The sequence below is a fragment of the Melanotaenia boesemani genome, chromosome 9, assembly GCF_017639745.1.
Source record: "Melanotaenia boesemani isolate fMelBoe1 chromosome 9, fMelBoe1.pri, whole genome shotgun sequence".
Lineage (NCBI taxonomy): Eukaryota > Metazoa > Chordata > Actinopteri > Atheriniformes > Melanotaeniidae > Melanotaenia > Melanotaenia boesemani.
The window spans coordinates 8,039,526-8,594,872 of NC_055690.1; the positions used below are offsets into that span (position 1 = coordinate 8,039,526).

General features: G+C 38.6%; 9 protein-coding genes and 2 long non-coding RNA genes across 18 annotated transcripts; 4 read left to right on the plus strand and 7 right to left on the minus strand.

Annotated features, from left to right (window-relative positions):
- Positions 1 to 14,811: 14,811 nt before the first annotated feature.
- Positions 14,812 to 16,101, minus strand: LOC121646098. Its single transcript, XM_041994975.1, has 3 exons — positions 15,823 to 16,101; positions 14,947 to 15,699; positions 14,812 to 14,823 (listed from the first exon to the last, which is right to left on the minus strand). The coding sequence occupies exons 1-3, from the start codon at positions 16,099 to 16,101 to the stop codon at positions 14,812 to 14,814; spliced, it is 1,044 nt and encodes a 347-aa protein (XP_041850909.1).
- A 3,751-nt stretch (positions 16,102 to 19,852) lies between these two features.
- LOC121645487 (lysophosphatidic acid receptor 6-like) lies at positions 19,853 to 22,180 on the plus strand. The gene has a single exon (XM_041993963.1). The coding sequence runs from the start codon at positions 19,951 to 19,953 to the stop codon at positions 20,797 to 20,799; it is 849 nt and encodes a 282-aa protein (XP_041849897.1). The 5' UTR covers positions 19,853 to 19,950; the 3' UTR covers positions 20,800 to 22,180.
- An 11,052-nt stretch (positions 22,181 to 33,232) lies between these two features.
- LOC121646338 (calsyntenin-2-like) lies at positions 33,233 to 345,160 on the plus strand. The gene is made up of 17 exons (XM_041995254.1): positions 33,233 to 33,341; positions 140,196 to 140,318; positions 210,675 to 210,870; positions 230,406 to 230,614; positions 236,069 to 236,218; positions 263,804 to 263,989; positions 265,651 to 265,908; positions 267,592 to 267,713; positions 297,235 to 297,397; positions 306,799 to 306,965; positions 312,780 to 312,928; positions 326,421 to 326,632; positions 332,377 to 332,547; positions 332,620 to 332,765; positions 336,103 to 336,226; positions 341,635 to 341,819; positions 343,987 to 345,160. Exons 1-17 carry the CDS (start codon positions 33,278 to 33,280, stop codon positions 344,188 to 344,190), a joined length of 2,829 nt encoding a protein of 942 aa, XP_041851188.1. The 5' UTR covers positions 33,233 to 33,277; the 3' UTR covers positions 344,191 to 345,160.
- A 28,148-nt stretch (positions 345,161 to 373,308) lies between these two features.
- On the minus strand, positions 373,309 to 419,366 carry LOC121646254 (SPRY domain-containing SOCS box protein 4-like). Of its 4 annotated transcripts, XR_006011597.1 has the most exons (5): positions 419,075 to 419,366; positions 408,907 to 409,000; positions 389,481 to 390,368; positions 373,905 to 374,455; positions 373,309 to 373,815 (listed from the first exon to the last, which is right to left on the minus strand). XR_006011597.1 is itself a non-coding variant. In XM_041995150.1 (4 exons), the coding sequence occupies exons 3-4, from the start codon at positions 390,187 to 390,189 to the stop codon at positions 374,328 to 374,330; spliced, it is 837 nt and encodes a 278-aa protein (XP_041851084.1). In that variant the 5' UTR covers positions 390,190 to 390,368; positions 408,907 to 409,000; positions 419,075 to 419,366; the 3' UTR covers positions 373,309 to 374,327. The 4 variants fall into 4 exon arrangements, 3 of the variants coding, with proteins under 3 accessions (XP_041851084.1, XP_041851085.1, XP_041851086.1); XM_041995150.1 differs by having other exon boundaries at positions 373,309 to 374,455; XM_041995151.1 differs by lacking the exon at positions 408,907 to 409,000 and having other exon boundaries at positions 373,309 to 374,455.
- A 2,885-nt stretch (positions 419,367 to 422,251) lies between these two features.
- Positions 422,252 to 428,302, plus strand: LOC121646678. The gene is made up of 3 exons (XR_006011677.1): positions 422,252 to 422,265; positions 426,333 to 426,339; positions 428,168 to 428,302. It is a non-coding gene; the product is annotated as an uncharacterized LOC121646678 (long non-coding RNA).
- A 3,538-nt stretch (positions 428,303 to 431,840) lies between these two features.
- LOC121646224 (solute carrier family 25 member 36-A-like) lies at positions 431,841 to 447,426 on the minus strand. Its single transcript, XM_041995122.1, has 7 exons — positions 447,005 to 447,426; positions 445,268 to 445,432; positions 442,501 to 442,578; positions 439,615 to 439,715; positions 437,534 to 437,600; positions 435,040 to 435,329; positions 431,841 to 434,519 (listed from the first exon to the last, which is right to left on the minus strand). Exons 1-7 carry the CDS (start codon positions 447,043 to 447,045, stop codon positions 434,326 to 434,328), a joined length of 936 nt encoding a protein of 311 aa, XP_041851056.1. The 5' UTR covers positions 447,046 to 447,426; the 3' UTR covers positions 431,841 to 434,325.
- A 10,956-nt stretch (positions 447,427 to 458,382) lies between these two features.
- On the minus strand, positions 458,383 to 474,403 carry LOC121646222 (vascular endothelial zinc finger 1-like). Of its 3 annotated transcripts, XM_041995119.1 has the most exons (7): positions 474,256 to 474,403; positions 469,257 to 470,005; positions 469,068 to 469,137; positions 466,344 to 466,512; positions 463,817 to 463,858; positions 463,269 to 463,334; positions 458,383 to 463,085 (listed from the first exon to the last, which is right to left on the minus strand). In XM_041995119.1, exons 1-7 carry the CDS (start codon positions 474,286 to 474,288, stop codon positions 462,718 to 462,720), a joined length of 1,497 nt encoding a protein of 498 aa, XP_041851053.1. In that variant the 5' UTR covers positions 474,289 to 474,403; the 3' UTR covers positions 458,383 to 462,717. The 3 variants fall into 3 exon arrangements, with proteins under 3 accessions (XP_041851053.1, XP_041851054.1, XP_041851055.1); XM_041995120.1 differs by lacking the exon at positions 463,269 to 463,334 and having other exon boundaries at positions 474,256 to 474,402; XM_041995121.1 differs by lacking the exons at positions 463,269 to 463,334; positions 463,817 to 463,858 and having other exon boundaries at positions 474,256 to 474,401.
- A 1,271-nt stretch (positions 474,404 to 475,674) lies between these two features.
- mrps23 (mitochondrial ribosomal protein S23) lies at positions 475,675 to 483,784 on the minus strand. Its single transcript, XM_041995622.1, has 5 exons — positions 483,493 to 483,784; positions 481,198 to 481,377; positions 479,860 to 479,937; positions 479,221 to 479,344; positions 475,675 to 475,881 (listed from the first exon to the last, which is right to left on the minus strand). Exons 1-5 carry the CDS (start codon positions 483,534 to 483,536, stop codon positions 475,798 to 475,800), a joined length of 510 nt encoding a protein of 169 aa, XP_041851556.1. The 5' UTR covers positions 483,537 to 483,784; the 3' UTR covers positions 475,675 to 475,797.
- A 4,397-nt stretch (positions 483,785 to 488,181) lies between these two features.
- On the plus strand, positions 488,182 to 522,533 carry ngef (neuronal guanine nucleotide exchange factor). Of its 2 annotated transcripts, XM_041994850.1 has the most exons (15): positions 488,182 to 488,750; positions 496,773 to 496,878; positions 505,342 to 505,686; positions 506,119 to 506,183; positions 510,507 to 510,757; positions 512,696 to 512,856; positions 512,960 to 513,112; positions 516,113 to 516,242; positions 516,379 to 516,453; positions 517,142 to 517,231; positions 518,745 to 518,902; positions 520,608 to 520,766; positions 521,616 to 521,695; positions 521,773 to 521,877; positions 521,969 to 522,533. In XM_041994850.1, the coding sequence occupies exons 1-15, from the start codon at positions 488,501 to 488,503 to the stop codon at positions 522,217 to 522,219; spliced, it is 2,379 nt and encodes a 792-aa protein (XP_041850784.1). In that variant the 5' UTR covers positions 488,182 to 488,500; the 3' UTR covers positions 522,220 to 522,533. The 2 variants fall into 2 exon arrangements, with proteins under 2 accessions (XP_041850784.1, XP_041850785.1); XM_041994851.1 differs by lacking the exon at positions 505,342 to 505,686 and having other exon boundaries at positions 488,186 to 488,750.
- Positions 496,836 to 499,135, minus strand: LOC121646004. Its single transcript, XR_006011543.1, has 3 exons — positions 499,047 to 499,135; positions 498,884 to 498,944; positions 496,836 to 496,913 (listed from the first exon to the last, which is right to left on the minus strand). It is a non-coding gene; the product is annotated as an uncharacterized LOC121646004 (long non-coding RNA).
- A 6,138-nt stretch (positions 522,534 to 528,671) lies between the features above and the next one.
- Positions 528,672 to 551,490, minus strand: LOC121645890 (CUE domain-containing protein 1-like). Of its 2 annotated transcripts, none has more exons than XM_041994653.1 (11): positions 551,267 to 551,490; positions 548,801 to 549,415; positions 547,367 to 547,494; positions 546,779 to 546,905; positions 543,351 to 543,612; positions 539,660 to 539,725; positions 539,351 to 539,431; positions 539,171 to 539,264; positions 537,600 to 537,658; positions 535,017 to 535,086; positions 528,672 to 532,987 (listed from the first exon to the last, which is right to left on the minus strand). In XM_041994653.1, coding segments are annotated over exons 2-11 (1,200 nt in total). In that variant the 5' UTR covers positions 549,113 to 549,415; positions 551,267 to 551,490; the 3' UTR covers positions 528,672 to 532,986. The 2 variants fall into 2 exon arrangements, with proteins under 2 accessions (XP_041850587.1, XP_041850586.1); XM_041994652.1 differs by lacking the exon at positions 551,267 to 551,490 and adding an exon at positions 551,154 to 551,239.
- Positions 551,491 to 555,347: the final 3,857 nt, after the last annotated feature.

The window sequence follows — 555,347 nt, forward strand, 5'->3', positions numbered from 1 at the left end:
CTGGCAGACTAGCTGCTGCCTTGACTGCTGCTAGTGGGGATTCTCTGATGCTCTGATATTTGGGGTGGATTAATGACTCCATAAGACCCGTTGCCACCAATTTTCAGTCTTGTTGTTGACAGCTTTTCCACAGAAGCAATCTTTAACATGGCTTTGAAGAACAGCAGAAGGATGAATTCAAGTGACAGATGCATTTCTCAGGTCCAGTGTCACAGCTTTGGTGGATTTTTTTTTTTTTTATCATTTCATTGTCTAAATTCTTCAGTATTAAGGACACATTACACATCATGCCCAGATATTTTATATCTGGCAAACTTTGGTGTCTTTGGTGATTTATATAGTTGTATCTGAATTAATGGAAAATGATTATGTATATCTTTGTGACCTTCAGCTGACATCAAAGTGTAGACATAACACTGGTTCATCTGTTGAGTCAGGGGCTTTTTTGTTATCTTTGAATGATTTATCAGTCGTAAAGTGACCTAAACAAAAAACACATTCCTCCACGAATAGTTGGGACTGAAATTTGCTAATGTTCATAAAAAAACTTTAAAAGACCCTCAGAAAGACTGAAGAACAATTTCTTCGAACCAAAAGATTGCAAGAAAATTTAACCCCATAGAAGCAAAATATAAAGAAATGAGGAGACTGTCCTCTGCAAAAAAATCCTAAACAGTATATACACCTGCAAGCAGAAAAGGACTGCAATTACTTTTACATAATATGCAACCTTGTGTAACAACTGCATGTGAGGGGTAAAAATGGTGTTGCATTGTAAAAAATATATATATATATGTATATTTTTTAGTTCTAACCATGGTCCTGTTCTTACCCTAACTGATTTCTAGCCCAAATTTAGTGATGTTAAACCCAATGCCGACCAGTTTTATGGTAATGTGTTGAGTTTACATGCATGGCAATCAGGTATTCTTGATTGTGACACTGTCCTTGTAACAAAAGAATGAATTTTAGCTCAAACTATTATTGTTCTTATACTTCTACCAAACTAAAGTCTAAATCCAACCAGAAGGTATGAAAAGTGTTTTGGTAAAGTGTTGTCATGTTATATGTGGAATGAAGGTTAGTTATGATATCATGTTGTACAAAGGCTCATGGCTTAAAATGCTGTATTTAGCTTTTCCATCCATCCACCCACCCCTCCTTCCTCTTTACAAGGGCTTTGTGGTTTCTTGACAATGATGTCAACTCCAATGTGGAAACACTTATTTGAAATGCATTTCCATCCTGCTACTTGTAGGAGAGATACTTTAAAGGACTAAATTCTTGGTTACATTTAAGGTTATCAACATTAGTAGATATAACCATTTCAGAGGAACTCTAGGAAATGAAGGGTGCCTCAAGACCTTGGAACAGTATTATGTTAGCTTCCTATGTGCTTAATCTCATGCACACCACTGAACAGAACCAGCTGTAGCTTGAGAATATGACCCAATGTGACATGATTAATAAAGCAGGTGTGCTAGCCTGCTTTCCATTGATCTGTTTGTTCTCTGGTGCAGGGAAGTAACTAGTTATTAGCTCAGGCCTTTTTAGGCTGTCATATTTCTTGCTATGATTCTGCTGTTGCCATGGTCACATTGCAAACTGTGTTTTAATAGAAAGATGTGAAAAGTTGAACTGCCATCGACTCATGACAACTGCAGCAAGAAGCTACATGTGTTCACACAACTGACAGTAACTGAGAACTCTTGTTTTTTTTGTTTTTTTGGTCATATCACCTATTTTAAGGAAAGTCTGTTTTTTTCTTCCCTTTTTTTTTACAATTTGCTTCGCGTCAACAATATTTCCTCGGTTTAAAATGTACTATAAGACCTCAAAAATAGAACAGCCAGACCAGATCCACTCTGGCAATAATCAGTGTGGTTACTGATGAATATGTGGTTACAGACAATGCAAAAAAGAGAGAGAGAAAGAAAAAAAAAAGGAAATAAGCTTGACTCATATTCCAAAATACTACAGACTCTTGGAGATGTAACAAACACACACACTCATACTTGAGCTGTATGTTTTCCTTTTGGCAGCCCTTATCTGTGAACACAGAGGCAAAGTGAGCCAAACTCATCAAAGAGATTAACGAGATTCTTTCTCCTTTTCTACATGTCATTTGGCTTCTTCTTTTCCTCATTCCTCTTTCCCCCCTAACATTTTCACTTTGTTGTTATTCCATGCATTGCAATTTCTCACACCTTTCTATTTCCTCTCTTATCCTTAGGTGTTACCTCTCTACTTGGAAGTTCTGTAATCACTATCACCCATTTCTTCCTTCACACCATTGCTGCCTCATTACCCCATGTTCCCTCCTGATTCTCTTCTTCCCTCATCCCCTCCCTGCTTTACCTTTCTAACCCCGTAAACTTCTGTCTTTTCAGCTCAGCTGCATTGTTTTATCATATTTTAGGTTCCACCTCATGCAGCTTGTGTTGAACCTCTCCACCAGGAAATATATCTCCTGACATGATGCTTATCTATTGTCTTTGGGAATTGTGTAAAGCTAAATAAGCAGGTGGAGATTGCTAAAGACTGTGTACTAAAAAATCAAATTGAAGTGCAAACATTTACATTTATCCATGTTTGCATTTAAGTTATTCTTTGGGCCTATTTGACTAAAGTGGAGTCTGATTAAAGCTTCCGTTTGTACAAAAATGTACTGAGTGGTTTGCTACTGTGCATTACATAAAAGACTTGCAAGCATACTGTATAACTTAGTATAAAAGTAAAGAAATTAGTGTTTGGTGAATTGTTTTTTGTAACAATGCTTCTTTTTTCCCATTTGTGGAACAATTTAAAAAGGAAATTTAAAAGGGAAATATACAAGTTTTCCAACAGAATTTTTTTTTATTTTTTATTTTTTTTTGCCAGGGAGCATTGTTACAACAAAGGAAAAATCAACCAACACTGATTTCCTTACTTTTGTGCTAAATTTGGTTTGTAGCTTCTATGAGCCCACACTTGCACCCAATCAATAACAGCCTAGTTTTTTATTGTGCACATATCCACATGTTCACAAACGCACACTTAAATGAAATTGAATTCTTGATGAAAAGCAAAACGCGTTAATCAAACAAGTTACATTTTCAGAACAAAGTGAACAAAGTAAAAGGGTTTTCTTTCTGGCAGACTGGAGGGTTGTTTGATTTTAAAATAAGAAGTGATTTCACTCTCTTTGTCTTCTCTGAACTGGTTGAGCTTCACTGAAGGACATAATTCGAACAACAAGAAATAATTTCAAATGACTGGCCACCTCCTCATGATTTTTGTTGTCTACAGGCAACATAAAACTACATCACTGCAGCATGTTTTGGAAATTAGTAAAACTTATTATATTGGACAAAATAATTACTAAAATTACTAAATAATTACCAGTGGCACACACAGAGAAATCCCTTATTAATGGTCTGTCCCAGAAATGCCATGAAAAGCCTGAAGCTGATCCAATATGCTGGATTCTGATGAGTACTAGCAGGAGATTGGTATTGATCCACTGTTAAAGGCTAGTATATAAAGGGTATAAAGTATTGTCAAAATCAATGCCGATACTTTCTTTTTTATTATTAGTATTTTTATTTTTTTTTAACAGGGCTGCCTGTTAATTTTTAATACATTGATAAAAAGCAATGTTATTACTCAAACCATAAAAATCTGAATTTTGCATTAGGAGAGAGATGGTGATCTTGGATATGTGCAGCCTTGTCATTGCTGTGACCTTAATGCATGAAAACCCACTTTATCCTCCTTTATGAAGATTCTGATAGTTTCAGCCTTACATTAAAGTATTCACGTTATCACACTGGTATCGATCAATATCAATACCACGATTGGTGATATCGATACCAATGTTGGTATTGATATTATCAATATTCGGATCGATCCATGCACCACTATCAGACCCTTCTCTGTAAACCTTCACTCAGTTTGGATTCAGAAAGCAGACACCTCTATCTTTAAGATTTGGATTCCTTTCCTTTTTAATAAAGCTTATATTCAGGGTTGGCTTGAGTGACCCTTAGCTGTTCCTTTAGTTATGCTGCTACAGGTAGACTGCTGGGGAACTTTTCATTATCCACTGAGCACTACCCTCCATTTTTCTCCCTTTCATTTCTTTTCTCCATGTATAAATATATAACATTATTATTGCCATTAATTTATGCCATCTTCTCAGCAGGCTTCCCTTTCTGTTCTGTCCTCTTTTCCCCCAACCAATCGAGGCAGATGGCCATCCTTCCTTTGTCACAGTGACAAGTTTGTGAATGAAAGGGGCAGACAGGATATGTATTAATTATGATGTTTTTTTGACTTGATGTAAACCCATTTGTTAGAATTCTTCCACTAGAAGTCACAGAGTTGATGGTATGGCAAGTGGGCAGACAGATATGATGTTTCAGCTCTGCGGGTTTAAAACACTAGAGGACTGTTGGTGCAGGTGTGGCTCCATGACAGAGCAATCAGGATTGTTACACAGGCAGTGGTAGGTTCAAGAAGACAACCTTAGCCAATAATTGTAACCAGGGAGAAACCCTACAGAGCAGCTTACTTTGCCACTTTGCAGACAATTCTACAAAAATATGAAGAATTGATGCTGCTTGGCAGCATTAATTTGCTAGTCTTTGATAACGTTTTTCCTCATAGTGATGTGTGTACTTTAATTGAGTCAGTAAACTGCACACACTACCAGATTCACCTTGAAAAATTCAAACACGTTTGAAATACTGCGATTGCAGTCAGACACCACCTGTTTGCCTCACACATTTGCCAATTTGAGTCCAAACCCTAACACGCACTAACAGATTACTCCTCCAACTTGTCATGCCAACAACCAGCAACTAGCGCCAACCAGTGCCGACTATGCACAACTGGAAATCGAAAGGAAAATTGGGCAAAAAGTTGTGTACAGTACGCTACAGTATTACTAACACTGCAGTTCACACTTAACACTGCAAATTGTTTTATCCGCTTACTGGCTGTGTATTAAAATGACAATATAATGCTGGAAGGCAATAAACATTCTCTAAAAGTCATAACGACATAATGTTATCTCACCTATCAAGTAGTAAAGCTTTGAACAAAAAAATCTGAAGACAAAGCAAAGAGAAGTGGAAAAGCAAATATAAAACGTTAAACTGTACATAGGTACACACACAGACATGTGCAAATAGACTGACTGAAATATTTTATTTGCATACAGTAAGTGTTAAGGCTCTCAATTTACAATGTGGTTAGATCACATTTAGTAGGAATTACCATTCAAGCCTAAAAGCAAAACAAACAACAATAAAAAATGGTTAAGAGACTGTGGGAATCAGCAAAAACTTGTAAAATGTGTAATTTTACAAGACAGAAAGGAGCAGTGTAACCCAATTTAAAATCAACCTTTCCTGTTTAAATGTCAGTATTCTATTTATAATTTTACTTTTTTATAACAACATCTGTGATCCACAGCAACTGATACTTGCATTTCAGCCTCGTGGTCGCATACACAAATGGCTGCCTGGTGAGCGTAATCGTTCACATACCTGCTTGTGTACTATGTGTGTCACCGGAGGATTCCACCAGGGGGTGCAAGAGAACTCACACTGGATTGACCTACTGGATTTGTAGGATGTGTTCATTCATTCATTCTCTGTACTGCTTGGTCCATTATGGGTCGCGGGTTAGCTGGAGCCTATCCCAGTATTAACAGGTGAGAGGCAGGTACACTCTGGACAGGTCACCAGTCCATCGCAGGGCCAACACACAGGGGACAAGCAACCATTCACACTCGGACTCACTCCTAGGGAGAATTTAGAGTAATCAATTAACCTAACATGCATGTCTTTGGACGGCAGGAGGAAGCCGGAGTACCTGGAGAGAACCCACGCATACACGGTGAGAACATACAAACTCCACACAGAAAGGCGACTGCCCTCAAGGTTCGAACCTCCCCCCAGCCGAGATTCGAACCACCTTCTTGCTGTGAGGCTGCGGTGCTAACCACCACACCACCGTGCAGCAGGATGTAAACAAATGAAAAAACATGGCTGTTTTATATGGGGCATCATTCAGGTGAAGTTGTGCCAGTCTGCTTCCATCTATCAATAACATATTTAGTTTCATATCATAGTTTTAATGCCTAACTTAACCAAACGATGTAACACCACTTTTCATTCCTTTCTACCAAGCTACATTGTTGAATATTTATGTCTGTGCAATATCACTTTACTTTAATTTTTTATACAAGACATATGCTACATGCTATATATACTAAGGTAGACTTCCAAATAGAAAAAGTAGGCATGCACAGATTTTGGAGCCTAAAAAGTTTTCAGATTTTGAGACTTTTCTTAAAATTGTTGCTTTTTTGCATTGTGGACCAACATAGTTGTTACGCAGAGTCAGACTGTTTTGCTGGGAATGTTGTGGTTTGGGTAAAAACACTCGGTCATTCCATGACAGGCATTCCTGTTTTCTTGGCATGCATGGGCTGTTCAAATGCAAACCAGAGCACTCTAAAAAAAGTTTTTACTCAAGATTGCTCGTTATTTCTACAATCTTCTTTCTCTTTTTCCCAAAACCCAGATTTACTGTCTTCATTCGCTCTCTCTCTCTCTTTATTTTAAATTAACAAACACTACAACATATTTTGCTTCATCATTTTGGAGTATGGTGAGTCAATTTTAAAAAGAATTTTAAAGACTTTTGGAAAAAGTACTACATGTCACATCTAAACTTTCTGATAATTTTTTCCTCAAAACATTGTTGAATAAATAAATACTTTGACTTTCTGCTTAACTGATATTAAAGATTAAAATGAATTGTAATTCAGCTTTACATGCGTCATTCTGGTTTTTGATCTACAAATTAAGGAGGAAACAATTATACTTAGCATTTGTGGCCAAATAAAAAAAAAGAAGGGGAAACCTCCACACAACTTCTCTTCAATAGTTTTTCACTTTTCTAGTTCCAGCTTTAAGCATTTATGAATGTTGTTGCTCTTCATTTAGCTCAGCGGGTGATTTTCAAGACTGCAACATTCTTCTCTGCTAAACTCGTTTATTCTTGTTGACAGCTTTATTATAGCTTTCCTCTCATTTGCATAGGTAATCAGCCCATACTTTCTGAACCTGTTAAGATTTAAAATGGCAGCCACTAATTGGAAAAGGGAGTAAATAAAGTTCTATTTAAGCTTGAGCTTCCCACTTCCTGTCCTTTCCTGAGACTAATACAGTGAGGTCCCCACAGCTTGGGACAGATTAACTTGTTTTCATGGCCTCAGATGAAACATATGAAGTGGGTTAATTGCCTCGCCCCAGCTGGTAATTGCACTGAATGTTATAAGGCACATAATCTTTTTTAAATCCATTGCTCTTCCATGATATTTTCTATAACAACAAGAAGAGAGACACTGTAAACTGTATTTACCTGATGGGTTTTCAGTGGTGATATTTAGCAAGCTAAAGCCCCATATAACAAAATCAAAAGTAAAATAGTTTTTCCATTTTCATTACAATCAATTGTCCACAAACGCTCACTATTGTGCTTAAAACACACACACACACACACACACACACACACAACCTTGGGTCAGTATTCAGTTGTGTACAGACTACCAGCTGCATACTGACGCCGCCATGCAGATATGCATTTGCAGTGTAGGATATGAGAGCATGGTTCATTGTAAATCCTGCTGTTGCAGAAATTGACATTTTAATGAAGTGAGCACAGCAATGGCTGTCACTTCAGCCTTCCTGTTGAGGGAGAATGGCTCCTCATCCAAACTGGCAAGCAATGGACCAGTTTCATTACAGATAGAGGCAAAATTCCTTTCAGTCATCCCCTTAATGTCATCCCACTTCATGCCTTTACACACCATGGTGGGGAAAATGTATTCACTTTCATTTCATTCACTTTAACCACAGTTGTTAAGTTCTTTTTCTCTGACCTGACCCATTTTGAGGGATACAGCTCCAATTTGTACAGTTTGAAAGTGAATAGATGTTTGCAAAGCTTGAACAGAAATATTAAATAAATAAAAAAGTTGCCACAGTAACTGAAGTTGTGTTAAGTCAGGTTGAGTACACAGAGCGGATCTCGATGGACCTACCTTCCTTCTGAAATCTGGGATGATATTTGCCACAAAGCAGAGTTATGCAATAAGAATGTAAGCCTGTAAAATAAAACAAACAAAAAATTATTACTGAGGAAACAGAGGGCAAGAGACTATAGGAAACTTAAAGTGGGACAGTGGCTGAAAATCTTAACTTTACAAGACAGATAGCAGATAAAATCATAATAGCTTTCCTCTTTCAAGAGACAGTTTGGTGGACAGGAAATATTCATGATAATGCTTTTTTTTGTCACTATCTGTAGTTCAAAGCAACTATGGAGCCCTATGCATCTGAACATACAATACCGATGACTGGCTAGAAAATTTTTTCATTCATTTCATTAATCTTATGATCTTTATGTTCATTTGGATTTTTTTAAAAGACATTTATAGTTTGATCTGGGGATTGCTAGTTTGTACAACAGTTCTACATGTGTGAACTAGCCTCAAAGTTACAAATAAAACACAATAAAGCACCCATTTGTAAGTACAATGAAAAAAAGGACTGCAAAATTCTGAATGTCAACAACAGAAGAAAAAAACAAAAACATGTCTAAGAAAAATGTGATGTTTTGATACAATTTAATAATAATTGAAAATTTAAATTTACATTTAAATTTACATTCATATGAAAATAGTAAAAAGATGAAAATTATGTTGTTTTTTTAATTATTATTTTTGGATTTAGTGCATTCCTGCACCTTTTAAAAATACAATCATCACCTCCAATTCGATGGTTATCTTGGTTAAACACAACATATTGCAATGACTCTCTCCCCTTCTGGTTTGGTTTAGGCAAAAACATCACCTGGTTAGGTTTAGAAAAATACTTAACATTACAAAACAAAAAAGGTTTGGGCAAAAAGGCATTGATTTTACCACATCATTCTCACCCTCATGCCATTTACATGCAGTTGCTCTTATGACCATTAGACATTGCATATTCTTTTGTTCTTATTCTTTTTTCAATCATGTGACTTTTGCAGGCTAAAGTACCTAAGCTGGATTTATCGTCGTGTGCTGTCTTCGTATGGTAAGGCCGGCGCAGCTGATGCTGGTGAAATGTGTTCTCACACTCAGGCTTAAGCTTACACCGCCATGTTGTAGTTTTTCCTTGGTTACTGCACAAATTTAGAGATAAGCTCCAGGAATCTAGAAACACAAAATCACAAACTGACCAATCACAATGGACCTATGTGTAGCCTATAGGAGTGATGACAATACCGACCTTAAGCAAATGCTGTGTGATATAAATCCAGCTGAAGTGGGGCCCAGAAACATTTTGGGTTGTAATGTAAAATGTGAAATTTAGATTGGGAAAATTTTTGAGTTGAAGAATAGAGAAATCAAACTTTTATTGGTGTTTCTTAGGATTTAAAAAAAAACCTGACTGCATTTATGGTGCTTTTCTTGTCTTACTGACCACCCAAAGCACATTTACACTACAAAAAATCACTCACACTTACAGCATGGACACTCACACACAAATGCTTCAAAGGCATAGTGGGATTTAGTGTCTTGCTCAAGGACATTTTTTGTGGATTGGGGAAAGCTGGAATTAAACGATTGACTCAGCAAATGGTATACTCTATCTCCTTAGACAAAACTGTCATAGTCTCCAGTTGGCTTTCAAATGCAGCATGTTATCAAAGGTAAATGGTGAATTGATTTCATTTATATTCAGCTTTTCCAGTTTTGTTGACCACATCCTTTAGTCTAAAGTTTTCACAATTGTGTTCTGATAACACACACACACAAAAAAGGTCAATGGGAACATAACTTGGATGGAATGGAGCAAAAAACAAAGACCATGTGGAGACAAAAAGGAAAAAATAAAGAAGATATATTTTACCCTAAACACATGGTCACCTGTGCCTAACCTTCATTTTACATCTAGCTGAAAACATGAGTGTCAGGGCAAACATTTTTATATCACTATTTTTTACACTGATGCTAATAACAGCACTTATCAATCCCAATAGACATTAAAGATTCTTAAATATTGGAGAGCAGGGAATATACCACCATTTTGACACTTTTCATCCCTTCATGGATACCTGATCCAGCCATCCTGATATTACCAAGATGATCCACAACTTGTATTAAAGTGTGTGAGAAAAGAAACATCACATAATTGCTATCATTACAGCAGCTAGTGTGATTTCAGTCTTTCAAAAGGTTATGGCTGAGACAACTGGAGGGAACAAGAGTGTAAGTGGTAAATTGAAGATCAGGTGAAAAGGTAAAAGGGATGATGTTTGGATGTGACTGCATAAAATGTTTCATCGTAGTCGGTATCCGACAGCAGTGCATGCCTAAATGAAAGTTGAATTTTTAGTTCTTATTTCTGTTGAGTAAATGCAGTGAGGAAAGTCATAATGATTGCAGTGGTTTTTATGCAATATACTAATAATTCCCCCTTCTGCATTTTGATTCTGTATTGTTGTTTCAACAAGATTCTGTATTGTTGTTTCAATAAGAAATAGTAATAATTTATTACTATTATTATTAAGCCAGTAGGTATGTCACAGGATTTTACAGTGTCAGAGGTTATGTGGATGCATGTTAATATTCAAACTACTGATTTTAATCTAAATAAAACAAAATTCTGATTATGGTGTTTATATAAGTTGCATGACATGCCATTTGTATTTTCTCCTCCCTGAGCCGCCACCTTATCGGGGTGGAGGAGTTTGTGCGTCCTGACGATCCTAGCTGCTATGTCGTCGGGGCTCATGCCCCTGGTAGGGTCACCAATGGCAAACAGGTGTCTAGGGGAGGGAAGTGCAGCTCAAATCACCCTTATGGTGAGGAGAAAACAAGGACCAAGGTTTCCCTTGCCCGGACGTGGGTCACCGGGGCCCCCCTCTGGAGCCAGGCCTGTAGGTGGGGCACGGAGGTGAGCGCCTGGAGGCTGGGCCTTTGGGGCTCGACGCACTGCTTGGGCTCTGGAACCACTGTCCTTGAGAGGGGCTGGACCCTCTTCCATTCTGGAGTTGCTCCCCACGACTTGGTGCCTGTACATTGACCGGCATCCTCCCCCACCATCTGAGCCAACTCACCACCAGGTGGTGATCAGTTGGCAGCTCCGCCCCTGTCTTCACCCGAGTGTCCAGAACATGCAGAACATGTCCAGCAATATGATACATTAACAATACATAGAAGCCCCGGCTGATATAGTACAATATGCTTGACCTCTGTTCACGATGTGATGCAGTTCATTAATCATTTGATAATAATTTTACTTTAAAAAAATGAGATTCGGTTTGATACGAATTATCATAATTTACAAGCACACATCTGATTTCTAAATAACATCACAATTATTTTATCTTCTCTTTTTCCATGTGAAGGATATATTTGATACTTGATACCAATAAATTTAAAAAGATGCAATTCAATATGATACAGAGGATTTATTCAATTCCTAGTAAACACTAAAGGCAACGCAAGGCAAGCCAAGGCAGTTTATTTGTATAGTACATTTTATGTACAGGACAATTCAAAGTGCTTTACATAAAACAAAGGCCTTACAGATATTTAGAAATAGTAAAAGGCATCAACACATAATCACAATAAAATAATAAATTACATTAAAATTATTAAAAGCAAGATAAGTTAATTAAAAAAGTTAACATGCAGATTTCGTGCATGGGCGCATGAGAAAAGAAATGTTTTTAACCTGGATTTAAAAATGTCTACATTTGGTGAAAGTTTAATCTCCACTGGCAGTTTGTTCCACTTGTTTGCAGCATAACAGCTAAATGCTGCTTCTCCATGTTTAGTCTGGACTCTGGTCTGGACTAGTTGACCTGAGTCTTTGGATCTAAGAGCTCTGCTGGGTTTATATTCTCTGAACATATCACAGATGTATTCTGGGCCTAAACCATTCTGGGATTTGTAAATAAATACAAAACGTATGCTGAATATTTCCTGGTTTCCTGGTAACATGTTTCGCTTTCCTCCATGTTTGCTGTTTACTTCCTGTTAGACTTCCCCGTAGTGACTGTCTGGATCTTACAGTAAACTGTTGAGAACCAAAAAGATCTTTGATTTTCACATTTACAGTCATTACTCCAGATTGTCTTTTTTTCTCATAAAACTGTAGTCTTCAAAGTTAGTATAGGAGAAACCTTTTGAATATGTAAGACATGTGGTGTACAGCAGTAGTTGCTCATGGCTAAAAACTGGGGTAATGAGGAAAAGAACCCACCCACACCATCATACTCGCTTACACTACTTGGCTACTTGTTTTTACTTTATGTTCAATAAAAAATGTGAAACATTCCTGAAACAATGCTAATGATACGTACCACAAATGTTAACCTGTAAGATCTTAGCATTTGACAGATTAGCAATGTCGCTAGCTAGCTAAAATTTCCCCTTCCATTTTTAAGTGGAGAAAGTTAACTCATCAAAAGGCTCAAAGAATTAGCACATAGATATGCTAGTTATTTGTTAACTCCACTTTTTGATACCTTCACATACCGGCTGTTTCCTGATGATGTCTGCTTGAGATCAAATGATGTAGCACTGACTTATGTGCAAAGGTGTATCCAGTAAAATTTTTAATGAGGTGGCCAAGATAAGACAGAAGATAGCATGAAATGGCCAGTCAGTAGGTATCACCAGATGCAGTATCCAGATTAGCTCATGGAATTTACTGACTAAAGTGTTTTTTTTTTTGGCACAAAACCCTAAGACCCCAATACCCTAGTGCCATGTCTGCCTATATTTCACACATTGGTTAGCTATGTACAGAACAAGTTTGTATAAGTTTGAACACAAATTCTCATTAAATCCAGTGGGAAATTATGTCCACTTTCATCTGGTTTGTGTTTGCTCTGTTGGATAAATACATCTGTTGCGTTTCTTGCCATTTTCTGTCTTTAATTCAGAAAACAGACTTTCATGACAATATTACAATTTAATACTCAGCTTAAGTCAACTTTATTTAACCGAAAGCAAGGTGCTTTACAATTTAATTGAAATGACTTTATTTTTCCTCATGGGGCAATTTAAAAGGACATGACAAGAGTTTAAAGAACCTCCAAGACAAGTCACACAAATGCACATTCTAAAAACACGTAAAGTAATTTAAAACACACAGCAGTTTTTAAAAAAGATAATTAAATAAAAACACACATAAAAGCCATTAAAAGAAAGAAACACACAACAATTAAAAGGATGGAAAAAGAACAATTAAAAACAATAAAGATTAAGTTGCAGACAATAAATAATGTGATAGTGATGGAAGCAAGAAGACAAGTGTTTACATAGGTTTTCATTTTAATAAACCTGATGAGCTTCAAATAAAAACTGATATTAATTATAGGGCTCATCCTGAAAACAAGACCAAATTTATCCCATTGTTCTGGTTTCCGTTTTACTTTGCAAAATTAATGGATCAACCTCATTTTTCTCCATGATCAAGCCTGATGGGCTGCTGGGTGTGTATTAGATGATCATCTTTGAGTGTGTTTCATCAGCTTCCTTTCTTGGTTTCTCACCTCTTCTTGAAAAGTGTTTACATGTTACACCTCACTCTCATGTCCTGCATGTGAGTTCCTGTGTCACTAGTTTCAAGATGTTACTGTTGATAACTTATGCCAGTGTTTTTATTACAGTTGTATGTGCAATTTCTGCAAACAGAAAAAGAGACATCCTGCTAAAGGAAATTGATTCAAAGTGAAGTTTCAAGACACATGTTGAAACTTATATACAGCAAATTGGGCTGTGCGTATTTTATACCGTAAGAGTAAAGTTTACACTGGATTCAGTGATAATTTTGGTTGAAAGACACCAAAATAGTATAAAACTCCAACAAATGAGAGTATAAATAAACTCTTTTCCAGGTATCATTTTACTCTGTTCAGATGAAACACAACACTCTGATGTTGACTGCATGTACACCCAAAGAGTAGAAATGAACTCTGACAAGACTGTTTCATCTGCACCTCCTGGAGTCTAATATACTATAGTAAGAGTTTATCCTACAACTCCCTATGTACTAAGATACAGTTCCACTGTTAACAGTAACAACCAAACCCACAGCAGTTCAAATAAATTTTATTTAAACAGCTGTAATTTCTTACCAGAATAAAAGCCATGAAAGAATTTAAGATGATGAACCAAATCCTAGACAGAGCTGCAAGTACACATATAACCACAACATTGGATCATCTCAGTTTATCTCTGGGATCCTTCACCCTGGGGCTTTCATGGCCAACATCGATATTTTAAGTGGTGGTCTGCACAAATGTATACATGCTGTGCAGATGCCAAACACAATCTGCTTTGAAAAGTTAATCAAAGGCTGAAAGTTAAGATGACAGAGGATGAGCTGACTGTCCACCTCAGTGTTGTAGGCACAGATAGGGTGACCAGCTGGTAATAAATCCTATGTGGGACAGGGGTTGCGTTTATGAGGGACAATGTGGGACAATATGTTGTCCCGTAATAAGTAATTATTGTTGTGCCACAAACAGGTAACCCTTGTGTGATACTGCTTAAATTAAATAAAGAATTAGCATTCCAGTTGATTGACAGTTTAATTTCCACTTAATTTTTATTTAAAGTATTGCAATCCAGTAGCTCAACAGAGCAGGGACAGAAACAGTCGTTAACTCACAGGATGGTGAACTAGCAGTAACAAAAAAAGTCCAGCATTCTAAGGACACCTTCAGGACTCTCTTCACAATTTCATACCTTCACACCAGCATCTGAATCAAATAAGGAAAATTGATAAAAACAATTTTAAGTAACATTATGATAAGCTTCCAAATGGTTTTCCAGCATTAGACAGTCCAAAGGTCTTCAAAATCAATCAATGAAATTGTTCTTACCTTCAAGGTTCTTCTTGACTTTGTATTTCTTGTTGGAACGTGCAGCATCGAGTAGAGCCTTCTCCTTCGGTACATATGTGTAGAAATCCTTAATTTAAAGTTGCTCTTGACTTGAATTTCTGATTTGATGAGCTCCACCGAACAGCGGTTCCTTGTGTCAGTCCAGCTTGCTGCCATCAGTGAGAACACCCTCTCCACTGAAGCATTAGTAATAGGTAAGCTAAAGAGGAAAGAAGCAAATGCAGTGAGGTTTGGTGTGTCTGTTTGCTTGAGTAGGGCAGCCCACTTCTCAACAACTGGAGCTCCTGATTCTATGACAGCCTGTTGCCGTGGCAGAACAACACAATGCTCGTCATAGAGAGCATCCATGTCCAACTTCTTCCCAAGGTGCAGGACAGTGACAGCATCACAGAGCTGGGAGAAGGTGAATGGGCTCTTCAGTAATGCCAAGCTAGCTAACTTTTTCTGGTAGCTGCTGTCTGTGAAATCATAGCGCTGCTCCAGGTAGGCAAGGGAGACTTGATAGAAGTTGCACATGTCATGTTTGACAGCAGCTGCCTGTTGGTTGGGAAACACTTGGAGGAGTGCATCCGTCTCTACACCAAAGAAGCCATCTATCTGTCGTTGCTGAAGCTTAGTTTTCAGAGTGAACATCATATCATAGAGCTCACAGACGGTGGCGTCCTCTCGCTCCAGAAGCAGCACAATGTCATGAAAGATTTTCAGAGCATTGTTGAGGAAGGACAGGTAAACCTGAAAGGAGTAAGGACAGTCAATGCTTATTATGCTTATAATGCTTAATTGTTCCTTATCCCTGTGTTTATGTACATAATAATATAAGATATACAACAGCTGAGTGCAATTAAAATTGATCACCTGCAGCTCAAGGGGGTTGCCCTCACCATCTTGGTCATCCTTGAACAGCTGCCATAGGGATTTTGGGCACTGTTCCTCTCCCAGTGAGAGAAAGTAGCTCTTGATAGCTGGCCAGCTGCTGTGCAGTCGGTTTACTGCTGGCCACAGGCTTAACCATCTTGTGGGAACGTGTCGTTGTATGGACTGGTAGTCTTCCGCCACAAAGTTGAACACTGATTTCAGTTCTTCAGTGCGTTTGGCGGATGAGGCAAAGTGACTGTATATTTTGCTTACCACCATTTCAATGTCAATGTTCAAACGATCCCCTGCATGTTTTGCACTGTTGTGGACTATGTGCGCCACACAATTAGCCTTCAAAATGTCACCATTTTTCTCTTTCAGTTTCTGGAAAACGGAGTTATTTCTTCCATAATTCACACTGGCGTTGTCAGCAGTGTACGCAGAGATCATGTCAAGTCCCAGGCCATTTTCCTTCAACTTGGAGGTTATCTGGTTGTAGATAGCAGCAGCTGTTTCACAACTGTCATCATAGAAATCAAGGACCTTTGTTTGTACACCCAAGTCTGGTGTCCAGTATCGCACACACAGTGGGAAGAGTTTTGTGGAGCCATGATTGGAAGCATCTGAAGCCACTGAGAAGAAAGGCTTGTGGACTGTGGAGACATAGAGCAGATGGGATGAACTTAGTGTGCTAGATGCTCCAAAAACAGAAACTAAATATAAGAAGTTGCATTACTTATAATTTAGTTGCATTATGTATATGTAAAATATTTCATTAATTTACTTTATTCTACTATTTTACAGCCTTTCTTCATTATACAGTAAGTAAACTGAAATTATGGAGTCTGTTCCATATAACTACTTGTGAAGCCCACTACAGAGTCAGCACAGGTTTCATGAAGCACTAAAATTAGCTAAGATACAAATTAACATTAGCTTAGCCAACATCATGTACATAAGATACACACCTTTGGTTGTTCCCTCCAATGCTGGCTTCATCAATGGGTTCTTCAGAACTTTTAAACAAGTTTCAACAGAAGCAGGGGCAAGCACGTCAGTCACGATTGCTGCTGCCTTTGTCCGACCACAGGCCATCTTCTTGGCAATGTCAGAGTCTGGGAAAGTTGTCTGCGCTAGCTTACTTGCACAGTCTCCAGCTCTATAAGACGTAGAGTGCATGACGTTGTGGTACACGGTTGCTGCCTCAGCAGCAGTCACTTTATCAGCAAGACAGTCGTTCTTGTGAAAAAGGAATGTTTCAATTGATTTAGACGTTTCTTTTTGAACCACTCGCTTTTTATGAGACTCTGCTTGCCTGTGCCGTTTAATATCAAATTCCCCGCCATGCCCGATGGAAAACGAAGTTTTGCAGAGGTCACAAAAAACTCGCTCAGCATCGCCCTCAACCTGTCTCACCCACGGATAATCACCCTCCCACTGTGTGTTGTACACACATCGCCTCCTTTTTTTGGGAATTTTAGAATTTTGCTCATCATCCATCATTAAGTTTGCCTAGCAAAGAGTGTTTGGGCTAATAAACAAACTGATGCTGGTGACGTAGGATGACTGCTGTCAGTCAGCGGAGGCCGTGCAATGAGCGAGTGGGGAGGTGTGTGCGGGTGTCACGTGGGGTAAAACTCAGCAGGAGATGTATCACAGCCATAGACCATATAGATCAGCTTCTCACTAGCTTGCGGCAGTCACATGCATGCAGCTTCATTGGCTGGCATGAGGTGAACGGCAAGGAAAAGCCGTTATGCGTGACATGGTCTCAATTTGCGTGACGCGTGAAATGTGGCAATTATGCTGAACAAAAACGCAATATGCGGGACGTCTGGTCACCCTAGGCACAGATGCTGTTATGTTCCAGAAATTAGACTGCAAGGTGCCGGCTCATCTGTAGCTCCTCCCAACAGAGATGCATCTGACGTATATATGCACGCTACGTGAAATAAGAACCATGTTGACCCACTAAAAAATGCACACTCTGGCAGTTAGTTAAGTAAATGAGAACTCTACACCAACACTGTAGAACTAAATGACACTACGAAGTGACACTGTAGCAGCATAAGAGGTGTTTATAGTTCTTAATGAACTCTGTAAAAAGACCCACCTGCTCTAATAGTTTTTATTTAAAAGTCCAAATCTGCACTATTTCTTTTAAGCTTGAATTTTTAAACTTGATTATGTTTTTAATCCTGTTTTTCTTTTTATTTTCTCTTTTGTTTTTAATTTTAAATTATGCTTCTTATTTTCTGATCTCTCAGTGTCTCTGTAAAGCACTTTGAATCACCCTGTCGATAAACTGTGTTTTATAAATAAACTTGCCTTGCCTATTCACACTGAAAAAAGTAACACTTTCGCATTTCCTGTGTGGTGACTTAGTTCACATCTTTTTTAGATAAAAATTATCCCTAATCTTGTTCAGAGAACCATCTTGCAGAGCTTTAAAGCTAAACGTCCCATGTAAAAGACCCATTCTTTGTCCGTTTCTGCTTCAGAACCACATTATTTCTGTATCAGCTCCTGAAACTACGCCGACGATGTATGCATTGACCGTGTGTCAATAAATAAATAAATAAATAAATAAATAATGATTTTGTGTTATCATGTCTTTAACGTGTTAAATTTGAAAGCCCTAAAATAAATTAATCAAAATAATATTCAACATGTTATTAGTACTCTGGATGTGCGCCATTTCACCATTGTTTGACCATTTAAAGGAATTAAAGAATAATTTTATATATTTTTCTTCAGAGTTCAGTATGTCTGATTTTATCATTCAGATGTTTTGCTTTCTCTCACTATAGTTTACCATGAAGCATGCTGTCATCTGTAAAAGCTGCTGTATAAATAAACCTGATTACAGTCATAACCTCCGTTCTTCCTCTCAGCCTGTCAAGTTTGCAGCTGAAGCTAGAAGGCATGACATTCAAAGAAGTTGCATCTGTTGCAAGGAAGAAGAAATTAACATTTTTTTTTTTAATCATGTCACAGGAAGTATATAGCAGTGTGTAAAGTCCTGCAGTGTGGAACCGAAAAAAAAAAAAAAAAAAAAAAAACTTAAAAAAACATGGCAGATTTCCCACAGAGAAGGTGTGAAAGTATTTCCATCTGCAGTTGTTTTATGATGATTAAAGAGTGTTCTGTGTGCAAGAGGTTTCTTATTTAAAGAGTGCCAATAACAGACACACTGGATTCAGTTTCATTTTTATTACAGACTGACTTTACCTTAATTTCTCTTTTTTTTTTTTAACCTGTCCTGTCCAGCATCTTAGCAAACTGAATGATAGTCTGGTTGTTGCTGAAATTATTGAGTGAATGTAATCACATGCAACTGTGCAAAGTCATAGTTAATTTACATGTACATGCAGAAACAAGGAAGTGTCCTTTAAGAAAAAATGTTGAGCTCTAAACTTCTTTGTGGAAACCAGATTTACTTTATCCTGAGCATGACTATGTAGACATGAGAATATAAAATATATTTAAGCTGTGCTCACTAAGAGATAGAAATGCAGATACTAAGTGTGCTAAGTGAACAACAAGAGTAATGTCTGTCTCAGGGGGGGAAACAGAAACCCTCAGATGGTAACACGAGCCACAAATAATCTGTGCATGAATCTCAGTTTGAGATTTGTAAAAGGAACTGAAAGGAATATTTAAGGAGACTAAAAGTAAACCCAAATTTGAATTTTGTCATGGAAAGATTTATGGGGGGTGTTTTACTACATTTGGGTTTATATTATTACATATGCAAGTGGCCTGAAAGCACTAAGCATATAAAGCAAAAGAGAACTGTTCAAGACTGTTTTTAAATTTTGCTTCATTATTTTTTGAGTGATTTTAAGATGTATGTGTAAATATTTCCTTCATAAATTTTAACCCCACGCTGCAGAGTTTGAGCTCTTCTAGTCATTTCTATGTTGTTTCCTGTTTCAACTTTCTTTGCCACTTCACCCTGCAGATACACCCTTTGTTCAACCTACACGGAAGATTGTAGTTTGCAAGAAGGAGGAGTCATTTTGGTTTCATGTTACATCTACAGCCACTTGTCCACACTTCTGTTTTTCACTCAGAAGCAAAACATCTGCAACAAATACATGTAAGCAAACAGGACATGAGGAAGCCATGATGAACCTGGCCTATGCTCTGATCTTTGGATTTGTTATTGCTGCTGGTCTGCCTCTCAATGCCATGTCACTGTGGATTTTGCTTCGTCATCACAGCCTCAAAACGCCCAGTGCTGTTTTCATGGTTAACCTGGCCATCTCAGACCTGTTGCTCATCATATCCTTGCCCATGAGAGTCTACTTTTACGCTACAGGCATGTGGCCCCTCAACAACATGGCATGTATCTGGGTGAGAATGCTCTTTCGCAACAACATCCGCTCCAGCTCCATCTTCATCACCTTCATCAGCGTGGACAGGCTGCTGGCTGTGGTTTATCCTCTGAGATCACGGTACCTTCGAACATCATCAAAGGCCTGGAAAGGTGCTGCACTTGTTTGGCTGATTGTGGTGGTAGTGAATGTCCCAGAGAGTGTGGGCTTCTCAAGATTTTTAGATGAAGCAAAAATTGCCTGTTTTGAATACCAAAATGCCACTTTCTCCAGCCCAGCACCAAGTGGGCCACTAAACAGGGCAATTGACTATTTTCAGCTTGTGTTACTGTTCACCATGCTGGCAGTCAATATTGTGTCCACTGCTTTGGTATCTTGGACAGTACAGAGACATCTGCATGAGTCTGCAAGAGTCAACAACAAAGTGAATGTCATGCTGATTTTTGCCATGAACTTGATGATGTTCACTGTATTCTTCTTACCGGTGTCCCTGGTTGTTTTCTTTGAGTACTACAGACCTGCCCTGAGCTGTCTTGCTAGTTTGAACTGTTGTCTGGACCCACTTTTGTATTACTTTTCGTTTGATGGATTCTGGAAGAGAAAAGAGGATGTTGACACATCTCTTGCAAGAGAATAGTTTCCCAACACGAACAGAGACAGGTGGCTTTTACAAAGCACGTGAACAGAAATAGGTCAGGTTTCTGCTGCTGTTGTTAATATTTTTATGCTGTGATACATGCAAGAGGTTATGCCTTATATTTTAAGCCCCTTAAAAATGTGAATGTTTTAAAACACATCCTCTCTTGTTAACCTAGAAATAAATCAACTGTTCAGTTAGATAATGATTTATGAAAATATAAAACCAAGAGTTTATGTTACAGCACTTGACACAATGTGTTAAGTTGCTGCTGATTCAAAACTGTTTCATGCTGCTAGTTGTCATAAATGTAACAGGGTACATTTCAATTCAACTTCAAGTCAGATAAGCTCTGGAAATATTTAGAAACTTTTATGTGGTAGAATGCAGCATGTGATGGTGTGATCTGCAACCATGTGACAATGGCAGAAACAAGAAATTAACAGTGATGGGTATAGATGGTTGTTTGCTGACTGAGATTTTTTTATTTTATTTTGCTTCTGTTTCTCTTCATAACTTCCGCTATACAATCGAACATGGCATCAAAAAATCTGATGCTAAATTGTTATTTGGCTAATAAGGCATAATCTTCCTTCATCTTAGTTAAGTTGTCCTTTTTACTATTCTAACAGCATTTGGCTCCGTCCTGTGTGTGTCTGTGTTTATAAGTCCTGAAGTAGAGCTGAGGCTCTTGTGCTTTTTGTCACATTCTCAATTCAGGAGCCAGAATCACTCAAGTTCCACCATCATTGCCAGATGGATAGGCAAATTAATCCAAAAAGCATCTAAATTTTAAAGAATGCAGATGTCATGTCTGGAACTGAACAATGGGGATTTGTTTTTTTCTTAGCACTCCCAGAGATTTTTAACAGTGTCTAATCATACCCTGCTTTTTTTTTATTCTTTCTTAGTAACTAGGCCAGTGATGGAACAGACCTAACCACAGCTTGTTCATCATGTATCATTTCCATGCCCAAAGTCACGTTTCATCCATCAGTTATCTTATATGAGTAAAAATTCAACTCTCTCTATGAGAAACGAGCGATGGTTACATAAAGAAGTTATTTGTATGCACAAGATGTTGCTCCTTGTAAATAAAGTCTGGTTATAAGTTCATAAAGCTGCTGCTGGTCAGATATTGCTTTACCATGACCCTTCAGAAATTGGATCCCGTTATGGAGGCACTTACCTTCCTCAAGCAGCTTCATATATGTTTAATGTGAACTTTACCTGTGCACCATTAAACTGGAGATTTTGACTTCTGGATGAAAAAATAAACATAAAAACTCATATATTGTGGTCTGTGTACTGATTTTTTTAGCCATATAAACCTTCTTTCCACGAAACTATTATTTATTTGGCCTTGCTCATATTGTGCTGATGCCTTAGTCAAATTATCGTTACCTGCTACAGTAAATCCTGCAAAAGCACATGCATGACATTCTTTGTTCTTCTTCATATTTAATAATGTTGGATGGTTTTTGAATGCAGCTAAAAGTGGTTTGACATGAGGTCACAGAAAATTGTGAGTTTTTAAACACTGTGTCAGTGCTGTGGTTAAATTCTATTTTTGTGTTTACATGGGTATATCAAGGTCAAGCTCATGCTTGTTCGGGCCTCTCCGTCTGTAAGCGACTGATATCCACATCTGTAGGGATGGTAGGGTCTGACTGGGATATGAATGTGCCTGTTAAGTTACGGTCAGCTCACCCTATCCCCCTGTTTTAAATGCATAAAATACTCACAAATTCTCACTTCTTCTCAGTCTTTTACCCTTGCATCTGCAGTCATGCACAAACTTTAACATTCACTGAAGTACATTTTCATAAGACACGTTCACATCTGGCTGCATAGTCACTGAAACCACAAGAAAGCCTGCTATGTTGCTGCCAAGTTCACATTGGACCAGAAGAGGACTGCTTTTTCAATAGCAGTAACAACTCGAAGCATAAAAAAAAAAAAAAAAAAGAAAAAAAAAAACAGCAAAAATGACAAAACATATGGAGGGATACCGAGTGGACAGATGAGACACAGCAGATCAGAGGAGCAATTATTTGCAAACATTTGAGGACTTAAGACAACCCAGAGATCAGGAAATGGCTAACTCTTTTTAGGCAGGGTGCAGAGAAAGCGTACCGAAACAACTTCTTCCCCGTAAACAGCTTTAATCCAGGCCAATGCTGCAGCTGGGACTGAAAAACAAATGTATTTTGTGGTTTAATGTACATATTTTCAACAAAATATTAACTGAAATTTTTCACATTCTGATGCAGATTTCCACAAAACTGTTTTAATTTGTATGTTTTAAGCAACAAATCTGAACTTTCCATCACCTTAAATTTGGCTTAATTTGTTACCACTGCAACTTTATTTAATACGCACTTTAAAAACAATAAAGTTGACCAAAGTGTTACAATGCGCAACTTAACATTAAATTAAAAACAACAAAACTAAACAGTAATAGTCACTAATTGCTTATAAGAAGTGTCCCTGTGAATGTTTGGCAGGTAATTATGAATCACAACATTTGTGATGTGTCTGAAATGCATCAGTAGATCACTTTGTGGGGAGTGAGTGGGTGAATGAACCATCTGAACACAGCTAAGGATCAGAATTAGTGTTGCTTACAACCGCATTCAGCCTAACTGAAAATCACATCTCATTGTTATCCTTTAAAAATTATTTTCACACAACAGCTAGCTTACCTGAAGTACAAAACCTGCCTGTATTTGAAAGCAAAGACTCCACAAGAGTAAGAACAATTAAAGTCTACCACAAGGTTTAATTCTTGGTACACTTCTGTTTATTTACAAATGACCACCATGTTCATTTCCTGATGCAGTTTTTTTCAGATATATGCAAATATTTCTGTCTTAAAGCACTGTGCAAAAGAAAATGTAATTAATTTGTGGCTCATCTGGTGATTTGGACATGATACTGTAAGGAGTTGTAAGCATAGGCCATATTTGGTTGTTTTAATTGGAGCACACAGTTACTACTTAGTACAAAGTATTAGCCTGTTGAATCAGTATAAATTTGTGTGAAAGCTTGACAGTAGTGGAAATATTTCAACTTCCAAGTCCAACTTACTTTCTCATTGGTTGGCTTGTTGTATATTTTATATAGTTAGTACATAATTTAGTTTGTTCACCGTGTAAAAATGTGTAAGTGCTAAGTCATCAAGTTGTGGTCTTGCTAGTCATGCTAACTGTGGCCTTGTCTTTTACATCCACTATAATGATCATAATCTCATTATATAGGTACAAAAAAAAGAGCACAAGTTATTAGTTATGTCCTAAAATTATTCAACTTTTCTTTGTGAATGTGAAGAGCAGAAGAAATGTATGGTGTACCACAAGGTTCAATTCCTGGCCCACCTCTTTTCAGTTTAAACACAAATGACTACTATTTTCATGTCCTGGAGCAGGTTTTTCAAATCTATGCAGACAATATTTATTTCTTACAACAAAGGCACAAAAACATATTTTTAATTAGTCCATTTTATCAGAGACTGTCTAGGATTTCATGTTGCAGATAGTTTCATGTTTGCTTTGATCTTCTCTATGTTGTTGTGGAACCTCTCACCACAAATAATCCAACATCTCAGAATAATTCATGAACTGGCAGTTCAGATCTTGGACAGAAATTACATTAAACCAGATCCTTGGCACGTTTTTAAGCGAGTTAAGTTTTATTAAATTGGCCAACCTTAAAAGTATTCTGCTTACATGGTCAGGCTCCTTAGATGCAAGCTTAGGGTTAGATATTGTAGTGTTCTTTTAAAATAAATTCTTAGCTGAAATAAACATTTTCAGAGAAGATCAGTTATTTAATTTTAGAATAATTCTAGAAAGAAATTGACAGATTGTTATTTTTTTCTTTTTTTAAGAAAGAAAGTTATGTAATCATAAACTAGTTGCTGCTTCTTCTTTTTTGAGCTGGGACTGTACTGTAGTTTAATTGCCTAATATTTCCTGTTTTGTTTCTGTTTCTGATGTGTTGATTTTTTTTATGGATATCTTGTGGGTGTGTTTGCTAAATGTTTTTAACTTACTTGTATGTTTTTCTGCTGAGTTTTATCTAACTGAAAGAACCATAAATTGCAAATCATCTTAGGCTAAAAATGCTGCTGTGCAGAATGTCAATGCTAAGACTAATAAACATAAATAAATAAATAAATAAATAAATAAATAAATAAATAAATAAATAAATAAATAAACAAACATATCAGGTGACTTCAAAATCATGTAATCATCTAATTATAATATTTAGCTCTTTGTATGTGCACACAATGCAGTGGTTGCGGCTATAAAAATATCACATTTAGTTTGATTTTATTTCAAAGTTGGATGAAATAAACTATCCCCGTCCAAAAAACATGACTTCATTGGTTAGTGTTCATGCAGGCAAAAAAGACCTATAATTACTTTCAAAGAATATATGACCTCTAGTGGTCATTAAAGGAAGTGTAGAAATGTTGACCTTCAAGGGGAGTGTAGCACATGAGCAAAGCATGTATTTTAAAGGCACTGGAGATTTAAAGGTTTTTAAGGGAGACCGTATTTGATAAATATACATATATATAAAATAATATATATATATAATATATGATTATATATATATATATATGCCTGGTGCTTGTCACATTTTTGCACATTTGGTGCTTGGAGGATTAATTAAGGTAACAGTCATGTTGTAAAAAAGTGACAAAAGTGTTTTTTTTATTTTTTTTTCCTCAAACGTTTTTCTAAATTGTACCCCATGTGGAATAATCTTTTCAGCCAAGTGTCCCCTAACTAACACAAATCTCTTTGGTTAGAAACAGAAGTAAACAACGTTGTGCCATCAGGGTTCAATTTTTTTAAGATTTACAACTTTAGAACTTAAATTTCAGACATTTAAAAAGAAACATTTCAAACATACTAAAAGCTAAACATGACTAAATTTATGGAAAACTTTTTCTTATCTCTAAAAACATGGGAAAAAAAATCTGTTAACAGATTTTTGCAGAATACGGATGTGTTCATGAATATTGCATCAAAGTATTCGAATTAAAAACCTGCTCGGAATAAAAATGCTTAATGTACAGCACTAGTCAAAAGTGTGGACACAATTAACATTCAGTCCAGTAGGAAAGCGTGTCGAAACTTTTGACTAGTAGTGGAAATGCAAAATTAAACTGAATACTTCACGTACATTTTAGTTCACCTGTGAAGAGTAGGTGTTTCATTAAAGAAAACCTTTGAAATGACATTTGCTCTAATGTGGAAACACACACAGGAGATTAAAAAAGTCCAGCTTACTTAACTCATTGGCATGCTATATCCTGTTTGTTCACCCAGTAAAAAAGTGTAAGTGCTGAGTCAGTAGTTTCCGGTTTGTTGCTAGTCACACTAACTGTGGCCTCGTGTTTTACACCAATGAAAGTGATGATAATCTTGTCATATAGGCACAAGAAAAGAGTGAAAAATGCTGAACTCACAAAGTTATGTGTTAGGTCCTAATTTATCCTTGTGAATGCACAAATGAAAGGAGGTTACTGGAAGAGCAAAACAAATATAAGTTGATGATTTTTGTATTATATTTTAATTTTTTTAAGAAAGAACTTCCTTTGTTTGTGTATTAGTTATACCTACTTATGATCTGCCATAAAGCTAAAACATGCAAATGTATCAGTGCAGTCTTTCTGTGTTATACTGGAAACCAGAATAAGGGAAGAAGTGGGCAAACAAATGACTTAAGTTAAAGCAGCATGTTTAAAAATGCAGATTTTCATTTTCAGACTGGGGAGGAAATAGTTATTTACTCTTTTAGTACTCAGTAATGGGATTGAAAAATTTGCAAGGCTTTGAGCAGATGACAAGTTGTGGCCCAGTTCCTGCCAGCGAGGCGAGGCAAAATGGGGCCAGAAGGCATTCTCACAGCTTCAGACCTCTGCAGGATGTAGGCGGCATCAAAGCAGCGCCACCGACACTTCTTTAGAGAGAGCCAGGGGGGAACCGCTGGGGGGATGACGGTTTCTCTCTCACTTTCTCTGCCTTTTTCTTCCTCCTCTCATCCTTGTCCCCTCCTCCTCCACTGCCAGCTCCAGCTCACTGTCAGTGGGAGTATGCTGAGACAATGCACTCTGTCATACGCTCTAACTGGAGAGTGAGGGCAGAGAAGGGTGGATTGAGAGATCTGAATGGGGTGACAGTAGAGTGATTAGGCCATGTGCAGAGCTGAGAAGAAGACAGAGGCATCATGAGAAACAAAGGCAGGTTGCAGGAGCAGATAAGGGATGAAAGGTGGGACAACTTGAGACAAGGGAGAATGATTGCTTGAGACAAAATGACCTAGCACTTGAGAGACAGATAAGAGAAGGAAGAAGGCGCTGGTAGATTGCCCAAAGGCACAGGATGGAAAATGGGGGTTAGCGGTATGGCAACGGGAAGCAGAATGACAAGATCAACATCAAGGAGTTGTCTGGTTTACTTGCTCTGCAAACACAAGTTTAAATGTATGCCTTATGGAGTGGAAAAGAAAATGTAACCATCCACAAAATAATATTCAAACTAATATCCAAACATTCAAATTGTCTCATAAAAAGAAACTGCACATATATGACATTCACTTCTCCCTATGATTATATTGCAAATAACAAAACAATGGACCATTAGCTTCAGCAATGAAGAAGATGCTGTTTCAATTCTCTCCATGTGTTCAGTAAATGATCAAATTAAGTTGCATGAGTGTGCTTTTCTATCTGTCACACTTGCTGTGCACAGAAAAAACTCCAGCAAAAAAATAAAAAAAATAAAATAAAATAAAATAAATAAATACATAAAAGCCAGACCAGACTCCTGAGTGTGTATTCTAAAGCTGAAATATGAATTTGTAAGTTCACCGTCATTCACCAAATTCCTGAATCTCAAGTGACCAGAAGGTGCTGTTGGAGTGTGAAGATTGCACAGGTTGCCATCCTGTGCCTCACAACAAGCTCAACAGCTACATGTGTTGTCAATTCTATTAAAACTTTTTAATTGTCTCAAATAAAACATACTGGGTTAGCGCTGACGAAGTCTACTTTGTGACAAAATCTTCTATATGTACGACAGTGCTGAGTGTCACCCCATGGCAGTCGGGGCAACTCATTAGCACCCGCTGTGCTCTGCAGCGGTGCCTCAGAAATGGATGCGGAATGAGCCCAGAGCGGCCGTGAGATTCTGTTCAAAGACCAAAAAATCAATACAAAACAAGTACTTCAATTTTTAATCAGATAGTCTCGTTTTCCAGTTGCTGCTGCAGTTTTCTGTGATTGCTGTCATTATTGGGTTTTAATGGACAGCTGATCAGACTTCTGCAAGCTGCAGGTCTTCTTATTAAGGTTCCTTACTTGCAATCATTTGTGAAAGCTTTGCATGCCGTATACCTCTTCTTCTTATTACCGCTTCCCCCATGTTTTTATTAAACCCGCAAAGCAAATGACTGTCAGTTATATGAGACATAGAAATAGAATTGAGTAATAAACCCCTCATCCAGGTTAGATTGCCTTACACAGACGTAGCATGGGGTACAGTTTCCTCTGGACTCTGAGCAGACAGATGGACACAGTGTGATATCACATTAGTATTATAACCTGCAATTCACTATTCCCAGGTTGGCGGATATGTTCACCTAGTGGGCATAATGTGTGTCAATAATGAAAAAGCATAGAAAACCTGGAGAGCGGAAACAGGATTCTAACAAAATTGGTCATTTGTAGCAGGTTGTAATTTTAAAAACAACCTCAGAGAAAAAAATGAAAGAATTTTGCCCAATGCAGCCCATTCGCTGATATAAAAACTCATATTAAATTTAGGAAGTAGCCTGTCCTGCTTCACCCTCAGGTGACTTACCTTGCTACATTTAGATTAGTTACGTTGTGCAGAGCTTTTTCTGTAATATTAGATGCAATTCTCCGATTTATAACTATAATTAGAAGTAGCTATGTAGTTATGTTGGAGTCTTTAGGCACATAATAGCTTACATTAGAAGTTTTAAAGCTCCATGGTAGAAATTTAATTTAAAATTCCCCGAGCACCCTAACATTTCAGTTAGAAAGCCAAAACCTTGGTTTCTTCATCACTTCTTTCGTGCATGAGTCTGAAGAAGTCTTTTGTTAACAGGAGACCATCTAAGTCATTTCCCAGTGAAAAGACCAAATTTAATTTCATCATTGCCTGCTCTGATTCAAATCTCTGCATTGTCATTTGTTTGTGCTCTTTTTCCTCCTCCCTCTTGATAACAGAAGCAATATTTCCCTCTACCTCCAAGAATAATTCTTAACCAGCAGAGATAGTCCAAAAAGGGGAAAAGAGAAATTCTGTTGAGATAGGCTTCTCAGGAAAATTGAAAAAAAAAATGTATTATTAATCCCACTGCCCAGCATCAACACACAGCACAGGCTCGTGTGCAGATGTGCTCCTTGTAGAGAAAATGGAAACCTGAAATGAGTATTTTTTTCATTCTGTGATGAAATGTGGAAAACAATAACATTTTCATTGAAAAAATGAGCCATGAAACACAGAGCTTTTTAATTGCTCAATTCAGGAAGCAGCTATAAGGTTTGAAATGATTAAAAGCAGGTTAAACATGTTCTACATGAAATAAAATCCCAGAAACATATGAATAGTTTTGTTTTTCTAATGTCTAATGATTTATATTTACTCACAGGAGTTCCATTAAAACCCTTCACTGTGGGGACCATTTTATACTTTAATTACATTTAATTACATTTTGTTTAACTGTGTTTAAATAGTTAAAATTTTCTGAGTAAAATCTGTTTTTAAAGTTGGTTTAGTACCTTTTTGGACTCTGATGTTTTGCTATAAGTATTCTTCAGTCTAGGTCATAATTTAGATCTTTGTGAGCTGATCTCTGTTCCTACAAAGAGCCATTTTCTCTCATAAAATTCTCACCTGGTTTCATGTCAGTAAATATCCAAATGATGAAATACCGCCTTCTCAGCCCCTCTGATTTATCTTTGGTCCTTTGACATAAATCTGTATATAGAGTACGGCAAACTAGCTCTGTCTCTATCAGCTCGGTCACTCATTTATATTATCTTGTCAAAGAAACTTTTACCACAATACTACTGACACAAACAAGAGAAGAAACAAAGAGGAATGGTTCAACCAAGAAAAGAAAAAAAAGTTAATCTATCACATCTAATATTTTAGTGTTGCGTGTCAATACTTAGTTTAACCTGCATTTTTTAAACTTCACATGAACTCATTATTTATTTTCTTTCAATAAAGAATCTGAATAAGTTGTTCCAAATTAAAGGTATTGCATAGGAATGACTGACATCTAGTTGTAAAGATGGGCATCAGAATTACTTCCAATACTAAGCCCAGTTGTGAATGGATGGTGGCCATCAGTGGCCAAAAATCTTCCAGACATAAACATGTTTTCATCTGTGAGTGGAACCAGCAGCCTCAGGTGCAGCGATGGCTGCACAACATGCAACTTCAACATTGTGTACATGTGTACTGTGTTCTATGAGCCATTTAAGGCTTCACTTTTCCCAAACAGTGCTTTAGTAAACTATCCAGTACTGCAGTTTTAAAGCTCAGAAGTTTCTCACTTCCCACACAGTTATCTGTCCATTCCAGCGGTCTGCAACGTTTCCTTAAAAAAGAACCATATTTACAGCCTGTCCCACCAAGTTAACATAGTTCAGAGCCACAAAACCTGTTTCACTATTACAAATTACTTAAAATAAGCAAAAACTGTCAACATTTTATTGCATGTCAAACGGGCACACCATCAGAGTTCACATCTACACAGCAGTTCAGTCTGCTCAGTATTGTTGACTTTACTTGACTCATCACAGAGTCTGCTGGAGCTGAGTCTTGATGGTTGCTGTCATTTCAATGCTCCTGTTGTTTTTGGTCTTTGTGGAAAAATTGGTATCTCTAATTTTCTGAACTGTTTCACGCTTGTTTTTGTGTTTTAATTCTAAGAATAGATGCTCTTGTTATTTTAATAATAATAATAATAATAACCTAAGCACCTAAGGACTTAAGTCCTAACACTGAAGGACACTAAACAGAAGAACATTAAAATGAATAAAAACAATAAGTACAAAACAAAACAGAACAGAAGACAACATAAAGACAGTGAGTGTGTGATCAGGTGTGGTAGGTCTGTCTGAACAAATGTGTTTTCAGTTGTAATTTGAAGAGTGGAAGAGAGTCTGTGGTATGGCTGTCAGGGGGAGGGGAGTTCCAGAGGTTAATGAATGATTCTTTTGTGGATTCTCCATTTGTGAGCACCGTGCATGTATCAGTGTCTCTGGAGTTGCCACAAAACCTGCAGCAGTAATTTAGTTTGGGAATTTGTTTCTACTCCTTTAAAGTATATTTGCACTGCTGAGATTTCATTATTTATATTATTTACACCTTATTTTTCCCCTGTATTTTACTAATTATAGTTACCTTAGGAGCAATGGGCTGTCATGTTACGGCACCCAGGGAGCAGCTGGGGATTAAGGGTCTTGCTCAGGGGCCTGAGCTGGGTCTTCCAGCCCCAGAAGTTTGTTTCCATAGAAATTTAACACACAAAAATTTCCACAGAAGTTTTGAAATGGCTTCATTTTTCTTTTTCTTTTCTTTTCTTTTTTTCTTCCAGTACTTTTCAGCAAATGCTGTGTGTTTGTTCTGGAAGTGTCTTTCAATGTTACATGTTTTGTTCTTTGCTAATTTATCACCACAAATCAAACATGTGCAAGCCAGCATTGCTGGCAATAAATGGAAATGAATATGTTCTTGCAGAATTGCACAGCCATTCCCGAAGGGCTGAAGAGTTGTGAGCGGCTCAAATGCTGCAGGTTGCAGACCCCGTGTTCCGTCCAGAGACCCGTTAGCAAAGATGATGGCACAAATATGGAAGCTGCCATGTGGACCCATAGCAAGGAGATATAAATGGCTTTTTCTAAGAGAATAAAAACAGAAAAGTTGTTTTAGTAAAGTGATGTGATACAGTAGAAACAGTTTTTAATATTACATTTTTCTGTAACTGACCTTTAACTTTTGTTACACGCTGCACATTTATAGATAATTTATCCTAAAATAACATCTCATTTTACTTTACTAACTGTAAAAACTGCACATTTGAACATGTTGCTTTAGTCTATAAAGCAAGCATGTAATACTGCAGCAGGCGGGGCTGTGACAGTGATAAAAATACATGTCAAACTGTAGTTTTGTTTCATTTACTTACTGCATGGGCCAGCAGCAGTGGTGGTGGGTGTCTTGCCCTGTGGTGCCCTCCACGTGCCAACTTTAACATTCAACAAAACTTTCTAAATGTAAACATAACACAAGAAAAAAAAGCACATAATTCAAATTTATATGGTATAATTACAAAAGGCTAAAAGAGTTTCCCATGAGTCTTTAAGAGCTTTGTATAACTTAAATCTTTTAAGTTGACTTTCTGCTAAATTGAGTGAAAATGGTTCAGATTCTATATTTGAAAGAAACTTAATGATTAGAGCAAATCTGACTTCCAATGTGAAACAAACTTAATGAACATGGTTCAACAATTTTCTTGATTTCAAATTATTTGAAATAAACAAACTAAGTTTTAATCACCTGCAAAAGAATTAAGTGGGCTTAATTCATGGCTTTTTATTTTTACTTAACTATTTACTGATGCAGATTAAAAAGAAATAAAAAAAGCGCTGATGTGTTACATGTATCTTTAAAATGGATTATTTCCTTATATTAATCTGTGTTCATTAAAAGATTTATAATTACTTGATGGTGTTTATTGTTCATCTAATATGAATGCATGATCCACGTGTTTGGGGATTTTAATATCAGGCATGTAGGAGTTTGCTTATTAAGTCAGTGAAAATGAACTCTTTTTGCATTCATGCATCTGTCCTCAGCGTCGGAGTGAGCTCCACAGACAGGGAATGGGAGGAGGAGGAGAGAGGAGGGGAGGGTGGAGGAGGCGAGAGCGAGAGAGAGTGAGCGGGTGGGAAAAAAGTGCCTGAAACCATCTCTCTCCTCCCCGTGACGTAGCTCGGTGTGGACCCGGGTGCGCCGCTTTCTGGTCCCATCCCAGCAGAAACCACGTTGGCTGCTGCTTCCTCCGTCCGCACAGAAACAAACCAGCGGTGCGGCGCGCGCGGTGCCGGCGCGGGCAGAGTTGCGTTGCGGATACCGGGTGTCGTCCCCCCCCCACCCCCCCGTCCCTTTTTTTTTATATATATTTTTGATACTCCACACAGCCTGTCTTGTCCCACATATCAGTGAACTGTTTCCACGCTGCTCAAAGAGAGAGGAGAAAACCTGCTCGCTGAACAAGAGGGAGAGAAGAGAGGGCGGACAGGAGAAGAGGAGAGGAGAGAGAGAAAGGGAGAGGGGGGGGAGGGGAGGGGGGGAGAAGGAGGAGGGAGGAGGTCGCTGTGGTCCCTCTCTTTTCCCGGACTGAATCTCCCAACGAGAAGATGCTGAGAATAGCCGGCGTGTTGGCTGTAGTGGCTCTGGGGCTGAGCGCCGCTCTCACCAAAGGTACGGTAGGTGAAGGGCAGCCCGCTCCGTGCGCTGCGCTGCGCGAGTGTGTTAAGAGTGATTGGTGTGGGGATGCAGAAAACATCCCCCCGAATCAAAACTCATTGCTGATTGCGCTGGTTGTACTACGTTTGTTTTGGTAATCTTTCCTGAGTGAGAGCACTGCTTTCTTTCAGGTCTTAAACTGAGCACTTCAGGTGTACAAGCTGTTAGTTTGATCTTCTCTGACATCAGTTGTAGGCTACTGTATGAGTGATTCTGTGGTTGTCAAAACATATTCTAAGGTGACCTTTTTCGTGTTATCATCAAGAGGATGATGATTTCTAGTACGTTGAAATACTTTAATCTGTTCGTATTTACTGTTACATTATATTTTTATAAAGAGGCTGGATGTGGGAAAAAAAACGCCATCAAACAGTTTGATAAGCTTGAGGCACTTTCCTGTTGTTTCTGTTTTTGACTGCCGGAGAAAAGTGAAACAAATAATGTGTGAAGCAAGTTGTGACGCTTGTTCAGCCAAAAAGCTGCAAATATGTTGCATTAGGTTCCGATAGTTTCCTCACGTTGAGGGAAGCTCCTACTTGAAAGCAGGAGAAAATTACTCCCAAACCTTGAAATGTAGAGATAGAAATATCTTTGACAGTGAGTGCAGACCTTCCACAAGTACCCAGATTGAGCTCACACAGATACAGATTCAAATCTGTACCAGTTGGGTTTTTGAAGCCAAGTATTGTTTAAAATTCACCAAAATTTCCATGAAAACATCTAACACTGCATGAATTATATCAATTTATTCTCATTTGTAGCAGCAATTAGTTACACTTTCCAAAATAACAGTTATTTAACACACAGACAAATGTTCCCATCCAGATGTCATAGATGTGTGTCACACTGTTGACACTTTTTTTTCTTTTGCTTCACTGCTGAACTAATTTTAGTCTCCCAGTACCCCTGCTGCAGTGGGACTGCTCTATTCTCCAGTGAGGACGGCGTGTGCCGTAGGTAAGATGGTAAATGTGGCAACAGGTTCGTGCTAATCAACTCCCTGTAGGCCCGGGCTGGCTTTTCCACTATGAAATAACAAGGTGACACCTGTCAGTTTCGTCTGGCAGCTGAGAGACACTATAGCTGTGATAAGCTGTTCATCCTCCTTGCCTCCTGACACAGCATGGAGCCTCCTTGTTGGCTGGCTGTCTGGCTCGCTGCAGCTGCAAACTTTGCTGTGTGTGTGGAAAGAAAACATATGCTAATAATCCTGCTGCAGGCTGTGACCTGGTCCAGGGGTCAGGGTTTGGCCCTACATGCACTTGCAAACAACAATGGGATGAATCTTATCTGCTGGCCTTAGGGATAAATTGGGGAAGAGATTGTGTGTTACCTGTTTAGAAAGAAACAATAGTTTCCTTCTGAGTAGAGATTATTTTCTTTCCATCAAGAACTTGCCTGTGAAGTAAACAAATTACTGGTGCGTCAGTGGAGGTGGAAAAAACCAAGCAAGCCGTGGTTTTAATTGATTCCCCAGAGCCATTGTGCAGAGCACTTGAAATCAGGGGAAAATAAAAGTGTATTGTCTCTGGACTGTCTATCTGCTGCTAAAATGGCCCTCACTACATTTCCTCCCATTCCTGACACAGCTGTCAGAAACAGAAGCTGAAACAAATGATGTTCCCCATCTCTAATCCTTGAATCTGGTCCCCTGTTTCGGTTTTTAAGTAACAGCTGAAATGATGCTTTCAAGTCATGTGTGGGAAAAAAAAATCAGCCTCTTTAGATGCACAATGCAAAACTGCTTTCCAGATAACTTTGATAAGATAACACAGATAACACTGATACTTCTGTTTAACCACTGTACCGTTCCAGAAAAGCTGGGATGTGCAAGTTCCTTTAATCACTATCATCCTGGAATCCTCACTACAGACTGAGCATGCATATGTGTGTGTGTGTGTGTGTGTGTGTGTGTGTGTGAGAGAGAGAGAGAGAGAGAGTCTTGCTATGTGTGTTTCTCCTGAGCATGTGTTGGAAATAATCAGAGCTTGAAGTGTTAACATCCCTCTGTGTGTGTGAGAGAGAGCAGGCTTGCTTGTGCATGTGCAGGGAGAGTGATAGAGTGCAGCCAGCATGTTGACAGCCGCCAAGTATGCAGAAACGGGCGTGGAAGTGATGTGGTTTACAAAGGAATTATTGCATTCACAGATACATGCTGTGGCTCAAACGATTTCCCCGGGACCGACCGTGTCGCCGAGCGACAGGAAGAATCTTCTGGCAGCGAAGCAGAAAGAGCTGTAGAGTTGTTGCCCGTGCTGCCCGGAGTTCTGTTTTTGTGTAATTCCAAGCAATGTGAACTCTGAATTTAAATAGCTCATTACCAAGACGGTGTATTTTAATTCATCTGCCCACTGTGTGACTCTGTTGGTGGAACCCTTTTGCTGCTTTATTATATCCAGATAAACACGCTTTACATTTTTATGCTGTCTCTCAGCACACACACAGTCAAGATGTAATATTCGGTCTCTGGAGAAGCCGCCTTGGTAACCAGCCATGGCAACTCTGATGTGTCCTGGTGAAGTTACAGGATGGATTGAGGCAGGTTTTGTAATTAATCCTTCTCTGTGTGTGGTTTTGTATATGTTGCATTGCATGGATGGCAGTGATTGTGTGAGTGTGTAGGAGGTGTTAAGAAAGTCAAGGTGATAGTCATTTGAGGTTCCCATTAGCAAATAAAAAAGGGTGACAACAAACAAAAACAGGGCAGATTTATGTCCCCTCTTTGTAAGGAGGAAGTGCATTATGGGAGTACTCCATAAATCCTCCAACGAGGCTGTGACACAGAATGTGGCTCAAATCCTGTCCGGCCTGCCGCGGCTCAGCCACAGGAAGGAACAATACAGATTTATTTACAAACGCTTGCGTTTTATTCCTTTTTCAAAGCCCTCTGCAGCGTGTATTTTCAGAGGAAGGAAGGCTTAAGTGGCCGCTGTGATGGGGAAGAGTGCCAGACCACTGACACCCCCACTCATACACACACACACACACATCTACAACCTTCAGAGACAAAAGATGGAGTCATAAGTTGAAGGAGGGTTTCTGTAATCCCACAAGCACTGATTCTAGATCTGTTGAAGATCACGCAACACCAGATTAACAGTTCCTCAATGCACACTAAACCTAACTCTTTAGTGAACAGATACTAGTTTTATTAACATCACTCCAGATATAAATCTTCCCTTTTTGCCTTATTCTAAAGAATGGGATGAGTGTAGCTCCTCCCTAAGAGGACAGCATGACAAACAGCCATTAAGAAATATTTGAGCACCTATGTAAGGTGGACAGATTATGTCCTTTATTTGAATAATTGCTGTTAAAATGAGGAGAGTAGGAGGGAGGGGAGTCATAGAGTGTGTGAACATGAGCTCAACTGCTTGAACTGGATGCAGTGAGTAGGTGTCTCGTTATACTCCTCGTCTTCTTTTTTTGGTTCCTTTGAGTGGTCACAGCTGACCATACTTGGCAGTGAGTATTGAGGCTGCCAAGGCCCATCGATTTGCCCTACAGAAAGAGATGGAGCATTTGATCTGAGACAAGGCCAAAGCAGGTTTTTTTTCTCCTCAGGATTAAGATTGAATTTCAAGTGTTCTTTTTAGATGCAAGAAGGAAGGAGGTCATAGCCAGATCAGGGGAGCGAGAACTGAGATAAGGTTCAAAGGATGGTCTAGAAAAAAAAAAGCAAATTTAAAACTTAAGCTTTAGAACACACATGATCAATGCAGAAAAGTCTATGTTAGTATGAAATTACAGATTTACAAATAACTACTGACAATTAATAGAGTTTTGGAAATTCTTACTCACACAAACAAGGAAGCACAACAGCTAAAATCCCCAATCCAGAAAAACTAGAAAGTTTTCTGAAATGCAACAATCTCTAAGCTGTTGGTAATTTTGTCCTCTTAGACCAACTTTAACTGTCGTGGTCTCTGGGTTTTGGTTAAGGATTTAGTAGACTTGTCTTGTGTAGTTCTGTTTTCCTTGTCTTATTTTGTAGATCTTCCTTTGGCTTTTTGCTTCCTGTGTTGTTAATTTTGTTCGTTCACTTCACCTGTTCTTTATTATTCCACCTGTGTGTGTGTGTGTCATTGTAATGTACCTGTCATGTTTCCCAAGTCTTCATCTTTGTTAGTCCAGTTTTTGTAATTAACATCTTAACTTCTGCTCCGGTTTGCCTCCTGCCTCGTCAGCCTGCATCGCTGCACGGAGACATTAACTTATTTAGAAAATTTAAACAAATATCCAGTAGTGTTCATTTGAGTCTATGGCATGAATTACTTGCATTTGTGTGAAGGTAATACAAAGGCTCAGGCGACAGACATAAGCTACCATCTACTTGTGTAAGGTAAGCGATTATTTCAGATTCCTCTTGCAAAGCTTGAAAAACAACAGTGACTGAGATTAATTTTGATCTAACACAATTAAAAACATGCCTTTATAGTATTTGAGTAGGTTGCTGGGATTCTATGTTTTCTAATATAATACTGTATTTGTGTTTGTTTGGTAAAGTTTTAAACAAACAAATCAAGTAGCCACATTTTTGTTGCTTTTCAGAAATATGTGCACTCAAAAGAAAAGAAAAGAAAAAAAAAAACGTGCTAGGTGAATGTAATAAAACCTAAAATAAATACTTTAATTTAACAAGACAGAATATTATTGACTGACCTGCAGTACCAGTCAAGCGTTTGGACACACATTTCCTTTGGATTTAATGGGGATGTGTGTCCAAATGTTTGACTGGTACTGTAAATGTCCATCTAGACATATAAGAGTGAATGTAACATATTTCCCAAGGATCTAACTTCATTTTCTTGTGCCATTTGAACTTGTATGATAGGAGTATGAGGTACTTAATTTATTACAACTACTTTTAAAAATAGTACAACTAGATTAATTAATTGCGCAGATTCAAGTGTTTTCATCAGAGATGCACTTTAATTATGTTTACCCCAGCTGGTGTGAACTTTAGAAAAAAAAACAAAAACACACAAAGCAAGCTGGGTTTGTTGGAATAAAACACCAGAAAGGCAACAGGGATGTAGCAACAGCTTGGAAACATGTTGCTGCGAAAACTCAGTAAGCAGAAAGCCTAAAACTTCAAAGACTAACAGACTGTGCATTATCTCGTCTGTTCCAAATAAATAAATAAATGAATAAATAAAAAAATAAAACAAATTTTTTTCCATGTCTGAGTCAGAAAATTGGAGCCCACTGCTTTAGTGTGCCTCCAATTAATAGGTATGAACAGCTTGATCCAAATATCTAAATTATTGATACCAAGGTTAGTATTGGTATCGATCGATACCAGTGTGATGAGACTGATGTTTTTTCGTGCAGAGGGTTTTCGGGTCAAAAAGGGAAAGAATGTGAATGAGAGCAAACTAATAGCAGGTTTTGCTTTTGTTTAGTTTATTTGTTAAGTTATTTTATTATTTGTTACACTGTTGATGTTTTAATTTAGTTCACTAACATAAAGCTTAATTTTTACTTTCTCAGTAATTCTATTCAGTTAATAAAAAAAAAACTTTTTTTATTTGACAAAATCTTTGCACTCTGTTTTATTATGATCATGATCAATAATTAAATGCAAAATCATGAAATAATCGTGAAATTTCAAGCAAAAGGTTTGGGTAATGGTATCAGCGATACTTGCCCTGGATTTGCTTGCTGTCGGATTGACACCAAAATTAGCAGTATCAGCCAGAACTACCATTTAACACATTACTCATATTCAGCATTAACACAGAAAGTAGAATTATTTCTAAAAATAAATAGAAACTCAGGCACACATCTTGGTAAAAACCTATGAAAGTTTGTCCTTCGTTTTTAAACAGCAACATGTCACAGAAGCTTAAGCAGAAGTGTAAATCTTTTAATATTCAACTAACATTACACGTCTAAATTTCAAGCTTTCTGATTACCAAAATCCAAATCAAAGCTAGTTACAAAGTTATGTGCAGACAGTTGTCCTGGCAACGGTCTGCAAAGACATATTTGGAGTACAAACATCTGAAAATGGCTGCTGTTTGACAGGGACACCCTCAGACAGGGATGTGGTTGCCAGATCTGTATTTCTGCCAGATTCGTATTTTTGTCGACTGCGCATGCGCATCGCGGCGGCCATCTTGGACGCTGAAATACGGCAACACCGTCTAGTCAAATCTGTGTGGTAGACGCTTTTTAGCTTATGGTGAACAACTTTTTGGTAGACGCTTTTTAGCTTATGGTGAACAACTTTTTTCGCTTTTGTTGTCGCTGCCCGAGCTGTACTGCACATATTGTGTCTGTGAGGTGCACGTAATCTATATATATATATACATATGTACATATATATATATATATATATATATATATATATATATACGTGTATATATATATATATATATATATATATATTATACATATATATATATATATATATATATATATATATATATATATTTATTATTACTGTGCCCACACTGTAATTGTCTGGCACATGTAGGAATTTGTTTATGGATGTGCGCACCCTGTTTCATGTTAAGGTTCCTCTAAGATTAAGGGCTATAACATTTGGGCTCGAACATTAACCCACAAAAACCCTATTTATTTGAAATGAAGAGGATTTACATAAGTGTAGAATTTAATCAAACAATACACTATAGTGACTGATGACCTTAAATATTGTTGTCAAATAATAACATAATGGCATTCCAAAGGTAACAACACAGGTCACACTGGAGGAGAACATCAGTGAAATAAATCAAAGGATATTTCTACTGACTCACACATAATAAAATTTTGTCAATATGGTGAGAAAATAACAGCTAAGTACAAATCCTGATCCTGTATAACATGCAGAAAACTATGTACTGCACATTAAGATTTTCAATATTTAAGGGATACAGCAAATTGAAGTGCATTTCAAAATTACAATAGTGTATAGATATTTGTGGAGAACTATGAACATTTCAGTATTACAAAAATGTGCAGATGTTTGAATAAAGATTTTTATTGATGCTACACGTTGACAAATGAATTGAATTTCACAATAAGAAATTTACACCTAGCTTAACAGAAAACTATTTACACAGTAGCACAAAAGCAAGCGTCTATCCTCTAAGGAGAGGGGGTGGAGGTTGTGACCTCATTATGTATCCATATTTGTGTAAGCGTTTGCACAGAACGCATTTACTTTAAGTTTTTTTTCGTCCCCACACTCCTCGAAGAATTTTTCCATATCCTCCATCTCTTCAAAAATAAACAAAAAGTGATCCCTCAATTCGTCCCTGTCTTCACTGTCACTGGCCTCCAAGCCCTCACGCACAGCACTCTGATGACTTGGGCTCATGCGCAGAAAGGCTGGCTCTTGAAAATCCCCCTTGAGGCTGCTGTGGTTGTCCCGAAGCCACTGCAGTGCTGGTTTGAGGTCCCTAATGAAGGGGTGCTCCTTGAAGAACCACGGTGTTGCCGTATTTCAGCGTCCAAGATGGCCGCCGCGATGCGCATGCGCAGTCGACAAAAATACGAATCTGGCAGAAATACAGATCTGGCAACCACAAGGGACACTCCCACTTAGGAATTTGCACATTACTGCCTACCTCTGTTCAGGAGTTGTAGGTGAAAGTGATTTGCAAACTGAACCCATAAGAACTATGTGATTAACATGAATTATTCTGGTAAATTTTATGCTTCTGGATTAATGCTTGAACTGCATGATTTTAAACTGTTGAACTACAAAATCTGATTTCATGTAATTGAAGCTACATGTTTGACTAATGTAGGTATTTTATTGTAGCTTCAGTATATCATTTTTCATGTGTCTGGGAAAATGGTCGATGTTACAACATATGCTTTAGAATCTGTCTTCTTGTAGGACTGTCTAACTATATTATGCAAAAATCAAATGATAAAATAGTTCGAGCCAGATGGTGACTTTCAGCTCACATTGACTTTCAAGTAATAACCTCCTTATGCCGTCTCCACAGCTGCATGTTTAAGTGTTTGTGTGGGTATGTACCATTGCTGCACTGTCACTCTTAATCTCCACTTCTTCTTGATGATGAGCTCTGTAAAGTTGTTTAAAGTGTCTCGCCACACTCTGATTTGCTCTGAGAGCTCTCCTGGTTATTCAAGAGGCTCCTTCTGCCACCTTCGTCAACGCTCCTTTTATCGCTCATTCCTCTTTCCAATCACTTAGCTCTGGTTCAATCTCACAAGCAGGCTCTTTTCTGTTTTTTAGTCCAGGGTGATGATACATTGAGACACATACACACACACACACTGATGAGTAGTAAAGGATTACAATGAGAGACAGTGTCTGTCCTGTCCTTCTCCTCCAGCTGGGTCTGGCTGACCTGTGAGAAATGATCTCAGTGAGAAGATAGGGAGAATTACAGGACGCACAAGAAGAGGGTCAGAGTGAAAGTTACAGATCTTTGTATTTGTGACTCATAAATCTTCACATTTGACAAGTGGAGCACTCTGGGTGGAGTGCAGACTTCTTGAATGGATGCGGGGACAGAGCGAGAGTGGCAGAGCAACTTGGAGGAACCTCTGCTATGATTTGCAGCATTTACTTTGTGTGATGCTTTTATCTATCCAGCTGTTCTCACAGCAAACATTCCTACAGCAGGTTGTAATGTCTACCTGCCACAGGAAGGGAAAAGCTGTGAACTACTGCTGGTCTCAATTCTCTGATATTCTCAGAAGGTAACTTGCAATTTTACAGTTAGCTTTTATTGATTGAACAGATAAGTGACAATGGCACTCATTTATCAAAGGAACATTGAAATGAGCAAATATCTAATTGCAGGAATGATCTTACGATTCGATCCACGTGTGATTTATAAAATGTTCGTGCCTGACTGATCCCAGGGCCTTGATAAATGTGCTGGCTAAAATTCAACATTATTTGCATGTTACACCCTTAATTATTCATGGTCCAGAGGCCTCGCCCAGTGAGGTCAAACCATGGAGAGGAACAGTTCCGAAAGCCTCACTTGTTCAGAGGAAAAGAATAAAGAGGGGTTGTTTGGCAGCCTAAAAACCAGCGTTGAGGTATGAACAAAAATGCTACATTGAAGAGGATCATAGAAGCAATTAATAGCCTCGCCATTGTTGATCCCACTCCAGCTGAAGTATGAATAAAACTCTCAATAAGTAGCATATATATGCCCATAATTAATAATTAATGAGGGCTTATGTGTTCAGAAATGAGCTTTAGAGGTTCTCTATAAGTGGATTTTGCCACTGTTGAGCCTTCTGCCTGTGTTCTGCTAATGCTCAAACAGCCTCTTGTTTTTCTGCACAGATTTTGACTAAATCTCTGTATGGTTAAGCATATTCCACAAAATTGTTTTGCTTTGCGGCACTGTTTCATTGGCATATCAACATACTTGTTTTGAGCGTGCACCATGGCTCATTCATCAAAGAAATACAAAAGGACGTTATTGGAGGAAGTGAGGAAAAGAAAGTAAGTGACAAAACAGGAAACAAGACAAGAGTCAACATCAGACTGACTTACTGGCTGGAGAGATCCCAGAGAAGAGACAGGACGCAACATGGATGCTGAATTGCCCGTCGTTAGGGGTCACCAAAGAGAGAAAATCTACCAAAATTCATTAGTTGGGTTTTAACAATAATACAATGCTATTGCCTAAACCCAACCAGGAAGTGACTTGTTGTTGGCTTTCTATGTAACCATTAATCCAACATCAAGCTGTGTTAGACAATTAGAAAACTTGTTGGATAGAAGGCATCACACTGATACTAAGCAAGGCAAAAAAATTAAACAAAAAGCCAAACAGTTATATTTTTGAGTCTTCCACCTTGTGTTGGTTCTATTTTTAATGCTTGTTTACCCACATACCTACAGTACTGGAGCTGCAGTAGGGACTGGCTCATGAGCCTGTTTTCAGGTCAACTCCATGAGTATTAGTTGTTGGTCTGCACACTTAGTGCTGATGGTTCTGATACAGCTATGTATTTACTCATGAATTACAAGGTTAATGATCATTCACAGGTAGTGGGCTGTTCTGTTCATGCACACATATTAATCTCCCAGTAATTATTTTCTTGATTAATCAACAGTCCTCTCAACATTAACACACAAATGTGCACCATATAAGCAGCCCCTGTGATTTTTATTTTTTAATTTTTTTTCTTTGATGATTGTATTAAATGCTCATTGCTTGCATGTCTGTTTCCTTTCTGTGTTCTGTTTCAATTAATCTCTCCATTTCCCCATGAAGGCAACAGTTGTCATTCCAGATGCTAGCCATTTACAGGCTGAGCAGTGAACCTATAAAATCAAACCATACATGCACGCACACTAACACATGTTTTTCTGTGGACACACACATATCCTGCAAAGATAAGATAAAAATATTCCTCCAAAGCTGTAGCTGCATGCATTCTCAGTGCTCAGGACTTTGTAGCATCAGGAGGAGGTCTACAGATATGTCTGCAGTGATAAAAGGCTTGGTGTTAGGGACTGGTTGTTGTGAGTTTTGTCAGTGCCTCGGGTGTTTGTCCAGCCTGCCAGCAGATGCTGCAAAGTCTGTCACCCCACTGCATTGGTTATGATGGTGGCTGAAGATGAGGTCTAAATAGTGTAGAACACCTTTGTTCTTTTCAGATGCAATCAAAGTGTTTCTTTCTTTTCATAGTCACTGAAATAAGAATGATTAGTCATTTCACAGGCTGAACAAGCTGTTTACCAAACATTTAGTATCATACACTGTGTTATCAAGGTGCTGAAAAACAGCTGCTCTACTTTAAGTTACTATAAATGCTTTGAAAGCGACATCACTATTGTCACAGCTGTATGACAACATGGATAATATGCAGGCTTACACAAAGCCAATAACTGGCACTATCCTTGGTCCTGACATGAGCCAGCAACACTGAGCAGGGAAGTAGTCCGATGGTGCTACCTATTGAATGGAAAGCATCTTTCCTCTTTCTATTTGCTCATGTCTCAGCATAAGCGGGAGTTTGCATTCACCAGAGTGTGAGGAGTTTTGGAGGGAGGCAGACACCAGGGACTTTGCAGGCTGTCACAGCTATGATAAGGCTGAATGGAGATTGATGAGTGACAGATGGACGGTTGAAAATGGCCAGGACATGTTGGGCATCTCAATGTTAAGAAGCATTGTTTTAACTTTTAGTCATTAGAAACTTAAAGTGATGGTATTTAGAACTGTAAGACTTGATGTAGGAAGTTCTTGCTAACTGAAATCCCCCCGAAACTGATTTAAGGTTGTTACACACTCTACGAGAAACAAGAACTTTGTTCTTGTTCTTGAGGCCGCAAGAACAAGAAAAGCTTTGTCAGCAATGGGCTTGGGGAGTGGCCGTGTTATGTGCATTAGACAACTGACCCAGTTATTTAATATTTAATGTGAAATTTTGTCCGTGGCAGGGCCGGGTTTATGCGTTTTGCGGTGTCCGTGTTGCTGACCTACATTTAATCTGTTGCAGTTATGTGTTTAATTAAAGTGGACTGTCATTGACATTTTACAGCCACCAAATTATTAAAACTGTTAATGAGGTTTTGCACAAGTTGTACAAATCACTCACAAAAAATGATATTGTGAATCACAATTATTTTACAGGAGTAGTCATTTTGTCAGACCTACTGTAGGTCAAATGCAGTTGTTTGTATGTGCATATGTGTGTGTGCAGTAGCATTGGGCCACAGAGCCAAGCACCACAAAGCATCTAAAAATAAAGTGTTCCGGCAGTCTGAGGAGCCTGTTCTGGCCAGTGGCCAGTGATGCTCACATACAGGCTGTGACCATATTTCCAACCGGCTGCAGAAATCCAGGCACAATGATCCATGAATCCTGCTGCTTTGTGATGTGTTTATGGGGAGGTGTGTGTACTGTAGGTGTGTGTGGACACATATCAAAGGCCAAAGCTCAAAACATGAAATATGTCCATGTAAGATAAAGACTTTCATTCCTAGACATCTGTAGTGAATTGTTTTTGCCACTAAAACAAACAAATACACAAACACACATATGCACAGGTGGAGATTTGGAACAGGTGTGACCATCTTTATGAAGGTGGTTTGTCACGGGTGTAGCCATTTTTTTCCCCCTTCACTGTAACTGGGCCACCGGTACATTCACCTACACAGATACTCACACACATCAACACACACAGCAAAGCAGCATTCCAGTGTCCTGTGGCTATTGCACAGGCTCCAAAATTGCATGTTCAAATGTGCCTTTATGTGTCTAGGTCAAATCCTCCAGGACATGGACTCTCTGCTGGCTTCTTTCATTTTTTTAATGGGACGCTCAGGGCCTCATTTGTTCCTGGGTGTCTTGGGAAAAATCATGATGGGAAAAAAAATAAAAGGGGTAGGAGAGGAAGCACTGACACTGTCACACTGTAGGGGCAGCTTTAGCTCATACTTGTGTCCTGTAGCTCTTCCTCTTGTGTTCCAGTCCTGCAGACATCAGCCTGGCTGTAGCAGCTTCCCATGTGTTACCAGGAGGAGGATCTGGGTCATTGTGTTCCTCCTCCTCCCACTGCTCTGCATCCTCTTACTCCCTCCTTGTTTATCTTCTGTTCCATCTGCCTCCATCTTGTCTTCATCCATGTCTTTTCCTTGTCTGTCTTTGTGTAATCTGGGAGCCAATGATATCAGAAATTCAGTCTCTTTGCTTTTTGTTTTATGTTCCTCCATTCTGCGGTCCTCATCTTTTTCTGTGCTCCCGCTGGGTTTTCCTGGTGTAGCATTAGCGTGGAGGTAATTACCGACGGCAAGGCTTAGCCAGGGCTTATCACACTGTTCTCTCCTTCCCCCAGGATCTGTCTCCCCTTTCTCTTTCTCATTGACTTTCTCCTTTTTTTCCACAAGGACCCCATGGTGAGTCTCCTTTTGGAAGGGCATTGGGTTAAGGACATTCAAAAGCTCAAATTTTAATCCAACTTCTGTTTTCATTTTGGCCTCAGAGAGGCTTATGCTGACTTTTGTTGAGCTGTGTTTTATCAAGGCCAACATACCCTGAAGGGGCTGGGAAAGTGACACTGAATATACAAAATAACATAAACAAACATGCTGGCATGCACACGGTATTTTCAATAGCCTCATGAATTATTGTGACATATTTACATGATACGAAAAAAGAACTAATTCATCAGCATTCACCTTCCTTGTATGGACATCATATGCACTTATGAACCCTGCAGACTTTAAGCTACTAAAAGGAATTAAAAGGTTACATTACTGTGGGAGACAAATTTTTTCTTAATATAACTCAACTCTCCCACGTTCTCCTTGCCTTCTATTTGAATATCTCGTCATTTGGATACACTGCATACTGACTGAGTTACTCTTGTATGTGTGTGTGTTTAAAGATCAATCACTGTTCACACCATTATTAAGCCTCAAGTTCACTGTTTGCTTTACATTTTGTGTTAGGTAGCTGTTCATGACCACTTGTGTTGCTCATGCGTGCATGTGAAAAGTCAGGTGTGTGTTTTTTTTTTTTTTGGTGTGTTCATGCATGTTCATGCGTTTGTGGAGCTGGGACCCCTTGAGTTCTCATTATGGTGAGTATGGATGGCCAAGTTCAGGCCTAACATCTGTCTCTGAGAGTGAAAGGGGCCCCACACCAAGCTCTTTGCCGGGAAACATCCTGCGAGGCCAGCCTGCTTTCTGCTGAATAACGAGCCACAAAGCGGCAACTTGCTCTGCAGAAAAGTTGTGCTCTCCACATCATCTCATAAATCCAAATCTAGGCTTACTAATAGCATATGAAACATCACGCGGCAGAGAAATATGTCCATCAGAGAAGAGACTGCAATCCTCATCTTTGTTTTCCATTTGTTAGGACATAAACATACTGATATGTAAACCTTTATAAAGGCAGCAGACGACTCTACATCTTGCAAAAAATAGATTTTTCTATAAGAAGGCATATGTAGATTTATAAATGCATAAAGTGTTCCAGGTGCTGAGTAATTACTCTGAAGATTTACTGCTTACTAAAATATTGCTTGTCTAGATAGACTTCAACTTCATTTTTCATAGGGGGTATAAAGAAAATCACTGTTTCTGTTCATGAAAGCATATGTTTTGGTGGCTGAAGTGCCTAGCAATTCAAAATTCAGATAAACACAACCCTGTCACTTTATTTGGTGAGGAATGAAAATATCTCATTCGGAGAGCCATTTCCGCAAGGTAGAATGATCCAGCCTTCTCAACTCTATTTCTATCCACATCTCGAAAGTCAAAAGATTATTTTCTCTTGATTTTCTCCATTGATACAACCAGAGAAATGCCATTAGATGTTATATACAGCTGTTAGTGCTAGACAGAAATGAAGTATGTGGGTACTCTGTCAAAAACCCAACTAGGAAATCTAATGTTTTGTTGGTGTTATGATCTTTTCTAAGTCTGAAGCTGGAAATTCTGTCTCCATTTGCACAGTCAAACAGAGAGAGACATGGACCTAGGATGAAACCCAACGGGTTAACGAGGCCATATAAGGAGAGAAATTAGTGACATAATGGCTGCAAATGTGTTTTACAAGATTACAAATGTATAAACCATTTTGTGAGAAACATCTGGGACTTGCTAATGCCTGAATTCACACACACATATATCAAGCAATTTGAACACACATGAAATAATTTTACACATGTATAGACTGCAAACTACACAAACATTAATGCTTTGCACACAGACTTTTTTACACATGACCCCTCAGATGTGATGATTTTGGTGTTCAGAAAAGTTTCCCTGTTCTTACAATTGTTAAATCTGTGTGCATGCATCATCTGAAGGACACTGATTTACTTGCACCTACATAAAGATTTTTGAGACTCCCATCACACTTTCACAGCTCCTCATAGTTTTAAAAAATGCATGCTGTGTTTAAGTGCTGGTGGCTCATCTAGATTTGTGGATTCATGCAGACTGGAAAAGCAGCTGCCTTCCATAGTCTCTGTATTGGCAAAATAGTATTGTAAAATGAGCTAATATCTTATCTCACAAACTTAGGGATTGCCATCAACTCAGGAACCAAGTCCAAAATCTCATCCTGTTTTTCCTTCAGATTTTATTTTTAGTTGGATTACAGCTTTAAAAAACACTTTCAGAGTTTCTCAGAACAGATGACTGGAAAAACGAAATGGAAAAAAATAAACTCCATAATGTTTGTTCTCTTGAGCAAAGACAAAGCAAAAAAATAAATAAATAAAAAAACATAGTGACAGTCACACTGTGACAGGGACACATTTTAATAAGTAATTTCAATGAGGAGCATCAGGTTATGAAAAAATGTGGTCTTAACTTAGAGCAACACCAACTACTACACACTGTAGCTTTAATATTTCACGCAACCACATTAAAATAATATGACAAGGCTCCGCCGGGGAACACTCGGATGTCTGTAGTGAGATTTTAGTCTGCTTTGCTCTCTCTCTAGTTTCTTTTTTTGTGTTTCTGTATTTTATTATGCAATAAGATATTTGAGAGTTCTTCCTCGTGTATAAAGCTGAACATGAACTATTGGTTTTTTGGTGCTTGAGACTCATTGGTGATGGAGTCTTGCTCATTGTGATGTGGTGGTGGTTGGGCTGTTTTTGCTTGATTAAGAATAACATAGCTTTAGCTTGGTAAGAAGACAGAATGTAAAAAAAACAAAACCAAATGTAACCCCAACAAGCAGTGATGTGACATGTAAAATGACTGTTGTTTAACACAACATGGCTTTAAGAAGATGTGCTAAGGGGTCTGTGAACAAGTTGCATTCACTCGCAACTCTTCATATATGGAGGTCAGTCGGGGCCTGTTGTGTCAATTTTTAATGCAGAAGCTTTCCCAAACTGACACTTCTGCATCTGCAAGGCTTCCCAAGGTAGCAAGTCAAAGAAAATGGGTACAACATGAGTTAAAACTGACATAAAAGGACGGTTTGATTTAAAAGGGAGGTAAGGGAGGCTCGACTTCCCTAGAAATACAGAGGAGCTCCCCTAAAGACATCTAGCTGATACTTTGAGGGGGACAATTCCTTTGTGTTTATTTATTTTATGTAATTTAATCTTCCAAATGATGCAGGTAATCCGTTCTGTTTCCTTCAGCACCATGGACAGCAGCATTGTTACAGTAGTAACTGAGGATTTTTTGGTAGAAACTATATTTTTGACTACATGCACTAATATATATGTGCGTGCACCTGACTTTGCACGTCAGGCGCACTCCAGGCCAAAAGGCTCCCCTGAAAGCCCCAGTGTAACACGAGCCCTGCATAACAAATGGCAAAACATGTCACGCTTAGTTGATTTCACAATTAATCAACCATTATTAATTATTCATAAAGACCTCTCAATACCATCACTTTCCACAAAGGATTATGTCCAAACCATATCAGCAGATCAGCACATATTGCAGCATAATGAAAACAAAGTTACACAACATCTCTGTGCTTCTGCTTGTGTTGCTTTTTCATTTAATGTCAGATGCAAAAGAGGCGTGCCAGAGTGGAAAAGTATGGCAAATGAAGGGTTTGTCCCTCCAAACAAAAGCCATCCTTGTTGGATTTCTTTGTTTACTTGTTTCAACACACCTGATTAAAAATGAGTCACTGTGCAAACTTAAATAAGCTGTTGGATCCTTTTGATTGGTATCAGGTATGTTGGAGCAGGAAAACATTGGAAACTTGCATGAGTGGGGTGCTTGAGGGCCATGCTGCAAAGCTTTGCATAAAAAGTCATAGATGAAGGAGGAAATACATCTAATATGTTTCACCACATCTCTGCAATGGGCTGGCAACCAGCCCATGGTGCACCCTGCATCTCACCTAGCAGCCCCTGAGATAGGCTTCAGCCTCCCGTGACCCTGCACTGGAATAAGCAGATAGAGAAAATGGATGGGTGGATGTTTCACCACCTGCAGAACAACTACCAGCTATGCACGCTAAAGAAAAAGTAAATGTGCAGTAACTGGGTTAAATGAAAAGGAAGACTGTTTCTCTGATGGATTTAAATGTTATTATGTCAATTTATAATTTTGTATAACTCGTGTTGGGCTCAGAGTGCAATGTGATGAGTTAAGCATTGACACGTTAGAATATACGGATGGAAAAACACAAACTGGTTTCAAACTTGATGATAGTTTGGCTGTTCAAAGAGTCGTCAGTGTCGTCTGCCATTCTGCTACAGAGCAGCTGGAAGCCTAAGCTAGCTAGATGTTTTTCCATGTGTTTCAAAATGTTCTATTTAGTTTTAAAATGTTCAGAAACAATTTTATAATGTAGTTTACAGAAAGAAGCCTCCAAGTCCAGGTAGAGGTCCTATTACCTTTAATGTTTGTTGTCTCTGAGAAAAATCCAGAGTTAATATGTAGTAATTATTTATAGTTGAAAGAGCATGGGCGACTTAAAATGGGACTTTTTAGTAATTCTTGTGGGCATTGAAAGATAGAAACAAATAAAACTTAAAGACCTAGAAGTAGTGTTCATGTGATTTTAAGCATTAATAGTGTTTTATTAATAGTATTTCTCTGGGAATAATCGTACCAAGAAAATCAAGAATCATGATATCTCTACAGAAAAATGAAGGAAAAGTCTATCTGCAGGCTGCATGTGTTTGTAGTGGGCTGGCTACATATCACTATCAGTCAGCAGATCAGGGTTTGACTGCTGTCTATACTTAATCTAGTTTGAAACTTCAAGACCAAGTTACTTAGTGCTATTTGGGTCAAAAACTAAAGTTTAGTGAGGTTGGGGAAGCAGTAGGAAAGTGGATGTTTGCCTTCGCTTTTATGATTCTCTGAGACCAAGCTGTAAGCTGTCTGAGCTTGTAGCTGCTGCAGGCATTGCACAACCCATTAATGCAAAGGATTTCCTACAGAACCCCCCCCCCCCTCTCTCTCTCTTGCTGTCTTTTTTTATCTCAGTATCTAAGCACAAATTTAACAGGGTCTACCCGTGCTCTACCTCTCCGGCTGCTTTCAGGACATGGGTTGGTGTAAAACTTTAAAATGAATCTCATTGGAAGACATATCACATTAGTCTGTGTGAATTAATTCACACATTCTTACAAGTAAAAACAGAAGTTCTATCATCTACTTTGCAAGTAATTCATTGCCAGCTGTGAAGGGAAAAAAAAAAAAATCAAACCATCTGCTGAACACGTCCCTCTCGACTATATGTGTAGCAGACTGATGAGAACAATCCAACCTGTCCTTAAAGCTGCAAATGATCTGCCTCAGCTTTTTGCCAATGCCATTTTCCCTCTGATTCTCATGAGTCAGCCCAGAATATCTTAAGGAGATATGAAACAATCCATCTCTGCCTCATAAATGCAAGGAAAAATCTCTGCTCTAATCCCTCACTACGTTTCAAAATTACACTTTTATGTTGGTGGAATACCCACAGCTGCTGCCTTTCGCTCTCACTTATTTACAGACATATTACGTACACACACACACACACACACACACACACGCACGCACACACACACACACACACAAAAATACAAAATTTAAATATCAGTGAGTCCTCCCCTTTTATGTTATGCCCTAAAAACAAATAGATGATATTGAGCTGTGTGGCATTTCCCAGGTGGCATTTTCAGACACTTGAGTGTGACCACCTGATGCTCAAGATCTTATGAGAGGGCTGTTTGTGTGTGAGTGTGTGTTTGTCAGAGAGGGGCTCTGCCATCATGCCCTCTGAATCTGCTAAATCTTGGGAAGTCTTACCCCATGTGTTTGAATGGTGACAAATGTCTCCTGCTGCCTGTTGCCAAGAGGGCTGGACACCAGTGGAGGGCCACAAACACACACATATTTCAACAGTTTTCTCCACTTTTTCTCTCTTTTTTTTCTCATCTAGCTCTAATTTTCACCTTTCACTTTGTTGGTGTTGAGATGAGTTGTGTGGCAAATGACTTTTTCTTGGCTGGATGGAGAATTTTATGGTGGCATTGGTGCTTTCATCCGTGGAGTCCCACGCTGCGCTGTGTTCATGAACTGACATTGTAATCACACCCTTGCCACTTTCTGTCCATTTCCAGCACACCGGAAGGGTTTCAGCATTAAATGCATATATTGGTGGGGGGGTGATGGAAATCTGTGATTGAGTGTTGTTAGAGGGCTGGAGTGAAAAGGTGAGTGACTAGCTGACAGATAGACGAAGGTACAGAGGGGGGAGAAAAAGGCAGGGAAATAAAGTGGGACTTTGAATGACAAAATTGGACTGCCATGCTATTTGAATTTGCTTTCTGACCAACTTTTATCTAAATAAATGTGCAGTATTGAATGTCTGGCCTGTTTTGAATAAACAGCAGAAGTCTTTTCTCTTCTAGTTCTTCCTGTGTTGACATTTACCATCTGTAGCTGTCTGTGCTTGACAGCTGCACACTTGTCAAAGGCTGGTTTGCAGGAAAAATACCACAGACCTTTTTATCACAGAACACTCGACATACTTTAGACGTGTGTGGAAGAACTGTCTGTAGGAAAAAAGAAATTAATATTTGAGATTCATGCCTTTTAGAAAGTGAGCAATAATAAATGTCCCTTGTTCTGTATCTATCTTCTTTTGATGCTTTACCTGCACGGACACTCGCTGCTTTCTTGATATGATCACACATTTAGGTCTTATACAAATAGTTGAGAATAAAAGAGAACACGTGCAAGTCACTGAAGATGGAAATTTCCATTTTTTTTCCCCAACACTTTCCAGTTTATTCTGTAAAAAATAAAACAAATAAATCAAATGGCTCCAAATCTCTCCAAAGTGGCTTGCCCAAAAATGAATAAAAATTCAGCTTTGTGCAAATGTCTGAGGCTTGATTTCAATTAAGAATCAGAAGAAACTGAATTAATTTGCCTTTTAGATGTGGCACTTTCACAACAGTTTACCTGAAACACATAGGCCGATTGCTTAAAATTATACCAGTTACCGGTTCACAGTGAGTTCATGCTTAAATTTAAATAGAAACACTATTTTCTTCTAACAGATGACAAAAGTAATTAAATAAATTTGCTAACAAACCATCTATAAGAATGATTTAAGCATACATCCTATGAATTATCTTCATGTGATGAAAGGGAAAGTTGGAGTTTTTTGTCTCTATATTTAGTCATTATTGTGTCTCTGTGCATCGTTATTAAACTGATGAGAAATGGATGCAAAATGTATAAAAAATTAGCATGTCGTTAAAGCACAAAACTCTTTGAGCACTTTATTAAAGGCGGTTACTCTGTGTTGCAGATCATTGCTTTGTAAGAGCTAATCCTAAGGTGAAAGAGTAGCATGAAATATTAAAAACATCTTACATAAAATACAGATAGTCTGAAGTAGGGCACAGTTGTTTTCCTCTTCTGGTTCTATTTTGAAAGCAAGGTTTTCAATCCCAGTAGGGTGGCTTTTGGTTTACCTTTTGTTTTCAGCTGTGCCATTCCTAGCTGCTTTCAGTTGAGCTTTTAGTAGGAGCCTGTGTTTGGTCTTTTTATATTCAAACTTGTTTTTGTCTTTCCTGTTTTCTCTTGAGTCTCTGAGGCTACATGATGAAATATGGAGGTACAGTTAGCGGCGCTGAGTAGGGATTAAAACCTCCGTCCTGTGACACAGCTGAAAGCACATGCCTTTTCATGTGAAGGCAAGTGGCTCTTCCAGTGTCATACTGCAAAAAGGATGAAGAATTAATCAAAATTATTACATCTGGCATTCTGGTATGCAAATACTCTTGTTAACATGTGTGTGTGTGTAGACTTTTCTTTTACTCAAGCTATGAATAAAAGATGGATGTAGGTTTTGGTTAGTGGACTAATAGTTTGATTTGAGTAACTTATTTGATGCCTAAATGAGCACTTTTTTGATGCAGTATTGGATCTGACTGAGAATCTGAGGACACTGGGTGCATCAGTTGGATAGCAACCACTGCTAACCTATCGATCATACCTGCAAAGCCCTTAGGAATGCATTTATTTAATCCTTAATATAATTCAACTAAGTTATGATATACTGCGTGTGTGTGTAAATGTTTTATATTTCCTTGAAGAGTGTATACCCTGTTTCGCAAGTTAATCTACATATTAATTTAGTTTTTCTCCAATTTTCTTTTTTTATTTCTTATTTTTCATACAATGTGATTTAGAGTGAATATAATATTTCAGTAATCAAACTTAGATTATTTAATGATCTGTATTTTATTTAACAAAACTGCCAATGACAACAGCAATTTTTTTTTAATCTAATTTATAAAAATACAGGATTGCAAATATTGTGCAATAAATAGGTTATACAGAACTGAAAACAGTTTTGCATTAGATTTTTCCTTTTATACCATGGCAGAAAATGGTCAGACTTAGCAGGGGGTCATTCTGACATCCTCTGGTACCCTAAAGGATCCTATCATTTCCATTGCCATTATTCCAGCCCAAAACATCACTCCACCATCACCTTGCTGACATGGCAGCCTTGCTGGGACACATTGGTCATGCAGCTATCCAGAACTCCATTCATCGGGATCATCCAGTGTAGCACAGCCCACCGCTGTCTGAAATTTAGTTTAGTTTGCACAATTTCACACTTCATATGCAGAAAGATCCTTCTTTTCCCTCAAACTACACAAAACTGACTTGCATAATAATATGAAACAACTTCTTATAGTTCCCTTTAATTAATTAATTAAAACTGTCTGAGATTGTTATCAGTTATACAGACAGGAGAGACAACACAAGCTAAATCTGACACAGAAAAACCAAAACCCCAAATGTTTCATTAATTCAAATCCTTCATGCAGAATCAACTGGACCAAAATGTAGGAACTGACTCACTTTTGTGACAGCACCTTGTGGTCATTTGAGGAACTGCATTTTGTGCTGGCTCTCCTGTCCTTTTTCTTTTCTTGTTTTTTTTTATAACTATTTTTCACCCGATAACAGTATCATAGAAAAATTGCAAGAGAATTCAAGGTCTTAAGGTGTTATTGCAGTTAATAAAATGCCACTAGGATAGAAAAGAATGTATTTAATAGCAAAGAGGATTTAAGATGGTAGCAGGAGATTAGGGTTCAATGTTTTACTGGGCCAATTCCCTCTGAGTCATTCTCCCTCCACTCTGTTCCATCTCGTGGGGTTTATGGACAGGGGGGTGTCTATAAAGTTACATGGGTGAATGGATGCACAATGGGAGTGTGTGTCTGTGTGAGTGTTAGGAAGGCTAGATGTGTTAGCTTGCTGTAGGGAGGTCAGCAGCTGCAGAGTTTTTGAGGCCGATACAAATGGCCCGCTTTTATCTGCGGTTATATTTCACACCACCATTCAGTGAACTCATCATTATCATAGCAAATCTGTAGATTAAGCCACCAAAAAATGCACCTTCTCTTTGACTCTGCAACCTTAAGACAGCGGGAAGACACAGCTCTGGAAATCTATGGCACATCAACTTGGTATTGACAAATCCAGCAACCGTTTTGAGTCTTAATTACCTTGACTCTGCTACTGCCTGCAGACGTGGACAGTGTCATTGATGGCTGGATTGACTGAAAAGGCTTATCTGGTGATCTCAGTCATTCTGTTGTTATTATTAGTTAGACATCAATGCATTAATGTAAACTATTCTTTATCTGACAGAATCTGCTGTTAATAACTGACAATCTAATCAAAGTTAATTTATATAGCACTTTTCATGCTAAGCAACACAAAGTGCTTTACATAATAAAAGCAATTTATGAACATCAAATTAAACATTTACACACACCTGATTCTAGTCTGTCTTTCACACACAATCACACAAAGCTTGAGGACGTTGTAGGAAGTGAATTAAGCTTGTTTTTTTTTTTTGTTTTTTTTGCTGCTGCCTGCTGCAGCTTAAAATACCGAAACAGTAAGAGCTGTGAAAGCCACTCATAGAAGAAAAAGTGCTGGACTGATAGCAAACAATTATCTGGAAGCCAAAATAAAAGCTTTGTGTGGATGATGGGAGCTTCCAAATCTTCCTCAAGTCTTCATTTGCCTTGTTGTTATGGCCACCCAATGTTATGTGTCACATCCAGCCGTCTGACTGTTGTTTGATGTTAGGCTCCTGGTTTTATACTGCTAATTTCTCATTACAACCCAGCTCTGCCGCACTCGGCTCAGCTGTGTGCAGGCCGTATTGCTAGGCGCCTGCCATGCTTCGCTCCTTGGGAGCCAGTGCAGTGCCATCACCAGTACTGGCTGCCAGGGGCAACTGGCCTGCTCCCTGGGATTGGAATGCAGCCGTGAGTGTGTTAGTGTGTGTGTGGGGGTGGGTGGGTGTAGGGGTGGGTGGCTGGATGGCAGGCAATCTGTCGCTTGTTTACACTTTACATGTCATTCTTTGAGGGCTGTAAATCTCTGTCTGTCCATGACCATCTCCCTCCAGCTTGGATTACATCTGCTTTTCCTTATCAGTCTCTACTTCTGTCCTGCTGTTTGCGAATCGAGCTATAAATCACAATGTGACACACTGAAACCTTTTTGTATGATTTCTCTTTGTGAATAAATGCTGGATCACTCCTGCTCCTCTTATCTGTTAAACTTTGAGAGCCTGCGAGAGTGAAAACACTATTGATCTGGGTAATGGAAGGCGTGATGCTCCTATCAGTGCGGTGATGTCACAGAATGACACACAGAGAAACGGACAATCTTACCCCCCCGGCTGCCTGGAGACGCCACCTATGCTATCGATCTATCACTTAGGTGTCTCTTTTTTTTCCTCCCCATCGATCTCTCCACCTGAAATGTGGCCAACAACCAGAAAAAAACGAGCTGAAATTAAGGCAGATGGAGAAATGCTTTTGATCCAGGCTGCTAAATACCCCATCCCTCTTTAACGAGCACACTTGTGAGGTCATTGAGAGGCCAGGGCTGTTATCATGAAAAGCCCGCTTTGCTTACGGATCACCATCTTGCCAAAAGAACAGCAATGGCTCCAAGGAGAAAATCAATGCTTTTCCATCCCCATTGGGGTGAGTACCTCTAAAAGCATTTTCATCTGCATTTATTAATCTTTCAGCAGCTGACTCTAGCTCTCTTTCTGGCTTAACATCTGGGATCAGGCTTAAGTGGTTACAAGCTCCTACCATTCCCTCGACACCAAAACTGAGCAGTGCTATAAAATCTTATCTTTTTCTTTGTAGACAACAGACAATTGAGCTTTTGTCGTGGATATAAATGGTATTAGATTACTTACTTGTTTCCAGTTTTAGCAGTGCTCTTGATGAGAATGAACATTTGAAAAAATTGCCAATTCTGTCTTCTGCCAATGATCCTCATCATCTTAAGATAATTTAAGGAGATGTCTGTAAAACATACTATAGCTGATTATTGTTAGAGGTGTGTTAAATAAATATAAAGGCTGCTGAATATTCCAAATGTATTTGTTTTGTAAATCAGGAGATTTTCCAACTGCCCCCACAACTCTTGACAATCCACTGATAGCGCTGATTGGATAAAGTTTGGAAATGTATTGCTCAATTTGTCAAGTCTTTCAGTAGTATAGGAAGCCAGAAGAGGGAGAGAAGGGTTTAAGAGTGTCTGGTTGTGGGCCCAGGCAGCTGGCTATGGGCTGTTTGTCTGAGACGTCTGCTTTAGCCGTTGATGGAGGTATTATTTGCAGTTGGAGTACGGATGAGTTGCGGCAGACTGGGTGGAATATGAGGGATTTTCTCAGCTCCTAGCTCATGGGCAGGGCTAAGCGATAAAATAATCCCTTGACAAGTGCAATATGAACGAAATCCTCGAAGGGGAAAATCCCATGTTTACTTGGTCATGCAATTCCAGCATCTCCATCACAGCTAAAGCTTGTTTAGAACATGGTGTTTTTATTTATTTATTTCTATTTCTTTAAGGTTGTTCCCTCTTTTCCAGCGATGTTCAAAAGGTGCCAGTCTCATGCAGAGATTTATGAGCAAGCAACTGTAGACACAGTCTTGTCTTGGTATTCCACCATCTTACAATGAGAAAGTACAGTTATAGCAATAAGAGGGATGTTTCAAATATTTTGAAGCAAGGGGAACTGATTGAGGTTTATTAAGTACACAGTTTAATTAAATCAGCACAAAGCAGAAAATCTCAATAAAGCCACATTTGTACTTTTCTACATAAGCAAATAGTTTTATCTAATTCACTGGAAATGTTAGTCTAGCAAATTGTTAGCAAATTTAGCAAAATGCTTCAGATTTCTAGTTTGAGGTTCAGATCTTTACATTGAATTCAAATTGAGAACTTGCAAATACTCTCCTTTCATTGGTGTTTCTAGATGTATTATTTAAATAATTAGTTACTATATTAATACCTGGTTAGCAGGATTCTAAACAAACTCCAGCCTATCCCCTAAAGATGGGTTAAAATGAATTTTGGTGGGTATAGATGACAACTTACTGGCCAGTTGGCGAGGGATGAATGACGCAAATAATTTTGGTTATTTGTCCTGGCAGTGCTGTCTCTACTCTTTTCATGAACATTGGAGAGAAGCCGAGATCCAAAAATACCACACGGCCTGCCACTCGCACTACAACAGCACTTGCCGTTCCTGTAGGGGTAGTAGTTGTTTCCTCAACTGTCTCAGTGGTTTACCACTGTGGTCGCAGACTTTTCATATAAGTACCAACTCCTAATGCCTGTGCAAATGTTGTACAAACCACCCATGTTTACAACAAAAAATGCATATGTTTGCACAGATTTATCTGCACTGTCAAGTGTGGAAAGAAAGGGCGTATATGAAACCATGTACACCAGGGATCTCCAATTCCGGTCCTTGTGAGCTACTGTCCCGCAGGTTTTGGATTCTACCCTGATGCAACACACCTGACTCAAATCACTGGGTCATTAACAGGTTTGTGGAGGTGTGTTGTAGTAGGAGACATCTAAAACCTGCAGGACAGTAGCTCACAAGGACCAGAGTTGGAGACCCCTGACGTAGGCTATACGAAATCAGTTTGATCTTTTGTGTTGTTTTGTGATGTGCTTTGGAAACATATGATAGTAATATGGGCTAATGTTAACAATAAATGCATCGTTGCAAAAGTTATGTGTAATTAAACTTCCCAGCATAGCTGCTCAGCTGGGTTGTTTAATCAATTTAAGATTGAATGATCACAGAATTTAACCTCTAGATGTAGCGAAGTTAGTTACTCTGTTTCGATGGATGGATGGATGGATTTTACTTTGTCCAGACATAGGCTTGCCGTTCTTTCTTATACTGCTGTACAACGGTAGTTGCCAGTGAACAATGGATAGTGCCATTCTCTCAGCCGTTTATAATCGGCTGGTCGTTCTTTTCTCGATATAACTTTCCAGATGTGTTCAAGTTTGTTATTATATAATCAATGCACTAACTATAACGTAAGCTTAAGAACCTTCATTGTCATACTTCTTTCTGCTACCTTCATATGCCAGGAGAGGGCGCGACCTTGTAGGGTAGGCTAAAAGCCAGAAAGTTTGGTCTTAAAATTTGAAGATTAAGTCCTTCGTGTATTTGGGACATTGTTTAGCTGTTTTGTGTCATTAAAACATGAAAATAAGTACATTTTGACTACTGTGCTGAACCACTGAGACCATTGAGGAAATGGCAACTGTTGTTGTTGCGAGAGTGGCAGGCCGTTTGCTGTTTTTGGATCTCAGCGCTGCCCGAACATTGACCGTGTGTGTGTGTTGTTTACGTGCTACTTACCAGAACAAAGATTTTTATGAATGCTGAAATCTTCAGAAAATGTACAACTTGAGAACCAATTTATTTGTAAGAATGGTTGGTGAATGAGGCCTATAGGTAGAACGTAGTTGTTCATCATTGTCATGACAAAGAACAAACATCAATAAAAGTAAGTTGTCTAATATCTAGAAGGTTGCCGGTTTAAATCCCACTCCTTCTGTCATTATCTCATCCAGCTAGACACTTCACCCACACTCTCTTGGCTCACTCTGTGGCCTTTGGTGTGGATTGTTTGCTATGTATCTCCTCCAGAGCATCCGTTGTAGCTAGCCATCAGCAGGGTGTGAATGAGCAATGGATTCAATGTAAAGTGTTTTGAATGGCTAGAAAAGTGCTACATAATAAGTAAATAAATAATAATTGTTTAAATTTTGTTTGGCTGGTAACCTTGGGAATCTACTAGCCAAGATGGCTGCTATTTATAAAATGAATTCTGACCCTGTTGGTGACATATTTCCTATTTACTTCCTATTTATTTCTTTCCTAACTGACACACACATACACACACACATATATATATATATATATATATATATATATATATATATACATTAAATTAAATATATACATTTAAATTTGATTGGGTCACAGAAATGATTATGTCAATGCTGCCAGCTCTGGATTGTAACACTGTTTTATGTTTTGAATGAGTGGACGGACGTTGCCAGACACAGCAAAGCAAAGGAATCTTATTTTTTCCTCCATGAATAAAAAGCTCATGCAGCTTTCCAAAAAAGTTAGAATACTGTAATTTATTTGAGGGTCATTTTTTGAGTAAAAAAAATATTCTGCAAAAATATGCAGTTTTGCAAACTCCACACAAGCTTTTATGTTTGTTTGTTTCTGTTTCATCAGCTGGGTTGTCCTCTGCCCAATTCCATCTAAAAAGTGACATATGGTGCAGCTGCACTCTTATAATTTAATCTGAGAGGTCAGCTTGTATGTGTTTTCAGTCTGATTTCACTTTTCATTTTGCGGCCAAATCCAGTGATCCAAACCCAGATACTGTGACCTTCCTTATAATATCCACAGCTTTGGTCTTAGTAACATCAAGCTGTTTTTCTATAGTTTTTGAGCTTTTACCTTGACCCTGTGTAGCAATAATTTCTTCCATATCCTCTCAGACAATTCCCTCCTTTCTCTTATTTATGTTTAATTGGAAGCACACAATAATATCAGACAGATCAATATTTACTTTTATTCATTTGGAAAGACCTACAGAGTGATTATTAAATTGACTTGTGAAGTGGAAAATCTGTTGCATCTATAAAAACACACAGTGGACTTGGAGAATATATTCTCTGCCAAGGTCAGTGCTCCGTTTCACAGTTGTAATGAAACTGATCTGGCCCAGGACCAAGATTTTAATGCTCCACCATAGTGTTTGCATAGTATTTCCAATAAACAGATACATGTTTGTGGGAAAGAAAGAAGCAAAAAGGAGAATTGTTTCTTAAATAGCTGCATGAAATGGACATGATTGCAAGCTTGTTAATTTTATTTTATTTTTATTTATTTATTTACTTTTTTGGTGACATACTGAATGAATCTCATTAGTTGGGACACACAGATCTACAGCACACCTCACTTGTCTGGGTTAAATCTTAATATATCCAGACTTGGTAGCTGACTGAATTTGAGCTGTTACTGTTTCTGCATGTTTATAAGTCCAGTCACACTCCAGAGCCAAACCTTCTCTTAACATTATCCATGCACATCATCTCACGGCTCGTTTCTAATTACAGTTTTGTTTGATTAACAGAGTATATAAATAAAGGAATGTTGAACCCACTGAAGTTACTGTCACTCATAATAAAATGGAGTTATTCTGTGACTTATTGGGATGATTTCTGTGAAAACTCATTCTGCATTTACACCTATAAAATCTGTTTTTTGGACTTCCATAACTTCAACATTATTTAAGATATTTAAACCATTCAAACAACAAAATACTCAGCTTATTCAGGAGAATTGTACTCTGGAAAAAACTTTTCCATATCTTACATAATTTTAGAAATATTAATAAATTTTACCAAAATATTTTTAACATTGATTTTAGTGGAAGGAACCTTCAAAACCCCTTCACATGTATTTCCTTCCATTTAGAAATAAATAAATAAATCACGCACACACCATTCAAACTTTAAAATATTAACAAAAACTTTTATTCTAACATTTAGATTTTTGTTAAAAAAATGCATTTAAAGACTGATTTCAGTTTCAGGGAACAGTGTTTCTAATGGGTTGCTCTGGGGCAGAATTGTGCGAGTCTGAATGGAAGACTTAGCTGACCAAGTGGGCTATGTATAAATATTTTCAACCTACTGCTTTGTCCACAAAGATTGCACTGTAAGTATAATTTTACCATCAAAATGTAGGAAAACATCTGCTCTCTCTCACAATGTGACTTTCATAACCACCAGACTTAAACCTCCTGCCCCAGAAGCCTCTGGATCCAAGCAATATCCTTTAAATGCTCTTTAGATTCCCATATTAACTGACCGTAGGATTTCTCATGAAAAAGCTGAAGTTATATTTTTTTAACTCACTCTTATGTCCACAGTTTCTAACACAGATAAATAAATGACACACTGGTGTGCTTGCAATGCCTTACTATTCGTGTTTCTCAGTAGAAGTCAGGGTTTGTTCATAAAATAAAGAGTTTTGTGGCAAAGTTTGAATAAAAATTCAGGCTGAATGAAGACTGAAGCCTGTATTTTCATTTAACATTTTAATACCATTGAAATATTAATGGATAGTCGGACATTTTAAAATCTTAACAATGTCTTAAATTCATCTAACATGTCAGCGCTTTAAATCCACAAATGTAAGTTTTCAGCAGTCAAAATGATTCAGCTCACAGGATTTAACACTGAGCATTCACACAATTTTTCTTAGAAAACACATTTTCCAGTCTTTCTTACAGAGTGACTGAAGTGTGATTTCACTGTGAACCAGCAACAAATGATCATCTTCATAGAGCCAATCACTTAATCTGGCAGACGAGACAGAATTTTAATTGTAAAGCAAAATTCAAAGCCACTGCTTTTATTTAAACAGCAGGCCCTGCTGGGTCACTGCAGTGCTTATATTACTGTGGTCACCACATCCGTGGCAGCGGTGACGTGATGAGGATTGTGAGGGTGTCTGGAGATTTGAAGCCGTGCTCTCAGTTTAAATGCTGCAGTGCCCCTTGGGGGAGGGAGGCATGGGGATGGGAATGCATGCTCAAAGTGTCTTTCCATGTCGGTCAGGACAAGCTGTTTTGTCATTGGATGACTAAAAATAAAAACCTCTGACCTTGACTCGTCGCTTAATGACAGAGTGAGGAGGAGAGGTGATGGGCGAGGTAGTGTGTGCGTGCTTGACAGCGAGGCCGAGATTTAGAAGAAGCGAAGAGCAGTTTGTACAGTAGGACAAGCATTAAATGTGACAAGAGGAAAACAGATGGAGAAGTCATGAAAGGGTAGAAAAGGTGTCAGAAATATGATAAGAGGATATAAATCTTGCGGGTTGCACAGCTGAGAGACCCATTCGATTAGCTGCGCCAACTTATTTTGACAATTTTGAAACCAGAGACTCTCCTCCTCAGTTTAACCTTAACACTGCTCGTACTGTATTCACAGCAGTCCAAGCAAGACTATGTATACCACAATCATAGTTTTGAAAGAACTAGAAAACCATTTATCTATCATTTGTGTCCAATTGTTGCTTTGACCTGTGACTTTAAGAGGAAATAGACTAAATAAAAATCATAAGAGTTTCAAAAAGATGTTAACTGGTCTTTGCCACCTTTACCCGAGTCTTTTACCTGTAAGAAATCATTTCAGCACGGTGCATTCATCATTTGCTGCTTGTAAGAGCAAAATGACCTATTTTTTCCAAGTAAGCATAGACATTATGAATGAGATGTCGAGCTGGATTACCCAGACCGGCATCTCAAATTGCAAGTGACAACTCAGTCTAATGAAAAAACATCTTCATACCGACACTGCAGCCTGTAAGAGCTTCCAACTACTCACATTTTATGCCACAACTCTAAATGACACACCTGTGGTAAGAATTTAAAGGGACATGGATGTCAAATGACATAAAAAATGCTGCTACAAAACCTTCAATGCAACTCTGGAGTGACAAACTTTCACCCAAAATATATTCCCTCAATTGTTGTTTTGAGTATATTCACCCATAAAACAAAACAAAAAAAAATGCTAGATGGCTGGCACCCCAAGTACTATCGGTTGTATTGTTGAAAATGTCTAAGGAACAGTAGTGCATAACTCTGCTGGGTAAGTTGTGATCAATAACTTTCCCTTTAGGTGATCTACGGACGTTTTCTAAGCATTTACATCCCATCCAGGAGGTATACAATCCAGCCGCAAAATGTAGTTTATTCTGAGAATTGCTATATAATAAATCCACAGGAAGTGAACCATAATTATCACAATCACATTTTCATAAGTATAAATATATATGTGTGTGTGTGTGTGTATGTGTGTGTCAGTTAGGAAAGAAATAAATAGGAAGTAAATAGGAAATATGTCACCAACAGGGTATGAATTCATTTTATAAATAGCAGCCATCTTGGCTAGTAGATTCCCAAGGTTACCAGCCAATCAAAATATAACCAATTATTATTTATTTACTTATTATGTAGCACTTTTCTAGCCATTCAAAACACTTTACATTGAATCTATTGCTCATTCTCACCCTGCTGATGGCTAGCTGCAACAGATGCTCTGGAGGAGATACATAGCAAACAATCCACACCAAAGGCCACAGAGTGAGCCAAGAGAGTGTGGGTGAAGTGTCTAGCTGGATGAGATAATGACAGAAGGAGTGGGATTTAAACCGGCAACCTTCTAGATATTAGACAACTTACTTTCATTGATTTTTGTTCTTTGTCATGACAATGATGAACAACTACGTTCTACCTATAGGCCTCATTACCAACCATTCTTACAAATAAATTGGTTCTTAAGTTGTACATTTTATGAAGATTTCAGCATTCATAAAAATCTTTGTTCTGGTAAGTAGCACGTAAACAACACACACACACGGTCAATGTTCCAGCAGGACATGCAGGACAGTAGCTCACAAGGACCAGAATTGGAGATCCCTGGTGTACATGGTTTCATATACGTCCTTTCTTTCCACACTTGACAGTGCAGATAAATCTGTGCAAACATATGCATTTTTTGTTGTAAACATGGGTGGTTGGTACAACATTTGCACAGGCATTAGGAGTTGGTACTTATGTGAAAAGTCTGCGACCACAGTGGTAAACCACTGAGACCGTTGAGGAAACAACTACTACCCCTACAGGAACGGCAAGTGCTGTTGTAGTGCGAGTGGCGAGTTATCTTATTTTTCCTTTTTTTTAGTTTAACCTTTTTTAACCTTTTAATTTAACATTAAAAGCTTTCCTAATAACTTCTATTTGGAGATCCATGTCACTCAACAGCAACACGTTTAGAGAGACCTGAATGAGACATGCGGTTAGAAAATGTTTCATTGTTGCATAACGGGACAAAAGTGTCCCATGAAGCCAGCAAAATTTCCAATATATCAACCTACCAGTTCCCCTCTCTGCCTCTCTGGCAGCATTCAAGCCTGTACTGACACACATGCACTCTCCTGCATGTCCAAATCACTTTTCTCTACATCTGTGTTGACTGGAGATGGTGGTTTTTGTATCACTAAACTGTCAGTGTCCATTCATCTTTGTAATGTGAGATTTTTGCACTGCAACTCAACTCTATTATTTCTCTCTGTGTAATTGGTGACAGACAGGTCTTGCTGACATGGTCTGGTCAAGCCCTGCGTCGACTTTCACAGTCACGTGAATATTGGAGGTCTTTCTCTTTTTATATGGCTTTGATAACTGGACTTTTTGTCCACGCTTATTAACATCTTTTCTATGCATGTAAATGGAAATGTCCCTTTTTTGGGTGCTTCTTTTTAAAATACTTCCCACTTGAGCCGTTTTTATATCTGAAATTTTCCCATCAAACAATGAGCTGACTTTCAAAGTCACTCATTTTTCTATTTGCCATCTTGAAAATAAAATCAATCTGGCTGGGCATACTCAGCAGTTTTATGGATACTACAGCGTGACTGATAACTTCTTAGCAGTGCACTTCTGCCGAGCCATGTGCCCTCATTGTGTCTGTCGGCTCATTTATTTTTTAAATTCCTCTTATTCTGCCTGTTGCTTTTAATGACTATTATTTCTACTAAAATGAAACACAAGTGATCACAGGGGATAGAAAAAAAGAAGAATGCAGGGTTAACCCTCAGAGGATTAACTGGGCTCTGTCCATCAGGAAGGTTTTCATCTGTTTGATGATGATTGTGGGCTGTGATGTACTTTTGCAGCACTGTGGCATCACTCAGTGACATGAAAGGCCGGTTTCCCCAAATGATCTGATCTGATGATGAGTCCATTCTCTGTACTAACAAAACAGGCATATATTTTGAACTGTTAAAGGGAACTGGACACTTCCAGAAAAAAGTCATAGGAGTCACATGGAGAACAATCCAATGTAATATAGATAAGTTTAGAGCCAGGACTCTCCATGGACCAGGGCCTCTTGTACGAAGGATTGTGTAGGTTTCATACAAAAACATGGTGTACGACTAAGTCTAGGGAAAGTACGTACTCCCAAAAATATTCAGATGTATGAATCTGTGCCTACGCTTGTTCCTGCACATCTTACCTTGATACATCCCAACTGACTTGGAATTGAACGCAGCTCCAGGACCGCATCGTCTCCTCCCATTAATAAATATGCAAATAATAATAAATACATGGCATGCTTCCACCTTTAGCTCAAATAACAATGAAAAACACACTAGAAACATCTAAAAATAAATATTCAACAGAATATGAAACTGATGTGGTTGAATCAGAGGTGGAGGAAAAATTTAATTTCCTACACACACTTGTAGCATGTTGAGGAGAGGTGGGCGGAGCTTCCCAGCATGCTTTATGAGTGCTCAGTAGTGTTGCAGGTATACTGTTGTGGTTTTGGTTTAATTACAGATGATTGATGTAGAACCATTATTTAAAAGGTAACTAGTGTTAGACTGTCTTTGTCCTTCTGCTGTCAAGCTTTCAGCATGATAGAAATGAAAAAAAAAAAATTACATTCAGGAAAAGACCACTAGCACACATGACAACATTATGCAATTTTATTTATTTGATTGATCTTTCATTGATAATGCTGCAGAAGCTGTAAAGTGTGATCCAGTGGTGTTTATGATTTATTAAAACAAATACACAGCCTGTTGTGGTCGGTAACTAACGGCAATAAGAAACAAACAAGCAGACAAAGAAAAAACTGCCAAAACTGCTGCAAGCTGCTAACAATTACCTCTCCATCCCACACAAATGCAGCTGGATCAGAACATCACATTATGCCATCACGGTCCAAATTGAGAATAAAATGGTCAGAAATCAAAGTTAATGTAAAAAGAAGGAATCCTGCACCTCAGTGTTGCAGCCTCTGGAGGAGGTTCAGCGATGACAGACCCTCCATCATCAGAATAAACTTTGACTTCCCGCAAATACATTTAAGAGAAAGTGTAAACTGAACACAGCGTCATGGACATGCCCTCCACAGCTATGACCCAGGAGGTGGACACGGAGTGGACAGCATCTCCACTGCAGCTGTGCAATGAAAGACGCACAGATCTGAGACAGATCTGGCTGCAGGGACAGCAGTCTGAGCGTAAATTCTGAGTGAAAATATAAATTTAGACAAAAATCACACTTAATAATCACTGAAACACATTGCTTGCATTTCTATGGCGTTAAATCAGACATAATGCCATACATTTCCCTCATCTGCAGTTTGAACACTTACAGCTAACACTGAACTTCCAATGGAAAAACAAAGGCAATAACAAAAACTACATATTAGTTATCATATTGGTTATCAGATGTAGTTCAGTGTAACTACTGATGAGAATTTTAATAGTCAGAAGTCAAATAAAAAGATAAACCAAATTTATTGGTGTACAGAAAAACAGTTTGCTGGCTGAACTTGAGATGGAACAACAGAGACAGATAATGAGAGCCTGTATCTTTAAGAAGGTTTATGACAGACTGAGTCAAGTCAGTGAGAACTTTTTGGTTTGGTTGGAGAACATGAGGGGTAGGAGATGTCATGGTTTTTCTGACCATGTTAATTTGTGTCATAAAGGAACCAGTTTAAATTAGTAGTAGATATACTGAAGTTCTGTAAAGGTCACAGTGTTGCCTAATGAACAACAAAAAGAATGCTTTTGTGGAAAACACATTTTTTATGGATGGGTCAGCCATAAGGTCTAGATTTAGATAGTAATATGATCTGTAATCAGGGCAGCAGATGTGAGAGAGACAAAAAAAAAAAACAAAAAAAAAAAAAAACAGACAACTGACTGATTAGCTGTGGGAAGTAGGTAGGGAAGGTTGGACAGCGTGGGAAAGAAGGGAATAATAATAAAGATCCAAAGACCTGAGTCTATGGCTCTGCCAGAGCTCTTGAATCCAAAGACTCTGGTCCAGACCAGAGTCCAGACTAAACATGGAGAAGCAGCATTTAGCTGTTATGCTGCAAACACATGAAACAAACTGCCAGTGGAGATTAAACTTGTTGCTGCCTTTTACTATATTTCAATGCTTTCTTTGCGCCACCTGTACTGCTTTTAATTTTTCACGTGAAGCTCTCAATTGTCTTGTACATGAAATGTGCAATACAAAAAAACTTCCCTTACCTTTATCTTTTATGCTGCATTTACTGTTAAAAGCAACATGAATAAAATAGAAAATCAAGAGCAGAAGAGTTTGAACTTCTCACTTCTGTGGTACGATGAATGCAGCATGAGTTCAAGATTAAATCTGGTGGAGATAAACATTCAAAGGCTGTATATTTCTGCTCTAAACCGGTAATGTGATGTAGACATTTACAGTAAATCTGAACATCTCACTGAAGGAGAAACTTTCAATGTAATGGGTCCCAAACAAAGTGTTTTCCTTTTTGTCTTTTGTGTATTTGTGTGTGTGTGTGTGTGTGTGTGTGTGTGTGTGTGTGTGTGTTTGTGTGTGTTTGTGAGTTTTGGAGTTGGTGTTGACATCAGGCACCTAGATGCCTGATGTCAAGCATATACGTTTTTAATGAACATTCCCTTTTACAAAAACTTTAACTTTAGAAAAAGCAACCTGGTGAAAATAAGAAGATGCGTATGTTGGCAAATTTCACCACCAATGGTTCCGCTCCCTGTCATTACACTTGTTCAACATGACTCTAATTCTGTGCTGGGAATTTTCATGTCTAATATGCCACAGGTCTCAGTGGTGTATGTTAAGAGATATGGAGATGAAAGAGATAAGCTGGCTGTTCTGCAAGGAAGCCACAGAGCTGCTGAGATCGCATTCAAATTGAAATGCTGATGCTCTGCTAATGCACAGTGGGGCTGTACAGCCTGTACTTGTCTTCCAGGCACTGTACAGGACAGGGAGCATAGAAAGAAGGTACAAATGCTATTTAAAGCCTGACTGACAGAGCCGGAGGACATACACAAAAGGCAGCAAGGGAATCTAAGTAAAATACGAATGTAAGATGAATGTGGGTATGAAAGAAAGAGTGGTGAAATCCTTTCAATACAAGCAGAAATACATCTGCAGTGAATGTGCTCTTCACTGCCTCCTTTATGTTACAAACTGTGGACCCACGCATACAGTTACTCCTTCTTGGCTCCCCCGCCCATCTGTGGATAACAATGCCTTTAAAGTCAAATGGAAGAGGGCTATTGTGAGTTTCAGGGACTGTAATGATGTCATTTGTCTCCTGTCATCAGTGACAGGGTAAAGAATTCACCATGTTGCTGTTTTCGAAGGCGGTACAGATGTTGGTTAAAGTTTTATAGCTCTTGATTAACATCAGAAAGATTCATTGGAGCCACTGCATCTTTTCTCCAGCGGTGTTTGTAAGCAGACGCAGGGCTGATGGATGCCTGATCATGTTTGTGAACGCCTCAACAATGATATCTCACAAATTGAACCAACAAGGCTCTTGTCATTTTTAATAATGTACACCAGGCACCACATGGGGAAGGATTCAGCTGCATAATTTCCACACCACTATCATGTTATTACAACACATCCTAAGCTGTGCGGTGTTTCTATCCTCATTTTGACACGTTTGGAACATTAAAAAACGGTCTCACATTAAAGATGAAACAGTTGTCGGAATAGGAGAACATCCACATCTAGCTTAGTCAAAGAAGGGTTCATATTCCACACTAAGAACGTTTAAAATGACGGCCGCCTCCATGTGATTCAACATGAAATTTACAAGAAAACGTTACCTCATCTAATGATTACTACAAACCTGAGAGCAGTTCATTAGTTTTATCCGTCTCCATCATAGAAAACGTTAACTTAGCCATGCCGAACTGTGTTATTGTCCTGGAATGTAGTAGTTAATTTTGCTAAAGTGTTGGACTCATAGAGTTAAACATTAGTCCTGTCTTTGCTCTCAGTCATCTCTGGGGAGGAACAAATCAGGCGAAATGTGCTGAAGCTAATGTGCTAGCCTCCACTGTGCTAGGATAATTGGCCAGCTGGAAGCGTTAATGTGAAACCGTGCAGTTCTCCTCCTTTTCCTCAGTTAAACCAGTGAAGACTGCTACTCTCCTTTTTTTCATGGAATTAATGAAAACAAAAAAGAAAAGAAAATGGCCTGGTTTGAGAATTAAGGAACTGTGGTATATGGTCTGCAGTAATTAGGGCCTATAGAGTGAAGCGCTAAGTGTGAGACGATTCCCATGTCAACCAACCATGATTACAATGGGTTTTCTGCCTCTTCTTCCTCCCAATGATGAAAAGGTTTTATTGTTCCACTGCTTTATAAAGAATGAGGAAAAGGGAGGGATCAGCATCAGCTGATGAAAGAATTCTTTGCGAAAATTGCTGCCAGTGCCAAAAAAAGAAAGAAAAAGAGTTTCATTTCATCTCGGTGCAGCACCATCACTCTCCCATTTTTACTCTTCCCTCTTCCTGTCTTGCTGTCCTGGCTTTAACTGCCTGATGCATGCAGTAGAGTTGCATCAGAGGCCCTGCAGAAAATTCCCAGGAAGGTGCATAAAGGTTTTTTTTGTCAATGCACTGTAATCTCCTGAGATGTGCTCCGCAATGGGTGTCAGTGCTACTTAGAATGAGACAGTTGCACGTCGCCTTGTTTCGCTGAGCTTTTAAGAAATATTTATGTGCATGTGAGGGTTATGTGTGTCTGAGCTGCTCTGCATTATTGTGTGCCACCTTTTGGCCGACAGCCCGCCGTCTCCCATAGGATGTGGCATTCCCTGCTGTGGTGCCTATTTCAGAAGGAGCATTGTAATCTGGCCTATTTGCAGCCCTAGATACATAAAAGGCATTTTTCCAAGGCTTGATACAGTAATGTGATTTACACTGAAAGCCTTAGTCCATGCTGCAAACTGAACAAAAGCTCCACTTCTTAAACTATGTTATCCTTTATTTATTTTTCTTTTTTTTTCCAAGAGACAGACAGGCTGCACAGCAGGCTACTCAGCATCTGGACCAGAACACTGTTTACAGATTGTATTATTGCGACAGGTATCATTACCTGGAATCCATAATGGGAGTCTGTCTGCAAATGACAACTCTTGTTCCAGCACCTTCTCCTCTATGCATCTATTCTAAAAGTTTCCCAAATCTAATAATATCTGCGCACCTGAATGCGGCATGTTGCTACAAGTTCAGTTGAGAGGACATTAACATGTGATGGTGAGGAAGCACACGTGGAAGGGACAGGGCAAGAACTGGCCGTGTAACTTTGGTGTCAGTTTGTGCATATGCTAATGCATATGGGCCTTTGTGTATGTGTGTTTATGTGTGATTAAGGCAGAGGCTTTTGTAATGAAAAATATACCATAAATAATCCAACATGATGAGGAAGATGGTAAACAAAACAAAAAGGAGTCCATATATTTTCCCTCGATGGCAATTGGATGCTGGAATTGAAAATTTGCATTAAATCTTAAACGGAATTAGGAGCCTGGGTGAAAATATGTGTGTGTGAATGTTACAGTTCTTGTACAATATTTTTTTTACTGCATAGTTTGTCTGAAACTGAAAATGGAAGTTCGATAACTGGTCTGCAGAATGGAGAGGTGGTGTCATATTCCATAATGAGCACAGCTCTGCCATGCTTGTCTTGGCCGAGCATGAGACAATCATGCCGACCTTTCTTCCTCGAGCTGGAAAGGTGACCAACATTTAATTATGTCCAAGAGACTGCATTACTTTATACAGGGTGTGATTCATGCACTCTGCCCTAAAAAATAAGGATGCAAACAGAGCTATGAGATAGTTTTTATCTTTTATATTAATTAAGACAGCTTTCAAACACGGTTTTCTCTGCATTTGATGCTTGACAAAATACAACTAGGCTCAATTATCTAGATTGCACCTTTTCAAGTATTAATGGTGTGTGTAATAAAAGGCTGCATAGATTGTCACTTTGTCGCCTGCTGGTGTGTGAGCAAACCAACACAGCTGTGTTAAATACTGGGGTGCCTTCAGAAAAAGAACGAATGTCAACATTTTCCCACTTTGTGCTCTTTTTTTTCCAGCTGTGCATGTTTTATTAAAAGGCTTAGCTGTAAGATGTAGTTGTTCTTTATTGAAACTGGATTTGATTTAAAGTGACAATTTAAATTGGACATTTAAATCTGTGCTTCGAGCTACCTCTACTTCACGGCACCACCTAGAACAATCTATGAGTGGTCTTATCTGAACTAATTAAGCCCCTGAAAAAACATAAATGCAAGAATCGCTCCATGGAGCAGAGCTGCTACCTGTCAGAACAGTCACAGCACTCTTACCTCTCTTTTCCTTCCACAAGCCATTACCTGTGGCTGCAGGAGATCAATCTTAGCAGATCTGAGGCCTGACTGCAATGTAAAACCTTCCTTGATGTCTAGAGCTATGAATTTGACCCTCATGGCAGGACTGTGCTGTGTTCAATATTCTGCCACGCTCCTCACCTGTTCATCACGACTAAGAAGAGAGGCAGGTGGGGTGGCATTTATCTCCTCATAGGACAGATGAGGTTTTTTTTTTGTTTTTGTTTTTTGCCTGGTTCCGTGACACCCTGCGGGACACGCCTGCCCGATGCTTTATCAGATCAAACACATCCTACGTATTACTGCTGGGGAAGCAAGCAGCGGGCTGTTTTAATTCTCTCCTGCCTGGCTGGTAATAGTTTGATTACTGATGGCAGGTGGGTCATTAGAAAGCAGGAGAAGATTGACGAGGCTGTTAAGCAAGGGAAAGTGGAGAAATGTGCACAATCACTGTTTTATGTAGACGTCACTTCAGACTGCCACAAAACAACAGTGAAGGTTATCTTGAACGTTACTCTGATCAATGTAAAGCAGTTTATTGAAAATATTTGTTCTTTCATTTTATGGCTATGTGTGATAGTCAGCAAGGAGACTCCAGGGAAAATAGCACAGGTTCTTATGCACATCACTTATGCATTGAGTCATTTGAAGCATATTGCTCCCGTAGGAACAACGGCCTCTTAGGCTGCTGCAGAAGGGTAAACTTTTCTGTTTAAGGGAGCATGTAAAACCTGAGAAGCTTTGTTTATTTTTATGTGGTGATATTACTTTAAGCAAAGTTGTGAGAGATTAAAAATGACTTGATTGTGCAGTTTCTGGAGAAAATATGGCAAGATTGCTGAAAATTCCACTCACATGCTTCCCACTAACTCCTAAAAGTATAAGCTGAATTAATCACAGTTGGTATAAACAGAGCAAAAATATGAGCAGTTGATTACCAAATGTCCACAAGCTGAGGGACGTGGGTCTAGAAAAGACTGCATATCATTGTTTTACATTATAGTCGTAGTAAATGCATAATATTTCACTTTGAAAATTAGTAATAGGAGCAACATTACAACACTTAGCTCATATCAAATCCCTGTTCAGTTTCAGCATACATATTCTGCACAGTTAAAATTTGTAATAAGGACAATAAACTGGTGCACCGTAATATTAACATTCATGGCAACATCATGATGTTGGAAAAACTCTCATGTGATATTTTTTAAATAATAAACATCCATATTTGCTATACTACAGTGCTGAGACTTTCCTGTCTCTGCGACCACTGTCTTATACAGCCAACAACCACTTCTACAGCCCACAAAAGTACAAATCTGGGCCATTATGTTGAGAAAAACATACATTTGGCATCTGTAGAGAAGGGATGGGAAGGCGACGGGGGTGAATTTTCCTTTTCTTGTGATGAAGGAAAGCTGTAAACGGTCACTTCTAGGTTTGAACTAAAAATGGTTTGAACCAGTAGGTAGTATTTTTTTCTTTTAACCCACAAAATTGTGATTAAAAAAAGCCAATTTCAGCAACAGTGGTGGTGATTTTTATGACAAGATAGTTATATGTTGTATAAGCTCAAAAACCTATTTTAGGGTGCACTGCTCCTTTTAAATAACAGGGCAAATGGTTCGGGTTAAGGGTACAGTAAAGTATCATACTCCCACACATATGTATAACGTAGGCCATCACATTGCAACCTGTAAATCTTTCACCTCTTTTTACAACAAGTTGTGTGTTAAGGTTGCCGTGGTGAGGTTTAATGAACATTCATTTTTACTCACACCGAAAAATGAATCAGAATATATCTTGAGTTGCAACTATTTAAGAAAAAAAGACTGTTGCTTCACTTCACACAGCCACAGTCAGCACGGCAAACATTTCACACACACATCTGTGTTTCAGATGTTTAAGTGTGAACATGCAAAATAATTTGTACTGGAGTGTGTGGAACAGTTTGCAGTACTCCTGTTAGTTGGAGGTGTATAGTTCAACACATGTACCATTAAAAAACAAACAAAAAAAGCAACAGAAAATAGTGTGAAAATTCTGTAGCTCTTTTTTTGTTTTGAGCATTCATGTTATTAAGTTTTTTTTTTTTCCATAATAAATCATAGATTACTGAAAATGCACAGCTGAGTAAATTCAGAATGATTGCTGCTCTGCCAAGGCGACTGTTTTAGTGTTCAGACCTCAACATGCATGCCATGCATTTTGTTACATGTTCACATCCAATCCAAGACCATGCAAATCTCAACGCAGGGCTCTTTGTGATCATTGGCAACAGGAGATTAAACTTTTACTTGTTTATTGGCATCACAAAAGAATTATAAAGCCTAAACATGGGGCTTTACCCAACTTAGAAGAGAAGAGCATGTGCATGTGATTTACACATCTTAATGTGGATGTAGTTTTGCTCTTGGAAATAATCTTGGAAAAGTACATGTTAAAAAGTCACACTCTGGGTTGAAGTGTTCTTCTACTAGTCCAGTCCTGGTAAGCTTCATAAACCTCTCAAATGCACATACAATCTGCACAGACACACTATCTTGTATCTTGACTGTAAGAATGATGGTTTTCGGGCACATGCCCTCTGGCCTTAAAGAAGTATAATTTCTAACAGATCAACAGGAGCTGTTTGAGTTTCCATTTTTAGTTCTGTGACACTCGTAAGCTTGACGTGGCTCCGTTATAGCAACAAAACCCCTCTTGGTTCCATTACACGCTCCAAACTATGGGTACACATTTCAGCACACCCACCTGCACACACACATACATGCACACACACACACACACACACCCCACTGAGATGCTTTAAAAGACCCCAGAGAATTGGCTGTGATTATTGTGGCCACTGTGATTGCTATCATTGTCTCCCATCATGGCCATTATCAGCAGAGCATTTCCCTGTGCACTCCTTTCAGCTCAGCGCTCTGTTTACCCTAATGTGAGCTGGGGGGGAAATAGCAGAGCGCCGTCTTCCATAAACACCTTGTTATCTCTCACTCCTGCTCTAATTTTCTCTCCATTCTATCACTGTCGCTCATTTTTCCCTCTTTCGACGAAGTGCGCTGGGCTGCTGTTCAGCTGAAATGAAAGAAAACATTGGTTGTATATTATTTATTTGTTCTGAAGGCTCATTGTTTGTTAGTCAACATCCAAAGTTGTATAGCTGTCGCTTGGTTCTGCTGGAATTATTTTGTCTCTCGCCACCTCCTTACTTAAAATTACCAACAGAGGTGTCAAAAAGATGGATTTGGTCCATGATGAAGCACACGCTCCTCCTTTTTGGCTCCAATTTCCTTTTTATATTCTTTTTTTTTTCTTTGCTCTTCCTCTCATCTGTGTGAGGCAGTCCTCAGCAAACGCACTCAGTCAATTCTGCACAAATGGGATTTTTACAATCTAAATAGAGAAGATTGAAATCCGATGGCATGCATTTGAAGGGTGTTAAGTGTGTCACTCAATTAATGCTTCCTCAAACACAAAAAAATGGAGCGATACTAAGTCACATTAAAACTTAATTTCCTGGAATTTCTGCCAGCTCTGTCTGGTGTAGTCAATAAACTTCTTTGTGCGTTATTACAGGTTTAATACATGCAACTGTGGCCTGGATAAAAAGGGAATGAAGCTGTCTTGCTTGCAGATATGTGACTGTAGGAGTGTGATTCAAGGCTGAAAATGGTCTGGGTGCCTTTCTGCAAAGTGGCCAACAGCTTTCCTCTGCAATTTTTTTTAATATTAGAGTAACTGAGATTCTAATGCCATGTTATTGCTTTTTTCTTTCTGAAACCAAACACTTGAAATAAGTACACTGCATGAAAAGGACCACAATCCATAGATATCAATAGAGGATACAACCCTAAATATCTGAAGAATCCAGACCATTTCTAGTGTATGTCCAGGTGTGCTGCATATGTGGTGATGTACCAATATAAGACACTACATGAGGACATATATTATATCTGGATACCAGATGTGTCATATACCAAATATGACCTGAGAACTCTTATTCTGTCTGTCTGTTGTACAGGTAATTAAAATCATATTTCCACGGGATCCATACTGATAAAGCTCTTCTGCTTTGCAGATGTGCAGACCAGCGTTCACTTTTTATTTAGAGGCCCCATTTAAAAAATAAATCTGCCTCTGGCGATTTCCACAAAATAATGATTAACCAGCTCGGCTTAACAGATAAATTGGTTAATCACTCAGAACCAAATATGTAAAAACTTTCTGAAAATGAGTAGGCGGATGGACTTGAGTGTGTTTGTGTGTGTCCATGTGAGTCAGTGACATTTCATCAGACTGTCATCTGTCATGTTATCACCCTGTCAGTCCTCAAGACGTGTGCGTCAGAAAGACCTGCGCAAGAATGTGAGAAGGTTTCATGGTGAGATGTGAATGCGTGGTGCAGCAGATAATGCTTGGCTTCTCGTGTCGTCATGCCATTGCCTTGAGCTGCTGTTCCCTACGCAGAAGCACACACACTCACACATCACTTTGCTCCAACCTTTTCTTGCCGAGGGCTTTTATCAGCAATTCATTTCCCAGTATCTCAGCCATCAATCATTCCAACCTGTCCTCAAATGCAGCCCTCTGCCGCTAAAGACAATGAGAGTGAGCAATTTATACACAAGGAAACACAGAGAGGAAAAGAGAGAGGAAGGCTTTTCAATTAAGATTGGAATCGACAAGCACAGTTAAGAGATTAAACTTTGCCTTATTTTTGGGAAGTGTTTAATCCTGAGCTAACTATAGAGCTGGAGCCCACGTCGACCTTATGACTTACATTTTTGTAAAGTTCAGATTAAAAGCTGATATTAGCCTTACATCATGTTTTATTTTATATTTGCTTCTTTTTAAACTTTGTTTTAGGAAAAACAAAAACAACAACAATGTAACCTGACTTCAAAACTTACAGTAATTACGCTGCACCTCTCTGACATTATAGTTGCACAATAAAAGCTTACCCCCCACCCCTGCAAATGAATCCTGTTTGTCTTAAAAAAAAAAAAAAAAAAAATCAACATTATGCATTATATATAACTCAGAAATTCATGTTTGCCATTTTTTCTTGATTCCGACATCTTGTGGGCTTTAGTTGCTTTAATTTACAAATGACCGGGGGCAGAAAAGGAGGCCTGGAATCTGGGCTACTGGCTGTTGTAGATGACTTTTAGCCCCGTCCAAACCCATATGTTCTGGTTGTTTCCCTTTTCTACTATGTTTCTCAGTTTGTTTGGTTAAACCTTTTAACAGCCTGCGCTGCCATTTGGTAGAACAAATTTTATAGTGATTATAATACATTAAAAAAAAAAAAAAAGTCATCGGATTGGGAATTTAATGTCAAAATAAGTGTTTAATGATTTACTAACATCTCAAACATTTGATAAAAAACATTTATTTAATATTCTCTTGCTTGTTTTTTCTCAGTGTGAACATTACAGTGTTTTGTGTATGCTACCCTTTACAGTTTCAAATACTTAAATTTGCCTCCACTTACTAAAAAAAGCCAGTTTCCAGTCAAAGACTTTGCAGTGAATTGACTGATGGATGAACAAGACCACGAATGAAGCAGCTTGTCATAAAGCTGCATTCACACTACAGGTAAACGTTTATTTAACTTTTTTGCCCATATGTGACCCATATCTGATTTTTAATGACATTCTTAACAGCAAAACTGGATCTTTTCCAATAAGACTTCGGCCGCTCTCATGTGGCCCTAAATAATATACATATCTGAACTTTATCAAAGCGACATCAGTCTTGGCGGTCATGTCACATTTCATCCGATGTTACAAATCTGTTCAGGTGGAGGCGGAATGTGGCAAAAATGTTACTTCCCGCAGCTTATTTTGCACATGCTGATAACTTCTAGGTGTAGGTGCTTCATACTGGAGTCTGATGTTGGTGGTCGTCGTATCATAATGTGAACAACCAGACAACAAAAGCAAAAAATCTCTGCAAAAAAATTGGAATTGAGCATGAAGATCTGCAGTGTTTCATGAAGCCCAAGTGGCTGTATCAGAACAAAACAAGCATAAAACTTCAACTTTGCATCTTGCAATCTTAAAATCTTTATTGTCATGCTCAGCTACAAATCTGAACAGTTAGTTCTCAGATTTCAAGAAGCAAGTTGTAATTTTTATGCTTTGCCATGGCATCCTGAAAAATCTGAACAGTCCGTGTGTAGTCAGTGTTTCTCTTCTGTCCAAGCATTGCACAATGTTCTCCCATGCTGGCCTATTGCCACAACCTGCGCATCATTTTACAGGAGCAGAGGCAAAACTGGCCATTTTCAGCTGCAAAGGGGTACAAAGTGCATTTAAAACGCACACAAAGGGCGGCTGACCATTGTGATGATTTGGGAAATAAAATGTTTTGCTCTTTCACTTTCTTCCAAACTAACCATAAAAGTAAAGAAAACTGACCCAGCAGTTTTTCTAACCGCACAGGTCACCCTCATTTAAAAAAAAGAGCTGAAGAAGTCTTTTTTTCATGAAGGTTGGTCAGCGAGGTCCAGTATAAACGGGGTGAATGTGCCGCACAGGGGAAAAATACAAAGCATCTAATCCCAGCATTCTGGGTGATGTTCACTCATTCAGAACCTTTTACTGTGCTTGTTCAGAGCTTCACCTTTGCTGAGGTTTCAGAGAGTTCTTATGACACTGGATGCAGAGAAGGAAGGAAAACAGCAGTCATACAGTATTTTTTTATGATGGTTGTAAAAGGTCCCAGTTATCCTGTCAAGCCAGCCGGGAGAAGAAGAAGAAGAAGAAGAAGAAGAAGAAGAAGAAAACTCTTTCTGCGTCTACCGAAGCATAACTTCAGCTCAGAATGGGTCATTGTCTTGTAGAGGACTGCACTTCTTTCATATCAAATTAGTGGGATTTTTAAGCCAGTTGAGGAAAAAAGAAATATATTGTTTTTCCTTCCACCTTATTTACTTTGAACATATGCCATGAGTAAATTCTCAATGTGATTAAGTCGCTTGGGATTTATAACAGTAATAAAAATAATAAAAAAAACAATCAAATATGTTTCAGTACAAAACATGTACACCTGGAGTATGGATTCCACAGCTCTTATTTTACATGCAACTGCATTAAAGAGAAACACATTATTGTCAGAGACATAAAAAGAGGCAGCAGATGGATGTTGTCTGAGTGACCATCAACTTGATCACAGCTTCTCCCTTTTTGATCCTTCACTGGTCAGACAACACTCCCCCCCACGGTTTCTGGTGATACTACTGTGCTTGCTATGTCTGGGAACCTATTCGCTAGCTTGATGAAAACATACTGAAATACATACGTAATGGACGCATGTAAATGGACAGACAACTCTGTCCCTCTGTGCATAATGTTGAGCAAAAATGAGCCCTTATGGCTAACTGAAGAGCTGAGGGATGCAACCCTACATGCTAATGCCACTGAGTTAGCATCATGCCTCCTCTGATTCTGTATATGAGATGACAGGACTGATCTGTAAAAAGAGCTTAAATTTCTCAAAGTTAAACAAACTAGCTGGCTGAGGTGCTCTGCACATGCTCAACAAGTCATGCCTTGGAACAGAATTAGCCAGTACACAAATAAAGAAAGCTAGCAACATCTAAGGGTAAACCCAAGGTTGACACTCAAACTGCAGAACATTTGTCACCAGCTAAATGGTTCATCTGTTGTATTGTCTGTGAGGTAATGGTTCATCTGCAAAACAAAATTCCCATCAGGTTGTTGCACACTGGTACGATGACAGCTGTCCATGTCATTGTGGTTTAAAATAAACATGTGTAGCCATGGTACTTTATTGACAGATTAGAATTGGCTACCAGCTTTCTGTCTGTGTCAGGATACACTGAGGTGCTAAAAAGTGGGTCATCGGCATTTTGGTCCAAGTAAAATAAAAAAACAAAAAAAAAAAAACCCAAAACTGATACATAACCTGTTTAGATGAAAATGAAACCTACAAGAAAACAAAAAGTTAAAATGAATGTTTTGGTTCTCCTTTAGCCTGAACAGAACACAATTCAGTGTAAGCAGCGGTATCGATTAAAGGAGAGTATCTGAAAGAAGTGGCTGAAAGGCCTTCTGTTTACACAGAGCACTTGGTTTGGATTTTATTGGAAAATACCTGTTTTTGATCAAAGTGTCATCCGACCTTATGTTAAGCTTAGTGAGCTTTGTGGCACAGCTCAGAAAAAATGTTTTAAGATGTGACCCAAAAGGAAAAGAATGAAGTTTCTCTTCTCATTTCATGCTAACACATAGCTTCTACTCTGTAGACTGAGTACAGATTATTCAGGTAACACAAATAATACATGATATTCCTATTAAATACTTTCCATATTATTGCTCTCAAGGTTGTTGCAGTTCTTGCTTGCATGTTCCAGATCTTAAAGCTATTAAGAAATCATGTTTACGACATGGAAACAACACTCAAAACTCTTTGCAGAGAAGAAAAAAACAACAACAAATGAATGGTTAAAATAAACTGCAGAGTCTGCAAAGATATTTTTCCAATTTTTATTAGTTTAAGGTTGTGTTAAAAGCTTGCCATGGTTGAAAGGATGAGAAAAGATAAATATTCCAATATTGTAACCATCTGAAAGAAAAAAATTGAAGCTGCAGCTATTTAAACAGCTGTTTTTGTGAATGGATATTTGGCCTTGGATTAAGTTATTTATCAAACCTGAAAGAAATAATGATGCATAGTTGAAACCTCTATGTTCAGTGTTTCATAAAAGATGAGTTACTGCAACCCTTTTACAATAATGTCTTAGATTAACGCAGTAACCCATTACATAATCACAGGTCAGCACTAGTGGAAAATCTAACTGTTCTCTGTAAAGCTCTAATTTGTTTTAACAGCTGCTATAGAGGATCATCTGCCTTATTTCCACATTAAAATGTTTTTATGTTGGAAATTTGTATGTCACCCATGCATCAGCTTCAGAACTAACAGAGTGGAGTTTTTCTGCACCACATTTATGCTATTGCTGAGATGGAAGGAAAGGGTCCTTTAGCCCATCACTGAAGAAAAATTACATTGTGAGAATGAAATGGAGGAAAATCGACTGCCGCTGCATTTAGAGGTCATTTTTCAAAGGAAGCCAAGACTTTAAAACACACATGTTTGTCTCGGCTCTGCCCTTTAGCTGGTGAAGGTGTCAGCATGTGTAACGACAAAAAGAAAGCTCACTTTCATCTGTTCCCATTTGTTCCCTCTCCCTCATTCTTTATGCTTTTACCACAATGGCCTGTTGTTCCCCTTCATCTCCCTATGCGCCAGATTTGTTTGGTCTTAGAGATGTGTGGATTTCAAGTCTTTGTTCTTGCTGTAGGGAGACATTAGGTTTTGATGTCAGTAGATGTTGCATTTGTCTGAGTGTAGTCTGCAAATCAAATAATCTTCAATGGGACTTTCTTCTAGAGTTTAAGTTGAAAATGGAAGCAGCAATAGATGGCCTCTTGTTGTGGTTTAAAGTGTTTTCTATTTGATCACCTACATTTAAAATCCAACACACAGTGGATATTTAAAAAGTTAATCTCAGTGCTTTCAGATGAAACACCCGTGAATGTCATTATTTTTACATGTGTAATAAATAAACAAGTTATATGTAAGCATTTTTTCCATCTAATTTACTGTTTTTCTGTCAGTGTTGACAACACAATTCAGACTTTCATTGTCAGAAAATGGGCTAACAATTATAAGCCTCAAAGCACTTGCAAAGGAGTTGCACAGTTTTCTGGCACATTGTGCTCCTCTAGGTTAATTTTGTTTACTGAACAAATACAATTCACTCAGTAAATCCAGAGTATTATTGAAGCTCAGATCTGAATGTTTAACAAAGGTAAAGCAAGTTTTGAGTTTCTCAGAGGAATATTTGACAGCCTGTAAATGAAATATTAAATTTCCAACTCTTATAGAGAAGGTGACAACTTTGGCCTTTAATTCAGTGATCAATAGATAGTTGTAATGAAACAATACAATGGCTGCATCAGTTCATTATTAAATAATGAATGAGTCACTGATTTCTTCTTATTATTTGATGAGGAAAATGTTAGTATCCAAAGGCCTGGTGTACTATCATAAAATCCAGCTACTTTGGTTGTTTTTAACTAAGATGGAGACATTTTAATAATCCATGAATTTGGAGTGAGGTGTGTTGCAGCAAGGAAGCAAATAAAACCTGCAGGACGCTGGTCCAAGAGGTTTGGAGTTGGTTTATATTATATCCTGCTTCAATGTCGACAAATATTTTTTTTTTTTTTTTTTTTACATTACTTAGACTGATTTTTATTTAACTTAAGAACAGAATAATATTTTGGTACTTAAGTTGCTTTTTGTCATTTGTGATTGGGTTCAGTAGGCATGTGCTAAATATATCTCGCTAGTCTCAGAATCTATTCATATCAAAATTTTATTGTGGCAGAATTTGTGATATCAGCAAAAATTAACTCAGCATTCATTAGATATAATATTTTATTGTCATCAAAGTTGGGATTTGAGCCTTCCTCTCAGTTACTGCAAAGAAGGTTTGATTGTTTTTTTTTTTTTTCTTTTTCTTCGTTTGTCTTGTTTTGTTTATGTTCTTATAATAATCAGCTTTTAGTAAACACTACTACCTTTTGCTAAAACTCAAATAGAGCATCTTGTAGATCATTTTTATGGGAACTGGAGATGTTCAGGAAAATGTGCAAACAATTAGGTCCAGAATGCACATTCAAAGAATGAAATGCAATTGAGGGGAGGGACAAGTGGCTGTTTAGAATACACAAGAATCATAATGTGATGCTACATGTGTGCTGGAAATTGTCTCCTTTCAAGGTTTGCTGTTGTCCACAGCCTGTAGACCAAAACAAATTATCATGAGTTACACCTCCCTCTATCTATTCCCCTACCCCGCACTCACCTCGCCTGCGAACGAAGTACAAACACATTAAACAAAACATCACCATTTTGTGGAATATGTCAAGGAAATAAGTAACTTATAATGTTTATGCTGTTACTTATTGTCCAGGAGAAGAAGAGCTAGCTTCTAGTTAAACTGTAGCCTCTTTTACGCTCGCTGTGCTCTCCACTTTGATGATACCAGGCCAATGTTATTATGGATTATGTTCCTTTCTTTATTTTTATGTTTCTTTCTTTCTTTTATAACCTCTTCGCCCAAGACCGTTGTTTTTTTTTATTTTTCAGAGGTAATGTCGGATCCTGGTCGTCTTTAGGTGAACGTTTTGTTCCGCTCTTCGCCATTTCGCTTTGAAAATACACGCAACCATTGGTCGCTAGCTGTAGCATTTTATAGGGAGGGAGGGCCGAGGGCTTCACACGGGTTAAACACAATGCTGGAGATCAACACAAAGAGCCGGTGTGCAAAGTCATGCTATGCTCCAGGTGAAATTACACCTCTAATTCTTCACATTGTCATTTTTTAAATTCCTGTGATCTAGAATTGATGAATTTCCGCTTATTGCCCCTTTAATGGCACGTCCGTAGTGGCACATAAGGCTGTTTGATGAATAAATATGGTTTTAATGTCTTAAATAAGGAGCATTAGAGATGATGAATGGCATTTATTTTCTCCATCAGACAGAACTATCAAAAGTTTTGCGAAAGAGAGAATCTATTTCTTCTCCCTATCAAGACATTTATTGTAACAACACCTGCACACTGACTTGAATCAATTGAAACAGAGCTGACACAGTCGGTTAGGTTATTTTTTATTTTCATTTCTGTTCTCTTGCTTTTCCTGAATTAAACACTTCCTCCTGTTGGGATCATTTAAATGGAATGTAAATATCTAACGTGCTTTCACCAATCATGCACACTGTTGTTAAACATGGTGACAATAAGTCTGTTTTTTAAAAACCTAAAAACTTCCACTGTATTTGGCTCTTTAAGCCAATTATCCCAAAAAATTATTTAAATTCAAACAACAATGTCACCCTCCATTCAAGGCAGTATCAATAAAACAAAGGACAATTGCTTTGTTTAAGCAAGTGATGCTATAAAAATAGCAAACAGCAGCCATAAAGCTCTTTATATCCTACTCCAGGTTCTTGGCTACATCAAAGAGACCTCCCCAGAAATGTGCTCTGTTTTTTTCTGGATCAGTCTGGAAAGAGCCTGATAATTATTGTATGGAGCACAGGAGCAAACTTTTTTTTTTTTTTTTTTTTTTCATGGCAATTAACGAGGCTTGTTAACATCAAAGGCAGAAAAAGACCAGAGGCTGACTTTCAAACAGAAAGTGCACTTCACTCACAAGAGGTTCAGCTTTACACTGTAAGTCTGACTTTAAATGCATTACGTTTCAGACCAAAACTGTGGATGTAAATTTTTTTGCAAAATCATTTAGGTAAAGTGCATTAGAAAAGAAACATGAATGACATCATGCACAACATGAAGGTGTTATTGTTAAATATGCTGGGTACACATGCACATAATTTCATTGTAAATATTGTTTAAAGGCAAAAGTTAATTCTTAATTTGTTGTCTGGTAAAAAATATGTTAGATCAATGCAAAATAACAGAAACTCATTCTGGTTATCAGGCCCTGGCTGTTTTCATGTTCTGATCGAGCAAATCTGGCTCCTTGCTAAGTAAATTTGACACAGGAGCATCAGAAATCTTATTTTCCTAGAGCCTCAATCACTCATAGATATATCATAAAGTTTTTGCTCACAGACACATTTTCATCTTGCTTCAACTTTCTTTGAGAGGAAATGGGAATACATAATCCTTTTACTGATGGCTGAACAAGCTAATCTGCTTACTTCCTCCATTGTGGATAGACTGTGTGATGGCAGAGAGGCAGGTGATAAAAGAACAGTAGGGAAAGAGAGGTTTATTTGACTTTCTCCACTTCACTGTTCCTATTCTGTAGGGAAACTGACTATAGCTGCTGCTGGATTATCCTGATGTCTGACACTCCATCTGTTCGCATTCTGTATCTCACCCTCCCTGTTGCTGTCTGCTCTTGCAAAGGGAGCCACAGATCCGCTGCTGGAAGTTTCCACATTTGTTACAATGTTGTGGGTTTTGTTTTGGGGCCTTATCTTTCACCACAGTGAAGCGAAGGGGAACAAGACCTTGCCAGTCCACTGCTAACCTGCCAGGCTGTGGGTGGTAGATGCAGTCCACACATTTGAATTGCTATGTTTTAGCTACTGTTATATTGTGAAATACAATATGGAGAGTATGAAAAAATCTTTTCATGTCACATGAAGGGCTCTTGGTAGAGAGAGACTGCACACAGCAATTAGGCCTGCTAAGTATGATACTGCATATTAGAGCTGCAATGATTAGTCGACGTTGTCGACATTAGTTGACAATAAAAATAGTTGACAACGAATTTGGCCTTCGACTATTGTTGGTAAAAAAATAAATAAATAAATAAAAAAAATACAGAGTGAGACAGTCTTCTAATCATATCTCTGCTGATAGTTACACAATGCACATGCAAAGAGGGGAAAAAAATACAGAGTGAGAAATCGTCTTCTTTTTTTATCTCTGCTGAGAGTTGCACATGTGCAATAAAGTCTGCCAGGGGAAAAATATGGTGGTGGATTAGGAAGCAGGTGGCAGGGAGCGTCAAAAGTCTGACATAACTTCACGTTAAACTTACAAAATAAATTAAATACATGTGAGATTTGTAAGGCGGACCTTGTGTACCACGGAAGTACGTCTGCAATGCTTGAACATTTAAAGAGGAGGCACGTCGGACTTACTTAACAACTTTATGCAAAATTTCAAAGCTGAAAGTGAAATAAGATCCATTTATAATAATCATGAGATACATAATCTGATTGGTCGACTAGTCGTTTTAATAGTCAGTGACTAATCGACCATCAGAATAGTCATTAGTTGCAGCCCTACTGCATATTGTGTGTGACCAAAGGGGTAAAGAAGCCATCAGTCACATTAGTGGTTTGTTAACCCCATGCAAAACATTATTTTGTGCAGGCCCTTGTGGAATGGAACCCTAACATAGCTGAATCTGGTGAAATCTGAACATTAACTTATTTTATTATATAGCAAATCATCCTCATTCACAACCAGCATCTGTATACCAGCAGAGTCATTAAAGCTGGAGTCAGACATTCACACAGAAATGGATGTTACATGAAACCTTTGACCAAATGAATACGTGCAATTTGATGTCATGGCAATCCATGTAATTTCCACTGCATTATTAACTTATTTATTCTTAAGTGAGGAGAACTACTGGATAGAACTGTGTTTTCACTTTCAACCTTGTTAACTTGGCAAAAATTTTAATGGCAAATCAACATGTTATGGATAATTCATACCTAAAAAGTACAGCTTTTACCCCTTTGATTACAAATATCACATGCAATGTTGGTCTTTTCATTATAGCAGGCAAGTCTGAAAGAAGAGTGAAGAGCATTAGTGATTAAACTGAATAATGTGTCAGCAGATAAATGCTGTTGCTTTAACCAAATGATGAAGGCACCTATAATCCCAAAGGTAAATACCTTTCTCAAAACCCTGTTGAACACAATCACAATCTGTCGTCCACCCTTTAGTAGAGTTAGTAAATGTCTGCACAAGAATTTTGTTAACAGGCCAAATAAAAACTACGGATATTTTACTTTTCTCCCAATTTTTTCTTGGGTCCAGCTTTAAAGGGTTAGTACGTATCTCATGTGTGAAGAGGTTGGAGAAAGGCACCTGTGGGATCATTTCCACATGACACCTGCATGTTGAGTTGCCGCAAGATTTGCACAGCTCTCAAAAGGGGCTGTTTGCACTCACCCATTCACATATAACTTGAAACAGAGCTGCCATGACAAACATAAAATTTATGTTTATGCCACAAAAATACATATTATGCATACCCATTTGACATGAAAGATGAAACATTAACCTTTTTTCTCTTTTTTAAACTCCATTGTGGTCATTTTCATATGTTGTTGCATTGATCAGTGAGTGAGCCTTTGCTAAAGGGAAGAATCCTTCTCACTTTCAAGGTTAAGAGAAAGAAATTGTTAGCACATTTACCCAGTCATCAGATATGGAGCAAAATTAGCATTCATTTGGAGTCATGTTTCCAGCCACCTGATGAATGTAAGTCCGATGTTCACGCCCTTTTTTTGTCTGTTTTTAATCTCTCACAGCTTCTTAAACCAATATCTGTCTCATTAACTGATAAGTGATCAACAAGGTTCACTAGCTGGTGTCTAACATTGTTTACTACTGGGCAGTTAGTGTTGAATCAGTTGAGAGATTAGTTTTATTCTTTTTTGGTAAAGAAGAATTGCCTGCTCTCACTGAACCCGAGCAGCAAAATTGTGTCCAGGAAAATCAACAAACATGGCCTGAAAGACACTTTAAATCATAGTGGAGCTGTATCTGCAGATATATTTTGTGTGGTTTGTCACATACAAGACATGGTGACTCAGTGTCAGAAAGAATATTCTCACTTGTCACACAGCAAGGGCTGTGGACATTCACCACAGACAATAATTACATGTTGAACAGACATATTAATACACACTGAGTGAGTTCAAACAATGATTAGGGGCACTAAAACTGAACAATTGCCAGTTTCAGTCATCTTTGCCTCACCATTAGATGACAGCAGCTGGTCTTGATAAGACCTACAAAATGGGTTCTTTCAATGTATAATTTTCCTCTGCATTGCACAAGCACTCCTCTCTTATTCAGAGGCTGATGTAGATTGAGTGAAAAGCTCAATATACTGCATATAATGTTGCTCCTCCCTCAAGGACAAGAAACATGCACTCAGAGAGACGGGGGAGGGATTGACCTAGACAGATGGATGAACTGTGAGAAAAATAATAAGACGATATGAGAGGAGATAAAGGAAAGATGAGAGAAGTCCAACACATGGGTGTGGGACAGCTTATTGTGCGCATTACTCTTTTTGGCTTTAGTTAAAATTGAATGAAAGCATAATTTTGAGAAATGGCGAGGATGCAGACAGTAGAGATAAATAAGCTGCACTTTAGACTTTTAGATTTAACAACTAGGCCTTCTAGAGCATTTAAAGTGGGTAATTGAACAGTTAGTTATTTAATTATATTATGATACTGGATATTAGGTGGCTGTAATTTCTGTATTTGCTAGTGTAGCTTAGAAAAGAATTGTCAATTCCAAAAGAGATCATGTACACATTACACCACTAAGAACATGCTTCAAGCCATTCATAATATTTTGCATCATGCCTATACTTATGAATGCATAATACTGTTACACATGTTTGTAAAGTGCCCTGCCCTACTGTAAATGAGACACAATGTCCCCCACCTCTTGGAAAATTGAACTGATAGAAAACTATTTTTAAGTTTGTCTCTTTTTTTGCACATTTGTTTTTTTTTGGAATTGATCCCCTGTAGCTAATCAATAACCATTAAACAGATAAAATGTAATCAAAATGTGACAAATGAAATTGACAAAGGTTAGATTCTTACTGAGTTCTCCTACAATTCTAACTCAAGGTCAGATATTTAGACATTGAAGGAGGAGAATTTTCCAGAAAAAAGAAATTGTAGTTACATTAATTTCCAGATAATGCTATATTTAACTTTTAAACTTGCATTGCTGCAATGTCACTTGTGTGGCAGTTACTCTTGAAAATGTCATTTTTAAACAGAAAAACAACCAAATATATGAAGGATGGTGAGCACATTTGGCACAGGTAGATTTAGGTAAGAAAGTAAATCATTAAAATAGTGAAATATTCCAGACTGGTAACATTTGGCCTTTGAGTTCAGTAGGAATAATATTTATGTGCTATATCTCTGATCAGTATTGATTGGAACACAAACCCTGGTGCATATACTAGTTTTCCATAATGATGCCATTATCTGAGCTGCAGGACTGGACACTCAAACATTAAAAACTAGCCTTTTTAGCTGAGAAAACTGTCCGGATTTGTAGTCCAGTATGGCTGGTAGGACACACTGCAAAGGCATTCCTTCATGTTGTCATAACTTACAGGCTCGAATGTAAAAGCCAGCTTGTAGAGCAGGTGCACCCAAGCTAAAAAAATGACTTCAAAAAGCTACTTTTGGCTTAAAAACTGTCCAAGTGTGGGGGAGAGAAGTCCTCAAATTAAATGAGAAATGCTCCATTGCCAGGCCAAACAGGAAAGGGGATAAAGAGCTCCACAGAAGTGTTGCAACCTGGATTAAGTTGCACCTGCTTCATCTGCTCATGAGGATTTATATAAAATCCAGCAAAAGTTCTGTTTAACAGTAAGCTAACTTGAAAATACTTCCTCTATATATATTTTATTATATCATGTGTAGTCACATCTACATTGTGATATGTTTTGTAGCTATAGCTTTGTTATGTTACATATTGTTCAAAAGACCTATCTAAAGTAACAATTATGAGGATTTAATCGTACATACTAAAAAACATATATGCTGTATTTGAACTGAAGAGTTGTTTTAACTTTCTTTCAAAAGATGCTGCTGTTCTACATTCAGGTTAATTAACATAAAGTGAAAATAACTTAGCCAACTGCATTTTATTCTCCCATGTTATTCCTGACCCACTAGAGAAGACTTGAAATTGTAAACAGTAAAAGAGAATTCAGTCAGAAAGGGAAAAATTACTTTTGTTTTGGATGATAAGTCAAGTTCATGAAGCCTTTTCTCTTATTAATTCTGATTCTGGCTTTGAAGCTATCACATAATCTTCCTGTCTTCCAGCTAATATTCACAAGTTGGGTGACACAGGAAGATGCATTTATATATCTAGAGTGCCTGGTGGTGGATCAGGATAAATATAGATCATGTCAGGATGTAAATGCACCTAGATGGCTGTAAATAAGCAATCTAAAAATACCAACAGCCTTAAATGACCACGAGGGAAGAAAAGTGAGAGGAAAGGACGTCTGCTTTTTAACTCCCTGTCATGTTTTCTCTTCATCCCCCAGTGCAGTTGTTTGGTGCTCTGCCAGCTCAAACAGATACTCACTTCAAAATAATATAATAACTTGTGGGATGCTGGTACAGGATCCAAAACACATGCAAATACTCTCTGGGCTTTAAGCATGTGAGCTGGGGTAATTACGTATGTGCATGTGGGTGAATGCATATATGAATAACATCCATGGAGGGACTGTGGTGGAATACACTTTGTCAGTGTTTTAAGGTCAGTTAGAAATGGTTCTTCATAACTAAACACACACACACACACACCCACAAACACGAGCGAAATAGCTTGTGGAACAAATTTGAGTTTCTTTTTTCATTCTAACCATCTTGAAAACCTTAAGGGTCTGTCTTCTTAATGCAGCCCATTTACTTTTCCTCAGCTGCGGTGGATGGAATTCACGTCAACATCACGCTTCCCCATGTGGAGCATTTTGGACTAAGTAGTCCAAATAACATGGCTCTAAAAGCCTTGAGAGCAGCTTTCAAAGCTTGGCTTTTACCTTTAGAAGCCTCTCTTCTCCTGGCCACTTTAGTCTCTATTTCCTCCTCACTTTCTGCCTTTTAACCACGTTAGAGGGTCTCTCTCCCATCATGCATCACAGCATTATCAAAGTCGACCACCCGCAGTTTGTTAATCACGCTGATGGAGGTGTGAAATAGAGTGTTCACACTTGGCAGTGTAGCACGCTCGCTGCTGTAGCCTTTTTAGTTTGGTTTTGGTCGGCCATTTTGGAAAGTGTAGGTGCCCAGCACACAAATAGGAGGGAAAGAAAATCTGATGTAGTTCAATTTGCGACTATTAGCCTTCCTGTGGGGATATTTTCATTTCCAATTCCAAATTTGGGAAAAAAAAACTTTTCCTGCAAGTTAATTTGTATTATTTGCTACAGCAGCAGGCTACAGTTTCTGACTTGTAATTACTAATTCAGCTGACTTCAGTAAACAAAGTGCCTGCAGTCTTAAAAACAGAAGACAAGGGACAGTTTGATCTAATTGAAATTGAATTAAGATGCAAAAACAGGCAACGCTGTGGTGCAGTAACATTTTAAAGCACTGCCGCAATGTTCTCTTCCCCCAGAGTCGTGTTTGCTTTTTATTTCAGAAGCTGTTATCACAAATACAAGTCTCAGCTCCAAAGTTGCGCCTGCAGTGATTAGAACAAGAGGCGTAAGCATGCTGTCAATAGGGCCAATTTAGCACATGCCAAGATGACTGGCCTCAGAAAGCTCTGCCAATTGCACCCAGTTAGGTAAATAACAAGATGGGCGATTTGTTTTTAACCCCAGTTGGCACCGCTGTTTATGGCCTTGGGGCTGACACCAAGCTATGGCTTATTATTTGGTCAGGTCATCAGTCAAAATGCTAATTAGAACTGTCTCCCTATCAGCTTTAGTGTATGTACAGAAAATAATAAACAAATAAAAAATCTCCACCTTGAATGACAGACACTCATATTTACACATGCAATATTTGGACATTAAAAGGAAGTGTCCTCTTTTCAGACTGTTGTAAAACAACTGCAGCTGCAGCTGAACAGAAGTGATAACACTTTATTTACCACAAGAGTGGCAACTCGGGCACCAGAAACCTTTTTTCCAGGCTGGATTAATTGCTATCCATTATAAGAGCATTGTTACAGTGTGTCCTTTAATCTTATTCAAGTTCCAGGAAGCGTGAAAATGAAACATAGTCAGTTTGACATGTATTTGCAAAGATATGTTGGCTGTAATTCAAATGATTGTCTCTGGCCAGCATTTGAGATAATTATAAGGTCTTATGAGTTCATATTTTTCTTTCTACTCCTCAGTTAAGTTTTAAATCCTAGTGCAAAGTGAATTGTAATTAGGGTTTATGACCATTTTATCACATTATTGACTATGGCTCCTTTTACCTTCAGCTGTTTGTGGCTGGCAAGCAGCCATTATGATTCCAACAGCTGATGTTTGCTGGGCTACGTGGATCAGAGAAAATCATAACTTACTCGGCAACTGGGAGGTTCCAAATGCCACAAGTGCAAATCTGTAGCTAAATATTAACTTAATATCATGCAGATTTTAGATGCTTGTTTTTCCACAGAGCTTAATGGCTCTTGAAAAAAGCTATCTCTAATGGAAACACTGGGACTCCTATTAGCCACCAAAGGAGCACTGCCAATCTTTGCAGAAATATAGGTAAAATTTCTTGTTATTAAATGTCAGTAGCATACCACACTAGCCACACTACTGTCATCATTTCAGGTAAAATAGTGCAATCTAAGGCTGTTCAAGCTAACGAAACATAATTACCCAAAACCGCTTTGTGTGGTTTCACTCTAAAATGTAAAGAACTGGTTAAATCCTAGAATAACTTTACAAAAATCAAGGATGAAGTGTGTTCAGAAGATGATAGATATAGATGGGAAGTATTTACAGTAAGTGATCTTGCTCAGATTAGCAGTTTGGTACTAGGTATACATTTAGTTATCAATCTGACTGCACAGATAGTCAAGCCCTTCTAATTTCATCCATATGGAACACATTTATGAGGAGGTGTAGGGGTTTTTTTGCTTTGTTTTGATCTCCCACAACATTTTGTCCCGGTTTTTGCACCTGTCAAAGCCTGATATGGAGAATATAAGGCAAAGTTACTACATGTATCAATTAAACTGTGGGCACAGGCATTACCATATTTACTTATCGTTAACAAAATTGTTTGTGCTGAAATAGGGGCAAACTGGGAAAAAATCAGCCCTGGCATTTTGGCCCAGATCAGCCATAAATGATCATGCACGCCAAAAATCTCAGCACTCCCTTGAATATGAATATCAACTGTGCAACTTCTTAAAACAACAAAATCCATGCTGTGAGTTAGCAGAAATCAATAAGAGTAGGCATGTGTGTTACTTATCAATAATGTCTTATTTATCAAGAAAATAAAAATCCAATCTCTACCACAGTGATGAATATTAGAGCAGCATTAATTCTACTTAGTGTGTGACGGAGAAAGAAAACAAAACATACACGAGAAGTGATGGATCAGATGAAAACTGTGTCAGACGCTGCTCCTCTCTCCTGGAGATGTTATCTCAACCAGGTTCAATGAAAGAGTGCATCTTTTGGTTTTTTTTTCATTTATTTATTTATTTTTTATTCAGACAGGTCCAGAAATAATGGATTCTCTGATGAAGAGGCAAACAGTTGCACCAAATAAACATGGACAAAAATGTAAATAAACATGTTTTATTTCTGTATATTCTCCATCAGCACCTGCCTCTAACACATTATGATCCAAAAGTATCGACTATCAACCCACAGCCAACAGATAACAGATAAACTAAAAAAGTAAATCAGAAAGTTGCTGACTCACTCTTAATGTTGTTATAGTAATGGTTAAAAATAATGTTCTCACTTTAAATAAGATAATTTTGTTCAGGAAGACATTAACCCTTTAATGCTCTATGTATCATATTTGATAGCTTCTGAGACCTTTCGCATCAGTTTATGGTAAAAACTAGGTCTGGGTTTAAAAAATTGATTTAATCGATTTTAATAGATTTTAATCATTTTAACCATTTTAATCTATTCAAATGAAATAAATCAAACTGATTTATAAAACTTGGAGATTGATTTTTTTTATATGTAATTTACAGGAACGTGAGCCTACTCTCACGTGACTTACCGAGGCTCGGTGAGATCTTAGCATATATACACACAACTGGTTTCCTCTGTGTTTCCTCTGTCCAAAGTAAGCTTCTCTTGCCGAGATAATGTCAAATTAAGATGTTTTCATCCACCAGTGTGGATTACATTCATTTATAAAGTCTTTTGCAGCATATTACCCCTCATATTAGCAGCTAACACTAAGACCATGGACACTCATATTAGCAGCTAATGCTAAAGGGTGCCATCATGTTTCACAGCGAGGAAGTACCAGTGTACCAGTGGATCCAGCTAACAGGTAGCTGGATCCACTGGTACATGGCCAAAAAGGTATGAAAGTATCTTACTAGTTCTGACTGGAGTCAGATCTTTGGATCAATGCATTACTCAGGCACAGAGATTACAGTGAAAACGGATAGTATTTAAAAATTTCAATGGGTCGGCCCAGTGACAGTTGACCGACTGAATTTTATGGACCAGTCAAACCAATAAATAAACTGTCATCCCAAAAAGCACGTCGGCCCATCAGGAAAATGCCTGGTATGCCCAATGGACAGTCCTTCCCTGAGCTGAAATGATAAATGATACATAAACAATGAAGATACTGAACTTCAATACTTAGTTTGATATATAGTAAACAAACAATGAAAAATAGTGAAATTAGCTCATTTACAGATTTCAATCTTATACCATAAACAGAATTAACAACATGCTACCATATCACACAGACAATTTACAGTTTTACCAGCTATGTACATAAATATTAATTGTTATTAACTGTTTCTATCATTGATATAAAATAAAACTCAGAAAACAAAATACTATTGACCAAAACAAGACTCAGAAAATGTGACCGAAGCATCTCAATCCTTCATACACACACAAATCTGCCTTTCAAAAATTGCCTGTTAACCAGAGTCAAAAGTTTTGTAGTCATAAGTTGTCGGCGTCTCTTGTGGCTGTTGGGTGTAATTGGAATTTCTCTGCACGGCTGCAAGAGTGTCAACACATTCGCATGCTGCACTCTATCAAGTCTCTGCAAGGTTAAGAGTTCAGCAGACAAGTTCAGAATCATTCAGACAATGCTTGCAAGCTTGCACATGTTAGCAGCAGAGAATACAAAGCTGTGTGTCTGAGGTGAATTTTCAAGCTGAATTTAATTCAGAATTACACTTAAAATGTACATGGACATGTTTTTTTTTCTCACACAAAAAAAGCACTACCATACCTTAAGAGCTGTTTGAATATTAGAATTTAGCCCCCAAAAAAGAATGTTCAGATGTGAAATAGCATGAGGGAAATCTACCTAACTAGAGCAAAGTTGACAATAAGAAATGTTAATCAGCTAAACAGATTAAAATCGTATGCACATTACACATTACAGACCACAGCTACATCATTAGGAGCCTGAAACTCATCAAAGAAACCAGAAACGCTTAAAGATTTGGAAACAGTGGCAATCAGACAAAAAGTAATTGATGTGATGTGATGTGAGGAGAACCAGTGGAAAATTAAGCTGGTGACATTAGCTAATGATTGCAAAATTTGTTTGCAAAGCACAGTAAAGCTTCCCATAACATAGCAGGGTTCAAAGAATAAAAAGGTTGTCATTTACTACAAGAGTAATACACAGGAGCTAAACCAGTTTGTACAATACCAGAGAAATTATGAAAACAAGACTCACAGTGCACAGTTCTTATGTTGGTCAAGCTGTATCTCACTACTCCACCACCGTCTGTCTCTTATACTATCATCCTGGTAGTCTGATACTTATAGAGATACACAATAGAAGGGGTCACACAAAGTTAACCACTGTCTGCTAATAGTCTCAATTCATTTTGCTGGTTTCTACATCCTGTCAGGAACTCTAGAAATTTTCAAAATACATGATACTCCTGTCTAAAATAATTGTGAATTTGTGAAGGGCTGAGTCTTTACCTACACACGATGCACACAGGCAGACATTCAAGGTACATTCAAGGGATGACTCTAATTGAGAGGTTGTATGCAAATCCTTTGGATGGCAGATATGTGACTTAACAGTTTAATTTGGTTTTGGAGTAACCCAATGACCCTTTGAGGAATTGCACTGTTTTTTTTCAGTTATGGAGGTTGTAACTTGGTGGAAAGATGTTCCATGTAAGTTAAGATAAATACTACCTTTGTCATTCAATGAAATCAATATATACATATATATATATATATATATATATATATATATATATATATATAGTTATATGTATATATAAGCTGGAGATTCCACTCTGTGCAACCCATCTCACTGTGTATAAGATCAGTCATTCCCAAGTGTAAAGATTTGGCTCAATGCTGTGGAAGCTAATAAAATGACATCATAGAAAAAGGTCAAATAGTTGATCCTATTAGCTTTCATAAGGAAGCTGACAGTGATGACTTGCCCCACAGTGGCCTGACGTGAATCAAAGCAGCGAGGTAGCACCATGAACTGCCATGGCTGTGCTTGTTAATAGGATCTTAAATCACTTTATGATCTACATTATTTAAAAAAGCATTCATCTTTTTGAAACCGTTATCTGGTCAGCTCGTATTCATTTACATCACATTCTTCATGTTTGATGTCCTTGACATTGAACAGCTAAGACAAGTCGGATAGTCCCACGTGTAAATGACATTCCCTATACAGTCAGTCAATGTCATCATCATTTCACTGCTGTAGACAATAATCCTTGCTACCTCATCCCTAGTTCACCCAGGTGAATGTAAATGTCACTGGTCTTGCTTTGCCTTCGCAGCTGTACACTGTTACCTTAGCTATTTTTCCTATTTGATGCAATAACTCGTTCTGCAAATGTTCATAATTATCACCTCAGCTTTCCCATCAAGTCCAGAAAACAAACATGCTGACACATAGTTCATTATGGGCTGCAAAGGGAAGGGTGGATAACAACACACTCCTGATGCACCCACTTATCTGGCATCTCATCACCAAGTTCCAATATTGCTGTGACAAGAGGCCCACGACTGCTTGAGCTTGAAGAGGAAGGAGGGAGGGAATGGTGTTAAAAAGAGGAGAAAAACAGCAGCTTTAATATAGCAGCTGATAAGGAAAGTGAGTGAGTGTAACCTGGATGAACCCCTCAACCTGTATCTATATCTTCCAATTCATTTTTTCCTCCTATTTCACTCCACCGCTTCCCATTATTATGGAATTGCAAATCAGCCCGTGTGTTCCTTTAGAGGCGAGGTTTGAGATAAAAAGCGGGGTGTTGGACATATCAGCAATCCGAGCATGTTGTTCATTTCAATTTATTTATTTTATTCCTGACGTTTATTTATCTCTGTCCCCCTGCTTGAATGTATGTTTTCTCGTTTATGTCCATGCGAGCGTACGGGGATGTTTCCACTCCCAAGCGATAAAGACAGATAGCTTGTTTTGTGTGTGATCCTGCAGGCTGCATTGTATTCAAGCATGCACTTAAGGGATGGGCTGACACGGGAAATTTTGTTTACCCACAAACAACCATGCACGGTGTTGCTCAGCAAGCTTAAAGACATGACTGGAGGTGCTGAGATATTAAAGGAGAAGAAACTTGCTGGGGGAAAAAAAGAAGCACTGTTTGGGTTTGGCTTGAGTCAGCAGGCAGTGATAGATGAGCCCAAAGAAGCGTGTGGAAGATGGACTCCAGGAGATCACAGAGTCATTCACCTTAAGCAGAAACACGTGGAGGCAGCTCTTTCTTCCTGAACAGAGATGCAAGAGAAAACAAGATAAGATAAGATGTATAAGAACTGGGCTTGAATAGACACACAGCTGTCAATCAGCGACGGTAGAGCTGGAAAAATTCCAAACCTAGTTTCAGTATAGACAGAAAATAAATCATCTAAAAAGTGCCTTTTGTCAAGACATGTTATTCACACAAAGAGAGACCGAGTTGGTAGAAAATAAAATTGACCTTTAGCTGTTGTCTTACATCCCACAGACTGTACACAACAGAGAGCCTGCTGTTTGAAGTTTTCATTTCTCTGAATACTCTTCTTTATTTATCACACATAAGCATACACAAGATTGTCTTGATCTCTGCTGGGTGGATAAACTGCAAGTCTTTTCTGCTCCCAGCCTTTGAACACACGCAAGCAGCTTAAGCTTCTTTGGCAGCACCCAGCGTGCCGTGTCAGTTCGACTGCCTCCACGCCGGCTCTGATAGGAGGCCAAGCCGTGCCAAACCACTTGCCCCTCAGCAGGTGCCACGGATTTGGGCATCCATAGATATAGCTGTGACACACATCATCTCCTTGGCAACTACCAAATGACACCATCCCCCCACCCTGGTCGCTGTCCTGAATCCCACCAGTAGTGAAAGGTCAAGTATCATGTCCTTGTTCTGTCAGTAACATTTTGAACCTGCAGGACGCCAGTCTGGGCACATGCAGAGGATTTTGTAGTTGCTCCTGTACAGTACACACACTTCACAGCAGTTTTATAAGCTGATGGTTACATACTTGCCTTTTATACATTTGCATTTCGTACACACACACTAGCAAAAACACTGACTTTGCAGAGAGAAGGACTTCTCGTCTGCAGAGATAAGTGCTGGGTATAATCAGATGCTATTGTTAGCAAAATCTGTTGTCCAAGAGAAGATTGTTCACCTTGACAATAACTCTAATCTAAATCCACAGTTTCAGCCCATCAGTATAATGAGCTTGCATGGAAACTGATACTGTTGGCAATAAACTCACCCCTGCCCACACATCATCACACAGACACACACAAAGAATGTGGATGCCGAGATATTCAGGGAAACTGTAAGTGATCTTCTTGATTTGGTTCTGTGTGCATTATCTGATTCATTTTTCCTAATTAGATTTCACTCGTCTAATGTGACAGAAGTTCATTTACAGTCACATAATTATTTTTGTTTATGATTCACCAATTATGTCTACAACAGGAATGCATTCCACAGTAAAACATGTTCAGTTCTAGCATTTTGGCTCAAGAGATAGTCGGTTTGTCAGTAGACCACTTTTTATCCAGAATACAACGGCTTGACACACATCCATGGCTCGTAGAGGATGAATCCAGCAGCTGACTGACATTTATGATCCAAGTACAATTTCCTGAAAAATCCCTACAGAATGCTTTGAAGGTAAAAGGTTTTCCTCAGAGTTGAAGTCAAATAAATAATTCCTACATGTTTACTCCATTCCACAGAGTTTCCTGATTGACTACTTTTCAGTTCAACTTGGATCCTTTTCAGATTGAATCTGTCTTTTCTGCAACCATTTAATTTATTTTATGAGTATAGATAGTCCTTTGTTTTTTCTTAATTTACCACCAGAATTGGACAGAAATATTAAAGGTCCCATATTGTACTAAATTAATTTTCTAAAGGTTTTCTAACAGTCATATGAGGCCCAAAAATGAAGAAATTCTGTCACCTCTCTCACTTGCTTGCTCCACTTTTTAGTGAACGTGTGCTCAAATGGGTGAGTTTGAGATCTTTCCCTTTGTGACCTCACAAAGGAAAATAACCACTTCCCCCATTAGTGGATACTGCCATTGTCCTGCCCCCTGGTTAACTGAGCCTGCCCACTAAAATCACAGAGTAGGCTTCAGCGAAATCCAGATCCTCTCCCAGAGAGGGGCGTGGAGTGGGTGTGGACAGGCACCACTCATGAACATTTAAAGGTTCAGACACAGAAAGAGCCTGTTCTCATTAGCAGTCACTAGAGCCACTTTTGGAATGGCTGACATTAAGAACTAAGGCTGAATTTGGTATAATACACTGTCAAAACAATCTGTTTGGACCTCTGACACCCATATGAAATTGTTGAAAATATGTATAATATGAGACCTTTAAATGATATCATGTCATTCCTACTAAAAAGCATAACTACTGTCAGGCTGGTAAAAGCAAACCTTGCAGGGCCTTGAACCTTGACTGCAGCTCACTTTTTCTTCATTGTCCTTAATTTCTCAAAAATGTTGAGTTAAAAGAGTAAAATAATAAGCTGCTTCTTGTATGTGGATATTTTAAAGGCTGAAATATCTAAAATTGTAAATCAATTTACAATTTTCTGTTAATAGAGAAGGCTTAAGATGCTTTCCCCCAGCATATCATTGGGTAGGGATGGGGAGCGATCATAATAACCTTCTACCTCGGACATCAGAACTTGCAGGTGGATGTTGGGTAAACTTCTGAAATGCAATATTAGCAAAATGTTGTTAGTACCAGCACAGTTTGAACTGTCTGCCTGTCATGGTTCTACTCCATCCATAGACCTCACATGTTTTCCGCTCTCTCACTCCAAACTGCTTGACAAATCCTCCACCCATCTCCAAATCAATCTTTAAATCCAATTAGTCATTGGATTAGACTGTGAGGAAATACACCACTGTGCGCTGTAGCCTGCCAATTGTTTGGCTGCTGCTGTTTGTTTGCCATGTGAGAATTATTGATTAGGATGTATGGGGGCTATGGCAATGAAAGTGTTGGTCATTAGAAGGAAAGTTCCAATATGGGTTTAAGGGGTAAAATCTGACAGAAAAGCAGAGGCCAACAACCGACATAAGAAGAAAGTAAGTGAAGAAGAAAGTGAGAGGAGGTGAAAGACAGAAATTTAAGTAGCCTTGAAGAAAGAGATATATTAATAGAAGGAGAGTGGCATGGACTGAGTGTTATTGGCTGAGGTTGAAAGTGTCAAAAACAAAAATGATGATGCCAGGCAAGACCTGGAGGCTGCCTGGTTTTCTGGCAGCTTCCTCAGCCAGGGAGCCCACTCCAAGGAGCTTACTTGAAAGAGAGAAGGAGATGGATAGAGGGTAGAAGACCATAGGCAGGCAGAGAATGTGGAGACTGATTTAGAGAGGGGATAAACAGACAGGCTGATGAGGGCAGTGCAATGGAAGATCAAAGAGCTGAGCTTCACAATTTCACCCAAATCGTCCTGAAATCCCCCATTATGCTTTACAGGTTCTCATAGCTGAGAAAAGCCTAAACAAGAGTTCTGACAAGCCCTGCACTGCAAAACACTTACGGCATGTTGGTTTGGAAAGGGGGAATAGCAACACAATTATATACAATATCATCGCATTTATTATTGCATGGGAAATTAAATTCAGAAGCCACCACAGTATCGGGTATTGGACATCCATAACAATGTACAATCAACAACATAATAACCAATTAAGATCATTTAAAGCTACACACTGCACACTCATTTATGTTCATATATACATCATCTAATTTTCTCCCATTCTCCAAAATGAGAACATATGGTTCGATTTATTCATGTCTGCACATAATGCTACAATGAAGCAGTAGCTTTAGCAAAAGCAATATATAATGTTGTATTACTGACTATTTTATCATGTTGCACAAAGATGTGAAAATGAGATTTGAGAGAGTACATATTAAAAATGAAAATTTCTCATTTCTTCTCCTCTCTATCGGTGTCATCTCACCTTTGCCTCCTCTTTTTTCTGCCATGATTTCACTTGCAATAACAACATTTTATCTAATAACACCAAGGCAGAGAGCCAAGTCTGCTGAATTATTTAGCAGCACCGGAAATCTGGGTGAGGGAAGTCTGACACACCCATACAACTCACACACACTGCTACTGATAAACACACACATACATATTGTGCTGTAGATTGATGCCCCTGGGGTGGATTTCTTTGCCAGTGAAAAGTGTAAAACGGCCAATCTTGAACTGTGACCTTGCAAGTAGAGGGGTAGATCTATCAGAAAAACTGATGCTATAATCACCATTTGCAGTCCTGTGCTGGGCTTGATCAATGATCACTCTCTAACCCACATTTTCTCTGTCATGAAGAGATTCACACACATGTATACAGTGCACACACACAATCACCTTTAGATCAGGAACAAGACCGATGGTGCTGTTGGTCACTTCCTACAGTGAGCTTTGTCATGGATATGTGACATTTTCAAGGGGAACATTTCCATTGAAGAATCCTGGAGGATTTAATTTGTAGCTTCTCGGTGTACCATCGCCAGCCTCTGCATGCGTTGTAGATGCGCTCACAGGGAGCATGTGAGCCTTTGTGTTCAGGCCTTTGCACATCATGCACCATCTGCATGCATCACCCCCCACCCCATTATATATTCTACTCGTCTCAATCCTGAACTCATTCTGCTCTGCCTCGACTCCACTACTAACCATTCTGCTATCAGTCATCTCCATCAGTGGTCGAGAGGTGGTATGGGGAACACTATACTTGAAAGATGGGGGCCAGGGGGGAAGATAAGAACTGAAAAATAATAATGAAAAAGTTGAGAGGTAACATAAAGAAGGTGCCAAAGCTATAGATTGTTAAATGTGTGAGGCAGCACAAAAAAAAAAAAAACATGCTGACAAATTATAACAGAAAAATAACAAAGTCCAAGCTGCAGTTAGACAACATCAAATTCTTTTTTTTTTTTTCTTTAAATAAATTTTCTCTAGAAATAGAGTTGATGCAATCTGCATACCAGGATTCAGTGTTTTACTAAGGATCTGGAATGAATAGAAGCAAAGTACTGGCTGGTATTTTTCAAGGCAGCAATTTCACATTATGGAATTGCAATCCTCCTTTATTACTCTAGTTGGATTTCTAATGGTGACAGCAGAGAATGAGCCCAATCACTTCGTCTTGGCTTGATTACATCCCTTCAATCAAAACGTATTCACTAAGATCACCATGGGCTGCTATGACTGAGGTCATATGAGAAGGAAATTGAGGCCACACACCAAGAACACTGGGATTGGAAGGAGAATAAAGCTGTTTTGGAGGTGTACACGTATGTACAGTACAGTCTGTCCATTGTTGGCCAGGTTAAAGGTGGGCATTACACATAGCAGAGGTCATCTAAGTGTGTATTCCACCTCTGATTTGAGCTAAAAGCAAAAGTGACTTCACCCCTAACAGTCTGATGTGATTAACAGCCCTAATGTTAGAGCCTCCAACAGGTCATCGATGTCATTTAGCTGTTACAGCTTGCTAGCTAACTCTTTTGACATAATGACATTTGCAAAATCTGGGCTACTGATTACCTATTTTGATGGTAGATTAATACTGAAATCAAGAAGAACTAGACTGATTGTGTGAAGAGCGAAGTAGATATGTTGTACTGCAGATGTTGGAGGGGCTACCCAGTAGTGATGGAAGTTCAACTCTTTTTTGAGAGCCGGCTCTTTTGGCTCGGCTCCCAAAGAAGAGCCGGCTCTTCTGATTCACTACAAAGCATCAGCTCTCAGAGCTTTCTCTTTCGCACATGGCACATCATTACTACCTACTAGCTGCAGGCAGCTGGAATTTATAGATAAAGTCAAACTGACACTAAATCTTCTGTAAGTGTGCTCATGTATTAGTATAGTTGTCAAGACATGGTCATCAACGATTCATCTATGGTTGTAATGCATTTTTGATTTCATTTAAACGTTTTGGTTTGGGTGAAAGCAACTCAGGCCTGTTACTGTGGCTCATTGGAGCTGGTCTGAGATCTGTCATTCGGCATCCTCAGCGGACTTGTCCTCAGCTTTTCAGAGCAGACAGCACTGCTCATTTTCTTGTGATTTTCTGTACTTTGTTGTTTTAATCTTTCATGATTGGCTGAGTGGTTCACAGCACATTCTTTTGTGATGTGACCCACTCGGATCAAAGACTAATATTAATCTTTTCTCGGACTTCAAACTCTTACTGTCACTGGACCTCTTTTAGTTGTAATTTCTTCAAAATATTCTAGAAACTGAGGGATCAAAAAAGTCTCTTCTCTCTTTGAAATGAGGAATGTTCTACTCTATTCGTCTGCCCCTCCCCATTCTGAGACATTTCACATTATTTTTTGGAGTATGCGTTGGCTGAGAAAAGCCTCTCCTAATTGGGCCCAAACTACAATAAGGCCCTGACTGATACCTCGCTACTGACTCCCACCAACTTGATGTGTGAATGTGCGCAAGGCCTTCTTCCAAGGCATCTGATCAACTCTCTAGAGCTAAGTTGATGCATTCTGCAATCAATACCTGGTCTCCAACATTATCCTTCATACGCTCAGCCATGTCTGAGGCATGGCCCTTTCTTTCTCTTTGTACCTCACCCTTTATTCTGTAGCCTGTAATACAGCTTGGTTTCATAAAAGAAACTGCGAATCATAATAGGCTGTATTATCAGCCAGCTCGCTGGGAATTCATCGGGAGTGTCTCGCTCTGCCTTTATTTCTTTTATTTTCCTCACTCTTGATCCCTTCTGTGCATTATTTCACCTCTCTCTCTCTTCCTCTCCTCTTCTGTTCTCACCAGCTCTCTTTCTCTGTACCTGCTATTACTGATGAGTCGATTTCACGACTCAGTGATGCGGAGAGGGTACAGTAGAATTTAGTGTGCACCAGTGTGAATAACAATAGCTGTCTAAGCCTCATAAGAGAAACAATAATTACATGCACTGGCACGGAGATCACACGCCTCATGAAAACGCAAATGGTCATTTCGGCTAGATAGTGGCTCTGTTGATGTTTTTGGAGATTTCAGCTAATTGTGTTAAGAATTAGCAAAGATGGGACACATGGTAGCAGTCTAGAAAAATGAAGAAAAAAAAAAAAAAAAAAAAAACATTTATTATGCATAAAGCCCAGCAAATCCTTGTGAATTATATAGGTAATTCTTTGGCAGATAGTAGGATCTTTATAATATGCACCTGGATTCATTGCTATTATATAAATTGATCAATAACCAGCTCTGCAGTTAAAGTAACAGTAAGGCAAGTGCATAGGGTTAATGGAGAACTGCTTCACACTCACTTCTTGCTCAACTCAGTTGAGACCTCACTCTCGCATCATGGGTGGCTGCTGCCAGGTGCCTGGCAGTGCCAGAGGCCATCATCCCTGGTCTCCAGTGGCCCATGCTCCATGGCCATAGGGGCTCTGGCTGGGGCCTTCCTCTGCCGCTGTCTGGGTGGGTACGTGATTGTCTTTGTGGTAGGCTGGCTGGGTTTCATGCCCCCTGGTGGCTGCATGTCGCCTGGGTCTTGGGGCCCTCTGTCAATTTCTGATGCTTTTGCATGACTATACTCGTCACTGAACATAATTCATTAACTTTATTTTTACTCACATTCACTTACCAAATCTCTACACAAGTGACTATAAAACCTACATAACTACCTATGTAGGTTTTATAGTCACTAGTTTTAATAGTCACTGTTATGATTTTGTATACTTATCACTGATGTTTTTGCTGTCTTTGTCTCCTTTTTCTTTCTTCATTATCTCACTTTCTTCTCATCAGAGTCCCCCTCCCCCTGTTTCCCCAAAAATAAAGAACTAAATTCAACTATCAAGGGGAGGCCTAAATCTATAAAACTCAATTTTCTTTATAACCATTAAACTCTCTTTGTCAAAGCTAATCTGCTTGGTACAACACAGCAGCCAGACCATCGTAAACAGAGGCAGCAAGCCATCAATGCAAAAGAGTAAAAGAGCTGGACTCTTCTCTAGGTCATCAACAATTTTGTGTCACACTTGAACTTCCTGTCTTTATTTATTTATTTTTTTTGCATCTATAGCTTGAAAGGCTGTGGCCTCTGTTTTTTTGGATGGCTGCTCAACCAGTTGCGCTATATGCCATTCCAAGGGTTTCCAGTTCTGATGCTGGCCACTGTGTCAATAGTTATTTACTATGTACACACTGGCAGCTTTTTGTTTGTGTTCAGCTACCTCAGAGCGGGCTGCAGAGTGGGCTATTACAGCACTATTGTCCAGATACAACAGCTATCAAAACAGAGGTTTGTACAAATGTCTCCCTGTTATTTGACTCTTTTTTCTATTCAGTTTCTTTTCTGTTCAGAGGAAAAAAGTCAAAAGAACTGATGGCTTCCTACTTGTATTCAACACACCTTAAATTCTTTATTGATTGCATTGAATTAGCACTAATGGTGCTGCAAGCAACCCGTGCACTGCTGGTGCACATGTAAAATGTTTGTTACATGATGCTCAAACTGAATGGAGAATAATTTATCAGAACACTCACTCAGCCACCCCACCTCCTTCCCCCTCTCTCATAATTTTTTCTAAAATATCTCCACTTTCCAAGTTCCACTTTCCTTTCCCCTGCTGTGCCACTAGAAGCTGCCACAATGTGTGGCTACAATCTTCTTGTCTGTCTCCTTTCTGTCCAACAGTTTTCATCCACTCCTCAGGTTAGTTTGACCTGTAATTCTTTTTCTGCTGCCGCTTTGAATTTTTCTCCATTTATTCTTACAGTTTTCTCCATTCTCTGCAACACTTGCTGACTGCAACTTCTTTCCTCTCCCTCTGTTCACACCTCCATCCAAATGACAGCTTTTATTGTGTGTTTGTGGGCTCCAGGGTAGGTTTGCAGTGTACGACTGAAGATCCTTCAGGTGACATTTAAAGAAGATTGTGTGCTATGACTTTATGACGCTTGCAGCCCTGCATCTGCACTCGAACACACACGCACACACACATATTTTCATATTTTGTTGTAGGCATACATACTGAAACTCAAAGGATTATTTTTGTAGCCCAGAGCGTATTGATTATTCTGTTTTCTTGCCTTCTTTCTCATTTAGACACACACACACACTTGCACACACCTTTGCTATGACTTGGTTACCAAATACTTGAGTCAACACTTTGGAATTTAACCAAGTAAGACATCTTCTGCCTGAAGCCTGCAAACAGTGGAGGAATTTACACACAAAACACACTCACGCAACATGAGCAGAATAAGCAACTAGTAATGAAAAAGTTCTCCTGATTTCATTCCTCAAACATGATCCTACTAAACTTCCCATGGATCATCCCAATCCAAGTCATTCAGGAACTCCAGGATGCAAACGTTGGAACCACGCTCTGCCTAAAGGCAGGATGACATGCTGCGTCAGTGCTTTCCTCGCACTGTAATCTTCACTGAAAGCTGCTTTTTAATAGGCTGATGGAGGACAAATAATTGTTTTGAGTGAAGCTAAGCTCAGACCTAATTCAATCTTCTCACCACCTAAATCCCCACCCAAACACACTAATGCACAATAATGAGATTTCATAGCTCTTAATGGGAGACAATGGCTGCATCTGTGCAGGTTTTTACTGCATGTGTTCACGTTTGCACTTGAGTTTATCCTGTTTGTGTGTGTGTGTGTGTGTGTGTGTGTGTGTGTGTGTGTGTGTGTGTGTGTGTGTGTGTGTGTGTGTGTGTGTGTGTGTGTGTGTGTGTGGATGGTGTCTGGTCAAAATCTGTTTTCATTAACTGTTGAGTGAGTACACTTTTCCATCTGCTGCGGGGGATACAAATGCAATAAGCGTCACAGACACCGGGTGTTATTTAGCAAAGAGCAGATCCAAACACTAGAGTGACTTCCTGACTGGGTTTTTATTCTTTCTTTTAGCTTGCTTCATCCACAGGGTTACACTTTACTGTCTCTCTTTGTTTCATTCAGTCATTCCATTTATTATTTTTTTAAGTTTTGCTGGATATTTTTTAAGCCTTTAGAGGGTAATCAGTAGACTAAATAATTGAAAATGTATGTTTATTAAAGGAATATGCACAGTTCTCACTGTTGGAGCCTGCTATCCTCTCAGACAAATGAAGATGCATCTTCTCATTTACTTCTTTTTAGCAGTAGCAGCTTCCTAATATGAGGCCATGAAGCCCAAATCAAGAAGGCTACCTCCTTTAAACATAACTTAATTAATTATAAATTAAATTAAAATGAATTACTTGTACAGCCTGCTTGTATCTGGTAAGAAATCTGTCAGTAGATTTGGTTGTCTTTCATTAATAACTACATATGTAAATATATAAGGTTAATTGGTGAGGGACGCCAGCTAAATGGGTGTGAAAGCTTCAAACTTTGGTAGTCAGCTGACATGAGGCTGCTCTATCATTGGTTCTGTCAAGATTCTTCCTGGGACGGGGCTCTCTGCACATCTGAATTGTTTTAAATGCTTTATTTATTTAATGGGAATAAACTCTTGGTGTTTGAATGTGCGGATGTCATTGTGCTAAGTGGATGAATGATGAAGAAACTAATACCAGCAGATGAACCTGAGGAAAAAATGCCAGCTTTAGAAGTAATAAAGAAAATTCTGTTATTTTTAAGACAAATCCTTTCACATGAGGTTTACCAGGAGAAATAAGGAGAAGCAGGGACTGGTAGCCTAGAGTTGCCTTGCTGGTGACCCGGGGTCGAAGTCCCTGGACTGGCAACTTAAGTGAACCACCATGTTCCCGTTCACAAGGACTTTTAACCCCCAATTGCTCACCTGGCACCGAAATATGGCAGTCCAGTTCTCTCTTGTAAAAATCTGCTAGAGATGGATTAAATACAGAGCAAAATTTCCCAATTGTGTTTAAATAGTGTAAATTATTATGATTATTATGATGATACTGATGTTTATGATGATGAGTATGATTATTATTATTATTATTATTATTATTATTAAGCTTGGTCCATGCAACGTGATTTACAAACACCAGATTTATTTGAATCCTATAGCAGGTTAGTGACCCAGGACATTGTTAGACCTGAGGCATCATAATCAGAATGAGAATCAGAACAACCTTCATGTCATTGTGCATGGCACTATGAAATTTGGCGTTTCTGCAATAAAAAAGTGTAAAATAAGAGATTAAATATTTTTAAAACAAAGGAGGGAAAAAAATAATAAATACAACGAGGACAAAGAAAAAAGTTTCCAGTCTAGATGTATGTGGTTTTATCTTACTTTAAAAATGCTGTTCAACTTTTAATCTGTAACAGCTAGAAGCTAGCTAAGCTGGAATAAACCAGAGTTTCCACATAATGATGCTGCGGATAATGGGTTTCAAACTTACAGCCGTGGGATGATATTTTGTGGCCTCCTACTGCACCTTTTTACGAATTGTTGCACTTGCCGTGTTTTCACCAATTAAACGTAGCTTTGCAATCACATGACCACAGCCCACAAACCATGGCTGCTTAGCAGCAAAAACACACTCTTCATAGCAAACATGGAATGACACACAGTGAAAGCTATCAGAGGCAGCTGTCTGTGATGCTAAAACTGAACTGAGGAGGATGAAGAGCTCTGGACTGTTCGGAGGCATGTTTGGAGGAAGTGTTGTTTTTTTTTTGGTTGTTAGAATAAAGCAAATGCAAACAATTCCACACATTCTTGTTAGAATATCTTACAAGTAATAACTGTAACAATGTTTCTTTGGCATTGTGGGTTTGGATGAATTCTACTCACGTATGGATCACTTAATAGATGCATTGATGTACTGTTAGCACTCTGGCAATGACAAAGTAAACTAACACAGTTGTTTTGTTTAGAGCAGTGGTCATGAGATGCAATAGAAACGCTGATCCATTCATGGCAAAATGTGTGATCCCTAACCAGGCATATTTATTCTAACCTGAAGCTAAAGTCAAAGTGTCAAATTTACAGATTATCATATAGTAAGATGTTGATTACAGCTCTTACACCCTCTCAGAACTCAGAGAACCTACAGAAGTGTACATGGTTCCTGCTCCTTTGATTACTTTAAGATCTATTGGAATCCACAGCTTCATCACCATTATGCTTTCTGTAGTAATAAGACAAAGTGATAGAGGGATGGGGAGAAAGATAGAAAGACAAGGTGATGTGGTGCTACAGCTGGGGCTCAAGGGATTACCTTCACAACTCCCAACTATCTAATAGTCTCTCACCAGTTTAATGAAACACTCACTTCTCTCTTGCTCCTTCTTTCACACAGACACACAATCCTTTGTGTGTGTGTGTGTGTGTGTTAATGCTTCATGGCATGCAACATTGCTGCTTCATCCCCACAAATACCACTGAGAGATATGACAGCCAAAAAAGAAAATCCTCAAAGGTGGCGCCACATTTTGCTTTCTAATTATCATTGTTGAATATTAATTTATTTTTTCCCGAAGACAGGGGCAAAAAGCCCACCACGTTTTCTAACTAATCCTTCATGTTCATTTCCACTTTTCTTTTACCCTTCATTTCACTTTATTTATTTTTTATAAATCTTCCAACATAAACCTAATCTGATCTGCCTTTATTAACAATGCAGCCTCGTTAGCGTTCCTCGAAATGCTAATCTTGTTAAGAATAATTAAAGCAGCCCGGCCTGTAGCCGGCCTCAACAAGAACAATGACAAAGTTGCTTCTCTTTCAACTCTTTTTATCTGACATTGCTAAGTTGAATTTCTTCTCATTTTTCTGCATGTTACATTTCAGTCATTTAGCTGATGCTTTTCTTCGGACTGGCACGTTTGATGAGCTGGCATTTTGGGAATCAATGTTAAAGTCTTTGATCTGTTAACACTGATGCTAAAACTGAGGATAATGTGATGTGTGGGAGCATTGAATCTTTGATACTGAAAGGGGAGAAAAACAGATATATTATGACAATTTACCACAGCTTGCTTGAGCTGTTATTATTCATTGAGGCTGCTTATAGTCTGAAACTAACAAAATTTTAAGTCCTTGGGAGCGACCTCTCTCTTTTTCTCCTCTCCTCCATCTTTTATCTATACAAAAACAGGCAGCCCCATCATGCTGATGTTTAGACCTTCCTTCATAAAGCTGATTGGTTATGCTTTCTGACAATGATTGGATTTTAATTGATTAGTTACAACATAATTGACTGATAGGCACTGGTTTAATGAAAATGAGAAAACTTGAAGTCAACTACAGTGGAGAAGACACTGGAGGAGATGCTCACTCATCCATCCACCTATTTAATTTCCTTTGCAGGCCAAGCAAAGCACCCACCATCCTCTTCCCAGCAACATCTTTAAGCTCTTCCTCAGGGATCCTAAAGCCAGATGAGATATCTTGACACTCCGGCTGCATCTTGAGATCTAATCCATAAAAAAATAAAATCAGTATCTGTGATAGGGGACGACTATGGTGGAGCCCAACAGCCACTCAAAAAGTGTCTGACTCCCTGCCAAGAACACAAGTCAAGTCTCTTTCATCTATGTCCTTCAATAAGTCCATATTGGCATTATAAATCTTACATCATCTGTAATATTTATTAGAAACAGTGTGCACTGCAGAATGCATTTGTAGACTGCTGATAATGAGGATGAGGAAATATGAGGGAGTAAACATATCTTTTTATTTAATTAAAGCCATGTCAGTCTAGTTTTCCCTTTTTCCTGGCAGTTAGTGGGGGTTTTTTGCATGGTGTGCATGTAAAGATTTGCTACACTGCTGGTGTCTGCATGGCAAACCTCCAATTAGATTTCACTTTTCACAAGAAGAATGACTTATACAACATATGCAATGTGTCTTAGGGTGGAAAGTTCTGTATCTGGGCCACTGCCAGAGCTTAACTTAATGATTCCTCATCAGGATCATGTTCATTAAGAGATTAAAGTTGACAGAAATCTGCAAGGATTTCATTCATATACACTCTGTAAAGACTGTCAGTGCAGTTTGTTCAGTAGTCTGTCTGATAAATAAAGATTTGATCCCTTGGCAGTCATTAAAGGGATCACCATGTGTGAGCACTGGGGATATGGGAAGGGAAAAGAGCATGGGTCTCTCTGTGTACCACAGCAGGGGGACCTGCAGCAAAGGGCACAGGCTGCTCACAGCATGCACACTGGTCTATATCTGTGTTACGGAGGATGTCTGTGTGTGTGTGTGTGTGTGTGCGCGTGTGTGTGTGTGTGTGTGTGTGTGTGTGTTTGATCTCTGCTCCTAGCGGTCATGTATGAAGCTCATTGTAAACCTTGTGTTGGTAACCAACACAAAGGATTCAAACTTAGGGTTGCAGTTCAAACATAGAGCTTAATCTTTCTCCTAAAATATGTTTATATATTTTTTTCTCATGTTTCTTACAGAGTGAGCTGATGTTTTCCATTGCAGAAACCAAAAAATATTCTCAGAAGCGAGTACATGTGTTCACACTTTAGTGTGGACACAGGAAACAAATGAATAAATTGCTCACTTTTGATGATGCTGATTTGTTGATGATTTCAATTTAGCTCATGCAGAGTTCAGATCACATTATAAAAATCATATCCCAGCCTTACTGACAATGTCCACTGCAGGAAATTGTGGGCCACAGCAGGAATGCAGGGGAACTGATGGTGGAATAGCCTCATGATTAATGGTGATAATGACTGAACTCCTGCTGCAATCAGGGTTAGATCATTTTCTCACAAGAGGTACAGCAGTAACACAGACAGAGATAAAGAGGCTGTAAAGACCTGTCTACGGGAGAATTACTGTTGCTGAGGAATTGTGAGCAAGGTGCCAAACAGATTAAATATATTTTATGAAAAAAAGTAGAGGAAGAACAAGAAGCAGGTGTAAAAGAAAGAAAAAAGAAAGAAAAAACACTAATTTGCAATAAGGACAAAGAAGAAACATTTAGAAGTTTCTGACCTTAAAACTGGGACACAGACATCCGTTATGCACATTCCTGGCTCGTTATTGCCCTGCAGAGTCCTGTGGCTGTGACTTTTTTTTCACGTAACAACTGCATTTTTTATCGTGGCACCATATCACACGGCAGCAACTGGGTGCCAACACAGTGGCTGTTTTGAACGAACACTGTGGCTGATTCAGCAAAGAAATGCACGAGGACATGAGGAAGTGAGTAAAAGAAAAAGAGAGAAAGTGGCAGAGCAAAAGATAAAACAAGTGACTTTTACTCGCTGGAGAGAGCTCAGAGAAGAGATAGGATGCAAGATGGATGCCAAATTAGCTGTCATTAGGGAGCACCAAAGCGCAAACACCTGTCAAAGTTTAGTAGTTCTGCTTTAATAAAAGAACTTGGAAACTTTGGCAGATTTTCTCAGTGATGCATCTCCTAACAAAAGCTAATTCACCGTCCATCTTGCATCCTAGCTGTACTCTGAGCTCTCTACAGACAGTAAAGATCAGTCTGATGTTAACCTTTGTCTTACCTCTTATTCTGACCCTTCCTTTCTTTTCCTCAGTTCCTCCAATAATATCAACTTGTGTTGCTTTGCTGTGTCCGCTACAACCACTGTGTTGGTATCCAGTTGCTGCCATGTGACATAGTGCAATAAAGAATAACACATCTGTCACATGATGCAGCATACTGGAAGTAAAAGTTGTAAAGTGTAGCTTCACAACCTCTGGAGGCAAAGACGGCTCCAGGAATTTTTATATTAACTGTCACTGTGCCATCAAAATGAGTCAGAAACACATATTTTTAGGGTCAGAAAGTTACATGGTGCTACTTTAACAACCTTAAATGACATGCCAACAGTAGAAAAAGTGCATAAGTGAGGTGGAAATTGCCACAGTCCACTAAGATGGTTAGAAAAAATAGTCATTACTACCTTTTGGTTGGGGCTTTGCAGCTAATTTCAATGAAGGATCAAGTCGTAAGTTGAGCTTTGGTCACATCATTCCTTCTTCTGTCATGCAACTACTGTTCTGTGAGCTGGCCTGATAACTCGACTTGTAACAAATTCATACATAAGTGTTCATGGTCTGACCTGATACAGTTGCTATTATGGGTTCATTAAAAAAGTGATGATCCTAATTAGATAAGTACCAATCCTGGTGTCCGTGGATCAGGAAGAGAGGAGTTATGTGAGCTAGAAGCTCAGTGATTTGATTCCTGACTTCCCCAATCTGCAGACGCTGAACCCTGCATCATTCCTGATGCATTTAGTGGCTGGTGGGGTTTTATGATAGCTGAAAAAGCAACAGGCTGATAAAGACACTGTACGAACTTGAAGTGTTGTAAGAATATACATATGAATGAGTGTTTAACCACTTAACAAAACTACAAACTGCTATCTAAACGCAGCCTTTTTACTGTTCAGATTATAACCTTGGGGCAGAAATGAAAAATTGTACTTATTATTTTTTTTTAAACTCTACACACTCACAACATGCTTGTGCAGAAGAAATGTGAGTACATGTTAATGCCTAACTTAAATCAAAATTTTAATGCTTACATAGTTATTTTATTGAAAAATTGGCAGTAAAGACATACTTGTAAAGAATCCAAATGGAGAACAAAGAAAGACTGAATGGGCCAGCTCATTTGTTTCCTTCATCAACTGGAGAAGCATCTTCTTCCACCACTGCCCTGTTTTTTGAAGCGTAGCTTGCTTTCTCCCCCCCAGAGGAGATGAATGTCTCTCTGTGAAGTACGACTTGACCTTAACCCACCCTCATTCTTCCTCCGCACTGCCTCTACCACTCCCCTCATCACCATTTGATGCAAATGCAAACGATTCATAAGCTCCTACTGATACAGCATCAGTAGTCCATGACTGCTGGAAAAAAAAAGTCCTTTTATGAAGTAGTTCTCCTTTGCGACAAGTCAAGTGCCTCCCAGGGTCGCCTTTTAGAAAATACTGCAACAGGATTTAATGTATGTACATTGAGTCGAGGCTAGAAATGAATCCAGCCAGAGAAGTTTATAATCTCAAACTCTGCTAAATTTTTAACAAATACTAAAATAGGGATTTTTATTCTCTTTCTTTTTCAGTTTCCCCATCTTATTCCTCTGTTGTCGCCCCCCTCCCCATCTCACCCTCCTCTGTGGACAGCAGGCATTCAGTCTCTTATCTGTACAATCAGCCAAGCACAGCCACTTTTGGGCCCCAGATAGGCAGGAATTGGCTGACAGTACAGAAGCTGTACAGGGAAAGAGAGATATTTAAGGAAAGGAGGAGCAAAAGATGGGAGGGAAGGGAAGTGGGGAGAGTGGGGGGGTGGGGGGGATCAGGAGAAATGACTAACCTAAAAATAAATAAATAAAAGATTAGGTGTTTGTTTTCCTCAAAGACAAACACCTGGAGATAAGATGGAACTTTTTCTCACCATCACAACATCGGGTGAAGTCTGCCTTTTTGTGCCGCATTACATATCGCCCTCGCCATCTTCAAAAACCAAGTTTGCATTCATGTTTGACTTTCAGAAATCCTTGTAGCTCCAGCATCAGCCTAACTTTCCTGCCTTGCAGTTTAATTCAAACAGTGCATATTTTGTAAAGAATCACACATGTTAATTATGTCTTAGCTCATTTGAAAGTAAGATCACTTTGCAGCTAATCAGCCGGGAAGCTTGTCCTCACCCATCCTACATTATCTCCTCTACGGTAAATACCGCAGTGTTTTACACGGTGGCCCGCTAGGTGTTGGCAAGTAAATGATAATTACTGTGGAAGGAGAGTCAACAAATGGAAGTTATTTCTGTATAAAGAGAATCTTCCTATCATGTGATCTGACTGGAACCTTTTTTCTGCGTTTTGAGGAGTCTTGAAGATTAGAGGTGCAGATTTGGATGTAAAAAATAATTTTTTTCTTCACTCTTTATTACTATATCTGCATTTGCCTTATATCTGTTTTAGCTCTGTTTTAAAAAGTGTGACATTCATCTAGCCTTCACACAAATCATTTCCTTGAACCAGTGATTAACTGGTGTACAGGTTCCTTGGGGATTTGTAGCGCAGTGTGGGTATTGCACAGCTCGATGCTTGCAGAATATGAAGTGGAGGACAATATGGGATGGTGGTCACTAACTGCTAGTAAATGAACTCTATTCTCTGACTTAAAATGCAGGGGGAGAATTGTAGGTGGGGGAAGCAATGACAGTAGTGAGCTAATCTATTCATTTTAATGCATCTCATTAACAGGTAACAAGAGATTTTATGATATAGAAAGAAGTGGAATAGGAAGGGCAGATAGAGAGGAGAGACGAAGGGTAAGTGAAGGTCTTGAGGTGTAATAAGAGTGAAACATGCACAGTGAAGGATGTGCATGTACAAAAAATAATGTTGGATGAGTGGTATGGGTGTACTGTAAAAACAGATACTGATGTTTGACTGTAGTCTTTGTTTTAATCGTTCAAACCTCCAAATTTGAATTTTTTCTTTTGTTTACAAAGCTGGCGGTTCAATTTCTTGCAGGAATCAGCTCTCGGCCCTTTCAGTCAAAAGGCATCAGCTCTTCTCAACTTCACCCACCCCCTTCTGCAAATGACTGGACAGTGTCAAGCCATCTGGCTAATCACAAAAGCCAATATTGCCCCTCCTATTTAAGGACACATTCACACTGGCGCTGTTCGGTCCACTTGAAACAAACCCTGGTCCGCTTCCATAGATTGTTCATTTCGTAGTGTGAATGCTCACTCAAACTCGGGTGTGCCCCAAAGAAGGAAAATCTAGTACGCCTGCAAACTGGAGGATTGCTTCCAGTGTGAAAACAAATGGACCATCTAGTGAACCAAGGAGAGGAAGAGATGTGGAGCCACATGATGGAAAGTCCGCAGTGGAAACAGTATTAACTTGAATAATGAAACATAAAAAGAAACCCCAACACTGCATCATTTCATTACTGCACCATTCTTTACTTGCGTGAACACATTGTTTTCTGTCCTGGCCAATCGATAAGACAAGTTTTTTACTTCTTGGCCAATGATCATGTCTGGTATTATCTGGCAGATGTGTGTAGCTCTGGTCCTGCTTCTGAGTCATTTGTGCTAAGCAATGACCTCTTGTTTTGTAGTTGTGTATCCTGAGATCTAAACTTGTGCTTTAAACCCATACTGGATTTTAGCTTTGGCTTTGTTGGGTTGAAACACTCTTGGTTTTTAGAGTTTTTGCTCTTTCCTTTGTCTAACACAACCAGGCTTGAGGCCCATTTACACTCAGTGCAGAAGACGGATACGTGGATGAACAGTTTCATCTGTCTTAGACGAAAGAGTTTCGTCTGTCTTAGATATCTCTATGACCTGTTAATTACACAGCAGGTTGTAGGGCTGCTTCTTACACAGGGTGAAGATCTCCCACAGGGTGACTCCGAACAGTTTTGTTCGTCTTCTGTGTCGGTTTTCAGTCCATAATTTGGTCCGTTTTCAGAGAGCTTAGCTATCCGTTGCTTAACGCGGAAGACCAAGGAATACCACTGGAAATCGCGAGGGGCAGTGCTGAGCTGATGCTCAGGCTCGAGCACCATCCACCTCTGCTGGTGGCCCTCAGCTTCTCCATCTGTGTCTGCTACCGCCTTTGATGTGAGCAAGTGGATTATCTTGGTGCCTGCTTTTCGTGGATCTGAAGTGGATTTATATTTTGCAGCATTTGAATGTATTGCTGGTGCTTTGCAGTGGCCTCACGATATTTGGCCTTTTTTGTTACAGTGCAAGTTGTCAGGTAAAGCTCGAGAGGTTGTAGCAGTACTCCCTCTGAAGGACAGCCTGAGCTATGAAAATGTAAAAACTACAGTGGTGCGGGCTTATCAATTGGTTCCTGAAGCCTACAGACAAAAGTTTAAAAAACAGAAAACCTAACACCTTTCTTACAAAGTCTCAAAAGCTCCAAGTTTGAGTCTCTATGTTTTGATTGTTGCTTTGATTTCAGTCCTCAGTTCCTTTGTTTCTGTCTTCCATTATGTTTTGTGCATTGACCACTAATGGCACCAAATCCTTGAAATCCTGCTTTGGCATCTTGTTTTCTTTTTATGTAACAAGAGCTTCTTAATATTTCTGAAGATCTTAAATAGGTTCACATTTTGTTGAACTTGTCTGTTTTTATGCTATTTCTATCTCACACAAACTAAGCATACCACGATGCTGAGAGGGATGCCTCCATAAGACCACTATTGCAAAAATTACTGGTGTTGGTGTACACTGAATATTGAAGTTCCATTCATTAACACTATAATCAATAACATTAACTATGAGTTTATGTTACTAACACCACCGTCAGATGCTCAATTCTGAACCAGTTAACATGTGACTATAACTTCCCATCATCACCCTGTACCCTAGCTATACTCTACAACCTAATAGTAATTTTGTGTTTCTGTTATGATAACTTATAACTTCAACATAATGTATCCTTTGAATTTGGAGCAAGGTGATTTAACTTTTGTGGACCCTGACCATTGCTGGTTGAGAAGTTGCAGGATGACAAAATGTTGCTTCATTCTCATCTCTCCTGGACTGATGGAGTCTGCAAGCTGCTTTCACTGCAATGCGCGTCACAGACATGATCTGGCATGTCTGCAGCCCATGGTCTAAATTTCTGTTGCCACGGTTACAACTACCGTTTAGTCAGCGCAATAATTTACAACAATAAGTCTATTTGACCGTAACTTCTTTCATAGGTGTCCATTCTTACTTTTTAATGGACACCCTCCAGCCAAGCAGAATCGAGTATTCACCCAGACCATGGTATATATATATATATATATATATATATATATAATGTGCATAATCATTGATTCTGTCCCAATTTCGCAATAAGAAACACAGCTGGTATAAAAGTTGAGTGCAAGACTTGCCCATAACCAGTTTGGCCATTGACATTGTGTTGCTCAGTTGCTGTGGCAGTGCCATCCGGATAGTATTCAATATTTTGAATAGTTTGAATTTTGACCTGAAAAATATACACATCTAAAGTAATCATTGTTCGGTTAGTTAAAATGTGTTTTGGAAATAATGGTAACCCAGCTAATAATTCTTGAACAAATGTCAACCTCATTGTGGCATCAGAGGGTCATTAAGATACCCGACACACCCGAAGCACAGCAGTTTAGTCTTTGTATTCTCCCTCTTTATGAATTCCCACATGTGCTATAGAACCTCCAACAGTATATGCTCCAGCCATAAAAAACAAACCCACAGTAGTGTTTTTCTTTTTATATTTTTCTTTATTTTCGATTAACTGCATTTTGCGTCATGCACCAGATAGTGATTTACAAAAGAAAGGGATCCATCTCATTGACTGCTAGTTGCTCAAATGTTGCATTTGCATAATTTAGCACAGGAAATGTGTGAGTCATGGGGGAAAAGATTATCATCTGAAAGGTTATCCAGATTCTCAATGACACACACATTTACATGCACACACACCATGCATTAAAGAAAGAAAGCAAGATTACAGTGAATGATTAAAATAAAAGTAGTGCTGTATAACTGATGTGTGAGATTTTCATCAGATGGTATCTTTCTGCAGGTCTTGCGGCCTCTACTGTAATTAGATTAGTCTGAACAATTTATTAACAGCCATGAGAGTCTTATTAGATCATAGATTGCATTTTCTGCTTTCTTTGCTGTAGTTTCTAGCTGATGACTGAACATGACCTCCAAAAACTTCCCCTTGAGCCTTTTTTCAGAGTATGATTGACAGCTGATTGATATTATGCATGATAAAAGTAATAATTAATGTATATGGAAAATGCATATATGTTGACATTGTGGATGAGATTGGCATGCTAAATCATGCACACATGCTACATGCTTGGCCTTGGACCAACTGAATGACCATTCTCCTTTGTATAGAAGGCTATAGAAGTTCTCAAAAACACAAGTCTGAATTCAGTGGAATGCTGATCAGTTTACAACAAGCAGAAGAACCTTGAGGGAAAAGCTGCAGAGGCATCGGTTCAAAAAAAAAAAAAAAATCTTCTGTCTGGCCTTCCTTGTATAGTTTTGTGAACATGCAAGAACACAAAAGAAGGGAAAAATTAGGTTGTATAGTAAAAAAAAAAAAAGACAGGTCCTTTCTCTCCTATTCACCTCTTTTTCTTCAATCCAGTCGGTTCAGCTGCAGCAAGCATCCATAAAAAATAGATGAGTGTTTCTCTTTCTTTTTCCCTCACTCATCCCATCTTTCTCCCTCACTGCAGTCTGATCATGCATAGTTGTTTTTACTTCACCCGTAACAAGAAGGAAGGACAAAGCTCTTTTCTTTAATAATCTCATCACAAGAATAGCAAATAGAATTAGGAGAAACAAAAAGAGGCATCACTGGCACTGCTGACAAAAACATGAGCCGAAGATGAATCAGTGAAGCTTTATGGATTTTCTCTTTGCTGCACCTGGAACCCCCCCCCCCCAAAACAATCTGACAAATATTCACAGAAGTATTAGCATTTACATTTTACGCCTTCTCATTTGCTCCCATACCTTTTTGCTTTAACACTTGGGAACCATTTGGATAATACTTGGATTTGGGGATGGATTTATTCCTCTCTAAGACTGGAATCTCTGCACAATCTCTGCATGCATGTGTGAGAGAAGGCTTACACACAGCCTGAATGTGGCAAGATGAACAGCAGAGGAGGCAGATGGAAGATTGACCTTTCCCTAATCAACCGTATGTGTGTGTATAAACGTGTATATGTGTTTGTATCATGTGAGCAATTTGAAATTCACCACAATACAATTGCAATGATATTATACAGCTAGCCTGTAACTATGAGCATATTAGCTAATTATCCAGTTTTACAGATTAGAAGTGCTGAGCTGGAGTCACTAACTTCTTGCCTTTGATCATAGAATTCACATTAACCCGAATGGCCTGATCAGATTACTGATCATTGTTGTAACTCGAAGAAGACTGATTAACACCAGATACCGAATGTGAGCCCAAAAATCCCTGATTCTTACTTGTAAATCTTTACAATCTGTCAATACAATGCATCATCTCTCATTAAGGTATTTACATTTGCAAGGGCTCTGGGGTGATTCATGACTAGATGCTGTGCAAAAAAAAGAGATAGGGAAACACTGTAATTACCTTGATTCTATCTTAATGGTTTATACCATCTGCACCCTGCTGTTGCACATTCTTGTATCCACACTGTCTCCCCCTGAAATTACTTCTGCCCTGTATTTCTTTTGATGCTACGAGCCCTTTGAACTGGGGCCAGTGTTGTTTCACTGTGTGCAGTGGCAAGTCTGCAAGCAACTCAAATATTCATGGGACCCAAACTTCTCCTGGAATACCAATGCACCCCGAGCAGATGTGTCAAGCATGGGCCAGACATGGGCCAGTGATAGAGTTTGTGAACTGTGTTATAGCACCAGCTGTAAAAATGGTTACAGAGCTGCCAGTGGAACAGGTTATGTCAGTTCATTGCTAGATATGATGGATACTACACTGCACAGAGCAAGGACTTTCTTATATTTACACAAAGGTCATCAGTGTGGGTTATCCTGCTTTCTCCCAATATGGGGGTGACAATAAACATTGTAATGGGGATCATCCAGAGGTCTGTATTGAAGTTCATGGGTAGATCACAGCAGGACAATAAGACTGTCATGGTGTGATGCATGTGGTTCTCCTTGTGTGTTAAAACGATACTAAAAACCTTATGTGCTTGAAATGTGAAGTTTGTTTTCTTTTAAAAGAAGATTAAATGATCTTTTTGATATGAAAGTCTCCTTTATAAAAAATGTAGAAATTGTTTTCTTAATCAAATCAAATCAAACTTTATTTATAAAGCACTTTTCATGCAGAAGAGCAGCACAAAGTGTTTTACATGATAAAAAACAACAGTTTTTGCATCATAAAAACACAAGCACACCTAAAGTTGATCACAAAACAAATTGAAGCACTCACACCTAATCACACAAGCTAAATGGACATTGAGTCCCACCCACCACTCTTTGACCCTACTCTGAAATACACTGTCTCTAACTAAAAAATAACAGTATGAACAAACATATGTCTTTGCACCAGATGAGGAAATGATATCCTAGGGGTTCGTTCACATCAAAAGCCAACCCAACACACAACCACAAATATCGTCACCATGGGAACAACCCAGATAAGGGCAGACCGGACCCACACCACAACCATAATAAGCTGCCAACCATCTCTCTCAGGAGAATAAAAAAGCTACATGAGGCACAGTTTTACAAAAAGCCATTTCCTATCATTCCCTTACCTCTTTTCTACTCAGATTTGATTTTGCATTGTTACCTGACACTAGACACTTAAAAAGGCCAAAAAAAAAAAAAAAAAAAAAAAACCCTTAGGAGGATGGGATGGAAGAAAGCATTAATCTTTGAAGATTAGACTTTAAAGCAACAGTTTGCTAGTTTTATTTTCCTTCCCAACTGCTTTAAACAAAAGTGTTTAGGTTCCATCCGTCCATCCATTTGTTTTCTGCTTATCCAAGATCCAGCCAAAGAGGTAATAAATTCAGGAAGGAAACCACGACATCCTCCTCCTCTACAACACTCCTATTTCTACTGGGGGTAACCTGAGACCTTCCCGACGGGACATATACTGTACTCCTTTCAGTGTATCTCATGTCATCCCCAGTGTCTTATCCCAGGCTGGGCATGCTCAAAAAAAAAAAAAAAAAAAAAAGAAAAAACTCCAAAGAAAGGGGGCCAGGAGGTATCCTCATCAAATGCCGTACTAAACCTGACTCCTTTTGGTGCTCCAAGCTAACAAGCAAGTAATCCTTATCCTAAGGCTGAGTCCTGTCACTCTCTAAAAGAAAGTCTTTTCAGCTGCTTGCATCCAAAACGGTATAAATTACCATCACTAGACAAGAACCCTAGGTACTTAAACTCTCCCACTTGAGGCAAACACTCTCCCCTGGCCTGGAGGGAGGACTCCATGGTTGAGAGACAGGGCCACAGAATTAGAGGAGTAGGTGTTCATCCTGGTCTTTTCACACGCTGCTATAAATTGATCCAGTGTGAGCTAAAGTTTACGTTTAGATGTCAAAAACACAGTAAAGGCTGGGAAGGTACACATGGTTACAGGCTCCACATTTTACTAATTATTGGTTGGTATAATAACATCTTACAATTTTAACCCTGGATTGTGGTTCTAGTACATTTTTTACATGTGGGTAAACATGCACACAAGTTTTTCTTTCTTTGTGTTTGTTTCGTTTTTGTGTAGCAGAGCTGAAGCTGCAGAGTATTCTTGAAAACAGGAGCTTTGTCTTTATAGTCTTTATAGTATATTTATATACTTTTGAAGACACCTCCTTCACTTACTTTTGTCGGACTGTTTTTGTCTTTGTTTAACTGTAACTTTTATTTTTTTCTTAGAGAGAAGAATTTGAATTTTTCCCATACCAAGAAAAGCTCCGTCCATGTTCATGTGAGCATTTGTTAAACAAAACTTGAAATGATTTGAGCCTCTCCTTTAATTAATTCTGCAAAACATTCATCTTCTTCAGCAGCTATGCTAGCAGATAGCGGTAGCCTCGCCAAACCAAGGCTCATGCGTCGCATGGTTGTGCTCCATTATGCAGATTCTGACTCTAGATTAAAGCAATTTTTCATAACCAAATATCATTTTGGCCGATTATAGCACAGCAGCTTTTCCCTTGTGGTGTTCAGTTTAATTTATCACACACATCAAAACAAAGCCATTTCACAGACAATTAACAAACAGTAGCCATTGTATGCAAAAGGTATTTCTGAAAGACAATGTGGAACATTTCTACACATCTGTTTTTACTTTGTTCCAAAAAAGATGGATTAATCTGATCAACCTTCAAGTTTAAAGTTTTGACAGTTTTTTTTCTTTCCTCCCTTTTGTTAAATAGCTTTTTCTGGGCCCTAGTTGCAACCTACTCAGCATTATTATTATTATTTATTTGTTGATCAATCCCAGTTTTTAGTACATTATGTCATGCAAGTTGTTACCTAAAGTGACTTATGATGATGTGATCCATTTTCAGTATTGCCTGAGTAGTTTTGGGATTTCACGTGAAGCAATTGTAATGAAGCTGTCAAATTTTGAAATATTTGAACTGTTCAGACTGACAATAAAAGAACATTTCAATAATGGGGAATATTTAAATTTAATTGCTTCTTTCTAAGTTTAGAATGGCTTCTTTGAACCACTGGGATGTAATTACCTTTGTTGACCTGTCATCGCCTTGCAAAATAATTGAAGCCAGGTTGAGATGGGTTTAAAACAAAGTAAAGCCATTCAAGTCAACACCATTTAGATTGGAAGCAGGGAGGTGATGGGATTGTAGATCAGGCAACTCTTAAAAAAAATCCAAGAATTGTGACAAGTGCAGAATGACCTGGGAAAAAAAGTAAAAAAGAAAATGGAAAAGTGCATAGGACACCAGAGGGGTCAGTTATACTAAATAAACACAAAATGAGAGCTCACCTTTAAAACTTTTATTTTATTATTATCATTGATAAAGAAATAAAGAAAAATACCCATTTACCCTCAAAAATCACCATCAGTTGAAATAAACCCAGTTAGCTGGATTTTTGTCCCACTAGTGCTGATCCACAGACTCATAGGTTTTTGATTCATACACACTTCTCATGTCAACACCACCTCAGTGCAGAGCTACATTAACAGCTCAAAATATCTCCCTTATACGTACTGCCAGCTGTACGGCGTTACTCAGTCACTGCTGATCCATTTTTTTGCCACCAGCAACTGGGTTTTATGTACCAGATGGAGAGGTTGAAACAAACAAACGAAAGAAAATAAAAATCACAAGGCTAAATAGCAAAGCAATGGTGTGTGTGTGTGTGTGTGCTTGACTAACAGACATTTGCCTCAGTGCTGCTTGAAGCCTTTGTTATGTTGTATTACAAGGCAGGTGCCTTTTCACAGCACCTACGCTACAATGCACCACAAACAGATGCAGAGCTTAATCCAGTCAACCCCCACCCCCCACCCCCCCCATGGGTCTTTCACCTGAATTAATTTCCCGAGCAAAACAACAAAGTGCAACTTTTTTAGAAAATTATGTTCTCTCCCTCATTCCCACTCTCTCTTTAGTATAATGCAAATGAAAGTAACCACTTGATCTTTGGCTGGGTACAAAAGAGGCTGAGAGGATGCTGTAACACACGAAAGCCACTTTTTCTTTTCCTTTCCTTTCTTCTTTTATAGAACAAATAGCTGATTGCTTTGGTTCCTGTCCAGTTGCGACTTAAAGCAGGTTGGACCTATGGCGCAGATGTAGATCACAAAATAAAGAGTGCTGGTAATTGTTTTGTCAGAGTTTCCAGTAGACATCGGTGAGCTGTGCAACGCTAAGTGGATATTGTGGGTGTGTGTGCTGGATGTCTTTTGTTGTGTTTGTTGTTTGTTATTAGCCAGAACGGCACTGGGCTGTCTGAAACGTTGAAGTGTTGCAGAGCTTTCTATGCAGCTGTAATTGTTCTGCTGCCAACATGCACCGTAACAGCACAAGATGATTCTTACACCCAAGGTTTCCTCTGCTCATGTATATCACCTTTATCAGTCTCTTGGGAGGTGATAACTTTCCTCTCGCCTTCATCTCCTTCAGAGAGGGAAGTAGCTGTCAGACATGTCCGGATCATATCCAGCAGCCTGATTGGCTACTTTGTCAGTGTTTATTGTGGGAGTCGGTGTGTGTATGTGAGACAGGTTCATATTTCTCAGATGCAGCAGGGAACTGGTTAAAGTGTGTTTGAAGCAATTTTCTTTTTCATGTCCATCGCTGCCTTCCAGCTTCTCTGTTCTCACAGTTCACAGTCAGGGTCTTATAGTCATGCACTGCAACTCTGTGGTTCAGCCACGGAAAAACAAAGCAAAGCAAACAAAAAGAGATTGTACAGGTGGAAGAAAATGGGTTGGGATTTAGATTCAGTGCAGTTTAATGTAAGGTGGAAATTATCCATATGCAGTGCAGTTCTGCTTTACTGGAGAAATTAAGCCACTATTATTTTTTTTTTTTTTTATATAATAATAAGCTCCAGTGTGCAGTCTTTCCATTTTCTTTGACCTGGGGCATGCTTTTATTGTTCAGTTGGCCACCATGAACCAAACAGGACTTCAGCACATTAGATGAGCCCACAATCTAGAAATAATTGAGTGCACCTCTGTTTGTGCCAATTACATGCTGAGGGCAGATAATTGGCTCTGTGGGCTGTTTGCACCAGCTATTGGTACAGTGAATGTAAACGCAGTTTAGTTTTAATGTTGTGTCATTTTTTTACACTACAGCCATACACAGAAGACATGCTCATTTTCATGTAAAACTTACAGAAGCAGGTGAACATGCAAACCTGCAGGTTTGAATGCTTCAGGAAAGCCAACAACACTAATCCCAGCACAACTTTATAGCTCAAAGCAAAGCTTCTTTGCAGAAAAAAACAGAACAGATAGTAATCTTTCTGTGTCTCCAGAAGGAGCCATGAAGAGTTTGATAAACTGATGGCACCTGGAGCAGTTCCAGGTGGGTCTCAATACCACAAAATTAGAAAATCCAGGGGCATACCAAGCAGCCCTCTGCAGCTTGCTTCTTACCTCTTACTGGGGCTAACTGCATAATACTACATTAACCTCTACTGCTATGATGAATTCCCCACCAAGTGAGTGAGTAACTGAATGCAAAACTAAATCATTGCAGTCAAAATCATATACAGTATCTCACAGAAGTGAGTACACCCCTCGGATTTTTGCTAATATTTCATTATTTCTTTTCATGGAACAACACTATAGAAATGAAACTTTGACATACAGAATATCAAAGTTTAGTTTTTATAGTTTGGTGTTCTGTATTTCAAAGTTTCATTTCTATAGTGTTGTCCCATAAAAAGATATAATGAAATATTTGCAAAAATGCAAGGGTACTCACTTCTGTGAGACAATGTATGCAAATAAATGTATTTGCATTTATTATGACTGATGCTGAAAGAGAGCTCTGATGAGTCCGAATGGGGATGAATAACATCAGAAGAAGTTACTGGGATGTTGACAAGAAATCCTTTGGGCCCTGCCATGTGTGATTTGGGGCCTCTGTGGATGGGGCTTACCATCAGTTTTGCATATCTGGGGAGTTTGGAGGCTGAGGGAGAACCCCAAACACCAGGTTGTGGGAACTTTGAGCAGAACTGTAAGAATGGAGCATGTGAAACTTCAGTTTGAAAATGGTACGGCCAACATAAATAAGTTGCAGCTAACTTAAAAGTTAGATAATTACAAAGATATAGTCGGCTGTTGCTTTATTTCTCAAGGTTACTGCTAGCATTATGCTAAAGAAGCACACATGACATTTTGTGTGACAAATTGTAATGTATGAAAACGTGCATTGAAGCAGATTTTTGTCTTTTCCATTTATAGAACTTTCTTAACCATTTGGAAGAACAAATGTATAAAAATGATTTACACAAACTCCAGATTAACAATTTAGTTATTTGAAAGATTACTGTACATATGTTAGACTAATCTGATATGATGGAAACACATCTATCATATTTTACAAATTTTATTATACTGTTGCTAACATATTAAAGGCCCTTATTCACTAATATCTTACAAGTCTTCTTTAATTTGTTCTTTAAGAAGTGTTTGTATAATTTCTCTTGGATTGGTGAATACCAATCTCTCCGTAAATCTAAAGGACATGTCAGCTGGTCCTTCTTTGTTGATAAACGCCCCAAAAATGTCCATAAAAGATCAAGACTGACACGTGAGGTGAGACAGAGACAAGGAACAAAGGCCCAAAGAATAAATTAAATTAAATATGATAAAGCATAAATGTTCGTTAGACTACTCCTGACTGTCGGTAGGATTTGTTCTTACCTAAAGACAAATCCAAGATTTAAAGATTTCATGGATACCTCAATCTTCATAAAAAATTTATAAGTAGGACTTTGTAGAAGAGATGGTTAATGGACCCACTCTTCTCAGCCAGAATAGCCCTGCATCAATACCAAGAAGAGAAGCTTTGTTGAGACCATGAAGGCTTTAAAAATGTTCATTTATTTACCTTAAACCTAACCACCTTTATTTTATTAATCTAACCTGATGGGTGGTGATAAAGATATAATATGTCTTAGTATAAATTAAGGAAAAGTAAAACTTGGGTGGAGGGATGATACTCTGGAGTCAATACTTCAATATCAATAAGTCAAAATATCAACTTTGATACTTTTTTGAATATTGAGATACCAATCTGCTGATACGAAGCATGCCATTTGTCTTTACCCCTGAGAGTTTTAGGTAATTAAATTGTGTGTGAAGCCCAGACACAGTGTATTCCCTCTGTGTCACATGATTATGGCGGCCTATCAGATATCTTAATGATGCTGCTGTTAGTGATGATGAGGTTCCTGGTTTAATGCAGGTTAGTGCACATTATATTTTATTATATTTATCATATCACTATTACATGTTTTTTAACTTTCATTTAATAAATTTGAATAATTTTTTATCAGTCTGTAGTTTAATTATTTAATTATCTTAAAAAGATATATTTAAACATATCTTTGTTTAATTTACTCATCACTATACTTTATTATTGTTTTAAAAACATTTCTTTTCATTACTGATGTTCTTGAGTTTATAAATATTTCATACTGCCCTTGCAAAAAAAGATATTAATGCACACTGTACAATCGTGACTTTCCTTTAAGGGCCAAGAAGTATATATTAGTTTTGATAAAAGTACCCTTCCCTACTTGGATCTCCCAGTGGAAGGATCCAGTGAACCACTGCTACTACCACCACTCCAACCTGAAACTTGTGGCTTGGTTGCAGGTAGATAATGCAAGTGTGAAGTAAAATAGTACCAAATGTAGCAGTTCAGCCCAAATCTGCTCTTGTTTATAGAAAATCATTGGAAACATCCCAACATTATGTAACCGGAACTCATTTCCTCTTATAACATCACGGTCTTCCTCGCCATCCTTTAATCTTCCTCGTTTTCCGAATTGTCTGTTTCAGATGTAATTCATGAAGGACAATTTTACAAGTTTTTTGCTGACTTTTTCTTTCCTTCAGTTCCCCCAGGCTAAGACTAGATGAATAAGATGTGGATATATGCTCACTGTGTGTGTACCATTTGAGTGTGTGTTAAACAGAGGTCCCATCATATCTCCATGACCCACTTCCCTTCAATTTTTAGACTGATGTGATAAGCAGAGAAGCAAAGAATCAGGGATGTAGTCTTGGAAAGTGTTTGGAGAACTAATAACATATGAGAAAGAAATCAAGCACATGTCAGTTCTGTATAGGAATAAAAACTGTGGTTAGTCAGACTGGATCAATTGGAATCACTTACATTTTTAGAGGAAAAGCCACATGGAAAAGTAGTTTCCATGGTCATGTTGCTGGATATGTGAAGCTTTTTCACAGTGCAGATGCACTTCCTGCCATTACAGACATGAAGCCACACATGAACATTTCCTTAACCAGATTACTGTGCATAGTTCACCTCATGTTCCTTGAGACGGTGGCCTTCACTTCAAAAGCCCAGGCACTCTAAAAGGATTACACCAGGGATACTTTTATTAGCTCAATGTATTTTCACCCCCCTGTTTCACAGCTGGCCTCAGGTGCCATATTAACTGGCTGGCACAAAATTCTGCAGGGATCAAAAAGAACTGAGAACTTGTTCACTACCACACACAAACAACTCACAGTGTAGGCCATCAGCACATGAGAGGCTCTTACTGGGCGGCAGTAGAGGGTAGAAGTGGTTTGAGTCAGCAGGAGTGTTTGTTTGTGGCTCATTTATATGCAAGATGCTCTACATCATTAGTGTTCTCCCTATACATGCATTTTCACCAACCTCTTGGGCAATTTTTGCCAGTGAAAACTGTGTAAAATTTAGGAAATAATAATAATAATAATATTAATAATATATATATTGCAAAGAGTTTTATATTAAATAATGCCTTGGAATCAAAAGAGACAAATAACACTTATATTTTTAAACTGTGTAATTGTTTAACTTCTTATAGGTACAAGCAAATTTGTGTGGAAATTTATGTTTGGTCTCTCCCCTTTAATAATACCAGTTGGTGTTATACATTGTTATAAAGCCTGATTAGTCACCTTTACAACCAGGTATAAGCTGTAAGGATCATAATTCTGTGGAATGAACTTCCTTACTTTTTGTGCTAATTTCATTATCAGAGAAGGAGAGATAAAGAATCCTGCAACATGGTCCTAGTTTCTAAATGACTGATGGGATTATATGAGGACACAAAATCTGTGGTCTCACATGTTGAATGACCTGCACAACATTTTTTGCTAAATGAAAGCACTAATACTTTCTGCTCTTACATTCCCATGCATTTTACCCTCCGTCTTGCAAGAATACATGTTTTTTCTCACAGTTGTTCTGAGCTGCAAATTGAAGGGTGGGACACAGCAAATATAGCTTTGCCAGTGTGGTTCCTTATAACAAGCGACAAAGATGGCTGATTCAAAGGTTCTTATCACTGATTTTTGAAGAAAGTAAAGCTTTTGATAATGACACAGAGAACAGACCAAGAAAAACCACATGGCCTGCCCACCAGCACCCAGACGCAGGACCAGAACAAGCCCATCAGCTGCTGCCAAGTGAAATCAAATGGCCTTCTTACCCGTTAAGTGATCACATGGCGGCAGTGGGATTAGGATGCCAAGATGGATGGTAGCTACTCATGTAAGTAACATCAAGTCATCTTTTGAGCTTTTCAACCAAGATTTCATTCATAAAATAATTCTGGAATACATTAATTTAGAAGGAAGGCTTGTTTTTGGATGGAGGTAGAAGAAGATGGACCAAATCCAATCACATGCCTACTTTGAGGTTCTCATTTCCTTGCTGGAGTTTTCAGGTCCAAATAGGAGTCCACAGAACTTTTCTTTCTGTCCGAGGACTCCGTGAAGCCCGTGGAGTATATGTCTGACATGTCTTGTGAAAAACAGCTTTAGTAAAATTGCTGATCTTTTCATTATAGTAATTTGTAGCCAGTAGCAACAAAAGGAAGCGCTTCAAAGTTTGTGGGCACAAAATGGAAAGTAAAACACAAAATGCATGCATCAAGTGCAAGAAGTACGTGAAACACAGAATAAAACTGCCCCTCATGTGTTGTATAAGTTAGTATGAAAAGGCCATGTGTTCAGAGGGGTTAAAAGTTAAAATAAAGAAATCAGTAGTTACTAAAAATTTTGCTTAATTTCTAAATTTGAATTCATTTTCATAAAAAATAGTAGTACTTAAATTCATAAATGTAATATAAAAAAGGTAAAGGGCAAATATTATGCTGTTTCAGTTTGTAACTGGGATGAAGTGAACATTTGTTGAGTATTTAAACAGAAAATTATTTGATTTGCTGAATTAAAAACCCAAAAATTCAGTGGGTCCACTGAACAGCTAAATTACAAAAATTATGAACACCACACAAGTGTTAAAAGATGTGCTCAGTCATGGCTGGTAAGCAGCTAATTAGTAAAGACAAGTGTTTGTATGATTTAAAAAAGTCCCACAGTGGAGCAATGTTGTAGTACAGTGAAAGTGGGAAGGAACATGTATTGTTTATCCTTTCCTTTTAACTATAAATCCAAACATTGGTCATCCAGCTTAGTATGTAGGACACAAAATGACTGTTTAGTGCTACAGAGGTAGATCTGATTAGGATCAGTTTTAAACAGAAATGTTAGCAGCAGTGGGTAAAACAAAACTGCAAGTTGCTGTAAATTGCCTCCCTAAAATATCTGACATTTTCCTGTTTTTAAAATGTGTTGAAAAGGATGCTGGTGTGATAAAGCTGTATGTCAGCCACTCCTAATTGGTTAGAATGACACATTAGAGCAGTTTAACCAACAGAAACCTGCTTATTAAACAAAGAAAAGAATATAAATGTTGTTGCAGTTGAAATTCATGTGGAACCTCAGGTTTTTTACAATTACATATTATTTAATATAATATTTGTAAATGTGTCTGTGGCTGATGTGTTTGGAAGGAGTTCCTGAAACATCTAAATGGTCCAAATTATTGGGACTTTGAGGTAAATGCACCACCAGTTTAAACTCCGTTCTCTGCTCAGTAGTTTTCCACCATTCACATCTTCTTGCATGTATTTGATTCTCTGGCCATACCCACCATTTTGCTCTGCTGTGACTCCTGTCCCTTGCCAGTATTGTGTTGCGTAGATGTGTCTCTTGACTCACTCTGAGGCCATGTGCATGCCAGAAAAGCAGGAAGCTGCAAATGCCATATCTCCAATTGCACGTACAATAATGGAGCAAGATAATGGCTCTCAAATGATGCAGAGAGAGAACATGTGTGACTGTGAAGCCATTTGATAAAGAGGGGTTATGATAGCTGGGGGTGATGGCACCAGAGGAGCACATTCAGCTCCTATACATCCACTCCTGGACGCTTTGGTTGGATGCTTTTAGCTTTGTGCATGCATGTGTGTGTGAGAGAGAGCTTTGATGCATAAACTCCAACATCTCGCTCTTTGTTTTTTGAGCTCTTCCCCTGGGGGCAGTGAGGAGGGATGGTGGAGCAATGACTTTTTTTTCTCTATCTTTGCCAGAATTTGAATGTAAAGCAACAGTTTGCGTAACATGGCAACATAGTGATTAAAGCACAAACACAAACCAAAAAAGTGTTTTGTTTTTTTTCTCCATCCTTAGTCTCCCCAGCCCCTTTTTAATCTTGCATTGTGATTTCAGAGAGAGGTTATGCACTTCAATCAAGGTGGGTGAAAAACAAATTGATGATAAAAGCCTGACCTTTGTCTTTGGCTCTGTCTTATTGCTGCTGGGACATCGCTGAGGGGTTGATGGGAAACAAATGTCAAAACCAAAATGCCATTGCTCACTGAAGCACAACTAAAGAAGGACTTTGATATGTGTGACAGCATTTGCTTCTTGGGTAGTGCAGAACTTGAAATGTACCTTTTTGAATTGTTCTGCTTGAGCATGCTCGTTGTTGCTGCTTTCTTTTGTTTACTGCAGCGGTTGTTTCAGAGGGCATTGTGTGCACTTGCTGATCTGGATTTGTTAAGCACAGAAGCTGTGGGGTCCTGCTGTAACATTGCTTTGCTCCAGCCAGCCACCAGATCTCCTCCACTGCACCTCTAAGCACTACCACACACACACTTTCACGTACTAGACACCAGGCACTAGGATCACAGCCAAAATGCACAACGTGCCAGTGGCCACAGAGCATGCACACACTCATGTACATAAGACACACCAACACATTTAGGCTTACATAATCATGCATTCTAAGGGCAAAGAAAGCTGTGATCCTGGTTTATCTCACCCAGTCCAGGGCTACATTATATCCCAAACTAAATCCAAACTTAACAAGCACTAAAAGCCAAACGGGAGTCACCAGGTGTATAAATTCCAGGTGGCTATGATTTTCATTTACATTTTTCTTTTGTGAGATGACTTGAAAGTTTGGAGTTAGTTTCCATTGTGTGTCCTCCAGACGGTGTTCAGGGAGGAGAGGACAACAGAAGGAGCTCGGCACCGAGGTCAGGGTTGTCACTGTCTGAGAGGGACTGTGGAGGGCTGGCCTCAATGTGACCCACTTGTTTTGGCAGGAACACATTTTCCTCGACTGTATGGCCGGACTGACTAATGAACTTTCATGTATTCTGCTCAAGCCCCACCAAAAATAAAAAAAAATAAATAAATAAAAAGCCCATCTCATATTTATTCAGTAAGCTCCAGCATCTGGTGTAGTTTCATCTTCGACTCGGTTTGCATGTTGCATTTTAACTTTGCCAATGATCTGAAGGAAAAATAAGCAGATATTCACTTTTTATCTGCTTTGAAGGTTCTGTTCTAGTCAGGTTATGATCACGTTTCATTACTTTTATTCCTACATATAATGTTCGACCTTTTTTCTTTATTCAATAATCTCTACTTCTCCACAAATCAATTCTCTTTAATTAAATTTCATTAATGGTTCTCAATACATCGATGACACATTACAAAAGCTATAGATGACCTAATCTCAGCTAAACTTTATAAATCTATTGATTTGTCTCCAGAAACATAATTTGTGCAGTTTTCTTGTGCTAATGGATGTAAATAGAGAAACACAAGGCTGTCACCGAATTTAACTCAGGCATGTTTATCACATTTAATAAGCCCACATTTGAAGGTGGATGGGGCTGGAAAATGATTAAGTGAACATGAAGTTGTGGCAAAGCATGGAAAACGGTAAAGAATGTTTCACTTTTGTTGTGTAATTTCTTTACATTTCAGTACTTTGGAGTGTAATTTTCAGCCATTAAATTATATAAAAAAACATCTAAAATGTTGGTATTTGTCACTTATGCCTAAGAAAGTGTCAAATTATTCACATTTCCCTTTGTCTATTGATGTATTAGTTAATTTGTGCTCCCATATCTCCTTACTTTTCCATTAAAAGTAAAACATGCATAAGTTTACAACAATAGTACATGGTTAGATTTAAATGTGAAAAAACACACAGTCATGGTTGAAAAAGTAAACACTGACTTGTAGTTTCCTTCTGCTTTTAGTCAATGTTGCATCATAATTTAATAATTTTATTCCTGTCACATTATGATACAGGTGGGAAAGATAAAACAAAACAGGAAGAATTATGGAAATTGTATTTCTTTGTTTTTGTATGTATTTGTACGATTTGTCCATAAAGTTTACTTCTAAATGACTGCAGCACCTTAGACATCACTGCACTGAACACAACTAAAGACAATTTTAAGTAAATCAAAGTGCACATTTTACTAAATAAGCAGTAATAATGCACCTGCTTTGCATGTCAGCTAAAGCTTGATGACAAACCACATTCCCATTTCATAAACTTCTTCATGCATCGAAACAAGAAAATCTACAGTGAAATATAATAAAGTCCTCTCCCTGCAGATACTTCCTGTCAGAGTGCTCTGAAGCACTAAGCCAGGACACCGAGTGCATACAAGATTAACGTTTGCAAAGATCTCCTGGGTTCAAAGAAGATACGGATCAGTGCAATGATGGAGTGGTTGAGGGAAAAGGGGGAAAAAGTGAGCTGAAACACATCTTTTGACAGAGGCAGAGTAGGGATGCTTCCTGATTGTTTGCACTGACCCGTTGATCCACATTTCCAGGTCCCTTTAAGCTGTCATGAGCTTCCGGCTTGAAGTGTAGCTGTAATTGGCTAACTGTTTCTGCAACGTTTACTTTTCATTACGCTGATGTATTCATTACAGCCCTTTTTTTGTTGACCTTATCAATCTAAGTTTAATTTCTTGCAGACTCTTTTTTAATTACAACCCTCTCTCTTCTTCCCTATACCCCCCTCGGGAACTGTTTAGATTGCAACTATCGCCTGTTAAGATGTGGCACCCACCCGTACAGTTACAGTGGCGCACCATTGTCCGGTCAGAGATTAATCCAACGTTATCACGCCTACTGCCATGCTTAGATCCTCAAGTCAAATCCACGACTATCGGCTTAATTGGGAGTGAAATGGCGAAGTTTTTCCCCACTGAGCCAACAGTAAAGGCCATCAGAGCTTTACAGCTGTCACACTACCTGATTATATTAGCCAGGACATGGGTGATAACTGTATCCCTGTAATTAATTTGATTTAAAGATCAAAAAGGCAAAAGTACAAAAACATGGTTATTACTGAGCCGCAATCTGGTTTCTACATGGCAGACAACATAGAAGTACTACAAAAAAAATTTGCTGTATTATCATTGAAACAAATAAATACCATACAATTTCCAAATGTCTGTTCTGCCTCGGAGGCATTTAATAGAATTCAGCCAATTGCTTTCCCACTGTGTGACATGGTGGCCAAAGGTCATGATATTTGAATACCATCTCAGATCTAAATGGGCAAACATGGCCGTTCCATACGGGCAGTTTGTTCCGCCTGTTAACACATGAAACACAAAACAATCTGTTTGATTTAAGCTCTGGCCTTTAGATGTAAAAAGCCATTCGTATCTTTGCCAGCCAACAACTGGCAAAGATGCAAACAACTTAGGAGATGTACACCCCCCACCCATCCGCTCCATTCACAAACACAGGTTATTGTGTACCATTTACTGGGAGCTTAAGGAGGTTACACAAGGTGTTTGCTTTTAAAAATTGGGGTCACTCAGAGTGCAGTTTTTGTTGATGTTTTTTTAAGCGCTCATACTATTAGAGTCTGTCTGAAGCCTGAAGGTGTAGTAGTAGGTGAACATCACACAGTTCAATCAAGATATTAATGATGAAATCCTTTTATTAGTGGGGGGGAAAGGAAAAAAATACATTTTTTTTCTTTGGTTTCAACTTCAAAAATAAATGAGAAAGAAAAATTCAAACTATTTATTTTTTTTTTGCTATTTAGAGGACTTAGCATGTTTAGTTCTGACAGAAGTCACCCTGGTAGAGTATCAAGCTAACACTGAGAGTCAGAGCATCACTGTTTGCAGCCGTGGGTTTGATCCCAGTGATTGGCAGCGATATTTCTTCTTCTGACAGTTTGATGGGTTAATTTCTCCACTAACCATGCCGCCCTCCCTTACACCTCTGCTCAACTGCTGATAGCCACATTTCTCCAAGACGAAAGAAGCATATCATCCATGTCGATGTAATGACTCTGGGGCATGTCTCAAGCTGTCAATACATGAACCCCTTTCTGTTCAGATGACACTGGTGCCATGATTGTTACAAGTGGATAAGCCACAGTTATGGGTTAGGGGTGGAGTTAGTATGTGGGCAGTACCCCATTGAGATTCTGTGGTGATTACTGAAGGCTGACTCTCCTTTAGAGCTCTCATCAGTCCTGGTGAAAAAACATTTCATCCCACATGCAAACAGAGGAGCAAGGCTTTAAGATGTCATTAAATGGTAATTGTGAAGCCAGTCCAAGCCGATTGATGGGAAGATGCACTCACAAGGAGTCATCATCATGGGGATCATCAGTCTAAATTGCAATGTTGAATTGTCTTCCATGAGTCATTGCTGTGTGCTAGAAAAACTCTTCCTTTTGACTTTCCATGGAATTGTAGCTGCATTTCTACATATTTTTTTGTGTTCTTAATCACACAATAGAACATTTTGGTAAAGCTGAGGACAACCTTTGGCTCAGCCTGACACAACTAAGTAGTCACAGTGAGTGGCACACAGCACATTAAGGATTACAGGGTCAGTGGGGCTCCTAAGCTGTGACTAAACTGAAAATGAATTTAAGGGCAAGGATTTGCAATTCTCTCGACTCCCCATTAGCGATTGTGTTCAAACAGACTTATGACATGTATTACACATTTATTAGGGTAATGCATTTGTCTCAAGTTAAAGTAGATTAGTCTTTTTCATCATCAGTTTTTAGATTTATTTCTGTTTTGTCATGCGCAAGAGCAAATTATAGAAAAGCAATTTGTCTGAATTACGTGTTCCGTTGTGTCAATTCTTCTTTTTATCCAAATGACAACAAAAAAATCCCCCCAAAAAAAGTGTTTTTATTTTATTTATTTATTTATTTTTATTCTTCCCACAGGTCTGTACCTTTTAATTGTACTCGTGGGAAGCAAAGTAATGACACATAAAAATCAAGTTCCTTTACCTAAAAAAATCTGCATAGCAACATCAGCACAATACTGCCTATAATGGCACAGGCTGGCATTTAAGTCCAAATCCAGAGTCATTTTACCCCCTGCTGTTCTAACAAATTCATGCATATTTATCACGCCCAAATAGACTAATGTGTTCCCGTCTCTTCCCCTGTGAATGATCTCTTCTGACTTGTATCAGTGCTGTTAGCCATGCTTTCTCAGCTGGCACTCATGAATATGGATTCCTCTAGCGTTCAAGGTTTCACCTGGTGTGTGCTGTTAGCAAAAATATAATTACAAAACCAATGCAAAACCTACTTCTTTGTCCTCACAGTAACTTTAGTTACAATATCATCTGTTATGAGGGTATATAAGAGATTGTCATTCATGTGGCTTTTTTTACACTTCATGTTAATCTTCATGTTAATGCTACGAGCTAAAGAGCAAGACGACTAAATTTAAATTATACTTTTGAATCTTTTTTCTTCTTTTGGCCACTTTATTTGATGCTTTTAGTTATAAATTTCCTTTATTTGCCTATTATGTATTAGAATTATTCATGGCTTACTACTCTGGTCCCAGCTTAAGATAACTAGATCACTGAAGGCAGCTGTGAGCTGAATTGTCAGACCTCTGCAGCAGGTGGAATAAAGGTAATGGACAAAATCAATATAGGTCATCCTATGTTGTTCCTGCTGGACACTGATATGTCAGAAATTAAATTGTTGTTGTAATCTACATTAATCGAGCCTCTCTACAGACTTTTGTCAAGGCCCCCGGGCAACTGTAGAAGTCCCCCCCCCCCCCGTTAATCAGATCTTAAAAGCAGTGAAAGCAGATAGTTTAATTGTGCGGAAGTAATTGGATTAAAATTAAATAGTGGTTGCATTTGTTTGAAGGCCACAACATGTTAGTTGCACATTCACATTAAAAGTTAATAATGTTCAGTCACTTCCATTAGGGAGTGCATGTTTTAGCATTATCAGGAGGATTTTGCTGGAGTCCAGTGCATGATTCAAATTGTCTGTAACTATGATTGTTGATTTAGACCAAAGGAGAGTCCACACTGAATGGCTGTAATTACTGTTTTGTGCACTTCATCCATGAAAGTCCCAGGGGACGTTAAACTACAGTATTGCTTTGTCAGTTTCAATCCACGAACTTGACATTTACAGAGATAACATATACATGTAGTGTAGTGTAATGTAGTGCAGGGTTTCAGTCCTTTCTTAACACTCTTTTTTTCTTATTTTTCTTTTGGCTTTAAGATGGCAAACCTACTACACATTATTTTGTACTTGGCCACGCACAGTGCAGGGCCTGTTACTTAATTATAACTCTTAACCAGGTAAGGTGCTTGTGAACTTTGCTTTGACCCTGTGCTTTGAACCCTTCAAGGAAAAGCTTGAAAGGAGACAAGAACAAAAGAAAACAAAAAAGCTGATTTAGATTGTCTTGGAAACTAAGGTTGGAGGAGTTCTGATGGCATAATATGAATGTATGCTTTATGTTGGCTTGCCTTGTCTTTTACTGGGTTTTTAGTCAATGCCATTTACAAAGACTCCCTTCTATATATGATGTTAGTGCCTGTTCTAAAAGATAATTATTAAGGGCTCACATTATGTCAGAGAATATGATGCAAAGCAGAGTAACATACAAAAGGCAGGGACGATCATGAATTAGCATTTCCAGATTTCTCTCTATGTGGAATTGTTCTGAAAGTCTATACTTCCATTTAATACACAGATATGATGATCTGGCTGAAGACATGGACATTTACAAACAGTGTAGGTTAATGTATGCACATGTTAATATGTTTATGCACAAGTTAAGTATGTGTTCTGACTCAGAGAAGGTTGAACTTCATAAAGCATAATGTACCCCCTTTGTATACTGCCCACTTTTGTAGGCGCTATAAACAACACACTATATATAAATTTAAAGTGGCATATAATGATGGATTGGAGTTGCTGCTTAGGATCTTGAGATGGACTAGTTTGCTGGCATTAGTGTGTTCACTTGTGATGTTGTATTACGCAATCATATGTACATATGCATGTGTGGATTTGCAGACTCATATGCAGACCCTGCATTAAGTTCATTCAGGTTTTACTCTAGTATTTACAACCGTTGCCATTTTTGTCATGGTGAGCGGGAGGAAGAGGACCCAAAAGCAGACTGAAGAGGCAGGAGGCAGACAAGTGTAATGATCCAGGGTTTAATGTGTGTGACGAATAAACTTACAAAGACAAAAACACAAGAAAATTTACAAGGATCTGGCAAAGAGTAACTGAAACCAAGGGGTATAGAAAATACCTAATGAGGAGCAGGTGAAGTGAATGAGCTAATTAAACCAGGTGTGCTGAACAAGAAGTAAAGAGTACAGAACATACACAGGTGTGGTTCTACAAAATAAGACAAGAAACCAAAATACAGAAGAACAGAAACTAAGGAACACAAGTAAATCTGAAGCAAAAACCCATAAACAATGACAGTTTTGGCCTTTTTGTAAACCTGCAATTCTATGTATTTTTCTTTCCATTTATCTTTCTTTTTTGTACATGGACCTAAATGTGCCTTTAATAAAGTAAAAAATTACTTGCAGCTCATACTTTGCTTTTTCTCTCCACAGTGAATAAACACAAGCCCTGGATTGAGACATCATACCATGGGGTCATCACTGAAAACACTGACATCGTTCTGCTGGATCCTCCTCTGGTGGCCCTTGACAAAGATGCCCCAATCCCCTATGCAGGTAGGGTACATGTCAACCTTAACCCTTAAAATTCTGCTAGATCTCAGACAACAACTTCTCAAGATTGGTTTTGTAACTCTGTAGAGTAAATTATGATTAATAGCTTACCGTTTAGGCGATTTAGAGAAGTTTTCCTGGCATTTACATCCATGCATGTACAATCTAGCTACAAAATATAGCATTTATTCAGGGACTCTGTATTGGTGCCAAAAACCAGCTGAGTTGGAGTTGCAGGTAAATAACTAACCTCATTAATAAATAACTATAAATAGCAAAAAAATACCTGAAGGAAATGGTTTAAAAATGTAAATAGTTTCTGTGTGTTTGTTTCAATGATAATAGTAAGGTTGAGGATCCGACATGCATTTTTACATTAAAAACATAGGCAGACTAGAAATGGCTTGGAGTTGTAAGGGTTAAAATGGCTCTTGATGGGCTAAAGGTGGATAAACTTAGAGCACATACAGAAACACTTAGGTGCTTTCCTCCTCACTGGGAAGCATATCAGTGCAGTAGCTTTACTGTTTCCTCTGCACCACACTCTACTGTGAGCTTCACCCTTTTAATCTAATAATTCTCAGTCAGCGTGCATCATACAGGGATCCTATTTCCTCTTTATTTAGAGAGAAAAGTGGCCCAAATAAGCCTCATGGCGGCTAAGGACACTGCAGGAAATTTGAGGCAAACCGGATTAGATTCTTCCCACTTTGTGACCATTCCAGCTCATCCAAGGGGTGCCAGCTCTTGTGGGAGGACTTTAGCTGGAGGCTGTTGGCGACACCAGCCATCCCCTTTTCTGCCAGGCTGCTAATGTGGCCAAGGCCCCAGCATGGGGTTGCTGTGCCGGACTGAAACCCACTCACAGAGACCCTTAAAGCCAAGCTGGATCCATGGATGGAAGGAGAGAGTAGTGTGTAAAAAAAGAAATGAGTAAGATGAAGAAGAAGAAAGGAAAATTAAATCAGCGTATGCTTACAAATGCATTTTTTCATTGTTTGCCAGTCTGTGTGTGTATGTGTGCATGTGTGTGTGTGCATATGCTGTGGCATGGCCTGAGGGGCTCACTGTAATGGCCACCCAACAGAGAGAAAATGATGAGACAGTAGGGAGGGTAGCTGGCTGACCAGCTCATGCCCTCTGGCTCTTGATAGGCTGATAGCCACACATGGAGAACATGGACACACTTATACACAAAAAAACAGGTAGAGCACATGAGTATTCCTGCAATTCGAAGTTGAGAACACTGAGAGAGATGCCTCACTAAATTATTAATAAAAAAGAACAGTAATGTTACCTGTCTGTCTTATCACAGCATCCCTCTGCTTTCCCCTACTGTCTCTATCACTTGTCCTCTCTATTCTCTGGTTTTCCTGTCATCTCCACTTTCAACACACTTCCCCTCCATCCTTATGTCTGAGCAACTACCTCAAAAAGCCACACATCCACACTGCAGCAGCTTCCCCTCTTACTCTCCCCTGTATTACGACCTTGAGCCGGGCTGAAACAGATATCCAGTAATTATCTGAAGTGAGTCTTTTCTTCCTCCATCAAATTACTGGGGTGGAGTGGCAGAGCATGTGCACAGAAAGTGGTTAGGCCTCATTAATCAGGTCAACCAGGTTTTAATTACGGCACATTTTCTGTAAGACACGGACATCCAATGGCTGACTTGCAACAGTCACGCTGTTGAATTGAAGAGGTTGAGAAGTGTGATGAAGTGCATGACAATGGAGCCCACTGATACTGAGCACTTGAAATCAACTCAGAATTCAGATGAATTCAGCAAAGAAGACAACAAAACTAGCACATAGTCAGTCTTTCCCTGTTCTTCTTTCACATCATTTTAAACCTGCCCAATAATCCTCTCAGACTGCAGAGCAGGGTGCCATAGTCACTATAGTCACTGGTCTGGAACAACAGGAAATATGGCAGCGCTGTGTCTGAAAGCAGGCTTAGACTGACAACAGCCATCACAAACGTCAAACTTACCCAGACAGAGTGCCAGGAAGATTGAAAATCACAGGTATACTGTGCAAACTCCTTGTTTTATGCAAGGCTGTGTCTGACAAAATCCAATTGGTTTGCTCTTAGAAAGAAGTGCTCAATACAAACCACTTCATAGAAAAGAATTTGAGAAATTCTGATGGTAAAAATTTAGCTGTATTTCAATACAAAAATTTAGCTGTATTTCAATACTTTAGAAGAGTTTTTATTTTTCATATCCAAAACAAAAAGCAAACTTTTTCTGAAGGTTCTGCCTGTCACAGTACTTTATATTATTAGCTGACAAGCAGCTTGACAAAATCAGTCAATCATCAACTTGAGCATTTGCATTTCATTGAGAAGTAAACATGGGCTGATGTCAAAACTTGTCAAGGGAAAGTGAAAAGTACCTGAAATAAGGAATCAGAAACAAGTCTGTCACCAGAAAGACTGCACAGCCAAATGTAGGAAAGTAGGAAAAAAAATTGAGCATTTCATCAGTTTAGCTAATTATCCAAGTACATCAGTGGATGGCACCTGATCTCTGAGCAATTCCACATCAATTAATGGTTCAGCAGCTTCTTCTTTAAGCATCGAGTTGGCAAAATGTAAACAGTGCATTAATGTGCACTACGCTGCAGACCTTTGCTGACTTGTTTGCAAGATTCACCCTCAGCTCATTGTGTTCATGCTGTATCTGACTTGAATGAAGGCCATGTCATTGCTGCCTTCTTCTTTCCACAAGGGCTCTTGTCTGCTGCTTACTCTGCCTTGAGCCTTCCATACATGCACATGCACAATGGCAGACAGGTGCATTGTTCCAGTCTCAGGCTTTATATGTACCACTTAAAAATTAGGACTTGCCCTCAACATAGTTAAATGTGTCCAATCTGACTGGACTAAATGTAGGGGGTTTTCTCCATGTCTTAGGACAGAGAGGTCCCATAATACTCAGAGAGAGCACACCTCTGGCAAGCCATTGTTATTTATTTATTTATTTTTGCCAATGATTGGCATTAGTTTTTAAGTTAGACGCTATAGTGGTAAAATGAATCCTATCTCCCCATGGGCAGATGCAAACCTATGTCAAAACCCGGTGGTCACGTGACCAGGAACATCTTGCCAGTGAAACCAAACCCTGCATTTTACCAGTGACTATGTGCTACGGAAGCGTGGAGCTGTCACCCAAATAAAAAAAAAAAAATCGGACCTTATCACGTTATAACGTGATAAGTTTATTGTAATAACGTGAAACGTATCACGTTATAACGTGATACTTTATTGTAATACCGTGAAACGTATCACGTTATAACGTGATAAGTTTATTATAAGAACATAGCCTGTACTGTATGCAGATGTTGTTACGACCTATATTGGAGCAAAATACATTTTATGGAAAATATACTCATCAAGCAGAAACTTTTCAGTTCTTTTTGACAATGATTAATTGTTCAACTCTGGTTTATTGTTGTACAGAAATGTGGGACAGTTATGAGAAACACGTAGGTCACCTGCCTGCGCACAGTGAGACGGTGCGTGCCTGTGTGTCTGAATTGCCACAGAGCAGGCTTCCCCAACTTGGGACCTCTTGAGCCAGTGTCCTGCAGGTTTTCAGTATGTCCATACTGCAGCACACCTGACTCAAATAATGGGTCGTTAAGAGGCTGTGCACATCTGCATACAGTACAGGCTATGTTCTTATAATAAACTTATCACGTTATAACGTGATACGTTTCACGTTATTACAATAAACTTATCACGTTATAACGTGATACGTTTTACGTTTTTACAATAAACATATCACGTTATAACGTGATAGGTTTCACGTTATTACAATAAACTTATCACGTTATAACGTGATAGGTTTCACGTTATTACAATAAACTTATCACGTTATAACGTGATAGGTTTCACGTTATTACAATAAACTTATCACGTTATAACGTGATACGTTTTACGTTTTTACAATAAACATATCACGTTATAACGTGATAGGTTTCACGTTATTACAATAAACTTATCACGTTATAACGTGATACGTTTTACGTTTTTACAATAAACATATCACGTTATAACGTGATACGTTTTACGTTTTTACAATAAACATATCACGTTATAACGTGATAGGTTTCACGTTATTACAATAAACTTATCACGTTATAACGTGATACGTTTTACGTTTTTACAATAAACATATCACGTTATAACGTGATACGTTTTACGTTTTTACAATAAACATATCACGTTATAACGTGATAGGTTTCACGTTATTACAATAAACTTATCACGTTATAACGTGATACGTTTTACGTTATTACAATAAACTTATCACGTTATAACGTGATACGTTTTACGTTTTTACAATAAACATATCACGTTATAACGTGATAAGGTCCAATCTATTTTTTATTTGGGTGACAGCTCCACGCTTCCGTAATGTGCAACTTGTTCTCATAGTTTTAAGTTTTCTCCATCAGTTTTTCCCCTCAGTGTCAAGGCTAGAAAAAGATGCAAGCGAATCTAGCTGCATCTACAAAAACAACCATATGTTTTAAACAGTAATATCATAATAAATATTTTACTTACCAGTCACAAAATGATCTGAATGAATTGTTGACTATTTCGAAGGACGCTTGATAGCTGCTAGCCAGTTTTCACATCTTTCTGGGCTTTTATGTCTTTTTAATAAATAATAAATAATAATAAATAAATCTTTATTTGTATAGCACTTTTAAAAAACAACGTTTACAAAGTGCTGAACAGCACACAGTAAAGTAAGATAATAAAATCAACAAAGAAAAGACACATGCATGAGTACATGTTTTTGGTAGTTTGAAGAATGATCTCTTGTTGTCTGTGAAACAACTACGTTTAAGGCAACCTACAAGAACAAAACTTTTAAAACTACCAAAATCAAAGAAAAATCTATGAGGATCAATGCTGAAAATCCATTGGTGCTTTAGCACCCTTTTGTTTTCACAGATGTTACCAGATGTTTGCGCCTGCCCTGCGTCATGAAGAATCCTTTAAAAAGTTCCTGGATCCAGGCGGGGATCCAGATCACCCCCAAAATCTAATTACTTGTTTCTTATTCCATTTTGGAGATTTCCTGAAAATTTAACCACAATTCGTCCATTACATTTTGAGTTATGTTGCTAACAGACAAACAGAAAGACCAAGTCAACCTTGGCAGAGGTTATAAGATATCGGTTTCTAAAATAAAATAATAATACAAAAAAAGTGTTTCTGACTGAATATCGGTTTATATTTCTTTTTAATAATTATTAATTCATTAATTATTTTACCAACTAACTAACTAACTAACTAACTAACTAACTAACTAACTACATAAAAAAAAAAAAAAAATAAATACAAGGTTGGAAATGGTCATCTTTAAGTAATAGTATTCTGCTGTGAAACCAAGCATCCTAACATCCACCCGGCTGTTACTTTGACACATGTCACCTACCTTTTGCAGACAAGTCACCAAAACAGGAGAAACAGTTCACCTGGGCTGTAAATTAACACCCACCAACCTGCCAATCATATGTTGTAATTTATTTTGGTGGGTATATATGAAAACCTAATGTCCAGTTTTGCAGTTTGGCAGGTGATGAAATTGCCATTGGGACTTTTGATTGGCCGCTAACTTTAGGATTGTACCAGCCACATTGGCTGTGGATTTTATAAAGGTAGTTTAGAGCCTTGGTTTTCATCAGTATGACTCAAGACTTCTGCAGCTTCATTTTTTAAGTGATTTGGGTTAAATACCAGGTGATTGTGAGAAACAAAGTGATCTACCCATTTCAAGTAACTTCTAAAAGTAAATCCATTTTTTTGACATCAGAACTATAAATATTCTGGAAATTTTGCTATGCAGTTGGCTGATAATGAGAGAATAGGTTAACAGTCCATCAGGTTATTAAGCTGAAGTGGCTTTTTTAGGTGACTTCTACAACTCCACTGTTTTGAGTGGGCTTCTAAAGTGCTGGGTTAGCAAGGTTAATGGGCAAAAGCTGTGCTAAGTGCTGGTATTTGACACAGGCTAGCACATTGTCAGTCACTTCTGATTTTCCATTGCTGGCATACACACACACTGACAGCCATTCATTTTCTTGTCCTGTAACTTACTATTCATGCGTCAATCCTTTACTTTCCCATGTCCCCCGAGCCCTGGAGCTTACGCTTGGTGGCGAGCAAATGCCTCACAAGTGACCCTCAAAAACACAAAACACACTGCTCAAACAACAACACTGGCAGGTACGACAAGTTGGCAAAATGTCAAATCTCTCGCACACCTGAACACAATTACATTCACCTTTGTATATCTTTTAAGGTGTTTCAAAGCAAGCAAACAATTTTAGCTTTTTTTTTCTTTTTTTTTTTTTTACCATTTACTGCTTATTTAGAATGTATCTCATAAGAAAATAATAAACTACAATTAATTTTGGCCTTAAGAGAGGCCAATGGCCTCCCATTACCATCTTCCGTCACAAAGGAAAACAGATATGAGTAAGTGCAGGCTGCTTAATGTACTGTGATTAATTAGTCTCTGTCTGATTGGGAAAGAGGTCTTAAGCTGATTATGAAAAGTATATCATTAGCACAGTAGCTATAAACTTAGCACAGTGTCTAGGTGGAAAAGCAGCCCAGCATTTAATAACAAGACAGGAATGAAAATAGTTTGTTTGAAAGGAGGACTATATTGTGAGACTTTGAGATGAAATAATAAAATGAAACAAAATTATAAAGATTAAGTTTTGGAGTTAATATTTAAAACATTGCTTTACTTTGTCACAGTTGTCAACCATGAATCTGAATGAGTGTTTACGACTTGTGGAAATCTCCTGGGCTACGTCCTGGGACTACTTCTGTTTAATTTATAGCCCTTTCCCACTTCAGCCAACAACACATCACCCCAGTTTTGATTTTTCTCATTAAAATAGAGGGCAATTGAGGTCATGTTTAGTGTGGGTGGGGTTGTCTTAACAAGGCGACAAGTAAGTATTGTGAAGTCATTTCTTGCGACACACGGAACAGCAATGGAGGACATCAAGCTTGTGCTTTATGTGCTGATGGTTTACTGCCAATGTGGTTATCGCAGTTTCTAAGTTTTAAAGATGGTGGGGTCGACTGTCAGCTCTGTTTTTTTTTAAAAGCTGTAGAAAATTCTCTGGTGTGTTTCTATTTGTGCGTAGAAGTTGGTTGTCTGGTGATAGTTTAGCTTGAAAGGTCGTTGCTTCTATCTGTTGTGTTTTTGTCTCCTCTTTCTTTTTTCTGCTTAACACATGACCCCCAGTCCTCCATTTTGAAAGTAATCCAAAAAGTAGTAGTGATAATAATAATAATAATAATAATAATAATAATAATAATAATAATAATAATAATAATAATAATAACAATAATATAATAATAATATAATAATATCTTGGCTTGAGATTTAATTTCTATCTCCGAGGAGATAGAAACTGTAGTACTCAGCTGAATGTTCTTTGCAAAGTCTGGATTCCAACATTTGGCACATTTATGCAGACATGGTGGACACAGTCACTTACTAAAATGTGTCAGCATTGAGGGAACATTTTAAATAATCATGTCCAATATTACGTACATCTCCTCATGTTCTCCTTTATTTTTATTTATTTATTTTTTAATCTGTAGAATGGAAATGAGTTTTATTATCTGGCTGTACAACATTACACATTATGCACAGAGGCTTGTAGGGTTCACATACTGTAAATGCAAACCTGAAAAAAATGAACTCATCCTGTCAGTTAATCAGTTTTAACTGAATATTATTTTATTCATGCACAAAGTAACCTAAAAGTATACATGTTAAGTCAAAGATGGAGCCTTTTGACCCTTTCTATCTTTTTCAGCCATTCCTTGATCTGAATGGAAATTTCTAAGCACCATGTGACTGATTTAAATAAGGCAACAGTGTTTTTTTCTTTTTCTTTTTTTTAACAGGTGCTGCTGTGTCAGTTTCCTTAACACCATCTACTTCCAAACTGCTGCTTAAAACTGTGATTAAAAAGGAACAGATTTAAATAATTTTCTATCTAAAAATAATAAGAATTTTCCCACAAAGCTGGCAGATGCCTTGATCTATCTGGGCTTTCTGCTCAGGCTTTCCTACAACTCCTCTTTTAGTCATTTTGATTTTAGTTTGAACTGGAACAATGCATCACTATCTTTCCTCCTTCCTATGTACTCACATTCTTGTCTTATCTTGCTAAAATAATTTCTGCCTGTCAGATTTCATCCAGCTCCTGAATTCACAGTGATGCTCTTTATCTTACATAAGACACATCAGAGCGCGAGGTGATGCATCATTTTGCTACTTATGAGTGCTCTTTCTTTCTTTTCATTCTTTTTTTCCTAAAGAACACTATCTAATTACATCCACACCTGTTGTGCTTTATGAGTAGCCGGTGGCCAACAGATGGAACTGACAACATGAGGATTTAACTGCAAATATTGTAACACTGTTGAAGGTAGATGTTTTAAATTTGGTCTTCAAAGAGTATCTCATGGGAGCAGAGTTTTACCAGACAGGCTGGATGTTTTAAGGATTTTTAAAGATAAACGTATTCATGTAAAAATCTGTTTCCTGCAGCAAGATGCAAGATGGAAAAAAACTTTTAAGTAGAAAGAAAAAACAATCTTTTAGTACTGTTGTTTGTTGTTTATCCAATTTTAACAGAAAAAACAACAATTAGTAACTGACCAGAAGCTAACAATAAGACAAGTTTATTCCAATTTTGCTGTTGGTAATGTGTGGGCACATTTATAAGCCCTGTTTCAACCATCAGATCTGGGTCATGACACAGTGGTTTTGGTGCGGTTAGGTTCAATAAATCCTGATATCTGTTGCATTTCCACTTCCAACTGTACCCTTACCCAGTAGAGGATGTGTCAGCCAGAGAGCGATAGGATGCATCAGCTACGTAATTGCGTGACTTTATGGTGGCATTATGCCTTCCAACATATTATAACAAAGACAAACATCCAGCAGTTTGTGTTTGTTCTTTTTGGGGTGTGGCTATAAACAACAAAAAATCCAAAGTATGTTCAAACATGGTGCTCTTGCCGCTTTGTTCTTAGTGCCAAGTTGCACAGGAAGTGATTACGCTTTCAACCAATCAATGGATTGCAGGGTGTCAAGCTCCACCCTTTTGGGTCAGATTGGTACCCCAATGAAAGGGTCCCAAGAGTGAGCACAGGTTGGATCAGATATCGTAGCACCCATCCTATTTTATGGCAGTGGACATACAAAAAATGCATACCAACCCATCCTGTACTGGCCCAGACCCGTTTTTGGAAACAGAGCTTTATTTGTATGCTTCAGCCATATTGTACATTTTTCGAAAAGTAATAAGGATTGCATTTTCTATTTCAACTACCAAATTCATTTTGAGTTGAAAGGCACAGAAAGCATAATGACTATCTTGCTGCTGGTTTTCAAAATGCCTTATTCTCGGGCTTCAAGACAATGGAACAATCCCTCTGCCATTGTTCATGTAGTCATTTATTAATGAAGTACTGAAATGCAATCTGCTCCCTCACTGAACCACACAGATGAAGGGAGTAGTCCTTGTAATGAGATTTCTTTCAGCTCTTAGCTTTTTTTTTCTTTGTTGATGAGCTACAGAACAGGCATGCTCACTCTGTAATGTATTCTTTGTTCTTGTAAAGGGACGCTAAAATTTTAAAAAAGCATCCAATAGGTTATTTTGACTACAATTTAAAAGAATTTCCTGTCAATGGTATTTTGACCGGATTGAGAAAGTTGCCTTAGTGATGCAGCTGCTTTGAAAGCGAGACATGTAGTGTTACTGGAATAAGAAAACAATTTGTGTGGCTTTGACCTTCTGCACTCTTTCTCTAAAGTGCTGTTGACTCTGCACAGCTGTAAATCTGTTGCTTATTGTTGATGTTGTGATTTGGTTGATGCTGAAAATAGTTGTGGCTTTAACTGCTCCAAACTTTCAGATAGATTTGAAATTCATGATATTGTCAGAATTGTTTGACACAGGTTTAAATGAAACCTCTGTGAGAGGCCTTTAAACAATAAATCAAAAACTTCTACTGAAATACTCATATTCAGAGCTTATCCCTAATTAGCTATTGCTTTATATTAGGTCTAACAGCACTACTGCAACTTTACCATAGGGCGTATTCACTCCAGGATAGTCTTTTGGGGCTTGGTTTAATGAAATGTTGTACCGGTGCCTTGTCACAGCGGTGAGCAACAAAAACCACTTTATCCTTCTTATTTATGAAGATTCTGATAGTTTTCCAGCCTTACCTTTAGAGAAAGCTGTATGATGACCAACGCAGCACACAATTAACATTAACTCATCACGTGGAGGTGCATCTTATCGAGGGGGTTGTGGCTCAAAAAGTTTGAAAACCACTGCTTTGCATCATTTCCTCTCTTCAGTTCACAGGGTGGTTTGTTCACTTTCACACCAGCAAACCACACCAGAGTTCCCTTACAAGTGAACCGAGACCTCCAGTTTTCAAGCAGGCCAGAGTTAGTTTTACTGGTCCACACCAGCGTGGGAATGAGCATTCACACCACTCTAAATGAACTGTACTATACATGAACGCCGACCAAACATTGCCGGTGTTAATGTGCCCTTAGATTTGTTTGGGTTTTCCACCTTGGGTTTTTTTTTTTTTAAACCAGTGAGGATTGCATTTAGATGACACAGGGGAGCGCTACAAAGTAATTCCAGCACTAGCTTTGTTAGCTGGGCGCTTCCATTTATTCATCAATTTTTTATACTTGCTTATTCAAATTACATGGGGCTGGAGTATATCCCAGTCAGCTTTTAGGCAAGCAGCAACACTACGGCAGCTAGTCCATCACACAGAGACAAACACACATACCCACACTCACTCCTGGGGAGAATTTAGAATCAGCAGTTAACCTAATGAGAATGTTTTTGGACTGTGGGAAGAAGCTGGAGCACTTAGAAGGAACAAATAACCTCCACACAGAAGCCCCAGCCAAGTTTCAAACCAGAAACCTTCTCGCTGTGAGACAACAGTGCCAACCACCACAAAACTCCTGTAATAATAAACATCTCAATTCATCCTTAAAATATTGAGGACAAAACATAAATATTGGTGTCAATTGTTATTGGATATTGCAGTTTGCAAGTATTTATCCTGTGATCATAACTAAATCTACACTCTTTATATGATTATGCTGTAATTTAACAAACTGACAAAGCAACCACCTTTTCATGAAACTGAAAGCTGCTCATCAGGAGATTAAATATTACGTATATCTTTTAAATGTAAAACTCCAGTGAGATTTCACTGCCTTGTCTCTGCCAGAAGGTTCACTAAACAATAAAGAGCAGCTCTTTGGCTTGACAGTCATTTGTGTAGGTTCATCTTCCCATCCCACCAATCTCCACATCACGTGTCACCTTGTCACTTGTTCATGTGGCTATTTCATGAAAGGTTGTATGAATAGTTCATGCAAAAATTGGAACAGCATCATGCAATACTGAGATCTATTTGTTTAATTTTAACCATCTTTCAACAGGTATACAAAGAGCTCTTTGCAATGCACATTTAAATGAGGATAGCTTGCAGTTTTATTTTGCTGTTCGACTAACTGCTCTGTTTGTGAAGAATGTAATAATATGCACAGTTCTAAATGTGTCAGTGTTGCTTGAGGTGAAATCACATAATACTGTATTTAATACACCTAACAAAAACTACAGGAAAAAGAAAAAAAAACTATATCAATGCATGAATAATCATTATGAATGTTTAATTATCATTTTTTCCATGAGATAAGAAATAACTATGGTGTACTAACAAGATGAAAAAAATGCATGTCACATGGGCTTCTAGCAGATGAAAAAATAAAAATCACATGTCCTTGTTTCTACATCATTTTTCCTCAGAATTCACTCGTTAACAGAGACAGCTTAGCCCTTCACATCTGTGTTCTTATTCATAGCAAGCCATTGCTGCAGATTCAGGAAGTGATGGCAGCTGCTAGTGTGGCAACATAAAGAAAGCAGGGATAGTAAATAGCTGCCACGGTGCCCCTATTTCTGTCCCTTAGTGGTAATATTTCAAAAGGAGGCTACATTAAAATTATATACCACTACTATGTTTATTGTTTGAACTGAGCAACCAAAGCTTTAAATATTATTTTAGAGCTTATTTTTCCACAAATGTACTCAAACCCTGCCTTTTAAATAGAAGAGACAAGCCCCACCGTTGAGATGTTTGAGGAATTATTTTGTTCAGGCATCCTCGACTAATATTCATTTGCAAACTAGGCTGCATACGTTAGCTTTAGCGTGACTCATTGGCTGCTGATTCCCGGCCTTGTAAGACTTGTATAGTGAATAAAATATTCCAATTTAAAATTCAAACTCTTAATTTTTTCACCTCCTGTTTTTGGAAATGTTCCAATAAAATAAAAAAAAAGTGTTCTTTGGTAATGGAAAAGCTGCCATGCTACATGTTTTTATACACATGTGTGCTAACACAGGTGCTGCCAGCCTTGTGAATACAAAGAAAATAAGACATACATAAGACACACAAATGTATGAAAGTTGCATGTTAAAAATCATATTTTTGAATATAAAGCAACATTTCATAACATTCTGACCCTACAACTCCATACATGGGACCTGTTTTGCCCTTCAGCATTGTCAGGGTGAGAAACCACACTACTCAGCCCAGGACATCACGTGACAGCTTTATGGCAAAGCATTACATGCAAGCAGTTAGTTAACAACTCACTCATTATTTTGACCGTCTACCGTGGCTGATTCAGCAAAGAAATGTCGAAATGGTCATTATTAGGAGTAAGAGATAAGACAAGAGTCAACGTAGCACTGACTTTTACTGGCTGAAGAAACAGGATGCAAGATGGTTGCCAAACTAGTAGCACCAAAGTGTGAAAATCTGATTCAGCAGTGTTTAAAAGCAAATAGTTTTTAAAGCATAAACTTCCCCCGCTTAGTTTCTAATGAGTTAAACAGATGCATAAAGCAACTGAAAACTAAAATGACGTAAATACTAGAGATGAAACTTAGATGAACTTGTACCTCTTTAAAGCTGTGTACAGACTTACCACCAAACCCTCCATCCTCTCTTTTTTGTTACCTGCTAAAGCTTATAATCCTTTTCTATTACAGCTTTTGCAAAATGCCTTGAGACTGTGTTCCTATATGATGTCATATTCATGCCCGCATGCACGAAAATAAGGAAATGTATGTGTAATTCATTTGATGTCTGTGAATGCGCTCTGTGTAAGACTTGAGTCCTCTACTTAAAATATTAGCAAACTGTCACAAGCACTCCTCCCAGGAGACATCCACAAGAAAGAGAACCACAAATCTGCTCCGACTCTTCACAGCCTGCTCGAAAGGAGGATGCTTTTTCCAAAGACCTTTCGCTGAAGTTAAACTAGAAGCTTTATGCTTTGAGAGCAATCCATGCTTCAGCAAGTTGTCAAAATCTCATTAATCACTTGTCACTACATCACTGCTGTGCTTGGAAGTGTGAAGCTGCTTTTGATAAACAAGTTACATTTTAAGGTACATCCCATATACTTTATAATATTTCCAGTTTTGTTTTTTTTTTGTATTGCCCTGCATCTAAACCGCTCTGCCTGATTTTAAGTTTCTGTCATCTGAAGATTTCCACCCTTTGATTTGACAACTGTCAGCTTCCGCTGAGCTTTCATACCTTGTTTGTCTTCCTTTCTCATGTCACTTTCAGTAATCTAGTTTTTCTCCTTTTGGAATGGACAGACGCTTAAGCCAGAGAAAACATAAGATTGAATTCACTGATGCAGCAGAGAGGAGTAAAGAAATTTGCCGTGATCAGTAAACAGCTTTATGGAACACTTCAGTCGGATTTGTTTGGACTCACTCAAGGCTTTTGATTTCTGTGAAGGAACGTGGAAAATTCAAAGCAGTCAGCCTAGATACACACTGTTACTTTCAATCCTTTAATTTATCTTGGTTCAAATTCAGCCATTCCTCACTTTCACGCCCTTCAGAAATGTATTGAGAGGGCACAATCTTCCCACAAGGGCAAGAAATTGTCTGTCACAGTGAATTTAAAAAAAAGAAAAAAAGAACTGAACTGCTGTTGTTGCTTCCCAGGAGATCACAGAGCACTGAACCTGAGAATCAAATGAAAATCTCCTTTTAATAGAAATATAACAGAAATCCAGAGCTTTTGAGTTTAATGCTAATCCCCCACCCACATACATGTAGTTAAGTCCTGGATGGCTTCAGCCCCAGAACGCTATCTTCCAGGGAACAGAGTTTATTAGAGCGTCAATCCCCAAAACATCCTTTACCATTAATCACCCCATGGCATTATCATCCCAGAAATCATTTCCCACGTCCAATTGCCGTTCATACTGAATGAAAAGCATTCATTTTTAAAATTGAGATGAGGAATTGAGGATTTATGCAGTCCCGGCAGAAGGAGGGAGCGACATTGGCAGTAAGATGCCCACTTTAACCTGCCTCAGCTTGGCTTCCATCTCTGCTTAGGTGTTTTATCTTCTTTCCTTTCAGTGCCATCATCTCTAATATCATCTCAGCATGTTCATTTTCATGTAAATCAAAGACTCAATTAAGTGAGTGAAGGCGGGGTGGGTGGGCGTGAGGGGAAAATGATTGCAGAAGAAAGAAAATACGAAAGAAAGTATGATAAATGGCATCACATCAAGACACCTTTTTATGTCTCAGAGGAAGATTTAACTTACTTGACATTACTGGCATGTTGAGGAGGGGGTTTGCTTTAAAAAATACTTTAAATGGACAACATGAACACTAAACATGAAGTGAGGTTGTTGTTTGCCTCCCATAATGAAATAAAGAGGGTACACAAGGCTACCGTTTTACACGTCTATGCAATCAGCTGGTAAATACACACAAAACTCATTTTTTAAACAAACAAAGATTACAGAAAACATGACAGTGAGGTATCAGCTATAATGAATAGCCTCCTCTCATTTGAGATGACAATATCCAGGAGGCTGCACATGAAGGTTATTTACCTGAAAGGAGAATACATTAAGTGCATTAGGTTTATATTACATGAGCTGGTCTCAGTTTTTGTCCCTGATCATACATGAATGCTCACACTCAAACAAGCAGATACGAATACTCCTGGCTGTACACTTTCATAGTTCAGCAAGGTTCTACTCTTCCCTAAGAGAAAACATAACCACCACAACTCCATAGAATATTCATGTATTAGGAGTATTATATTAATCCTCATGAATTACAATGTGTTCGTGTGATATCAGAATCCAAACACACTCAAGCGTTCGCATTCCCAGTACTGATGAACAAAGCCATTAGCTCTGTGCCAGGCAGAGAATGTGTGCTTTTTTTCAACACAACTGAGTTTTAAATGCAAAACAAAATATCCTTATCTGACAGAATGGGGACAAAAGGAGCCCCCCTCCCCACCCACAGTGGGTGATATTACTGGTTCTATTCTCCATAACCATAAAGGTTTTAAGAACTTCAAACAAGATGATTCACATGAATTGAGGCTGGTTGAGAGGCAAGCAAGTGAGCAAATAGAAAGAGAGATTAAGGTGGGAATGAAAATGACAAGACAGAGTCATCATTTTTACCTTTTCTTTAAACCCTCTCAATTTGTATTTATGCTCTTGTAAATGGCATGTTGCTGGAAACGCTTGCAAAATGACTGAAAATGAAGTGCACAAGATTGGCCACCAAAATCCAATCTGCTCCCAGCCATAGTCATTTTGTAAAGTTGACGAAGCTTGGGAACTTGTGACAGTCCAATTAAGGACATTTGCATATCGGGAGGCTTAAATTATTGTCATCCGCTCGAGCATAAAATGGAGGTGCAACTCAAGAGGAGATAGTGGTGATCTGCACTTGTAGACCATAGAGGAGTATGTGTCGAGGATAGATGGAAAGAAAAAAAAAAAAGAAACATCAGAGGCATGCTTTCAATTACTGCCATGTGGTAATATTGTACATATTCACTGTCCTTGTGTTTTCTGATTTGTCTAACCTTTTTGAGTGAGACCTTTAGATGTTTCAGCTAAAATTATCCAGCCCAATTATCTCCACACAATTTGTACTTCACATATCTAAAAAGTAGGAAGTCAAACTGCTCGATTTATTGCTTTACTATTGACAGCAAATATCTTATGAGCAGGTATACAGTGCATTTATATAGCTTAAGATGATCTACAAGTAATCTAACTCATTCATACCTCAACTAGAAAATTAAAGTTCTTATTGGCAGTTGATTGAAAGTTTCTATTTTTCAATAAATGCACACCAGTACTGCAACAAAAGCCCCACCATTACAAAAGTACACTTTTAAACATCAATGAAACGTGACTCATATAAGCCATTATTTCTAACAATAACCTTTAAAACTTGCACCAGCCAGAAATGAACTAAAAGTGAGACTCAGTTTGTTGAACCTGCTTGAAATGGAGGAAATATGAAGTTATTTTGCCGTTTCTTTTCTTCAGTGTTGCTTTCTGTGGTGCAGTGTGTTAAGACTGTCTTACCGGGGGGTTAGACCAGTCTGTACAGCAGCCGAGTTAAGTAAATGATTAAAGGTTGCATATTATGCAAAATTCACTTTCTAAAGGTTTTCTAACAGACATGTGTGTCCTCATAGCCTGTGTATGAGGCCCAAAAATGAGAAAATTCTGTCACCTCTCTTACTTGCTTGCTCCACTTTTTAGCAAATGTGTGCTCAAATGTGTGAGTCTGAGATCTTTGCCTTTGTGACCTCTCGAAGGGGAATAACCACTCCACCAGGTAGTGGATACTGCCATTGATGTGCCCCCAGGCTAGCTGAGCCTGCCCTCTAAAATCACTGAGTGGGCGCCAGTGAAAGCTGGATTCTCTCCCAGAGAGGGATGTGGAATGGGCGTGGACAGGCACCGCTCATAAATATTTTAAAGGTTGAGAAACAGCCCGTTCTTAGTAGAGCTCACTAGAGCTACTTTTGGAATGGTTGAAATTAAAGACCAAGGCTGAATGTGGGATAATACACTTTGAAAACAATGTTGTTGGACCTCTGACACCCATATGAAATTGTTGAAAAGATGTATAATATGAGACCTTTAAGAGTAAAATTGCTATATATTTCTTACCATTTGGTCTGTGGTAGTGTGATCTCGGCTGTGTGTGCTAGTGTGAGCACTAATGTTAGGTTCTGTACACTTTCTCGTAGATAATCATACACTTCAAACGTTATTAAGTATAACTTCTCATATTTTACATTTGCACTTACTACTGAGCTCCAATATTACACCACCTGCAGGATAGCAGGACAGACTGGAGAAAACTGGCTCATTTCAGTGGATTACATCCAACAGCTCCATACAAATTATGGAGCTGTAAGGCAACTGGAAAAAATAGAAACACCAGTGGGGTGTTCCTGTGTTTTGGTCCTAACATGGCAGATGTTTCATGAAGATTTGAGGAAATTGCATCATCTTTCGAAAAAGGGCATAAAACGTATGTACTATTTGCTCCACAAGCCTTTCACTATTCTCTCTATCCAAGTCCTCCATTTTTACCACATCTTGCACCTGATCTTACAAATGTCTTCAGCTTGTTGACAGAACGCAAAATTTAGCAGATCTTAAAATTTTCTCTTCTAGTTTACCGGACTGCTTAGGTGGGAGCTGTAGTTGTAAATTACAAAGAATAAAAGTGACTCCTTTTGAGCTTCAAATAGTGAACTGCTTCAGTTGTGGTTTATAAAGCTCCTGTTTTATCCACCCAAGTCTTTTCCTATCTATGCCTGAGGCATATGTAGTGTATGGTTATGCTGTTATGTCCTGAAGACATAACCAATAGGTGCTACAACACAAGTAAAGCTGTCAGCGTGAGACAAGAGAAGCTAGACCTTACAAAGAATGACTGCAGGCTGTATGTACGGGTCGTATAAGACATCAGTGTTGGCCTTTTCCTCAGTCTGTTTCCATCAAAATAAGCCGGCACTTGAGATTATGGACCAGAAAACAGCTCTGTATTTCAAAACACATTTCAACAACTCTACATACTATACATGCAGATGACTAATACTATCTTGCATTATAATGATATTAGACTCTATATCACATATTTTTCCTGAAGAGAGATGCTTGGCTGTCTATTAAAAGCTCACTACAGATACAGAGGCAACTCCAATCGCCTCCAGAGTAAGTTATTTATGTCCATGTGACTCATGGGTTGCTCAACTTTGCATCACCAAAAGTGAGGCAGTGCAAGGTGAACGCTTCCCTTCGAAAGGCAGATATTATCAGCTTTCCACTTCATCATTTTATCTGCTGTGTACAAGGAAAAACTTATGTCCTCCTCCGTAACACAAAAATCAATAAAGTTTTTAGAGTCAGAAGTCATGAAATAAGCACGAATTGGTGTCAGAATCCTTATGGTACTATATAGGGAGGAGGTTGTGGTGGGGGTCATGAGTCATTTCAGTTGTCACCATGTTCTGTGTTCTGGTGAACAGGAATATTAGAAATAAGGACTTTCTAAGGAGCATAACAAGGGAATGTTGTGATTTGATTTGGAAAACTAATGCTAATGTTCTCTGCTAACAATTAGCCAAGTAAAATCAAACATACAGTGACATCTAAAACATTACACACCCTGGTCAAGTTTTTCTGTGAAGGGTTAAGATCAGTTACTAATCTTTAATAGTTATCAATTTTAGCAAGAAACATATAAGAGTTAAAAAAGAAAGAAGACTAAAGAAATTTGAATCCTGTAACAGCTTTGAGCTGCTCTATAACTTTAACTAAAATATAAAAAATATAAAGAGCTTAATTAGCTTTTAGTAGCTATGATCACATTCTTTGGTAGGAAAAACCAGTAAATGCTCATTTAAACTTAGAAAGTATTCCTTAATTTATTTTATCAGCAGTTTTGAGGCTTGTTTAAGCAACTGCCGAGCATTCTGGAGATCTGAATAACTCAACATTTAGGATCAGGTCCTACACAGGACAGCCTCCTATTAAAATAAAGTACATTGAGCTGTGACTGTCACATAGGCACGCGTTTCCACTCATGTCCATCTATCTGTGGTTAGAGCAATGTGTTTTATCTTTTAAACTCATCTTAATGTTTCCCTGAAACTCATCTCCCAAAGTTATACTGATGGGTTGCATATTTCTGCATATAGATTTTGTTGCCTTGTCTGCAAATTTTCTGCAGCATCTGGGAAAAATCCTGCGTTCGCTGACTGTGCTAAACAGAAGACAAACAGATAATACTAATCAGTGTAGCATGGCTGCACATAAGATTTTTTCAAAGACCTTCTGACATATCAGGTTTGACTGTCAGTGCAGTACCCCCCCAATCAACAGACATATATTATTATATAAGTATATTGCTATATACAGTATCAGTCATTTTCCTAATGGGTTAATGGGTCAAATCTTTTGACTGGTACTGTGTGGATTAAAAAATGCAACATGCAAAGCTTGATCGTGGCATTGTTGTTGCTGAACACAGTAAAAGGCTTTCTTAAAGACCTGCTGAGTATTCTGCATTGTCTTTCCTACACAGTAACACATTCAACTAGCAAGCATCCAACTGTGGGGTCATAATCAACATATTAGATCATAGCCCATCTGTCATTCTTGCCTGTCATCCAAAAATGACGTTTCCAATAATGTTATTGCAGTTAGATGACACTTGCTTATGATATGTGAAGTTTCACCTTAAAGGCCAACAATAAAACTCTAATCGTACATTGCGGTGAAACAGACCATTTTTTAGATTTATTGAAGATGTCTCTGCAGTGGTGCCAGAGGAAAATCCACTAATGTATTTAAGAGAAGAACTTTCAAGTGAAAGAAAATAGAAGAATTTTTTATAGAAAAACCTTATGTTTACATTTAGTGACCTAAATTATCTGGCACTTTTTAAAATCCATACCATTTTATGTTTACCCACATCAAACAAATAGGTGGTCATTTAAGTGTTGCCAGAATAAGGCTGTTCTTGATGTGGTAGATGAGTAATTATAGCCTACAGTCACCTCAACTGTTGACCCGCTTCACCAAAAACAATGATCAGTAAGGTTAGAAGAAGAATCATTTTTTTCTTTTTTTTTTATTTAATTTTTTTTTTTCAAATGGTTGCAATAGCAGAAATAAAGTAAGAATAGGTAAATGGTCAAAACTTGAAACAGTATGAGATAACAAACCTTTACTTACTTAAGCTATGTCCCACTGACTGCATAATATGCACCTCAATTGCTTAAGTAATGGGGATCCTCCATGAGTGACTAAAGAGATTGGCTAAGCCATTAAAGGAGTGGTGCATGGTTATGGGTATGTGGTTATTTTCAAGCATTATACTGAGGCCCTGCTTACACAAAAACTTTTCCATGCAAAACCCCATTTTTTTCTTTTTGCAAACTGTTGCATTTACCCAACAGTGGAGTGAAAACTACCTCCATGCAGACTGAGAACTCAAATCCACAATGATGTGGTGTGCATGCCAGACCTGTAGTGGGCTGTTAAACTTTGCAACGACACACCGAAAGTGTACACTACATCAGCATCAGTTCTGAAGACGTAACAACTGCTTGTATAGAGGTGTGTTGGTTATCTAGCACAGCCTTTCCCAAAATGGGGGTCCCAAGATATATTCATGGGGTCACCAGATCATTGTAAATAAGAAAAAACAACATCAGAAAATCAAATAAATTTAGGACTTTTATTAGGGCTGTCAACAGTAGTGGGTTAATGCAAATAGATTTATTTGTGAAATTACCACATTTTTAATGCATTAAATCATAAACAACACAGCTATTGCTCATGTCATACTAAAAATCTGCATTCTGGATTATCTCAGCAAGAAAAGCAGATTTTTAGCACATGGTTGTTTTGTCACAGCTGTGAACATAATCCAAAAACAAACAAACAAAACAAAACAAAACAAAATAAAACAAAAAAACAAAACAAACTTATATTCCTTTTTTCTGAAGATTCTGATATTTTTCAAGCTTCACATTTAGAGGATGGCCACAGGATGACATATTCAATAAATCACACAACTACCAGTCACGGCGGGGGGTCATGGACACAAATGTTTGTTATCTTGGGGGTCGTGGCTCAAAAATGTTGGCAACCACAGCATAAGTGTTGTAAAAAATGAACAGGTTTCTTTTTAAGAAACCAAACTAACTTTAAAAGATTTAGCAGCACCAACAGAACACGATGTTCCGCCATTGTTATTGTGCTGTTTGCAGAGTGCACAAATACAAGATGACATTACAGATGTCATTGTTGTCAAAAGATTCCAGTTGTGTTTACATGGACAGGATTTGCCTTGTGTTTTTACAGTTCATTTATTTTTGTCCATCTAAAACTCTGTTACCGTGTAAATGAGAGGCTCTGTCTCAGCATTGTGGTCAGACAAGTACTGCTGTTTCCTGTATGGCCATGATAAAGCAGATTTGAGGAAGAGTACAATGAATAAATAACATAAAAAATAGCATAAAAACAACCCGCTATCAAATTCAACAACTATGGTTTTGTTTAAAGACACAAATATGTTTAAAGTCATAATTTTTGGTAATTTGTTAGATGTTTTTGAAAAGTCAGTTAACTATGAGCTGTTTAGAGCATGTAAGGATAGCAAAGTATGACTCACCTTGGAAGACTCGGTGAATAAAACATCTTTGTGCTTAAAGTGTAGAAAAGCATCAACTAAAAAATAAAAGATGTCTGACATTTATTCAATAGGTCTTTTTGCAGACCAAATAAATGACATCCTCAGTCAAGCCTGACGCTGTTGTAGCCCTGAAGTGACCTTTCCTTCCATAGTGCCCCATTTCTGGCATAAATAAACCATTATGCTATTCTTTTTCTGCGGTGAGCATATATTGATTTTATACATGGACTTTTCTCAGTGTGCTATGTCACTTTGTCACCAAGAAAAGTTCCAATTTATGCAAAGAGAACTGAAATGTAATCACAAAACAAAGCGGCTGCCTCTGTAATATTTTATGAAGCCACATAGACCCCAGAATCCACCTGTGGGTAGCAGTTCCCTGGGGGAAGTTATTACTTCTAAATCCCCACGGCACTGAGCTCGGTGAAACCTATTTATCACATCTGCAGATAAATAAGTGACTATTTTAGAAAGTAAAAGAAAAATAGATCTAAAACAACCTAAAAAAACACAATAAATATAAAAAAGTAAATCATGAACATTTAAACATAAGAAAAAATGCTGGTTAGTAAAAAGAAGTAGAAGAAGTACATGCAGCTAGCCTCAGTGTACCAACAACAGGATCCTCCACAAACAACTAAGAAAGGCTTGTGTTTGATTGCTGCATCTCCTTGGAGCTTTCTAAGGACTAAATGAGCTATAGGATGAGTGCTGCTGGCATAGTGCCCCATTGGAACGGCCCCATCCTTTAACACTGACTGATTACATTATAGTTAATTAAATATTGGCAAATTAGTCCCTACCAAGAATGGACCATAAAAGTTTACACACTGCATCTATCACTTTTCCTGGCTCTTTTATTACCTCTGCATGACGCTTTTCCCATGTGTGAAATGGATGATGATAAACGCTCAAAACCTTTATTTCACTAACTTGAACATTTTACCTACTTTTTTCTTTCTTTTTTTCTTACCCTTCCCCCTGTTTTCTTTTCATTTCAATGAATTCTGACAGTTTCCATGGAGGAGTGTGCTGTTATGAGAGTTTTCCTCATAATCCACAGTATTTGTGTCAGCATCATTGTCTCAAAAAATCATACCAGGGACAAATGACAGGGAAGTGCTAAGAATATGAACATTACACAATTGGGCAACAGCAGAAATAAAACAACTGCTCTGCTGTCAGATAAGTTGCTACTGTAATAAATTACAATAATGCTGATGGGCAGGGTTATGCTGCATTTCTGACACATACAGCTCTCATTCTGGCAGACAATATTACATGTGCAGCCTTCCCCTGTTTTGGCTATGTGTTGGTCTCTTCCAGGAATCCCTCAGGCCTCACATAGGGACAGCTGAGTTAGCAGATAGAGATGGACACAAATTGTTGCCCACTTGGGCATGGTTAGAAAGGGATTCATTACTCATGCGCTCAGTTTAAAGTCCTATGGGGGGTAAGGACATGATATCACCGCTGATGGGCCACAAGGTGCTCCTTGAGCCATTCTTTTTATTTGGTGAGTGTGGAGAGATATAGAGGAAGATCACAGCTGTAAAGCCTAAGCCTGTGATTAAATGCACTGGATAAAATCCTCCAATGCTTGATGGTTACTTTTCAAGAGATGGCCACCCTTATAAATTACTGTGATGAAGACTTGTCTGGATGAATATAAGCTCATCTATGGGACTTTTCTGGGTCTCTAACAGCAACTGTTACACATTTTAGTACTTCATTTTTATTTTCGATTAGATTTGGTGTTTTTGTTAATGGAATATCCAGATTTTAAATTCAAAGCTTGTTCCACTTACATCATCATTCATGATGTTTTTAAGCAAAAGCCTGTTCATAAAGGTGTGAAAGTGGCCGAGAGAACTCTGTACACACTTCCTTCAGGCATTGCTGCATGGACTGAAAATGCTTTCTACTTGAAAAGTGTCTGAAATTGTCAGGTGTTGCTTGTTCTTCTATTCTGACTTCAGAAACATGTAAAGAAAGAGCAACTTACTTGGAATGAATGGAACAGAAAAACATTTATAGGGCTTTTAGCCAAACCACCTTTCAATTTGCTGCATTCACAGCACAGACTCAAAAATTCACTCACAGGCGGCGGCGAGGGACGAAACAAGGTGCTGACCTAGTCAACAGAAACAATTTGGTTCTGGATGTTTAGCATCAGGATCCATTTTTTATACTGTACCAATTGCACTATATATATATATATATATATACATACAAAGGGGTCACAAGTGAGACCTTTTTACATTTTATGAAATATTGAACTAATTATTACAACTAAAGTGATTATCTAATGTAAAAAAAAGTGAAGAAAAACAGCCAATGATCTGTTTTATTAACAGGTGTTTACTTTGGGAGATGCTGCTGTAGAACTCTTATCACTGCTGCACAAACACTTACACTTCAATGATTAAAGGAAAAGAACAAGGTTTTAGTCAGATCATCAGTTTTATCTGAGTTTCTTCATCAATGTTGGCTGTTTAACTTCAGTCGTCACACCTGCTGGTTTTATTACAGAAATTTTCACCATGGAGACGCTGCATAAATTCTGAATTATGATCTAGAACATGATAGAGATAAGTTAGAACAACATATAAAAGTACTTTACGTGCTGCATTTACTGACCCTTGGACATCTGATGTTTACCCAAGGGAAGGTCAGTTAACAGTAAATATTTGTAGCATTGGTTCTGTTGATACAATGCAGTAAAAAAATGGCAAATTTCAGGCATATAAAAGGTGATTAATCATGATTAATTTGTAAGCTCTGATTAATCAAATTAAAAATTTTAATAATTTGACAGCTTTAAATATATATATATATATATATATATATATATATATATATATATATATATAATGTTGTGGATTTTGGACATCTATCCATTGACTTATCGACTTTTGAGGTTGGTGAAAATGAAATACAAATTTTTAGCGTGCATTAATAGCAAGGCCTACATGAGGTTTGAGTCCCCCAACAAATGAAAAATATGTGCTGTATATGAAGTGCTGATGAAAGCATGGCTGATTAAATTCAGAGGATAATTGGATTCTAGTATAGGCACTGAATTAAAGCTGGATTAAGTTTAATGAGCAAGTCTAATTTAGCATTAGTTTTTGCTTTCCCGCCTTTATTTTCCTCCCAAAGGTGAAAGCCAAAGAAGGATTGTGGTGCCAGGTGAAATTACAGCAAATGGTAATCCAAAATATTGATTTTTGATATAACAGCTTACGAAAGTCAGATTAGTGGTTAAAAAAATATCAGTTAAGTTTTAAAACACTGTTTTCCTTTGATTTTGTTGTTTATTTCATCCTTTTATTTACAGTATTTTCCAATGACCCTCAAAACTATAGAAACATTTCTCAAACGTTTGTCATATAGTCATGCGAGTATTTCTAAGCTACTGTCTTTGTCAGTGATGTTCTGGCGACCAGTTCAGGGTGTACCCTGGCTCTCGTCTTGCTGGGATGGACTCCAGCTTCCCTGTGACCCTGAAATGAAATAAGCAGCATGGAGAATGGATGAATTATTATCTTTGTTGTAGTGAAAAGGGTTACAAAAATTATTACATGTAAAATTAAAAAAAGAATATTCTGTTTTTACTTTGTCTCATCATGTTTAGCTGTAATCCAGATATATGAACATATTCCCAGTTTTCCCTAACAAAATGTGCTTACATTAGCTGCTGAATGCAAAAAGTGTGCCTGCTTCCATTCTTGTTTTCTACTTGTAAAATATTGACTCACTTTGCCAATTTGGAGGATAAAGGTACACCCAATGTATTATGTGTGAAAGTACAGGGTTTTCCAATTAGGTATCAACATTGTGGGAAATTGAAAATGTTTGAAAAAATCTTGTGTGAGTTTTAATGCTTGACAAGTTAGCACAAGGTTAGTGAAAGGTCCAAAATTAAAAATAAAAGAAACAAGTAGAAGGAAAAAGAAAGAAAACTGTTCCTAAATAGTGTGTGTATATATATATATATATATATATATATATATATAAAACTGTATATATAGCCATGATTAAATTGACAGTATAAATAAATTCACAGTGAAATAACAGTATTAACAGTGTTAAATAGTGCTGATTTGAAATCATTCATGTTCCATTCAAGTGCAATTACAATAAATTTGAAAATATGTGAAATGAAACATGTTCTTTTTTTTTTATGTATTTTCACAATAACAGGTTTTGCATGTTATTTTACATTAAACATGTACATTTGCAGTCTATCTTTTAATCTTATTGGCATCCCACCTTTTTAAACATACAGGCAAAAAGTGTCAAATAATATAGATCAAAAAACTGAATCATCACAGATTATTTTTCAACAGTGTGGCAATACATATATAATATGGCAAGTACAGTTCAGCAATATATTGCAGAGTCACATGCCACCATAGTTATGTTGTAGGGTTAGGCAAGATAACAAGGGACAATTCTCACAAGCTCTCCACATCATTCCACTGGGACTTCACCAATAATTCCATGATCAAAACTTCTCTTCATGGTTGCTTTATCTACATTTTAAGGTGGTTCATGTACCTTTTGTTTTCATGAAATTGTTATAGGGTCATCTTCACATTGCATCTGGTTGTTGACTTGTTGGAAGGAAATCCAACACTGAGGCATCATTTTACATGTTTTAGATGATAACTGGATAAGAAAAAATGGAGAGACACATGGATAACTGTGGGGATCAAGTATTACTAGTCCAGCCTTCAGTATCATCCTCTTGAAGGACAGCATCCTCTACATGCATAGCAGATCGGTCTCTGCAGGGAAAAGTTTCATGCCTGCACAGTACAGATTAAACCCACAGCCAGCAGCTGCTGAAAGCCTGGCGCTCACTGTGATAAAATCTGCATCACACATCTTTATTATTAGCTCATCTGGAACTGTGTTTTTTTGTTTTTTATTTTTAAAATCAATCCAATTTATTGGCTTTATTTGAGTTTAGTTAGTAACCTAACATGGTGTTGATAATGAGTCTTAAATTCTCTATTCTGTTGATGTTGGGGGAAGGAGAGGTGGGTTAATGTCCCAAAGGGAGCTTTGGTCTGAGCGGTTTATCGCTCTGTAAATGGATCTAAGTCAACAGTGGAAGCTTCCAGTCAAATAATCATAGTGCAGCATTTTTATATCGTTGACCAGGGTGTTTTTGTTTATTGCCTCCCCCTGGGCCTGATTATCACTCATTCAGTCTTAATGACCCATAACCTGCAGCACATACACACACATGCACATACATTCTCCACTGCCACTAAAACCACCACAATAAGTGATTCATTAGCAATGATTTATTCCCTGTGGGAGTGCGTGTTAATTACAGAAAACTAATCGATACCTTCCACGATGAATTGCAGGCAGAAGTGTTTGCCTCTTCCTATGTGTGCATGTCTGCATCTGTGTGTGTGTGTGTAGAAAGCCCCACAGGGATAAGTACAGTCTTTGCATCTCCATGATGGATGGTGTGAGTGTTTTAGCTATCAGCAGTGTTTTACAGGCAGTGAGTGGTCGTTTTTTCTGAGCTGACCCTGTGACAGACAGCCTGGAGCTGAGCCAGCAGCTGGCAGGCTCAGACACAGCCGGACGGAGAGAAGTCCGGGCAGAGAGGAGGCCTGTAGTGCTAATGAGAAAACTACCTCCCGTTTAGACTATGAAAGCATGTGTGCCACTGTAGTTTGACGGACTGAGTAACTGCTTTAGCTCTTGGCTGTCAGTCAGTTTAGAGGTTTTAGGAAAAGGTTTCAGAATTTAAACAAATCACAGTTTGAACATTTTGTAAAATATAAATTACAGTAAAATGAAAGAGTTTACCAGCACTGGGCAAGTGGCAGGGTTTCAGTTTCACGTCTTCTTTCAGCGTCTGACATGATTTGGCTGAACTGTTCCCTTATCTGTCAAATGTTTTCAAAACAATTATGTCTGTACTCTAAACTAAACTTTTTCTTTGGTTAGTACCATAATTATCATGACCAATAAAAATAATAGCTTGAATACAGCATGAATATGGGTTCTATTAATCTACAAACGTCTTTATGACATTTTAGGTAGAGTATTTTTATTATTGCGGTTTAACTGCAAACATTTAGAATAGGATTGCATGTAGAAAATCTTGAATCTTGAGTCGAAGAATGCTGTTGAGTCACATAATTGCAGGTTATACCAGGTAAATGCATTTGTAGAACATGACATTAAAAGAAAAAAAAATCTCATAAGACCAATGTGAAAAAGGTTGGACTTTCTTATGTGATTAATGCATAACCCGAAGAATATCAAGGCATGTTGCTTTGCAACAGTTTATAAAACACAGTCACCTGGCTCAGCCTTATTTAAGACTTTTTTCTTTCCGTTTTATATTTTTGTGAAGCAGTGTGTCTTGTTTGCTTTGGTTATAACTTATTGATTGCAATCTGACTTAACAAGTCTTTTTTCTCTTTGTGGTTGAGGTGTTCTCGGATCCAAAGAGCACTTGTTGTTTACAGCTACATATGTGAAGCCAGGCAAGACAAATCTATTTCAACAGCACGTTTCATACATAAGGCAACAAAATGCGCTGTACATGATCAGAACAGACACAAGAATACATACAATATAATACTGTCATCAACAAGAAATACATCATCATCATCACTGTCAGAACACATATTAAAGAAAATATATTAAAAAAAATTGGCCTAGTTTAATTAAAAGTGGTGATAAATAAAAGAGTTGTAGAGCTGATTTAAAGGAACTAAGGTTTGGAGCAGACTTCAGCTTTTCTTCTAGTTTTTACCAGACATCAGGAGCATAAAAACTGAATGTTGATTCTCCTTGTTTAAGCAACATGAAGCCACATCAGGGCTCGATTACACCTGTTTACATCTTTTACTTTCGGGTGTGCAACGCAACTTCACAAGACACGTGCATGCGCATACAAATTAGTGCACGTAGCAAGGTAAAAAATGGATGCTGCCAATGGATGCTTTGTTACTACTGTATGCAGCTTGTTTAATCAGAAACAGGGACAGAAAGTTCTTTTAACAAACACAAAAGTATGCAAAACCGACAAATGAATGCTATTCTTTGTAAGAAACATCAGGTACAATTAAATGTGGACCATTTTTAGGGCTTCACCTTAGAGTATCAGCTGAATGTCTTTAGGGGAGCTCCTCTGCTTTTAAGGAGCTCAGCTCCCCTTAGCTCCCCATAATTCAAACCATGAGTCGTAGAAGTCTCATTGGCTTGTATGTCAGTGAATCAAATAATTTGGACACTGTGACCTGTCATGTTTTCTGGGTTTTGGTGTGTGTTTGATCATGGTTTAGGATTTTGGTTTTTGTTATGTTTAGTTCGGTCTTGCTCTTGGTTTATAGTTCTTGGGTTTTATCATGTTCAGTTTCTGTTATGTTCATGCTTTAGGTTTTCAGTTTTGTCATGTTTGGTTTTCCCTCTTGTGTTCCTGTGGTTCCTGTTTCTAGCTCATTAGTTCACCTGGTCTATTTACTCATTCACTTCACCTGTTCCTTGTCACTCCTCCTGTGCATATATACCCCATGGTTTTCAGTTTGCTCCTGTCAGATCCTTACATGTGGTTCATTCCCCTGTCGTGTGTGGTTCCCTGTCCTGTGTTTTGAGAAATAAACCTTGTCACCAGCACAGTTCTGCCTCCGGCCTTGACTGCCTGCATTTGGGTCCTCACCTCCGCCTCCACTCGTGACAGTGACCCAAACCAGTCAGTATTGTTTTCTGGCACACAGAGTAAAGATGTAAAAACTCAAGTGATATGTTCCATGTTTTGGACTTGGACACAAGCAGCAGTATTCTGGGTTAGTCGCAGTTGTCTTAGTGAACTTTTATAGACCATCAGAGTGGTCAAGTCTACTAAAAACAAATGAGGATTTTTTTCTAAATCATGTCAGCTATTAGTCCCTTTGTTCTTCAGGTGGTAAAAGGCTGATTTGATCAATTTATTTACCCATTGGCTGTCCACAAAATGTCACCAAGTATCCTGGTTTGAGCCGTTCCTCTTCATGTTGCTGACTAAAGCTGGGCACTAATCTTTGGATATTTGTTTTTGTTTGCAAGTATTGATTTGATTGAGACTAGGAATTAAGCTTTATATGGGACCAGAGTCCCTTGGTGAGACAGTCACACAGAACCGATTTGTCCTCATCATAATTATGATCAGATATTGTGTTTCTTTCCATGTAGCATTCCTCAGCTCAGCGACAGGGAATAATAAACGTCTGAGAAAAAGGAAAACAGCAGTAATAAGAGCCCCAGTAGCTATAAAGATAGCAAACCTGACTAGTCCAGATAGTCAAAGTGGTTTTGTGTAAATAACATTGCTGGTTTTATGATACACACACACACACACACACACACACACACACACACACACACACACACACACACAGAAAAAGAAAAAAAAGGAAAGACAAACTCTTTTACTTTTTTTTTAAATCATACTCCCTAAATTACAAGGTTTGTGTGTTTGTGTGTGTGTGTGTGTGTGTGTTAACTCTAATTTAAATGGCTGTAATGGAAATGCTTATGCACTGTGGCTTTACTGAGACTGGGAACCACCAACTGTGCACCATAGCTGTCATTGACTGGGAGGCATGTGTATGAACTTGGGGAGAGGATAAAAACAATAGAGCAAAGAAGAATGGAGGATTGCCTGGGGAGTCATTCTAAAGCACTAATAACGCTGTAAGGAATTTTAGTAATTTTCTGGATGAAAAGCATAATTTAGCTGCAGACGAATTTGCACAAGGCTCCATAGTAATTAGAATCTGGGGATATTATTACACAAAGGCGTCAGCGTGAGCAGTGACAGTCTTTGAATCTGAGTAGTCAGACATAAGAAGGCAAAGAGCTGCAATCATAAGAAAAACAAACAACAAAGGGAAACTTGAAATGAGCACATTAAAGTTTTATCATAAGAGTTCACATTTTTTGGAACTGTTTTAATTAGTATTTCAAGTCAGGTTTATTAGAATGTCATGTTGTCAATGTCTGCTTATCTCTCATTTATCACGCCTATCGGTGTTTGGAGTTTACAGGAAAGTTTAAAGTTTCAAAACTTTGACACAGGACTAAAGATGATGTGAAAAAAAACCCACAATGTTTCAGTTTCAAAGGGCAGATGTCATAGGCCTAAGGAGAAAATACCATGAGCAATCAAGAGCAGTGAGATGTTCACGATATTAGGTTTGCTCTTCTCCGAGATAATGCGCATCTTTTGGTGGGTTTATTTGGTGCATGTCTATAGATTTCTCACCCTGCGACCTTCATTGTTGTTGGACACCCAGTGACAAAATCAAGCATTTAGTGAGGTTGTTTAACACGCTGGCCATTGTTGACAGAAACTTGGTTGATCTTCAGTCTGCTCTTAGGCATTTTATTTTCCCTAATTTTGGGACATCAACCTGGAAAATAATGGAAAAATAAAAGACTAACAGAAATAAACAAATGCTCCCACTGAAAACCGTTTAAACTCATGGCCGTTCTATTTGTGGTTTTTCATAACTTGCAGCAACTTTACTTTCTGGGTTAATGTTAACATGTGCAGTATGTACAGAAGCAGCAACATCTCCAGTCCAAATAAATCATGGTATGCTGAAGGTACTTTTCCAAAAAGATCCTCTTTATTTTTCCAAATGAAGGCATACATCAGAACAGAAATATTCCTTTAATGGCTGATTTTGCCTCGCCTTGACTTTAAAGAAAAGACACAACTTAATAAAGATAAAATTTGATGAAGTGAGGGCTTTATTTTTGGCACAGACAGTACTAACATGTCTTTATCAAGGGTTAATGAGGGTTAAAGATGCGTTGAACATGTTAAATGTTGGTGTGCCAAATAAAACCACAATAACAGAGACGGTATTCAAGAAACAGTTTTCTGGGACAAAATTGGAATCAATCCAGGACTTTTTCAGCGAGCTACATGCTACCTCTTTACAAGCACTAAACAGGTGTTTCTTGTTATGTGACTGATTGGATCTCAGTTCATTTTGAAGATTGAGGGGAGCCATGCTGAGAGTTACATCAGTGTGGATCTAAATTTTATTCCAGAAAGTTGAATGTATAACAGCTTCATCTCCAAGTTGATCTCCAATAAAACAAACACATAAAATGAGTCAAGTCTTTATCACATGTGTGATAAGATGTGGTAAATACCTTGAAATTCAGCATGGGTAACAATGTTAATTGCTCTGTTTAATGAGCAGTGTCACAGTAGCTAAGTGATTAATGTTGTGCTAAACTCTGCATTTCTGTGGAAGACCTGTAGTTTCTGTTTATCAAGGTTTAGTGTCAGACTAGGACAGAAGCAGCTTGATAGGAGTAGAGCATGTTTTATTACTTTAAAAAGCCTTATACCACTGTGCGTCCGGCATGAGGCTCCTTTAGTGTTTTCCTCCAGTGGATTTAATTCCACTGATTAAATATTCAACTGATCTGTGAGTGCTGTGTGGTTGATAAACAAATGCAGCCAATAAACATGAATAACGTTTGGATAAGACACCTGATTATTGTGCTTTTTACCAGCTAACAGCAGCGATGATACAGCCTGTCATTATCAGAAATGATGTGGGATGTTGGCTGTCTGGCGTCCTAAAAAATGTCTGTGCAGCAAGTTGGAAAACACAACATTTACAGCAGTGTAAAGTAATACACACTTCCCTTTATTTGTAATTAATGTATTTAAATGGATATATTCAAATACTTATGTGCTGCTGTACATGAGAGCTGATAAGACTGATAGCTAAATAGAGAGCAGCCATCAATCAGACATTTTTTTTTCCATGGTATGAAGAATAGTCTATTTAGGTTTATCTTTTTTTTTATCATAAATCATCTCAGCCACCTTGTCTGGCTAGATGAAATTATGACTATGTTTTAACTATTGTGTTCTTTTACATGTATTTATGTATTTTTTGCAGACATTTGGCATATTTAATGTGCTAGATAGTAACACTTGTTTGCAAAATAGTAAGGAGAATGGTGATGATCATTATGATTATCAGCGTTTATTTCCAAAAGTTTAATTGGTGCATGTTGTATTTGGTTTGGAAGGTTTTCTGCTTCAATGTTTGTCTGTTACCTACACACGCACCTGCTCAGCTTGCAACCAAAACCCCTTAGTAAGAGTTTCACTTTCCTGTAAGTGAATTTCAGTTATAGCAGAGTTGTGACTCCAGCTGCTCACAAAAACATGGCTTAGTAACATTTAACACCAAGGGTTTTTTTTTTTTTTTTTTTTTTTTTATCTTTTCATAAAGAAAACAAAAGATAGGTTTCAGAGCTTCAGAGCAATCGCATGGCGTAGCAGGGTAACACTCCATCTTTTACAGCAGTCTTTTTGTCACCCATTTACTCAGTTAAAAGGTTTCCTTTCTTTATTTAAAGATTGTTTTTTTTTCAAAGCATTGAATGTTGAGCTGGAAATACTTTGTCATACCAGCTGTATCATTGTTTTACAGCAATTTCCCAGCTTCCACCCTGAAGCTAACATTTAAGAAAAAATGACTGTGAAATTGTCTGAAGCACATACTTACATTGCCCCATGCCCAAGGAGAAAGAGAATGGGAATTTGTAAGTTAAGACAAATGGTTTGTACATGTTTACAACTGCACAGCATATATGACCACATGTGCGTGTGACAGATAAGGAGAGGAGATGTTAAAGCTTGAATACTGTGCAAATTTTTTATTTATTTATTTTTTTAATTTATTATTTTTCTTATAGTCCTTTTAAAAACGTTGTGTTATTTGTGTGTTTGTGACTGATTGTTTTTCACTGCTGGCTGTACAACAAATTGCCCTCACAAGATAATAAAGATTCGTTGATTCCTTGAAAGAAAGCACTGGAAATCCAACAGCTCTCTCATTTTTCCTAATGACTGCATTTGCAGTGATGACATCTCTTATTGCAATTTAAGGAGCCTGTGCCAAGAGGGGATGTGAAATATAGATCTAGGAACATGTTTTATTAGCTGCTAGATATTGCCCAGGTGGTTAAGATAGGCAATTTGATTTGTACCGCTCCTTACATTTACTGTGTTTGATTTGCGATAAGTGACTTTTCCTGAGGAAGAAATCAGCAGTTATTTCACAGTTTGCACTTTGTCTTCATACTTTATACCCTGCATTTATCCTATTTACGTGTACACACATATATACATATCATTAGCCTAACAGCATAATTGTGTAAGCCATAATTCAAGGTTTTATAAGGAATGGTGCACAGTGAATTAGCAGTGTTAGGAGAGTAGAGTTAGGCAGGTATCACAAGTTAGCCAGAATGTGACTAAGAATATGAAAAAATCCTATGCATATCCTTCAGATACCTCTAAGGGGCTCAAAACCTGCACCCTCATGGCATGATTGGAGTGAGCAACGCAAATGAATTGATTTCAGTACAAATGAACTTCTGATAGTAATCCCATGCTAAGGGGATGCTGTTTAATTTCATATTGATGAATGAAGTGCCTTAGACGCTGATCAGAACAACTGTCTCTAATTAGAGCAGCACTGATTACAGACACATTGATTGGTTAGTGCAATGATCTTATGTGGATCATGTTGGATCAGTTGAAGAGCTTTTCCTGAAGACACTTTAGATTTGGCAGACAGTTTCACTTATTTTTTTCAAGACATTATTTTAAAGCATATGCAAGGCTTGGATAGAAAACTGAAACCAATCTTATTGACTATTCGTGTAATATGTAACATGTATGTGGAATACATACATACATTGTCTACTTGATGGATGTAATAGCTGAGATATTTCCTTCTTTTAATGATTTGTGCATTAATTTAAGTCTAAATGTTTGAATTTTCTGCATTCCAATAAGGGGAAATGGCCAGCTCAGTGATAATATTTTCCCAGTTGTTGGAAGTCTTAAAAGCCGAGCCAATGCCTTGTTTTCAAGAAAAAAACAAAACAGATCTTCAGCTACTGAAATGAACCAACATTCTGCCAACCCAGTATCAACCAAACAGTTTGTCAAGCAGTGCAGATGTAACCATGGAAGCGCTACCACTGCCAAAGCTCTTCTTTAAAGGTACAGGGTTTAAGAATTACTGACATCTAGTGGTAAAGATAGGCATAGAAATGACTTCAAATAACAAGCATAGCTGTGAATGGACGGTGGCCGTCAGTGGCCAAAATCCTTCCAGACATAAACATGTTTACATCTGTAAATGTTCTCAGGTGCAGTGATGACTGTACAGCAGGTAACTACTTTAAAGTGTGTGCATGTATACTGTCTTCTTCTATGAGCCTTTCAAAGCATTACTTATCCCAAGTGGTGCTCCAGCAGCTATCAAACAAAGCTGGTACTGTAGTTTTAAAGCTCAGACGTTTTTCACTAATTTAAACCATGTGTAGAACTATGCAAAATTGCAAGAAAGAGAAAATAGACCATTTAGTTTTAATATATTCACTCCCAACGACGAAGCTTGATGGTGGTTCTGTGATGGTTCGGACAGCTGTATCACCAAATTATTTTGGCCCTGTAAAACTCTGCAGGGTTACAAGGTCACTTTGAAGGGGGTATTTTAATAATTTAAAGATTCAGACAGCAAAAATAATTCAAAGCAGTGATGTGGAACACTTGGGGCCCTTACAATCATGAAGATTTTGTGATAATTAAATGTCTCCAGTGTGGTTTGGTGCAGCTACTAAATGACTGCTTCCTGCTGACGTCGTCCACCATCATCAAGAGCTGCATAAGTTCTGCTAAAGGATCAGAGAGAAATTCCCAAAACTTCCATTTCATTGAAAAGATCCCAGGGCATGAATATTACCTCACCTATTCAAACTAAGGGAACAATGAAGATAAAAAATCTTTGTTCAAACAACAAATAAGCGGAGACTCTGGAAGTTGCAGGATAATAATGGACTTTAATGAGCACCTGTGCTCAGTGAGGACTGAGCTGCAGTGGTGGCTTGTTTTCTCTCTCAGGGCAGTCAAACTCAGATTGAATCATTTAGTCTGATCCAATGGAACAAAATGGAGTTAGAGAAGGTCAACCTGTGGCTCCATGTTTCTAACTCTGCCCTAATATATTAAGAGAACACAGAGCAAGGATGGGTTAGACTGTAATCCACCTGCATTTTTTTTCCTCTCTTCTTTGTCTGACTTGCTTGTGTTGTCCACCCCCTCCATCTATAGCCCAAACTGATTGGGATTCAGCTCCTCTCTCCCAGCTTCACCCTCTCTTAAGCTACTCATCAGCCCACTACTTTTATTAATACTGTCAGTCTTTGGTTGGGAATATTCTGCAAATGTTTGATCCCTTTCAATGTTTTGAGCATGTTCAGCCAGTAAATTTAGTAGAAATTAGCTTTAAAACACAATTATTTGTCAGGATGTGTAAAAATTACAATACTTGAGATGCATTTTCTAGATTTCATTATGTTTTAATTGGTGTGCTGTTCAAAATTCCATAAAAATCGTAAACTGTTCCTGTGTGTGTCTTTATCTGATGGTTACCACTGAATGTCTATTAATATTAGAAATTCAGAGGCTGTCACATCCAGCATCTAATGCTTTGTCAGAACCCCTTGGCAACAAACATTTTTTTTTTTTTTTTTGAGTTTAGTGTTTGAGTTGCTATTTGAAATGGAGCTTTTATTTCCAATCCATGATGTTTTTCTAAGACTGATAATGTATTAAATAAAACAAAACAATGATCTTACAAAAGAGTCCGACCTGATTGTTTAAAATTAAAAAATTATCTGTACTTTGGGATATAAAGTGAGGGGCAAACTTTTGGATAGTTTACCACGTGTAGATAAATCTGTGTGTAGATGTAGATGCTGCTCTTTCATAGTTGATATGCATATACCCATCTAAGGATGCCATTCTGTAGTCTCATCCCATTATGCATGATTTAATGTTTACTTGAAATCAGTAACTGTAGCAATCTCTTCATTTTTCATTCAAAACCTCCCCCCATCAGGTCAAAGTTTTCATTCAGCCAGTACTTTAGTTTATGACCAAAGACCTGCAGGACTAATTACCATCTGCCTCTGCATATGCTCATCACTAATTAGAAAAACTCTCCATAAACATAGATGGTGAACATGGTACACAATATGCTTGCTTAACATGTCTGTTGGCACTGTTACTTTGAACACTTAAACATGAGAGCATCAACACTGTAGCCTTAATGAGTAGTTAGCATGGCTGCAGAATGATGGGAAGAACCACATTATGTATATCAAGCTTACTTCTGTTTGATTTAAAATCAAATAAAGTCTGTGATATATTTTTATAATGTTTTTCTACATAGGACATGATGTAACTCATCCTATTATTTAGTATATAATATACTTTAGTACTCTGTAAAAAGATAAATTATTTCCCATTATTCCAATCCGTTAAATGATTTACCTTTCTGTGTGAGAGGCAATGACGGCAACAGGCTGAACTTTCCAGTAGTGAATCATTCCTCTTCTATAGCTCAGAGAGTCTCTACTGGTGGTTGAAACAGCCTGCTGCCTGCTACTTATCACTCCTCGAACCCTTCTCATGTCGAGAACGAGACAGCTGTTATCATGTTCCATCCATGGGATCAAGGCTGAACACAGTCAGCAGAAAAGAGAATCAGATTTCTAGACAGTCCTTTGGGAGGGTCGTGCAGGAACGTGATATGTGGCGACAGCAGGGACATTGGATGGAATAGTGATGTGTTTGTGTGAAAACACACAGCGGTGCAGACAAATGATGCTCGTCATCAGGAGATAATTTGTCATGAAAAAAGGCTGGAAAAAAAAAAAAAGTTTTTTTTTTTTAAACATTTCGGGGTTAAACCTGATGCTAAAGAAGCCAATCCATGACTAATAATTTACCTGCCATATGAGTACAATAAGGCTTTAGCCAAGTTTGAATCCAGTGAGAAACCATTGTTTTTGCTCGTATGTTCCACCTTCGGACCCCACAGTGCTAATACCTGTTTCACATGTGGTTTGGTGAGGTAGATAACTCTGTCAGGGTTAGGAGGAGACCATGGTTTGCATTAAAATAAATGTTCCTGTCAAAATGGGAACATGTTTTGGGAATGAGATTGGCCTCTTTTGACTCAACAACATTGGGAAGACATCTGTGGCTACCAGAATGTTAAACACCAACATGTTATTCCAGTTTGCTCAGAATTGGGCCTGGAATAATGGATTATTGTAGAAATAATTTTTCTAGCTGTGAATTTATCCTGTAGCTCTATCAAATTACTTTGTTACCCTTGCATTAGCTATCATCTGATCCAATATAGAATTATGAAACAGTCCTACTTGATGTTGATCCTAAACTAAATTAAAACGACCCCAAGCTGTCAGTCAAATACAGCATGCAATTTCAGAAGGTCTGGCACAGATTTAGTCTTCATGTCAGAACAGAGCTGGTGGTTTTCTCTGAATAATGCCTTGTCACTGCATAACAGTTCCTGTATGTTTTCTGTAAAGTGTTTGGGAATTTATCAGACACCCTGGGAGTAGTATTTTCCCTCAGACTCCAGTGTCTCACATGCGTCCCAGTGTCTTTATGAATAATGGTAACCCTATAAGGTATTTCCCCTCAGTTTATCTCTCACTAACCATTAGACTCAGTCACAGTAAGCATATTTTCTTCGAAGAAAAAGAGGAGACCACATAAAAAAGGGAACTATCAAGAAGAATAATCTAATGTCTTAAAAATGTCTTTTGTGTGTGTGTGTGTGTGTGGGGGGGGGGGGGGGGGGGTATTATTTTCTGAGTGTTGAAGTATAGAAATAACTTCCAAACATTGTTTTTTTTCATGATGTCTATTTTCTGAATTGTGGTCCCATTTATGGGACATTTATATATTTACATAAAGCATGGCATACAGTGGGGCAACCTCATAATTAACAAGTCACCAATGAGTGGGTTTATGTACTTCTCTGTAATATCTACCACTCACGTTTTATTTTTTAGGTCTCATGAGAACAAAATGGCAGCAAACAGACTTATAAGACTCTTAACTTTATAATGAAAGAAAATGGATCAAAATACCTCCATCTAGGGTGTCAAACACAGCACAATAAAACACCAGACCAGTAAAAGCATGATAACCTATAAATAACAAAACAAAAACAAAACACACATGGTTTTTTTTTTTCCCCTTTTGTTTTAGTGCAAACAAGTACATTATTAAGATTGTTTACATTTATTAAGCTATGCTTTTAGAAAACAACATGAACAACCTGAAAGTTATTGAGAAAAATAAGTGCAGTTTTAACAGTATTTTGCTCCAGTTTACCATTTACACTTCGATTAAACCTTACAAATCACAATGGATTTACCAAATCACAAAACATTCGATCTCTGGTATCTGGATCTGGAAAAATACAGTATTTCACTTTATGATTAGAGTAACCTGCTAAAGGCAGAAAGTTTAAATGCACATGCCTGTACATTTTCCCATCTGAGTGAGTTCTGTTTAAAAAAATATATAAAAAATATAACTGCCTTGGAAATTTTTCATATTAAAAAAAAATTGCAGACAAATTAGAAATTACTTTTACTTTTATTATAAAATTGCAGTTAACGGTCCCATGTTATACATTTTTTTAACAGTTTCATATGGGTGTCAGAGGTCCAACAACATTGTTTTCAAAGTGATTTACCCCAAATTCAGCCTTGGCTTTCAGTTTCAGCCATTCACAAATGTGGCTCTAGTGAGCTCTACTGAGAACGGGCTGTTTCTGTGTCTGAACATTTAAATGTTCATGAGTGGGGGGGGTCAATGACAGCATCCACTACTGGGGGTAGTGGTTTTTTCCCTTTGTGGGGTCACAAAGGGAAAGATCTCAAACTCACCCACTTGAGCACACATTTGCTAAAAAGTGGAGCAAGCAAGTGGTTAAATGGACTACTTATATAGCGCTTTTCCAGTCAACTTGACCACTCAAAGCACTTTACACTACCTGAAGCAACATAGGGTTAAGTATCTTGCCCAAGGACACTTCGACATATAGTCAGGTAAAAGCCTGGAATCTATCCACCGACCTTCTTGTTGGAAGAAGCCTCATACACAGACTAAGAGGATACATGACTGTTATAAAACATTTAGAAAGCGAATTTTGCATAATAGGGACCTATAATGCACGTTTGACACCTCTGATCAATAGCCATCTTTTACATTCAGCCTATTGTTTTGTTTTCATTCATTTTCTTGGTAAGACAACATTCCAAAGTATAACTTAAAGTTTCTGGAACAGACATGCTGTCATGACTACCTGGATTTTCTGTGTTTCTTCTCTTAAACATATGTATGCCCACCAGGCTTCACCTTCTGACAGGTACAGCCGATTTCCCCGGTATTAGCAATGACACAGCAAAGCATTCAATCAAATGTTTATACAACCCCTCACAGCATGCATGAGTCTCCTCTCCTGCACTCCTATGTGTACATGCACCAGTGTTATTTCCCCTCCTGTAAACGAGGAGGGATTACTCCTACATCTACAAGTTTAGCCTTGTCACGTTCTACCGGGTCGAGGCGAACGACTTCTATTCACTAAGCAGAGATATTCTGTGGCACTCCTCTTTGACAGGCTGACATTTACCACAGTGCCAACGTCTTCGTGCCACTCTCATCACAGTGACGATAGACACAAACATTGCTGAAGTAGATACCTCATGGTAGGGAAACCAAAACCCGTAACTTTATACCTTTTGTTTAATTCTGTTGAATTTGATTTTACCAAGAGTATTTGCCTCAAGAAGATGCCTGTAAATGCAACACGGCTGGCATGAAAACTCATTAACATGCATGAGGCATTTCTCATTATTCTTTACAATATCGATCAGGCATCAAAAGATCATCCAGCAAGCATGCAGCTAAGACTTCATCCACTGTCTATCATCTGCTGTAGGCAGGGAATAATCCATTATTAATCCCCTCTTGACACACGGGCTGTTGTTATCATAAATAGTTTAGAGTGCCTCATGACTCACTCTAATTAATCAATGTTCAGACTTTACCTATTAATATTAATTAAGCACTCTCATGGAATTACTGAATATTTTCCAGTGCAGCTTCACTCTGTTTCTTTCTAATAAGGTATTTTTAAAAACTACTTAATCCAGAGATCTGATGCAATACCTGGAGTACTTTTTTTTTTTTTTTTACTTCAAGAAAAAGCAGATTTCATAAGTTGTGCTGTCTTCTCACTGAGGTGAAGAGGGTCAAAAATAAATATCTGCAGGCTCTGAAATTGAGTCCTTTATTGCCTTTCTTGCTCACATTATTACTGTGATATTAATTTTTCTTAAATTTGAGAAATCTACCAACACTGTTTAAAAATTAAATATATTTCCAGTTTATTTTGTTTGCATGGGGATTTGCACAACAGTTCTCAGACATTTATTGACACTCTTTTATGAAGTTCTATTTTTCTAAACATGTAATATTTTTCTTCAAGAAGAATATGGTTAAAATAAAGTAAAATAAAGTGATTGATGTATGTAGGGAAAATTAAATTGTACATCTGATATACCAACTAACAAAAGTGGATTGTGGGCTAAGTTTCTGTTAAGTATAATTTATTTAATCATTATTTTGTGGGATTCTTTGCTCTGTATGTGTTATATATAAAGTTGCACCAACAGGTGGAAAATCAAAATAATATCTTTAGTTTCACAAATAAGTTTTAACGTTTTTAAAGTGTTTTATGTTTGTTTTACATCAGGATTGTTGGAAACTCCTGATGCAAATCAGTTCTGCTCAACAAGATGACTGATCACATGAAAATTCATGTTTATAGTGTGAACGCTTGGTCAGGTCCGGACTGATCTATGGGAGGAGCGGGACAGTTCCCAGTGGTCCAAGCCTTAAGTAGCCTGACTGGCCTGCTTGTGAAAAAAAAAGAAAAAATATTAAATATCTCCCATCAGTCAAACACGAAGCTACCAGTTATTCTAACCGTAGATAGAAAGCAGGTCCTCTGTGGGATTACCTGGTATCATAAATAAAACATTAGGTAATATAATGTGCTGTTGAACTGGCAGGTGGATATTTTTATACTTTGGCTGCTTGGTCTGTACACAGGTCCACATCTGTCCACATCTGTCCTTGTTAGGAACATTTCCACTTAACCAGAGTGTCTGTGTGTTTATCTGGTTGTCTGAAGTTTCACTCAACAACTCCATATGGAGTGTGTGTTTGTGGATGTGTTTCTGTTTCCATGGTAATAACATTGCTTAATTTAATGCATGAAATATTTGGTGGGTTCTGCTGGGCCAACCATACCTCCACAGATGGGCGGCTGCATGAAAAAGTTTGGGAACCCCTCGTAAAGTTGAACAGTCTCTTATCTAAGTTGAGATGATTTTTTTTTATGTTACATAAATCACATCAGGTGAAGTTGATGTAGGACTGTTTCCTGTTTTTACTTTCATACTGAATATTGGTTTTGTTGTATTATATGTATTACAGTAAACTGCCATCTTAATGATTTCCTGACAAAATGATAAAACCATCATCAATACATGAGTCCTGATTTCATTGTTGTATTTAACCTTTTAATGAGAAAAACACTGAACTAGAGGTTTGTAGCTTCAATGTTGGTCTAGATTAATTAGCTTAGGTGATTACTTATAGCCTACATGTGTGCATGTACATTTGCGCGAGTGTGAGCGTGCAGGCAGTATATGAGTTGTTTTATCAATAAGCAACTTAACTTTACATTTTACCCTTTAATACCCTTTATTCATAAAAATTGTTGTATTATATATATTGTTGATTAGTCACAAGGTATAACTGGCAAGGATCTTACTTCTGTGGAATGAGCAACATCTCAAGTCTTCGGTGGCATTGAGGTTATTTTATCCTCTCCACTGCTAAATCCTGGAGGTACTCTGTGATCATCCTAGCTCTGTCATGGTGAACGTTACCATCCTGGATGATGGAGTTAGAGCCCAGATTCTGGAGAGATGGGATCACCACTGGCTCCAGAATCTCATTCCAATATGTTTATCAATCACACCTGATTGACACACACCTGGCAGCACTTGAAGCTTTTGGAGGCACAACTAAGGCCTAATACACACATAAAGATTCTCAATCAAAAAGAAAAAAAAAAAAAAAAGATTCTCAATCTGTTTTTTTCCCAATTTTGCTCCTTCCCGAACGTGGGCGGCAAACGCACGATTATCTTAAAATGTTCCTGTAAAATTATCATTTGTTCTGAGGTGTGTTAAGAGCGAATTTGTCCCGACAATCGAAAGTATTGCACATGTTCAATATTTCTGACCAAAACTCTTGACGTGTGTGAGGAAAGCCGATGACTCCTGAATTGTGACTGTGAAGATTATCCTCTTCCATGCTGGATGTTGTGTTTTCCGGTTGTTGCCACGGTCTTCTTCTTTGTTTTCTTTGCCAGTTGTTGCTATGTTTCTTCTTCTTCATTTTTGTTAGATCACATTTGGTCATGCTAGATTTCTAGCTTGGAGGACTAGATTGTAGATAATTTGCAGGACAGCATCATTATGTGTGTGTTGTTCTGTGATGTGATTTTCAGAGCACACCACACACAGTATGATCAAAACTGTTAAATGCCAGAGTTTTAATCTTCATGTACAAGGTCTTGAACAGATAAAAAATCTCGTCAGATTAAAATAAACATTTTGTTTACCAGGCTTAACATGCTTGGCTGTGTTGCGCTTCACAGAAGCACAGTCCTTACAAAATTATAACTTGATGTAAACCAGGCTTTCCAGTGGTTTATAATACAAACAGAAAGGAGAAATAATCAACCACATTACAAATCCTTATATTGTGCTAAGCTTAGACACTTTTCATTACAGCATGTGCAGAGTAGCATTAAACACACGCTGGTGACATTATTCATACAAATTTATTGGCTGCAAACCAGAAAACAAAAACATGATATTTAATAAGTATTTTTTTAAAATTTCTTACAAAAGTTGATATAAAATTAGGAAACTGTGTTGTATGTATGTGAAGGGATATGGGATTGCAACGCTGGTGACATTTTAGTGACACGACAGATAAAATGTTACGTAAGGACTCCAGGAATACAAAGGAAGGTTAACAGGTTTATTCAGGAACTGATATACGGAAGATAAACATACTGTTACCAGTGCAGGGGTGAGGAATCTAGCAGGGGAAGTGAGTCCAGGGTACGTGGTTAAGGTCCGACAGAGAGTGACTGTGGTGCTGGAGTATATAAGGACTAGTGAGACAATGAGGAACAGGTGTGACAGGTTGGGTGGATTGGAGAGCTGGGATCAGGGACAGGTGTGGAGAATCAGGGGAGTGCTGGAGAATCAGGGGAGTGCTGGAGAATCAGGGGAGTGCTGGAGGAGTGGCAGGACAGACTGTAACATAAAACTTATGTTTTAATGAAACTTTACAAAGTTACCTTTAAATTAATTGTGAAATGAAGAATCAATTTGTCTGTTCGTCACTGCTGTTATTATGTGCTTAAGTGAGCAATTAACACATGGCCGTCTACCATTAGATGATGCTTTATTTTACATTAGCTCCTACATCTGTAGTTACAAAGTGGTTCGGGTCCTGGCTTTGCTGTTTCTGGAACAGCTGACAGCTTCTATTCTGCAGTTAATGTGGCGGGCTGAGAAGCTGCAGAAACGATAATGTAAGGCTTGTAAAAGTGCTGAAGCTAATTAGCTGGCTGGCAGATGTTTACCAGGTGAGGAGCTGGAGGAGATGCAGACAGGCAGAATGATGGAAATGTCTTTTTTTATTTTTTTTTATTAAGAATGGAATAATGAGCTGAGTTCAGGATGAAAACACTGAACAATACAAGCGTCACGTGTCATATTTGGATGGAGGAGAATTTGTTCATCTTCATCACAAATAGGAATTATTTTGATAGTGTGGTTTTGTTAAGGTTAAAGATCAAACCCAGCTGTGCTATGTTAATACCATCCTCACCGTGTTCATGTCCACTTCCTGATACCACTTAGGTCTCATTTGTATCCAATGAAAATAGTTAAGTTACGTTTTATCTTCTTAAAGCTTCACAGTTGGTGTGTTTGTGCTCAACCTGTTAATTGGATGTCACACTGAAATATGTCAGATGTTATTTTTGTCACATCATCACATGATCATAACTCAGTGTTGCTGTTTCTATTGATATCATGTCTACATATGTTTTCTGTTCAGTCGCCGCATTGAATGTTTTTATGTTGACAGACAGAGCATTCTCAACTCTTTAGTTTATTCTTATATGGCCAATTCGATACAACCGCCATTTCACAAAACTTTACATGATCAAGTTCCCTTTGGAAAGCGCCTAGCAACTGGTCTGCTAAACCAGAGTATAACTGTGTTCTGAGTAGACAGTCTTTGTAGGCTTTGACACATTTCAGCTCTTTCTTGGTTTTTGAAGAACAATAAACTGAAGATTTTCTGTGCAATTAATGTCTAAATAAGTGGTTCCTAAACTGGTGGTGGTTAAATAAAACTTAGTTTTTACACTGCTAGCAAAACATGGACAAATTTGTGAAAGTAACAATGATGAATCAATAACAGAGATTTTAACTACAATAAAAAAAAGATAGAAAAGGCAAGGAAATATGATGAGGTGAATCTTGTCCTGTCCAGCTACTGTTAAACAGAAGCCACTAGAGCCAAAAAAATCTAAAATGAAAAAGCCAGCTACTCAACTGTCGGATATAGCAGAAATGTTTTACTGAAGCAGCATCTGTCTCAACAAAAGCTCAACTCACCTGAAGTAGTTTGCAGAGTTTCCCGGTTTAACTGCTCACAATATAGCAGAGGATTATTGTTGTCAGTCAAAACGGAGCCCTGCAGAAAAGGTTTGGGAACCACTGGTCTATATCAAAATACAGGAAGAACAACTTGAATAAAATAATATAGATAACCTTTGTCAAGCAACAATTTACTGGTTATTTTTTAGAGACGTGCACAAATAATTGACTTTTAAAGGGCTGACTAGTCACCATTAAAAATCACCTAAAATGCTTATTCCTATTATTTTTATTATTGCTTCCTGTTGACCAGTGGTTGTTTAGTCATGCACTAGCAGGTGCATCACAAAGCATGGTGACCACCACCCAAAATGCAATGCACCATGATGTCATTTCCATTCTTTCTAGCCTATTTGCACTTATTAACAGTATTTTTTTTTACATAAAGCTCTGAATATTCTGACAATTCAAACTCACACAGCAATCAGAAGGAATGGGTTCTTCTAAGCAGATGTAGGGAAATTTTAATAGCTGATGCACGTAAATCAGGAGAAGACTTGAACAAAGATGGCATCCATGGCTGTTTCCCAAGTTCATTCTGTAATTATGAAACAGCACTTGAGGTCCATCAGATTCTAAAAACTAATCTGCTAATTAAAAATAGGAGAATAATTTCCTCCTTTTGTTTGTCTATGAAAATGGCCCCTCCTGCCGTAAATATGCTGTTGCTAAAAAACCAAAACAATAAACAAACAAACAAAAAACAAACACAAATTCAGTCAACAATTGGAGTTGAATAAGTTTGATAGCCGCTGTAAAAATGGGATTCAAATTTCTTTTGCTTTCCTATTTCACTGTTCCTCTCTATATGTGGAGGTGCACAACCACATCACTTACTGGACTCAACACCTTAGAAAGCCAGCACAGTTAGTGGATTTGATTTGATCTTATTTTATTTTATCATTTTTACTTATTTAGCTTTTCTTTTTTTTATTTGTTTATTTGTTGAAAGTAGGGGTGGAAAACGAAGGGTTTAAACCAGAAAGTGTCATTCTTTGGTGGATTAAAACTTTGACAGCTTTTTTTCATCTGCAGTAACATGAATGTAATCTTTATAACATATATCATGTATAATGAAGCCACTTGCTTCCCCTGTCTCTCTTCTGTTCTGCATGTATCTGATTAGTGTGTCATTTAGGTTAATTCTGAAGTTGGATCAAGAATTTTTGGCTGGAACAATATGTTTGTAGAAAAAAATAAAAGATTAAACAGAACACCAACAAATTCTTAAATCACAAATGCCTTCAAAAGAGCTAAATGACTGGAAAAAAGGATGGCTTTTATATTAGGATATTGATCCTAATCACACTTCTCAATCAACAATGGATGACTTCAAGAGATACAGGTTGAATAAAACACTACTGAAAATCTCAGTATAAACCTTAATTTAGCAGCAAATTGAAGACAAACAACCTTAAAACTGGAAGTCGTTTACACAAAGGATGAATGGAAAGCACTCAAACACAACAAAAAGCACTGATAAGCTCTCATTATTGCTACAAAAGGTGTTGACCATGCATGATGCCTGAACAGTTGTTTAAGAACCTAAACCCTAACTTGTTATCATGGAAAATAAACAAAAAAAAGGAATTAAAGAAATATGCAAATATACTTTGTTATAATCATCGGGTATTCTTTTTTTCTGCTTAGATACTCTGAAATTTTGCTAAAACATGTCCATGGAACATGTTGTATATAAAGATAATTCCCCGAATTCACATACATTTTACTTTGCTAGTGAATATTAAAAAAGAAATTGTGATAATGGCACATAAAGGTCACTTTTCTGTCACTTAAAATGGCTTTCCATGGCATGCACTCAGAAAGCAGCTCTATATGTGGCCATTTATGAACCTGATCACAGGTGGATTTTAAACTTTCATTGCAGTAATTTAAAAAGAACATTTATGAAGCTTTTATGGACACATAAATCATTGCTAAATGAGTTCAGTCAGGTACTTTGTTATCTATATAATTCCATTGCATACAGATGTACAGTGTACAGATTTAATGGCCCAACAGGGACAGAAAAAGTTAAAGCTGCATTTTTATTCACACAAAGATTAATTGAAATTACCCTTCAAATTGTTAAAAATATAGTCGAATGTAAATTCAAGAGCATGTATGAAAAGTTAAACTGCTCCACGGATTGACTAGAGGCAGATTCTGCAAAACCTCAATCACCTCTTTGTTGAGATCTAAGCGCATCTATGAGAAACTGGCTGCTCTTCCAGCTCTGCCTGTTTATACACAGTGCGAATGTTAAGATCTGTTATAGTAAAAATGTGGAGCTAATAAATTTAAAGCTTTAAAAGTAAGCAGTGAAATACTGAAGTTTAAACAATTCAGTTCAACTCAGCTTTATTTGTATGGCACCAATTCACCCATCTCATAGAATTAATAAAGTTACTCGTCACTAATTTCATTAATTAATTCAATTCGATTCACAACAGCCTGTTTTAGTTAGATTTTGATTAAATTCAATTCAGTATCGATTCATCCATCCATTTTCTGCCGCTTATCCGGAGTCGGGTCGCGGGGGCAGCTGCCTAAGCAGGGAAACCCAGACTTCCCTCTCACCAGCTCATCCGGAGGGATCCCGAGGCGTTCCCAGGCCAGCCGAGAGATGTAGTCCATCCAGTGCGTCCTAGGTCTTCCCCGGGGCCTCTTTCCAGTGGGACGTGCCCGGAACACCTCACCAGGGAGGCTTCCAGGAGGCATCCTAACCTGATGCCCGAGCCACCTCATCTGGCTCCTCTCGATGTGGAGGAGCAGTGGCTCTACTCTGAGCCCCTCCCGGATCACCGAGCTTCTCACCCTATCTATCTCTAAGGGAGAGCCCGGCCACCCTGCGGAGAAAACTCATTTTGGCCGCTTGTATTCGAGATCTCGTTCTTTCGGTCACTACCCACAGCTCATGACCATAGGTGAGGGTTGGAACGTAGATCGATCGGTAAATCGAGAGCTTTGCTATTGGCTCAGCTCCCTCTTCACCACAACAGACCGATGCAGAGTCCGCATCACTGCAGACGCCGCACCGATCCGCCTGTCGATCTCCCGCTCCATCCTTCCCTCACTCATGAACAAGACCCCGAGATACGTGAACTCCTCCACTTGGGGCAGGACCCTATTGCAGACCCGGAGAGAGCACTCCACCCTTTTCCGGCTGAGGACCATGGTCTCAGACTTGGAGGTGCTGATTCTCATCCCAGCCGCTTCACACTCAGCTGCGAATCGCTCCAGTGAGAGCTGAAGATCACGGTCCAATGAGGCCAACAGAACCACATCATCCGCAAAGAGCAGAGACCCAATCCTGAGGCCACCGAACCGGATCCCCTCAACACCTCGGCTGTGCCTAGAAATTCTGTCCATAAAGGTTATGAACAGAATCGGTGACAGAGGGCAGCCTTGGTGGAGTCCAACCCGCACTGGAAACAATTCTGATTTACTGCCGGCAATGCAAACCAAGCTCTGACACCAGTCGTACAGGGACCGGACAGCTCGTACAAGCCAGTCTGGTACTCCATACTCCTGGAGTACCCCCCACAAGAGTCCCCGGGGAACACGGTCAAATGCCTTCTCCAAGTCCACAAAACACATGTAGATTGGTTAGGCAAACTCCCATGCTTTTTAACCACCTCAGCGACCTCATCCCTGGAGATAGGAGAGCCAGCACCAGCTACCCAAGACTCTGCTTCCTCATCAGAAGACGTGTGGTGGGATTGAGAAGGTCTTTGAAGTATTTCCTCCACCGCCTCACAATGTCCCGAGTCGAGGTCAGCAGCCCCCCATCCCCACTGTACACAGTGTTGACGGAGCACTGCTTTCCCCTCCTTAAACCTCCGGATGGTGGACCAGAATCTCCTCAAAGCCGTCCATAAGTCATTCTCCATGGCCTCTCCAAACTCCTCCCATGCCCTCCGCTTAGCCCTCCGATACCCATCAGCTGCCTCTGGAGTCCCACAGGCCAAAAAGGCCCGATAGGACTCCTTCTTCAGCTTGACGGCATCCCTTACTGCCGGTGTCCACCAACAAGTTCGGGGGTTACCGCCACGACAGGCACCGACGACCTTATGGCCATAGCTGGGGCTGGCCGCCTCGACAATAGAGGCATGGAACACAGCCCATTCGGACTCAATGTCCCCTGCCTCACCTGGGACATGCTTGAAGCTCTGCCGGAGATGGGAGTTGAAACTCTTTCTGACAGGGGACTCTGCCAGACGTTCCCAGCAGACCCTCACAACACGCGTGGGTCTGCCAGGCCTAACCGGCATCCTCCCCCACCATCTGAGCCAACTCACCACCAGGTGGTGATCAGTTGACAGCTCCGCCCCTCTCTTCACCCGAATGTGTCCAGGACATGCAGCTGCAAGTCCGACGGCATGACTACAAAATCGATCATCGAACTGCGGCCTAGAGTGTCCTGGTGCCAAGTGCACATGTGGACACTCTTATGTCTAAACAAGGTGTTCGTTATGGACAGTCCATGACAAGCACAGAAGTCCAACAACAAAGCACCACTCGGATTTAGATTAGGGGGGCCGTTCCTCCCAATCACCCACCTCCAGGTCTTGCTGTCATTGCCCACGTGAGCATTGAAGTCCCCCAGCAGGAATGCTCTCCAACACCCCCCCCCCCTTCAAGGACTCCAAAAAGGGTGGGCTGAAGGGTGGGGTGAACTGCTTTTTGGTGCATAAGCACAAACAACAGTCAGGACCCGTCCCCCACCCAAAGGCGGAGGGAGGCTACCCTTTCGTCCACTGGGGTAAACCCCAACAAAAGATGGGGAAAAAAATCCAGATTTCGTAAAGGTAAATTGTCAGAAATGGAAAATTCGATTTATCGCTTTTATCGATTAATTGCCTAGCCCTATTCTAAACATTCTTAAAGTTCAGATCTCCAATAATGTGTTGATGTTAATAAAACCCACAAAGAATATTGGATAATTTAAAGCCATAATATGATTCCAAAATTCCTAGAAAGATTAAGAACGCAGCAGCAGGAAGGAAGCATAAGCTGCTAATGTGAGCGGTAAAACACAGCAAAATACTTTACAGTTGAATATAATCCAAACTGGTGAATGAAAACATCTGAATGTGACATTGTCTCAGCAAGAGAAACTGACTCTGGATGGAGGCAACACAGGAAACCAGTTGTGTGGGTATATATGCTTAGATCTCGCCGAGACTTGGTAAGTCATGCCAGAGTAGGGTCACTTCACCAGAAAATATAAAAAATTCATCCTCCATCCTGAGCTTACATTGGGTAGCAAGTGACAGTCGAGAGGAAATTCATCTATTTAACAGGAAGAAAGGCCTCCAGCAGAACCAAACATGGGGCACATTCATAGTGGCACTGTTTGGTCCACTTTAACCCTTACATACTGTTCATATTTTGTGCCTTGATAGTATGGTCTGGGTCAGTTTTAACCTAGGTTAAGATTTATTTCATAGAAAGTGTCCATATCAAGTTTTAAACCACAAATCTATTTAGAATGTCTGAACAGCTTTTGTCAGACAGATAAATGCATGATTAAATCTTTATAAATGTTTCAGAAAGTAGGAAAAGTGTATTTTTTAGGTGTTGCTACACTAGCATTTGGAGAAACACATCTACTATTACAAAGTATCATGTCCTGTTTTTACATGAAACATAAAAGCTATAAAAAAAAACTTAGATATGCTGTATTTTACTTAATTTAACTGATACCTGCTAAGGAATGGACAGAGAGCCATTTAAGAGATGCCAAGACCAGATGCTCTCATACTCTCAAATGGTAAAATTGCTGCACTCTAGACAATTTGTAAATTATGTAAAAATGGCCAATTTAAATATACAGTGAATTAAAGTGGTCAAACAGAAAGTCTTTGAATGGCTTCACCTCAAATCCCAAGGTTGGAAGAAGAAGCTTGATTTGACAACTGCATCAATCTGCTTATCTTACTTTAAAGAGTTACCAAAAATCACACCCAGATTTTTGACAGCAGAATGACTTTATGGCACCAAAGGGCCAAAAGTGACAGCAGAACTGTCAAGTGGAAAGATGAGAAACTAAAAAAAAGTTTTACAACTGAGTCCTTTTAATCAAGTCTGATTGATTAAATGTGTAGATGTAAAATGTTGTGGTATAACCAGTTACTAGTGAAATGATTATGACTTGAGTCAACATTATCTGTAGGGACTAACTTCCATATTTAATATCTGTATCATTGGTACAGATATTTTCCATAAAGGGTAACCACTTCTCTACTCTCTCATCTGCCTCGTCCTGGTTGGCATCAGTAATCAGCCCTGTTAAGTGAAGTAGCAGCATGAGACGTGGCATGGCACAAAACATGACCCCAGATTCATCAAAAGAAACCATTTAATCTCCAATCAGGCAAAAGCTGTGGGGGGAAAGTCCCTTTTTGTATTGCCAAGTTTAATCACTGTTCACTTGCTGTGGCTTTGCTTTGAAGGAGTGAGGTTTGACTTCCATGTCCCATGGGTCCTCCCTGACTGATCCAGCGACAGTTATACCAGGAATCAGAGGAAACAGACAGGAGAGAGTGTGACTGATGACTGATTTGGGATTGAGGCTGAAACATGAGTTAGCTTTGACGTGTGTGTATATATGCAGTAGATATTTGAGGTTTGGCAGAAGCCCCATTATGATACCATGGTGCCATTTAGCAGTCCTTATGACAAGATTGGATCATATAAAGTCTCACCCAGTCTCACAGGAAAACAGTATTCACCATATTTGTCTATATGTCTGAAATGCACCCATGTCCAAAGTGTTTAATCATTTTATTAATGCCAATTTTATCCAACCACCACTGAAAGCAAATCACAGTAATGATTCAGATGGGACAGAGCAATCCTTTTGCTTGACAGTCTGGGGTGTAATGACACCGTCCACCCCCTTGTAATTCTTAAAAAGCATTTTAAACATTTAATAATTGTGCAAAAAAAGATTTTTAATAGTTTCATGAAATGAAAAATGTAAGCTTGTTACAATTTGCGAAGGAAAACGTCACTATGGACCTTTTTCTTTTCTCAATTTCTGAGTATTTCCCAGTCTGGGATTAATGAAGGACGTCTGATTCTGATTATATGTGTCAATTCAGTGTAATCCAAGACATAGCTATGAACTGATTTTGAAAGCCAGTTTTGTAGTAAAAAAAACTTGGTTATTTTAATATTTCTGAGCCTTGAAACTGAAGTGTCAATTTCACATTCTGTTGTGAATCTGGGTTGATGGTGCCACTCAGTGTGGAGGCCTCTTTCTGCTTGTTTTTGTTGTTCAATGAGGCTGCATTGAACAAGGTTTACTTGAATACTTTTTATATCTGTATATGCTACTGGTGAAAAATAAATAAAGATGGCCCATAGCCCAAGCAAAATTTTGTTCAGGCTTGCTTAACACAGTGTTTCTCAATCCAGGTCCTCGGGCCACTGCCCTGCACGTTTTAGACGTGTTCCTACTCCAACACAGCTGATTCAAATTAATAAACTTCCTCATCAAGTTCTTTGCAGTCTGTAAATGAGCCATTATTGTAATTCAGGTGTGTTAAAGTAGGGGGTCCTGAAGACCTGGACTGAGAAACACTAGCTTAACAAAACAAATACTTTCAGGATTAATATGAATATCTCTTTGGAATAATGCGGCGGTAGCTCTAAAATTATCAAATCATAGAGCATGTGGACATTAACTCTGCAAAGGTCAACTCTGATAAAAAATAAAGCAGAACAACAATATAGAGATTTTAAGACAGACATTCCAGGCGTGGTCTCCAAAATGGCCTGGTGGACCTCAGGTTTTAAAAGGTTAATAGATCTGTGTCCCTGGTTTCTCAAAAAGATGTGGTTTACAGTGGTACATCTATTGAGGTAACAGTATTTGGTTTCTTAGCCAAGGCAGAGATATATGATGAACAACTTCTTGTTAGTCATCTTTAATACAAAAAATAAAAAATAAAATAAAAATAACACAGCACGTCTTGTAAGGTGATGGAAAGATGGAACAAATAAAGAACTCATTAAACTCTGGTGCAGGTGTAGGATAACTTGTTTTAAAATGGCCCAGTCATCATTCCAAGTGCCAGCCCAGATAATAATGAAATGAGGAAGGATAGCAAACACTGACCTAGATGTTGAACACATAATTACTCCAATCAAACAAACCTGCTTAAATAATGAATAAAAATCTAATATCGGAGTGGAAAGCAGCAACAATTCTCCAGCAGGGTGAAGATGAAGGGCAACAGGATGGCGTGAAGGGCAAACGAGGGGACAGAAAATGCAGCACTATGGCCAAATGGCATCGACATGACAGACACTTAATAAGAAGCTGAATTTGAGAAATGGCAGCAGGTGAACGACGGGAATAAATGAGAGTGCAAATGAGGGATATAAATGATAGGTGGGATGAAGTGGTTCTCTTGCCTGTTTTTACCGGCCAATCGCAGAGTGTTTTCTGTAAGGCAGAGATGATGACACACTGAAGAAAAAAGTGAGGGGATACACAAAAACACAGCTACATTTTGGACAGGTGTCAGGTCAGCAATAAATTAAGCATGGACACACACAAAGAGAGCGAGAAAGAGAGAGAAAAGGTGTGAACAGCAATACATTTGGTCTATGGGGGATTTTTGTGATTCGCATTGTTGCTTCCATAATCTCTTCTTTTGCTATCACTTGTTCCAACTCACTACACACTCACACACACCACTACTTTGTGTTGCTTGGTCCCTGGCTCAATCTGAACTGTATCTTTGAGCACTGGTGACCCACTGGTGTCAGAGGACCCAGGTGAAAAAAGTTGTCATTTTTCACAGCATGCCCCAGTGTAGCCCACTCTCCAGAGAGAGTTGGGAGAACATTTTGCCTCTAAGCATTTTGACTTTGTGTTTGCGGAAACCAGATGTATGTGACTGTTACTACAGGGCCCTTGGAAAAGGAAGTTGCTGAAAGCAGTGAGTTTAGGCTATGTCCACAGGGACACTCGCATTTTACAAAACAGTTTTTCCCCATAAAATTCACATCCACATGCAACAGTTGAGAGAAAAAATTGTCGACATAAAAACACAACTGAAACACTATCAGGAGGCATCCAGCCATCTATCCATCCATCCATTCATTTTCTACCATTCATCCAAAGTCGAGTCACAGGGGCAGCAGCAGCTTAAGCAGGAATGTCCAGTCATCCTGGCAACTTCTTCAAGCCCATCCAGGGAATGCAGAGTTGTTCCCAGGCCAGCCATGTTGTCCCTCTAGCGCATCCTGGAGTTTCCCCAGTGGGCCATGCTTGGAATACCTCACAGGAAGGCATCCAGCAGGCACCCTTATCACATGCCAAAGCCACCTCATCTGGCTCCTCAACTTGGATGACTGAGCTTTGCATCCTTTCACCGAGGAGGAGTCTAGACACATTTTCAAAAGAAAACTCATTTTATACATTTGCATCCATCATCTGTTCTTTCAGGCAGAGGCTCATTCCTGATCCTGAGAGGACATTCCACCCTTTTCCAGCTACAGGCCATAGTTTCAAATGTCCTGATCTTTATCCTGAGCTAGCTTTTTCACACTGCAGTGCCAGCTGCTCTAGTGGAGTTGTAGATAGGGACCTGATGAAGCAAACAGAACCACATCATCTGCAAACAGCAGAAACCCAATCTTAAGTCCACCAAGCCTGCTACCCCTCAACACCTGGATGCAATTAGAACTTCTGTTCGTAAAAGTTCTATGACAAAGGGCAGCCATCCAACCCCTTACCAGAAACAGATCAACTTACTGTGGATCAAGCTCTGACATGCTCTGACAAGCTCCAGACACTCAGTCATAAATCTGAGTGTCTGGTACCCCATATGTCTGAAGCACTCCCATAGATCATACTAAACTAAAAGGGGGTGATCTGTCCCCACCTCTGAAGTCATGTTGGCCAACCATAAGCTAACAAAATGAACTTTTTCCAACAAATCTGCAAAGGTTGTTTTATGTAGCAGTGTCCTGAATAACACCCTGTGCTACTTTTGATCTTCAGTAAAGATGGGAACTGTGGGTTTATTTGCAAATGTATAAAAAAGTCCTAACATCAGCATCATGAAAATCTCACACTGCAAGACAAGAACACTAATTATTTCATACACACACAAACATGTGTGAAACGTTAATGTATTTGTGGATACATTTTTCTTCTGACTGCATTCTCTAGTGTTTAGTGTTTCAGAAGGTGCTTTACTTTTATTTACCTGGACAGTATTGTTTAAAAGAAATCACTGATGGTTTACTCTAAAAGTGTAGCCACATCCATAGCAGGGAGTGTCGAAGGGCTGATTTGGTCTCTAAACCTTGTGCTTGTGGAACAGTTTTGAGTACCTGAGAGGCAAAAATCATCTCTCCTGTGGCCTTCAGGACATCTCATCCATCACATTTGTCTTGCTGCTTCATCTGACTGCCATGATTGAGGTTTTCTGTTAAAGTTTTTAGAGGAATAAGAATGGAAGAAGTTTTCTTCAGGGACATCACCTAGAAACATCATTTTATCTGCAGCGACTGCTGCACGTGCCTGGCATCACTGCAATCTTTCCCCTCTTCTTGTCACCAGTTTTCTCCTCCTTCCCCCATTAAAGAAAACACTCCCAACCATAGCTATAGCAGTGTCATCAGAGGTATTTGTCTTTCATGGTCTCCAGGAGCTAATCCTCGTCTTACTCTCACCTTGCTATCCGCCTAGCACAGTCATTACCACAATCTCCACTAAAAAGATTGGTTCCTGTCTCATACGATGTGGATTCAGGAGCTTTTCAGCAGGATGATGTAACTGATGGCAATCTATACACCAGATATACAGAGGGCTATGTTAAGCCATCATCAACATTTTGATCTGAACTCTGCCTTTAATCTGCAAACAGAGCTAAAGTTAAACAAGCAATACATTTTGTATGTAGTCATTTGGGAAATGAAGAGTCCACGATTTAATATTGATGCTGAATGACTTTTTGCAAATCAAATTCTCCATAGCATTTACTAAAATCCACACAGTGTCTGTCTTTCTATCTTTTATGTTTTGCTTTTTTGGATTTGTAGCCCGGAACTTGCTACGCAAAACTGGTGCTTTGACTCTTGCCTTGGTGCAGGTTTTGTTTGAGTGACAGCCAGATTAATGGAAGCTTAGTGGAGTCAAATCCATTGTGCTTTGGAAACTGAGCCAACAATACTCTGTGATGATTTTTTTGTTAACAGCTGGCCTGAGTACTAGAACCATTGGAATCTAATGAAATTATCAATAGCTTAATGGCATGATTACAACCTGTATTTGGCCAGTGTGGGATTATTACACCGTGGACTGTGGAATTGTTTTGCCATAGAGATTTTTTAATTTTACAATGGATCCTATGGAGGGCAGTAAGTGATGCCTTGTGGCAAGAATGAAAAAAAAATTAGAACAGGTTATAAAATCTGGAGTTATTTTAAAATTAATGAATTTAGTCACATATATACAAGTCTCTGACTTGATGGATGTCTGATGTCTCTGGATCGAGTCATTTCCAGCTTATCGTGTTTTCAACGTAAATATTTTTCATACAAAGAAAAGTTTCCACAGCACTCACTACATTTTCAATTCCCAATAATAAGTGATCATGAAATAAACGGTATAATTTAGTCTACTTCTAATCTTTGCTGTCTAATTTGAACATGCTATGAAAGGCATGATGAAAAAAGTTGCATTCATTAAGATTTCCCTTTTCATTACTGTTTAATGGGAAGTACTTAGCCTAGTGTGAGTGGGTACACATTACTGGCTTTCATAACAATCAAATTCACAATTTAGTTGTGTCCTCTATATTTCTGTGGAACAATAACACACATATGAAAAGGGGAATTTAATTATGAACTGGCTACTGTTGTTCAGTAGTCATTCCTGTGTTCCTGACATGCTGTGTTAAGATTGCTATTTTATGGTCTTGGTGCTGAGGCAAATTAAATGTGTGCATGCAGAGTTTTAATGTCAACAGAGAGATGAGTTCTTGGAACTTAAATCTGTACAAAAGAAGGGTTGAGAGGGAGTTGAGCAGAGCAACACCTACTTGTTTTTATCTGTAGGAGGCCTTCAGGTTCAGAACTTTGAGCAGGTGTTGTCCATGTGTTTAATTTACTCTGATCTCAACCCACACTGTAGTCATGGACAAAAAAAAATGGTGTACATAATGAACTTGATTGATTTATACAGGAGCATATGTTCTCTCAAACAGATGTTAAGTGGAAACACGAAGAAGAAAAAAACAATTAGCAAGATGTTGAAAAAGCTTCTCATAAACTCATTCAAGTACCACATGTTAGGATTTTCTCTGGGTTTAAGCCCAATGAAACAGAGTATGTGATATTTGGCAGAACAAATGCAACAAAATACTGAAACTTGTGGAAACAAACCAGACTTTTGTTGTGTTAAAAAAAAAATCTAATAAACTCTTTTTGTGATCAAGGAGATTGTCAGTGGAGATTTTTGCTTTATCATGTTCTTCAGCTGTAGAGAAAAAAATATCCTTGGGGGCATTAATAAGGGTCATAAACTCTAATGTGGATATTTGAACACATTGGACTCTAAGTGGCCTCGCTCAGACAAGGACACATGCTCTCCCCTGAGGCCATTTCCATGTACAGAAATGGGAAATAGAAACTATTGATTTCACTTTGTGTTTAATGTGATTGCCTTGACTGTGTTTTGTAAATGTTTTGCAGGTTTTTCTTCCCTCTTTCTTTCTGTCTTTACTCATCCTTAGTTAATAACCCATGTAAAAAGTCAATTCTGAGATCAGGATGTTGGATATAAAAATACATAATGCAAATGTTCTACATCAGTATGAAAAATATTGGTGGATGCAAATACATAACTCAGACTTAGATGTATTACTAGTGTCTTTAAAGCAGCATTCTGCACAATGGAGAATAGTGTGGTTTTGGTGTTAGAAGTTATGTAGAAATAACATGCTGTGCTGGGAAATTTTAAAAATAAAACTGCATCAAGTGATACAATGACACATTAGCATATATTCAAAGTTAACATTGATTTATTGTTTTCTATTAGCTAAACTTCTCTCAACAAGCAATTTATAAAGATTTTAAAGTTTGAGCTATGCTTCACAACAGGAAATTTTCTTTTAGCAAGAAAAAAAAATCCGTTTTTATTTAACCACAGAAAACTTGATTATGCCTGGGTGTCACTGATGAAGTATTGAGGGAATTGTTGATGTATGCATCTCACAGCCAGCAGATTAAATTGAATTGTTTGTGTTTAATGAGATGTTTTAGCTGGTGCTGCATTGGTTGTTGGCTTGTTATTGACAGTTTGACTCCTGCACAGCAGTGTTTTGGCCTCACTCCAACTCAAAGTAATTGACACGTCGCCCGCTGGGGCTTGTGATTAACTTTATTGACATGTAAGAGGAGGTGGGGTTTTTGGCATTGCTCACCCTTGGCTGAGCTAACAGACCTTTCCAGCTACTAAGACTAAAGACAGCATTGATGTTTTCATGACCCAGTGAAATGGACAGCAGTAAGACATACTCTATTTCACCTTAGTCGGATTCAGAGGAAAAGTAAGTTTAGGATCAAGTGAAATAATCTGCAGACTTCTCACTGTGTCCAGATAAGGTCACTATTTTCTTGGCCTGAACATAAAACCAACAAAATAATGACAGACTTGTCTAACTGGCAGAGATGGGGACTCAAGTTTGGAACTTGGCTCTCTAGCTGCACTTCAGTCTCATTTAAAGTGGCTTCAGACTCCACTCTGACTGATCACAGCTATATGTAATTCATTTCCCGCGACATAACACTGATGTGACTTAGCAAACACACGCTAAAACAATAAAAACCACGGCAGCCCCAGTGAGAGCACCTGTTGCTGCCCCACCTTTTATTATAGCTTTTGGGCATAAAAACTCCTCACATGGGACACATAACAAGGAATAAACTGCAACATCTGTGGCATAACAATACAGATGCGTCATCCAATACATCCAACTTTATATGTTTCCTTAAAACACACCAAGTGATGTTAGTTACTTTGTAAAATGAAAACTAATGTTGGCATCTACATTAGCGCCATTAGCTTCTTACTACCGTGGTACAAAAATAATTTTAATTTTATTAGACTGCTTTCACTGAACATGTTCAAAAGGAGAATGAGACATTTACGAAACACAGTGACACACTACTTGCTTCGCCACGAGCTACCCCAGTTGGGTTAAACAAAGACAAATCAGACCCGTTGTAACAACTCAGTTTTTACTGCATCTGTTTATAAGAAAAAACAGGTGACAGCTGTTGCTGTTTTAGTAACATTAGCAATATTTATTGATATATATATATATATATATATATACATATATATGTATATATATATATATATATATATATATATATATATATATATATACAAGTTTAAGGTAATGATCAGTTCTGTAACAAAATGTTGTTAGGTAAACATTACCTATGGTTTTTATATGAAATCAAATCAATTTTATTAATAAAGCACTTTTCCTACTAAGGGCAACACAAAATGCTATACAAGGTAAAAACAATTTATGTATATTAAACAAAACAAAACACTCATTATCTTTCTCACACGCAGGCACACAGACATCCACACACATGCACAAACAGAGCAGTTAATCCCCCATCCTACACAAACATGAACTCTCTAATTTCTGTCTCTTAAAATAAAAATATTAAAAGTAATAAATATCTGTCTTGATGCTGCTGTGAGGAAACAATGTCTTGGGGATCACAGCCATAGCCAGCCCACCCCTGTCCACAGATGCCTGCACCGCAACCAACCAGACAAGGGTAGGTCAAAGTTCACACCACAGCTGTAGGGCTGCAGTGCAGGACCCCATCCACTTGTTCAACGGCGATCACAGTGGCAACAACCCCCAGAAATCTCTCGGCGCAAAGGATCCCCTTGAGGAAAACACTGAATAAATAAATAAATTAATAAATAAATACACATAAAGGACTTCATAAAATATTGTTCTCAAAATAAAATATAATAATATAAAATAACATGAATGAGATAAAGATCAAATAAAATTCAGTTAAAAGCTGAGCTAAAAAGGTGGGTCTTGAGCTTCTTTTTAAAAACATCAACAGTCTCTGCAGCCCTGAGGTTCTCTGGCAGGTTGTTCCACAGACGAGGGCTGTAGGTTTGGGTCCTTACTGTTGGAACAAATAAAAGACGGGTGTCAGAGGACCTCAGGGTCAGCGAGTCCCTGACATCATAATTTAAAAGTCAGATAAATAAGAAGGCCCAAGACCATTGAGACATTTATAAACAATTAAAAGAACCATTAATTTCCTTGGATATTACAATGCAGTGTTCTAAGCAGACGAGAAGGAAGGTGTTTTGAAGTGATTTGAAACTTGACTTTTAAACAACTTTGCTAACTGATATTCAGAGGTATTCACCAATGATCAAATTAAATCAATTTTGGTAATAAAGCACTTTTCATACAAGAGCAACACTAACATCAACAGCAACGATTCCTTATAAAGCTATGATTTTACACATCTTTTCCTTCAAATTGGAGTCTTTCATGGGGTGGTTGTCCTACAGCTTAAAGCTACATTGCAAATATGAATTAGAAACAAAATGCACTTGATAATCCTAAAAGCTATATTCATGTTTGAATGTGGTCTGATAAATTGGCCTGATGAATGAGCGTTACCACTAGCATAAACATCAAACCAAGCTCACATTTCCACTCATCTTTATGATCCATGAATCACAGTTTTGTCCTCAAACACTTAAATTTTCTGCAATTTAACTACAGATAGTTGGTATTGATCAACCTAGGCTGTTAAACAACAGCGTCAAAGCTAGGAAGGATAAAGTAATACAGGACTTAGCTTAATGCTACATTCTAAATTCAGATAGATAGTAATCAACTCTGGGTTTAACTGCTGCTTTATTCATTCTTTCTTTATTTTTCTTTTTAAGCAGCTAATTGTAGGTAGGCTACTGTTGCTTATGTAGGCTACTTTTAACTGATGTTTACGTCTGTAATAGAGGAGAATGGGGCTTTTCATGACAAATTGCACCAAATACACAATGCTAAATTAAAATTTTCACATTTCAACCAGTCAAAAAAATTAACAGTTGGATTTCCTACTCTGCATATTGAAAAAAAACTAGTGTAACATCAGTAATTATTTTATTTCTTATGTCTTGGTTGCTGATGAGAAAAAGTAATAGTAAAAGTGAACTTTACATTTTCAATGCACATCAAATACAACATGATTTACACTTGAATGAGGATAAAGAGGCCTAAAAAGATTAGATTTATCCTAATATACAGGCTAAGTGAATCATCTTGTTACACTGCAGTGTCTTTGCAAAGCTGAGAAATCACGGTCCTGACAAATATGTGGATGTTAATTTGAAATGTGCAACCCACCTGAACACTGTTACAGACTGAGCACACGCACACACCCCATGGCACCAGCATTCCTGGAAAGCAGCAGTCTCCACACTACAACAGTCTTCAGGTAGTGGCTTGAGGGAAACAGATAAAAGCCCAAGGCGATGAGCTGTCCTTTGAACTCAACAGGTGTCAGTTCAATCAAGCTTCTACTGGATGTAGAACAAGTCTGATTCACAGAGGAATTAACCCACAACCCACAGGACTCCAATGGTTGGAGGCTAACGATTTGGTGTCAGACACCACACAACAGAGCTGATTGGGTGGCACATGGGAGACACGGGCACAGTGTAAGGCTGGTGGCTTTGATGTTCTGGCTCATCAGTGTTTATCATTTGCAGAGCATAAATGCAACAATATGACAGGGACTCATCACTTACAATAAAAGATTCAAAAGCAGAAACGCTCAACAGCAATTTTCATCAGGAAGAAACTGGTCATGTACTGGGGTTTAGTGAGGTCAGTGGGCAGGTTGAGCTCACTGATGTGGAACATGACTGAGCAGATGATTTGTCCCGATTTTAAAAAGAAAAAAAAAAGTAAGGATATATGTTGTTAATTTAACTTTGGCTTTATTAAAAGACAGGACCCAGCCAGATTATATTATTTATGGTGAGAATCTCACTAATGAAAACATAAAACCAAGCATGGTTTCAGCGCAGGGTGGGGCAGGGTCCACAACTTTTTATTATTTGCCTGAAGTGGGTCCTCAAGGAAGGTAGGTTGGGATCCACTGATCTAAAAAAAAAGTGATATTTGGACAAGCGTTGTTTAGATGTACAAACAAGTTGGATTTCATGTGAGTATTTTTCCTGAGAGTATAGTAAATAAGGTGGTATCGTATTGGTATTTAGGGCATTAATAAAATCCGACATACTAGATCATACTGTAAAAAAACTGAGAGAAATGGTTATATTCCAGAATAAGTAAAAAATAAGGATAACAAATAGTAAAATTACAGAAAAATTCCACAATAAAGAAACGGGTAATATTTTTACTTTTGCATGAGATCTTTTGTTTTATTTAGGCTTTTTAATGTTCAGTGAAAGCCATTAACTTGTTTAAATTACCTGTGGATATGGTCAAGGGACATGCATATAAACATTTTTAATAATATAAATAAATTCAGTGTATTTACAGCGTTAAACTTGGTTTTAGGTGTTTGAAGAATTTTTTGATAACATTTTAGTGCGATCATGATAAATTTGAAAATGTATTTTAACTGTCCAATTATGTGAAATTAAATTATATTTCCTTTTTAAAAGAATAGAAAATGTATTTTCACAGTTACTGCATTTTATTTTCCATCTTATTAGTATTTCCCCATAATTCAAATTATGGGAAAAAACTGCAAAATATAACAAAAAAAAACTGGTGATATATATTTTTTTTTTATTTTACAGTGAGCAAAATATAATTTATATATGTATTTTCAATTTTATATATTGTTTGAAAGCAAAAAAGGATAGAAGCCCATCGTGCAGCTATTTAATATAGACAGCCGCATGAGAGCAGCATGAAAAATATTCAGGGGGCCCAGACTTTCAAATGGCACGTCTGAGCCAACCTATGAGTTTGAGTGACTGGTAAAATCTGTCATCCTTTACTCTGACAGCACTCTGTCACACAAACACTATGCTACACACACAGGGGGTGGGCGTTCACTTAGTTAGAAGACAGTGGGACGTCATTAACTCTGCAAGAGGAGCCATTAATGTAATTAACAGAGTGACGACGAGAGAGAGGAAGTGTTGGTGGTGGTGGTGGCAACCAAGAGGTCGAGTAAATCATTTGCAACAGTCATGCACAACCTCCTCCTCGGCTATAAACCCCTATTGAGAAACTGTCTTTAATTAAAAAATCCCCCCTTCCAACAGACTTGTACGCCTGCACTGTACACAAACACCACTCACAGTTTCATGCGCGCTAGTCAGAACATATTCGCTTGATTAGTATTAATCCTTATCTCTGAAATGGACAGCTTCTCAGTTGTGTTTTTTTTCTCAGCAGACTAATTTCATGAAGAGCGTAATTACAGCATTTTCAATTTCGGCCCTCTGCAGAGTTATGAGGCCGACTGTCTATCTCTGCACCGCAGCTGAGAGGGCTGGGTGTTCGTGTGGTAGCAAGAGTGTGCATGTGCGTCTCCATGTGTCCTAGAGAGCTTATGGATGTGTGATTATGTTTTAGGGAATGAAATGAGATGCAAAATTAGTGGGTTATTGGGGGTAACTTACACAAGAGATAATTTGATGCCAAAACCAAATTGGAAAAGCAGCTGAAATTATGATAACTGTGTAAACCTCACAGTCAATAGCAACTCTTGTGCAAAAATGGTTGATTTACTGAGAATAGCTGGTGGTAATAAGACTGCAATATGAGTATATATAGTTTGGTGGATGTGTGTGCAATAATACTATAAAATCCAATAATGTGTTTCACTTGGTGTCCAAGTAGGAGGATGAAAGGCATGTCGGCTCTGATTAGAGCTGCCAAACTGGCAGAGTTTGAGTAAATGTGGGTGTGTTCATACGTGTGCTTTGGTCACTCTCCATAACAGAGATGAGAACTGCCCCTAGGCTGTGGCCATGTTCCCGTCCTTCCCAGCTTTCTTTTTCATCTGTCCTAATATCTCTCTCTTCCTCATCTTTCTCTCAACAATCTGACAATCCCTTTGCTGATATCTCCACTTTTACATCTCCCTCAAATGCTCTGTAAACAACTGTCTTGCATCTTTTCAGTCAAACAGCTTGTGCATATATATTCAGATACAGGCAGCTCATCAACTCTGTTCTGTCAGCTTTGATAATAACTTGGGGCCTAAGGCACTGTGGCCCACGATATTTTGTCACACTCCCCCGGCTCTGTAAACACAAGCCACCGTTGCCAGTAAAGCAGCTCTGCCTTCGCTGATAATGAGTTCTGTGTCCTCAAAGATAATCTAGTGTGGACAAGTGCCACATTCCCTTGAGGTGATTGGTACCTTGTGACTTCTGACACTAACAGGACAGCAGCCTAGGTATTGAGAGTGTTTCCCTCTGTCTAATGGACAGCTATTCATTTAGACTTGATTAAATGAAAATGCCATGATGTCCAAGGGGAGACTTTGCAATCACAGTAGTGGAAGATTAGGTGGAGGGAGGAATGAGACAAATACAGGCCATCTAAAGAGTCAAACAAGTTTAATATAGAGTATTACCATGTGAGTAAAACATGCAAGGTTTAAAAATGTTTCAGGCAACTTGTGTAAAGAAAAAATTATGCCAAACAGGGATGATTAACTATAAACTATATTTGTTTTTGTTTATTTTCATGAGTTTTAAATGCAGCCACCTCTATGTAGAAGACACAGTTACCTCTGACAATGAATCTACCTCCTAAATGTCTAATGTGACACAGAACCACACTTTTAGCTAACAGTTTAGCGTTATAATTAGCATTTGAGATCTCTCTGCCACTGCCAAGTACCAGCCACCGAACATCTGTTCCACCACTGCCACTGGGGCTGAAGTGTTTCCACCTTCATCCCTCCCTCCTCCACCAGCCATCTCTGCCTCATCACAGGTACCAGAACACGTGTCACGTCTGGAGTGAAGTAATAGGCAGAAATAAAAAGAGAAAAAACACCTTGACGGGTCTGTTTAAGTGTTCATCTAGTGTCTGAAAAGAGGGAGGTCCTCCTCTCCCAATCACATTGACCCCCTAGTTTACACTCCTCCATCAGCAGCTGTTAAATCACAACAAGCATGTCAGACCACCCAGCTTCAACGGTGGGCGTGAGCCATCAGCACATCCTCAGCATATTCACCCTGATGGGAAGCTTCTGCACTCGTCTGGCTATATTGGATTTATTTCTCGCTCCAGTGGTGATGGATTTTCCATTTGCCTGTTTTGTGCGATGGTGCACTATTAAGAGAAGCTGCACACACATGGAGACTGTTGCATCTTCTGTCACTCGCCGTTGCACACTGTTTGCTCAATGCCATTTTCTGAATATGCTTTTGCCGCCAAGCCATGCTTCCCCATAGTGTAGAGGCCCATTTAACTCTAATACGACATTGTTCAAGTAGTACAGCTGGGGGGGGGGGGGGGCATTCTGTCTTCGCTTTTCTCCTTTCTAGTCTTTCTTTGTCACTTTGCCTAAAGCACCTCTGTGGGCAAATTGTCATTTCAGAGGCCCTGTCCTGACAGCAGGGGATGAGGAAGTGGGGCGGGGGGTGGCGTGAGGTGGTGGGGAATTATGACAGGAATAGGTTGAAAGGAGAGAGAAAGGGGAGGGAAATAAAGTTGAGCTTATCAGAACTTGCCAGGAGCAATGTACGCACAAAGCTTCTTGGGAATCCAATTTAGTCTTTTCTGTTAGTTTAAGTGATATCAGAGCAATTAGCCATCACAGGTCAGTGCGAGTCTGGAGTGTTAAGTGATTTCCTGAAATGCCATGAGCAGAAGCACAAAGGGGTTTGTTAAGTAAAAAGAAGAAGAAGAAGAAAAAAAAAACTTCATTTCCAACACTACATTTCTGCTAATAAATGTCACCTGTCTCTTTTCTCCTTTGTTTTGCTCTTGTCAGCTGCTCACTCAGAATTTAAATGATTTTTTTCCCACTATATATCCCCTTAAGGGCGACTTTGAGCTGTTGGGTTTCTCCTCAAACCCAGTTTAACTCAGTTTTGCTGAATGTGGTGTGCACTGTCCAAACGTTGGGTGGACAAACAGCAGGAATAACCTTGGTGCTCTTCAAAGGAAGAATTACAGTAATTTAGGAGGCTGCATTGTGAACTTGTTCTATTTCAAATTTCCATCTCCATCTCCATGAGATTCTGCTGTCGTGCTTGAGTTGTTTTTCTACATTACATTTCTACTTCTAAAGTCTAAATGGCAATCTGTTATCCCAGTCCACCACAGACAAACTCCAGAAAAGACAGAAGGTCCAGTCATCATTCATGAGAGGTTTTAGAATTGAAATTTTAAATCCCATTTCTGCCTGGTGACATCATATAGAGATATTTTTCTTCTAAAAATAGTTATGGGAAACTGGCTTACACTTCGCTCTGTGTTTATGGAAAACTCAAGTATGAACTTCAGGGCATTGAAATCAGGCCTCTGTAGGGTCAGACCATCAGTAATAGGCCTTCTTGCTGTATGTTTTGGGCTGTTGTTATTCAGTAGAAGGAATGTAGAAAACTAAGTGACCCCTGATGGTACTGCATTACAGACATTTATTTAATGTGCCAGAAATAGTTTTCCTTACAGACTGAATATATTGTCAACCTCTAAATCCCACCATGAAGAGCTGTTTAATTTCTAATACAATTAGCAATTAAACTGCATGTAGACATGGTCAAGATGACTTAATGAAGTTGAAACTGATCGTCATAATGAGGATGAAAGAGGATTTAAGTGACTTTGAATGTGGCAGGGTTGTGGGTCAGACTCAGACCAACAGCTGTCTCAGATCTCATTCTCAGACCGTCCGAGTATTTCATAAACTGCTGATCCACTGAGATTTTCACACACGACCATCTCTAGGGTTTACAGATATGTTAAAGGTCAGAGGAGAATATGCAGATTGGTTGGGAGTGATAGAAAGGCAACAGGAACTTAAATAAGCACTGGTTCCAACCAAGGTACCAGCTCGGAACACACAACACGTCCAACATTGAAGCAGATGGGCTACAGCAGCAGAAGACCACACCAGGTACCTACCACCAGGTCTTTTCCTTGGCTCACTTTGGGCCCATAGTACCAACACAGCATGGTTTAAACACCACAATCTAACTATTGTTGCTAACCATGTCCATCCCTTTACAACCAAAGTGTAGTATCTTCTGATGGCTACTTCCAGCAGGATAATGCACCATGTCACAAAGCTCAGATCATCTCCAACTGTTTTTTTGAACATGACAGTGAGTTCACTGGACTCCAATGGCCTCCACAGTTATCAGATCTCAATCCAATAGAGCAGCTTTGGGATGTGGTGGAACAGGAAATTCTCACCATGGATGTGCAGCTGACAAATCAGCAGCAACTGTGTGATGCTGTCATGTCAATATGGAGCAAAATCTCTGAGCAATGTTTTCAACTTGTTGGATCTATGACACCTAGAATTAAGGCTGTTCTGAAGGAAAAAGAAGGTCCAACCTGCTACTAGCAAAGTAAACCTAATACAGTGGCTGGTAAGAGTAGTAAGAGCCTGTCTTAATTAGTCTCCTCAGTAATCAGCATCTAGGGTTTTAAAAGGAAAATCTATCATTAATCAGAAGGAAGAAATTAAAGGAGAAGAGTTTAATTGTCACATTCTTGGCGAAATCAAACATAACAGAGGCCAGATGCATAAATGAAAAAAGCACATGTACACACAAGCAGGTTTTTTATAAAGGAAAAATGTGCAGTGAGACGATACACACTTCATTCATCCTGTAAACTATGAGTAAACTTTGGTTTTCACAGATTATCTTTTCAGATATGAGTCAGAAACAGAAAAAAGTTACATAATTAACTATAAAGACAATTAGTTCTTTATGAGAGTGTTGTTTGTTTATGATTGTGTTTCTCATCATAATTCTTGGGCTACATGGCGGTGCAATGGTTAGCATTACCAGCCCACAGGTTTGTGCTTTGAATCTCAGTCGGAGCCTTTCTCTGTATGACAGCCTTTCTGTGCATGTTCTCCCTATGCATGTATGGGCTCTCTCCAGGTACTCCTGCTACAACAACATGCATGTTACCAGGTGTAGAAGAGGATGGATGAAAGATAGTCTTACCGCCTTCCATCAGACTTTTTAAGAAAACAGAGAAACATGCTACTATCCATCTGTCTCCATCCTGATGATTTACAACCAAGACTTCCACTGAACTGTTGCACATATGGTAGAAGTTAGCAGTGTTTTGCTCGATGTGACAAGGAAGCAGATGTATGTATGGCGGCTGGTTAATGACCATTTCTTTTTCATCTCTGCATTGGAATTTGCTATGAACCATTTTAATTCAACAGTTGTACTATTCATGATTACAGAACTAAGATCACAGGAAAATAGACTTTTCTTTGCTTCCAGCCTGGTCTCAAGACAAAACTCATGCCTTTGAGCATGAATCAGTAGATTGCTCCTTTTCTATTGTTGCTGTCATTATCATTCCTGTTTAGCACAACTTTATCACCCTGGTGAAAACTATTCATAATGCACATTTATAAATTTTTGGTTGCCCACAGTTGAAGTCACGAATCTACGCAGTTTTATGTATCTGGCCCCTGGTGTACCATTAAAGCTGCTGTGGCAAAAGAATCAGGGTAAGGAGCAATGCAGATGAGAAAGTAAAAAATTGATTTGATAGAGTCGCTGTATTTGATACCCTGTGATGAGACTGGGCTCAGCAGTTAAACTGGACCACAGTGCAGCTCAGTCTCCTGATCACTGTCGGAGATCTGCTTCATTTTCAGTCTCATGCTGGTAAAACATAGAATATCCTCTCTTTATGTTAAATTCTATGAAATGACTGTAGAACAAAGGAGCAATACAGTAGTTCTGTGCACAATTTACACACACAGCACAACAAAGGTAACTTAATTTATCATTTACTTCTTTTAAGGTGTTACTGAGATTAACACTGGTAAATTAAATTGCTGAAATTCTGCAGTGAGACACCATTTTCTCTGGTTTATCTAATAGATTATTACACAGTATTATCTATCAGCTGCAGCAATTAAATTAGCAGTACTGGCACTAGTTAAATAAGGAAACAAAGTCTAATAAAAAAGTTTTCTTTAAACTCATTCCATGAATCAGGGATTGTCAAACTGGGGTTCCCAATATATAACACACATGCAGAGGCTTGCAGTCTATACCTCTTCCTCCAGGTCTTGTCCTGCTGCAGCGATCCGTCTGATATAATCAGGAGAGAGTGGGTTTATTAACATGAAGAGACATTTTTTTCTGTTTGGAACTAAAGAAAGAAGCAAAACAACCAACATTTCTCTTTGTCCATCAAAACCCAAGTAAATGAGCAGAAAATTATAATCTTTGGACAGGAAACTGCTCCCAAAAGAGATTTTTCTTAACTAAAAGTAGTTTTATTCTGGTGGATATAGGTTCTGAGGCAAGACAGCAAAAGTAAGAAATTTTATGACTCTTTTGCCTGTGGTTTGGTAAATCTTGGTAATAGCGAGATGAAACTTACAGGTTTGGAATCTGTGAGACGTGAGCTTTCAGTAGAGATGTCCTTTGTGCATGTTCATGCTGTCAGGTGTTCTTCTTTTTCAGAAGAACACCTGACAGCAAAGAAAGAATTGTAACTTTCAAAATATGTACTCAGTTATTTCCCACTTGACTTAATGTGACAAACTGTGACAAACACTGATCTCATTTATTTCTGTCTCTCTCCTGTTTCCCTCCCTTCCCAAGGGGAGATCTGTGCATTCAACATCCACGGGCTGGAGGCTCCGTTCGAGGCGGTGGTGCTGAACGGGACGTCTGGCGAGGGTCAGCTGAGGGCACGCGGCCTGGTGGACTGTGAGTTGCAGAAAGAATACACCTTTATCATCCAAGCTCATGACTGCGGCTCAGGCCCGGAGGGTGTGGAGGGCAAGAAGTCTCACAAGTGAGTAAAAATCAACTTTGAACTTTTTTTGCTCATGGATGTTGACATTATCTTTTGATTTTCTTTTATTCTGTGTACTTGGACTTTCTGTCCTTGTCCAACTACCTGTGTTACTAATTTCAATGCATCTCCATACACGTATTAGTCATCACCTACCTCCGGATATACACTACCAGGTTTCCTTTCTCCAGTTGTTGTTTTGTTTGTTTCTGCCACGTTTCATGTTCTCTTCTGCAGGTTATTTGTGTTTTGTGTTTGGGGAATCGTCAGATTTTCTTCACAGCAAAACTTTCTGTTTGATAATAAAGTTTTAGGTCTTCCTCACCTCTGCATGTGACTCTGCACTTTGGTCCTCAGCAGAAAACAGTGTGAGATTTTCGTTACATTCACGTAAAATTCTTTCAGGTCTACAAACAGTATTTATTGCAATTTCAAATTTTATTTCCTAATAGTAAGTTCAGTTTCCTCAATGATAATTGTCACCTTTATGGGAATTTCAGCCTTGACTTGACTTTGCATGTGAAAAGTCACTGAAAACAGCAAGATTAAGCAGAAATTGGGATAAACAAACTTTTTTCTAATTCACCTCAGGCTACATCATGCAAGGTTAGGAGCTCTAAATAATTCATCCTTCACTCAGACACTGTCTGAACTCTGAATCAAATTATCAGCCCACAGTGTAAAAAGGGATGAAAAATCCCAAGCTAGCTGCATGTCAGTGTGTGAACACTCTGGTGTTCAGTGTGCATGTGTGTGGGTGCAGCTGAAAGCAGGAGCAGTGGCAGTGGTGCGTGGTCGGGGCTTACCTCAGTCAATTTTACCAGCTACAGTTCAAAGTCTTAGCAAGCTGCTGGCACAAAGCATGTGTGTCAGAGAGGTTCTCATTCTGGTTTTATGAGTGGTTCAATGAAAAACAATCAGGAGGAAGTCTGTTTACACAGCATAGAGAGTGCAATGGTGAAGGTTCTACATTCTACTTTAATAGCAGCCCATTTTTTCATAGTGCTGTTAGCTGTTGAATATGAGGCATTATCCAAATTAAAAAATAAATAAATAAATAAAATCAAGATAATTAGGTGGGAAGATTTGTTACTTGATGCCACATGAATGCAATTTTACACTGTGTTCATTAGTTGTGTATCTTAGTTGTCATTTATATTACTCTAATAGTGTGAAAGTATTTTATCATTACAGTGCAATATTCAACACCATTACAGTGAAATAGTCTCAGTAAATGTACCTTGGGTACTCAGGTCTGAGTCCATGACTGCATTTAGCTTGTGTTGTTTCCCGTCTGTTTAATTCACTGATAAAATCTCAGGAGGTTGTTCCACATTTACCAAGTGTAACATTTGCAGTAGGTTCAAAATTACTCAAGGACTAATTTTTAATTTGATTATGCACTACGAAATGCTTAAGTATATTCTAATTTAAAGATTAGAACAAATACTTCTCTCTCATATGCATGTTCATTACATTAAAAGGAAAAAAAAAATCTTTTCTTCAAAATTAATGAATGAAATCTCTTCTTGTCTTTTAGTTGAAAATTAGTTTGACTCCTATCCCTCATTTCTATTATCACTCTGAGACCAACATACACATCCAAACACTGCTAGACTAATATAAAGAGGTCATCTGATAAAAATCAGTTAGTCACACTTGTTAGGCTTCCTAAAAGCAGCTTCTGTCTGAGGCTGATCTCAGTGCATACACCTATTCAATCGTATGCCTCTCTCTATGTCTTACCATTCACCTCATATTCTCTCTGCCAACAAAGGAGTAAAGAAGAGAAATCAATCTTCCCAATCAATCTTGAGCCAACACACACACATGCACACACACACAGACACACACACACAAACACACATTACTGTACACATAAAACAAGAAGCAGCACAGATTTAAAGTGGTTGGGATTCTATAAATAAATTAATCATCATTTTTAATTAATGTTGTGTATTAGTTGTGAGTGCACCTTTTAGCATAAATGCAAAAAGGATGATCTGAACTTCTACATCCAGTCCCTCTGGGATTTTGAAGTATTTTCTGTAATTGTGCAACCTAAAGCGTCTGAATGTGCTGCAGCATTTGAAAAAGCTGTGGTGGCTTTTAGTTTTAAATTTATAAAAATGTTTTCTTGCAAAAGCACCTAAAATGTATTTTTTAAAATTTTTTACTATAATTGCCATCAAAATACAGAACACTGGGAAAGTGGCATGGATGGTCAGTGATGGTGATTTTAGATCATATTTTTCTCCTCTGACAACACACCGAAATGTGCATGACATGGACGCAGAAGACTGACACAAGGCTTCATCACTATATACCCATATATTTAATTTTGAGCATAAATGGACCTCTATATACATAAGGAGTGGTCTGGGTTGACCATTTTTATGTTTTCATTTCTTAAAACAAGAGACTCTGTTTTTCACAGAGGAAATAAGTTAAACAGAACATGAAAACAAAAAATAAGACATAACAAATTAAGAAATACATGCAGTCTGTCTGGGATCTACAGCTTGAATTCATGGAAAAAACCTACCATGACTATTACAATATATCACCAAAGTTTGGTCAAGCTCCATCAAATCTCCAGGACAAAGGTCAGTGGAACGCATGTCGTTCAAAAGTGAAGAATTTCCAACACTGCAGACAAAAACATCTGGAAATCACAAACATATGAGTCAGAGAGACAACGCAGAGGCTCAAGTTTGCAAGAAATATGAAAACCTGGAGAATGCTCCAATAACATTTGAAGACCAGGATCAAAAATCCCTGTTGGATCCCTTGCAAACACAAATCAACCTTTTCATTAGGCCAAGAAACATAGTCAGACCAAAGAAGTAAAGTATATTTTCACTATACAAACAACTGTAAAAGGAGTTCAAAGTCCAGACACTTTTTGGTACCTTTCTTTGAGGTGCCCTTTAAACCTTCAACTGAGTCTCTTCAGGCACTAAGCTTTCCTGAAACTTCATCAATGAACTCTGAAAACCTAAAGTATTCCACTATATGTGGAGGCCAAGGATCAGAAATCCCTCTTAAACTTCTTATAAACACAAATCCACCTTGCCTTAAGGAAGAGAAACAAACACCTGAAATTTATAGACAGGCGTTAGCGAGACAACACAGATGCGGACCCTTGCAAGAAAACTGAATCTCTTAATAATATTTGGAGGCCCAGGATCAGAAATCCCTCTTGAACTCTTTGTAAACATAAATCAGCCTCCCCATTAGGCAAATGGATATTTTAACTATACAGACATATGTAAAAAGAAGTGCCAAAGTGAAGTTGAAAAATGAAAACCTGGAGAATCTCCAAACAACATTAAGATGCTCAGGATCAGCAATCCTATTGGAACTCATTGTTTTGGTTCTAACCAAAGCAACAAAGACAGCGTATGTTCATCCATCCATCATCAGATGTTGTAAAAGCTGTTGCTCTGCCTGGAAACACAAACCAGTCCTGTCATCAGGCAAAGATGCAAAAATCTGAATATTAAAGTCAGAAACACAACAGAGGTCGAGCTAAGCAAAATCTCTACGTATGTCCAGAAAACAACATTTTGAGTGATTCTGTTGTGGGACTGTTTTATCTGCACAACTTCCAGTCAGGAATGGTGTCAAAATGTCTGTTGCAAACCAGATTCTCGACCTTTAGCAACCTCTTCTCAGCAAGCCGTTGTGTCTTACATGCTTGCTCTGATTCTTGCAGAATGGTATGTACAGAGGTCCACAAAACCAACGTCAGAGAATGAAATACCTGCTGCACTTCCTGCAAACACAAACCAGTCCTCTCATCAGGCAAAGGGGAATCCACTGTTTAATGTCTTTTAGGCAACATAATGACAGATTAAATGAGTTTGTCCCTGATTTAAAGACAATTTAAAGATCATCTGCAGTGCAGTGAACTTAAAGGTTATATTAATTTCATTAATTAACATGAAATAATCTTTTCATTTCATTTTACTATATAGTTACTATATAGCTATTATTATTATATAGAGCAAGCTGGACCCACAGATGAGCCTTGAGGCACATCACAACTAAAATGGGTTATTTCTTACCTATAGATGCTCATGTTTACATAAAAAGTTCATTCAGATGAAAATGACCAAAACCAGTGACAAACAGTACCTTTAAGGCCAGCACATAACTCCTGATAGGAGGGTATCATAGTCCGCTGTGCCAAAGGTCGCTGTGAGGTCTAACATGAGGGCAGCAGAGCTTCCAGAATCCAGAAGAAAAGAAAATCATTAAGCGTGCCATCTCAGAGCTATTGCACGATTTGAAACCAGAGTGAAACTTTTCATAGATTTCATTAGGATGAAAGTAGGCCTGCAACTGAAGAAATTATGTTTTTTTAATATTTTTGAAAGAAAGGGGTGCTTAGAGATTGGCCAAAATTAAACATAACAGGTTTTTTATTGAGCAGGTGCACTGTAGTCTGTTTAAAACATGATGGGACACAACCTGTAATAAGGGAGGTATTGATACATTTCTGCATTAAAGGCCCAATAGTACCTATATATATATATATATATATATATATATAGCAGACTAGGTGGAAAGCAGTCTGTTAGGCAGTGAGATGGTCTTATGGGTCAAGATGAGGCAAGTAGCTTGTTTCTAATCTCCTGCACTGTTGTTAGAGTACATTAACACTATGAAAAGTTATTATATTTATTCTACATAATTATCTAAAATGATGAATAGGACTAATAAGCTTGCATGTCATTTAACAATCTGTCATAGAAATACCTCCAGATCTGGAGGTGACAAATGACTGGGATAGCTGAGGCGTTTAGATGGTGTTTAAAGCCTTTAAATAAAAACTGTCCAGGTTCATTTGCCCAACTCTACCTCTAGCCTACTGGTCTCCTCCTTATTTTACCTTATGTGTCTAGGACATACACAACAGATGTTTTAAATTAATTAATTAAAATGGAAGGCAGACATAAACATCTGAACATGTTATCAGCCTTTCCAACAAACAAGCAGCCACTTTATTTTTTATTTTCTGACCGACAAGGCACATACAAGGGCTTGCAAGTTCATGTTTACATCCATTTTAAGCCATTCTATAGTGTGGATTTATTATACATCATATATAATCCATAATCAATTAAACCTGATGCCTCCTTTGATGTAGACTCAGTTCTGTTTGTACAAATGGACTAATGCTGGAGGGGAAGTGAATTTGGGAAAACATTAAATGGTTTGTCCCTCTCACAGGACGACTATGGCCTTTCACTGAACTGCTGGCTTGCTCACTGTGATTTATAAAGAAGCTAACAGGGAAAAGGAAGAATTTCTGCCTGAGGCTCTACTCAAATTACACATGACACGTCAACAGTGAAGAAGAAAGGTAGTCAAGAAAATTAGCTGCTAAAGAGGACAGAGGAAAGGATCAGAAGTGACAGGGGATAAGTTTAAATTTCTCTCTATATCCTTTCCTGTACTGTTTACCACTGGCTGCTGCCCTACTTTTTTCTTTTCTTTTTTTTCCCCCTTTGCCTTGACTAGCTCCAGCTTAGCCAATTCTAGCTGTCTGACTCTGTCCTTCTTCATGCGCTCTGTGTCTCTTACCAACGCCAGTGTGTGACTCTTTTGTCAGACTGCCTCTGCATTCTCAAATGGATGCTCTCTCTGCCCTGGCAGTACAAATCTGTCTGTCATTGTTACTTTTTTCCACACAAATGAGATGTTTTTGCTTTTTCGAAATGCCATGTCAAACATTGAATGAATGCATCATCCTGCAGAGCCAATAAAAGTGTTACATTCGACTGTTATCTGTGACCATGTCAGGAACTGCAGCAACAGACAGCTTTAAAAACATTGATGCTAAAAGACTGACCTATCCCGCATCACAACACCATTATAAAAATGTCCAGATTGGCTCTCTGGATCATGCTACCATCTGGTATATTTTACTTGGCTGCCAAAGGAATCTTTACTCACTTGTCAGCAAAGCGTAAAGCTTGACTGATTTCACCTTAAACTCCTTGAGGCGCTTTCTGCTCAGGTCAGCTTTAAATTAAATATAAATTAATCTGCAATAATGCAGGGTTGACCTCTGCCAAATGATTCGTACCAAACTGCAATGTTCCCAACCTTTGTTGAAGAGCAATAAATGTTCATTTCGTGTCTGATTTTGTTGATTTAAGACAACAGTGACTGAGACAAGACATTATGAAATATTGTAAACTATGAAGCATTCATAAAGGCCACAGTACTCTACCACAGGTGCTTAAGAGCATGAGGATTGTAAAACAATATATCAGTTGATGCCTTTTTTGTGACCTTTTTAGTCACAAAACTACAAAAACTGAGTTTAATATATGTGGAAATTTTGGAACCAGCTTCCTGATGTCATGCTTTGCTGTTCTTTATGTTGGTCCCGGGTCTGTTTCACACAATGATCATACAGAACTGCAATGTCTTGTAAATCTGGCTCCAAAGCATTATTCAAGAGTCAGAAATATCTGTATTCTCTGTATTTTTTATTTATTTATTTATTTTTGTTAAAATAAACAGTAGATATGTTTTCAAGCTTAAAAACTCTGTGCTTCTGGCAGGTTCTGGTGGCACACTGGCATTGATTATTTTCATTAATCAAGCTGTTTTGGTTCCATCCTGGAACATCATGTGACAGCTGCATATTGCTTTACTGGCGTGTGTCACACACCGGACTGGATATCAACAGACTGGCTGTTTTGAACATGTACAATGGCTGATTCAGCAAAGAAATGCAAGAAGAAATTATCAGAGGAAATGAGTAAAAGAAAGAGAAAGTGACAAAGCAGGAGGTAAGACAAAAGAAAACAGAGTGACTTTTACTAGAAGTAGAGATCTCAGAGAAGAGACAGAATGCAAGATGTATGTTGGATTAGCTGTCGTCAGGGGGAGCCAAAGTATGAAATCTACCAAAGTTCGGCCGTGCATCCTTAAAACAATTTAGCGATGCACTGATAGCACTTTTGTAAACCAGGTATAAGTACAAGTACTTAGATTTGAGTACTTCCTAATATCCTGTACTTACAAGTCACTGGTAAGGAGTATGGAGCAAAATGGCAGAATGCAGAATGGTTAATTGTGCGATACATAAAACGGGTCTTCCTGCGGCCATCCTCTAAGGATCACCAACTCCGGACCTCTTGGGCCGGTATCCTGTAGGCTTTTGATGTCTCACTGCTGCAACATACCTAGTTCAAATGAAATGGCTCTCCAACAGTTTGACGGAACATCAAAACCCACAGGACACTGGATCGAGAGGTCCGGAGTTGATCCATGTTCTAAATGTAAGGCTTGAAAAATATCAGAATTCATAAATAAGGAGGATGAAGTGGATTATGTCCACAGCTATGCCAACAAACCTATCTGCCCAAAATCACATTCTCTCCCTGAGATAATGCCAAATTTGGATTGGTATCATGTTCTGTAGTATTGGAACACTTTAATGAATACTGAGTACAAGTACACCCACATAGTATCATCCCTAAAGTAATTACATACAAATCCCCATTTCCTAAAAAAATTGTGACATTTGCTAAATTGTAACAAAGATTTGAATCTGAATTCCCATCCATCCATCCATACATCCATCCATTTTCTACCAAGGTCAGGTCACAGGGGGCAGGAGCTTAAGCAGAGGAGCACAGACTTCCCCGGCCACTTATTCCCATTCATTTGGAGGGATTCCAAGGCATTGATCCCAGATCAACCTAAAGATGACATCCCTACAGCATGTCCTGGGTCTTCCCTGAGGCCTCCTCCCAATAGGATGAGCCCAGAGTTCCTCACAAGGGAGGCACATCTGCAGTATCCTAACCAGATGCGCGAGCCACCCACTCTGCCGTTTCTTGATAAATGACTAAGATTCTCACCCTATCTCTAAGGGAGAGCCCAGACACCCTTCAGAAAAATTTCAGCTGCTTATATCCACAAACTTATTTTTTTGGTTACTGTCCACAGTTCATAACCATAGGTGAAGACAGAAACGTGGATGGAACAGTAAGTCAAGAGCTTTGCCTTTGGACTCAGCTCCTTCTTCACCGTGGTAGATCGTTGCAGAGTCTGCATCACAGTGGATGATCCACCTGTAATTCAATTAATAGAAGGTCTAGGATTTCCTAATCTGGGTTTAAGAAACAGAGAAAAGGTCACAAATTAATTCAGTTAAAGACAGTTGGAATTCAACTTATTGTTTTACTTCACCTCTAAAACCTAATCAAATCAAACAGCTTGAAATTGCAACTCTGTTGAGGTTCTGACTATTCTTGCCCAAGAGGCTAAATGTATAGGTGCTTTCTATAAGGGGTCCCAAGCAAAATAGTCTGGAAACCAATCTTTTGGAGTCATAACATCATAGTAACAGCATATTTTAGTAAAAATTTATAGAAATATCTGGAGTTGCCAATGTATCTAAGGCACATCAGCACTAAACCTTTGGGATGAAGAAGCATCTGAAAACTAGATTTTTCTCCTTGCATCTGTATTTCCTCACACTCCTTTCTCTGTATTATACTGTTCAACAGAGTAATTAGGTGTAAGGGACATTTTACACCCCTACAAAGCAAGTCATATTCATAATTTCTCCCAGGACCCACACCTAATCGTGACACAGGCATTTAACATCAGCCCTGAGGTTAAGTGCCTGGAGGCTGTCAAGGTGCACCCATGGTTGTGTGTGTGTGTGTGTGTCTCCATGTGCAAGTTGAGATGAGATGCAGACACACAAGCTTTCTCATGTTTGTGTCAAACAACACTCACATACACCCTGCTCTGCAGCATGGCAGTTATTAAAGTCATCATTAGCTAATCTTAAAGGCTTGGATGTTGTAACCTCGCTGCAGTTTGGAAAGGCTAATTATCCTTTGGAAAAAGCTGGCTGAGGGAAGGTCATGCTTACATACACACACACACACACAAACACACTCAAATGCTGAGTCAAATTTGCAGCGATATGCTTAAATTTACATATGAATAAGAGAAACAGTGTAGCTTGGGGCAGATAGGCCGATTTTGAAGCATAACTAACTTGCATACAAATGCACTCGCACACAGAGGCACCCACCTAAAAACAAACTCAGTGTTAAGAATATTTAAAAAAGAAAAGCAATCACTTTCTTATGAGGGGATAAGTGGGCCAAAAGCTGTGCCTCGTTAACTTAAGCTGTCATGATACATTTCTGAAGTGAAACGACCAAGGGGACTCCACGCAGATAGTACTCTGTCAATGTGTCGGCTCTATTCTACCAAGAATCTTAACTTCACGCTTGTCACGCTTGATGCTAATATGAGTGAAACCTCATTCTGTCAAAACCTGCAAGTTGATGTGACGGTTATTTCAGGAAAGCCATAAAAAGAGGGATAAAAGAAAGTGTAGAAATATGGTTGTTTATCTTTAGCTAATGTAATGGCAGAGTATAGTTTCCTTGTTAAAATGATAAATATGCTCTGCTTGGAGCTGCACCATCTGTGCTTGTCTGCTTTAGTTACAAAACATAAGGAAGCGATGAAGGTTTCTATTCGAGATTCAAACCACTGTCTGGTAGCACTGGGCATCAGCCAACTATCCATTGTAGAGCAGAGTGAGGGGAATTTTCAGCATTTATTTTTTGAAGGCTAAAAAGAATAGTTAAGGACTTCAACTTGGTATCTATCATCATTATCTCATTATCTATGTTAATCAGTCAGTGGTTTAATCTGTACTATCTGGTTTGAAGAATGATCTTATATAGCTTAGAAATTAACTGCATTACAATGCACAGTAATAACTTCATATTGAGGATACACTGACTCCCATCAAGACCTGCTGTAGTGCCCGAGGGTTGCAGTCAGTGTGGAAGTGGGATTTCCTTGCATACTGATGGGGTTTGAACCCGTGCTGTGCTTTTGATCCCTCTGCTATAGTTAGGTGTGTTTATTCCATTCAAGTCTTACACAAGGAAAGTGATGATCCACCCCTTAGGCTAATTCTTGACAAAGATTAAATAAGTCTTTTGCTGTTTCATTGTGTGTGGAGGTGAGTGTGAGTTTGTATGTACTAGAGACATTCAGGACTTTGTTTGACTGGCTATGCATAGTCGAGTGTTGATAAATAATGAAAACAGATTAACATGTAACAGGCTGGGAACAATACCTGAAACCAGGTAATGTAACATACATGCATCACCTGGATTTTACTTGCAGCTGGATTGTGATTATTTCTGAACATGATTTAGTTGGGTTAAAATTACACCTGGGTCTTATGCAAGTCCTGCTACTTTAAAGGCGTTTCATTTTAATTTTTGATTATTAACTTACATCCATAAAGAAGTTACTGCAAAGATTTTTTTGGATGTTCTTATTAGCTATACACCAGTGTGTAAGCCTCCTCCTCCTGCCAGCAAAACACGTCTGTCTTGTCCATGCTTAGACTCCATGAAACCCTCAGAGACCTTCAGTGGAATCAAGTACAAAGATATCAGCACCAGATCATTTCAGTTCCAGAAGTGGCAAGGTAGAACCTATATGGATTTTTCCAGAAAAACCAATGCCACATCAGAGATATGGGAAATATGGAGCCCATGTTGACCTTGTCTAAACCAGTATTTATCTATTCTGGTCCTCAGGACCGCCTACCCTGTATGTTTCCATACCTTGGCACATCCGAATGGCTCTATGACAGGTTTTCAAAGAACTTGACGAGCAGTTAACTGAATCTGAATTAGGTGTGCTGGATTTGAAAAAATCTAAGTCATGCAGGGCAGAGGGTCCTGAGGACCAGGATTCAGAGACGCTGCTCTAAACTATTTGTAGTGCAGCACTGTCAAACATCTTACTAAAATTTGCCAATGCAGCAGGGAATACCAATACCACAGGTCTAAGTGGTTTCTAACACTAACCATGCAAGGGACTGAACAGCCAACATGCACCCTGCCATACAAATCACATTACATGCAGTAGCTCTATGGTCAAGTTATGATAATCACACACTTGTGGGCATAGTGGTAATTACCATTTAGGTACTCTACGCATTGTGTGTTCTGGCACATTTTAGAAAACATTGATATGTATTAAATTATTATTATGTACACAGCTATGCCAACACACCTATCTATCCAAAATCATTTTTATTTTATTATATTATATTATTATATTTTATTATAGTTATTATTATATGAATTTCTCTTAATACATTTTAGCCATTTGACTATTAACACAATTAGCTAATCATCAGAAGTTTAACTCCTTTATGTCTATCATATTGGTGTAATTATAATTTAGTATAACACTGCACTAATTCTCAAAATAATGCTGGTTATATGATATTAAATGGGGGCTCTGGTTTCTTAGTTGTTAATAAAAACTACTCGGATAGCTTGAATCTGTTTCTTATACTGCTTCTTTCCTTTTTTCTCTCCTCTGTATTCGAACAAAAAATAAATACTAATGTTGATAAATGGTAATTTACCATTTGGAGATCAATTAATCTGCTTCATAACTTTCATCATTGGATTATGAAGGGCCCTGATTTTTGTACACCACTTCAATCAATATTAATCAACCTTTCAAAGGTTTTAATCTTCCAGACTCGTGTAAAATATTTGCTACATTTTGTTTAACATTTAACATCAATTAAAGTTATTGGACCTTTACATGTAAAGGGATGTTTTTCCCTGTTCACTCAGAGTGTACTGCACAGTATAATCCAAATAATCTCAGAGAAAATATGCCAAATGACTTTTAAAGCACTAATATTGACAAACAAAACAAAATAATGTAATTGAGTGTCATTTCCATAATAATAGTTGAAGCCAGATGATTAAAATGCCCTGAATGATTTTATACAATTTGGCAATCAGCTCTCTTGTCAGAATCACTTAAAGTTCTGAGGTTGGTTACTTCCGACAATGAAGCTGTTTCTTTGCTGCAAATCATGAACAATGGTTTACTAATTGTGTATTTACAAAAACAGAAGATAAATGGTGTTTTTTATTAAACCAATAAAGTGAGGCAAATGCAACAAATAACATTGCTGATTGGAGTCAATCAGCTTAACAAGCCTCTGTCCAGCCTGGTTTTGGAAATGTGCTTCATGTGAAACAACTTATTTACAACAAAAGAATAATGTCTAATTGATATTAACTGTAAGACCCAACACAACCAGTGCTTAGAAAAAGTTGGTTCAAATCACCTTCTTACATCTTTTATATTTTCCGCAGCCCATTCACTTTCTACTTACTTACATCTTACTTCCTTTTCTTCTGTGTTCCCACCACTTACACGAGTATTGTTATAATTAATGCAGATGATTATGTTTATTACAACATAAACTAATTACCCCCACCTCTAATGTTCGATCAATCACACAATACTTCTCTGAGCCCCATGAGAAGAAAGTTCTGCTGGGCCAATGTGTTGATAACAGGCTGCAAGATGTCGCCAAACATGTCCACGCAAAATGACTAATGGATGAGATGGAGAAACAGATAGGAAAATGAGGAAGAAATGGCACACTTCAAAAAAAGATAAGTGGACCACGAGAACAGAGAGTTAAATCCAGAATGGACTCATTCCTGGTCATACTTGCACCGGGGAGCACTGGACTGTGTCGCATATGTTCAGAAACAATGGCACTTATTAAAAGTGCCCATGTGAAATGCCTTTATGAGGCAAAACATTGCAGATCTGAAGAAACATACCCACTAAAATCTGCAGTGAGACAGTAGAAAATAAGAAACCTCAGAACCCAGTATGACCAGTACACTACGAACCTGAGCCACACATTGACTTACCCAACAACGGAGCAGTAGTGTTCCCGCAGAGTTGTTTGGGTTATGGGTCGACACATAAATAATTTACTGGTGAAAGGGTTGATAAAGAATGCATGAGTGCGACTGGAGGGAAAAAATAAAACACAAAAACATGGTTCCAGGCTCACCAGTAAGTACATGTGTATGAGAACCATCCCGACTTCTCTCAGGTCCAAGTTGTCCTGGCAGGACGAGCAGGCCTAGGAGCTCTGTCCTCTCACTGAGAAAAAAGTTAAATAGAGGAGAAGACAGTGAGTTTCTGAAACTGGTCAATTGTTGAGATTTATCTGTAAAATTGATTGAGACTGTTAAGTTATGTGAATCAAAAAAAGAAAAATATATAGGATCATAACAGCAGTCGTTAATATGAGTTTAGCTATATGTTATCTGTAAATGATTCATTCATCTATGAATGAATGAAAGAATGAATGAATTTGATGGCATTGTCAGATATTGATTACATGCTGATAAGGATACAACTATCAGTATATATCGAACTAAATAGAGTTTAACTATTAGACATTATTAAATCATAGACCCTTGCTACAAGAAATTATCTGAAAATGGACCTCCTTAACCCTTAACATTTTGCTTCAATTTATGATATAAATTTTGCTCAAAATCTTGTTGAACACAATCTGATACTTGTCTTCTGTCCCCTAACAGATACCCAGAAGCAGAAAACCACATTATAATATTTTAATGTATCACATGGGAATAAATGGTAGATTTTTATTTTTTTACATTTTGTTAAAGGGCCAAATAAAGACCACATATTTAAAAAAAAAATGGACTTTTCTTACCATTTTTTCATGGGTCAGGCCTTAATGGGTTAAATTATAGTTGAAGACCCCTGGTGTAGCACATAACATGATGCCGCACCAGTTTTAAATCATGTCTTGTGGAGTTCTCCTGGGATCTGATTTGGGTCCCATTTGGTTCCTGCTACATATACAGTTTTTACTCTAGAAACCAATCTAGCATCATCTCTTACACTATTAATACAGATGATATTCAGGGGGGCTGTTCCTTTAAAGGGTCTAAGATTGACAAATGATCAGACTTAATTGATCTTTATTTTGTGTACAAATAGAGAGATTACAGTGTATAAAGAGTATGCGTTTACAGTGCTGTGCAGTGTCTAATTGTAACAAAGAGAAACATAAAAATAAATTTAACCTGAACATTTCTGTTTCTGACAGCAACATTTTTAGATTGTTGGTTGCATTTCTGAAAGAGAAAAATAAAATAAAATAAATATAAAAACAAATTAAAAAAGGAGAAAAAGGTGTGTGTTTGTGTACAGGTGCACCTTATACCTTCTAAAAATAATAAGCAAACGAACCATTTTATCTCTGGATGTGGACGAGGGCTAGTTTAAAGTGAACCAAACAGCGTGAAGGTGCCCTTAGAAATTCAATTGATGTGTTTAAGCTGTCACTTTAAAAGAAACTTTTCCACTCAAGGGGTATTTTGATATTAAGAAGGCTGGAGTCAAAGTCAGAATTGGAGATTATGTATGCATTATTTTGTCCTTCCTTAGAGTTTTCAATTATGACATGGAAGTATTTACTCGTCACCTGTGAAGGTGCATCTTGATTGTTTTCAGACTGAACAATAAGGTGGAAGAAGACACAGAAAAATAGGAGCAGACCTGTTCTAGTGTCTCTCTACTGCTCACCATTCTGTCATTGAGTTTAAAGGTTTGGTGTTTAGCTTAAATCTTTTTGCCAGATGTCTTTTTATTGTTTTTATCTTGAATCATGCATTATTAAGTCATATAAAAATCTTTACTTAACAAACTCTAACTTTTGTTCTATTTCTTATTTCTCTAATTATGTTTCTTGTGCACATGCATTTTAATAAATCAGTTGATGAAATCAGGTTTAAGATGCAGAACCTGTTGTACACATCTTTCTAGATGCAGGTTGTTCATTTTTCATTAGACCAGGTGAGCTATTTATCACTAATATTTGCCCACTATGTGACACCGTCTGGATATCATGCTAAAATGAAAAAGAAGGTTTTCATTTTTTTCCTCATTAACCACTGTGATGTAGTTTGCTTAGAGCTTGACTATTTTTCCCACTAATCCTTCCCATGGGTCTACTTTTCATTCACTTTGTTTATTAGTGTTGTAATCATTCTTCCACCCATGGGGTCATTTAACCCCCTGCTGTTTTTCTGTGTCACTCTGGCCCTGGTGGACCCCTGCTTGAGCTGAAGCCTGTCACAGGGAGCGATTGTAGCCTTGGGTTGAGCCTTGCAAGCTTCTAGGAATATGAAAACATCCACACATGTGCACACACAAATGCATACACACTTGCCCTGGAGAGCCAGGCGTCTGTTTGAGCCAGATGTGAGCCATCAGCATAGAAGTGCACGCTCACATGCAAACAAAGAGATGTTTTCACAATTATTCTATTTAGTTATGTATCATTCATTTCTGCACATGAATACTTAATCACACACACACACACAAACACAGCCCCCAGAGGAGAGAAACATATGTTTGCTCTGTCACCGCTGGGGAGTGTGCTGAAGCAGGGGGGGGGGGGGGTAATGCTTATGAGAGCAGCATTAATATGACAAAACAAGGCTGGCTGAGGGATTTACTGCAGAGGCTGGTGCTACCATCATCTGTCAATGTTTCTTATCACCCTCTTCTACTGCTGTTAGCGTCACCATTAACATCACACCTATTCTCCAGCTCAGTGATTAATCACTGTCATAAACATGTGTATTCTGTTCTTGTGTCCAAAGTCGTAAGAGATAATTAAGATCATTTATTTAAAGTAAAAGTACTGCAATAAAAAGTTTTGTTCCTGCTCTCAAAATGTAAATATGCAAAAGTACTTAAAGAATTTAGTCTTACTTGATGTTATGATGGAGAAAGGCTTCAGTAATTGTATTTTAATTAAATTGTTATCATTACTCATATTTGTGAGCACAACAGTTAATGCATAGCTGATTAATCATTATATACAGTACCAGTGAAAAGTTGGAACACATTTCCACATTAAATCCAATCAGGAAATGTTTCCAGACTGATACTGTAGTTTGAAAACAAATTGAAGTAAATGCATTCAAAAAGTGTAATAACAGAGCATGTAAATTCATTTTATTACCTAAGTAAATGTGTATAGAAAAATTCTGATGATAAATAGTCAATACAGTGCAACAACTACACAAGGAGGACAGCTGGAATAAATAAGTAATTACTTCTTCTCCTTTTTGGAGTTAAAAATTGTTAATTGGCTCACTTTGACTAATCTTTGTTTTTAATTCAGCTTTGTTTTTTTATTATTTTTTTTTTTTAATACATATCTTAACTTTGTAAATATACAAAAAAAAAATAAAGGGAACACTAAAATAACAGATCTTAGATCTGAATGAATGAATTATTCTTATCAAACACTTTGTTCTTTACATATTTGAATGTGCTGACAACAAAATTACACAAAAATTATCAATGGAAATCAAATTTATTAACCTGTGGAAGTCTGGATTTGGAGTTACACTCAAAATTAAACTGGAAAAACACACTACAGACTGATCCAACTTTGATGTAATGTCCTTAAAACAAATCAAAATGAGGCTCAGTAGTGTGTGTGGCCTCCATGTGCCTGTATGACCTCCGTACAATGCCTGGGCATACTCCTGATGAGGTGGTGGATGGTCTCCTGAGGGATCTCCTTCCAGACCTGGACTAAAGCATCCGCCAACTCCTAGACATTCTGATGTCCAACGCGATGGATGAAGCGAGACATGATGTCCCAGATGTGCTCAATTGGATTCAGGTCTGCGGAACAGGCGGGCCAGTCCATAGCATCAAAGCCTTCGTCTGACACAGTTCAGCCACATGAGGTCTAGCATTGTCTTACATTAGGAGGAACCCAGGGCCAACCGCACCAGCATATGGTCTCACAAGGGGTCTGAGGATCTCAACTCAGTACCTAATGGCAGTCAGGCTACCTATGGCGAGCACATGGAGGGCCCCTCAAAGAAATGCCACCCCACACCATTACTGACCCACTGCCAAACTGGTCATGCTGGAGGATGTTGCAAGCAACAGAACGTTCTCCACGGCATCTCCAGACTCTGTCACGTCTGTCACATGTGTTCAAGGTGAACCTGCTTTCATCTGTGAAGAGCACAGGGTGCCAGTGGCGAAATTGCCAATCTCGATGTTCTCTGGCAAATGCCAAACGTCCTGCACGGTGTTGGGCTGTAAGCACAATCCCCACCTGTGGACGTCGGGCCCTCATACCACTCTCATGGAGTCTGTTTCTGACCGTTTGAGCAGACACATGCACATTTGTGGCCTGCTGGAGGTGATTTTGCAGGACTCTGGCAGTGCTCCTCCTGTTCCTTGTTGCACAAAGGTGGAGGTAGTGGTCCTGCTGCTGGGTTGTTGCCCTCCTACGGCCTCCTCCACGTCTCCTGATGTCTGTCTCCATGCCTGTCTCCATGCTCTGGACACTACGCTGACAGACACAGCAAACCTTCTTGCCACAGCTCGCATTGATGTGCCATCCTGGATGAGCTGCACTACCTGAACCACTTGTGTGGGTTGTAGATTCCGTCTCATGCTACCACTAGAATGAAAGCACCGCCAGCATCAAAAGTGACCAAAACATCAGCCAGACAGCAGGAACTGAGAAGTGGTCTGTGGTCACCACCTGCAGAACCACTCCTTTATTGGGGGTGGGGTTGCCTATAATTTCCACCTGCTGTCTATTCCATTTGCACAACAGCATGTCAAATTGATTGTCAGTCAGTGTTGCTTCCTAAGTGGACAGTTTGATTTCACAGAAGTGTGACTGGCTTGGAGTTACATTGTGTTGTTTTAGTGTTCGCTTTATTTTTTTTTTAGCAGTGTACTTTTCTTTATATGCTTGAAATAATAACAACATCAATAATAATATTAATAAAAATAATACAACCAATACCAATGTAGAGCCCATGGACTGGAAGTGGCATCTTTCAAAATAAGATACTACTTATAAGAAAAAGATGTGAACTGCTTTGTCAACCTCAGAACGCCGCTGGACATAACAGAACACAAAGTTTTAAGGTCAGAAAGTTACACGGTGTATACAAATGTAAGTCTTGATGAAACACCAACATTTCCCAAAGTACTTGAATAAACCTAGATAGTTTCTGCAACCACTGTCATTCCTAATGGCACTATTTTTTCCCCAATTTCTCACCAGTTTATTACATCTTTCAGTTTATCAAACTTCTTAACTGTGTTTATGGCTCAAAGACAAAAGAAAAGACTGTGGCCTATGTTGGTACAGATGTGTGACAGGGAGCGATAAGGCAGTGTGAAAATCCTGCTCACTGTCTTCTTTGTTGTCTCTGTCTCCCACCAACCATGCTGGAGAGATAATTAATGCATATTTAACATAATAATTTCAGCATTAACACAATGTCCAACAGCTAATCCTATAAACAAAATATTTGTCTTCAACCCCTTTTTATCTTAAAGCAAACTCCTTTGGTGTTTCCGTTCGGAGGCTATTTGTTAAATATTATTTCGGCCTGCTGTCATTCATCATTTGCTGTCAGTCACTTAACTGAAAGACTAATTATGCAATCTGTTGTTTATGGAACATTATGGAGTATTAATTATGACATTTTAATGTGACGGATTGTTTTCTTTTTATACTGATGTATGAATTAGAATGAAAAAAACTGCTAAATTAAATTGCTAAAGGTTGCAGTTTGGTATGAATGAAAAGGCTCTGGCTTTTGAAGCAATGCGAAAGATTATTTTTGGCCAAAGCAGCAAAATAAATGCTATTATTTGGGTCAGGTCAGGCACTGATTTATAAAAAGCAAAAATATGGAGAAACGGAAACAGAATTATCAAAGATGTATTTAGCTTTACAAAGAGTTTGAATTGGGCGGTAATAAGACTGCATCCAACACAAAACCCTGGATGAATTCTTAACTTCTTCTTGTTTAAAAAAAGTCACCTTGTTCTGTTGCACTACTTTTTATGCTTGTTGTGAACAAAAGAAGCAAAATGAAAATAAAGACAAACAAAAAAATAACTTCCAAAACAGGTTAGCAGTAATTACAAAAAAAGGCAGCATGACTGATAAGGGATAATAATTAATGAAGCCATAAATAACTGAATTGAATATCTGGTAGGCAATGGTGGAGCATACTACAATGAAATCAGTCAGATTACACAAATTAATAGATAAAAGCTTCATTCAGCATTGTAGTGTGGTGGTTAGTCTCCGTTTCCATCACTTTTTGCACATTCAAGTTTTTATTTATTAGATCTGAGAGTGAATGCTATTTTTTTTCTCTTTTAACCACTCTTTTAACTTTTAAGAGCATACGGATGGATGCTGGGGTGGAGGAAGGGCTCAGAACAAAAGCAGGCAATATGCAATGATCATGGCAGGAGTAGTAGCCATAGCAGCAGCGAGCATGACAGCAAGGGACAAGGTGTACAGGATAAATAAACCACCCAGATTGGATGGGTCTGTTATGATATGATATGTAGCATTAATGTTTGAGGCAGAGCCATGGCAGCTGGAGTTCTCTGCCAAATCTAATGTGACTGAAAGGCAAATGAAACAAGCTGTCCTTTATCTCTATTAATGAGGAATAACAAACTATACTGTTGTAAGTCTTATGCCACTCTATGCAGATGATACAATCCTACATTAACCTTTGCTTTTCTCCTCAAATCTCCATTTTTTTCTGCAGGGCAGTGGTGCACATCCAGGTCAACGATGTGAATGAGTTTGCTCCAGTGTTTCGGGAACCACAGTACCGAGCTCCAGTGACAGAGGGAAAGATTTATGACAGCATCCTGCAAGTGGAGGCCACAGACCAGGACTGTTCCCCACAGTATAGCCAGATCTGTAACTACCAGATCACCACCAATAACACCCCTTTTGCTATAGATCGGAATGGTGAGTAGAAATTATGAGATCATCTATTATATCCTTTCAATCACATTTTTTATAACCTCTTTACTTTAAATTCATATTATTAATGTTATTTATTTTATTATTCAAGAATGTCTTACGTTGATGCATTGAACTGAAATAGGGAAATATACATATACTAGTGTGTCCTCTAGATTGTTTTTACTAGATTATATCTGACAAATGTACAAAAAAAATCCTGTATTTTCATTTAAATTTACTGTGGAATTTGCTTTTTAACATTTTGTTAAATTACTTATTATCCAATCACCAAGCACCAAGTAATTGGTCATACACCTGGTAGAATGACCATATAACTTGTTATCCTCTTGGGATTCTTATTTAACCTTAAATATATAAATAACCTTAAAAAGTAAAAGGAAGCAACAAATAGTAAAAATCACAATAAAATCACAATAAAATCATAAATTACCATAAAATTATTAAAAGCAATATAAGTAAAAAGTCACCATGCAGATTTCATACATAGGTGCATGAAATAGGTTCATGCAAAAGAAATGTTTTTTATCTGGATTTATAAGTGTCTACATTTGGTAAAGGTTTAATCTTCCCTGGCAGTTTGTTCCGCTTGTTTGCAGCATAACAGCTAAATGCTGCTTCTCCATGTTTAGTCTGGACTCTGGACCAGAATCTTTAGATCTAAGAGCTCTGCTAGGTTTATGTTCTCTGAATCTATCACAGATGTATTCTGGTCTAAACTACACTCTACACTACACTCTACACTACAGCGATCCTGAAATGGACAAAGCTGATTAGAGAATAAATGATCTGTAGTAAAACTGGAAAGTAATTATAAATGGGGAATGGAAGGAATTCCTAATGTCAGATCACAGTTGTGGAGTGTAAAACAACCATTTAAAAGCTGACCACTTCACCAGCAGTCACAGCACATGGCCTTCTGACATGGATAAGTTGATGCAGTAACTGAAGAGGCAGCAAATACAGTAGCAACCTTATTCATGCAGAAAGGTGTGTGTGTTTAGGAAAATAATGAGACAGAGCGGCAGAAAAAGGGAAGGCAGCCTGGAGGGAAATGGGATGAGGCTGCAAAACAGTGGCTATGTGTACATGCACAGCATTATTCCAGTGATTTACCTTATTTAAAAAAAAGATATCACCCCGATTGTGATGTTTACATGGGTTGCATGTAACGATTTCCATGTTTACATGACCATGGTTTGATTAATAATTGATTCATTTCATTATTCACATCCATGTTAACTGCAATATTTGCACATATCCAACGTTTATCCCTTTCCCATTAAGCATGCATACTCCATTTAGTGAAATTTGATTATTGCTTACTCCAAATAGGAATTCATCATGTCAAAGTGGTCAGAAAAGGCTGTTTACATGATAGCGTCCTATTCAGAGGGAAGAATTAATGGGGTAAATATGATATTGCTGTGCATGTGCAGCATTTATAGCCATTAACACAATGCTATACACCGAGCAAGAATGAGCAGGCTGGACAGAGGAGGAAGGATGGATTTCAGAAAAAGCTGAAAGGAATACATAAAATGAGAGATGAAGGGGACGAGAAGATTAACAACACCATCCTTATATGAATTACAGCTTATCCTTCTATTCATAAACTCCTATTTAAATAATTCAGCTTCCTCCACACCTCCATCTCTCAACCATTCAAAAACCACAAGAAGCATCCAGGCTGTAACACCGTACATTTTAAAGGATTACTCATACCAGCTTCATTTTAACTTTGGGGGAGTGTGTCTTTTTTGATGTACTTTGTACTCAGTAGGTGATCTCAATCAATGTGCCCCCTCCCTGCCCAGGGCTGGCTGCGTGTGCAGCATTGTCATCCATCTGTGTGGGAAGACTCTTCAATTATTAACCGACACATTAGGACTACAAGTGCTCCCTTCATGTAGTCAGCATGACAAAGAAATGCTGGTTTGGAAAATAGGTTGTGGATTCAGTCAGGAGACAATCTGCATGCTAAGCGTCCTGTAATGGATAAGTGGATTTTTTTTGTTTCTTTTAAGCTGTTGTGTGGAACATGTAAGTCATAATTGTAAAAGTTACACATTGTCACACTGTTGTGAAATAGAGACAGTGGGCTTTTTAGTTTTCCTGTCATTATTCATCCCCATTTGGCACATTTGGTAACAGTAAGCCCATTATGCCACATGCACTCTGCCATTGGAGTTCAGAGCAGACTCATAGAGCAAAGTGTGGTTTCTGCCATACATTTCCAGCTTTAAAACTGCTGACTCATTTTGATTGCACATTGGCATTCATTATGCACATTTTTGGCAATTCACAATTTTTATTTTTTCAGCCTAAAGCATCATGTGAAAGTTGCATTTTGTACTGTGTCATAGACTAGAGACAGTGTTGCCAGGTCTGCTTGTTTTAGCTGATTTTAGTCTTGTTTTTTTAAAGTCACGTACAAATATCATTCGCATGTTGTTGGTCTTATTCTGTAGTTGCTTATTTGTGCTTGCATTGTTCTTTTAAGAAGCAATCTCCCACAATAAAGCAAAATATGAATGCAACAGTTTGCCCCCCCCCGGAACTATGGAGAACCTGTATACTGTTCATACATGCATACATACATCTGTCACAATGCGGAGGGGCTGAGGACCCAAGTGCAGGCTTAAGGAGGCAGACCAGTGCAAGTAAAAGAGTTTATTAAAGTAAAACTTAACTTACATAACAAAACACCCCAGCGGCAAAAACCATGTCATGGGACTAAAACGTGAACATTAGCACAACTTGACATGTACTACATTAACTAATAATAAACAGCAGATAATGGACTGGCATGTAGCTAACTGAAACCAGTGGCTTAAATACACTGAAGGACTAACTAGACACGGGTGAGGTGAATGAACAATCAGACCAGGTGAACTAATGAGCAGGAAACAGAAAGCAACACAAAACTATAAATCCTAAATACCAAAAACCCAAGAACATTAACAGATAGATAGATAGATAGATAGATAGATAGATAGATAGATAGATAGATAGATAGATAGATAGATAGATAGATAGATAGATAGATAGATAGATAGATAGATAGATAGATAGATAGATAGATAGATAATTGAATTCAGCTTTATTTAAATAGTGCCACTTCACAACAATGTCATCTCAGGGGATTTTACAGATAAATCAATTTGATGGCCATCTGTCTTGACTGGTTGGGGTGGAGAAGACAGCAAAGAGAGATCAACTGGCATCACAACTTTTTAGAGAGGAGAAATACGTTAATGTTGCCAATACTGTTATATGTTAAGGAACAGAGAGATGAAAAGGAAGAGCTTAGTGCATCATGGAACGTCCCTCAGCAGTCTAAGCCTATGACAGAATAAGTAAGGGATGGCTAGAACACTCCTTACTATAAGATTTATCAAAAAGGAAGATTTTAAGTCTGATCTTAAAGATAGAGATGGTGTCTGCCTCCCAAACCCTAACTGGGAGCTGGTTCATGGCTTCATGTGCCCGATGCACATTTTAATAAATCAACCCCCCCCCCCCCAAAAGGAAACAGAGCAGTATATATATATATGTATATATATATACATATAGAATGAACAGGGCTGAAAGAAATGTTAAAAATGTACTCACAGGAGAGTAAATATTTAAAAACAGTCTAGATTGCTCAAGAGCTGCGTGCATAGTCTTGTGTTTCTTTTTCAGTTTTTCACTGGCAGAAAAAAGCGCTTGGGAGCGCTTCATCACAGCGACTCATCAAAAAAGTAAATAAATAAATAAATACAAGAGCTCCCAAGCACATGTGGGTTGACTTCACAGCTGACAGTGAGCATACAGTGATCAGAGAGCAACACTCAGCAGAAACCTTCAGTCTCCAGATGATTTTCATCCCACAAATGAGCTTTTCTGTCTTTGTTGTGATCATTTCTGTCTGACATATCACATGACTACAGGTGGGAATAGACGGAGAATTTTCCCCTCTACCTTTCTTACTAAAGCAACAAGTTATGTTCCAAAGAATTTTTGTGAAAAACATCATCAGAAATGATACTTTTGCCTTTGCTGTAATGGACTGGATTGTTTTAATAAAAGTTTATCTTAACTTTGGTTAAGAAAAAAATAAAAATTGTATTCATTCACTCAACAACCTTCCTGACATCCTTTGATTATTAATAGATAGACCAACCTTGATTGGAACCAGTGCTTATTTGACTTCCTGTTGCATTTCTATAATCTCCGACCAGTCCACCCATTCTCCTCTGACCTCTAACATACAGTATTAACACTCAGACCAACAACCAAGCTACGTGCAAAGTAATTTTCTTCCTCATTCTGATGTTCAGTTTAAGCTTCAGTAAGCCGTCTTGACCATGTCTGCATGACTAAATGCATTTAGTTGCAGCCATGCAACTGGCTGATTAGATATTTGTTTGAACAAGCAGTTGGTGGACCTATAAAGTCATCATTGGATGTGTTTTAATATAGTCTCTCAGTCAGGGTTTAGTGTTGGGTCTTTGTTGGAGTTTTGTTAAGCTTTCTTGTTTTTGACAAGTTTCAGTCTTGATTTTCTGCTACCAGCCTTTGGAAGGCATATTTTAATTTAGTTAGTATTTATTTTCTTTCATTTTTTTATCTCTTCAGATAATTAACCATGTGACTACATCTGGATTTGGGTTTTCAGCACATTATTTTCTTCTCTATCTTCATTGTTGTTACATAAACAGTTCTTCTCTCCTCCTTCCTTCATCAGATCCTCTTGCTCAAAGTTGTCCAGTTGTTGAGATCTCCAGCTGTGTTTTTATGATTGCACCTTTCAAGACTGAATTTTTCTTCTTGAACCTTTGTATTCAGCAGGTTTTGATTAAAAAAATCTTCTGTTCCTACGCCAGCCTGCCACATCGCTGTTTCCTTTCGCTAATCAAACCAGTATTTTGGCATGAGATGAGTGACGACTTCACACTTAGAGGAAAGTTCCAGGAGGCTGGTTTCACATGTCTGAGCAAAAACAAAAACAGCCTGTTTCACCTATTTTACTACCTTGCTGGCTCAGAGACATTTCAGTGCCTGAGCAGTTTTTAACTGAATCAACCAGAGCTCCTACCTAGTCTGATTGCAACCTGTTCAAAGGAGTTGGAGAAAATATTATCTATTAACCCTCACCTTAACAACTTTACAGAGTCAAGCAAATTGCCATTATTTGGAAATCTTGGGGTACAGAAACTTTACAAAACTCTTAAAAGTAACTACACAGAAAAAGTCCTTTGGAGAACAAATGGACACATAGACTACACGATTCCCCAACTTCCCTTCTTTCAGATCAAACACATACAGTAATAGAAAAATATTTTGTTCATTGACTTTTGCAATTTGTGGCTGTCAGTGTGTCACAGTGCCTCTATAATCCATAATGAGCTATTTTAACGGTTGAATTTGACTTTGCACTGTTCTCCCCACCAGGCAACATCCGGAACACGGAGAAGCTGAGCTACGACCGCCAGCAGCAGTACGAGATCCAGGTGACGGCCTGGGACTGTGGCCAGAAGAAAGCCTTACACAGCGTCCCTGTGCACATTGACGTCAAGCCAGTGTGCAAACCTGGTTGGCAAGGTTGGCTTCCATCATAGCTCTCTCTGTGTATGTGTGTGTGTGTGTGCGTGTGTGTGCGTGTGTGTGTGTGTGTGTGTGTGTGTGTGTGTGTGTGTGTGTGTGTGTGTGTGTGTGTGTTTGCAGGCAGGTCTGACTGTGCAGTGTTTATCCAGAAACCCAGATGCACTTGTATGAGATTACTTGAGCTTGCACAGTTTCTATATGTTCAGAGGTTTGCTAATTTGTATTACAGCTCGTTCCTGCCTTCCTCATTTTTCTCCATTTGTGCTTATAGTCTCTGGCGTTCTCATTTGTCGTTACCTACCTTTCTTAGTTTCTATCTTCTCCCATTTTCTTCTTCCCTGACATGCTCTCTCTCACCTTTCTCCTGCCCTCCCTGCAGAATTGGCCTGTCAAGTTAGGCTGGTGTGATAAACAACACTTTACTGAGAGCACTGTGACTCAACCAGTACAGCTCTGAGCATATCAGAAGGCAGTCATGGCAGCTTTAACAAGACTCAGAGTAATACAAACGCTAGCACCTAACTGCTGCAACAACAACAGCACAGACATCAGTCAGGATCACTGCAGATGCAAACACTTGTCAGAGAGAGACGCAGCACATGTGATGAAAGACAAACACATGCAGTGTGAATCCTCACATCACTTTGTCCAGTTTGTGCTATTCTTCCATTCACATGGTGACTTGTGCACTTTGGCATGCAGCCATTTATCGTCCCAAAGGACGTGATGCTAAACAGCAGTAAATGAGGACCCTGGCAACAGTTCAGTGACATTTACTGATCCCTGTAAAATGCTGTTAAGTTGTTTGCCTCGTAATCAATCCTCCACTATGTGTTTTTCTCAAAAAAGGGGCAGCGCATGGCTGTGGGTTTAAATCACTTCACATCTGTGTAATCTGAGTTAGGAATTTTCATTGAAAGAAAAAGTAACACAAGATATTTATTCTTTTCATCAAGGGAAAAAATAATTTAAATGTTGTCTTGAAACTCTCAACATTGCTACTGCCTTAATGATTTATATAAGATGACAGTCACATCTTCATTGGGCTGATTTTAAGATTCAGATGAGTTCAGGTCACCAAATACAACCCCCAATGAAAATGATCTTTATTATTTCTTTGTGCTTGGATATATAAATTGAATTTGATAAGGCAGCAAAACATAAAAAAAAGGTGAAAGAAAGGTAGTGAAGGACAGAAAAGTCCACATGATATACAAAAACCATATCAGAAACATTCAAAGGTTGGTGACCGGTAAGGGTGTCAGGATTGAGTATAAAAGTTTATAGAGCAAATTATTTTTCTTTATAGACAAAGATTGAAAGACTCCATCACAGAATCCATGACCGCTTAGATAAAAAAAAAATATTTTTCTATACAAAAATACTTGTTGTCGTTTATCATCTACAGATACTTTTGCCAAAGACTTTAGAAAGTCAAGAAAATATTGTGTAAAGACCAAGAACAAAAACCACTATTGGCTGTGTCTGATCTTTGCATGAGACACTGTCATACCACTATGCCACATGCTCTCAAGAGTATGCCTTGGGAAACCATGTTAACTCAACACAGCTCACTGCTGCATCCAAAAATCTCACCTGAAACTGCATTATGCAACCAGGAAGCCATTTATCAACTCAGTACACAGAAACACCAACAGATGCTCTGGATACAAGCTCACCTGAACAGAAAGATGCCTGACATATGTTTTATGGACACATTAGTTCACATTTTAACTTGGTGTAAAAATGCACTTTAGGTTTTATAGAGCAACTATGCTGTTATCAGCGAAAGGCACAAAATCCAGCATTAGAAATGATGTTGGCTGCATCATTGCCAGGTTAAATTTATACAGGAGCTTTTGGAGCCTTATTTTCAAGCACAATAGCTTCTGAAGCACAGACTTCATGGTAACATGGTCAAAAACAGGGTTTTTGCCACAAAGACTCTATTACAAGTGTATGCAGCTCATGCAATCAGACGTCTCATAAAAGCACGGAAAGTTTTTTTTTACCAACCACAAAAAGCTGCAGATTAAGTGGTCACAACCAACAAACCATGCTGCTGTCCACAGTGTTTAAAGAAATGGACTAGATCTCCTGCATCATTCTGACAATTTCATGTATTAAATGAATAAACATGCAACACTGACTTTTCAAAGCAGTTCATCAGTTTTCAGGGGAGCCGAGCTCCCCTTAGCGCCCCCATAATTTGAACACTGATCATTGTCCACGTGATGGATGACTTTTAAAGCACTGATGCAAAGGCATATGCTGGAAAACTGGAAAGGAAAAAACAGATTTACTCTAACGTCCAAATGAATGCATGTAGGACACAGCCAATGTGACAGCATTTGGCAGCAGGCTGTGCAGCGAGGTTCATGGCCAAGAGGCAAAGTTACAAATAATAAGGGTGACAAGTGAAATGACAGATTCCATTATGTTCAGTAAACAAATGCCGAACCTACAAATACAACAAAAAGTTGTACAAACAGTCATAAGCGCACATCAAATCCGGCATAAAAGTTCCCACATTTTATCTCATTACCACATTTAACACCTTCAAAAGCACAACCGATACACACACGCTGTGGACAAATGTTGAGTTTGACAGCGGGGTTTGCACACATGCTTTCAGATGGAGCAGAGAAACCAGAACCAATCTGGGTGTACAGCATGATACAAGCCCTCTCTCAGCTCTCAGTGTTAATCCTGGCTTTGAAGGCTAAACTATGTTGGGAAGATATATACACACAAATACACACATGCTCAGATACACTCTTTCTTGAGAAAAGGACAGTCCTCCCTATGAGATTGTTTTGGCAGCTTAGATGAACAAAAGTATAGAGGGAGTATTAAATGCCATGGCCACAGATCAGGGGGTATTTAACATGGCTGATGGTTGTTGTATTAAAGGCAAGCTACTATAGGAATGTGAAAGATACACACACATTCACACAAACAGAAAATGGGCTGTAATTCTTTCTGTAAGGTCTTTCTTAACTGTAATCTGTCTGTTGATATGTGCTATGGCTTTGGACAGCAGGGCTCAGCTGTATGTGTCTCAACCAATCACATGCCCTTACTTGCTCCTGGAAACCCCTTCACTCGTTGGTATTGTCTGTTGGTATATACATCCACACATGCCTGCACAAAGGTGTGGTCTTTGGAAATAAAGAAGCAGATAAGAGTTCAAAGCAGAAAACACACTAAAGGATACTGAATTATTGGAAGAAATTATAATCATGACTGATTTTTGTCCCAAAAAACTTCTAACTTGTTAACTATATTATAATAAAAAACATGGTTATAGCTTGAATAGTCTTTTCAATAGGACTCCTGTCTTTCTCCCTGCATAGGCACCTTGACTAAACAATTTGCTCTGTATTAACTGGGACATTGGACAAATTTTCACCTTTGTGCTATCCGTTGTGGTAATTTTCTTTGTTGTCATCTTATTTTTCTTTAAATTGGCCCAGGGGTGGAAACTGTGGAGTGTGTGCAGATCAACCAGCTTAGTTTGAATCCAACTGAATGCAGAAGTTAGTCTGAATTTGAATAAAGGATTTAGTTGCAATTAAAATGTCTGGTTTTATTCAAAGTAACACCATAATTAATTTTCAAGCATAATATAAATGTGCTAACTGTCCAGAAGGCATCTACTATTGCCATAATCACTTCATCAGGGCCTTAAAAGGCTCAAGAAAAGGTCTTGTTGCTCCATCTTTAAAACACACACTTCCTCTGAGCACCATTTGCTTTGATCTTCTTTGTGTTCCTATGACTACAATGCCTACAACAGCTGTTCACTTAGCATCTCTCTTTAATTCTTTAAACAGTAGGCAGGTCATGTTGCTTTGTTAGCCAACATGACCTGTTGTTGTTAGTTTATAACTTTTCAGACCAATAAAGATAATCCTATATCTTGTCTCCTGCTCCATGTCACTTCAAACTCCCTAAAACATTGAATAAATGTGAACACAGATACACAAAAAGGAAAAGCTAATACTGGCTCGAGCTTTTGTAAAGCCTCTTTATTTTTCATTCAATACAACAGTCATCTATTATTATGATACAGTTTTTTTTTTTTCATTTTTTTTTTTCATGCATTTGACACAATACTCTATCTTTTCTGTTTGTAAAAGCAAATAGTCCTGGAAAACTAAACCTTCTTATGAAATGAGAATAATTATTTCTGAAAATGGTTAACATGACGTTATGATATATATATATATATATATATATATATATATATATATATAATTCAGATATGTAAATAAGAATGTAATAAATAATTATTTGGTGCAAACTTTATATATCCATTAAATAAAGTTGCTTTAGTGTAGCATCATATCTTTCATCTAAGTCCTTTTGAGATCAGGGAAGCTGTCTAAGGTTTAATTTAAGATAAGATCCTTTATTGAACAACTTCTCCTTTTATTTCACTGTTACAGCATTAAACATTAAACAATACACAAAATTAAAAACAAAGCCACAAAAAACAGTATGTACAAGAAATAGTAAATAATAATAATAACAGAAATAGAAAGAAACAGTATTTACATACACAGCCCCACCCCAGTTTGATGTGCAGTGGTGAGGTGTTATTACACAGGTGAATATGGATATATAGAAGATATGAATTAACCGTATAAGTAAATGAGTGGAATGAAAAAGACCATAAAGTGCATAGCTGGGACATCAGTAAACATCAGTCCTACTGAGATATGAAAATCTTTGTTGCCATAACAGAATTATAGGGCAGCATTAAACAGTTTATCTTATACCCTAACTGCTAGGGGTGGAAATCACGATTAGATTAAGTTACGATACAAATGGCTGCAATGTGATTATAAAACCATTATTGAGTCATCCTTTTTCCCTGTGTGACTACTTGACTGCTGCGACTTTCTGAGTGGAAACTTGTAACATGGTTTCTTTTATTTGTCATGACAAAAACAGAAGAAGAAAACAGTTTTTTTTTTTTCCCACCACATCGGAATAAAACATGGAGCTGTATCAGATCCTAGTGGTCTTGGGTTGACCATATTTCTGCCAGAACCTTTACTGCATTTTTTCACATTCACCGCAAGCCATTTCTCTTGGCCAGAGCTGCTTATCATCCAACACGCGCATATGTTTTGCTTGTGTTTATCCACAATGCACATAAAGAGCACATGGGAGTATGTGAGTAGTGATGATTGACTTTTGAGGCGTACGTACCTATTTAAGTACATTAAAGGGGCATAAATGCCTTATGTGTCTATGATTTCATTGTAATCAAATCTTTAAATGAAAATACTAACTTGTCAGTACAAAAAAAACATACATTTATTTATAATTTAGCAGCAAACCTCTTTTCAAATTTTAGTGAGTCTGTTAAAAAAAACAAAGCAAAGAAAAAACATAAGCAACCTGCTTACAGCTAAAAATGTTGATATTCATTTGTACAAAATATTAATTTGAGGTTTGGAAAGAGGCACTTGAAATAATATGCTTTGTAACTTTTTTAAATGAAAAGCTCAAGTGGTAAAAATTTGCTGTTTTATTTATCGTTAGTTCTTTTTTTTTGTTTGTTTGTTTGTTTGTTTGTTTGTTTGTTTGTTTGTTTGTTTTTGCCTTTAATTAAAATAAATTTATTATCCACCAGATTAAGATCAGGCAACTGAATCAAACTTTCCATACTTTTTTTTTTATTCATAGCAGCAGTTTCCAAATTTTAACCCCACACTGAGAATCAGCTGAAGACCTTTTACTTACTTACTGAATGTAGATGTAATGATGGAATAAAATACTGTATATCTGTGACTGAAACAGCATTTGAGCCAGTTTACTGATTACAGTTGATCTTGTTCCAGCCAAATAATGTCCTCTGGCCATGTAAAAGATGGGTTATTCCAGCTCCTGAAAAAGAGAGAACACGATAGAGCAAGAAAAGAGACAAAATTCAACATTGGACTGACTGGTTTTACTGGTTGGAGAGATCTCAGAGAGGAAACAGGATGAAAGATGGATGCTGGATTAGCCATCATTAGGTGGTGCTGCAGTCTAAAAATCTTGATAAATTAAATTAAATATCTACTTTTGAAATATAATGCAACTGGCTTACAATTAAAATGAATCAGGACTTCATGTTCAATACGTTCGGTATCCACAAAAAAAAAAAAAAAAAAAAAAAAAAAAAAGATGTAAGGCGGATATTATTTATTTCTTATTAGAAAGTTCAAAATGTTTTTTGACACATTTTCTGGCATTCTGCAGAAGTGCACAACTGAAGACTTTTTAGTAAAGAGCGGACATACATTGTGTCAGCTTCTGATGATTTGAAAATATCAAAAATTTTCCAACATTTGCTGCCTCCTGCTCAACTGTCTTCCCTCTTTCATCTTTTTATTCCGAGTCCATTTCGGCACCACATTTCTCTGCATCTCATCACCTTTGCTCGTGCCTATCACCATTATTATTGACAACTGACAACCAGAAATGATTTTCTCAGTGCACAGGTGTCAGTGCCAGGCAGACCAATTAACCACACCGACATAATGCACCGTCATTATTTATTAATTTATTTTACAACTTTAGGGTCCGGGCTACTGGGAATTGTACTGCTTGTCCCTGTTTACAATGCATATTACAGTACCAGCTTTAAAGAATTACAGACACACATAATTTTTTCACAAAGACACTAAAATCAGAGATTTTGTATCATTTCACAATATACAGGGCTAGCAACAATCATTTGTATTACATATTTTGTGTTGTTTATATTAATGCTTTTTTAACATAAAGGTGCGCTTATCTTGAATCAGACTGTATTTGCTAAATTACTTTGTGTATTTTAATGCTTCTGTCTCTTATGTACAAGAAAACAGGAAGCTGCTGTCAAACAGCTTTACTGATGTTCTTCAGTTTAAATGTAAAACTTTGACATTTACATTTAAAAAAAAGTTTAAGAAGTTCCCTTTTGTGTCTGATTTTGCTGTCCCAACCTTCAAAGAAAAATCCAACCCACATCCAGGTCTGTTGTTTCCTCCCAGCAGCAGCTGTACAGTAGTCACAAACACATGACACAAAACTAACACACACACCATTCACTGCCACAAGCCTTGAGTGGCAGATTGTCAAAGTGATTAAGACAAAAATCTGCATATTTATATGCATCCGCCGTGTGTTGAGTGTGGCTCATAAATTGTGTGTGTTTCCCCATACTTACATGCGCGTGGCAGATTCAGTGGTCCACATTGCCCGCAGTAAGTCGGATTCATTTCCGATGAGGGTTGGACTCCGCCAAAGCTGCCCTTTGTCACTGATTGTTTTTTTACTTTAATAGACAGGATTTGTAGGTGCGGCCAAGGTGTTGGAGTGATCTGGTTTGATGGCCTCAGGGATTGAGTCTCTGCTTTTTGCAGATGATGTGGTTCTGTTGGTTTTATCGGGCCATGAACTTCAGCTCTCGCTGGAGTGATTCGCAGCCAGGTGTGAAGTGGCTGGATGAGAATCAGGACCTCCAAATCTGAGACCATGGTCCTCAGCCAGCAAAGGGTGGAGTGCTTTCTCCGGGTCGGTAATGAGGTCCTGCCCCAAGTGGAGGAGTTTTCAATCATCCCAGGGTCTTCTTCACGAGTTAAGGAAAGATGGAGTGGGAGATCGACAGGTGGATCATTGTGGTGTCTGCAGTGATGTGAACTCTGCATCACTGCCAGCTAATCCCCAGTTCCAAAGAAGTTGGAATGTTGTTTAAAATGTAAATACTAACAGAATGCAATGATTTGCAAATTGGCTAAATAAATAAATAAATAACAAGTAACTGGTACAAATCAGAAACAACTGGAGGAACATTTGATAACTAACTGGCTTAATTGGCATGACTGGTTATAAAAGGATCATTTCAGAGAGTCTCTTATGTGAAGATGGACAGAGGTTCATAAATCTGAGACTAACTGCATCTGAAAATTGTGAAACGATTTCACAAAAATGTTTCATTACAAAACCATTAAAAACTGTAGAGCAGCTAGAATCCTGCATCAGACCAAAATGGGACAACATTCCTTTCCTAAAACTCCAGCAGCTAGTCTCCTCACTTCCCAGATGTTTACAGTTGTTAAAAGAAGAAGAGCTGCTACACAATGCTAAACATCACCCTGTTCTAACTTTTTGCAGATGTGTTGTTGTCATCAGATTCAAAATGAGCAAATATTTTCTATTAAATGATAAAATGTCTCATTTTCAACATCTGATATGATGTTAATGTTCTTTTTTTTTTTGCAAGAATTGTGCCTGCAAATGCTGACTGGATGACTGTCCACAGCCCAAACCACAGCCAGACTTTAAATGCATGTGAGGATGAGGAGATAAATGGGGGCAGACACCAATGTTGAGATGTATTCTTACAGCATGGCCAGTTGTCATTCACGACTTTTACCTGAATGCAGAAAGCAAACCGCTATATGACACAATAAAAGGAAATGAATTCACTCATGACAGCTTGTGAAATCTCAACGTGCTCATGATGTATACTTTAGCAAAGGATGCAAAGCAGACGCAGTTTTTATAAGGGGGGGAAATCACAAGTTTGCTTGCAACAGAATATCGTGCATTTAATAGATGATGATTTTTATGTTTGTAGATATCACAAATTCTTCCATGGTATGATATTGAATGTTGAAGTGAGGAGAGGGAGAAATAGAAAGGCTATATACTCTGTGAAAGAAAAGAAAGTTAAATGTAAAGACTTGCAGTAATTGGTATTTGGATGTTTCCACAACATGACAGAAGAGTGAAAATAATCCCAGACTAAAGATGAGGAGGAAGCAGCAAAGAGAGCCTGAAGTCAGACATAAATTTGAACAATGAGCTGCAGCATTCACAGCAGATTCTGGGCTTTGTACTGTGTGGCTTTCAGGAAGGTAAAGGTCCATGGAGTCTGCTCCGGCTCATTCTGATATTACGTCATCACATACAGCTCCTTTGAATGATGTCTGGAATATCAAGGCTGCAGTGTGTGTGAAAACAGCTCCAGATCAACACACACTCTGTGGAGAATTTCTCTTCCTTTTCTGCCTGGCTCTCTCTCTCTCTCTCTGTTTTTTTTTTTTTTTTTTGAGTGTGTGTGCTTGTGTGTGTGTCCTGGCAGCTAACAGTCCTGAAGTGTGATAAGAAGAGGAAGAGGATGAATTAAAATGAGGCAGAAAAAAATAAATAAATCTCTCAACACTTCCCTTTTCCCCCTTCCTCCATTCTGCCTTCCTCTAATCACAGACTACAGCTTTCTAGCTGCTGCTTTAGCACTTTTCATCCCATCCTCTGGTATTAGCTTGTTTTGCCACATTACAATCATTATTTCCTCTTTTCCCTTTGCCTGAATGTCTGTCTTGCATTTTTCATCCCCTTGTGAGCAAATTTGTTTTGAATCTTTCTTCTTTTCTCTGCTTTTACTTTCATCTTTTCATCTAGTTGATTCATTCACCTTTACGCTCTTTCAATATTAGTAATCCAGTAATAATCCAGTTGCCAGACTCTCTTATTTACTACATTTCTTTTTAACCATGTTACATCATAGCACACATGTATGTGGCATCTTCTTGTGAACTTTCCTTAGCCTCCATCTTGGCCTGAGGCAGAAAGGTTGGATGTTTAGTAACAAAGGTAAAAAGACAGAGAGGAACCTGGCACCAAGGGTTCACTTTACTGTGACAAAAGAAAGCAAAGCTGGATAGCTAAGGAGTGTGAGTGGGTGTGTGTGTGCATGAGGATGCAGGATAAGGTGAATGGGAGAGAGAAACAGCTGGAGAAACAGCAAATTCTGACAAACAGATTTCCTTGCAGGGAATTTTATATCCTCCTCACACAACCTGGTACATCAGTAAAGCACTGTTAAAAATAATTGGTTGTATTTTTCAGGTTAGAAGTGATACTGACGTGATGAGACAAAAGCTTTTGGCAAGATAGCCTGGGAGAGTGATATGAGTGGTCCACTAAAATTCTTCCCAAATATACTTTTGTGTATTGTCATGTTACATTGATTCTTATTTAAATTTTCTGAATGATGGACATTATTATCAAAACACCAGTGCTTCTGCAAAATAAAAAAAAATAATAAAAAAAAACAGTACAGCTCCTCCTGATGTCTGAGTGCATGTTTTAAAACAGCCAAAGGCGATAAGTTCTTATACTGTAGAAAGTCATACATGTACACAAACCCAAACTTTAAATACTGACATCCCATTATGGATATTTTTCAAGTTGATCATGAGGAATATCAGGACCATGATGGTCATCACCTACCATGGACGCTTCTTCCTGCTGTGACATGTGGTTTTGTTTGTTAAACATTTGTTTGAATAAAGTTGCAAAGCTACAGTACCTTTAAATTCAGATTTGATCTGAAAATATCAGGGTCAAAAAAGCTCTTTCATCACTGTAATAACTGTTACTCTTTCCTCAATTATACCATTCAAACATACATTTTATCAAAAGTTTGACAACTTGTAGTTAAATTACATTAAATCAATTATCAATAACTTGTATATTTTACATTACACACATAATGTAAGAATAGTGACATCTAGGGATAAATATAGGCATAGACACGACTTTAAATTCCAAGCACAGAATGGAAGGTGGCCGTCAGTGGCCAAGTGAGAGTGGAAGACTGGACTTGAGTAAGAAAAGAAATTCAAGTGTTGTGTTTTGCAATGAACAGAATTAAACTAGACCTTAAATTCTTTCACACATAATAGATATGCATGTGAAAAACGGTGTGTGTTCTGGACAACAATAAACATTTTCAGTGTAACAGAAGTTCATTTAGTGTCAAGCAGCTATTTTCAACTTGCCTCTTCGCTAAATTTAAAGCAAGAAAGAAAATTATGCAAAATGTAGAAATATTATCAGATATCTTCTCACACTGGACGCATGCTTTAACTCCACGTTATGTCAAATTAGAAGTTGATGAAGCTGACGTTCTGGCTTGTTTTTTTAAGTGTTGGTGAACATAAATCTCACAGAAATCTTATATTTAATTTTCAGACAGTATGTGATATACCTGTAAATAATCATAAGCAGAGGAGGATGTGCATGCTGCGTCTGCAGGGAATCTCTTTTTACCTTACCGGTGCTGCTGCTGAGCGTTTCTGGTTTGTTATTCTTAAGTGTGAAGTGCATCATGAGTAATGTGGTAACCAAGGAAATTTAAGCAGCGACTGTTGCATGACCTCACATAATCTCAACAAGTTCAAATTCTTTATTTGCAAATGCCTTCAATGTTCTTCGCTCATGCATCACACTACTACAGGTAACTACTTCAACTTTGTACTCATGAGTACTGTTTCCTTCTATGTTCCTTTTAAGGTGCTACTTATCCCACACGATGCTCTAGCCTCTATTGAGCTGGTACTGCAGTTTCATAGTTTAATGGAATCTCACTTCACAAACAGTGAGTTGTTTGTCTATTTGGAGACACTATAGTAAAAATGGTAGCATAAAAATGGCAGCTGCTATATATAGCCTTGTTTCCACCAATGGGTCTGGGTCAGATTGCATATGTTTTGCAGCCAGATGCCAAAATTCCTAAGCCATCCAACTTTTGGGGGGCCCTTCCATTGGGGTCCCAATCCTACAGACTTGACTCCTGGCTGATGTCATTAAGATACTAAAGTTATGTCAAACTTAATTGTTGAAATTTATCTGTAGAAAATGAATCTCAGAAGACACAGGGCTCCAGATTTATTGACTGAAATACAACATGTTTAGTTATCTTTGCTAATCATTATTATCATGATGGTAAAGTATTAAAAAAAAACCTTTTTGGTTTCGTAAAGAGACACTAGCAACGTTTACATGAAGCTCATCAATCATACTGAACGTCCAATCAGAAAAAAATGTGTCCTGTAAACATGTCAGCTGAATCGATTGGCCTCGATCGAAAAAGAATTCGCAACCCGATCGAGAGGGATGGCTTGAACCTTTTCACGATCAGATCAGCAGGAAACAAGAGCATATACACACTCATCCTGATTGTGACTGTGGTGCATGTTGTTTCTGCACATGCTTGAACCACGTGGGGGTTACGTGACATAATGAGCTTTAGGGATGATTTGAAAAATAGCGGCACTATAACAGAACGAGATTGTTGCTGATACGTTGTAGTTAGAAGCTGAAAGAGTTCAGGATTATTAAGCATTCTGACAGTCAAAATGTTCAAAATAAGAAAAAAAGAAAACATTTCTTCTTCCGAACTAGTAGGCATTACGCATGTCAAAAGCGTTAACAATCGTACTGAATCAGAATCGGATCAGTTTATCTAATGACTATGTAAACATGTCAGCTGGAATCTCTGATGAGATTGATTTCAGATATAGATTAAATATTTATCCATGTAAACGTAGCTAGTGTTTATACAAACCTTTAAATAATAATTCATTACTAAAAAGTTCATATTACATTTAGAGAGGTTGCTCAAACATCTCAAAGATCCAAATGAAATCGAGTTGATTTCTAGTGATGGTGTCGGTTTTTTGCACTGGATGGAGGTTCTTGTTACCAAGATGCAACGCAGGAATTAAAAATATGGGTAATACAACTGTAAAAAGTTACAACAGGAAAATTTCTTCACATTTTTATGGTCCATTTGGTCCTTTTTACTGACTTTTTGGAGTGTATTAAATTTCAGTTGTGCCAATATTTGAACCCACATCACATCTGTAAATAAACACAAAGCACTGACACAAGTACACAACGTGCATTAGCACACCCACACAAACCTTGTGAGTGATTAAACTCGTTACTTGTTTCTGAGACTGGAGTCTCATTTAGTTCCATTTCAGTGTCAAAATGGCATTGAGCAGTCATTGTCAGGAATTACTGCAGACTGACAAGAGGTGTAATAGAATAAAACAGCAGAGAGTGACTGTATGGAAGATAAAAAAAGAGAAGTTTAGAAAAACTGAAGATATTTCTCTCTGTTCAGGGCAAGGGTTTGGATCATTAACCCTCAAGGTCTCATCAGACAGAACTGAACTGTTTGGACTTATAGCTGCTTGTAAGACTTGTTTTACCGGCTATTTAGCTATGTTATATTCTGACCTTTACCCGTATGATTGCTTTGGATAGAGAGTAGAGAGCAATATGTTACTTAAGTTTCATTATCTCTACTTTAAAAACAGGCAGAAATTGTCATGTTCACCTAATCCACATGGGGGAGGAAACAGTCCCTCCAGGATCTTCAGCACTTTTTTGTGATTGTTGTGGACTAAATTGATGGATTTTCCAGCAGCTTTTGTGAAAAATTGCAACAAAAGTTGCAGAGTTTTGCTTTGTTTTTTGTTTTATTTTATTTTATTAGTTTTTTAATAGACATTTTAAATAATTAGTAGGGACAGTTTGTGCTTTGGGCAAGGTGGGCAACCGCCCAGGGCGCAATCTATTTGGAGGCGCACGAGCGCCCTCAAAAAAAAAAAAATTGCCAGTTTTCTAGACTTATACCGTTCATTTCCAAGTCAAGGTCATGGGCTGCTGAGAGTCATGTATACAGGTTGTGTGTGTGTCAGAAGAAAAGCCAAATGGGAGAGATCAACTCACAACTGCAGAGGTTGTGAACAGGTTGGTTAGTTGTGGGGGTGCTAATGGGTGGTTCGCCCAGGGCGCAAAACTAGCCAGGACCGCCTCTGCTTTTCAGAGTCTAACAAATAACACAGTAATTATAGAACAAAATAATTTCTCATTTATATCTATAAACTTTTAACACTGAATGGTGGCATCAAACTTAATAAGGACCCTCCACAGAAAGGCACATTTTTCAATCAACAGTTTCACTTTAATAAGATAAACTTTTTCCCTTCCTTTTTCTCTTTTCTCTGATCTGACCCATGGCTTTCGTGCCATGTCTATGCATCTCATTTAAACATTTTAATATTTCCCGACTTCAGTTCTTAATCTAAAACACATAGATAGTCGTGGACACTGACACATTTTCTTTTCTTTATTTGAGTGACTTCAAACTTCGTATTAAATCATTATTAAACTTGCTACAGATCTGGATGTTAGAGATTCTGTTACAGCGATTCTTCTCATCGGTTCGCACATTCCTGAGATTCTCTGTGGGTGTTTTGTGGTAGAAAAATGTCAATTGATGACTGATAGTGATGGCGATTGGATAAAATTACATTCACGAGGATTGGCTGAATTTGCATTAATAGTTGCGATTGCAACATTGCGAATTCCTCCAGGGACAGAGAAAAGAATTACTTACTCTAAGACATGAAATTAGAGACTTCTACAAGAGTTCCTCGTGAGTTCCATATCACACAATGCTGCAAAATGAGAATTGATTACATTTTATTAGAAACTATCCTATTAAAGACTTCATTAGAAGCTTGTAATAGGAATCTTTTTATCACCTTAAGTGCTCACAGAGCAGAACTGTAAATATAGATTTTTTTTTCCATTTTTTAATGCTTAGAACCATTTTAAAAACGTACAACAAGCTGATGAATGCAAGATGATTAGAAATGTAATTCATTTAAAGTTTTGCTTATGTAAAAATATAAGCAATCCACATGTACTTAAAGTTTTCAGTGAAATTCAGTAATATTTGTTCATGATAAAATCACCTACTGCACTTTTTCTGTACTGGGGGGACCCACAGGACCCTTCACGGGACCAAAATAGAGAAACAAATGCTCACATTCACTTCTCGGGAGAATTTAGAATCACAAATCAGACAAACATGCCTAATTTTGGACTGTGGGAGGAAGCTGAAGTACTCAAAGAGAACTTGCACATGGATGAAGGGAAGATGCAAATTCCACACAGCATTTATCCTTTATTCCAGTACAAGATTGCAGGGAGCTGGAGCCTAGAAACTTGTAAAATAAAAAGGTATTTTTTCCTAATAGCACTTTATGATATGCACTGCCTTGTAAGCATTATAAACATAAGCACGTTGAATAATAGTGCAGTTTAAGGCAGGTTCAACATTTCCAATACTCTCTTTGTTTAATTGGAACTGGTTTATTGTAATTATTATTCTCATTGTGTTGTTTATGGTGTTGTAGAGTTGTTGATGCTGTTTTGTCTTTATTATCTATTTGTACCGTTTCTTTTGGGGCTGCGGATGTAATTTAGAATCTTCCTAAACCTGGCATATTTACAGCAATGCATTGCACATTCATTAATGTTCACAGTTACATGATGTTTTCTAACTCTGATTTAATTATTCAGAATTAAATCATTTGGAATAAAAGTATTCTCTTCCTTGTTTACAGGTAAATATTAATTTTGAATTGAGGTTTACATTGAAAACACACTGAACCCACATCATTTTATTCCGTTTGAGATCTGGGGTTGGGAAGGGTTCTGATTGGACAGGGGGTGGACGTGATGTATTTATGTCTACCAGAAGTAAACAAACTCCAGTTCCTGCTTTTTTTCATTTTATCTACAACATAGCAGACCAAATAAAAAAGAACCATTTTCACTTTGATTCTGATTCTAGTTTTGAAGCTGCAGCTCAACACCAACATACTACTTCACTTTAGTCAGCTGAGGAGGAGGGAAAGGTACCATCATCGCAACAGGACAAGGGAACGAGCATGCGCAGAATGACCGGAATTAATTTAAAACGGAATGAACATATACATGATGGAGGAATTATAATGAACTAATGAGTTTTATAATGAGGATTTAGTTTTATTCAGAATTAAAGAGGAAGTAAAACTCTCATGGAAACATAGCCACAGAGGTTCCGCCAAGAATCGAACTTGCTTGCTGTGAGGTGCAAATTAGTGATGCATGGGTCAGTTTTTTGCAACCTATGGTCCCGCGTACATAAAATAATCTTACAATTCCACAACCCGCCCCACACATCCAAACCAATTTTCACAATCTGTCTCAGTGCTATTAAATACACACTTATGCAAATATAGGCTAATTTTATTTGGTTTGAAAAATGTGTTGAGAACAAAGTCGAACTGGCAGTTGGCAACAACAAATGATATAAGCTTGCATGAATTGCACTGGAGTATTTAATAATCCCCCCACCAGCCCTGCAATTAAAGTGAAAAATTTCTTGACCCAACCCAAGCCGACCCAGCCTGATCTGCAGGACAGCTGCTCCCTGGCCTAAGTAAAGAAACCACCATGTTGTATCAAATTTACTCGTTATTCAATTCTGCATCCTGAGCATGCATGGAGTCGTGGGCGATAGTGGAGAGAAAAAAACTTCCTTTTAACAGGTAGAAACCTGCAGCAGAACCAGAATCAAGAAGGGTAGCCATCTGCGTCAACCAATTAAGGGTTAAGAGGACAGGAAAGAGGTGTCAACAAGCCACACAACTCGCAGCCACCTTAAGTCTTTAACCCTTTACTAATCACGATTAAAAACTTATTAGATCATTAAATTAGGTAAAGTACAAAATGCATTACTCGTGTGGAGGATTGTATTAAAAGTTGCCATGGAATTCAGCCTCTTTCGATCTAATTGGTGGTACAATTGTTTTAGCGAATATGTATCTACAATAAGCAAAATGTTGGTGAATACTAATTGAGGATTTTTTTTTTAAACCAAATGAAGACAAAGCTAACAAAACCAGAAAATCCCCAAATTTTTTAACATCACAAATAAAAATCCAATGACAAAAAACCTGTAGACTTTAACAGTAAAAAAATGCTTTAGAGCCAGCAGCTATCAGTGGCTTTGCATTTTAATGTACTCTCATTGGCTTCACCTCAAAGCTTTGGTAGCTGTGTCTGTCCCGTTTATACAGTCCAGGAGTTTGATGCATAATTTCTTCCGTCATTCACAAAAGAAACTTTCTGCTGTTCCACTTTTTGTCCTCTTTTTACATTTTTTCTTGGCACCACTTTTCATAAGGTCTTTTTTTCTGTTACAAGTCTTCCAGCAAAAGAAGAAAGAGCTTTCTATGCACTCAAAAAGAAGAAAAATAAGGAAGGAAGTCTCTTGTAAGGCTGACAAAAATCATAAAAGCATTCAAATAAATGTTTTAGGGGCATTGTGGGAAAGGAGAGATAGGACCGCTAAGAATGGAGGAGAGAAATCAGAGAGATGGCACTCTCTGAAGTCAGGGGAGATGGAGGAGGACAGAGGTGGAGAGGAGAGGATGGAAAAGAGGAGAAGAGTGGAAACTGTCTCTCGCTGATGGCTGGGATGAGTAATGATGGCACCCCTCTGCTACTTAAAGGTGGTGTCAGCATTTTTACATGTGCACACACACATGCTCAGTATTCACATAACCATCATCCCAGACCTCCACACATCACGTACACATTTAATAGCATGCAACGACTTCCTGATGGCGCACACACTCACATGAGCACACTCACTTTTCCACACCCTCCAGAGATGGGGAACAGCGTGAAAGTGTGATGATGCATCATTTTCTTAAGCACCTCTATCCATCTTCCCATCCTCCCCATGTCTCTCTCCCAGGTTATCACACCCTTAACTTTAAGGAAGTTGATGGAAACATACCTCTTTGAAATAAGCAGCAGATATGCTGGCATACAATATTTATAGATTGGTAATCAAGACCACCAAAACTAAAACCAAGTGTCTTAAGACCAGCATTTTGAGAGGGCTAGACCAAGTTGAGACCAAGATTAAAGTTTATCAAGACTCACAAAAGGCCAAGACTTTGAGAGTTTGAAACCCAATAAAGAATGCAGCAATCCTAACATATCACAGGGAGAAACTCAGCTAAGAAATATAGTTCAAAACCTAAACAATTATATGAGAATGTAACAAAACCACTTAAAAGCTTCTTTCTCCACTTCAAGTAAACCACACTAGCAGCTAGACTAGCAAAAAACAAACAAAAAAAAAAAAACAAAAGAAAGAAAAAAATAATTCATGTATTATTGTTTGTGATTTTTTAGTCAAAAGTTTTATTCCAGCTCAAAAAAAAAAAAAAAAAAAAAAAACTCTGCTAATGTTTTTTTCCTATCACTCTGCCTTTGTTTGAAATCATTCATAAATGCCCTGTTAGTTACCATAGAGATAAAGGTGTTTCATTCTAATGAAGTATCCACTCATCTTTCTGATCCTCATGGTGTCTTTAAAGTGAACTTGTTGGCTATCCCTGAATTCTTCTGACTCTGACCTCTGATAGAGGCGTCCATCATCATCAGCTGAAGGGTTTCTGAGATATTTACCTGCGTAACACCTCTATTAAAACATTTGTTAACTGCACAGATTCACTTTATTAGCTTCTACTTTTGCACAGTTCCTCATCAGAGCATTGCTTTACTCATTCCTAGATGACTTCCTCCCTGAAAGTAATGTGGTTTCTTTTAGGAGGAGATAACTATTTACATTTTCTGCTGGTGTTTCAGGTTAATTTACTCTGACACAGTAACAGAAAACTTGGTTCTGACACTTCTGTAGTAATCTCACATGTCTCAGCTTTTCTTTGAAACCATGATGATACATACAGCCCTTGTAATTGTGAAGATACACTTCATTTGTTTTGGATATGCTATTTAGGACAGGCAGAAAAAATAGGCCTTGTCAAAAAGAGGTTTACAAGGTCTGAACATTGGATTAGATCGGCTCTCATTATAGCTCAGGTGGGTATTTACCATCAAGCCAGCTTGCATGAAGTTATTTTTTGAAAATTTCTAAAGTAGATTGAAGAGGCAAATTTCTAGTTTTGCATAATGCTTTGCTAGCATATTACATTCAGCTTGGCTTTCTTTTTACTTCCTCTCCAAGTGCAGGTAAAAGTTGGATGTGGTTCAAACTGTCTCCATCAGCTCTGCATAATTTACACCATGTGCTGTTTTTTCCTTTGCCCATTGTTTTACTGATGATTTCTTGGTGGTTTATGTGGTGATTTTTCATTATAAAGAGTTTAGTTGAGAGTGCACCTTTGCTTCTCAGCAATAAATGTTTTTAAATTATTGTTTGCACTTAAAGCGGGGAGATACTGCATAGGTTCTTAATATGTATAAACTACAGTCAGACACAACCCCCACAGCCATGGTATTAATCAAACTAAGGAAATGAAAAGAAAGAAAACCAAGTAATTTCTGTCAGACTGAGACAGAACCTACGAAAGATTGTCTAAAAGTAGTTTGAAAAACTGGTACAAAGTTAAAAGTGCAAAAAAGACTAAGGGTAATACATAGGCCTACAGGGGTGATTGGGAGATAAATTTATTTTTGCTGCCTGTCACATCTTTTTATGTTCAGTATCCACATACAAACAGCAAGAAGACATGAGCTTCTTATTTGATTTTCTGCCAAGAAAAGCACTTTGAGCTATAAAATTTTCACATCTTTAAATGATACTATAAATCAGTGGTTCCCAAACTTTCTCTGTGGGGCCACCTTTTCATCAACAGCAATAATGTCAAGGCCCCCTGATCCCCGATCCCACTACCATGTGCACCCCGATGTTTACAAAGAAATGTACAAAGTAATGTGCCACAAAATAGTGTGAGATGTTTTAAACCAGGAAAGTGCAATCTGTTTCAGGTGAATTGAGCTTTAGTAAAAGCTTTAGTAAAAAAAAATAGCAGCGGACTGAAATGAACTCTTTTGGGCTGGTTGAAGACCAGACATGCTGCTGCATTCTGGATCAGCTACAGAGGTTTTACTGAGCATGCAGGCAGGCCTGCCAGTAAGGAACTGCAATAGTCAATGCGTGAAATGACCAGAGTCTGAACCAAAAGCTGTGCCATGTGTTCTGTCAGGTAGGGTCTGATCCTCCTGATGTAGAGAGCAAATTTACAAGACCGGGCAACCAAGGCAACACGGAACTTAAAGGTCAGCTGGCTATCCACCATGACACCAAGATTCCTGGCAGAAGACATAGGCACAGTTGTGATCGAGTCGAACTGCATGCCTATCTGTGGCGGTAAGGAAGGATTGGCTGGACAGACAATAAGTTCAGTCTTCGACAGATTTATCTGAAGGTGGCGATTCCTCATCCATGCGGAGATATCAGCAAGGCATGATGATATTCGCACTGAGATGATTGTGATGTCTAGTGGGAAGGAAAAGAAAAGCTGAGTGTCAACTGCATAGCAGTGGTAGAAGAAATCATGAGAGTTAATGACTGCACCAAGTGAGGTGTGTTGTGAAAACAGAAGAGGGTCTAGCACCGAGCCCTGAGGCACCCCTGTTGTCAGCCCATGCTATCTGGATACTCCCCCTTGCCAAGATGTGCTGAAGGATCTTCCTGTGAGGAAGGACATGAACCATGAGAGGACAGATCCTGAAATGCCAAGCTTCGAGTGTGGAGAGGAGGATCTGATGGTTGACTGTGTCAAAGGCAGCAGACAGGTACAGCAATATAAGGACTGAGGATTGACCAGCAGATCTGGCAAGCCGTAGGGAATCAGTAACTGACAGGAGAGCAGTTTCAGCATAGGCCTTGCCTATAGCCAGACTGATATGAATCTAACAGGCTGTTGTCTTGGAGGAACTGTGAGACCTGACTGAAGACGACACGCTCTAGTAGTTTTGACATGAAAGGGAGCAGGGAGACCGACCGGTAGTTTTCAACCTGGGCTGGATTGAGTTTGGGTTTCTTCAGCAGTGGGGCAAGCTTGTTTGAAGGCAGAGGCAAAGACACTGGATTTAAGAGGGGAGTTGATAATATGGGTTTTGCAGATTTGATTGTAGGTAGAATGCTCGGCAGGATGTCAGAAGGAACAGAATCAAGAGGACAGGTCGTGGGTTTTGAGTTCACTAGAAGATTAGAGACTTCATCCTCATTTAGAGAGTGGAAAGAAGAGTGAGGCACCAATAGATGATTGTGGCAGGCTGAGTTGGCCAGGCTCAGAAAATTGGTTACTGATGGTAGCAACCTTTTCAGTGAAGTAGGAAGCAAACGCTTCTGTAGTCAACAAAGTGGGTGGCTGAGCAGGTGTGTGTTGGGCGCATTGTGGATCTTGTTCTGATAAAAGGCTATCTTGGCTACCTTTAGGCTGGATGTGAAAAATGCAAGTTTTTGCTGGTACTCTGAGTCCGGCTCTGTTATTTCTTAGAACCTCAGTGAGCCATGAACTGGGAGGATTTTGTCTAGCTGGTTTTGAAACCAGAGGACAGAGTTTGTCCAGAGAAGATGCAACAGAGGAGCAGAGTATTTCTGTAGCCTTATTAACAGACAGTAATGAGAAGTGTGAGTGGGAAAGGATGGTAGAGTAAACCACGTCAGACAGCCATGTAGGTATGGGGTATCTTAACCTAGGGACACCATTTTTGGAGCTGCTTGAGTGACTTGAGGAAAGAAGACAGAGACTTTAACCAGGAAGTGGTCTGAGAGGTGCTTTGGTGACTGACAGGTCGGCTGTGGAGCAGTTTCTGGTCAGTGCCTAGTCAAGAGTATGGTCAGCAGTTTTGCTAGTAGTACAAAAACTATATGTTTTATTTAGCCTTGCTCACAGCAAGAAGGTCGCTGGCTCGAGTCTTGGCTGGGGGGAGGTTCAAACAGTGTAGAGTTTGCATGTTCTCCTGTGTATGCGTGGGTTCTCTCCATGTACTCAGGCTTCCTCCAACCATCCAAACACAATCAGGTTAGGTTGCCCCCCCCCCACCTCCCTCTCTGTGTTGGCCCTGTACTGGACTGGCGAGCTGCGTAGGGTGTGCCCTGCCTCTTGCTTGTTAATTGCTGGAATAGGCTCCAGCTTTCCCGTAACGCTTAACTGGACAAAGCGGTACAGAAAATGAAAGAATGTTCTTATTTTTTTTTTTTCTTCTTCTTTTTCCTTTTAGAAATTACTACTTGTCTTATAAATACCATTTTCACATCAGACCTTTGACTTATCACAGCATGAGAAGAACTTGTTGAATTAATAGCATTAAAGATAAATCTGTTCCCTGTGGAGCTTCAGTATAATGTGACAGTGATGCATCACATTCAACAACAGGAACTCCCCTACCTGGAATTCAGCCATCATCAATGTACTTCCACTTTTTCTGGAACAACATCAAATTACCTGTCATGGAAAAGGTGTTTTGTCAGTAAAATACAAATTTCAGTATTAAACAGATGCAACTATGACTCAGTCTATCAGTGGGTTTCTCAATTGTGAATTTAAAAAGTCCTCTTTTCAATCTAATTTAAAGCCTTCTGTTTCCACATTTCTGTGTGAATATAGGTTTTCTAAGAAAAAGAGGTGAGGTGACCCTTCAGAATTTAGGGAACATTCGGTAAAGTGGAATTAAACTGGCTGATTTTCCTACTAAATTTCTTTATTTTTATCAACTATGGCTTAAGTTGATGCAAATTTATTGCTGTACAATAATAATGATGCAGTTTGGTCCACAAAGAATTAGGATAAAATTAGTTAGACTCTAGTGTTGCATCCAGGCAGAACAAGACGTGAAAGATGAGGCCCAAAGTATGGACCCTGTTGGTGGGCTGGTGCACCATCTTGGGGAACTAGAGAAAGTGGATTTGGGGACAAAGTGGAATTCCCAATGCATGGTCTGGAAGAAGAATTAGAGTGAAAACAAACAGAAAATGGACTGACTGGCTGGGAGAGAGAGAAAAGTGAAGGACTTTTGAACCAGAGCTGTGACATCATTATTAATGTGGAAGTTCTGACAAGGTGGTAAAGAAGGAAATGGCAGGATAGCAGAGGAAAAGCCCAAGTGGCAGGCCAGACTGAACATGCTCAATCAGGTCTCCTTTACTGAACCTTAGCCAAAGCTTCTTCTAAAACTAGTGACAATGCGATTATAATAAAATAAACTATTCTAGGGGCTCTGAAGAAGACTGCAGGATCTTCCTAATGGACAACAAATCTGCTGTGACACTGCACCACACAATGAAATTATCTTACATTCAAAACTCTTTTCTTTTATCTGCTATGACATGCCAAAATGTCGTCTGTCCTTGCTTAGTGCAATATTGTAATTGGTCCTTTAAGCTTTATATCAAAATAAGGTTAAATAAACATAACCAAGGTAATAGTAGCTGTTTAGCATTTTTATTATTCATTTACATAGAGCAAAGGAAAATTCCTAGAGAGCATTTTCTTCTACCTCTGCATCACATCCTTATTTTATTAAGACATTTCTCATTGTGCACTAATGCAATGTGCATGCCAGACGAAGGGGAAGTAAAATGAAAAGGAAAGTCATTTGTTTGCTGTGTGTGAGAATATATAAGAATGTGGAACTTTAGATTAGTTTGAGTATCGCAGATATTGTTTTATTGGTCTGAAGGGGATCTTCATTGGGTCTCAAGCTTTATCATCAGGTTCTTGTTGAACAAATGATAGTCATCCAGGGATCATCGTTATGGCAGAGGAGTTGAGTATCATGCATTTTTTTACAGTATACTGTTTACATCACATGGGATGTGAATATTAAAGATCACAGTCCTGTCGAAATAATTTTAGTTTTTCTATTTTTTCCTTGCAGAATTCAACAAAATATAAAAGAAATAACTTGTGCACACAGAAACACACCCACAGAGAAATGTGTCTTTATCATCACAGCTGCAGTGAAGTGTTTGTAATCTTGCATGATAAACCAGTTCCTCATGCTTGTTTTATGCCTACCCCACTTCTTCTGACTCTCAGCTTTTTCTCAAATTCACCAAAAGAGGAAGTCTTGGGGCCCCCCGTGTGAGTTCTGTTCATGGTATTACAGACAAGCACACAACTCAACAGAGACCAGACAGCTTTCTATTAAACCCACACAGCTTTTAAGACAGCTGAGCTCTGCAGCAGAGCTGTGTATCACTGTGCCTGTGCATATTAAACATATTTTGACAATGCTTTTTAAATGGTGTTTAGATGTATATCTCTACTCAACATGTGCATCTGCTGTTTGCACTTTTTTGTTTTGTGTTTTCTGAACACATGTCTCACCTGCTAGTGATATCATACACAGCACGTTCCTACAAAAAGCCCTAAACAGGACTGAATTATTTTACAGGGACACAGCTACAGTTCAGTAGTGGAAAACAGGAACTAGAAATGAATACAAAATGACATCTGTGTACAGAGACTTTTTGAATAAACAGTATAATCCAGACTGGCTCTTGTCACAGAACCCAGTTTTTAATTTCCACTTACTTTTTTGGAGCAATACCACCATAACAGTCCTGCCCACAAAGCTGTACTGATAAAATTAGAGGTCAATTTGGAATATTTTTTACATGAATTTAGCATCAAATAATTATTTTCTATGAAAAAACGGGAGGTTTACATTCATTTCTCATGCTCTTCCAAAAAAGAAAAAAACTTCAACGAAAAGAGATGATTAAAATCTGAGTTGATCCTGGGCCTGGGCCTGGATCAGATGACTAAATAAAGACATGAGCTGGAGTTGGATCAACCGTGGCTCAGGTGTTCAGGCTACAGGTTCAGTTCAGTCTGTTGGTCTCTACCATATTGAAATGTCCCAGAGTGTCAAATCTCATGCATCATACACTTGTAAGCCAATAAAAAATACAATCAAGCTCTGGTGTTGATAATGTGGGAGTGCAAATTATTTATTAAATCTAAAACATTCTAGATATCCTAGAGAAGGGGTTCTTGACATTTTCTAAATTAGGGCCCAAATTTTTCTGTACAAAGTGGTCCACTGCCCATTCTAAAATTAACCCTATTGCTTTAATTGATCTCACTTTTCTTTCTTTTATTTTTTTAACTGAAAAAAACATCTTGACATGGTCATATTGGATAATGTCCTGCCATCAGGTTTTCTTTTCTTTCTTTTGTTTTCTTCTTAGAGAACATAACGTTGTGAGCAAACCTGGAGCCGGCTAACTGGTCACATAGTGTATATTGAGCCCAGAAGCACTTTGGATTGTGTCAGTTTAAAAAAGAAATACACAATTTATACTGTACTTTATTGTGTGTGTTGTCTTGTTTTCTTTAGCTTGTCTGTCTTTTTATTGGTGCTCCTGATGATTGTCGGCTTTGTTTTCTTGAAAGATGCTTAAGACGCTCTCCCACTGTCAAAGGACTGTGTATAAAACCACCTACAGTACTGGAAGACAACTATTCTACCCACTAAGCCACAACCACCTCATAGATTAAACAATAGATTGGAAAAATCACTGCAGTGAGGAATTCAGTTTACAAATGCCCCTCAAATCTTTATTGTGAAAAAAATAGCTTAATGTTAACCTTGTCCAGAGTTAGCATTGATTTTTCTGGGACATCTGGGATGAACCAGAACAGTAGAGATATAATTAGGACATATATGAGCTTCTTTGCCTTTATTCTGTAAACAAATATCAGTACAAGCCTGTGGGTTATTGGCAAATACCATCTTCAGTTTGATTACAGCAGCGGGGCATTCCCACGATTACACACAAAAGACAAATATTCATCAGTGATATAAGGCTGTTTGTAGGGACTTGTCCAAATCCAAACTTGAAAAGAAAGAATACATGGCATTATTTTGTGATGCGAACAGAATTCTGCCTCAGAAACCTATTTGACATGAAATAAAATCTGCAGCTGTTCTGATGATTAGTAGTTACAGTTGTTATAGTTACAGTTATAATTGGGTAATGGAAATGCAGTGGTCCCCCCAGTGACATTAATAGTAAAATGTTTTAAACCATAACCAATTAATGATGATGTGGACCTAACATATCATTTAGAAAAGATGTACCAGTAACTTAATAGTTTTATACAACTTTTTTTACCTCAAGTCTGAGACTGCAGTAGAGAGGTAAGGAACTATGAGTGGGAAGAAGTAGATACGTTTTAAAAAAACATGGTGTAGAATGTAGCAACAACTAGGGTTCTCCTGGTACATAAAGTAACGTCTCTGCCATACCTTCCTCTTTCCCTGACCGCATTGGTGTCCAAATTAAAATACAAAAGACAGAAAGGTGGAGATCCTTGCATTGGAAAATTTATGGAGACGTAACAAACACAGTGTGGTGATCAATTAAACATTAAGTTGTAATTCTCCACTGGTCTATAACCTCTAATCCTTAATCATTCCTTTCTGAGGGCAATCCAAGCCTTTCTTACATTTCTTTATGCAACCTACATCCTGAGCTCATTACACCTCATTTATCCATCCACAGTCCCAGGCTCCTTTCCATGCATCCTTAACCAGGCACTGCCCCATCCTCCCCTCGCTCTCAAGATGTGAAGCAGGCCACGTAGCGTTAAAGACAAGTCACTGACAGGTCATTTCACTCCCAGTTGTCTATGGACTACGTTATTACCAAAGCACCTGGTATGTGCGTTCTCTTTAACGTGCTTATTGGTGCAGCATTACTTCTGTCAGCATGACATACTGTATCAAAAACGGGGGGCAAGAAAAAAAAATTTAAACGTGTTATATTAGACATAGAAATTTCAGGAAACGTGAAGATTGGAGGTTTTGCATAACAGTATTTGCTTTAATTTAATTAGATATTGTAGCATATAAAGTCATTATTCATCAGATTGTTCAAGTCAATACCAGAACAACTTTGAGCTATCAGTCTCAGACAGATTCAACATAAAGGGGTAATCAAAAAGTGGGAAGACACGGCCATAAATACAGCATACAGACTGCAGCAAGAAAGAAATATGTGTAAGAGAAAAAGATAAAGAGGAATAAATCAGCAGACCCTTTTTTATCAAATGTATGTATTTATTTCCTTTGCGCTTGCTCATTTTCTTTTGTTCTGGTTTAGTATGCACCATTGTTTGTGCCTATTTTCATCTCATAGTGACAGTGCTGCAGCAGCCCACAGCCTCAGGAGGAGGTAAATCAACTACAAAACAGTATGTGTGTGTTTGAGGATGACATAGAGACTGTGAGGAAGGAACATGGCAGATTTAAGATCGGCCAGCAAAAAGGAGCTGTTCCTCCCCTCTTTCTTTCTCTGCTTCAAGCCAACGATATTTAGTGATGGACTGACAGAGTGCAACTTGTTTGAGCAACATGGATGGGATAAAATGTTTGAGTTGACCATCCAGAGGTGCTATAATTTGTCTGAAAGAGCAGGTTTTGTCAATGATGATGCAAGCGTGCTGCTGGAAGTTAGAGTCAAGGTAATGCGATGTGACAAGCATCTCACTAAGTCGTTGTTGGAAATTTGTCCTGACTGTATTTATAGATTGACATTTTGTGCAAAACTCATAAAAACGTTAAAACGCACTTCATTGTCTAGTTAATTCCGAGGTAGACTGCAAAATGAGCACAAGTTCACACCATAAAGACCAGGACAAATCATAGGAAATCGAAAGCACCACCACCTCGCAAAATAATAGCCTGTCCAGACTGAACAACACAATTCACAGCTGACAGAACAGTGACAGCATAATGACTATTGCTGCTAATGCAGGTACTGCACTTCACTCCAACAACAATGCGCCAATTTCATTAGCCGCTACATTCTGCCAGCAGGATATTGAATTGAAATAATATAAATACCAGTGACAGCAAGAAATTGAAATTGGCATCTTGTTTTGATGCCATTTTAAATTGACAAAATGAGGCAGAAAATGTGCAATAATAAAAGCAACAAGTGAGCTTATGAAAATCAGTATTACAGATGATTATCTACATCTGGGTGGTGTTCACCCTCAAAAAGAACAGACTATCTGTTGCATTGCTAACACAATCATATCATCTCTTTCTTTTTTCTAGGTTGGAATAAACGAGTGGACTATGAGCCAGGAACAGGCAGCAAGCAGCTGTTTCCTAAGATGCACTTGGAGACTTGTGGTGAGCCTCTGTCTTCAGTGAGGACCATGGTGGAACTGCAGACCAGCCACATCGGGAAGGGCTGCGACCGAGAGACCTACTCTGAGAAGTCTCTACAGAAACTCTGTGGTTGGTTGGATTTTTGCTAACTTTTAAAAATCCTTTTTATACATGTGTGTATGCAGTAGATGGGCAGAAAGCATGAAAGTTAGAGCAGTAATTCAGAAGCTACAGACATTACTGCAGTCCACGCTCTGAGTTCCAGGGTCAGACAGAGCCTGAGGTGCCTTTTCCTTGCCTTTATAAATGAACATCTAAAGGCTCTCGGCCCGTGCTACATTCTTATCTCCACTTGTGTTCCTGGTAAACCCCTGCGCTAAATGAAGGCACCAGAATGGCAAGTTAAAGCTGTGTCACTAATGATGTGACAGAGCGAGGGCATTAGCCGCCCCAGATGCAACCACGCTTTCTCCTCAGTGACTGATGAGCAGTTGAGCCTCCGTGTCAGTGCCCAGAGCGCTGGCGAAGCAGCCGAGCCCACCTCGCTTCGCCCCCTCCTCCCTCACCCACACCCCCACTTTGACTAACGGCCTTCACAAGCCACATTCCAGCTCATCAGAATGCATAACACCCACTGCCTGCCTCCCCTGGCTCCCAGTCCATGCATGGTTTACCACTAAAGAGTCCTTTTCAGGCACCTCATAATCGTTATCTGATTGCAAATAGAATAAATTGTAATTGCTTTTTTAAAGCACAATCAATTTGGGATAATGTACAGAGACATCGGGCAAAGAGGCGGTTGCAGCTGGGTGCTGCAGAAGTCGATCCGTATTTATTTATGAAGGGAATCTAATTACTGAATTGAAAACGGTGGCGGTGCCATGAGTATGCAGTAGAGAGAAACAGCTTTACAGATGGGAGAAAAACACCAATTAATGTGCTAATGTTGTGTTATTAGCAGAAATGAACAGATGTATGTAGCATTTGTTTGCTTGGACAAGGGAGACATGGTGAAGTCAGACAGTGGTAATTTTCTGTGTTTCCACATCACTTTGATTCATTAGCATCTATGAGCAGTTAGAAATGTTTCATAAAGGAGGTTTAATGGCTTTGAAAGCATTTTTCACTGTCATGAAAGAAAGACAAAGACAGATCGGTACCGGCATGTCAAATATGTCGAGGCAAAAGATTGTGACAAAAATAACGTTTGTCAAGGTGACAGCTTGGAAACACATCGTTTGGGACTCAACACGCTGAGGTTAGTGTAGAAAAAAGAATGATGGAGATGCTTGCAAAAGGAAAGGGAATGGAATGACTCAATGCAGTGTAGTAATGATTGGTGTATTTTCTCAGGATGTGGGGATCATAAAACAAAAGTGTCAGCTGTAAACCATTCATGTGCAGGGTTGATACATTCCATGCCTGTCCTCCTCCCCAAGCACAAGCGGCATCTTTTCTTTCAGTGTAACCATGGCGCTTGGTCAATATGTCCTCTGTTCAATCCTCCGTTTCCATAGAGGCACATTGCAGCTACAGGGTATGAGCTATGTTCGGGATTTATGAACACTGACTCACATCTCTCTTTTTGAAAGTTAGTTGCATTCGCTATAAATCAATACTGACATCTTCTGTCTATCTCAACCCATTGATTATATATTAGGCCCTGCCATGTGTCTTACATATAAGTGATCATAGCCAAGGTTAGGGCAATATACACTGCAGATCTCATGATTGGTATTGAAAAATCTTGTGTTTCTTTTCTTATTTGTTCCTACGGTGATCACCCCAAGGTGCCTCATCTGGCAGCACTGACCTTCTGCCTGCCCCCAGCGCATCCACCAATTGGACAGCTTCACTTGTGTCTGACAGTGGGAGAGACAGCGACTTGATCTTCAGGTTTGATGGTCGGCAGGCTGCAAAAATCCCGGACTGGGTGGTGCCCCAGAATCTGACAGACCAGTTCACCATAGCGACGTGGATGAAGCACGGGCCCAGCCCTGGGCTCAGAGCTGAGAAAGAGACGCTGCTCTGTAACTCTGACAAAACTGGTGAGTCATTCGTCATTTCTTAACTTTGGTGTCTGCAAATCCCAAGAGGAGACCAAAATAAACAATGGATTAGTTCTACCCATCTAGGTTATTCAGCTGTGACACAGATTTCTACAGATATACAAAGTCAGTGAACATTTTTGGTAAAATGTGCATCAGTCCATGGCTGAAACTAGACCCCAATAAATACACTTTTTACAACTGCATGAGTAACATTTACTACAAAGTGCTCCACATTCTGATGCTCATGACTTAGTGCAAGTGATTGGATCTTAGAGCCTATAATCAGCCTGTTATTTCCTCATCTCTGAATCCCACCAGATCGGTGTTGTTGTGTAACTGCTGGTTTTTCTAAACTGATCATCTCTTAATATGCGTCATTAAAATCCTCTGACCGACTGATTTCTGGACAGGTGCCACTTCCCCATGGGCTGAAATGAGAAAATGATATAACAGTATAACAGCCTTTATCCACAGTGTCACAGATTTATGGTATTGTAGTATTGTGATTAATACTCTAAAATGTGCAATTTAACTGTATAATTTTAACCCAATCCTGAAAGCTAAGAACAGCTGTTTCTGCAATTATTTATGTTGAAACTGTTATCTCATAATCACGTTTGATTTCATGTCAACAAGTTTATTTATCTTCTTATCTGCAGAAATCAGTCTTCTGTTTTTTTGAGATAACCATCTATTCTAACTTGATGATGAGTTTCATGAGCAGTCTGTGGGTTAGCACCTAATTTAAATGTTTATTGTCACAGCTGGGAGGAATCATGCATGTGTTATTTTTTTATTTTATTTATTATTTATGCATTACCCTCCTCCCCTAAATAGCACCCAAGTAATAGAAAAAGTTTGAGAACCACTGCATTACCATTACCCAATTATAACTGTAACTATAACAACTGTAACTACTATGGTTTGGACATGTAAAATAATTGAGCCCTTACATGTTTTCTGGTTGAACTGCGCAGATAATCATCAGTACAGCTGCAGATTTTATTTCATGTCAAAGAGGTTTTTGAGGCAGAATTCTGTTCTTATCACAAATTAATGCCATGTATTCTTTCTTTCAATGTATGTTTTATTCTTAAAAAAAATAGACTATATCCTATGTACTATTCTGGTATTTTGCTGCCTGCCCAATTCATCTGCTCAAGTCAGTTTGACAAGCCTTCTGTGTTTTAAAAAAGGCAGAAGGCTTGTCAGGCAGAAGAAAAAGCATTATCAGTGACAGTGAAGTTGGTGCAACAACAGTTAGAAGAGCAATATTCTTTGTTTCTTCTTGTTAAATTCTAGGTAAAAGCTAAAGACTATTGATTAATTTACTGTCACAAATATTGCATGTGTGCATATGTGGCCTAGATGTCATAAGGGATAGCAGATTGGCGCTAATTTACCTCTACGTTTTTTTTTTTTCTTCGCTAATTTTCTGCATGATAAAAAGATGCTTAAAATTCTGCAGCCTTGCAAATGGTGCAGCATAAATTTTTGTTTTAAAAGTTCCAGTGGAAAATTATGGAAAAGAATGTTTGACAGCTGGCCCCATTCAGAAAAGTGCAGCTGTCCCACTTTCCTGTGGTTTCACAAAGCTAGATGACAAACTGATTTTACCTGACAGTTGTTAGTAGGTGTGATTTGGTCCCTGGTGCCTACTCTTCTGTCTTACACCTGCAGAGATGAATCGCCATCACTACTCGCTCTATGTCCATAATTGCCGGCTGGTTTTCCTGCTGAGAAGAGACTTCACCCAGGTGGACACCTTCAGACCAGCAGAGTTCCACTGGAAACTGGAGCAGGTAAGCTGCTGATTTCAAGACACAAATGACAGACAGAGAATCCTCATCTTCAGCTTGCCTTTGTGGATTTGGCATGATAAAATTTGCCACCACATATGTCAGGAATTGGACTAAAATGTAAATAAAAAAAATTAATTAAAGAATTAATTTACCTGTAAACCAATAAAACTATATATCTGGGATTATTAGACATCAGCTTATAATATAAATCCCAACACTTTAAAGGGTTGAAATACATCACTGGGGGCTTTAAATGAGGTTGTGCTTATGGTGAATAAAAGTTACTGGGATACCAAAAGTCTGTAAGAAGATCAAACAATGCTTGTGCATAAAGGTTCAGTGTGCGACAGTGAAAACAGCTGGCTGATGCATTTTGAATTAAAAGAGAATACCAAGTGTTTTATTTAGCTGAAAGATTTGAAACTGCTGCACACTACGATCATTTCATATGTGGCACAATTTATAATCAAGAAATCACTTAAGGCATTTTTCATCTATCATTTATACTAATTTTAAGCTTTAGATGTCTCATTTTTAATCATGAAAATAATGGTAATAATGTCGAATGATTTATATTAGGGTAAAAGTACATGCCAGTACATAAGAATGCTACACATTTGCAGCAGTAGGCACAGGGTTGAGCAGCGGGTGGCTCATGGGCATGAATACACAACTCAGGATTTACTCTGTGACATGGTCAGCTCAGCAGGCATTTGACAGATGGAGAGTTATACAGATTCACAAGGTACCTGGTGGACTTTTCCCCTCCAGAATCCCCTCAGGTAAATACAGCTGCCCTACTGCCATCGGCAACCATCGCTGAGCCATATGAGGCTCAGTAGGTAAAGAAATGCAGTCCAATGTCACTTCTACAGCCCTCAAAAGCACAAATCTGGACAATTTTAGCAAAATGTTATGGAAAACCATCTCGTATGTACACCTGAAACTGGCTAATAATGTCTGATTAGAAGTTTACATCCATAGGTGGGTGCTGTATCTCGGCCTGCAGGGGGAGATCATGCCCTTACCCCGGCTTCTACATCAGGTTAAAGCTTGAATAATTAAATCTAGTTTGTAACAACAGGTGATGTTTTAACCTATTATCAACCCAAAATCATTTCTTTTGATTTTTAATTGTAAAAAAATCTTAATTTTAACAACAGCACTGGTTTTAATGACAATACAGTCATGCAGTTTTGCTTACAACAACAACAAAAAAACCCTCTTTAAGGCTTAATAAACATTGCATACCAACATTTTTCTTAAGGAATTGTAACGGGTTTATTTTTTGCATTAGACAAACCTTTGGAATGTGATATTGTATAATCATTTCAGTACATTTATCAGTGATAAGAAGGTAAAAATAACAGGCCACAAGCATTAAACTGTTTTAAATTATGGATATGTGTGGGTCCTGACATGATCATGGGTCTTATGTTTAAATTAGTTAAGACCTTGTTTTGGGATCATGGGGTGTATTAGGCTTTTGTTTATGTTATGGCTTTAGGGTTCTTGGTTTATGATGTCATGTTAAGGTTCTTGTGTTATAGTCAGGTTTCGATATGTTATTTTTAGGATCATGTTTTAGGTTCTTGTTCTACGTTGAAGTAAAGTTAAAAATTTGTGTTACTCAGGTTACTATGTTTTCAATTAGTATGTAGGTCATGGGTTTCTGTTCAGGCTCCAGGTTCATTAGGACACCTGGGCTGATTACTGATTCCTTTAACCTGTTTGTGTTTGTATATATACTACTGGGTTTGTGCCACTCCTTGTCAGATCCTCGCGGTTTCTTCATGGTTTCACCTGGTTTCACCTGGTTTCCCTGTTACGGTTGGTCAGAGTTGTTCATGAGTTATTCTTGTTTCCAGCCTTGGTTAATGTCATGTCAAGTCTTAGTTTGAGTGTTTTGGAATAAACCATTTGTCACCTGCACTCTTCTGCCTCATGTCACCACCTCCACCATTCATTACATTAGACTACTGATTGTCATGCAAGAAAATCCGATCTAGGTTCAGTTATTTCATTATTTCCATATCCCATCTTGTGGTTAGTTGTAGTTGGTTATAGTTTAACATTTTCCTTAAAATAAACTTTTTATCGGTTTTAATTTTATTTTAATGGTCAGATTAATTTATTAAGCAAAGAAGACATTGATGACCTCATCAATGTGTGTGTTTCACGTACAGAGCAGCAGCTGTCTGTTTTTCAAGGATGCTGTCTAAAAGTCAGACAGGTCACCTCGACTCATACTCATACCCAGCAAGGACATTCGATTCAGGCAAGAGACACAGCTGAGCCTGGACATCCAGATGGAGCACCCTGGGCTAATTTGATCAGACAGATCACTAGTCTTGATTGGGGGAGAACATGAGAGAGGTTATACATCAGCCTCCTGACAGAAAATGTGTGTGAGTCATCGTCTGGAGGAAGAGGTATAAATATCATGGTTTGCTTTGTAATTTGGTTCCATATTTTCTCCTTTTTATGCATTTTTAATAACATCAGTCTTTTATAGACAAATCATTGTGTTTTATTGATATGTCACAAAAAGGGTTCATATTTTAGGTTATTAGAAAAGAAATACCATAGATGTGAATAAAGTAGCGCTCAGTTTAATTCACTTTATCTAATGGTTTTCTTGGTAATATTGTGCAGGCAACTTAAAATCTGACATGTATAAAGTCCTATAAATAGAGAATACCATAAGGAAACCCTTAAAATCAGAACAAAAAAAGTTCATGCTCAATTGTGTCTACATGAGATTAATTAAATACAATTCCATTTTGATTTGAATGCCAACCACTGTGCTGTCATTTCAGTTCCTTCTGGCGGCGTGAAGACAAACACAAAAAAGCCCTTAAAATAATGTAGTTAAGGAGACCCCCTAACAGGTTAGCCCAGCCCATTCTCATTTCCAGAACATCACCTCCTGTCAATTTGTCAAAGCCTCTGGTGTGTTTGACATACACGGAAGGTGTCCTTTGGTCAAACTTGCTGTAACTAAAATGTAACCTGACATTTGACTCAAAACCTTTGGCTATACCTTCATTATTTCTTCATTACTAACGCAGGTACACGGTCTTGAGTTGGCTCCAGGTTTCATATTTGCATTTGAAGCTTACTGTCAATCAGCAACATGGATGTGAAGAAACTCTCAAAAAGCAAGTTTGTATGAACAAAAAATAGAGAAAAGTAAATACTGTGAATTATTGCTCAACAGTCTTTATTGTTCCCCCAGCAGCCTGGCCATAATTCCCAGATTTCCTTGTATGGTAATGAAGTGCACCCAAATATTAAAGACAGACTTTTTAAAAGTGGAAGTTTGGGGGATTATAGTGCAAACATCATTGATGTGCTATGTGAATATAAATACGCTATATATATATATATATATATATATATATACACACACTGTATTTACAGTATCTCTCAGAAGTGAGTACATCCCTGACACTTTTGCAAATATTTAGTATATCTTTTCATGGGACAACACTTTAACTAAACTAAACTTTGATATTCTGCATGTCAAAGATATACGAAAATATTTGCAAAAATGTGAGGGGTGTACTCACTTCTGTGGTCCCTCAGTGGTCCCTTGTTTATTGCAGGGGTTACTTTCTGCGAAAAATTAAATCCGTGAAATGACGACCTTATTAATTTGTCACAACTCAAATGCATGTTAACTAAAATGCTTAGATCTATCTGTCTGTCTGTCTGTAAGAGAAGACAGCATTATATATTTTTTTCTCTAATTAGGATGTGAATATCCTCAAAATTAAAACTGAGTCTGAACTAGAAACATATATTTATTGTGTGAACAATTTGATAATTAGCTAAAATAATATAGATTCAGTCCGTGGTCATTTGTTTCCCGACTTTAGTTTCACAGCTACATCCAGTCGAATGATAAAAGTCTCCAATGACTGTGGTGGCATCACATTTATAACAGATTGCACAATTCCTTCTCTTTTTATAGCCTCGTCTTCTTCCCTCCTGTTAGAAGTTGTCTGAAAAACAGGGTTTTTAGAAGAAACTTTCATTAAGTCGCTATCTCTTCCCACCTTGTCGCCACTTACTCCTCAATAGCTAATGTTTTTTAAACAAAATTAACTTCTGAATACCTCCAATGCAGAGAAGCCTCCCACAGAAGAGTCTCCTCCTCTCCCTTCATTGGTTTATCACAGAATTCAAATTAATTCCTCACACAATCCAATCAGGCATTGTGCGCTCCATAATGACTGGGATGGGGGAGATATGGCTGTAGATATTAGTTTTACCTGCTAAAATAAAAATGAATGTACTATCTCTGAATAACAGACACAGTTTAAAGTAGCAATGCTTAATGAACACGGGCCTATTATGTTCAATGTCCATCTGTCATTTTTCCATTTTCTTTTTTTCTCTGTGTTTTTAAGAGATAAGTCCCGAGGTTTCCATTCACATCATGGAAAAGATTTGCTCTGAGCTTGTATTTAACTAGACTTTTGTGTGGTCTCATATTTTTTAGATCTAATCTCCAACATATAGAAAAAGAAGGCTCTCAGTCTTGAAAATGTTTCGTGCATGAACCATTGAAAAACTGCATGTGGTATAGCTTTAAAGAAAATGGGACAAGGTGTGCAAAAATAAATAAATAAATACCTGTGGAACAGGCAAGAGTCCAGAAAATTCAGAAGCTGAAAGAGACTCATGCTTATTTTACCATAATTCTGAGTAGAGTCCAAGCAAAACTGAAAATAGAGCTATTGGAAAAGTAACTTTAAAAAGTAATGCATTTTTTCACTTCCTGCAGATGAGCCAGTTAGCTGCAAGTTGTCCAACCAAAGTATGAAAAAAAAAAAAAAAAAAAAAAACTAAACAAAACAACAAATGCTGCATGACTTGCTCAGCTGGGCTAACAAAGTTGCTAGCCTTTGAAGTTAACTTGTTCTTGAAATCATTATTACAAAATTTTTGGGTGTTCCTTAGTCTTTCCTTGAAACATGCTAACTTGGGCATGTCAACACGGAGACTAGTTTAGGTGTATCTGCTAAAGTTTTGGATTGTTTGAACGTTTCATCCACATGGAACCTAAATTTCCAAAAACAAATTTAGATTTGAAAAATGCTACCATTTCATTTCTATGTTTACACCCATACCAGATGATGCCATAGCCCCACCCCTCCCTTAACCTCCATATGTAAACCCCACCAACAGCTACCGCAATTGCGGATTACAGAGTTGTGTTTGTGCCCCAGAAGCTACTGAATATAGTTTTCATTTAGCTCATCCTCAGTCCACACAAACATCTCCTTTTTAAGGAGACATTTAAGGTTTATATGTGCCAGGCCTGTCTAGTGTTTTCAGTGGTTTTGTGTGGACTCACACATTTCTTAAAGCATCAAGCATCGTCTTTACCAAAGATTAAAACTACATGTGACATTGGTGTGAGTCACCATTTGTAAGGGGATGTCTAAAGTTGGTAAGACCCATGTGTGGCCACATTTTTGACTCAGGGGGGAAAAAATTGAGTAGCATTACTTAATTGATTTCAACTAATGAGTTTATCACACAATGAAATGTCACCCAATTACAGAAGAACCTGCTGAGTAAGAACAAGATAAACATAAATTAATGACAATAATAACTGGCAACCTGACAAGGGTTTACCTGCCTCTTAGCTAGTAGCTGCTGGGATAGGCTCCAGCCCCCACAACCATACATTTAAATAAGCAGGTGCAGAAAATGGAAAAATATACATGGAGAGTAAAAAGTAAAGAGAGAAAGGTGAAAGGAAGTGTTCAGTGCATCATGGGACATCCCCCAGCAGCTTTGGCCTAGCGGCATACTAAATGTAACCATTTAAAAATGAAAGATGGAAGCCTGATCTTAAAGGTAGAGAGGGTATTTGTTTCCTGAACCTAAACTGGGAGCTGGTTCCACAAAGATGGGCCTGATAAATTAAGGTCACATTCTGTCCCATCTTGCTCCCGTTCTGCTTCTAGAAACTCTAACCACAAGTCAACCTGCAGTCTGAGAGCAAAGTGCTCTGTTGGGAAAATCTGGAACTATGAGATCTTTAATGAAGCTTGGTCACGAAGAGCTTTATATGTATGGAGAAGAACTTTAAATTCTCTTTCAGATTTTACAAAAAGCCAAAGTCTTCTTATTCTTACATTTTCAATGCGAAATAAAAAAAAAATCTGTGAAGTCCTGCTGATACTTTTACTGATGAAATTACAGACTGCAAAATACTGTACCATAACATTTTAATGTTTTAAGGTCGAAGTACTGAATCTATGGCAAAATCTGGAGTTATAACCAAATTCAATATCCTTACTCATTGTAAAACAGATCAAACTTTAGAATGTGAAAAATAATTTCAAAACTATCATTCTTCTGTTGTCTCAACAATTTTCTAGTGTAGATAATAATAAATTACTGCAACTGTATGTGTATTTCCAAATATGATCACAATACAATGTCCAAACAGTTCATATTTTAGAATAAATTTAAGTAAAAGTTTGGTAATATGACCCCCTCTGACAGAAACATAAAAAGCTCGTTTTACAGTTTTAACAAAATCTGTGTGGCTGACAGGTTGGAGAACAAACTTGGAGAAAATCAATAAAAAGTCACCAGGAGCCTCAGAACTGACAAAAAGAACAGAGAAAGAAAAAAAGAAAACAAGGGAAAACAGCTTAGATAATTGAGCTCTAAATGGTTTTTGCAGCAGGAGTCTAAATTGACTGTAAAAAGGACATCAGATCTGCCACTTGATGAAATAAACAGGGGTCACCACACAGAGACTTTCTCTGATTTCACATGTGGGCCATTGTGGGAACAATGAAATTTAATCAGTGACCATCCTATCTTTGTATCAGCGTAAATGATTGTAAATTTATCAATTTTTTTGGGACAAATACTCCTTCCTGGTACATTTCTGGGAGATTGTACATTTCATTTATTTGTGTCATAGTAAAAGTTTGTTTCCTAACTGTGCACAGCACGGAAACTCCCAAGTTATCCAAGGTTGACATGAGTAAATCAGATTAGTGTTACATTTGTCTGTATTGATGGGAGCCTTGATGCAACACAGATAAATTATTAGAGAATCTATCCAAATTATCATCTGTTGTGGTTTGTGTGCTCATTAATTATACAAATATTAATCAGAAATTCCTCAAAAATCTAATTGTTTGGGTAAAACCGGAGGACTGTTACCTATATTTACTTTACCTTAACTATGATCCAGTTTTATTGGTACAGTACATATCTGTTTTGGTAAAATTACACCCACTCTGCACTGTGATTAAGAACCTAAAATGTCAAAAGAGTTTAAAGATCACGGAGCAAACTATAAAAGTAAACTGTTTATGCTTCTAATTTAAGCAGTTTTTTTATATTTAATCCTCATGCTGTTTTTCCTCAGCTTCATAGAAGTATTAAAGTTAAAAAGCAAATTTAAATGTGTGTGCCGGCATCTATTGTGCACATCAAATCATATGATGTATGCTCAGTCATGGCAATGATAGCTGGAAAACAGGATGCCATTATCTCCCCCGCACTTTCCTTCTAACTGGTCCAGGCTCATTGTCTAAACAAACACCTCCTAAGCGCCATTCGAACGCTGAGCATCTGGTATTTTCAAATAGCTGATATGCAGCTGTTGACTGCTGTTATCAGAAACTCCTCGTTAGTAAATTATGGGATGGTTTGGGACCACCTTACCAGATGTGCTATATACATATATATATATATATACACAAACACACACACTGGCTTCCTCGAGGAGCACAAACAATGACCACATACCTCAAATAACAAAGCACGCAGCTGTCCTCTTTGTTGCACTAGTTTCATTCCCAAATGAGTAGGTTGCATTTTCAATTCAGCTGATTGAACGAAGAAACATTTATATAGACTTTATAAACATTGTCCTTTATGCATTTGGTTTGCTTTAGAGAAAGCTATTTGTGATTTGCTAAACCACTTTATTTTTCATTTATTATGAACTCCTGCACCTTGCTTGTCCTGCAGGTACTTGAAGAAGCCTCTGACTGAATGCACTCTTTCTTTACTGTCTTGTGTAAAAGGTCTGAGAAAATGTCCATTATGTGCAGCATTCTTCTATGGACAATTAGCTCCAGCAGTTCCAGAGTTATCCCCAGCACAGAACCAGGTTTCTTGATCAGTTTGTCAAGGTTATTTAAGTCTTTGGCTCTGATGCTGCTGCCCCAACAGACAGCTGTAAAGTAGATCTGAACTTTCCGCAACAGACTTATAGAAAATATGAAACATTTTGGTGCAGACATTGAATGATCTCAGCTATATCAAAAAGTATTTCCCTTCTAGTCTGTCGTTCAACTGAACTCCTGGGTACTTGTATTCCTCCACCACCTCAACTCCTCTCTCAGGATGTAAATGGTGCTTTAACTCTTGTTTCTCCTAAAATCTCTTTTTGTTGTGTTCAAGATAAGGTAATTGTTCCTGCACCATCTCAGAAACTGACTAACCAGGTCTCTGTACTCAGCTTCTAATCCATCACTGATTCAGCCCACAACTGCAGTGTAATCAGAGTATTTCTGAAGATGACAGTTCTTAGAGTTGGACTGGAAGTCTGAGGTTTACAGTGTGAAGAGAAATAGTGAGAGTACATTCCCTTGTGCTCCTGTGCTGCTGACCATCTCTGCTGTTTGGGCCTCATCCAGGCTTCTTTTTGCACTCATGGCTCAGTTACAGCACTGGTAAGTGTTGTGTAGGCTACATATTGTCTAAATATCAATTATTGGTTTAAATGTGGATTACAGCAAGTATGGGCCAGAAGTTGTCCAAATATGAGGAGATGGCCTGAACATAGATTATAGCAGTTTCCTTGTGGGACACATGTGGTGGCCATGTGGCTTAGATTTGCTAGCCACATTCACATGGAGTCAACATTGTAAGTCAATGGCAAATTATGGGCCATGAAAAACTACAGATGTGGGCCATTTTTGGGCCCAACATCTTTTTGCTGTCTGGTTTGGTAAGTAGTCATAAACTAGAGATATCCACCTGGAAGTTGGGGGACTTAAGGTTAAGCTCTCCACGATGGGAGTCAACTTTTCTAGCTCGCCACAAAGAATTGGCTCTTAGGCTGAAATGTACTTGCTTTTAATTTAGCATAGACATGATTAAATGGATTGCTACACGTATTATGTGTTTGCTTGAAGCATCGTGCTCTTCCTCATAATTTAACACTTCACGTTTGCAACCTGCAATATGCAAGTAACAGCAAGGGGCATTCTTGCTACCAATTTCACCCGATGTAAGGTCAGAGGTTTGACAGCCTGATAGAAAGTTTCTAAGACAAGACAAGGCATGCTTGATTAAAGGACCTTACATCTACTATACCGCTGCTGTTGTTTTTTTTCTGCCATAATATCAACATAAACCAAATACTAATCTCCTCTATTGTCACCTTATTTACAGTCTTGTTTACAGCCCACAAATCCAGCAATGCTATCTGGTCTGATTTCTCCAGTGAACCCCCTAGTGGACGCCTTCAGTAACAGGCGTAGCACACAAGCAACTATGTGAACAATTGTGCTCACAATAGAGCCAGTTGTATAAGCCAAATCTAGGTTAAAAAGCCGGTATATTTTTGGCCTTGGAACCTGCTCATTCATAAACAAAAAAGAAAGTAGTCAGAATTGGTTTCTTTGGTCATTAGTGTTGAACATACATGCTGTCTGATCTCACACCTGCAGAAAAAAGCAGAAATCTTAGCTATGATGAGATACTGCTTATTATATGTCTTGTAACACATCACATCATGTTAACAAAGTTAAAACCTTGTTTTTAATGTAGGGTTTCTTAAAATTATTTGTAGAAATACAGGTCTCATTGACTTTTACCATATCTGTGTTGCTGTTTTACCTTTCCTTCACACACACACTCACACAGAGCACCTCTCTCCTCATGGGAGGGGTCATGTTGAATGATAGATGACTCCCACTAAAGGGCCGCTAAATTTAGAGCTCGGCTGCACCAACTGACTCCAAACAGCTTGATGGACACACGTGAACGCACACTTGAACATGTTTTTGAAGCTCCTTTCTGACCGTCTCTTTCCTCAAACACTTTAAACCCTGATTCTTGTTTTCTCTTTAGGTTTATATAGACCCATACCCTTTCTCTGCAAGGCTATAAGCCCTAGCTGATGTTTTTCTGTGAGTTTGGAGCCATTATCTTGCTCAGAGGTCAGAACATAGATCTTGCTGTTTTAACCAGCTCAGGGCCAAGATCTCACAGCTTTACTCACAAATAACGTGACTCCTGTCATGCTGCATCTCAAGACAGATGGGAGACTTGCACACACAATGGTCTATGTCACAATACCTGTAAAGCTGCATCAAATGGAGCATGCAATCACTTTCTCAAAGTCCCTCTGAACCACAGCTGCCACTACTGTTTCCACCCCTTCTTTAATACTCACACAGCACATTCACACTTAAACTCTGGATTTATTTCCAAAGGCGATATGCCTGCTCTGGATTTTTTTTTTTTATATTGACTGGCAGCCATGCAAATGTCCCTGTTGGTATTCAGGTGAAGGATCTTATTGACAGGGTGAATCGATAACCACAGAGAGATGAGGTGGGAGAGACAGAGGACAGGAGGAGAAACGAAATAATAAAGGGAGAAAAAAGGTGGGTGGACAAGACAAACATCTCAGGAGACCAAGATTAAAAGAGAAAATTGTTAAGATGTATGAAAAGATAAAAACAAAAGAGGCAAAAGAGTGAAATATCAGAAATGACTACCTACAAGGACAGAAACATGTAAATATTCATAATTTAATGCGGGAGTTGCTGGAAGAAATGAACAACAGCCATCAGTCTAATATGACCCAAACACAATCTGCTCTCTAGATTTGCTAAGCAATGCACACACAGAAATACACAGAATGATAGACAAAAGATTAATAACGTCACAGAATCTCCAGCACCAGGACACAAAATAATATGTAAAATAAAAATGTAATCAGTGTAATTGGAGCTGGCAGGCCCATTGTTGCAATCCTTGCTATGATACAACTCATTTATCACAGACAAAATCATATTTTTTGAAGCATCTCTCAACCTCTGCAAGCATGGCCTGCTTCACAAATTAAATCAGCGGTTATTATTAAAAGATAAATAAATAAACTTACCATGCTTTTCCACAATTTTTATTTCTATCACATCCCAGGGTAATACCACCTTTCCCTTCATGCATGTGGGAAGTTATATAGGTACATTTTATATAGGTGGAAATAATTTTAGAGGCCAATAAACGGCAGAATGGATTGTTACCTTTCTTATTACCTTTCTGATAATATGTGTGTGATATGGAGGGCAGTATGAATATGTGAATGTATGCTTGTGTAATTGTACACAGCAGGTGTGTGTGGCATGTATTATCAATGATGAGGCCTTGAGGTGTGAGGTATATGGACTACCTATTATAAGATATTCAAGCTGTGTTTCCATTACCCTTGGAATTGTGCAAAAAATAAATATCGCAATAAAAACTGGTAATGAAAAAATCTACATTTCGCTATTAAATATTGCTAAAAGGTTTTTACGCTTTTTCATGTGGTGGTTTTGTCAGATGTGTCGATATAGAAGTATATCGCAAAAGTGTAATGGAAACATTTTTTTTTGCATTTACACGTCACCAAAGGTAGTAGGCTATGTGACCAGTTCATTTCAAGTAAAGATTCTTGTTTTCTCTTTAGGCTTATATAGACCCATACCCTTTCTCTCCTTATTTTTCCAAGGCTATAAGCCCTAACTGATGTTTTCAATGACAGGTAGATGTAAGGTCCTTGATTAGAGGACTTTACATCTACTATACCACTGCCGTCCTCCTACTGATGGAGGACGGAAATCTTTTTACAAATAATTAAAGAGAAAAATATAACAAACAACAGCGAAATGCAGAGCTTCCTCCTCAAAGTGGAGTCTCGCCAAATCTCAGCTAAAGCCTACTGAACTTACTGACAAGTTGCAGGTTAAAGTCCATCTAACACACACAAAAAAAGAAAAAATACCAGCGTTCTTTGTTTGTCCGAGCCCAGAAATATGGTGATGTAATTTAAACCAATCAACCTGTTACAAGTATACAAGATTAAGTTTCACATTGTTAAAACAATGGCTGAGCTCTGCTTTGCAACACTGGAATATGTTAAGCACAGCTACTAAAATTCACAGAAGAAATCAGTTTTTAGGAAGAGACAGAGTTATACTACTGTATTTCTGGCATCAATGTAAGCTGTGTTTCACAGTTTAGGAAGCCAAGTTGCTACTTGCTAACTGGCAAGTTAGCTAGCAAGCTGCTAATATTTTTAGTGTTTTCTGACATTGCAACTACTCAAGTTCACAGAATTAATTTGTTTATTTTTTCCTTAGTCTAATTGTTTAGTTTGTATAATGACCCAGATGCATTCTGCAATTTAGCATCTGTTGAAGATGTGTTTCCATGGCAAAGGAGGCCAAGGAATCTAAAATAGCTTAGATGTCAGCAGTTTAGTTACTTAACAGGCTAGCTTTCTAGCTGCTAAAACTTTTAGTACTTTCTGACATTGTGGCTTCTGAAGCTCACACTAATGAGTTTCTTAATTTGCTTAATTAGTTTGTATGAGATGCCACATATGATGTATTTTCATGGCAAAGAAGGCGAGGTTAGCTTAGATGTCAGCTATTTAGCTACTTGGCAAGTTAGCTTACTAGTTTCTAAAACTTTGTGTTTTCTGGCATTGCGTCTCCTCAAGATAACAGAATTACCAAATTAAATAGCTGCTAATACAATTGTCTTCAAACAAAAACTCCCGAACTATGGAAATATGAACTTATAAATTCCAAACATAAATGCATGAAAATTTCAACCTGCTGTGTAAATGAAACCCACTGAAATTAAGAAATGTTTAGAATAAAAATTTAAATACATTGATGAATTGGATTGAATTCATTTGTATTTTGGAGCAAGTATATCTTATATATAAACTTTATTGTTGTTGTTTTTTTTTTCTTTAAAAAACATGGTGTTAGTCAAAAGTTTAGACACATGTATTTATTTTAAATAAATGAATCAGCTTAGCAGACAAAGTAGGGTAACTTTTGTTTGCTGATTATTTCTCCCATTTATTGATACCAGTTGGTGTTGTATTATACATAGTTGGAAATTAGTAGCCAATGAGGTGCCAGTCATACATCTGTGAATTGCACACACCTGGCAGCACTTTAATCTCAAAATAGGACTGAATACCAAGAGAAGAATATTGCAGGGGGTTTCGGAACATTTTGGAAAGTACCTACACGTTTAGCTGTGTGGCTTATTCCACAGAAACACAATCTTCACTATATATATATATATATATATATATATATATATATATATATATATATATATATATATATATATATATACATTATATAACTAATGTGTGCTTAATAATGTGTCAATGCATATCTGAAAATCCACTTTGCTTGGACTTTAAGTCATCAATGAACTCATCTGAGATCTGGTTGTCAATAGCAGTTATCCAATCAAGTTTCACATAGCCTACGTCAGGACAATTTAATTGCAAGTATTTCCAGCCTCTTAAGTGCTGATTATTAATCAATGTGGTATTTGAGCATTCAGCTTTATGTCTACATTAGTGAAGCCTAGTCTTGTATCTCTCTCTGTGTATCTGGTCATTTTGAATGTGACAAGGGCATGTATTGATAGTTTGTGTGTGTACACGTTTATGATGTTTGCTGTTAAGATGGGCAAAGCATGAAAATGTCTTTGTCTCTTTGGTGCTGAGTGGTGTGCTCTACCACAGTAGCACGTGCACATCGAACACTTGTTTACACGTTTTGTGCCCTCGGTTTGTGTGTAGGAGTTGGAGTGCAAGTCTCAGAGAAATTGGAGACCTTTGATGTCATTTTGTGGTAAAAGGCAGCACCGAAGCCAAATAAAAGAAAATAATAGCACAGTAAGAGCGGCTGTTCGGTGCCATTCATCATATTAATCTAGACAACATAGACTCGCTGAATCCACTCCTCCTCCAGCAAATTTCTCCCTTTACCCTTCGCCCTCTCCTCCTTCTCACTTTCTTTGTTTTTCTCCCCTCCAATTTGTCTTACTTTCTCACCAAATAGCACTCCAAACTTTCCACCCAGACTTTCTGCCTACTCAAATCGTTTTTACAGGGTAGAGGAGGTTTTTAGGTGCAGATAGCCCTGTGTCCAACTAGCTGAAGCACTTCCTGGATTGAGGGTTGCTGTCAGGATCAGCAGCAAAGATTTATTGTTCACATCCCACTCTGACCTTAAGTGTTACAGGAGAAAGGAATGACAAAAAGAGATGAATTGAAGAAGAGATAACAGCAGAGAGGCTGTGGAGTAAGCTTTCATTGTAGGAGGTTTGCAAATTTGGCACAGCAGTATCTGAGATGCACAGGTTGTCCAGGTTTAGATTATCAAGCGGAGTGGTGTGATGAATGTAGTGTGGCAGCAGGCGAGATGGCACGATGCTTAGTTTGTACTGACAGTTCAAACCTGTGGGACCATGTTTCCCTACTTTTTTTCTTCCTCTCTCTTGCTGAAGCTGCTGTTGTTGCACCATCCCTTCGCTGTGTGTTAACAGAGTCTTCTCCATCCAGACATCTACAGTCCTTACTTTACTAATGCACTGGTATACATTTGTTCTGTAAGTAAACAGTGTCCAACAAATAGCTCAGACAGACAAAACTCTCCATGTTAGCCAGACAGATACATCACCAGGTGCATTTATAATGAACATAAGCCTTGATGTCTACTCTTGCTGCTTCTCCATTGTGATTTCATCACCATGCTCATGAAAGAAAACACTAATAATATGACTCTCATACATATGAAGCCAATTATCTTACATGTACTGATGCTGATATCATCATTTTCTGTAAGCAACATCTATGGCTATCATATTGCAGGTTTAATGTGGTCTGCTCCTTACTGCCATCGTGGAATCCAAATAAGACTTGGATTGTTTTGCTGTAAATGCAGCCTTATAGGTGTTATTAATCTGAAAATATCCTGTAGGGTATGAACCTTCAAAGCCTGAGTTCTCCATCCTCACAAATCCCACTTAAACCCAGCACACACTGTACACATGGTTGATCCTGTGGTGCCAATTTTAGACTTTCCTGCACTTGACTCTGGTCGTTTTCCAAACTCAGATCAGAGGGTTTCTGTCTGATTTGAATTTGAAGTAAGCTTAAGTGTTGCTGCATGCTTTCATATAAGTCAGGAGGGAAAATAAAGAGGAAGGATGATGAAAGAAAGGGTGAATCTGCAAGGGTAGACACATGTTTAAGGTATTGCCGGCTACATGCTGTTCAGGTTATAGCATCTAGCTCTGAGAAGAGAATCCTTCCACCAAACACATCCAGCCACAAATCTAACTCTAAATACTGTACAAGTCTGGGATAATGTATCTGCTCACAACCCATTTCCCAGAATATCAGTATCAGCTCTCAAATGCTGGATACTGATGGAGAAAGCTGTACTTACAGCTGAAGCTGCAGCACAGCTAGACTTTGTTCTGCAGCTGCCAAGCTGTCTGAGTTTCTTACCAGGGTGAAACAAGGTAATCCCAGTTTCTACAACTAAATATTCTCTTTTTACTGAGAGCCAAAACAAAACGCTTTGGGAATTATAGGATCCAGAAAGGTTTTCCAAACACAAAGAGATACACGCTGCTGTGTGTGTGTGTGTGTGTGTGTGTGTGTGTGTGTGTGTGTGTGTGTGTGTGTGTGTGTGTGTGTGTGTGTGTGTGTGTGTGTGTGTGTGTGTGTGTTGTAGAGAGGAAAAGAAAGCAGGCTGTTTGCTGACAGACTGACGTTGTGCACATTAGTTTTGTTGAACATAAGCCACATCAGATAAAAGTGAAATATCTTTTTTTTTATGTTTACGTGTTTGCTGAACATGCTCTTTCACATTTTCTATTTCCAACTGTAAACAAAAGTCTTGCTTCCATTTGTATTGTACATAAACAGAGTTTGTCTTGTTTTATATTCCCATCTGATGCGGATGTTGCTTTTTTCTTCTTTATTTCCTCTGCTTGTTTCCCAGCTTGAAATAGTCTTGTTCTTTTCCTTGGGGATTATTAAGAAAGCTAATAAGGAGCATCTCTGATACATAATTAACAGCAGTCACACTAATCAGCTTCACTCACATGCAACATTGATTTCAAACTACTTTGCCTTGATGTGCGACTGGATTCTCTGTGTACTGTTTGACAGCACTTTTAGTTATGTTCAATATGTTTGCAACAGGATGTTTGGATGTTCATCTGGAATAGTTTCTAGGAGACTTCTTTAGTTGTGCTTTATGTTTTCTAAGAAGACATGTCCATCACTGACATGGAGCAGGTTTTAGTCTCGCTGAGTCGGATTCACTTGAGAAATACGTATTTTGATGCAGATTTCAGGAATCACTTAAACATCACATTTTTTTTTTTTTCTGTCATGATCGGACGGACTGATGCACAACATTCTGCACTTAACGGTTTAAAGTAACTGTCAGCAGCGGTCACACACAATTTATCTAGTTATAATGCGTAATGGATGCAGACACAGCAGCTATGTACAGATTTTTAAATAGACTTTCTTATGAGTTGCTTAATTCTTTTTCTATTTTTATTCAACTTTTATTTAAGCAGCCAAGACAGAATCAGTTCTTGTCTACAGCTGCAGCTTTGCAAAAGGCAAGGTCTTTTGAAAGAGAGGGGAAAGAAGCTGTAAAATAATGGGTTAGCAATGTGGGGGCAGCAACATTTCTCTTAAAAACAGTCCATGATAAAAGCTTTAAAAGCCGCCTTAAAGATAAGAGCATCTAGTCTTAGCGTTTTTGCAAGTCATTCCAGTTTCTGGCTGCAGCAAACTGAAAAAATAACAAACCTAAAGAGGGTTTGGTTTTAGGTACCACTAACAAAATGGAGTTTGGAGAGCGAGTGCTGTATGCAGAGGCTGATTTTTGCAAAACTTGATGCAGGTAGGGAGGGGTCCATGTCATTTTATATATTAAAATGAACCAATTAATTTTATGACAGGATGTAATGATGGTAAATTAAGAGAGGAACACAGTGGTGAGTTCTAAAAGGAGCATTTGTTATAAAGCGGATGGCATCAAGCTGTAACAAACCCTTATATCCTGATCTGTAGATTACATTGCCATAAACACAGGTTCAGTGTCATTTGAACTAGTGTTGCAGAGACATTTTAAATGAAATGCATCCTATAGAGCAGCGTTTCTCAGTCTGGGTCCTTGAGACCTACTGCTCTGCATATTTTAGATGTGTTCTTACTCCATCACACCTGATTCAGATTCATGAACTTCCTCATCAAGTTATTTGCAAGCCTGTTATCTTCATCTATAAAGCAGGGTTACCTCGAGAACAGGCAGGGCAGTGGGTCCTGAGGACCAGCATTGAGAAACGCTGCTATAGAGGAAGCAATTTCTTTCTAGTATCTAACCATGGGCTGGGATTTAGGTGTGTAATACCAAAAATGTGGGTTTGTTATCCCATTACTGTTTGAAGTTTTAGCCATTTTACTGTTGTTGCTATTATTAACCGTTATCTCAGCCATTTGTTAAAAAAAATAAATAAATTAAAAAAAAAAAAAACATTGATTCTTACCATTATTATCCCAAAGAAATGAAAAGAAATACAAAGACACATTTTCCATATATTTTTTTTTAGTGCAAACACTAAAGGGTTAAAAAAAAAAAAGAATACCTTCTGACAATGTTTTAAGAGAAATACTGTGATTGATATTGAATCTTTAAAGCTAATGATAGACATTTAGGCTAACATAAAGAAATTTACTTATTGCATAATGGTTGCATTATGACTGATCCAATTTCCCAAAGTTGACGAAAGAGAGAGAAAAAGCTGACATTTTGTTCCTCCATCTTTTTAAAGCAACGTGAATTAGAAACATCCACATACGTGTGAAGGCTGTGTGACCAAGGCCACACAACATGACTCATTAACTTTGAATAAAATACATACGTACTGGCTGCTAACTTACCATGCATATAGGAGTGGTTGTACTTTGTAGAAGTGGGACATTAATAGTCAAAGCCAACTTTTTCTGGGAAGATATCAGATACTAAAAAGAAGTTTAAACACTGATGACAAAAGTTAGACAGATTAGGGGGTTTATCTCTGTCATAAGAAAATTCCAAACATAGACTGGATGAAATACAGGAGGATTCATTTTTAAACTACAATTCAATCTAAGAGGATTTCTTTAAGATAAAGATTTCAAATAAGCCATTTCTCTAAATTTGGAACTGGTTAGCAATTTTCTAACAGAGATATTTAACATCAGACCAGCGAATCACAAGCATTTTTGGTTTGTTGGTACGTTGGTGTATTTCCAGTCATCCAGACCATGGTAATCCTAAGAGTTTAAACGTTTCACTTCTCATCTAAAAAGCCTTTTGGATGAGGACAAAATTGTTTTAATAGACAAAACAAGTCTAGCTGCCTTCAATTTAAGATCTTAGGCATTAATACTTCTCACATGTGATGTGACATTTTATTCAGTCTACAGGTTTCCTGCAGCTACAGCTTTAATGATAAAATCAGGTTCTTCGACTTGTCTGTCCATGAAGTTTTACATTTATGTCTCTAATTATTCAGATTACATTGCAACTGATGGCCATAAAGCTTGAAAACGTGGCAGATATCAATGTGTTTGTTTCTGTATGCATTGGTGCATGTATTTTTACATGCGTGTCTGTTTGTGCGTGGCTTATCAGCTTGTGGAGGGGTCACTTGGCTGTTGACTCCTGGTCTCTGCCGGGAGCTGTTGTATAATTGCTTCTCTAATTAGTCACTTTAGCCAGCCGGTAATTCATCGTCACCTTCAAGTATACTTCTCTGGAGCACACAGACAAGCATACAGTACATGCTCGGCACACACGTATACACACAAGTACCAGAAACCATTACTTTCCCATCACTCTGTTTTTAATTATTTCCTATATTTTTATAATTATATGCTCTCAAACAGCCAATTTTGGATGCTTCCAACAACTGACATGATAATAGTTTCCACACTGACATGGATATATGACAATTATGTGTTAGCAAACAGGACTTTAGTTAATAAATCTCGAGGGTTAAGCATTTTTGAGACAAGAGAAACTGGCCTATAATACAAATTATTTAAAGTAGGAACAGTTTTTCCAAATAATAAAAGTGAATGATGAGGCCAAGTAAGAAGAGAAAGCTTTGTTTGAAGCTTGGAAATAAATAAAGGAATTATGGCAAACCATGCAATTAGTATGTATCTTCTGTTTCAGACTGTCAGGTGAAGTTGTGCATTTGAGGGTAGGGGTGTCGGACGGGCGTAGTAACCAAGGAAACGGGGTTGTGGACAGGTCATGAAAAAAAAGGACAATCTGTTGCATTCATGTTTCCTGTTCTGCAGCTATGAGTTATTGCTTGTGGACAGCTGTAAGAGAATCAGGAAGTCTTCGTAAAGCAAGCAGGGCAAGCCCAAAAATAGCAACTGCCCCCATAAAAAAAAGCCCAAAGCCTGCAACCTACGACTGACTTGGCAACACTGCCTCCTACATTCACATGGATAAATATGACTGCAACCTTTTTTTTTTTTTCCACCACTGCTTTCACTTGGACTGCACCCTAACATTCCCATTGTTCCGCTTGTTCCTCCTCCTTCACACCCCTGAGTAAAGTCACCTTGTTTCCCATGCTCATCAATCTCTGTTGCGGTTCCCTCCTCCACCATGCCCTGTAGGCCCGGCTTCCCCCCTCAGCTCCATCTCCACCCTTCTTTGACATCCTCTTCCCACCATCTTTCTGTCTGTGTCATTCCATAACAACAGTCATACTTTAAACCATTTTTTCTTTTTATAACCATTTTCCAGTCCAAATACCGAGAAGTTTATTAATGACGCTTGCACTCAGTCAACAAGCTAAGACGCTTAACAATAGTATTATTATAACCAACAGGAAAGTAATTATTTTATTCCATTACTCTGGACAAATACTGGAGCACTAAATTATAATTATAAACAGTAAATGAACTGCATTTATACAGCACTTCCTAGTCTTATTTAACATTCAAAGCACATTTATAATACAAAAAAAACATATTCACACATACACATATTCATACGACACATTATTCTAAAGATACAGTAAATTTTTCAGTCTATGGTTTCCTTTGTTAAAGGTGGTGATAACTCCCAAGAATCTTCCACTGAGAAAACAAATTACTGTTATGTGTATGTTTTAGAATACAGACCCACAGCTGATAAAACCTATAATTCATTATTAAAATGGTCATTTAAATAAATAACTTCCTCTGTTTTTGCTCTACATCACCTCTTAAATTAGGTTTTAAGAAAAAAAAAAACCCAGAAAAACAACAACTATAGCAGCTGTCTAATATAAATCAGCTGAGGGTGTCATGAAAAACAAGAATTCCCCAGTTCATATCTGAGTTAATCAGTACAGGACATTTAAAGGTCAAAAGCTATTTCATAATTATATTTACTGTTTTAAAAATAGGTTCCAGTAGTTTAGTTATAGTAGTTATAATAGTTTAATAAAGTTGTTGGACATAAGAATGTAGACCACGGTGGAATCAGAAGATAACCTTTCAATGCATCAGTATGATTTGGATCATTTTATTTGATTTGAGGAATTTAATTGCCAATCATGTATTTGGAGTTTCATCCCAATCAATCCCAAAACGATTAATTAACATCACTGTGCAATTAACAACTAATCCCATGCAGTATACCCTCCATCCTGCCGATAAAAGTGGCTTACCATAGTTTGATCATAGTTTTATTTAACGTTTAAAGTTATTCATCATTGTCTCTGCTCTATCGTACCAATCTGTTGTCCAGAGTCCACCATTCTGAATGTAAAGTATACCCTTAAAGCATCAGTTACCGATGCTGCAAGTTGGTAATGTAACAGTGGCAATGAGACATGTTGTCATGGCAATGTGAAAGATGTCTGCAAAGCTACATTTCTGTGTATTTGAGCACCTAACCACGACGTTTTCCTGGCCAAAATCCAAATAGACAGAAAGGAGCATTGCCTCTAAGTCTGTTTGACTTATTTTCCTGTTGTTGTTTACAGTTTGAGCTTGTGTGCTACTTATATGTGACAAGAAAGGAGTGTTGAAATCTGAAGCTCAGGGTTCTTGACCAAGTGGCAAATGATAACCCAAGCATGAGAATCTTTATCGGAGAATCCATCATCTTCTTTTATTTTTTATGTTCAGCTTCTTTCATTTAACACCACAACATGAGTAGTTTTTAATTGATAAATGTGAATGTGCGACCCTCACAACCAGCGTATCCTCCTCCCACTTTCTACCTAAACTCATCTTATATGATTTATTATCTCTTTATTCTCCTCCATCTCTTTCATTCATCGCCATTCCTCATCATCCCCCTGATGCGTCATCTCTGTGCACTGCCAGCTTCCGATCGCACGTCACCCCAACTCCTCTTTCTCAACCTTTTGTATCTTATCTCTCCATCTCTTGTTTGAAGTTAAGATGTTGGCTTCGGTGACACATCTCTTAAGAGTCTTTAGACTCCAGAGGACTGGAGGCAGCGGTTCCCACAGTCAAGTTTTAATGGAGAGACAGGCAACAAAGAAAAGAAGACCAAGTAAACTGCAGAGAGAAAAAGAGAGAGATAGAAAGGGGGGCAGATAGCACTTCTTTTTTCTCCTCGCTGAGGAGTGCCCCTAGAGGAGATGAAGGATCTTTGATGTGTCTTGTTTCCTTTCTCCACCTCTTTCACTTTCATTTCTTTGTCCTCTGGTTGTTTCGAATCCTCCCTCTCCTTTGTTTGTGTGGTTATTTATTTCATTCATTCTTTCCGTCTGTCAATTTGCATTGGGCAGAGACACAGGAAAGTGGAAGGGTTGGGGAATACAAAACTTTTTGCTCCTCTTTCATAAGCAACACAAAGCCGGCAGCTCTCTCCAAAACTTTAACTTTGGCTTTGAAGTTTTTCAAGTCAGCCCTTAATGGTGTTGGAGTGATGTCTTTGCAGTAATATACTATGTGCATCTGTTTGTGGATGGGTGTTATTAGAGGAGCAATCATTAAGGTAGGTGCACATTCATGTCTACAGACAGCCTATTGCAGTGCTACTCAACTCGGTCATACAAGGTCCACAATCCAGCAGGTTTTCCATGTGTCCCTGCTCCAACACACCAGACCTGACCTAAGGTGTCTTGAAGCAGGGATACATGGAAAACCTGCTGGATTGTGGCCTTCGTAGGACCAAACTGAGTAGCCATGCCATATAGCTTTGTTCAGCTTTAAGGTTATGATTGTCTTGGGTTAGTGGATGATGATTTCACCTCATCCACATACACATATGCAAGCATGCACATGCACACAAACTGTTACTTCATCTACAGCCAGCTGGTGTCCTCCAATGAATATGACTGCACCTGTTTCCTAAAACTCCAGCAGTTTTTCTGACAAGATGCCAAACATGTATGGAGTTTCTGTTGATTGGACAATAAATTTCAGTGCCTGGAAGGTGTGTAACATCTACAGTAATAAGAACAATAAGAATAAGAAAAACAAATAGATAAATAAAATATTTTTGTTTGATAAAATAAATAGAATAGAGAAAGACCAGACCTAGGTTTGTTGCAAATTTGCGACAGGGGAAACAGGTGTTAAGGGGTTAAACATATAAACATATAAAATACATGTGCGTTATGTTTAAAAAAAAAAGTAGCAGATTCCATTATTTAGTACATTGTTGGACCACTTTTTACTGTAATAGTGTTCTGCATGATGCTGTCAGTCTTCCATCCTTGTTGGGGAACTTTGCCCTGCTCTTCTTTACAACGTGGATTTATTTCATCACACTTTGCAAAAATCAGTCTATCTGCAGCTTTCTTCAGGCTTAACAACATTTTAATCCGGTTGAGTTTTGGACTTTAAAGTTTTACTCCTGAGCTTCGGCAGATTTTCACACTTTGTCGCTTCCTAACGGAGGTTAATTCTACTCTGAGCTCTCCACCCAGTAAATACCAGTCTGATGGTGACTCTTGTCTTATTTCTTCCTCTGTCACTTTCTATCTTTACTTTCCTCACTTTTTCTGATAATGCCTTCTTGTGTTTCTTTACTGGATCAGCCATAGAGCGTCTCCAAAACAGCCAGTGTGTTGATAACCAGTTGCTGGAGTGTGACTCTGTGCCATAAAGGAAAATAAAGCTGTCATGTGATGCTCTGGGCTGAAAAAAAAGTTGCCAAACGCAGTTGATGGCTTCAGAAATTTGCATAATAAATGCCAATGTGCCATCAAAGCAAGTCAAAAAGATTTCACAGTCAGAAACATAGTGTTGCCTTAAGGCCTGACCACATTTTAAGTCTGAATGTTAACTGGCTCATTGCAGCACTTCAGTTTTTGTCTTTATTTCTTTTATTAATTTTTTTGTTAATTCCTGTTATCATTTTCTTTATGCATCTTCCAGTTTTCAGCTTCAGCTATGACAGATGTCCTGAAATAAACTGTAAAGTACATACAGACTTCTCTGTCAGCTCAATGACTACAAAGCGTCCAGCTTCTGTGGTCTCAAAATGGTCCCAAATAATCACCCTACCATTACTGTGCTTGACTATTGGTATGAGCTGAAAATAATTTCAAAATGTTCTGCTTGTGTCTCAAAAGTGGAAAATGTCTTGTGGTTTGTTCAGATGCAGCTTTGCAAGCCTAAGCTGTGCTGCCACGTTCTTTCACAGAGAAAAACCTTTCCTAACAAGTCTTACTTGGCTAATCTTCTAATTTTACTGTCACGGAATTGTAAATTTATTCGTTTAAGCTTAAAAATTAATGTTATATATAATTTGTATTATTTAGAGGTATTTCTAGTTATTTATTGAAGCCTGTTAAGTTTGAGCTAAAGTTCTTCAGTTTTCCTTTGTTTTTTCCTCAGTCATTCTGCATTTTGACAAATAGATTATGACACACAGTAAAATGCGTTGCTGTTTATCTGAAGTTGTATTTACCAACTTTACTTTGACCTGGTCCACAAGACTTCAGAACTTAAAGTTGACGTACTCTTTTTGACATGACTGTATCTTGCCTATAATGTGAGTGGTTTAAGAAATTTTATGCTTGTTTAATAGTTTTATAGTATTAAAAAATGAAGTTGTTGCATTTAGTTGGCACGAGACAAACTTTTCCAAGCTTACACAGGATAGTGAAATTCTTCTTTAACTGAATGTGAATTTGCAGGCCTCAGTCACACCTGCACCTCTTTCATTCACCCATCTGACCTCATCCCTAAATTTTCATAGCTTCTGTGCATTACTCTTGACAGATGGCTGCATGTCCTCCTCCCAAAGGCAGCATCCCAAAATTGACTAGAACACAGCAGCGATAAAAAGACGAAACAAATAAAACAGAGGCAGAGGGTGGACAGATAACTTTTGTATGAGTTTTTTTTTTTTTTTTCTTTGTGATATTCTGTTTTTAAATAGCAACAGTGTCACTGAAAACTCATGGCCTGGAATTTATTTTGATGAAAGATGGTACTGCTGGTCTCTAACAAAAAGACAAGAGTAATAAACATGGCCAACTTTTACTGCAATGCAGCAACACTTGTAGAATTGGATTCAGGTGTTGGCAGAAACTGAGACTTTGTAATATAAGTCTGACCTGTGTGACACCACAACACTTTACCCTCTTTGAGTTTTTCTCTATTTTATTAATGGCTTCTTCAGACATAAAGCAACATTAATAAAAGGAAAGGAAACAATATAAAGCATGGCTTATTATCAATCAGACACAATCAACAAGCAAATGTAGCAGACAAGACCAAGGTCACATTGATCTAAAATGACTGTATCATCTTTTAGTGTGTTATTCACCAATGTTCCCACTTCCTCAATGAAAACCCAGCCGTATTTTACATGTTTTTAAGATCCTGTTGATAATTAGATTGAGAGTAGATTTGCTCTTTAAAAGCAGATGTTTTGGCTTTTCACTAACCTAGAACCTCCAGGTGTTTATTAGCACAATGTCAAAAAGGAAAGACATCAGCAATGATCTAAGAGAAGCAATTTTTGCTTCTACTCAGTCTGGGAAGACTTATACGCCCACATCCAAACAACCTGAAGTCTGTCATTCAACAATGAGAGGAAACATTCACTCGAAGAAAACATTCCAGCAAACTGCCATTTCACCGAGGTCAGACACTGCAGTTCTCAGAGAAACTGCAAAAAGCTACATGCCGACAAGCCTTAGTTAGCATTTTAAATGTTTAAGTTGACAATAGCAGAAAATGTGACTGAGCATGGTTGGTTTAGAAGGGTTACACAAAGAAAACTTTTTTCTTGATTGAGGAAAAAAACATGACAGGATGTTTGGACATAACTCACAGCTGTACATAAAAAATAAAAATCAAGCACAACATATCAATAAAAACACTCTGGTTGCCTATGAACCTTGCAGTTATTAAACCAGTCATGAAATCTTGCATATACCAGAGTATTTTCCAGTAAATGTGAAAACGTGTGAAAATTCAGCCATGCAATAGAGCAATGACTCCAAGTACAACAGAAAATATACAATCCAAAACCTAAATTAAATGCTTCTACATTAGCAAAATCATTCAAACTGCATCTATACAGGTTTGCTTATGGTTTATAAAATACATAACTACTGTAATATGTCATGTTTAGCTGTTAATATGAGGTTGTATTTACCTTAACTGAAGAAAAGGTAATTATTTATGTCCTGATATGTGAATTTTAACATTTAGAGACATTTACACTCAATGTCTGGTAAGTAAAAGTTGATGTAAAAGGTTTGTGCAGCTGCAATAAATGTTGCTTGAAAGTTTCAGTTTCTAATTGCATCTTATTGAGATGCTTTAAAATTTCTAATATTTAAAGAATGCAACAAAATCTAAGTAACCTGCAGCAAAATGTGCATCCAAAACTGCTTCATCTCAACAACTTTGGCCACGCTCCTCTCTCCCTCCTATCTTTGTGACGGCTCTCCAGCCTTCATCACATCCCAGCTCAGACTGCCTTTTCTCCGGCAGGAACACCACACCATTTCCCCTTTGAGGCCTGCAATAGGAAGTCACCCACTTGGCACGCAGATCCCATAAAGACATGAGATTGCTTTGAAATGCTGAACACCAAAAAGCCATAACACATGCAAGAGGATGATCAACATGTCTGAGGGATTAGTGTATGTGCATGCCAATGAACAAATTCTATTACACCAGGCGGCTGAGTAATGAGATTTAACCACAGTGAAGAGAAAAAATTGCCAGCTGATAGAGACGTTAAAGATTAAAAGCATAAGCTCGACAAAAGGCTTGAAAAATGCCAGAAGTTGGAGAAGATGAGCTTCTCTGTGTTTATGCGTGTTTAATGACATCTTAACAGTCTAACTAGCCTATCCAAGTTAATCCCATTAGTTTCAATCACATCAGCAGCACCATCAGACAAGATAACCAGATTATCCCTATCAATGATTCTTAGTGGCGTCTCAGTAGATCGACATGCTGCATGTGTGTAAAGTAGCTGTGCAGTATAAGCATCAATAGGCCAGATGTTGGATCTTGCACCTCCAAAACAGGGAAAATCAACCACATTGATTAGATCTCCCATCTGCCACGCTAGCTGGTGTTAATAAGCAGGCTAAGGAGTGCTCTTCGTTAGAGTGAGGTTACCCAAGGCTAAGCGTTCAAAGGGTGTTCCAGGTTGTATTAGAGGTGCTGAGAGGGAGAGACAAAGCACGGCCTGATGAGCCTTGCCACTGCTGAAGCACAAGTTAAGGAAGGGGATAGAGAGGTAGCTGTGCATGGGTAAGCTTGTGGATTCAGAAACACTGCGAGGCAGGTTACAGTCAAACATGCTGAAGAGGCCTGCATTCTAGCATTTTTAGTGAAGGTCAGACAGGTGAAGTACAAACTTATTTCAAACAGCATTTAGGCCAGAGGAAACCATTTCATTTGCTTGTATTTAAGCGCAAGCAATTACATGCAGCTGAAATAAGCTGTCTCTGCAAGGTGGTCTGGATTACCCTCTGAGGTGGTGAGGAGGTCAGGAATCTGGGAGAGACTTAGAGTAGACCCAATGCTCCTTTACACTGAGGGGGAGCCAGCTGAGATGGTTCAGACACCTGATAAGGACCCTCCTTTTAGAGTCTTACATGACATGCCCAGCTGAGTGTAAGCCCAAGAGCTGACCTGGGACTCATTATTTGGATTATAAATTCCACCTTTACCGGAGGAGGTTGAGGATCCCCACTAGGAACTGGAGGTAGTTGGTGGAGACAGCTGCTGAAAACAGGGAGGTTGAGCTGCCTCTGCCTTCCCCCTGTTGACACCACAACAATGAAACAGAAGTCTTCAAGAAGAAGCTTCTAAGCTCATTTTAGAGTAATTCACATAATGAAATGGGTAGAATATGGACAAAGAACACATGACAGTGTCCTAGAGAGTCTGGTACTTGCAGATAATGAAATGACCCTTTGAGGTGGGATCTTGTAGAGTGGGTTCACTTCCTGCATATCCCACTGAATCCCGTCAGATTAGTTTCTGTAGAGTTTGGAAGCTATAAGATGAGCAATGTTACCTGCTTTACCTGTCATTGGTGTTAACCATGTGGGTGATCAGTGTGTGTGTGTGTGTGTGTGTGTGTGGGTGTGTGAGTGTGCGTGTGTGTATACCCAACAAAACAGAAAGAATGCATCAATATCTATTTGAAAGAGATTTCTCTGGAATTCATGTACTGAGCAGTTAGGGGTGAACAAAATTTCTACATTCTTTAAGCAGACATAGAAAAACAGAATATAAAGGACTTGCACACTGTCTTTCTAAAAGGTTGAATCATGTATTTTGATCCTTTTCTTTTGACACTCTTGCTTATATATGTTTCTTGGTTCTGCTCATTTTGTCCTTGATATTGTTAGTTAAGTGGAATTTTGATATACCTGAAGGCTGGCACACATTACAGCAGGGGTTCCCAGCTCCGGTCCTCAAGGGCCACAATCCTGCAGGTTTTTGATGTGTCCCTGCTCCAAAACCACCTGACTCAAACTGATGAGTCATTGTGCAAAACTTAATAGGTTGTTGGATCTATTTCATTTGAGTCAGGTGTGTTGAAGCAGAAAACACTGGAAAATCTGCAGGACAGCGGCCCTCGAGGACCGACTTTGGGCACCCCTGCTTACAGGGTTCTTCACATCTTTACAGATTTAGAGAACACACACTTGATCATAACTTAAGACAGATCACACAAGATTTCTCTCTATTGATCTTATAGTGTGTGATGTGCACTATGGAGCACACCACACACTAACCGATTCTTCAGCAGGAGTATCAGGTCCTTCACACTTGATATTCCAAATTTCGCGTAGTCAAATGAAACAAAGCAGCAATGATGGTTGTTTTCAGCCTCTTACTTTCCAAATAACGCACAAAAATAAAAACGACTATGGAAAAAGTTTCTACAAAAGAAAAAAAATGCAAAAGAATAAAACATGAGGCAATGGCACAACCCCCGTAGCCCCAAGAGAAATATATGGCCACATGTTTTATGCAATAAGTCATTATCTAACATTTTGATGAAAATGGGAACAAATGAATTTTTAAAATGGTTCAGCTTGCATTTTGAGACTCTGCAGCTTCTATCAGAAGGTACTAACTTGTATCCAGTACAAAAAATATGCAATGATTCTGACAAAACTGAACTTTTCTGAGCACTGACTGCTCATGAATGAATTGGAGATAGAGGTTTTTGAGAACTCCACATTACTTTCAATACAAACTGTTCTAAACACAGCAGCCTAGATTTTGCCTTTGCTGAGACATTGTTGTATCCTGCGGTTGCCCCTGTAGTTACCAGGCTCAAAGCTATGACTACCCTTATTATGAAAGATAGAAAACAAGGAATACCTGCCAACTAATGATGGTCCTGCAATCATATCCAGCACAGTCCATGGGAAACAGGTGGAGGACTCAATTGCAGGACTCTAGACAGAAGGAAGGTGACTGAACTTAAAAAGAAAAAATGAAGAGCACTGATCAGGCAGGTTGAACAACAAACTGAATTGGAAACTAAAGCAAGCTCCAGTGAGAAAGGAAGACAGACGGTTGGAACGATGACACAGATGACAAGAGTGACGAAATATGGCTTCAAACAGTGGTGACAGAAGATATAATGAGGGATTAATGACAAATGAGGAGCAGGTGAAGTAATCAGCAAGTGAGAACCAGGTGTAACAGGAGCAGGGAGTAAATAACAGAATACACAAGAGGATAAACTCCAAAAGGAAGTACTAGAATACAAACTATACCCGAAGAGGACATTTACAAAGGAAACCATCACAACAGAGCAAAATCCCCCAGATCACAACCGTTTCACATCATTATTTAGGCTATGTGGCTACTAAAATCCATTTCTGACCTCCCCTCTCCTTGTCTTTCCACTCCCAGATATGCGATAAGGAGTGGCATTACTACGTCATCAACGTGGAGTTCCCAGTGGTGACGCTGTACGTGGATGGAGTCACCTACGATCCCTACCTGGTGACGGACGACTGGCCCATCCACCCATCGCAGATTGATGAGCAGCTCACAGTCGGTGCCTGCTGGCAAGGTGAGCCAGTAACAGCCGATGATGATGATGGTGGTGGTGACAAAGTGTCATACAGATATGCATTTAATTTTTTATTTCAGTCACCCTTTAGGGGAAGAACAAAAGTGAAACTCTGAGAGAAGATTTAACACAAAAGTCAAAGTAATTTAATTAATTTGGGGTTTTCTGCTGCTTCTATGTATGAAAAAGTTCAAGAATAATATTCCTCAAGTATTACTACTGAGGAAGTCAGTGAGTGTGGATCGTGTTCTTTGGCCTTGAATGAACAATGTCATTAAGAAAAGCACTTAGTGTGTCTTTGACAAACAGCAGAACCAGTCTGAATGAAGGCGTACAATTAAACTGTCCCCCAAACTGATGGCTGCCACGAATTGCACCAGAAAAGAAGAAAGGCCACTTTTTACTCAGCACAGCACACATTTAATTTGATAACCCAAACGAGACTGCTCAGTGATCCTTTGCCTCAGATAAAGTGATCTCTGTAGGGGAGAATGAGTGGGTCATCATGTTGCTTTTAAATGTGGAAAAAAGACCACCCCACCCATCCCCACTATTCTCCTCCCATGCAGCCATTTCTTTTTCTGAAGATCGTGCACCGTGCCTTTGGGGAGGATTAAAATGGCCTTGAATAGAAAAGGGAGTAAAGAGACAATTTTAGCTATTTTAGAACTAAGGCTAAGCCTTGGTAAAAAGTCATGAAGGCGATTCTGAAATCTTAGTAGAAGCCATTAGCCACAGCAAATTACCCTTTCAAAGTGCCAAGCTATAAAGCGTTCAGCATATTGATCGTGACTCCTGAAGCTTCAGCTGCGAACCTGGATTTGAACTACCCATGCATTTTGCTGCTTACTGGTTGGTTTTACAGAGAAAAACTCCTCTGGTAAATTAAAGCTCAGACAGGATATGACATGATAGAGTGTGAAGGCAGAGTACATAAAAAGATTAGTCAGCTCTAAACAGAACAGTGATGCTCTGCTGTATTTCATTCAATTTAATGATTTAATTTTATGGTTCATAACCATAAATGGCCAGTCAGCATTGTCTAATGGGAACTGATTCTGTTCGGACCACAGCAAATAAATCTGATCTAGAATGATTTCATGTATTTAACCAAGGAAAAGGGCATTCAATTGCAGTGTCACAAGATTTTAGGGTATCGCTGTCTAAAAATTTGTAATTAAATCAGGTTTAAACAGTGGTTAACAGCTACAAACACACACAGTTTTAATCTGTGTCCTTTTTTATTATTAATATTGATAACTTTTCAAGTTTAATTTTGGAGGGACCGTGATCATTTTTTCATGAGCAGGGAAAGTAAAATAGAGAAATGTTATATTCAAAATGTTTTGCTCAGAGAGAGTTTTGCCTTTTGGGCCCCATAAAGTCTCAGTGACACATGATAGCATCACCTCGTCTCAGCTAAAACATACATGACTTAATATTTACTTGCTGATAAAAAAAAACCTTGCATGAAAACAACTGGGAGTCTGTATTAACTGCTTAACCCTAAATTCAATAAGTTGTTTACAAATTAATTCACCACATGAATTTAGATGCATGTAATTGAGGCTTTTTACATGACTATATTTTGAGTAATCAGATTATTTCAATAATCAAATCTGACACATTTACATGCAATGCAAAAATGTGATCATTAAAAAACCACAGTTTACCATTTTACAGATCATTGCCAGGTTTCCTTCAAAGTACATACATGTGTAGTAATGTAAGACTCAAACTTCCTGTTATTTTTATATAACATAACATATGTTCTTGTTTTGTTGAACATGGCAACACCAATGGCCTTAATGTCAACAGTTCTAATGTAGGGCCCTATGATTTCCGCCATGTGGAAAATGCAGACATAATCATAGAATTTAAAAATAAAAAGTAGAATCAGTTGGAAAACTGGTAATATTGTAGCATTATGTCATATCATTTGCTATCCCTGATAATCTAAGAGTTCAAGAGTATTTTGTCCGCCATAGTTTCAGTGTGACATCACTTGCACTGGCAGGACTCAAGTCTGCCCCAGAAAGAAACACCAAAGTTGTCCAAAAGATTAAAAAATGCTACCTTAAGTGTCAAACGAGGAGTAGAAAACAAGAGCAGCCTCTATCGCTCACTATATGGACAGAAGTTCTTGTAGAAGAGACTGTCACGTAATAAAATGGACCCTTTTCTGCAGGTCACCTCCTTTGTCTCTGATGTTTCCAGAAATCAGATGATAATCAGATTTTTTGTTGTGCATGTAAACATGTTCTTTGCAGCATTTTGTCTGAATAAACTAAAAATAAAGCCACAACCCTGTGTTGTTTGGCTGGAGACTCCTGCACTGGAAGGGATGTTGTGTTGCTGTACTGGCTCTAAATGTTGCTCAGAAAAACACAATGAAATCCCAAAGAACCAAATACACTCAGCAAAAGCAATTGTTCAGTCTAGACTGCAGCGCCAACAGATATGCATAAGGTAGAGCTTAGTCTGGATACTTTCTTATGTATTTTTTTTATAAAAGCATCCTTCCTTTTATAAATGCATCCTTCTTCCCTCACATCAGAGAGTAGATGCTGGCTGTGCAATCCTCCCACAGTCAGCCTATATTTACACTATGACCAGTTCATGTTCAGAGGTGTCTAACAGTCAGAGAAACACAATCATCCTATCTCATTCTGCTGCCACTTTGAGTGTGTAATCACACATACAGCAGCCTCGCCTCCCTGGCTTTCCTCATCACAGCAGCAAGCGTGCAGGTAAAACACTGATGATGTACAATTTGAAACTGATATATCCATATATATACAGTGCATTGGATAAATATAAGCCCTCAGGCAGTAACACATATATTCCTATACTCTAATATCACACAAGGGTTACAGACTCACATCTCTCATTTATGCTTAAGTAATGGCGTTATTTCAAGCCCACCAATGCATCTGCACTCTCATCTGCTGCTGATTTGGAAATGATGCAAATGAAGGCGAATGAAGAGCTGTGGAGCAAGAAGAGCTGCACAGACTGGTCTCTGTAAAGTGGAATGGTCAGCAGCTTTATTACCCATATCATTCTCACTCCCCAGCGTCTTAGCAATACCCCTCACCTCTGCTTTTCTTTTTTAATCTTCTGTCTGGGACCTCGATAGGTTTCCTTGGCTGCAGCCTAAATTGATAACATCTGTCAGGGTGAGAATAATTGGATAGGTGGTCATCTTAGGAGAAGGCAAGAAAGTGGAAAGAAAATCATAGCTGAGGAACAAGTGAAGCATGACAATGAGGGAAAGGCTGAGTTTCATAACCCATTGTATATGAAAAGCCACACATGACCTTGTGGTTTTGTTCATGGAAAGATTCCCTTAAAGCCTGCCTGAAAGGAAATACGAGATACATAACTATTTTTTCTGCTTCTGCTCCACAACATAACATGTGAAACATATTTGTAAGAACAGACTTGAATGAACAGACTTATTAGAATGGACGAAATTTACAATAAAGGCAGCTACAGAGCTTTATTTTTCTCCCTTTTTATTTTTCTTTTTTTTTTTTTTTTCATTCTACAAAGCAAACAATCTGAGTGTAACAGCCGATGTTGCTGGGATCCTAATGTATATATCAGATATCCAGGGTATGACTTTATGTTGCTCTTTAACTGTATTACACATTTTATTTTATCCTTGCACTATGATGTAGCTCAGACATTATTGATCAGTACAACTTGAACTGTCATTAAACTTTTTCCTCTTCCTTCCTACTCTCACCTCCGTACTTCTCCATGCACGCTCACAAGCAAATATTTCGGGTTAGGCATTAATTCATGCCATGTAATTCTACTCTTTTCCCTTGAATACTGCGCGACAGAAAGCCCCAGCTTAAGCTTCGTCTCCACTGAGGGGTCCAGCCTAGAATGGTTTGGTTTGGTAGAGAAAGGACAAGAATGGTAGCTATGCCGCAGTTTGTGGTCTTTCTTCTTTACATTACGCTACTTTAGGCTTTGTTCATATTGCTAAATCGCTCAGGAAGTTGACGAATACTTCAACCAATCAATGGATTGCAGTGTGTCAGGCTCCACCCTTTAAATTGGTAAGATTGGGACCCCAACAGAAGGGTCCCAAGAATGTAGGATGGTACCAATATTATGGGAAGGTACTCTTCCTTAAAATAAATTAATAAATAAAGTATTTCTATTCTATTCCCAGTTTTTACCTGTGGAAATGCAAAAAATGCATACCGAACCATACCCCTTGGTGGAAACAGTAACATTAACATCTCACAATGGATTGTGACACAACATTTAAAGCAAAGATATCTTATATACAAAAAATATGTGATTGGGAGGCTAAGGGCCTTACTCAGGGGTCTCATCTCTGTTACCAACACAGGAGCTTGAATCCAGACCACATCAGCTTACCAAAGATACAAGCCCACTTCTGTAACCACTAGGCCACCACCATAACAGACAAGCAATATATCTGGCAGTGACAGCAGAAACAGATTCATCTGTGAGATTAAAGGATAATAAAGGTATATACAGTATTTAGCAGATTTCAGTTGCATACGTTACAATTCTGGGCAAACATTTCTTATTCTCAGCTTTGGTCACATTTGGGAGCCATGATCTGGATCACCAAGTAGAAATTAAGTGTTTTTTTTAAGCATACATAATAGTTTATTTTTCAAATCCAATGTAAAAATCTTAATTAATTGAGTTGATGTGTAATTCCTAAATACACACACACAAAAAAAAATTCACATAGTTTATTCCTGTTATCTTAAAACTAGTCTAACCCTACCATATATTTAGATTAGCCTTGCTATGTAGCTTCAGGCTAACATCAAGTTAGCCTTAAATTACATCAGTAGTTGTTTTTGGAAAGGGACAAAATATAGAAATATGGAAATCCCAATGTTTTTAAAGATTATTAATTAGGAAACCACTTTAAATTTACTTCAAACTGGTGTCGTGACATTAGTGGTCCATGCATGTTTGAAGAAATGTTTCTGCCCTCCCTCAGTGACCTGTCAATCATCTGAGGGGGCATCCAATCAGATTTGAGAGGTGGCCAATGCCACCCTGGCCACCCCTCTAGCTACGCCAATGAGTTCAGGATGTGGAGCTGAAAAATACCGTATTTAATTATGAGTGGAGTATCTTGTCAAAACTAGAAGATATCTTGAATATACATACGTGGACACAAAGAAAGTTTATTTTATTAACCACTTTTTAAAACTTAATACCTTCAAATAAAAAGAAAAGGTGTAAAAAGAAGAAATTAAGGCCTTTATACTTTCCATAGTAACTCTGTGAAACATGCACAGTACATCACTATCAGCATTAATTAATCAGTGCATTAATGGGATGATAACACTTTAACTTGCCCAGCCCTTTTTAATACACAAAAACCATCCACATCTGGAGGTCAAAGGGATCGGAAGATGGTGTACCACATTGACTGCCATATAATCCATTTCCATTTGCTCCCTATATGTTTATATGGTTAGGGTTAGGTGCTAAAAATGAGATGGTTACAGTTAGAAAAGCATCCTGACTTGCATTAAAAGTGAGTCTGTAATTATATATAACATCAATATAGTCATCTCCTGGATTACTGATAACCAAATTACTCTCCCTTGGTTAAACAAACTAAATGTGCTGCACACACTAAACACGTCTTTTAGAAATTAGACAGTATATGAAGTGTGAAGTTTCACAAGACACATGCAGTTAGGTTGAGAAGTTCAGTCTGTGATCTGCTGTTCAGACAGCGTTTCTGTTTGCTTCTCCAAAAATCTCCCTTTAATTTAGGATCAGGTGCATGAGGACTTGTAGTGTCACATAGGTCATGATGAGTGAGAGCTAAATTAAATAAGATAAATAAAATAATGAGAAACAACAAAGGTTAGATGACAGGAAGGTCTGAGAAGGAGAGCAAGTTCAGGTGTTGGAAACACAGCTGCCTCCTCAATGTATTTCCATCTAACCAGTCAAGAAAAAACTTCATCTGTGTCTCATTTTGGAAGGCAGGCAAGCAAATGACAAGCCACTAAGTTGATAAGATCCCCTAGGGAGATCACATCAGCCTGTAAGTCTGCTGGCTGGCCCCATGGTGATAAGGGAGCTCCATCTGACTAGTCATTGTGCACAATACAGCTGCGGGTCAGCAATCATGGCAAGGATTCTAACTTGAAGGCCTGCGGTCACTGCACTCCATTTCCGTCTTGTTTTCACACCCGGGGAGAAAGGCATGATAAAGTGTCTCCAGCACTGGTCAGTTGTGACTCTATATGTGCTGACTGAGCTTTTCAGGACCTGTAGGGCAGTGATAAATGTGCCTGCACTATTATCAGGGAATTAGGGTACCATGGGTCAAGCTTTTGTAGGGTTTAAATTAAGGTTTTTTATCCAACAACTGTTATGGTTCCAAGACTAAATTTATCTCTTTGAGCATCCCCAAACCTACAACCTTTATAAATTCCTATGTGAAACCCATGTGAAACTTACATATTCACAAGTGAAACCCACGTAGATTCCCAAATTAAACCTGTGTTATGACAAGTGAAACTCATTTAAATTCTCATGTTAAAACCATGTGTGAAATCCATTTTCCCACTGACAGATTCAGAACCACAACCAGCAGTACTGAAGAATTAACAATGCTTTGTTTCATTAAGTATAATTTAATTTTATCATGACACAATGTATATTATGAAATGCTGGTGGCGAATTTCTTTACCTGTACTATCCTTTTCATTCATGGTGCCAAGTTTAAAATTCAAAGCGGGCAGAACTTTATAACATTGTCTAATTGTTAACATAATACAGGAATTAAAGCAGAAAACCCACATTTATAGCACAGCAATAAAAAACAGGTTAAATTTCAGCTGATTCTGCATCTCCCATGAGCCTTTGTGGTCGGGATATGTTGAATTTTGAAAATAGACCCGCCCCCTCTGACAGAAACCTAACATGTTGAGTTTTCTTTGCTAATTATTATTATTACACTGCACAATGTAGAAAACTATTAGAAACAACTTATTTGTTTTATTAATGAGACACTGTTATATAACACATAAAATAATAATTAGTCACTACTAAAAAGTTTATGTTCAAACAAAATTTGGGCTAAGAGTGTGGAGTCACTAGCGCACCCTGAAGAAGGTGAGGACGATTTGCTCGAATTATCACTTATTCTATTGGCTGGAGGAGGTTTGACAGACAGCTCTTTCTGCAACCCAAGAGAGAGGAAAAAATATCCAAGAGCAGAAGTTTTGAGAGCAGAGAAAGTTTCTGAGTGTGAGGGAAAGAGACCAAGTCTGAGTGCAGAGTTTTGAAAGGAAGAACGATATATTTGAAAGCAAGAGGGACTTTCTAAGTGTGAGAGCAGAGTTTTGAGAGAGAGCAGGATGATATTTGAGCTTGAAAACCAGAAATCTTGCTCTCAAAGCAAACAATTGTGCTCTTGATTAAAGATAGAAAAATACCCCCATAGTTGCATTAGTCTTTGGAGGTGAAGGTCATGAAATGTGTTAAGAGTGTCAGCAGTTGGCTGTAAGGTCACAGTTTAGAAGAACAAAGCTTCTTTCTTCGTCATCGTGGCTAATGCAGGAACCTGTGACAACCTAAGAAGAAGAGGACATTTAAGTGGCCAACAACTCTGCTGTATTAACATGCTGTTTGCAGCCTTGATGACTTTTAGGTGTTTGAGCAACTGATTCATTTGCATTATTTACACAGCTATTGGCTCTTAAATCATGGATGATCATGCAGACACTTCAATAATGACTACTCCATATTCCAACTTGTGAGAAACAACTATAGAAGGATTAAAAAGACTCTTTGCTGTTTGCTTACAACTTATTACTTGGGAGAAGATGTACAAGGACATAAAGTGTCACAGAGAAGTGCTGAGAGACTAGACAGATGAGTTGATGGAGAGAGGAACTTGGTTTCTTGGTATGCACTCGCCTTATCAGTCATGGCTCCACTTAATCCTCCAAATGTTTCTAATGAATGAGTTAGCTTGCATTTTTTTCACACAAATGTTAGATGAGGAGAATGTTCCCTTAACTTTAGTGCTTCAGTGGATTACTGCCAGAATTAGAAAACAGTAGGAGAAGAGGGAGGAGATAGGTGCCAGAAATGGGAAGGTGAAGTTTGGATACCTAAAGCTACAGTAACCTTTCAGATAATGAATGGTTTGGAGACTCCTCTTGCTGGTACTGGCCTTTACAGAGTTCAGAGGACAGACTTTAAATGTATCGACTTTTTCCTTACCTTTATTTAGCCTGAATGAGCAAGCTGAGTAACCCTTGCACTTCCACAGCAGCACCCAGCTGCTTAATGACTGTAATGGGGCCCAAAACATTCATTTGCTCATTGAGGCTCATGCTTTTTCATTCTGGACAAGGTCACTGTTATGCCATTTTTAAACCAAGGTAAAGGAGCATAGTTTCAGATGAGTATGACTCTCTGGCTGAATTTGGCTAGTTTATTACTTTTCCCTGGACAGCAGACATCAGTCCCACACAGTGGACTTGAGAATGAGCTGTGAGCTGTCTTTGAGATATATAAATTAACCAAACTCATCTCTTAGTGTCTGTTAGAAGTTGATGCTGATATTAGAGCCTCCGTTTGAGCTGTAATGGTTGGTAGACGTATTTCTGTGAAGAAAAAGTGAGCTGTGTCTAAGCTAAGTCCAACATTTTCATTGAAAGTTAATTTTTTATCAACACCGATCAGAGATGGAGACAATAAATACCTGTGATTGCTGCCATGATTGCTGTCATTTGATGTGGACTAAAAGCCGATTTAAACGTTTTTCTATTGCACTTAAAACACAGACGTTAGTAGATTTTGGGTTTGTTTGTTTTTTAATAAGTGGAAAAAGGGTTGAACAAGATTGTTATGTGTGCTTTACCCTGTCTTGCAGTCATACTCTTATGAAACAGTTATTAGTGCACATCTTTCCCATAAATTTGAGCCAGTAATTACCTGCTAGTTTGCTGCTGTCACCGAGTCATATAGAAAAAAGCAAATGTCATTACAAAGTAATTACTTGTACGCACCACAAAATCCTTATGATAAAGCAGAATCAGGGGAACTGATGGCAGCATGTCTTTTTCTTTCTTTAATTTTTTATTTACTTTTGTTTTTTCATTATTTGCCCATTTTCAGCATCTATTTAGTTGGTCGCCCTGGTAACCAACCAAAATATGGTCACATGACCTATAGTAATTATTGAATGAAAATGCTGTACTGAAATGTGTATGTTTGAAGAACCACTGTTTCATAAAGAGCAGTGACTTTGTTATGGTTTAACATCACAGTTCTCTTCTTTAAAGAATAAATCATTTAAATTCAGTAAAGCCATTTAGTGTGTTTACTGTATGTGTTTGTATGATTGTTTGTAGGTGGGGAAGTGACCAAGCCGCGGTTCACTCAATACTTCCGGGGAAGCCTATCTGGACTGACCATCCGGCCAGGGAAGATTGAGAGTCAGAAAGTTATTTCCTGTCTGCAGGCCTGCAAAGAGGGACTGGACATTAACTCCCTTGAGAGCCTGGATAAGACTATAAAGGTACACACACAAAGAGGAGATAGTGACAGTAATCCAAAAGATGATAACATGGTGAAATGTTACTGATTACTGTTACTGTCAGATTATTTCACTTCACAATGAATAAAACTGGTATTTTTGTTTGCAGTTATAAGAAGTCGGTGCAATACTTCGCTAATATCCCTACATGTATGTCTTTGCATTTATGACCACAGTGCACACTATAAATGGATTAATTTTCATAATCTCCAGCTCCAGGAACATTACTTCTGCCTTCAAAATGTTCTCCAGATCCTTCGCCCGAAAGAATCGGTTTAACTAAACATGTTTTCATATTTTTATTTAAATCTTTGATGATCAAAACCTGATTTAAAGAAGAGCGTCAGTGCAGGTTAAATGATCATCCTGGCAGTACGTCCATGGGGTTCAGTGAACGGTTAAAGTATGAAAATGATGTGGCCTCACTGTCACAACCCATCTCAGCCCAGTTAAATGTGCAGTTTAATGTGTAGAAGATTTGTGTTTCATTGATTCTGCTAACTTCCATCAAATTGCAGTGAAGCTGACTTATTTATAGTTGAAATTAACATCTTTAGTGACACAAATCATAGCATATTAAATGACAAATTACATTAAATTATTTCTACATTCTTTTTATGAGACTACTTGTGATTGAATCTTACTTCTCTTTTAGAGTGTATGTAACAGCTAGACAGGATGTCTACTAGTGTTTCAGCTAAATCCCAAATTACACTTGTTTGCCTCATCAAAATTAATAATGTATTCATTAGTATAACATATTGTAGATATTTCTGACTCACATTAATGCAAGATTTTATAATCTATCTTAAGTTAAAATATGAGAGAGAAGCAAAAGAAGCTAAGTCCATGAAAAGGTCGACGAGCAATTTTATAAAGTTCAGTGTCAGCCTTTTACCAAAGAAATGCAAACAATCTTTGTAACTTCTGCAATTTTTATTCTGAAGCAGACTCTGTGCAGAAATAAAAAGAAACTACCCAACACAGTACAGAAATACTCTGGACTTTAATACACCGTCTTACAGCCACATGCTGTGTGCACACTGAAAAGAGCAACAATAATTCTCTCCCATCTGCAGCCATCCATTCAATATGTTACATTGCAACATATATTAATGCTTTCAGTGTTTCTAAAAGTAATATATCACAATTACCATGTTCTGCAAAACAGATATAAAGTGCAAATTTTATATTAAAGATTGTATATGTAGGCTATGCATACAGTGTATGGATGCCAAAAGTTTATTAAATATACTTGAGGCAATCATTTGGTGAATCTGCGCAATCTAGCATGAATGTGTTCATCATTTTCCAGTTATTGCCCCTGTTTTCAATCAGCAAACATAACCAGCTGCCGACAGGTTGACTGGTATCAGTCATCCCCTCTATACAGCACATTAAGAACAACTCACAAAACACATTTTATAAAATGTAGCTCATTCTGTAGCAGTGAATGTCTTGCAGCTGGCTATCCTGAACATGCAGAGAAAAGCTTCCATATATTCTCCTTTAGTGTGTAAACACAAAAACGTACATTTTTTTTATCCCCATTGACAGAAAAATGGTATTTTTTTAAATCACTGCTGCAAAATCACCAGCTGGCTTTTGTGAAACTTCTGCTGCCTTCTCCCTCCTCTCCCAAAATCCTCCGTTTCACTGGCTCGGCTAATCCATCTCCCTGCACTGTGGAAGACAGAGGGCAGACAAGATAAATGGGGGTTTGTGTAGACCCCAAAATACATCCCCTCCCCTCCCCATAACCACCAACCATCAGCCCCTTCAACTCTTTTTCTATCTTCCCTCTTCAGTCTTCCTCTCTCCGCCAGCAGCTCGTTCTATATTGTGCTGTGATGCAGCAAAGAGATGCTTGCCAGCCCTTTGAGATGACAAGGTGGGATGAGGGGAGGGATATGGGCAAGAAGAGGAGGAAAACCTCTCCAAGGCCAGTGCAGTTTATCTTTAGAGAGCCATTTCGTTTTCTTCTTAGCCACACACTCATGTGGCTCCAATAAGTCTGCCGCAGGCTTAAGGACAGCATTTAGCCAAGCAGGTGGAGGGCTGGCACAGCACAATCAGAGGAGAATAACAGGCAGGGAGGGAGAAACAGCTGGAGGTAGGAGGCAGACAGCAAGTAAAGTGACAGAGAGCAGAAGATGAGAGGAGACAGCAAGTAAAGGGAAGGCGTGAATGGGAAAATGACAGGGGAGAGGGACTGTATGGAGAACTCCATGGAGCGTTGAAGTAGTGTCACCTTGTTGAGATCCAGTTTGAGGAAATGGGCGACCCATAATGCACCTCTTGCACGAACATCCGATATTCTTTCTAAATACAAAAAAATTAATAAATAAATCTATTAAGCTATTAAACAATGGAGTGTAGAAATGTAAGCAGTGTAGCTATGTAGCTATAGTCTTCTTATTTAAATAATCTAAATTATTTAAATTATCATGAATGTGTTTTGCTTTATTTTAAGCTACATACATATTCCAATTATTATCATTATTCCTGTTGCCTCCACACACTGGTTTCCTGTTTTTTTCTGTACAGTAAGAAAGTCCATTCATAAAAACCTGAAAGTACATTAAAATAGACGATCCATCACAGTGAACACCAGGTCTGTTTGTTTTAGTCGAAGTGGCTCGCTGTGTCATGGTAATGCAGCACAGGCATGATGGATTACCTGATTCTACAAGTTTCAAGTCTTTGCAAATGCAAATTATTGAATGAAATGCTGTGAAATGCATTAAAAAGTGGGATTTCAAATAACTTAAGGGAAAAAAAACTTGCTCTCCAACATTTGCAAGGTCTTTACTAAAATAATTGTTATTGACCTTAAATTCATCTTTTGTTCAAAGTAAATGGAAAAGCACTGTGGTCTAATCTTTGTTGTCATTTTTGTAGATATATACAATCAGACTAAATTAGTGGATTTTTGCAAGGACGGGGAGTGTTTTTCTGCTTCTTTTGGGATCTTTTTCTAGCTCTTTCAATACTGCCTGTTGGGCTCTTGGTTCATCTTGGTTCTTCAATTTTGTTTGCAAATCAGTTGGAATAATTTGAGTTTCAGTCATGAGAGAATCCACGTGGCTGTTAGTTACTCAGCATCCAGTACTTTAAGTGTGACCACAATCAGCAATGGTAGCCTCTTTTCACTGGCTAGTTTCTGCTTGGTTCATTCACTGAGTGAGGTAGACTGGTAACTTTTATGCTTCATGCAGTTATCTGCTAAGATTTCTTTTTCTCAAATGGCTGCCTTTCTACTGGTGCCCTATCCAGGGTGTACCCTGCCCTTCTCTAATTGGTTTCTACAAAGGATTTTAAAATTGGTTCTTTGGAACAAACCATTTAGCACAACAGGTTTTTATTATAATGTTTCTCTTTGAAAGTTGTGATTCACACCAGTCAGGCTTCCAATGCCATTTTCAGGAAGGGGTACACCTACAACTCTCACACAACGGGATCATTTTATGGACTTATTAGTTCAGAGGCTAATAAATTCATTGAGCTGAAAACAGAGAGGGAGAATGATTGCTAAAATATCAAAGGCATGAAATGGTGTGGTACTCTCTTACCACTAAGAGTGTTTGATGTGATGAGAAACTGGATAAACTTACCTAGATTTCTCCAGAACACTCAGATGTCTGTACATATAGACCCATGTAGCTGATTTATTTGCTTTGTTTTGTCTTTAATCTGTACATGTGAAAAAAACCTGCATACTTCTGTCTTTTCAACGTCTTCCATTAAACACACGGACACAGTGCTGTCACAACGTAATCAGAACACAAAAGAAGTAGGGAATTTAAACAAAATAAATCATTCACATGTAGTTATTTTTCAGTTTAGTTTGCTCTCGCACTCGAGCGTAGGGGGTAAACGTCGTTTTGGTGTCGTGTTGTGGTTTCTCCTCTTATCTGAAGGTGGTACTAGGGGTGGTATTGGCCAGTAAACTCACCAGGCCGGTGTTCTTTTGATGGTTTACTTTAGTTTGGTAGGTACTTTCTGTTTTAAAACAACAATGGCATCCAGTACAGTATGTGTCAGTATCTTTATTAGCTTGTGGAAGAAAATGAAGAAATAATTCGATCAGCCTCTCATCAACTTGATCCACTGGTTATTGTTTTTAAAAACTGTGGTTACCACACAACTTCAGCAAGAAGATCCAGATATCCAGCAACACGTAATCCCAAACAGACCAGTCTAGTTAGGTAATACCTCCGCGTAACCGCGTGTGTAGCAGGGGTGCACATCAGGTCTGGAAGAGGTGCAAGTAGAGCCTACCTACGCGGCACCTACCGCAGTGACGCAGACGCCGTGCGAGTATAATACCGCCTTAAGACCGCAGGTGCCGCCATGTTAAACAAACACTAAATGTTCTGAAAATAACTTATAGTTATAAAACTACGTACGTACTCCGAAAGAAATCTGTTAAAGGACTGGAAAATGTAAACATTATATGATTATTTAATTATGATAAAATTGTTTTAATATTGCATTTCAGAAGCGCATGTAGAGATGCAAGATCAGATTATCACAACTATCTGATTACTCCCAGTTATCGGATTTTGAGGTTCGTGTAAACAGGTTTACAGTCTGTGTACACTGCATCACTTAACTTATTATGAGGGCCGGTACAGTTGCTTTGCTCCTTTCTTCCCGGACTGCTACTTGTATGTTCATGTTTGGTTGACCCTGCCATGGTGGATTCCTTTTCTACCATCCCAGTCTGTCGTCCCAACAAGTTTTAATCCTTTTGGAGAAAAAAGGGGACAAAAGAAAAGCTTAACCATTGTTAATGAGCATCAGAAGCTGCCTCCCAGCCATCCAAGTGGCAGAGTATAGCGGCGGGGCTAATTTGCATATCAGAAATTAAGCAAAAGTATAGAATTACATCTAAGCCATTTGAAGGCGTGAAAGGATTATCTACATGCATAAAAAGAAACTACAAAACAGAAAATGTCTAAATATATTGTATTAATGAAGAGATTAGATTACACAGATGCAAGACCACATTGACAGCAAAATCAACTGCCCTGTGGTCTCAAAGGGTCGATACCTGCTGGGTATCAGCTGCTTTGTGCTAATTCAATTTGCAAATCTTAATTACAAACCTACTGTCATAATAAGGGCTTTAAATCTAACTAATTTATCAATCTCTTACTAAGAAGGGTCAAGAAGCTCTCAGAAGGAAAACGAAAGAAAAACATCTGTACTCACCCCAAACAGACAAAGGTAACAACTATCTGGGGAACGAAGTGCTGCACTTAGCAGCTAAATAGCCTCAAATTTCCCCCTGGAGCTGCTGTAGATGCAAAGGAAGGTTAAGAGAAGAATGATTATTGGTCTTTCCTATACAAGGTGGCCACAAATACCACTCTCAGTGATTAATGATGCTGCTCTGCATCTCCTGGATGGGTAAATTACTAAATGTTTGCAAACAGGTTTCACCGTAGCAACTCTATATAGTAATGATACTGTATGCTGTGTTCACAACTTATTATCCACGCGGCTCAGAAAGTTCTTTTGAGGCAATTTTACTGTTGTTTTATCTTAAGCTCATGCCTTGAAACTAATTTACAGCTTGATTATATTACTTTGCAAATCATAGGCCAGGGATTATGCAAGTCAGGAAATATTACTTTATAAAAGTTTTTATTTGTGGGCTCTGTTGTTTTACCTCTACTGTGCAACCTGATTCCAAAAAGGGGAAGACTAAACTGCAGCATTTCAAGATTACATGTTTTAGTTTCAGTAATTTATTTCACCTCACCTATAGTATGTTTTTCTTTCCCCCAGTTCCACTTTAACCCAGCTCAGTCGATCCTAGTCATGGAGGGAGAGGACTTGGAAAACATGAACACTGCTGTGAGAAAAATTTCCTACATCAACTCTCGTCAGTTTCCCACACCAGGCATCCGACGCCTGCAAATCTCTACAACCGTTCAGTAAGTGTGTTACCTTCCTTTACTTCTTAAATTTGTTTTTCTTCATTGACTTTCATCTACTGTCTCCCTTCTCTGTCTGCATCCCTTCATGTGTTTCTTTTAGTTGTTCTGTATCATCTCTGATTCTCTGTGCCTCGTCTCTCATCCCACCTCTGTTCATCTTCTGTTATCACAGATACCTCAACCCTTTCATTAAGTGTTACCACACCACAGCAGGTAACACAGCCTGACTGAAGGAACAGTTCCCTTCGCACACCTTTATGTTAACCCTTCTTTCTATCATTCCTCCTTCAGTTTTATTTCATTTCAACTTTATTTGTACATGCCAATTAATGACAAAGTCATCTCTGTCCACTTTGAAGATACAATCCAATTCATTCTAATCCAATTATAATCCAATTAAAACAATCTATTTGTGATAACTTAGTTCGTATAACCCAATTAATAAAAGCAATTCCCCAGCTAAGGAAACTAAAGGACGGCACAGAATCTTCAGTTCAATCGGTCCCCCATCCTGAACGTGAGTGCGGTGGTAGGTGACAAAACTTCCTGCAGAACCAGACTCTAGACGACCGTCTGCCTTGACTGCCTGGGGCTGGAGAGGACAGGACAAAGTGGTCAACAAAGATCATAACTCAAAGCCAAGGATACCTGCTGAAGAAGGAAAATAAAGCATGAATTCATACCAACAACAATGTTATATATTCTTACACTGAGAGTAAAGAGCAAAGAGAGAAAGGTGGAGAGAGGTGCTGCATACATAAAGGGACGTCCACCAGAAGCCTAGCTGAAAGATTTAATCAATTTTCTCTCGACTAGAGATAATTTTATTAATAAAAGCTCATGAAGTCATCAAGCTGAGAGTTCAAGGAAAACATGGCTCAACAGAACGCTTTCTCTTAAGCTCCATTTCCACCAAGAAGTCCGACTCAGGACGGGACGGTTTCATGCAGTTTGGTTCGGTCGACTTTGATCTCGTAGGCAGTGTTTAGGCCAGATAGTGATAGCTACATGGTAGCATGACTTCATAACAGCACAACACCTTCTTTGAATCTTAACAAAGAAGATAGCAACAGAAATAAAGGAGAAGAACAGAGGACATCCAGCAGTTTGTATTCTTTCTTCTTGGTTTGTGGCTTTGAACAACAAAAATCCAGGGTACATTTAAAAACAAAGCTGTTCCTGCTTTGTTCTTATTGTCATGTCACAGGAAGTGATGATTCTTTCAACCAGACAACAGATTGCAGTGTGTCAATCTCTACCCTTTAAGGTAAGATCAGAAAATTTGGGACCCCAACAGAAGGGTAAAAAAAAAGCAGCTTGGATCTGATGCCATATGTTGGAAGATTGAGTATGAAGCAAACCGAGAAGGTCTGTGTACCTTTAGAGAAAAGCCCATTTAGTCTAGTATAGACTAAACACTGTTCTCAACATTAAGTCATATCTGAAGTCTGAAAAATCTGTGTTTGGGGAGCAGACACTGTCAATGTGGAGTTTTGGGAAGGTGGCAGCAGGTGGGAAGTAGTTCTCTTTTCCTACGCAGTCACTTCCCGTATTTGGTTCACTGTAGCCACCGGGGGCTAGTTTTTACATTTTCGTGTCATCTATTAATAATTCTGTCTGGGTTTTGCCAGAGGAGGCAGGGAAAGAAAGATGCAAAAACCAGAGTGTGAGCATGTATGTGTGAGGAAGAGGAAGAGAGGTTGGCTGGGAAAACAGCCTCCCTCAGTGGGTTGCCATTAAAATTCATGATTGTTTTAAATATATGTAGACCCCCGCAGCACAGCCCTGGGTTTTCTCTCTCGTCAGGTTCAATGAGCAGCTGCGGGATCGAGGACTTCAACTAACACAGCAGAAGCGTGTGCTTGCGTGCATGTGTGGATGTTAGTGTGTGCACTGCACAGGCTGCTGGTGATGAGGCAAAGTGGTTGAAGCTGGAGGCATACCGATTATCAAGGAATACATTATGCTAATGAAGGCTAAGCTTGCATCATTGCTAAATGTTGTTTAAATTAAGTTTTTCTTGCAGACTGGTGCCTGCTTGCAAACCTGTGCATGGCTGAGTGTTTGTTAAATCGTTTAAAAAACTACTTGTGGATATGTGAGGCTAATGTGCCAAAAACTGTCCACCTATAAACCTGAAGAGAAGAGGTACATTGAAACTGGAATAAGGCTCAAGCAAAAATAATAAGCACCAGTTATTTGGAGAACTAAAACGTGGCCTCCTGCCATCACGTCAGCAATTGCTGTAAACCTCTCTGCTGTGGACGGTTTTGTCTTGAACAAATAGAGAGATGCTAAATATTCTTTTCTAATTAAACTTGGTTTTTGCAGTTACTTTATAACTGCAATTACCTCAGGCACAGAAAAAGTAATAAAGCAAACAGCACTAATTCTGACTAAAAACAAAAGTCTTGTGGGCTCCGAAACCATGTTTCATCCATGGAGGTAATCTCAAACAGTAATACACCACTAAATATGTAGCCATAACTAACTGTCCTACTGTTTTCTGGTATACAAATCAAATGCCCCAATAATTCCCCCAAAAACATAACTTTTGGAAATGTGCTAAATTTAAGGTTTTATCTGGCTGACTTGGTTAATTCCGTTGGACACGTGCTGCTGTATCCCCTCACGTTCCACGCAGCCGGTCTAATCAGGTGAAGAGAAAACACCTGTGACAATGAACGTGCATCACTTTAAGGAGAAGCACAGGTGTTACTTATGATGTTAGCAGCTCCTCCACATCTTGCTGTTACCAATAGAACCTCGAACTTGCACAATGAAATGCAATAAAAACAAAACACACATTACTGTTATTAATTACACCTTTTCAACTAGAATAAAAAATGTTGCCATATTTAGATATTTGAACTTCAACTTGGCTAAAAGTGATGGATGAAGGAGGGGTATATTAAATGTAGGGGTTTTAACTTGTAACAGGAAGAAATACCTCCAGCAGAAGAAGGCTCAGGAAGGGCGTGGAGAGGACAGGAGAGATGGGTTGAGTAACTTAAAGAGACATTGTGTAAGAATTACTTCCATCTAACAATGAAATTGTGTATCACATTCTTACGTATAGCACATTCTTTCATCTCACACTCAAAGATCTATTGAATCAACGGTAGCCTCTGTATCTCAAAAAGCCTCGACATTGCCGATGAAAGCATGTCATACCATAGTTAATAGAGAGTTCACTTACATACAAAGAACTCACATCTCACAACTCACAACTTTATTTACACCAACGCAGTTCACTTACTTACGTTTACTTCACAACACCAGCAACTGGACTTCCGCCCCCTTCATAATACAGCATACATATGTGACCACTATAAAACAAATACAGAAGTATTAACCAGTAACACAGTTACTGTGTTTAAAACTTAACACACTCAGGTGGAGAAGTTCCCTCTGGATCATAATTGGTCAGGAGGAAAACATCTGGTGGATTGTGAATTTGCTGTCAGATATTGTTCTTCTGTGTTTAGAAAGAAGAATGATTCTCACAGAGGAATGGATCTCGATGGGGAAACTGGCCTTGACACAGCACCGGCTTTTTATCACAGTAAAAACCAGCTTATTAAGTTTTCCCACCGACTTTTATTCCGGCTTTACCTTGACTCAAAGCCTGCGTTTACTGTGACTATGAAAGAGACTGAAACCACGTAAACATACACTTCTGTACCAACGAGGCTGGTGTATTTTAGCAGAAACTACTGTGATGCTGCCATGATACCCATGGTAAGAAGCAACACTAACAAAACCGAATTAAAAAAGTTAGCTTTGGGCTAATTTAGGCAAATCCTTTGACTCACTTATCGAGGAGAAAGCTGTAACTTCAGCTTCCCTTTTAAAATCTTTCTCCTTATTGAGCACATTCCACATGGGGAAAGCTAGCCTGATGTTTTTGTTTTTGGATCGTCTGGTCACGCTGCGTTTAAGTGCCCTTTTTCTCTTTCTTGGCGATGGAGAAAGCGGCTTCCGTGCTGCTGCTGCACATGTATGGTCCTGCATTTTTGAGAATAACAATTTAACAGATTTTCCAACTTGCCGTTCTCGTTTATCTTCTTCTCCTGCGTCTCACTGTGCGCTGGTTTGCATGGAAAATGCGTGGTTGGTGCTATTTGTCCCTTGCTGGCAGCTGTAGTTTCAAGATGGCAGACTTTCATGGCACATATGTATAAACAAATTGACTGATATTGATTTTGGCCAGTAAACAACTAAAAATGTTACACAATGTCCCTTTAACTGTTATCCTGTTGCAATGCATTGTAAAGTCTAAGTAAGACAAATATTTTACTACAAATTTTTGTCACCTTCCAATTCTGAACAAAATGATAAACAGAAATAAACTGGGTCTGAAGGCCATGGTCATGTTGCACTCATGGTGCTGCAGTAGATGTAAGTGTGATGAGAGGTTTAAAACAGAATGGTAGAAAAGATTAGCTATGATTAGCGGTTTATCTGTTAATTCCAGCTATCCCTTGTAAAATTTTCAGATCCAAAAGTGGACACGGTTGAATGAGAGCTGTGTGTAGGAGTTTTTACAATATATTGTCTACAAGTATACAAATTTTGGCCATTGAAGAAGTGTAATAGAGGTGTTTGCAGTTTCATGTTTATGCTTTGCTCTGGCAAAGACCGATTGTTTGTTTGAAACGAGCTCCACGTTGCTTCCAAAGCTAGACACAGAAGAGTACCTGTATAAATCTAAAGGGCTTTGCTAATGAGCTGTAATCCCACATACTTATTCATGTCCAATCACCGAAAGGTCTATCTGTTGCTGTGGTTGTGACGGTGTTTCATTGAGAGTCTACAGCATAAACCTGTCAGGTGATCTTTAATGTTGCTGCTTTAGATGTAGTGGCACATGTTCTGCTGCCACCGCATGTCCCAACGACTGGAAAATATCACCCCTCACACATAAATGTAGATGTTAATTAATTCCTCCAAATGCAATTAAACTTGTTTTGTGTTGGTGCCTAATAACCTCAATTACTTTAAGCCTTCAGGAAAATAAAAGCAACCAAGTGTTAATCTTTGCTAGAGTCCTTTTAAGCTCCCTTGTCATATTTCTTTATAATTAAGTTGGACTAGCTCCAAGTTTGCTTGTGTTTATTTATTTATTTATTTTTTATTTATTTTTTTATTTTTTTATTTTATTTTTTTTTAAAAAGGCCCACGCATCAGTCGTTTCCCTGTCATCTTTTACTGCTCACAACAATGGCTTAGAGCCTGCACTGCCAACAGCCATGCACCACCAGCCGTTGCCAAAACAAAATAAAAGAAAGATTACACAATGCACTGAAATGTGTCCTACACTGTGCCTTTGAGGATTAAAGACTAAAGGTTTAGTTATTACGCTGCTGTCAGGCAAATTTAAACATGTTGCCTTCTTTTTTCCCCCCAAGAAAGCCAATGAAAATTAGAAATTATCATTAAATCAGAGAATCTAACAATTTGTCTTATATTTATATTTTTCTTCATACACTTTAAAGGTGGATTTTGTAACTTTGGTCTTCAGAAATGATCACCACAAGAGAGTGAGGTGTATGTTTTCTTTCCAATTTACAATCAATACATTCAGTTGCAAAAAAAAGTCATTTAGATTTTAGATGAAAAACTGTGACTTTCCAGTTAATTGAATTCACAAAAGGCAATTGAACTAACAAGGATACAGTTAATCACTTGTTAACAATTGAAGCAATTCATTTAAGTTGGTTCAACTACTATCTTTTTCAGTGTACGTGCAGTTTACATTATATAATTAGCTCACTTTTTAGGCAAGGCAAGTTTATTTGTATAGCACATTTCATGTAGAAGGCAATTCAAATTGCTTTACATTAAGGAAACATTGCAGAGGAAACATTCAAAAATAATATAAAGAGGAACAATCATATCTAGTCAGAGTTAAAACAGTGTGCAAAGATCATAATAAAATTATATATATAATTTAATTAAAATGAATAAAAACAAGCAACAGATTAGTTCAAAGATGCGGTGCAGATTTCATGCATAGACACATGAGAAAAGAAATTCAAGCACATAGAAGAAATTTTGGCACAAACATTAACACTGTCCTTTTCAGACATTCTGTTCATTCTCATTGCAAAAAAGATATCTTCATTAACCTGCAGCTGTTACTGATCTTTAAATATATAAAACTAGCTAGCATTGTGGCATCAGTGGAAAGAAAAGTTCAATGTACAGCATGAACAGTGTCCTCTGTGTTTACAATTCAAGCATTTTACAAGTTCAGAAAAAACAAATAGCACATTCTGCATCGGGTCTGGAAGCTGTCTCCAGCTAAGCAAAGTAAATATTTACTCTTGTTTTGGTTCTTTTTTTAATCCTCGTGTGTAATATCTTTGCTGTTAGATTTCTTCTTGGTGACGATATAAGTAATGTTCACTTCCCAGGAGCTCCTGCTGTTATTTTAATTACCATGTTTTTCACTAACTAGTCCCCATCTCTAAGCTCTGTCACCAGTATAGGCAACAATATTACATAGCTGGATTTAGAAATGATTATGGTTAGAAAACAATTATGGTTAGGTCTAAAATGCATTCTTATTTTAGTTATTTTGCAACGTAACTGTGACCCTCATGGAGGCAGTTTTTACATACACATTGCTTTTCTGAATGTAATTAGAGGTTGTTTCTGCCTGCATGAACAAATATCTCACTTAGGGGGTCCTGCCTATTTTTCCTCTTTATTCTAGGTTTTCAGTGATAATGATTTAATTAAACTTCACTTTACTTTAAAAGTATTCAGTTTCAGTTTATGTATTTTTGTGATTTGCAACAGACATGGGGCCGCTGATAGCCTTTTGGGTGCCCTAGGCACTATTGTTTTGTTGTAGTTTTGTGGTTAAACACTCAAAACTAACAAACATTCAAATAATTTCAAGGATTTAACTTCTTTAAAATGTAATTTGATTTCTCAATATCACTCTTGTTGTTATTCTGATTTTCGGGGCACAAATCTCATTAAATTTGCAATTAACCCACTTTTTTATTTTTAATTTTTATTTTTATATGTTTTTTATTTATTATAACTATTACAATAAAACATTATCCATGATTTTGTGGTTTCTTTTTCTAGATAAATACATAAAACAGTTAACCAGTGAAATCAGCCCCATTACAGGTGTGTGCTTGAAATATTGGTTCAAAGTTGAAGTCTAAACTTTAAAAAGACAGACTAATTTTGCCATACACAGCCAAAATCATGGCCAGTATGAGAGATTAAAATTGTCCATAACAACAGCCTGTGCAACACTGAATCACACTGGATGACACTGAGTCATACTGAATCATACTGAGTCACACTGGATCACACTTAATCACACTGAATCACGCTGGATCACACTGAGTCATACTGAATCATACTGAGTCACACTGGATCACACTTAATCACACTGAATCACACTGAATCACACTGAATCACACTGGATCATACTGAATCACACTAGATCATACAGAATCACACTAGATCACGCTGAATCCAACTAAATCACACTGGATCGTACTGAATTACACTGAATCATACTAGATTATACTGACTCACAATGGATCATACTGAATCCCATCGAATCACACTAGATTATACTGAATCACACTGGATCACAATGGATCACACTTAATCACACTGAATCACGCTGGATCACACTGAGTCATACTGAATCATACTGAGTCACACTGGATTACACTTAATCACACTGAATCACACTGAATCACACTGAATCACACTGAATCACACTGGATCATACTGAATCACACTAGATCATACAGAATCACACTAGATCACGCTGAATCCAACTAAATCACACTGGATCGTACTGAATTACACTGAATCATACTAGATTATACTGACTCACAATGGATCATACTGAATCCCATCGAATCACACTAGATTATACTGAATCACACTGGATCACAATGGATCACACTGAATCCCTCTAAATCACATTGAATCACACCGAATCACACTAAATCACACTGGATCATACTAAATCACACTGAATTACACTAAATGACATTGGATCATACTGAATCACACTGGATCACACTAGATTATACTGATTCACACTGGATCACTCTGGATCACACTGAATCAAGCTGTATTACACTGGATCATACTGGATCACTCTGGATCACACTGAATCAAGCTGTATTACACTGATCACAATGGATCACAATGGATCACAATGGATCACACTGAATCACACTGGATCACAATAAATGACACTAAATCACACTGGGTTATGCTGAATCACATTGGATCACACTGAATCACACTAAATCACACTGAATCATCTTAAATCACACTGGATAACACCGGATCACACTAAGTTACATTGGATCATACTGAATCACACTAAATCACACTTAATCACACTGGATCATACTAAATCACACTGAATTACACTCAGTTGCATTGTATCACACTGAATCCCACTTAATCACACTGGATCATGCTGAATCACATTGGATCACACTGAATCACACTAAATCATACTGAATCACACTGGATCACACTGGATCACACTAAATGGCATTGGATCATACTGAATCACACTGGATCACACTAGATTATACTGATTCACACTGGATCACTCTGGATCACACTGAATCAAGCTGTATTACACTGGATCATACTGGATCACTCTGGATCACACTGAATCAAGCTGTATTACACTGGATCACAATGGATCACAATGGATCACACTGAATCACACCGGATCACACTAGATTATACTGAATCACACTGGGTCACACTGGATCCCACTTAATCAAGCTGTATTACACTGGATCATTCTGGATCACAATGGATCACACCGAATAATACTAAATCACACTGGATCATACTGAATCACACTGGGTCACACTGGATCCCACTTAATCAAGCTGTATTACACTGGATCATTCTGGATCACACTGAATCACACTAAATCACACTGAATCATCTTAAATCACACTGGATAACACAGGATCACACTAAGTTACATTGGATCATACTGAATCACACTAAATCACACTAAATCACACTGAATTACACTCAGTTGCATTGTATCACACTGAATGCCACTTAATCACACTGGATCATGCTGAATCACATTGGATCACACTGAATCACACTAAATCATAATGAATCACACTGGATCACACTGAATTACATTAAATCATATTGGATCATACTGAATCACACTAGATCACGCTGAATCCAACTAAATCACACTGGATCATACTGAATCACCTTAAATCACACTAAATCACACTGAATTACACTGAATCACATTGGATCTCACTGAATCCCACTGAATCCCATTGGGTCACACTGAATCCCACTGGATCACACTGAATCCCACCAAATCACACTGGATCATACTGAATCACACTGCAACACAATAAATCACACAGGATTATACTGAATCACACTAGATCATAATGAATCACACTGAATTACACTGAATCACACTGGACTGCACTGAATCCAATCAAATTACACTGGATCATACTGAATCACACTGGATCACTCTGAATCCCACTAAATCACACTGGATCATGTAGAATCACACCGGATCACACTAGATTATACTGAATCACACTGGGTCACACTGGATCCCACTTAATCAAGCTGTATTACACTGGATCATTCTGGATCACAATGGATCACACCGAATAATACTAAATCACACTGGATCATACTGAATCACACTGGGTCACACTGGATCCCACTTAATCAAGCTGTATTACACTGGATCATTCTGGATTACAATGGATCACACCCAATGACACTAAATCACACTGGATCATACTGGATCACACTGGATCACACTGAATCCAATTAAATTACACTGGATCATACTTAATCACACTGGATCACTCTGAATCCAGCTAAATCACTAAATTACAAATCAGTTTCATTCATTCCCATTGGATCACACTAAATCCCACTGGATCACACTGGATCACATGGAATCACACTGGATCACACTGGATCCTGCTTCACAATTCAGAATGATACAATGTTTCTAACTTTAAATATGATATGATGATGATAATGATGGATCATTAGCCCAATGTTTTGTTGCTCCCCTAATACTTGGTGCCCTATGTTCAGTGCATGATGTGCCTGGTGGAAGCGGCATCTCTGAACAGAAACACTATTAATTAGTACTTCTACATCTGTACATTTGTTTCCCTGAACAGAACAGAGCTCATTCTGTTTTGGCTGTAATCATACAGAATATGATGTAGAATATACAAAATGTTCCAGTTTGAGACGGGAGAACATATGGAGATTCAGCAGAATAATTGCAACATGATTTACATCAGTATGTAGGTTGGGGGAACAGCATACATCTTATATCCCAGGTTTCTAATCCAGGAAACAAAAACAAAAGAACATTAAGATTTTCTGCATCTAAGACAGCCTCAACGGGCTCTGATGTCCCTCCCACTAACAGATGTTTGTGTGCTTGAAAGGCCTTCAGAGAAATGTAGAAACAAAAATCAGACATGTTTCTTCGGCTTTTACTGCTCATACCTCCCCGCTTTCCATCACCAGTATTTCCCCCACCCCTCCCATCCCATTCTCATTTAATAGCTCATGTTTTTGCATTTGATTGATGTGTGATCTGCCGTCTTCACTCTGTGTGTATGTGTGAATCCAGCAATGTATCAGAGGAATGTGCATCAGAAGCCTGAACTCATTTGTGTGAACGAGCGTGTGTGAACACAATAAATGTGTATGTGTGTGTGTGTGTGTGTGTGTGTGTCTGTGTGTGTGTGTTTGCTGGATAGCACTACTTTCAGTGTGGCTTTGTTGTAAGCTCACAGCTAGCAGCCTCAAATCCTAAAGAGCCAATATGTGTCCATCCATTTAAGGCTGCCAGCAGATGCTGTGCAGTTAAGCTCATGCTATCACACACCAACAGGCATTCCAGGAGGCTGGCGCACACGTATGAAAACACAGTAAGGTGCACGGCTACAGGTCTGAGTCTGCTGCTTGGGCACCGACTCAACCGAGTGTTTTACCTCCAGAATAACAGCACACTGTGATTTGGAAAAAACATCTTTATTATTATTTGTCTCTGAAGTTTTTTTTTTTGTTTGTTTGTTTGTTTGTTTGTTTTTTGTTTTTGTTTTTTATGTGGAGCATCAGAAATGTTCTTGGACACTGTATAGGTTTTTCTGTCATCCTTGTATCTTTCGTAGCCCACGCCATAGATGGATTTGTTCCCCTCTTAAAACTGACACAGGAAATGATCTTTTTACCTTTTATATAAATAAATATCAAATGTAACTATCATAGACACAGTGATGCAAGGGAAACACCTGCATCCCCATTATAATTATTTTTGTATATTTTTATTAAAAAATAAAATTGTAATTATACAGTGCAGCTGTAAAATCAGATCATTACATCAAAGTAGTCTTTATAAATGATCATACTACTTTCAGTTAGTGATAAAAATGAAAAATAGCACACATTTTCAATCACACACGGTGCATTGTCTGACTTATCAGATGGCTTTCCACCCTTCCAAGCCTCACTCCTAGTGATTAATAATCAACTCCTGGTTTTCAGCTTCTAGTAAACAATAACCCGGAATATTGTGTGTTTTTAATGCAGAACCAGCTATGTGCCAGAGTATTTCAGTCACTTCCTGCCTCGTCCTTTACATTTGTTTATAAGTTTATTACTTTATTTATTGTCTTTTTTTTAACTGGTTAGGCACAGTTTGGAAAACTGAATTTTTTTCTAAACACTTCTCAGTATTAGTTCAACAAAGCTTTGATTAGATTTAAATTTTGATTAGATTTAGATTTGCTAAATAGAACACTTTGTAAAAATAATACACTTACTTAGAAAAACTTTTTTTGTTACCATATCAAACACATATTGTCCTTATAATCAAATTCTTTTTCTAACCTCTTATACACAGATGTGATTAACCTAAAACATTCTTCGTTAACATTATTGTTTCTGTATGCGAGATATACCGAGCAAATACAGAAATAAATGCAGCAACACTACAAAAGACCAACACTGAAGACTGATAGAAATATTTATTTTTTACCATGTGCACATCAGTCAACATTTAGTGATATTTATTTATTTAATGATCTGGGTTAGTGTTGACAGAGAGACCTGATGAATGTGAAAAGTGTGTGACCAATGACCACACTGGTCTGAGATTTTATTATCTAACAGCTTAATCGGCCAAAACCAAGTTTAGAATTGCTCTCTTTTTCCCAAATGAACACAGGTTCCTTCCACCTTGGGGATGTTGATATTAAATCCTGCATAGACCAAAAAAAAATGCATGTAGCCTACTGTAAGAAGTCAATAATGTCCCAACGTGCTGTTGTAAATTGTTGTTTTATTGTGGAGATAGAAAAGAGTTTTTATCTGTGTTTCTAATAAAATTTCTTAATGACAAGACAAGTTTATTTGTAGCACAATTCAACGACATTGTGCGTCAAAGTGCTTTAAAGAAACACTGAAACATCAGAAAATAAGAAGCATAATTTAACATTAAAAACAAAAGAGAAAGGAAATAGTAAGAACATTGGATAAAAATAGTATTAAAACATGATCAAGTTTAAAAATTCAAGCTTAAAAGAAACAGATGTAGATCTGGGCTTTTTAAATAAAAACTATTGCAATGCAGCAGCGAACAGGTGGGTCTTTAACATGAATTTAAATAAACTTAGTGTTTTAGCTGATCTGAGGCTTTTCGGGAGTTTGTTCCAGACATGTGAAGCATAGAAGCTGAATGCAGCTTCTCCATGTCTACTTCTGACTCTGGGAACTGATAAGAAACTGGATCCAGATGACCTGAGGGGTTCTGGTAGGTTCATACTGGGCCAGTTCTCTGACAGAACCCACTGCACATCTGCTGAGATCCAACTGTGTTTTTTATTAAGCTCATACGTGTTTGCACCCCTGGTGGATTTGTTTAACCACTTGGCTCCTAGGTGGGGTCATTTGACAACCTCGTGCTCTGAAATACAAGGACATGACATCATGATATCTTTCTCTGTCATAAGCAGATATATATATTTAATGTTTCGCAAAAAGTATGAAGCTGATATTGTTTTATAGTTGTGCATATCTGGGCTGGTATTTCATTGTAGGGGTGTAAGGTTTGTCCTAACTGATTTATTATTATTATTATTATAGCGTGAAGGCATTCATAACGTTTCAAAATATGTGAGATTTTCTCTTTTGACACATTGTACTTTGTAATGTTGGGTTTAAATGTTGTAAAATCTTCTTATAAGAAAAGTCACAAACTGGCATATTTGTACCACAATTAAATGCTTTAAAAAAATTTTAAATATACAAAAGTCTGGAGTGCCCTAAGGTGACTCTGCCATGAATTGGTGCTGAAATGAATACCTCCAGCTTGTGTTTGCAGCCCCAGTCCATGGTCCACTCCTCACTCCTCTGCCTTTCTTTACCTCTTCATGTCCAGGTGTTTTGGTGAGGACACTTGTATTACCATCCCCACCATTGATGCAGTGGTAATGGTGCTGCAGCCCAGTGAACCCAGGATCACCATCACTGGAGTGGAGAGGCTCAGCCGGCCAGCCTCTAACTTTGGATCATCGGGAGGCATTGCTTTGTTCCAGGACCTCCACATCATCAGTACGGTCACCAGGGCAGACACCGCTGCACATCACACAGGTTAGCACCATCATATATACATGATACACCAGCTGCACTGAAACCAATGCAGTCAGGAAATATAACACTACAAATGAACAGTGGACAGGAAACCAGTGATGGATCAGCTCCTTATTACTGGTTAGACTGTTCTGTAATTCATACAGCCCTCCGGTCAAAAGCAGGTTTTAGCCTCTTAATGGATCACAGTTCATAGATAATACATGATGCCAAACTAGGAGAAAGGAGAGAAGTAAATTAATATCAAATGTACTTTTTGTTTAGGTAGTCTGATACGAACCATTTTTATGAGCCATAGTTACTTCCTAGTGACAAGCTCCCACACCAAACAGCAAAATCTGACTATACCGCTCGAAGTTGGGGATTCAGTATGCACCTCCCCGCAGGTAGAAATCTGTCTTCACTAAATATTTCACTTTGTGTTTTTCATATTTATGATTTGTTCACTCATTAATGAGGTCCCATAGCATATTCACTCTTCACCTGCCTTCCAAAACAAACCCTCAGAGAAAGCTAAACAGTTCATCATCCCCCATGAGACTGGAAATACGCAGCAGCACTTCATCTGGTGCAGATGCACAAAGTCAGAAGTGGAGGAAACTAAAGTTGTGCTCTCAGTGTTGCACTGAAGAATTCTCTCTGGAAAGAATAGTGTACAAAAGTTGCAATGAGGTATTTATTTATCAGTCCATTTGACCAACAGGCAGCAGGAAATTTATTTATTGATTTTACTTTTGTTTTTTTGCTCCATTCACATCAGAATAAGGTTAAAATAGTCAAACGTAGAGAACATTTAGCTTCCAAGTGTGTTTTGGAAGCTAAATGTTTAAAGTTAAGCTGATTAAGCTGATTATTTAAACTGATAATTTAGGACAATAAATAAAGTTCTTAAGATATACCTCTATTGCAAAAAAAAAAAAACAGTAGAAGATTGTTCTTCGACCCACACCTCCTTACAGCCACGATAACATCAGATAGATGAAAAGAAGGAAGAAAGTATTAATCGAACCATAATTAAGCTCATTTAAGACAAGCATGTATGCCACTAATGGTAATTCCAGCTTTGGAGCTAACAGTTAAGTAAGTTAAATTACACTTTAAAGAGAAAGTTAAGAAATCCAGGTCCAATCAGATGCAGCCTAATTCACTAAAACTGAAACTGTCACTTTATTAAATACACATGTTCAACTCGTTGGTAATGCAGATATCTAATCAGCTGGCTGGTATGAGTTTGTCAGAAACTGCTGATCCGCATGGATCCAACATGGACCCAACATGGATCCATCCTGACTTGTATTAACACTTCAGTCTGCTGGTGGTGTAACTGGGGGGGGGTCTTGGCCCACTTTGGTCCCCTTAAAGCCAATGTGACCTGGTTTACCCACCACAGCCTACCTGAGTATTGTTGCTGACCATGTCCTTCCCTTTGTGACCACAGTGTAGCATCCTCTGATGGCTACTTCCAGCAGGATAATGCACCATGACACAAAGCTCAGATCATCTCCACCTGCTTTCTAGAACATGACAATGAGTCTCCAACACGTTGTTCAATCTATGGCCCAATATTTAAGGCAGTTCTGAAGGAAAAAGGGGGTCCATCCCAGCACTAGAGGGTGGACCTGATAAAGTGCTGGCGATTGTAGTTTTGAGTAACCTAGAGAGGGAAAGTTCTGTGTTCCTCAATAACAACTTTTAAAAATTTTTTTTTTTTATCTGATCCAGTGAACAACAGTCTAAGTGGCCTGAGAATATTGGCCTAATGTCTTTGACACAAACAAAACTTTTTAAGATCTCATATCATCAGTGCTGCGGGTCAGTGACTAAGCAGCTGCATTTGTTTTACTGAAACCCACTGAATAAAGGTGTGTACAGCCCTTAGAAGCTCAGCCATGAAGTTCCACAGCTGGAACTGCAGCCTAAAGGACTTCTACAAAGCACAGAATTCAGGGTCTAAATACTTTAGCATAGCATTGTTTTAGCTTCTTAATTCATCCAATGAGATTGATTCTCCACCTGACGATCAAAATTGCACCCCTGGTTTTCAAATGTGCAAGCGTGAGCAGACTAACCTGAGCAGAAAATAGCGGGTTTGGGAAACATTTTTTTAAAAATCTGTCATTTCTGTAAGAAAAATCCTTTCACAAAGGGTTCACTTAGAGAATTTAGGACGATAAATTAGTTTGGCCCAGACCATTCCACATTTTAAAGCATCCCTCAGGAGGTAATTGACCGAGGATGAAGTTAGACCTGAGGCTTCATAACCTGTATGTTTTGCATTATATGTATGTTTTACTGTTGCCTCTGGGCCAGGTCATTATTTAAATAAGGGCAGGTAAACTTCCTGGTTAGATATTGGTAAAATAAACAAAAACAATCTGAATAAGAATCAGAATAGCTTTTATTATCATCATCGTCGTTGTCATTGTGCTTTGGATTATGAAATTTGGTTGGTCTGCACAGAAACAGTGTGAAAAAAATCAAAATAAGATAAGTACAACAAAAAGGTTAACAATGATTAAAATGATAAAGAATAAACAAATATGAGCACCGACGGGAAGGGAGCGATTCTAGAGGAAGACTAGCAGGAGGGAACCTCCAGGAAAGGGGCTTCAGTCTGTCGGGGAGTGAGAGGACAGCACAGAAACATCAGCAAACACCATAATAATGGGCAAAGAATGTCAATGTTTAAAATTAAGTCATGAATTTAACATATGTTTCATCAGAATGGTTACCATGGATACGAGGACAGCTGGAAATGGTGCCACTATTCAGCCGTGTTTAGTAGTCAATGGAACTTCTCCACAGCTCAGATTGTATTTAGCTCAATGACCATGATTATAAAAAGATGGTTTTCTGGTCTGGACATCTTCAACTGAAAAGAGGTTTGAATGCTCTTTGTATTCTAGATTTTATCTCATGAAGTTATTATATTAGTGAAACTCTCCCAAAGAGCAGGATTAGTACTTGGAAGTACTTAAAACCTTTAACAATAAATCCTTTTTATACAATCTTAATCTGAGAAGGAACATTACTATTGCTACGTAATGGAGCAAAATATAGCTAAAAAGTTAGACTGTATCTCAAAAGTAAACTGGTACTTTTCCCTTAGGTTGTTACACCCTTCAGAAACCAAGTGCCTCTTATCACCAGTAGTACCTGCAGTGTAAGCAAGAGCTCTTTTTGTCAGATTACCTTGCCAATATGTTGAGTAATTTTCCTCCAGTCCAGTACATTCCTCTCCACTCAGATCTGCAGGTATAAGCTCCTCAACAGTTGCCATATCCGCTCCTCTTTGTCACTGTTGAATTGAAAAACTCCTCCTGCTGAGTGAGGTCTGATGCTACCAGAAGTCTCATCCCATCGGTTGCACTGCCTTCACCGGTGGCAAATGAAAACGATTAAAAATCCCAGCAGCTGTAGTCTCGTCCAACAATCTGACCACAGAGGCAGGAGCCGCCCGGCTCGGCCCCGAGCACTGCTGCTGGCAGTCAATTAGGAGCAGATAAGCAGAGCGAGAGGGAGGCTTTAGCTCTCCATTGTGCATAATGTACTGTACGGAGAAAGAGGAGCAGAAAGTGGCATTGCTTTCAGGAGTCAGAGAAGCGCTTTCAGCTTGTGAAATAGAGACCACAGCTGGGAGGAAGAGATTAGCTGGAAACTAAAGAAAGACACAGAAGTGGAAAGAAAGGGAGACAGAGAGATTGAGAGAGTTTGTGTGAGTGGCAGAGGTTGTTACAATAAAGTTTCATAATGGCCCAATTTGGTTGTTTCTTGAGGCTTAAAGGATTCAAGATAAATTGCACATTTCTTTTACAGAGCATGCAAGAGCATGCAATAAGTTTCTTTTGGACCCTGCTAATCGCTCCTTTGCCCTCTTCCATGCTTTGTCTCTCTTTCATTCATTTGTCTTTCCCTTGAGCCTACTCAGCATTGCCTCTTCGCCCTCTTCCTGTACCAGTCCTGTGCAGTATCTTTTCAAAGCTTATTCTGATGCCTTTACTCAAACCAAGGTCATTACATCTCCCTTCAATTTATCACCTTTAATGCTCAAAATTTTGACAAGTTTGCTTTAATTGTCATCTTCTGTTCGCTCTCTTTCTCCTTTGCTTTGGAGTTTTTTCTTCAGTCTCCATTTCTTTAATCCTGGCTATTCTGCCCTCCCAGTCTCTCTTCATCTCCATTCTTTCCTTTGTGAGTTGGAGCAGAGACAACGAAAGGCTGGAAAAGTAATTGGCACAAATCATAAACAACTGAAGGAGCATTTGGAAGCTTTCTAGGTTAACTGGTCAGTAACATGACTGGGTATAAAACAAGCATTTCAGAGAAGCAGAGTCTCTCAGATGTAAAGATGGGCAGAGATTCGTCAAACTGCGATAAATTGCATCTAAAACTTTGGAATAATTTCAGAAACAAAAACCTCAATGTAAAATTGTGAAGACTTTGAAGATCCATTCATCTAAAGTGTACAATATCATTAAAAGCTTCAGAGAAATTAGAAGGAATCTCTGTGTGCATGGGACAAGGCCAAAGGTCAGAACTGAAAGTGGAGAAACTGAAGTTAGTAACTTTACAGTAAACTAAGCTTCACATTGGTCAGGAGAAAATCACACATTGTCTTTGAATCAGTTTGAAACAAATCTCCACTGTGAATATTATTATTTTTATTAGTCAGTCAACTATAAACAGAGAATCAACTCTGTACATTGCCATAAATGTGTTCAGCTAACATGTTAGCAGTGTTCACATACCTATTCATCCAAAAGAGCAACATTAGCATTAGGCAAAAGTTTTTAGCAACTTTATGTTTTCCTCTAACCCTGAAAAGAGGCATGTCTCTATCTGCCGCTAACTTTATATCTGTATGCTGTTAGCCAGGTAATAACAAGGACAACTTTTGAGTTGCTCAAATGAAACATTAAGCTAATAAAAGCTAAAAAAAAATGCTATATACACTATGAACCATGCCCCTCTTCAATTAAAGCAATAGCATAAACCAATGAATGCTTAAATACAGACTCAGTATCTCCCTTTTGATACAAAAACCTTTACCAGTTTTGATATAATTTAAATATACTGTATTTGCTACTGACCAAAATAGCCCCCTTTTAAATAAAGAAAGCACATTTCTGTCTCAGCCCACTGGAAAGCTGTTAAATGGGCACAGCCAGTCACCTCCCCTGGGAACCCACAGCAAGGGAGAAGACTTGGTAGGAGTGAGATGTGGAGGCTCAGCAGACTGTCAAAGAGCCCCCCAGCACCCACACAGAGCTGCAGAGATTCTCTGTGAGTCTGAAGAAATGTGGTCCCACAGAAGTTCATGTTGCTGCCTGTGTTCAGAGAGTTCATGGGTAATTGGACTCCAGGAGAAGGAGAAGATACTGCTGTGTCTGCAGCTGTTGAGGTTATGACTCCTCAAAGAAGTGGCATTTCCTTTTAGATATTTTAGTAATGGTACCAGCAACTGGATTGGTGGCCATTAAGTATGTGTTCATTGGCAGCAGTGGTAGAATACTTTATTGTTAGTTTTATTCATGATATGAGATGAGAAAAAATTAAAAAGACATACATGCAGATATAACCACAATGCACTTTCAAAATAATGGCTTCAAGTCTAACCTTTAAAAAAGAAATTATCCCAAATATAAAGGTTAAAGTGCTAAAACTTCCTTTTATCCAGGGAACCCAAAACAAAATAAGTTGTCAGAAAACTGCCGTAATGTGTACATGTGTGCATTTATGTTTAGCACGTCAACCCGGAGTGATGGAGGAGATCATTCATAACTTAGACTACTGTGACATCCTGGTGTTGGGGGAGGAGCTAAGTCCAGAACAAGAATCTCTCCAACTGCAGCGAAGCTCTTTGCTTGGAAAACACCTGGATGCCACCAACTCTACCTCCGGCATGTCTATATACGGTAGGGGGACCACACCAGAGCTGCTTCTTAGTTGGTTTCATTCTGCTAATCTTTGGCTGTTCCTGTTCTCAGGTGTTGACTCCATGGCAAACTATGAACAGGTGATCCGACTGGTGCGCTACTACAACTGGCAGCCTGGACATCTAACAGAGAGAAGGCTTCGTCTCACCTGCTCAGAGCTCAACGGACGTTACACCAGCAATGAATTCAATCTTGAGGTCAGTCATCCAAAAGTTAAATGACCCACAGAATTATGACATAATTATCATAATTACACTAAAAATAAACCAGAATATTCATTTGAAGCAATAAACACTGACTGGGTGCAACTGAAGATAACTGAATACCTTAATAGCATTTGTTGGGATTTTTGCCATTTTCTTAGATGTACTGAATTGTCATTAGCCTAGACATTTAAATATGAATGTCTAATTAACTGCTAATTACAATAAAAATACTTACTTGTCCCTGTAGAAGAGGCAGCATGAGATAGATGTAATACAGAATCTCTTTGCACAACATAGGAAACAGCAATGATAACATGCATCACACCAAAACCACAGGGAGAAACTCAGCTAGAATATCCCACCAAGCATTGACATCCTAATGCAACATAGTCCAAACCCCAAACAATTACATGGGAATGTAAGAAGGACATGAGCGCCATCCCCTTTCAAACAAACAAACAAGGTGAAAGCAGAGACGGCTGATTACAACAATGTCTGTCTCATCTCTGTGGGACAAAAACTCTGAGCTAGCAGCCAGAATCAAAAATCATGTCTCACTTTTGCTGTTTTGTGTTCAAAAGTTTTATTGCAGCTCTAAGAAACTCTGCTAATGTGTGCTAATGTCTGCTTAGGACTCTGCCTCCGTTACCCTCCATCACTGGTGGAGGTTATGTTTACAGCGGCGTTGGTCTGTCTGTCTGTCTGCTAGCAACATAACTCAAAAAGTTATGGACAGATTTTGATTAAATTTTCAGAAAATCTCCGTGATGGAATAAGGAACACGTGATTACATTTTAGGGGTGATCCAGATCCTTGTCTGGACCCAGTAATTTCTTAAAGAATTTCTTACAGGCAGGGGCAAATATCTGGAAACATTTATCTTATTCAGGTCTTTCACCAGTAAAAACAACAGGTTACTGAAGCATAACATCATTTGATTTTCAGCATCAATCCTCATCGATTTTTCTTTTATTTTCATAGAGTTTCCTTTAAATATGCCAAAAAGTTGTGTTGTGATAAGCTGCAATAAGCATAGTTGTTCCACAGACAACATGAGAACATTTTTCATAAAAGTCCAGAAAGACCTTTGAGTCCTTCAAAATAGTCAACAACTTGTTTAGATCATTTTGAGACTGATGTGTAAAATATTTGTTATGATTTTACTGTTTAAAACTTATAGTTGTTTTTGTATAAATGCTAAAAATAGAAGTAGAAGAACAAACGTCTGTTGGCGGTTTTTGTGAAGTTCTCAATGTTTTATGTGAGCAGCTCCTTCACAGTGTGATGGAGAATAAACACGAGGGCATTCGTTCTGTCCTGCAGCTTTTTCTAGCCCTGACACTGAGGGCATCAGTATAACTGTTTGAAATTATGGATCCTTTTCTATAAAAAACTGATGAAAAAAATGTAAAGTTGCACACTTCAGGGTTTGTTTTAGGGCACTTCAGGGCAGCTGTTCATGGTCACGTGACCACCAGGTTATGACATAGGTCTGTGCTCTGTGTGCTTCTAGTTTGAAATGAATCATGAAGGTTCTGGTAGTTTCAATGGAGATAAAGGTCTACTTTGATTCAGTCCTATATGAAGTATTTACTGTTCCTATCATATACTATCTTGAGCTTTAATTCTTTCTGGATCCTCATGGTGTTTCTTAGGTGAATTTGGGGGCTATCTCTGGATTCTCCTGAGTATTGATAGAGGTGTCCATCAACATCAGCCAGTGGCTTCCTGAGCTGTTTACCTGTGTGACACCTCCCTTAAACCATCTGTAAAAGTGTTCAGGTTCCCTTTTTTAGCTTACATTTTTGCACCGTTCCTCATCAGACTTTACTTTACTAATTCCTAGATTAATTGGGCTGCCATCCTATGGTTTTCATTCAAAGTAATCTGGTTTTCTTCGAGTAGGAGATAACCATTTACATTTTCTACTGTGTCCCAGGTGAATTTACACTAACACAGTAACACTTATCTACAGCCTTTAGTTGGGAAAATATACTTAATTTATTTTGGATATGTCATTTCAAACAGGAGGCAGAAAAGATAAGACTCGTTAAGAAGATAATAAAATAACATATGCAGTGTAAATGTAAGAAAATAGCACACAGCATGAAATTAACACATGTATTAATAAAAATTACACATTTGTTCATCAACAATAATATTAGCAAGATTTTTTTTTAAATTATGCTGTTTCAATACAGAGTGGAGAGGCAAAGAACTCAAACAGGCAAAGGTGACTCATTTCTTGTGTCTGGCAACAACCGTGTCTTGTAGAAATGAACACTGTGTTCTTGCTAATCATCCACATGCTAGCAGCTTTTTTTGGTACTGATATGGAACATTTCTGTAAAACACTTTCCAAGTGAAGGATTTCAGCTGATTCCATCTGGTATCGTTTATATGTGGACAGAAAAAAAGAGTTTTTCACATTTAACGTCAGATTGTATACTGCTACATCACAAATATGGGCCAGCGTCCCCTTTCCTGTTCACATGGCAACAGTGGGCCTGGCCAAAGTAGTGCTGATGTAAACCTTGGTTACAGGACATACAAAACGAAGTTGGTGGGACAACTTTAAAAATGAGGTTGCTTTTCCTGAAGAATGGCAAGAGAATTTTCAGATGCAGGACGACACAGTTGCACCAAAGGCTGGGAAAATGTTATGAAATCATCAATCATTCCAGACAAAAAAAAAAAAAAAAAAAAAAGGATGACATTTTTTGGGGGGGTTCAGGGACCCAGTTTGTACAATACCTGCATTCATGTGCCTTTACCTTAAACCAGGGGTGCCCAAGTTTGGCCCTCGAGATCTACCATCCTGCAACTTTTAGATGCAACCCTTCTCCAACACACTTGAATCAGATGTCTTCTGCATGTCATTCAGCTCTACAGAGACCTGGTAACGAGCCAGTCATTTGATTCAGGTGGGTTGGAGAAGGGTTGCATCGAAAAAGTTGCAGGATGTCAGGTCTCGAGGACCGGACTTGATCACCCCTGCCTTAAACATTCAGGGCAAATTTGAAATAGGTGCTCCAAAAGCACCCCTTTATCATTCAGTTTGGATAAATTAACACTCAAACATAACCAGTCAGTTAAGTTTTGGGGCACAAACTACTATAGTACCTCAGCAGAAACTTTCAGGCACATGTTGTAAACTGTTTACGGTTTCAGTGTGTCGGTGGGCAACACATTGTTTCTGTTCTTGTTCTGAGCAAAGATAAACTTATTTAAGCCTCATCTAGTTTTCCTTTGAGGAAACAAACTATTTCACAAAAGTTTAAGGAAATCAGCTGCATCTGAATTTGTTCCCATCTGCCTTCTGATCCAGGTGAGCGTCTTGCACAGTTCAGAAGCCGGTGTGCATGTCAATCACATGATAGCACCGCCTCAGTACATGCAGGTGGCCCACCATCCATCTATGATCAACGACCTGTACCCCAGCCATGTTTCAGGTAGGAAAACACACATTTGGATTATTTACCATTTTACTAAATAAAAGAGGTAAAAATAATTTTTTTTAAGCTAACATATTACTTTTTTGTCATGTTTTCTACCGTCTTTATCAACAAACTCTCTAGTGTGTGTGTGTGTGTGTGTGTGTGTGTGTGTGTGTGTGTGTGTGTGTGTTTGTACAAATATCTATTTTGAGGCATTATTCATGTGAAAATAATAATAATTTTTTTTTTTTCTGTGTGTTTTATTGTTGAGTTTGATGTATTGACCTTGACTTAGAGAAACTTCTTCACCTGAAGCTTCCAGAGACAGTGGTGTGTCACCTGTAGACATTTTTAATTAAACTCCAGACTGGCATCAGTTAGCCTGACAACTGTCATATTATGTGTCAATCACTGAAATATACCTCCATTTCTTTAGAAGCATCACCAAATCTTTCTTTAGGTATCTAATGGAACAGAAAGAAAAATATTGTCCCAGCCACAAATTCTCTTCCTCTAAAAATATCCATGTTGCTCATTTATTCATAATTTTTAGGTTGAATTAATGTGATTGAAAGGTCAAAACTGATTTGATAAAACTGATAGAAACAAAAAAAGGAAATCCACACTGATGAAAGTTGAAAATCAGACTCAAGACCCAGTGATTCTGTGGAAAAGAAGAATAAAAAACATGTCAGTTATCCATTTCTGGGTGAATGTGGCAAGATTTAAAAGAAACGGCTTAAGTCTGTTTATCACTTCTGCTTTTTCTTCATCAGTCATCTGAAGTAAGGAGAATGTCTTAAGGAGGAGAGGCATTGGTCCTAATCTATCACATAAGATTTAATTATTCATCAGACTTTAATGGATTCTACTTAGAATCCTGGAGAGTTCAGTGGCCAGTGCTGTTAATAGCCCAGTAAGCTGGCGGGACTGTGTATGAAAAGGAGGTCAGAAGAGCACAGAGGGTGGAGGCTGGTTGGATAAAAAAAGACATTTCCATTTGTGCTTTCCAGCTGATGTATTTTGGCACATGTGAATATTTCAGAATCAATGTATGCATATGAGTGAATGAAAGGGAAAATGTGTTCATATACAAACATTCGAGTTGCTCTCAGGGGCGGCATCAAGCCTCATTCTGAGGAAGATCAAAGGCCGTGGATTCGGTGTCAAAATCCACAAATGAGACTGAATCACATGATCATTTGAAGAGTCTTCTGAGCCTCCCCCTCTATAAATACACACACACACAGGCACAGAGGACAGGCCCACAGAAGTCATGCTATTTCAGTCAGAAGTGAGAAAATATGATTTAGTTCAAGAAAAAAATCCCAGCGGAGTGTGTTGTCGTGTTGAAAAATGAAAATGTGGCTAAGTACATTTATACAGCATGTAGACATGGTGTATGTATGTAGCATGTATATATGTGTGTGTATATATATATATATATATATATATATATATATATATATACATATATGGTAAATGGACTTGTACTTAAATAGCGCTTTTCCAGTCAGTTTGACCACTCAAAGCGCTTTACACTACTTATCACATTCACCCATTCACACACACATTTACACCCCGATAGGCACATCGGGAGGCAACGTGGGGTTAAGTGCCTTGCGGTCAAAAGACGACTGCTCTTCCCCCTGAGCTACAGCCGCCCCAGTGTACATATATATATATATATATATATATATATATATATATATATATATATGTATATATATATGTGTGTGTGTATATATATTTATATATATACTTTAGTTAAGAAACAGGGATTGGAGTTTATCTTAGAATAGGGAGGAAGGGAGATAAAAAGTGTGTGTGTGTGTGTGTGTGTGTGTGTGTGTGTGTGTGTGTGTGTGTGTGTGAGTGTGTGAAAGAGACTAGAATCGAGTGTTTTTTAAAAATTTCTATATTAAATACTTTTGTGTTTTATATGTTTTATATTTATTGAATTTTAATATAGATAAATTGTTTTTATTATGAATTGTATATATTATATCTTATCATCATATATTATTTCATTATATAAATCTGATTGGATAAACTTGTATGGGTCAAGGTTCCACTGCTTAATGCATCAGAGGACTGTGTTAAATGAAAGCGTTTAAGGTAAAAACTCCTCAGCCCATGTGGCTATATTGAATATGGCTTAAAGGCTAAAAGATCACACACCTCCAGTAGTGATTTTTGTCCTTTCCTTTACACACTGGCATTTCTCCAGACGTCTTAAATATTGTCACAATATTCTGAAATTCAGGAATCTTTTGGAACTTACTGATGATTCTCTGACCAGGTTTGGCATAAAGTGTTACGGCATGATCCATCTTTACTTTTGCTCTTTTACTCAAACGGTAGGGGTAATACATTCATTTTAATCTTCCTTGTGTTGGCTTTTTGTTACAATCTCTTATGTTAAAAGCTTGTTCTTGACTCATGTCTTAAATCAGCCAAAATATATCATCAAAACAATGATTTAGCATCAGGTTTGTTTTTAATACCTTGGCTAAAATATTGCTTTTTGCATTTCTGGTGTTGCTAGCTTTAGCATGCTAGCTTTTTAGCATGCCTAGCTCACAGCAAGAAGGTCGCTGGTTCGAATCTCGGCTGGGGGAGTTTTGAACCTCGAGGGTGGTTCTCCCCATGTATGCATGGGTTCCCTCCGGGTACTCCGGCTTCCTATAACCGTCCTGAGACATGCATGTTAGATTAAAGGATGACTCCAATTTCTCCCTAGGTGTGAATGGTTGTTTGTCCCCTATGTGTTGGCCCTGCGATGGACTGGTGACCTGTCCAGGGTGTACCCTGCCTCTCACCTGTTCATGCTGGGATCGGCTCCAGCTTACTGCAACCCTTAATGGACTAAGCTTCACAGAGAATGAATGATTCCAGGTTTCAACTCCTCTCTTTGTCCCAGATGTGGACAGTTTGTTGCTTTAGTTTCATGAAACTACATCCAAGCAAATTTTAACACCTTCCCAGGCGTAAATTTGCAAGCCTCCCTCCAGATCAAGTCTGACTGGAATCAGTCAGTGACAAATATTTTCGTCCCGTTTTATCCAATGCCTAAATTGTCATAGTTTTTGTCCTTATGAATTAGTTTTTCTTTCACTGTCACCATGTTTTCAGAAGAACAAAACTGACGTCACTGACGACGATGACAAAAAACTCAACAAACCTAACACATTCTGATTAATTAAAATAATGCAACTTTAAATGACTATTTTCTTTTCACACTATACTTTAGTGTCCCAAAGTTCACTAGCAGCTTCAGTCTGTTAATCAGAGTTTTTCACCAACAGCGGCCCTCTAATAAGTTGATGAGAGAAATTATAGTAAACCAAAGCAGTTTCTCTGTGCTGCAAAAAATGTCATGAGCTCAAAGGTGCTAATTGGCAGCAGAGAAAGAGGTAAACTGTAGAGTTACATTTTGACTTTATCTTTTTGATTTATCACATACAAGTGCCACAAATCATTAACACCATGATTAGAAAAAGAAATTCTTGTTGTTCTGATTAGGGATTCACAACACATATTTAGTCAATGGAAATAAACAGGCATCTCAAAAGAGCTATGAAAGCTAACCTCACTTGATCAAAATTGTGAAAATAAGACAGAAATATGATCCAAAAAGCAACAGAAGGAAATCAATATGCACGATAAGTAATCTGTATTAGAGCCCAGCGTTGGTACTGAGATCTGCAGGTCCTGCTGGACCCAACACAAATTATGCAGGAGCGGGTTGTTTTCAGCTAGCTGTGGGTGAGAGCGGGTAGCTAAGAATAAACAGCAGGTCCTAAATCAATTATCATTTAGTGTCTGTGGACCCATTGAAGAAGAAAGACACAGTAGCCTAATACCAGAAGGTCATAGCAATATCCTCTTTCTGCACAGTAATCTTAAGTAAGACAGATGTTTGATTTATTGTATATTTTAAGAAGCAAGTCAGATTGTGTGTTTTTAGCATGTCCCATGGTTTTTGGTTACTTTTATGCTCTTCTTCAAATTTAATGTGATATTGATTAGAGGCTCATAAATATTTTGGGGTAGGATGGGTATTAGACCTTCAGCTATGGAAAGTGCCCCAAAGTATTTCCTCTTCATGTCAAAGCTGAGTAAGGAAACAGTGGATACAGATAAAGTTAACACGACGTCCCAGTAATATATTTAGGAGTTAACTTTACTAACAATTACTGTGAGAAAACATTGATATTTAAAGATTGTTTCGTTTATTAAGACCTCAAAGGAAAATACATGTCCAACTTTTCATTACCACAGAAAATTGTCGTCACCATGGTGATCCGTGGTGGAGGTTGAATTTGTCGAATATCCATCCATTTTCACTGTGGTCACATTTACACTGTGAGAAACATAAAACATGTCTTACGTATAAACTTATTGATTGTCCTCTCGGTTACACGTGAACGTTTTTGTATTTCTTGTTGCATGAACAAGAATATCTCTTCAAGAATTAAACGAATGAACAAGACCAAATTTAAAAACTTTAATGTAATTTATACTCTTCTCTTTTTTGTTGCTGTCATTTTTCAAACTATTCCAGATCATCCTTCTGCCATCTTTTCTCAGGAGTGCAGACAAACACAAAGATGGACGGGCCAAGCAAAGACAAAATTGGCCTAATTACATGTTCGTTAAAAACAGAAAAACATGAAGTGTCTTTTTCCGGGGCACGTTAACATTAAACCACTGCAGTTTGCTGCATTTTAATAATGCATTGCCTTAATTATTTATAGATAAATAGATTCAAAATTAGACCAGTCCACCATAAGTAGACTTGGAAAGAGTATAAAGCCAAGTTTTTGATAAACTTACCTCCAACAAAGTGATCACTAAACAGCTGAGAGCGTTCTCAGTTTCCAGGTAACTCGTTTGACAGCGGCAACCTATTTAGCCGTTGTTCAGGGTCAGTAGGCAGCAGTCTGTAAAGTAAAATCCCATTCTTGGGGTGTTGATTGGAACATCCAAAAATGAATGTAGCCTTAGTTTTTTTCTTTTACATGAAAAGCTAGCTGTAGAGCTGAGTCCCATAGCAATGCACCTGCTTTTTTATCTTTTTGCCACCCAAGAGTGCCGCCAACGTGCAAGTCACGTGATCAGTGACTAAATGTGAGAATGGTCCATAGGTAACACAATACAAAGACGACCTCACAGGATGTATGAAATAATACATACTTTCTCAATCCCAGAGAGAAATTGCAGGGTTTTTTGGAGTTGTTTTTTTTTTTGTAGTTACAGATACTAAAATTTATTTATACAGAAAAGCTCAGAATCTGCTGTTTTAAAATGATATATTTGTTTCTTAAATGTCTCTTAAAACTACACTAGTAACCACGTGGCTGTTTTACTTTTAAACTTTGTCATTTTTACCCATCTGTCATCTCTCATCCTGTTCCCAGGCGTGCCGAGTGCTGCCACTGTGGTAATCGTTATGTGCATCGCAGCCCTGGTGGTGGTAGTGGTGCTGGGCATATACCACATCCATGTGACCCACCAGCAGGAGGTGAAGCTGACGGAGATGGCAAAAGAGGCAGACGTGGTCTGGGATGACTCGGCTCTGACAATCACCATCAACCCAATGGAGGTAGGAGGATGTGAAGGTGGAAGGACGCTGTCAGGCAGGAAATGAGAGATAAATTTGAAATGGCTGAGTGTTGGTGACAGGGATGTCTACAGAAAAGAAAGACTTACACAAATCCCTGGCGAAGATGTTATTAATTACAGGCTAAATCTACATCTATGTTAGATAGAGATGGGATTTATGGCTCTTTGAAGGGAGCTGGATCTTGAGGAGCTGTTCCTTTCAAAGAGCCATTCAAAAGACATTGTGTGTTTTTATTCTTATGTTTTTAATCATGTAAAGAACTTTGTGTTGCCTATGGCATGAAAAGCACTTTATAAATAAAGTTTGATTTGATTTGATTTGATGAAGGCAGTGTCAAAAATTTGTATATAAAAAGAATGGCTCACAAATGAATGGCTCACAGCTGTGAATCGATTCCCATCGTTCATTTAAAAGAGTCGTTCAAAAGAATCGATTCGTTCATGAATGTCACATCTCTAATGTTAGACATATGTGGATCTTTTTGGGTTTGGGTTTTTTTTAAATAAGCATTTATTTGTGTTCATTTTTTTGACATATCAGGGTTTAATAGCTTTTTATAGCTCGATATTGTTCCCTCTCATTCTCTGTTCATGGTCCTGAACACTGAAACAAAGAAATGAGGAGATTTGCATGTCATTATGCAGAAGAATGTGGAAGCAGATCATTAAATCAAATAAAGCTGGATAAATTTAGTTTTTCATCTGAACCAAGCGGGCCAGCTCAGAAGGTTCACAAACATCCTAAAATCTTTATTATATCAATTTAAGAAAAATTAAATTAGAATAAATCTTTTCTTATTAGAAAATAAGCCTATAGGATTTACAAAAAAGAAAAAAAAAAAGTTTCTATGCCGACATGCTGTGTCAGTCATCCATCACCAGTCAGCATGTGTCCCCTTTTCATTCAGCTCAGCTGGCATCCCCACTGTGCACTGTGTTGTTGTGAAGCGTGCATGCATGCTGCAACAGTTTGGCTGCTCTTGTCTGCTCTGTAGAGAAGCACTCCTCTGGTTTGTCTCAGACACTGAAGCTCAGTCACTTGTTTCTGACATGGAAGCAGAGAGCTTTCTGCTCCCATCAGCACTATCTGGGATTGCTGCCTGCATGGTCCTTTTTAAATTTGAATTACCCTGATTCTGATTGGTGTGCTGCTCAGATTTATGAACATGGAAACCAAAGTCTAAGCCAGCTTCTCATATTTGGGCCACTTCTGGCCCACACAATACTTGACAGGACTGTAACTGAGCCATAGGGTGCTTTAAACAATTGCTTAAAGGTGGAGTGTGTAACCAAATCAAAGGTCAATGACAGAAAAATACATTAGTAAAAACTGTGTTCCTATTAGTGTCTAATTACTTTACTAAAACAACTATAATATTTTTATTCTCTTAGAATGAGCCATTTATATCTAATTGCCATGGGTCCACATAAATGGCAACTGCCATAATTCTACCACCATTTTTACTACGGTGTCTCTGACTGGACAAACAACTCTGTGTGAAGCGAGAATCTCAGAGCTTTAAAACTGCAGTGCCAGCTAAGTTTGATAGGTGCAAAGGCACCTGAGGCCACTGGATCCACTCACAGATGAAAACATATTAATGTCTGGAAGCATTTTGGCCACTGACAGCCACCGTCCTTTCACAACTGTGCTTGGCATTTCAAATCCAGGCTCTTTGCCCATCTTTACAACTATATGTCAGTAATTCTTACACACTGTACCTTTAAGAGTATTTTTTGATTGATGAATAGTTATTGATTCCCCTTATGATTAGTAGTTTTTCGTTTCAGGATTGTGTACCACTGAATGATGTAATCATTTCACAGAATTTTGCTTTTCATTTCAGATTATTTTCAATCTCCTGTTAAATTTTTGACATTAGAAAGAACTCAAAGCTGTTATTTAAGGGTTTCCAGACACCTAAAATTCCCTGTATTTCACACAATGATTCTAACAAATCTTAGCAATGATCTTGCTGGATAGTTAGTGGAAATATATAGTTGAACCACCCCACCCTAACTTCTCTTTTTAACTTGGCCACCCTGTTAAAATGTCCTTTATACGCCCCTGCTGCCTTGTTGCATTTACACAACTTTGTATTCCTACCTCAAAGTTTCTGACGCGCAGCAAATGTCTTAAATCACAGAACCTGGAGGGGCCCCAGGCTGCAGAGGAGGAGGTGAGTGAGGAAGAGGAGGAGGATGAAGAGGAAGAAGATGATGAGGATGAGGATGACATCACCAGCGCTGAGTCTGATGACAGCGAGGAGGAAGTGGATGTCCAGCTGCCCAGGATGCAGCGCTCAAGCAAGAAGAGTCAAAGCTGGGACAAAACAACAATATCTTACTGAAACACACACTCACACTCCCTTTCTCTCTCAAACACACACACACACACACACACTGCAATCAGATGATTGAAACAAAAAAAAAAAAAAAAAAAAAGACTTTATTATTTTGATGCTCTAAAAATTAGGCATATCCCCCCTTACTGGAACATTGCACCAAAAACACACATATACATATACACACACGCAACAAAATAATGTAATCTTAAATTTGGGTGAAAACCTCATGTTTTATAAATAATGTGACACTAACTGTTCATCAATCATCCATCAGGAACGGTTCACTAAATTTATCTCATCCCTGAGAGTCATCTCCACATTGCAAACAGGCTTCGGTCAAATCCGGTTGTAGATTCAACTTTGCTCCATACATTCACTTAAATGTGTCAGATTTCACCGTGAGATTACTGATGTCCCATGTTAAAAATGCAAAACAGCCTTTATTTAAGTAAAATAAGTTGCGAAAGTAATGAAAATGAAACTATTTTTTGGTTTGTATACTTATAATTTATCAGTCTTTATTCAAGCCAATGTGGCAAATCCAGGTGATTTTACAGAAAAAAGCATATTTTCAATGGAATTCAAAAACAAACAAAAAAACTACAAAAAAAGGAAGATTGGTGGTCCCTCGCAGACGTTACGTTCAACTAGCCGTGGGGTCTGAGTTCTGGGTTTTTGGGGGGAAACAGAGAAGTCTCCTTGTACATTTTTATATGTTCTCTTGTAAATATTGAGTATAGTACGTGACCCTTCCCCTGACCACATGATCACAACCCCGTAATTTCACCTAAACAACATACACGTCACCTGGTCATATGTATGTACACAGCCTGAACCCTTAGCCTGCAGAAGCCTCTCCATCCCTGGGTCCTCTGTGTGTGATTCTAGCTCAGTGTTCAAATCAGGGTTTGTTCGGGTAGGTGAACCACAGCCGAGTAGTAGTGGGTCAGGCAAGAAAGATGCTTGTGTGTGGGAAAAAAAAAAAAGCAAGTAATATAACTCTAAATAATAAAATAAAAAACTTCACTGCTCTTGCCTCAGGTGTGGTCACAAAAGTGAGAACTTCTAGAAATCATCAACTCTACTCCTGTTCACGCCTGCTAGTTACTAATGCTGCATGAAAGAGTTAGAAAGTACAAAACCCAAACTTTTTGTATGGGTTTTGTACCAAAAACATGTGTTCCAAAAACACAACCAACAGTCCAGATTGAAAGAGAGAACTTCCAGTGAAAAATACTATTTATATTTAACCTCAATGCATCAGCACACATGCATTTGCAAAAGACAGATAACAGCAACTTTCCCTGTGTGTGTTGTAACCAGAGCTCTGTTCTGTAGCATCCAGTCATCTCTGCTGTACCGTCCACAGGCAGTAAACTTCCAGACTTTCCTCCATTTACTGGATGTAAAAGCTTACAGTACACAGAAGGATACAGCTAGAGTTAAACTTGGTGGGGTTTTACTGAGTCACAGACATCTGCAAGCTAATTAAAGTTTTGTCTGTGGTGGACTGAGATTCTGCAGCTCTAAAGTGATACCTGGTGGTTTTCTAACATTGCATTTAGCCTCCTTAATCCTTTAAGTTCACAGGCAAAGCTGCATTTTTTTTTCCTTTGGACACTAATTATAAAAATCAATGTTTCTTAAACAAATGGTTGAAAGAACAGGTCATGATATAGTAACAATAGTCAAACTGTCAAAACCTCAAACAATAATAAGATAATAAACACTTTTATTTGGTATTACATACCCAAACCAAGTGGTAGAAATGGTTCATGGCAGGTTAATTTTCACAAAAATAATTAATATAATTCATTGTAGTCAATGAAAAATGAGCTCTACCAAATGGAAGAGCTTGGTTAAGAGAAGATTTGATTGATAAACTTAACATTTCCTTATGAGAATGCATAAAAGTAAAAAAAAAAAAAAAAAAAACTCATTTGCTCACAGCACCTGTGAGCAATTATAGTATTTTCATGAGGAAAAAAAACTACCTGCAAAGCTCTGCATGTCACATGTGTTTAATAACTAGCTGGTGGACATACTGAATTCTTATCTAAAGAGCCAAACATTTTTAATCAGGAGTTTGAGGACTTAAAAACAGAATTAAAATTAGACTAAATTTTGGAAAGTGGACTGATTACATTGTTATTTTACAACTGCTGGATGTTTAAATATTCAAAAACACTTTGCAAACACATTTACTGTATCAGCTTTATTATCCCCAAGTAAAGAAAAAAAGTCTCACACAGTGAATTTAGTATATTCCCGGCCTTGTTTTCCCCCTATATAAATGAACATAGTAACTTTACTAAGATAGTATCCCAGCTGTCACATGCAGCCCTTCTATAGCTGTTTAATGTCTTAAAGCCAACGTTTTATGCTAATAGTCAAAACTGATTAATGGCAGTGAAATTACATTTTGACCTGGTAAAGATAAATAAGTGTAAACATATAATTACTGACTCCAACTACAAAGTCAATAAATTCATTAGTCAGCATTTAACTTAAAGCCACCAAACTGCTGCATGTTGGTGCTGATCTGAGAGAAGAGGATGTGACTTTTACCATAATCAGAAAACTCCAGAGAAAATTGTTCACGTTGAAGTGAAAGTGCATCCTGAATCAAGCCTGTACGGTTTGAAACCAGGGAATCCAGAAGACATGTTAATGTGCTGTCTGACACGGTTGAAAAAATAAGAGTTTAATGAAAGTTTGCTGGAAACCGGCCTCCTCCATCCCAGTGAGTCTTGGGCGGCTGTTTCTGTGGGTTTAGCTGGGAGAATCTACTGTATGTGTATACTGTAGCTCTATTGTATGTTTATGTAAAGAACTCATATGTTGTTTAAGAGTTTTCTTCATCTGCCGTGACACCTGGTCTTGTGATGTCAGCTCCCTCCTTGCACCACCCCCCCCCACACACACTTGAAAATCTTTGGTGGATTTTTGCATCCCCCCCTCCCCCAAGTCCTAATGTTGTCCTAAAGTTTGTTTTAGAAGAGGACGGTGAAATTATCATCAAAACCTTGTATAACGTGTTAAAGTTTTATTTATTTATTTGTTTATTTTCTGGACTCTTTGGTCTGTTTTTCTTTGGAATGGTCACTACAGCACTTTCTGTAAATTGGCCAATAATAAACTTGTTTTGGAATCAAGCCGTGGGTCCGATTTAGTATTTTTTTTATGTGTGCCTGGTGTTTTCCTGCAGCATTTATTACGTTGTCATGGTATGGAGATAAAATTGACTCAAAATTGAGTCTATTCTGTCATACAGGGTGTGCAGAATTATTAGGCAAGTTGTATTTTTGAGGATTAATTTTATTGTAGAACAACAACTATGTTCGCAATGAACACAAAAGACTCATAAATATCAAAGCTAAATATTTTGGGACGTTGGAGTGTTTTTTTTTTTAGTTTTAGTATCTTAGGAGGATATCTGTGTTTGCAGGTGACTATTACTGTGCATAATTATTAGGCAACTTAACAAAAACTAAATATATACCCATTTCACTTATTTATTTTCACCAGGGAAACCAACAGAACAACTCAAAATTTACAAATTTACAAAAATACATTTCTGGCATTCAAAAACAAAACAAAATCAAATCAGTGACCAATATAACCACCTTTCTTTGCGAGGACACTCAAAAGCCTGCCATCCATAGATTCTGTCAGTGTCTTGATCTGTTCACGATCAACATTGCGTGCAGCAGCAACCACAGCCTCCCAGACACTGTTCAGAGAGGTGTACTGTTTTCCCTCCCTGTAGATCTCACATTTGATGAGGGACCACAGGTTCTCTATGGGGTTAAGATCAGGTGAACAAGGAGGCCATGTCATTATTTTTTCTTCTTCTAGACCTTTTCTGGCCAGCCACGCAGTGGAGTACTTGGATGCGTGTGATGGAGCATTGTCCTGCATGGAAATCGTGTTTTTCTTAAACGATGCTGACTTTTTCCTGTACCACTGCTTGAAGAAGGTGTCTTCCAGAAACTGGCAGTAGGACTGGGAGTTGAGCTTGACTCCATCCTCAACCCGAAAAGGTCCCACAAGCTCATCTTTGATGATACCAGCCCATACCAGCATCCTACCTCCACCTTGCTGGCGTCTGAGTCGGAGTGGAGCTCTGTGCCCTGTACTGCTCCAGCCACGGGCCCATCCATCTGGCCCATCAAGACTCACTCTCATTTCATCAGTCCATAAAACCTTAGAAAAATCAGTCTTATGATATTTCTTGGCCCAGTCTTGACGTTTTATCTTGTGTGTCTTGTTCAGTGGTGGTCGTTTTTCAGCCTTCTTTATCTCGGCCATGTCCCTGAGTATTGCACACCTTGTGCTTCTTGGCACTCCAGTGATGTTGCAGCTCTGAAATATGGCAAAACTGGTGGCCAATGGCATCTTGGCAGCTTCACACTTGATTTTCCTCAGTTCATGGGCAGTTATTTTGCGCCTTGTTTTTTCAACACGCTTCTTGCGACCCTGTTGACTATTTTGAATGAAACGCTTGATTGTTCGATGATCACCCCTCAAAAGCTTGGCAATTTTAAGAGTGCTGCATCCCTCTGCAAGACATCTCACTATTTTTGACTTTCCAGAGTCCGTCAAATCTCTCTTCTGACTCATTTTGCCAAAGGAATGGAAGTTGCCTAATAATTATGCACACCTGATATAGGGTGTTGATGTCATTAGACCACACCCCTTCTCATTACAGAGATGCACATCACCTGATATGTTTAACTGGTAGTAGGCTTTCAAGCCTGTACCGGTTGGAGTAGAACAACATGCATAAAGAGGATGATGTGATCAAAATACTCATTTGCCTAATAATTCTGCACACACTGTAGACAGTGTCTTTCGGAAGAAAATCCAATGAAAATCCAGATGACCCAGTGTGATGGCCGTACCTACAGCCACACATGTAAAGGCGGTAACCCACTACACCAACACATTTCAGTTATCTTAGTTTATGAGTTAACACCATTTTGTTTACATATTTGGTTTAAATTTAGTTGAAATGCTTTAGTTCTCTTTTTGTTAGCACACACATTAGAGCACCATTGTATTTTCAACTCTGTTTAAGTTTTGTTTATTTAACGCGTATTCTTTTCTCTTAATGGTGCTGGGGGAGCCATATGAATGCTTGGGGGCAGAAGTGAGCACAACCAGTTGAAGCTACAGGAGCAGGAAGTGTCACGGGCCTGTACCAAGCCAGCTCCTTCCAGGGGGGAGATCATTGGGTCATATCTTTAAACATTTAGATTTGTTGTTTGGATTTTAAGTAGTTTTATTTCTTGTTTCATTTTTGGTCATTCTTCTGTTTAAGTAATAAGTAAACCAACTGTTTAGGTTTTGTCTCTTTGTTAATTTATTTATTTGTATTTGTTAACCCCTCATGTGTTTAGACTGGTATGATCAGCCAGTATTTAAGTTCCCCCTTTGTTTCATGTTTGTTAGGTCAGTTTGGTTCTTTGCTAGGTTAATTTGCTTTCTTTGTGTTAACAGTTAGTTTAAAGCTACTCTGAGTTACCTTTTTGTTTAGTTTTGTTCATTTGACCTCTTCTAAGGGCCTGATATGTTTTGTGAGTATTTTTGGGGGTAACTAAAACCTCTTCCTTTTTTAAACAACCTGTTGTTTTGTCTTTCATCAGCTCCGTCCCTCACATCCACCTTTCCATGAGCACCTAAACGCACCATCTATGCACAAAGCTGATACTCTCGGATGCATGAAAAGACTTAAAACCCCCTAAACACTTGTAAACTGATCTGTGCGTAAATACAGTGTTGTCTGTGTGTACCAGGGGATTTGTGCACATATATATAGCAATTTGTATGCGTAGAAGCCTTTTTTGAAAACAACACTAATAGATTAATGAGGTGGAAGGTAAAAAAAGAAAATTGTGTGTAATTGTGTCATTTCTAAATATTTGTGTGTGAATTTGAGCATTTATTTGCAAGTACCCAAAGTTACACACAACACTGTTTATACAGTTTACAAACCAAGTATCACACACAAACATCACACACAGTAATATTGAATTGATTTGCTCTCAATGTTTTGTCACCTTGGTGTCATAGAAGGTAAAACATCCGATCATTGACAGATGAACATTTTAAATCGGATTTGTATTACAGGAAATAGCAGTCGTGTATTTATGCAGCTTTCCGGCTGAAGCTGTGCTGTTATTAACGTAACAATCGTACAGCGGTCAGCTCGGAGGCGTAGGCTGGGTTATACAAGCGTGCGCTCTCCATGGTGCTGAAATGCTGTCTGACTCTAACAGCTGCTTTTAGAGTTACACAGTTTTAACATTAAACTGCTACTATTTGTTTTCTTATATTTATTTTGGTTGCACCTAATTTGGTAAAAGGCTGAGCTGATGAGGGAATCAACTTAGGAAGTTTCCCTCAAAAGCAACTTTTTTAGCCGTCTGCATCTACTGTAATCCTTAAAAACCTGAATTTAAACTTGTCTTGACTAGAAATGCAGACTGTTCCAGCACTGTTTATACAATAAACCAAAGTCGCTAGGGGCAAAGCATCATGTGCTTGGAAACTAATAAATGCTGTATTTTTATAGTTGTATTCCAGTAATCACTGGAGATAGGAGTCACACAACTTCAAGTTTTTTTTTTCTACAACAAACCTTAATAATATCATTGTCACAGTTGAAGCTTGATTAAGTTTTATCCCACACAAAAATTTTTGTTTTTTTATAAAGGCACAGACAGATGATGTCCTCCACTTGAAATGAAGTTCAGATTCTTATTGTGAACATATTTCAAGGAAACAAGTGTTGGAAAATCCAAAACTTTTTGTGTGTGCATGTATTTTTTTGGTCTGGACCTTATAAGGGAGTCTTTGACACAATCAAGGCTTGACGGTAAGCAAAATGAAGCGGTTTCCATAGCATCAGATGGTACAGAAGCCAAAACAGGATCTAGAAAGGACATCTGAAAGGCAGAAAATCATCTAATTGAATATCTAATAGAATATCATACACATTTGCTATAAAATGCACAAAATGACCTACACATCTGTAGGGTTAGGTTGGAGAACCTTTAGAAGTTCAGCAGAACAATATGTTCTCATGCCACTCATTCTCAACCTGTTTTATTCATGTTGTAGAAGCAAATGCAGTAAATGTTCTTACTGTCAAGTTGTTGCAAAAATCTGTCGCCAACAAGGTAAAAGTCTGCTGAATTTTAGGGGTAAAGAGTGAAAGAGCTGCTTTGTAGTTGAGGTTGAGGACAGAGTTAGGTTAGGGGTGAAAATAGGAGCAGGATTAGGACAAATCTTTGGGGAATTAAGTTATCCATGTTTTAAAAATAGAGTGAAAAGAAAGAGTATGTGAAGATCAAGAAGAAGACAAAAGTCTCCTCAAAATGGCTTTTACCAGTTTGATGCTGTAACAAAAACAAACATTTGTTTTCAGGTTTGAGCTGCTCCCCCATTCATCTGAGCAATAAATTGTGGAAAAATACTTTATCCCCTTTGACATGCTATATATTATTATATTATAACTGAGTCCTTTCTTACTTTTCCCATGTAAAAACATGGAGTGTAGTCTCACATCTGCCCATTCAGTAAATGCTTTATTATGTCTACATGTAAGTTAAATATATGAAATTTAATTAGTGGTTTACAAATTAAAGCATAATAATAGGCTTCATGCTGCATGAAATGTCTCCATCTTGTGGATAAGAGGTGCACTGTGGTAAATTCTGTCTTCCTGGAGTCCTGCAGAATACTTTCCACTCTTTTTTCACATTATACTGAGCTATCTAAATTATTCGTTTTAACCTTCAGCCAATCAGGGATGAGCATGACGTTTCAGAACTTAGTGCTACAAAAACCAAGTTCGCTCCTCTAAAATAAGACCCAAGAAGTTAACCTACCAACTTCATGTGAAAAATATGCCTGGTTAACAAAACATTTTGATTCTATGAAAAAACATTTTTAGCAGATTTAACTTAAGATCTGTAATCAGCTCCTCTGTCATCAAAAAGCTTGACTCATTTAGCTTCGATTCACACGTCAGCCACAGCAGAGGCAGTGTGAAGCATTTTTACTCTTATTGCTGCTTGGACGACAGTAGTCAGCAAAGTCATGACTTCCTGTCCGTCACAGAGGCATCCTGCAAATGGAGGTTACAGTAGGAGTATAAATAATGAAGTTCAGCTAGCCTCCGACAGAAGTAGACTCTTCTTATTCCTGCATAAATAATTCATTTTGATGTTCAATGCAGCAGGAATACATAAAGTATACATAAATGTTGACTGTATATTTACTTGCACTAAGCTTTAATAGTAGCCTTGGAAAGTTAAAGAAACAGCAAATATTTCTGAAGGAATATGAGAATGTGATTTTGCACAGAGAGCTAAATAATGTTATAATCATTGGTGGACTCATTGAAGTACCAAAGGGCAGTGAAAACAAAAAACTGCTGTCCCACAAAAAGATACACACACCTGTCTGACATTTTAAAGGTTAAAGCAGCTGGTCCACATGGTGGTGGATTAGGTCCACAGTGGATTATGTGCAAAGGGTATGAAACATTAAACCATTGAGAATATGAGGCTTTCTGCATGAGGGTAGGCAGAGATTGTTTTCTGCTGCATGCCATGGCCTTTACCCCTGCCAGTGTCCCTGAGCTCATACGATGAGGAGGCAGGTGTGGGTTCCCTTCAGGCAGCGGACAAACTGCAGACAAGCAGCAGGAACTGCACAGAGCTGAAAGGCTTCGGGCTTTTTCAGAATGACGAGCTGGATCTGTGCCAAAACATTTCTTCATCCATGAAGGGGAAAAAAAGACAAGAATACTTTGATTTTTTACAGATATTATGGACATTTATTTGTATTTAATGTTATTCATATAGATGCAGGATGACATCCTCCCTGCTGTGTTCACATGACAGCTTGACAGTGTTGGAACATTCACGTTTTATCCAGCTGAAATTTTGTGCCTATTTTGCCTTCAGTGATCATAGTTCCAGTTCATGTTCTTACACGATTTTTTTTCTTCTTTTTCCCCCTTCTGCTTTTGAATATCAGCAGAGACATGCTGCAAGAGTAATGTGTGAAAGTCAACGCTTTTACAGATAAGGATTAATGTAAGTGGGGGGGGTGTAATTATAAAGATAATTGTACTACCTCAACTCCAAAAATGTTGGGATGCTGTGTTAGTGTAAATATAAACAGAATGGAATGATTTGCAAATCTCATTAATACATATTTTATTCCCAACAGAACATAACCAGCATTTGGATGGCAGTGGCTCAGGTGGTAGAGCAGGTGGTCCAATGACCGGAAGGTTGGCGGTTTGATTCCCACTCCCCTAGTCATCTGTCATTGTGTCCTTGGGCAAGACACTTCACCCTCCTTGCCTCCAGTGTTGGCATCGCTGGTACATGAATGTGGAAATGAATGTTCGGTGGTGGTCGGCTGCCATGTTTCCGTCAGTCTGGCTCAGGGCAGCTGTGGTTACATACGTAGCTTACCATCACCTGGTATGAGTGAGGACTGAATGAATAATGGATACACAATGTAAAGTAAAAAAAATTAGCTCATTTTGAATTTGACGGCAAAAACACATCCTTAAAAAGTTGAAATTGGGGAACCAAAAGGGCTGGAAAAGTCATTTGTGAAAAGATACAAATCAAATTAAACTGGAGGAGCATTGGACAAATAATTAGGTTAAGAAGCAACAGGTCAAAAAAATGACTGAGTAAAAAAGGAGAATTCACCAATCAGAGAAAAACTAATCTAAACACCGTAAAACAATTTCAGAAAATGCTCCTAAATGTAATATAATTTAAACTTTGAAGATCCCACCATCTACATATATACATATCATGAAAAGATTCAGGGAATTATAAGGAATCTCTGTGTGCCTGGGACGAAGCAGGAGGTCAAAACTGAAAGATCCTGATCCAGGGTCCATTACTGCATTAAAACCAGACATGATTCTCTACTGGAAACCACTGCATGGATTCAGGAAAACTTCCATAATTCTCTAGAATTCTGTGAACAGAATTCACCCTGAAAACAGCAAATGCAGGTTAGATAGAGCTTATCATGCAAAGAAGCAGCCGTATGTGAACAGGATCCAGAAACAGTGCCATCTTCTCTGGACTAAAGATCATTTAAAATGGTCTGAGGCAAAGTGGAAAACTGTATGTTGACCAGATGGATCAAAATATGAAATTCTTTCTGGAAAGCATGGACGCCATGTCCTGCAGACTAAAGAGGAGAGCATCCAGCTTGTTATCAGTGGACAGGTGAACAGCCTGCATCTCTGATGGTATGAGGCTGCATTAGTGCCTATGGCGTGGGCAACTTCCACGTTTGTGAAGCTCCATCAATGCTGAAAAGTACATGGTGGTTTTAGAGCAACATCTGTTCCCATTCAGACAACGTCTCTTTCAGGGAAGAGAAATTAAAGCACTGATCACCAACATCATCATTAAAGCATAGAGTAGAGCTGATGACTTCTGATTCTTTACCTTAATTAATGCATCTAATGCAGGTACATTCCTAAAGTATCAGAGAAAGTTTCAGTCTCATCAGGTCAGATCCAGCGCAGGCTGGTGTTTGCACCAAATTAAGAACCAACACTAAAGCAATTCAAACCCCTCAGTCGGCTAATTGTAAATGTATGAGATCATTTTCTATCATCTAGGCTCTAAAATGATAAATAAAAATGTGTTATTATTTTTTTAATAATTATTTTTTCAATCACTTTATAAGATATGCAGATATGAACATGAACGTTAGGATATCTGATGCAGTTTGCTAATCTGATTAATATAATGTATGAGAAAAAGGCAAGAAAATCTTTTAACTGATGATTTTGATACATTAAAGAAATTAATGCTAGTTTCAAGTCTTTAAAGATGAGTAGTAACAAGCTTTATAGTAGTGAGCCTGTTTAAGGCTACATAATCTTTTCCTTCTTTTATAAAGACGCCTCTAAGCTAAAGTCAAACAGGGCAGTTGGTCTTTATTTATATATATTAAATATAGTTTAAACTCAGTTTAATCCATTTTAAATCTCATTTACAACCGAGTTAAAGTGAATCAAGTTTTTATATTTCTATGAGTACTTTTTCTCCATAAGTGAATGCGGTGTGTCTGGTGTACAGGATATTTTAGCTACCACTCTATCCCAGCATTGCAGTACAGCAAGCTCTAAATCAAATCTTATTAACGTTTTCCAAAATAACTAAATATCTATGTGTTCTAGACATGGTAATAAATACCCAATATTTTTTGAAGTTTTACTTACTTGAGTTTTGACAGATCCAGTCGAAAAAAAAAATGAGATGAGCCTGATGAGAAGTTTACAAGTAGTAAAAAGTCATGGGTAGATTACCAGATCATATTCTGTCCAACTGCATTGTGAGAATAAACAATAGGACCCACTGACTATGTCAATGTGATCCAGAGTAATAAAAAAAAAAGAACGTTTGCAGATTCTTTTTTAGGCTGGCATAATGGGATGCTGTAATACTACAGCTGTGGGTCTTATAGGGTTAAGTGGATTGAATTAAATTAAATGAAGTGGGTTAAAACAATATGAACTAAACTGAAATAGTTTGAACTTGAACTGAATTGAATTGAACTGATTTAAAATTAACTGATTTTATCAAAACCTAATAAAACCAAAGTAACCCAACAATAAGTCAAAGGTCAAATACTTCTGCAATTAAAATGAAACATGACCAAGACCCAGCATGTTTATTAGTATTTTCTGGTTTATCTGCATGACAAAACAAAGGTTCTCTTTATTCCTCAACCACGATTCAAAAAAGATGTATATACAAGTTTTAGTAATTTTTTAAAATTTTGTTTTTATCCAGTTTGTCCAAATTTATCCAGCTTCTGGATAAATTGGCCAAGGTGCTTTTAAAATAGAATTATTTTTTGCCACGAACACATCATAATTCCTGGATTTCAGTGAACGCCCAAAACCTGCGTGCAGTGGACGATGTATTTTTACTGGCCAGAAATAGTTGCAAAATGGCTTCACCTCGTAGATGTCTGCTTCATTAACTAGAACCAGTATGAAGCTCGCTTTGCAGGAAGACTGGAAGTCAAGGTTTCTCCAGCACTGCAGGGGCATGACTGATAGAAACAACAGCTGAGGACACTAACAGTACTTCATGTTTATATGTTTATTGACTGGGCAACTGAACGTATCATATTTCTTCTACAGCTGCTCAGAAACATGGAGTTACTCTTACAAGTAACAATAATAATTAGCAATGTAGCCCTGGGTAACAATGAAGGAGTATATAAGCATCGTTACCTTTTCTGCCTTAGCTGGCATTTTATCACACATCCTGTTGACACTTATTACTACAGGAGGGTACAGAAAACGTTGCACAACTGCTGATAATAAACATATTTGCCAAACAGAGATGTTCTGCTGTAATCTTTGTTGTTGTGGTTTGTTGCACTGTTCACCAGGGCCCATCCAAACCTTTTCAGGGCCCCAAGCAGAATCTGATCTGGTGATGTCAGGAGGGCATTACATCGGACAGTGTACCGCATTACCCTCCGTTTACAGAGCAACAGCAAAAACAGAGAAGACAGTATGGATGCTGACATCATTAACATGACTTTTGCATGTTGCCACATGTAAACCTGTTACTCAGATTGGGCTTAGATTGACACTGTTGTTACATAATCCAACAAAACCTGTCAACATAGCTGGTTTTGAACAAAACCCAGTTAAACATCTTGTCAATGTGACGACTTTGAGAATGAATTTTTTCTGTTTCCTTACACATTTTTTTTCTTTTTTTGTAGTTGAATTACAGTTTAACTCAAGAAAAGTTGTTGGATAAAAATAATCTCAGACTTTAAATCAGAATGACAGATCAACGAAGAGTAAAATTTACTTGCAATGATTTCATTTCAGCACAAAGACAGCGACAACGAGCTGTGAGCAGAGTACAGCCAGCTGTGAACAGAAAGAGAGCCAAATGTAAAGTAAAGATGCGATTTTTCTACACAAGTGTTGAAGGTCATGTTCAGCTTTCCCATGAAAAAATTGAGCTGTGCATCTACTGACAATATACTCACACACAGGTGCAGCTACAATGTAAGATTCACAAAATGTGTTTCACAAAATATGCTTGTAAAGGCCTTAAGAAGAATCAATTATAACTATGAAACTATTATCTTTATTTCTTCTAACAAAAGCTTTCAACCGGCCAGCACGTGGCCAACATGTAGCCGTATCCCAGTGACTTGTGCATTCTTAGCTAATGGAAGAATTGCATCTAAACCTGTCTGTGTTTTTTGTTTTCACACAACCTTTGCTAAGAAGAATCTTAAGGTCAGTACTGTTAATAATCTTGAGACTGTAGAAGAAAAATTATTTGTGTTAGGAGTAAAAGAATTGTTAAATTTAAAAGGTAATTTAATAGTTAAATCACCATTGCTAAATAGGCAAAAACACCTGTAATTAGATGTGTTAGACCCCAGGTAACGCTTACAATGCAGCAACTGCGGCTCAACGAGTTTACATCCGCTGCTCTTCTTCTTTCCTTCCAGAAACCGCGATGATACAGAAATATTTTATATCACATCTTTACTTGATGAACTACCTAAAGCACTTTTAGTAGAATATTTACTGAACGTGTAGATTTCGTGTCACAGACCTTAGTTTAACCCTCTAAAGCCCAGCCCAAGAAAACATTAGGAGAAAACTCAAAATTTTAAAATCTAAAGTTTATCTTATTTGGCCCTTTAACAAAATGTAAATAAATAATAAACTGAAATATTGTTGGTATATTTACCATTTATTCATGTGTGAAGTATCAAAATTATTGTAATGCATTCTTGTAATATTATTATTATTGTATCCACCAGGTGGCAGAAGACAAGTATCAGATTGTGCAAAACAGGGTTTAGAGCCAAGATTTTAATGTGAAATTATAGAAAACGTCCCAGGAACTGTATTAAATATGATACATGGAGCATTAAAGGGTTAAGTGTGGTCTGATTCTCATTGCAGGTTAGTTTCTACTGTCTTGCTTTCATCTTTTGAGGTTCTCCAATGATGTAAAGGAACGAAGTTTAGGGAGAGAAAACTTTTCTTTTTTTTACTATTCAACCTTATCTTGAAGCTCTCATCTTAAAGAAGGTGAGAAAAAAGGTAAAAACGTGGTGGACATCCACACGGGAAAATTGAAGAGAGCTCATTTCAGGAATAATTTAATCTCTGTTATCAGGAAATTTATATCTAGAAAGACTGAGGCAGTTTTTTTTTGTTTGTTTGTTTTGTTTAGTTTTTTGTTTGTTTTTTTGTTTTTGTTTTTGTTTTTTGTTTTGTTTTATTTTCTTAGTTTTTTTTGTTTGGTTGGTTTTTTTTTTGTTTGTTTGTTTGTTTGTTTTTTCTCTATTTTGTGCCACTAAATGTTCACTAACTTGTCACAATCTCAATTTCCATGGTAACTAACACAAAAAAAAAGGACTTTTCTACTGATTCCAAACTGGTGTCCAGTCTGTTTGGTGCACAAGTAAAGAAACTTGTTTTTATAATCACTTCTTAGCAAACTCTTTTCCCAACATGGGATTACACGTCTGGTTTATACAGCCCAACAATTAAAGTTCCTCACACTTCAGTGGCCAGCAACAACACACCATTTCACAGTCAAGTACACTCTAATCCACTTTGCTCTAATTATGAGGCCACCATAAGAGCCGTGCCTCTCAGAAAGCAAGCTAATTACATAAAGCAGGCAAACAAACGTGACAGGCACAGACAAATGAAAGGAAAAATGTTTTTATTACAGTCTAAGGTCAGTTTACTGGTATGTATGGTACTGCTCTTCCTATTAAACTGTTCCCTGTTAGTCTTGTCAATCCTATGATATCATAGTGATATCAGGTTTTTTGGGGGTTTTTTTTTAACACTGTTCATCTTATCATTCCTTCTTTTCATTTTAAGATAGTCGATTCAGGAGATTATTTGTAACAGAACACTAAATTTTTTAGGTGAGGGAAAGTTTTGAAACAGAGACTTTAAACAGATGAATGTGGATAAAACTTAACATCTAGTTTCAGATGATAGCTGCAGTAACTGCATCAAGCTTGTGGCCCATTGGCATCACCAAATCTTTGCACTCTTCTTTTGAGATGCTTTTCCAGGCGTTCACTGCAGCCTCTTTCAGTTGTTTGTTGTGGGGGGTTAACCCGTTCAGTCACCTCTCCAGCAGGTGAAATGCTGCCCTATGGGGTTTAAATTTGGAGACTCGGCCAGGCAAAAACCTTCTACTTCTTGTCCTGAACAACAGGCTTTGTTGTTTTGACAATATGTTTGGAGTCATCATCTGGCTGTATGATGAAAGATTAGATTGACTGATCTGTTTGATCTTTCCTCAAATTGGAAGACAAAATGTTTCTGTGGATTTTTTCCTCTATACTTCTCTCTCTCTATATATATATATATGTGTATATATATATATTTGGCAAATTCCAGTCTGGCCTTCCTGTTCTTGCTAACGGGTGGTTTGCATCTCCTGTTGTCGCTTCAATTGAGTTTCTATCTTCTCTCATCTTCATGATTTTTTTTTTTTTTTACCCATACACAGTTCTCTGCTTTTAATGTTGATTCATGGTTTTCATTTTTAAACAGGACACACCTGGACAACAAACACCTGTCAGTCACACGTTCCAGTTCACCTAAAACTTTGGTGTTCCACATCTCCTGAGTTGTGTATCATATCCAGGTGTAAAGACCTGGAAATAAAAGCTGAAATGTTGTTTTTTTGTCTCATATTTATTTTGTTAAACACAAATATTTGCAGACTACAGCTAAAATTTAAAAAACTGTGGTTCCAAGACCTTTGGAGGGGAGTGAAATAGTTGGTTTGGAGCTGTCATTTTAAAGTCTTCTAAATGTTAACTTCACAGAAAATTTAGTTTAGGTGAACTAATACTATGAGTATTCCAGTATTAGCCAGACCACATTTCCACCTGCAAAACTAGCTTAGCTACTCCTCTAATGTGAAGACCACAGGGGGGTAGGAACAAGCTGCATTTACGTGAGTAGCTTTTTGAAGAAAAAGAAAAAAAAGGGTACTTCTAAGAGTAGTTTTACTGCAAGCTACTAGTACTACTCTTTCTCAGTACTTGAGAAATTTTTTTCACTTGAACTTTTTTATTTTTAACTTGAGTAAGTTTTTGGATGACTACTCTTTACTTCTACTTGAGAAATGTTATTTTGAAGTGATGCTACTCATTTTTGAGTAAGATTTTTGCCTTCATTGCCCACCTCTGATGAAGACCAAACAGGAGTAAAATGTCTGAGCAGGGTAAAGTTATCTCAGCCTGCAGGAGTCCATGAGACCAAGGAGACTTCATGTTGATGTGAGCCTCTCAGGCGACGTGGTGTCGCCAGCCAAGGGCTTAACTTCATCGTCAGATTTGTTACACAAGTTGTGTGTGGATCAATACTGAAATATTGATACCTCCAATTCCAGATCATTTTGTTTTAGAATTGATTCCCATATCAAAACTGAGATACTTCAGTAATTTGAATATGTAGTTTATCTTTAACAGCAACAGACTGGAATTAACTACACCATCAGGGTCTCATCTGACTGATAGCCAGTTGGTAGGAAACTACTTCTTTTTCCTCCATTTGCTATTTTCATATGCAAACGCAAGCATCACACTAGCACGCCACTCACTCAGTCCAGTTGATCCAGCTGACAACACTGAATGCAAACACAGTCAGATGTGTGACGGACACAGCGAGGTCTCGCTCCAGCCCCTTGCTGCTGCCAGCACAGAGAGAGAGAATGCTGCTTTTTTGGTATTTTGATGAGACCCTTCACCATTTTCAGAATAATGTGATCTACTTCTGTCATGGTTTAAAATCTTTGGGTAATGAAGACTTAGCGTGTCAAATCAGATCAGCTCTGCTAACTTCACAACAATAACAGGAAGCAGAGTTTTCTCCACCATATGCAGGAGACATTAGCACAAGCATGCGTGCTTATGCTAATGTCCTGCATCTTGCTAGCTTCTCATTGGTTGGCTCCACACATCACATGCAAGCGAGCTGTGCAGCTCTACGCAGTATGACATCTAAATGGAGGTTACTGACTGGAGCATATTGGCTGTCTGATCTCATCTTCTTTGACTGTAGGTGGTGTTTTGTAGATTCAAAAGCATTGATGGCTGATTTTGTTCACAATGTGTCTGTTTACACACTTCATGGACATGTTATCAAGGTTAAAACCTGATTCCACATACTGTTCAATTAGTCAGAAATGTTGTAGTTATTAGAGGAAACCAAAAGATGGCAGCAGTACAGCAAATATAATCTCATGGTTCACTTTCTCAAGTTTCGTCTGGGCATAATGTGGTTTTCATTTTTTGAGAAGATTAAAATTGAACTTTTTTTAAATGCATTTTAAGTGAATCAAAACACAAGTTTTAATCTTTCTCTCATAATTTAATATAAAATGGCTTTCACAAGCATCCATCAGAATTCAGAGAACAGATTGTCTGAAAATACTTCATTTGGGGGGAAGAAATAAATTAAATTAAACCATCAAAATCTGGATAAAGCATTAAAGGTCACAAACCCAAATGCATTGCAGTTATTGGCTGGTTTCACATTTACATAAGGGGCAGCAGGCACAATGCTGAGGACACAGAACAGGCCAGTGGGCACAGATGACATTGTATACAGAACACTGACGTCACAGAGCGTGTGCGTGGACACGGAGGATTTAAAAAACACATTTGGCCCATAATCAGCGACAACAGTGGCTGCTGTGTTTGCTCTAATGAAATTATGAGGTCATTCTCTGAGCTGCTTCCATCCCTGTGCACACACATGTAAGACCAGAGAATTTAAATACAAAAATATAACACTCAGCTGTACTTGTAAGCTTTGGACAGAAATTAAACCAAGTGTGTGTGTGTGTCTGTGTTTGTATGTGTGTGCACACGCCCGTGGATACGTTATCACTCATTTTAGATGCAGTAAAGTGGTTTTCTTTTTGCCTAATAGGCAGCAGATGACATTTAGAAAGGTTGAGATAGCAGGCAGGAGGTCCGACCAGGAACATATTAACAAGCTCCACCACCAGAACTTTGTACCGGCTTGTTTTACTTCTCCTTTGCACTTACAGAGGAAAAAGAAATTAATCTCCTCAAATCCATTCTTTACAAACAAAAAAGAAGTAGAAGATGGTGATTGTGAGAGTGGAGAGAGAGAGATAGAAGAAGAATGTGGCTCGTGCATAGTCCTATTGGTAGAGATTTTACATCCTAAAAAAGATTTGCTGAAATTAGAAATGGATGTTTCTGCTGTGTATTTACCAACTAATTAAGTTAATTGGCAGTAGATCAGTAACATGACTGGTATAAAAGGAGCATTTCAGAGAGGCAGAGTCTCTCAGATGTGAAGCTGGACAGAGATTTACAAATCAGAGACAAACTGTTAAATTGTCAAAATTACTATATATTTATTATAGATTTATTTTATATCATATTTTGGAGGGAATCTCTGTGTGCATGGGACAAGGTTGATGTCAAAACTGGATGACCATGACCCAGAGTCCCTTACTGCATTAAAACCAGACATGATTAGCTACTGGAAATCACTGCATAGGCTCAGGAAAACTTCTAGAAATCACTATCTGTGAACACAGTTCGCCTTGAAATCCACAGATGCAGGTTAAAGCTCTGCCATGCAAACAAGAAGACAGATGTGAACAGGGCCCAGAAATTGATATCTTCTCTCAACCAAAACCAGTGGTCATACACAAAGTGGAAAACTGTTCTGTGGTCAGATGGATCAAAATATGACCTTCGTTTTGGAAACAGGTGCCCGGTCTTTCAGACTAAAAAGGAGAGGGAGCATCCAGCTTGTTATCAGTGGACAGGTGAAAAGTCTGCATCTCTAATGGTATGGGGCTGCATTAGTGCCTATGGCGTGGGCAGCTTCCACATCTGTGAAGTTCCATCGATGCTGAAAAGTATATGGAGGTTTTAGAGCAACATCTGTTCCCATCCAGACAACGTCTCTCTCAGGGAAGACCTTGCAGATTTAAGCAAGACAATGCTGAACCACATCCTGCATCCATCACAGCAGCATGGCTTCACAGGAGCAGCTAGAATGCTGCATCAGACCAGAATGGGACAACATTCCTCTCCTAAAACTCCAGAAGCTGGTCTCCTTACTTCCTAGATGTTTACAGACAGATGTTAAAAGAAGAGGAGATGCTACACCATACTAAACATCACCCTGGAACTACTTTTCACAGACATGTTGCTGCCATTAGATTCAGAATTAGATATTTTTCATGAAATGATAAAATGTCTCATTTTTAACATCTCATATGTTGTTAGTTTTATTGGGAATAAAAATGTGAATTGATTAGATTTAAAAATCTCTGCATTCGGTTAATCTTTTCATTTTAATCAGCATCCCAACTTTTTGGGAATTATGGTTGTAAAAAGTTAGAGAACCATCAAGTTCTTTCCTCGATGCAAAGTGCCATCAGGTTGCATTCAGATACAGCAGGAAACAAGACACATTTAAAAAGAAAAACATCCAACTTTTTGTATTTCTCTCCTTCCCACCGTTACCTGTCCTCCCTGAACTCACCTTGTTTTCCGGCTCATCATTAATCTCCCTTCTCCTGGCTCTCCAATTTGCTCTGGTTATCGGCGCTGTGTTCCAGCTGGAGGAACACACTGTTCGGGTAGCGTGAGAAGAGTTTTCTGGCTCCGCTCTGATAGCTGATTTTAGAGAGCAGCATCACCGAAGCAGAGCTGCCCCACATCCCAAACTTCAAGCTGGATCTGATGCTGAAGCATTTACTGTTCATCCATCAAAAGAATTTTTTCACACATAACTTTAAAACTCATGTTACTATAAGCCTCTGATTTCTGCTCTAACTCAATTATCTCAGAGTAATGAGCAGATGGTCACTAATCATAAAAAAAATTAATTAAAAAAAGTGTAATTTATGAAAAAATGTTGAAAAATAAACTTGATAACCAACACAAAACTTACAAAATAAAGATTTTTCATTTGCAGCAAGAGTTTGTGATATTTCTGTTTTTCAAGCAGTTTGACTTAAGAGCCAGGTAGTTTCTTAGTAAGAAAACATTAAGCAAACAACAACAAAAGCTTGCGGTTATTAAAGGCTGCATAACTCAAAGATGGCATCCTCAGCTGCTACTGGTGGAAAAAGGATCTGTCACAGCAAAACATAACCTGTAAAAGGTTGGTGGGCTTTAAACGCCTTTAAGGAAAACTATCTGCATCATCATGTACTTTGTTGTGTTTAAAACAAACACTGACGGCTAAATCTGAAGACAGCTGACAGTTTGGGAATGACTGGCAGGATTTAACGTTCTGTGATGAAACAACTGGCACATTTCTGTTACCATTTAAGAGCTTTTCTTCTGTTTTTCTACCCTGCAGAACCAGACTAAAAGCATCAAAACGGAGGAAACACCACAAATGCATTTATGTTGGAAACAGAATGATTTAAAATCTCACAGTTCCTGGTGGCTGAATTCACCTGCATTTGGGCTCAGATTATAGTTTATATCAGCATTTAATTAGAGTGTAAACAGCCTATCCATCTTATCATCAGCTCTCAGGAGGAGACGAGGAAGCAGGACAATATGACCAAGCACAGCAAAAGAAAAGTTGTGGCAACTATTTGGGCGCGAGGAAAAACCTGGACCTCCAGCGACAAATTAATGAACAAGTGTTTCTTATAAGTGTGGTTCCCTCGTTAAGCATATAAGAGGAGCTGTGATGATGAGGAGTAGCGATCAGTCTATATTGATACATTGATCTCTTGTAGAACCAGCTCCCACTGGGTTTAGGAAGCGTATACTCTCGCTACTTTTAAAGCAACACTACATAACTTTCCAACCTTAAAACTCTTTATTTTGGACTCGTTTTGATGGGACACAGACGCTCATTATATACACTCCCACAGCCGTCATTGCCCTGCAGCGTCCCAAACATTTTTCTTCCAAACCACATCACATTCCAGCAACTGGATAATCAACACACTGACTGTTTTCAATGTGCACCATGACTGACTGAGGAAAGAAACCTGGGAGGACATGACAGAGCAATATATGAGACAAGAGTCAGCATTGGGCTGACTTTTACTGGTTGGAGAGATCTCAGAGAAGAGACAGAATTCAAATGAATCCTAAATTAGCCTTTCGTTAGGAGGCACTAAAGAGTCAAAACCTGCCAAAAGTTGAGTTGTGCCTCTTTAAGATTGGGCATAAAACTTTCCTTTTTATAAAGTTTATAGTCAAAGCTGGCTCAAGTAACCCTGATCCATCCTTCTGGTCAAGCTGCAATAGGCTCAGATGCAATGAGAACCTCCCTGCACTTTTCCCTCTTTACGCTTTATTCTTTGTTATCAAAACTAGAAATATTCAGTTTAAGACTAGACAGGAATAATGTGTACACTTTATTCTGATTTAATATCGACAAATATATATATATATATATATAAAAAGAAAAATCAGTTTTCTTTTACAGGATGAAAACATTTTAAAGCCCAAAATCCAAAATATGGTTCAGCCTACATTTGTTTAAAGAACAGATTGTCTTTCCTCTAAATGTCTGATTGCGTTTAGGAATAAAATTATTTGTTGATATTTTAGTTGCTTTTGGTAAATTGATAAGAACAGAAGCATTTGTGTTCAATCAGCTGTGATCAGTTAATGGTTTTGATGCAGAATTTGTGAGATCAGCAAATACTGAATCCTCATCCTTTGAACCAATATAATGCTTTATCATGGTCAAATTTGAGATTCACACTCCTAATGTGGGGTTGGTGGTGAGTTTAACACCTTTTGCATGTGTTGTTTTACTATTGACTGCTTTCTGCAGGAGAATAAATCTCAGCTAGACAAGTAAGGCACATTTTTGGATCTAAAGAAAGTCAATGATGATTCATCATGGTGTTCTACTTAGAAAAAGATGTGTTATTAAACAGATTTGGTCCTACTTGAAAAAGTGGAGAGGGCCAGGATAAATTCCACATCGCCCCTTAGCAGGAAAATTCCAGGATTTATTTATCTATTTATGACAAATAAAAATCAGACTGGTTCTAATCAGACCTGCCTTTAATTTCAAGGCAAGGGCAAGGTAATTTATTTGTATAGCACATTTTATGTACAGGACAATTCAAAGTGCTTTACATAAAACAAAGGCATTACAGATATTTAGAAATAGTAAAAGGCATCAACACATAATCACAATAAAATAATAAATTACATTAAAATGATTAAAAGCAAGATAAGTTAAAAAAGTTAACATGCAGATTTCATGCATAGGCGCATGAGAAAAGAAATGTTTTTAACCTGGATTTAAAAATGTCTACATTTGGTGAAAGTTTAATCTCCACTGGCAGTTTGTTCCACTTGTTTGCAGCATAACAGCTAAATGCTGCTTCTCCATGTTTAGTCTGGACTCTGGTCTGGACTAGTTGACCAGAGTCTTTGGATCTAAGAGCTCTGCTAAGTTTATATTCTCTAAACATGTCACAGATGTATTCTGGGCCTAAACCATTCTGGGATTTGTAAACAAGCAGAAGGGTTTTAAAATCTATTCTGTGACTGACTGGAAGCCAGTGTAAAGATTTCAAAACTGGTGTGATGTGTTCAGATCTCTTAGTCCTGGTTAAAACTCTAGCAGCAGCGTTCTGGATGAGCTGCAGATGTTTAATGCTCTTTTTAGGAAGTCCTGTTAAAAGACCATTACAGTAATCCAGCCTACTGGAGATGAATGCATGGATGAGTTTCTCTTGTTTTTTCTGGGAAACTAAACTTTTAATTCTGTTGATGTTTCTGAGCTGGTGAAAAGCTGTCTTAGTGACAGCTTTGATGTGGCTGCTGAAAGTCAGGTCTGAGTCTATCAACACTCCCAGGTTACGGACTTGGTTGGTGATTTTAAGAGCCCGAGGCTCCAGGTGTTTGCCAATGCTGACCCTCTTCTCTTTGCTACCAAACAGAATAATCTCAGTTTTGTCTGCATTTAATTGTAGAAAATTCTCCCTCATCCAGGTGTTTATTTGCTCCAGACACTGACACAATAAGTCTATTGGACTGCAGCCATCTGGTGACAGAGACACATAAAGTTGTGTATCATCTGCATAACTTTGATAACTAATGCTATAGTTCTGTAATATTTGACCCAAAGGGAGCATATACAAGTTGAACAGAAGAGGTCCAAGGACTGACCCCTGGGGGACTCCACAAGTCATGGCCACTCGCTCGGATTCATAGCTGCCGATCGTAACAAAATAACTCCGGCCTTCTAAATAGGACCTGAACCAGTTAAGAACCGCTCCAGAAAGTCCAACCCAGTTTTCCAGCCTGTGCAACAGGATTCTGTGATCTACAGTATCAAATGCAGCACTGAGATCCAACAGAACCAGGACTGATACTTGACCAGAATCAGTATTCAACCTAATGTCATTTAACACTTTGACCAGAGCTGTTTCAGTGCTGTGATGAGGTCGGAAGCCAGACTGAAATTTATCAAGATTTCCACTTTCATTTAAAAAGTCATGAAGCTGGTGAAATACAACTTTCTCAATAATCTTGGAAATAAAAGAGAGGTTAGAGACAGGTCTATAGTTGTTCATTATAGAGGCCTCTAGAGTCCTTTTCTTTAGGAGTGACTTAATAGCAGCTATCTTTAGTGACTTGGGAAAAATGCCTGATGCCAGTGAGCTGTTAACTATCAGTAGGAGATCACTTTCTACTGAGGTAAAAACTGTTTTTAAAAAGTCGGATGGGATCATGTCCAGAGTGCATGTTGTTGATTTCAAATGCCAAACTGTTTCTTGTAGGATTTTTAAATCAACCGTTTTAAATTGAAAAAATTATTTCCGGGTTTTAGACACAGATTAGTTTTCTTGTGTGTGTGTGTGTGTGTGGAATTAATATTTTGCCTAATTGTTTTAATTTTTTGTCTAAAAAAGTTGGCAAATTGGTTGCATTTCTCAGTGGAAAGGAGCTCTGGGCTCTCTGAGAATTGTTGACATTCGTGTTAATCATTTCAGATTAGCCCCTGAAGAACATTTCACATTCATTTATATCCACATACAAGGTTCTCAACATTAAGCCATATTATGTTCCAAACCATCCTGGTTGACTTTCTCCGGGAAATGACAACAGCTCAAGAAAAATCAACCGTAGCTTATAAAATCGCCTCTGCTCAGTCAGCAGCAGGTCTGTCTCCTCTTGGAACATCTCGTCTCTGCAGGTGAAGGTGATCTGGTGTCACATTTCTCTTCCTGTTCGGTGGCAGCTGTCATCCTGATCAATGTGTTCACTGCAGACGAGGAGATAGGAGAACATAAAACTATTTACATTCCAGCTGCACCTTCCACTCGTGTGCATCACCATTTTTATGTTTCTGAAATAACCAAACAGAACAATGCATGTAAGCTGATAAGTGGCTTTCTTCTTACACATAAGGAAACTTTTTTCTGCAACTCATAATATAAGGGGGGCTCTAACTTTACATATAAACCACATGAACAATAAGAAATTTTATACTTTTCGTGTTGTCACAAGTTTGCCACACAAGAAACTGTCTGACTACTTAAGTAGAGCATGATTTTACTACCATAATTATATATGATTAGTCATAACAACTGATAGATGTTTTCCACTAGACTCTCCAGGTGCTTGACAGGGTGCCAAAAAACAGTCAGTAAGATTTGTATTAAGCTGAGAAAAGCTTCTCTGATTTAAGGAAAGTTGGAGTGGCTCCTCCGATATTTAGTGTTATTATAAAGCAGACAACTTACTTGTAGTTGTTCACCAACTGTGTTTGGACAGTCAGCATGCACATGCCAATACTTAAATAACTGTGACTCAGAGTATTAATCTTAATCTAATTTAAAACTGTGGTTAGGAGACAATCCAAGGTGCAACCCTGATGTCATTCAGATAGACATGAGCACTGTGTATTACTGTGACTCGCTTTTCACATAAATACATCACCTGTCATCACCTCAAAACTTGAAACACGGTCAAATCTTTGCAGTAATGTTGCTGAAAACACAGTGAAAAGCAAAAGAAGGTGAAAGCAAAGCAGAAAAAATGCCTTTAGTAATTAGGCGAATGTGTTTTACTGGGATTTACAAACTGCAACCAACTCAAACCATTAAGTTTCATAGGAAGAAACTAGCTAACAGCAGCTTGAAGCCAGCACATCTCTGGGGGTCTCTTACAACAAAATACGCCCTTTTTTAAGTAGAAAATTAGCTAAATTCAGGTCAGCAGAAGACAACAGAAGCCTCCATCACATGATCAATAGCGGAGACTTCTTCTGTGGTGTCTTTGCTTGTGGCTAAGGTCAAAAACCATACATGATCATTTAAGATCTCCTGTCTGCCACTGGTGTTCTGGCAGAGACAACAACAAAGTAGAAAAATTGCTGTGCAAGCTGTGGAAACTCTCAGAGTGGTTTTCACCCCAGCTGGAGGATACGTTGATAGTGACCTCATGTTATAAAAGATAAACTTTAAAAAGTCTCTAACGACTGCACACATAGACATTCAACTCATGCATAGGTTTATTTCTTTTCTTTTTACCGTTTTTGACCACTCCTCTTCCTGGTTAAATAACTGAAACCGAGCTTACAAGTGTGGGGTTGCAGGAGCTCAGTCTGGGGATCAGGTTCGTCCTATAACCAGAGGATTGGTGGTCTGAATCCTGCCTCATCCTAATCAGTCTGTGTCCTTGGACAAAACACTTCACCCACCTTGCATTCGGTGTCAGCTACACTGGTGTGTGAATGTGAATGAATGTTTGGTGGTAACTGAGAAGGATTTGTGTGGCATGTTTCCATCAATCTACCCCAGGGCAGCTGTGGCTACACATGTAGCTTACCACCACCACCAGTGTGTGAAGGAATAATGGATTCATTGTAAAATGCTTTGAGTGCCCAGAACGGAAAAGCACTATATAAATCTAATCCATGATTATCAACTGTGTGTTAGTCATTGTCCGGTTGAAAAACAACAGATTCCCACTAAGCACAGTGTCATGCCAATGGGATGCGGTAGAAATGCTGCTTGTGTGCCTTCAGAATTAAATAAATCAGTGTTACCAGGAAACACCGTGGCTTCACATTAACTCAGAATATGATGGCATATCACGCTGTGCTGTATCCTGGAATAGGATAGCAATCTAACCTGTGCTAGGGACCACTGCTGCCTGGCTAACTTTTACTAGAAGATGAGGAAATGATGGAGAAAAGTTAACTTTAATCAAAAGTTTGTGTGGAAATAGATTATTTTATAAGATAATCTTTCTAATCCTTGTGTTCATGAGTAAAAACACAAGCCCTCAGTAGGAATTTAGGATTCCTGCGAAACAACAGCCTCAGAACAAGTAGGAATCTTAGAAAGAAAAAAAAAAAAAAAAACAGTCATGGGTTGTGATTTTTTTGGAGAAATGCAATCATTTCATGATTTCTGCTGATCATAGACTATCACCTCTCTTTTGACATCATATGAATAATTCCAGTCAGTGTATGTACTGGATACCAACATGATCCGGACATGGAAAAGTATGGTCTTAAATGCCTGAAGGTGCCAAATATTCATCTAATTACCTGCTGACATGGCACACCTGTTTGTTTAAAAGCATGTCAGCAGATTTTCTCCTGAAGTTGGTTGGAAGAATTCAAGGAGTCTGCAGAGCTGCCCTCCAAGCAGAGCAGCTGCTTTCAGATATAATTTTTTCTTTCCCACTGTTGAATCTGAGGTTTGAAGTCATTAATAAACACAAAAATGTACAAGGTGTGTCCAAACTTAGAGAGCAAAGGAGTATTACCTGCCAGAAATTTTACTGATACTTTAATGAAATTTAAGAGGGAACAACCAAAGCCAAGTGTGCTCAAGTCCGGTCCTCGAGATCCACCATCCTGCAACTTTTAGATGCAACCCTTCTCCAACACACCTGAATCAAATGACTGGCTCGTTAGCAGGCCTATGTAGAGCTGAATGACATGCAGAAGACATCTGATTCAAGCATGTTGGAGAAGGGTTGCATCTAAAAGTTGCAGGATGGTAGATCTCAAAGACCAAACTTGGGCACCCCGGCCCAAAACTTACCAGTTCCTGAAATCTATATTTGTACTTTTTAGTTATCTGGAAGCAATCTAATAAGGATACTTACCACCATAAAAGGCACGTAGAGGCAGATGGCAATAAAGAAAAAAGTAATCTGTGGCTGTACATTGTTCTGCAAGAAGTTTTGGGAAATGATTATACCATTACATCATGCTGAAGGGAAGAGCGTGTGAAATAACCTCATTAAAGAAGTGAAAAATAAATGAGGATAAATGAAGACAGAAGAATTATCACCAAGCTCACTGTTAAAGAACGGCCTTCAGTCGACAGAGGTCATTTAGTCATGACCCACTGTTAGATGGACGATGGCCGCCGCCTCCTGTTTAACTGCGTCTTTTCAAAACAGATATTTCTCTACAATTTCAGGACCAGAAATTACTAGAATAGTTTATTTGTTCAAGCTAGTTTAAACAATCCCACTGAACTCTGCTGCATCCTACATGCTGCTTTCACTTCATTAATTTCATATCCCAAGGGTAGGTTTGTGCGTGTGGGAGGTTGCATAGCAATCCATCTTTTTGATACCACAGTAAGACATTTTCAAATCCTTTCTTTGCTGCCATGAATGCATCTATTTTCACCTTCTAACACCAACATAAGCGCCTCTTCCAGTGCCTTTTAAAGCTGTGAAAAATGCAACCTCGAACACTCCAAACCCTGTTCAATCATTTTAGATTGAAGATCAATAAAAGTTCAAATAGAGAATACATCTTTAATGTTGCTGCTAAACAGAATGGACATTACCAGTCCAATCCTTATCTGTGGCCCCCACAAAATCCTTAAGTAGGTCAAAAAAACCATCACTTCCACTTTGAGGAATCTTGTCATCTGAAGATCTCCGTATGTGGCTGGTAGAAAAAGAAAATGTAAGCCTTCAACCCACCAAGCAGGATTTTCCTCCATAAATTATGGATCTCTGCCTGTCAGTGTAGCAAGCAACCTCTTCCTCTGCTCACTCTGCCCATCTCCATATATACATATGGATAGCGTGAGTGGATGGAACGGAGTGCAGGAGGAAGAGGATGATGAAGGTATACAGCTTCACTTCTAGCAAATGCTCTTCATGGCTGAAAGTTGGGTGGAAAGATTGTGAGATGGATTCAAGTGAAGTCTGAGTGTCAGGAGGCAGCTAAATGTGGATCCAGCAGAGTCAAGTCACTTCTAACTAAATCAAACAAGTCATTAGCTTCAACTTTCTGGCTTGTTCAATAATCCTTTAAATGGCTGCTCCCTGCATTATTGAGCAGCGAGGGAGATGCTCCGCAGCTGGGAATTTATCAAACCAGAGCTCGTCTGAGCAGCAACTTCAATTCCTGCCTTTCATTTTTGTGCTTTGATATATCAGAGGATTCACTAGCTTGTCTCAAGTCTGCCTTCACGTGTTTTTGTTATCTTATTGCTCTATTAAATCTACACATCGATTTTTCTTGCATTAGTGATCATCTGCCTCTCAGATGGAGCTAAAGGAGGAGGGAGATGATTATGATAACACTAGCTGCTCTCTGCTGTCCAACAATCATGGCTTTTCCACTGGTAGTGCCACAAAACGTCAAGCAGAGCTACACTTTGATCATACCACCAGCTTTGTTCTGGTGTTCAGAGCCTATCCTGGGATAGGGAAGCTGGTTTGGAGTCAGAACGTCCCAATATTAAACCCTAAAACAAGCCTGAGGGCTCCGACAGCAGCATTTATTTTTTTCTTGTCCAGAAACAGTTGTTCCCAAAAATTTGTTACTGGCACCAAGAATCCACTGCAGCATCATTTGATGCACTTAAACATTTTTTCACAAGTATTTATGAAACACCTGCAGCATGATTGTTGGCTAAATTTAACCAAAGTTTAATGTAATGGCAAAGGATGCTGCACTCAAACCCAACAGCTCTCTGAAGAAAGACTAGTGCTCATAAAAATAAAATTCACACACCAAAAATCAGACATAGCCTGTTAGTTTAACAGAGTTTATTTTTATTCACATTTAAAAAGATTTTCATGGCAGCACATTCTTCAAACTATGCATGCGAGATATCGCATCCCGCAGACAAAATCCTTTAATTAAAAAAAACAAAAAGAAAAACAAAAAGAAAACTAAAATTTTAAAATGTAAATCAAGGATAAAAACTAACAGTAAGACATTGGAAGAGATGGATAGAAAAGCAGCATTTTAAATTTTGTGGGAGTGAAGAGAAGTGATCAGTGATATGATAGAGCTGCTGTGTGCTCTGAATGGATTCTGTATGCTTCAGGCACATTAGCAGTCGAAGACTCCGCTTCACCTTTGGATCAATCTATCAGCGTTTACAGGAGCAAGACGGCTCCGTCCTTCACTTCACCAGCCTGATGGAGGCTTAAATCAAATGGGAGCAAGTGCTGGAGATGTATCGACAGAGAGGGAAGAGCGGACTGGAGATGAAGTTTTTCTTCCCTCAAGGTGGCTGCATGTCCGTCTTCTTTCTGCAGACAGTGTGGGCTTTGTTTTCATACACGCATGACACAGTCATACACTGTATATGTGATCTGTGTGTGCTGCAGTGTGTACACACCAACAAAAATAGAACTGAACTCTCCCTCTCGTGCTTTCTGTCTTTCCTGCAGCTTGCAGGGATTGCTGCGTCTCCACAGAGCCTGCTGTGTTGTTGGGACTTTAAACATAAATACCAACATGTTTCAGAGGAAGCTCCCACAGAATCCGTGTAAAAACCACAGCGTGTAAGGCCTTTCTAACTGAAGACGTGTGGTTTGACTGGGAATGGTAATCACATCCCTTCACACTCTTCATCCATCAGCTCCTCACGTATGTCGGATAGAAAGAAGTCAGCAAAAAAAAAATAATCATAAAAAAGCTTAAAACCAGGAGCTAAAAAACTGAAAAGCCCCAAAAAGTGTAAACAAACCACGTTGCAGGACCTTGGTGAAGTTCATGAAATGGGCTCTAATGTTTGCCCCTCTGGGTCTGCAGTGTGCCATCACTGGTACTGGAGGTAGTTCTTTAGAGTCTGCGGCAGTGGGAGCATGTCGATGTGATGGATGCGCTCTCTGCCCAGGGCGAGGCGAGCTACTCGTCTGCACAGATCCATAAGCGGGAGGGGCTCCGCTGTGAGGGAGAAGACAGGGGAGACGTGTTAAGGTCCGAACAGAGCAAAAAGGAATACATAACATGCCGACAGCAACCTTTCTGCCTTTTTCCTCGCCGCCTCATTCAGACATCACAGTGCATTCTCAGAATGAGCTGCGTAATTGAACGGGGATCAAACGCTGTGCAGATTTGAAAAGGTTATGAAAGCTACTGCTCTGAGCTGTGGTCTTAATGAGTAGCACGAGCCAGAGGGGGTTTACCTGCTCATACACTTTCACAGCAGCATAATTCCTCTCCCTGAAAGACAAGAAGTCGAGACTCACATTTGCCTGAACATGCTGTGCAGTATGTAAAAAGCTTCACTGGTTATTTGTTAACCAGTTATTCATCCAGGCTGCAGGTATTAATGCATAGAGGCTTCCTTCAAGAATCCAAAGAGGAAACATTTTTATGCGATTGTGCACATAAAACTGATTATTTTATATGACAGCTGCAGCTTTAGGTTCATGCTCCACTTTAAAGCACCACTACAGAAGTTTAAAACATTAAAACTCTGGACTTCTGATGTGTTTTGATGGTAACATTGACATTACGTACATTCCTGGATCCATTGTTTCCCTGCAGTGTCACAAGGCTGAGAAACTACATTTCATTCATTTTTCCCCAGCCCAGAGCATCATGTTACACCAGCCAGAATGGATACGAACACATTGGACTTTGTGCAATGCGGTTGATTCAGCAAAGAAATGCAAGAGGATGTTCTTGGAGAAATGAGGAGAAGACAGAGAAGATAACAAAGCAAAAGATAAGAGTTAACATAGGACTGACTTTTAGAAGAGAATTAGCCACCAACAAGAGAAAACCTGCCAAAGTCCAGTGTGTGGCTTTAAAACTGACTTTCTTAGATGGCAGCTGCAGCTTTACATGCAGAAGGACAGTAGAGTCTTGGACTTTAACACTGAGCCAAGGTCATGCAGAATATCTGCTCTGACTGCATCGCTGAGTGAGACATGACGTCAGGTTTTCAGAAGAATGACCGAGTTTAATTACAATCAACGTGCTGTCCTTATGTCCATTTCTAAATTATTCCCATCCATCCCATTCCTTACTGACAGTGTTTGATGTCTGTACTGAAAGGCTGAAGTCCTTCCATGTTCACAAACACGATTACACCACAAACAGTGTTAAAGCGGAGATGTGACCGTAAAAAGAAAAGTTTCAGCAGCTCGCTGAACTCATTGTTTCTTTCATTACTTCACCATCCAAACACACAAGAGGAAAGACAAGCAACAGCAAAAAAATTTAAATATTTACACTATGTGCACATGTCACCACTTTTATTAAATGTGTCAGGAGAGCCAGATTCCCTCCCAGCTTTAAAGGTAACTTGTGTCTGGATGTCAAACAGACTTAACTGCTGCCCTCTATAGATGTTGATCTGCTCCACCTGGAAGCACCATCTGGTGGAGCAGAGCTCCTGCTGCTCAGCATCCACTTACACACTGTGTGAAGGACACAAAGAAAGGTATTTGTGCTTGCATAAAATAATTAATATGCATCCTATTACCAAGGCAACTAAAAACATTTTGTTTTGTTTTCTGTGAAACAAAAGGGAATATTTGATTTTTACTGATAGCTATTTCTTGACAGAGCAAACACGGTGCGAAACCCCGGCCTCACTAATAAATCAGCTGCAAATATAAGTTTGTCTTGCTGTGATTTTTGCCTCATTCTGTGGCTAAATGACCCTTCTTAACCTCGTCTTATCGCAGCAACAATAGTAATTATTTTACCCCTAAGAGACTTTATTTCCCTCCTCTCAGCAACACTCAGGCTGACTAGTCATAACTGGGGTACAGATAGAAATTGCCGGTGGCTCAGTTCCATTAAACTTCCCAGTAAGCAACGACAGTTTAACAGCAGGAACAAAAACAGGAGCTCTATTAAGATGGACTCAGTCATTATTCTAATCTGTGCTTTTCTCACTCTGATCAGTCAAGTGTGCGCTGTGATAAAAGCTCCAATGTTTGCTACAGCAGATAAAGGGGGGAGGGATCACATTCATGAGTTCAAACACACACACACCGGATGCAAAACAATAAAAAAAAAAAAAAGCCATATCTCAGTCTACTGAAGTGCACAGCTTTAGCACAAACCGGAGCCCAGGCAAACAAATATTTAGCAGATATGTGAACAAACCGGGGCCGTCAGAAGACCTCAGGCATGCTTTGAGTCTTTGAGGCTGAAAGTGGAGTTCAGCGAAGAGGGAATGGGAGCTTAACTAAAAGTTCGACTCAACCAAGCATCAGAAAACTGACTTCTGCAAAAAAGTCTGCTGGAATAAAGACTGTGTTCATGCTCAGCTTTTATGCTCTTTGCATGTGATGGTGAACTTCTTGGTAAATTCCTTTACCATGGTTTGTTAAGGGAATTTCAAAAGCAGGATTGAGGTGGGAAATGAAGAGATCCAGCAGCTGACACGGTGTAAAACATTGCAGAGTGCAGCCACTTGACGTTTGTTTAGCAAAAAAGTCTGTTAAAGGGCACCTTGGAGACGTGTGGCAGAGAATGGATTCATCAGGTTTGGATGTGACACCGCACATATGCTGGAAAGACATCAGGAAAATGTCTTATTCCCATCTGCAAAGCCAAGCCTGTGTTTTTAGCAAAGATTAGAAAACAAGACTTAAAGCAAACACGTCCTCATACCTGCTGAACTCTGCTCCAGTCAACTCAAACTTTGTACAAGAGGCGCTTCTGCAAAATAAACCTGCACATACAGACGTACTCAGTTTACTATCACCAGAGCAGCTCTGACATATGGACAGTTGCCATAGTAACCAGATCCTTACACCAGCACAGTGTGATATCACTAAGCTGGAGTGTATAGTCACAGATGCATATGCGAGGCAGTCAGTGTGTATATTTAGTGGAAATCTTATTTTTGTTTTTATTTACTGTAGTTTTTTACTTCAGCATTCCACCGCTTCAGTGTAGTTGCATCACCAGCATGAAAAATAAATAAATAAATAAAAGCCATCACTCCATGACACAATGCACTCATTCAAAGTGAAACACTGCTACCACAGACATCAGCATCACTCTTGGCGATGCTTTCCTGAGGGAGGCGGCGTGGTGATGATTCCACAAACTGAAAACCGGCCAATCGCTGCTGGCACAAGCCATCTCCATGGTAAGGGTTGCCTGGGGCGACAAATGGCCCTGTCAGACACTGTTGATGAGCACCAACATGAGGTGCACATTCCCATCAGCTGCTACAATTAACCAACAGCAATGATAAGTGGCTGCAAATTCATGTCAGTTGGGTTCAAAAGTGAGAATTACATGTGGCTCTGCTTCACGTGTGTGGGGGGTCATCTGTAAACATCTGGAATCATGGAATCTTGCACATGATTTATCAAACCTTGTGTAAATGCATCGTCATAACTAATGTGTGACAAATATGCTTCTGAAATTAACCCATATGTTAGAAAATCAGACAAAGTTCACCAATGAAGCCACCCATGCTGCATCCATACCATAAACAATTAAAAGGGTATTTGTGGTTATTTAAAGCAGCTTCTGTCTCCTCACTCAAACACCCGACTGGTTAAGACGCAGATTTAATAATTAATCTATACCCATACTTCCAGTTAGGTGAATAGCGGAGCTTGTTTACCCTCTCCTTCCTCTTTCCTACAATCCATCATGTAACCGTCAATACGTGCCCTCTTCCCTTCCTCACCAGCCCTCATATCTCTTCCTAAACGGCCAGAGACCGGTTTCTGACAGGTTTACGGCACACTAAAGATGAGATGGAGTGTAGGAAAGTGTGGTTCAGGAAGACTAAGCGCCAGATGTTCCGCTGGACTTAAGACGCCGGCAGGCTGGCTAGCAGGCGTGCACACCTACCTAACACTTCATCGACAACAAAGTGAGGGAAAAAGAAGGTCTGAGGTGGCGGCGCGTCAGTTTGTCTGTCCTCACCGAGGTGAGACAGCTGATAGCCGAGTGCCGATAGTTCCCTCCAGCTTCTCCTACTTTCTCACCTGCAGCTCAATGAAAGTGTGTGGTAATGTGTGCACAGCACACACTTCAGCTGGATATGACCCAGTTATGTTCTACTTAGAAATAAGGAGGAGGCAGGCCCATCTTTTCAGTACATGTTCCAATTTAGTGATCCTTTAACTCTACCCCCTTTCTCCAAGAGCTTAACCATGGTAACAGATTCAGGTATAGGCTCCCAGAGATGCTTATCCAACATATTAGCATAAGACTGTTGCGCCAGTCTGACCTAGTTTTATTAAAAGATAGGTGTACGTGTCTACATCCTTTAAGGTGGGGACACACCTCTGGTTGGAAAATGTTGCTCACCTGCAAGTCCAAGAGGGAAAAAAAAGATAAAGCGGGGGATGATATATTTAGGGATGGACTGAATCAGATCAGTGAATTTTGAAATGAAGGCCAGAACAGAGAGGGAGGGAGCAGGAGCGCAGTCAGTCCACACCGAGGTGGAAGAAAGAGAACCCAAATTGAATAGTAGAAAGCAATAGCTTGATAAACTAGTTAAAAGCAGATAAAAAGTTCCTTTCTTACCTGACTTTCTACTACCAAGTTAGTTAGTCCCATACAGACACCCCAAATTTAGTTTATTCTCAGGAAACACAGGCAAGGCGGACGAGGTTATCAAGAGGAATGACATGACTAAAAACCCTCATTTTCAACTACTTCCCTGCAAGGTTTCTGTCCCATTTCTTTCTGGTAAGTTAGCTCTGTGCAGAAACTGAACACACTAAATGAAATCAAAGACTTCCAGACCAATTTTTAATGACCTGAATCTGCTCAGAATATATTAGGTGAATATTCATCAAAAACAAATGAAATTCTAAAACCAAGCCACTAAAAAAAAATGTTACTTAAATAATCGATTCCCCACGTTCCCCCTCGATTTTACTTGCTCACCGCGCCTCAGGGCTTTTTCAGATGGAGTGCCCACATTCTGGTATCAGAGACGTGACATGCAACACAACACCGTCAGCGCTCCACGCTGTGCTGCACCGCCTGTCACACACATGTTGATTCAGCTCCGTGCCCACCTACGCTCCGAGCTCAAAGCCAGCACGGATACTCCCAACATTACGGACGTAGATTTTAGTGTGATTCAATCATGATTTAATCCATTAAATACAGACGCATCTCAGCCACTTAAAACAAAGCAAGTCTGCTCTTAAACAGCCCTTTAATTAGGCTGTGGCGTGCTGGTACAGCTGCTTCTGTAAAGTTAAATTCACGATGAGAGATGACACGTCTGCACTTTTCTATAAATCCACCTCATCATAACAACCATGTGATCAGAGATGCGCTGAAACAAATAATTCTTTGGTTTTCTTCAAGAATTTTAATGAAAAAGACAAAGCAAAACCCTTTAAACCAGGAATGTGCATAAATAATGATTTGTTTATTATAACAGTGCAAAGTCAACAACTATTTCTAATACTCTAATGATGTCCTGACAAATCTACTTTAAATTGAATTTTAAGTGGCCTGATGATTTCACTACAAAAACCACTAATAATGCAAATCTCTACTTATTATTTTGAATTATATTAATACATAAAAAAATTAAAGGGACATATTAAACCAACAGCTTAGAGAAATTTTGTAACTATCAGCCATTCACAGCTGATGATCATCTAATCAAATCAGAACTCATCAACGTTACGAATGATGATCTGCTGCAAAGATTTTTTATATTTGGACTAAACTTTAGAGATTTATCAACAAACACCATTTCAGTTACTAGTGGAACCAAACAGTCTGATGTTTAACCAACAATATCACTGCTATTTTTCAGGCCTCGGCCTTCACTTTTAATGAAATGTTCTACTTAATTGTGGGTCAGTTGCCTCCTTTTGTGTTGCCTAAAATAAAAGTTTAAACTTTCAAGCAGAAGCACAGACTGTACCACTCAGCATCCCAATAAAGCTGGGTCGGCTCCAGTACAGCTCGTCATTTTACATCAATGGAGAAGTAGTTCAGCTCATTTAACAGCTGATCAGTCTGTTTGTTTTGTGACATTTTCCAACACAACTGATTGTGGTCACTGACAAATCTTGCCAGGATACACACTCCCACAATGTCAGGATAACCCATCATTAAGCATTCCTGCAACGTCCACATGTAAGCCCTGCTTAAATGGTTAGTCTTTACAGCCTTCATTAATACAAGTAGCAATCATTTTAAAGCTGCAGCATAAATCTGCTGTTAACGTCACCGACAGCCCTGAACTCCAGGCAAGTGAGAGAAAGCTACTCCACATGTTTACAGGGCAAGCCACTGGTCAACAATCCAGTAAGCAAGCTTCCTGATCAACAATTAACCACCCACCTACCAATAATACAGTAAGCGAAACCGTTTCCACAACAACTTGCCACCACAGTTGTGCGTTTAATCTATGAAAGAATGGATTAGTGTTAACAGGGAAGCAGAAGAAAAGAGTTAAAAAAAGAGCAGGTGGGAGGAGATAAGACACAATGACAGATGGAGTCAAATAGGGTTCATTTGCAAAAGGGAAAATGTGTGTGTGTGTGTGTGTGTGTGTCCGGGGTGGGGGGGGGGGGGGGGGGGGGGGGGGGTTGTTTCACTTTTCTCTGGTTTCATGTTCAGGTGTAAATCAGCTTGGCCCAGCTAGGCCAGCCCACTGTGATGTGATAAGGCCTGTTGTGGTGGAGAGAAAACTTTGGCTTCCCTTCATCCAGCAACACCTGCGTCACTTAAAGATAAAAGCAAGTCACATGTTAGAAGGTGGATAAAATCAGGCCTTGACTGGTTCTCAAGTGTCTCGGTTGGACTGAGGGCCCCAGGTCTCAAGTGTTGAGTGAAACACAGAAAGAATGAGATAACTGCATGAAAGTGAAGTATTAAGGGACCACAGAGACAGAAAAAGAGAGTAAGGACACTTATCTAATCCAACTTCCTGGGAGTAAAAGACAGAATAAAGGAGGCTTAGCAGGAGGAAGGTGGAAAGCAAAACGCGAACTGACTACAAGACAAGTGAAAGACCAAGAATCAGGAAAGTGAATAAGTTATTTTTCAGATAGAGGAGCCATCTTCACATATACAGATTCTCCTTTATAAAAAGGTCTTCTGTCATATCAAACCATCTTAAATGTTTGTTTTGATGGAGAAACAAGCTTCACTTTCATTATCTGACACTGTAAATATTGTACAAGGCAATACTGTTTGTGTTGCTTAATCTTTTGCGATGTTTGTGACAAACAAGAGTTCGTGCTCATAATTTGGCACCATGAGTCATTTCCATCAGCCGTTTCCCATCTTCAAGCCTCATTAGTCCAGCATAAAACCTCATTCATCAATCCATGCAACTCACACACAAACTCCCGCACGAGATTCAATTTAAATCCATTTAATGGAAAGAATGACATTTGTCACTGACACAACGGTGGAGACCCTTTTTTATTTTCTGCACCAGCAAACCTTTTAGTTGTGATCTAGATAACAGTTTAGCGCACATACCCACACTCCTAACACAACGGCTTTTTTTGGGATCTATGCAGTGAAACCAATTCATTTCTACGTAGAGGAGGGATATTTAACAACTTTGCAGTTGTTAAATGATGATGTAATTTGTTTTATTTGGGGGATTAAATGGGGTTTTGTGAACATTTCAAATGCCACAACATACCACTTTGCTGTGACTTTGATAGTTTTTAAAGAGGCGAAGTGCAAGTATTCCTAAGAATTTCGTGATTCTTTTGAGAGCCAGACACCCACAGCCATCTGTTCCTCATGCATTATTCTTGATTACATCTGGTATATAATGACGTAGAAACACTTGTATACTAATCTCTTTCAGAGCAAACTGCTACAGAACCCACAATTCTGCAGACTAGTCTGGATTTAAACCCCATTTCTGCACAACTGGAGCAAATAATCCAAGTCAAACATACATGGAGATCTTTCAGCCACTACTGATAGACCGTTCACACAGGCAGGGAATCGTGCTGGTGCATGTTCCACAACCTAATTATGAACTAACTGGCACATTCAGACAAAAGACAAAGTTGTTTTAAACCTAACAAGTGGATTCTCAAAAGGAACCAAAATTAGTGGTTCCTCTTTGTGACCCGTTACATGATCAGTGGGCAAGCATCAGACCAAACATCAGAGTGCAGTATAACTTAAAAAGTTAAGTTAAAAAATAATAAACAGCAGACCCAATAATCAATAAGCTAAAGAATAAAAAGACTTGGGCAAAAATGAAGCTGGACATGCTGTTACGTGTCATCTTTCCAGCTGCTGGACAGCACGATGGGTCAGGCAGCAAACCCGATAGTAGAAGTGCAGAATTCAACCGACCACAATGAAGATGGTGGGTTCACTACAGACCACCTGTTAAAAATAAAGCTAAGATAGTCAAGCTAAGGTCAAACACTTGAATAATTAATTTAGCGTAAAACCTGAATGTTGCTGCATTAAGTTGCCTGGCAACCACCTTCTATTTGGGCGAGGCAGGTTCATCTGTAAAAACATGTCATGCACGAGACAACTGGTGAAAAAGAAACATTAAAATATGAGAACTACAACCAACTAAAAAATAGAAACAGAATAAGCTAGACGTAGGAAGGCTAGATTTATTTCTCTGCATACTCTCAGTCGTCTGCATACTGTTTATTATGAGAAAGGATGGGTTATAATAAAGCCTGATGACTAAACCATCAACTTTCAGGACCAAATTTCTAAACTGTTTGTTTGCTCCCGCAGAGTAAAGTCCTCCCAGTTTGGTTCTAGTTAAACTGCTGTGAATGGTGAATGTTTCTAACGCTCGTTAGAAAGCAGCAAGATTCTGAGACTTCAGAATGATGTTGGTCTGAAAGCACTATGGATCAAGTCTTGATCTCCACACTCGTTTTACTACCGAGCTTGTGCATGGAAGCTCTTCTGGATGACATTTCATCAGCTGATCTTTGTGTCCTCTTGCAGAATATTAAGATTACAGATCAGATGTTATGTGATGCACAAGTTGAAAAGAGTCAATGTCATTTTGAGTTTAGCATACAAAGCTCATTATTGCTGTCAGTTTGGTTGCCAGTTCTGAGGAAATTCTCAGATCTGGATGTGATTCTACTGAGCTTCATTAGGGCAGGGTGCAGAAAATAACTAATGCTGCATATGCTAACCTTTGACGCATTTAGAAGAGGTCTGGACATGCACAGACAAAGCATGATCAATTGATGGAGAGGGAGGGAAGAACTGTCTTTACTTGCCATGTCTCGTTTGCAGTGCAACATGAACGAACAGGCAAACAAGGAGACACACACTGAACAAAAACATAAACACCACTTTTGTTTTTGCTCCCATTCTTCATGGGCTGAACTTTTTTTCTATGGATGCAAAAGGCCCATCTCGCTCAAATATTGTTCACAAATCTGCCCAAATCTGTGTTTGTGGGCACTTCTCGTTTGCTGAGATAATCCATCCACCTCCCAGGTGTGGCATTGCAAATTACAGATTGGACGGCATGATTACGGTACAGGTGTGCCTTGGGCTGTCTGCAATAAAAAGCCACTCTACAATGTGCAGTTTTATCACACAGCACAATGCCACAGATGTTCTGAAGGAGCGTATGTAGAACCCTGTGAAATCTGTGTTCCCAGAACCATGGACAGAATTGCAGAATTGGACATTAAAACGGAGTTCATCATAAATGTGGAACGGAATTAAAAGAAACGTTTTTTTCAGGAAAATGCTCCATAAAGCTGGGGACACTGCACACCTCTCTCCCCACCCCTCCCCCTGCTTCCCTCACTAACAATGCAAACATGTCAAAAAAGCTATGAAAATCCTGGCTTACTACCAAGTACAGGGCAGAGCAGTTTCCCATCGACTATTATCTGTCAGGTGATGTAATGTTCTCCAGATTTTGCCAACATACAGTTGACTGGACATGCAAGCATACGTGTGAGGACAACCTGCAGAGTGACTAACACAAACGTAAGAAGGTGGCAGCTATGAGAGCCACGCCACTTCAAACAACTGACGCTTGCACATCTTCTATGAGTCAACACACGAGTTTGTCAAGAATTTTGTGGCTCTTTATACCGAATATGACATCCCGTTGGAGAAGCTATCACCACATGACTATCGTGTACTACCATGGCGATTTCTCTAACAGGTGAAACACCTAAAAGATACACACACACACAACCCTGTATAGCCAGTTTCCAAAGCTTTTGATGTTTCCATCAGATTGAATTTAAAATAGTTTTATTCCTTACTGCATGAGCTGTTGCCATTTCTTTATTTGCACTTCTGTGAATATTTTTTAAAGGCTTATTCTGAATTATTTATTTCTTACAAAGAACCACTGGCATTTTTGTTTATGTAAAAAAGAAACTTATGACTTGACAATGTAAAAAATAAATAAATAAAATAAGGGCTATTCTGATGGACACAAGAAAAACTAGCGCCAAAATGTTGCTTTAAAAATGTTTAAAAGTGAAAATTTTATAACTAAAATGGTCTAGATTTCATTGCTTTACACACTCTCTTGGGGTCAATTTAGTTTAAAATGTTAAAAACCAAATTCTAAAAAAAATTAAAAAACTAAATAAATAAAATTAAAAGGGAATTTTGGGGAAAAAAAAACGTTTTTATAAAGGCCCTATGTATGGCGTTGTGTGGGTCGGCAGTTTGCTGATGTCAGCACTGTGAGTCGAGTGGTGGTGGTGGAGTTATGGTATGGGCAGGCACATTTTATTATAATACCGTGATGAGATCCTGAGGCCCATCGTTGTGCCATTTGTCCCTGACGATCACCTCATGTTGCAGCATGATAAAACACGGCCCCATTGTGCAAGGATCTTTACACAGTTCCTGGAAGCTGAAAACATCCCAGTTCTTGCATGGCCAACATACTCGCCAGACATGTCAACCATTAAGTATAATTGGGAATGCCCTGGTATACAGCAGTGTTTTCCACTTCCTGCCAATATCCAGTGGAGCAACATTCCACAGGACACAACAACCTGATCAACTTTATGCGAAGGAGATGTTTGCATTTATGTTTTTGTTCAGTGTTTGTGGCAACTGCTGAGTCGAGATGAACATATTTGTCCTGCTACACCTGCTCAGGGAAGACTTACATGGATTGACAGCTATGCAGTTTGTAATCTAGTGAAGCTACATGTAGTCACTGAAAACCTGGTTTCACGTGGACACACAAAACAATGGAAAGTGCTTAAGTCAATGTTTGCACTGTATTTTTGTGGAGCAGGACTATGATTGTTCTCATGTGTGCTTAGTTAACAGACAAGTGACCCGCAATTGTGACAAGAACAAATATTCTGCCAGAAACACATTAACCCATAAAATATTTCCTGCCCTCCAATATGTTCCACTGCAGACATCTTGATATGCCGGATTGGTAGTCCTCACCCTGACTCTGTTCGACATTTTGTGCAAATTAGCTGCTTAATTTTAGAATCTGAAGATTCCCATTACACCAGTGGTTCTCCAAGTTTTATGCAAATGATGGATGAATCAATGTGGAAAGTGTCACTAAAATAGGTTGACAAATTGCATGAAAAAAATGAAAGAGTGGTCAAATAAATAAATGCAAGCATGAAATAAATTACAAGTCGTAAGGGGTCATGCTGATTAAAACAAGAAGAAAAAAGTCCAGTTTTTTTGGCAATTAAATGAGCTCTGTCTGCAAGACAGACTCGCAGCCAGAGCCCTGCAACACGCCGGGGACCTGCGGATACCGATGCCTGGCCTGCAGGAAAGTTGCTCAACGTGTGTGTAAATAAATGATACAATAATCTAGCAGATCAGGATGAGAATAGTATATTTTATTTTTGTTTAAATATCAGTATTAACTTACCATGTTGTGTTTTGGATATTTAAATAACTATTCCGAAGTATCGGGCACAGAGGTTTCCGTTTCTGGAGCTGGACTTGCGTTTTATGAACGAAGAACACGGTTTTAAAATCAGGGACTGTGGACGTTTTGTTTTTGCAAAGCAATCTCGCCTCAAAATAATGTTGCTGTTTGCAGAAACAATTTTAGAAAGAATATATGACAAGTTTCATTAAGTACGTTAAGAGCAAGATCATCTGATAATAAACCATCTGCAAAGATCAGCACTGTGTCGTCACAGTTTGGGTCATGGTTTATACATCAGCGGATCGGTCCAGATTTGGCTGGCAGAATACGGCAGGTAATTGAACGTATGGTAACTGTCATAATAGGTGTGTATAAGTTTGGGTTGATCAGCTGCTTGAAGCTGGAGATGAATGCATTTCCCTTTCCGACTACAAGGCTGAGATGGGCCAGTTTAACATCATCCATAAGCTCCTCTGGTTCAGGCTTAACTCTATTTAGCTGCATCTCCTGCTGGTGGTAACCACGTTTTTTTTTTTTTTTTTATCTTATTCCATCTAAAAACAACTTGTTGTTCTAGATGTTTTTTGGTAGTTGACATAAACACATTGGTGCATTACTGCGACCAACTGGTCTGGAGTGTGGACCAGAATGTTTACCAAGAGCCCAAGATGCAAAAACATCAACTCCCAATCCAATGCCCCCCCGGGTTTGAGAATCAGTGCATTACACAAAGCCAGACCCTGATGTACGAGACATACTGGGACATCATCCAGAACTCCTTAAGTGTCTGCTGTCTGCCAGCACATACACGTATGCATGGCTCGCCGCCATGGACACGGTGTCCATGCCACACTCTCTCAGCAACGCTCCCAGCCTACTTTAAGTCTTTGTGTAACATGGAGCCAAAAACTGGAGAGAAAACTAAGTTATTACAAAATCTGAGACAACTCTATTAAGCTGGAATAATGACATTACACAGAAAAAGCAGCAGGACAGAGAAACGCTGGGAAGGCCAAGCAATCAGCCACAAATCTTTAAAATGAAGAGGAAATTCCTCTGACATCACAACTCAGTGAGGTTTTCTTGTTTTTCCTGAGTACAAATCTCAATACAAAGACATGTTTAAGTGGCTTCCTATTAAAGCAGCAGTTCTTCTCTCTTTGTGGCTTTTTCTACATCAGATGGATGCACTTCAAGTTGAAAACGTAACTATTTACCAAGGAATCTCTTAGTTTTACAAATAAGTTATGAAAATTAGAGTCAGTACCAGGACCGGGGGTCTGGAAGTTATCCCCAGCGTTACTAGTTAAGAATGCAGTTTTTACAACTGCATGAATAACCCATTTTTTGCAGGTCTTACATGGTAAAATGTTTAGTGTCACAATGTTTCTGTGTGACTGTGCCTTCTGTGGAGAGATCGTGGTTAAACGTAGGCTGAGAAAATGACTCAGTTAACCACCAGAGAATCCAGTTTTCCTTCAAAACAACAGCAGTTTATCAAAACTAGTCACGGGTTGATGACATAACTGATGACGAAGCACGCATGTTCTGATCTTCTTCCTTTACCTTTTCATATAAGATTTTTGTTACATAAATGAAAAATGAGCAGGACCAAATATACTAATTTATCCTTTCTTATACTGATCAATCTACACTGGCACTTCTACGTCTCTACATTTTAATGAACTTGCCAATAGGCTAAAAAGATGTCAACACATCACAGAAAAACTGTTTAGCATGTGTTGACTGGTTCTACATCTCAGTACTAAAAACTTTGTAAGCGAACAAATTGGAAATGGACTAATGAGTGAAAAAGGAAAAGAAATGACAAAACAGAGAAACTAAGGAGGCTGTAACAGACTATCATAGGATATCATAGGATTTCTCTCTCTCTCACTCACACACACACACACAAGTGACATGGAGAGGGAAATACCCCCCATACCATATCTAACAAATCAAGAGCGTATTTGTTTGATTTGAGAGCAAAATTCTGCTCTCACACTGAAAAAGTCCCTTCTTGCTCTCAAATATATCGTTCTTTCTTTCAAAACTTTGCTCCTTTTCTCAAGTTTAGTGTTGCAGGTTCAAATCTCCTGCCTTAAGCTTGGTCTCTTTTCCTCACACCCAGACACAGTCTCTGCTCATAAATTTCTGCTCTTGGATATTTTTTCCTCTCTCGTGGGTTGCTGAAAGAGCCGTCTGTCAAACGTCTTCCAGCCAGTAATATAAAATAATATAACAAAGTTTCTAAGAAGTTCCGTTCTAGCAAAGTCACCTCTGCTCTGTAAACAATAAATAAATCCACCATAATTCTGGATTTCTCTCAGATTAAACAGATGAAGACGGTGCCAGGACGTCTACTGGGACGTGGGAAGCATTTTTTCATAAACTCCATTATAAAAATGTTTTTAAACATTTTTTTTTCAACCTATTTTGAAATACAGAAAAGAAAGCTAACTAGCTTTAGCAGTATAGCTGCCAATTTAAACAAATAATGCTGAAACTGAGAAATAAAAAAACAATTAAATATGGTTTCTTCTACAGGCCATTGCACACCGACAACTAAACAAAAGGGAACGGCCTCGCGCTGAGTCAGTCAACAGTGAAAATATTTAAAAAATGTGCTTTTGCCTTTACTTTGGGGTACAAAGCTGGTGGTTATCCTGCAGCTAGCAAAACGTATTTGATGCATTTCCTCTGCAACTTTTTTCATGGCTGCTTTACAGGCTGGTGAGTCGTCATCTACAATGCAACCGTTTTCTTCTTGTAACCAAAGAAATCCAACATGGCCTTAATCTGTTTGGAGGAAATCTCTCTTCCTCTGTCGTGTTGTCCCACTCTGGCACACCTCTTCTGCAACTGACTCAAGTGGTAACTTGCGGATGTTGTTTTAGTTTGTTTCTGTTCCGTGCAGAAGCTGTTCTAATCTGCTGGTATGGTTCAGACGGAACTGTTTCTGGAAAGTGATGATATTATGGGATTGTTATGAATAATTAAATATGGTGTTTAATATTGGGGTTAATTGTAAAATATCAAATAACTGACATCCCTAATTAAGCTAAATGAAATCATTATACAATCACTCCATAAGAACTTAATGAATATATAACAGTGTGTGTGTGTTTTACTTACGATCTAGTCCACTTATGTAGCGAATCGTCACTTCACAGTGCCCCCACACTGCACTGACGATGGGATACAGCCTCTTGCCCTTTAGCCCCCTGAAAGCCACTCCCAGATACTGTCCGTCCACCATGAAGCTCAGTGTCCCTTCGTCCATGTCTAGAATTACTGTCAGACAGTCTGGGAGCACAAACGACTCGTCTGGTTCCAGGAAACAGGGATAAGTGGGAGCTGATGTGGAAATGGGCCTATTCTTTCCATCATGGTAGAGTCTATTCCGGCCCAGGTCCCAGCCCCAGGACTCAGAGTCTGAGCCCACCAGGGCTGTGTAGCCCACTGAGTGTAAAGGCGCTTCTGCAGTAGCCACCCCAACGACAGCATGGGTGCCTCTTTGTCTGGCCGGCCAGTAAATCCTCCATACATGGAGGCCCCGGGTGTAGCCCACTCTGCCTCGGATGCAGTCTGTGCTTTGTGCTACTGGGTGTCGGTGAAAAGTGAGCTTGTCATCCTCCTTCACAAAGACATTGAGCGATCGGTCATCAGGGTTCCAAGCATGGCGAAGTTGTGTCTCAGGGCTGGCTGGCGGCATGTCCAACAGTAAGTCAAGTCTCGGAGGCCGACAGAAGTCAGGGCCCCGTAGTTCGCGGCGCACAGGCCGGTATGAGGGCTCCCCACGTACATCCACTGACTTGATGCTGCCTGAGATCTTCTGGCCCATGGCTTAGTGGGTCAAAGGGAAGGAAGGGACAGAGGGGAGGGAGAAAGGATGGACCAAGGGTGGCAATGAGGGCCCAGCGGGTCCTGATGTTACCTCATGGGCGCGATGGCAGCACTGCGTGTCCTGTGTGGAAAAAAGCTGTTCGACACACACACTCTTCAACCAGGCCAACTGCACACCTAAAACACACAAAAAACAAGGTTTTAAGTTCCCACATTTTAATTTTTCAAAGTAAATATCAAAACATTAACTAAAAAAAATTAATGCACATATAATGAACCTGACTTAGATGTAGAAAAATACAGGCAGGAACATGTCGCCATATTCTAAGTAGAACTTTTCAGAGCAAGTTGTGAAAGGGGAAATGAAAACAGTTTAAAAAGCACCACTTTAACCTCAAGCAATTCAAATGAGGTTTTTTTCTGTTTCTTCCTATAAAATTGCATCAGCTTAGTTCATGGTTTCAAAAATCACTCTAAAAAGGTACCACTTAGACAGCCATATATTTGAGAAGATGAAGACACCAACAACTGTTATTTTCTGAAGTGGATCACCTTACAGACATGCTTCACCACAGTAACAATTTCTAAGCATCCCTTTAGATTTTTATCAGAACAATGTACTTCACTCTAATAAAAGTATTCCAGGCATAAAACCTTTCTGGTTACAGGGAAACTACAGACAATCCTCCATAAAGAACCAATAAACTCATTGTTACATCATGTTGTGCACACTCTCCCCTCATCCAATTTCTACATCTGTTTGCTTGATGAAAAGGAAGTCAGTATTTCTCCTACCGTTATATTAGGGAGCATTGCTTAACTAGGGGAACCTGCTCATCACTGGAGTAATTTGAGGCATAATGACTTTAAAATCGATCCAATAATCTTTGTAACCTTTATTAATGCCAATATATTATCTGAGACCTGTACTTTAATAATTAGGACGACACCACTGAGTAAAAATCATCTTTGTTCACTGCATCAGGACATTTCATAAGTTAAACCTTTGTCTCTTCTCTGCATTTTGTTGGAACATTTCAGTCATTTATGAAAATCTTTTCTGTGATGAGGGTTGAAATTGCGATGTAGCTTCACAGCCGAGTGTAGCTATCAAAAGATTATATTACTTATCACCACATTGGTCAGAGTCACACTGTAATGCTGTTCTGGTTAGGATGTCTGTTACAGATACAGTATTTGTGAATACATGAGTCATCAGAGCTGATTTAAGGTTTCCCACATTTATGTATAAAACACACTGATTAATATAAACAGACAAAGTGTGTGTATTTCAGCACAAGGAGGTAGATGCACTATTCTCCTATATAAAATGTCTTCTGCCAGTCTTTTAAGTATTTGTGACATTTACACTAACCCTGCCCGTCAGCTGTAAACATAGCAGAAACTTCATCATATCATAGAGGTCTAAATAAAAATGCAAGTGAACATCCACAGCAGGCAGACTGAAAACAGCAAGCTAAGCTTTTTGTCTTGTATGACCAAGCTGTCCAAAGCTGCTGCACTGAAACCCGTTGTCTCCATCTATTATGTATGTACACAGTCACCAAGATTTGACAGTCAACTACAGTTTCAGAGGAATCACACAAGTCTTCCATGTTCCACTTGAGTTAATCCAAGAGCAGGGCAAAGGGCTTAAAAACAATGAGTAGTTTTGCTACAGAAAGAAAAATCAGTCATGAAGTTGGACTCTTGTCCATTTAGAGAAGTGTTCAGATTCAGTGTTTCATAATTTATTTTGCAATTCGAGTTAAGTCACTTGAATAATGGCATGATATAAGAAAATGAAATCTGTCATGATCCTGAAGAAGCAGTATGACATGTCACATGCTGCTTTTACACGTGCACTGGAGTCCTGAAGTGTTCTAGACATGCTCGGGAGCTGTAGCATGTGACAATGCAAATATCACTGCTGACTTTCTGCAGAGATCTTCCATCCAGGATCTGACGAAATGCTCCAGATCGTCCAGTGAGACGAGGTCAGCAAAGATTGTGGAGCATCTGTGGCTGCTGGAAGCCTGTGTGTGTGTTGGTATAAGAGTTTGCCTTTTCTGCTGAATTGCATGCTGCTTTTCGCTCAGTCCCTGCTGGGTAGGAGCCGCGTCTGCTATTCTCAGTGTGTGTTGTAAAGAAACGTGATTCCCAAAGCTTAATTTGATACAAACGTTAACTTTACACACAGTTTTTAAGCTGCATATAAAAACACCAGCTGCCTAATGGCTGACAATGTTAATAAATGTAGCTCCCAACACTGAAAATTCAAATACAACGTGATTGTGAATGCAGCTCTATACTGGGCAGCATTTACAGATGCAACTGGGAATGTAAAGACAGCAGAATAGAACAGCAGAAAAATGGAAATAACACTAAACTCATGTTCTTCCTCTGCTGCTTTGGTTTAATTGTTCTCCAATAATTTAAAGCAGATTAAAACACTCACTGGCTCTGGATTTATAAGCATAGTGGTCTTGGTGTTTAGCTCGTCTTGTTGGTCTCCATAACCCATTGGGCTCTGGTTGGGAGTTTTTCCCACAGAACCAGTTTAGAGCCCCCCCCCCCAAGGTGTCCTTTCCTCTAGAACAGCTTTATACACAGAATTTATTAAAATCTAAACAGTCTGGTGACAAACAGTCCATCACAGGGCCAACACAGATAGACAAACAACCATTCACACACACACTCTCTCCTAGGGAGAATTTAGAATAACCAATTAACCTATCATGCATGTCTTTGGACGGTGGGAGGAAGCCGGAGAACCCGGAGAGAACCCACGCATACACGGGGAGAACATGCAAACTCCACACAGACAGGTCACCACCCTCAAGGTTCGAACCTCCCCCAGCCAAGATTCGAACCGGCGACCTTCTTGCCGTGAGGCTGCGGTGTTTTAGGACATTTATAGAAAATTGTTGATGATTTTTGTGACTTCACAGCTGAGTGTGGCTGTTACATGATGTTATTTAGTCATTATCACATGTCAAATTCACACTGTAATGGGTAGGTATCCCTACAGAGTTCATGAAGACATGAGTCCTGTACATGAAGCCTGTATGTAAGTTACACATATGAAACTGAAGAGGTAAAAAGACAAGTTATTATTTGTGTTTTGTTCCATTGGAGGGTGTTGTGAAAAACATGGTTTAAGCACAGTTTTAAGTTTGGAAAGAAAATATCGTGTTGCTTTGAGCACGGATCTGAAACTGGGCCATTGCTTTATATGTTTTAAATGTTTCCCTGCTCCAACACATGATTCAAGTTTTACACAACACTCGTTTTTTAATCACCAGTGTTCAAGCAGGGAAACATCTAAAACCGGCAGTACAAGCTTTTAGACAATGTTTCTACCAAAGTTAAATCCGGGCGCATTCTCACCAGGACAGGTCCTGCAGAATATACTAGATTGGGCAGGATATGCAGAGAAACTTAGTTTGGTTTTCTGCACTTCACCCAAGCAAACAAACCACCTGGACAACATCATGCAGTTACAACTGCTCGCTAGGGCTAATTATGTCCAAAGCAACCACTGACCAAGACAGGAAAAGAAAAAAGCAGGCGGACTGAAAAAGAAATCTGGCTCATCTATTGGTCAGCAACCGTTTCCAATAGGCAGCTATTCACCCCAATTCAACAGTGATGCAACAATAAATTTATGGCCTTGGGGTTACCACTTTTACTTTGATATTCAGAACACGTACTACATCACGTCCTCTTTTTGGTTCACTAGATGGTTCGTTTGCTTTCACACTGTAAGCAAACTGCACCAGGGTTCGATTTTAAGTGAACTGAGACCTGTGGTTTTGAAGCAGACTAGAGTTTGATTCTTTGGTCTGCACCATGGCCAATGAGCATTCAAACTAGTCCAAACACCCTGTACTATCTGTGGAAGCAGACCAGGGTTCATTTAAAGTGGAGCTAACAGCATCAGCAGGAATACGTCCTTAGTTCTGTCTAACAACTCCTCACTGTAGTATAAAAAAAATAAAATAAAAAATACAGAATTAAAGGAAACTGTGTGAAAATGTGTGGCATAAATAAGTAATAACCAGGCTTCACAAGCCACCAACAAAACTGAGGTACCAATGTTTACAGCAACAGTATTCACCAACGTCTCAGCTCTATCGTATCTCAAGAGCCAATGGCGTAGATCTAAACTGCAACCACACCTGTTCCAAAGCCCCGCTCAACTTTTGATTGGTTAGTGTTACGACCCACTATAGGGGTATGAGAAGGCGTAACAAAAGAAAAGAACTGTAGACAGATGGCAATAACAGAAACAAGTAGTTTTATTGTTGTGAACGGAAATGGAGAACAAACAACCAGTTGTAATGACAAATGACAACACAATAGAGCCACTAAGGTCTAATTCAAAATCAGCCAGTTGAAAACAAAACCAAGACTGACCAAACGGGTGAACAAAAAACTGGCCTATTAACCCATGTTACAAAAGGTGAAGCAGCTCCAATAGCTTAAAAAATCCTATATACACAATTGCGATTAACTTAAACTAAACATGTTCTAACTTTAACAATTCTAAATGAACTAAACAGTACTGTTGTAACACTAACAAAAACAATCATACCATTAATAGATATTATTACATTAGTGCACACATCAAGTTATTAAACTATCTTCTTTTTTTTGCTGCTACATACTCTGCACGTCAGAGATTCAGAACAGTGCTGAAATACTTTAAGCCTTTGGTTTCTGGTACACCGATAACAACAACGCACACGTCATTACTTGAGCGCTATTTTTAGCGACATGTTCTGGTGATATTGGACACTTTTGGAGACAGACGTGAAAGTATCCGTACAAAAGTATTAATCAGCCTCGGTTCTACGGCAGCATCAGTCTCACCTCCGTAGCACGACATGTTCAACTCTGCTTCAAGACCAGACTCAAAACTACTGCTGGCCAATCTCGCTCTGGCTTACTATTCAATTCTATCAGATATCAATGCCTATTAATGAAGAATGTGGATGAAAACATTTAAAAAGTTAGAAGTACTGTAAAATGGTGTAGACTCTTAATCAGAGAACAGCCGGAGATGTTAAAACACTTAAAATACCACCATAACTTTAGGTTTGTTCATTTTCTTTTTCTACAATTTCTAACTGATATGCAATTAAATGCATATTTCCAGACATTACTAAAGCTTGAGTTTTACAACATTAATGTCTGTGTCTATTATTTATTAGTCGTCCACTAAAATGCATTTAAATTTGCTTTTTGAGGCAAATATTGTTATGCAATTAATCGATATTAATTAATTACAAAGCCACTAATTAGATTGTTTTTTAATTTAATCTTGAGGAGCTCGGACAGAAACACTGCCTCATGACTGGAACCATAAAGAGTGACAAACAGCATTTCCACAGTTTCGCCAAATATGACACATGATGGAGCCATTTCAGACAAAAATAAGGCGTCTATTCATCATCGAACACAATGCATTCGCATTGTGTTCACTTTCTACTGGCCACCCAGCTGGCATCCAACACACACATGCACCGTGCTCACACAAGTACAAATGTCACAAAAAATCTTCAAGCATAAAGTGTCAATATGTGTATCACACAGGTCAATTACAGATATATAAACCAGAAGTGACTGATTAAAAACATCTAATCTAAATTAACTTGAATACTGGCTGAATCAGGATTCCACTCAGTGTTTTTAAATGCAGCACAGAGAGGCAAAGATGTGGACTCCGTCTGCCCGGAAAAACCTTTAGGGAATATTTGAGGTTGTTCACATTGAGCTGCTGACATCAAAAAGGCATTTCCAGCTGCTGAAATTCAACCATCAAATAAACTTCACCCCAGCACCTGATTGACAGAACTGTCCATCCCTTTGTGCACAGACATCTCTTATGTCAACTGACATGTCAATAACATCCTCAAAAAATAAATAAAAATAAAGCAAACTGGGAGCCAGAAAAACTGGAGCAGTTATTACTACAATATTGTGACAGTTCAGCGACAAGGTGAGACTGAAAGCCATTACACGACTGTCAGGCACGAGAACAATCAACCCCAATCTGACATGTAACAGAAAGTTCAGAGTCGAGCTGGAGATGGTTTAAAAAGTTACGGTGCCTTAAATAAAAAGTATTGACTGATCTTTATGCCTTTAAAACGCAGCCGGCAGAGCTGGTGCAGTTCAGTGCACCCATTTCTACATTTTACGCCGTTATTGAGCTGTGACGGTGACGTCAGCAAATGCCTACAGGAATGCAGTTTAAAGCAACTGAGATGCTCAAAGCGAACACTGGATGAGAGGAAAATTTGTGTTGCAGAAGTTATGCATAAAGACTGAAAACAGTCAGTTACTATCAGACAGAAAACATAAAAATATGACATTTGTGTTTTGTTTTAACTTTTGTATGCAGGTGAATAATAATGATTATGAAAAATAATTGCAATCATCTCAAATTATACAATTATATAATCATTTTGACAGCCGTAACAATCACGTGATGGATGTTTCCCAGTTTAATAAGCTCTCATTACTATCCGTGTTTTCATTGCAGTTTTGTCGCAAAATAAAAGCGTTATTTCTAAAACTTCGACCAAGTACAACTGCAATTTGCAGGCGTTTCCATTGAATGGTGTTTCATGTCCATTGTATGGCCATAATTCCCGTAAAATCTCATCCCGAGAGACTCCACTTTGAGGAGGAAGGAGATTTCTAATTCCATGTAAAACTCTGCATTTCGCTGTTGTTTGCCATCAAAGATGGCGGTTATATTTTTCTCTTTAATTATTTGTAAAAAGATTTCTGTCTCCTGCGTCTACTCATACTTGAAATGAACTGGTCATGTGACCCCTTTCGTCACGTCAGACGTGTAAATGTATAAAGTGTATCCATTACACTTTTGCGATATACTTTTATATTGACATGTCTGAAAACCACCTCGAGTGTAAAAACTTTTAGCGATATTTGAGAGTTTTTTCTAAAAGTAGGTGTTTCCTTATCACCATATTTAGGTTTTTGCTACATAAATGGGAACGCAGCTTTTAAGATTTGTTTGCTTTAAATTTTTTAAATCTCTTTTCGCGCCGATCTTTCTCCCCCTTCATTAAGACCTCACCTACCGTGGACTTTTTCAAATCTCATTTAAAGACTAATTTTCATTCTCTGGCTTTTAAAGCAGACTAAGTTTTGGTATTTCTTGTTGAACATTTTTATATGCTTGTCTTTTTATTGTCTTTAATTCCTTTATATCTGTTTTTATTGTCGTTTAGTCCCACTTTTGTTAGTAATTTAAATCCTAGTTGTACAGCACTTTGGTTAACATATGTTGAATAAAGCTGACTTGACCTATTAATGCAAAGCAAACAGATGAGCATGAGGAATATGTAAGCTGTCCGTCATGCTGAAAAGTGTTTGAAGAGATCAGAGGCAAGCAGAAGTAAAGGAGGAACAGGAATGAAAAATGGATGGTTGAGAAAAAAAAGGGCAGGGTGAAGGGTGGGTGAGATGAAGGGAACCCTGACAGCAAAAAGAAAGTGGAAAAATAAGGAGATAAGATGCAGCGTCTGAAGAGCCCGACTACTCTTCAGATGGAGAGCTGAATTTAGTGGGATTATCCACTTAAACCTCATGTTTGACTTCAGCTTCAGTTTCGTTTAACTGCTTTAAAAACCAAATCCTAACATCACCTCTATGGTCATTCTCAGGTCTGGGTGCAAGATACACACTGAAGAGCTGTGTAAACACCGCCTGGACCAAAGTACATGACACAAACACGGTGGTGGTGACATTAAGGAGGACACTGGTGGCACAAAACGACTCCCACCCAAATGCACCCACATAAATACACTCACATGCTGCTCAAGAGAATGTCAATAGAAATATTCATGCAGGGACTTTGAAGTAGAAACAACTTAGGCATCCAAACACATATCTGCAGCGTTGAGACATCCGCTCCATGCAATGATAACATGGGCTCAAGCTCACAATTTAACTGCTGCGTGCTCTGTAAATGACTAAACTCATATTTAACATCCTAGTTACCAATATTAGAATTAATACATAAGACTTTGGAGATTAAAATGAAACAGCAGTGGGAAAGAGAACATCTGCAACCTTACGCCGGAATTATACTGGGTGCGTGTACGTCACGTTACAGCTGCACCACGGTTTTGTTCGGACCTGCATGGCATTTTATACCTGGAGCGTGACAGGTGTGAAGCGTCCACGAGTGCAGTCCACCACGAGATCACGAAATCACAGGAGAAATGGAGAAGCTTGTCATTCTCCACTTCCAGGATAAATGTCGTCTATGATGACAAAAAAAAGAAAACACTGAGACCCCTTGACTGGTTAAACACGTCATGTTTTCATGGTTCAGCAGCACAAATCTGTATGGGGCTTTAATTTTGAAAAATACCAGAAGCTTTTACACTGCTCCCGTGTCTGATTTCCTGTCTGTCCCTATCTGAACTGCGGAATTGACGCATTCTGGGTGTATGAAGTGGTAAAAATAGACTAAAGCGCAAATTTAGGGGATCGCCGCTATAACGCGCTTCTGGGACGCTTCTGACAAGTGCTGCTGCGCACCCGGTATAAAACAAACCATTGGCTGAAATGGCCGTGAATAGCAGTGGAGGCCGCAGCACAGCCATATCAATTCATTTACAGCTAATTGTGTAACAGCACTTATTTTTCTTGAATATTAAAGACATTCTCAGATAAATATTTTATAAAACACTAAGTGCATTTACTTGACAATGAAAATCAGTTATCTGGAAATAATCAGATTACTGTAATAATCTGATTTGACACATCTATATACATTTCGGAAATGCCATAACAATGCAGTGTTTCCCCAGATTCACAGCCAGAAACGTAATGAATGAACGAATGAACGAATGAATAAAACAAAAACAAATAAACCCCAACTCAGGACTAAAAAAAAAGTAAAACTTTTTAAATGTCCTGATTAAACTGTTTTTGATTCAGTGGACCTGCCAGAGATTCTAGAAAACTATTTTTGTCTGATTTTCAGCTGGTTGACGTGTTTTCCGACGCATGCACTCTGTCCTCTAATGGAGATCTGTGTGTGCGCACACGTCTCTGTGCGTGTGACCATTCCCGTGGACTGAGAGGGCAGCTCTGATATGGCGCCATGTAAATCAAATAAACAGCATCAGCTGCTGCTTAATCTACAACCTACTTTTTGATAAAAGGACGAAGTGTAAACCTGTCTTAGAGGCCATGTGTGTGCAAATGACCATATATACATATGTGTGTGGTGACATCACTTCCTGCTGTGGGAAGTGGCCTTAGCATTAGATGCTAATATGAGTGGTAATACACTCAAAGACTTTATAGGTGAATGTAATCCACACTAATGAATGAAAGCATCTGAGTGTGACATTATCTTGACAAGAGAAGCTGATTTTGGACGGAGGCGACACAGGAAACCAGTTGAGTGTGTATATGCTAAGATCTCGCAGAGTCAAGTCCCCTGAGAGAAGGGTCACGTTACCAGAAAAGAGGACATATTTAAAAAAAAAAAAAAAAAAAAAAAATCAATCTCCGAGTTTCATTGGATTTATTTTATTTGAATAGATTCAAATCGATAAATGCATTTTTTAAACGCTGCCCTAGCATCCACATCTAAAGCCCTGGACAAGTTCGTACACATTTCCACAGCCAATAGGACCAATCCCAGAATATCCAACCTGTCTTACTTTTTTGGGACCCTTACACTGGGGTCCCGATCTTACTGATCAGCTTGAAACACTGCATCCATTGATTGATCAAAAGAATCATCACTTCCTGTGCGACTCCGCTATAAAAAAAAAAAAAAAAAGCAGCAACAGCACCATGTCTAAATATATTGTGGATTTTTTTTTTTGTTTAAACCCACATGCCAAGAAAAAAAAACAACACAAATTCCTTGTTTTCTGTCCGAGTCCGAGGTGAGCAGTGCAGCATGTGAGGCTCTGGCTGCAGCTGCACATGCAGGAGCTGAACATAACAAGTGCAGACTTTGCATGATTATATGGTGCTGACAGGTTGTTAAGCTTTACTTGCTTTAGTGTCATAGTCCGCAGCACTAAAAGAAACCTAACTTTAAAGACGTTGAAGAGGAACTTTACTGTTTTCTTAGACGGCTATGCTAACTGGATCGGCTAGCTGTAGAAGACACTCCATAGCAGACCAGATAGTGCTCTGGGTGACCAAATGGGTGACATTTTCACAGTGTTCAGAAATTCCTACTTAGCATCTCATCACAGCTCAGCTGGATTCTCCACGGCAGTAACACTAGTTGCATTTCCATTAAAGATTTTTGCAAAATAAAAGCATTATTTCTCAAATTTCGACAAAGTACAATTGCGATTTGCTGGTGTTTCCATTGAATGGTGTTTAGTGCATTAATCATTATTCTCATACAATCTCGTCCCGCGAGACTCCACTTTGAGGAGGAAGGAGATTTCTAATTCTTTATAAGACTCTGCATTTCACTGTTTGCTGTTTTCACTGTTTTTCTTTTAATATTGTAAAAAGATTTCCGTCTCCTCCTGCGTCTACTCATTCCGCGCCATCTTTACTTGAACTCAACTGGTCATGTGACCCCCTAACATCACGTCCGGGAACGTCTAAATTTTGGAAAATTCTAGGGGTAATGGAAACGCACCTATTGACTTCTGAAAATGTGAGTACTCAAACTTTTTTGCTTATTCTGAGGGAAAGGGCTCTGAATGCTTTTGGCTCCCACCTTCCTCAGCATCAGTCAGGCCTTCAACAAGGGGTTTAGTTTCATCTTGTATCTTTTCTTTGATTGCCAGATGGTGTGTAAGTGAACGTGAGTACACAACTGAAGACACCTGTTCAAAGGTGAAAAAAAAAAAATCCTAAAACACTAAATACATTCAGTGTGCATCCTTCATATGTCACATTATTGTTCCAACATGTTTTTATATTTTTTTTTAATAATTTTAATAACTTCTGTAATAATGATAAATTTAAGGATATTTTTGTAAAGTGCTTTTTGTGATTTATGTTTAAATCTTGTGACCTTTGCAATACAAAGAGCAAACAAGTGGGTAAAAACATCTTAAAAAAATCATTTGAACTTGGGGTGCTGACCTATTAATAGGGTTAAAGAAGTTTTTCCAGGGCGGTTGCGATAATATGCCAGCTGAAGTTTGCTTTCCTTTACACTGGACTTAGTTAAGCCACCCATACCTTTTGAACAACATATTTCCCTTCTCCCCAAGAGCCGCTGCTAACCTCAGATAGCAATAAAAATGACTAAAGGGAAAGACAAAAGACAAGCCAAACGTTGAGCAGGGAAACTTGCTCATCTATTGGCCAATGCCAGATTAATTCTTTTTCTGCCACATCGGATCAGAAGATGGAGCTGCATCAGATCCCAGCATATATTATACATATATATTTTGAGAGAGAGCGAGAGAGAGAGTGAGAGAGAGCGAGAGAGAGAGAGAGAGAGAGAGAGCGAGAGAGAGAGAGAGAGAGAGAGAGAGAGAGAGAACGAGAGAGAGGGGGGGGGGGATGCAAGAAGTCAGGTGATCGACAAAAACGAGATAAAGTTACACCTGGGAATGCTTGTTTAGTTAAAGCTGAGTAAAAAGAAAGAGTTGAGAAACTTTCCCACATCCTTTCTTGGTAACTCACATGTATGTATAAGCTTTTCTAAAAGCTTCGGGAAGTTAAATTAACAGGTTTACCTAAACACATTTGAAGATCGTACTTCCATCAGACCAATAATCCAACATCCTCTCCCACTTCACTCTGATGGAGGTAGACAGCTACAATGTGAACTTTTACCCCCTTCAACACCTTGACAACCTATAAAAAGTATGACTAACAATATGACTAGTCAGTAAGACCAACCTGACTAGTGAAAATAGCAGCCAATTTAACACTAAAAGAAAAACACCCTGATGAAATCGTTTACAAACACTTTTGAAAACAATACGAATAAACTCCAATGAAGCTTCCCAAGAGATGAAGCAGCACAAATACCAGGTCAACAGACAGACGGGAAGAGGCGTCTTACCATGAAAGCATTTCTATGAAAAGTCAGGCAGTTCTCACACAGCCATGTCAGAGTAATCACAGCAGCCAAGTAGAATAGTGGGAATATTTGCTCCTCAGTCTGTTATCCAAAACGAGGTCAGAACACAGTCACCAGCCAGACGAGTGTGGGACAGAGCAGAGACAGACCAAAAAAAAAAAAAGAAAAAGAAAAAAAAGAAAGTGCGTTTGTGCATGTCGGTAAGTCGGCGAGTTCCTGCTTGTGACGCGGAGGAAAAACACATTGGCTGCAGTTCCCAGCTAAGACAGGAAAACAGCTGCTCCAGGGAGGAGGGGAAAGAGGGAAACAGAGAGAGAGAGGAAGAGGAGGGCTTACTGTGGAGCACGCTCAAAGTCTTACCCAAGCTGCAAACCACCCACTCTCACAGATGCACTAACTGCCTTCCTTTGCAAGAGAAGACACACATAGTTCAGAATTAATGGCTCGCCTTCACTTACTGAACTGGACGCTACCTATTGGATCGGTCGGGAATCAATTAAAAATCAAATCAAACTTTATTTATAAAGCAATTTTAATGCCACAGGCAACACAAAGTGCTTTACACGATTAAAAACATGTATGCATATTAAAAAAAAAACAAAGTGGAAATACATAATAATAGAAACACTCACCAAAATATTTCACACAGCCGCAAGCACACACACACACCAAGCAGCACCCCCTCCCCATTCTATAAAAACATGATTCTCTTATTTCTGTCTCGAACTGAATGTTATTATAAAATAGTATAAGCATCTGGGAAAAAGGTCATGCAGTTATTACCAGTCATTAAAAGTGTGTTACACTGAAAGCATTGATTGCATTCCAGTCTAAAATCAAACATGTGAAACTGCTGATGGCCCTGGGTCCGTATTAAACATAGCTGCAAGTAGATATGGGACCAGTCTGATCCAGTATGGCTATCAGGTTCCAATACTGACGTCACCGACCGACTGGACATCAGACTGATCACTAAGTAAATGCTACAGTATGAAGCTTTTACCAGTCATAAATATGGTGCAATAGAAACTCAGCACATCCTTCGTTTGGAGAGATTTTAGTCTCAGAAGAGAAAAACAAGATGAGAACTTGTCATGTTTAAGGCAAACCTTCCAAAGGGTGGAAGCTGTGTTACATTATAAAACACTTAATGAGCAAATTGCAGACAGCATTTGCAATAATTAATTCTTCCAGTGCACCTGAGGTACAGTAAGTTTTAAATACTAAAGATTACCCTTCAGAGGACTAAAGAAACCTGCAAGAGATATAAAATTCTAGGAACCCTCTGCCAGTCAGAGGTGTTTGCCTTTGCTAGGAAGCAGACTCAACATGTCCAGAGTACCTTCAGGTTATCAGCCTTAATTATCTTAACCATGAAGATCTTCAGACATACCACAATGTAGGTTAACAACCAAATAAATCAACCCTGTGCATGCTCATGTAAAAGAAGTGGGATTGGAATTAGATGATTGATAATCGTGGATCTGGAACTGCATATTTCCAACTAACAGAGGAACGAGTCCTGCACTAATAACTAATATTTAAGCTAATACAGCCTGAAATCTGCACAGCTGCTTCAGTTGCTACAAGGAGGAAGCATATTTGTAGGTGTAACCATTTATACTTGTTTGCTCTAGAAGAAGTTAGGTTTCCAGCATGAAGTTGCCATGGCAATGAGATAAGTTAACCATCTCTGTGACATTAAAAACCCAGAGCTGAACCTGAAGAAAACATCTCACTTAAACACCATCCTGCTTCATATTACAAGTCCCAGGAGAGTCAAAAGTACCATCTATCTACCAAGGATGGTCAGACTATTTGCTGGTAAGGGAGGGGGATAAAGAGTGGGGTAACTCAGTTCATACAGCTCCTGGTCTCTGTGGTGAATTTTTTTTATCAGACATCTATACAATGATCACAAGATACACCACCCCTTTTTCCTCTTCCGTTCTCTATATATGAACATAAGTTCTGTCCTCAGCTTTCTTTCCTCTCATCATTCCCCCTCCGTGACGAGGAAACCTCGCTACCTCCCCCTCAAAGGCACAGCTGCATTCCTTTCTGCCTGCTTGTCTTCTCCACTATTACTAATAATTTATGCTGAGATCTGCAACAGACTTGGCATAAAATCTGCAGCAAGAAAAATTACCCTGGAAACTCCTATGTATAAAAACTAGAAGCACTCAGAGCGCAGACCTCTGCCAAGCCATTGTAATTGTTTTGCCAATGAATCTCTGAAATATTTTTGAGGTAGAAGATCTAATGGCAAAATTATCCCCATCTCGTCAGAAGAGAATCCTTTAAAGAATTCCTGGATCCAGGCAGAGAGTCTGATCACTCCCAAAATCTGATCACTTGTTCCTTATTCCATTTCTGAGATTTCCTGAAAATTTAATCAAAATCTGTCCATAACTTTGAGTCATCTTGCTAATAGACAGACCGACCAACAGTGCTGAATACATGACCTGAGGCAGAGGTAATAAAATAATACAGCCATTGTTTTTAGCGGGCTGGTCTTGTTTTGACACAGCTTGGTATGTTGTGTTGGCTTGATGTGTATAAGCACAGAGTGATGCAGGGCTCCATTGAAATTATGAGAAACAGCAGCAAGTTAACGAGGACGTCTTTTTTGTTTTCATTTACACTCTTAAGCCTTATTTATGCTCCTTGGATGTACGTACATCCACGTCAAACAATGTCAAATGCCACTGTCCACATACTCCATGTGTACTTTACGTTGGCATGGGTGTAAGCCGGGATGTGCATTTTATATTTTAAGTGTCGACTAGTCAGGCTAATTAAAATTGGATTAGTTGTGACATCATTGTGACATCATCAATAAAAACATGAAATATACTTTATTCCCACAGGGAAATTGTAAAATGTGTGTGAAAAGTCAATTGTATAATGTATGTGCTTACACACAAGCATATTTTATATATTTTGTTTGTTTGTGCTCTAGTGATCTTGTACAGTAGGTCGATGAGAGAAAGTGGGTCAAGGTAAGTCGCCAGGATTGGATCTCGGCTGGCTGCATTAAAAACCTGTAGATTCTCGCCGTCGGGCAGCTGCAATGCTAACTGAACTACACACTGTGTCCACAAGAGTGTTTAGCTCAGGGGTGCCCAGCTCAGGTACTCAAGGGCCACAATCCTGCAGGTTTTTGATGTGTCCCCGTTCCAAAACCACCTGACTCAGGTGTGTTGAAGCAGGAAACATTGGAAAATCTGCAGGACAGCTGCCCTCGAGGACCGCCCCCCTGGTTGTAGCGAAACGGGTTTCGCTACAACGGGTTTAGCTACAACCAGACCAGCTATTTTTTCCTTATGTTTCCATCTGTTCGGTTTAGTAACCGTGCTGCTTTGGTCTGTCCCTTCCATTACTGGTTCCACTCCAGCAGAAACAGCTGGTAAACTTTCCCGTTTCCGGCTATAAACTAGGGTCGAGGAGCAGAGACAAGGTGATTCCGCCTGGGTTGAAGCTGCAGCTAGCTTTAGGTTAACCCCCTTCACTTTAAGGCCCTTTAACGCTCCCTTTATGTACGAAAGTCACTGCTCTCATACATTAATGTGTCCTAAAACAATGCATCCACCAGAGGGCAGTGTAGTATTTATAGCTCACCTCCAAGTTTTGATTTGGTTTTAGTCAATAGTAGAGGAAATCAAGGGTGGCGAAAACGGACCTAATTATACACGCAAATTATGCAGACGACAAACAAAATGCTACGTATCCGGCTTTAGCATAGAGCATAAGTGGTCTTTCACAGAGCAGTGGGAAAGCAGACAAGACTGTCCTTGTAACCATAAGAGCTGTGGTTTTTATTACTGAAGCTTATAGCAAAGACCACAGCTAAATACAATTACAGATTTCTTGGTAAGATTATTGTCATAGAAATAAAAATTCACGATTTTATTGATTATACGTTTAGATTCTCAAAATTATAAATGTGTAACATTACACGAACGCTTAGGCCTAAGTTTTAATCAGCATTACTTATGCCATTTTAAAATCTGAATTTGGCTTAATTTTAGCAAGAGAAGCCGATTTCAGTCATGTTGGCGTCTTGTCACAGTAGTGAACAGAATCCACCAAAAACCACTTTATCCTGCTTATTTCTGAATGATGCGGACAGTTTTCAGGTCTTACATTTAGAGGATGGCTGCAGGATGACCCATTTGATATTTTAAATAACTTTTCGGTCTGAGCACTGATCTGCTATTATGCTTCAGACATGATCATTTATGAAAAGTGATGATATTGAGAAATTTTTATGATTAATTAATCGTGGTATTTAACACTGTGATTCAGTAATCGTGACATCCCAACTTTTGCTGCTCTGTGCCCTCCGCTCTGACTATGAGCTGTTCCAAACCAGTGAACATGCAGTGTCTCTCACTTAAAAAGGGGCAACACCATTCATTTTGTAAATTAGATCTGGTGTCGAGGTGTCCTTGGGCAAGACACCGAATCCCTAATTGCTCCTGATGGGTTGTGGTTGAGCGCCTTGCATGGCCGCTTCTGCCATCAGTGTGTGAATGTGTGTGTGTTTATGGGTCAATGTGATGTATGATGTAAAGCACTTTGGGTATCGTTCCAGGTACAGTAAAGCGCTATATAAATACAGACCATTTACCATTTTTTACTGTTAAGAATTGTCGACTAGTAGTCGCACCTGAGCTATACTGCTGCCCATTCTGTTGGTACTGGTTTCTCTGGCTGGACATTCACCAACTCTAAAAACTTAAATAATAAATAATAAAACACGCACATAAAAAGGTCAAAATGGCCAGAAGGCTCCGAGTGTACACATTTTTAACAAAGTTATGGGAACAGTGGATTTGATTACAATTTTGTGTTGGCCATAGCCGAGACTCACTGAATTTAAATTCTAGTCCATTTTAATTTGTGTTTTCATCCTGGTTCAGTTCACTTGCATTTGAGCTTTGTTTTGATTTGCAAGGTTTGTTAAAATTGAAAGGAGTCACCTGGCAACAGGATGCAAAGATCTGGAAATCGTCCAGATAATTTGTTTTTTTTAAGAGCTTAACAAAACCCAGCCAGAAAAAAAACTGCTTGAATGCTGACAAAACCCTTTCCTGGTGAAGAACCACATGCTCCCTTACAGCCAAGGCAAAGGTCAGATATACTGTGACCAAAAATACCAACTCAAACAAAGAGTTTAATGTCTTTAAAGAAAAATACTGTCTGCTCCCACCTGATGTCACTCCCTGCTGTGAGGCGCATTTACCAGCACACTGAAATGACAAACAGGTTGTCTGACAGCAGACTGACACTGAAATACAATACGGAGGTTATTGATAAACAACCAATTACTGTAGTCACTGGAAGAAAACTCTTGATGGGAATTGCTATTACTCAGTTCAAATATTATGAATTATGGTTTTTGTTTGGTTTAGTTTGTGTTCTTCTAAATCATGGCCAAAAAAAATGTCCTCCATGTTAATTATAAATCCTAAATGGGAACAAGTATAGACCATTTTATCACTGATAAAATACTGCAGACATTCTTCATGGTGCTTACATAGCACTATGAAGTATTGGCTGTCTCCAAGAACAGATTGCGATGGCGGAGTAGGAAGAAAAGATTTAAATACTAAAGATTATTTCAAAGAGGTCGATTCGCAAATGCTGACCAATGGATAACTGTCTGCCTTTTTTTCCATTAGAAATGAATTCATTAAAAACACAAGCATTCTATTAAACACCCAATGATGGTAGGGAAAGGGGTGCTTTTGCCATTCAGAATAGGAACGGTTGTAATTGTGTGTAAAGGCAACGTTCACACAAAAGGCTCTGACAGAGTTTAACATCTGCTCCTGATAAAAGCTGTGAATCTGTGCAATTAAAAATTCATTTCAGTGTTTCACAGCAGGCACAAACAAAAATAGCTGCAAACTGTAGAACTGCACAGTATTAATGGATTTTAAGTGAATGCAACTGAAATATTCTAGCTCGTTTCACCGCTCAGTGCAGGCTCCTGAGATCAGCACTGCAGCGTTTTCCACACTTCAGCTGATTAAATCCTCCTAGTCTACTCTAAGTGGAAATGCAATGCTCCATCCAGTGCTGGAATGATCTTTCAGCTCCTTAAAAACAGCCTGGTAACCCTTTAGGGTCAGGAGCTTTTGGTCACAAAATTCCTTTTGTATCACCCAGTAATGTTACGGTCTGACACACAACCCTTTACATTGCATATGGATGAATTAGTCCACATTTCAGAAACTAACTGGGGAGCAAACATCACCTGAGGCCTTCAGGTACCAGCTTAGCTCAAGTTTTCAAAAGTGCTGCATAATAATATAAAGTATTTATAATGCTATCTTCATATGCTGCGTTGTTGCCACGTTTAAGTGTGACATAACGAGGTGGTTAGTGACAGATTTCCACTAAATGAAACCTCAAGTTAGCATTGACTATCAGCTTCTTTTAGGTTAGGACCTGTTGAAATATTTATTAAACACGTTGGCTTAGTTTCTCTGTCCCTTCAGGTAAGTCCAAACCAGTATGATCAGGTTTCAACAAAATCTAAATAAATAAATTATCTAAAACTTCTCTCCACATTACTACCAATAAATTCCTCTGAGCAGTAGGATGTACAGTCCAAAAGGTGTAGAAACTAACCTCTTAGTCCATGTAGTTGCAAGTATCTTGAGAAAAAAAAGCATCTACCAGGTTAACAGGTTGTGGATCCAATAGTCAAAGCCTCCAGTATTTCCTGTAGGGGGAAAAAATGTCTTATTAAGGGTGCCAGGACAAACTAAATAAGCATTTGTTCTGCAGACCACCACATAGCTCATTTACAGCAGCCATAAGGAAATGGTGCCATCACTATGATAAATGATGGTTGACAGAGCATGTTAATGAGTTCAAACACTGAACACAACAGCACAAGGAGAATAAATGGTCTGACACAATGGCATGCATTATACATGCAATAAGCACTGTGGTGCTGGTGGAGTTTCTCTTGAGAAAGTCTGTATTTGCATGGGTCCAACTAAAATTCATGCCAAGACTAAGCAATTCGAAAGTGGTGAAAAGCAACAAAGAGATGAGAAAATAGGGAATACAGTCAAAAGGAAGGCCCGGATCTTTTGAATATTAATGACCCTGTGCAAACTTTGACCATAAAATGTTAAGACAACCCATCATCAAACATTAAAAGAAATAATTGTTTTAGAAAGTATGCTGCGGATGCTCGACTCCAGTACTGCAACAGAGCTGCTGATGAGCAGGCATCGAGGGATGGGTATCATACATTTTTAACAGTAAACCCGACTCCTGCTGATCAGTTTGGTGTTTTAATTGTAGTCTTGTTATTGTGTTTTGGAGAAAACAGAATTGGCATTGCTTCATTTCTTATTTCTACTGTGAGGTGCGAGAATAGGGAAAACAGATTAACAAGGTATAAACGTCTACAGTCTCACATTATGATGTCTCCACTCAAACTTTTAGTGCCACCAAGATGTTTTATAAAAGACAGGTGAACTGCAGCAGCTCAGGGCACACAGAGTTTACATGACGATTGCATAATCCACAACTGCTTCATGAGTCATCACTGAAGCAAAACTAGAGCCCAACTTCCTGCATTCCCAAGGTCATATGCATTTCCAGCAGCAGTCTCTCCAGTAATCTCCAGTAAGTGTTTCCTATTGTTTCCGCCACTTAAAATTTGATGAGTACAATGAAAAAGTAACATTTACAGTAGATTTTGGGGAGAACAAGATGTCATCCAGGAAAGCGGAGCATTGACTTAGCCAACAGATTAACAACTTCACCCAGGGGTCTCGGTTCACAAGTGAATCCTGGTGCAGTTCTCTTACAGTGTGAATGCAAACAGACCATCCAGTGAACCAAGGAGAGGAAGTGATGTAGGTTCCATCGTTGATCAAGCTCCCTGCCTCTCCTGCTGCTCAAACTGGATGGATTTTAGTAAAAACTGTAGTAGGTTTGAACACCAAAGTGAAAACAGAAACCTCAAGACTGCAAAACTTTACTGTCACTTTTTACTTAAGATAAAAAAAAAAGTCAACTTAAATGGAAGGACTTGGCCATTCTTCTTTCTGCTTTATTCTTTGTGGTCAGTCGTCATTTTTGGACAATATCATCCCTATAAGTAGTTTTTGTAAAATGTTTCTAACATGGGATGGAGGACGACCACATGTGATGACATGATATATGAACATCTGAAGTCTTGCAGAGTTACAGTAGGACCAGGACTAATGTGGCCAAAGTCCCTAGTAGAATCCCCTTTTTATCAGAAGTTAACTTCAGCAATGTCAGGCTGCATCTCTGAACATTTCTTCCTCCACGCACAACACTGATGTTTAAAAGCTTATCAGCCTGATGTCATTTACCTTATTTAAACGCTGGAAGGTCCTTTCTGACACGGTCGCACGTTCATAATTCTCCTTCGCCCTGATGTGCAAAGACATGTGCATGTGCACATGCAGGTGGGCAAACTCCCACAAGCAGACAAGCAAGTGTTGGAAAACCTCTGCAAGCCGGAGATCCTGCAGGGTGCTGGAATACTTTAAGCCCTGTGTTTTGTCGGAAGAATTTTCGCACAGTAGATGCAGTGAGTTGCACAGCAACGTGATGGTGAACACCGTCGCCTCACAGCACAAATTACCAGTTAACTAGCAATTCTAAATTGCCCCTGGGAGTGAGTCTGCATAGCTGGTTTTCCTCATTTGTTTCTGGGATAAACTGGCGGATTGTCCAGGATGTAGCCTGCCTTTCACACATTGCTAGCTGGATTAAGCTACTGAAACCCAGGTAGGCTTAAGCAGGGCATAGAACATAGATGGAATTTATAATAATGTTAATCATTAATAATTAATTAGCATCTCTCTTATTAGATAACAAAAAGTTTCCAAGCGACTATGCTTCTCAAAAAGGATTATTTCTGCATGGTGGCAGCAGGGTGTGCGTCTCTTCCAAATTGACAGGCGTGAAGATAAACATACACACACATCCAACTGATCCAAGCCCTGAGAGTGTGTGGTCTGACCAAACAGCAGGGTGGCTTACACAGTGGCCTTCCTTCCACTTCCCCTCCACCCCAGCACACACACAGCTCCAGTATCAGTCTGTGAGCCAGTATGTAATGCTGGAAGGAAAACTAGAGCTGAGGTAATCTGAATGGCAAACATGTACCCGCATAAAAACTAAAGGGAGAATATTATTTTCTTGTCCTTTTACACTTTTTCACATATAAATAAAAAGCTTTTTGTGTAACGAAATATTTTATGATGAAGTCAAATCTATTATTAAAGCAGCATAGAGGAAGGAATAACAAATGTTATTTATAAATGAAAAAAAAAATCAGTGTAAAGGGAAAAGCTCCTAACCACAGGTACACAGGTGTTGAGCATCTGAAATAAACCCTGCCATATCTTTCCATTTTATTATCTACTAATCATTAACAGGAAAATTCTTTTGCACTCACCAAGGCACGATTCCAATTTAGCTCACAAACATTTTGTATTGCAGTTTAACATGTTCCCAGGAGGCGGCCATGTTTCCCCACCAGTAAAGATGGGTGTAATTATGGCAAACTGCAGCTTTTAATGGTTTGGTCTTTATGAAGTCTGAGGGATGCGAGAGTAAAGCATTCACAGCAGAAAGCCCCTGGGTGACCGCTGGGAGCCAGCAATCATTTCCAATCTCACGTGTTTCCATCCAAAACGGGGATGACATTTCACCTGACTCAAATGAAATAGTTCCCCAACAGCTTGTCGTCAAGTTCTGCACCAGCCTCTTAATGACCCACTGATTTAGCCAGGTGTGTTGCAGCAGGGAAACATCTACAACCTGCAGGACACTGGCCCGAGAGATCTGGAGTTGACAATCTTTGCCTTAATATTCTGCATAAACAGCCATTTAAAACCGGATATATCTGGCCATGTTCAAACAAAACTTGACACATATTAAATGCAAACATGGGATGGCTCCGAAGACGAGGAGCTTAACTGGGAGGCATGTTAGCAGATCAAAAGTGTCATTTTTAAGTAGCTAAATTAGCTCAATCTGCCATAGCAAAGCTTGTAGCCTCATCAACACCCCTGATTATAAACCATTAGCTCCAGTCAAATACGCTGTGAATTTACCATAATAATTAATGGGCTGCTGTGCTTAAGGACCTGGAGTTTTAATTAAAAATCCCAAACAAATTTTGGAAAAGAGGTGAGAAAAAATAATTGATGTGAAAAGTGTCTGTTCCATTTTTGTATTGCTTTGATCTCAGCCATTTCTGTGCCAGAGCCACAGAAACATTCAGCCTGAAAACTCAGTTTGCTGTAGACTCAAACTTCTGCACACCCTGAGCAGAATATGACCTAACATTATTTATATGTAAAAAGCATAGAAACAGGAATACATAAAGTTGTCTTTAGAAAAACTATCACTGTAAACAAAGATCTTGACACCTTCCAGGCAACCCAGCAGGCATGAAAGATCTTTAACGTCACCAGCGCAACCGGATCCCAGTAGTGTATGCTGATGTGTACACAGGACAAATTTATTATTTATGTCAACGCAGCAAGGCTAAACAACGGCTAAGCTGATTGAAACTAAAGGAAGAGTGATGTGTGTGGCTTAAAGTTGCATCAATAAACAGAGAGTTGAGTTGCAGTGGGGATTAATGTGCACACCAGCACACACTGGGAACTAGGGAAGTATTCTTTGATGAGTGTACCTAACTGGTTTGTCAAACAGATCAAATAGTGCTTGCAATCCCACGCTTGAACTGTACCTGGTAAGCAGTAAACAGACCTCAACTGCAGTCATTTACATTATGTAAATAAGACACATGAGATATTCATTTATAAGTTATAAAATTAACTTTTAATGTGGGATCAACAGATTAAAAAGATATTTTTAGTCAAATATCTTATTGTTGGCATTAGAAGCTGAATCATCATATCACCTGCTCTGCCAATTAACCTCACCTGAGAAAAATCAGACCCGCGTGGTCCAGTTGCTGCGAAGATTTCTTTATTAAAATTATTTCAATAATGTGTTTGCTCATTTTCAGTTGAGAAAAGACGCATAATGAAATGCATTTTGCCCCGACTATACAGGGAAGATGCCACTTATAGCAAAGTAGCTGACTTAAAAACTTCAGTTTGATTGTCAGCTGTGTGTGAAGAAGAGGGGGGATACAGTAAGTAAATAAAGGAGTAAAATACCCTGCCCCTACAACATGCCATCCCATCTGGTTTGTACATAGTGGGACCACCAACAGGAAAGTGACCCAAAACACACCTCCAGCCTCTGGAAAAGCCATTTAACTGACAAGAAGAGTGAAAAAGTGTTGTGTGAGTTAACCTGGCCTCATAAGTCGAAACAATCACTGGACCTTAAACTGGCTGAGATGGACTAGGATAAGCTGGACCACAAAGTTAAGAAATGTAGCCAAATATATAAAAAAATATATATAATATATATTTTAGTCCCACACTAATATTTTGTTGGATGCCTTTTGCAGTATTCACTGTGGTGTTGTTTCAATGAGCTTCTGCAATGTCACAAGATTTATTGCCATCCAGTGCTGCATTCATTTTTCACCCAGATCTTCCACTTTCACTGTTAAACATGGCCCTGAGTTCTACTGTTGTTTTTCTTACCATCTTTTCCAGGACCATGGGATGTCTTTCCACATGGCTGCTTAAGAAATGAGAAGCTACTCATACAAACAACTTACCGAGTAGCTAATAGATCCAACCAATCTGCCATGTTTGACGAGAGCCATGTCAGTAGACCTCAACAAGAAGACACACCTGGAGTTCTTGAGCCTGCCTCCAATCCAGGACAGGATCTAGCAAATTTGTACTGATGTCATGGATGGGAACGGTGGTAAGAAAACTCTTCACGGTCTTTTTAGCGCTACTGGTAAATCATGAGTTGATACAACTGTTCTTAATGGCATAATTCACAGAAATGAAGCTGATATGTGAAGATTATTTACATATTTGACTGGTTTAACATTACGAGATTTATCAATTCAACTACAGAACATGCAACATTAATGCACTTTACAAAACTAGGGTTTTTCCTCAGAAAAATAGGGCATTCACTTAAAGCTTGAATGCATACACTTTATTGCAGTTACGCTGCAATGCACGATGGCCTCTTAAACACCAGCATGGACACATCTCTGCATAGTGGGTCATCTGAGGTGAGATGATTGTGTATGCAGACTCTTCCCTCACCCTGACCCCACGGTTTGGGTACACTGTTTTGCATGGCTGATTGTTGTGGCAGGAAAATAGATGAGAATGAGGGGGAATAAGCTATTCAACCAGCAGATAGTCAAATTCTCTTACTGTACAGACATGCGGGGGGAGCTTGCATTATAAAAGCATCTCAATGAGTGCTCTGTGCCGCTACCTTTAAGGTTAAAAATTACAACAACATGCAAAGCTGCATTGAGTACAAAGGTCAATTCGGGAATAAATTTAGAGAAACTGCTGTCAAGCAATTTTCATTCAAAGTAGTTTGTAGCTCAAAGCAGAAACTAATGCAAACCCTCAGTGTACCAGTATAGAAACATGTGGGTGGAAGATTCTTCCAGGCAGAGCACTCTACGCCACATCCTTCTCAGATGTGAAAGATACACTACCCCAGTAGCTTGTGTCTAGCTCTCTCTTTAGCATTCTCTGCCAGAAGGAACATCCATCATCTGCTGAAGAGTGCGAGGATAATACAGTTCACAGCAGTGACAGGCGTTACATGTGAAGTAACCCTATTCCGTTTTACCCACTCAAACTCTTCCAAGACGAATAATCGGAAGTAACGCTGGTTTTAAATGGTTAAATGCATTTAGAAGCCCCTTTACTAGGAAAAAGGTTTCACGTCATATCTAAATGACACCAACAGCGAAGCCAGAGGTGCTGCACTGTCATGAATGAGAGAGCTCAACTCGTCTAACGAGGCTTTCAAGTAGACGCAGACAACAAAATACCCCATCTGCCACACAATAACAACCAAGGACAGAGGGAAATGCTACCACTACTCAGCAAAAGGAGACAACATTTACCAAATATGCAGAGGAATTGTTCTCAGTCACTGACATTTGCACAAAATCATTCAAACTCCCTGAAAGAGCAAGTAAAACATGCATGGCAGCAAGTTAAAAGAAGCTCAATTCAATGTGCGCCATTTGGTTACAACACCCTCTTACACAGTGCAAGCACAAGGGTGCTGCTGGCCTTTTAAAATGACCTGCTGTCCCATGGAGCCCAGACCGGGCCCTGCTCAGCAAAGGATTGCTCTTAATGGGATTTCACAACATTAACATTCTACTGAGTCAGCATCAGACACACTGGCTGCAGTCCCCCCATGTGCTGAAACAGCCTGTTCTCCAAGGATACGTCTCTACTACTGTGTTTGAGTGAATTAGAGAGGGGGACTGAGGGGAAGGACTGTTTTCAGATGCAAGATGCATGACATTAACGGCTTCATTCAAACATGACTGGGCAGCACATTAGAAGGTGGTACTATTATCAAGCTCCTCCAAGAGTCAGTTTTCTTACAGCATCATGTGATATCGCCCTAAGAATTCATATGAGCTTGTCAGGTGTACCGTGGCTGCCATCACTTGAAAAAGAGTTTGAGCTTAAGCAGCTGGTGTTTCAAAGAACTCTGCCATCTAATTGTGAGGGTTTAACAACACCGAAAAAAAGGCGACAAGTTTCAGTTTCTGTCACTTTAATGAAAGCAAGTGCATGTCTGAAAGCGGTTTTAGGTTTAGAAAAGGTGGGTATTAGAGAGGATTTGCTTGTAGAGAAATCCTCCAAATGTGAAGTGAGACGTGCAGATGCTCTGGCAAACGCAGCAGAGATTTCTTGTAGGAAAGAAGATGTTCTGATCAGATGCAGAATTAACATTTATGAACAAGGCAACTCCTTCAAAATGGGATGAATGTGTGTGTAAGCGCAGTGTTCTGGATGCTTCAATGACACAAGCGTTATCTGAGGACGTCTCCCTGAAATATCTGCGAGTAGCAATCCTTATAGGGCATATCTACATTAACAAAATAAATCAAATTTAGCAAAATGGCTTCTTTCTCAGAAATTAAACAGGTTCTAAAAGCACACCATTTTCAAAATCATCAGCTGATTCTTTTATAACACAAACCAGGAAGGTGTTGCATGAAACTGGAATTGTGTTTTCAGTCAACCACTCGATGGAATATTGCTGCCACAGCTGATGTGCAGAGCCGAGTTTTACTGTGATGAACAGGGCTGTAAATTAAAATCTGTCAAATGTGGCTTAACTTGCAGGTATAAATGAACACTTAAAACCACTTTAGTGGGTGATCAAATAGTGATGAGTCTTTGAAGCAAAGAAGAAAAGCCCAAAATTTCATCACACCAAGGTTTGAGATAAAAATAATTTAAATTCTGTTTGTCCTGTACATGCTGCAGAATTGATAATCAAGTTTGACTTCAGCCACTGCTGCTCAGCAGCCAGGTGGCAGGACTTTAGTTTGATGCATGCATCAGCAACCAATCATCTGCAAGGAAGACTAGGATGACCTTATGTAAAAGCAGGAAAGGGGAAGATAGGGTACAGACCAAATTTAAATATGACAAAGAAAGACAACATAGCCTAATTTAAACACAAGCATGTCAGGAAAAAGTGAGGAAATGAACAAAAGCCAAAAAATAAGCTGCCTGCACTTATAAGCTCAGTGCAGAAAATATCTGTCACTTTATCTAAAACGGTCATAATGATGAGGTTTTCCTTTTTTTTTTTTAAAGTTTGCTGTGGTTCTGTTTTCAGTCAGTTTACAAGGTTTGATTAAACAATAGTAACTTTAGGTTTTCAGGATAACAGAATAAAAAAAATCTTCAACACAAAAACTGCTCATGTTTGCTAAACTGGAATAAAACGAAGCCTCTGGGTGATGCTAAGTGAAGAACTGAATAAAAGTCGGACCTTCATCGTTGTGATAAATGAAGCAAATCAGTACTTTTCCCATCAACACTATTCCTTTTCATGTCATCCATCCATTGGCTGCGTGGTTACCTTCCAAGCTACTGCCTGAACAAAGTCCAGCGAACGAGGACAGGAATTTAAACAAAGTAAGACGAGTAGAAGAAAAAACAAAAAAGATGGACAATGTACTGGCAATAACTAGGCAGATCCGTAACTGGTTAGTAAGGTACTTTATTCCCTGCTGGAAACAAGAATATTCACAGAATGCTATTAAATAAAATTTAATGAAACATTTATAATTAAATGCATTCAGTTGCAGTTATAATCTGTATTATTTTCCCTTAAGAAAACGACTAATAAAAATTCTGATTTACAACGTCACAAATCTATTTGCCACATTGGCTGATTAGAAAAAAAGGTCATTTAGAAGCCTGGTGGGGAGTGTTTAGGTCATAATTACCTCAACCTATGGGAAAAGGAAACCAGCTTTCAAAACCCCAATTTATTGATCCGTGTTAAACCCACACCCAGTTACCAGTAGACGTTTGTTTGTTCCCTGACTTCTCATGTTTATCCCATCCATTCCCATGGCAACAGACAAGTCAACTGACGTCTTCAATAGCCAAAGCAGTAGAAGTGGAAGTGGACTGTTGGAGGCCATATTACCATCTATGCCCAGAGAATATGACCCCACTATCAACATAACAGCTAATTACCACCCTCATCCTAACAATAGATGATCCAGGAGAAACCGCTTCCAAGTTTAAAGATTATAGATTATTATGTGAGGCGCAACTGAAAATACCCCAAAATCACAACAGTCAGCCTAGCTATCACATCAGCCAGCTATGTTCTCCATCTCACCATCTGCTGCGGTCCACCCACACAAATCTCTTATAACACTTGATCTGGACAGTAGCCTGCCAATGCCCAGCAGGGCAAAGCAGATGGTGTGGTTACAGGCAACACACTTAGCCTTGAAAATCAGGGAAACTTTTAAAAATGGACTCAAATGAAAAACAACAGTCCAATTTCTACAGCTGTATAGAAAACAAGCCTAGCTTTTTTGCTCACCTGGAATTAAGTCAAACTTTTCTAAATCATGCAAAGCCTTAAAAATGCCTGTGTGCCACTGCCCTGCCAAGTCTTAACTCTGCAAACATGCACAACTTGGAAATACTTCCACCACAGCCTTGCCTTGCATTTTCCCTGATCATGGGAATTCAATTCAGAGTATCATTTATGCATGTATGAGCCCTTGATAAGTGTTTTTATACAGCAGCTGATTGATTCCCTTTGAATGGGGAAAAACATCCAGCCAGAAGCTCCATTCAGACCCCAGTCATTTGATATTGCCATAACCTGTGCAAAATGCATAATTTAAACACAGCTTATGTCTCTTCAGTCGTAATGTTTCTACGTATATATGACTTCCTTACAAAAGGATTTAAGCGTGTATAACAACTACTCTGCTGCAGCACAAGTCTCTGCTGTTCAACAGGTTAAAAGGTTTAAATAAATAAAGCCTAATATCCGGTTTGCTGCAATAGTTTCAGCCGTAATAAGGAAAACTAAACACAATGAAAAACACATTTCTTCTGCTTTGCTTACCAAGGAGCAGTGAAGTCTTAAAATAGCTAATTATTTAGCAGAGTTTGAAAAAGCTCTTTTCCATTTGGACGTGAAAACAACTAGCTGGTGCTTTCACTGCACCTAAAGTAAGTTTTAAGAGGTTTTTTTGTTGTTTCTGTTAAGCTGCGCGACAAGTTAATCCAAAATGGGTTGTTTTATGGTCGCTTTATTTCTGTAGTCAGTGCTGAAGCAATGAGGGAGAAAAAAAACTTACCATACGCATCCAGGGAAGATTTGGAGAAAAGCGACCCGCGCGAACCTCTCACGACGCCAAGTTTCTCCTCTCCTTTGGGAAAGCGACTCTTCAGATTTAACACGCAGAGTGACATTTACCGCTTCGGGGAAAGTGCGACGAATACCGAGGAAAAACGAAGCAAAGTCGGTATTTGTCCGTGTTATAAAAGTGAAAGGTCGCTGAACACGCAAGCGGGCGGCTTTCTTTCTTTGTTCCTCCTGCCCGCAGCCTGTTCCGTGGATATTATCACCGTTTATGAGTCCCCGACAGCCCCTGATTGGCTGGAGGGTCGGGATCAAGAAAAGGTGACTGACGTCAAGTTAGAAAGAATAACAAGACGTCCACCCATCACGACGTCCACGAAGAGACATCCTAACAACAAATACTGTTTGGAATAAAGCTGAATTCTGTTTAAATTGTAGATATAAATCTGTTATAAAGCGGTTAGGCTTCCATGGACTGTTTCGGGTTTTGAGTTTCCAGTAGAGGGTGAATGTGGTCATTTTCACGCTTTTATTCTGTACCATTTTCATGAGTTTCCTGTTTAATGGTGGCGTTTTCTCAGGCTGAGCAGGGTGAAGGCACTTATTGCCTTACATAGTTTTATGCTGAGCATAATCACATTATATCTACAACTTATGGGCTTTAAATAGCTGCATTTAAAGTGTCAGATATTCTTGTTGATTTTATCATACAGAAAAACACAAGAAAACTTTCACAAAATAAAAAGCTAATCTTATATAAATGTATTATATCTTATTTTATATTTTAATCTCTATATTCTATCCCCAATATCAGATGTTGAAACACATTTAATAGACAATATTAGCTCATTTTTAATTTCATGGTAGCAACACATCTCAAAAATGTTGGGACAGAGGCAGCAAAGGACTGGAAGAGTAATTAGCACAAATCAAAAACATTTGGAGGAGCATTTGACAACCTATTGGGTTAATTGACAACATGTCAGTATCATGAATTGGTATAAAAGGAGCATTTCAGACAGGCAGAGTTTCTCAGATGTACAGATGATCAGAGGTTCACCAATCTGCAACAAACTATGTCTAAAAATTGTGCAACGATTTCAGAAAAATGTTCCTCAATATAAAATTAAAAAGTCTTTAAAGACCCCACAATCTACATTGTATAATATGATCAAAAGATTTAGAGAATCAGAAGGAATCTCTGTGCGCATGGGACAACGGCGAAGGTCAAAGTTGGATGTGCATGATTTTCAGGCCCTAAGGCAGCAGTGCATTAAAAACAGACATGTTTCTCTATTTTATATCACTTCCAGAAATCACTGTCTGTGAACACAGCTCACCGTGATATCCACAAATACAGATTAAAGCACTATCATGCAAAGAAGAAGCCACAGATTTACATTTTATATTAATGAATCATTGCATCCTGTTTTTATTGACATTGTACACAACATCCCAACATTTTTGGGGATTTCAGGTTGCAGTTTTGGTCCAAATACAGTTATAGTTCTTTCACCTGTGAGATTATCAGCTACAGAAATGAATGTGACCAAGCAGGCTCAGTCAGTAATAGAAGCCTGGTTGAAATTAGGTTCCCTGTGAAAAGTAGACCAGTTTCCCTGAAAAGCTGGCCTCAAATCAATTCCAAAGAGACCCAGTGGATTGAAGTTGACAGGTTCAACACTGCAGATATCACTTCCCTGTCAGCCTGGTTTTCCTTGCCTTCTGCGCTGAGTCATACATGGTTCAACATTTTTGAAGAACACAGCTCACTTTCTTGCTGAGAGTTAGTTGAGGAGATCAGTGCTGCTCCCATTTCTCTTAAATATGCAGCTACTACCAGGAGCTGGTGGGCTTAACTTAATACTGGAAGCTGTGGGGCAGAGCTATGAATCTATAAGCAGTCAGTTGTTCATAAGTTAAAAAGCTGTTCACAGCGAAACGGAGACAGCTTCAGCTGAACATGACTCACGGCTCTCATGCGATGTGCGTGCATGCTGTGAATTTCTGGAGTTGTGTAAGGGTAAGCCTTGTTCGTGTCTATTGTCTGCCAATGAGGCTGTGTCACTCATGGGTTAGTGTGTGCGTGTGCTTTTCAGGGCTGACTTCTAAGCAACCTGAAACCTGCTGTGGCTGTTCCCTCCTAAGTCCTCTCCATACATGAGATGTTTTTATTTGCTGTCTTTCTTTATGTCTTACCCCTGCATCTTTTCTCTTTATCTTTCTCACACCATTACCCTGGTCGCCTGTCCCTACACACTCCTCACATGTCACATCTTTGTGCTTCTTTCTGTTATGTAGCAGTCATATATAAATGGTGTTCAGTGTTACTGAATCCTCCAAAGGATTACTGCATGCTACAGGGTAGGTCTTTGTCTCAATTTGGCTGAACTTCTCTTCACTTTGCATTAACAATTGAGTGTATAATTGTGAGGGTGATTAATCCTAGCCAGTCTGCTTTTGTATTTCAGAATAACTCAAGAGTTTTTCACATTTGACTTTTTGAAATTGCAATTTAAAAACCTTGCCCGTGTGTTTTTTTATTAGGAAACAACAAGGAATGAGCATCATGGCTAATTATATTAACCTTAAAACTGAAGTTAAGGTGGATTTCCATTCAAACAACAAGACATTCTTCTTCTTCTTCTTCTTTTTCTTCTTTTTCTTCTTCTTCTTCTTCTTCTTGTATGTACTGAGTTACATGTTGTAACAGACTCTGGGAAGAATATTAGATTTTTGCTGGCTCTAACAGGGATCCTAATAAATTAAATGAAACAGAACTATAAAATTTGTCAAAGCTGGTGATTAGTAAAAATATTTAATTAACATTAGTATTTAGTAACATGTTTTCACCTGTATACAATCATTGTCAGGTTGTAGGTTCTTTGTATATTTGTTATATTTTAGTGTGAGAGTCTCTACTTCAGTTCACTGACCTTTATCTACTGGATTTTTCACATGTATGGGTGTGTGTGTGTCATCTGCGATATTCACAGAGTCAGAGCTTGAAAAAGTTGCTTTAGTAAATTGATTTAAACAGGTTTATTCAGCAAAATCTTAATAAATATCAGACAGATATTAAAGTAAAGAGTTGTTCTTCAAGAACATACTGTAACTTCAATGGCATGGAGCTGGCAAGAGTACACACAATTTATCCTTTTAAGGAAATCATCCAAAAGTCTTCCAGTTTTATGAGGGCTGGGGAAGATGGATGGTACTTTCATTCATTCATGTGTTCAACACCAACATATGACAAAGGGATTTTTCATGTCCAAGTTCATTCATTCACTTTCTGACTGGGTTTAGGATGTAGCATTAGTTGGTCCAGGTTACAAAACTACCATAGTTAGACCTAAAATACATTCTTTTTACATTGCAAATGTTAAACACTTGTTTTTACAAATCACATGCACTTTTACTCACAGTCACAGAAGTCACATATTCTATAAATGTAAGTAAAAGTAGTTATAACCTGCATGAATCAGAATCAGAACAGATCTTTATTGTTCACCAAAGTGGAAAATTGACCAACACAGATATATCGGTAAAATACAATACTGCATAGGTGCAATAAAAGCACAAATATGAACGTGACAAAAGTGCATCTAAAATACCTAAAAGGTAAACATTAAGAGGTACAAAGTAAAAGTACAGCAGTTCAAATCAGTTGTGGGTTTGATGCTCCAGAAATACAATGTGACCAGTAAACTGACCTTTTCACTATTTCAATCCAAGTGCTGTGTACTGCCCCTAGTGGTGACCTCCAGTTTTGAGTGTTTTTGCCACGCCGTGCTTCTGCTGTTTGCAGCAAGTATATACCCACACATAGCAGAACGTTGACGTGTACGTTTATATGCCAACCCTAAGAGACCTAGCTATGAATTATGACCCGCAGGTGTGTGGAGTACAAACTTGAAGTTTCATGGCATTTGTCTAATTCAAGCTTTCTTCCTACATTGTCGCTTTTATCATTCTGGGAGAGACTCTGGGGGCATGGCATAACAATTTTGCTTTATAAACTGAATCAGAAATATGTTTGCGAACACATTTAACATTCTTCTGTTATTAATAATGAAGTACAGCTTTATGCTGTAACAAAACAACAGTTAGATGATGCAACGGTGATGACATTACCCTGACAGCTTGATCTGTGTGCACATCCTTGACTCGTCTCTCCATGTGTTGATCTTCACCTCCTCTGCTTGCGTCTCTTGTGGGACGGACTGAGACCCAATGAAAAGAGTTGAAGGATGTACAAATCATGAAATGGGAGGAGTGAGGCAAATGGGGAAAAACACATTTCACAAGGAATAACAGGGAAGGAGAACAGAAAACAAGACAATGGAAATACAGCACACAGAGGGATTTAGCTGAACCAAATGCTGTATCTGTAGCCACTATTCTGGAGCTGCTTGATGTTTTGTACAGCAGACACACACATGTTAGTAAGGAGAGTAGGGACCAGTGATGTTAAAATAACTTACTGGCCCAAAGATATCTCGTTTTAAAACCGCAGTTCACAACAATGTTAATCCATCAAAACTTTGTTTCTATGCCCACTGGGTTTTATTCTCCTGCTTGAAAAATGCAAACATCAGTGCAGTAGTTCAACCCATCTTGTGCAATTAGTGGGACTAGGACCAAATAATATGAAATAATATTAACTTTAATCTAGTCCCAGAAAGCAAATCCAGCACAGTCTCGTTCAAATTGTGAATGAAAGACTGGTAAATGGTCACCAAAGAGACACGCAGAGCTGGAAAGAGCATTATGGATTTTGTTTTTGTTTGATTCACCTTCCTCACCATGATTTCTCTCAGTATACCCAGTCCCTATTTCAAATATAACATAGTATTGTGCCTTGTGCATGGCAGCCACATACTAAAGTTGTGGTTTTCCATTATGACACAGAGTCCTAGCAGTTATTCAAAGTTAGAGGAATGAGAATAGTCTGAATCCAGAGCTTAGCTGCATAAGAATTGGAACTCAACTCTTTACCATGGGCTACAGCTGCCACGTGCTGCACATCCTGTCTGAAGTGGAAATGGTCTGCAGATGCTACAGAGACACTCCAGTGACCAGACTGTGGCAGTCAGGATTAGACTGGACATAAAGAAGGGATTTTATGCAGAAAGTAGTTGGACTGACAAGAGATTCTTTGTCTAAATTTGTCATTTTAATTCAAATTTAGTACAATAGTTCAAAGAAAACCTACAACCTAACGAAGTGGTATAGATAATAAATGAATGATTGAGTATAAAGAAAAACAAGAATATCCTCCTTCTTATAAGCCTGTATGTAAAGGGATGCACCTGCACTGATCAATTACAGTGGACAGCTCTGTAAGCACTTAGAGCAGTCCACACCTGCCAGTAGAATGAGTCAGTTTATGAGTCTGGAAAAATCACTTGGGATCTCTCCCACCTATCTGCTTTACATTTAAATAGACATGTACATTATGTTCACCTACAAACAGTAATAACCAACAGGGGTCTGCATATCACAGCCACTACTGCCCACGCACCTAGGAGAGTTCCCTAACTGACCCGGATTATGATCAAACATAGACACGTCTAACAAATTTTTCCAGAAGTAAAAAGTTGTGTAGCGTGTATCAGCCTCAGGATGCTGCTGGGTAGTGGCGGCTCCAGAAATTAGCATAATGAAGGTCAGTGTACCATCAAACAAGTCAGAAATTCAGAGTTTTAAGGTCAGAAATTTACATACTGTGTCTTTCAGAGGTACATAGAAGACAGTACTCATGTTCCTGTAGTGAAAGCGTGTTTATGTCTGGAAGAGTTTTGGCCACTTACAGCCACCATCCATTCACAACCACTTAGCATTTGAAGTCATTGCTATATCCATCTTTACCACTAGATGTCAGTATTCTTAAACAATGTAGCTTTAAGTTTGAAAGTAGCAAATGTAAATTTCTGGCCTCCAAAAATATGAATTTTTGACTCAATTGATGGAATACTGACAGATAAGCAAACTCACCCTCCTCCTTCACCTGTTTATCTGAAATAAAAACTTGGTTCATCTCAAACTTCCTGAAACTAAACATTGATAAAACAGAAATTCTTCTCGGAACCAAATCCATATTATCCAGTTTCTCATGACAGTTTCTCCTTGACCACTGACAGCTCCTCAGTCTCCCCTTCCTCTAAGGTTGGGTGTCATCCTCAACAGTACATTATCATTCCAGCCTCACATCAGTAACATTACCTGATCTGCATATTTCCACCTACAAAACATCAGTCGAGTCCGCCCTTCCCACACCTCTACTGCTGCTATTTTTGTCCACATCTCCTGTATTTATTATTCCAACTCTCCCCTCTTTGGCCATTCTCAAACATCCCTCCATCAGCTCCAACTGGTTCAGAGCTCTGCTGCTCGCATCCTCACTAAGACCCCCTCTATGAAACTTTTTTTCTAGCCTGGAGCACCATGTGACTGCTGTGTTTTTATGGCATTATTATCATAGCAAGTGAGGAAAAAAAAGAGAGAAAGCAATAGAGTAAGAGATGAGATACCTCAGAGAAGAGACAGGATGCAAGATTGATGTTAAACTACTCTTCATTAGGGGTGCCAAAGCCCAAAAATGCACCAAAGTTCAGTAGTGCTACTTTAAAGCAGCACCATGTAACTTTCTGACCTTAAAAATGTTTTTTGACCTGTTTGAGTGGTACACCGACCTTCATCATGTACATTCCTTTGTTATTGTTGCCCAGCAGAGTCCCAAGGCTGGTGAACCACACTTTTGCTTCCAGGACATGTCGTGGTGTCACAGACACTGACCATTTTGAATGTGCACCGTGGCCGATTCAGCAAAGAACTGCAAGCAGACATTTTCACACAAAGAGAGAAAGAGACAGAGCAAGAGGTAAGACAACAGTCAACATTGGACTGAGTTTTACTGGCTGGAGAGAGTTCAGAACACAGGTAGGATGCAAGATGGATGCAAAACTAGCCGTCGCCAGGGGGCGACCCACTGAGAAGATATGCCAAAGTTTAGTATTGCTTCTTCAGACTTATGCTAAATAAATTTCTCCTGTCTTGCCTGTGGCTGGTAACTGCAATTAATCTCAGCAATACCACAGCTGGCAGTCTCAGAGATAAAAATCTGTTACATCCATTCAACATAGAGCTATTTCACCAAGCCAGAGAAAATAAAGGAGGTAGGGGTTTCCTTTGTTACCCATTTACTATCAGTAAGTGAAACATTGGGGTTTCTCCTCCCCTCAGTAGTACAGAGAAAACGTTTCCAAAACAGAAGCCGTTTCCTCTTAGCGATGCTCCTGGGAATTTCTCATGCCAAGGAAGATTTTCAAGGATATGTAGGTGATATATTTGTCCAAAACTGGTCTTACTTGTGCCAACATGACATATGGACACCCACCATCTGGTTTTCCTCCTAACAGGTGATAGGGCAAATGAATGAAATGAAAAGTACTTTATTTATCCCAGAGAGAAATTACTATTTCTAGAGGGAAATTATAAAATATATCTGTTCCTGCAGTGGCCTGTTGCCAATCTCACTGACTACCTGCCATGCAATGTGGAATAAAACCCCCAAAAATGGTGATGTCACAGAGTAAAACAAGATGAAGCGTCCTACTGAGGTGCATTATGGGAAATGTAGGACCATATGGTTTTGGAGCTTCCACTATAGTATTGGTTAATCAAGACGTCTTGGTCTATTCTTTGCCAATTGTTCACCCTTGTAAATCCCCATGAAAACATAACTGTAAATCTTCAGAGTGCCCGTTTAAGGGCAAGTGCCCATTTCTCTCAGCAGGAACTCTGAGATGGGAATCACTTCGCTGAAATGTGTGTGAAAGAGCTGCAGAAAAATAAAGCAAAGGAAAAATTAAAAGCATGATGTACCGATGACCCTGTCTTGGCTGGCAGCTGCTGGGATTGACCTCAGCAATCCTGCAAGTTTGGACCGGACAAAATTAATTAAAAAAATAATACACTGAAGATGGATTTATATACCACAAATGATTCATATTAATACTCATAATCCATCTTTTAGGATTAAGTCAGGCAACAGAACAGAGATGATTTTTTTCTTTAGCTTCACTTTAGATGTAAACAAAACACCAGCCCTAACACTTTAATGGCTTCATCACTTGTTTTTATCTATTTATTTTATCTTACAGTCATTTCACATCATGTCCCCAGTGATCACTTTACAAGTGAGGCACAACCAGGACCCTGAGGTCCTTTGAACTATTTATTCCAAGAACAGACTATTGGGAGACCATTTCGGGAACACACTCCTCCCTTTCAGTCTAATACAAAATAAATACATGTGGTGCATGAGTCAGGCTGTCTCTGTCGGAGCAAATGTGGTGACGAGGTGCTGTTGTTCACGCCAGGAAATGAGCTGTGAATTAGGTAAGTGTGTTTTTTCTGCTTCAGAATGTGCCACCATTCATGCTTTGGCTCCATTTGTGTTATGTAATAGTTGGATCCATGTGAGATTGTGATGTTGGATGATGGCTGTTTATCTTTGTAATTTGTTTTTGTTTTTTTACTTTTTTCATGTTTTGGACTGAAGAATGAGAATGAGGCAGCAGAAAGCAATCATCTGTATCTGCACCAATGAGCCGATAGTGCAGCTAAGTAGGACCACGCTGCCACCTGCTGGTTGGAAACCTGTTTACACAAACCTGCACTAAATACGATACTGGAGCTGGTTTTTCCTTTGACTTTGCAAGCCTCTCAAAAGAAAATGTTGGTGACTGTGGAGGCCATTGGAGTTCAATGAACTCATTGTCATGTTCTAGAAAGCAGGTGGAGATGATCTGAGCTTTGTGACATGGTGCTTTATCCTACTGGACGTAGCCATCAGAAGATGCTTCACTGTGGTCACAAAAGGATGGACATGGTCAGCAACAATACTCAGGTGTTTAAGCAATGCTCAGATGGTACTAAGGGCTCTAAAGTGTCCAAGGAAATTATTGCCCCCACCATTAAACCATCAGGTGTGGTCTTCTGCTCCTGTAGCCCATGTGCTTCAAGGTTGGATGAGTTATGCTCAAAGATGCGATTCTGCATATCTTGAACCAGTGGTTATTAGAGTTACTGTTACCTTTCTATCATCTCCAACCAGTCTGACCATTCTCTGACCTCTCACATCAACGAGTCAATCTGGTCCAGACAACTGCTGCTCATTGGATATTTTTTTTTTTATCGTTTTCAGACCATTCTCTGTAAACCCTAGAGATGGTTATGTGTGAAAATCCCAGTAGATCAGCAGTTTCTGAAAAACTCAGACCAACAACCATGCCACGTTCAGTCTCTTAAATCCCCTTTCTTCTGTGACGAGGCCGACGTAGCAGAGTCATGAGAGAACTTCTGCAGATGACAGGTGGAGGTGTTGTGTGAAAAGTCTGCAGTGTAGAGAGTAAAAAGGAACGGAGCCAGGACCGGTCCCTGTCGGGGCCCCCAGACTTCAGACAGCAGTGTCTGACACACAGTCCCACATCCTCACATACTGTGGACGGTTGGTGAGATAGTCCAGAATCCAGGATGCGAGGTGCAGATCCACCCCTGTGTTCTCCAGCTGGTTCCTCAGCAGTTAGGCTGTAAAGTGTTGAAAGCACTGGAGAACTCAAACATGATTCTCACAGAGCTTCCAGGTTTCTCCAGGTGACAGAGCCCACTGTAGGAGGAAGATGATGGCGCCGTCCATTTTTATAATATTTTGGAAAGACAACAGTGTCAAGCCATAGGAAAAGTCTTCAAGTCTGAAAACATAATTCCATACAAGAGTGCAGTATTGAGATGTTTTAATTTAATCCTCTCATTCTGACCACTGGACGATTAACAGGACACCTCATGGCAAAGATCTGTGAAAAATAGAATTGTGGCTCTCCACAAAGAATGTTTAGTTTATAAGAAGTTTGGTAACACCTTGAAACTGAGTTTCAGTTTGGTAGCCAGCGTTGTACAGGATTTTCCAAGACAGGCTCCACTCAGAACCGGCCTCTCCAGGATTAACTTTTCCATGCCCCATACCCAGAAGCTGGCTTCAAAAAAGCATACACAAACAATGGTGTCCACAAAAAATATTGACACACTGGGTACAATGTGGACAGTTCACTGTGAGGTGTACACACACTTGTGTTACCAACTAGACAAAAAAGTGTGTGTTAAGTAATTTTCAGGGAACAGTAAATCTGCCGCCATACAAGTTGTACACTGACTACTCTAAGTTATATCCAAGATTCATTTGCATAGGATTGTCCTTTGAGAAGATAAAATGAAACTGTTGCTGAAATATGAAGGATGGATTCACTTTTGTGGTATACTGTGTATAAACAGTATGAGATCTACCACACCAGGCAGGACCCCCAGGTGCAGGCTGTGCAAAGAGGCCCCTGAAACAATCCCGCACCTCATAGCAGGCTGCAAGATACTGTCAGGAAAAGAATACATGGAAGGCCATAACCAAGCAGCCGGCATAGTGTACAGCAGGGATCATCAACTCCGGTCCTCGAAGGCCGGTCTCGTGCAGGTATTTGATGTGTCCCTGTAGCAACACACCTGATCCAAATGAATGGCTCATTAACAGACTTGTGCACCACTTGACAACAAGCTGCTGGAGATCCATTTTAATTGAAATCTTGAGGAGCCAGAGTTGCTGATCCCTGTTGTTCAGAAACATCTGGGCAGAGTATGGACTGGAGACCTGTGGGTCACAATGTAAAACACCTCCCAAGGTGGTGGAGAATGAGAGAGCCAGGATCTTATGGGACTGGTAATGACCAACCAACCGGACATTGTGATCATTGGTAAGCAGCAGAACAAAGCTGCTCAATGTCGCCATCACTTATGACGGGAATACCAGAAAAAAGGATCATGAGAAACTTGAGAAATACCAAGGACTCAAGGAGGAGCAGGAGAAAGAATGGAAGGTGAAGGCAACAGTAGTACCAGTGGTCATCGGAGCACTGGGGGCTGTGTCCCCCACACTGGAAAAGTGGCTCCAACAGATACCTGGAGAAACTTTAGACATCTCGGTCCAGAAGAACGCAGTCCTAGTATGTCCAGTCGTGGCTTGGAGGAATCTGCCTTACCTTTCTGAAATCTTCAGTCTCCTCCATGTATGGTTTTCTCCAGTGAGATTAAACAGAAATGAAGCTCAGACCTTCTTCTGCCCACCAGTATTTTAATTCATATGCTACTGTTTAATAAAATGGATAAAATCAGTGGACTAGTGGATTCCAACATCCACACTGACTCGGGTAGCAGTTTTTTCCCAGGATTCTTTCACTAGAAGAAAGACTGGGAAAGAGTATTTGTATCCGTCCATCTCTTTCCTTTATGCAGCTGAAACCCTCATTCATGCTTTTCTCACATCCATACTAAACTACGACAGTATTATCCCTTTACAGTTCATCACACAAAGTTTTAAACAAGCTTTAATACATTCAGCCACTTGCCTCCTCACTCACACCTCTTCCCTTTGACCAGATCAACCCCGTCCTCCAGAGACTTCACTGACTTACAGTTCTATAACAAATTCAATTCAAAATCCTCCTCCTCCATTCAAAGCCCACAATAACCTGGCTCCCTCCGATTTGACTGACCTCCTTCATCACCATATGGCAGGGGTGCCCAAGTCCAGTCTTCGAGATCTACCATCCTGCAACTTTTATATGCAACCCTTCTCCAACACACCTAAATCAAATGTCCTCTGCATGTCATTCAGCTCTACAGAGGCCTGGTAACGAGCCAGTCGTTTGATTCAGGTGTGTTGGAGAAGGGTTGCCTCTAAACATTGCAGGATGGTAGATCTTGAGGACTGGACTTGGGCACCCTTACCATATACCATCCCGTGATCTCTGCTCCTCTGATGCCTTCTTTCTATTCCATTCGTGACCAAGTACAGAACCTAGGGGGCTTTCTCAGTTGCTGCCCCTCTCCTGTAGAACTCACTCCCCAAAGACATCCATGATTGCTGTGACCAAGCATCTTTTCAGAGCTGCCTTTTTGGATGTATTACATTTTATTCATTTTCCTGCAGTAAAGCGTGTTTGTGTGTCCGGAAAGGGGTTTTTAAATGTATTATGCTTCTCTTGTACACTTGTATGAAACCTCTTCCTCTAATGGGGTGAAATAACCAGCGCACTTTTCATCAGTGGTCGTCGTGGTGATACCTGTTATCGAAGCTCCATCGCTGGTTGGTTTTTATTGTGGTTCATTGGTCCATTCAAAGTAAGTAAACCCAGTTTCTTGTTAGACTCAAGTCAGCTGAACCTGCTTCCTGACACAGGCCTCAGGATGTGAGACAGAGGCGTTTGAAGAGATTTTTTTTTAGCCTTTTTAGCCCAAAGCTTTTAACCCTATATTTGGACTGCAGTAAAAATGTCAGACTTCATTTAGATATAATTTATTCATATTTTAATGTAGCCGTATTTTATGTGACTTTCTATCAAGACAAATTCCAAAGTGAACAAAACTGCCTTTTGTTGCACCTCCTGCTATGAGACAGTTATTATAAATCACTTGTTGGTGTTTACTTTAATTTTGTCAACAGTAAAGGAACAAATTATGTTTCTGACATTAAATTAAAAACAGTGATGAAATGTTTATAGCCACTAAAATGTCAATAGTTTTTTTTTTTTTCTTTCCTTAGAGGCTTGAAAAAAGGGGTTGCCCCCAAATATGTACTAATTCAAGTGAAGCTTGCTTTGAATAAAAAAAATAAAAAATAAAAGAGATTTAGAAAATAAGACGACAAAGCATACTTGCACTCATTCTTTTTAATTTTCTTTTACAAAAACAGGTATGAGAGAATGCATAGAGTGAGCCACACAGCTGGCTCATCACTGACATGGAAAACACAAACAGCATCAGGAAAAGGCAACAAGTTGTTTAAAAAGAGTTTAAAATGGAAAAAAAAACACTGTTTACAGGTATTCATCCGAGTGCATGTGTTCTCCTATAGTCTCTTACATCCAAAACACAACGGAATGACAAACAACTGTTATTTTATCTCACACAAAAACACATGGACACACATTCTCACACTCACACAACTGTGGGGGTGCAAAAGAATAACAATAAGACAGAAGGAAGAATTAATTCTCTGATAGAGCCACTGCTACAAGTGAAGAGGCGTTTAGACATGTACAATTAAAGGACAGTTCACCTTAATTCAAACCCAATCCCTCGACTCGGTGAGATGACAGCAGAAAACTGTCTGCAAGCTTCTTTCATTTTTTCCATTAGGGTGAAATGATCCTTTAATCAAAATAGATACAATTAGCTCACATTATAAATCCTGTTGCCAGGACACAAAATCACTACTAGCAGCAACAGGGGTCACCCGCTGACACCCACGGCATCAACAGTGTGCTGATGGTTCTGTTAGCCAGCATCCACATATCTAACGCCGTCTGAACGAAACATCCTTCATTTGTGCGCTAAAGCTGAACTGAGCTCAGCTGAGAGAAGGATCTGAGGCTGTTTGAGCCACACACACTGAAGAGGGAGTAAGCGCAATATGCCAAAAACATGTCCTTTCTGCTGCACACACACACACCAAGTTCTCACCTACGAAGCAGTGCAGTGTTTGGGTGCGTTACCAATGACAGTGAGATCGTGTTAGCATTGCAAGCTAAGCCACGCCATTCAAGTTTGCAGTTCATACGGGAAGATGCACATTTACTGAATGTGCCACGTGATAACATGAGAACTCTGAGGGGGCACAAGGGTGGATGAAGAAATGAAGCCTTTGTTGACCATTTGTGCTGTTCAAAAGCAGACGTAAAACATTCATTTATGTAAAACGTTGGACCTCCACCCAAAATGAAAACAATAAGGGGAAGGAATAAACAAATTGTTAATGTAGAGTATATCCCTCCACATGCTAGCTAAGCTGTAGCTTTTCCAGTGTAAACTTGAGAGGACTTTCCTCGCCTGTAAAACAAAGCCTGGATTCTCTATCAGAGGGAACACAAGATGAGATGAGACGCTGTGGACAGAGATGCTGAAAAGTGCTAAAAGGAACAATACCTTTCTTTGAGATAAAGGTAACAACTAACTGGTAAATCTGCTCTTCTTAAAGAGAAAAATGCATTAAATATTGGCTTTAAGCCAAAACCAGGCTGACAACAGCAACACAGTCACGTTATGTAGGTAATATATGAGTAAATATAAATCCAAATCGCATCGTGTTACAATTTGTTAATTATATTCATTTTTAATTCCACTGCATGGGTGATTGTTTTACTTCCTTGCTGTCCCTCCCCCCAAAAAAGTTACTCCTCTTGATTATTTACACTGCAGGTGTTAGAGAACTGGGTTGTTATCTGATTAATTTCCTCATGGGATCGACATAAATGCCCAGAAATTGAGATATCAAGTCACTAGCTGGACATCACTGGAATCATGTAGATTTTTGTTTAAATTTATGTTTGCAGGAGACGCTGGCAAACCTTTTGGTGAGTGAAAAACTGGTACGACTTGTGGCTTTTACAGTTTTTACTGCGACACATCGGCCAGAGTCCTGCCCCCTCCAACAGCCAATGTGCTTCTCAGTCCTGCATGTCTTCACACAAGGCACATCATCAATTAACCACCTCCTCTTTTCTAAACTCTGTCTTTCCTTTCACCCTATCTCAGTAGGCCTCCGGCACAGATTCCTCCTTGTTCCCACTGACTTCAGAACCTTTGTCGTATACTGCAATGATGCATCTTTGCATTTTGGGCCTTGAGTGGTTTCTGAGAGATTCAGAGAGCACTGCCAGCTCCTTTTTTTTTTTTTTGTAAGTAATGATCACCAGGACTGGAAAACAGCCTTTTGCTTAAGAGTCCCATTTGCTATTTGCCTTCTTTTATAATGCAAGTTATGTCAGAGGCTAAATAAACTGTCAGTCAGGATCTTTCTGCTGCGCTAGGCCTCTGAGCTAGCACCAGCGATGAATATATCTAAATGAAGAAATGGTGGGATAGAATAAAAATGAAAACAGGGGTCCCGTTTCTTTGCAGCTTCCCTGTCCTGCCAAACCCTTCAGCTAGAAAACGAAACTAAGATTTTTATGTTTGTTGTATTTTTAAGCAGCAGCTCTCTCACAAAGACAGACTGAGGTGTTGTCGCTGTTCGATCCTTTTCTGGCTTGTGTGCTGCTAGCTGTACCAGCTCACATGCAGGTTTTTTATTTATTTTCTCCATCTCTGACCAGGGGCAGGGTTATATTAACCATCTAAGTGAGGTGGGTGGGGACATTAACCATTCAGGAGGTAGACCACAAGCTCATAGGTGCACATCATGATGGCGGTGTTGGGAATCTGGCGTACCAGGTGGGTGGTGAGACCGCGGTACAAGGCTCGGTAGCCCTCCTCTTTGGGCACTGTCACTAGAGTCTGGAAGAAAGAGCGGTACTTGGTGCCCTCTTCTCGTAGTCTTGTGCGGATCACCTCTGCAAAGTAAATCAATGGAAAAAAAAAAAAAAGAGTTAGACAAGGCAGGTTTATTTCTATAGCACATTTCATGTACAAGACAACTAAAGTGCTTTACAGGTGGTGCAAAGACAGCATTTAAGAGTAGAAAAAGGCAGTAACAAACAGCAAAAATCACAATAAATTCATAAATTACATTAAAATAAATAAAAGCAAGATAAGTAAAAATTTACCGTGCAGAATTCATGCATAGACATAAGAAATGTTTTTAACCTGGATTTACAAATGTCTACATTTGGTTAAAGTTTAATCTCCACTGGCAGTTTGTTCCACTTGTTTGCAGCATAACAGCTAAATGCTGCTTCTCCATGTTTAGTCTGGACTAGTTGACCCTCTTTTTATACCAAACAGAATAATCTAGTTTTGTCTTCATTTAATTGTAAAAAAAAATCTCTCTCATCCAGGTGATTATTAGATTAAAATAAACCCAAAAAACCAAAACGGGATGAGAACAACTAGGAGCTGGTAGCCGGATCTCACCATGAGGATAAGCGATAGATGTGGCACACGTCTTGGACGTGGCAGCAGCGAGCATCATCCCAACAAAGTCTGAAGCGTCCTTTGATGCCTCCTCTTCCTCGTCCATGTTCTGCGGGGCCTTGGCCTCCAAAATGCGTCTTTTAATGTTTTCATAGATCACAAAGTGGATCACAGTCTCTGAGATACCAGCGTAAGATGCTGACATTCCCCTGTAGAAGCCTCGGAAGCCGTCGGCTCGATACACCCGACGCACACACTCGAACGCACTCATCCGTCGCTCGCCTCGATTCCTGAAGAAAGATGAAGAAAAAAAACATCAATAAACTGTGAAGAATCTTAAGAATAATAACTCAGGAATGATCTCTTCTAAAGGATTTAATTAGTCGTGTATAATTAGTCAGTAACAAGGAAGTGTCATCCTGAGTCACATGACCTCCAAACGAATTAAAGTAAAATAGTAGAAATGACATTAAACATACAGTATAGAACATAAATCTAAGAGAGCAAAAGAAAAAGGAAAGCCTGTTCCAGTTAGCTGGACAAGCAGTTACAGACACCTTCTGAGTCAACCTACTATTTTTTAAGACTTTTTTTAAAAGCTCTAACGGAGATCAGCTCCTGCAGTTTTATCGGCTTTGACTGGAAAAATTTTTCAATCTGATCGAGAGAGGTGGTTTAAACCTTTTGATGATCATATTAGCAGGAAAAAACAAGCTTGTCTACACTCATCCTGGTGGTTTCTGTGGTGGATGTTGTTTCTGCGCATGCTTGAACCATGTGGGGGGGTTAGGTAACGCGATGAGTTTCAGGAAAGGCTTGAAATGTGGCGGCAGCATAACAGAACGGGACTGTGGCGGATACTGTTTGTTTCTGAAAGAGTTAAGGAATGTTGAGCATTTTGACGCTGAAAAGGTTCAAAATAAATTTTCTAAAAAGAAAACAGTTCTTGTTCTGAACTATTGGGGCTGTGCAAAAGTATTAAGGATGATACTGAATCTGTCCTTCATGTAAATACAGCTGATGGGGTCACAGCATCCATGTAAACATGTCCACTGGAATCTCTGATCAGATTGACTTAAAACTGGTAGATGAAATATTTTCCTTTGTAAACATTTTTAAAAACATATTGTCCAACTCCAAAATAAATCTTGCATGACTTTCGAAAACGCAGCCTCCTTGGTAAAAACCTGGAGTTCTGTAATCCCCCTCTATACTCTCAGCATTCAGTTCACAGCCACTTGATGTTTGTTGAGCCAGCTTCCATCTTTGTTTTGTTGCTTTGGTCTGGCTCTACAGACGTCAGGACTGTTCACTGGCTATTGTAATTGCTTTTCATGACAATAAAAAAAAATCTCTTCAAAGCTTTAATGACGCAGCTGATGTCCTGGAAATTCCTCACTATTACACATAACATCACAATTGAGCTTAACACAGATATGCTATGCATACATTCAGCACAGGTTTGTGTGTATTGCACATTATATGATGGAGAACATTCCTGCACACATTTCCAGTTAACACTATTTAGTAATGTTCAGCCAACATAAACAGCAATGTGGAATGCAGAAAAAAAAAAGCACAAAAATGCTGAAAGATCAACAGACTTCTGTCCTGCAGATCACATTTATGGTGTGCTGTCAGGTCCGGCTGCAGCTGCACAGATCCTAACAACATTCAGGTTTCATTAATATAAGCTAAGGTCTCCAGAGCTGCAGCCCCTTAGCAAGCAACATGCTGCACACTTCACACAATGTGGCACCAGAGACGGTTACACCACCAGAGGTGAAGGTACCAATATGCAAAAAGTAAAAATCTGGAAGACTAATTGTGTGTCTACATCAATTTAAAAAGCAACAACTGTAAGCTAGCCTCTTAACTACTGAAAACTAATTTGCTTTTAATATCAAACCCTGCAATACTTCATGCTGCATTCAACCACACCGGGCACATTTGGAAACTATACATTAGTGGCCATGGCTATGGTTCAGAGCAGGAAATGCATATCTCTATTCATTATATTGTATATTTATTTATGTATGTACATCTATATTCATAATTAAATTGATCCAATAGTTCTGCACAAGATACACTGAAAACCTGCAATATTGCAAATTGAGTCGCCTTGGCCTACAGAAACCCTTTGAATTAGAGGAAAGACCCATGTCAGGTAAAAAAATATAAAAATAATAATTACAGTTACCACATTGGTGTTTTGTAGACTTTTTAGCATACTAGCATACAAGTACAGCAAGCCCCAACAACAGAGAACCACATGCTTTAGTTTAGATTTCTGAGTGGAAAAGCACAACATGGACAGACGTCTCCAAACAGGACTGAGCAAAACTGGAAAGTTTAAAACGCAACATGCTTGGACTTTTCACAACAGATGAGTGAAAAATAAGGCTTACATCCCAAAACCAAAGTAAGGAAGCGTCTTGTTCCAGCAGCAAAAACTTTTAAATCCCTGCGTACATGAAACCTGGGTCATGTTTACCTTGCATCCAGCTGCAGGCGGGTCTTTATAAGCCAGATTGGATTTGTTGCTGTGATGGCTGTAAAACCTAAGAAAGACAAAATAAAAAATAACAAGATTACACCTCTGATAAATGTAAAATGCTAATGATGAATTAAGTCTGAAGTCTTCAATGAGGATAATAAGCCACAAGCTAACATCTAGAGAAAATATAAATGCTCTTTAAGCTGAGGCCATATTCTCAAAACAGCTAGTTAAATGATGAAAACATGTTTTGTTTGTTTTTTACTAAAGTTTAAACTTACAAAGGCAGCTTAGAGAAGGGAAGTTAGCCACTTTATAGACTACTAAATATGAAGAAACAGGAACAACTTAATGTCCTAAAAACTGCTGCCATCCAATAACCAACATGACATGAGAGGTCAGAAATGTGGAAAGAGAAAGAGAAGAACCAAGTAGTAAACAAAAAAAAAACAAGAAGAAGCACAGATCTGTGGTGAGTACTCACGCAGACCCAAGTAACTCCTCACAGATGCAGCTAGAGACCCCTGGTGGTTCGGGGGTCTCATGGCCTTGCGAGAGGAGAACTACAGTAGAGTAAAAGCCTAAAACAGACACAGGCCTGTGTGTAGCAAAAAGACCGACATGCAACCATTTAACTTCCCAAACCCAACATTATCCCACAGGATTCAATTTATCACAGTCCAAAAGCCTCATGAGAAGAAGTCCTTCACATAAACAACAACAACAAAAAGAGAATAGACTGTAATGGAGCCAAAAACTACAAATGTTAGTGTTTTAGGGATGAAAAGTTATTTTAGGTACATTTTCTGCTATTTATTTGACAGCTTTAATTAAGTACAAAAGCATTTTATACATTTATACATTTATTTTCAACCTTTGTTATTAGTTGTAACATGTTTGGCTAACAAGTGAAAACATGAGTATAAAAACTGGGTGCATTAGAAGGTTAACAGTTATTTCCCATATTTACAAATAAATATATGTGATATTATCATAATGCTAATTCATCCTTCCGTCTTTGTATCTGCATGGACGGATGGCACAAAACATTTTCCCAGCTGCACACAGAACAAGTTACAAAAAGGGTCTTAAAAGATGATAAAATGTAAGAATAAAAACTACAACAACTGTATGAAACAGCATGTCCACTGTTGAAGCTGCAGCACTGGTCACACAGTGGTCTTCAAAGCATTCAAACAATACAATCTGTGAATGAATGTTACATATTTCTAAGTTGTGTCTCTGGAGAACAGTCAGATTTATGGTTTTTGAGCCAAACTTCAATGTATTATCATGCTCTGATTCAATGTTTGTGCATCAAGAGAGGAGAAGCCAGTGTAATGCGGATGTGCATAGCTCAACAATAACATGTTATAATTACATCATATAACAGGAAATATACAAACAAATCTGTGAATAGGTTGTTATAGCTCAACACCAGCCACTGCAGAGGACAGCAGTGGGCTGCGCTGTATGAGTCATGTGTAGCAGAGATTAACTACCAGACTGTTGCCACCCTTTCGCCTGTCAGTTCAGCTCTGGCACCTTACACCAAAGGATGTGTTAGCTGCAACTGGAGAGAACCTACTGGCAAATGCTGACCTTAACTGGGCTGTTAAAGGCCCGAGTCATAGTGTGATAAAAGTGGTGCAGCTATGAGCTTTAGATGCACAACTACAGACTGACTGACTCATGTTGTGCTGGTTTATCATTTTACAAGAGGTTCAAAACATATGAGAGCATATAGCATACCAAGAATATCTAAATATTAGGTTTTAAATTAAACTTTAAGGACTGAAACAAGCAATTCTTTGGGTGAAAATCTGAAGAGTGAAATCTGATAGGTGAACTTCGCTGCATTTAAGGCATAATGTACAGTACAATGTACAGTAAACTAGTTCTACCAGCCTTTGTTCCCAGCAGAGACATGAACATAAAAGCATCAAGCTCACTCAACCTGATTTTTAACACAGCAGTATGTAACAGCTTACCAGCACTGCAGAGGAGGAGGCTCATTTGCTCAAAACAAAAGAAGCCCTGTGGTGCATGTCAGAGTGTGAGCTTGCATATATAGTCACCTGCCATTCCAGCCGACACCATGTGCACTTGTGTGGAGTCCGGTTCCAACACACCATTCAGTTTCTCTTTGGCAGTGGAGTAAGCAGCAAAGTAGATCGCTCTGTTGGAAGTAAATGATGAGCAAGTGTTAGAGCAGGGTGAGGCAAAACAACTCACAGAGGCTGTGTCTTTGTACTTTTGTGGACGGTTAAAAATGCTCAGTTTTTACTTGCAATGTAGTTCATCAGGTACACACCAGCAACTGGAGCTGTCCCCCAATGTCAGCTTTAGTTTAATGAGCTTTAATAATTAATTCTGTGTAAAGACAAGAGCAGAGCTAATATTCCCAGCAAATTAGTCCTGTCAGACAAGATATTCACAGAAGGAAACACTTTGTTTCCAGTAATTACCTTTCCCTGTCAAAAATCATCATGATTATGTTCATAGTCATACATACACAGTGTTTGTGTTTTTGTATTTTTCCAGCATGCAGCCCGGCTCATTTATATGCCAAGTCACGCTTTTAATGATGCTCATCCGTCACATTAGGAAACAGTGTTTGCACATTTATTGTTAAAACTGCGTCACAGCTCAGGAGGCCTCTGTGCATTCCTCACTGCCGTATCAGCACTCATCCATTGAAGAATTCAACTAAACACTCTACCGTATGCTTAGTACCTAAAGCCATTAACCACCACTTTGCTCATCTCATTATTACAGAGAGAAACACTGTAACTGCAATCACAGTGTTTCCCAGACAGGCTCCAGCTGTTGTTATAACGTTTCTAAAGAACCAAGAGAAGCTGCAGGAGAAAGCTGTGAGCCTGAATAGCACCTTAATGACCATGAAGCATCATGCTTCTTTGTTACCAAGTAACCCCAGGGAAGCTTGTGGTTGCTACACAATGCCATCTCCACAATAACAGCAGATGTGTTTAGTTTAATGCAAAATAAAGACATCTTTTCAGGATAAAAAGATTCATACAATCTGTCTGAAGGAAGTTATTCTACTAAAGGGGGTAATATTAAGTCCCATTTCCAATGAGGGGTCCGGCTCGGGATGGTACGATGAACATTTTTTTTGCTTTCCCACAAGCAAATGCTTGGGAAGAGTACCAACATATCCAACCTATTCTACTTTTTTTGGGATCCTTCCGTTGAGATCCCAATCTGACTGATTGCACCCAAAAAGGGTGGAGCTTCAAACGCTGTAATCCATTGATTGGTCAAAAGAATCGTCACTTCTCATGCAACTTCGCATTATCAAACAAATTTAAATATTAGTCAAAGACAACACACGTAAATACAAAATGCAGTTTTGAAAGATGGTTTTCATTATTAAGGGAGAAAATAATCCACACCTACATGACTGTGTGAAAAAGTGATTGCCCCCTAAGCCTAATAACGGCTGGGCCACCCTTAACCGCAACAACTGAAATCAAGCGTTTACAATAACTTGCAATGAGTCTTTTTTCAGTGCTGTGGAGCAAGTTTTTGGCCTCTCATCTTTGCAAAATTTGTTGTAATTCAGCCACATTGGCAGGTTTTCGAACATGAACAGCCTTTTTAAGGACATGCCACAGCATCTCAGTAGTATTCAGGTCAGGACTTTGACCAGGCCACTCCAAAGTCTTCATTTTGTTTTACTTCAGTCATTCAGAGGTGGACTTACAGGTGTGTTTTGGATCATTGTTCTGCTGCAGAACCCAAGTTTGTTTCAGCTTGAGGTCACGAACAGATGGCTGGACATTAACCTTCAGGATTGTTTGGGAGACAGCAGAGTTCATGGTTCCATTTATCACAGCAAGTCTTCCAGGCCCTGAAGCAGCAAAACAGCCTCAGACCATCACACTACCACCACATTTTTTGTTGGCATCTTGAAATGCCGTGTTACTTTGATGCCAGATGTAATAGGACACACACAGTACTTCCAGCCATCGTGTCTGCAATGTGCACGCCACAGACTCAACACCAGAATTTTAAGCTCCGTATTTTGATTCCCTGAACATTTAATAATTAAAATAAAAATAATAAATTTTTTAACATTTGTACATCAAATGCGAATCATTTATGTCTGTATTACGATGCATTTAAAAATCTAATTTCCCCCCACTGCAAAGGTTACCCGCACCAAACCGTTGCCTCCTCAGCCAGACACTGTGGTGGGAACGGGGCTTTAGATTTTATGATTAGGGGTTAGGTTGGTTCCTCCTTATGTAATTAAAGATATAGTGGTACAGAAATGACGTGTGAGGACCTCCACAAGCTTCATTTCATGCTCACTGAAGTGTTAAACACACAGAGAGCACTTTTTTATTTTAGTTTTAGTCTCTGCATTGGCTTCCTGCTAGTTTCAGAAAAGATTATTTTACTGGTTTTTAAGCCTCTTAATGGTCTTAGTCCTGAGTATTAATGTGAACTGGTTTTATATTATGAGCCTGTTAGAACAAGGTCTTGTAATAGTTCCCAAAGTTAGAACTAAAATCCATGGGAGAGACCTTTCTCCTCCTATGGTCCATGTTTGTGGAACAAACAGTCCTGAAGACCTGAGGACATTAGAAAATGTTCATGTTGGCAAAACATTTGAAGTTATATTTGTTTCCATCTTAGTTTTGCTTTTTGAAGTATTTAAATTAATATTTTATTTTTAAGTTTTATTGAGTTATGTAAATACATTATTCTGCTATATTTTATTCTTTTTTTATCCTATTTTATTCTGTTTCAATGTATTTTTTTTTTTAATTTTAATTACATCATGTCTAGTTTTCCCTCACTCATATCGCCTCCTCAGCGTCTGTGTGTGGGAAAGCAAGAAAGAGAGAGACTGACACAAAAATATAGTAGTATAACACCTGCAGTATAAGTAAAGTTTGACTGTTTCATAGATGAAAAAGAGGAAAGTTTACCTGGAAGGTGCCACACCCACTAAGTTTGGTCCCAAACCCCTGAAGAGAGACCGAGGACCTTCTTTCTCCAAAATCAACCTGAATCAAAAAACACACAAACACACACATTTGATTCCACCATCATGTTGCATCATATTTTAATCATATTTTAATATTGCCTGTATAGTGATGATCTATATAGTTTAAATGTAAATGAAAAGCCATTTTATTTATTTATATTTTTATACAGAAATGATATTTTCCCAACTGTTTGTTGGCCTCAGCAGAATAGACTCTGTAATAACTTACCTGTATTAGTTTCATTTTTTTATTTATTTCCGCCTCACTAGCACCACCATCAAATTAAAGTATAAACTCTGACCAAGTGAACTTTGGCCTACATTCACACCATTAAATGAGCCAGAGATCGTGGAATACAAAAATAGTCTGTCCAGCACTTCTGGACTGTCAGCTGGAGGGGAAGGTCAAGGGAACAGATAATAAACAGACTGGCGAGTGTGTATCCAGTCTAACAGCGTGTCCAGCTGCTTTTTTTTTTATTTTTTTTTATTTTTTTAACACATGAGCTGCGTTCCACACAGACAGCATGTTTCTTTTCATTTCACACAGAGCAGCAGATTTAATTTCCCTCAAATCACAAATGGTCAACTATGTGCATAAAGAACTGCCTCAGTGGACATTACATAGGAATAGCCCGGTCATAAGAAAGAGTCGCAGCAACACTCTAAATTATTTCATAAAAAAAATCCCTCAATATCGTCATCTTTTAGAAAAGATTGTGTCTAAACTAAATGAAAAGAAATGGAAATAAATTCACACCACTTCCGCTTGTTCACGCTTCTGTTGCTTTGATTTAATTTTGTCTGAGTTGCAGAGGAGGTGTGACAGAGTGGAAAAGTATGGCAGAGGAAGACTTATGTCCTCCATACAAATGGATTAAATCACCCTTGTTGGTCTTCTTTGGTTATAGAAAAAAAATGGCCAAGGTGTTATTGTGGGTTACGGCTCACTAGCCTGAACAACACACCATGATAAGTTGCAGTGGAAGGAGGAAACACATTAAATATGCTTCACCACCTGCAGGATAACCATCTTGCTTTGTGCGCAGTAACTGGGTTAAATTATGTAAATCTTTAACTAACGTTAACACTGAAATGGAATGTTATCCAGTCATTTTGCAATCAGTTGGACTTTAAGTGCAAAAATTTACTAATGTCACATTATACGAATGAGAAAAACCAAGAGTCTAAAATATTTGCTGGAAGTCAAAGCTAGCAAGATGTTTTATGTCTGTGTTTCTAAATTCTCTACTCAGGTTCGAAAGGAATGTTAATTTTTTTAACGTAGTGACAGAAAGAAGCCTCCAAATGTCCAGGTGGAGGGCCTGTAGCCTTTTATTTCTATTTTCTCTGAGAAAAAGTTAATATGTAGGATTTATTTATTTTTTATGGAGCACAGGGGATATTTTTTTTTATTACTTTATATGTTTGTTTGTTTTTTTTTTTTTTTTACTTTTTTTTATGTTGGAATGTTTATATAGGAATAAATTAAACTTAAATTAAACTTAAAGTTTGCCCAAAACGTGATGATGTGAAAATGGGTTTCGGTAAGTGGTTAGCCCTGTTTTGGGGACACTGGCCACTTTAAACCAGTGCTTCTCAGTCCTGGTTCTCAGGGAACACTACACAGCATGTTTAATTATTTCTAACTTGAGCACACCTGATGCAGATTAACTGAACTACTTGTCAAGTTGTTTGCAAACCTGCTAAAGAGCCATCTGAGTCAGGTGTGTTACAGTATGAACAGCTTTAAAACATGCAGGGTAGGGGTGGCTGAGGACCAGGATTGCGAAACACTGCTCTAAACAATAATAATTACCACAGCATGGTGCAGACCGAGTATAAGAACAGAGAATGAGTTTACAAAATCCCCATTTCCACCAACAGGTGCAGGTCCAGACCATAGACTGTATATTAAAGATGGACGAAGCCTCTGTGACGTCACTCGTAGGTTTCTGAAGAGCAAAAGTGAAGCTCGTTGGGCGTTTCCTACCGTCACCATCTCGGCAGCATCACGCCTGCCGTCGCTCCCGGAAAATACAAAAATGGGCAAAGTGGTGGAGCTGAGACGGGAGGCTGTGAGCGTGGGAGTGGATGATTGACATCTATCAAACTCGGCTCTAACATGAGCTAACTGGCTAATGAAGATAGGTAGGCTAAAGCTAAGGTGCACTGTTAGCCACCTAAACACCGCGTTTGTGCTTCACTCTCCCTTCTTGCCGCGGATATCGGATACATGTCAATCAAAAGGACACGCCCCTAATTATGCTGAATTTCAAGATTAAATAACATCCAAATGAACGAGTTAGGAAAAAATTCTCCCCCCTCACAGTTGTCATGAAGGTAAACTTGACCTATTAATCCTAAAATGGATATTTTTGCCAGGCTTTAAACATGTTTATTTCTGCTGCGATGGCGTCACGCTATTACGTAGCTGAGGCATCAATCGCTATCCGGCTGATACTCCGCCTCCCAGATAAGGTTACGGTTGGCTGTGGGAACGCAACAAGATAAAAGTTTACAAACCATTTCCACACCCTCACTGTCCCGACCCATTGGTGGAAATGAGGTTGAAGAGACCTAGACCAAAAGCTACACACATCAACAGCTCAAACCACTTTACTTGGAGCTCTAATAATGACAATAAGAGATCTGTATGTCATAATATAGACAATAACACTGTGACCAAAATGTATTTGAGTACACACTTAAGACAGTGCAGGGGGCCGGGCGGGGTCACACGGGCCACACTGGCTCCATTGACGGTACTGAGCTGAACCTCAGACACGTAGAAGGTGATGGAGGACGACTGCAGACGAGTCTTCACTACTTCTAGTGGACAGGTCAATATGGCTCCGACTGTGCCCCCACATCTGGCAACGAAGACAGAGATGGACAAGGTGAATCAACAAGCATTATTTGGGTCTCAGCTGACAAAGACTGAAACCAAGTGTTCATTAGTTGCATTTGGGAAAATATGTGTGCAAAGCATTGCATAAGTGAATTAGGCGATGGTGTGGTTAATGGAATTCTACACATGCCTGGCATGTAGACAGAAAAAAATACACAACGTGGCTCTCTCTTTCCACACTGTGTATTTTTTGCCAGTCAGGAATTCTTTGTTATTCATTGAGATTAATGGGAAGTTAGCTTAGTGCCACAGTATTCCAAACTCATTGATGTATGTATGTTTCCTTTAATAAAACAAGCAAGGCTCAGAAAACAGAGGCCTTCTCCTCCTTTGTCTTTTTCTGGTATTATAAAATAAATAAATAAACCTGCCCAGGTGTTTTCCAGTTGCCTGTAAGGACATAAATCTGAAAGACTGATAAAGAAAGAGCACAAAAACCTTAGGTACATAGAGTACATAAATAAGCTGATCCTGGCAGAGCCGCATTGGGCTGGGCAGGGACAGATGAGAGGATATCAAAAGCAAGGGGCACAACAGTTATCTCTAGGTAAAGTTAATTTTCAATCCATAGCAAGCACAGACAGTAAGTATTGTCAAAACAGCCTGTAGTGGAGGGCATCCAGGTACTTTACATACCTTAAGGAAAACAGCACAGTCATTGCATGCATGATTGAGTTCATGATGCAGTGAGAGTTTTCCTAAAGTCCTCCTCCCTATCCCTATCCCATCTGGTCTTATTTAGGAATATTAATATGACAAAAATGCACACGAAGGGTAAAAACACTTAACATGTCTATGTTTATAAAACAAAAGAAAAAAAAATCTATTTTTGCACATCAACAATCAGAGTTAGCTATTTGGTTTTCTGTGTCCACACATAACCTGATGTACCCATTTACTAAGCTTGTGTGAACAGCTTAACAAGTGTTGTGGCATCACAGCCCCTTCAGTAAAACATACAGATGAAAATGAACCTAATTTGAGATAAATATACCAAATTAGCGTTAGTAAAATGATGCATAACGGGATGACAGTTTAGATATAGCATCAGGCAGATCTAAGCGTACAGATTTGACTGTGGACGCTAAATTGTGTTTTACTGAATGACCTTTACGGGCGCTCTGCACGCGCTTCTTTTCCTGAACATATGGCCAATAATAAATGACACCGATACAACCGCAACACATAATGATTACTTATTGACGTTAAGCTTTTACAAACAAACAAACAAACACAAAATATAATAAGCGGGCACCTAAATTTATCAACAAACCAGCCATTTCATTCATACATCGAAGTGTCATTGAAATGTCACACATTCACGGACAGCCTATGTTAGCAGATGTCTGGCACGCTGGGGCTAAACTCAATCCTTGTGTTATCGTTACGCCACAAATAAAATCACAAACCCATGAGCACAAACGTAAAAATATCATATTATGAGTGGCTTGACAGGGTAGCAACAACTGTTAGCATTAAGCATGTAGCTAGCTAGCTTAGCTTTCGCATATAGGTGACTGAAGAACATACTCACCCTCCTGCAAACAGATGAACTAAGGTATCTCTTTGACTCATTGTGTATCATATTCGGGAACCGTCCGCAGGGCACCACACAGGGACAACGGGGGCCAGGGGTGAAGAGACAGGGGAATTACGACCCCGAAACACCAAAGGAATAATACTCTATACGTATGTTGCAGTGGGGGTCAGCTGCGTGGAAAGAAACGACAGTATGTAACAGCTAGCTCGCGGTAGCTTACGAAGCTAACGGGTTTCCGGTGCTAAAGGTAGATGTCAGCGCATCAGTTTAGCGTCTTCTCCCTTTGAAACAACATAATGCTTCACTACATCTGTAATGCTGCCGATTAATTCCAGTCTTATAGCAATAAAAGCGACTGCGGACTCCTTCTGACCGCCTCACGTTGACGTGTTTTGCTCTCTGAGTGCTCTGCGGGTCAGATCGCAATGTTTATCGTCGAATGGGAAACCGCAAAACAGAGGCGCTGATTGGTTGGTGAATCAATTGGTCCCGCCCCATCACTACTCCTTCACGTGATATCGCTTTTTTTCTTTTTTTGAAGGGCAAAGATCATCCGTTGACAGGTCGCGGTGGGACTAAGGAATGTGTTGAGTCGATGTAACTAAAAGGGAGCTAAAACGTGACTTTTCTTTAATTACAGCTTAGTTACACTGACCTTTATAAATTTTCCAAAGGTTCCAGCTGAAAACTGCTGGATTACATAACTACTTACTACTGCAGCTACCAGTATTTGTAAAAGAGACAGTATACTGTTTATTTTTCAAACTACAGCATGGAAAGAGAAAGATCTTGGATATACAACCCAGTTTCCAAAATATTTGGGATGCTGTGTAAAATGTAAATAAAAACAGAATCCAGTTATTTATAAATCTCATAAACTCATATTTTATTCCAAGTAGAACACAAACAAGGTATTAGATGTTGAAACTAAACCATTTTACCATTTCATGGAAAATAGCTCATTTTTAATTTGATGGCAGCAACAAATCTCTAAAAAAAAGTTGGAACAAGGTGATGTTGATCTCTTTGTAACAGCCTATTCAGCCTATTTTCCCTGAGGACCCCCTTCATGCAATTACCAAAATGCTGTAGACCCCCATGCTTGGTTTTCTGCTTTTATTAACTAGCTTCTTCCCATAAATTAAGCATTCTGATTATCTTAGAGATGTGTTGCTGCCATCAAAATCAAAATAGGGTTATTTTTCCATGAAATGGTAAAATGTCTCAGTTTCACTGCCTGATGTGTTGTTCATGTTCTATTGAGATTTGTAAATAATTGCATTCTGTTTTTATTTACGTTTTGCACAGTGTACCAACTTTTTTTTGGAACTGGGTTTAGACACTCATTCATACAATATAACAGCCTCATAGAACTTTTAAAGATGTGAGAATTAAGTGGCAGAAGCATCTAAATGCACCATCTGTATTACATAACTCAACTGGCCAACTAACAAACGTTTGAAAATAAACCACTGTTATAGTTTACGTTTCATATGCACGATAGGATAAATTTAGGCAGGAGGAAACAAATTGCTGCCCTACTCACAAACTCAATCAACCCTAGGCCATTTTGGTGTTTTTGACCTAAATATACCATACAGTGGTTCTTTGTATATTTACAGTGAGCAACAGTATGAATGACGGAAGAAGAGAGGCTAGAGACTCAAGTGTTCACATGAAATGAAGTTTTCCAATTTGGCCTCCAGAATAAAATCCATACGCCACTTAATTTCATAATTGCGCGTGCCTTTTAAGTAGTTGAGATCATGTGCTGCTGTTTCTCATGTAATCTTGTTACTGCCTGACTTGCCTGAAGGGCGAAAGGCCTTGAGAGCTGCTGGATTTACTCTAGTACAGGGCTACTCAGTTCGGTCCTACGAGGGCCGCAATCCAGCAGGTTTTCCATGTATCCCTGCACCAACACACCTGAGTCAAATTAGGTGGCTCTAACAGCCAATCAGGTTCTACACAATGACTCATTAATTTGACTCAGGTGTGTTGGTGCAGGGATACATGGAAAACCTGCTGGATTGCGGCCCTCGTAGGACCGAATTGAGTGGCCCTGCTCTAGTAGCTTACAAGGTTTGCTGGTGTTTTCTAAGGACAATCTCAGTGTTTGTACAGCCAAAACTGCATTTGTACTCTTACAGCATCGTTGCCATTACATACTATTTATGAACATGACAATGTGTTATTTTTTATGGAATACATGCAAATCCAAAGAAAGGAAAGGAATGACTATTTAATCTTCTGCTCATCATATTCCTAAAAAGATCAAATAACTTAAGGCCATACCATAACATTTAAACCCTAATAATCGTTTATCAGCAAGTTTCCCAGGTGTAGTTTTGTGGTTTTGGTTGATCCTTGGTTCCCTTCTCTCAAGACTGATCAAGGTACACGGACATCCTTCCTAAATCTGCTTCTGCTGGAAATTAATTTCTGTTAAAGAAAATTTTTGTCTCCACTGTCACCCCTCCATGCTTGGTATAGAAGGAACTGACTCCAGAAGAAGATTTGGGGAGATGAGTTTGTTTCCTCATCTTGGTGATATATTATGAACTTTCATTATGAACATGAGTCCAATGAACTGGCCAAATCTGACTAAACACATAAGATTCTCTTGAAAAGGTTCGTAAAAGCAGGGACTTAACATAGCTTGCTCGCCTCATAGCGTTCCAGCTACATTGGCTTCCTTAATAACCCTGCTGGTCTCATGCTCCCTGGATAGCGTGCTAGCCAATGATCAACCAGTCTAATCAATGTCCTGCTCATTCTTCCTAACCCAGGTCATAACCCCTGATGCTAACACAGAGTAAACTATTCTAAGAGTGATTATGTCCGTGTAGGTGCTTATTACTGCCTATTATGCAACCTGCTCTGCTTTCATAATTTATTTTCTACTGCTAAATAAATAAAAAAATAAATACACACTCATATACATCTGGGTTTTTAGTGCAAGCTGTAGTGGGTCCATCTGCATCCAGTCTTGCATCTAATGAGCCTGCAGTAGTCACAGGTTTTCACTGGATTTGGTTCAGCACAGCATGAGGGGATCACAACACCTGGGTGTGCACATTTAGTTTTAATGAGGGTCCTGGCTTGAGGATACAAGAGTAACAGCAGGTCACTTTTAATTTACAGAAATACACATTTACCCACCATTACATCTGGCTCTAACACTAAAAACTGCCTGTAGACAAAAAGAGATAAGACAGTTTTATCAGCTGCCACCTCACTCGGTTCCACCGTGTCTGTGGTCCAATCAAAAATAATAAGACAACCTAATTATCTGAGGAAGTCATGTCTTGGCTGTTCAACACAACCTGTAAGCAGAGCCATCGCTTTCTGCTTACAGGATTACATCGCACAGGGCCATATATTTCATCAGGCCTTACAACTGGCAAGATCTATAGACGAATATATTCAATTAAATTCAGCTTTATTTGTACAGTGCCAATTACCAACAAAGTAATCTCAAGGCAATTTACAGACACAGTCCAGTTCAGTACAATTAACTGTTGTCTAATCCAAACTATATGAGCCACATTAGTCCAATTCATAAAAACTAATTACCCAGCTAAGGAAACCAACAGATTGTGTTGAATCTTCTCTTTGATTCAATCCTCCATCCTGAGCATGCACGAGGCGGTGGGTAACAGTGGAAAAGAAAAAAAAAACAAAACTCCCTTTTAACAGGAAATAAAACCTCCAGGAGAACCCCGCTCAGGAAGGATGGCCATCTGCTCATTGGCGGTGGAGTGGATAGGACAGAGTGATCAATAGCACCATATCTCTTGAAGCAAAGGGATTCCTGCGGAGAAAAACAGAACAACTCAAGTTAATGACAATAATAATGTCATATATTGATGTTGTACGGCAAGGCAAGTTTATTTGTAGCACAATTCAATGACGGGTAATTCAACGTGCATTACTCAGCCGAAAATAAGAAGCATAATTTAACTTTAAAAACAAAAGAGAAACAAAATAGTAAGAACATTGGATAAAAACAGTAAAACATGATCAAGTTTTAAAATACAAGCTTAAAAGAAACAGATGCAGATTTGGGCTTTTTAAATAAAAACTATTGAAATGCAGCAGTGAGAGAGAAGACAGAATTTTCTCATTTTGGGGCCTCATATACAGGCTATGAGGACACATATGTCTGTTAGAAAACCTTTAGAAAGCGAATTTTGCATAATATGGGACCTTCAAAGGGGTGTATTAACCAATAGGGGTTAACTATTGGTTAATGCAGAAAAACATCGGTTTTTAGTACGTAACAGCTAAACATGGAGTTGCATCAGATCCTTGATCTTGGGTTGATCAGAATTCTATCAGAACTTTTGTCACGTTTTTCCAGGTCTGACCGTGAGCTATTTCGCTCATTCAGACCCGCCTGCTGTCCTACATGTGCTAATGATCCAAATCAGAATTCAAAATACCCCAAATGAAGCAGATTTTATAAGCAAACAGACTTAGATTTGAATAAAAAAGGCTGGTGTGAATGCACCTTTTATGAGATTGCACTGAAGATCTGAGATATTTCATGTCCCAGACACTGGAAATATAGATAGGAATCCAACAAACATGTTGTTTGGCTAATAGGAATAAACATCTGTAAATCTAGGCTAAGATTCTAGTACTGGAAGTGTACTCATATTGTTTACTATGGGTGTACAATTCTGTGCAGAGTAGGTGTATAAATATGCATCATGTGACTTTCATTGGCTGTGGATATTGTTACCCAGTTGACATTTGATCAATCTTGTGCTCCAGTTAGTCACTGAGCATCTTCACAATGAATGATGTTTGATTTGGGACACTTGTTTGTCTCTGGGGTCTTACAATCCCTGGACTTCAGTATGCTTCCTGCCAGGGTATAGATGTTAGGTCCAGGATGGAATGAGCCCTTGAAACATTGTAAGCTGTCTACCTCAACATCAACATGTGTTCTGAGGTAGGCCCACCACAGGCTGATCAGACCTGGGTGTGTGTCAAGTGGTTGCTCCACTGCATCACCCGTGTTCCTAGATGCGATCCTTCCTCTTCAGCCATTGACTTGCTCTTCCTACTGCCAGCTGCTCTCATCTGGGCCTGGCCTCTGTTTCTGTCTGGAGAAGACAGTGTAATGTCAAGTTGCCGTAGTTACAAGCGTGTGCTCTGGGAATTAGTCATAGGCTGTGTCCAAATGTGTACCCTACTCCCTACATAGTCCCTATATAGGGGTCACGCCATTTGGTTACCCACAATGCATCTTGAAAAGTAGTGAGCATCGATGGTCACGGGTCAATATAGACCACAATGCATTGCAGGCAGAAGCAATAAAAAAAAAAAAATAATAATAATTTACACACAACTTTGGATTGGGTTTGAAATGACATCTTGATGTGCGTTGTGGTTGCCGTGGTGATGGCTGGTAGTCGCATGGTCTTGGGCGAGGGAAAAACAGGCAGCTTCGTGTCCGAATCGCCAAGAGAATGAGTGCACTATGTCGTGTGCTACATAGTGCAGTACTGTGTAGTGAACTAGGGGTTAGGGTTAGGGAATAGGGTGGACATTTGGACACAGCCATAGTTTCTTGACCAGTTCTGAATGTATGCAGAGCAGTGAGGATAAACATGTTTTTCTGGAAGAGGGAGAGGGTTTACTAGCTCTCACTGTTGGAGTTTGGGTTAAAATGTCCTTTTACAAAAACAGACTCAGGATAACCATAAGGTAAAAAATGCTTCACTGCTTTAATGTATGCAGTATGGTTCATACCAGTCATTATTTACTGGAAGAACTGCTGACTCTATCGGTTGTGTCTGTTCTATCAGGATCTCTTACCTGATAGATGAATTTATACCCAGAAGTCTAACTCTCTGCAGAGCATGAGTTGTGAGTGTGTGTTTGGGAGGAAACGATATTTTTGCTCTGTTTGTGTTGGCTGTTGATGCAGAGGCCAGCATCTTGGCGTCTACCCTCTGTCTGGAAATAGTCAAATAAAATGTTAGTCTGAACTTTGAGAGCAAACATTCTTCTGTGGCTTTTGGTTGGCCTCTGAGCACAAACACAATTGCAGCTCAAGTTGAGCAACAAAAGCATGTTTTATGCAATTAAATAAATAATAATAATCTACAACTTGTGTAATGCACATGTGTTGTCTTTTTTCAACAAATGCTTAGTGCAAGATTACGTCACTGTTGTAGAGATTAAGCAGCTTAACTGAGGACCAGCAAACTTGTGAACACCCTTCCAATAAATTGTAACTTTTCAGATTTGATTTAATGACTGTTTCAATAAAAAATTCTCAATAAAAATAACAGTAATTTGCAGCATTTAACTCAACTCAACCCAAACTGGCAGCCAGTCTGACACGAGAAGAGCATGCATGAGAAGTTTTGAAATATAAACAATATATGTGGGACAGATTCAGGTCTGAGCCACCATGAATTTGTTGACGCTGTCTAAAGGGTTATTGTCCCCTTAAGTCAAACAATGGAGATTCCTCCCCCTCTATGTTACTAGAGACAGCAAATGGCAACCATATTAGGGTGCTCCCTTATAAAGGAAATTGATCTGTGAGATTCCTCGCTGTGAAGTAATCCATAACAAATTCAGTGTCATCAGTAAAGAAATACACCCTCTATCCAGGCAATATATACTCTGCCATTTTCATGAAGCTTCTGTCATTAAATGTCATAAGTTCAAGTCTTTTTAAGTGTGACCCCCAAATAACTTAATGAAACAATATGCTGAACTCTGGCTTAACAAAATGTAGGAATGTTACCCATGTGTTTGACTTCTCAACAGTTGCTTAGCTAATACAGAGGAAACAAACATGAAAACATAAAACAGGAAAAAATGACTTTTCCCCCCACTTACTCTGCTGGAGTCAATTCTGAAAAATCCTTGTTCGGTGAACTCAGCGTCAATGATTAACTACCGTTGGACCATATGGGCTACTGAACCTAGTTGTTAAAAGCGTCTCATCACTAGTCTGTTTAGAAAATATCTGCTAAACTGTTACTATTTTTAGGTGCTGAGTGTATGCTGCCAGAAGAAGGGTGCATTTGGAGAACATTTCTGTCCCTAAGATACAACACGTACCTACTAGAAAAAAAGTCTCCACCTGGATTTAACTAAGCAAGTAGGTACAAGCTCCATAATTACTGCATTAGTAATTATCTTTCAGTTGCAACAAGCTATTTAAACCCCTACTGAAAGAAAGAAAGAAAGAAAGAAAGAAAGAAAGAAAGAAAGAAAGAAAGAAAGAAAGAAAGAAAGAAAAAAGAAAGAAAGAAAGAAAGAAAGAAAGAAAGAAAGAAAGAAAGAAAGAAAGAAAGAAAAAAGAAAGAAAGAAAGAAAGAAAGAATCCCTTAACATAGGTATAGAACAAATAAGAGTGCTAAAAAAAGACTAAATCTAGAAAAGAATAAAAAATAAATGACTGAACAGACAGAGAAATAAATAAATAAGAAAATATTTGGAAATACATATAATACAAATAACTCAACATAAATAAACGAGCATGATCCTTTAATACTGCATTTATATATATATATATATATATATATATATATATATAAACTTTTGATAGTTTTTTTCATTTCCTAATTTTCATGTTATTTAATTTATTGTTTTTTTTATTAATGAATTTTTATATATTCTTCGCGTTGTTGCTTTTCCAAATGTGTTTGTTACCTTGTTGTGGTTTCTCTTCCCCTCAACTTTTACTGTTTCCTATAACTCTTATTTCCCTGTAGCTTTTGCTGCTTTATCTTTGTCTAACATTTCCTTATTGGTTTAGCTTTTCCCCCAATTTCTATTCACATTTCTCTCTGCTATTTCTTGTTGGATCGAGCTGTCAATCATCTGCTGTAAAACCCCGCCCAAAGGCACCTGAATGATGGCTTGGACCATTAGGAGAATGGGCAGACTGGTTGGAGATGATAGAAAGGCAACAGGAAGTCCAATCAGCACTGGTTCCAACCGAGGTCTGCAGAACAGCATCTCTGAACACACAACACATTCAACCTTGAAGCAGATGGGCTACAGCAGCAGAAGACCACACCGGGTGCCTCCTGCCAGCTAAGAACAGGAAACTGAGGCTACAATTCACACAGACTCATTAAAACTGGACAATACAAGATGGAGAAATGTTGCTGGTCTGATGAGTCTCCATTTCTGCTCCACATTCAGATGGTAGGCCTGGTTTAACTACCTCAGTCTACCTGAGTATTGTTGCTGACCATGTCCATCCCTTTATGACCACAGTGTAGCATCTTCTAATGCTACTTCCAGCAGGATAAAGCACCATGTCACAAGGCTCAGATCAGCTGCTTTCTGGAGCATGACAATGAGTTCACTGGACTCCAACGACCTCCACAGTCACCAGATCTCAATCCAACAAAGCAGCTTTGGGATGTAGTGGAACAGGAGATTCTCATCAAGGGTGCAGCCGACAAACCTGCAGCAACTGTGTGATGCTGTCATGTTAATATGGAGCAAAACCTCTGAGGAAGGTTTCCAACACCTTTTGAATCTATTAAACCAAGAATTAAGGCAGTTGTGAAGGAAAAAGGGGGCCGAGTGATATCAGAAAAAAACCTTAGAACTGATGTCAATTAGTATCTCATGATGTTCACTCACCCGTTTGGTTGCATGATTTAGATTCTCTTTAAATTACATCAGCATGGCCGAAACATTAAACTGAACTTACTGTATAAAGGACACACTCAGACATAATATACACTCCCATGCTTAATTCCATAAAGACTTTCACGTGGCATCACAAATGTTTCCACAAGCACAGGCATGCCATCCCCAATCACTCATGCCATCGTTGTCATATCTCCATCCCATGACTTCCATTGGTGCTGAGCAGAGTGGGAAGGGAACAGGTCAAGTTAAGTGGTTGCACGTTCAGCAGCTCCACTCATATGACTGCCATACCTCCAGATATTACAGGGCAAGAAGAGGAAAGCAGGACAATGGCACTTAAAGTCTGGGACCTTCCTCTGGAATGCCTGATTCACTGAAGTGAGATCTAATCTTATTATATCTGATATGCACAGCAAATAATATAGAATATGTATGTTTCTACTTATAGTCTCACAGAAGTTTGTAGAACTTACAATTACAAAGAGTAATCTATTTGTGTTCTGGGACACAAATTTCTCTGTTTCTGCATGCAAGCATGAAAATAAGTACAAATAAAGCTCCACAGCATTTTGGAGTGTTTAATCGCTTTAAAAAGATACCTGGTTTCCTCCAAAAGTCTTCCATCCACGAGTCTGTCTTTGTGCAGCAGCAACCACGGCCTCCCACACACCGTTCGGAGAAGCGGTTTTCCTTCACTGTGAATCTCAGGTATAGGTCAGGTGAGGAAGGCGGCCATGTCATTATTCTTCACTGGCCAACCAAGCAGCTCGTGTTAACTCGCGTCTTGTTCAGTGGTTGTCGGGTTTCAGTTTTCTTACCGTGGCCATGTCTCTGAGCACGGAGCGCCTTGTACTTTGGGATATTCCAGGCAGGTCACCGTTCTGGAACAGGACAGTACTGGAGGAGTATGGCTTCCTGGTAGCTTCATGTTGGATTCTTCTCAAATCTTTGGCAGTTAATATGCATATTTTTCTCTCAACACCTTTTCTGCAACCCTTTTAGGTGATTTGCAACAAAACATTTGATGCTCCTGTGGTCACATCCTAATATAGTCCTGTACCATTCTGAAGATTTTTTTAAATTATTTTTGAGTTTTCAGATAATGTTAAATATCTTTTTTGGCCCATTGTGCAACCTAATAGAGGGTGTTGGTCTCCAAAGGCCACGTCCTCCTTTAATACACAAATGCACATTAACTGTGTGCTGTCAAGTTTATACAGCTTGGAGTTAGAAAACCTGCACTGAAATACTCCCTTGCTTAATAATTATGCACACAATACTATAGAAGTGTAATAGCTGCATTCATGTTTTTTGCTCCATGTTCTTCTAAACACATCAGTATAAAAGTAGCTGGAAAATCACCTTAAGCAGTGAAAACATGGAGAGCATCTGAGTTTCTTATGGAGCCTCTTTGGAATATCTGATACATGATGCTTTAATATTCGTATTCATCTTCTGAGCACTAGAAATGTAATTAATTTATAATTAACTATAATGTAATTATTTTTATCATTTTAAAATATGTATTTTCATCTTATTTACGCACTGAAATATTATCATTTTATAAGCATTTTTCCAAGTATTCATGTTCATAGTGCCCTTGTAATAAAGATATTAATACAACTGTGTCCTTTAAGGGGTAAAAAGTATTGGTATTGATATAGATGAAAAATGACCATAAACGTATTGTATAAACATTATTGTACAACGTATCTATATATATAGTATAAACATATATAATGACCATATTGTATCAAAAGGAAAATGTTAGTATTCCCCATCAAAAACTTCATGTATAACAAGCTGCAGAGTTTTCTTTCCAAAATTACATTTGGTGCGTAACCCACTTCCAGAAACTTTCGTTCATTAATGCGACAAATTTAAATGAGCTAAAAAGCTTATTTTTACTCAGAAGCTTGAAAAACTTTAATTCCTTCTAACCCTGGTTACAGGAAGCTTGTGTATATTACCGTGTAATTGACTAATTCATCCCACACTTAGACTGCACAAGCGTTCATACAGATCAAGACCAGTTTTAACTGGACTGATCCCAGTCTGCACCAGTATTGAATGGGCTCTCTTCTCTGAGGCTCTAACTCTGCATCAAATGTACTAAAATTTAGTTTGGAGGTAATTTTGCAAACAAGAATATAATTAACTCAGCTTTCTTTAGAAAAACACGATATTTAATCTGTTTCTTGAGCTTTTCTGATCTCGGTGTTGCTGTGTCAGGCGCTCAGAAACTCTCTGTAGTCATTTGTATTCATGCAACAGGACAGAGGTCAGAGATCTGCATGATTTCATGTTCTTCTAGCCCAAATCTACCAAATACTTTCTTTTTCAGCACAAGATCGCTGCAATTATAACGTCATCGATTACACCCAAACTGAGCAGAACTTTTTCCAGCTTGGCAGTTTGATTTTTAAAGAAATACACTTCACACAGCCTGTTAGTTTCCAAGTTTAATCTTTTTCCTCATTAACAAATTATGATTTGGCACAAACCACTCTGATGAGCAAAATCACAGAGGCACTTCCATTGAGAGCAGGCCAACTGTGAGCCAGTGAAGGTACCACGGACACTTCCAGGCAGACCAGGGACTTCAACAACCACCTTCAAAGTTAAGAAAAGCAAACCTTAAGGTCTGCATCTGTCCCGATCTGAGGAAGTGTTTTACATGCGAGGAGGTTTCAGCATCTGCAGGACTCAGCAGGGACACTCCACAATCATGCTTCATGTTTTCCTTTATTTTGACAAACCCAAATGAAAGGCACATAAAACACAGCGCATGTTTTCATAATCATTTTCAATAGACATACATTTTTAAAAAATGTAGGAATGTTTTACCTTTCTGCTAATCAGAAAGCCTAACCTTCGTATGTACAAAAATTACCATTGTTAATGTTCTAATACAAAAAGGTTTATAAAAAGGCTATTTTAGTCTTGCATGTGTGACAATAACATGTCCTCTGAACTAAATGGTTTGTACAAAGATATACATTCATTTGCCTTCACATCTGCCAAATTCATCATACAAACTTCACACAGCAGGAAGTTTTATTTAAATCATTATTTGGCCAAACAAATGCTTTCTTTTTCACATTTGGTTGGAGTCAAATTAAAAAGATACCTTGTGGTAAAAAACAAAAAACAAAACACATTACAAGAGCTTGCTCAAATAAAAAGGTCAAACAAATAGTTTCAATGTTGTTCTTAAAGTAGAAAACATGTAAATCACTAGCTTTTGAAAACAAAGCTGCTAAGACCGGTTGCCACACCTGTGCTCTCGCCTGACAGATGAAGGCTTCCTTCACCAGACTTTTCCCTGACTGGCTCATCTACAAGAAGCAGCAGCGTCACGTGGAAGCGCCTTGCAAAGTGTTTCAGGCACACTTGTTTACAGCCCCCAGACGAGGACCAATGACACCACCACCGTCTTGTTTTAGTGTTCTGTTTTTGGATGAAAAGTCTCTGGCCTTCTAAAAATGATACACTGGATCCTCTACAAGAAAAAAATAAAAACATAAGAAATACGTTTCCTAAGATTTCATAACCGATGTTGGGGTGCGGGCTGAAGAAACACAGATGTGCCAGGTGAACTATAGAAGTTACAGCATTCATCGTCTCGGTCCATCACACTGAAATGCCCGCTGTTAAGTACCGCTCTGCTGTAGTGTCCACAGCCTACAGTTATCTGCAAGTGCTTCGAGTGTCTGAACTGAAGATGGGCCCTCAGTTATATATATAAAAAAAACAAGTACAGATACATAAAATTCAACTCTGGTGCAGGAACTGCTGAGGCTGAGATCTCAAAGACTCGTTGACACGTTCACCCCGTTACCTGCACATTGTCCTTTTGCTCGACTGGAATAGATGCACATCTTGCAGTACCTTGCAGAAGTATTCAGTTTTTCTATTTTGATGCATAGAAATATAACTGACATTTTAACTTCTTGATCAAACCCAACAGCTCATCGTGAGGAGATCTCCACCGTGAAGGCATCAGGCTGTTGGCACGTTTCCCATCCGCAGGATGAGGGAAATTATGCTAGACACGAGGAAATCTTTGCAGGAAATTCTACTTTAAAGGCGTCCTGCACCGTAGCCGAGGCAGAGACCCGAAGCATCCTAAAGCCAACCTCCAGCAGTTTAACAGGGAAATGTTCACTTTTTCCCAGGTTTCAGTTAAACATGAAATACTGCGGCAGAACATCTGTCTTTACAAATGGGCAAAAATTCTGTGTCTAGATCAGGATCAGGGATGTCAAACATAAGGCCAAGGACCAAACCGGCCCGCCACAAAATCCAATCTGAACAGCAAATTTCTAATAAAAGTAACTTTAATTTCTAATTTGTCCACATGAGGTTTTTATGTTTAAATCAAAAGCAACTTTTTCATCTCTTTCTTATAGTTCAGCTGGTCAGGACTACTACACAGACATGGACATGTGCAGGTATGTACCTCTAAAATTACTTCTAGATAGTTACTCTAATCATAATGTGAAATTCTGTATTTTTCAGTTCCAGATACACATCATTAAATATTTTGTGATTCTGTAGCTTCATTGTGATCTTTAACGTGTAATTCGAGTGTAAATGATAAAAATATTCTTGGAACCGTACTTAAAAGTATAGCTCGTTAAATGTAAACATGATTATAATGTACTTGCATTTCTTTGCACTAAAATAAAAGGAAAAAATATGGAGCTTCTATTATTTCTTGATGATTATGCTGTTATATTACTGGTTTGGCCCACTTTAGGTCAACTTGAGTTTGACACCCCTGGTTTAGACGCAGCAAACCGAGTTATTGCTTCCAAGGTGATAAAACAAGTGAATAAAAAAAGGTGAAAAGTGGTTGAATACTTTTGCAAGGCACTCCGTGGACTCTGTCAACTGTTACTTGAGGGATATCTGTAAGTAAAAACACAATTTTCAGCTGCAAACAAAAACAAAAAATTTTACTTTGGGCTGGAAATTCTCTCAACAATGATTTCACAATGTACTGAAATGCATCGGCTTCCTCTAAGCTTCCTGCGTTTTCAGGTAAACTCGGGGTGTGTCTGTGGAGGCGTGTCGTTTGTGATCACAGTCACAATCTTGCAGCAGAGATAAAAAGCCCATCTAAGGAAAAAAAAAAAAAAAAAAAAAAACATAATCTGACATAATTGAAGTTTCTCTGAAGAAACTTTCCATTACGTGACAGTAACTTTACCGTCCTGACAGGCGTGAGCTCAGAACTAAAGGTGTAGCATCACAGATAACACCTGCTGGATCAAATCGTTGCTTTTTTGGCCTTTTTTTATGTGACCGATGAGAAAACGAAAGTGAGACTGGCCTGTTTTTTTGTCTGCTTGTTTTTCCTCTGCAGGATGGATGGCCACATTAATGCTGATGAAGTTCTTGCATTGCTAGCCTGTGGTAAGCAAGGAGAAGTGTGCTCTCCCGTAGGTAAAGGCAATAAAATAGTGTTTCATATTTACAAAGAAAAATAAAAAAATAATAATAATAATGTTCAACATCTTTTTAAAAGACTATTCTCAGTAACCTTCCTGAGTCTAACTGACAGTGATAGGATTTTAACAACCTTACAAACCACAGAAGTTATATTTAAGACCACTCCTATGTCAAACTGTGGAGGTCTCCGACCTGTGCAGTTACAAACTCGTCAGCCATGACGCCTAAAATCTAAAACATTTTAAAAAGAAAAACCTACAGGACACGCTTTCAGGAGGAGGCATTTTCTTTTGGTTACACCTCCTCCAGTCATGTCCGGATAGAAATACATACAAACGTCTGCGGCATATCCAGCAGTGACTGGAATCCAGCAGCTTTCACACACGCAAATGGGAGGGAGTCGATGGAACAAGCCTCCCTCAGAATGGAAGCTTCTTTAAAACGAAAAAAGGCATCAAAATCCACCAGCTAATCAATACTGATACGTCCAGCAAAATAACAAATGGGGAAAACTTTAAGTAGGAACAACTCCCAACTACTGGTTTCCATTCCTGGAGCTGTTACACAGTGCCTACATTAGAAAAGGCTCTCACATCTCAACCGATCTGTGAGACTTTTAGTGTCCCTCAGTTGCAAAATAGAAATAACAAGAATTCAGTAGAAACAAAATAAAAGGCTTTACTAAGGTTCAAGTTCCTACGGCATTTGTGTCTGAACACTGTTGCAACGAGTTGGCTCAATCTCAACTATCTGTTAAGGTACAATACACTACGTAAGTTTGTAAAAGCTCTAATCAGGATAAATAGAAAGAAAATCCGAACATGCAGCAGCTGCAAATGTTCAAACTGCCTTTTCACATGATTACACATTTTATTTACTTAACTTAAAACTGGTTTTCCTGGAGGAATTTTCATCCGACCAGCTTTCTGAGGAGGGAAATTATGTTTTAATAGATTTCCCATCCATCACTCATTCAAACTAACCTGCAAATATGTTTGATTTTTAACCAGCAGTGAAACACCGACAGAGAGAAGCTCAGTAAAGCTGTACGGAAGGTGAAAGGTGTCCAAACATGCAGTGATGGTTCTGTAGAAACCAGGCAAAGCTATATGGAGTTGGTGGCATCAGAAAGAGATGTGTAAACAAAATTAAACTAATTCTCATGTGGATGTGATCATCCATCGATAGATGTTGCGTTCAGGTAGCAGGAGATGTCTGATTGGCTAACACAGACTCCAGACTGTTATTATCCTTTAGGATAAACTGGACAGCAGTCTGATTCCTATCGTTGAATCACGTTCTTTGCAAAAAAGAATACAACCTTGGATTAAAATACACGTTTGTGACAAGATTTTTCAAACAATGGGGTGTTGAATGTGTCAGGATTAAGTTTAAAGTGGTTTAAAACAGTATAAAGATTTAATTGAGTGATTTCTTTTGTCCACACAATAATCTCAGAATAAACACTGATGAATAAGAGAACCATAACTGCAGATAGGAGCAACTTTGGCTAATCGTGTGCATCTTTTGGAACATTTCAGTAACATTTAATCTGATTTTAGGCAGTTAAAACATTCCAAGCTGCTGCATGAGCGAGTGAAGCTCTACCAGGGGGGGGGGGATGGCAGAACCTGCGATAGAAAAGGCATGCTTTCCATTGGCCTCATGGCGATGTTGAGCGGCCCGGTGATGTTCATGGGCATGGGGGTGCTGATAGCTACCGGGTGGGCGATGTTCATGTGTGCCGTTGTGGGGATGTTGACAGAGGCCAGGTTCACGGGGCCGGTGATGGTGACGGGGTGCTGCAGGTTGACCGGCGCTGTGATGTTGACCGTGCTGGTGGCGATGTTCATCTGAGCGGTGATGGTGACGGCGTTGCCGGCGTTGACGCTGCGGTTCAGGGCCGAGGTGATGGCGGCGGAGTCCGTGGCCGACGTCGTCGTGGTGGAGTTGTTGTGAACGTTATTGGCATCTGTGTTAAAAGAAACCAGAAAAGCAAAAGCAAATGTGTGGAAGCGAAGAAAAGTTATTCCGCTCCGACACAAGGAAAGCCAACAGCCTCCTGAGCTTCTCGCTGTGTAGTCGGGTGACAAAAAATGTCAAAGTATCATTCATTCATGGTGATTACTGTGGGAATATTTTTAAGGAAACGTACCTTTGTGCGAGTTGTCAATTAGGACTTGGAAGGAGTTATTTAAAATCTCTCCTACCGTCAACTCACCTGAGGGGTAAATTCAAAAAGCAGGATCAATAGACTAACCTGCTGATGGTCTAATTCAAAACTTTCATTTTAAACCAGAACATTTTTATTAAAGGACATCTTCGATTCTGTTTGTTCTGAAGGCTGGATGCACACTACGCAGTTGGGTTTAGACTCAACAGCAAAACATCGATCTCTGAGTAAACAGCTGATAGAGTTAGTATCTGAACAAACCAAGCGGTCAGTCTGGTGAAGGAAAAAGACAAGAATGACAGTTGTGATAGAAAAACAAGGTAGTGTGCATCTAGCCTAAATATGACGGCCCAGTTTGTGGTTTCATTGTATAATCTACTGATCCTGCTTCATGAAATTTAACCTTCGCTTAATGTTACACAAGATGGGAAAAAAATAAAAACAAAAAAAAAAAAAAAAAACTGGCCACTTCTTTTTTCCAGAGTATAAATCAAGTTTCTACAGGTTTGTGCTACTCGCTACGGGATTACCTTTTTGTGGCCCTGAGTGGTTCCACTGCCAGTCACTTATGCCTATTCAGAAATACAGACACATGTGGTTACATAAGCACAAGGCAGCAGCACCGTCATGTTGGAGTACACTTTAACAGGGCTGCACCATTTCTACTGAGGCCAGAAACGTCACTAAGCAAACTCAGAACTCCATACCAGCTCATTCCCCCAGTAAGACTGATGCGGGTTTAGTTCACACAAGGCTTTTCTATTCTTCATGAAACAAGAAGCAAAATAAACTTTGGTGGCGTATTATGTGGTTGGAATGAGTAAAACAGTTAAACATGTTGGCAGTGCCCTGAAGAATGTACCAAATCCCCTGTAACTTTGCCTTGTTGGTGAACCGGTCCCAATATACGACTGGGAATCGGTGGTTGACAAAACTACCGATATCAGAGACGGTTGTTAAAAAATACACATGAACAGATAAAAAAATGTTTATGGCTGGTTGAGCAGTTCTCTCAAATACAGACGCTACAGCTGCTGCATGCAGCCGGAGGCCCTTTACTACAGGTCACCTCCTGTCTCCGATCCTGTCAAGCAACTGTCCAATGAAGACCTCTAGAGCAAAAAATAAAAAAGTCTTAATAATAAAAAGGATATTTTCCTGTTGAAATGTTTTAGACCCACAATCTGGTAAAAATTCAGACGGATTTCATTAGGCCCTACCTAACTCCAACCTCCAGGATGACAACGCTCTCCCCCACAGAGCCGGGATCATCTCAGACTACCTCCAGAACGTAGAAAATGAACAGGATGAAATGACCTTCTGTGACCTCAACCCACCTGAACCATTGCGGGATCAGCTGCACATGCTAGAGCAGGGATAACCAGCTCCAGACCTAAGCCAGTGTCTTTAGATGCAGCACGGAAGCACCTAAAACCTGAAGGACAGGGGCCTAAGAGGTCTGGAGCTGCTGATCCCTATGACAGAGTGACCACCACAACTACACTGGTTGACCTTCAAAGACTCCTGGTAGAGGGATGAGATGCCCTCCCACAGCTAAACGTGACCGGACTGGTGGCCAGTATGAGGAGGAGGTGCCAAGATGTTGTGGCTGCGTATGGATCTTCTACACTACTGAGGTCCATGACAGTGGAAAATAAATGAAGAATAATAATGGCCAGTATGTGTTTCCTCCTTACTGTGGGAAGGATCAATCATTAAATCCACCAAGAAACTCAAAACAAGAGTGAATACCAGCAGGAAAACGTTGCAGGTGATTTCTGGAACATTTTGAGGGGACACTGCCCACACAGAGGCACGATCCTTATACCTTGTTGTACAGGTGTGTAAATCATGGTTTCCAACCATGAATAAGACAACGCCAGCTGGATTATTGAAGGAGAAAAATAATCAATACAGATTCCTCTACTTTTTTATGCTAAGCTATAATACATCCATAAAAAAAGAGAATCTAATCTTATAAAAAGGTGTGTTTTAGAGATTTTAGTGAATATTTATAACCCTTCAGCCTGCAGCAGGTTGGTTTCAAACTTTATTTTGAATCAGTATTTCTATGATTTAGGTTTAGTTGCTCCCTCTGTCAGTAAGAAATGTTTATGTCTAACATACATAACGTATCCTGACCTGTGTTCTTTATTGTGGGTCACGTTCACCGATTGTTTTAATAGAAACACCATGAATTTATTGGAACATACTAGTTCACATTTTGCTGGAGTGCTCAGGAATATAATGTTACTACAGCTGTGAGCCATCAGCTGGAAAACAAACCACAGCCTGAAGTTAGCCCGAATCTGCTAATATTTTACACAACAAACAGCTGCCACGTTTCAGGGAAAATGCTGCTCTTTATCCAAACTCGTAACAATTTCAGTCCATCAATTGTTTATTTAAAAGGGAACAATGAAGGTGAACCAATCCGAAGCCTTATGCTTCCACCACAGGAGGCTGGAGTCAGTTCAGATAAAGGTTTTAAGGGGTCACAGGACAGAGACCCCTGCTCAGGGATGAAATGGATGCTCAGGGTGCAGTTGTTTGGAGAATGGTTTTACTGCAGGGAGCCTGTTGCAGCCTTCTGAGGTCCATGCTGTATTAAAGCCTAAGGAAGGCCCTCAAACTACTGCTGATGGGCCAGACAGAAGAGAGCCGGAGTGATGTGGGATATGCAGGGCCAAGAAAGCAGGTTTTGCCATTTTATTTTCAATGGCTAAGCTAAATTTCAACATTGAGCACATGCACATCGACTTATGAAATATTGGTGTGAGAAATATATGACAGCTCTAGTTGCTGTAGCAACTCAGCTCGGTTTCAACAAGGAGGCAGTAAATCTGGGTCTTTCAATTCATACAAGCCAACTTTATGAAGTGGCTTGTATGAATACTGATTGGATCACAATTAATTGGCTTGAATTGATTTGTCTTTGAAGTGCCCTGAGATGTCTTTGTTGGGAATTGCTGCTTTACAAATAAAACTGAATCAAACTGAAAAGAAAAAAAAATCTCAAGTTCCTTAATGAGAGAGAAAATGTCCCATGTGACGTACCTTTATTGTTACAGGGGTTGCTGAAGCTGGCCTGGCCATGCGTCTTGAGGTGACTTGTGATGTAGGCAGCGCTTAGCATTTTGCCGCAGATGTTGCAGGTCACTTTGCCCTCATGCCTGATCATGTGGGAGCGCAGGCGGTCTTTGGTAGCGAAGGCAGAGGTACAAGCCTGAGACAGACAAGCAGAGAATGACTGGAGAGTTGTCCTGAACTTAGCTTTTTGTCAAAGTCTCTATAATTCATGCACAAAACCCTTCCCTAAACATGTAAACATCACACTTTTTCATTACATAAAATAGGCGCCAGAGTAGTGGCGGTAGGGGATTGCTAAAGTGGGCTGCAGCACCCCCTGCTGGCAGAGGGCTGGAACTGCAGAAGAAAAAGTTAACTCAAAGAACAGGGATTTTTGTTTTTACCACCAACTTAAAAATGAAAGCTTCTGTATGCATGTAGTGTTGCTAGGAGCAGAGAGATCAGTGACGAGTAATGGAGGAGTTGAGTTTATCAGCACCACACCTGAGCTCAGGAACACCTTCAGGGTTCTGACATTCGCTTAAAAGGTAGCAAATATGTTTTTAATTTAGATGCATTTTATTTTACTTTGCTGGCTCAAGAAATGCAGATGCTGAACTGATTTAACACTAGAACGATGAGCCAGTCATTCTGAAATGTGTATATGTACGAACTTAAATAAACCTCACTGGTTGCTGAGCTTTCCTAAAACTGAATTTTTATTCAAGTTAGTTTTAATATTTAGTATGTAAAGATGGAGGAAATGTGGTCATTTCTACCCATTTCAGACGCAGGCTGATGTAGTTTACAACATGCTGGACAAATACATGTCCACATTAAGAAGTACACCAGCAACCAAACGGCTCAAAGAAGGAATCTGTAGCCGCAGCCAAGGGAACTTCAAGCAGAGTTTATGGAGGGAAAACGACCAGTAAAGCAGGTGGAACAAGGTGAACTGCAACACAATACAACGGTGCAGCAGACTCCTGAAAGCAGGCAGCAGCAGGTGTGGAGACCCTGCAGCAGAGGCTGTAAAGCCGGGTGCAGGAGTTGCACCAGGAGAACAGACGTTATCTGCACCGGCTGCTACTTGTAAACAGTTGTGATGCAAAGTAAAAGATGCAGATAGTTCTATTTTTCTCATCATATAGCTCTTTTTACTGGCTTCTCTCATGTTGTTTGCGTGTTCTCTATCACTTTAATCCACCCGTTCATTTCCATTCTTTAGAAATATTTAGGCCGTGCAAGCCGATGTTTAGATTTTGTACGTTTCTGTGATAAATGAAGCGACAAACAATTGAGGTTCAAACGTAGAAGTCAAAATGGTATTTCTCATGTATAATCTTGTTTTCAGCAAGCTGTGACATGTGAGATTACTACAGAAGTTTCAGAATCAAGATGTGTGCTACTGCCAGAGTAAATTCACCTGGAACACAGCAGAAAATGTAAATGATTATCTCCTCCTAAAAGAAACCACATTACTTTAAGTGAGATCCAGTTCACCAGTTCAAAGCTCAGTTCATCCAGGATTTAATCCACTCCTGTTGATTTCCTGTGGATTCCTCACAGCAGCATCAAGCTTAAATCTAGAGACGGGAGTTTGTTTGTAAAACAGTTTTAGGGTGGGTATGGGCCTTTTGTGTGCTGTATCTGTGTGCATGATAATGAACGATTAGGTGTGTGGTTAGTTTATATGCTTGAGTATATTAAGGCTTATTTTTATTTTTTTTTATGTTAAAATTGTTTTAATTTGATATTTAATCATTGTTGTTCTGTAAAGCACTTTGTGTTGCTCTTTGGTATGAAAAGTGCTATATAAATAAAATTTGATTTGATTTAGGTATTAGTAATGTCTGATGAGACAGTGCAAAACAGAAGCTAAAAAAGTGAACCAGAAACCAAGTGAGCAGTTTTCCAGGTGTTTTAAAAGAGGTGCTACGCAGGTAAATATCTCAGGAAGCCATCAGCTGATGGACACCTCTATCAATGGTCAGAGTCAGGAGAACAGAGGGATAGCTCCCACGTTCACCTTAGAAAGACGGGGATTCAGAAAGAAGTGAAGCCCGAGATAGAGTGAATACTTCACTATAAAACCTCCTTCATCTCCATGGAAACTAACAGGACACTCATGTTTAAATGTTCAAATGAAGGCAGAGTCATAAAAAAAAAAAAAAAAAAAGTTTTTAGAGCTGGATTAAAACTTTTAACCATAAAACAGCAAAAGTAAGACATGGTTTATGGTTCTGGCTGCTCGCTCAGAGTTGTAGTACTACAGTGACGAGACAGACATCTTTGTAATCAGCAGATTCTCTGCTTTTATACGAAACCTTGTTTGTTCTGGTCTCATGTTTTTCTTACATTCTCATAGTTGCTTGGGGCTTTAATTGTTTTGTTTGGATGCCAACGCTTGGTAGTCTTTTAGCTGAGTTTCTCTCTGTGGTTTTGGTGTGCTACATGTTAGGATCGGTGCTTCCTAGTGTGTGAAAAGATCTTCTGTCCTGCATCTATTTCACAATTCTTGCGATGAAGAGATTAACACTCATTTGCACTGAGGAGAGCTCTGCACTGAGAAATCACCGTAAGGATGGATGTAACCTTCGTAGCAACCACAGAACCAGCCTGTGCGAAGCGGCTTAGATCTTAGTAGATTTGTTCTAGTTAGAGCGAACAAGGACATAGTTTGTGGATCGGAGGAGCTCTTCTCACACTTACCGTTACTTGGCACTTGAACGGCCTCTCTGAGGAGTGGACATGCTTGACGTGACAGCTTAGGTGATCAGGTCTGCAGGGTGAGGTGAAGACAAGAGGGATAGATTATGGAGGATATATTAATCATTTTAGAGGCAGGGAGGTTCTGGGGTTCAATTTTTTTTAATTCCTTAAAGTAATAACTCCACATACCTGGAGAAGCCCTTCCCACAGACGGAGCAGATGTAAGGCTTGTGAACTCCTCCGTCGTGGGAGCGGACGTGGTACGTCATGCGATCCTTCCTCTTGAACCTCTGGTGGCAGATGGGACACTCAAATGGCTTCTCGTCTGAGTGGGACAGTTTGTGGCGGTTGAGGTGATACACGTCTCTGAAGGCCTTACCGCACATGTCACAGCCGTGATTCTTTTTCACCGGCTTGGGCGGTTTCTTAGGGACGCTTTGCTGATGCTGGTGCTGCACGGAGGCCATGACGCCTGTGCCTGCGGACGTTGACGTCGTGGCTGTGGACAGGAGGCCCGCCACCGTAGTAATGTACGAAGGGTTTCCATTGTTCTCCCGAGTTACAGTGGATATTAGCGGCACCATGGTGGGGGCCATTTGTGTCTTTTTAGGCCGTGATACCATCTTAATGCCGGTGTGGCAGGACTCGTGCCGTCGCAAGTGGTAGCTGTCTCGGAAAGCTTTGCTGCAGTAACCACATATGAAGGGCGTCTTTGACTTGGGCTCCTTTTTGACCACAGCGACCAGAGTCCCTCCTCCTGCCACGGCCGCATTGGCCACATTGTCTTTGAGAAGTTCAGCAGCGCTCACAGGTGGTTTCTGGTCCAAGGGAATGGGCAGCACTGGTTTCTGATCAGGTGGTTCTGTCCCAGAATTCAGCAAAGGTAAAAGGCTGTTCCCAGCGACCTGATGCTGGTGATGCAACGCCTCGTTGGCCTGCTGGAAAGAAAAGGACAAAGCTGGTCAAATGAGGTTAATACTCTTTATATTCATTGCTTCTGATTTAACATATGGTTAAATAGTGATTCCACAGCTTTTTTGGGGGGCGATGACCACATTAGACCAGGTCCTGCTTAAAACCTACATTACCTAGACGCTACATGCTGTGTTAAATATTTTAGTCCAAATTTGAAGATTAATTAATAATCTTTTTATATTATCTTATATTTTGATTAATATTAATTTAGAGCTCTTTAACTGGGAGCAAATTTTCCACCTTTTGAACGTGTTCTTTTTTTCTAGATTGAAGGCAGTGAGTTTGTTTTTTAACAAAATTAAATGAAATACCCAGATTTTGCATTTTCATTAATAAAATATAAAAGATAAAAAATCAGAAACTATGTTGTAATGACCATACACGCTGTGTAGAATATTTCCACCCAGATTTAAACATCTTCAGTCTTTTAGTTTTGACCAGGACCTGTTCAAATGTGGTCTAGATGCCAGAAAACCCTGTTTAATGAGCCTTATTTGAATTTTCACTAATAGATAAAATGTTTCACAAATCATAACAGTGTTTTTATTAAACTACATGTTACATAGAATGTTTCAGTCTAGATTTAAAGAGTGCAAGTCTTGTAGTTTTTGATCAGGACGTGATCTAATGTGGTCAAAGTCCTAGAATAAACAGTGGAATCGCCCTTTTTGCATCGTATGAGTCAGAAGCTAACTTCAGCACGAGATCCAGGAACTCTAGGATTAATTAACTGCTTCAGACCATGGTTCTTTGGCTTTTTCTGTATTCTTGATTTCCAGGATAATCAAGTGAAAAGGCATTAAAATTTTAATATTTACAGAAAGCTGACTCTTTAAAGACTTAATCAGCAAATGTTTGAGAAAATTAAGCCGGAGATTCACCGTGATCCATTAGTTTTATCAGACCCGTTTAGTCCGTACTATCCATCTGATTCAGTCTACTTCTAATGGGACTATAACTGAACTTGTTTACTTTGGACTGATATAAATAAACTGAGTTGCATGAAACATTCTTTACTGTTCCAGCAGATATCATTAAACGAGTGAAGGAATTTGGACACGTTTTCAGTGCTTACATAGCAAGGCTACAAGCCCAAGAGAGACCGCTATGATCCACGATCCTTCAGAGGGCATGACGTCATGAACTATCACTCTTCAACAGCTACTACTTTGGGAAATCCTTGTCAAGTAGCAGAATATAAAGTTACATTCACAGATCAAAAAGGTTTAGCTCTTAGAAATGTTTTTTTCATGAGTTGGCGTTGACTTCTCTGGGCTCAAAGGTAACGTGGACAGACCTTCACCGTGGACCCGTGTTTGTGGTCAGAAAAAACATGGTTTCTTTTAAGAGATAAATGCCATGTGCTCTGTAGCAATGACAAACACAACCAAAGAAACACCTCTCAGACTGGATTATACCAATGAAAATACTCTCTGCCCACTTTGTGTCAGCATTTGTTTACTTATAAATATTCATTTTTTACGTTATCATATTATATTATTAGGGATGCATGATATTGGATTTTTGGCCAATATAATCGATATATAAAACGAGTAAGATATGTGCATCCTTTCCCACTTAAAACAGACTTGGATTGTGTATGGATATTTTATTTTGAAGCCGACTGGCCGATACGGATGTTGTGCCGATAATATATGGTTATTTCTAAAAAATACACTGTTAAAATATACGTAACATGATATAATGTATCACATTACATACGTTTTGTTACATTAACTTATTTTTAGAAATAAGTCTTTTTATTCCTAATGAGGTACCTTTATTTTACAAACGCCTGCAATACACTAAATTTAAATCATTTACTTTTTAAACACACACTAAAAAAACAATACAATTAAACATGTTTAACAATCTGATTTGTTGTCCATCACCAACGACATTGTTACATTATTTTATTATATTTTATATTACTAATTTAACTCAATTATCAATAGGCAGGAAAAAACAAAATCAACCACCATGTACAACATTATTTATCCCTTGAGGGAAATTGTAAAGTATTTTTTGTTCATTCATTACATTAGATAATACAGTACCAGACTAAAGTTTGGACACATCTCCCTATTCGTCCTGAATGAGTAAATGTGTCCAAACCTTTGACTGATGCTTAATTTTAACCCTCATGCGCTGCATACGTTGTGACTGTAAACTAGCTCATCTGTAACTTTGATCTGTAACTTGGACTTTAAACTGCAATAAAATACTGAAATATTTTCTTTTTTCCCCAGGAAAAGGTTCTTTTTTTTAATCATATCTTGATTTAATTAATCACAATTAAATTGAACAATCTAGACGCCAGGTTTCATCATACTAGTTGGATCTTTTTGAAAATGGTGTTAACAAAAATACCAGTCAAAATACTGTGGATATAGATAAAACTCAATAATTTCACAATTCATTAAAAAAACACAAGTTGTCCCAAAATATCGTGTCTCAGGAACAATCAAAGCTAAAATGATCTCAGTAAATGCTCAAACTTTCCTAGCAGGGCATGAGGGTTAAACAGAGCAGGCCGTTTACTGCCCACTGGATTCTGGGTCCTGAACTACAAAGCAGGATTAAGTAGCTTAGTGAGATAACTTCTGGTTGAGCCCTGAATTTTTAGCCTCACAGAGATGGCTTACGTCTTACCTTAACCTGCGTTGGAGCAGATTAGGTTATGAGATGAGAGATTAACTCAGGAGAAACATCTACCGTCCAACCAATCAACAAATAAATACAAAAAGTGTGGTTTGAGTTTTTATCTGACTCTCTGAGTTAAAGATGTTGCATCTTTGCGTCAACCTGAAAAATGACCACAGGACCACCAACCCCCCCCCCCAAAAAAATGGAACAAGAAAATGTTCAATATGCATTTACTGTAGTCGCTGGCTTCCACATGCCCTGGTCCTTCAGCTAACATGCAAGTCCATATCTTCAATGATTGAGGAAATGTGCTTGTTTTGTTCAGGCAGCCATCCATATATAATTTATCAGACCTGTACTGAAACAAACTGCAATGTTCCTGCTCCACAACATTACAGATTTGTTCTTACTGAACAACCCTTTACCCTAACACCCATCACGTACAAACAAACATGGTGATTTTAGTGCCCCCCTCCCTCCTTTTTTTGTTCTTCTACTTTTATCCACAATAAATAAATAAATAAAAATTAAATTTAAAAAAATTAAAAAAGGAAAAATATGTTGATTTTGGGGGTATGTTAAAAAAACTGAATGCAGCTGCTATCCAATAAAACAGCTTGTCATAAAAAAAGAAAATGCTATAAAGAAAAAAAAATACAAACCCTCTAGGTGTAATGATCCCATACATTTTACCAGAGTTGTACCAATTTTGGAAGCTACAAACTGATTATCTGTATTTAAGTAGCAGTAAATTAAGTTTACCAGCCATTTAAGTGCCTTGAACAGATTGCTAAACTTCTCCACACATGCTGGATTGTTGCTCATTTCCTTAAACTTTTCTGCGGCCATCTAATGTATACGTTGGTCCCATAAAGACAATACAGTCCCATTAAACAATACGATGTAAAACCAAAGGATCATTAAAAATCATGTCTGGTCAGTAGCTGCACATCAGAGGTACTAGAAAAGTTCGATGGCTTCCATCCCATTTACTTTGCTAACTTCTCTCTAAAAGGACCGCTAAAGAACCTGAAAGACTTACATCTGTCCTGCTTCATCATTGTATTTCTTTTCGCGAATCACAATAAATCTACACGTACGTGTTTTAGTTAACTATAATGTTGCTACAACTGATATAGTGCTTTAAGAATATGTCATATTTGGCTAACTCTTTAGCCAATTAGCTTAGCATTTCTGCAAGTAATAGCCAAAGCTTTTAATGATAATTTTGCTAACGTGAACAATCAGCAGTGAAGTGGGGAATCTAAATAAATTTTGTACCCGGAAAAACAATCCCAAGATTACCATGTTACTCAAGGCTCAGATAATTTAGTCGACGCCAAAAAGAGAGCCAAGTAGATAAAGACAAAAGTCTTTAGTTCAACAAAGCGCGTTAGCCGTTTGCTAAGGGGACCCAAACAGCGCAGCTACTTAGCAGGTTATCGCTAACACCTTTGTTTTGCTTGGCTGTGTCCAAAAGTGATACAACATATATGGTTGGTGAGACTTAAAGCTTATCAAAAACATTAAGACGATCTCCATGACTATCGCTTTTTGCGCCACTTACTTGGAATATAAACGTACTCCAGCTCGGATCCATTGCAACACTTGAGCTAAAATCTGCAGGAAGCCCACTACGAGGGATCTACAACAAAGCAGCTAAACATGGCAGCCACAACTTCCTGTAACACTGGCGCTGAACTTAAGCCGCATTTCAGTACTTCAGAATCCAGAAATGAGTTTTTTTTTTAAATAAATAAATATTTTTTTTTATCTTTACGCATTCGATGTTAGCAGTATAAACTTGTCTTTACTCAAATTTTTTATGCTCCTCAACAGCCATGTCCACGTAAAGCTAAAAATAAAGAGATAAAAAAGAATGAAAATAGCAAGAAAATTAGATTAATTAAACATTTTTTGAAATTGTCTAAAATATAAATAGCGTTGTTTAGAAACCTCTCCGCAGTTTTATATTCCTATAGCCTTTTAAAGCCTCTATATTTATATATTTATTTATTTTTCTGGACGAAAAACTATTTCACTATCGTACGAGAATGCAGCACGAAGCAACGTTTTGTGTTTACTGGGAAATCGGAAGATTTCCACGAGGGATGCGTTCGAGTGCAGTTTGTCTGCATGTTAATAACTTATCATGACAGCGAGTTGGAGTATGAAAATACATCATGTCATCCATTATAATCCTGTCTTTTTTAATGTGGATGACTAGGAAAATATCTATATAGATCTTTTAGTGGAATAAAATGGAATAACATCTTAAGGTCAATTTCTACTTTTTAGTGATTAGGAAAAATAGGAGTGAGGGTACCCATTTGAAAATATTTTTATTTTATTTCTCTGATAAAGTCGGATTATCTATACACTTTAAAGGCACATGCCAAGTTAGTAAATCCTAATATAGCAGGGTTTTTATTTTATTCTTTTTTAAATATATGTAATGAGCTTTTGTAACCACATCAGTTTTTGTCATTGTGTTGCAATTTAAAGTTATCCATAGATGGTTATTTCGATTGGAGAACAAAAAACATATGACAAGTTACATAGTTGAATTAAATTAAGTAATTCATTCTGGGAGATTTTCCTCAACAGCATCAGACAGTGGAGAGCAGCTGCAGCAGCAAACCTGATTTAAGTGCAGCTGCCTCACTATTCCAAGCTAGGACTGTGACGTTCAACGCTTTTTCTTTTGTTTTTTTTAACTAAAAAAAATTCTGCACAGGTAGGTACACACACACACACACACACACACACACACACACACATACATATGTATGTATGTATATATATATATATATATATATATATATATACACACATATATATTATTAAGTAGTGAAAACATCTAACAAAACCAAAACTGTTTTAATACTAACTTTTATTTAATACTAACTTTTAAACATATGGTCTGTAACGTTTACTTTACACAACATCCTGCTGCTGTCTAGAAAACAAGAATGTGGCCTTTTTATGTGACCAACAGACACAGAGGATGAGCAAACATGAGCAGCAGCTTTGAGGAGCAAGTTACAGTGAATGGGGTGTAGAGTCCACAAGCTGCTTAGTTCAGTGATGTAGCTGGAGGGTTCTGTTCTTATGTCTGAGCATCAGCTGAATGCTGGTCAGCCAACATGTCTGTTAGTTTCAGCTCCAACACGGGATCCCTGGATTCTTCCACCTGCAGGATAAAAACAGTGCAGTTATACAGTGTAAAAAGAAGGGAGGGGGACATGACCTTTTTGCCTAAGAACATCACTGCAACTACACCAAATCACCTCTGCAGCAGTCGTTTTTCTTTCTCCAAACAATAACGTTGCTGAGTCATTCCATGCTCATTAGCTACCCAACATATCCTGTCACTGATCACCTGAGTTTGTCTGGAGTCCAGACTTGTTTGATCCAGCTGGACATTACTTTCCCCTCTGATTTAAAATATGGTGTTTGTCCTTCTCCAGACTCTTCACTCATTCGTTCTTCCTCATAGTTGGTATTTCGGGATTAAAAGATCAATGGTAATATACACTGGACGGCTTCTGCATGCAATGATGTGCAACACCATGGATATGCTTTGGATGAAGTTTGTATAACAAATATAATACGTATAATAATTTATTGTAAATTATTTGACGTTTGCAGCAGTACTGCAGAACAGAGGACTGCCTCTCATGATAATGAATCTACATGAGCAGCTATTCTGCTCCATCTGTGGAAGAAATGTGAGGACTGTGACAGCGGAGATCAAAAAGAGATCAGAAAAGCAGGAAGAGATGGAGACCACAGGCATATTCGCCTCCAGCTGAAGCATAAACAGACTAACCGTTAACATGGTGGTAAGCTACAATGAGGGATGGTGAATTTGAACCTTTGTGAAGCACTGAATCACTTTGACACATCTGTTGTGACTTCGACTCAGCTTTGAAGCATTGGATCCAGTCAAAGAGAGCCATCTGCTGGCACTGACGATGCTTAATTACTTCACAACTGCCATGGGTTTTCCTGTCTCACCTTTGACTCAGTGTTTAATAATGAATCCGAAAAATATAAATGATGAAAGAGGGGCGTTAGGTTACTTTGATTTGGGGTAACAACTAACTTACATTAAATTTACTCATCTGTTATAACAAAAGCTTTTGCAGCAAAATCAGTGTTTTTAAATGGGGAAACAAATAAAAGAAAAGGGGCGCTAACTGGGACAGCAACTGTGTTACCGTATTTATAAAGTTTTTTTGCAAGGGATTGAAACCCCGTTTAAAGCATTCAGGCATTGACTAGTCCAGACCAGAGTCCAGACTAAACATGGAGAAGCAGCATTTGGCTGTTATGCTGCAAACAAGAGGAACAAACTACCCGTGGAGATTACACTTTTACCAGATGTAGACACCTTTAAATCCACATTAAAAGCATTCTGTTCTCAATCACCCATGCATGAAATCTGCACGGTAACATTTAACGTATCTAGACTGTTGCTTGCTTTTAATCATTTTTAATTACGTTTTTTAAAAATAATTTTACATGTTTCCATTATGATTTTTGCAAACCCTTTTAATTATGTTCTAATATGATTTTAAAGGTTCCACTGTTTTTCTTTCTATGTTCTATTATGTAAAACACTTTAAATAGCCTTTATGTATGAAACGTGCGCTATAAGCCGACTGTATTATATTCAGTCTGGGAAATGTAAATGATGGTATAATCGTGCAAAGACAAGAATTAGTTTACATCATAGCATAAATTAACCATAACACGTCAGCTGATATGTAGAGTTTGGCTACTTTAAACCAGGGGTGTCAAACTCATTTTAGTCCAGGGGCCACATGAAGCACAATTTGATCTCAAGTGGGCCAGATTTTAAAAATAACAACATAGTAACCCATAAAAAACAAAAGCTGTGAATTTTTACCTTTGTTTTAGTGCATTTAATGAGCTATCCTTATAGAAAACATAATGAACCTGAAATTTGAGGGAAAAAAGTGCAGTTTTAGTAGTATTTTACCTCAGTTTATCAATGTTATTTTAATTCCTCTCGTTATTTCATTTATTAAAAAAATGTATTTATATTTTATATATGAAAATATTTTTAATATTCATATATAAATATGAATTTATAAAATGTACATTTTTAACCCCACAAAAATATATCATTTTATTATATATATTTTCAGTGATTTATTTTTGGCCATTATTATACATATTTATAAGCATTATATTTATATGTTTTCATATTTACTCACTTGCACGTGAATTGCAACTTACAGATCACAACTGATCTACAAACATCACAAAACATTTAATCAGGCATCTGGAACACAAAAACAGTATTTGACCTTATGATTAGAGTAACTTTTAAAGCTCTAGTAGTTATTTAAAGTAATGTGTAGTATTTAAACTTGGTCTGATTAATCACAGGATAACAGTGGATTTGTAGCGATTAATCGTGGTTGAAAATATTAACAGCTATGCTTGCGGCCTGACGAAAGCTGGGTGTTAAACCTGAAACGTCTTCACAAATGTGTGATGTTGAGAAAGAGATGCTGAACTAAAACTCTGTTCTGCTCTGTCTGCAAATGACAATGTTTTTATTGATCGTGTCATTTATTTTATTTTTAATTCTATAGTTTCGCATCTAAAGGACAGACGGCTTTTCTGGAATCTTCCATCCCACTCTGGTCACAATCATCTTCTTCTTATTGTTTTCTTGGCAGTGGACACGCAGAGATTTGGTGCATTACCGCCACCAAGCTGTAAGGAGTGTGGATCAGAACTTCAGATGGACGACTGAGGGGTTAACTCTGTGATATATCAGATCTGTCTTCCTGCGGTCGTCCTCTAAATGTACAGCTTGAAAACTATTAGAATCTTAATAAATAAGGAGGATGAAGTGTTTTGTGGTGGATTTGGTTCACAGCTGTGACCAGACACCTACATTCCCAAAATCAGCTTCTTTCACAGAGAGGATGCTAAATTCAGACTCTTCATGTGGGATGATTAATAATGTTTACGTGTTAAAAAATGAACGTGTTACTTCCACAGTTTAATCTCTTTGCGCTAACTTTGACAGCCCTGATGTAAACATAAATAAACTCCAACTTAAAGGTGGAAAAATGATGAATTAAAGTTACTTCTATTAGGAAACTGCAGTTAATGTCTTCTATGTCATTTTCACATTTACCAAATTTATACCACCGGCCAAAATGGCAGACCAGTTTTGGACCCCAAGCCTCATGTTTGACACCCCTGCTTTTAGCTATATCTGCACATCGGTCATCTTCTGTTTTAGTGCCTGAGTGTTATGGATAGGAATAAAGCATGTTAAAGACTTCATTTTCACCGGAAGGGAGAGGAATCAGCCTCTCCAAACTGTTTGTGGGCCAACTCTCCAGCTTATGAGCTGGTAAATCTGCAAACATTCAGCATCAACCGATCCTGTCCTTCTCCACCAGAGGTAGTTCGGTTAATTTAGGGCTAACTGGTTTGTACGGCCCAGGTTAGTACATGGTAGTTGTAACCAGGCTCTTACAGGAAGATGTCCTCTCCTTCTCAGGATGATGCCCTCTTTGAGTAAAGCCTTCCCAGTCTCCTCAAACAGAGCAGAGTCGTCCAGTTCACTGTTACTCTGTAACTCTGCGTACTTGATGACAAACCTGTTGAATCAGAGTCACAGAATTAAACATCAAGTGGTCCTGATGGGACAAGAGATGGTTCACGTGAAATCACAAGTCATAACCCGCTGCATTTGGCTGAATATAATAAAAAAATGCAGAGACAGACAGGGAGATATATTGCACATTGATTTAAAAACTATAAGCTTGTTTGAAATGAATGCCAACAGCATCTTTCCAAAAGATAATTTGGATTAAAAGGTAAGACTGTGGATAAAGACAACATCTCAGAGAAGCTGGAGAAAGGAAGATGTGCTCTCAGCACAAAAAAAACTACTCGGTGTAAATATGCAAACAATCTTTGGTTTTCATTAGGATTATGACAAGAGTACTGGAAATAAGTACTGCAATGCCAGTGAAGTAAATTATACTAGGACTGCAACTAAATAACCCAACTATGTTATACTTGTGTCAGATCAGATGCTCAAAAGGGAAAAGTACAAATATGCTGCATCAGGTCAGAATGAGGAGAAAATAAACCAAAAAACAAATCGTACCTCTGACATGTAGACACAAAGTTTGCTTTGGAGAGATCAAGAGCTCGAGAACCCGTCCCATACTGCTCATAGAATTTCCTGAAAGGCAGGACATTGATTATGAGCGGAGCCGACAAAAATAGGTTAATTTCATATATCATCAAATAATACTCTCATGTTAGACAAAGCTACGTTTTATACAAACATAAATCCATGTAACCAACAGTAAAATGCTACGTTTCATTTACAGCTTAAAAACAAAATCTAATTATGCAATACCTGGTGATAGAAGACACGGATAAAAAAAAAAAACAGACAACTCCAGAACCAGAATTTTTTTTTTATCTGATCCTTGTAATGCTCTTATAGGGGCAGAGTTTCTCAAATGTGGAGAACAATGGCTACAACAAACTGTTCTAAACTGTTTTCAACAGATTTGCTGTACATGTAAAAAGTTTGGTAAAGTTCAGGGAGCAGCTGCACTCCATTTCTGACCAATGAAAGCACACTGAATCTCAGAGGAGGCAAGACTGAGGGAGGTCTTACCGAGCAGAACATTTGCTCTGATAGGCAGAAATAAACTGACACAGATCCAACTTCTGCACTAACAAACGAACATGTTATTGGACCACCTTTCCTTTTATCATGCAGCCTGCAGCGTCTATCGATGTGATGCAGCATCACAGCAAACATCTCCATCCAGAGTTTCATTTAAGATCTTCTACTGATGCTAAAGAGTCAAGCTGCTGTGTAAAGTCTTCTCCATCCCATCCTCAAGATTTTAACTTAGGTTACAATCTGGACTCCGCGATGGTGCCATGCTCCTTGAATTACTCTCACAATTAAAACCCAGTGACTCCTGTTTGCCTTCGCTGTGAATATACTGAGGTTACCTGCTGACCTTCGTTCTTAGACACGAAGAAAAAAACCGAGGAGGCGGTGAGGTGTGAGCTGTTTCTTAAATCCCTTGTTTGTATGCTTCTTTGGTTAGTCACTGTTTGTAAGTCAAACTGAAAAGTTATTTAAAAAAAAATTGATTTTCTTCATTTTCATTTCATCCAACATTCAGGTGTTCATGTTCGATCCCAGGTCTTGATTTTTCTACATGTTCTTCCTTGAAGATATCGTCCTTGCAGGCTTGAATAATGCATTAGAAAGTTCTTATCCCAGCCATCAGATTAATAATTTATCCCTAATGAAAAACACTGACATATTTTCATTATATTTGCCCTTTAACAAGGATATTAAAGTTAAAAAAGCTTCTCACTGCATTGGTTAAGTAACATTTAACCAGCTGAAACTTTAAAAATCACTGCAACATTTTTCCAACAGGAGGTTTTTACCAGTTTCTTTACTTACGCTCTGACTTCGTCCTCTCTGTAGAAGATTTCAGGCACAGTCTCCTGCTTTTTGGCAACAGGTCTGGTGCTTTTCCGAACATAAAGTGGGTCCCGCTTGGGTGGAAAGGCCATGTATACATCAAACCAGATGGGTTTTTCATGTGGCTTAATCACTCCTGAGCGCATCAGATCTCGAACCCTGGTGATCGCACCACAACAGAAGGATTAAATTTAGTGGTTATGGGCTCAGGCACAGTAATATTCAGACTATTCACCTTATTCGTCTTAAAAACAGCCAGAGTCCACCCATTTCTCTCTCTTCCCAGCACCGAGGTGCTGATGCATGCATTGTAATGCCCTGCTCTCTGGTCTTCCCAATAAAGAGTATTTTTAATCCACAATTACCTCAGAACTGAGCAGCACGAGTTCTGACAGAGACCAGTTTGCTTTTATAATTCTTTTAGTGGTTTATAAATGTCTCTTGGACCTTCTTATTTATCTGACAGGCTTTTAAATCATAAGCCCTCGCGGACCCTCAGGTCCTCTGGTACTGGCCTTTTACTTGTTCCTAAAGTCAGAAGTAAAACCTAGAGCGAGACCTCGTTCCACCAGTATGACCCCCAACTGCAGGACAGCCTGCCAGAGGACTGCAGGGCTGCAGTTATCCTAGTCATAAACATTTTATAGGTTTATTTTTTTTTTTTACCTAATTATATACTTTTCTATTTATTTTAAATGCCACCTATTTATGCGTCTTCCTGTTTTTACTGTTTTGTTTTACCCAAGTAGACTGTTTTTATCAACTCCTTTATTTATATTTTATAACAGTTGCTTTTATTTGTTCTTATCGTCTAACATTTTTAATTCCAGCGTTTTCCTCATGGGGTTCCTTCATGCCGGGGGTTATACCTGCTCTGTCTGCAGGGTTGTTGCCACAGTGACCGTCCTTGTCTGGGTAGCTGTGGGGGGTCCTGCACTACAGCCCTATGGCTGTGGTGTAAACCCCAGCCTGCCCTGATCTAGGTGGTTTCCAGTGGTGGCCTCTGTGGTAATGAGTGGGCTGGCTCACGGTATGAATGGATCCCCAAGAAGTCCTCATGGCAGCATCAAGCCAGAAATTTAGTTCCACATTAGTATTCAGTTAAAGACAGAGAAGCTAGAGGCTAGAGTGCAAAATAGGATGGGGTGTATGGGTGGTGGTGGGGGTGAAAGGGTGCATGCATGTTGTGTGTATGAGTGCATGTGAGAAAGAGTATGATCAGGTGTGTGTTTTGCAAATTGTTAGTTCATATACCTCGTGTTTTTAATTGTTTTTATGTAAAGCACATTGTGCTACTTTTTGTATGAAAATTGCTTTATAAATAAAAATGTATTTTATTTTTTATATTATCATGGTTTTAACACGAGTACTATGTATACTATTCATATTCCCATATATGTTATAAAGTACAAAAGAAATTAGATAATCTCGAAGGATGGTTAAGCTATTAAAAAAGTTTAAACCTTAAAGCTATAAAGGTTAAATTAGACATTATTTTGATATTGGTGATGTTATGTATCATATGAGTAAATGCTGCATGAGTTAAGTCACCACAGCAGATTTAAATTCTTCCCTAAGCGTTTCATTAAAACCTATTTATTAACAGGTTTTTTTTTTTTTAAAAAAGGAAGACATCATTTAATGCTGGGGCGGGGAACCCTGGTTTAGATCTTTCAACACACCTGATTCAAATTAAGAAGCCCATGTGCAGAAATTGGTTAGCTGTTGGATAATTTAAATGGATCAAGTGTGATGGAGGAGGGAAACATAAAATTTTCAGGACAGCGACCCTCAAAGACCAGGATTCCAGTATTAATAGTTAATAATAATAGCTTGCGCAAATACTTAATTATGTTACGACAAATATGTCGTAAACTTTGAAAACAGCAGGGAAAAAAGAACTGGAACTCCAAACCTAGATGTTGTTTCCGCACGAGCTGCTGGGGTGGTGGGACCAATGTGCTACAATAAAACTAAGTTAGCTGCCTTATGGCAGTGTCCCACTCAGAGAAACATTATTTACGTAACAAATTAATAGCTAACAAAACTGATATATCCGCTACTGCCTTAAATAATAATTAACTAGCCAGTACCACCGTTTTGACTTAGACACACTTAATTGCTAGCAAGATTCCTATCGTGGATGTTCAGCTTTTCTTTACTCCTAAGCAAGCATCAACGTCAATATGGTGTATTTTAAAGTAATCGACAACATTTAGCTTTCTTTTTCCTTAACGCTTTCACAAGCACAGACAGTGATAAACAACGTCTTACCTGGTGAACACAGTTCCAAACCTTTCCAACCTGCTGCCTGCCATTTCAACCTTTCTGTCAGCAGATGCAGTTACACTGTCTGCTCGAGCAGTGAAGTAATCACAGCACCCACGTTAACATCGACAGGCAAAGAGCTACAAACATAAGACTTTCCACATTTCTTTAATGTCTGCTTCCTCCTCTTCTGCTCCTTCGTCCTTTTGCCTCTGACCCGGAAATCAATCTCAGTATCATCGTGTACGAGCCGAAGAAGTGCGCATGGCGAACTGAAGGTAGCGCCCGCTGTGGTAGACGACATTGAACTACGCCACCAATGTACACTGTGAGTCTCTAGGGGGCGCTGTTGGTTCTGGCTTAACTGGCTGCGTAAGTAACGTTTTCAACGTAGATGGCGTAAGCGTGAAATTACGCAACATACAAATGAATAAAAATAAATAAGTAGTTCAAAGTAAAAACTTGATATAAAATTATTACATTAAATTAAAGTTAAATTAAATTTACTTAAATTATAATTAGTAGTACTTAAAAAGAAAATAAATAATTAATCAACAGTGAAAGTTGGATTTAAAAAAAAAAGGTAAAAAAAAATAAAATATATATATATGTAAATGTAGGCATATGATAAGGTCACTACTGTTGCACAAAGCTGCTGCTGACCAGTGCAGGACATTAGAACAGGTTCATTACTTAATGCTCTTGTTAGCATTATGCCTGCAATATTTAAAATGTGCTATAAAATCTGTTTTATGAATTTTTTGTTCCTGCTATTGCCATAAAGTTCTGGAAATTTCAAACACCTGGAAAAGGTGGAAAAATGAGCGAGGTTTTTTAGTCTTTATGACATAAAAATATTTACATACATTATGATAATTCATGGATAGTTTATACATGTATGTAATTATATGCAACAAAAAGCAGACTTTCTGTTATTAAACATTGTATTTCATTTATTTTAGACTACAAGGAAAAGCAAATTACAAAAGTCCTCTGTATAATCCAAGAAGTAGCACAGTAATATTATAAACCCCCATCCTCCACCACCCCCCACACACATTTCATTTCTATCTAATACCTTACCATATATAATATATATCAAATCTAAAAATATTAAAAAGATCAATATTTTTTAAGTTTGCAAGCTTATTAAACCTACATTACATTACCTTGATGCTTAAAATCTATTTGACTCTTCACAGTGACATCTTATTGCATTTAAGAAAGAATTGTCGTCTTACTATCTGCTCATGTCAAACATGATGTCCTAACCAAGTTCATCAGATGCCTGTTGCACTGTGTAGCCTGTGGTAAACCTATGAGAAGGCTGAAATCATAGTGTGTAGCTTTACTATTTTTATTCAGCTCTCTCCCACTCCTCCATAAGCATTCAACTCCGCTGCTCACCAACACTCAAAAAACAAAAGCTAATCAAATATGACCTCCACATACGATTTGCAACAATTCCTTTTCTATAGTTATGAAGAAAAAAAAAAAAGGAGAGATCATTGTTAAAAGCAGCAGTGAAACAGCACCTGCTTTTACAATATAACTCTTTCAGTTTACTTTTCACTTGTTTACTGCCATCTACTGAAAAACAAACATTTCCAAAGGGTAGGGATTTAGCTGTTAGCTTATCTGGCAATCATACAGATTGGATTAAGATCTGGTGACTGTGGAGGCCATTGAAGTCCAGTGAACTCATCGTCATGTTCAAGAAAGCAGATGGAGATGATCTGAGCTTTTTGACATGGTGCATTATCCAACTGGAAGTAGCCACCAGAAGGTGCTACACTAAAGGGATGGACATGGTCAGCAACAATACTCAGGTGTATAAGCAATGCTCAGGGGTTCATTGAGAGGTCCAACGTATGCCCATCTGCTTCAAGTCTGGACATGTTGTGTGTTCAGAGATGGTATTCTGCATACCTTGGTTGGAGCCAGTGCTTATTTGGCTTCCTGTTGCTTTTCTATCATCTCCAACCAGTCTGCCCATTCTCCTCTGACCTCTGACATCAGCAAGACATTTTGATGGTGCTCAGTTTCTTGATCATGTCTACATGATTGAACCCAAAACTTGAGTGCAAGAGCACATTTCACCAGCGTCAGCTGCGCCGGTCCTACTGAACGCAAACACTGCGCGAGCATGAATCTAGCTTTAATGTATTGAGTTGCTGCCATGTGACTGGCTGGGTAGATATTTGTGTTAAGAGAGAGAGAGATCATTTTACCAGAATTCCAAAATTCTGATCCTTTTCTGTCTGTGGGAAATCTTGGTGTCATTTTCGACTCTGAGCTGGATTTTATTCCACATATTAAAAAATGTCTCAAAGACTTAAAAACATCACCAGAGGCCGCTCATTCCTCTCTCTTGCCAGCATGGAGGTGCTGATGCATGCTTTTATTTCTGGTAGAATAGGTTCTTGTAATGCCCTGCTTCCTGGTCTTCCAAAAAGGCCTTTGTCAAACCTACAACTACTCCAGAACTCAACGACACAAGTTCTGACGAGGACCAGAGGGCGGGAACACATTACACCAGTTTTAAAATCACTGCATTGGCTCCCCGTGCATTTCAGGACTGATTTTAAGGTTCTTTTAGTCATTTGTGTATGTCCTAATGGTCTTATTTATCCGATTTGCTTTTAAAGTATGAGCCCTCACAGACCCTGAGGTCCTCTGGTACCGGCCATTTAATCGTTCCTGAAATCAGGACTAAAACATACGGCGAGGCCTCGCTCCACCACTGTGGTCCTCGTCTGTGGAACAACCTGCCAGGGAATCTCAGAGCTGCACCGACTGTTGTCTTTAAAAAGAGGCTCAAGACTCAACTTTTTAGCTTAGCATTTAACTGAATTGTTATTTTATCTATTTTGGTCTACTTATTTTTATTTTATTCTACTTAATCATGTATTTAAAAACTGCCTGTTTTTTTAACTTTTTTATGACTTTGTTTTAACTAAATTTTCTAATTTGTCGCTCTTGTCTTGGGTTGAATGTATATTGGACAAGTATATGAAGTATTATGTACTTGTACTGAAAATGACCCTAGTAAATCCCCGATTATAAACCTCAGTAAACTTTTACCTGAACCAGGCTCAAGGTGGTGAGGGAACAGGAAGATAGATATGAACAGCATATTGAACAATAAGCAATATAACAATAAAAACTGGGCAGGGCAGCAAAGCCTGCAACCGCAGATCAGAAACATGCAGCAGTACAGGATGACCGAGAGCTTTACTGTCACCTAGTGCCTGGATTTTTTCCACTAGGCTGACTTGAACTGATGCATAAAAGTTAAATTGGCATACTGTATATGCAACAATACAGCACATGTTGCATTTACATGGTATTTTGTTGCTCCGGTTCTGCCTGGACCAGTCTATGTCCCATGCAGACACGCTAGATATTTTGCAGAATGCATGAACACAATGCAACACGTCTTTCTGACTCATTTTGATGGCACAGTGGCATTTATTAGGTACATTTCTAGAGCCATCGTTGCCCTGTAGTGTGGCTGAGAAACCACACTTCACACTTTTTTCCTGGGATGCTGCGTCATTTTACAGCAGCATTTCACTTTAAGGTACCATGTCACACGCTAGCAACTGGATATCAACACCAGATATTTTGAGTGTGTGCCATGGTTGATTTTTTACAGAAATGCCACCGTAGGCTCCTTACTGAGAAATATCTGCCAAACATGAATTGTGGACCTTTAATGTTTAAGTGTTAAATGGTGTTAATCTCATATATGGACCTGCTTACCCCTCTAATGTTCCCACTAAGACAAACAGCAAGAGAAAAATGTTTCTTTGCATTTGTCTTTTGGACAATAATAATAAGAATCAATGTTTTTTTGCAAATGGTTGAGTTAATAGTTGATAATATAGTAACAGTAGTTAAATGGTCAAAACTTAAAATAGTAATAAGATAACAAATGCTTACTTTTGGCATAACATACTCAAACCAAGTGGTAGAAATGGCGCAGGCAGATTTATTTACACAATTGTTCATAAGATTACTTAGTCACTGAAAAGTGAGCTCTAACACATGGTAGGGCAGGTTGGTAAAGGGTTAATGCCCCCTTCCAATGACAAAACAAAATATGCCCCATCATAATAATAATAATAAAAGAGAAAAAACTGTTAATTACATCATGCTTATAAGATTAATTGATGCAGATTTCTCATCCTTGCAGAACATGGTGTTGTTTCTGTGATTTCATAGAGAAGGTACAGGCGGTCTTATCGCTGCATGGAAGAAAAGAAAAGGGGAAAATGTGAACTTTAAACTCTTCTTGTCAGCTGACTACAGCTGAAACTGCAGCATGGGGTCCTGGCTAAGCAGGACTAGAAATGGCACACTCATTACTTTCCACAAAAAGAAACAACACACATCACCCTCAACATCTTTCTGTATATTTCTTGTTTGTTCTTGGCTTAAGCGGCTTATTTAACCTTCACCTCAGGGAGAGAAAAAAAGGAACACATAATGTCCTGAGAAAACATGAAAGCAGATGGAACTGAACAGGCTGTTTGCCAAAAGGTGGCTTTTCTGGTTTCACAACAGAAAGGGGTTTGGATCAGAGAGTAAGTCCAGGCTGAGTTCAGGAATGTCAGCATGTTACTGGGTGTGTAGTGACAGAAACAGCGAGAGAGAGAGAGAGAGAGAGAGAGAGAGAGAGTGAGCAGAACAGAGGAGGGACAAAGAGCAAGAGCGAGAGTCATAAATGCAATAATTACAGTTCAGTCAGAAAGAGGTTTTACTCTTCTGGTTCCACAGGCTGCCACACTGCTGACAGGAGGGAGCGAGGATCCAAGGAAACCCTTCTCTAACTTTGGATTTCTTATTTCTACTGCACACATCACCAAGAATTTATATTTTAACCGAATTCCTATTCAGAGCCATGGATTTGCTCCTTGATTTTGGCTAACTATGACAAACACCTCTCAACCAGTTTTATCAAAGTCAAACAAATTTTTCATTTTTTTGACACCATCCTTACCCCATATTTATGGGGAAAAAAAAGGAAGAAGAGTCATTTGCCATGTCTGTGACGGCCCTGTTCAGGGGCAAGTGGGGGCATAAGTCACAGGACACCTCAGACAAGCATCGAGAAGCAAGCATGACTCAAACAATCCATCAGGATGACGACGATGAGGATGAATCCAGCACCGGTTTCAGCAGAGAGCCAATCCGTAGGAACTCCCGTTTTTACCGGTCAATGAGAAAGAAGAGGCTGGCTGCATCTGAACAAGCTGAAAGTAAGAAAACATGCAAGTCCAGCTACCGCTGTCACCTGACAATTAATTTAACACCCACTGTCCTTAAACTTCATAGGTCAACTTTATTTACATTAAATAGACCGCTCTACCCTTAAAACAATATATTTAGTTAGCGAATTGTCTTATTATTTTTGTAGTTCATATTGAAAGAAAAAGAAAGGCTTGGTCATTCCTATTGTTCAGTAGAAATCAACCTGAGGAACAGGTTCTGTCTGAGCGGAGCATAGTCTTGTATAGAAACTGTACTTTACTCAGCTCAGCTTAAAATTAGGATGTTAAAGCAAACAACCACCTTGGATTTTTAAGCTAACATTAAAACAGCTGACAAAAGTAAAAATTTAACAATGTGGTTTTGAGCTCACTGATCACAGATTTAAATGAATAAAACCGAACATATTTATTCTGTAATTAAGACATTTCTCTGTGTGAATGCACCACGTGCACAGAGTGACAGCTAACGCATCAACTAAGTGTTTGACCTCAGACTTTGCCCAGCAGCTTAGTTAGTGATTAACTAATACATAACAAGGAAACTGGAACAAAATTATAAAAGAAAGTCATAAAAGATTGAGGCTGAAAAGATTAAAACACAAAATTCAGTCACAAATGGTCTAAAATGAAAACAGAAACTAAACAATGGGTTAATGTGGAAGAGTGGTGGTCCTCCAGCCATCTGGCGGGACTTTTGACTCCTGGCTCTTCCATGTGTCTTTGTGCAAGACATTAAACGTCACATCGTCCACATTAGAAGTGCTGTATGAGCATGAATGAGTGAAGGAGAAACCTACTGAGAGATAATGTTAAAACGTGTGCACCAAAGACTACAGAAAACATACAAACAAAATGTATTTCATCTTCACTTTACTACTGCTTTGCATCAGCATTGATAACTTAGTCCTTTAATTTTTATCAGGAGTGTGATCCTACGGGTTTTGCTCCAATGCCATGTAAAATAAACTATTTAATGCTGACATTTTTGTGGCATGTTTGAAAAGTTTCAGTATTCATTTAGTAATTATCCCCCAGTACATGTATTATAAAATAATACCACAATTCACAGACAATATTTTACTTCTATAGACATGTACAGTCATACTTTATTTTTAATCTTCTTTGGCTTTTTATTTATTGTATTTATTTAAAACATGTTGTCAAATTCATGTGGTATATCTGTCTATAAAAACACAGCTGCATCTTTTTGTTTTCCTGTTTATCACTGAGAATAACTTGGTAATTACATCGTATGTGTATAAATGAAATTTTATAATATATTAATTTGTTCTTTAGTGAGAGGCAGTGTATTGGATGACTCACCAATGTCCACTGAAGTAACTCGTTTGTAAATATACCATCCTCACCCGTGCATATGCTTGAAAACAGCCGTTAAGTAGGTGTCTGCTATGTAGTGGATGCTATGGAAGGCTCAAAAAGTCTAAATAAAACAAAAGATCCCATGTAAAAATAAAGCCATAAACAGTATTTTTATTATGGAATTTTACTATAATTTTACAATTTAGTTTTTTTTTCTACTTTTTCATAGTATTTTTCTGGCTTTCCAGCTGCTGGAATATCAGTGCAGGGTGACCAGGCTGAGGCTGCCTGGGTTTTATCTGTTAGAGTTTTTTGTGGCCTCCATAGATATCTTTTATGCCTGGTAGATGGTTATTGTTGATGTGCTGAGAATATCTAATCACCGACTGTAAAATCCTGTCCTAGATCTTACGTATCCCACGCTAAGTTGTCATGTTGCTATTAACTGCTCCTCTGTGCATGTTTTGAAGAATGTGGCTCAGGAGTTCCCTTGGTCTTCTAAAACCTCGGCTCTCCCAGCTGGGATATGTTAAAAAAATAGCCAGTGTGCCAAAATTGCAAATTTGGAGAGCTGGCCTGACTTGTCTGCACTAAAACCTCTCTAATTTTGTTCTGCTTATCTCTGCAAAGGCCACCTCTGAGAATGTTCACATATTATTTATTATTATGGAGGTTTAGAGCTACAGCTGCATCATTGCCAAGATTTTCAGATTTATCATGCCAGTGTTTTTTTAAGGGGAGTCTGAAATGTTTTCAACTTATGCTATGTGCCAGCTTCACTTTTTTTCTTCCTAATACATATGAGGATCATTTCACATCTTAACAAATCTCCTATGACCCAGTATATAAACAGACCTTGTGGTTGTGGAGGTATACTCATTTTATTATGGGTAAGCAGTTTTCAGGTGGAGACTGGTGAGCTCAGTGGTACGTACCTTCATCTCCCTTTCCTCTGAAATACTTTGCAGGTTCTTGGTTTTGTTTAAAATCAGCACCACATAGGACAGCTGATTTACTTAAAAAACTCATAAAAAGGTGCAGTTATTGTGCATTTTAAATACATTTATAATCTAATAAACGTGAAAAATGTGGAACAAACTTCCAGAGAATACAGTTTTTTCAGCATTAAGTTTATTCTGTTGTGTCTGATTAATCGTATGTGTTGGGAAAACACACATGAATAAGAAAATTAATCTTGTTGGAGACTTTATTAAGTAAACCCAGTAAAATCTGCAGCGGTTCTGTCACATGGGCCAGGTTGTGGACCCAGAAAGCAGACAGGGATCTACAGCTGAGAAACAAAAGGGTTTTATTGTGGGAAGTAAGAGTCCGGTGAACTGGAAGGAACTGCGAGTGGGCAGACAGATGAACTTTGACTCCTTGGGTTGATCTAGAGCAGGGGTGTCAAACTCCATTCCTCGAGGTTTTCATTGTTTCCCTGATCTAACGCACCTGAATAAAATCAAATGGATCCAACAGCTTCTTGTCAACTTCTTCACAATAACCCATTAATTTCAGTCAGGAGTGTTTGATCAGGGAAACAATGAAAACCTGCAGGATACCGGCCCTCGAGGACCGGAGTTTGACACCCCTGCTCTAGAGGGTTGTGGATGTAGGAGGGAGGGTATATCCTACAGTATGAGGGATCCAAAGAGGCTAAAGCAGGACTCTCTGAAAGGATAATGCACAAATTAGGCTTGGTACATGAGCAAGACAAAATTCCCAAGAATGAAGTAGACCAGATACCACGTGTTGTTAGTTCAACAACCTGGTGTCGAATGGACTGTGGTGTATACACTGCTGGTGTGATGAGTAGAGGAATGGCAGCTGTGCCTTAGGAACCTGTCAGAGGAAACAGCCATGCCCACACACACACAAAACACAACATATAGTGGAAGGAAAGGGAAGAAACAGAAGGGCAGACCAGAGTCCAGAGACCTGTGACAGTTTAATTTGACAAGTAATTAGAGTAATATATATTTGTGTGTATAGTGTGTGTGTGTGTGTATATATATATATATATATATATATATATATATATATATATATATATATATATATATATGTAAAATGCATTTGTAGAAAATAATCTATTTTGCAAAAACATCAAACTGTAAGACTGGGAGTTAATTTAGGATTAAATGTTGTGATTTTTATGACAAATGAATATGACTTATGTATAATGATTTCTCTCAGTGGGTAATTCAGGGCCATGGTGATGAAGCCTGTTGTGACATAAATAAACCTCTTTCTTCATTAACCTACCGTACAACATTAGCAGAGGCGGTTTATGTCAGCGAATTGATGGCTTCCAGATTTCATGGGCAGCCTTTTATTTTAACATCCTATCTATCGAATCCTGAGCAGTCAAGACTACAAGAACATGTCATTTCTGGGCTTGTCAGACTGATGGTTGAGTTTGGTGCTCAGAAACAGGGACAGGTCATTTCCTTTTTTAAATGCCTGTTTTAACAGCTTCCACATTAAATTCAAGGTCTTCTCCCAATGTATTGCTTATACACAATTATCTGTCTTTGTGAGGATTAATTAATCAATTTCACTAACAATGACCTCACCACAGCACTGGGGGATAACTGGTTTAATGAGGAGTCTCAGTATCGGAAAGTAAGAAGGAGAATTAGGGGTACGGGATTGGATGGATGTGAGGGTGATGTGAGTGGTGGTATAGAAGAATGAGACTCAGGCTTAGGGCTTTCGTCTCTGACAATAATTGATCCAAACTCAATACACAAAGGGGGATTAGGTTCAGTTTAATTTATTTACTGCCAATTCCCAAGATAGTTTCCCTCAGGGTGCTTAAATGCAACCAGATTTAGATAAGCTCAATTGAATTCTATTTAATTCTATTTGATTATTTACAGTATATGTTGCACTAGCAACAGGCCGCCATGTGTTGAATGTGGCGACTGACTGTTATAAAAAAGGAACATTTATTAGTTTCTAACTTTCAACGCAGTTTTAGTTAAACAAAGAACTTAATAGGTTGTTGTTCTGCACCTGAATTCTGGTTTCAAGAATTGTAAAGGATTTGTTTCTCCACATCTGTAAGTCAATAATTGTCCAGAAAACTCCAGTGTAGACTTTTTAGCTAAAGGTTTAATCCCAGCTATTGTACATGCTTATGGAGAATATAACAATGACAGCAGATCAATCAAATTAGTCATAAATACACAGAATAGTTATGAAGGAATGCTTTAAGTCATCAATTTCTATGTTAAATGTCTGAAGATCAAGAATGAGGCTGCCACCGTCAACATCTATGTGAAAGCTAATGTTATCCGCTGTGATTACTTTAGCCATGCTCAACAATAACACAGAAAAATCAGAGAAACAGATAGAAAGTGTGGTTATAATTCAGTTGTTTTCCACTTTGGGTGTGAAAAAATGAGTCATACTCTCTGACGAACATGAACTAATTTTGTATTCAGGGCTGTGAGAGCAGGGAGGACATGACAGGGTGTGGGGTTGAGGTGTAGGGAGGGTTAATGAATGAAAGATATAAGGAGGGTGGAGTTGAGAGAATGAGACTGTGCTGAATGAGTGAGTTGTGCTCAGTTTTGACAACCTCTGGTATATGTTTATATAATATGTTCTGTAGTCTCCTCCTATTGCTGATGTCTCACACCAAACTGCTTTCAACATGGTGTTGTAGTTTGCTGAACAATGTTTATTAAGTGAATTCAGAGCTGTTCATAAGTCCTATTTTGCAAGTCCAAGTCAAGTTTCAAGTCACTTTTAGATGTAATGAGTAATCTGCCATGCGACACCTGCTGTGTGGTGGGGAATTTAAAATCCTTACTAAGCCTTTATCTACCAGCATTTAGGAACAGCTCTGATCTTTGGCCTACACTGAAATACTCTCCACTGGATTTGTTTTACTGAATTCAGAAAACCATTAGATGAACATGGAAATTTATTCAGATTAGTAAATATGTTCTTATATCCAAGAGTTTTTTTTATGTGAATCACAACTTATCTGGTACCGCAGAGAAATTTAAAATACTAATTCTGCAGTCCAAAGCATTTTTTTTCCTGAATGTAGAGGAGGGCCAATATGCTGCACTTTAGTACAGGATCACCACCTGTCCTGCAGGTTTTAGATGTTTCCCTGCAGCAACACACCTGATCTACATGACCGCTTGTTGTCAGGTTTTGCACAAGTCTCCTAATGACTCAATAATTTGACTCAAGTGTGTTGCAGCAGGTAAACATGGAAAATCTGCAGGATGGTGGCTCAACAGGTCCACAGTTAGTGATCCCTGCACTAGTGCATCAGAAAAACTTGATATTTGTTAAAAGGGCTTGAAATAACTCAATGAATAAAGAAAATATTCAGTTTAAACTTTTTCAAATTCAATATTTTAATTAATTTAGATCCAATATTTGCAGGTCCAGTTAATATTCCAAACATTTCTAAATCAGCAACAGCTGTGGTTAAAACTGGATTGTTTACAGTGGGTCTGGTCCCAGTTTAACGTGATCATGGCAAATTCAGTTAATGGAAACTGTCCAGTAAATGTCTCATTCTTCTTATCAACACTTTCAGTGGAGCCATTCTGATGGTACAAAAATAGTAACAAGCTAACGTTCACACCACTGTGGCTTTAATCTCTCCAGGTGTGTGTTACGTCTCGTTTCAGGGGTATGAGTGGGGCAAAACATAAAAGACAGTCATGGACAGATGTAAAAGTGAGAACACAGCATTTTATTGTGAAAAGAATAAATAATGGGTAAAACATGAAATCAAACCTAGTCAAGTGTTGGGGTTAGAGGAACTGCTGAAAGAAATAAACACATATTAAATCTGAAACCATACATAAAGCCCACCCAGTAAACCATACAAAACTTATACAAACAAAAGTGTGCTCCTAACTAGGCGAGATCACCAACAAAAAGCCTAAACTAGCCCAACACGACAAACAAAAGTTTAACACCAAAAGAATAACTGAATGGTTAACAAAAACTGCAGAACACACACACTAATAAGGAGCGCTGCTCAAACCTAAACTGTGTGCGACACAAAAGTAAGCCCAACTTAACAGGACTATAACATCCCCAAAGGAAAACACAAACAGCTAGGATTAACCCGGCTTTAAACACAAAATAGTCCATTACTCAAAAGGCTACCATTTCTGCACAGCACGCACACAGAACAACAACGCCACCAAAACTCTGCCAAAGTGAGGGGTTGCTGCCTGTGCAGTCCAGCTTCTCCCTCTCAAATGATCCCTGCAGCAGCCCTTTATTTCCTGGATTCCAGGAAGCTGCAAGGCGATTGGCTGGCCGTTGAGCCAATCAACGGGAAGGAGAGTGAGGTGCGTCTCATCCAGCCACTCCGAGCAGACGTCAAGGCCAGGCAATAACCTGCAGGATGAGCCACAGCTGCCTGCAATGAGCAGTGGCCATAACAGTGTGTTTTAGGGTGGATGACAGTGGAGGTGGTGGATCCAGTGTCCTTGATTTTTTACCACAGACGTTCTAATTTGCTGCTATATTGGTCCCTTTTTATTAAGGCTTTAATACCCAAAAGCTACAATGGTGCTGCCGTAACAGCTGCATTTACCAGTGCTGTCAATGTTTTGATTGATTGCGTGTGTACTGGGGCGCATCAGTGTTACGTCTGGGAAATGACAGGAGACAAAGAGAAGAGCATGAAACAAAATTTTTTTCACAAGTCTCAAATCGAGAGTCCAACTCGAGTCTCAAGTCACTGAATATGTGACTTGTGTGCAACTCGAGTCCCCATCTCGGACTGCTTTTTATTTAGTTACTGGAAAAACCCCTGAAATATCGCCTGCTGCGCTGTCTTACTTCATTTAGAAATTACTTCACCTCATATTTTTCTGACACTTCATTTAAACCTTAAACAAGGACTTTTTAAAAATCAACTCACCCATCTTGCCCACTTGGACTAATTTGAGAAATAAAATGGATTATGAGGCATTATTTGCACAGATGTTTATCCATTTAATCCTTTTAAGATTCTGACGTTCAGAAAAACTTTTAAATTTTTTTAGTGTGTCTTTACTTTCTCCCTCTGAGAACATCTGGCTAGGAAGCACTCAGACTCTTTTGTAAAGCGGTTTCATGCGCTTGCAGTGGTTTTCCTGTTATTTCCTATTTTCCTGGGTGAATATATATCATATTCACCCATTCACACACACATTCACGCACTCATGGTGGAAGCTGCCATGCAAGGTCTTAACCATGACCCATCAGGAGCAATTTGAGGTTCAGTGTCTTGCTCAGGGACACCTCGACATGAACTCGACAGGCCGAGGATCAAACCGGTAACCCTCAGGCTACAAGACAACCACTCTGCACCCTGAGCCCCTTAAACTAAAAAAGAAACAATGAATATAAATATAATAAGAAATAGTGTAATGGTTGTGCAGTAATGTGCATACTATAAATAGTGATGCTTGCTCCAGAACTTTAAATACTGGAATGAAATAGTTCCTGAACTATCACAAGACACAACCTCTAAGAAGGATTTGTTGGGACAAAAATATTTTTGGAATACCTCCAAAGATTCCTAGTTGTAAGAGACATTTCCTGTCGTGTAAACATGATATAAATGGTTGTCTTGTGTGTACAACACCTGATTGATAATACCCAGTATAATGTCTTTCACTTCTCACGACTGACTCTTCTTACCTTTCTCATCAGATTCTTCCACGCTTCGTTTGGACCACAGTCCATCCAATAGAGCTGGAGTCTCCTCCTCTAATGCTTCCTTAGCCCAGAAATCACCTTTATTGCCGGGGGCTAGACGGTGAGTCTGCATACCAGCATTGCCAAACCCTCTTACTGAATACAAGCACACCCAGAAAAACAAACAGAGACATTATAGTTCAGTACTTGTTTAAACAATTCACACTATTTTTATACATCATACTCCTCTAATGGCTCATCTTGTCTGTGATATGCACACAAGCCTGCTGAGCCTCTTTAAAGGTTAAGTCATTGTGTGTGAAACAGCAATCTTGTCACCAGAAGAAGTTCAAGAACCAGCGCTGTTGACAGGGTTTTTGCCCTGAGCTGCAAGTGATCTTCTTCACTTGCACAAGTAATCTTCTTCAAAGTCACTTTGTTGTTTTTATTACAGTTAAATTACAGATAAGCATCTCGACCTGTGCAGCGTTTCTCCTGAAAGAGGTGCATGACGAAATGTTGTAGTTTTAAAATAAAGAGACGTTATTCAGGACATAAAAGTACTATAATGAAAAGTTCATGAGTGTAGAAGTACAAACGGTAATGCTATTTGTTTAGAAATAATGGATGCAAACACTGAGGCATGGTCCCACGGCTGAAATATGGAATGTAAGTAATCCTCCGCACGGAACTACATTTGTGGTGGGAAACAAAAGAGCAACCAGCTGCCTCGGCTGAGCTGCTTAGTGAGTGCCAGTAGAATAATATACTCAAATCAAAGCTTCAAATACCTTGTCAGAGTCTTTGTTTTAAGTTGTACGTGCCAGATGCAAGGAGGAAAATGTGAGAGAAAACATGCAGAGGAAATGTACTGTGTGTGTTGGTATTCCAAGAAAACGTGAAAAAGCTGTTAATAGCTTCTATGAATCAAAACCTTTCTGCGGTACTTGGGTTAATTTTACCACCAAAAATTTCTTGTTTTTACAGAAAAACAATTTATCCTCTTGCAATGCATTCTGTAGAAATAAAAAATCCCATACAATAGAATATAGCTGCATTTAGTGGATATAACTTCTTTTTGATCTATATAAATATGGGGTAATGCATTGAATGGAACTTTTCATTTTTACTTTTACTTTGGGAGCTTAGTAATAGCTTAAATTACCCAGTACTTTTAAAGGTGTTGAGATGCAGTTGAGCACCTGAGAACCAGTTATATTTAGTTGAACCAGATTTGGATTTTGAGTATCAAGTTGAACCGCGTGACAAACTCATGGAAAAAAATGGCAGTACGACGTCTGTGTTCAGTAAATGTGCTCATTATCCACATCACCTGAGGCTAACTTGCTAATGGTTTTTCTTTGTACACACGTATAAAAGGGGGTTGTAAATGCAAACTATGATTGCCTGCGTGAGTAACTCCATGTCTGTGATGTACAGTTGTAGAAGCAACAGATATATACTTTTTTAACTGTCAGCCCTCTTAGCAGCTGTTTCACTCAATTTACCCATGATGTTATACAACACAGATATTTGGAACAGTTTCACATATCTCCTGAGGCACAGTCATGCCCTTTTAGTGTTGGAGCAGCCTCAGCTTTTAGCTTCAATTTCTGCAAAATCAGTAGTACCTGACCTCATTCATATTACATTTATGTGTGTGAACAAATCCAAGCATTATCACAGTTGTTTTGCTGGCCAAGAAATGAACAAGAACCAAGATTCCTGGGACTTTGAGGAAGCTGAAAAGGGTCAACTTGTCCTCACAACCAAAAACTCACCTTATTGGAGACATTTTTGGAAATAAAAACTCAGTGCCATGCTGCAGTGTGGGGATGTTTATGTAATATTAACACTGTAGATAAATCAGGAAACATGATAAACATACTATAGTCCTTTAAACAGAATGGATCAACATGCCCTTTATGTTATGTGAGTAATTCTAAAATAAAATGTAAAGTTTCTTTGGATTTGTATCCATAAATAGTTCCACTCCAGTAGCTCATCCTGTTGTATTTACTGGTGTTTTCCTTCTTTAAGGACCTCTAGAAAAATTAAATTCATATTTTGAACAAAATCATTAATCTCAGAATTTTCTGTTGTACACAGTTTTGTTGTTGACTCACCAGCTGCATCAGCAGGAATACTGGAGGGAGACAGACTGCTCTGCAGAGGATGGAGATAAACCTAAGATGGAAAAAGAGCAAAAGCCATCCATGCAAGATGTCAAACTAGAAAAATAAAATTTACTCCACAGTATACGTGTAAACAGAGACAGTTTTTCCTCACCTGATGTTTTAACTTTGACTAAGCTTGATAGGGTGGACTGGCCTCCAAATTACTTCAACAGTTACTGTGCTCCTGGGGAAGTCTGAGCATATTAATGTAAGACAGTTCATTTTATTCACATAAATGATAATCTTCTGCAGCACACAATCAGCACAAACAGCATATGGTTAATGTTAATGCACATAATGAAAGCCCGTCTGCTAGCCAACAAACATGGTGTCTTTGAATAGCTAAATGTTGTTTTTGAAGGGAAAAAAGAAGTTTTGAAAAAAGTGACCCAGAGTAGAGAAAAATCACCTTAATCAAAGTTCAAGTTCAGTATTCCACAAACAAAAAACCTTAGAATAAGTTATTTTGCGACATTGTTTTGTTCTGCAGCCTCCTCTTTAGATACACTACTGCATGCTTGGTTGCATGCATTAGCAGTAGAGCATGAAGCTTAGAGCAGAGAGGTAGTAGAACCACTACACCAGCAAAGCTCTGTTTACATAATACTGGGTTTTTGTATAGTATATGTTTGCTAATATGTCATAAAATGCATGTCTGAATTATCACTCACCCATGTAAAAATTATTATTATTATTATTATTATTATTATTATTATTATTATTATTATTATGCAATGATAAACAGAGCAGATTTTGCTGTTGGTGTGTGTTGTGCTCTAGGCACCACCAGCTTAACATAGCTCAATCAATCATGATTTCTACAATCATTAAAACCAATAACGATGGCAATAAGGGGTTAAGGACATTTCAGATTAACTCCACACCTGCTAAAATAGGCCAAACGACAGCATATCTGAAATATTTTCTTTTAAAATATTTTCAATTTAAAGGTGTTTTCAGTTGCAATTTTTAATAAATCAGGTACTTTTGAAAATGTGCTGTTTACCTCTGTTTCTTACCAAAAGAGCTTTGCATTGCTGAGGGCAGGGGTAGGCAAGTTCGGTCCTACAGAGTCGCAGTCCTGCAGGTTTTAGATGTTTCCGAGCTCTAACACACCTGATTAAAATTAAATTGATTCAACACCTTTTAAAGTCCTGCTCAGGGACTTATTGATTTAAAACAGGTGTGTTGAAACTGGTAAACATCTAAAAACTGCAGGATTGGGGCTCTCAAGGACTGAACTTGCCTACCCCTGGCCTAGGGGGTACTTAGCAAAAAAGGTTTGAGAACTACTGACCTCATCAAGAGCTTCAGTGAAATATCAAAACTAACAAAGAAGCCCGATCATGTCAGACTACAAATTCTGTGAAAGTTTCTTTGTCCATAACCACTGGAGGTGCACAGAAAGACTGTAAAACGTTCCTGGTTCTTGGTGTTTGCGTTGGAAGATTGACAAATGGTCTGATATCCTTATTGTTTAACCTCTTCACTGGTCTACAAGCTGTTCTGTGTAAATATTCTCCACTATGTCTACAACAGGATACACGTTACTATCTGTGCTTTAACACAAGAACTGACTTATGTCCATTACTGGTCAGTACATCTTGACATGCTGTTACAGACTGTAGTCACTCCTTAGCCCTAGCATGTACACTTTCCAACCTTTGCTTTGAATAAAAAGCTGATTATATGTCCCCATTTTAATCATTATAAGAAGTGGAATACATAGAAAATATGGCTCAAACCTATAAAGAAAATAATATAGGGAATGTCTTCTGGGACACATGCTGAGCATACACCATCTGCGTTCAAACTAATGTCTTTTTTATTCGAAGCTGAGATAATATGCAGTGATGCACAGTGAAATTGCACATACTGGTTGTTGTCAGTGATATAATGAGGCAGTGCCTGTGTTTTTCTAATGCTTAAACGGATGCAAAGGCTCAGTTTCTCTTTAATTAAGAAATATTCCCTTAATATCACTTTTCCTGTAGCCTAGTCATGACAATTCGAACGTCTCGGTGAAGTTTGTTGAAGAATTTGTGATCTGTAAATTGATTTCTTTGCCATCCATTAGTTAAACACGTGACCCCTACTTCTAGAGTTATGTATGTTAGGTTTGTGGAGCAGCCAAAAACTGTACTTAAGTAAGAGTAGCGTTACTTCCAAATAACATTACTTAAGCATAAGCAAAAAGAAGTCATTAAAAAAATGCCTCAAGTAAAAGCAAACTAGTATTTGGTGAAAATCCCTGCTTCACTTTTATTGTAATGTTTGATTTTTAGAATCAGCGTAAGAAGACAGACAAAAATATAACATAATGTGTAAATTCTACCATTTCCAAACAATAAAACTAAAAGTAAAACATATATAACACATTTACAAGATAATACATTTTGGCTCATAAAAAACAAATTTAAAAATCTCACAACATAAAGCTTTTTAAATTTCCTTTGTTACCATCCGAGAACCAGTGAGGTCATCTGTGAGTTTTAGATTCTTCAGCGGTGGTTCAGTAGAAGAGGAAGACTTTCATTATGTTTTCTGTATGCTTTCATTTTGTTGGAGTAAACACTGCTAACAAAAAATAAATCAGTCAATGAGGCTACAGGGGAATAAGCCATTAAAATACACACATTATCACGTGAAAGTTGATGATTTGTGTTGGTAGAAACAGAAGACTGCATAAGATCACTGTTCTGTCGGAGTGTATGTAAGTGGAACATGCTCATCCTCAATACTTATATGGGAGATACACTGGAGGCATATCTCTGGCAAAAATAAAGTATATCTAATTAAGTAAATGATTTAAAAATGAAAAAAAAAAAAAAAAACAAACAAGTTGCCCATTGTAGTAAAGAAAGTGTTGTGTCTTTTTCTTCTCAAGTAAAAAGTACAGTGCAGTAAAACCGCTCTTAGAAGTAGGATACACTGGTTTCAGAAAGTAAATGTGTGATGGACCGAGCAGTGAAGGACAATCAGGCACAGATTTAAAGTTCAAAAAAAGAGGGTTTTATTTTCACCCCAAAAGAAGTCATCCAAACAATTATTAAATCAATGAATAATCTAACCCATAAAAGAGGTCAACATAACATAACTCTACTTAAAGAACTTGTCGCAAAAATAACTCAAACAAACCGAGCAAACAAATGAAACAAACTGACCTGACAACTGAGACACAAGGGTAAACTTAAAGTGGCTGATCAGCCCAAACAAAAAACACAAAGGGGTAACACACAAAAACCTAACTAAGCTAACAAAGGAAAACCCAATTTCCCCCCCTCTTGATGCTGGTGTGTAATATGGTCCAATTAGTTGGCTCCACCCCGTGGCCACCTGCTGGTTCCCATGCCAAAGGACTGGAGCCACTGAAACAACTAAAGAATATAAATTATAACACCACAATATAATCAAGAATGCGCGCCAGTTCTAGAATATACGTGCTGTCACTTATGAAATTAAACTAATGTCCAACCAAATCCTATAATGCTCTGTAAATTAAATCTAATATGAAATATATAAGTGTGTGTGTGTAATACTGTCCACTGCAGATTACCACTCCTGTGTGGCTGTAGATGCAGCCATCACAAAATGTAATGGAGTAAATTTAACCCAATATTACGATAAATAACTTGTTGAATGTGCATGCTGGTTGAAATACAGGTTTGGCAGTTTTTAACCTATTGCTAACATCTTTCATTTGTTATGGTTTTTTTTTTAATTACTGGATTTTGTTATGCAAACAGTGATTAGCAACCTGAAACTGTGTAGACCGTCAAGCATCCAAAATAATAATACTTTTTTTTTCTCCAATGGCTCATTCCTTTGATTCCAGTTTGTGACTGTGATATGTCAGCATTTCTTTCCTTTTGTTGGGCAGGGAGAACTGGTTTGAATTCCTAAGCAGTGGACACATTTTCTGCAGAAAAAGATTAATGTAACAGCGTTCAACCCCTGCAGTAACCTTTGTCCCAGGGTGTTATTTAACACAGTTACTTCTGCTGGAAACCCACTTACTCCTGCTGTGTCTGATGTCTTAGTCACCACCTAGGAAAAATTTCTTCACTTTTTGTTGAGAAAGTGGATCCTATGAGACAGGTTACCAATAAGGACTTTTTTGGTGCTCCAGCTCTTTCTGCTGTGCTTGAGCAGTTTGAGTTGGTTTCTCTCCTTTCCCTCGGTAACATGATGAAATCTTTAAAGCCTACAAATTGTCCATTGGACATTGTTCCTGTGCTGAAAATGGTTTAATACTGTAGGGCTTAGTCCTGTGGTTCTTATCAATACCTGCCTTAGTCTACGAATCGTCGCAGCAGCTTTTAAACATGTCGTGGTCCTCTTCTTAAAAATCTCGAATCCTCAGTGTTATCACATTTTAGACCTGTTTCCCACCTGTCCTATTTGTCTAAAGTTTTTATGCAGTCCTTTCTGGAAAACATCTCTGTTCTTAAGAAATTTTAAAATGGATTTAGATCTTGTCATAGCACTGAGTCTGCACTGCTAAAGGTGAATAATGATATTACTTTTTCTGTTGATGCCAAGTGTCCTGTTGCCTTGGTGCTGTTGGATCTTACAGCAGCCTTTGACACGGTCCATATAGTTCTCCTTTCATGTTATGGATAAGGGTGGGTGGCAGGAACCTCACAGAAACAAAGAGATGAATGAAAGTAAAAAAAATAGGTTTAATGACAACAAAAAATCTGGGAATTGATCAAGTCCAGAAAAAGCTGTGGCAATGCAGAATGGCTGGGGTTCTCCCAATATGCAGAAATTTAGGTGGCTGAATCCAGGAACCAAAAAGGTCATGCAGTCTGGTGTAAGCTGAACTGAGAGGGACAAAAACAGACAAGATCACTTGAAAGTCAAGACAGGGAATAAAACTCAACTGTCAGGTGGCCATACCTGACCGTTAGTGAGCAGACAAACTGGCACTCAATGTTACCACTTGGGTCAATCATAGCCAGACACAAACTATCTTTTCATTGTTATGCAGATGATTTGCAAATCTATCTGCCATTTAAGCCCAGAGCACTTCAAGTGGCTGCATTGCTAATATCAAGATGTGGTTAGCCCAAAATTTTCTACACCTAAATAAAGAAAAACTGAAAGTATTGTGTTTGGTGACACAGTATCAAATGGATTTGCCATCTTACCTTTAACACCCAGACTAACTGCCAGGAATTTAGGATTTTTGATAGCTCCATGAAATTTGACAAACAAATAAATAATATTGTCAAGACAAGCTTTTCTCAGATACGTCTTCTGGCCAAAGTTAAAATGTTTCTGAACCGTCATGACCTTGAAAAAGCTATCCATGCTCAAATTAGCTAAAGATTAGACTACTGTAATGCACTGTATTTTGGTGTCTCCAAGTCTTGCCTTCAACTGGTGCAGCTGCCCAGCTTTTAACTGGCACCAACAGAAGGGAGCACATCACTCCCATCCTTTACTCTGTCCATTGGCTGCCAGTCCATTTTAGAATTGAATTTAAACTTTAGTGTGCTTTTAAAGCTCTTGATGGCCTCGCCCCATGTTATTTATCTGAGATGATAACTGTTTGTGAGTGTGGCAGGGCTCCAAGGTCATCTAACCAGCTACTGCTGGAAGTACTGAGGTCCAAATTTAAACATTTGGGTGACCGAACCTTTTCAGTTGCTGCACCCTGGAATAAACTCCCCACTGACAGGTGTGTCATTATGGACCTGGGCCTTTTTAAATCTAGACTTAAAACTTTTTTATTTAGGATGGTTTTTAACACCCGGTAGTGTGGTGACGTTTCTATTTTTATTTTTCTCTTTTATCCTTCTTCTTTTTGTCCTTTTATTATTCATCTTATTTTTATCTTATTCTCAGGGCTAGCTAGCGTGCTAGCCCTGCTGTTGAATACTATTATACTTCCACGTAAATGTAACATTGTATAATTTATTCCATCTACATGAGAATCATTCTGTAGTTCAAAGACATATAATTAAATACTTTGTTTAAATATAGACTGTTGGTGAATTACAGCAATAATTAAATAGCTCATTGCTTTTGAACTATAGCAAAGTTAGCTATTTTTCTAGCAAACATGTCTAAAAGTATAATTCTGAAGTGCACTGATAGGATTTTAAAAGATATATAACTGCTAAAGTGGGACTAGAAGAACTCTGACATTTACTAGTGGACAATTGTTATGCTATACCCTGTTGTGTGTGTTGGGTTACAACAGGTTGTACCTATAGACATGGGAAAATATTATATATTATAATATATTATGTGCTCATCCTTAGAACTGAATATTGGTGTACTTTCTATTTACATGATTTCTATACCTAGTATTAAGGAATTTAGGTATTTAGGAATAGATTATGTGATTCTAAGATGTTTATTTTTATTTATTTATTTGGTTTGTTTGTGTGTGTCAGATCTAGCCCTCAGCTTTTGCCACAGCTTCATCATTCCAGAGCTGTGTTGCCAAGCAATGGCGAGGCCAGTAACAGACAAGCTTTGAACAACAGAGATGCTGTGGATAGAAGAGGAGGAGTAGGAGGAGGGATGAGTGCGGACATATCAGCTGCCTTCAACAGCCAGCATAAAGATTTCACAACCGACATGATCTCTTACCGGACTCACAGCATTTATAGTGAAGAAATAAAAAAGCTCTCACAGCGTACAGCTGCAGCTTGCACTATACGAGACACTGAAGGGACAACAATGGACTCACAGCAGCCTAATTTTGATGGAGCAAACCAGGAAAACATCAACCTCAGGTCAGACCAAATTACATTACAGATGGAGACGTTTACGGCACAGAAATGAGAAAGGACGGCTTTTTTGGCTTAAATGATGAAACACAAAACAAGAAATTTAAGCTTGTTATTTGTGAATTTTGAGAAAGTAGGTGACGGAAAGATCAGAATAACTGAAAAGTGACTAGAATGTGACTGTGAGGATGCTCAGGTGGATGTTTTTAGATTTATATAACCCATGCCTAAAATAAACATGGTTCACAGGTTGGCTTCGGTCATCATTAACAACATTTACCTCCGTCAGCTGTAAATATGATGATCACCGATAATCAATGTTTTATTTTATGTGTTTATTTGCATAAAGGATAGACGTGTACACTAACAATAACATGCATATTTATCCATATGTACTTATCTATCACAACATCTATGTCTTTTTCTTTTCCTTTTTAGGTTGCTAGGCAATGGAGAAAACTCCCAGACAATATCCTACAACCTGAAAATCGTCAAAAACGTTGGTGAGTTGGTTGTAGGGTGAAGATAGTGCATGTATTCCACCCACTTTAACCACCCCCAGAGTTTGCATGTGTAGCTAGAAGATCAGAAAAACTAGTTTTATATAGTGTGTGTATAACCAGTGTATTTTTTCTTCTCTTTAACGTCTTAAAGATTCATCTCTTCTCTCCTGACCCCTAACTCGCTTAACGCTATATGCACTCTGCTCTTTAAATACATTGAAACAGATTTAACGCTTTATACAGAGGTCAAGGTTTCTCACTGAACTGAAGATATATATAAATATGTTTATATATATACATTTAGTGCCACTTGTGTAATTGTTTAACTTAGTCATGAAGGTTGAATGCCTTTCTAAGCTTAGATATTCCTATGTTGACATATTGCATATTGTAAAGAAGTTAAGCCACTGTGTTCACAGGATAATGGTTGTTTGCAAGGATTAGTCTTGCAGCTTACCTGCAATGCTATGGTAAATAAAAAACAAGAATACAGAAACAAAGAAAGAAGCGGGAAGACCTTCACCAGAAAAGTCCGAGGAGTCCAATCATGCCTTCCTGTACATTTTTCACCCTCTCTTATGCAATTCTGGGTTCAGCTCTACGCCCACCAAAGCAATCTGCGCTATATGACTGTAGGAGATTATGCAACCGGCCTGCATTGTTCAAAGTCAATCCAATGTATCAGCAAACTTTCACCCACCTGAAACATAGTGAGAGATATAATATGTGCAGCTATTCCACCTCTGCATTGACTGACTGTGGCAGAGATACAAAGTATAATATTCTTAAAGGTTAACATCTCTTCTTCTGGCCCAACTAGAATACTGTGTGCTGCCAAACACTATATATTATCTTTCTTATATGCATGTTTATGGACACAATTTGGATTATTTTAGCCTATGTAGTGCTTTTTGTGTATCTTTTGATGGAGTAAAATTACATGCCAAATTGTTATGTATAGTTAAAATTTAGGCTTAGTTAAGCAAACACGCACGCACGCACACACACACACACAATAAATAAAAGAAAAAAGTAATAAGACCATGCAACATGACATGTGGTGTTAATTATATGCTAGAATGGGCTGCATTACTTCAAAGAATAAATAAACAGATGAAAGTAGATTGATTCAATTCTGACCAAAACAAACTGAGCCAAAAATGGAGGTAAAAACTAAAATACAGTCTTACAACCACCTTATAAATCCCCGTAGCTTTGATGAAATAACTCAAATCATAATGCTATTTTCTGGGAGTTTTACTTAACTGAAAAATTTACATTATTCAGAGGAGGAAAAATTCTAACTTTGCACACTTCAAAGTTGCTCAGTTGCCAGAACTCCTTGTGAGAACAGTGAAAGATTAAAAACCTAATAATTTGAATTCACAATAAAGAGAAAGACTGTGCAACCTCTTAAGAAAACCAAAACACAACACAAGCATTAGCCAAGCACTGAAACCCCTGACAGGCATTGGAATAACATCATCTCTTAAAGTACCTATTACATGTTTTTCCACATTTATGGTTTAACTGCAGTGTTCAAACAATGTATTATTACCTCATTTGCAAGTTTTTCAGCAACCAAACCACTATCATTAGAGTTCCTGAATTTCTTTGTATGGTCAAATTCTCCAGGAAATCCCCCCCCCCCCCCCCCCCCCCCCCCCACCCCCACCCCCCGCCCCTCCCCCCCACAGCTTGGAGATGCATGTTATCCACCATGACCATTCAGAAGATATTAAACTGCAAAGAATGACTCCTGGGGAGTCATTCCTTTCTGGGACTGTATGTTTACTTATCATATGCTATGAGGAATGGATATGCTAGTACAAGCTATGAGAAGCAAGCATTTCAGTTAGTTGCTAGGACTGGGTCCTGCTAACAAAAATCCATCTGGACAGGTAAAGCAAGCGTGACAGCAGCCAGTGACATTCAGGCCAATTCTTGGTTATCATCAGCTGCTCAACCTTTCCAAGTAAAAGATGGCAGAAAAAGCAGAAGAAGCAAGTGTTAGCCATTAGCTGCAGTTCACCTGGTCAGGGTGACTGAGTAAGCACCTGACAGCTCAGCTGTGGAAACTGTCATGAATCTCAGCCGAGCAGAACAAAACTTTGTGTTGATTGGACAATCAAAAAAATACCAATTTGTTGTTTCTACAACTGCTTAGAAGCATGGAGTCACCCACAAAAGCAAACAAAGTTTGCAGTTACCACATTCAACGTTCCTCACATACTGTGTACAAATAATCAGCAAATTATCCTTGGCTAATTAACAAAGTCACTGGCCCCAACGACTACCAATCAGTTACATTAACATAGGTCCTCATGGAGTGCTTTGAGAGACTGGTCATACAGCACATCATGGCTGGCCTCCCTCCAAGCTTCAGCTCGCACCAGTACAATGCAAATAGGCTCTCAGAAAGATGGAGTCCTCTCTGTACTGACCCACCTCAAAGATCAAGAAAACTATGCTAGGCTGCTCGTCCTAGCTCAGCCTTCAGTTTTGTCCTTCCACACAGGCTAGTAACATCGTCAACAGTAACTGGATCAAGGACTTCTTTACAAACTGCACATAAACTGTCAGGCTCTGCTCCCATGATTCCTTCACTCCAACCCTCAACACCAGAACCCCATAAGGCTGTGAGTTGAGTCCTATTGTGTACACTCTAAATACAAATGAATGTGCACCTCTTCATCACAGCAACATCATCAAGTTTGCAGATGACACAGCTGTGGTTGGACTCATCACTGGTAGAGATGAAACAGCCTACAGGAGTGATGTCCACGGACTGGCTGCATAGTGTAGAAAACAATTTGAAGCTGAACCTTTCAAAACCAAGGAACTTATATATTTCTGCGGGAATCATGCAGACCCCCTTCACTGGACATTACTGGGAACAGTGTGGAGAGGGCTCAAACTGTCAGCTTCCTGGGCACGCACCTCTCTGAAGACCTCTCCTGGTGTACAAACATCACTGCAGCGGTGAAGAGGCCAGCGTCTCCACTTCCTGAAGTTGAGAAGGAAAAACAACCTGTAGAGGCCACTTGTGACTTACAGCTGGTCTGTCAAGAATGTGCTATAATACTGCATTCCAAGTGATATGATAGCTGCTTGGCATCACACAAGAAAGCTCTTCAGAACATTATCAAAGCAGCACAGAAAAGCATCGGCTGCTCACTGCCCACTCTGAAGAACTTACTGCACACATGCTGTCCAGCAAAGCAGGAAACATCCTGAAAGACAGCACTCACTGTGGACACCAACTTTTCCTGCCTTCTGGCAGAATCTACAGCTCCATGGTATCACAGACAAAAAAGACTGAAAAACAGTTTTTACCCAAAGGCCATACTTGAACTGAACACTGTCAAAAACAAATGATAAATCTCTTCTTAGAAGCTCATCTGTATCATTAATATTCCACTTCAACAGTACTGCACAAACATGTCTTTGCATATTTGCCATTTATTTGCCCTGAATACTTTGCTAACTATACACTTAGTGGGTTACTTGTATGTTTTCCATCCATCCATCTATCTATCTATCTATCTATCTATCTATCTATCTATCTATCTATCTATCCATCTATCTATCTATCTATCTATCTATCTATCTATCTATCTATCTATCTATCTATCTATCTATCCATCTATCCATCTATCTATCTATCTATCTATCTATCTATCTATCTATCTATCTATCTATCTGTCCGTCTGTCCGTCCGTCCGCAGGCCCGTCCGTCCGTCCGTCAGTCAGTCAGTCAGTCGGAGGTGTGTGTTCATGAGTTAACATAACTTATTTGCCTCCCTGACATGCCTTCAGGAATTTGACAAATCAGAGGAAATATTAATTAATCCCTTGTTTTCAGGAGGACACTTATCCCAGTAAAAAGCTATCCCTCATTCTAAATAAACTACAATATTTTAGGAATTCTGGCATCTTAGAAGCTAATCTAGAGCTACCCAGGATAAGGAATGAAACGATAAGAAATAATCATGCCAGGACCACTGTAACAGTGCACGTTTCTGCTGGGTAAACTGCATCCTGGCATTTACATGTTATTCAGACCTAAATAATTTTGCAGACAAAGTTAGCATGAGAAGGGCCTATTTATTATTATGCTGGTCAGTGTAATGTTATGGCAGATTAATGTAACTTCACAAAAAAAATTTGTTAATTTGTGAATGATTAATGTTATATATTTTAAACAAGTGGTCAACTTTAAACAAGATCTTTGCAAGAGGCTCTTTAAGTGAAATCCAACATGTGAAACTAAAGCATAGACCCTATTTTTTCTTTATATTTATTTATTTTTCTACCTTTTAGACTTTCTGTACCAGGAATACCGGGACACCTCCAAACAGCAAGAGATCGAGCAACGGCGGCAGCGTGAGAACCGCTATCCTGAGCACAAGACCAGGACTCTGGATGCAGATTGTGGTGCAACATCTCTACCAGCATTACAACTTCAGCTGAGAAACAGTTCTCACTCATTAAGCTTGTGGCAGAATCTGGAAGCTGTGCAGGCCAGCGGCCTTCTCAACCAGTTATCACAAAATGAAATCATAATGCAAGAGGTGAGCAAGTCTAAGAAACAGGATGATAAATATTCTCTTCTGATTCGGTGGTGGTTGCAGTGGTTCTCAAACTCCAGGCTGCACACCAATATTGCCCAGTTCGGGAGTTTTAGATAGAGAAAACAGAATAAACTCATGAATCAATGAGTTTAAATTATTTAATTTCTTATTTGATGTAATTTAAAAAACTTTCATATTATATCCTAAATCATTTTCATGAGTAACATACACATGAGCTGTTCTATCTACCTAGAAACTATCAATACACATGATAACAGATAATGATAAGGGCCATATAGGTCAGCCTTCACAGTATGGTGTGCATGGTTAGACACAAAATGTTCAAAAACCACTGCTGTACAGCGTGAGTGTGTGCTATTAATCTAAATGTCTGTAGTTTGTTGATAAGATCTAAGAACAAAACTGCAAACAGTAACAGCAAAATCAAACAAGGGAATGTGGTTTAAGATAGTAGACATGTCCACATGTTTGACTTAAGATGATAAATGATTCATGGTGCTGAGTCCACCGGTGTTCATGAGTCATATTTTGCAGGTGATCAGCTTTTTAACAAGCAAATCTTGCATTCAGCAGTACAGTTTAGTTTCTTTTAGTAACATAAATATTCTTTCTTCTTTTTTTCTTTCTTCATCTCTCCCATTTTCCAGTAGATTCACCATTCTTTTGCTGTCAATCAAAATAAAATCTAACCCGACCACAGTGATTGTAAACAGGGGCATTAGAGGAGTTTTTTATTATAAGATGGCATCTATGTCCCAGTATGCAACATGACATGCTACAGCTTCACATTATTTTAAACTTAACCTTTTCATCTTTAGCTTTTAGGTGAAAAAAATACACATTTTCTGCTGAAACGCAAGATAAGCTGCATAAATTAAGTTAAAAAAAATCTCAAAAACACTTTCAGCAGTAAAATAGGTTCCCTTTAGCAGAATCAACAAATAATGAAGTAAAGTGAGAAAAAAGAAAATAAAGAAAAAATTTCTTCTTCTTTTTTTTAATTAAACTGAAAATATTTCAATGAAACTTGCTTTTAATTAATCACAGTTATGATACCTGATGGTTAAAACAACTATATTAACCTAAAATCTAAGTTAAGATTAAAATTTCTAACTTTCATTATGTCCATTTTTAACCCAGTTTCATGTAGTAGATTACAGTCAGAATTGTGAGTATACAATGCCAGTTCCAAAAAAACTGCCTAAATATGTGAATCAACTTGTTTGATTCAATTTCACAAGCATGTATGACGCAACAGTGATGAGGAAAAATTCCTTTTAACAGGAAGAAAGTTCCAGCAAAACCAGAACTAGGAAGGATCTACTTTTGCTGGTTGTGGAATGTAAGGAAAGGAAAGAAGGGCCAACAGACACCATAACTCTAGGCCAGAGATACTTTTTGGGAAATGAAAAAGGGAAACACAAGTTAATGAACACACAGAGGATAAAGAGTAATGAGGGTAGAGTGAAAAGATGTACTCAATGCATTGATGAACGTCTCCCAGCAGCCAAGGATTATAATCACCCAAGGAATGTTGAAGATTCTTCCAAGTCTGCCCTTTCTATGTTTATCAAAATGTGAAGTTTTGAAAGTTTGATTAAACCAGTCTGCTCTGGTTAACTGTCTCTAATCTGATGGCAATGACTTACTTTGGTAATGATTGTTAACTATTAGTTACAGGACACATGGCAGTAACCAGAAGAATGTTTTAAAAAAGTCTCATCACAGATGCATTCATGCTCTCTGTGGCTGTATTGTTCGTTCTACTGTTAGTAAATAAAATATATATTTTATCTTGATGAGATTTTCCTAAGTAATGATTAAAGAAAATGTTAGTTGTGTGGGCTCTAGGCAGCTATGGATCAGGTCATCAGCATTATTATTGTGCTCAGTGGAAGTGATTTGCTTTCTCTGCAGGCCATGTTTGAGCTTGTTACCTCAGAAGCATCCTACTACAAGAGTTTGGAAATTTTAGAGACACACTTTCTCCGTAACCCTGATTTATACAACACCCTCAGCCAGTCCGACATGCATTTTCTCTTCTCCAACATTGAGGAAGTCATGAAAGCCAGTGAAAGGTACAGAGAAGCCCTGGTTAAGTCAAATCAGTGTGCAACTGGCATTTAAATTTTTACTCTGAAGTTTCAGTCCTTGGATAACGGTCTGTCAATGTTCCTTCAGGTTCCTGATGGATCTTGAGCACCGCATTGAGAAGTCTATTCTCATTTCTGACGTGTGTGACATTGTTTATCACCATGCAATACAGCACTTCAGCGTCTTCATCACTTACGTCATTAACCAGGTGTACCAAGAGAAGAACTACAGACGCATTTTGTGAGTACCTCATTCTATGAATAAATGTGTTATAATGTGAAATACCTCTCTTATATCCATACCTTTTTCTGTGAGACACATCACAAATTAAAAGAAAGATGTCATGCAAGGAAACCTCACTGAGATCAAATATCAGTTGCAAGAGGAACTTTGTAGCAACAAAATTCTGGTGTATGGTAGAAGCCACAGACTGCAGTAACAGCTAAGTGAACAGTAGATGGCAGCAGAGTGACACACAGTCTGCCATGAAATAGAAAAGAAGACAAGCTAAGGCGAAAAAATACTAGCTTTTAAATACACTTATGCAGAATTGTCATGATTATCTCACATATTTTGTACGTTTGAAGCATCATTTGTGCCCGTCCTCAGAAATAAACCCTACACATACCTAAGCATTAATATGCGAGTAGCTGCTACGGGCAGATTAGGGAGGATTTTTAAAAGAAGAGGATCAACGGCAGTAAAAATTGGTCAATCAAAATTTATTTATATAGCACTTTGCAACATCAAAAGGTGACCAAAGTGCCTCATAGTAAAGATAAACATGAAAAAAATAAAAACATAAAACACATATAAGTTAGAAAATGTATAAAAACAAGTAAACGCTGGTGCAAATGTCACAGCGTGCCAAAGCTACTAAGTACTAAAAGCCAATTTTAATAAAAAGAATTTTAGGCTCTGATTTAAAAAGTACCAGGTCTAAAATGATTCATAGGTTGAAGGGTAACTAATTCTACTTCCTGGGAGAAGCAAGAGCAAAAGAGCGACACCCCACTGTTTATACTAAGACCTTGGTCCTTCTAAAATGAATTCATTTGAAAACTTCATTGGCCTCTCATGTTTAAGAGTAAGAATCTTAGAGCAATAATGTAAGGCAAGGTTGTTTATGGCTTGACAAACAAATATTAAAATCTGGAGTGATGCGGTCATAGCTGGATGTATTGGTTAAAAGATGGACTGCAACATTTTGGACAAGCTGAAGGTGGGCAAGCGTGCTATACACTGACATAAAATGCACTATAATAATTAAGTCCTGAACAGATAAAAGTATAAATAGCTTTCTCTAGGTCACAACAGCTGTGAAAATGGTTTAACATTTGGCCACAAAACTGAGCTAAAAGAAGTTTGCTCTGACAACAGAATTTCACATTGAATTTCATGTAGCTGTCAAAAGTGACTTTGGTTTTTTTTTGAGGCCGGAGAACCAAAGTTTGACAATGTGACACTGGGAAGACTAACAGTGTAAAATAAAATACATTCAGTCTTCTCATTATTCAGATGTAAGACATTTTCATTAAGCCACAGCTTTATACCTCTCACTCAGGCAGCTTACCAGAGAGCTAGATGTCACATTTTTGCTGGGTTTTACATGCAAATATTATTTTTTACATCATCATAACAGTGAAAACACAGATTATGTTTGTTTATGACTGACCCTATTAGCAGCATGTACAAAAAAAAAAAAAAAAAAAAATAGGGCCAAGAATGGATCCCTGTGGTACACCACAAGAGCGTGAGGCACATGATGAAAAAACATCTCCGACATTTTCAGCCATAACAGAGATCCTCCTGTCTGTCAAAAACAACCTACACCAATTAGAACAGTGTCACGTAAATAATTCTCCATGTGAGATATAAGGACTGTCTGGTCCACCATATCAAATGCTGTTGTAACATCCTGAAGCACCAGCACAACAGAAGAATTAAAATCTATTGCCAAAGCATCATTATGAGCTTTTAAAAGAGATGACTCTGTACTGCGTAGAAATCTGAACCCTAAAGTTTTGCAGACAAGACCCAGAGTGTGTGGTTAGGGACCTTACATACAATCTACAATACAGTTGCTGTTGGTTTTTTTCTGCCATGATCTCAAAATTAACCAAGTACTAACCTCCTCTTTTGCTGCCGTGCTTATCTTCTTGTTTACACCCTACAACTCTATCCAGTCTGAGTTGATGTGCTCTCTTGTGGAATTCTCTGATGACAAGCGTTGTACACAAGCAAGGATGTGAACAATTACACTCATGCTCCCTTTAGCACACCATAACCAAAGTAGAAGATTGTTGAGTGGGTTATTAACCTGTGTATGATAATTGTCAGCCTCTCCATGCTAATACCAAGCCGAAGCAATGTCTAATCCAGTGGCATACCAGTTTAAAGATGCTAGTTATTAACCTCACCATGTTAATGAACAGCCAAGACAACAGATGATCCAACGAGTGGCTGTGTTAGATGCATGAGTCACCACTCAGTTCAGTGAGCTGCCGCCCTCTCATTTGCCACTCAGTTATCTGTCCTGGCTTATCATAGGTAGGGTGAGAAGCTTCCTCCCACATGAATATAGCCTACTGCTGATTCCCTCTGCCAGGTGCTCAGTATTCTTGTTTTTGGCCCTTTTTTCTGCCTCATATGTCTGAAATATTAACTGGGGAGATGTGACGGATCTTGCACTTTCAGGGATTTGACATTATTTGCATAGACTTTGCAGGTAGAGCAGTATGCCTTACAAAAGCTATATTTTATTTGTCTTGTATGTGATTGAAAAAGTGTTGTTTACTTATGAGCAATTTATTACAGTAATGTGTCCAACTCCATTTGTGCTCACTTGGCCACTCTTCCGCCCACTCCCTTGGTTAACATGCTGATGAGTACTGCTCCAGGCAGCGATGAAGCCACTGCTTTTGTAAAGGTTTCATTAATTCAGAGGAGAGTAGAATTAGGGAACTAGTGTCATTTTCTAAGCTGGGTCAGCTTCCCAATATGAGGTCAGTGATCGTATATTTCTGCCATGGCTCTTGAACTTGGTAGAGAAAATATCTGTAATGAGGTTGATTTAGAGCTTAGGGTCATTACCACGACCACAGCCATCGTTATCTGTCGAAATTTATTGGCTGTTGTTAACTGTTCTTTTCCCTTTTGTGGCTCCTTGAAGCATTGAAGAGATGACTTGGTATACTGTAGTTGTATTATCATGTCGTTTTTATACCACTGTCTATACAGAGAGGAAAATCAAGCATTTCGGGATGCCATGGCTTTACTGGAAAAGCATCCACGTGTCAGAGGTCTGTCTTTTACTTCCTTCCTTATCCTTCCTTTCCAGAGGATCACAAGGCTCAAGCTACTTGTACAAGTGAGTGTATCAGTTTTTCATAACAATGAATAGAACACAGTAAATTGCTAGGAGTGTGTGGAAAGTTTAGATTGCTTTAAAAAAAGTAAAATTGGTTTTGGTGGCACTTTATTGTTAATTATATCTCTTTGCGCAGAACATCCTGAAAAAAGCTGAGGAACACTCCGAGAGAGAAGCAAATGCAATAAAAGCACATCAGCAACTGGAGCAGGTGAACACCAGTTAAGGAGTTAGACTCAGGTTGGCTTTATAAAGTCAGCTCAGCAGTCACTCACTTGACAATGTTATGCATATGGACAAATACATGTAGTGTATGTATCAACACAGCAAGGAAACCTATCTGCATACAGCATTTTTTTTAACACCTGCACCACATCCTACGTCCTCTTGCAGTTCCAAATGTAAGAGTGCATCTCCAGCAGAAAGCCGGTGCTGGACAGCAGCAAAAACAGTCTGGACCAAACTGTTTGCACTCTGCTGCACTCCAGTGTTCATTTGTGAAAACAGCTTGTACCTCTGCATCTATTACACAGCATCACCCTCTACTTTTAGCCTGTTATGCCCCTAATAGGTTGCATCAATGCAATCACTGAAAGTCTTGGGTCTCTGCTAAAAAAGTGAATTCTTCTCTTTATCTTTTCATGCTTTGAACTAAATGACCAACTTTGGCAAATTAGTTATTGGTGCAGCATGAGCACACCAGTAGGGGGAGGAAGAGACTCGGTCTGAGTCACAGAGCTGTATCAGTGTATCTATTAATCACAAATATCTCCCATAAGAATTTACAAAAATACCAGGTAAAAATTGTGCGGGTGTAGGAAGTGATTCAAGCAACACACTCAGGTTTGTACTGAAATTTCCAAATGTTTGGATTTTCATTTAATTTTCATTTCCCCCAGATTGTAAAGGAATGTAATGAAGGGGTGCGGAAAATGGGTCGCACAGAGGAGTTGATCAGCATTGAGAAAACACTGGAATTTAAATCCAAGGTAAACTAAGTTATGTTGCTTTGAATTTTCAACACTAATAAAAATTGCACTTTATCAGGTTTATCAGGTTTTTGGACACCGGTGGCTCTTCAGATGCTGTTGAGTGAGCCCAGAATTTAAGTGAATATACTGCACAGATTTTAGACAGAGAGGGTCTGATAATGGGGAGATGAAGCGGTGGTGTGGTGGCTCGCACTGCAGCCTCACAGCAAGAAGCTCACTGGTTCCAATGAGTTTGCATTTTTTCCCCGTGTATGTGCGGGTTCTCTGTGGGTACTCCAGCTTCCTCCCACTGCCCAAAGACATGCATGTTAGATTAATTGGTCACTCTAAATTCTCCCAGTGAGTGACTGTAAACATGAGTGGTTTGTCCCTCTGTGTTGGTCCTGCTAAGTGCTGGGATAGACTCCAGCTTAGGTTTCCCACAACCCTGAATTGGACTAAGCGGTATAGAAAATGAATGAATAGACATGAACATGCATTCAGGAAACTGGTTAACCACGTTTGCAGCATGATGTGGGAACAATCACCTCATCTTGAATGTGAACAAGACAAAAGTGATGATTTTGATTGTTAAAGGGTGAATAAACCAAACAGTTGATGTGGCCTTTAAGCTGAATTGTTGAGGTATCATTATCCTACCACAAACAATGGAAAATGAGATGCAATGGGTTTTACAAGTTACTTTGTACGCAGCTCATTTAAAAGTCCTGGTGCACTCAACCAGTGAGGGCACCACAGTTATCTGGTTTGAGCTTTTTGGAACATCATTTCTCCTTTTGCAAGACAATGGGCCAAAACACATCTCCAGAGTATGTCACTACTATTTAACTACTGACATTGGATGACCTGGCCTCTAAAATCACCTGAACAAAATACAACTAAAATAACTTGGGACAAGTTGGACTGCAGTCTGAGCTCAGACTCTTGTATAGGGAACAATTAACCAACTAACTTGAACAATTTGGCATAATGTTTATTTTTCTTATTTTTTATCTTTATTTGAGCAGGAAAGGCAGATTAAGAACAAATTCTTTTTTACAACTATGTCTATGTTAATCTGTAAATGACATCACCATAGTCCAACGTGGGAAGGATGGTCATTTGAACCAGCCTTGTATAGGGAGTGAAAAACGGAACACATCCTATAAGGAAACCAATTTTTGAAAGAACTTTGAACGGTAATTTGTTACAGTGGTGTCATCTAATCAGATTTCCAGATATCCCTACTCAGTAACCTGGTCTGGATATGGGTGGAGATACTTGGGGTATTGGAGAGCAAATAGCCCTTCTCACCAAACCACATGACTTTGATCTAGGGGTTTTTTAACTGAAGATGCAATCTGGAAAGGGCTTGCTTGAGACTACTGAAAGCAAGATGAAGTTGTGTTACACATTTTCCAACAGAAATGTTATTTACCTCTATTAACATGCCACACTGCAGCAGACATCACTATGTGTCTTTAAAGTCTGTTTCTATTTATTTGTTTTTTATACCTCTGTTAATTTCTAGTCTGTGCCCATCATTTCACATTCACGCTGGTTGCTAAAAAAGGGTGAAGTGCAGCTAATGGCCGGACCAAAAAGCACTAGGACCATGCGGAGTCGTAAGCTCTACCAACCAGTCTTCTTACTCATTTTTAACAATCTACTGCTGGTCACCAAGCGCAGGTAAGCATTAGTAAAATTATTACATCTTTTAGTATCAAAAAAGTTGTTTGATTAGTCCTGCAAGTCTGAAGCAACAGTTATACAGTAATCACTTTTTGACATTATTCTGTTGGCTGAGGGAGTGGTAGCCTAGTGGTTACAGAGGTGGGCTTGGGTCTGGACCCAGGTTCAAGTCCCAGGTCTGGAAACAGAGGTGAATCACTGTGGACGCCTGTGTAAGGCCCTTAACCTTTCAACTGCTATCCATGTGGTGAGATATGGCAGCCCACTGCTTTCTAGTCAATCTACTAGAAGCGGGTAAAATAGAGAGCCAAATTTCTTAATTGGGATTAATAAAGTAAGAATTATTATTATTATTGCTTCAAAAGGTCAACAGATTATTTATTTTAATTCATTCACTTTGTTTTTTTTTTTATCTATAGAAATATTGTCGGACTATCTAGGCATCGCTCATAAATTACTCTGACTGAAGTGTACAAATATCATCACATACACACATGATCTTTGACTGATGTTTCTCAGATTAATCGCAAGCAAAAGCTCCAGATTAGTCTGTTTCTGAGTTGTCAGCCTTGTCGCACACTGCTATCAGGTGGAACCACGCCATCATCTTCAGGCACTGATAAGAGAGAGATTTTTTGCCAACATGGGTTTAACAGCAGAAGCTACTTCCCAGTTCAAAAGACTTTATGTCAGGCTTTGAGATCAGGACCCTTATTTATCTGGTACTTACTTTGCTGTCAATCGTTTTAATTGTTCTGCTGTATTGGTGTAAGTTATTAGACTATTAAGGCAAAAGCACAACTACTTTTAATTGATAGAACAACACTCCAACCTTCTCAAACTCTGGTTAAAGTAAGTTTAAACCTCAGCTTTAAATTATCCTTCAATAAAAAAATTCAACCTGGTTGTTCCCAGGTCTGTCTGAAATAATGCATAAACAAAATGGAAAGGTTGTAAAAGGGAAACATAGAGGTACACCAAGGAGGACATCAATTGATCAGAAAAGAACATTTAAATTAATATGGCTTGAAAACAGGAAACACACAACAAAAGCAATGTAAAACAGCAAAGGGCTGAAACTAGAGGTGTTTTTCAGAAATACCCTGAAGGAAATGGGATTTATTTACAAATAAACTGTAAACCATCAATAACACAGGGTTTACATGGACAGTGCATGTGGCAGGGAGATGATACCCCTAACCTTTGTTAGATGTAGGTCCAATGAAACATAAAAATGACTGCTCAGTGATGATATAGTGTTGCATGTCAGGTAAAAGTCAGGTGATCCGTCACTCCTTCTAAAGTGAATGTACAGATGTACATGTAGATTTTGACACTTCTCATTGTTTTCATTCAAAGTAGGTTTGATGATCATGAGGTAATTTTTCAGGATGATAATGCATCTTGACAGAAAAAAAGAAAGACAAATTCCCTTCAGCAAACAAATTCAATTTAATTCACCTGTACTTCATTTGCATACTATTATCCAAACTGGCCACACCATTTAACAGACATCTTCTTAACATTGTTTTTACAGTTTTTAAACCAATAAACTATTTTCTTAATGAAGGGTTATTGTTGAACTGTTGTTTAGATTTGTTTTACACAGATGTAACAAAGATAGATAAACGGAGATTTAAAGAAAAATATTTGGATTGTTGAAATTAAAACTGAACATTTAAATTACGTAATATGTTGTCAGTGGGGACAAGTTCCAGGTTCTTGACTCATGCACACGAGCCATGCTAAGGACCGAAGATTTTGAAGACCAGGGTCAGCAGCTGGCTAACGTCTTTAATCTTAAGATCCTGGAGAACCAAGAAGAGCGTGAAGTCACCTACATGATCAAGACCTCCAGTATGTGAGTATCTGAGAAAAAAAATAAGTCTGGAGATGTGGAGTTTGTTTTCTCTTTCAAATAAACTCCTGGTGAGCTTCAGGTTCAGTTTTACAGTACGATGATGTGAAATGGCACAGGTGCAGTTGTTTAAGGAAATAAAATGAGCTTTACAGGAAAAAGAAAGAAAGCCACCAGCACAGCACAACATAGTTACAGTAAAAAAATAAAATAAAACTAAGAAAACAACAATGAAAGAAACTAAAAGCAGTGGCAGGTCAATGATTACATCTCCAGGTCTTTCAATAAAGATTTAATATGAATACGAGAGACAAAGTCTAGAAGTCTTAAATGTTTAGACTTTTCCAGACTGAAATGCTAAACTAAACTTGATATTTTGCCCACATATGGAACACAGCATGAACAAATCAGGACACTTGTTACGTAAATTTTTGATATAACCAGCAACATTTTTCAATTTCCAGCTTGTTAATATTTCCAAAGATATTTGTCTTTACTAATCTGGTGCCATGGATCAGCTGTCTCACTCTGCTGCTATAAAAATAAAAACTAATTTTAGGTGTTGATAGAGAAAATATTATAATATATGATAAAGTACTAATACTGTAAAAAAAAATCAGTATATTAATAAAAAAGCATTTTATGTGACAAAGTACAAAATTATATAGAGCAAATATTTATATATTATCATTTATTATATATAACATAGAATTTAATAATAATATACCAAATAGGTTAAAAAAAAAACAAAAAAACAGATGTTATACTGCTGTATTTCTTGTAGTTTTAAAAGGTTTGCCACCAGCAACTACTTCTCTAACATATTTATTTCATATGACACACATGGCTCAGGAGTGATAAGCTTCGATGGATGTGTGCACTCTGTCCCAACAGACGCACACGCTTCATGTCGACTAGTTCCCATCAGTCAGGTGAGAGAAAATCACACATTACATAAAGTTTATGGTCGGTGGAAACATGAACTCAAAACTATTTGCATGTTTATCAGACTCTCCTCAGGTGCAGTGTATTCAGTCATACACCGCTCAAGAGCCAGATGAACTCTCCATTGAGATGGCCGATGTTCTGAACCTCCTAGAGCGAACAAATGATGGTGTGTACAGTAGATACAAAATAAAACAAATTGTCTCACAAATTTTCTCTTTCCATTCTCATATCACCTCTTTATGTCATATATATTCCAGGTTGGATGATGGCTGAAAGGCTCCATGATCGCGAAAGGGGCTGGTTCCCCAGTCGGGTAGTAGAAGAGATACAAAGCAAAGAGGTCCGAGCTCAGAACCTGAGAGAGGCTTTTAGGATCCAGCAGGCCAATGAAGGTGGTGCAGTCCCACAAACTAGAACCAGAATTGGGATGAGGTCAGGAGTACGTACTCCAAAGGGCCCCAACTCTTCTGGTCTTTGGACTGAAAAAATGCGGGACAACAGTGAATGAGTCAAAATATTGAGTGTCATTCAGAATCATTTGCACTAAGAGAAAATAATCAGGAAAGATGTGACTTTATTCTTTTTCACCGACATCTTATTCCTTTGATCCTCACTCCAGTGAACGGTTATGGTTAAGTCAATAAACGTGCAAGCTATGACATGCATCTTAGACAAAATTGTAAATATTTGTACAAAATACTTTGTACAGTGTGGAGTTTAACTCCTGCAAGTGTTTGAATAGAAGCTGCAAGAACCCAAAATGTTTCTGTAAAAATCCTTCAGACGAGAGATTGGGTTTTAAAACTTTTGTTTATTGTAAATGCCAGAGCACAAACATCTTTTAGGACTGCAATGGCAGACTGCAACAATACCACCTGTAAGTACACTAAATATAAACAAATCAGGCAAAGATTTGCATCACATCACAAAATGCTACAAACAAACACAATTAAGAAGTAAAACATGGAGGAAATTGGAAAAGAAATGAAAAATGGCTGTGAATTGATGGTAAAATATACTGAGATTCTGTGCAGTGTTTAAGTGTCATGACTTATGACCTCTGTGGCTTTGTGTCAAAATTAACAAAAATATGATTTTCTTTCGTGCTGTACTCAATAAAGACTCTGATTCTAATGTTACTTTAACCCTTTGATACCTGTCCCAAGAAATAATAGACAAAAAACATCTAAAAATCTTTATTTGGCCCTTTAACAAAATGTAAAAAATTGCATATAAGTCTGGTGTGTTACTGTGTAGTATGTCAGCATTATTGTGGTGCAAAATGTGCCCATACAGGGGGCAGAAGACAAGTATCAGAATGTATACAATAAGATTTTGAGCTAATTTTTTACCATATTGCAATGGAAAATGTCTCTGAAACTGTATATATCAAATATGATCCATCGGGCATTAACGGGTTAACCAAACAGAGGCCCTACACATGCATGCTAAAGAAAACTTTTCAATGAGGATGGTGACTGCATGAATGTGGGGAAAAATGTAATAATTTATAATAATAATGTAATAATAATAATAATTTCCTGGTTCCTTTTTCAGTCATGGAATGTGTATTGAGTAAAATTTTAATTTTGCACTGTAAAATTTGCTTTGTAAATTATTCTCTGAAATGAGAAAAATAAACTTCACTGAGATGAAAAGTAGCTGAAAATTATTTTAAACTTGCAGAACATTTAATTGCAAATACATTTTGTGAGGATAAGAAATCAATACTTGTTTTATTCATGCTTGAACTGATCAGCCATTGATCAGCATATTAAAGTAAATGTTTCAAGTTTTGTTCAAGCCTCTTACACCATTTTTTACTCAAAAGAATACTTAATTATCCAAATGAGATGCACTGAAATAAATAAATTAAGGATGGGCACGTTTCCGTTTTTAGGTTTTAAAATAAAGAAAAACATAAATCTTTAGATAGACAGACTTTCTTCTAAGGGATGTAGACATTTCTGGAAAATTATGTAAAGTAAAAGAAAAAAAGTCCCTGGTTTCCAACCTAATGACAGGAAAGATAGATTTAAAAAAATATTTCAGCCATGTATTTAGAGGCATTGTGGAAGGTCCAGAGAAACACTTGCAGCTCCAGAAGTTGCAGGTTGGAGACCCCTGATTTAGTGTTAGTAAACCAAAATTTATTGCATTTTCTTTATATAGCTGTAGGCCTTCTTTTAAAGGAAAGCGACATTTTGCGTGTAACAATGCGATTAATCACGATTAATCGCAATTTAAAATTTTAATTGTTGCCCAGCACTAAAATAAAAGTATATGTAACCCAGAAAGTGAATGTGTTGTTCTGACTGGTGAATAATGCACTGGAACAGGTCACAAAGGAAAGCTATGCAGATGACACACAGATATATATTACAATGTCACCAGGAGACCGAAGACCTGTACAGGCTCTTGGTAAATGCATTGAGGAGATTAACTGGATGTGTCTAAACTTTCTTCAGTTAAACAAAAACAAAACTGAGGTGATGGTCTTTGGAGCCAAAGAGAAATGATTAAAGGTCACCACAGAGCTTCAGTCTATACACCTAAAAACCACCAACCACCCTACCGACTTAGTGAGTCCTCACTAAGACCAAGAGAGTGGACCACATCAGTCCAGCTCTGAGGTCTTTACACTGGCTGCCTGTTCGTACGAGAATAGATTTTAAAGTTCTGCTGCTGGTCTATAAAGCTCTGGATAGTTTAGGACCAAAATACATCAGTGACCTCTTGACCCAGCATGAACCTACCAGAACCCTCAGGTCATCTGGATCCAGTTTCTTATCAGTTACCAGAGTCAGAACCAGACATGGAGAAGCTGCATTCAGCTTCTATTTTCCACATGTCTGGAACAAACTCCCAGAAAGCCTCAGATCAGCTGAAACACTCAGTTTATTTAAATCCAGGTTAAAAACCCACCTGTTCTCTGCTGCATTTCACTAGTTCTTGGAATCATGTTTTAATATTGTCTCTCCCCACACTGAAACTTTATTTCTTGCATTTTAACTATTTTATTTTAGCATCTTCCTTCAGTTTTTATTTCATTAATTGCATTTCTTTTAATCTTTGTTTTTGATTTTTTTAAATACACTTGTATTGCTTTCTACACCCTGTCGTAATGTTTTATGTAAAGCACTTTAAATTGTCTTGTACATGAAATGTGATATAAAAATAAATTTGCCTTGCCTAATATGTTTAGTTAATTTTAGCTCAACCTCATCCACACATGAAAGCAGCTCGCAAAAAGATTATTTTTACCCTGATTTACACATTAACACCTGAATTTCTGCCATATTAAAATTCAATAAAAACTGAAATAGACCTTATAGCTTTATTTTTATTTATTTAGAAACGTCACATGCAAAACATAATGAAAGACTCCAGATGCTCATGTCATCTGAGAGCCTTTTCAAACTACTTCCATATTGGAAATGGAAAGTTCTGTGTGAATTTTAATGTTCTGTCTTTGTGCTGTGTTTCTATCTTTAGTTGTGTGTTTTGCCTTTGCAGTGTTTTGTTGCCTATGTTTTGTCTTGTGGATGAATATGAATTTTTCTGTTGCAGTTAACAATCTGGCAAAGATAAAATCTGGAAAGAAAATATTGAATTAAACTAATTAAAGAAGTTTTATTTTTTGTTTATTTATTTATTTATTTTGTTTTTTGTTTTTCTTTTTTTTGCAGCCTGACAACAGCTTAGCTAATGTCATCACATTCAAACATCCACAAGTAACGCAAGGAATCTCTCAGGAATCTCTCTCTTTTTAAATAAAATGTCCAGGATCTACTGTTTACAAGCACTACAATCTCTCTTCCTTTACTCTTAGCACTCTTTGTTACCATATATCTATATATAGGGGCAGCATGGCCCAGCAACATAGAGCGGTCGTCTCGTAACCCAAGGGTTGCCGGTTCGATCCTCCGCCAAATCCAGTTCGTGTCGAGGTGTCCTTGGGCAAGACACAGGACCCCTAATTGCTCCTGATGGGTCGTGGTTGAGCGCCTTGCATGGCAGCTTCCGCCATCAGTGTGTGAATGTGTGTGGGAACGGGTGAATGTGATGTATAATGTAAAGCGCTTTGGATATCGTTCCAGGTACAGTAAAGCACTATATACGGACCATATACTCTAAATCAGAGGTCTTCAGCACAGACACCTGTAGTGACATGTGACTTCTAAAACTTCAGTGAATTTGAAGTTGGGGTTAGATAAAGAAGTTAGCTTGAACATTAGCAGTAAGGAGACTGCAGGACAGGATTTAACAGAGGACAAGCGTGAGATAAAGATGTTTGAGGTAGATCAGATGACTATGCCAGAGATAGATGATGACTTTAATGACTCTGATGTTCCTGAGGAGACATGGGAGGATATAATTTTGGAGTCGGTACCAGAACCGTTAGCTAAAGTTTTTACAATTGTATGTATTATCATGGTTATTGCATCAGCAGTAATCAGCAGGAGATCATGTGATGACTGTATCAGTGAGAGATCTTCCATATATGAATTTGCTTGATAAGCATCAGAATGTGAGGACAGCTGTTCACGATGCCTTAATGTGAAACCTCAGAGGTCTGACCATTGTTTTTGTTCAAATGAAGCACAGCCTTAACTGCAGGGTATAGGACAGTTTACCAATTGTCGATGTGGTGTTTCTCTGGTTTATGGGAGTCCCTTGGATCTCGAGGTTTGGCGGTAACCATTTCATATTTAAAATTTTTAGCAAACAATATTTAAGTAACAACATTCACTACCAAATGATGTAATTGTGTGTCTCTAATAAGCAGAAAACACAATATTGCATTAAACGATTTGTGCAATTAAACAATACTGAACAGTAGCAAAACAGGCTACCACTGTAATCAAACATGATGGTGACCCGACTCTTTTCGTTTCCAGTTGAAATGTGCACAGTCACAGGCAATTAAAAAAAACACGAGTGACTGGTCGGCATTGTTGATCTGATCACTCAGACTCTCATGTTTCCCTCAAACCACAGAAAAGCTGGTACTATGCTGAAACCAGTTATTTGCTAGGTGAGAGATAAAAAAAAAAAAAAAGTTATCAAATCAAATTTATTATACAAAAATCAGCACAAAGTGTTTTACATAATAAAACAACTATTTTTGCATATTAGAAAAGTATACAAGATACACACCTGTCCATATGGTTTCTCTCTCTCACACATACACACATATGCACTCCCCCACCACGCCACCACAGAAACTGTCCAGATCAGATGATGGCTGCGGTCCACACTGCAACCATAGGCCTACAGTTCAGGACTTCACAACCACCCAGGCAAGGGCGATCACCACGGCAACAACCCTGCAGACCGAGTAGGTAGGTGTGGAGAATCCCCATGAGGAAAACACGGGTTAAAAGGTAAATGATGGAACAAGGTCTCGCCACAGGTTTTAGTCGAGAACCGTTACAAGGCTGGTACCAGAGGACCTCAGGCTCTGCAAGCGCGCATAATCTAAAAGCAGGTCAGATGAAGGAGGTCCAAGACAATCTAGACACTTATAAACAAAAGAATGATAAAATCATTCCTGAAACGCACGGGGAGCCAATGCAGCAATTATAAAAACTGGTGTCCTCATCAGAACACATCCCGCTGAATTTTGAAGTAATTGTGGGTTAGAAACAGTCTTTTTAGGAAGAACAGAGCATTACAATAATCTATTCTACTAGAAATAAAAGCATCAACACCTCCATGCTGGGAAGAGAGAAATGAATGGACTCTGGCTGTTTTTGAGCTGAGCTTTATTTATTCTATATATTAGAAACATAACAAAAATTGTATTTTTTTCCAGTTAAAAAAGTCACCCACATAGCAACACAGCTAAACATATGGGTAGCATCTGCCCAAAATGTGCTAAAATTCCCTTCAAGCATCATGATCATGGAGGAGGGAGTTAGGCCCCAGATCCTGGAGACATGGGATCACCAAAGGCTCCAGAATGCCATTCAGATAAGTCCATCAGTTAGGTACCAGCCAGGTGCCAGTCATCCATCTCTGGCTAACACACACCTGGTCACACTTTAACAAGAGGTGAATGTAAGCAGGACAATATTGCAGGTGCAGTCTTGGGGGGGCCTTACCCACATGTCTACCTTAGTTGCTTATCCCATAGATACATGATCCTTACAGGTTATACCTCCATGTATAATACACCACCAACTGGTGTTGTTAAAGGGGAGAAATAAATGGACTAAAAAGAAGTTTCCTTCATGCTAAATGTAGATAATATTGATTGCTTATTGCTCCATTGTTGATGCAATGATTGTTCATATTTACAATCAGGTGGATGGAGGAGGAGTTTGGACCACAGACCAATTATTTGAAAACCACCTCAGGAACTCCACCAATCACCTGCAAATTCCTGAGACTGGCTGACATGCTGACGCAAATCATACAAGAACAAATATTTCTTCATAGAAAAACACTTTAATGACCATGTTAATTTATTTACAAACACATGGGACAAGAAACACTGATTAACAATGACAAACACATTGCATTAAAGGAAAGTTATGCAAGAGGAAAAGGTTAAAAAAAAACTGTGGAGAGCAACTAATCTGATCATCTTAGACGTGTGAAGCTCCTCATTAAATCATTTATAACATTTTCCATTTAATGAAAACACAGATGTGAAGTCCATAAGAAACATGTCTCATCTGGGTTCTGTGGACAATCCTCACAGTATGAATGACTTGGCCTCACTTCATGCGCAATCCTGACACACAGCAATCACTCAGCAGGTGATCAGATCAGTCAGCTGTAACACACACTTTTAGCAACATGGCATCTTAAATCTGTTGATGCAGAAATGACGTACTTATATGTGATTAATAATCTGATCATTTATAAGTGAAGTACAATTCTCACTGTATATGTGATTTTGGGATATAAATTAGATATGTTCAGTGAAGAATAAACAAGAATAATCAATTATCAGAATTTAAATGCAAGTTTAATAAATCAAGGTTCAGTACATTTAATCCACATGGTTGAGATTTTAATTCTTTCCCCAACTTCTGTGACAAACAAAGACAAGACCACAGCAGGCTAATGCTTTTAACTACCACTAAATAATGTATGGCTGTAATGGACATGACATCATTAGACTAACAATGTTGGATCGCTTCCTCAAATCAGGAATTTCCCATCCGAGTGGCCCCCACCTGTTTGGCAGTGAGCTGCTGTTTTGCTTATTGGATTCTTAAGTGATGCTTTAACAATGGAAATCTATTAAACAAGCGTCAGCACGAGCTTTGCTTTCTGGAAGACTTAGCAAGTAAGAATGGAAGTAAAAACTTAAAGAGATTTTATGAACTAACTCATTTTTGCTTTTTAATTCTTTACATTTACTGGTTTCCATCACCATCAGTCACTCTGATTGTTAAATAATCCTGACGTTGCTTCAAGCTGAGTCAACAAACCTGTCTGATGTTTTGTGGACAATTTGTGCTTGGACAATGTGTCCAAAAAAAAACAAACAACAACATCTAAATGGAAGAACTAAGTGTTGAAGGATTCCCTGAGAGATTTCTGAAAGGATTAAACATAATTCATAGTTTAAACCAGGGATATTGATGTGATTTTATGAAGAAAGACTAAATAACTGACTGGATTTTCTCTTTAAGTAAAATCATTAAACGTATTGAAATTTGGGACCCTTGTCCTTGCTTAACACTAAATGAGAAAATTGAAGTCTCCTCTGAAGAGTCATTGGACATAGAAAATAAGCTTGAAGAACTTCCCTTTTAATTTTAATGTCCAAATAAGCTGAGGGAAAATAAATGATAGAGTTCTTTAAAGCAACCCACGAATCCCGCTTTCTCTCTGCATCAATACCGTAAAAAATCTTCACTAGGACTACGTGACTGAAAGAAAACACCAGAGTTCTACCAGTTTGCGTCCACTGAGGAAAACTGTATTAATGTCTGCTTCGGTCAGCTGGTGACAGCCTTACTGGATGGATGCAGCATTCAGGTCTTAGTATTGTTTTGGAGTGGGTTTTTTTTTTTATAGCTGAATCTATGTTAATTATTCCCTCTTGCTAGCTGATGTCCAAGCTGCTTATTAGTTCATTGTTTTCATGAAATCCTTTGCTGCTAAACTGGTATTTACATCGACACATCAATCCAACAGTCCATGACTGGACAGCATCCATTCAAACTGGAAACATCGACATTGTAGCTGTCTGACCTGGTTTGGTTGTTATTACCAAGTTCTAAAATGACTCTAAACGCCCCTTTATGCTTCCTTACATACGTAATAGGTTTGTCCATTTCAAGCTTTGTCTATTGAATTGATTTGCCGTATTGTGATTAAACTAAAATGATTTATACCATTTCCAGAGAAACAGCTCTTGAAACATTTTGCTTTCCATCAGCGATGGCTGACAAATTGAGCTTTAAAATGTATGCATACACAGTTACTGGTCTGGGCATGCATTTAACACTGCAGTGGTTTCTTTATATTCCTTATTTGAGGTTAGTGTCAGTCCAACATCGCACAGAAACAAATGGCATCAATGCAATCACATTTAAATGAAGTACAAATCCCCCGAGAGGTTCATCTGGGAAGCTTTTCTGAACCTCTTAATGCACAAAATTACAAAACCAGCTGATTCTAACTGCACTGCTTCAAATCAGGACGTTTATTTGAAGCATTGCACTGTAAACTTTGCCATATTGTAACACAGCCATGTTTTATAATAATGCCTTCCTGCTACATCATTCTTTACTTCTATGCTAATTCACATACATAAAAAACAAACAGTAAAAAGAGGATACAAATCTCACAAGCTTTAGTGCCTTGTTTTTGTCCACCAGCCACATTAATAGCATCTTGTTATTTATGTGGACGTCACAACCGTTAATTCTCAAGTCTTCCTAACAAGACAACGAGATGATGAAGACATGAGCTGCTTACTGAAACGGCAGAGTGATGTGAGTGATATTTACGGGGAAAACCCCAAACACAGGTCTAAAAGGCATAAAAACACTGTCCCAACCTTGAAAGATTGGAGCTTTTTTATCTTTTTAAGGATTAAATTTCTTGCTACACTATGTAGGGTAAACTTAGGAGTCCAAGGAAGAGGACTGTGTCCTCAGCTTTCTTTTGACCAACCAAAGGGAAGTTGTTTCCTCGTGTAAGGTCTATGTCTTCGTTAGCACTTTCCTGGACTTCGTTGGAAAACATAATGAGGTCGAAGACGATAGCTTTGATGTGAAACTACAAATATTCCGCTAAAAATTACAGCAGGTGCTTCACCTGGTGTGTTTTTACAATCCTGTCACATAAACTTTATCAGAAGGATCATTATTAAAAGATACAGTTCAAAATATTCATTACTAAGGATCTTTTTTTTGTTTGTTTCTTTTTTTTTTTACAAACTTTAAGAAAAAGCCACAAAAGGGAAACATGAAGTCACTAGATGCTCACACTCACCCATCTGTCCTTGTTTTATCTAGGGTATATAAAGCTATAGAAAATTAAATTAAACTAAAGACGATTTGGAGAATTTAACCAGCACTTATCATGCCGGTTACTTAAAGGTACAGTGTGTAAGAATTACTGACATCTAGAAGTTAAGAAGGGCATAGAAATGACCTCAAATGCCAAGCAGTTAGAAATGGACGGTGGCCGTCAGTGGCCAAAATTCAGGCTACACTACATGTGTACGGTCTTCATCTATGAGCCCTAAAGGAGTTGCTTAACCCAAACGGCTCTGGCACCCGTCAAACAAACTGCTACTGAAGTTTGAAAGCTCAGAGGTTCTCACTTCACACACAGACTTGTTTGTCCATTCAGAGACACCGTAGTATAAATGGTGGCACAAATATGGCAGCTGCCACATATGTGGACCCACAGCAAGTAGATATAAATGGGGCATTCTAAAAAAATAAAAAACAACTATTTTGATGAAGTGATTAGATACCAATAGAAACACAGTTTAAAAGATATGCTTTTGTTACACACTGCACCTTGAAAGAAACTTCGAGATCATTTTACGAAACTTCGTAAAGTTGCACCTTTTTTCTGCCGTCATCACTGGTCTTCAAACATGCCAACACTTCCTGATCTTACTCTCTGCTACTCATCAAGTTTGCTACCAGCCCAACCAGGCTTCAAGCTCATGTTATCATCAAATCTGTTATTTTTGTTGACATTAGCTACTGAAGCGATAAGACGTGATAAGTAGAAACTAACTTACCTTTCTTTTCATTCTTTCCACATCTTCCTCCGCCACTCTTTAAATGAGCAACTGAGTCCAACACTTTGAAAGCAGTAAAAAATGTCTTTGAAAATGTGCACAAATAAAGAAATCATCTGTCCTTTTTACCTCACCTTAAGGGTGTGGCCATTCAGACCAGGTGGATGCACTTAGCCTTTGGACACAGGTTCCTTTTAAGTTTATCCAGATTCACTGTTAGCCCTTTGAAAATGAGCAAGTTCATGTTATCCTCTGCATGATACCCCTACTTCCTCATCATCATGTCACCCTGCTTCAATATTAAATGAGAAATCTTTCCTTTGCAATACTTACTTTTAGCACAGCTAATAGGAAAAAAAATCTGCTGCAACATTCACACTTTCCAGGAGCACAGACCTTTAAATGTGACCAGACTCTTCAGGCCATGGAGAAGTGTTGACATTTGAGTAGCCAGAAGTTTTAATGGCCATAATATTCAGACATTTAAGAAATTCACTCAACAACCCATGTGACGTTCAATAACAGAAAAAATACTGCAATCTGATTTAGAAAGCATCATTTAGAAGAAAAAATCTATGGGATTTAGTGTAGAGAATTCCTATAGAGCATGTTCACACTTTGGACTCGAATCGTCTGGCCTGAGGGACCCGAGTCAGAAAGCGACTGTTACTGAACAAGAAAGGAAAAGTAATAAAGATCTCATGGAAAGATCATCACAACACTAGTGTTCCGCTTAGTGGATTAAAGGAAGGTGTTAAGTATTGTAAGGACTAATGCATTTCATTTACATTTAAAATCATATAATCAACTAAGTGTTATAATACAGAGAAAATGATTTTACAGACGGCTCAGAGCTGGGAACAGTTCAGCTCCTCTCCCCCAGGAAGGAAGGTGGGGAGGTCTCCACTCCTTGCTGAGCCTTACATCAGCGAGTTTGGATTAGGGCGGGGTGAGTAAGTCGGGACAGGAAGCGCTGCAAAGCCACCACCAATGTGTCGTGCTGCTGTCGCCATGGCAACTCCGATATGGTACAGTATGGGAAAATCTGAAAAGGAGGAAGAGATAGAATGCAGTTTCCATCCTGAGCTCCACAAAGCACTTTACAAGAGGTGATGAGGAGAGTTAGAGCTGATAGATGTTGACAAAAACAAGATAATGTGTGATAGGCGACATTATAAGAAGGGTTTTACAAAGAAGAAATTTTTCTAAAGTCTTTCTACGGTGCAGAGCAAGTGGCAGAGAAAATATTGTGGATGAAGGAACGTAAACAATAAGGGCACAAGGTGGAGGCAATTTTAAATCAAGGAGAATGTGGGCTCTCTTTCAAAGAAAATGAACAAGTCTGGAACACTGAGAGACTAAGCAGGAAAATCAGGAACAATCCAGGGTCTACGCACTCCGGAGTGCACAGACCAGGAAGGCTACAGAGTCTGTGCACTCAAATAATTATACCATATCATTATTGTTATTTTAATTTACTCTTAAATTAATCTTGTTAAATACATTTGCATAATTATTATTGCTAAATAACATTCAGCTTTAAGGCATACAACACTATGCAATGTTGCTCCTCTAAAAAAAGAAGATAACCAGTCAGCTTTAAAACAGAACTCGAGGCGACTAAAAAGGAAAAGGCAAGTCTGGAAAGAAAGTTTAATAGTATATAAGACAGCCCTAAGTACGGCTAGGACAGATTATTATTCATCACTGATAGAGAACAAGAGCAATCCCAGATTTCTCTTCAGTACTGTAGCCAGGCTGACCAAGAACCACAGTGCAGTTGAGCCATGTATTCCTTTAACTCAGCTTTGATGACTTCATGAGTGTCTTCATAAACAAAATTGTTTTTACTAAAGAGAAAATCCATGATATCCCTCCCACTATGTGTACCTCATTTATGTTTGGACCGTTTCTGTCCTGTACAGTTCTCTGAGTTAACCAAAATAAGAGTTTCATCTAAACCTTCAACTTGTGTTTTAGACCCCATCCCAACCAGATTATTTAAGGAAGTATTTTCTTTAGTTAATACATCTGTACTGGATCTGATCAGCATCTCTCTATTAACAAGATGTGTACCTCAATCTTTTAAGACTTCTCTATTTAAGCCTTTACTTAAAAAAGAGGGTAAGAAAAAGAGGGGTCTACCTGCAGCAAAGGGGTACCAGGCCAGAATTTAAACCTGGGGCGGCTGCATCGAGGAGTTGTAGCGTATGTGTTTGAGGGGGTTAATAGACCAACCGTAAACATCCATTTTCTCTCTCTTTTTTTTTTTTTTTTATAAGCATTTTTCCCCACAGATCTTCAGGACAGCCTCCAAGTGCAGCTCAAACACGGGCTGAGTTTGATGGAAGCTGCTTTTCATTTTCTACCAATCCACCTCGTATATTCTCAACTGACTACTTCACCACAAACAGATGCATCTTTTTAGCTGCTTTTAGATTCACATAATGCTGGCTTTCTTAGTTCTTTATATATTTATTTAACTACTTCTATGTTTATTTTGGCCTCTCAGCCGCTGCCAAACTTCTGGGGAAGACTTGAGCTTTGTCAGTTCTGGTGACGTTACACAGACGGGAGGTTGCAGAGATCAAAATTCATTAAACTTTCATCCAGATTTTCTTGTTCATTCGGCTCAGGCACCATGAAAATTGGTGGAGATAATAAATCACACCCACATATGAGAAAATTCCATGTTTTCTAATTGATTCCAGTTTTCTGAATCACGGATACACAGCTATGGAACAGTGATCCATCTACTATCTGCTTTGTCGGTAACATCAGGAGTGTCTGAAGATTGTCTCTTGACTTGATGAAGTGCATCGCACTATCAACCATGTCAATTTTAACATTTTTTTTTTTTTTTTTTTTAACAGCCGATGCAAGATATTCATCCTCGTCACATCTCTCTACTTTAAAGGATGCGCTCTACATGCTAACGTAACATTAGCTGTCATCTTCCGACGCATGATGCTTCATAAAAGCAAAATGAGTCGAGTAGGTGCAGAACTACAACACTGTCTTTATAACCAGGCTCATTTTAAACGGACCTCTAAAACATCTTAGGAGTATCTTACCATGAAACCGGCTCATGGCGCTGTTCAGTCTCTTCCTGAGTGTTTGCTTTTCTGGGCTGACCATCTTCCTCTGAACACAAACAAAAGCAAAAGAGATCGGGGTAAGTGCCCCTCCATCATGTAAGGAAATGAATTAAAATTAACATCTTACCACTAGACAGTGGTGGAGAAACTGGTTCACAGTCCCATTAAAAGCTAGATAAATACTTGTCTTGTCACAGCAGCATAACAATAATGTAAAGTAACTTATAATAAAAAATAAATTCTACATGATGAAACCTAGAAACTGTGTACAGATGGCTGAGAAGGTCATTACCCTAAATATACTATGTACATTACAGTAAATAGAGCAGCATGTACATTACATTTTAAAACATTACTCATTATATTTGCACTTCCAGGGTTAGATAACACTTAAAGCCAATAGCTTGGGTTAAAGAAAGACACATTCATTCACTCAGCTCATGTTTTAGAAGGGAGGGATACAATGTTGAGATTTTTACTGGTCTGTCCAGACAACTACCAGCCATGTATTTAGCCAAACATTAGGATTAGGCTTTAAAATTTGCTTTTTGATAAAGTTTATAAACTCAGTTGACCCTGAGCCATCCTTTTAGTAACGCCGCCATAGGCCATAAGTGCATCTCTTTTCATTCAGCTTTCTTGTCTCTCAATGCATGTGTACATCATTATCACCATCATTGTCATCATTACTCTAACCCTAACCCTTAAGACCCTGGAGATAACTGCACAGGTGATTGTAGGAGGACCTCTTTGAGATGTGAACTCAGTTTATGTTAACCCTAGTCCAGAAGACAGCCAGCTGTATTGCTGCGGATCCCACCCAGCCGAGCCATGTTTGTGCCTCTCCCATCAAGGAAGAGATACAGAAGAATAGAGACTAGGACGAGCTGATGGAGACAGTTTCTTTCCCAGAGCTTTGAAATCTGTCTCACATCACTTCAACACACATGCACAAATACAGACTCGCCTACCTCTCCCTGAATATTCTGTGACTGAGATGCAACTTGCACCATTTGCTTTATTGCACATTGTCTCAGGAACATTTCTGCAGCTTGTCAACTGCATATATTTACACATCCCCTTTTTCATTTATTTATTGTCTAATTGACTTTATTTTTAGTGTCCCTTACCATTGTGTGTTTTTAATTTAGGGTTTTCATTATTGGTGTGTTGTGTGTTTTTAATTTAATTTTATGGTGTTTATTTGACTTTAAGATGAGTTACTGAAAGAAATTTTATTATGTGAATGCATAATGACAAAATTCTTCTTAAACCTTGAATCTTGTATACCTTTGCCTATTGTTTTCTTCCATATATAGCAGGACCTCTGCCCTTTGTTTTTGCCTTTGTTAACTCACCCTTAGAAGGCAGAGGCGTATCAGCAGCCTTCCTGAGTCTGGCTCTGCTGCAAGTCTCTTCCTGTTTTCTCCTCTTCTTTCTTGACCTTAACTTGTTTGTTATCTTTCCAAAAGACGTTGATATGGCTTTTCTACTGAATTGGGGTTATATAAATAACTTAACTGAACTGAAACAAAAGATCAGTTCCTTAAAGCATCGAAAGCTCCAGCACTCGCAAGAAGAAATAGTTGCCTCTTTGGCAAAATGCTGAAATAGTGAAATTAAAGTGACCTTCACTAGAGAGTCCCATATGGGAATGTTTTCTTAATCCAGCCGGATTAATCCCATTGGACTTCTGACCAATACCACCTGCTCACACAACTCAGGTCCTGCCTTTGGTCCCATGAGGGCTGATCCTAATCCTAAAGCAGCTGTCTAGAGTGAATAACTAAACAAACACACTCCTATCTATAGCAACTAAATCAGAGGTGTCAAACTCCGATCCTCAAGGGCCGCTATTCTGCAGGTTTTTGTTATTTCCTTGCTCCAACACACCTGAATAAAATCAAATGGATCCAACAGCTTCTTGTCAACTTCTTCACAATAACCCATTAATTTCAGTCGGGAGTGTTAGATCAGGGAAACAATGAAAACCTGCAGGATACCGGCCCTCGAGGACTGGAATTTGACACCCCTGAACTAAATTAAGCACAGAACAATTATGTAAATTTGAGTCAGTGAGCACCACTGCAAAAACAGAAGCAGAAGCAAGTGGTGGATACAACAGAGTTGAAACAATCTCTAAAATTTCATCTCACATTTAAGTCTTAAAGGCAAACGTGACAAATTTCCTGCTTTAATCTTCCTTTTAACTTCATTTGCTAATTACAAAATTGTAGTTAAAGTTTGCCAAGTACCCACCCACAACAATGTTAATAACGCTCACTCAGGCAAGATTTGTATGTGGAGCCAAGCCTCTGTGCAGCCTCCACCTCGCTCTACATTGGTTTATATATATCAGCTGTACCATAAATCCCTTAAAGCAACATTAACAATGTTAACTGCAGCTAACAATAGTAAAGAAAACCATGGTGGAGTAGTGTGTGGAAATGGTGTTGGGATGTTTTGTTCATGAAGCATCAACTGATAATTGAAGGAGAGGTTGGGCACTAAACGGCACATCAACAACAGTAAAAAGTTTGGATGACGTCAATGTCTTACCACAGTTGTTCCCCTCCACTTCTTCAAGGAGATTGACCGTAGAATTGGCTGTGCCCAATCTATAACAAGCTCAGTTAAGAAAACCAAACACCAACACATATAACAACGAGTGAATGTAGACAAGGATCTCACTTTCATCCTTTCAGATTTCATTCATTAACCTCAAATGATCTACTATCACTTAAGAGTTGAAAGTTGCACAAACTGACCATCAAACATTTTGTACACAAAAATAAATAAAAAATGCACAAAACATTAGGGTGCTGAATTTAACTGTTTCTACAATGCATCGCAACGCAGACGTGGATGATCCTGCATCGATGCAGCAACTAAACATAACCGATTATAAGTAATGTAACGTACTATACTGGCTGCATGGGTGTTTGTGACGTGATCTAACTGCTGCAACAGCTCGGTAGATAGATAGCAATCTCCTAAAAAAGATCCTAGGCTGATCCATTTTGAAACCTTTACTTAGAAAAAAGTAAAAATAAGCAGACATACAAAAAACACAATATCTCACTGGAAATACATTCATTGTCTCAGAGAAATCCCGTAACATTACACAACAAAATGTATAAAAACAATAGGTTAGCTTAAGGCTAACGTCTGTAACAAATTACTATTGGCAAGCTACCGGTTAGCATGCGCGAACGGACTAAAGGGATTAGAACTTTGTTTCCCCAACAATGTTTTATTACAAACTGACTAGAATATATATAGACTAAACACACGCCAGACCTGAATAATGTCGCTCCATAAACGTCCACTCCATAAAGTCACCTGTGACTCCCAGATCCACCTGCTTTAATGATAAAAATGTACTACAACAGTTTATCATTAGTTTTATAACGAGATCAAGTTTATGTCCTGACCTCCAGGTAAATAATATCACAGACTAACTTTCAGACTAGAGGTTTTATTTTTATTCAGACGCACCGCTCCATCAGCACACTGCATCTTAAAAGGATGCTGGATGTGTCTGGACAGCAGCTTTGCAAGGTTCAGTGTGTAAAGAGAAATAAAATCTATTCTAGGTATACCAATTTCTGATGTTCAAACTCATGGGACCAGACTGCTGGTTTGTTGTCCAAGTTCCACATTAATTGCCTGCTTGCACATGAAGCTGCTTTTACTTGGTTTGAAGCTCACTGTGTGCTTTTTATTCCCACATGTATCTCTTTAAAAATAAGAAAAAATAGGTTTCTGTCCACATTTTAATTATTATTTATTTTCATTCATTGTTTTGGCATTATGTTTGCTGTTTCGTTCCCCTTTGTTCGTCTCTGCACATGGGCCATCAGTCCCAACCTTTTATGGGCATTTTCAGGCATTAACCTGCAAATTAGAGCCAGCTGGCAGCTCCTTTCATCTGAGGAGAGATTTGTTTTCATCAATCTGAGAGGAGAGATGCAAATAATTTCATAGTCTACAAACAGGTTCACGAATTTGATGAAGGGTTTTTGTAAAAAACATTTAAGAAAATAACCATTTAAGAATCAACATAAGAAGATTTATAAGAAGATGGCCCGTGGATTTTAGATGGGTGGGTGGTCGTATATGAAGGATACGAATGATGCTTCAGGAGCATCCTCCTTTTTGACTTTTTTCTCTTTGTCCTTTCAGAAAACGTTCTGGCAATTTCAAACAGCTTTTTTCTTGTTGCTGAGGAAGAACAAGACACCTTAGATTATTGAAAACTAACACATTCACTTGTGTAAGACACCATTCGTAATGTAAATCAGACTTACATTTGCCCATGTGTTTGAGTTTGTCTCTGAACAAGGCATCGTCTGAAACAGCCTCTGCTGATGCTGCAGAGTATTGTTCTCCTGCACACAGACAACAGCACTGCCACACTGTACACTCATGTGCATGCACATGTCAAACAATTCAAGCACGAATATTTACTGCATGACGTCTGTGGCACAAATTTGTGACAAAACCAACAAATATCACAGTGAATGCATAGACAGACACAGACCAGTAATCAGTAGAATTAATTGTACAAAGAAAGTGGCAGAAAGCTTGGCTGAGGAAGCTTGATGAGTGATATCTACCTGTGGAATTCTCCATGCTAGATGAATGGTTGGACTTTGATTTCTTTGATTCATACTTCAAGCGATCTAAAAACAGAGAGCAGATGTTATGACAACTGATGCGCTGAGCCAAGGTATGATGAACTCTGGTATTATGGTAGAATGACTCAACTTTTAAACGTCAACATCTTTTCATCTTGACCAGAAAATAACACTTTAAACTTTGGTGTAATTTTAAACAACTAGGCCTGTCACAAAGATGACAAACAACCACATTTCATGAAAAAGAAGCTACATTTTTTTCATTTATCTAATATGTTAGCTAGTTTGGTTTTTTACACTGATTAAAACTGCTGGTCTTTCCACACATATAGTAGACAAATTGTGGAAAGAGTCAGAGAGCCAGAGAAAGTCTCACTGCATAACAACCAAGGTGGAAACAACTCTTGGAAATCTTGGAGTCTTAAGGTGGCCCTGAATGAAAAGCCATCATTCTATCCTGATCAAAATAATTTAGTTCATTTATTCACACACAAAAGAAATACAACATTTTAATTAAATATTTTTGACAGTGACTGGAGTGTGAATAGTTCACCACAAGGAAGCTACTTACATGTGATAGATGTATGTTTTTAAACTAAAAAGATCTCTTTACTTAAATGCTGAAGGTTAAACTAATTGATAAATAACAGATTAGATTTGGTTAAATTTTTTCCAAATAATATCCTAAAACCTTTATTGAATGATTGGTTTCTATGCATTTGTATAATTTAACGTAATTACACTAATGTTCTTAATTTGAGTACAAAAACTTCTTCATTAGTTGTTTGGTAGCAAATGAAAAGAGATATATTTCCACCAGCTGTAACTCCTTATATTAGAGTACATTTTAGTAACCAGTCCCAAACAATGCCATGGATTTGGTTGCACCACCAAACACCACAGAGCTACTGGGGCCACATTTTGATATTAAACCAAATGTTTTGCCTTGGTTAAGCTAAGATTGTCACAGGGATGAAAGCTTTTGTGCAAAACACTTTGAGTTGCAGTTGTGCTTGAAAAGTGCTATATAAAATATGAAATGACTAAATACTTGAAATGTTGAGGGAGGAGTGACTGATAACTAATAAATTAATTAATTATTTTTAAATTGTTGGTTTGTTGTTTTGCACATCTTGTTCAACAGTTCTCAGTTAAAGTGGGAATAAATAAAATCCTTGAATTAAGACTTGAAATTGACAGTTTAATTTCTCAGCTGAAAATTGGCCACTATATCAAGTCTTTGTCCCACATGCAAGGAAGGTAACTGTACTGTAACATCTGGCATTTTAATCTAGGAAATTCCTTGTTTTTTATGATAGTTCATCCATCCCTTGTAAAGCATCTGAAAACCATGTGCGTGTTTACAGACTCATCTACACAATGAGAGCGAGGGATCATAGGCTGCAGGGTGTAAGACTATGACCAATGGAGACATATGGAAATAACTTAGTCCGAGTAAAGAAAAGAAACACGCCAACAAAACAAAACAGCAAGTCAGCATTTTTTAACAAATCTAAAGATGAAAGAGTCAAAATATGAAAAACAAGATTAAGAAATAAGATTATTTCTCTGCTGCTGGTGAGTGGTTAACAGTTTTTTTTTTTGTTTGTTTCAAAATAATGTCCCAACTTTGGATTTAAAATACAGTCTGTAAAGATTTGATGCTTTACATCACCTCAGGACGTTGCTGTCAGTGCTGTCTGAAAGACATCTTACTCAGTCCTGACAGCAAAGGGGATAAATTAGTATAACTATATAAAAAAGTCGTGATTTTTAGTTGTACTTTATAGATTTCTTCCATGAAGGGTAGTGTTAATTTAGATATTTATAGAACAGATTTAACTGACTTGTTCCTGGCACAACTATCTTGTACTCATGTTTTTATTTTTTATTAGCTACACCTTTATAGACTACCCTTGTTTTCAGTAGCAAAAGTATAAATATTGCACTATATTCTGTGTTGAATGTTTGGGAGGTAAATGTTTGTCTTGTTATCTGTAGCACTTCTGAGGAAAAAAGAAAAATTAAGATCCTGTGACCTGGAGGAAGTGAAAAACCAGCTTCTTTCCTCATTTTAGGTCAAGGCTTCTTCTGAAGCTTTGGATTCCTGATGCTGCTGCGTGTTTGATCAAAGATGTAAGTTTCATTGCTCGGACAGAGTCATTCCATTGAGACAAGCACAGGCCAATTAAAGCAATAATGGCAAAAGAACAGAGGCTAGTAAAGTTTTCAAGTGTAATACACTGATATGAACACACGGGGCGAGGCAAAACAGAGTACTGGCTATCACGCTTTAGTGATACATTCTAACAGCATTTAAGCAAAGTTATTCACAACTGATAGAAACATATGTGATGTAATTACATTTCTCCTCTGAATTATGTCAACTGTCTTTTTTCCCCAACATACAGAGCACTCAGAAAATCAGGGAAGAATTAACAGATGTGAACGGGGCCACAGAAAAACTAATTTTGGACATCTAATGCAACTCAAGTATCAACATTTTTATCAAGCAGATCTATATAATAAAATAAAATTTGTCTTCTGAGGCCCTGTATAGGGGAGATTAGCTTAACTCATCCATCAGAAATCCTCCAAGTTTCTCCAAACAGAGCGTTCTGACAGCTCTGTCTCTGTCTGCACAGGTAAGATACACCCCTACATAACCTGCTTTAAATCATATAAAACCTTTATCAAAACAAAAGAAAAAATAAATACAATTAAAATAAATTACATCAAATAAAACTAAAATAAAATAAAACAAAATAGGAAATAAAATCCTTTAAGCCTTTTTCCAGGCAACTGAACATGTTGCTATCACCTCTCACTAAGCACTCTGCACCTGTCTCACTTCTTAAACCCACTGTTAACCTTCCAGTATAATCTTTGCACAAAATTCACTTACTATGAATAATGACTTGCCAAACATTAAATTATATTTCTCCACAAAGCAGTAAGAAAGTAGGAAAATATGTGTGGGTCGGGGATTTTAAATATCCACACACACTCTAGCTTTAAAGGTTTAAAAGGTTAACACCACTGGATTTTGTGCAGCTGTGGCTTGGGTGTTAGAAGTGGGCTTTAGGCTATTTTTCCCCATCCCCTCTGTTCCCATTGGCATGTAAACACTTTGCATGCAAACTCTGCTGCCACTAGTATGTGAGTGAATGGCTGAATGACTAAACCCACTGAAGCACAGTGCTTTTTAGAGCCAAGCTAATGTTAAAAGACTTTAGTAATATCTTTAGTCAGGCCACGCAAGACAAAACCCAAAATACTCAGCATTGTACTGAAGAAACTGACTAAAAGCGAACACATTGTCGGGTTTCCTTGAACCCTAACATGTGTTAAACACATTTCCTAGCTCAAAAAACATCTGCTAAAGCAATCCTTTGAAGTATTTATTCATGGTCACTAGCTTGCACTGCTGCTTCCTGCCTTTGCTGATACATAAACCTCTACTGTGATGCTGTCCCCTGTTAAATTCCTGTAGGAAAACGTCTCCCCCACAACAACAGAAAAACTTTTACAGCAGCAACCTTATCAGGGTTTGACCATTTCCCAGTATTAAGCATCTCATAAGCTTGAATACATTCCTTTCAGGAAATTTTCTCCTGTATGCAAAGCTATAGCAACTGAAAAACAATGGCCAACAAATGTGAATTTCTACCTCTCTCTAATGCGATGAGGAATTCCCGGTTACGCTGCAGCTCTCTCATGAACTCCTCATTCTGCAGGAAGAGGGCAATTCGTTCATCCTCCAGATACTGCTTCAGTTTACTGTCTTGCTCTGTAGCTCCTGTTGTCAAACCAGGACCTCCAGCAGTCCCTGCAGCCCCACACCCAGAGCCAGACTGAGCTGTCCACTGACTTATTGAGGACACCGAGGACGAGGAGGACATTGAAGGCTGAGACAGGTTGCTCTGTGAAGTCTGTCGGGATAAAAACAAGCAGGTTGTTGATTATAATCTATCATATCTACTTCTACTATCAAACAAAGGGACATAAACTGCCACTGACAATCTTTATTGAAATTCTTACTAAGTAATTTTGGTGCCCTTGTCAAACCGAAAGGGTCACCAGCCTTGTGAAGCTGATCGTTAGCTTCTTCAGTGCTAATGGCAGCAACTCTTTGTCAATAGCCAGTAGAGGTACTATCCCATCCCGTAGGTCACCAAACTAGTGAAGCTAGTAGTTAGCCTCTTGAAGGCTAACACGCATCAGGGTTAATAGATGATCCAACAAGTACAGTGGCATGCAAAAGTTTGGGCACCCCTGCTCAGAATTTCTGTTACAGTTAAGCAGGTAGAAGATGAAACAAAACGAAAATGGCGTAATGTTGAAGATTAAACATTCCCTTTATGTTTTAAGCAAATTTAATATTTTTTCCATCTTTTACATTTTTTATTTAACAACACAGCTTGTGGATGCTTTTGTAGCTAGCTAAGGGTTTGTTTTTGTTTGATGGACTCCCCCGCCCCACCCTTCTTTGCAAGGGTCTTTCAGATCTGTGAGATTCCTAAGTCGCCTGGTATGAAGTGCTCTTTTGAGGTCTATCCACAGATTTTCAACAGTGTTTTGGTCAGGAGGTTGTGAGGGCCGTGGTAGAACCTTCAGCTTGTGTCTCTTCAGTTAATTGTGAATTTGGAGGTGTATTCTCTTTTCATCTTCTTTACAGAGGTTTTGTGTTTGTGTCCAGAATTTGCTGGAATTTTATTGAATCCAAATTTTCCCTCGCTGTGCTATCGGCTGCAACACAACATCAAAGTGTGACTGATCCACCCTCGTGCTTACAGTCAGATAGGTGTTCTTCACATGAAATTCTGGCCTTTATTTCTCAAAACACACCTGTGCTCATTGTGGACAAACAGCTGTACTTTAACCTCATTGACCTTCAGTCACTCCTAGGGTTCCTATACTTTTGCAGGGAACTGCTGTCTTTTTTCACTCAGTGTACAGAAAACAAATAATGCACCAGTATTGGTTAAAATGTTGAAAAGAGTGTCATCCTAACTATGCCTTTTGGGGGTCATTTAATCTTTTACTTGCTTAACTGCAACAGTAACAGAACTTTTGACCTGGGGTGCCCAAACTTTTGCATGCCACTTAAGCTATATTAAACACAGGAATCAATGCTGAGGTAGAATAAGTGTAGTCGCCTTCTCATTTGCCACCACCAGCTGCAAGCTAATCACTGGTCAGTAACGGGCTTCAGGGTGGATACAGCTCTTTGGTACGAGCATGTAGCCGCCGCCAGGTGCTCAGCAGTCTTTTTTAGGCGGTTTTATTGCACCACCGACATTTAGTGCAACCTGTAAACATGTCATGGATTGTAAATCTATACAGTAGAGGCTGCCATGCCCCATTTCATGTAGCATGAGCAAAATGCTAAACTGAAGTTGACATACAATTGGTTGTTGTAATAGATCCAAAATAGTCTAAGAAGTTTTTATTTTAAATGTGTATAAGGAGGACATGAACTCATGTTGCATGTCTGTGTGTGATAGAGGCAACGAAAACAGTTTCCACTGACTAAACTCAAAATCACTTATATGCAAATCAATGTTACAATCTGTCTAAAGGATATAAGACAAATGGACAAAACAGAAATGACTATGTATGTCATATCCAAGCAGTTTAATATCATATCAGACAGTCTTAAGTGTTCAAAAATATCTTAAGGGTTTCTCATGGAAATGTCTTAAAGTTAAGACTTGTTTTCTGGGAGTAGGGATGTGATTACAAATCAGTGACTGACTGGAAAAGTCAGAAAAATCGAAGTGCCCCACAATCTTAAACCATGGTCATCAAAATGTGGAGAACTTAACTAATAAATTATCTGAATAGAAACTAGTTAAGAAGGAACACCCTCTTTACTTAGATTAGGCTTTAAAACTTTCATTTTTAATAACAGCTCGTAGTGAGCTTTGGCTTGGGCTACCCTTAGCCACCCCTTTAGTTATGCTCTTGTTCTTTCCCAGCAGGTCCCCCTGGCTGGAGTTATAAGGTGTGTCCCAATTCAGGGTCTGCACACTTCGAAGTGCGCAGACTACGTAGGCTACAGAGTGTCCTCCGTAGTCTACACACTTCGAAGTCTGCTTAACGTTCGTGAAATGGGACAGCCTACCTAGTCTACAAGAATTTCCCATAGCAACAACACAGGACGTTTAATCACTTAAACCTCAGAAATTACTCGTAGGAAACGTCAGTAGACGCTGAACACGGAGCGGCAACACCGACAGTTAAAAAAAAAAAAAAAAAAACGGTTTGAGGCTCTGTTGTTTTCCAGCCTGTACACACTTAATTAACCCCTTAAAAGTATCTGAATATCAAATATTACCGAATTTTAATGTCACCATTTAACAAACATGCTTTAAATGTACTTGGTTTTGTAACGTTTATACTAAAGTGTAGTTAAAAAAACGAACTTTTTTTAAAAATAAAACTTTATTTAAACTTAATAAGACTCTTGTGAGGTTGCTGATTCGCCACCGTCCTGTGCGCAACGAATTGTGGGAGAAAAGAGGCCGCGAAGGATGCATCACAAGCATCCTTCGTTTGAGGCCAAACGAAGTGCGGATTCGAAGGGTGGATTCGGAGGGTCCTTCAAATTCTGTGAATTGGGACAGTACTTCGCGCACCGCGATGACGTATGTGGCCGACGAATCCGCACTTCGAAGTGTGCAGACCCTGAATTGGGACACACCTATAGTGTTGCGCCCTCTTTCACGCCCTCTCAACCCCCAGCTGATGGAGGCAGATGGACGCCCTTCCTGAGTGTGGTTCTGCTGAGGGTTTCTTCTTGTTAAATGGGCCTTTCTGTCTTTCCCTTCATTTACTTTCAGGATAAGAGACTGAATTAAGAGAATAGTTGATTGGGCCCATGTGGATTATAATGAGCATCTTATTAACAGGATTATAATAAGATTTCAGTGAACTGGATTTAATTGGATTTAACTGTGCTTTCAGATGACTTTTGTTGTGAGTCAGCACTCTATAAATAAGCCAAAGAGAAGTGAAAGAGTTGCAACACAAGTGCAGTTTTTTTAACTATGTACCAAAAAAAAACAAACAAAACAAAAACAACACTGTTTTTACCTTGATGCTGTCTAACTGCTGTGGCAGGATCCTCAGGAAATCATCTGGGAGATTTCCAAGCAGAGGGGGGTTCCAGTTCCGGTAGCTTCTGACCTGCTGGTGACCTGCTGGTGGATGGGCTTCAAATCTGTGGAGAGCACACAGAGAAACAGCATGCATTAACAGTCAATCCCTCACTATCCAAAGCTACTATCAATAATTTACATACTATATATCATGCATTAAAAAAGATGACACACACACATCAATAATTTACATGCCTTTTATTTTACATTCAAAACAAAAACAATTACAAGAGGTATAAACAGGAAAAATATCAGAGCCTTATTTTCTTTAAGTAGCATAAAAACAAACTGGTTCTTGCTGTCCACCATTTCAGTGGCATGGGTGTATGAATGGGAGTATCAGTCAAATATCTCAGCACTAACCGGATGGACTAACCCTGGAATTACAGCCATCATCCCTCGGTTGTTTCTATTTAAAGTCCTGTTATTAAATTTGAGAGAGATGCTACAAGAAAAAGGTATGTGTTTGGTCAAGTTCACTACAGCAGAACGGATTCACAGTGTTATGAAATGTTGTCCTTACCGTGGTGGGGGTGTTGGTGGGGCCTCTGGGTACTTCCTGTCATAAATGTGCATGTCATATGTTGGTGGCGAGTAAACTGGAGGTGGTTCTTCGTCCGAGCTGTCAGGTTCCAGAGTTCGCTCCAGAATCTAGGAAAAGAAAAAAGGTTTCATTCAGTATTTTAAACCTAAATTGGAGTCTGTTTTTATTTTTAATAGTTATCTGAGGTTTAGATCACAGTTAAAACTCAAAATGATCATATCTTGTCTTTTTTTATCCATTTATTTAATTTATAAGCAAATATGTTTAATCTCTCTTACTCATCACAGGAATAATTTCTATGAGTGGACACATACACTGCCTGGTACAAAAACTAATCATAACCTTGATTTAACTAAGTAAACAACCTGTGGTTGTTCCAGCTGGTCAGGTTTAAATTCTGCAATTTTCAGAAACCTGGATGAAGTTTCTGAATCCATAAAAAAAATGCTTACAACAGTTCTCCCCCCCCCCTCGCACTTCCACCAACACTAGCTGGGTAAAATCTTTCTCTCACCTCCAAACTTCCCCTGAAAGAAACAGCTACTAGAGGGGTAGGACTTTTCAGATTCCCAGGAATTCTTAAGGATAGTGGCTGTGGCTGAAGAGCCCTGATTGGTGGAACATACTTGCAGCATTCAGCACTTGTGTTGACTGTATGTTTAAGCCAGTGTTTAATTTACTTCTACATTTCTATTTTATCTTACTTCTAACTCTGTGTTTTGATCGTTTGAGGAATAAAGTTATGAGAAGTGGATGGATGACAAGTTTCAGGCTCTTTATAGCAGAGTTTCTTTCAGGACCCACTGCCCTGCATGTTGTATGTGTTCCTGCTCCACCACACCTGATTCAGATTAATGAACCCTCCAAGTTATTTGCAAACCATTTGTTTAATTCAGGTGTGTTAAAGCAGAGTCATCTATAAAACATGCAAGGCAGTGGGTCTGAGGACCTGGACTGAGAAACACTTAGAGCATATTTGCTGAGAACAAACTTGAAACGACAGATTGGCTGGAGGAGTCGCCGACAAACTGGCAGAGTTGAATGTAGGACACACACACAGAAAGAAAAGCAAATTAAAAAAGCCGAAGAGGGTCCAACTGCTGTGCCAACAAGTTGGAATGAGAATAAAGTTTCCAAAACTGCTGTGAAATGCAAACCACTCAAATTACCAAGAATTCTTTTACCCTGATAAATAAACTTTGGGAAATAAAAATCCTCTAAACGTTGGTGAGAAACCTTCCATTTGCAAATTCATAACCAAGGTTATTACAATAATAACTAAAAATAATCTTAACCATTAAACTATGGTGATTGATCCTATCTGCAATAATTAAAATAAAGAAGCAGCTCTGGTTTATACTGTAAACATGAAAAACCAACAAGCTGAGCTGCCATTGGACCCACTGCACTGACCTCTGCAGGGATGCTGTCATCCGAGTCTGAGCTGTCATCTGAGCCTTGTCCCTCAATGCTCATCTGGAGCAGCTGGTCGATGGTGGTGTCCACAGCTCCATTGTTGGAGCGCAGCACACACTCAATCACCTCATAGTCCATGGAGGGGAACATGGTCTTGAAGTCTTCCATGGCCTGATTGAACTCAAGGCGCCTGACCTGCCGGTTGGGTCTGCTGTTGTTGAGCTGCCCCTGGGTGCTGCTGCCCCCACCTCCACTTCCATTACTTCGAGAGCCTCCATTGCTGTTGCTGCGCCTGAACAGGCTAGTCATCCTCTGGACGTGTCAGCCACAGGTGCTGCCAACCTACTGATAGGATGGCTTCTCTTTTCTATCACCAACACAAGCACTGGGCCTGTTCAGTCTTATGTGCTTTTCCAAACTCCCTTACCTGTTTCTGATTTTAGCATGAGCATGGCAGTCGCTTGGCGGGAGTTGAGAAAAACTTGAGTTTTTTCCCCATCAGTACTTGTTACCAAGCTTCATCTGGTATTGGTGGCCTTGCAGAGTAATGAGGAAGGAGAATAATCAGGTGCAGGTTTGAGGAAACTTGCATAGCTACACCACAGGCATCACCTACAGAGAGAACAGAAGGGAAGCGTCAGGCAGGATGGCAGCAAGTACCAGAACCAGAATGTTTTCAGCAACCTGTAGAACAACTTGCTCTCCTCAAACTCATTATGAGGTCGGTTTTCGTGAAACTCCACATTTTAATTGCACATATGTCAATTACTTAAACATTAGCATAAATATTTGTTTTGTTTTAAATAAATTCCCCATTTTCAACCAAACACTCCCATCATCTAGAAAAAAAAAAAAAAACACACAGTAAAACATGGTAGTGTGCATGTTTGACATCATCAAGGCCTGAGATATTGGTCAGAATGGGGAGAAGTATAAATACAAGCTAATAAAAATAAAAAATAAAAACTGTTTCACCGCCGCAGAAACCTGATACTGGTACAGAGGTTCACTTTGCAGAATGACACAGATCCAAAGTGTATTTCAAAGGGTAATATTTAAATGTCTTTGAATTTAACCGGCAAGCTGTAACTTGACTTCAATATTGCTGCAGAACTGCACTATTCAGCAGAAGCTTAAAGGAGGTGGAGCAGTTTTTCTTTAAAAAAAAAAAAAAAAAAAAAAAAAAAAAAAAAAATTGTAATTGCCTGGAACAATGTACATCTCATATCTGCAATCCACAAATTTTGCAATAAATTGGAGGATGATGTTCTACATGATTGTAAAAAAAAAAAACGGATTTTGACTCAGGCTCCAAAGACATGTACTTACAAAACTTAAAAGAAAAACAGGTACAATTATTATTATTATTATATATATGAGTTTTTCTTGCCTATAACAAGTTGTTATTCTGCATAAGCTGCACATTTATTATAACATTATGATTAGACTTTGTCCATGTCACTACAGTACTCTGACAGCACTTATTTGTATGAAAAAAATCTATTAAAATTTCATAATATTGACAGTCCTATCTGTATCCCTTTTAAATGTAATTAAATTGCACTTTTACTCTTTTTCAATAAAAAAAAAAATTAAATTAAAAAAACTTCACAAACTAAAAAAGTTCATATTCAGACTATGCATAAATTATCCTACTTGTTTAAAGCTGACCCATACCTTTATCTACCTTTATATGTTGTAGTATTTTATGGCTGTTTCATTTATGCCACCATTTCTAAATTTGTGGAGGTAAAAACTTGTCAATATTAGAGGCTTTCTGTATTCTCCCGAAATAATGTTGCATTCATTTCAATAAAGTTTGCCAGGAGGGTGGACAGAAAAATAGGGTTTCTTTTGATGGTAGGTAAAAGCTAACTAGCTAACGGTACTCTTCAGGCTTTCACAAGCAAAAGCAACTCACACGTTATAAATTTTGTTCCAGATATTGGGAGTCTTAACCTGAAGGAAAGAAGAGGACGTTTAATTGTTGACTAAATATAACAAAAGCCGATTTCATGAATGGCCTTTCCCTTAAACGTTGTTTTGTTGTTGCTATATGCTAGCCGTTTCAGCTAACTAATCAAAAACAGACATATGAGGTCCTCCAGGCGGGACCTGTCATTGGCAGGCCTTCGACACTTATTCCGAGTCGCTTCACCTTAGCCGAAATAACGCTTCCAAACATATGTCAGCGATAAATTACTGATAACAAGTGCAGGTATTCAATCCCTTAATTCACAACAAAAAAACAGGACTTTTTGTATCCCCGTTTACAATGAGTAGCGGTAATTGTTCTTCCAAACCCGGCAGTGAAGGCTGTAAATAAGGGAGCAGTCTTCCCGTTACTCACAGTCAGAAGTACCCTGGACCGAGCAGAGAAAACACTGCCAACAGAGGACTCAAATGTCGAGACAAAAGAAAAACAGCAAAGCTTAGCAGCGCGGCACTGAACAAGGCATTTACCTTTAATTCTTCTTCTTTTTTCCTTCTTCTTCTTCTGCTCCTGCTTCTTTTTCCTCTCTTCTTCCAGGTTTCACGGGGGTTTGCGTTGTAGAGGAAACATCACTGCCATCTTCTGGATGCTGCTTTTTTTCTCCATATGTCAGGCTAAAGGTCCCTTTGTTTATCTTTTTAAAGGCTTTATTTAGAAGAATAACATTGTACAATAATAAGAACAAAAATAAAAATAAGTCAGCCAGTCAGCAAAGTACAGATGTTTGGTACATGGGGAACAGCATGGCTTTTTGATGCTGCTTATTCCCACATTTACAGACCATGGGCATCATTATTTGACAACTTACACATCCTGAAACTGGACTTGTATTTAGTCCAGACCATCAAGTACTTATCCTATTGAGCACGTTAAAATTTCCTGGAAATAATTTCCCATAGCTGACATGTCTTCTCACTGTGGCACAACCACAAGCATGAATAAACTGCACAGCATTCTCTCATCACGTGACATATTATGGCATGTCAGGACTTCATAAGGTGCTACATAAATAAATGAATAAATAAGAATAATATGCTAATATTCTAGCAGCTGGGGTGTCCAAATACTGGGATAAAAAAAGCAAATAGCTGAATTATGATTATATAAAAAAACTGTAATTTTGCATAATTAAAATACAGTTTTAGTTCAACTTTGCATTAGATCTTTTCCATTTTCAGCTGTTTGATGTTCACTGAATGTGTTTAAGCATGAAACTGACTATGAAACTACAACCTCAATTCCAAAAAGTGCTTTCATATTCCCAATAGAACATAAACAGCAACAATTGAGAGATTTTACCATTTCATGGATAATATAAGATCATTTTTTAATTTGATATCAGCAACACATCTTTAAAAGTTGGATCACCAAAAGGCTGGAAAAGTAATTGGAATAAATTTAAAGACATTTGAAGAAGCATTTTGCAACTAATTAGGTTAATTAGCAACAGGTCAGTAACATGACTGGTATAAAAGGAGCATTTCAAAGAGGCAGAGTCTGTCAGATGTAAAGATGGCCACAGGTTCATTAACCTTAGACAAACTGTCGAAAAATTGTGGAACAATTTCAGAAAAATGTTCTTCAACATAAAATTGATGAGACTTTGAAGATCCACCATCGTGTACAATATCATTAGTGTCTATGGCGTGGGCAGCTTCCACATTGGAGAGGCTCCATCAATGCTGAAAAGTACATCTGCTTCCATCCAGACAACGTCTCTTTCAGGGAAGACCTTGCAGATTTCAGCAAGACAATGCTGAACCACATCCTGCATCCACCACAACAGCAAGGCTTCACAGGAGAAGAGTCCGGCTGCTGAACTGGCCTGCAGGCCAGACCTTTCACCAGGAAATAAACATTTGTAGCATCATGAAACCAAAAATTCAGCAATGAAGGTCCAGGACTGTTGAGCAGCTAGAATCCTGCATCAGAACAGAATGGAACAACATTCCTCTTCTAAAACTCCAGCAACTGGTCTCCTCACTTCCCAGACATTTACATACAGTTGTTAGAAGAAGATGAGATGCTACACGATGCTAAACATCACCCTGGAACTACTTTTTACAGACGTGTTGCTGCCATCAGATTCAAAATGAGCAAATATTTTTCATGAAATGAAAAAATGCTTCAGTTTCAACATCTGATGTGTTGTTTACATTATAGTGGGAATAAAATATTGTCATCGTTCATGGGTTCTAGCTTTGGTTCTTTTATTAGGGTCCGAGCCATACGAAGTATGGCGGGGCCCTATTGTAGTTGAAATGTTTATTATTCTCGTTCTCCTAAGCGCTTTGACCCCAAATTTGACCCCCTAAACACCCATGAAAAGTTGTGAAACTTGGCACAGACGTCACGTCCGGCGTAACTCGGATATTATAAGGTCCGCATACACTTCAATGCAAAATTGGCTCAACAGCGCCACCTAGAGTCACCAAAAATCACCACATGAATGGGGCCCCGGAAGTCTACTTCAACGTAGGAAGATGAAACTCGGCACACACGTGCACCACCCCGAGTTGACCAAAAAACTCAAAGTAACACCTGTCGCCATGGCAACAGGGCGCCCGCCATCTTGGCGTGTTCGGCCATTTTTTTGCCATTTTTTGCACTTTACACACATCGTATTTGAACGAACTAGTCTGAGGGGATTCGTGCGATTGACTCCAAACTTGGTGGGAAGCTTCCTGACAAGTTGGGGACCAAAAATTGTTCAAATCTTTCTAATAGCAGGAAACGTGTTACCGTGGCAACCGACGGAAAACCGCCTTCTCGCCATGAAACACGGTTTGCTCATATCTCCATAGAAATAGATGGGAACTGCACCAAACTTGACAGGATTCATACTTGTGACACCCCAACTCCGGCATTGATGTCAATAGAACACCTGTTGCCATGGCAACGCACTGCCCGCCATCTTGGATTTCACTCCCATTTTAACGAACTAGTCTGAGGGGATTCGTGCGACTGACTTCAAACTTGGTGGGAAGCTTCCTGACAAGTTGGGGACCAAACGCTCCTCAAATCTTTCTAATAGGAAAGAGCGTGTAACCGTGGCAACCGACGGAAAAATGCCCTCGCCATGAAACACGGTTTGCTTATATCTCCATAGGAATACGTGGGATCTGCACCAAACTTGACAGGATTCATACTTGTGACACCCCAACTCCGGCATTGATGTCAATAGAACACCTGTTGCCATGGCAACGCACTGCCCGCCATCTTGGATTTCACTCCCATTTTAACGAACTAGTCTGAGGGGATTCGTGCGACTGACTCCAAACTTGGTGGGAACCTTCCTGACAAGTTGGGGACCAAACGCTCCTCAAATCTTTCTAATAGGAAAAAGCGTGTAACCGTGGCAACCGACGGAAAAATGCCCTCGCCATGAAACACGGTTTGCTTATATGTCCATAGGAATACGTGGGATCTGCACCAAACTTCACAGGATTCATACTTGTGACAACCCAAGTCCAGCATTGATGTCAATCGAACACCTGTTGCCATAGCAACGGGGTGCCCGCCATCTTGGATTTCCCTCCCATTTGAACGAACTACTGTGAGGGGATTCGTGCGACTGAGTCCAAACTTGGTGGGAACCTTCCTGACAAGTTGGGGACCAAACGCTCCTCAAATCTTTCTAATAGGAAAAAGCGTGTAACCGTGGCAACTGACGAAAAATGCCCTCGCCATGAAACACGGTTTGCTTATATCTCCATAGGAATACGTGGGATCTGCACCAAACTTGACAGGATTCATACTTCTGACAACCCAAGTCCAGCATTGATGTCAATCGAACACCTGTTGCCATAGCAACAGGGTGCCCGCCATCTTGGATTTCACTGCCATTTCAACAAACTAGTCTGAGGGGATTCGTGCGACTGACTCCAAACTTGGTGTGAAGCTTCCTGACAAGTTGGGGACCAAACGCTCCTCAAATCTTTCTAATACTAAAAAACATTACAGCACCTGTTGTCATGGCGACATCGGGTGGCGGGGTCCAGGCAGCTCGGACCCGATGGATGCCGCTTGCGGCTTTAATTTCTATTCTAGTTTGTTTGTGGTCTTCATTCTCCTTGAGTCTTGTTTTGGTTTCCTGATTTATTTTGTCGAGCCCACCCTCTTGTACGCTGTGTTTTCATTACTTCCTCTTAAAACACACCTGATCTTCATATATTGATTGCTACACCTGCTCCTCATTTAGTCATTTGTCCTCACTGGATATACTCCTTAAATTTTTTTTTTTTTTTTGGTTAATTGCCAGATCCTTGTCGTTACCCCTGTGCCATCCTTGTTTGTATTAGTCTGCTTCTTAGTTTTAGTTTTACAGCCTTGTGTTACTTATTTTTTTAGTTATTCTGTCTGTCCTGTCTGTTATCTTCATTAAACCATTGATTCCTTCATCTGCCTGCCTCAATGCATCTTCACCCTGCATTTGGGCCCTGCTTCCATACCACCACTCTAGCAAATATGGGAAAGATGAATGTCCAGATAATATGGCTTAATATGTTTTTCCTTTTCAAAATGGAAGGGGCTTTTGTCTTACGAGGATAC

Bases quoted from the DNA above. Each gene is read 5' to 3' on its own strand.
- LOC121645487 (XM_041993963.1), top strand. From the start codon at position 19,951: ATGATGAACCTGGCCTATGCTCTGATCTTTGGATTTGTTATTGCTGCT.
- LOC121646222 (XM_041995119.1), bottom strand. From the start codon at position 474,288: ATGGATCCGAGCTGGAGTACGTTTATATTCCAA. The intron at 463,859-466,343 runs GTACGTCACATG...ATTTCTGAATAG, and splicing joins CAACCCCTGTAACAATAAAG to GCATAAGTGACTGGCAGTGG. The intron at 463,335-463,816 runs GTAATCCCGTAG...TTTACCCCTCAG, and splicing joins CCACTCAGGGCCACAAAAAG to GTGAGTTGACGGTAGGAGAG.
- LOC121646254 (XM_041995151.1), bottom strand. From the start codon at position 390,189: ATGGGCCAGAAGATCTCAGGCAGCATCAAGTCAGTGGATGTACGTGGG. The intron at 374,456-389,480 runs GTAAGTAAAACA...TCTCCCTCACAG, and splicing joins CTACATAAGTGGACTAGATC to CGGAGCCCCTCCCGCTTATG.
- ngef (XM_041994850.1), top strand. From the start codon at position 488,501: ATGGGGAAAAAAAAGGAAGAAGAGTCATTTGCCATGTCTGTGACGGCC. The intron at 510,758-512,695 runs GTGAGCAAGTCT...CTTTCTCTGCAG, and splicing joins ATGAAATCATAATGCAAGAG to GCCATGTTTGAGCTTGTTAC. The intron at 512,857-512,959 runs GTACAGAGAAGC...ATGTTCCTTCAG, and splicing joins GTCATGAAAGCCAGTGAAAG to GTTCCTGATGGATCTTGAGC.
- LOC121646098 (XM_041994975.1), bottom strand. From the start codon at position 16,101: ATGGTGGTAAGCAAAATATACAGTCACTTTGCCTCATCCGCCAAACGC. The intron at 15,700-15,822 runs GTGATCAATTTT...TACTCCTTTCAG, and splicing joins GCAACCCCCTTGAGCTGCAG to GTTTACCTGTCCTTCCTCAA.
- LOC121646338 (XM_041995254.1), top strand. From the start codon at position 33,278: ATGCTGAGAATAGCCGGCGTGTTGGCTGTAGTGGCTCTGGGGCTGAGC. The intron at 267,714-297,234 runs GTAAGCTGCTGA...TTCCACTCCCAG, and splicing joins TCCACTGGAAACTGGAGCAG to ATATGCGATAAGGAGTGGCA. The intron at 306,966-312,779 runs GTACACACACAA...TCTTTCCCCCAG, and splicing joins GCCTGGATAAGACTATAAAG to TTCCACTTTAACCCAGCTCA.
- LOC121645890 (XM_041994653.1), bottom strand. From the start codon at position 549,112: ATGACTAGCCTGTTCAGGCGCAGCAACAGCAATGGAGGCTCTCGAAGT. The intron at 539,726-543,350 runs GTAGAAATTCAC...CTCTGTTTTTAG, and splicing joins CCTCATCGCATTAGAGAGAG to ATCGCTTGAAGTATGAATCA. The intron at 535,087-537,599 runs GTAAGACATTGA...GTTTGTGTTCAG, and splicing joins AGTGGAGGGGAACAACTGTG to AGGAAGATGGTCAGCCCAGA.
- LOC121646224 (XM_041995122.1), bottom strand. From the start codon at position 447,045: ATGAGTCAAAGAGATACCTTAGTTCATCTGTTTGCAGGAGG. The intron at 445,433-447,004 runs GTGAGTATGTTC...CTTCGTTGCCAG, and splicing joins GTTCATCTGTTTGCAGGAGG to ATGTGGGGGCACAGTCGGAG. The intron at 435,330-437,533 runs GTAAACATGACC...ATCTTTCTTCAG, and splicing joins CGCCTGCAGCTGGATGCAAG to GAATCGAGGCGAGCGACGGA.
- mrps23 (XM_041995622.1), bottom strand. From the start codon at position 483,536: ATGGCAGGCAGCAGGTTGGAAAGGTTTGGAACTGTGTTCACCAG. The intron at 479,345-479,859 runs GTACGATTTGTT...CTGATTCAACAG, and splicing joins TTTGTGTCTACATGTCAGAG to GTTTGTCATCAAGTACGCAG. The intron at 475,882-479,220 runs GTAAGAGCCTGG...TTTATCCTGCAG, and splicing joins GAAGGAGAGGACATCTTCCT to GTGGAAGAATCCAGGGATCC.